Source organism: Phyllobates terribilis, unplaced genomic scaffold (genome assembly GCF_046119375.1).
Source record: "Phyllobates terribilis strain yellow unplaced genomic scaffold, ASM4611937v1 Scaffold_5__5_contigs__length_657084704, whole genome shotgun sequence".
Taxonomy (NCBI): Eukaryota; Metazoa; Chordata; class Amphibia; order Anura; family Dendrobatidae; genus Phyllobates; species Phyllobates terribilis.
In genome coordinates, this window is record NW_027362765.1 from 240579330 (window position 1) to 241156045 (window position 576716).

Here is a 576716-nt window from a genome sequence, read left to right on the forward strand (position 1 = left end):
ATCAGATATGGGGAAGGAGGGAATCACCCGAACTCGTAAACCCCTGGGGATCAACTGTTTAAGAAGGTAATTGTCAAGAAATGCTTTGTTCCACCATATTTTGGTCCTTTTAAATAATAAATCCTTTATTTTACTTGAAAACATGTCCATTTGACCATCGTTAAAACCTGACTCCACAGAGCCACCACTACCAAAAACTTGATTGATCTGATTAAGCCAGGACTGTTCCCTGGCCCTATAGTCCATGTCCTTTGCGATATGGATGCCTGTGCAGAACACAGTTAAAGAACAATTAGAGAATTGCAATGGAAAAACAGATGATATATACTTATATTTCTGTAGGACATTAACCTTGAATATCCACATTATACAGACTATATCACCGTGGACTAAAATATTAGACCATCGGATAAACCTACGAGAGAAACCTATAAGAATTGTCCGACAAACCGGTCATATTAAAAATAAACCTTTATTGAAACACAGTATGTGGTGGCACAAAAGAAAAGAGCATCCACTACACAGCACAGGTAGACCAAAAAATATATATATATAGAAATCTATAAGTAGTCAAAGCGATTAACACAAGCCAGATCAAGCACTAGCACATCAATGTATATATACATATATGTATAGAGGTGTCAGAAAAAATCAAACTGACACTAGATCAGACTGTCTAAATGATTACATCCATTAAGTGAAATAATATGCATAAATGTATAGAGTAGAACAATATCAATGTGGGGTTGGATGTGTCAAAAGACGGCTAATGAAACAGTATATAGTATGAAGATACAATTACCTCGCACAACTATAAAGGGTTGAGTCGCTGGCCCAGCTATTTTACCTAAATCTAAAAAATTTCCACCTCTTTCCTCCTGTCCTAATGTGGACCTCTTTGTTAAATTGGTCAGCAAAGATCTAGATCAAGTACCTCAGTGCCCCAGAACTCATAACTTGGATAGGGATGAGAAATTGGCGATTAAAACGCTTCAGGCCCGAAATGACGTAGTCTATAAACCCGCCGATAAAGGCGGGAATATAGTGATATGGCCAAAACACATGTATGAGGCGGAGGCCCTGAGACAACTACGTGATGTCAACTGCTACAAAAAAATGACATTTAATCCTTTGTCCAAATTTAATCTGGAATTGCATAAACTCTTGGGTATGGCTAGAGAGGATGGGACTATTTCTAAAGACCTGGCCGAGGCACTTATTGTTAAGGAACCCACGGTTCCTACGCTATATTTATTGCCTAAAATCCATAAAAACGCCAATATGCCCCCAGGTCGGCCCATTATATCAGGGAAAGGGAACTACCTGGAGAATGTTAATAAATACATTGATGCCTTGTTACAACCGATGGTGGAGACGCTACCATCCCATACCAAGGATACAGTTGAATTTCTTAGAAAGATCGACGGTCTACATGTGGAAAAGAATACATTTCTAACCACCTGTGACGTTGAATCACTCTATACAAATATTAAACATGTGGATGGACTAAGGGCCGTAAAGTTTTTTCTGGGCTCTTCTGATACATCACCAAATATGATCAATTTCATTCTGCGACTTTTGGAATTCACTTTATCTCATAACTTCTTTACTTTTAAGGGGTCCTTCTTCCTGCAGCTCCAGGGGACAGCCATGGGGGCGGCTTTTGCACCCTCCTATGCTAATCTGTTCCTGGGGCTGTGGGAGAGGGACCTCTTCCTGTCTGACAGGTACGTGTCAATGGACCGCGTTCCCTTTTGGACACGGTACATAGACGACGTATTTTTTGTCTGGCAGGGTTCAGAATTTCAACTAAATCAATTTATGATTGAATTGAATCATAATGAATATAATATTCATCTTACCTATCGCTGTGACACCAATGTGATTGACTTTCTTGATGTTAAGGTATACAGGGACAATCAGAATTGTTTGCAGACTGATTTGTTCATAAACCCACATCTGTAAATAATTTCCTTCATGCATCATCGTCCCACCCCGCCAAATTGATTCAATCTATCCCTATTGGTCAGTTTTTACGCCTAAAGCGGATTTGTTCTAATATAGATGATTTTGAAAAACAATCTATGGACCTTAAAGAAAGATTTCTCAACAGAGGATACAGCAAAAGATCTGTTAAAAAGGCCTACAATCGGGCCAAGTACAGTCCCAGACATAAACTACTTTACTCAAACACTGACAGAAATAAGGTCAAAAAGAATGAGGTGAGACTTATAACTCAATACCACGCTAATTCTGATGTCACACGTAAGTTAATTGAGAAATCTTGGCCAATACTTTTGGCCGATACAATTTTGGCACAATATCTTGGTCCTAAACCGAGTATTACCTTTAGACGGGCTAACAATTTACGCGATGCACTTGTGAAAAGCCACTATGTGAACGATAGGCTGACATTTTTGAATAATACAAGACCCCCTTGGGGATGTACACCCTGTGGCAAGTGTGTCGCATGCCCGAATATTGTTCGTACTAATACTTTTCACAATAGCATGAATACTAAAACATTTAAAATAACACACAATATTACATGCACTACTACAGCCGTGATCTATTTTGCAACCTGCCCCTGTAATAAGATTTATGTCGGCTTGACTACCCGCCAATTAAAAGTAAGAGTTAGAGAACACATTAATGGAATTATTGCAGCTAAGGGGGTTGATGATCTCCTCACCTTGAAAACAATTCCAAGGCATTTCAAAATGGTTCACAAATGTGATGCTTCTGGATTCAAGGTGAGAGGGATTGACAGGATTATGTCCAATATACGTGGCGGGAATGTCAGTAATCGTCTGGCCAGATTAGAAACCAAATGGATTTGGGCCTTGGAAACGGTTCATCCCCTGGGTCTCAATGAAAGCCTATGCTTCACTCCATTTTTATGAAGTGGTTCCACCATATTGGTTTTGTATTTTTTGTATTTTTTGTATATTTTTTTGTTTCTTTCTTGTCCAATTGATGCATTTTTCATGTGTTTTTAGATTTTTAATTCTTTGTATTTTATGTTTTTAGTGCTGTCATCTCTTCTTGATGGTTGTGATGAGGTGTTCTATCTTCTATTCTTATTTCAATTGATGTGCAAGGACTGGTGTTGTATGGACGTAGACAACGTGCTCAAATTCTTCAGATGAATTTTTCTTGGATGAATCATATATTTATAGGCTATTATGTACATGTGGAAGTACATTTTGTATTATTTTTTTTTAATATATATTATGAAAACTATTATGATATACACACATACATTATGTATGGGAGTTTATGCATTGTATAATATATATATTGTGTAATATATTTTTCATCACTTAATTCTTATATATTTATACTTGGATATCCACGTATTTTACATATTCACTTCTTATATAAACATTTTTTGCACTTTACAATTTTTTGGCAATTTACACTTTTTACACTTGTTTTGCACTTTAGTACTTCTTTGTTATATATATGCATTTTGCATTCTTATATTTTTATTTATTCACACTCGTCATACATGTCTTCATTCACATGATCTGTGTACTTTTTTATATATATATATATTGTATTGGTGTATATTTAGTTATGCATACACTTCCTATCATGGTATATATTTTGTTTTTCATATATCTGATACTAGTGTTGATACAGCAATCCGATGATTGTATAGTTTTATATTGATGTATTTTGCACTGATATGTATTTTGGATGGATGTATATTTATTTATGTACGTACTGTGACTTTCATATACTGTGCCAACTTTATATGTTCTGATATGATGGTCCTGATTTATATAGTTCTTTAGCACGTTGTCACTTTACATTGATAATCCATTCCTTAGCACGTTGCCACTTTTACACTGGTCTTGTGAGTCTATCTCTCTGACACTGATCAGGCTGTATATTTATATACTTACCCTCTTGCTCTATTTTCATCCCATGCTGATAAGTGGTGACGCGTGACCTCCGTGCACTCTCCTGTGTCTGCCGTGATCGGCGTCTCTATGCAGTGTAGGACCTGCGGTCGCGTCTCCCACGTGACCGCATCTCCTAGGTGACTGGACACGTGACCCCTCACGTGGTCTGGCCTCTTCAGCTGCATGACGCCGGGCTCGGATTGATACGGGTGAGTGGCGCGATAGTAGTGATCACGTGATCTAGCCATCTTATCCCCATTGGTTGTCAGCTTTTATTTAATACACACATAGTCAAAACCTGCCATCACCCCCTGAGGAAGGACGCAAACGAAACGCGCGTCGGGGTGACCTGTCCACATACATAGCAGGAGCACAAGCTGGGCCAGCGACTCAAGCCTTTATAGTTGTGCGAGGTAATTGTATCTTCATACTATATACTGTTTCATTAGCCGTCTTTTGACACATCCAATCCCACATTGATATTGTTCTACTCTATACATTTATGCATATTATTTGACTTAATGGATGTAATCATTTAGACAGTCTGATCTAGTGTCAGTTTGATTTTTTCTGACACCTCTATACATATATGTATATATACATTGATGTGCTAGTGCTTGATCTGGCTTGTGTTAATCGCTTTGACTACTTATAGATTTCTATATATATATATTTTTTGGTCTACCTGTGCTGTGTAGTGGATGCTCTTTTCTTTTGTGCCACCACATACTGTGTTTCAATAAAGGTTTATTTTTAATATGACCGGTTTGTAGGACAATTCTTATAGGTTTCTCTCGTAGGTTTATCCGATGGTCTAATATTTTAGTCCACGGTGATATAGTCTGTATAATGTGGATATTCAAGGTTAATGTCCTACAGAAATATAAGTATATATCATCTGTTTTTCCATTGCAATTCTCTAATTCTCCCTTGGAAGAGTGGTGGAGGTCGCAGTGGAATAAAAAGACAATATCAATGCCCCTTGGAAGAGTGGTGGAGGTCGCAGTGGAATAAAAAGACAATATCAATGCCCCTTGGAAGAGTGGTGGAGGTCGCAGTGGAATAAAAAGACAATATCAATTCCCCTTGGAAGAGTGGTGGAGTTCGCAGTGGAATAAAAAGACAATATCAATGACCCTTGGAAGAGACGTGGAGGTCACAGTAGCTTAACAAGACAATTTTAATGCCCCTTGGAAGAGACGTGGAAGGTCCCAGTGGAATATAAAGACAATATCAATGCCCCTTGGAAGAGTGATGGAGTTCGCAGTGGAATAAAAATACAATATCAATGCCCCTTGGAAGAGTGGTGGAGGTTGCAGTGGAATAAAAAGACAATATCAATGCCCCTTGGAAGAGTGGTGGAGGTCGCAGTGGAATAAAAAGACAATATCAATGCCCCTTGGAAGAGTGGTGGATGTCCCAGTGGAATAAAAAGACAATATCAATGCCCCTTGGAAGAGTGGTGGAGGTCACAGTAGCTGACAATATGATTTTAATCCCTTTAAAGCCCATGACGTACTAATACGCGTCTGTGCCCTGGGCTTTAAGAGCCTGACCCGTATTAGTGATTGTCACAGCTGATACCCGGTGCTATGTGCAGGGAGCGGTCCCGCACCGCTCCCAGCACATTAACCCCCGCAATGCTGCGATTGAAGTCTATCGCAGCATTGCGGAGGCAAGGGGAGGTGATCGGTATACTCACCTCCTCTTCCGGCCTCCAGCGCTGTCTGCCGCGGCTTCCCGGGTGTTTCCATGACGACCCGATGTCGTCATGACAACATTTGGGTCAGCAGACAGCAGTAAGATTGTTTGGACATGCGCAGTCCATCTCCAAACTATCTTTTCCCTGTCCAGCGCTGACTGCCTGCATGGCACAGGGATGGTGATCCATCCCTATGCTGTGGAGGCGATCAGAATAAAAAAAGTGGTACAAAGTAAAAAAGTGTAAAAACTCCCAGAAAGTGAAGAAAAAAAAAAAATTGTAAAAATATTTAAAAAAAAAATAAAAATAATAATCCACTAAAAATAAAAATATAATGTATCCATCAATAAATATTATTATGAAAAAAAAACAAACAAACAATAAAAGTACACATATTTGGTATCACCGCGTCCGTAACGACCTGGCCTATAAAACTCTTCCACTAGTTAACCCCTTCAGTGAACACGGTAAAAAAATAAAATAAAAAACAAAGCAAAAAACAATGCTTTATCATCATGCTACCAAACAAAAAGTGGAATAACACGCGATCAAAAAGACGAATATAAATAAATATCATACCGCTGAAAATGTCATCTCGTCCCGCAAAAAACAAGCCACCATACAGCTCCATGATTCGAAAAATCAAAAAGTTACAGCTCTCAGAATAAAGCGATGCAAAAAAATATTTTTTTCTATAAAATAGCTTTTATTGTGTAAAAGCGCCAAAACATTAAAAACTATATAAATGTGGTACCGCTGTAAACGTACTGATCCGAAGAATAAAGCTACCTTATCAATTTTACCACACCCGGAGCAGAAAAAAAAAAAAAAAACAATTCCTGAATTGTTGGTTTTTGTTTATTCTGCCTCCCAAAAGCTGGAATAGAAAGCGATCAAAATATGTCACATGCCTGAAAATGGCACCAATAAAAACGTCAACTCATCCCGCATAAAACAAGCCATGACATGACTCTTTCGGCCAAAATATGGCGATGCAAGAACTAGATTTTACAAAATATGTGTCTTTTAGTGTGTGACAGCTGTCAATCATAAAAACCCGATATGATTCTGGTATCGCTGTAATCGCACCGACCCGAAGAATAAAGTAATCTCATCACTTATACCGCACGAGGAATGGCGTAAAAAATAAACGCTAGGGCTGGGGTTGGGGTTGTTCTAATGTTAGGGTTGGGGTTGTTTTTTTTTTCAAAAGTAAAAAAAAAAAAAAAAGATGACGATATGGCAACTAGTGTTGAACGCAAGTGCTCGCTACATGAGTTTGCATCGGGTGCTCGGGTATGCATTGAGTATCGCGGGTGCTCGAGTCTCCGCCCCATATGCTTCGCGGCCAAAAAAACCTTGCGGGGATTGCCTGCCATGCACGAGCGATCCCCGCATGTTTTTTTTGGGGAGTCTAATAACTGTGAAACATGCGGGCGGGGACTCGAGCATTTCACTTGAGCACCCGTGATACATGGTGCATACCTGAGTACCCGATGCAAACTCAAGTAGCGAGCACTTGCGCTCTAGAGTAATGACAACTTATTCAATATGATGACCTAAGGTTATCAAATTCTGTGTCGTACCTCTGGGTTCAAAATGTTCACTATACCCCTTAATAAAATCCTTGAGGGGTATAGTTTCCAAAATGGGGTCACTTGTGGGGGAGCTCCACTGTTTAGGCACATCAGGGGCTCTCCAAACGCAACATGGTGTCCGCTAACAAATTGAATGGAAAATCGGCTCAAATTGTTAGCGGACACCATGTTGCGTTTGGAGAGCCCCTGATGTGCCTAAACAGTGGAGCTCCCCCACAAGTGACCCCATTTTGGAAACTAGACCCCCCAAGGCACCTATCTAGATGCATAGTGAGAACTTGGAACCCCTAGGTGCTTCACAAATTGATTTGTAAAAATGAAAAAGTATTTTTTTTCCACTTTTTCATTTTCAGTATGGTTTCTGTTCAAGATTTGGCTCAACGCCTGCAGGGATTGTCTCTCGAGGTGTCCGAGCTCCAGCAACACGTGAGTAGCTGTCCTGGAGCGCATTTTGTGGAACTGAAGGTAGGACTCCCTGATATTTTTGATGGTAAACAACAAGATTTTTTTTCCTTTAAAAATGCTTATTATATTTTCGTTTGAGACCAAAGTCCTCGGGGAATGAATCACAGCGCATTGGGTTTATCATGTCACTTTTGTGCAAGGAACCACAGGGGTGGGATTTTTCTCTCCAACCTAATGATCCGTGTTTTAGGTCAGTAAAGGATTTTTTTTTCTGCTATGGGGCTATTGTATGACGATCCTGATCGAGTCTCATCTGCTGAGACAGAACTGAGACGTTTGAATCAGGGGTCAGGTGATGTTGAAAATTAATGTACACACTTCAGAAGGTGGTCCTCAAAAGTGAAATGGAATGATTTGGCGTTAAAATGTTTTTTTCTTGCTGGTCTAAGTTAAAGGGTTAAGGATCTGCTGATTGCATTTCCTGCACCTGAAACCTTGCAAGAAGTCATGCAATTAGCTATATGTGTGGACAGGAGACTGCGTGCCAGGGTTTATGATGAAAAAGTTCCTGCAATAGCAGCTCCTAGTTCCCAGAGGGTCTGCTCGGACGGTGGAGAACCGATGGAGGTTGGGGTATTGTCACTCCGCTCTCAGGAAAAAGACCACATGTTTTCCAAGGGATTGTGTTTTTATTGTGGTAAATCTGACCATTTGATTAAGAACTGTGAGCTTAGTTTAAGTAAAGAAAAAAAAGGTCAGTTACGCCCGTATTGCTTGTTTGAACTCTAAGGGAGTATTTCTTTCAGGGAGTACCTCATTGCAGGAAGATTTGATTGAATTTTATTTATTTGTGGATTGTGGTTCAACACTTAATATGATTGATAAGGGGTTTTTGGAAAAACTTAAATTGGAATCCAAACCTTTGTCATAACCTATTTCTGTGATTGCAATTGATAACACTCCTTTGAAATGTATTACTCACAAGGTTACTGCATTTCCCCTCACTATCAATGGCATTCACCAAGAAAATTTGGATTTGGTGGTATTAAATAATTTACTCTTTCCAGTGGTTTTAGGTTTGCCTTGGTTAAAACTGCACAATCCTTTACTGGACTGGTCTACTAATGAGATTAAGTCTTGGAGTCCTAAGTGCTATGATAAATGTTGTAATGGTCGCATTGCGGCTTTGGAAAAAGGGGAATTACCTGTACCTATTCAGGATTTTTGGAAGGTTTTTTCAGAGGAGGAGTCGCAAGTTTTACCTCCTCATAGGGACTATGATTGCACCATTGAGTTTGTTCCTGGAGCTACTCTTCCCAAGAGTCGCTTATTTAATCTGACTATCCCTTAAAGAAAGGTCTTGGAGGAAAACATACAGACGAGCTTGGCTGCTGGTCACATTAGACCTTCTAAGTCGCCTGTGGCCGTTGGATTTTTCTTTGTTAAAAAAAAGACGGTGGTTTACGTCCATGTCTGGACTTTTGTGAAATTAATAAGATTACTGTACGCAATTCCTACCCATTGCCGTTAATTCCGGACTTGTTTAACCAGTTAGTGAGGGCCAAGTGGTTCTCTAAAATTGATCTCCGGGGGGCATACAATTTGTTACGAATGAAGGAGGGTGGTGAATGGAAGACTGCTTTTAACACTCCGGTAGGTCATTTTGAAAATCTGGTGATGCCCTTCGGTCTTACTAATGCACCCGCGTTTTTTCAGAACCTTATTAATGACATCCTGAGACCTTTGATTGGCAAGAATGTGGTTGTGTATTTGGATGACATTCTGATTTATTCACCAGATCTGGAGTCCCATTGGCAGAGCGTATGTGAGGTGTTGCAGTTATTGAGTGATAATTCACTTTTTGCTAAGCTGGAAAAATGTGAGTTCGCTGTGCAGAGAATTCGTTTTTTGGGCTACATTATCTCCAGCGAGGGCTTTGAGATGGACCCGGTGAAAGTTCAGGCTATGCAGGAATGGCCTAGGCCTATTGGTTTGAAATCGATACAGAGATTTTTGGGTTTCGCCAATTATTACAGGAAATTCATTAAGAATTTTTCTATAATTGTTAAGCCGCTGACCGATCTCACCAGGAAAGGTGCGAATACGGTCCAGTGGACTACTGAGGCCATTGAAGCTTTTGTGTATCTCAAGGAGAGGTTCAGTTCTGCCCCTATCCTGATACAGCCTGATGAGACCAAGTCTTTTTTGGTCGAGATTGATGCTTGGTGGGGGTCGGTGCAGTTTTGCCTCAGGAGAACAAGGATGGAGTACATCCCTGTGCTTTTTTTTCGAAAAAATTTTCAGAAACCGAACTTAATTACGATTTTGGTAATCGGGAATTGCTGGAAGAGTGGTGGATGTCCCAGTGGAATAAAAAGACAATATTGGAAGAGACGTGGAGTTCAGAGTGGTTTAACAAGACGGTTTTAGTGCCCCTTTGGAAGAGACGTGGAGGTCACAGGAGCTTAACAAGACAGTTTTAATGCCCCTTGGAAGAGACGTGGAGTTCAGAGTGGTTTACCAAGATGGTTTTAATGCCTCTTGGAAGAGATGTGGAGTTCAGAGTTGTTTAACAAGACGGTTTTAATGTCCCTTGGAAGAGAAGTGGAAGTCCCAGTGGAAAAAAAAGACAATATCAATGACCCTTGGAAGAGTGGTGGAGGTCGCAGTGGAATAAAAAGACAATATCAATGCCCCTTGGAAGAGTTGTGGAGGTCGCAGTGGAATTAAAAGACAATATCAATGCCCCTTGGAAGAGACGTGGACGTCACAGTAGCTTAACAAGACGATCTTAATGTCCCTTGGAAGACACGTGGAGTTCAGAGTGGTTTAAGAAGACGGTTTTAATGCCCATTGGAAGAGACGTGGAGGTCACAGTAGCTTAGCAAGACGGTTTTAATGCCCCTTGGAAGAGACGTGGAGGTCCCAGTGGAATAAAAAGACAATATCAATGACCCTTGGAAGAGTGGTGGACGTCACAGTAGCTTAACAAGACGATTTTAATGCCCCTGACTAGAGCCATGCAGTACAGCATATTAAAAACAGTATTCCCGTTATTGGGGAGTGGGTCTCCCATAGAATTTGCCTATGCCTTCCAAGCAAAAGCTGCCAAAAATTAGGACGAAGGAACTTGCAATGACTCTTACAAGAGCCATGCAGTACAGCAAGTTAAAAACATTATTCCCATTATTGTGGAGTGGGTCTCCCATAGTCTTTGCCTATGCCTTCCAAGCAAAAGCTGCCAAAAATTAGGACAGAGGAACTTGCAATGCTGGCAACATGGACCACGGTCACCCTGGTGGTATAGTGGCCGTGGAGGCTGAAAATATGGAGAAGAGCAAAAAACAGCCGAAATGAGGAAGCGTATACCCATGTGTGGGTGTGAACCGGTGTATGGAAATACACATCCCAAAATAATACAGTGGATTTGACTTTATGTTACTCTGCTGTCATTTGGTGGTGATGAGAAGTCTGGCCCAATCCAGCCCTTGTTCATTTTGATAAGGGTCAGCTTGTCAGCATTGTCAGTTGACAGGCGAGTGCGCTTATTAGTTATAATGCCTCCAGCGGCACTAAAAACACGCTCCGATAACATGCTAGCGGCAGGGCAGGCCAGGACCTCCAAGGCGTACAGAGCGAGTTCATTCCAAGTGTCCAGCTTGGATACCCAATAATTAAAAGGCACAGAGGAATCACGGAGGACGCTGATACGGTCGGCAAGGTACTCCCTCACCATCTTTTGACACTTTCCACTCCTTGTGAGAGTACCCCCCGCCTCAGGGCCTGTAAGCTGGACGGGTCTCAGAAAACTGTCCCAGAACGTTCACAGTGTTCCCCTGCCTCTGCTGGATTGGACTTGCGTCTCTCTCGCCTATACGCCTTGGCTGGGCAATGAACTGTGACCTCTGCCGCTAGCGTGTTCAGATAGGAATTTTTTTAACAGTTCTGCAGCAAGGGCCTTCTGGTGCAACATGCACTTATCACAGCCCGTTATTTCTAATTTATATATTTAGATACTCTCAAAAACTTAATGAGAAAATGGATTTATTTATTAAATTCCATAATTTTCTCCCCAGCATGTGGGTGACATTTGGTAAAATCTCATTCACTTTGTTGGTACAGTTACATGGAAAAATAGAAGATGCTCACCTTTTCCGGCCCATGAGAACAGACCTTAATTTTGGACATAAAGTTGGAGCTATCTGTTACTTTGAAACAGAGAGCTGAATAGCAAGTTGGTTACCCATCATTTATCTTTGAGCAAATCAAATGGCTGAGTCTCTACATTTGGATCATTATGGTAGGCAACTGAGTGAAATAAAAGATTGCAATGAAATATAAAATATTTGTGAATCACTTACATACAGTGGATATAAGTCTACATACCCCTAGTAAAATGCAAGGTTTTTGCCATGTGTGAGGCAGTGACCGGGATTGTATACGAGGGACGTTATATATCCCCCAGAATGTGTACAGAGACCTACTAAATCCATTGGAGTGCATTGCAGTCACAAACTCACCTGCGGCTGAAATGCAGGAATGAAGGTGAGCATTGATCTGGTCAGGCTATCTGGCTAAGGCAGAAAAGGCATAGCAGGAAAGCTGGGCTGGACTGTGTATAACTGAACCCATGCCAGGGAAGGCTCTGCACCTGTCAGGCTCTGAGCGGCCCAGGACGGCCGTTGCCCACTGCAATGGTTGTATATGGACTTCTGTTAACCCGGCTGTGTACCGGAGGACTTTCTGTTTCCACCTATAATGTCACCTATAACCTGTAGTGATCCATTGAAAAACAAACTGAAATAATTTTGAGGGGGGAAATAAAATTAAGAAAACTAAAAGTAAATGGTTGCATAAGTGTTAACACCCTCTTATAATTGGGGATGTGGTTGTGTTCAGAATGTGCCAATCATATGAAAAATCATGTTAAATAGTAGTCAGTACACGGCTGCCATCATTTACAGTGATTCTGATTAACCACATATAACAATAAGCTGTTCAATTACAATTTTCATGATGTTTAATTAGTTCCATTTTACAACAAAAGTCATGATCCATAAACAGCTACAACACAGCAAAAGGATCTTATTGTTGAAAGTTATCAGTGAGGAAAAAGGTACAAAAAAATTACAAGGCATTAGATATACCATGAAACACTGTGAAAATGGCCATCAAGCAGTGGCTTAAAGGGAATCTGTCACCACATTTGACCTATCTAAACTATTAAAATGGGCATACAGGTTATAGGCTGCTGAAAAAAGTGATACATGTATGCCTCATATCAGATGCCTTGTTGTTAATAAATCATCTTTTATCACTTTATGAAAATGACCTCTTCCAGGCTCTGGGGAGGACACTGCCTGGAAGATAACTCTGCCTCCAGAGCTTATTTTATATAAAAGGGGGAGTTACCAATGTGAGACAAGAAACTAACGCAGGAAGGAAGAAATGAAATTCGGCTTTTTGCAAACCCAATTTTTGCAGCTCTCTGAGCTCTGCTGTATTGTAACAATATAACAGCCCTATCTATCTGTGAGATGGAAGTTGAGAGGAACCTGCAGATGTGTGAGGTATAATTACACACAGCTCTGCAGTGAAATCAGAAGACCAGAGAGCGGCCATTACACATCACACTGCTAACTCCTCCTTCATGTAAAATAATCTCTGGAGTCAGAGTTATCTTCCAGGCAGCGTCCTCCCCACAGCCTGGAAGAGGTCATTTATATCAAGTGATAAAAGACGATTTCTCAACAAGGCATCTGATATGAGGTATACAAGGATCACTCTCCTCAGCAGTCTATAACCTGTATGCCCATATTAACAGTTTAGATAGGTCAAATGTGATGACAGATTCTCTTTAGGGGGTACCTGTCATGTCAAAAAACACTATTAATCTGCAGATAGGGGGTTAATCTGCAGGTTAATAGTGTTCTGAGTTCGTGCAGCCGCTGCACTGAAAGCCCAGCTGCCAGGAGGAAATGAATTTTATTCCCCTCAGAAGCATCCAGCTTTCAGTCAAAGAGGCGCAGCCGTTACTGCTTCAGTCAACGCTCAGTACATAGTGAGTGGCGGCTGTAAGGACGCCCGGCACTAACTGACAGCCAGTTTAGTGGTGCATCAGTAGAAAGCCAGCTGTCAGTCAGTGCTGGGGCATTATTACAGCCACCGCTCACTATGTACTGAGCGGTGACTGAAGCCGTTCCGGCCACACCTCTGTGGCTGAAAACCAGAGACTGCTGGGAGGAATAAAGTTAATTTTCTGGTAGCCGGAAATCCAGTGTGGCAACCAGATTAACCACATATCTGCAGATTATTAGCATTTCTTTTACATCACAGGTCCCCTTTAAATTTGGTACAACAGTGGCATTACCTAGAACAGGACATACCTGAAAAAATGGTCAAGAAAATTGTTCCAGGAGGTTGCTAAGACGCTTACAGCAACATTAAAGGAGCTGCAGAAATTTCTGGTAATCATTGATTGTGTACTACAAGTGACAACACTTATATTGTTCATATGTCTGGCCTGTGGGGTAGGAAAGCAGAAAAAAACACCAAGCCCAGCTATGTTTTGGCAAAACCTACATCAAGAACGCCAAAAGAATGTGGGAAAATATGTTATGGTCTGATGAGACCAAGGCTTTTTGGCCATAATTCCATAAGGCATGTTTGGTGCAAAGCGTACACTGTGCATCACTAAACGAACACCATAACCACAGTGGTGGAGGCAGCATTATGCTTTGGGGTTGTTTTTCAACAGCTGGAAAAAAAAACACAACATTTTACCTGAGGTAAAGAGACATTTTACATCCCCTGTACTTGCAAATCAACAAAAGAATGGTTTCACCAGGAGAAAGTTAAAGCTTTGGAATAGCCCAGCCAGAGCCCAGACCTGATTAAAACTAAAAATCTGTGAATGACCTGAAGAGGGCGCTGTACAATGTGTGCACAATTATTAGGCAAATTAGTATTTTAACCCTATCATCATTTTTATGCAGATTTTCCAATTCCAAACCGTATAAACTTGTATGCTTACTGAATGAATCAGATCAGGTGATGTGTTTTTGTGTAATGGAGGATGTTACCCAAGGATACAACACCCTTTATCACAGTGTGCAGAATTATTAGGCAGCTTGTTGTCCTCAGCAAAATGGGCCAAAAATTAGATTTAACTGATCCTAAAAAGTCAAAACTTGTTACAAGTCTTACAAAGGGATGCAGAACTCGTGAAATTGCTAAAATATTGGGGTGTAAACACAGAACCATCAAAAGTTTAGTTGCAAATAATCAACAGGGTCACAAAAATGTGTTGAAAAATAAAGACGCACATTTACTGCCAAATATTTGAGAAGAATGAATCATGAAGCGACCAGGGACCCATTATTCTCCATTATTATACACTATTCTTACATATTCGGGTTTCAGGGTTATTAAACTTTTGGATTGACAGACAGCAATGTAATACCGTATTTTTCAGACTATAAGACGCACCGGACCATAAGACGCACCCCAAATTTTGGGGTGGAAAATAGAAAAATATTTTTTAGAAGATGGGGGTCCATCTTATAGTCTGAAAAGGTACGGTATCTTACCTGGGGGGCAGTGGAGCGAGGTTCACAGGAGGCAGGGTCCCTCAGGAAGTCGGCAGCTGCAGCAGAAGAGGTCAGATGCTGTGGAGCCTTTGCCGGGGCCTGTGCCTGGCTGAGGCCCCTAGCCTGGCCGGTTCCTGTGCGGGGGCCTCTGGCTGGGGCCGAGGCTGAGACCGGGGCCTCTGGCGGGGGCTGGTTCCGGGGCTTCTGGCTGGGGCTGGGGCCGAGGCCTCTGGCTGGGGGTGGGGACGAGGCCTCTGCCTGGGGCTGAGGCCTCTGGCTGGGGCTGAGGCCGGGGCCTCTGGCTGTGGCTGGTACTGGGGCTTCTGGCTGGGGCTGGTGCCAGGGCTTCTGACTGGGGCTGGGGCCGAGGCTTCTGGCTGGGACCGAGTCTTCTGGCTGAGGCTGGGGCCGGGGCCTCTGGCTTGGGTTGAGACCGGGGACTCTTGCTGGGGCTGGTGCTGGGGATTCTGACTGGGGCTGAGGCCTCTGGCTGGGGCTGGGGCCTCTGGCTGGGGTTGAAGCCGGGGACTCTGGCTGGGGCTGGTGCCGGGGCTGAGGCTGGGGTCTAGGGCTGGGGCCTCTGACTGAGGTCTGTACCGGGCTACGGTCGGTGCCGGGCTGTGAGCGGCGAAGCAGTGCGGCCTGCGCAGGTTTCCGGTGTGCGCGGCCTTCTTCCTAAAGCTGTGAGCTACAGGAAAATGGCCGCTGGAGCTACTGGTCCGCGCATGCGCCGTATCGGGAAACAATTTTCCTGTAGTTCACAGCTCTAGGAAGATGACCGCACACACCGGAAACCTGCACAGGCCGCACGCCGCTCACAGCCCGACACCGGCCCCAGCCCCAGTACAGGCCAGGCACAGGTGCCGACCCCAGCCGCACACCTCTGCTGACACCGCCGCTACCCCCACCGCGTTCCTGGAGGACTTCACTGCAGGTAACGTTTGGACTATAAGACGCACCCCCCATTTTCTTCCCAAATATTGGGGAAAAAAAGTGCATCTTATGGTCCGAAAAACACGGTAATAATAAAATTAATCATCAAAAATACAAATTGTTAATAATTGTGCTGACATATTCCAGAGCTACAATCTTCCTGGAGGCCCAGAAATACAAGGTGTTCAATGCTCAGAGACATGGCCAAGGTAAGGAAGGATGAAACCCGAATACCACTGAACAAGACACAGAAGTACAAGATGTTCAGTGCTCAGAGACATGGCTGAGGTAAGGAAGGCTGGAACCTGACCACCACTAAAGAAAACAGAGAAGTTGAAATGTCAAGACTGGGCCAAGAATTATCTGAAGACAGAGAAAGGTTTATGGACTGATGAGATGAGAGTGACTCTTAACAAACCAGATTGATGGGCCCATGGCTGGATCAGTGTTGGGCACAGACCTCGACTTTCACTCAGATGCCAGAAAGGGGGTAGGGTACTGCTATGGGCTGCTAATATTAAAGATGAGCTAGTTGGACTTTTTTGGGTTCAAGATGGACTCAAAATCAACTCCCAAACCTCCCAGTACCTGCCTGCCTGCCTGTCTGTATACCAGCCATGCCTGCCAGTACTCGCCTGCCTATCTGTATTCCTGTTGGACCTACCGCACCTGCCGGTGCTTATATACACACCAGCCAAAGCTGCCCGTTTCTACATACCCCGGTGTGGGTCAATATCTGTGTGACCGAGGTCTGCCCTGGAGTAGCACCTGGACCACCTCCCTAGTCCATCCTCGGACCGCGGAGTCGATTAAGCCACCGTGCGTCCGGAGTCGGATCTGGCAAGGCCCCTAGTCACACCCCTCCAGGCACTCCTCGGTTTGTGGCCCAGTGGGACCACAAACCACGTTCATGCCAGAAGATCCAGGTGACTATGTTGGCAACTGATATATATTTTTTTGAAATGTCAGAAATGTGTTTTTGTACATTTTAAGTAGTTTGGTTATTATTCTCACATTAACAGATGAAAATAAACAATTAAAATTGGAAATTTTAAGTTTTTCATTTATTTGCATAATAACTCTGCTCTAATTGTTGTCCAATACACATAGATCTTCTAAGAACTTTTGGACTGATAGACAGCAATGTAATAATTAAAAAATGAATCATCCAAACTACAAATTGCATAATAATTGTGCAGACAGTGTATATCTCTCCCTATCTCTCTCAGGGTGCCTAGGAGTCCCATTTTCCTCTTCCCCTTTCCCGACACCTCTGTTTTCCTTTCAGAACGTCATTTCACATTTTCCACATATACAAAGATACCTGCCCCGTGTAACTGCTTATGACGCGCCCCTGGGCCTGTGTCGCGCTGCGTTGCGCACGCGGGAGCCTACCCGGAGCCGGATCAGTGGAGGGTCGTAGTCTCGTGGCGGTGACCCGGTCCGTGCCCAGGGAGTCAAACTAGACGGCAGTCTATTAGTAGTAAATAGTTGATGACTACGCCACCCGTTGAGTGCAGCCAGGAAGCTGCTGCTGCAGGGCAGACCGCTGAGGCCGGTGGTAGGATTGTGCAGCGTGATAGTATAACCCCCAACGGGAGGGGTATGGCCTCAGGGCAGCCGACGTGGATGATGGGGGTAGCAGGAACCACTCAGAGACGGTACGGTGTAGTTCAGGGTCTTTACTGGTAACAACGACAGACCCTCCCGGAGTACTTGCTAGCAAACGGGGCCTGGTCAGTCTTTGAGCAGATGGGATCTCCCCTGGCCAGGCGTAGTTGTAGGCCTCCCAAACTGACTGTACTCTTCTGGCTACCTTGCTAGAAGCTGATGTAAGTAGCCCACGTCCCTGAGTGTACCGTGTGGTGCTCACCCGTATGGCCGGTGACTCGGGGCCTTCTAATGGCTTCCGCTCCACGATGGCAGTGCTGGTCCCACGCGTGTGACCGTGCCTTCGGGCTTCTGGGCCAGAGGACCTGAAATCCCCTGCCTGACGGATTCTGCTGCTGGGTAGGAGTTAGTCCCCACAGCCTCGGACTCCGGGTCCGGTAAAGAATCTTCTTAGTCAGGGCGAGCGCTGCAGCTGCCAGCCCCTGACTCCTTGGAACTCTCCTGTTTCCTATGCTGCTTCTTGTCTCCACTCTCCTTGTCTGACTCTCCCTGCCTCAGCCCCGGGTTTTTACAGGGGAAGCTCTTCCCCTCCCAAGACTGGGCAGGAGGTGTGGCATGCACAGGATCCCTGACCAAAGGACCTCCCACCTGCTCTCAGACATAACATTACATTACTGTGGAAAACCAGACCCCTGGGGTGCCACACTTACACTCAGGCAGCTTTAGTTCAGGGTCCTATATGGAGGCACGCAGCCGCTGCTTTTCCTTCCTGCTGCTGCTGACAATGTGATAGTGTGCAATAAGCTCACTGATTGGTGGAGCAGTCCTGCTTGCTGACTGTTGCTCTGCCTATCAGCACCGTGCACACTTACCCGAGATTAGGAAGGGGATGAGGAGCCCACTAACTGCTGTTACTGTTTGGTCCCCCCTTTTTACCTATCCTATAAAGCCTGAGTTGGACAGAAAGTTGAGGAGGGTGTTTAACATAAAAATATGTTATTTCTATTAGCTGTGACTGCCGCCGTCCTGCCACCTGCCGCCCTGGGCACTGGACCTTCAGTGCCTTGTAGCAAATACAACCCTACACCAGAATGGTGTTGAAAAGAAATGCAATGTGTCCTGCATACATCAAAGCCTCATACAGCTATGCCACTTAAAAAATAATAAACATATGGCTGCTAAAAAGCAGAAAGGGAAAAACATGGCCAGTAATTAAAGCCCTTCCAGCAGGGTTGTAACTATAGTTGATGGAAGAGTCACAGTCACATCTGGGCTCTTGAGCCTAAAGGGGCCCAAAAGATACCTTTGTCCCACATGAAAAGATCAATACTATTAATGAGCTGTGATAGATGGGGTCTTTGTTGGAGATTTTAGACACACAAGCCTTCAGCTACGCCCCAGCCTTCCAGGTCTGGTCATTAAGTGGTTAATAGTTGTGAGCAAACCTTTGAAAGTAACATTTTCCCTCTAAATAAACTAAGTCTAGTGATCAATAATGTGAGAGTTTTACTTTACAAAGGAAAATGTGGAGCAAATTGTATCAAACGTATCACTGCATAAAATATTGTCCACGCCATCTGATACCGATTTAGGGGGTGTTCACCATATCTGATGCATTTATTTAGAGTTGTCATTTACAGTATGTCACTTCAAAACTTTTCATAAACCCGTTTCTCCTGTCTTTTCTACAGCACACATTTCTAGAACATTATTACTCCACTTTCCTGGCACTTTTTGTTGATAAAAGTCCCCAATGTATTTCTTAATTATCGGAATTAAAAATAAAATTCATTATAATATTTCTTAAAGAAAAGATTATAATACATATAAGATTATGCCATATATATGGATAGCACATAAGGCTGAGCTCTATTGGTCAGTTAGTGATCACATGACCAGTGCTGCCCGTGCGGCCAGGAAGTTCTATGTGAGCGACAGTTGGCAGTTGGTCAGAGACTGGAGATGGTGGAGAACTCTGCTAGCCCCAAACAAAGCGCTATAATGGATTGTGAGGATGAAGAGGAGATTGTAGTGAAGAGGAGAAGAGGACAGAAAAGATGTCTAATTTCTGACTCATCGGCTGATGAGCAGAATATGCTGGAGGAAGAAGAAGAAAGAATTGTGAGGAGGAGAAGAAGGAAGGAGCTAAGACCAATTTCTGACTCATCGGCTGATGAGCAGAATATGATGGAGGATGAAGAAGAAGTTGAGAGGAGGACAAGAGGGAAGAAGCTAAGATCAATTTCTGACTCATCGGCTGATGAGCAGAATATTATGGAGGATGAAGAAGAAATAATTGTGAGGAGGAGAAGAGGGAAGGAGCTAAGACCAATTTCTGACTCATCGGCTGATGAGCAGAATATGATGGAGTACAAAGATGAAGTTGTGAGGAGGAGAAGAGGGAAGAAGGTAAGACCAATTTCTGACTCATCGGCTGATGAGCAGAATGTGATAGAGGAAAAAGAGGTCACCTTAAAGAGGAAAGGACCAAAGAGACGACGTGCCATCCACACCTCATCTGATGAAGAAAAGATGCCAAAGAACAAGAGCAAGAAGATAACATCCAGCTACTCTACGAAGATGTCTTCCAACCAAAACATCATTCAAGCAGATGAAGATGTGCCAATGGTGAAAAAATGTGCCAAGAAGAGAAAACTCATCCTGGTCGCTTCAAAAGATGCAAAGAAGCCGCTGATCAAGAAAGAAGATGACATCCAGACGCAAGAAGACCGTCTGGATGTCCCAAAAGACTCAGGTAGATATATAAATACACACACTAACATAGGAGTCATAGTCACATCCCCTACACAAGCATTTTATATGAAGTCTCTTCTATTGTACTGAGGTATGGGACAAACACAAGTGACATTATTACAAATATGCTGAGTTCCCTGTTGGTGGTCACAAGCTCTATAGCGACAGTTAGTTAGTTGTTAGTGAATGTAATCTATGCTATCTAAGCTACTGTAATGCCCTTCACATAGGGAAAGTGACATAGCTAATCAGAAGAACTATACTACATTTCCAATTGTTAATATCATTATTGCAAAAAAAAGAACCACTCACCGGTCCTATTAAAATCCAACGTTTTTATTCAAGACATCATATAAAAATTGGCTGCAGGAGAGAGTGAAGCACATGGGATGGACGACGGCCACTTCCAGAACTCGTTGAAGCGCAGAAAGGCGCGAAATGGCTGTTGTCCATCCCATGTGCTTCACTCTCCCCTGCAGCCCGTTTTATGTATTGAATAAAAACGTTGGATTTTAATAGGACTGGAGAGTGCCACTATGTTTTTCTTTTTTTGAAATGTTCATGGACTTTATCAGGTGTGCACCCGGTATCTCTAGGCGTGATTGCTCTGTCTAAATACAATTGTATAAGGAAACACACAGGTTTTGGTGCTGGCTTTAACTTTCTTTGTTTACAAGACGAGTTACAGCTTTGAATTGCGCCTTTACATTAACCATATAATGTGCTGCAAACAGGAAAAACAACCACTGTTGTTGCTGAGGTTTTGCTTTTACAGTGCAATGAGCTGGTGACTTAATTCTACGGGTCACTACAATTACACTGATACCAAACTTATATGGACTTTTTTTATTTTCGTGTCACCTGTTTGCTGATATGCTTTGCACTTGGTACTTCAATGCAATGTACCGTTTATTTTCGGATCGATTTGAATTTAATTTTATACCCATTACGTTGAGCTTCACATTTTCACATTACACTCAATTGTTCTTTACACACAATATGGCACACAAACTGATATTTTTTAATGGATTGAAATATGATATTATTCATATTGTCTATTACGTCCCATACTTATTTAGTATACCACACTTTTTTTTTTTTTACACCATTCACCCCACTTCATTTATGTCTACATTATTTCACACCATTCATCACACAACATCCATTTGATATTTTGTCAATAACGGTTCTTGGGCATTTTTCAATCCCAAAGTACATTACCTTATGCTCACGATATTTCATGAATTATTACCCTATTCACAATGTTTCACATGTAATATTTTGTGCACACAATTTTGCGTTGTCACATTCACATGTATTAGCATATCAAGTTGGATTTATTTACCTTATCATCCGTTGTCTGCTATATACTTTATTTCATATTTTCATGCAATTTTCTAGTGTATATATATGAACTGGCATATCAGGTTGAATTTTTGCATTATAATATCGATTATTATTTATTTACTTATTTATATTTTCCTGTATTTTAATGCAACTTTCTAGTATATAACATTTTTAATATGATATGCAATTTACATGTGTAGTTGGGAATTCATATTTGACAACTCATTACATTTGAAGTGCCCTTTATATGCAGCATAACATACACTTCTTTTGCCAACATGCCAGTCAAACTTTTTCATCCATTGTCCGCTGGTCAGGCGAGTGCGCTCGTGTATGATTGATGAACTTCCAAGTTCTTCCTTACGTGGACATGGTGACCACTGGCGCTTATGTTGCCAAGCAACTCAGCCCTTGCGTGTCACGGACCATGAACGGAAGTCCTCCTTCACAGAAAGTCATCATCGGACACGTGTGCCATGTACCATCTGACTTCCGGTTGGCGGCCACGGAACGCACAGCTGTATACACTTTTTCCATGATTACCATCCCTATACATTCCTCACATTATACACCACACACTGCGCTCCCTGAAGAAGGTAGACGAAACGCTCGTCGGAGCGGAGGGTCGTCCTGCACATTCATTTTTCATCTCACCAGGTAATGAACATTATGGTTCAATACGCTCAACATACAGTTTTGATTTACTCCATTTCTTAAGTGTAGTTTACAGATACCAATTCTGCTACATAGGATTGCTTCACAACTATTAAACTTTGAGTTTGGTATATTGTAGCCATTTTGGATGTATATCTTTGCACATCACAACACTGTAGTTAATGCCTGGTGATTCATATTCATGGAAATATATCATTGAATGTTATTTGGTGACGATACCAACTTTATGAAGTTTACTGGTGTATTCTTTTAGCCACACTTTTTTAGTGAACTTTATTCAATAAAAGTTAAATTTTATGATCTTATACACAATGTCTCTTGTTCTTTGGACTAGTATCCAATATACAAGTCGTTGTCATACTTTTTTTATTTTATTGCTTTTAAAGTGAACCTCTCACATCCCAAAATGCTATTAACCGGCTGATATGGGGTTAATCTGCGGGTTAATAACTTTCTAAAGCCATGCGACCGCCGTACTGAGAGCCTCGGCTACCAGAAGGAAGGGAAGATTATTCCTCTCGGCAGCCTCCGGTTTTCAGTCACAGAGGCGGCCGATGTGGCTTTAGTTACTGCTTAGTACACAATGAGTGACGGCTGCAACCACTCCTCGGTACTGACTGACAGCCAGCTCTGTACTGATGCACTGCTGAGCCGGCTGTCAGTCAGTGCTGTGGCGTGGTTACTGACGCAGGTCACTATGTACTGCGTGGTAATGTCACATTTGAAGGATCTGACTTTTACAGGCTCAACAGTCATGTGACATACATGTGAGTAAGGGGTTAAAGGGTTTTCTAGGTTCTGAACTTTAAAGGGGTTCTCCAGGCTTGGGGCTAAAGTCTGCAGTCACTGTATATGATTGCGGCCTTGTGAATCCTCACAGTGCGCACAGTAGCACTATCAGATTTCTCCTGTGCCGGCGCCAGGAGTGGGCGCAAGTATGTGATTTGCATACTCCCGGCCACATTCCGTCTAGACATGATCAGCTTTTGTCTATTCACTTGTATTGAGCGAGGCCGCGGCCCTCTAGTCGTCACGTGACCGCATGTATACAAATTACACACTTGCAGTCACGTTTCTGAACACTTCTGGCGCCAGTGAATGCTGACAGCGTGCACAATGAACCCTAAGCCCGGACAACCCCTTTAAACAGAACTTGTCAGTCATGTGCAAAAATGCTATTTGTCAGCAGATACGGAGTTTATATGCAGGTAAGCAGCATTATAATCCTGGCCAGCTGCCTAAATGACAGCACGGCTACCAGGAGGAGATGACTTTACATTCTCCCAGGAGCGACTCGTCTCAGTCCCTGGGGCGTGCACGGAGCGGTCATCACTGACTATACTGTGGGCGGGGGCTGTAATCACTGCTCTGCATTTTGATTGACAGCTCTCTCTGCAGCGTGTATGTGGCGCGTGTATGTGCAGAGAAAGCTGCCAATCAGTCTGCCGGGGAGTGATTACTGCTGCTGCTTACCATACACTGTGTGCAGAATTATTAGGCAAATTGTGTTTTAGAGGATTATTGTTATTATTGATCAACAACTATGTTCTCAATCAATCCAAAAGAGTCATAAATATCCAAGCTTAATATTTTTGGAAGTTGGAGTGTTTTTCTTTTAGATTTGGCTATCTTAGGAGGATATCTGTTTGTGCAAGTAACTATTACTGTGCAGAATTATTAGGCAGCTTAATATAAACCAAATATAATCCCATGTCACTTGTTTATTTTCACCAGGTAAACCAATATGAGAGCACAAAATTTAGAAATAAACATTTCTGACATGCAAAAACAAAAAAACAAAAAATTAATGATCAATATAGCCACCTTTCTTTATGATGACACTCAACAGCCTTCCATCCATAGATTCTATCAGTTACTTGATCTGTTTTCGATCAACATTGCGTGCAGCAGCCACCACAGCCTCCCAGACACTGTTCCGAGAGGTGTACTGTTTTCCCTTCCTGTAGATCTCACATTTTATGATGGACCACAGCTTCTCTATGGGGTTCAGATCAGGTGAACAAGGGGGCCATGTCATTATTTTTTCTTCTTTTAGACCTTTACTGGCCAGCCACGCTGTGGAGTAGTTGGATGCATGTGATGGAGCATTGTCCTGCATGAAAATCATGTTTTTCTTGAACGATACCGACTTCTTCCTGTACCACTGCTTGAAGAGATTGTCTTCCAGAAACTGACAGTAGGTCTGGGAGTTAAGCTTCACTCCATCCTCAACCCGAAAAGGTCCCACAAGTTCATCTTTGATGATACCAGCCCATACCAGTACCCCACCTCCACCTTGCTGGCGTCTGAGCCGGAGTGGAGCTCTCTGCCCTTTACTGATCCAGCCTTTGGTCCATCCATCTGGCCCATCAAGAGTCACTCTCATTTCATCAGTCCATAAAACCTTTGAAAAATCAGTCTTAAGATATTTCTTGGCCCATTCTTGACGTTTTATCTTATGTTTCCTGTTCAAAGGTGGTTGTTTTTCAGCCTTCCTTACCTTGGCAATGTCCCTGAGTATCGCACACCTTGTGCTTTTTGATACTCCAGTAACGTAGCAGCTCTGAAATATGGCACAACTGGTGACTAATGGCATCTTGGCAGCTTCAAGCTTGATTTTCCTCAATTCATGAGCATTTATTTTGCGCCTTTTTTGGCCAACATGCTTCTTCCGACCTGTTGGCTATTTGCCATGAAATGCTTGATTGTTCGGTGATCACGCTTCAAAAGTTTTGAAATTTCAAGACTGCTGCATCCCTCTGAAAGACATCTCACAATTTTGAAATTTTCAGAGCCCGTCAAATCTCTCTTCTGACCCATTTTGCCAAAGGAAAGGAAGTTGCCTAATAATTAAGCACAACTTATAGAGGGTGTTGATGTCATTAGTCAACACCCCTCCTCATTACAGAGATGCACGTCACCAGATTTACTTAATTGGTAGTTGACTCTCAAGCCTATGCAGCTTGGAGTAGGCCAACATGTATAAAAAGTATCATGTGATCAAAATCCCATTTGCCTAATAATTCTGCACACAGTGTATAGTGACTGGTGATTGTAACCGCTCCATATGGAGTGGCTGCAGGTGGTAGGGTGAACACTTTGGTATGTTCATTAGTTGCCTGCTACTGGCCTAATGAATATGATCAAGTGCATGCAAGAAAGAATAACATCAGACACACCTAGTCGGATGTAAGCTCTCCTTGATGAGATATGACACAGCTCCAAGTGTCTTTATTCAACCCGAGCATAGACTTATATAAACTGTACATAGGGGCTCGGTTAGTCCTAGAATGTGAGTAACCAGATGTATTCATTGGTTAGTCCATGGGCAGATACATGAAGTCATCAGGGTGGGTATGGTCTATGAGGTCATCAGGGGGCGTGATCAATGAGGTCTTCAGGGGGCGTGGTTCATGAGGTCATCAGGGTGGGTTGGCCCATAAGGTCATCAGGGGGCGTGATCCATGAGGTCATCAGGGGGCGTGATCCATGAGGTCATCAGGGTGGGTTTCTCCAAGCAATGTGTCGCTCTGTGGTTGGTTAGTCCTTCTATAGAATGCAGCTTCCTCCCAGAACAGAGCATGGTGTGATGAAACAGGAAATGGCAGCCATCTTTTGATCTAAACAAGCTTATGTAAGGTGAAATAATACACTTTGTGGGTCTTTTCTCTCAATCTCCTATGTCTTGAGGTTAATTAAGTATTTGATCCTATGGCTCTCCTCAACACAGGGAGGATAGAAGCTAATTTCTATTACTGATAGAAGCAAATTTCATCAGTAATGTGGCCAGACAGCATTTTAACGCGTTTTACCTGCAGATTAACCTTATATCAGCTGGTAAATAGTGGTTCTGCACATGACAGGTTCCATTTAAGGTGCTTATCCTTACTTGATAACAAGAGACATTAAAAGGGATATTTCCAACCAACTCCCAGTAACACCTGAATGACTTTTTTAAGGGGTCTCAGAACTTAGTAAGTGATGCAGCCTCTTCTGCCCCGCTTACCTGCACGCTGGCTACATACTACAGCATCTGATGGATTTTGCAACATTGTTCCATTGAAATGAATGGGACACTGAAATAGCAAACACAGTCGCTACTATCTGGTCAGAGGAAACCAGCAAAAGAGCTGATGGTGGAGGTGATAAGAGTCGGACCTCCCAAGATCTGTTATTGATGGCCTATTCTAAGGATAGGACATTCATATTGTAATCCTAGGAATCCACTTTCTGAAAATACTTTGAACACTTAGTGAAATGTAAAAGGGATTTTCCCATTCCCAGAATAAGCCATAACTACCGTCTCTTGCCTGAGGCTCCCAAAAGTCAACTCCTGACATTCTCCATACACTTCAATCGTGAGGAGGCCGCGTGTGCATGTGGCCCTCTTCATTAATGTCCATCAGGGTTATAGAAAGAGCCAAATAAATGCAAATGTCAAAAATGCCTAAGATGGGAACATTCTTGTAAATGTCTCCTGTTCTGTAATTCTTCACCCTAGTAGAGGACAGCGATGTTCAGACGACCTGCTCTAGTAGCACAATCTCAGATAACATCAGGCAGAGATTAATATTCCATCATGTGCTCGGGCAGGGGAGTTATGGGAAGGTTGTCCTGGCGGAGGATGCTTCTAACCATCAGAAGTATGCTGTGAAGATCATCAGCAAGAGATCCCTGCTCTCTACTGGCGCTGAGGCGGATGTGATGGTGGAGCACCGAGTGTTACAGCTGGCATCTGGGAGCCCCTTCCTCGTCCACGCAGACTTTGCATTCCAGACCAAGGTATAATACTGACTACAACTTTATTACTATCCCCATAGGTAATCAGCAGATCAGGAGGGCAGCAGCGCTTACTTGGATACTCTGACCGATTCACTGCACTACCTGACATTGCCACGGCCATGTGCGAGCAAATTGTCTGGTAGTGAGAATAGGAATGCCCTGCAGTACCGGACACAGGGTCATGGATTCTAGACATATTCTACTTACTATATCAATTCATCGCCGTCTCTAAGATCTCTGCTTTCAGTCAGTTAGTAAGCTCCATTGTTTGCCTCCAATGTATGAAAACCCTTTCCTGATCATGTGATGGACGCTCAGGCGCACGGCTCATTGCAGGACAGTTGCTGGATCTGTTTCTTGTAAAGTGACCTGTGTGTCCAATACATGATCAGGAGAGGGTTTGTAGTCACTGGAGGTGAACAATGTAGGTTCCTACACAGTGACTGAAAGCAGAGATCTTAGAAAGTTTGAGGAATGGATATAAAAAGCAAAGTGGAAAATTTTATAACTAATCATTAATGGGTTTATCCATGACTAATTAATTTTTTTGGCTATGAGCCTAAGAGCTGATAGGCAGGTGATTGTTAATTACCTGCCTGTTGTGCCTGGCGCTGATCTCTGCCGGCTTAGAGCAGTCACAGACCGCTGCTGCCAGTGATTCTGCGGCCTCCACTGACATCAGATCAACAGAGCAGCCGCTTCTCTTCTACTTTGCTCTGTTGATGGGGGTGTGACTGCTGATGTCATGCTGATTGACAGCCGGCTCCTCACTGCGTAACTGCAGGAAACTGACTGTCAATCAGCATGAAGCCAGCAGTCATGCCTGGTCGACAGAGTAGACGCCGGGTAGAAAAGCTAGGTAGTTAGCAACTACCTGACTGTTAGTTCTTAGACCCATAGTAAAAAAATAGTACTGGAAAACCTCTTTAAGGAAAACCTGACAGGTCCCAATGCCCTCCAAACCACCATGCATTTATTATTTTGTTAATACTAAAGGTAAGCGAATAAATTAAAATTTTAATACAATTTTTCAAAAATCCAAATTTGCCAAAATGCTGATTTTTTGTAATTCACTTCTGCTTGGATTCAACAAAATGCCACATTTTTTTAATCATTCAAAGGTTAAAAAAATAAAACAAATCCTCATCTTACCGCTCACATCTCAGGCCTCTCTACTACCCACTGCCACCTGTCCCAGGATTTTGTCTGATTTGCTTTTCTGTAGTTATACCACTTTATAACAAGACCTTTGTATATTTGATTGGACGACTAGTCTGGTGAAGCCAACACCGTGTTGACTAATCTCATGCAAATTTTCATATTGCAAATGAAATTTATAAAATAATTTTTTGTCATTCACTACAATCAAATATACAGTACAAAGGGCTTGTTAGGAAGGGTATTATCATAAGAATAAATACATGGTGGTGGTTTGGGGGACAAGGAGGAGCTGTCAGATTCTCTTTAAAAAAATAATATTTTTTTCTTGCTAAAGCTGGAATATCCCTTCAAGCATTAGAGAAGCCGCTAATGTATTCTGTATAGTAAATGTGTAGATGTTAGGATGATTCAGTAATCATATATTCTCTTTGCCGTGTTTCTTCCATGACACAGATGTTTGTGCTACTTGGTCTGGAATACATGAGCTGCGGGGACTTCCACCACTTCCTACAGATGAAGGGGCGGCTTAACATCCCCAGTGCAAGGTAATAAGATATAACATTCACCTGTCAGTCTATAGATTAGTGTGGATTTCCAAGGGTCTCCTCACATTACATCTTTCCATTTTCTTTTGTGCCAGATTCTATGCCGCGGAGCTCGTGTGTGGCATCCAGTATCTCCATTCTAAGGGCATCGTCCACAGAGACCTCAAGCCCGAGAACATCCTGGTGGCTGAGTCGGGCCATGTTAAGATCACAGATTTCGGTCTCGCACTTGAGAACATGCTTGGAGACCGCACAGCCACCGAATATGCTGGGACCAAGGAATTTGTGGCTCCTGAGGTGAGAAGAAGAGAATTTTCCTCTTTTGACTGATGCAATGATAGTAATAATTTTACATCACAGACAATGGAGAGGTGGAGAGATTAGGAACATGGACAATACAAGACCAGGGAAAGTGTTACCCCATCTCTTACATAGGGGTGAATGTCCCCTCTAAATAGTAGCGTCCGGTCATCAAGTCTGGTCAGTCCACAATGTTGGCTCCTTAGTATTTTCTGTGCAGTAACTGTTCTCTCCTCTTTGGCAGATGCTGGCTGAGGAGGAGTATGGCGCTGGAGTGGACTGGTATTCATTTGGCATCATCTTAAATAAAATGATTACCAGTAAGTGCAATTACCATCCTGCACTATTTAATCAATTATCCTCCAGCGCTGAAGACCTCATCAAAAAGGTGAGTATGGCACTGTAATAAGACACCACTGTATTTTATACCATATTACATGAAAACCTCGGACAGAAAGACACCCCCCCACTACACCCCAGACTGCGCCATTATAAGGGAAATCAAGGACATAGTGTAAACAAAAAACGTAGCTAAGGACTAACAGGCAGGGAGTTGCTACCTATCTGCCTGTTGTGCTTGACACCATTCATTGCCGGCACAGATTGCTCCTGCCGGTGATTCAGTTGTCTCTGCTGTTGTCATGTTGACAGAGTAACGGCTTCTTTTCCGCCATGCTCTATTGACGGAACGTAACTTCTGCCGTCATTCTGATTCATAGTCGGCTCCTCCAGTTAGGCAGCGGGAATACGGCAGTCAATCAGAATGACGTCAGAAGTCATGCTCTGTCAACAGAGCAGGGTGGAAAAGAAGCCATCTCTCTGTCAACGTGACGTCAGCAGAGGCAGCTGAATCGCCTGTAATGGGAAAGAGCATTGCCGGCCACCTGCCTGCCTTTGTTTTTCAGAATATCCCGGATATCCCCTTTAAGGGACAAAATTTTACTGACCTAATGAATAATAAGGGTGAGAGTTTGCCTTTACAGTATCAGTCTGGTAGCAGATCTACGGAAGACATCTTTTCTCCCCTAGAAGCCTCCATGTGCAATCTTCTTGCTTAGGTCTTTGCTAAATGATGTTTCTAATGATGTTTGTCTATTTCAGCTCCTCCAGAGAGATCCTGTCAAGCGCTTAGGAGTCCACGGAAACATCAGAGGTCATCACTTGTTCCAGCATATTGACTGGGTCTCTGTGGAAGCCCTTCGGATGCCCCCACCACACATCCCTATAGTAAGTATATACACAAACATTCTACATTCTGGACACATTTTATAGACAATATATGCTACCTAATGTTAGGAGGTAGATGAAGAGGGATGTGCCCAGGGTCTGCAGAGGAAGGTGTGGATGCCATTCAGCAGTAGTGTGGACATATAGCCTGTGCAGCCAGAGTAGTTACACACAAGCATAGTGAGGAGGGGGCCCTTCACCAACTCTGAAGGTTTGACCATAAAAGATGCAAGTGTTAATGATCGGGGAGGACTTTTTCTTCTGTTTGGTTTGATCTTGTTGGAGGTCAGTGCTGGATGTGGAAAGTATTTATACCAATGTGATTGGCATGATTTATTGATGTGTGTATAAACTGTGTATTTGTGTTTGTCTGATGTACGTGTCAAGTGCATGTCTTGTGCTTGTGTAATATGTGGACTGTGCATGTGTGTGCTGTGCTTTTGTGATGTGTGCACTGTGCTGTGTAAGTTGTGCGCTGTGCTTGTGTGATGTGTTTTTATCATGTTTTTGTTCTATAATGTTTTGTTGTACTTATAGGGGTCATCCACTACTTAGACAAACCTTTCTTAATCCCTATGTTTCCCCCCAGTAAAATAATAACACTTATACTCCCCTCTGTTGCCGGTGCCATTCCAACAGTGTCAGCACTGGCTCTCCTGCGGCTCGTGAGGCATTGTTATGTCATGCAATCCCTGCAGCCAATCAGCGCTGGCTTCACTCCCCTCTCCTATGGACATAATTGACTTTCGGAGGAAGTGAGTGCAGCCGCTGCTAGTAGTGACTATACTGTGTTATTTTACTGAGGGGACTCTTAGGGACTGAAAAGGTATTGTCCGAGCAGTGGATAACCCTTTAAGTGAGGGGGTCAATATAGAATTCTCGGACAAGGGCCTTTAATTCTCAGTGTTCGCATCTGCAGTAGTGATAGGGCATGGTATCCCTATGATTCAGTCACTTCATTCTAAATCCAAATATGCTTGTGAGCCTTCAGAGATTTGTGTGCATGATGGGGAGAGAAAAGCCCAAAATATATACTATCATGTAAGTTACATGCTAGGATGCCATTAGGACGTATCGTCTGATCATCAGAACATCATAATCTATTTTTATTTCTCTCTTACAGCCACCTATACCTCAACGCCGTGCCAGAAAATTCAACCTGAACAACATGGAGAGAGCAGAGGCCGAGAAGGGACCTTTACCAGATAACTCTACGGCCATGTTCAGAGGTTTATCGTTTGTCACCTGGTGAATCCTCTAGACACCAGCTCTAATGTCACCAGAGCGAGTTGTCCTCCTGAGCTCCTGGAAGAAGATCTACTGACGTGTAGAAGAGTGGACCCAGGCATCGAAGAACTGGAATGTCTAATAACACCTACAACTGGCACAGGACCGAAGCACATCATCTACCCAAGAATTCATCAGAGATGAGGACAAGACTGAAAGTGAAGACACCTGTCAGTGGAGATGTCGAGGGACCCGACAAGAAGACAGCAGAAGACCAGCACAGCCGATGGTTGTAAGTGGTGGCGCCAGAACATCTGCGCTCCTTTCCACTCATAGGCATGTGAAAAACACTTCAAAATGTATCTACCGGTAACTGGATTTCCTCATATTCATGATAGCACCACCATGTTGTGCTGTCTTGGGTTGGAAGAAACCAAGTGGTGAGTGTTGGCCGGCTATTTAGGGGTGGAGGAGGCCGGATTTTTTTTTTTTTTTTTTAAGTAACATCTCCCACATGCCTATGACACTTAAAAGTGTTACTATATACAGATGTATCCACTGTGTATAGTAATTTTTAAAACTGACCGGTAATAGGATTTCCTCTCATTCATGACAGAGCTGTCATAGGTGAGGGGAAAAAGGTGAGTGATGGCCGGCTATTTAGGGGTGGAGGAGGCCGGATTTTTTTTTTTTTTTTTTTTTTTTTTTAATCGATGGAGGATTCTGAGCGATAGGGCTCCTGTACACCAAAAGATCAGCTCAGACAATGGTGGTAAGTAGGAGCCAGAACATCTGTGCGCACACATAGGCATGTATCATACACTCCAGAATATACAGGCCGGTAACTGGATTTCCTCACATTCATAATAGCACCACCATGTTGTGCTGTCTTGGGTTGAACAAAACCAAAAGGTGCTTGATGGCCGGCTATTAATCCATTTCCAACATGTGCCGTACATGTACGGCACATGTCGGGTCTCTCCCTTTGGTGCAGGCTCTGGCGATGAGACTGCACCTTTCCGGGGACATGACAGCTAATTTGATCAGCTGTCATGTGCCTTTAACAGCCGCAGGTGAAACTGCGATCCACCTGCGGCTGTTAACATGTTAAATGCCGCTGTCAATCTCTGACAGCGGCATTTAACATGGCCTCAGTGGAAGGACGTCATAAGTCCCTCCCATCGGCGCCCCTGTCACATGACTGTGGGTCGCCGATGGGTTGGCATGACAACACAGGGTCTGCAGGAGACCCCTGCGTTTGTCATTGCTCATAGCCAGTGAGCATTTCTGCTACACACAGGCGATCTGATGGTCGCAGTTTCTAGTCTCCCATGGAGACTATTGAAGCAAGTGAAAAGTAAAAAAAAATATTTTTAAAAATATTAAAAAAAATGTAAAAATATAAAAATCACCCCCCTTTCGTCCCATTCAAAATAAAACAATAAAAAAATCAAATATACACATATTTGGTATCGCCACATTCAGAATCACCCGATCAATATATAAAAAGGATTAGTTCGATTGGTAAACGGTGGAACAAGAAAAAAAATGAAACCGCCAGAATTTCGTTTTTTTTGGTCACCGCAACATTGCAATAAAATGCATTAACGGGCGATCAAAAATCATATCTACCCTAAAATGATATCAATAAAAACATCAGCTTGGCGTGCAAAAAATAAGCCCTACCCGGGTCTCAGAAAATGGCGACATTTTTTTTTACAAAATTTGGATTTTTTTTTTCACCGCTTAAATAAAAATGAACCTATACATGCTTGGTATCTGTGAACTTGTAATGACCCGGAGAATCATTATGGCAGGTCAGTTTTAACATTTAGTGAACATGGTAAAAAAAACAAAAAACACTGTGGAACTGCACTTTTTTTGCAATTTCATCGCACTTGGAATTTTTTTCCCATTTTCCAGTACACGATATGGTAAAACCAATGGAGTCACTCAAAAGTACAACTTATCCCACAAAAAATAAGAGCCCACACAGCCAAATTGATAGGAAAAAAAAGTTATGGTTCCGGGAAGAAGGGGAGCAAAAAAGTAAAGCGCAAAACAGAAAATGGCCTGGGGGTGAAGGGGTTAAGGAGGCATGTTTTTTTTTGTTTTGTTTTTAGTAACATCTAGCACATGCCTATGACACATATTTATTACTATATACAGATGTATCCACTGTGTATAGTAAATTCTAAAACTGACCGGTAATAGGATTTCCTCTTATCCATGATAGAGCTGTAGGTGAGGGGTAAAGGTACGTGATGGCCGGCTAATAACACTATAATTTGCCCTTTACATAATTGACCAAAGGATTTAACTAAATGACTCTTATAAAAAGTAGATTTAGTTAGCGAAATGTTTAGTAATGTGTTAGGAAGCTTTTATGTTAAGGCATTGACCACTTTCTGATTATTGTTAAATAATGTGTTTGTGAGATGATTAAAAGGCACTTAGAAATATAGGCTATTCTGCACTATTTCCCATAATCCATATTTGGTGACAAAATTCAAGAAAGGCCATATTAGTAAGTGCCTTATCATCATCTCAAACACATGGGTCAACAAAAAACAGAAGATGGCCATTGCTTTTAATCATAGTTTAAAGATCTGGAAAGAATTTACTTTAACGTTTGTCACCCCTTATATCATCAAATAACAAATAAACAGAAAGTGCTTTTCTAATGGACTGACACGTCCAGAAGAGATACCATTTCAGCAGTCACCGCATTATCATAACAAGCAGGATTACAATGAGAGATAACAGAATCCACCATTCACAGTAGGTAGTGTCACAGCTCACCTCTTCCCCCTTCCTGCACACTGACATCTTTATGTCACTAAACATGAGAACCTCTATATAAAACTCTCCCAAGGAACAAAATGAAGTCCCCTATATTGTCTTGTGAGATAGATAGATAGATAGATAGATAGATAGATAGATAGATAGATAGATAATGCCCAATCTCCAAACAGGCAAGAGAGCAGCTTCCATAAATGTACAAAAAAACAGTAATCTGCAATCAGAAATACAGGTTATAAAAAAAATTATCACAATCTGGTTTCAAATAGTTAAAAAAAAAATATTTGACACATTCACTTAAAGAAAAATAAATAAAAAATATACATAACAAGAGTATTAGATATTATAAGAAATGTTTAATAGGTTAGAGTAGAGTAGGGCCCTGCCGAAAGAGTCTACCTTGTCGTGGTGGCAGGCTTAAAAAATCTTTTGGTCAAAACAAATCCTGGCTATGTATGTGATCTGGTGTTCAATGGAAACTATTAATGTGTGATTGGTGAGGACGTGGTGCAGAAGTGGAGCTTATCCAAAGTGGGCAGTGGGACTGTGGAAGGTTTGAGGGTTGGAGGCGGAGCTAGGGTGGAGGTGGAGCTGGGGTGGAGGCGCATCTGGGGTGGAGGCGGAGCTAGGGTGGAGGGGGAGCTGGAGTGGAGGCGGAGCTAGGGTGGAGGGGGAGCTGGAGTGGAGGTGGAGCTGGGGTGGAGGCGGAGCTGGGGTGGAGCCTGGGTGGAGTCTCAAGGGGGCCTGAACATTTTGCCTGTATGTGGCCCTGAAATTCCTGGTGGCAGCCCTGACGACTCCTATAGCATGTGATAGAATATTTTTTTCAGCTTTACTGAGAATCAAGAGGAAAGGGCTGACATTTCCTCCCAATTACATTATTTACACTCCAGCACTTCATTTTCACAAAGGCTGCTAGTAGATAAAATAAATGGTCATTTTAAAGGGATTGTGCCACCATTAAAGGGGTTTTCCCACGAACAAAAGTTGATTTTAACCAATAGATCTTGGAATAATAATAACTTTCACAATTGAATGTGTTTAAATAAAATGTCCCTGTGCTGAGATAATCTTATAAATGTTCCCCTGCTGTGTACTGTGTAATGGCTGTGTCTGACCGTACAGAACATGGTCTGATCATACCACAGCTCCTGGGCAGGGGAGGAAGCAAATGAGTTTACAGACATTACAGCAGGGGATCACAGCTGATTCTTTGAAATAAAACATTGTTTAAATACAGGCAGAGAAATGTTTTACCTCACAAAAAGTATAAGCTGTGATCTCGTGCTGTAATGTCTGTATACTCTTTTCCGTTCTCCCCCGCCCAGGAGATGTGATATGATCAGACCATGTTCCTGTACGGTCAGACACAGCCATTACACAGTACACAGCAGGGGAACATTTATAAGATTATCTCTGCACAGGAACATTTGTTTTAAACACATCCAATTGTGGAAATTATTATTCTTCCAAGATCTGTTGTTTAAAATGATTTTGTGTTCGTGGGAAAAACCCCTTTAAATATCATTCATTGTATACAGTGCTTGCAATTTACGTGTTGGAAAAAAAAAACAGTGAAGCCTTATAACATTTACTTCTGGCACCACCTTCTGTTGTAGCATGTCCACCTTCTGAGCTGATGCTGGTGGTCACACATCCGTCGTCCCTTCCTCTGCAGACAGTTCTAGACATAGTGATCCCCTGTTTACTGCAAATAGAAATGACTTTTTACAAGGTATATTGTAGTGTAGCTGATAAGATTCCTTCTGCTGGAGACATAGGTGCTATATTGTTAGCTGCCAGAAGGTGAAGGAGACCAATTCTGCTGATCACCCACCCCTTGCAGTACTCATGGGAAGCAAACCATTGTGGGTACTTTTTATACTATAAGCACTGCAAATTACCTTAACACACTGATCCCCTGTCAGGAATTTTAGTGTAAAAATTATTCCTGGGATAGCCCCTTTAGCCACAAATCCGAAAAGTGCAAAACTATTGTCTTCAGAAAATTATATAACAAGGAATAATACATGTAATTCATCTGTCTGGAGAAAAAAAGTCTGAATATTTCCTTTTAGAACCAGGCCTACTTATTGCTACTTTGAGTTTCAGAATATTAATATTGCTATTGTTTCTATTCGTATAGTGGAATATTTTTAGCAGACCTGATCTTTGTGCCAACGTTTCACAAGGTTCTTATTCTAACACACAGAAGAAAAGTCTATTAAAAACCAGATATTGTATTAACTAGTGGAAAGGTTTAGTGTCACACATTAAGGCAGAGGGGAGAGCGGGATTACGGGGCAGTGCGGATCCATCTTGTCCTGTTTCTCTTTCTGTCTGTGTTCATCCAGAATGACATGACTGGTTTCTTTTGCAGTTTTTTTCACCATTGCCTTTATACCTAAATGGTCAATATTAAGTGCAGTCACCCCGACACTGACAGCAGAATTTACTGCATCATCAGTGGCATGACCAGCATCTTTTCCATAGCTACAAAAAAAGAAAAAGTCAACTAGGTTATTTCTCAACTAGATGGTGGGCCGATTCTAACGCATCGGGTATTCTAGAATATGTATGCGGCCGACCGGGCGCAATCAGCAGAACGTTGTTTAAATTTGGCGCCAAAATCGCTGATTGCCGCTGATCTTCCGACGTTAGCCGCATGGAGGTCAGTGGCGCCGGTCGGGGTAGTTGTGCTGCTAGCGCCGCTCATCTCCCCGCTGCATCGCCGCTGACCTCCGTCCGCCAGATGAGCCGCTAACAGTCGCCATATTTTTTCAGAAATCCCGCAGTGCTGATTGGCCGCTGCCGGACCAATGAGCAACGCGGGATTTCCAGGACAGACAGACAGAAAGACAGACAGACAGAAAGACAGACAGACAGACAGATAGACAGACAGACAGACAGACAGACAGACGGGATAAGACAATTATATAGTAGATGAGACTGTTAAAGATGAAATTGGTAGAATTTGTACATCTGTGTAATTAATGTGCCAGGACGAGTTCTCCAGCTGGTATACATAACCCATGTGCTACAGACTCAGGCAATACGGGTGCTAAAATGTCACCATATTATGGAGCGATCACTCTACTTTTTACTTGATATTTGGGAAAAGGCCTAATCTGAGAGTGATCAGCTAAAGGAAAAAGGCGGCAGGATTTTTTTGCTCCAGGTACTGCGCTTCCTGGCAAAAAAATTGCATATTTGTGAAAAGATATAATACAATTTTGCATCCTGTAAATGTTCAATTAAAAGTTCTATTAAGAATGTACTTGCTGTCAAAAATTATGTGGAATTAACAGAATATAAAAAGGTTGTTCCCAAGACAGCAAGTTATCACCTATCCGAGGGATGATGGATAATCTAATGATCGCTAGGGGACAGAGCACAGGAACACCCAGTAATCATGAGACTGGGACCTTAGACTACGAGAATTGGACTCTGCAGATAGGAGACTGCCAGAGAAAGCGGAGTACAGATCTCCTCTATTTCCGGCAGTGCCACAGACAATAAATGGAGCAGAGATCGAGCACATACACCCCCATTGTATGCAGGAATTGGATCTGCAGGGTCTGGTCCTCGCCGATTCCAGAGAGCCAATCTCACGATCACTTGGGGTTCCAGTGCTGTGACCCCCAGCCACGAGCGGGTGAAAGATATTGAGAACTTTCCGTCTTGGCAATAACCTAATGTAATGATGTAGTTTTTGATTAATTTAAAAAAAAACATTAAAAACCATCACCCCCTGCACAAGACACTGAATACATACAGATCTCTGTCTGCAGTTATAAGTATTGGTCTATAGGGGTTTGTAGATTAAGAGTAGCAAGGGCCCCGGGCAGTTTAGAAGGTGGGGGTCCCCACACACACCTGATGTATCATGTGACATGTCACATGATCCCCTGTGATAGATCATGTGATAGTTCACGTGAAATTAATTTGGCACAATTTTAATATATTAATTATATTTTTTTTACATTAATTTTATGACTTAATATTGAGCACAATTAAGTATACTGACATCCCCTATGTACAGTAAGAGACCCTACACACAATTTGAGCTGCCATATTCCTCCTATACACAGCAGGAGGCCGCACATAGCCATCTATACACAGCGGGAGGCCACACATAGCCATCTATACACAGCAGGAGGACGCACATAGCCATCTATACACAGCGGGCGGCCGCATGTAGCCATCAAAACACAGCAGGAGGTCGCACGGTGCCATCTGTACACAGCAGGAGGCCGCAATGAGCCATCTATACACGGCAAGGGGGGCGCACGTAGCCATCTATACACAGCGGCAAGCCGCACGTAGCCATCTATACACAGTGGGATGCCGCACGTTGCCATCTATACACAGCAGGAGGCCGCACAAAGCCATCTATACACAGCGGGAGGTCGCACGGTGCCATCTATACACAGCGGGGGGCCGCACATAGCCATCTATACACAGCGGGAGGCCTAACGGTGCCATCTAAACACAGCAGGGGGGCGCACGTAGCCATCTATACGCAGCGGGAGGCCACACGTAGCCATCTATACACAGCGGGAGGCCGCACAAAGCCATCTATACACAGTGGGAGGCGGCACGGTGTCATCTATACACAGTGGGAGGCCGCACATAGTAATCTCTACACACCAGGAGGCCGCATGTAGCCATCTATACACAGCAGGAGGCCGCACATAGCCATCTATACACAGCAGGAGGCCGCATATAGCCATCTATACATAGCAGGAGGCCGCACATAGCCATCTATACATAGCAGGAGGCCGAACGTAGCCATCTATACACAGCGGGAGGCCGCACGTAGCCAACTATACACAGCGGGAGGCAGCCCGTAGCCATCTATACATAGCAGGAGGCCGCACTTAGCCATCTATACACAGCATGAGGCCGCACGTAGCCATCTATACACAGCGGGAGGCTGCAGGTAGCCATCTATAAACAGCAGGAGGCAGCACTGCACCATCTATACACAGCAGGAGGCTGCACATTGCCATTTATAAACAGCAGGAGGCCGCACGTGGCCATCTAAGCACAGCAGGAGGCCACATATAGCCATCTATACACAGCAGGAGGCCGCACGTAGCCATCTATACACAGCGGGAGGCAGCACGTTGCCATTGATACACAGCAGAAGGCCGCACGTAGCCATCTATACAGAGCAGGAGGCCGCAAAAAGCCATCTATACACAGCAGGAGGCTGCATATAGCCATCTATACACTGCGGGAAGCCGCACGTAGCCATCTATACACAGCGGGATGCCGCACAGTGCCATCTATACACAACAGGAGGCCGCACAAAACCATCCATACACAGCGGGAGGACGCATGGCGCCATCTATACATGGCTGGGGGCCGCATATAGCCATCTATACACAGCGGGAGGCCTAATGGTGCCATCTATACACAGCGGGAGGCCGCAAGTAGCCATCTATACACAGCAGGAGGCCGCACAAAGTCATCTATACACAGCGGGAGGCAGCACGGTGTCATCTAAACACAGCGGGAGGCTGCAACTAGTAATCTCTACACACCAGGAGGCCGCACGTAGCCATCTATACACAGCAGGAGGCCGCACATTGCCATCTATGCGCAGCAGGAGGCCGCATATAGCCATTTATACATAGCAGGAGGCCGCATATAGCCATCTATACACAGCAGAAGACTGCATATAGCCATCTATACACAGCGGGAAGCCGAACGTAGCCATCTATACACAGCGGGATGCCGCACGGTGCCATCTATACACAGCAGGAGGCCGCACAAAGCCATCTATACACAGCGGGAGGCCGCATGGCGCCATCTATTCATGGCGGGGGGCCGAACATAGCCATCTATACACAGCGGGAGGCCTAACGGTGCCATCTAGACACAGCGGGAGGCCGCACGTAGCCATCTATACACAGCAGGAGGCCGCACGGTGTCATCTATACACTGCGGGAGGCCGCACGTAGTAATCTCTACACACCAGGAGGCCACACGTAGCCATCTATACACAGCAGGAGGCCGCACATAGCCATCTATACACAGTAGGAGGCCGCATATAGCCATCTATTCATAGCAGGAGGCCGCACATAGCCATCTATACATAGCAGGAGGCCGAACGTAGCCATCTATACACAGCGGGAGATCGCACGTAGCCATCTACACACAGCGGGAGCCAGCCCGCAGCCATCTAAACACAGCAGGAGGCCGCACGTGGCCATCTATACACAGCAGGAGGCCGCACGTAGCCATCTATACACAGCAGAGGGCCACACGTAGCCATCTATACATAGCGGGAGGCTGCATGTAGCCATCTATAAAAAGCAGGAGGAAGCACTGCACCATCTATACACAGCAGGAGGCCACAAGTTGCCATTTATACACAGCAGGAGGCCGCACGTAGCCATCTATACACAGCAGGAGGCCGCATATAGCCATCTATACACAGAAGGAGGCCACAGGTAGCCATTTATACATAGCAGGAGGCCACAAGTAGCCATCTATACACAGCGGGAGGCAGCACGTAGCTATCTATACACAGCAGGAGGCCACATGTAGCAATCTATACAAAGCAGGAGGCCGCACGTAGCCATCTATACACAGCAGGGGGCTGCACATAGCCATGTATACGCAGCGGGAGGCCACATGTAGCCATCTATAAACAGCAGGAGGCAACACGGTGTCATTATCACACAGAGTAGGCCACACGGTGGCATCTATACACAGCAAGAGGCCGCACGTAGCCATCTATGCACAGTGGGAGGCCGCACGTATCTATCTATACACAGTGGGAGGCAGTACGTAGCCATCTAAACATAGCGGGAGGCCGCACGGCACCCCCCAGATACAGCGGGAGGCCGCATGTAGACATCTATAGACAGCGGGAGGCCGAACGTAGCAATCTATACACAGTAGGAGGCCGCACGTAGCCATCCATACACAGCAGGAGACCGCAAGTACCAATCTATATACAGCGGGATGCTGCACATAGCCATCTATACACAGCAGGAGGCCGCATGTAGCCATCTATACACAGCAGGAAGCCGCACGTAGCCATCTACACTGTGTGCAGAGTTATTAGGCAAATGAGTATTTTGCTCACATGATACTTTTTATACATGTTGTCTTACTCCAAGCTGCATAGGCTTGAGAGCCAACTACCAATTAAATAAATCTGGTGATGTGCATCTCTGTAATGAGGAGGGGTGTTGACTAATGACATCAACACCCTATATAAGGTGTGTCTAATTATTAGGCAACTTCCTTTCCTTTGGCAAAATGGGTCAGAAGAGAGATTTGACAGCCTCTGAAAAGTCCAAAATTGTGAGATGTCTTGCAGAGGGATGCAGCAGTCTTGAAATTTCAAAACTTTTGAAGCGTGATCACCGAACAATCAAGCGTTTCATGGCAAATAGCCAACAGGGTCACAAGAATCGTGTTGGCCAAAAAAGACGCAAAATAACTGCCCATGAATTGAGGAAAATCAAGCATGAAGCTGCCAAGATGCCATTCGCCACCAGTTTTGCCATATTTCAGAGCTGGAACGTTACTGGAGTATCAAAAAGCACAAGGTGTGCGATACTCAGGGACATGGCCAAGGTAAGGAAGGCTGAAAAACGACCACCTTTGAACAAGAAACATAAGATAAAACATCAAGAATGGGCCAAGAAATGTCTTAAGACTGATTATTCAAAGGTTTTATGGACTGATGAAATGAGAGTGACTCTTGATGGGCCAGATGGATGGGCCAGAGGCTGGACCAATAAAGGGCAGAGAGCTCCACTCCGACTCAGACGCCAGCAAGGTGGAGGTGAGGTACTGGTATGGGCTGGTATCATCAAAGATGAACTTGTGGGACCTTTTTGGGGATGGAGTGAAGCTCAACTCCCAGACCTACTGCCAGTTTCTGGAAGACAACTTCTTCAAGCAGTGGTACAGGAAGAAGTCGGTATCGTTCAAGAAAAACATGATTTTCATGCAGGACAATGCTCCATCACATGCATCCAACTACTCCACAGCGTGGCTGGCCAGTAAAGGTCTAAAAGAAGAAAAAATAATGACATGGTCCCCTTGTTCACCTGTTCTGAACCCCATAGAGAATCTGTGGTCCATCATAAAATGTGAGATCTACAGGGAGGGAAAACAGTACACCTCTCGAACAGTGTCTGGGATGCTGTGGTGGCTGCTTCACGCAATGTTGATCGAAAACAGATCAAGCAACTGACAGAATCTATGAATGGAAGGCTGTTGAGTGTCATCATAAAGAAAGGTGGCTATATTGATCACTATTTTCTTGTTTTTGTTTTTGCATGTCAGAAATGTTTATTTCTAAATTTTGTGCATTGATATTGGTTTACCTGGTGAAAATAAACAAGTGAGGTGGGATTATATTTAGTTTTTATTAAGTTGCCTAATAATTCTGCACAGTAATAGTTACCTGCACAAACAGATATCCTCCTAAGATAGCCAAATCTAAAAAAAACCCACTCCAACTTCCTAAAATATTAAGCTTGGATATTTATGAGTCTTTTGGGTTGATTGAGAACATAGTTGTTGATCAATAATAAAAATAATCCTCTAAAATACAACTTGCCTAATAATTCTGCACACAGTGTATACACAGCAGGGGGCTGCACGTAGCCATCTATGCACAGCAGGGGGCCGCATAAAGCCATCTATACACAGCAGGAGGCCGCATGTAGCCACCTGTACACAGCAGGAGGCCGCATGTAGCCATCTATAAACAGCAGGAGGTAGCACAGCGCACTGTATACAAAGCGAGAGGCCGCACGTAGCCATCTATAAACAGCAGTAGGCAGCTCGGCACCATCTATACACAGCAGGAGACTGCATGTGGCCGTCTATAAACAGCAGGAGGCAGCATGGCGCCATCTATATACAGTGGGAGGCTGCACGCAGCCATGTATAAACAGCAGGAGGCCGCATGTAGCCATCTATACACAGCAGGAGGCCGCAAGTAGCAATCTATACACAGCAGGAGGCCGCACGTAGCCATCTATACAGAGCAGGAGGCCGCACGTAGCCATCTATACACAGCAGAAGGCGGCACATAGCCATCTATACACAGCAGGAGGATGCAAGTAGTCGTCTATTCACAGCGGGAGGCCGCACGTAGCCATCTATAAACAGCAGGAGGCCGCACGTAGCCGTCAATACACAGTAGGAGGCCGCATAAAGCCATCTGTAAACAGCAGGAGTCTGCACGGTGCCTTCCATACACATCAGGAGGCCGCACATAGCTATCTATACACAGTGGGAGGCGGCACGTAGCCATCTATACTCAGCGGAAGCCCGCACGTAGCCATCTATACACAGCAGGAATCCATACGTAGCCATCTAGACACAGCGGAAGGCCACAAGTAGTCATCTATACACAGCAGGAGGCAGCACAGCACCATTTATACACAGCGGGACGCCACACGGTGCCATCTATACACAGCAGGAGGCCTCACGTAGCCATCTGTACACAGCGGGAGGCCACACGGTGCAATCTATACAAAGCGGGAGGCCGAACGTAGCCATATATACACGGCAGGAGGCCGCACGTAGCCATCTATTCGCAGCAGGAGGCCGCACGTAGCCATCTATACACAGCGGGAGGCCGCACCTTGTCATCTATACACAGTGGGAGGCCGCACATAGCGATCTCTACACAGCAGGAGGCCGCACGTAGCCATCTATACACAGCGGGAGGCCGCACGTAGCTATCTATACACAGCAGGAGGCCGCACGTAGCCATCTATTCGCAGCAGGAGGCCGCACGTAGCCATCTATACACAGCGGGAGGCCGCACATAGACATCTATGCACAGCAGGAGGCCACACGTAGCCATCTATTCACAGCAGGAGGCCGAATATAGCCATCTATACACAGCAGAGGGCCGCACGTACCCATCTATACACAGCAGGAGGCCGCATGTAGTCATCTATAAACAGCAGGAGGCAGCACGGCTCCATCTATACACAGCGGGAGGCTGCAAATAGCCATCTATAAACAGCAGGAGGCAGCACAGCACCATGTTTACACAGCGGGAGGCCACACGGCGCCATCTATACACAGCAGGAGGCGGCAAATAGCCATCTATACACAGTGGGAGGCCGCACATAGCGATCTCTACACAGCAGGAGGCCGCACGTAGCCATCTATACACAGCGGGAGGCCGCACGTAGCTATCTATACACAGCAGGAGGCCGCACGTAGCCATCTATTCGCAGCAGGAGGCCGCACGTAGCCATCTATACACAGCGGGAGGCCGCACATAGACATCTATGCACAGCAGGAGGCCGCACGTAGCCATCTATTCACAGCAGGAGGCCGAATATAGCCATCTATACACAGCAGAGGGCCGCACGTACCCATCTATACACAGCGGGAGGCCGCATGTAGTCATCTATAAACAGCAGGAGGCAGCACGGCTCCATCTATACACAGCGGGAGGCTGCAAATAGCCATCTATAAACAGCAGGAGGCAGCACAGCACCATGTTTACACAGCGGGAGGCCACACGGCGCCATCTATACACAGCAGGAGGCGGCAAATAGCCATCTATACACAGTGGGAGGCCGCACATAGCCATTTATACATAGCGGGAGGCCGCACATAGACATTTATACATAGTGCGAGGCTGCACTGCGCCCCCAAGATACAGTGGGAGACCACACGTAGACATCTATACACAGCGGGAAGCTGCACGTAGCCATCTATACACAGCAGGAGGCCGCAAGTAGCCATTTATACAGAGCAGGAGGCCCCAAGTAGCCATGTATACACTGCAAGAGGCCGCAAATAGCCATTTATACAGAGCAGGAGGCCCCACGTAGCCATGTATACACTGCAAGAGGCCGCAAATAGCCATTTATACAGAGCAGGAGGCCCCACGTAGCCATGTATACACTGCAAGAGGCCGCAAGTAGCCATTTATACATGGTAGGGTGCCGCACGTAGCCATCAATACATAGCAGGAGGCCGAACGTAGCCATCAGTATACAGCAGGAGACCGCACAAAGCCATCTATACACAGCAGGGAGCCGCACATAGCCATCTATACATAGCAGGGGGCCGCATGCAGCCGTTTATACACAGCAGGAGGCTGCACGTAGGCATCAGTACACAGCGAGAGACCGCATGTAGCCATCTATAAACAGCAGAAGGCAGCACGGCGCCATTCTATACACAGCGAGAGGCCGCACATAGCCATTAATAAACAGCAGGAGGCAGCACCGCGCCATATATACACAGCGGAAGACCACATGTAGCCATCTATAAACAGCAGGAGGCAGCACGGCACCATTTATACACAGCGGGAAGCCGCATGTAGCCATCTATAAACAGCAGGTGGCAGCACAGCACCGTCTATACACAGTGCGAGGCCGCATGGCACCATTGATACACAGCAGGGGGCCGCACGTAGCCATCTATACACAGTGGGAGGCCGTACGTAGCAATCTATACAAGAGCAGGAGGCCGCAAATAGCCATCTATACACAGCAGTAGACCGCACAAAACCATCTATACACAGTAGGAGGCTGCATATAGCCATCTAAACTTAGCAGAAGGCCGCACGCAGCCATCTATACACAGCAGGAGGCTGCACGTAGCCATCTACACACAGCAAAAGGCCACAAGTAGCCATTTATACACAGCGGGAGGCTGCACGTAGCCATCTATACACAGCAGGTGGCAGCACAGCACCGTCTATGCACAGTGCGAGGCCGCAAGGCGCCATCGATACACAGCAGGGGGCCGCACGTAGCCATCTATACACAGTGAGAGGCCGTACGTAGCCATCTATACACAGCAGAAGGAAGCAAATAGCCATCTATACACAGCAGGAGACCGCATAAAACCATCTATACACAGTAGGAGGCCGCACGTAGCCATCTATACACAGCAGAAGGCCGCACGCAGCCATCTATACACAGCAGGAGGCTGCACGTAGCCATCTACACACAGCAAAAGGCCGCAAGTAGCCATTTATACACAGCGGGAGGCCGCACGTAGCCAACAATAAACAGCAGAAGGCAGCACCGCGCCATATATACACAGCGGAAGACCACATGTAGCCATCTATAAACAGCAGGAGGCAGCACTGCACCATCTATACACAGCGGGAAGCCGCACGTAGCCATCTATAAACAGCATTTGGCAGCACAGCGCCGTCTATACACAGTGCGAGGCCGCACGGCACCATTGTTACACAGCAGGGGGCCGCAAGTAGCCATCTATACACAATGGGAGGCCGTATGTAGCCATCTATACAGGAGCAGGAGGCCGCAAATAGCCATCTATACACAGCAGTAGACCGCACAAAGCCATCTATACACAGTAGGAGGCCGCATATAGCCATCTATACTCAGCAGAAGGCCGCACGCAGCCATCTATACACAGCAGGAGGCTGCACGTAGCCATCTATACACAGCAAAAGGCCGCAAGTAGCCATTTATACACAGCGGGATGCCGCACGTAGCCATCTATACACAGCAGGAGGACGCACATAGAAAACCATACACAGCAGGAGGCCGCACAAAGCCATCTATGCATAGGAGGAGGCCACACAAAGCCATCTATACACAGTAGGAGGCCGGACGTAGCCATCTAACACAGCGGGAGGCCGCACGTAACCATCTATGCACAGCAGCAGACCGCACGTAGCCATCTATACACAGCAGGGGGCCGCACGCAGCCATCTATACACAGCGGGAGTGCGCACGTAGCCATCTATAAACAGCAGGAGACAGCACGGCACCATCTATACACAGCGGATGGTCTCACGGCGCCATCTAAACACAGCAGGATGCCGCACGTAGCCAATTATACACAGTGGGAGGCCGCACCTAGCGATCTATACACAGTGGGAGGCAGCACGTATCCATCTATACATAGCAAGAGGCCGCATGGCGCCCCCCCATCTACAGAGGGAGGCCGCACGTAGACATCTATACACAGCGGGAGGCCGCACGTACCCATTCATACACAGCAGGAGGCCACATGTAGCCATCTATACACAGCAGGAGGCCGCACGTGGCCAGCTATACAAAGCAGGATGCCGCACGTAGCCATCTATACACAGCAGGAGGCCACACGTAGCCATCTATACACAGCAGGAGGCCGCAAGTAGCCATCTATACACAGCGGGAGGCTGCACGTAGCCATCTATACACAGCAGAAGCCCGCACGTAGCCATCTATACACAGCAGGAGGCCGCACGCAGCCATCTATACACAGCAGGCGGCCGTACATAGCCATCTATACACAGCAGGAGGCAGCACATAGCCATCTATACACAACAGGAGGCCACACGTAGCCACCTCTACACAGCGGGAGGCTGCACATAGCCATTTATACACAGCAGGAGGTCGCACGTAGCCATCTATAAACAGCAGAAGTCCGCACGGCACCATCTATACTCAGCAGGAGGCCGAAAGTAGTCATCTACACACAGTGGGAGGCCGCACGTAGCCATCGATACACAGCAGGAGGCCGCAAATAGCCATCTATACACAGCAGGAGACCGCACAAAACCATCTATACACAGTAGGAGGCCGCATGTAGCCATCTATACAGAGCAGGAGGCCGCACGTAGCCATCTGTGCACAGCAGAAGGCCGCACGTAGCCATCTATAGACACAGCAGGAGGCTGCACGTAGCCATCTACACACAGCAAAAGGCCGCAAGTAGCCATTTATACACAGCGGGAGGCCGCACGTAGCCATCTATACACAGCAGGAGGACGCACATAGAAATCTATACACAGCAGGAGGCCGCACATAGCCATCTATACATAGCAGGAGGCCACACAAAGCCATCTATACACAGTATGAGGTCGGATGTAGCCATCTATACACAGCGGGAGGCCGCACGTAGCCATCTATACACAGCAGGGGGCCGCATGTAGCCATCTATACACAGCGGGAGGGCGCATTTAGCCATCTATAAACAGCAGGAGACAGCACGGCACCATCTATGCACAGCGGAAGGTCTCACGGCGCCATCTAAGCACAGCAGGAGGCCGCATGTAGCCAATTATACACAGTGGGAGGCCGCACCTAGCCATCTATACACAGTGGGAGGCAGCACGTAGCCATCCATACACAGCAGGAGGCCGCCTGTAGCCATCTATACACAGCAGAAGGCCACACATAGCCATCTATACACAGCAGGAGGCAGCACATAGCCATCTATACACAGCAGGAGGCCACACGTAGCCACCTATACACAGCGGGAGGCTGCATATAGCCATTTATACACAGCAGGAGGCCGCACGTAGCCATCTATACACAGCAGGAGGCCGCATGTAGCCGTCTACAAACAGCAGAAGTCCGCACGGCGCCATCTATGCACAGCAGGAGGTCGAACGTAGCCATCTATACACAGTGGGAGGCCGCACATAGCCTTCTATACACAGCAGGAGAACGCACGAAGCCATCTATACACAGCGGGAGGCCACACGTTGCCATCTATACAAAGCGCAAGGCCGCACGTAGCCAGCCATACACAGCAGTAGGCTGCATGTAGCCATCTATAAACAGCAGGAGGCAGCAGAGCGCGCTCTATGCAAAGCAGGAGGCCGCACGTAGCCATCTATAAACAGCACGAGGCAGCACGGCGCCATCTATACACAGCGGTAGACCGCATGTATCCATGTATACACAGCAGAGGGCCGCACGTACCCATCTATACACAGCGGGAGGACACATGTAGTCATCTATAAACAGCAGGAGGCAGCACGGCACCATCTATACACAGCTGGAGGCTGCAAATGGCCATCTATAAACAGCAGGAGGCAGCACGGTGCCATTTTTACACAGCGGGAGGCCGCACAGCGCCATCTATACACAGCAGGAGGCGGCACGTAGCCTTCTATACACAGTGGGAGGCCTCACATTGCCATTTATACATAGCGGGAGGCTGCACATCGCTATTTATGCATAGCGCGAGGCCGCACTGCGCCCCCAAGATACAGTGGGAGACCACACGTAGACATCTATACACAGCGGGAGGCCGCACGTAGCCATATATACACAGCAGGAGACCACACGTAGCCATTTATACAGAGCAGGAGGCCGCACGTAGCCATGTATACACAGCTAGACGCCGCAAGTAGCCATTTATACACAGCAGGGGGCCACACGTAGCCATCAATACACAGCAGGAGGCCGCACGTAGCCATCAGTACACAGCAGGAGGCCGCACATAGCCATCAATACACAGCAGGAGGCCTCACATAGCCATCTATACACAGCAGGAGGCCGGACGTAGCCATCCATACACAGCGGGAGGCTGCACTTAGCCATCTATACACAGCAGCAGGCCGCACGCAGCCATCTATACACAGCAGGGGGCCGCACGTAGCCATCTATACACAGCGGGAGGGCGCATGTAGCCATGTATAAACAGCAGGAGACAGCACGGCACCATCTATACACAGCGGGAGGCTGCACATGGCCATCTATAAACAGCAGGAGGCAGCATGGCGCCATTCTTACACAGCGGATGGACGCACGGCGCCATTTAAACATAGCAGGAGCACGCACGTAGCCAATTATACACAGTGGGAGGCCGCATCTAGCCATCTATACACAGTGGGAGGAAGCACGTAGCCATCTATAAATAGTGGGAGGCTGCACGGCGCCCCCCATATACAGAGGGAGGCCACACGTAAACATCTATACACAGCGGCAGGCCACACGTAGCCATTTATACACAGCAGGAGGCCGAATGTAGCCATCTATACACAGCAGGAGGACGCACATAGAAAACCATACACAGCAGGAGGCCGCACATAGCCATCTATGCATAGGAGGAGGCCATACAAAGCCATCTATACACAGTAGGAGGCCGGACGTAGCCATCTAACACAGCGGGAGGCCGCATGTAACCATCTATACACAGCAGCAGATCGCACGTAGCCATCTATACACAGCAGGGGGCCGCACGCAGCCATCTATACACAGCGGGAGTGCGCACGTAGCCATCTATAAATAGCAGGAGACAGCACGGCACCATCTATACACAGCGGATGGTCTCACGGCGCCATCTAAACACAGCAGGATGCCGCACGTAGCCAATTATACACAGTGGGAGTCCGCACCTAGCCATCTATACACAGTGGGAGGCAGCACGTAGCCATCTATACATAGCGGGAGGCCGCATGGCGCCCCCCCATCTACAGAGGGAGGCCGCACGTAGACATCTATACACAGCGGGAGGTCGCACGTACCCATTCATACACAGCAGGAGGCCACATGTAGCCATCTATACACAGCAGGAGGCCGCACGTGGCCAGCTATACAAAGCAGGATGCCGCACGTAGCCATCTATACACAGCAGGAGGCTGCGGGCGCTTATATCGGAGGAGAAGTATGACATCATAGGTATAACAGAGACTTGGCTAGACGATAGCTACGACTCGGCGGTAAATTTATTAGATTATAGTTTATTTAGAAGGGACCGGAAACAGGGGAAAGGCGGAGGAGTCTGCTTATATGTAAAGTCATGTCTAAAACCCAGACTAAGGGAAGATATAGGAGAGGGAGAAGAGGGGGTCGAGTCCATGTGGGTAGAGATAGAGGGAACTAAAAATAATAATAAAATATTACTGGGGGTCTGCTATAAGCCACCCAATATAACAGAGGAGAATGAGAATCTGCTATTAGGACAAATAGGCAAAGTAGCAAAACATAATGAAGTGATTGTAATGGGGGATTTCAACTACCCGGATATTGACTGGGAAACAGAAACCTGTAGATCTCAGAAAGGAAAAAGGTTCTTGACAAATATTAAGGATAATTATCTCTCCCAACTAGTGCAGGAACCAACGAGAGGGAAGGCCGTGTTGGACTTAATATTGACTAATAGGCCTGATAGAATAACTGAGGTACAGATAGGGGGGCACCTAGGTAATAGCGACCATAATATTATCGACTTCAAAATGCCCTTCAGTAGGGTTATCAATAAGGGAACAACAAAAACATTAAACTTTAGGAGGGCGAAGTTTGATCAGCTGAAAGAAAGCCTTCAACTTATTGACTGGGACAAAGTTCTTAATCAAAGGAATACGAATAGTAAATGGGAAACCTTCAAAAGAATTCTGAATACTCAGTGCGAGAGGTATATACCGTATGGGAATAAAAGGGCCAGAAATAAGAGGAAACCAATATGGTTGAACAAGAACGTAAAAGGGGCGTTAAATAGCAAAAAAGAGGCATTCAAGAGATTAAAACAGGAAAACAGTAAGGAGGCACTAATGTGTTACAAGGAAAAAACGAGAACCTGTAAAAAAACAAATAAAAATAGCGAAGGAGGAAACAGAGAGACGTATTGCTAGGGAAAGTAGATCAAATCCCAAACTGTTCTTTACGTATATAAATAGTAAAAGGATTAAATCGGATAATATTGGACCGATAAAAAGTGAGGAAGGCAAAATCATAGAGAAAGATGAGGATAAAGCTAATCTATTAAATAATTTTTTTTTCGACAACTTTCACAAAGGAAATCAAACTAACAGGAGAAATGAGAAGTGACAAGCTTAATCCTCCACTAAGTATGACAAATCTAACCCAAGCTGGGGTACAGAAACGCCTCAGTAACAATAAAATAAACAAATCACCAGGACCTGATGGCATACACCCACGGGTACTAAGGGAACTAAGTAATGTGATAGACAGACCGTTATATCTTATATTTAAGGACTCTGTTGAGACTGGGTCTGTGCCACTTGATTGGCGACAGGCGAATGTAGTGCCAATATTCAAAAAGGGAGCGAAAAGTGACGCCGGAAACTATCGGCCGGTGAGTCTGACGTCCGTTGTGGGCAAAATTTTTGAAAGCTTCATTAAAGAGGCAATTACAGAGCATCTTGATGCTAATAATCTTTTAATCCCGAACCAACATGGATTCATGAGGAATCGCTCCTGCCAAACAAACCTGATTGACTTCTTCGAGGAGGTTAGCTCTCGAGTAGATCAGGGGGAACCAGTGGATGTCGTGTATCTCGACTTCTCAAAAGCGTTCGATAGCGTGCCACATAATAGGTTAGTATACAAAATGAGAATGATGGGGCTGGGGGAAAATGTCTGCAAGTGGGTAGCTAACTGGCTAAAGGATAGAAGGCAGAGGGTGGTTATAAATGGAATATACTCAGATTGGGTAAGCGTCACTAGTGGGGTACCACAGGGGTCTGTACTAGGCCCAATGTTATTTAATATCTTTATTAACGACATAGTCAACAGGATAAATAGTAAAATATCAATATTTGCAGATGACACAAAGTTATGTAAAACAATTAATACAAAAGAGGACAGTGCAGACCTACAGAGGGATTTGGATAAGCTGGGTAGGTGGAGCATTAAATGGCAAATGAGGTTTAACGAGGAGAAATATAAGGTCATACATATGGGAAGGAAAAATGGAAGTCACCAGTACTCACTGAATGTGAAATCATTGGGGAATTCAGAGATGGAGAAGGACTTGGGCATCTTGATTGATAGCAAACTAAATTGGAGTGCCCAAAGTCAGGCCGCTGCTGTAAGGGCAAACAGGGTAATGGGATGTATCAGAAGAGGTATAGCTGCAAAGGATGAGAACATTGTTCTTCCACTGTACAAAGCACTGGTCAGACCACACTTGGAATACTGTGCTCAGTTATGGGCCCCAATATATAGAAAGGATATAAATGAGCTTGAAAAGGTACAAAGGAGGGCAACAAAATTAATAAAGGGAATGGAGGGACTGCAATACCCAGAGAGGTTGGCAAAACTAGGACTATTCAGCCTGGAAAAGAGAAGGTTGAGGGGGGACATAATAAATGTGTACAAATATGTTAGGGGACAGTATAGAGACCTTGCCAGGGATTTGTTCAAAAGGAGGAATATTACGGCAACAAGAGGGCATTCACTAAGACTGGAAGAGAAAAGGTTTCAGCACCAGCATAGGAAGGGGTTCTTTACGGTAAGAGCAGTGAGAATATGGAATTCACTGAGTGAGGAGACGGTAATGTCGAATTCACTACACAAGTTCAAGCGGGGACTGGATGCATTTCTAGATACCAGGCAGATTTCAGCGTATACTTAAAAATAAAATAAAATAGTAGGTTGGTACAGGGATTTATTCTGACTGCTGGTTTCAGAGTTGGGAGGGAATTTTTCCTCAGGTGAAGACTGGCCAAATCATTTGGGGTTTTTGCCCTCCTCTGGATCAACTTTAGCAATTATAGAACTAACAGGTCGAACTTGATGGACGCAAGTCTTTATTCGGCTTTACAAACTATGTTACTATGTTACTATGTTACATAGCCATCTATACACAGCAGGAGGCCGCAAGTAGCCATCTATACACAGCGTGAGGCTGCACGTAGCCATCTATACACAGCAGGAGCCCGCACGTAGCCATCTATACACAGCAGGAGGCCGCACGTAGCCATCTATACACAGCAGGCGGCCGTACATAGCCATCTATACACAGCAGGAGACAGCATATAGCCATCTATACACAACAGGAGGCCACACGTAGCCACCTCTACACAGCGGGAGGCTGCACATAACCATTTATTCACAGCAGGAGGTCGCACGTAGCCATCTATAAACAGCAAAAGTCCTCACGGCACCATCTATACTCAGCAGGAGGCCGAAAGTAGCCATCTACACACAGTGGGAGGCCGCACGTAGCCATTGATACACAGCAGGCGGCCGTACATAGCCATCTATACACAGCAGGAGACAGCATATAGCCATCTATACACAACAGGAGGCCACACGTAGCCACCTCTACACAGCGGGAGGCTGCACATAACCATTTATTCACAGCAGGAGGTCGCACGTAGCCATCTATAAACAGCAAAAGTCCTCACGGCACCATCTATACTCAGCAGGAGGCCGCAAATAGCCATCTATACACAGCAGGAGACCGCACAAAACCATCTATACACAGTAGGAGGCCGCATGTAGCCATCTATACACAGCAGGAGGCTGCACGTAGCCATCTATGCACAGCAGAAGGCCGCACGTAGCCATCTATAGACACAGCAGGAGGCTGCACGTAGCCATCTACACACAGCAAAAGGCCACAAGTAGCCATTTATACACAGCGGGAGGCCGCACGTAGCCATCTATACACAACAGGAGGACGCACATAGAAATCTATACACAGCAGGAGGCCGCACATAGCCATCTATACATAGCAGGAGGCCACACAAAGCCATCTATACACAGTATGAGGCCGGATGTAGCCATCTATACACAGCGGGAGGCCGCACGTAGCCATCTATACACAGCAGGGGGCCGCACGTAGCCATCTATACACAGCTGGAGGGCGCATTTAGCCATCTATAAACAGCAGGAGACAGCACGGCACCATCTATGCACAGCGGAAGATCTCACGGCGCCATCTAAACACAGCAGGAGGCCGCACATAGCCAATTATACACAGTGGGAGGCCGCACCTAGCCATCTATACACAGTGGGAGGCAGCATGTAGCCATCCATACACAGCAGGAGGCCGCCTGTAGCCATCTATGCACAGCAGAAGGCCGCACATAGCCATCTATACACAGCAGGAGGCAGCACATAGCCATCTATACACAGCAGGCAGCCACACGTAGCCACCTATACACAGCGGGAGGCTGCATATAGCCATTTATACACAGCAGGAGGCCGCACGTAGCCATCTATACACAGCAGGAGGACGCATGTAGCCGTCTATAAACAGCAGAAGTCTGCACGGCGCCATCTATGCACAGCAGGAGGTCGAACGTAGCCATCTATACACAGTGGGAGGCCGCACATAGCCTTCTATACACAGCAGGAGAACGCACGTAGCCATCTATACACAGCGGGAGGCCACACGTTGCCATCTATACAAAGCGCAAGGCCGCACGTAGCCAGCCATACACAGCAGTAGGCTGCATGTAGCCATCTATAAAAAGCAGGAGGCAGCAGAGCGCGCTCTATGCAAAGCAGGAGGCCGCACGTAGCCATCTATAAACAGCACGAGGCAGCACGGCGCCATCTATACACAGCGGTAGACCGCATGTATCCATGTATACACAGCAGAGGGCCGCACGTACCCATCTATACACAGCGGGAGGACACATGTAGTCATCTATAAACAGCAGGAGGCAGCACGGCACCATCTATACACAGCTGGAGGCTGCAAATGGCCATCTATAAACAGCAGGAGGCAGCACGGTGCCATTTTTACACAGCGGGAGGCCACACAGCGCCATCTATACACAGCAGGAGGCGTCACGTAGCCTTCATAGAATCATAGAATCATAGAATGGTAGAGTTGGAAGGGACCTCCTGGGTCATCTGGTCCAAGCCCCTGCTCAAAGCAGGATTCACTAGATCATCTCAGACAGATGTCTGTCCAGCCTCTGTTTGAAGACGTCCATTGAAGGGGAACTCACCACCTCTCGTGGCAGCCTGTTCCACTCATTAATCACCCTAACTGTCAAAAAGTTTTTTCTAATATCTAATCTGTGTCTCCTCCCATTTAGTTTCATCCCATTGCTTCTAGTCTTTCCTTGTGCAAATGAGAATAAAGATGATCCTTCTACAATGTGACAGCCCTTGACATATTTGTAGACAGCTATTAAGTCTCCTCTCAGTCTTTTTTTTTGCAAGCTAAACATTCCCAAATCCTGCAACCGTTCCTTATAGGACATGGTTTGCAGACCAGTCACCATTCTGGTCGCTCTTCTCTGAACTTGCTCCAGTTTGTCTATGTCTTTTTTAAAATGTGGTGCCCAAAACTGTACACAGTATTCCAGATGAGGTCTGACCAAAGAGGAGTAAAGACCGATAATGACTTCACGTGATCTAGACTGTATGCTTCTGTTAATACATCCCAGAATTGTATTTGCCTTTTTTGCTGCTGCATCACACTGTTGACTCATGTTCAGTCTATGATCTATTAGTATACCTAAGTCTTTTTCACATGTACTGTTGCTTAGCTCTATTCCTCCCATTCTGTATATGCTTTTTTCATTTTTATTGCCCAGATGTAGTATTTTGTATTTTTCCCTGTTAAAAACCATTCTGTTGGTTGCTGCCCACTGCTCCAGTTTATTTAGGTCTTTTGGAATCCTCTCTCTCTCTTCTCTAGTATTAGCTATCCCTCCTAGCTTTGTGTCATCAGCAAATTTAATCAGTTTACCCTCAATTCCTTCATCTAAATCATTGATAAAGATGTTGAACAATACAGGTCCCAGGACGGAGCCCTGTGGTACCCCACTTGAGACATTCATCCAGCTGGATGTGAAGCCATTTACAACCACCCTTTGAGTCCGATCACTAAGCCAGTTATGAATCCACCTAACAGTTGCCTGGTCCTTTGCATACTTGGTCATTTTTTCAATAAGGATGGTGTGAGATACTTTGTCAAATGCTTTGCTGAAGTCAAGATATACTATATCTACAGCATTTCCCTGATCCACCCAGTCAGTGATTCTGTCATAGAAGGAAATTAAGTTAGTCTGACATGACTTGTTAGTTACAAACAGATGCTGACTCTGGTTAATCACTTCATTCTTATCCATGTACTTACATACATGTTGTTTAATAATTTGTTCAAAGATCTTTCCTGGTATAGAAGTCAGACTCACCGGCCTATAGTTCCCTGGGTCCACCTTCTTCCCCTTTTTGAAGATAAGAACAACATTTGCTCTTCTCCAGTCTTCTGGGACTTCTCCTGTTCTCCAAGAATTTTCAAAGATTATGGAGAGTGGTTCTAAAATTTCTTCTACGATCTCCTTCAGTACTCTGGGGTGTAATTCATCTGGACCTGGAGACTTGAACTCATTTATGTTAGCTAAATATTCCCTCACAATCTTTCTGTTTACAGATAACTTGGATTCCTCTATTCCTTTAAAAGGACAGTGAAGATCAGTTGATGTTACATTTTCTTTCTGAGAGAAAACAGATGCAAAATAGGAATTAAAAAGTTCGGCCTTCTCAACATCCTCTCTTACCATTTCTCCATTTTCATCCTGTAAAAATCCTATAGCATCTTTGACTTTTCTTTTACTTTTGACATACCCCCAAAATCCTTTTTTATTGCTTTTGACATCTCTTGCAAGCCTTAATTCATTGTCAGCTTTAGCTAACCTGATACGTGCCCTGCAGGATCTGCAGACTGCATTATAATCTTCTTTAGATATGCCTCCCTCTTTCCATTTAATAAACATTTCTTTCTTTCTTTTTAGCATGTGTTTAAGTTCTGTGTTCATCCATCCTGGTTTCCTTAAATGCTTCCCATTCTTCCTACTTTTCGGGATTGTTAACGATTGTGCTTTGAGAATCTCATTTTTAAAAATTTCCCATCCTTCCTGGACATTTTTGTCCTTAAGGACATCCAGCCATTGGATCCCTCCTATTCTCTTTCTGAGTCTCTTAAAATCTGCCTTTCTAAAATCTAACCTTGAAGTTTGAGTCTTCACATGTCTTCCTCCTCTAGTTATCCAAAATTCTATAATAGCATGATCGCTGCCTCCTAGGGTCCCAGCCACCTTTACCTCCTCAACCATTTCCTCCCTGTTTATAAGGATTAGATCCAAAGTAGCAGATCCCCTTGTTTTCTCCCCTACCTTTTGGAAGATAAAGTTGTCAGCAAGAGAGGATAAGAATTTGCTTGGCCTGTTAGTTTTACTTGAGAGAGATTCCCAACAAATGTCTGGATAGTTGAAATCTCCCATGACCACTACGTCATATTTTTTGGAGAACTTGGTCATTTGATACATAAAGAGTTCATCCATATCTTCAGCTTGCCCAGGTGGCCTGTAGTAAATGCCTACAATGGTGTCCTTTCCGTTATTCTCTCCTTGTATTCTTACCCAAACAGTTTCCACAGAACTCCCAGTCTCTGAAGCTTCAATCTCTGTGCAGATATACGCTTTTCTAACATACAATGCAACACCTCCTCCTCATTTATCAAGTCTGTTTCTTGCAAATAAGTTGTATCCTTTTAGCCTTTTATTCCAATCATGTGTATCGTCCCACCAAGTTTCAGTGATTCCAATGACATCATATTCCTTTTCCTGCATTAGTAGTTCCAATTCTCCTTGTTTGTTGCCCATGCTTTGTGCATTTGTATAAAAACATTTTAGTTTGTGATTGGTTTCTCTTCCTCCCATATTTTTATTATTTAAATTGTTTTGTCTTTGTTCTTCTTTTCCACTTCCAGTAGCAGAGATCTCAATAGTATTTGTCAGCTGTATGGCTTTTTCTGGCCTTTTGCTTCCCTTCCCACATTGTTCTAGTTTAAAGCTCTTCTGATGAGTGTAGCAAGGCGACTTCCAAATACATGTTTTCCAGTCTTCGTAAGGTGCACCCCATCTCTAGCAAGTAGTCCATCGTATAGGTAATTCATTCCGTGATCCATAAATCCAAATCCTTGTTGACGGCACCATCGACGTAGCCAGTTGTTCACCTGTAGAATCTTATTCCACCTCATTGTTCCATGGCCATCCACTGGGAGGATGGATGAGAAGACCACCTGCGCTCCCAATTCTTTCACTTTCTTGCCTAAGTCTTCAAAGTCACTGCAGATGGTTTCCAGGTCCTTTCTTGCGGTGTCATTTGTCCCCACATGTATTAGTAGGAATGGGTAGTGATCTGTAGGTCTGAAGAGTCTTGATATCCTGTCAGACACATCTTTAATTTTTGCTCCTGGAAGACAGCACATTTCTCTTGAGGTTATGTCTGGTCTGCAGATAGCGGCCTCTGTTCCTCTTAACAGGGAATCCCCCATGACCACCACTCTCCGTTTTTTCTTCACAACATTCTTCTTTCTCCATCCAGGAGGATTCTGAGGGCTTACAAGGTTATTCATTGCTGGCAAAGTCTTATTTTGCTGTATTTCTTCATGGTTCTCCTGCGTGAGAGCCTGGTACTGGTTCCTGAGCAGTATGGGTGCTGACTGCCTCTCGATCCTCCTGCTTCTGTGGGTCACATGCTTCCATTCCTCTGTTTCGTCAGGTGCAGTTCGAATTTCTTCTCTTTCTGAATCATGAAGAGATAATTCTGCTCGGTCTAAGAACTCTTCACCTTCCTTAATGATTTTCAAGGTAGTTAACCTCTCTTCTAGATTTCGCAACTTTTCCTCCAACAGAGACACAAGCTTGCATTTCTGGCATGTGAAGTTTGGCTTTTCCACTGGCAATTCTGTGAACATGTAGCAGGATATGCAGCTCACCAAATGGCTCCTGGACTCTTCCATGTTCTTATTGTTAATGTTCTGAAAACAGTGAAAAAAGCTTAAAAAAAAAGCTTCAAAATGCGCGCGCCAGTAGGCGCACGGTTTACCGATGTCCTCTTTTCAGCTCCAACAGCCAAAATCCAGTGTTCTTTGAGCTCGCGGAGACTCTTCACTTACCCCAAAATGCAGTGGGAATATGCAAATTATCTCCTCAGGACTCCTCCCTTCTATACACAGTGGGAGGCCTCACATTGCCATTTATACATAGCGGGAGACTGCACATCGTTATTTATGCATAGCGCGAGGCCGCACTGCGCCTCCAAGATACAGTGGGAGACCACACGTAGACATCTATACACAGCGGGAGGCCGCACGTAGCCATATATACACAGCAGGAGACCACACGTAGCCATTTATACAGAGCAGGAGGCCGCACGTAACCATGTATACACAGCTAGACGCCACAAGTAGCCATTTATACACAGCAGGGGGCCACACGTAGCCATCAATACACAGCAGGAGGCCGCACGTAGCCATCAGTACACAGCAGGAGGCCTCACATAGCCATCTATACACAGCAGGAGGCCGGACGTAGCCATCCATACACAGCGGGAGGCTGCACTTAGCCATCTATACACAGCAGCAGGCCGCACGCAGCCATCTATACACAGCAGGGGCCGCACGTAGCCATCTATACACAGCGGGAGGGCGCATGTAGCCATGTATAAACAGCAGGAGACAGCACGGCACCATCTATACACAGCGGGAGGCTGCACATGGCCATCTATAAACAGCAGGAGGCAGCATGGCGCCATTCTTACACAGCGGATGGCCACACGGTGCCATTTAACCATAGCAGGAGCACGCACGTAGCCAATTATACACAGTGGGAGGCCGCATCTAGCCATCTATACACAGTGGGAGGAAGCACGTAGCCATCTATAAATAGCGGGAGGCTGCATGGCGCCCCCCATATACAGAGGGAGGCCGCACGTAGCCATTTATACACAGCAGGAGGCCGAATGTAGCCATCTATACACAGCAGGAGGACGCACATAGAAAACCATACACAGCAGGAGGCCGGACATAGCCATCTATGCATAGGAGGAGGCCACACAAAGCCATCTATACACAGTAGGAGGCCGGACGTAGCCATCTAACACAGCGGGAGGCCGCATGTAACCATCTACACACAGCAGCAGACCACACGTAGCCATCTATACACAGCAGGGGGCCGCACGCAGCCATCTATACACAGCGGGAGTGCGCACGTAGCCATCTATAAACAGCAGGAGACAGCACGGCACCATCTATACATAGCGGATGGTCTCACGGCACCATCTAAACACAGCAGGATGCCGCACGTAGCCAATTATACACAGTGGGAGGCCGCACCTAGCCATCTATACACAGTGGGAGGCAGCACGTAGCCATCTATACATAGCGGGAGGCCGCATGGCACCCCCCCATCTACAGAGGGAGGCCGCACGTAGACATCTATACACAGCGGGAGGCCGCACGTACCCATTCATACACAGCAGGAGGCCACATGTAGCCATCTATACACAGCAGGAGGCCGCACGTGGCCAGCTATACACAGTGGGAGGCAGCACGTAGCCATCCATACACAGCAGGAGGCCGCCTGTAGCCATCTATGCACAGAAGAAGGCCGCACATAGCCATCTATACACAGCAGGAGGCAGCACATAGCCATCTATACACAGCAGGAGGCCACACGTAGCCACCTATACACAGCGGGAGGCTGCATATAGCCATTTATACACAGCAGGAGGCCGCACGTAGCCATCTATACACAGCAGGAGGCCGCATGTAGCCGTCTATAAACAGCAGAAGTCCGCACGGCGCCATCTATGCACAGCAGGAGGTCGAACGTAGCCATCTATACACAGTGGGAGGCCGCACATAGCCTTCTATACACAGCAGGAGAACGCACGTAGCCATCTATACACAGTGGGAGGCCACACGTTGCCATCTATACAAAGCGCAAGGCCGCACGTAGCCAGCCATACACAGCAGTAGGCTGCATGTAGCCATCTATAAACAGCAGGAGGCAGCAGAGCGCGCTCTATGCAAAGCAGGAGGCCGCACGTAGCCATCTATAAACAGCACGAGGCAGCACGGCGCCATCTATACTCAGCGGTAGACCGCATGTATCCATGTATACACAGCAGAGGGCCGCACGTACCCATCTATACACAGCGGGAGGACACATGTAGTCATCTATAAACAGCAGGAGGCAGCACGGCACCATCTATATACAGCTGGAGGCTGCAAATGGCCATCTATAAACAGCAGGAGGCAGCACGGTGCCATTTTTACACAGCGGGAGGCCGCACAGCGCCATCTATACACAGCAGGAGGCGGCACGTAACCTTCTATACACAGTGGGAGGCCTCACATTGCCATTTATGCATAGCGGGAGACTGCACATCGCTATTTATGCATAGCGCGAGGCCGCACTGCGCCCCCAAGATACAGTGGGAGACCACACGTAGACATCTATACACAGCGGGAGGCCGCACGTAGCCATATATACACAGCAGGAGACCACACGTAGCCATTTATACAGAGCAGGAGGCCGCACGTAGCCATGTATACACAGCTAGATGCCGCAAGTAGCCATTTATACACAGCAGGGGGCCACACGTAGCCATCAATACACAGCAGGAGGCCGCACGTAGCCATCAGTACACAGCAGGAGGCCGCACATAGCCATCAATACACAGCAGGAGGCCTCACATAGCCATCTATACACAGCAGGAGGCCGGACATAGCCATCCATACACAGCGGGAGGCTGCACTTAGCCATCTATACACAGCAGCAGGCCGCACGCAGCCATCTATACATAGCAGGGGGCCGCACGTAGCCATCTATACACAGCGGGAGGGCGCATGTAGCCATGTATAAACAGCAGGAGACAGCACGGCACCATCTATACACAGCGGGAGGCTGCACATGGCCATCTATAAACAGCAGGAGGCAGCATGGCGCCATTCTTACACAGCGGATGGCAGCACGGCGCCATTTAAACATAGCAGGGGCACGCACGTAGCCAATTATACACAGTGGGAGGCCGCATCTAGCCATCTATACACAGTGGGAGGAAGCACGTAGCCATCTATAAATAGCGGGAGGCTGCACGGCGCCCCCCATATACAGAGGGAGGCCACACGTAGACATCTATACACAGCGGGAGGCCGCACGTAGCCATTTATACACAGCAGGAGGCCGAATGTAGCCATTTATACACAGCAGGAGGCCGCACGTGGCCATCTATGCAAAGCAGGAGGCCACACGTAGCCATCTATACACAGCAGGAGGCCGCATGTAGCCATCTATACACAGCAGGAGGCCGCACGTAGCCATCTATACACAGCAAGTGGCCACACATAGCCATCTATACAAAGCAGGAGGCAGCACATAGCCATCTATACACAGCAGGAGGCCGCATGTAGCCACCTATAAACAGCAGGAATCCGCACGTAGTCATCTATACACAGCAGGGGCCCACAAGTAGCCATCTATATACAGCAGGGGGCCGCACGTAGCAATATGTACACAGCAGGAGTCCGCACGTAGCCATCTTTACACAGCGCGAGGCCGCAAGTATCCATTTATAAACAGCAGGAGGCAGCACGGCGCGCTCTATACAAAGCAGTAGGCCGCAGGTAGCAATCTATAAACAGCAGGAGGCAGCATAGCGCCATCTATACACAGCGGTAGAACACATGCAGCCATCTATAAACAGCAGGAGGCAGCACGGCGCCATCTATATACAGTGGGAGGCCACATGTAGCCATCTATAAACAGCAGGAGGCAGCACAGCGCCATCTATGCACAGCGGGAGGCCGCACATAGCCATCTATACACAGCAGGAGGCCGCACATAGCCATCTATACACAGCGGGAGGCCGCCCGACACCAACAATACACAGCAGGAGGCCGCACGTGGCCATCTATACACAGCAGGAGGCCGCACGTAGTCATCTATACACAGCAGGAGGCTTCACGCAGCTATCTCTACACAGCAGGAGGCTGCACGTAGCCATCTGTGCACAGCAGGAGGTCGCACGTAGCCATCTATACACAGCGGGAGGCCGCATGTAGCCAACTATACACAGCAGGAGGCCGAACGTAGCCATCTATACACAGTGGGAGGCCGCACGTAGCCTTCTATGCACAGCAGGAGGTCGCACGTAGCCATCTATACACAGCGGGAGGCCGCACGTAGCCATCTATACAAAGCGTAAGGCTACACGTAGCCATCTATACACAGCAGTAGTCTGCACGTAGCCATCTACACACAGCAGGAGGCAGCACGGCGCCATTTATACACAGCGGGAGGCCGCACGTAGCCATCTATACACAGTGGGAGACCGCACGTAGCCATCTATTCACAGTGGTAGGCCGCAGGTAGCCATCTATACATAGCGGTAGGCCACACGGCGCCCCCCAGATACAGCGGGAGCCCGCACGTAGCCATCTATACACCGTGTGAGGCAGCATGTAGCCATCTGTACAAAGCGGGAGGCAGCACGGTGCCTCCCACATGCAGCAGGAGGCCGCACGTAGACATCTACACACAGCAGGAGGCCGCACGTAGCCATCTAAACACATCAGGAGGCCGCATGTAGCCATCTATACATGGCAGAAAGCCACACGAAGCCATATATACACAGCAGGAGGCCACAAGTAGCAATCTATACACAGCGGGAGGCTGCACGTAGCCATCTATACACAGCAGGAGCCCGTACGTAGCCATCTATACACAGCAAGAGGCCTCACATAGCCATCTATATATAGCAGGAGTCCGCATAGAGCCATCTATACACAGCAGGAGGCCGTACATAGCCATCTATACACAGAAGGAGGCTGCACATAGCCATCTATAAACAGCAGGAGGCCGCATGTAGCCATCTATACAAAGGGGAAGGCCGCAAATAGCCATCTATACACTGCAGAAATCTGCACGTAGAAATCTATACACAGCAGGGGGCCGCAAGTAGCCATCTATACACAGCATGGGGTCGCCTGTAGCCATCTATACACAGCAGGAGTCCGAATGTAGCCATCTTTACACAACAGGAGGCCGCATGTAGCCATCTATAAACAGCAGGAGGCAGCACAGTGCGCTCTATACTAAGCGGGAGGCCGCACGTAGCCATCTATAAACAGCAGGGGGAAGCACGGCGCCATCTATACACAGCGGTAGACCGCATGTAGCAATGTATACATAGCAGAGGGCCGCACGTACCCAACTATACACAGCGGGAGGCTACAAATAGCCATCTACAAACAGCAGGAAGCAGCACGGTGCCATTTTTACACAGCGGGAGGCCTCATGGCGCCATCTATACACAGCAGGAGGTGGCACATAGCCATCTATACATAGTGGGAGGCCTGACATAGACGTTTATACATAGCGCGAGGCCGCACTGCGCCCTCAAGATACAGTGGGAGACCGCACGTAGACATCTATACACAGCGGAAGGCTGTACGTAGCCATCTGTACACAGCAGGAGGCCGAACATAGCCATGTATACACAGCTAGAGGCCGCAAGTAGCCATTTATACACAGCAGGGGGCCGCATGTAGCCATCAATACACAGCAGTAGGCCGCACGTAGCAATCAACAGCCTTATCAACTCTATGCAAAGGAGATTTGACCACTATTTGCATCACGCAGTTCAACACACCAGATACTGATTGGTTTTCTGACCCCTGCAATACTGTAAAACTGCACATTTTAGAGTGGCCTTTTATTGTGGGCAGCCTAAGGCACACCTGTGCAATAGTCATGTGTCTTAGATTTTTGGTCACTAGAGGTCACTATAGTGGGTGCAGGGGTTGCAGTTGCATCTTTTTCCAGGAGCCTAGGGAAGACAGGGGACCAAATGGTTTGTTTAGCCCTTCTGAAAAATCAATTCTAATATAGAGATTCTCTGAGAATGTGATAAAAATGTCCCCCAACACATATTTCCAGCTACAATCTGTTCTAGTCATATCAGGATGGGCTACATCCTAAACAAACACCATCTGAGACGTGTCAACTGTCAGAAAAGTAACACTGTAAGCAAACACATCTGATCTTCCCACTCAAATTTGATCTACCCCCTGTCAGTCTGACAGCTTTACAGCAGGGCACAGAGACTGACTGAGCACACAGTCAGACTGAAAGTGGACAAAAAAAACAACCATTGTACTGTTAGCTGAGGGGGAAGTTTTTTTGTTTTTTTTCGTTCGTCTTACAGCCCTGCTCTGTGGCCTAGTGAGCAGATGAAGTATGTTTGTTCACGATGCTGCATCTCTGACACTTGGGACATGTCTCGAGCAGTATTTATTCACCGTGAAAGCCGTCCTGACAAGTAACTAGGAAGGGTTGCAGCTTGATACAGTGAAGGAAATAAGCATTTGATCCCTTGCTGTTTTCGTAAGTTTGCCCCCTGACAAAGACATGAACAGTCTATAATTTTAAGGGTAGGTTAATTTTAACATTGAGAGATAGAATATCCCCCAAAAAATCAAGAAAATCACATTGTATAAATTAGATAAATTATTTTGCATTTTGTAGTGAGAAATAAGTATTTGATCCTCTACAAACCATTATGAGTTCTGGCTCCTACAGACCAGTTATATGCTCCTAATCAACTCATTACCTGCATTAAAGACAGCTGTCTTACATAGTCACCTGTATAAAAGACTCCTGTCCACAGACTCAATTAATCAGTCAGACTGTAACCTCTACAACATGGGCAAGACCAAAGAACTCTCTAAGGATGTCACGGACAAAATCATAGACCCGCACAAACTTGGAATGGGCTACAAAACCATAAGTAAGATGCTGGGTGAGAACGAGACAACTGTTGTTGCAATAGTAAGAAATAAAAATCGATCATCGATCTTGGGCACCATGCAAAATCTCACCTCCTGGGGTATCCTTGATCATGAGGAAGGTGAGAGATCAGCCTAAAACTACACGGGGGGAGCTTGTTAATGATCTCAAGGCATTTGGGACCACAGACACTAAGAAAACCATTGGTAACACATTACATCTTAAAGGTTTAAAACCCTGCAGTGCCCGCAAGGTACCCCTGCTCAAGAAGACACATGTGCAGGCCCGTCTGAAGTTTTTCATTGAACACCTGATGATTCTGTGAGTTACTGTGAGAAGGTGCTGTGGTCAGATGAGACAAAAATTGAGCTCTTTGGCATTAACTGAACTCACCATGTTTGGAGGAAGAGAAATGCTGCATATGACCCAAACAACACCGTCCCCACTGTCAAGCATGGAGGTGGAAACATTATGTTTTGAGGGTGTTTCTCTGCTAAGGGCACAGGACTAGTTCACCGCATCAATGGCATAATGGATGGAGCCATGTACCATAAAATCCTGAGTGACAACCTCCTTCACTCTACCAGGACATTAAAAATGAGTCGTCGCTGGGCCTTCCAGCAAGACAATGACCCAAAACATACAGCCAAGGCAACAAAGTGGCTCAAAAAGAAGCACATTAAGGTCATGGAGTGGCCTAGCCAGTCTCCAGACCTTAATCCCATAGAAAGCTTATGGAGGAAGTTGAAGCTCCGAGTTGCCAAGCGACAGCCTCAAAATCTTAATGATTTAGTGATGATCTGCAAAGAGGAGTGGACCAAAATTCCTCCTGAGTCCTGACATGTGCGCAAACCTCATCATCAACTACAAAAAACGTCTGACTGCTGTGCTTGCCAACAAGGGTTTTGCCACCAAGTATTAAGTGTTGTGTAACATGCCTGGCGGTGTGCTTGCATAGTGCACCACCTCCCACCATGCAAGACCGCAATCTTACCCGTCAGTTCAGCCTACAAACCTTGCTCCAGTTCATGCTGTGTGCATGTCTCCTGTCTGATTGCTTAGGGCGGCGGCCCGATTACTTCCTGATTCTTATAGCTGCTGTAGGTGCACTCCTAATGCGTCCCCAGCCTAATGCTGTGAGTCTCTGGAAATTTAAACCTCCTCCACCCAGAAGGAGGTGCCTGAGCAACACTAACTATCAGTGTGCTCCTTGCCTCTGAACTTGCCAGGTCTTGTCCTCTATCTTGTCTCTTTCTGCCACCCTGGGGGCTGCATGCCCAGGCCTGTTATCTCTGACTTCCAGTCTGTTTCCGCCACCCTGGGGGCTGTATACCCAGAACTGTTACCTGTGACTTCTAGTCTGTTTCTGCCACTCTGGGGGCTGTATACCCAGGCTCATTCCTGTATCTCGTTGGAGTGTCAGTTCCTGTCTCAACTGTCTCCTAGCCTGTTACCTGTTTGTCTCTATGTCCGTACCCTCCCTTTTCCTTCAGTGTCTGAACCTGCACCTAACTCCAACTCATTGTCTCTGTACTTCTGTTTGTGAATTTTGTGTCCACTCACTACCTTCTGTGTATCTAGTTCTGCTTGTCCATTTTCCCTTCCTCCTTATCTATCTCCTGTGTTCTAGCCATCTTCCTGTATTTTCCTATTTGTTCCATGTGAACAGAGCCCTGTCCTCTCTGCCTGCTCCATCAGCCTGTTCTGCTCTGCTTGCTCACCGATCCGGCTGTTTCGCTCTGCTCTGCCTTGCCCACCACTCCGGCGGTTCCTCTCTGCTCTGCCTTGTCCACCGCACTTGCGGTTTCGCTCTGCTCTGCCTTGCCCACTGCTCTGGCGATTCCTCTCTGCTCTGCCTTGCCCACCACTCCGGCGGTTCCTCTCTGCTCTGCCTTGCCCACCGCTCCGGCGGTTCCTCTCTGCTCTGCTTTGTCGACCGCATCTGCGGTTCCTCTCTGCTCTGCCTTGCCCACCGCTCCAGCAGTTCCTCTCTGCTCTGCCTTGCCCACCACTTTGGCGGTTCCTCTCTGCTCTGTCTTGTCCACCGCACCTGCGGTTTCGCTCTGCTCTGCTTGCTCACCGCTCCGGTGGTTTCGCTCTGCTCTGCCTTGTCCACCGCACCTCTGGTTCCGCTCTGCTTAGCCTTGTCCTCCGCTCCGGTGGTTTCACTCTACTCTGCTTGTCTACCGCATCTGCGGCTCTGTTCCTGTCTCCCAGTCTGTACTGGACCCTATCCAGCCTGCACTCCAACCTGCTAGTACCTACCTGTCTGCACTCCAGCCGTGCTTGCCATTATCTCCCTGTCTGCACTCCAGCCGTGCTTGCCAGTACCCACCTGTCCGCATACCAGCCGTGCTTGCCAGTACCCACCTGTCTGCATAGCTTTTTGATAAAATTCATATAATGGGCAATATGTATATGTTGTAAATAATTGAGGGGGCGTTTCCCGGCCGCCAATGGCCAACCATTAACACAAGGAATTTTCCCCTTTAGCAAATGTGAAATGGGTTTTTGTGGTAGAGATGACCACAGTTCGTAGGGGTCTGTAAAATCCGGAGAGAAGAGGTAGGGAATAAGTCCTATTGGAATTTTGTCTATAAAATTACAAGTTGGAGCTTGGATTGGAATCAGTGTACGTCTGATTTGTAGAGTGGCTAGGAGAGTATCCCCCAATCCCTCTCTTGGAAGGGGGCAATCTGTCCATAAATATTTCGATGCATGTTTTCCCAAGATTTGTATTTCAATGTGCAAATCATGACCCTTCTCCGCCCATCTTATTAATTTTAGCCAATTTGCTAGGAGGATGGCTTGATGATAGAAGGCTAGTTTAGGTAAACCCGCCCCTCCCCCGCATTTAGAGCGTATTAAGAGTTTCAAAGGTAGTCTGGCTTTTTTGTATTTCCAAACTAATTTGGCTATTAATTGGTTGAGAGAGCGTATGAAGGAAACGGGGAGTTGGATTGGGATCATGCTCATCACATAGAAAATCTTGGGGAAAACATAGGACTTAAACACATTAACCCTACCGAGCCAGGACAGAAGAGGGGTATCATAGGAGCGTAGGACAGTTTCCATTTGTCCTATCAATGGGGAGAAATTGTGTTGAAAAAGTGTGCTAGCATCATCCGTTATATATATCCCCAAATATTTAAGTTTGTGTTGTTGCCATTTAAAGCGGGCAAGGCTTTTCAGGATTTGTACGTCCTCTCTGGGTACCGAAATATTCAGAGCCTCCGATTTATCCAGATTAATCTTAAAGTTGGAGAGTTCTCCAAATAAGGAGAAGAGTTCCAAAATCTTGGGGACTGCCATTTTAGGGTTGGATAGTAGAAGTAAGAGGTCATCCGCAAAGGTAGCCGCCTTTAACTCCAAATGGTTGATCTTCAACCCTTCAATCTCAGGCTACTGTCTGATTGCTTGGATAAATGATTCCATCACAAGGACGAATAAAGAAGGGGAGAGAGGGCAACCCTGCCTAGTGCCATTAGTGATATTAAAGGGAGCTGACAGAGTCCCATTCACCCTGACCCGGGCTGTAGGAAAGGTATACAGTGACATGATTGCGTCTATGAAAGGAGGGGGAAAGACGAATCTATGCAAAACACACGTCATATAGCGCCAACTGATGCGATCGAATGCCTTTTCAGCATCCGTGGAGAGTAATATAAGTGGCAGACGATTGTGCCTAGCATAAGAAATCGCCTGTAAGACTTTAGTAGTATTATCCTTTCCCTCTCTTCCACGAACGAAACCAGCCTGATCAGGGCGGACCAGGTCAGCCAAAACTAAGAGTATTCTATTGGCTAAAATTTTGGCCCAAAGTTTGAGATCCGTATTCAGCAGGGAAATAGGGCGATAATTGCTGCACAGGGTGCCGTCTCTCCCCTCCTTAGGAAGCACAGTGATGTGTGCCTCTAAAGCCTGTGGTGGAGGAACCGAACCCGAGAGGAAAAGGTTAAACAATTCAACCAAATGAGGAACAAATACCTCCGCAAACGTCTTGTAATATATGATGGGGAAGCCGTCCGGACCCGGGGTCTTCCCACCAGGAATAGAGGCAAGTGCTTCCTTTACCTCTCGAGAGGAAATTTGGGCAAGTAAAATAGAATGTCCTGAAGCGGAGATCTCCGGGAGCGCAAGAGTAGAGAGAAAGTCATGAATTCGGTGAAGTGCTGTAGGAGGGTCGGAAGTGGAATCATGGGGGTTTAGATTGTATAGGGAGTGATAATATGTGCAGAAGGCCTCTGCTACCCCCTCTGACTCCGAGACTACCTTTCCCCCCTCTGCTCGAATTTGCCTAATGAAGCATTTGTCCCTCTGCGCCTTTAGCATTCTGGAAGTAAGTTTGCTGCCTCTGTTGCCATGTACATATATTTTCTGCTTGCAACGTGCATAAATTTTGGCTGAACGTATATTAAGTAAGTCCTTTAGTTTCTCTCTCATATCCCTCAACTCCGATCGGATTCTGTCCGTTTTCTTTTGTTTATGCAAACGTTCCATGACATTAATTTGATGCAAAAGAGAGTAAATTTCTTTATCTCTTTTCTTTTTAATATGGGAACCCAGTGAAATCAGTTCCCCCCTTAGGACAGCTTTATGGGCTTCCCATATCATGGGGGTCAGTTTCCCGTCGACCTTATTCTCCCCAAAAAACCTTTGAAATGAGAAGGTAATCTGGGAAACATTGTCAGCGCTACTCAAGAGTGTTTCGTTCAAATGCCACGAGGATGGGAGCCGCGATAGGGAGTCTATTTTAACCGACAGAAAAATCGGAGCATGATCCGATAATGTCATGGATCCTATCGAGGTGGAAATGATTAGTTTAATGGCTGAGGATTGGACTAGTAAGTAATCGATTCTGTGATACATACCATGAGGAGAAGAGTAAAGCGTATAATCCTTTTCATTGAGGTGGGCTAATCTCCAGGGGTCTATTAAGTGAAAGGTTTGTAATTTATTAATCAGCTTTCTCCGGTCTTTGTGAGAAATTGTAGATTTCCCTGAGGAAGAGTCCAGGTCCGGTTGTAACGTCAAATTAAGGTTCCCTCCCAAAATTAATAGTCCTTCCATGAACAATGAGAGCGCGTCCAAAGCTTCCGACAACCACTCAACCTGTCCCTGGTTTGGTGCATAGACGTTTGCGAATGTAATTGGGGTGTTGAATAGTAAACCCTTCACAAAAACGTATCTGCCCTCTGAGTCCAAGATGCTCTCTTTTAGGGTAAATGGATGTCCCCTCTTAAAAGCTATACTGATCCCCTTGGAAGCCGACCCCGGACAGCTATGAAACCAAATTGGGTACTTAGAATAGGACATATTAGGGGATCTGCCCTTCTTGAAATGAGTTTCCTGAAAAAAAATTACCTGAGAGTAAGCCTTATCCAAGAGAGATAAGATCTGGCTACGTTTGACGGGGCTATTCAGTCCCTTTGTGTTGAGAGACGCCACAGTGAGCAAACCTTCCCCAGCGCTACTAGCCATATTCAGACGAGTCATTGGTAACCTCTTCCTGCACAATAAACCTGTATTGGGAATTAAACAAATTTAAAACAAAACTATGTATAAAAACAAAGATAATCTCATCTTCCGCAGGGGGGGATTGTAGGGACCCAATTGTTGAAGATGAGTTCCATAGCAACCAAGTGGAGTTCAAATATAATTCAAATAGTTATTAACATGTGACAAGAAAGAAACAAGTACACTTCAAACAGTAAGCTATAAGCCAAAAAAGAATTGTATGTGACTAGCGCGACCTTGCGCTTTCCTGATCTGTATCAGTAATTTGAGGAGACCCATGTCCGAGAACTCCCAGGCGTTCTGATAAACAAGGTCAGGGGAGAGGGTGGGAGGAAGAAAAATGGAATATCAGCTAGATAAGGAAAGGTGGGGAAAAGGGGGGTAGACAGGAGAATCGGGTTAAAGGAGTAAAGAGGGAGAAAAAAGGAAGGTTAGATTATAGATAAAAGTGTAAGGAGCCCCCATCGTCGCTTGCAAGTCCCCAAGGAGGAGAAGGACAGCATAGGCAATCGGTATTGGTATCCACAGGACCGATAAGTGAACAAGTATTGGATGTAAAATTCCTTGAGATTAACAGTCTCTATCTACATCCATTACATAAACCCATCTCGTCAGACAGAGTCCCCTTTAAAGAAAGGTGATAGTCACATTCATGTGTGTTGCTGTCTGTTTGCTTGCTTTTTGGCCTTTGGTGATGTCGACTTTTTTTTAATCGACCAATCGTCGGGCTTATCAAGCCGCGGGATGAGCAAACCGATGTCGAGTGGCATTCACGAGGGAATGGATATGGGATCCATTTGTAAAGGTTCCCAGGCAGCTTCCAGGTCTTCTGGGGTGCGGATGGTGATCTGACGATCATCCTTAGTAATAGCCACCCCAAAGGGGTATAACCACCTGAATCGCAAGCCTTGGCCTAGTATTGCGTCAGTCAATGGTTTGAGAATTTTTCTCTTGGCCAGCGGTAGTTGGGGAGATATCCTGGAAAATTTGGTAACTGACGTCTCCATACGTCAGTGGTGATTTTTCCCTTGCTCCAGACAAAATAGCAGCCGTGTCGACATAACTGAGGAGGCCACAAATTATATCCAGTGGGCGTTCATTAGGTTTAGGCTTTGGTCTAAGAGCCCTATGATCTCTCTCGATGATAACCGCGTCGGCCCTTTCAGTGCCTAGTATAGCCGTGAATATCTCTTTAGAGACCTAATTGAGGGATTCTGGAGTGAACGACTCGGGAATGCCGCGAAAACGCACATTTTTTCTCCGGCTCCTGTTCTTCTGGTCCTCCAAAGCCAGATATACGAAATTGAAGTGTTGCTGATGGACAAGAATATGGTCGCCAAGGGTATTAGAGGCGTTTATTAAGTCCGCCTGTGTGGTCTCAAGTGTTTCAACCCTATGCCCTACATGTCTTACGTCAGATCTGAGTTCAGCCAATTCCTTGACCAAGGGTTGTACAGTAGATTTCAGTAAGGATTTCATGTAAGACCTGGAGAGGAGAGCCGAGTCATCCGAAGTGGATCCGCAATCCGAGTCACCCGGACCGTCGTCAGAGTGATCATTAACCATAGGAGTCGCTTCACCACGGACCTTTTGTTTGTCTGGAGACTGTGACATTCCCAATTTTTTATTTAGGAATTTTTCCAAATCTCCCTTAGAAGTAGTAGACTGAGTTATAGAGGTTTGCCGTTGGAGGCTTTTTGCCCTTATTTTATGATCTGTGCGAACCATCATGAGGTGGCTGATTATGGGCGCTTGTAAACACCACTTGGTTACATCAGTAAAGTCATTTTATCTGCATATTTATGCGGCTTTGGACATAGTTGTAGAGTTTATATATCCAATAGTGTAGAAATGTAGTAACCCAATTCTTCCAGCAGGTGGAGCTCACACTCCACAAATTGATGGGTACTAGTACTCAGACAAAGATGATGTGTATAAAAGAAACTGAAATGGTGTTGAATGTCTGTATATGGACAGGACTCAATAAAAGTCACATCTCTTCCCCTCTAGCAGCTTGTAACCACCATGAGGATATATTTGTGTCCTATAAATATTGCAGACACCGAGGACTATTTCTCCACCTGGCAGCTAGGGGTTAATGAGAGTACAGTTCAGCTGCCAGCAACTTCCCTCCAGGCGCTTGGGTAGCAGGAGCAGTGGCAACAGTGCAGTGGTGCCTTTCCCGCTTCCGAGGCTTCGTGGGAGGAGCTATACAGGGAAAGATGGCGCCAGCTTGATTTTTTTTTTTTTTGCCTTTTTGCAGAGGCACTCACCACAAGATCCCTCCCAGCGCTCTCCAACCATCCAATGCGGGCACGAAGACTCCGATGCCCGCCGATGGTTCCAGCACCGCTTCTGAGGACAAAGCTGAGGTAAGCGTCACGGGCCCCTTAACCCTCGCTCACCCGGTGGATCGGGCCCTGCAGCCTTCCTCCATGCTCTCTGTCTTCAAACTGCCGACAGAGCGGCCGAATCCGACACCCTGGGTCTCCAGGGGTTGCACAGCTCACCTCTGTGTCCGCGGTCTGTCTGGTGAGGTGCAGGCGATGCAGATCAGGCGGAAAGCTTCATCACAGCTCCAGTCACACCGCTCCGGGGTCTCCTCCGCGTTTTCCTCAATCCTCCTGGTCGTCACCAGGGTAAGAGTGACCTATTGTCCCCGCACGGTGGTAGAGAGGGGACACTGAAGGTTTCATATGCTGAAGTGTCAGAAAATCAGTTTTTTTTTACACTTTTTGTGGCCTGGGAGCAGGAGCAAAGATCATGCACGACCAGCCATGCCAGAGCCCAGGCCACGCCCCCCATCTAGAATAATATTTTTAAAGAGAGTTGTTTCTTAAAGCAAAACAGTATTCAAAATAATTATGAGAAGACATTTTTTCTATAATATCTGAAATAGTAGGAACGTCAATAGACTTCCATTTAGATGCAATAAGTACTTTCGTTATAGCAAATATGTGAACTGAAATATATTTTATCTTCTGGGGGAGCAAGTTTGAATTGAGAGAAAGAAGAAATAGTTGAGGAGGGATTTTACCTGTAGTTATTGATTTTATTTAGTAATTTAGAGATTTCTTTCCATATTGATATAATTTTAGGACATATCCAGTAGATATGTAGAAGATTTGCTTTATGTTCCATGAAAGCTTTAAGTGATACTGATGTGGAAAACCAGCTCGATAGTATTTTAAAGTAATATTCATGGAGATTAGGATTGACATTGGATTTTTATGTTACGTCAATCGCTTCCCTCCACATTTCAGGAGAGAAATTAAGGTTTAAGTCGTTTTCTCATTTTATCATGGGTTTTGATTTTTCAAAAACGGTATCAGAATTGAAAAAAGCATATATATACAGTACAGACCAAAAGTTTGGACACACCTTCTCATTTACTGAAGGCATCAAAACTATGAATTAACACATGTGGAATTATATACTTAACAAAAAAGTGTGAAACAACTGAAAATATGTCTTATATTCTAGGTTCTTCAAAGTAGCCACCTTTTGCTTTGATGACTGCTTTGCACACTCTTGGCATTCTCTTGATGAGCTTCAAGAGGTAGTCACCGGAAATGGCTTTCACTTCACAGGTGTGCCCTGTTAGGTTTAATAAGTGGGATTTCTTGCCTTATAAATGGGGTTGGGACCATCAGTTGTGTTGTGCAGAAGTATGGCGGATACACAGCTGATAGTCCTACTGAATAGACTGTTAGAATTTGTATTATGGCAAGAAAAAAGCAGCTAAGTAAAAAAAAACGAGTGGCCATCATTACTTTAAGAAATGAAGGTCAGTCAGTCCGAAAAATTGGGAAAACTTTGAAAGTGTCCCCAAGTGCAATTGCAAAAACCATCAAGCGCTACAAAGAAACTGGCTCACATGAGGACAGCTCCAGGAAAGGAAGACCAAGTGTCACCTCTGCTTCTGAGGATAAGTTTATCCGAGTCACCAGCCTCAGAAATCGCAGGTTAACAGCAGCTCAGATTAGAGACCAGGTCAATGCCACACAGAGTTCTAGCAGCAGACCCATCTCTTCAATAACTGTTAAGAGGAGACTTTGTGCAGCAGGCCTTCATGGTAAAATAGCTGCTAGGAAACAACTGCTAAGTACAGGCAACAAGCAGAAGAGACTTGTTTGGGCTAAAGAACACAAGGAATGGACATTAGACCAGTGGAAATCTGTGCTTTGGTCTGATGAGTCCAAATTTGAGATCTTTGGTTCCAACCACCGTGTCTTTGTGTGACGCCGAAAAGGTGAACGGATGGACTCTACATGCCTGGTTTCCACCGTGAAGCATGGAGGAGGAGGTGTGATGGTGTGGGGGTGCTTTTCTGGTGACACTGTTGGGGATTTATTCAAAATTGAAGGCATACTGAACCAGCATGGCTACCACAGCATCTTGCAGCGGCATGCTATTCCATCCAGTTTGCGTTTAGTTGGACCATCATTTATTTTTCAACAGGACAATGACCCCAAACACACCTCCAGGCTGTGTAAGGGCTATTTGACCAAGATGGAGAGTGATGGGGTGCTACGCCAGATGACCTGGCCTCCACAGTCACCAGACCTGAACCCTATCGAGATGATTTGGGGTGAGCTGGACCGCAGAGTGAAGGCAAAAGGGCCAACAAGTGCTAAGTATCTCTGGGAACTCCTTCAAGATTGTTGGAAGACCATTTCCGGTGACTACCTCTTGAAGCTCATCAAGAGAATGCCAAGAGTGTGCAATGCAGTCATGAAAGCAAAAGGTGGCTACTTTGAAGAACCTAGAATATAAGACATATTTTCAGTTGTTTCACACTTTTTTGTTAAGTATATAGTTCCACATGTGTTAATTCATAGTTGTGATGCCTTCAGTGTGAATGTACAATTTTCATAGTCAAGAAAATACAGAAAAACCTTTAAATGAGAAGGTGTGTCCAAACTTTTGGTCTGTACTGTATATTTCTTGTATTCCAAATATTAGCGTTTGTAAAGTTTTTAAAAAGGGAAATAATAACTCTAGGAAGAAGTATAGGGAGATTACATTTTTTTCTAATATATTTCCTAAGCTCTAGAAAATTTAAAAATTTCCTCCTCTGAAAGATTGTATAGAATTTTTAGGGCTTGAAAGTTAATGATTGCATCTTTTTTAAGACCTGTAATTAAAGCAGAGCAATTTACAATTCAACATTTTTCCCATTTATCAATCATAAAATTAGGAAAGGCAGTGTGGAAAAAAGATATAGGAAGTTTCTGTAATGGGTAGTTATGTTGGTTATTTTTTGTGATCTTAAATAATTTCCTCCATAATGTAATAGGGCATTTTATTAGTGTATGTTAGGGTAATAGAAGAGTTTGGCCTAATAAATGCGAAATAGTGAGTGCTAACAAAGAAAAATTTCCATTGTACAGCTTTTCCATTGCTGTCCAATTATTTTTCCCTTCATCTAGAAACCAGTGTCTGCTTTGGAGAATGATGTTGGTTTCAGAATAGGCCTGAATATTTGGTAGGTCCATGCCACCTTTTCTTTTATTTTTGAATAATAATAATTTTGCGATTCTTGGGTTTTTTGTTTGCCATATGTAGTTAGAAAGCTGTTTATGAAGTTTTTCAGTCCATAGATGTGGTATTTGAATTGGGATTGATCTGAAAGTATACTGCTATTTAGGCAAGATAAACATTTTGATAAAATAAACAATTCTGCCTAACCATGAAGTGTTGATTTTATCCAAATTGTTCATACTAGTTTGAATATGTTTTTATAAGCAATTTAAGTTTTCATTCACGATTTTGTTTAAGGGGTTCATAATTTTAATTCCTAAGTAAGGAATTTGGGATGTTTCCCAGGTGTAGGGAAATTCCCTTTCCATTGCTTTTTTTAATTGAGAGTCTAAAAAAACTTTTTTTTGAGTTTTTTAGATTAATTTTGTAATAGGATACTGACGAGAGCTCCCTAATTATTAAAGAAACAGCTCTTAAAGAGTTAATAGGGTCCATAATAGAAATTAAACAAATAGTCCAATTTTATATTGTCTATATTGTATATGGTGTGACGCCTCTACTCGGAAAAAGCCCGTGTTTTACCCTGGGTGTTGGGGGACTCGGCGTCGGGCCCTGTGATGGAGAGATAGGATGCAGCCGTGGCCCGGGCCCGACCCGTGCTCAGGGCCGTCACATTAGAAAGAGATGGTGTGGGCTAGTCCGGTTGGAGTGGCTGATTTTTACGACTACGCCACCTGTGGTGTCTGGTGAAGGGCCACCAGCGCCGCTAGCAGTCCGTTGAGGCCCGGTGTCATGGCGGCTAAAGTTTTTACTGCTCCCCACAGGCGAAGCAAGGCCTCAGGGCAGGCAAACAGGATGAAAGGGGGTATCAGTAGCGCGGGGAGTACGGGCACCGCGTCGCATGGTATGGCGCGTAATGAACAGTCCGGAGGCCAAAGGGGTGAACTTCCAAGGCTTTACTCACTCAGAGATGTTAGCGGGAAGGCGACTCCCTGCTCCTCGCGGAGTCCTGCGGCCACTAGGGACGGGGGTCCGACTACCTCCGAGGAAGTCCAGTGTTTGGTAGCGACCCTACACCAGAGTGTTCCTGCACTACAGACTTCACCCTTTCCATCTGTGCGTGTGTAGATAGGCCGGGTCTCCCTCTGAGATCCTCTCAGGTGTAGGGCTCGGGTGGCAATTCCTCTCCATCCGACGCCCGGTGGGATCCTCAGGGCCTAACCGGGCTTTCCCGTCCTGGATGTAGAGTACAAGGTCGGGTGTCGGGGGCCGGTACCCCTCTTGCAGCTGGAATCCCTCTGAATAGATCAGGTAGGCGAGGATAGGTGGCGTGCTCCGCTCCGTCTGCATCCTCCCCGGGACCCATTTGCTAGGAAGCCACACTCTAAAGTTCCCGGGCCTTCTTGATCCTGGTCCTCGGCCGGGTTGAGACATTCCTTGTCTGCAACCTACCTCTCCTCCCAAGATCAGGGTACGAGGGCTGTGTCCCTTACCGGTGCAGGCCCACACAGGATCTGCGCTCCCGGAGGCAAGTCACATTAACACACAGTAGTTTGACAGCACAGTACGACCACTAGAACCACCAGAAGAACCACGATCAAAGATGGCATTCTATTAAATATGAAATTTGAAGTGTAACTAACTAGTTGTTCCTCCACCCACACCCACTAACTGTTTCCTACCACTTTGTGTTCCCCAGTCTCCCTGTAACCAGGGGAGCAGCACCTAGTGCATACTAGCTCCCTCTGGTGGAGAAATGTGGTGTTGGATGCAAAAGGCTAGGTCACAACCATCACACTGGCCTTACCTCAGAGGAGGAGCACCACACTCCATTGAAGAAGTGCAGCATTCCTGTGGCGGTTGAACCCTCAGGGGCGCCACATATGGTCTATATTGTGATTGAATGGAATGCCCTTTATGAGATTGCTGGTTCTGATGGTTTCCATTATAAGATCAAAAAGAAGCTGGGATAATGGGCAACCTTAGCGTGTGCCGTTTGAGATAAAAAAGGAATTAGAAAGTAGATTATTGACTTGGACCCTTGCTGAAAGGCAAGAATATAGTGAAAAGATGGCCTTAAGAATTTGTCCCTGAAAACCAAATTTATTTAAAATGACGCACATAAAATCCCAATTGATCCTATCAAACGCCTTTTCTGCATCTAGAGAAATCAGAATGAAGGGGATTTTCCCCTTTTCCACATATGTAAGTAATTTCAAAATTCTCCTGCTTCCATTTGAAGCCTGTCTCCCCTTAAAAAACCCTACTTGATCAGACTGAACTAATAAGGGTAAGATTTTCAGAAATTAGTTTAGCAAAAATTTTTATGTTTGTTTTTAAGAGGGATATGGGTCTATCATTCGAAATCGCCTCAAGAGCACTGTTTGGTTTGGTATAGCAACGATAGTCACTTCTAACGATTCTTTTGGAAGAAGGCCTTCGTTATTAGCTTGATTAAACATGGAGGTCAAGGGTCTGGATACTTTATGCTTAAATAATTTGTAATATTCATTGGGGAATCCATCAGGTCCAAGAGATTTATTTTCTTGTAGTTTTTTAATGGCAATTTCTGTTTTGTCTATGGAGAAAGGGGAATTTAGCGAGTTAATTTGTTCAGAATTTAGTTGCCGTAGGTTGACTTTAGAAAGGAATTGATTTATTTCTTTGATGTTTGGTTGGGTGGTATTCACATCCTTTTTCAGGTTATATAAAGTGGAATAGAATGCTGCAAGCTGCTCAGCTATGTTTTGCGGATGGACATAAAAGGCTCCAATTTTTTAATAGAAATTGCCCTTGATCTTATACGTGGTTTTCTAACTTTATTAGCCATAAGTTTGGTCATTTTGTTAATAGGAGAAATAATAATTAAGTTTGATAGAGTTCATTAATTTATCGTAATTATTCCATAAGAATGAATTTAAGTTCTGCTCTAAGACTGAGTGGGTTTTATCTGTTGGGTTTTGTTGTTGTTTTCCCTCCTCATTAATCTTTTGAATTATATTTTTGATACTTTCTCTAGTTTTTCTTTTATGTTGTGAGTTTAATTGTTTGACAACTCCTCTAAGTACTGCCTTATGGGCGTTCCATGTAGTAGCGGGGGAAATGTCTTGTGAGATAATTTCTTGGAAGTATAATTTAATTATTATCAGTTTTTGTTTTATACATTGGAAAATGTAGTAGAAAAGAATTGCATTTCCACATTTTAGAGTAATTATTTGATTGTGTGGATTTCAAAGACAATTTGATACGAGCATGGTCTGAACAAGTGATGGTACCTATTTGAATATCCTTACATTTTTGTAGGGTATGTAAATTAGTCAGAACCATGTCTATTCTCGAAAAGGTTTTATGTTTAGCAAAATAATAGATGTATTCCCTTGATGTAAATTTTACATTTCTGAATACATCAAATAACTGTTCCTTTATTAACCAATTTTTTAAAGTAAACATTTTACAACTCGGAGAAGCCGAAGTATCCAAATTTTGCTTGGGGATAATATTAAAATCACCAAAAATAAATACATTTCTTTTTTGGTGTCTATACCTTTTTCATTAATTTTTTGAGGAAGGAAATTTGGCCCTGTTAGGGTCATACACATTTACCAAAGTGTACATTATTGTATCAATAATGCAGACAAGAATATGGTAGAATATGGTAGCGACCATTGTTATCTATAATCTCTTCTAATAGTTGAAAGGACACGGTGTTTCTTATGGCTGTAATCACACCGTTCTTTTTTTCCTCCAGAGAGGATCTAAAAATATGGGGGAAATCTTTATGAGAAAATTCTGGTGGGTTAATTTGAGAGAATTTAGTTTCTTGGAATGCCACTATATCAGTATTAGAGCTCTTGGCTTCCCTGCAGGCGGAATACCTCTTAAACCGACTATTTAGTCCTTTGACATTCAGTGATAGAATTTTTAGCACCATTAGGATTTAAACAAGAAAAATATGTATAATAGCCAGAAAAAAACATATGTAGTGCTTTGTACAATATTTAAATGCATATACCTATGGTGAAGGTGGTAAAATGAAATGCAATTCTGTAGAAAACCAATCATAAAACAAAACAAAAAACAAAAGAAAGCCAGATTCTGATACTCCTTACATGATCTGGGGAAAAAGGTTGAGAACAAAAATATACCAGTTCTCGAGCACCTCATGCTATATCTGGGAAAAGAAAGTTCGGCGAACTCTGCGTGCGAGTCCTGGAGTTAAAGCAATTTTAAGTAGAAAAAGAGAACGCAAATCAGAAGATTGCTTATAATCAGCTGTAAAATAAAATAGAACATCAACAAGGAAACTGTATAGCAAGTTTTACTTTAAAACCTTCAACTACCATTACTCCGCAGTGTCTTCTTTTCCTTCATGGTCGCAGTTGTATCTATTTCCGGGTATTTCGCATTGTTTTAAACAGTTCCATCTTGTCTCTGGATCCTGTAATGTGTTTGTCCTTTCATTAAAAAATACTGTGAGTTTAGTGGGGAAACCCCACTTAAAGGAAATGTGACGCCCAGCTGCGCTTGGTATCACAGATCCTAGAAGAGTGCATTGATGGATTCCTCCACAAGAGGCCCCCATAACCATTCACACATCTTCACCTTCCACCTCAGACCAGCAGAGGGAGCCCATTAGGGAGATAAATAGGGAAGGTGGAGCCAGGCAGCAGTTAGTCTAGACTGGAGTCGACAGAGAGCCAAACCTGTTGAGAGAGTTCCTGCAGAAAAGAAGCCTGAGAGAGGTCAGTCTGCAGTGGAGCACATTCTAGACTCAGTTGTAGCTCAGAGTAGTGAGCTTTAGGTGTGACGGCGTTATAAGATCGGTGAAGTGCGGCAAGCTGCCGTTAGTGTGAGTAGCCTAGTGAGGGCCCGAGTACGCTGAAGGCGAGTGGAGAGTTAGTACATAGGGGGCAGAGGAGCTTAACTAGCTCACCCCGAAGAATTTACCGGACACCGGGTCCGAAGCTTACCGGGATCTCTATGACCCAGTAAGGTATAACAGGAATCCCTGGAGAACTACAAGTCCCAGGATCGCTAAAGTGCTGATACGTAACAGAGTCGGGAGACACATAGGCCCTGCAAGCTGAGGAGCGTGTACTCCAAGAAAAGACCCTACCACAAGGTCAGCCAGCGCAGGACAGAGACAAAGTTAGGCCTAGCTCCAGGCAGGCCAGAAACTTACTACGCAGAGGCAAGTAACAGGAGGCCCTACACCCGCTCATTGGGGAGGATCCTGACATGCACCCTTCACCCTACAGTGCTCCGGGACGTGCCTGAATTTCCATCAGTAAAAGGTACTGAAGTGTCCCTGTTCTTGCTCTGCCCCGGCTGGGTCTCGCCTGTCCTGCATCCCCCTTCATATGCTGCCCTGAGGCCTAGCTCCACCTGTGGGGAGCTATTCCATCAAGCTGCCTTATCATCGGCCGCAGTGGACTGCGCAGCGCTGGTGATTCTCACCAGAAGCCACAAACCTATTATCCCAGTATAATATCCACGCTTTTGAAAGAGAGATCCCAGGGTGCAGGCCCGGGAGCCGACCACCGCGACATCCCCAAAGGCCAGGCAAAGGCCCGGGTACCGAGTCTTCCCCATCCCCCTAGGCTTCTCAGAAATGTTGTTTGATCTTAAAATGGAAGTAATACCTGCAAAAGATTTTCTGGTGTCTAAAGTTTCTTTCAAGAAATCAAGAAAAACTTTAATCGACTCATAGGGGGAAGGTGGGTTTTTGCGTTTTCTTAGATAGTCTCTTAAATTGATCTTTTGTAATCACTTCTCTTGGTGTTTCTTTTGGAAGAAAGCTAGGTTTTTGTAACCTATTTGCTCTGTCGATTTTAAATCTGCAGTAGGAAAGGAAGGCAAGGATTTGTGCAATATATATTTAATATATGGAACAAGATCTGCTGGTGGTGCATTTTCCGGGAAACCGATACAGTTACACGTTGGGCCAGAGCAGGGAGACTCGATGTCCCTGCACCACCAGGTGGCCACTATCGGGCCCATGAGCAGGAGGGGGGGCCCCCAGTGCCAGCATCGGGCCCCCCGCCAGTCACCCCAAGACAGTTCAATGATGAGAGCGGAAACGTGACGCTCCCTCTCCCATTAGGCCCCTCTGCGCCTGACGCCGCTGAACGAGCGTGATGACGTAACACTTGGCGTCCGCTGTTCTGTAGATCTACGGGCACTCGGAACAGTTGGGGGAATGAGGAGGAAAGGTGAGTATTGTATTTATTTATTTTTATGGGGGTGCATTACTATATAAATTGCCTCTAAGGCTGCATTATACTATATACTCTGCCTATGGGGGTGCATTATACTATATAGAAGCCTATGGGGGTGCATAATACTATATAGACTGCCTATACGGGTGCATTATACTATATAGACTGCCTATGGAGAGTGCATTATACTTTATAGAGGCCTATGGGGTGCATAATACTATATAGACTGCCTATAGGGGTGTATTATACTATATAAACAGCCTATGGAGATGTATTATACTATATACTCTGCCTATGGGGGTGCATTATACTATATACTCTGCCTATAGGGCTGCATTATACTATAGACTCTGCATATGGGTGTGCATTATACTATATACTCGGCCTATGGGGGTACATTATACTATATACTCTGCCTATGGGGGTGGATTATACTATATAAACGCTGCCTATGGGAGTGCATAATAGTATAGACTCTGCATATGGGGTGCATTATACTATATACTCTGCCTATAGGGGTGAATCATACTATAAAGACTGCCTATGGGGTTGCATTATACTATATACTCTTTCTATGGGGATGCATTATACTATACACTCTGCATATGGGGGTGTATTATACTATATACTATGCCTATGGTAAGTGTATTATACTATAGACTCTGCCTATGGGGGTGCATTATACTATGTGGAGGCCTATGGGGGTGCAGTATAATATAGAGGCCTATGGCGTGCATTTTACTATATAGAGTCTGCCTATGGGGAGTGTATTACACTATAGAGGCCTATGGGGAGCGCATTATACTATATTGGGGACTATCTGGTGTGGTGCATTATACTTTATGTAGGCTACAGTGGGTACGGAAAGTATTCAGACCCCTTTAAATTTTTACTCTTTGTTTCATTGCAGCCATTTGGTAAATCTAGGTGTTAAGTTGAGTTCTGTTGATAAGGAATTGAATAGCCTTATCAATTTGAATTCCCAGATTCCAGGCCCAGGCCTATCCGGAAACCTCTTGTGGAAAGCTTTAACAAGCCTAGGAGCAGAGACATCATCCGTCTTTACCCAGGAGTTGTCTTTGGGACCGAAACTCTTCCAGGAGACAAGATACTGTAGTCTACCTCTACGCCATCTAGAGTTCAAGATACGAGAAATTTCATATTCGCCGTGTTCCACCACAGGAGGAACTGAGAGAGTGGCATCCCTATCTGCTACATCAGCCTTTTTCAACAAGGAAACATGAAACATAGGATTAATCTTCCAGGAAGTAGGGACATCCAACCTAACAGCAGATGGGTTAACAACCTGAAGCACTTTAAATGGACCCACAAACTTAGGACCCAGTTTTTTAGAGGGAATCCTCAACCGCACATTCTTTGAGGACAACCAAACCATGTCACCCACAGTAAACAAAACCTCCTTACGTTTCCTGTCAAAATACTTCTTGGACTTTTTGTTAGCCTCTTGAAGGTTGCAACGTACATTAGTCTAAACTCTCTCCAAATCACTGGAAAAATTCTCCTCCGTCACCGCCGACCCCAATTTGGAGAACGAACCAAAAGACAGATGTCTCCCAGTACAACAAAAAAAAGGAGAACACCCAGCAGAGGAGGATGTATGATTGTTAAGAGCAAATTCTGCGAGAGGCAGAAACTCAGACCACACCTTTTGACTGTCTGCCACAAAACAACGCAAAAACTGTTCAACATCCTGGTTCACTCTTTCAGTCCATTAGACTCAGGATGATACCCAGACGAAAATGACAAATTGGCTCCCAACCTGTCACAAAAAGCACTCCAAAAGCGAGCCACAAACTGAGGTCCTCTATCAGAAACAATATCCGTGGGAACGCCATGGAGCTTGACAATCTCCTTAACAAACGCCTTAGCGAGTGTCTTGGCACAGGGCAACTTAATGAATGGAACCAAATGACATATCTTACTAAAACGGTCCACGACCACCCGGACGACAGTAAAACCCTCGGACACAGGAAGATCCGTAATAAAATCCATTATGAGATGCGTCTGAGGCGCACTAGGAACCTCCAGAGGGCAAAGCAACCCCGCAACAGAAGTATGTGAATCCTTTAACCTAGTGTGATGCCTGGCCCTGAGCGGCGGGGTTACTCAGAGCCGGGTCAGTGTAGGTGTTGCGGGGGATGTAGTCGTGGCCTGGACCTGTTCCATGCCCAGGGCTGTCGCATAAAAATTTAATGAATGATGGATGAATGGGCTTATTGGATGAGTGGTTGTTCGACTACGCCACCTGTGGCTTCTCGTGAAGGATACCAGCGCTGCAACAGTCCACTGAGGCTGGTGTTAGGGGCAGCTAGGATGGGATGGCTCCCCACAGGTGAAGCAGGCCTCAGGGCAGTGTGCGAAGGGATGGTGGGTGCAGTGCCGTGCAGGAATAAACAAGCGGAGGCGGTGAATGAAGTCATCCGGGTCTTTACTCACTTTAGATGAACTTTCAGCCGCAAAGCTTCTCTCTGCTACACACGGCGTACTGTGGCCACCGGGAAGGGAGTTCAGCACTTCCCAGGTAGATCAGGAGCACCTATCAAGACCCCTCTGGTGTGTGTCCCTCTCCTTGGTAAGTTCTCCCTCTGAGTCTTCTCCTGACTGTGTGTGGTATGAACGTGGTGTAAGGCCGGGTCCCACTGGATAAACACAGTGTGAGAGATAGAGGCGGCGACTCCGCTCGCCGTATCCCCCTGGGATCCACTAAGCCTCCGGGCTTTTCTGACTGAGACGTGAAGTAACAAAGTCCACCATCCAGGCCACCAAAAGCTGCGACTGATAAGTCTCTTAGTCTCTGAAATTCCTGGATGACCTGCCAACCGAGACTCATGACACTCCACAAACAAATCTCTCCTAAAGGCTCTAGGCATGAACAATCTCCCATGGGGAGTGTTAGATGGAGCATCATCTTGAGCTTTCAGAATCCCATTCTCCAAAACGAAGTCCAATGCCGCCACTACAACTCCTTTCTGTAAAATGCTCTCCTCCTCCTCGGCACTGACCGTAGGAGAGAAGCTGCGAGATAAAGCATCGGCTTTAACATTCTTAGTACCAGGGATATAGGTAACAGAAAAATGAAACCGAAAAAAAAAAAGTGCCCACCTAACTTGACGGGCATTCAAGTGCTTGGCAGCATCCAAATAGATCAAATTCTTATGATCTGTGAAAACCTGAATAGGAAATCTAGCGCCTTCCAAAAAATGATGCCAATGTTAAAACGCAAGTTTAATAGCCAGCAACTCCCGATTTCCAACTTCATAATTCCGTTCGGTTTCCGAATTTTTTTTCGAAAAGAAGGCACAAGGATGTACTCCATCCTTGTTCTCCTGAGACAAAACTGCTCCCCATGAAGCATCGACCTCGACCAAAAAAGGCTTGGTCTCATCAGGCTGCATAAGGATAGGTGCAGAACTGAACTTCTCTTCGAGATACTCAAACGCTTCAATGGCCTCAGTAGTCCACTGGACCGTATTCGCACCTTTCCTGGTGAGATCAGTCAGAGGCTTAACAATTGCAGAAAAATTCTTAAGGAATTTCCTGTAATAATTGGCAAAACCCAAAATCTCTGTATAGATTTCAAACCAATAGGCGTAGGCCATTCCTGCACAGCCTGAACCTTCACTGGGTCCATCTCAAAGCCCTCGCTGGAGATAATGTAGCCCAAAAAACAAATTTTCTGCACAGCGAACTCACATTTCTCCAGCTTAGCAAAGAGTGAATTATCACTCAATAAGTGCAAAACTTCACGTATACTCTGCCAATGGGACTCTAGATCTGGTGAATAAATCAAAATATCATCCAAATACACAACCACATTCTTACCAATCAAAGGTCTCAGAATGTCATTAATAAGGTTCTGAAAAAATGCAGGTGCATTGGTAAGACCAAAAGGCATCACCAGATTCTCAAAATGACCTACCGGAGTGTTAGAAGCAGTTTTCCATTCATCACCCTCCTTCACTCGTAACAAATTGTATGCCCCCCGGAGATCAGTTTTAGAGAACCACTTGGCCCTCACCAACTGGTTAAACAAGTCAGGAATTAACGGCAATGGGTAGTAATTGCGTACGGTAATCTTATTAATTTCACGAAAATCCTGACATGGATTTAAACCCCACGTCCTTTTTTTTAACAAAGAAAAATCCATCTGCCACAGGCGACTTAGAAAGTCTAATGTGACCAGCAGCCAGGATAGTCTGTATGTACTCCTCCAAGGCCTTTCTTTCAGGGATAGTCAGATTAAACAAGCGACTCTTGGGAAGAGTAGCTCCAGGAACAAACTCAATGGCGCAATCAATATCCCTATGAGCAGGTAAAACTTGCGACTCCTCCTATGAAAAAACCCTCCAAAAATCTTGAATAGGTAGAGGTAATTCCCCTTTTTCCACAGCCGCAATGCGACCATTGCAAAATTTATCATAGCAATTCGGACTCCAAGACTTAATCACATTAGTAGACCAGTCCAGCAAAGGATTGTGCAGTTTTAACCAAGGCAATCCTAGAACAACCGGAGAGGGTAAATTATCTAATACAACCAAGTCCAAAATTTCTTGGTGAACTCCATTGATAGTGAGGGGAAATGCAGCAACCTTGTGAGTAATACATTTCAAGGGAGTGTTATCAATTGCAGTCACAGAAATAGGTGATGACAAAGGTTTGGATTTCAATTTAAGGTTTTCCAAAAACCCTTTATCAATCACATTAAGTGTTGAACCACAATCCAAAAATACAAGAAATTCAATCAAATTTTCCTGCAAAGTAGTACTCCCAGAAAGAAATACTCCTTCAGAGTGTAAACAAGCTATACGGGCGAAACTGACCTTTTTTTTTTCTTTACTTAAACGAAGCTCACAATACTTAATCAAATAGTCAGCTTTACCACAATAAAGACACAATCCCTCGGTGAACCTCCGGTCTGTTTCCTGAGAGGGGAGCGACTTCGCCCCAACCTCCATCGGTTCACCGCCGTCAGAGCAGATTTTCTGGGGACTAGGACCTGGCATTACAGAAGTCTTTACCTCATTCTGTCTAAATGTCAGTGTCCTATTCACACTTACAGCTAATTGCATCCTGCAGAGTCTCAGGTGCGGGGAATGCAATTAGCAAATATTTAATCCTTTCACTCAGACCAGCAAGAAATAGACATTTCAGAGCTGGATCATTCCATTTAACTTCTGAGGCCCATCTTCTGAAGTGTGTGCAATAATTTTCAACATCACCTCACCCCTGATTTAAACGCCTGAGTTCTGCCTCAGCAGATGAGATTCGATCAGGATCGTCATATAATAGCCCCATAGCAGAAAAAATTCTTCTACAGACCTTAAACATGGATCATTAGGTTGGAGAGAAAAGGCCCACCCCTGTGGTTCTTTGCGCAAAAGTGATATTATAAAACCAATGCGCTGTGATTTATTCCCAGAGGACCTTGGTCTCAAACGAAAATATAACAAACAAGCATTTTTAAAGGAAAAAAAATCTTGCTGTTTACCATAAAAAACATCAGGCAGTCCTACCTTGGGTTCCACAAAATGCGCTTCAGAACAGCTACTCACGTGTTGCTGGAGTTCGGCCACCTCCAGAGACCATCCCTGCAGGCGTTGAGCCAAATCCTGAGCAGAAACCATACTGATCCCCGAATTTCTTTCCTTTTAGTTTTTTTTTTGGGCTGGACTTAATGTTATGATCTGCAACATGTACTAAGGAAAGATAAGGAAAAACTGTCCCTACAGTAAAACTAAGCTGAATCCCTACGATGTAGCGGGCTGCCTGTTCCTAGCGAACAGACCCGCCTTAGTCCTCGGCTAGTCTGAACAAAGACCTATAGCATAAGGGGAGGGTTCCCTAAAAGAATTAAGGACTGGGACAAAAACGGCACACCTCCTAAACAGAGAAGTTGTTGCAGAACACAAAAAGACAGACAAAAAAAGTACTAGAGGTCCCAGAAGGACCAAATGAACTGACAGAGAAAGGCACAGAAGCACCTACCTAGAAAAACAGTCAAACACTGAAGTCCAGCACAGCCAAAAGGGCGGAGCTGGAAGATAAAGGCAGATGGTCACTTGACCGCAAAACACAAGATGGAAAAAACAAACAGGAGGGTTCAAACAGTCGTGACTCTGGGCAGCTTGGCACACATTAGCGAAGACATGCTGCGGTGCCTGCGCAATCATTGCCGCGTTGCCTTGATTGGTACCAGTGCAGATTACTGGGTGGCCACCCTGCTGGATCCTCTCTATAAGAATAAAGTACCATCCTTACTTCCAGCAGTGTTGCGTGATCGGAAAATGCTGGAACACAAGCGCACAAGGCTAGACGCACTACTAAGGGTGTTGCCACCTGACAGTGGGGGCTCAGTGCAAGCTCAAGGCCAAGGAGGAGGAGTAAGTCGCCAACACAGCTGGGGCACTCACTGGCACCACCTTGAAAAGGAGGGTTAGCCTGCCTCAGACTGAGGGAGTGTCATGACTAGGTCACAGCAGGCCACCCAAGCATTAAGTCGACTTGTTACCTGTTGAGCACAAAGTATTGGTGGCAGTCCTTGGGTAAGGATATTGAAGCTTGCACACGAGATCTGTGCCAAGAACAAAGTGCCTCACATCGCCCCGGCAGATAAACTTCTCCCCTTGCCTATTCCTGTATGTCCCTGGTCCCACATATCCATGGACTTCATTACATATCTCCCTGACTCCAAGGGTATGCTTATAGTGTGGGTCATTGTGGAACAATTTTCTAAACAATGGCATTTGGTTCCTTTGGCTCAGTCCAGTGCGCAGGACTTGGTAGATTAGTTCCTTGTTCAGGTGATAAGATTACATGGGGTTCCTATGAATATTGTCTCCAATCGTTGGTCCCAGTTTGTCTCCAGATTCTGGAGGGTTTTCTGTAAACGCCTCTGGTCGGAATTCTCGTTTTCATCTGCATATCATCCTCAAACTAATGGGCAAACGGAGCGAACCAACCAGTGTCTTGAGTCCTATCTAAGTTGTTTTTGCTCCCATATTCAGCATGATTGGGGATCATAATTAGCCTTGGCAGAGTTTGCCCTAAACAATAGACAGCACAAGGGCTTGGGAATGTCTCCCTTCTTCTGTAATCTAGGATTCCATCCTCGGTCTCCTTGTTTTGATGGAGGAGACAATGTACTTCCAGTGGTCTCTGCTACTATCCACCGCCTCCGGAAGGTATGGGGGGAAGCCCGTATCTATCTGAAGAAAACAGGGGAGAGCATGAAGAAGCAGGCCAATAAGCGTCGTCAACAAGGTTGCAAACTCAGAGTGGGGGACAGAGTTTGGGTGTCTTTTAAGAATCTGAAGATTAAGGTATCATCTCCTAAGCTCGCATCCGGGTTTATAGGTCCATTTCACATTATCGAAGTTGTCAATAAGGTGGCTTTTCGGGTAGATCTGCATTCCTCTATGTGGGTTCCCAATATTTTTCACAAGATGTTAATAAAGAAGGTGGTTACCCTGCTTTTGACACAGGATCCTCCTCCTCTTATTATGGTAGATAATACTGAGGAATTTGAGATAGAAAGTATTGTGGACTCTCGAAGAGTTAAAAACTCCATTCAGTATTTGATTCATTGGAAGGGGTACAGTCCTGAGGAGAGGTCCTGGGTCTCGAGAGATAATATACATGCCAATCGTCTCATTGCTGAGTTCAATAAGAGGTTTCCAGACAAGGTGGGTGGTGAGAGCCCAGCGGTCTCTCCTAGGGAGGTGGATACTGTTAGGAATCGTGATTCTGTGCTAACACCAGGGAATGGAGCAGGTCTGGTGCTACGCTACTCCAGTCGCAGGCGCCGCCATTTCCCTGATTCTGCAGGCGGAGCTACTACGCATGCATAGAGACTGCCCCAATCTTATGGAGTATCACGTTCTGGTGTTGTAGGATGTGTGAGGACATGGGTCGCCGTGTCTCTCGCGTATTTCCCAGGTTGCTAGGCTATGCAGGACGCTGCTTTGTCTGACACTAAGCAGTGGTGTAATTATGTTCATTCTGCTGTGCAAGAAAGCAGGGAGTGGCTGTCTGGGGAGGATTGAGAGGTATTCAACACCTGAACATTAGGCAGGCTATTTAATCATGCTCCCTGCTCAGCGCTTTGTTCTTCATTGCAGTTCCTATGTGCAGTGGTGGTGAGTGGTGCTAGTACTAGTGTTGTTAACTTTTCAGAGGTTTTCTCATTTTCTCTTCTGGCTTCACTTCCTGGGGTTCTTGCAGAGGTACTCACCTGGTTCTTGACAATGTACCAGCCACGTCACCAGACGCCAGCTCTCCGGCGACAGTGAACCTGGGAAGGGCTCTGCCAAAGTTCCCCTTCCATTTACTGGAAGCTGAGTGAAGAGTATTCCCAGCCTTCAGGGGGTTGCCTAGCTTGGCAGCTTGTGCCAAGTGCGTCTGTTGCTGTGCCTTTGCTGGTTTGGTGCCATCTTTGTTGGATCTCTCTGCAAAGCGCATAACAGAAACAAAGCTCTGGAGAGTTCTGAAGTGGCCAGCAATGAGTTAGGATTAGTGTTGATCGAGTACTAAAGTGCTCAGGTGCTCGAAGCTCGGGCCAAGATCACCGTGATACTCGGGTGCTCGACCCGAGCACTGAGCCCAATGTTACTCTATGGGAGACCCGAGCATTTTTGCGGCGTCTGTAGAAAGCCTAAAAAGTGCCCAAAATGATAGTGACAGTGCTCAAATGACATGGGGAGAGCATGGGGATCGCCCCAGGAATCATTTCTGACCCTCAGGTCACTGCTGTCAACAACGTGGGCAGAGGTATTAAGGCACTTTTACGGGCTCACAATAAAACGTTAAAAAACGAAACTGAAATTGTTTTCCTGTGAAATATGTTAAGGAACATCGTTTCCAGGGTAAAGACTTGTGTATAAGGTAAAATAAATAACCAAAATCAAAAATACTCCTCCACACTTTGGGCTATGCTCACAAGTAGCATTTTTTATGTGTTTTTGCACTTTTGTATTGCTTTCAACCGAGACAAATGCATTCACCGGGAAATGTCATTTTAACATTTTACAACCTTATCTGGCCATGTGCTGTGTGACACACGCATACAGTGCTGAAAAGACATGGTAACAGCATGGGGAAGACCCCTGGAAGCATCTCTGACACCCAGGTCACTGCCTAAAAGTGTGCCCATCATCAGAAGTGATCCTTGCCGCATCAGAAGATGCAGACTTGCAACTATCCCCGTGCAAGTCCTTGTCCCAGGGCAGTGTTCAATTGTACCTCCCCCATTCCTTGCAATGCAAGCGCAAGTATGCAGCCTGCCACCCACCCACCCACCCCCAGGCTGCAATACCATACTGCTTGCTTGCACTTGAAATTGGGCCTTTTAGGCATGTGGAGGCGGAATCTTGCCACCACGTCATGGCTGCGTCGGGGGCCTGGTATCCATACTCAGTCCCCAGCAGCCCGGCGGTCGGGTGTCCACGCTTAGTCCCCAGCTGCCTGGGGGTGGCCAGGTGTTCATAAACGGTCCACAGCCACCCCTATTTGTCCCAGTGCGCCTTATACACAAGCGCGCATACCAAAACATTACCTGTGCCCTCCCCAGTGCATTTAGTGGGAAGCAAAGCCTAACCACAAATATGTGGACAAGTGAATGTGGACAGGGATGGTCCATCTCACTGATGCCTTCACACTGGGTTAATATTGTGGAAGCCAGGACACAATTGGACACTGGGATGCATCACGCCCTCCAGACATAGAGGATTGCGGGTCCTGGGTCAATCAAGCTTCAACACAAAGTTCAGAAGGTAGACAGCAGCAGTGGTCGGCCTCCTACACAACGAGTAAATTATTCATGGTCATGAGGACATCCATCTCCTTCGCTTTCTGTTCCTTGGAATGCAAGCGCATGTATGTAGTAGCGGCTAGGCCTGAGGTAGTCAGAGTTTTGGCGCATATCCTACCTCCTCCGAGTATTGCTGGATGTTTTCCTGCTACTATCCCAGTTCTATGACTCCTGTTAAAACAATGCTTCAGGTGGTGAATGATGGATGAGGGGGTGGCAAAGGAGAAAGAGCAGGAGGAACAGGGACCATTCACATCAATATCAGGCTAGTCAACCACACATGTCTTGTAGGATATGTTTCTGTACCAAAAGGAGCTGATCGGCTACACAGTTATAGGACATACAGTGAGTGCAATGCCTACCAAAAATTTCGAGGCACTCCAATGCCCCTTGGAAGAGACATAGAGGTCAGAGGGCCTTAACTAAACCGTTTTTTACATTTATAGCAACTGGGTCTCCTGTACACTGTTGGCCTAAGCAGTGAATGGAAGGCTTTCCAAAAATTATGAGGAACTGCAATGCCCTTTGAAAAAGACGTGGATTACAGCGTACTAAAAACCTTCTACCCATCATTGGGGAGTGGGTCTCCCTTAGTGTTCGCATATGCATTGAAAAACAAAAACTGATTAAAATTAGGAGGAAGAGTTGGAAGACTCGTGGAGGTTAGAGGTAATTAAAAACAACATTTCAATGCCCCTTGGAAGAGCTGTGGAGTTCAGAGTGGTTTAGCAAGACGGTTTTAATGCCCCTTGGAAGAGACGTGGAGGTCAGAGTAACTTAACTAGACGGTTTTAATGCCCTTGGAAGAGACGTGGAGGTCCCAGTGGAATAAAAAGACAATATCAATGCCCCTTGGAAGAGTGGTGGAGGTCGCAGTGGAATAAAAATACAATATCAATGCCCCTTGGAAAAGTGGTGGAGGTCGCAGTGGAATAAAAAGACAATATCAATGCCCCTTGAAAGAGTGGCAGAGGTCGCAGTGGAATAAAAAGACAATATCAATTCCCCTTGGAATAGTGGTGGAGGTCGCAGTGAAATAAAAAGACAATATCATTGACCCTTGGAAGAGACGTGGAGGCCACAGTAGCTTAACAAGACGATTTTAATGCCCCTTGGAAGAGACATGGAGGTCCCAGTGGAATAAAATGACAATATCAATGCCCCTTGGAAGAGTGGTGGAGGTCGCAGTGTAATAAAAATACAATATCTATGCCCCTTGGAAGAGTGGTGGAGGTTGCAGTGGAATAAACAGACAATGTCAATGCCCCTTGGAAGAGTGGTGGAGGTTAAAGCGGATTAAAAAGACAGTAATAATGTCCCTTGGAAGAGACGTGGAGGTCACAGTAGCTTAACAAGATGATTTTAATGCGCCTTGGAAGAGACGTGGAGTTCAGAGTGGTTTAACAAGACGGTTTTTATGCCCTTTGGAAGAGACGTGAAAATCACAGTATCTTAACAAAACGGTTTTAATGCCCCTTGGAAGAGACGTGGAATTCAAAGTTGTTTAACAAGACGGTTTTAATGCCTCTTGAAAGGGACGTGGAGGTCCCAGTGGAATAAAAAGACAATATCAGTGCCCCTTGGAAGAGTGGTGGAGGTGGCAGAGGAATAAAAATACAACATCAATGCTCCTTGGAAGAGTGGTGGAGGTCGCAGAGGAATAAAAAGACAATATCAATACCCCTTGGAAGAGTGGTGGTCACAGTGGAATAAAAAGACAATATCAATGCCCCTTGGAAGAGTGGTTGAGGTCGCAGTGGAATAAAAAGACAATATCAATGCCCCTTGGAAGAGTGGTGGAGGTCACAGTGGAATAAAAAGACAATATCAATGCCCCTTGGAAGAGACGTGGAGGTCACAGTAGCTTAACAAGATGGTTTTAATGCCCCTTGAAAGAGATGTGGAGGTCACAGTAGCTTTACAAGACGGTTCTAATGCCCCTTGGAAGAGATGTGGAGTTCAGAGTGGTTTAGCAAGACGATTTTAATGCCCTTGGAAGAGACGTGGAGGTCCAAGTGGAAGAAAAAGACAATATCAATGCCCCTTGGAAGAGTGGTGGAGGTCGCAGTGGAATAAAAATACAATATCACTGCCCCTTGGAAGAGTGGTGGTGGTTGCAGTGGAATAAAAAGACAATATCAGTGTCCTTGGAAAAGTGGTGGAGGTCGCAGTGGAATAAAAAGACAATATCAATGCCCCCTGGAATAATGGTGGAGGTCCCAGTGCAATAAAAAGACAATATCGATGACCCTTGGAAGAAACATGGAGGTAACAGTAGCTTAACAAGACGATTTTAATGCCCCTTGGAAGAGACATTGAGGTCCCAGTGGAATAAAAAGACAATATCAATGCCCCTTGGAAGAGTGGTGGAGGTCGCAGTGGAATAAACAGACAATGTCAATACCCTTTGCAAGAGTGCTGGTGGTTAAAGTGTAATAAAAAGACAATATCAATGCCCCTTGGAAGAGACGTGGAGGTCACAGTAGCTTAACAAGACGGTTTTAATGCCCCTTGGAGGAGACGTGGAGTTCAGAGTGGTTTAACAAGACGGTTTTAATGCCCCTTGGAAGAGACGGGGAGGTCTCAGTGGAATAAAAAGACAATATCAATGCCCCTTGGAAGATTGGTGGAGGTCGTAGTGGAATAAAAATACAATATCAATGCCTCTTGGAAGAGTGGTGGAGGTCGCAGTGGAATAAAAAGATAATATCAATGCCCCTTGGAAGAGGGGTGGAGGTCACAGTAGCTTAACAAGACGATTTTAAAGCCCCTTGGAAGAGATATGAAGTTCAGAGTGGTTAAACAAGACGGTTTTAAAGCCCCTTGGAAGACACGTGGAGGTCACAGTAGCTTATCAAGACGGATTTAATGCCTCTTGGAAGAGACTTGGAGGTCCCAGTGGAATAAAAAGACAATATCAATGCCCCGTGGAAGAGTGGTGGAGGTCCCATTGTTATAAAAAAACAATATCAATGCCCCTTGGAAGAGTGGTGGAGGTTACAGTGGAATAAAAATACAATATCAATGCACCTTGAAAGAGTGGTGGAGGTCGCAGTGGAATAAAAAGACAATATCAATGCCCCTTGGAAGAGTGGTGGAGGTCACAGTAGCTTAACAAGATGATTTTAATGCCCCTTGGAAGAGATATGGAGTTCAGAGTGGTTTAACTAGACGGTTTTAATGCCCCTTGGAAGAGACGTGGAAGTCACAGTAGCTTAACAGGGCGGATTTAATGCCCCTTGGAAGAGACGTGGAGTTCACAGTCGTTTAACAAGACGGTTTTAATGCCCCTTGGAAGAGACGTGGAGGTCCCAGTGGAATAAAAAGATAATATCAATGCCCCTTGGAAGAGTGGTGGAGGTAACAGTGGAATTAAAAGACAATACCAATGACCCTTGGAAGAGACGTGGAGGTCACAGTAGCTTTACAAGACGGTTTTAATGCCCCTTGGAAGAGACGTGGAGTTCAGAGTGGTTTAACAAACGGTTTTAATGCCCTTTGGAAGAGACGTGGAGGTCCCAGTGGAATAAAAAGATAATATCAATGTCCCTTGGAAGAGTGGTGGAGGTCGCAGTGGAATAAAAATACAATATCAATGCCAGTTGGAAGAGTGGTGGAGGTCACAGTGAAATAAAAAGACAATATCAATGACCCTCTGAAGAGACGTGGAGGTCGCAGTAGCTTAACAAGACAATTCTAATGCCCCTTGGAAGAGATATGGAGTTCAGAGTGGTTTAACAAGATGGTTTTAATGCCCCTTGGAAAAAACGTGGATTTCAGAGTTGTTTAACAAGACTGTTTTAATGCCCCCTGGAAGAGACGTGGAGGTCCCAGTGGAATAAAAAGACAATATCAATGCGCCTTTTAAGAGTGGTGGAGGTCGCAGTGCAATTAAAAGACAATATCAATGCCCCTTGGAAGAGTGGTGGAGGTCGCAGTGGAATAAAAAGACAATATCAATGACCCTTGGAAGAGACGTGGAGGTCCCATTGGAATAAAAAGACAATATCAATGCCCCTTGGAAGAGTGGTGGAGGTCGCAGTGAAATAAAAATACAATATCAAAGCCCCTTGGAAGAGTGGTGGAGGTCGCAGTGAAATAAAAAGACAGTATCAATGCCCCTTGGAAGAGTGGTGGAGGTCACAGTAGCTTAACAAGATGATTTTAATGCCCCTTGGAAGAGATATGGAGTTCAGAGTGGATTAACAAGACGGTTTTAATGCCCTTGGAAGAGACGTGGAGGTCACAGTAGCTTAACAAGACTGTTTTAATGCTCCTTGGAAGAGAGGTGGAGTTCAGAGTTGTTTAACAAGACGTTTTAATGCCCCTTGGAAGAGACGTGGAGGCCCCAGTGGAGTAAAAAGACAATATCAATGCCCCTTGGAAGAGTGGTGGAGGTCGCAGTGGAATAAAAATTCAATATCAATGCCCCTTGGAAGAGTGGTGGAGGTTACAGTGGAATTAAAAGACAATATCAATGCCCTCTGGAAGAGACATGGAGGTCACAGTAGGTTAAAAAGACGGTTTTAATGCCCCTTGGAAGAGATGTGGAGGTCACAGTAGCTTTACAAGATGGATTTAATGTCCCTTGGAAGAGACGTGGAGTTCAGAGGGGTTGAACAAGACGGATTTAATGCCCCTTGGTAGAGACGTGGAGGTCCCAGTGAAATAAAAAGGCAATATCAATGCCCCTCGGAAGAGTGGTGGAGGTCGCAGTGGAATAAAAAGACAATATCAATGCCCCTTGGAATAGTGGTGGAGGTCCCAGTGGAATAAAAAGACAATATCAATGACCCTTGGAAGAGTGGTGAAGGTCGCAGTGGAATAGAAATACAATATCAATGCGCCTTGTAAGAGTGGTGGAGGTCCCAGTGGAATAAAAAGACAATATCAATGCCCCATGGAAGAGTGGAGGAGGTCGCACTGGAACAAAAAGACAATATTAATGCCCCTTGGAAGAGTGGTGGAGGTCCCAGTGGAATAAAAAGACAATATCAATGACCCTTGGAAGAGTCGTGGAGGTCACAGTAGCTTAAAAAGACGATTTTAATGCCCCTTGGAATAGACGTGGAGTTCAGAGTTTTTTAACAAGACGGTTTTAATGCCCCTTGGAAGAGACGTGGAGGTCACAGTAGCTTAACAAGACAGTTTTAATGCCCCTTGGAAGAGACGTGGAGTTCATAGTGGTTTAACAAGATGGTTTTAATGCCCATTGGCAGAGACTTGGAGGTCCCAGTGGAATAAAAATACAATATAAATGCCCCTTTTAAGAGTGGTGGAGTTCGCAGTGGAATAAAAAGACAATATCTATGCCCCTTGGAAGAGTGGTGGAGTTCGCAGTGGAATAAAAAGACAATATCAGTGCCCCTTGGAAGAGACGTGGAGGTCCCAGTGGAATAAAAAGACAATATTAATGCCCCTTGGAAGAGTGGTGGAGGTCGCAGTGGAATAAAAATACAATATCAATGCCCTTGGAAGAGTGGTGGAGGTCGCAGTGGAATAAAAAGACAATATCAATGCCCCTTGGAAGAGTGGTGGAGGTCACAGTGGGATAAAAAGACAAAATCAATGCCCCTTGAAAGAGTTGTGGAGGTCCCAGTGGAATAAAAAGATAATATCAATGCCCCTTGGAAGAGTGGTGGAGTTCACAGTAGCTTAACAAGACGATTTTCATGCCCCTTGGAAGAGACGTGGAGTACAGAGTGGTTGAACCAGACGGTTTTAATGAACCTTGCAAGAGACGTGGAGGTCCCAGTGGAATAAAAAGACAATACCAATGCTTCTTGGAAGAGTGGTGGAGGTCGCAGTGGAATAAAAATACAATATCAATGCCCTTTGGAAGAGTGTTGGAGGTCGCAGTGGAATAAAAAGACAATATCAATGCTCCTTGGAAGAGACGTGGAGGTCACAGTAGCTTAACAAGACGATTTTAATGCCCCTTGGAAGAGACATGGAGGTCCCAGTGGAATAAAAAGACAATATCAATGCCCCTTGGAAGAGTGGTGGAGGTCGCAGTGGAATAAAAAGACAATATCAATGCCCCTTGGAAGAGTGGTGGAGGTCGCAGTGGAATAAAAAGACAATATCAATGCCCCTTGGAAGAGTGGTGGAGGTCGCAGTGGAATAAAAATGCAATATCAATGCCCCTTGGAAGAGTGGTGGAGGTCGCAGTGGAATAAAAAGACAATATCAATGCCCCTTGGGAGAGTGGTGAAGGTCGCAGTGGAATAAAAAGACAATATCAATGCCCCTTGGAACAGCGGTGGAGGTCACAGTAGCTTAACAAGACGGTCTTAATGCCCATTTGAAGAGATGTGGAGGTCCCAGTGGAATAAAAAAACAAGATCAATGCCCCTTGGAAAAGTGGTGGAGGTCGTAGTGGAATAAAAATACAATATCAATGCCTCTTGGAAGAGTGGGGGAGGTCGCAGTGGAATAAAAAGATAATATAAATGCCCCCTGGAAGAGGGGTGGAGGTCACAGTAGCTTAACAAGACGATTTTAAAGCCCCTTGGAAGAGATATGAAGTTCAGAGTGGTTTAACAAGACGTTTTTAATGCCCCTTGGAAGAGACGTGGAGGTCACAGTAGCTTATCAAGACCGATTTAATGCCCTTTGGAAGAGACGTGCAGTTCAGAGTTGTTTAACAAGACGTTTTTATTGCCCCTTGGAAGAGACTTGGAGGTCCCAGTGGAATAAGAAGACAATATCAATGCCCCTTGGACGAGTGGTGGAGGTTACAGTGGAATAAAAATACTATATCAATGCCTCTTGAAAGAGTGGTGGAGGTCGCAGTGGAATAAAAAGACAATATCAATGCCCCTTGGAAGAGTGGTGGAGGTCACAGTAGCTTAACAAGATGATTTTAATGCCCCTTGGAAGAGATATGGAGTTCATAGTGGTTTAACTAGACGGTTTTAATGCCCCTTGGAAGAGACCTGGAGGACACAGTAGTTTAACAGGACGGTTTTAATACCCCTTGGAAGAGACTTGGAGGACCCAGTGGAATAAAAAGATAATATCAATGCCCCTTGGAAGAGTGGTGGAGGTCGCAGTGGAATAAAAATACAATATCAATGCCACTTGGAAGAGTGGTGGAGGTCACAGTGAAATAAAAAGACAATATCAATACCCCTTGGAAGAGTGGTGGAGTTCCCAGTGGAATAAAAAGACAATATCAATGACCCTCTGAAGAGAAGTGGAGGTCGCAGAAGCTTAACAAGATGATTCTAATGCCCCTTGGAAGAGATATGGAGTTCAGAGTGGTTTACCAAGACGGTATTAATGCCCCTTGGAAGAAACGTGGAGGTCACAGTAGCTTAACAAGACGATTCTAATGCCCCTTGGAAGAGATATGGAGTTCAGAGTTGTTTAACAAGACGATTTTAATGCCCCTTGGAAGAGACGTGGAGGTCCCAGTGGAATAAAAAGACAATATCAATGCCCCTTGGAAGAGTGGTGGAGGTCGCAGTGGAATAAAAATTCAATATCAATGCCCCTTGGATGAGTGGTGGAGGTTACAGTGCAATTTAAAGACAATATCAATGACCCTTGGAAGATACGTGGAGGTCACAGTAGCTTAACAAGATGGTTTTAATGCCCCTTGGAAGAGATGTGGAGGTCACAGTAGCTTTAAGATGGTTTTAATGCCCCTTGGAAGAGGCGTGGAGTTCAGAGGGGTTGAACAAGATGGTTTTAATGCCACTTTGTAGAGACGTGGAGGTCCCAGTAAAATAAAAAGATAATATCAATGCCCCTTGGAAGAGTGGTGGAGGTCGCAGTGAAATAAAAATTCAATATCAATGCCCCTTGGAAGAGTGGTGGAGGTTACAGTGCAATTAAAAGACAATATCAATGACCCTTGGAAGATACGTGGAGATCACAGTAGCTTAACAAGACGGTTTTAATGCCCCTTGGAAGAGATGTGGAGGTCACAGTAGCTTTAAGATGGTTTTAATGCCCCTTGGAAGAGACGTGGAGTGCAGAGGGGTTGAACAAGACGGTTTTAATGCCCCTTGGAAGAGACGTGGAGGTCCCAGTGGAATAAAAAGACAATATCAATGCCCCTTGGAAGAGTGGTGGAGGCTACAGTGGAATAAAAAGACAATATCAATGCCCCTTGAAAGAGTGGTGGAGGTCGCAGTGGAATAAAAAGACAATATCAATGCCCCTTGGAAGATTGGTGGAGGTCACAGTAGCTTTAACAAGATGATTTTAATGCCCCTTGGAAGAGATATGGAGTTTAGAGTGGTTTAGCTAGACGGTTTTAATGCCCCTTGGAAGAGACGTGGAGGTCACAGTAGCTTAACAGGACGGTTTTAATGCCCCTTGGAAGAGACTTGGAGGTCCCAGTGGAATAAAAAGATAATATCAATGCACCTTGGAAGAGTGGTGGAGGTCGCAGTGGAATAAAAATACAATATCAATGCCACTTGGAAGAGTGGTGGAAGTCACAGTGAAATAAAAAGACAATATCAATACCCCTTGGAAGAGTGGTGGAGGTCCCAGTGAAATAAAAAGACAATATCAATGACCCTCTGAAGAGACATGGATGTCGCCGTAGCTTAACAAGACGATTCTAATGCCCCTTGGAAGAGATATGGAGTTCAGAGTGGTTTAACAAGATGGTTTTAATGCCCTTTGGAAGAAACGTGGAGGTCACAGTAGCTTAACAAGACAGTTTTAGTGCCCCTTGTAAGAGACGTGGAGTTCAGAGTTGTTTAACAAGACGGTTTTAATGCCCCTTGGAAGAGACATGGAGGTCCCAGTGGAGTAAAAAGACAATATCAATGCCCCTTGGAAGAGTGGTGGAGGTCGCAGTGGAATAAAAATTCAATATCAATGCCCCTTGGAAGAGTGGTGGAGGTTACAGTGGAATTAAAAGACAATATCAATGACCCTTGGAAGGGACGTGGAGGTCACAGTAGCTTAACAAGACGGTTTTAATGCCCCTTGGAAGAGATGTGGAGGTCACAGTAGCTTTACAAGATGGTTTTAATGCCCCTTGGAAGAGACGTGGAGTTCAGAGGGGTTGAACAAGACGGTTTTAATGGCCCTTGGTAGAGACGTGGAGGTCCAGTGAAATAAAAAGATAATATCAATGCCCCGTGGAAGAGTGGTGGAGTTCGCAGTGAAATAAAAAGGCAATATCAATGCCCCTTGGAAGAGTGGTGGAGGTCGCAGTGGAATAAAAAGACAATATCAATTCCCCTTGGAATAGTGGTGGAGGTCCTAGTGGAATAAAAAAACAATATCAATGCCCCTTGGAAAAGTGGTGAAGATCGCAGTGAAATTGAAATACAATATCAATGCCCCTTGGAAGAGTGGTGGAGGTCGCAGTGGAATAAAAAGACAATATCAATGCCCCTTGGAAGAGAGGTGGAGGTCCCAGTGGAGTAAAAAGACAATATCAATGCCCCTTGGAAGAGTGGTGGAGGTCCCAGTGGAATAAAAATTCAATATCAATGCCCCTTGGAAGAGTGGTGGAGGTTACAGTGCAATTAAAAGACAATATCAATGACCCTTGGAAGAGACGTGGAGGTCACAGTAGCTTAACAAGACGGTTTTAATGCCCCTTGGAAGAGATGTGGAGGTCACAGTAGCTTTACAAGATGGTTTTAATGCCCTAGGAAGAGACGTGGAGTTCAGAGGGGTTGAACAAGACGGTTTTAATGCCCCTTGGTAGAGACGTTGAGGTCCCAGTGAAATAAACAGATAATATCAATGCCCCTTGGTAGAGTGGTGGAGTTCGCAGTGAAATAAAAAGGCAATATCAATGCCCCTTGGAAGAGTGGTGGAGGTCGCAGTGGAATAAAAAGACAATATCAATTCCCCTTGGAATAGTGGTGGAGGTCCCAGTGGAATAAAAAGACAATATCAATGACCCTTGAAAGAGTCGTGGAGGTCACAGTAGCTTAAAAAGACGATTTGAATGCCCCTTGGAATAGACGTGGAGTTCAGAGTTTTTTAACAAGACGGTTTTAATGCCCCTTGGAAGAGACGTGGAGGTCACAGTAGCTTAACAAGACGGTTTTAATGCCCCTTGGAAGAGACGTGGAGTTCAGAGTGGTTTAACAAGATGGTTTTAATGCCCCTTGGAAGAGACGTGGAGGTCCCAGTGGAATAAAAATACAATATCAATGCCCCTTTTAAGAGTGGTGGAGGTCGCAATGGAATAAAAAGACAATATCTATGCCCCTTGGAAGAGTGGTGGAGGTCGCAGTGGAATAAAAAGACAAAATCAATGCCCTTTGGAAGAGACGTGGAGGTCCCAGTGGAATAAAAAGACAATATTAATGCCCCTTGGAAGTGGTGGAGATCGCAGTGGAATAAAAATACAATATCAATGCTCCTTGGAAGAGTGGTGGAGGTCGCAGTGGAATAAAAAGACAATATCAATGCCCCTTGGAAGAGTGGTGGAGGTCGCAGTGGGATAAAAAGACAAAATCAATGCCCTTGAAAGAGTGGTGGAGGTCCCAGTGGAATAAAAAGATAATATCAATGCCCCTTGGAAGAGTGGTGGAGGTCACAGTAGCTTAACAAGACGATTTTAATGCCCCTTGGAAGAGATATGGAGGTCACAGTAGCTTAACAAGACGGTTTTAATGCCCATTGGAAGAAACGTGGAGTTCAGAGTTGTTTAAGAAGACGGTTTTAATGCACCTTGGAAGAGATGTGGAGACCCAGTGGAATAAAAAGACAATACCATTGCACCTTGGAAGAGACATGGAGGTCCCAGTGGAATAAAAAGACAATATCAAAGTCCCTTGGAAGAGTGGTGGAGGTCGCAGTGGAATAAAAAGACAAAATCAATGCCCTTTGGAAGAGACGTGGAGGTCCCAGTGGAATAAAAAGACAATATTAATGCCCCTTGGAAGTGGTGGAGATCGCAGTGGAATAAAATTACAATATCAATGCTCCTTGGAAGAGTGGTGGAGGTCGCAGTGGAATAAAAAGACAATATCAATGCCCCTTGGAAGAGTGGTGGAGGTCGCAGTGGGATAAAAAGACAAAATCAATGCCCTTGAAAGAGTGGTGGAGGTCCCAGTGGAATAAAAAGATAATATCAATGCCCCTTGGAAGAGTGGTGGAGGTCACAGTAGCTTAACAAGACAATTTTAATACCCCTTGGAAGAGATATGGAGGTCACAGTAGCTTAACAAGACGGTTTTAATGCCCCTTGGAAGAAACGTGGAGTTCAGAGTTGTTTAAGAAGACGGTTTTAATGCACCTTGGAAGAGATGTGGAGACCCAGTGGAATAAAAAGACAATACCATTGCACCTTGGAAGAGACATGGAGGTCCCAGTGGAATAAAAAGACAATATCAAAGTCCCTTGGAAGAGTGGTGGAGGTCGCAGTGGAATAAAAAGACAAAATCAATGCCCTTTGGAAGAGACGTGGAGGTCCCAGTGGAATAAAAAGACAATATTAATGCCCCTTGGAAGTGGTGGAGATCGCAGTGGAATAAAATTACAATATCAATGCTCCTTGGAAGAGTGGTGGAGGTCGCAGTGGAATAAAAAGACAATATCAATGCCCCTTGGAAGAGTGGTGGAGGTCGCAGTGGGATAAAAAGACAAAATCAATGCCCTTGAAAGAGTGGTGGAGGTCCCAGTGGAATAAAAAGATAATATCAATGCCCCTTGGAAGAGTGGTGGAGGTCACAGTAGCTTAACAAGACAATTTTAATACCCCTTGGAAGAGATATGGAGGTCACAGTAGCTTAACAAGACGGTTTTAATGCCCCTTGGAAGAAACGTGGAGTTCAGAGTTGTTTAAGAAGACGGTTTTAATGCACCTTGGAAGAGACGTGGAGACCCAGTGGAATAAAAAGACAATACCAATGCACCTTGGAAGAGACGTGGAGGTCCCAGTGGAATAAAAAGACAATATCAAAGTCCCTTGGAAGAGTGGTGGAGGTCACAGTAGCTTAACAAGACGATTTTCATGCCCCTTGGAAGAGATGTGGAGGTAACAGTAGCTTTACAAGATGGTTTTAATGCCCCTTGGAAGAGACGTGGAGGTCCCAGTGAAATAAAAAGATAATATCAATGCCCCTTGGAGGAGTGGTGGAGGACACAGTGAAATAAAAAGGCAATATCAATGCCCCTTGGAAGAGTGGTGGAGGTCGCAGTGTAATAAAAAGACAATATCAATTCCCCTTGGAATAGTGGTGGAGGTCCCAGTGGAATAAAAAAACAATATCAATGCCCCTTGGAAAAGTGGTGAAGATCGCAGTGGAATAGAAATACAATATCAATACGCCTTGTAAGAGTGGTGGAGGTACCAGTGGAATAAAAAGACAATATGAATGCCCCATGGAAGAGTGGAGGAGGTCACACTGGAATAAAAAGACAATATTAATGCCCCTTGGAAGAGTGGTGGAGGTCCCAGTAGAATAAAAAGACAATATCAATGACCCTTGGAAGAGTCGTGGACGTCACAGTAGCTTAAAAAGACGATTTTAATACCCCTTGGAATAGACGTGGAGTTCAGAGTTTTTTAACAAGACGGTTTTAATGCCCCTTGGAAGAGACGTGGAGGTCACAATAGCTTAACAAGACTGTTTTAATGCCCCTTGGAAGAGACGTGGAGTTCAGAGTGGTTTAACAAGATGGTTTTAATGCCCCTTGGAAGAGACGTGGAGGTCCCAGTGGAATAAAAATACAATATCAATGCCCCTTTTAAGAGTGGTGGAGGTCGCAGTGGAATAAAAAGACAATATCTATGCCCCTTGGAAGAGTGGTGGAGGTCGCAGTGGAATAAAAAGACAATATCAATGCCCATTGGAAGAGACGTGGAGGTCCCAGTGGAATAAAAAGACAATATTAACGCCCCTTGGAAGAGTGGTGGAGATCGCAGTGGAATAAAAATACAATATCAATGCTCCTTGGAAGAGTGGTGGAGGTCGCAGTGGTATAAAAAGACAATATCAATGCCCCTTGGAAGAGTGGTGGAGGTCGCAGTGGGATAAAAAGAGAAAATCAATGCCCCTTGAAAGAGTGGTGGAGGTTCCAGTGGAATAAAAAGATAATATCAATGCCCCTTGGAAGAGTGGTGGAGGTCACAGTAGCTTAGCAAGACGATTTTAATGCCCCTTGGAAGAGATATGGAGGTCACAGTAGCTTAACAAGACGGTTTTAATGCCCCTTGGAAGAAACGTGGAGTTCAGAGTTGTTTAACAAGACGGTTTTAATGCCCCTTGGAAAAGACGTGGAGGTCCCAGTGGAATAAAAAGACAATATCAATGCCCCTTGGAAGAGTGGTGGAGGTCACAGTAGCTTAACAAGACGATTTTCATGCCCCTTGGAAGAGACGTGGAGTATAGAGTGGTTTAACCAGACGATTTTAGTGAACCTTGGAAGAGACGTGGAGGTCCCAGTGGAATAAAAAGACAATACCAATGCCCCTTGGAAGAGTGGTGGAGGTCGCAGTGGAATAAAAATACAATATCAATGCCCCTTGGAAGAGTGTTGGATGTCGCAGTGGAATAAAAAGACAATATCAATGCCCCTTGGAAGAGTGTTGGACGTCGCAGTGGAATAAAAATACAATATCAATGCCCGATGGAAGAGTGGTGGAGGTCGCAGTGGAATAAAAGGAAAATATCAATGCCCCTTGGAAGAGGGGTGGAGGTCACAGTAGCTTAACAAGATGATTTTAATGCCCTTGGAAGAGATAAGAAGTTCAGAGTGGTTTAACAAGACAGTTTTAATGCCCCTTGGAAGAGACGTGGAGGTCACAGTAGCTTATCAAGACCGATTTAATGCCCCTTGGAAGAGACGTGGAGGTCCCAGTGAATAAAAAGACAATATCAATGCCCCTTGGAAGAGTGGTGGAGGTACCAGTGGAATAAAAAGACAATATCAATGCCCCTTGGAAGAGTGGTGGAGGTTACAGTGGAATAAAAATACAATATCAATGCCCCTTGAAAGAGTGGTGGAGGTCGCAGTGGAATAAAAAGACAATATCAATGCCCCTTGGAAGAATGGTGGAGGTCACAGTAGCTTAACAAGATGATTTTAATGCCCATTGGAATAGTTATGGAGTTCAGAGTGGTTTAACTAGACGGTTTTAATGCCCATTGGAAGAGACATGGAGGTCACAGTAGCTTAACAGCACGGTTTTAATGCCCCTTGGAAGAGACGTGGAGTTTAGAGTGGTTTAACAAAACTGTTTTAATGCCTCTTGTAAGAGACGTGGAGGTCCTAGTGCAATAAAAAGATAATATCAATGCCCCTTGGAAGAGTGGTGAAGGTCGCAGTGGAATAAAAATACAATATCAATGCCACTTGGAAGAGTGGTGGAGGTCACAGTGAAATAAAAAGACAATATCAATGCCCCTTGCAAGAGTGGTGTAGGTCGCAGTGGAATAAAAATACAATATCAATGCCCCATGAAATAATGGTGGAGGTCCCAGTTCAATTAAAAAGACAATATCAATGACCCTTGGAAGAGACGTGGAGGTCACAGTAGCTTAACAAGACGATTTTAATGCCCCTTGGAAGAGACATGGAGGTCCCAGTGGAATAAAAAGACAATATCAATGCCCCTTGGAAGAGTGTTGGAGGTCGCAGTGGAATAAGAAGACAATATCAATGCCCCTTGGAAGAGTGGTGGAGGTCGCAGTGGAACAAAAATACAATATCAATGCCTCTTGGAAGAGTGGTGGAGGTCGCAGTGGAATAAAAAGACAATATCAATGCCCCTTGGAAGAGTGGTGAAGGTTGCAGTGGAATAAAAAGACAATATCAATGCCCCTTGGAACAGTGGTGGAGGTCACAGTAGCTTAATAAGATGATTTTAATGCCCCTTGGAAGAGACGTGGAGTACAGAGTGGTTTAACAAGACTGTTTTAATGCCCCTTGGAAGAGACGTGGAGGTCAAAGTTGCTTAAGAAGACGGTTTTAATACCCCTTGGAGGAGACGTGGAGTTCAGAGTGGTTTAACAAGACGGTTTTAATGCCCATTGGAAGAGACCTGAGGTCCCAGTGGAATAAAAAGACAATATCAATGCCCCTTGGAAGAGTGGTGGAGGTTGTAGTGGAATGAAAATACGATATCAATGACCCTTGGAAGAGTGGTGGAGGTCGAAGTGGAATAAAAAGATAATATCAATGCCCCTTGGAAGAGGGGTGGAGGTCACAGTAGCTTAACAAGATGATTTTAATGCCCATTGGAATAGCTATGGAGTTCAGAGTGGTTTAACTAGACGGTTTTAATGCCCCTTGGAAGAGACGTGGAGGTCACAGTAGCTTAACAGCACGGTTTTAATGCCCCTTGGAAGAGACGTGGAGTTCAGAGTGGTTTAACAAAACTGTTTTAATGCCACTTGTAAGAGACGTGGAGGTCCTAGTGCAATAAAAAGATAATATCAATGCCCCTTGGAAGAGTGGTGAAGGTCGCAGTGGAATAAAAATACAATATCAATGCCACTTGGAAGAGTGGTGGAGGTCACAGTGAAATAAAAAGACAATATCAATGCCCCTTGCAAGAGTGGTGTAGGTCGCAGTGGAATAAAAATACAATATCAATGCCCCATGAAATAATGGTGGAGGTCCCAGTTCAATTAAAAATACAATATCAATGACCCTTGGAAGAGACGTGGAGGTCACAGTAGCTTAACAAGACGATTTTAATGCCCCTTGGAAGAGACATGGAGGTCGCAGTGGAATAAAAAGACAATATCAATGCCCGTTGGAAGAGTGGTGGAGGTCGCAGTGGAATAAGAAGACAATATCAATGCCCCTTGGAAGAGTGGTGGAGGTCGCAGTGGAACAAAAATACAATATCAATGCCTCTTGGAAGAGTGGTGGAGGTCGCAGTGGAATAAAAAGACAATATCAATGCCCCTTGGAAGAGTGGTGAAGGTCGCAGTGGAATAAAAAGACAATATCAATGCCCCTTTGAACAGTGGTGGAGGTCACAGTAGCTTAATAAGATGATTTTAATGCCCCTTGGAAGAGACGTGGAGTACAGAGTGGTTTAACAAGACTGTTTTAATGCCCCTTGGAAGAGACGTGGAGGTCAAAGTTGCTTAAGAAGACGGTTTTAATACCCCTTGGAGGAGACGTGGAGTTCAGAGTGGTTTAACAAGACGGTTTTAATGCCCATTGGAAGAGACCTGGAGGTCCCAGTGGAATAAAAAGACAATATCAATGCCCCTTGGAAGAGTGGTGGAGGTTGTAGTGGAATGAAAATACAATATCAATGACCCTTGGAAGAGTGGTGGAGGTCGAAGTGGAATAAAAAGATAATATCAATGCCCCTTGGAAGAGGGGTGGAGGTCACAGTAGCTTAACAAGATGATTTTAATGCCCTTTGGAATAGATATGGAGTTCAGAGTGGTTTAACTAGACGTGTTTAATGCCCCTTGGAAGAGACGTGGAGGTCACAGTAGCTTAACAGTACAGTTTTAACGACCCTTGGAAGAGATGTGGAGTTCAGAGTGGTTTAACAAGACTGTTTTAATGCCCCTTGTAAGAGACGTGGAGGTCCCAGTGGAATAAAAAGATAATATCAATGCCCCTTGGAAGAGTGGTGAAGGTCGCAGTGGAATAAAAAGACAATATCAATGCCACTTGGAAGAGTGGTGGAGGTCACAGTGAAATAAAAAGACAATATCAATGCCCCTTGGAAGAGTGGTGGAGGTCGCAGTGGAATAAAAAGACAATATCAATGCCCCTTGGAATAGTGGTGGAAGTCCCAGTAAAATAAAAAGACAATATCAATGACCCTCTGAAGAGACTTGGAGGTCGCAGTAGCTTAACAAGACGATTCTAATGCCCCTTGGAAGAGATATGGAGTTCAGAGTGGTTTAACTAGACGGTTTTAATGCCCCTTGGAAGAGACGTGGAGGTGACAGTAGCTTAACAGGATGGTTAAAAAGACAATATGAATGCCCCTTGGAAGAGTAGTGGAGGTCCCAGTGGAATAAAAAGACAATATCAATGCCCCTTGGAAGAGTGGTGGAGGTTACAGTGGAATTAAAAGACAATATCCATGACCCTTGGAAGAGAAGTGGTGGTCACAGTAGTTTACAAGACGGCTTTAATGCCCCTTGGAAGAGACCTGGAGTTCAGAGTGGTTTAACAAGACGGTTTTAATGCCCCTTGGAAGAGACGTGGAGGTCTCAGTGGAATAAAAAGACAATATCAATGCACCTTGGAAGAGTAGTGGAGGTCGTAGTGGAATAAAAATACAATATCAATGCCTCTTGCAAGAGTGGTGCAGGTCGCAGTGGAATAAAAATATAATATCAATGCCCCTTGGAAGAGGGGTGGAGGTCACAATAGCTTAACAAGATGATTTTAAAGCCCCTTGGAAGAGATATGAAGTTCAGAGTGGTTTAACAAGACGGTTTTAATGCCCCTTGGAAGAGACGTGGAGGTCTCTGTAGCTTATCAAGACCGATTTAATGCCCGTTGGAAGAGACGTGCAGTTCAGAGTTGTTTAACAAGACGGTTTTATTGCCCCTTGAAGGAGACTTGGAGGTCCAAGTGGAATAAAAAGACAATATCAATGCCCCTTGGAAGAGTGGTGGAGGTCCCAGTGGAATAAAAAGACAATATCAATGCCCCTTGTAAGAGTGGTGGAGGTTACAGTGGAATAAAAATACAATATCAATGCACCTTGAAAGAGTGGTGGAGGTCGCAGTGGAATAGAAAGACAATATCAATGCCCCTTGGAAGAGTGGTGGAGGTCACAGTAGCTTAACAAGACGATTCTAATGCCCCTTGGAAGAGATATGGAGTTCATAGTGGTTTAACTAGACGGTTTTAATGCCCCTTGGAAGAGACGTGGAGGACACAGTAGTTTAACAGGACGGTTTTAATACCCCTTGGAAGAGACTTGGAGGACCCAGTAGAATAAAAAGATAATATCAATGCCCCTTGGAAGAGTGGTGGAGGTCGCAGTGGAATAAAAATACAGTATGAATGCCACTTGGAAGAGTGGTGGAGGTCACAGTGAAATAAAAAGACAATATCAATACCCCTTGGAAGAGTGGTGGAGGTCCCAGTGGAATAAAAAGACAATATCAATGACCCTCTGAAGAGAAGTGGAGGTCGCAGAAGCTTAACAAGACGATTCTAATGCCCCTTGGAAGAGATATGGAGTTCAGAGTGGTTTAACAAGACGGTATTAATGCCCCTTGGAAGAAACGTGGAGGTCACAGTAGCTTAACAAGACAGTTTTAATGCCCCTTGTTAGAGACGTGGAGTTCAGAGTTGTTTAACAAGACGATTTTAATGCCCCTTGGAAGAGACGTGGAGGTCCCAGTGGAATAAAAAGACAATATCAATGCCCCTTTTAAGAGTGGTGGAGGTCGCAGTGCAATTAAAAGACAATATCAATGCCCCTTGGAAGAGTGGTGGAGGTCGCTGTGGAATAAAAAGACAATATCAATGCCTCTTGGAAGAGACGTGGAGGTCCCAGTGGAGTAAAAAGACAATATCAATGGCCCTTGGAAGAGTGGTGGAGGTTACAGTGGAATTAAAAGACAATATCAATGACCCTTGGAAGGGACGTGGAGGTCACAGTAGCTTTACAAGATGGTTTTAAGGCCCCTTGGAAGAGACGTGGAGTTCAGAGGGGTTGAACAAGACGGTTTTAATGCCCCTTGGTAGAGACGTGGAGGTCCCAGTGAAATAAAAAGATAATATCATTGCCCCTTGGAAGAGTGGTGGAGTTCGCAGTGAAATAAAAAGGCAATATCAATGCCCCTTGGAAGAGTGGTGGAGGTCGCAGTGGAATAAAAAGACAATATCAATTCCCCTTGGAATAGTGGTGGAGGTCCTAGTGGAATAAAAAAACAATATCAATACCCCTTGGAAAAGTGGTGAAGATCGCAGTGGAATTGAAATACAATATCAATGCCCCTTGGAAGAGTGGTGGAGGTCGCAGTGGAATAAAAAGACAATATCAATGCCCCTTGGAAGAGACGTGGAGGTCCCAGTGGAGTAAAAAGACAATATCAATGCCCCTTGGAAGAGTGGTGGAGGTCCCAGTGGAATAAAAATTCAATATCAATGCCCCTTGGAAGAGTGGTGGAGGTTACAGTGGAATTAAAAGACAATATCAATGACCCTTGGAAGGGACGTGGAGGTCACAGTAGCTTAACAAGACGGTTTTAATGCCCCTTGGAAGAGATGTGGAGGTCACAGTAGCTTTACAAGATGGTTTTAATGCCCCTTGGAAGAGACGTGGAGTTCAGAGAGGTTGAACAAGACGGTTTTAATGCCCCTTGGTAGAGACGTGGAGGTCCCAGTGAAATAAAAAGATAATATCATTGCCCCTTGGAAGAGTGGTGGAGTTCGCAGTGAAATAAAAAGGCAATATCAATGCCCCTTGGAAGAGTGGTGGAGGTCGCAGTGGAATAAAAAGACAATATCATTTCCCCTTGGAATAGTGGTGGAGGTCCCAGTGGAATAAAAAAACAATATCAATGCCCCTTGGAAAAGTGGTGAAGATCGCAGTGGAATTGAAATACAATATCAATGCCCCTTGGAAGAGTGGTGGAGGTCGCAGTGGAATAAAAAGACAATATCAATGCCCCTTGGAAGAGACGTGGAGGTCCCAGTGGAGGAAAAAGACAATATCAATGCCCCTTGGAAGAGTGGTAGAGGTCCCAGTGGAATAAAAATACAATATCAATGCCCCTTGGAAGAGTGGTGGAGGTTACAGTGCAATTAAAAGACAATATCAATGAACCTTGGAAGAGACGTGGAGGTCACAGTAGCTTAACAAGACGGTTTTAATGCCCCTTGGAAGAGATGTGGAGGTCACAGTAGCTTTACAAGATGGTTTTAATGCCCCTTGGAAGAGACGTGGAGTTCAGAGGGGTTGAACAAGACGGTTTTAATGCCCCTTGGTAGAGACGTGGAGGTCCCAGTAAAATAAAAAGATAATATCAATGCCCCTTGGAAGAGTGGTGGAGTTCGCAGTGAAATAAAAAGGCAATATCAATGCCCCTTGGAAGAGTGGTGGAGGTCGCAGTGGAATAAAAAGACAATATCAATTCCCCTTGGAATAGTGGTGGAGGTCCCAGTGGAATAAAAAGACAATAACAATGACCCTTGAAAGAGTCGTGGAGGTCACAGTAGCTTAAAAAGACGATTTGAATGCCCCTTGGAATAGACGTGGAGTTCAGAGTTTTTTAACAAGACGGTTTTAATGCCCATTGGAAGAGACGTGGAGGTCACAGTAGCTTAACAAGACGGTTTTAATGCCCCTTGGAAGAGACGTGGAGGTCCCAGTGGAATAAAAATACAATATCAATGCCCCTTTTACGAGTGGTGGAGGTCGCAATGGAATAAAAAGACAATATCTATGCCCCTTGGAAGAGTGGTGGAGGTCGCAGTGGAATAAAAAGACAAAATCAATGCCCTTTGGAAGAGACGTGGAGGTCCCAGTGGAATAAAAAGACAATATTAATGCCCCTTGGAAGTGGTGGAGATCGCAGTGGAATAAAAATACAATATCAATGCTCCTTGGAAGAGTGGTGGAGGTCGCAGTGGAATAAAAAGACAATATCAATGCCCCTTGGAAGAGTGGTGGAGGTCGCAGTGGGATAAAAACACAAAATCAATGCCCTTGAAAGAGTGGTGGAGGTCCCAGTGGAATAAAAAGATAATATCAATGCCCGTTGGAAGAGTGGTGGAGGTCACAGTAGCTTAACAAGACGATTTTAATGCCCCTTGGAAGAGATATGGAGGTCACAGTAGCTTAACAAGACGGTTTTAATGCCCCTTGGAAGAAACGTGGAGTTCAGAGTTGTTTAAGAAGACGGTTTTAATGCACCTTGGAAGAGACGTGGAGACCCAGTGGAATAAAAAGACAATACCAATGCACCTTGGAAGAGACGTGGAGGTCCCAGTGGAATAAAAAGACAATATCAAAGTCCCTTGGAAGAGTGGTGGAGGTCACAGTAGCTTAACAAGACGATTTTCATGCCCCTTGGAAGAGATGTGGAGGTAACAGTAGCTTTACAAGATGGTTTTAAAGCCCCTTGGAAGAGACGTGGAGGTCCCAGTGAAATAAAAAGATAATATCAATGCCCCTTGGAAGAGTGGTGGAGGACACAGTGAAATAAGAAGGCAATATCAATGCCCCTTGGAAGAGTGGTGGAGGTCGCAGTGTAATAAAAAGACAATATCAATTCCCCTTGGAATAGTGGTGGAGTTCCCAGTGGAATAAAAAAACAATATCAATGCCCCTTGGAAAAGTGGTGAAGATCGCAGTGGAATAGAAATACAATATCAATGCGCCTTGTAAGAGTGGTGGAGGTACCAGTGGAATAAAAAGACAATATCAATGCCCCATGGAAGAGTGGAGGAGGTCACACTGGAATAAAAAGACAATATTAATGCCCCTTGGAAGAGTGGTGGAGGTCCCAGTAGAATAAAAAGACAATATCAATGACCCTTGGAAGAGTCGTGGAGTTCACAGTAGCTTAAAAAGACGATTTTAATGCCCCTTGGAATAGACGTGGAGTTCAGAGTTTTTTAACAAGACGGTTTTAATGCCCCTTGGAAGAGACGTGGAGGTCACAATAGCTTAACAAGACTGTTTTAATGCCCCTTGGAAGAGACGTGGAGTTCAGAGTGGTTTAACAAGATGGTTTTAATGCCCCTTGGAAGAGACGTGGAGGTCCCAGTGGAATAAAAATACAATATCAATGCCCCTTTTAAGAGTGGTGGAGGTCGCAGTGGAATAAAAAGACAATATCTATGCCCCTGGGAAGAGTGGTGGAGGTCGCAGTGGAATAAAAAGACAATATCAATGCCCATTGGAAGAGACGTGGAGGTCCCAGTGGAATAAAAAGACAATATTAATGCCCCTTGGAAGAGTGGTGGAGATCGCAGTGGAAGAAAAATACAATATCAATGCTCCTTGGAAGAGTGGTGGAGGTCGCAGTGGTATAAAAAGACAATATCAATGCCCCTTGGAAGAGTGGTGGAGGTCGCAGTGGGATAAAAAGAGAAAATCAATGCCCCTTGAAATGGTGGTGGAGGTCCCAGTGGAATAAAAAGATAATATCAATGCCCCTTGGAAGAGTGGTGGAGGTCACAGTAGCTTAACAAGACGGTTTTAATGCCCCTTGGAAGAATCGTGGAGTTCAGAGTTGTTTAACAAGACGGTTTTAATGCCCCTTGGAAAAGACGTGGAGGTCCCAGTGGAATAAAAAGACAATATCAATGCCCCTTGGAAGAGTGGTGGAGGTCACAGTAGCTTAACAAGACGATTTTCATGCCCCTTGGAAGAGACATGGAGTACAGAGTGGTTTAACCAGACTATTTTAGTGAACCTTGGAAGAGACGTGGAGGTCCCAGTGGAATAAAAAGACAATACCAATGCCCCTTGGAAGAGTGGTGGAGGTCGCAGTGGAATAAAAATACAATATCAATGCCCCTTGGAAGAGTGTTGGACGTCGCAGTGGAATAAAAAGACAATATCAATGCCCCTTGGAAGAGTGTTGGACGTCGCAGTGGAATAAAAATACAATATCAATGCCCGATGGAAGAGTGGTGGAGGTCGCAGTGGAATAAAAGGAAAATATCAATGCCCCTTGGAAGAGGGGTGGAGGTCACAGTAGCTTAACAAGATGATTTTAATGCCCCTTGGAAGAGATATGAAGTTCAGAGTGGTTTAACAAGACAGTTTTAATGCCCCTTGGAAGAGACGTGGAGGTCACAGTAGCTTATCAAGACCGATTTAATGCCCCTTGGAAGAGACGTGGAGGTCCCAGTGGAATAAAAAGACAATATCAATGCCCCTTGGAAGAGTGGTGGAGGTCCCAGTGGAATTAAAAGACAATATCAATGCCCCTTGGAAGAGTGGTGGAGGTTACAGTGGAATAAAAATACAATATCAATGCCCCTTGAAAGAGTGGTGGAGGTCGCAGTGGAATAAAAAGACAATATCAATGCCCCTTGGAAGAGTGGTGGAGGTCACAGTAGCTTAACAAGATGATTTTAATGCCCCTTGGAATAGTTATGGAGTTCAGAGTGGTTTAACTAGACGGTTTTAATGCCCCTTGGAAGAGACGTGGAGGTCACAGTAGCTTAACAGCACAGTTTTAATGCCCCTTGGAAGAGACGTGGAGTTCAGAGTGGTTTAACAAGACTGTTTTAATGCCTCTTGTAAGAGACGTGGAGGTCCTTGTGCAATAAAAAGACAATATCAATGACCCTTGGAAGAGACGTGGAGGTCACAGTAGCTTAACAAGACGATTTTAATGCCCCTTGGAAGAGACATGGAGGTCCCAGTGGAATAAAAAGACAATATCAATGCCCCTTGGAAGAGTGGTGGAGGTCGCAGTGGAATAAGAAGACAATATCAATGCCCCTTGGAAGAGTGGTGAAGGTCGCAGTGGAACAAAAATACAATATCAATGCCTCTTGGAAGAGTGGTGGAGGTCGCAGTGGAATAAAAAGACAATATCAATGCCCCTTGGAAGAGTGGTGAAGGTCGCAGTGGAATAAAAAGACAATATCAATGCCCCTTGGAACAGTGGTGGAGGTCACAGTAGCTTAATAAGACGATTTTAATGCCCCTTGGAAGAGACGTGGAGTTCAGAGTGGTTTAACAAGACTGTTTTAATGCCCCTTGGAAGAGACGTGGAGGTCAAAGTTGCTTAAGAAGACGGTTTTAATACCCCTTGGAGGAGACGTGGAGTTCAGAGTGGTTTAACAAGACGGTTTTAATGCCCATTGGAAGAGACCTGGAGGTCCCAGTGGAATAAAAAGACAATATCAATGCCCCTTGGAAGAGTGGTGGAGGTTGTAGTTGAATGAAAATACAATATCAATGACCCTTGGAAGAGTGGTGGAGGTCGAAGTGGAATAAAAAGATAATATCAATGCCCCTTGGAAGAGGGGTGGAGGTCACAGTAGCTTAACAAGATGATTTTAATGCCCCTTGGAATAGATATGGAGTTCAGAGTGGTTTAACTAGACGGGTTTAATGCCCCTTGGAAGAGACGTGGAGGTCACAGTAGCTTAACAGTACAGTTTTAACCCCCCTTGGAAGAGACGTGGAGTTCAGAGTGGTTTAACAAGACTGTTTTAATGCCCCTTGTAAGAGACGTGGAGGTCCCAGTGGAATAAAAAGATAATATCAATGCCCCTTGGAAGAGTGGTGAAGGTCGCAGTGGAATAAAAAGACAATATCAATGCCACTTGGAAGAGAGGTGGAGGTCACAGTGAAATAAAAGGACAATATCAATGCCCCTTGGAAGAGTGGTGGAGGTCGCAGTGGAATAAAAAGACAATATCAATGCCCCTTGGAATAGTGGTGGAAGTCCCAGTAAAATAAAAAGACAATATCAATGACCCTCTGAAGAGACTTGGAGGTCGCAGTAGCTTAACAAGACGATTCTAATGCCCCTTGGAAGAGATATGGAGTTCAGAGTGGTTTAACTAGACGGTTTTAATGCCCCTTGGAAGAGACGTGGAGGTGACAGTAGCTTAACAGGATGGTTAAAAAGAAAATATGAATGCCCCTTGGAAGAGTAGTGGAGGTCCCAGTGGAATAAAAAGACAATATCAATGCCCCTTGGAAGAGTGGTGGAGGTTACAGTGGAATTAAAAGACAATATCCATGACCCTTGGAAGAGAAGTTGAGGTCACAGTAGTTTACAAGACGTCTTTAATGCCCCTTGGAAGAGATCTGGAGTTCAGAGTGGTTTAACAAGACGGTTTTAATGCCCCTTGGAAGAGACGTGGAGGTCTCAGTGGAATAAAAAGACAATATCAATGCACCTTGGAAGAGTAGTGGAGGTCGTAGTGGAATAAAAATACAATATCAATGCCTCTTGCAAGAGTGGTGCAGGTCGCAGTGGAATAAAAATATAATATCAATGCCCCTTGGAAGAGGGGTGGAGGTCACAGTAGCTTAACAAGATGATTTTAAAGCCCCTTGGAAGAGATATGAAGTTCAGAGTGGTTTAACAAGACGGTTTTAATGCCCCTTGGAAGAGACGTGGAGGTCACTGTAGCTTATCAAGACCGATTTAATGCCCCTTGGAAGAGACGTGCAGTTCAGAGTTGTTTAACAAGACGTTTTTATTGCCCCTTGGAGGAGACTTGGAGGTCCACGTGGAATAAAAAGACAATATCAATGCCCCTTGGAAGAGTGGTGGAGGTCCCAGTGGACTAAAAAGACAATATCAATGCCCCTTGTAAGAGTGGTGGAGGTCACAGTGGAATAAAAATACAATATCAATGCACCTTGAAAGAGTGGTGGAGGTCGCAGTGGAATAGAAAGACAATATCAATGCCCCTTGGAAGAGTGGTGGAGGTCACAGTAGCTTAACAAGATGATTTTAATGCCCCTTGGAAGAGATATGGAGTTCAGTGTGGTTTAACTGTGCGGTTTTAATGCCCCTTGGAAGAGACGTGGAGCTCACAGTAGCTTAACAGGACGGTTTTAATGCCCCTTGGAAGAGACTTGGAGGTGCCAGTGGAATAAAAAGACAATATCAATGCACCTTGGTAGAGTGGTGGAAGTCCCAGTGGAATAAAAAGACAATATCAATGCCCCTTGGAAGAGTGGTGGAGGTTACAGTGGAATTAAAAGACAATACCAATGACCCTTGGAAGAGACGTGGAAGTCACAGTAGCTTTACAAGACGGTTTTAATGCCCCTTGGAAGAGACGTAGAGTTCAGAGTGGTATAACAAGACGGTTTTAATGCCCCTTGGAAGAGACGTGGAGGTCCCAGTGGAATTAAAAGATAATATCAATGCCCCTTGGAAGAGAGGTGGAGGTCGCAGTGGAATAAAAATACAATATCAATGCCACTTGGAAGAGTGGTGGAGGTCACAGTGAAATAAAAAGACAATATCAATGCCCCTTGGAAGAGTGGTGGAGGTCCCAGTGGAATAAAAAGACAATATCAATGACCCTCTGAAGAGACGTGGAGGTCGCAGTAGCTTAACAAGACGATTCTAATGCCCCATTGAAGAGATATGGAGTTCAGAGTGGTTTAAGAAGACTGTTTTAATGCCCCTTGGAAGAAACGTGGAGGTCACAGTAGCTTAACAAGACGGTTTTAATGCCCCTTGTAAGAGACGTGGTTTTCAGAGTTGTTTAACAAGACGGTTTTAATGCCCCTTGGAAGAGATATGGAGTTCAGAGTGGTTTAACTAGACGGTTTTAATGCCCCTTGGAAGAGACGTGGAGGTCACAGTAGCTTAACAGGATGGTATTAATGCCTTTGGAAGAGACTTGGAGGTCCCAGTGGAATAAAAAGACAATATCAATGCCCCTTGGAAGAGTGGTGGAGGTCCCAGTGGAATAAAAAGACAATATTAATGCCCCTTGGAAGAGTGGTGGAGGTTACAGTGGAATTAAAAGACAATACCAATGACTCTTGGAAGAGACGTGGAGGTCACAGTAGCTTTACAAGACGGTTTTAATGCCCCTTGGAAGAGACGTGGAGTTCAGTGTGGTTTAACAAGACGGTTTTAATGCCCCTTGGAAGAGACGTGGAGGTCCCAGTGGAATAAAAAGATAATATCAATGCCCCTTGGAAGAGTGGTGGAGGTCGCAGTGGAATAAAAATACAATATCAATGACACTTGGAAGAGTGGTGGAGGTCCCAGTGGAATAAAAAGACAATATCAATGACCCTCTGAAGAGACGTGGAGGTCGCAGTAGCTTAACAAGACGATTCTAATGCCCCTTGGAAGAGATATGGAGTTCAGAGTGGTTTAACAAGACGGTTTTAATGCCCCTTGGAAGAAACGTGGAGTTCAGAGTAGCTTAACAAGACTGTTTTAATGCCCATTGTAAGAGACGTGGAGTTCAGAATTTTTTAACAAGACGGTTTTAATGCCCCTTGGAAGAAACGAGGAGGTTACAGTAGCTTAGCAAGACGATTCTAATGCCCCTTGGAAGAGATATGGAGTTCAGAGTGGTTTAACAAGATGGTTTTAATGCCCCTTGGAAGATACGTGGAGGTCCCAGTGGAATAAAAAGACAATATCAATGCCCCTTTTAAGAGTGGTGGAGGTTGCAGTGGAATTAAAAGACAATATCAATGCCCCGTGGAAGAGTGCTGGAGATCGCAGTGGAATAAAAAGACAATATCAATGCCCCTTGGAATAGTGGTGGAGGTCCAAGTGGAATAAAAAGACAATATCAATGATCCTTGGAAGAAACGTGGAGGTCACAGTAGATTAACAAGACGATTTTAATGCCCTTTGGAAGACACGTGGAGGTCCCAGTGGAATAGAAAAACAATATCAATGCCCCTTGGAAAAGTGGTGAAGGTCGCAGTGGAATAAAAATAAAATATCAATACCCCTTGGAAGAGTGGTGGAGGTACCAGTGGAGTAAAAAGACAATATCAATGCCCCTTGGAAGAATGGAGGAGGTCACAGTGGAATAAGAAGACAATATTAATGCCCCTTGGAAGAGTGGTGGGGGTCCCAGTGGAATAAAAAGACAATATCAATGACCCTTGGAAGAGACTTGGAGGTCACAGTAGCTTAAAAAGACAATTTTAATGCCCCTTGGAAGAGACGTGGAGTTCAGAGTGGTTTAACAAGACGGTTTTAATGCCCCTTGGAAGAGACGTGGAGGTCACAGTAGCTTAACAAGATGGTTTTAATTGCCCCTTGGAAGAGACGTGGAGTACAGAGTGGTTTAACAATATGGTTTTAATGCCCCTTGGAAGAGACGTGGAGGTCCCAATGGAATAAAAAGACAATATCAATGCCCCTTGGAAGAGTGGTGGAGGTCGCAGTGGAATAAAAATACAATATCAATGCCACTTGGAAGAGTGGTGGAGGTCACAGTGGAATAAAAAGACAATATCAATGCCCCTTGGAAGAGCGGTGGAGGTCCCAGTGGAATAAAAAGATAATATCAATGACCCTTGTAAGAGATGTGGAGGTCACAATAGCTTAAAAAGACGATTTAATACCCCTTGGTAGAGACGTGGAGTTCAGAGTGGTTTAACAACATTGTCTTAATGCCCCTTGGAAGAGTGGTGGAGGTGACAGTAGCTTAACAAGACGATTTTAATGCCCCTTGGAAGAGATATGGAGGTCACAGTAGCTTAACAAGACGGTTTTAATGCCCCTTGGAAGAAACGTGGAGTTCAGAGTTATTTAACAAGACGGTTTTAATGCCCCTTGGAAGAGACGTGGAGATCCCAGTGGAATAAAAAGACAATACCAATGCCCCCTGGAAGAGTGGTGGAGGTCGCAGTGGAATAAAAAGACAACATCAATGCCCCTGGGAATATTGGTGGAGGTCCCAGTGGAATAAAAAGACAATATCAATGACCCTTGGAAGAAACGTGGAGGTCAAAGTAGATTAACAAAACGATTTTAATGCCCCTTGGAAGAGACGTGGAGGTCCCAGTGGAATAGAAAAACAATATCAATGCTCCTTGGAAAAGTGGTGAAGGTCGCAGTGGAATAAAAATACAATATCAATGCCCGTTTTAAGAGTGGTGGAAGTCGCTGTGAAATAAAGAGACAATATCTATGCCCCTTGGAAGAGTGGTGGAGGTCGCAGTGGAATAAAAAGACAATATCAATGCCCCTTGGAAGAGACGTGGAGGTCCCAGTGGAATAAAAAGACAATATTAATGCCCCTTGGAAGAGTGGTGGAGGTCGCAGTGGAATAAAAATACAATATCAATGCCCCTTGGAAGAGTGGTGGAGGTCGCAGTGGAATAAAAAGACAATATCAATGCCCCTTGGAAGAGTGGTGGAGGTCCCAGTAGAATAAAAAGATAATATCAATGCCCCTTGGAAGAGTTGTGGAGGTCACAGTAGCTTAACAAGATGATTTTAATGCCCCTTGGAAGAGATATGGAGGTCACAGTAGCTTAACAAGACGGTTTTAATGCCCCTTGGAAGAAACGTGGAGTTCAGAGCTGTTTAACAAGACGCTTTTAATGCCCCTTGGAAGAGACGTGGAGGTCCCAGTGGAATAAAAAGACAATACCAATGCCCCTTGGAAGAGACGTGGAGGTCCCAGTGGAATAAAAAGACAATATCAATGCCCCTTGGAAGAGTGGTGGAGGTCACAGTAGCTTAACAAGATGATTTTCATGCCCCTTGGAAGAGACGTGGAGTACAGAGTGGTTTAACCAGACGGTTTTAATGAACCTTGGAAGAGACGTGAAGGTCCCAGTGGAATAAAAAGACAATACCAATGCCCCTTGGAAGAGTGGTGGAGGTCGCAGTGGAATAAAAAGACAATATCAATGCCCCTTGGAAGAGTGGTGTAGGTCGCAGTGGAATAAAAATACAATATCAATGCCCCTTGAAATAATGGTGGAGGTCCCAGTGGAATTAAAAAGACAGTATGAATGACCCTTGGAAGAGACGTGGAGGTCACAGTAGCTTAGGAAGACGATTTTAATTCCCCTTGGAAGAGACATGGAGGTCCCAGTGGAATAAAAATACAATATCAATGCCCCTTGGAAGAGTGGTGGAGGTCGCAGTGGAATAAGAAGACAATATCAATGCCCCTTGGAACGGTTGTGGAGGTCCCAGTAGCTTAACAAGACGATTTTAATGCCCCTTGGAAGAGACGTGGAGTTCGGAGTGGTTCAACAAGACTGTATTAATGCCCATTCGAAGAAACGTGGAGGTCCAAGTGGAATAAAAAGACAATATCAATGCCCCTTGGAAGAGTGGTGGAGGTCGTAGTGAAATAAAAATACAATATCAATGCCCCTTGGAAGAGTGGTGGAGGTCGCAGTGGAATAAAAAGATAACATCAATGCCCCTTGGAAGATGGGTGGAGGTCACAGTAGCTTAAGAAGACGATTTTGATGCCCCTTGGAAGAGATATGAAGTTCAGAGTGGTTTAACAAGACAGTTTTAATGCCCCTTGTAAGAGACGTGGAGGTCACAGTAGCTTATCAAGACCGATTTAATGCCCCTTGGAAGAGACGTGGAGTTCAGAGTTGTTTAACAAGACGTTTTTAATGCCCCTTGGAAGAGACTTGGAGGTCCCAGTGGAATAAACAGACAATATCAATGCCCCTTGGAAGAGTAGTGGAGGTCTCAGTGGAATAAACAGACAATATCAATGCACCTTGAAAGAGTGGTGGAGGTCGCAGTGGAATTTAAAGACAATATCAATGCCCCTTGGAAGAGTGGTGGAGGTCACAGTAGCTTAACAAGATGATTTTAATGCCCCTTGGAAGAGATATGGAGTTCAGAGTGGTTTAACTAGACGGTTTTAATGCCCCTTGGAAGAGACATGTAGGTCACAGTGGATTAACAGGACAGTTTTAATGCCCCTTGGAAGAGACTTGGAGGTCCCAGTGGAATAAAAAGACAATATCAATGCCCCTTGGAAGAGTGGTGGAGGTCCCAGTGGAATAAAAAGACAATATCAATTCCCCTTGGAAGAGTGGTGGAGGTTACAGTGGGATTAAAAGACAATAACGATGACCCTTGGAAGAGACGTGAAGGTCACAGTAGCTTTACAAGACGGTTTTAATGCCCCTTGGAAGAGATGTGGAGGTCACAGTTGGTTAACAGGACTGTTTTAATGCCCCTTGGAAGAGACTTGGAGGTCCCAGTGGAATAAAAAGACAATATCAATGCCCCTTGGAAGAGTGGTGGAGGTCGCAGTGGAATAAAAGTACAATATCAATGCCACTTGGAAGAGTGGTGGAGGTCACAGTGAAATAATAAGACAATATCAATACCCCTTGGAAGAGTGGTGGAGGTCCCAGTGGAATAAAAAGACAATATCAATGACCCTCTGAAGAGACGTGGATGTCGCAGTAGCTTAACAAGACGATTCTAATGCCCCTTGGAAGAGATATGGAGTTCAGAGTGGTTTAACAAGACGGTTTTAATGCCCCTTGGAAGAAACGTGGAGGTTACAGTAGCTTAACAAGACGATTCTAATGCCCCTTGGAAGAGATATGGAGTTCAGAGTGGTTTAACAAGACGGTTTTAATGCCCCTTGGAAGAGACGTGGAGGTTACAGTAGCTTAACAAGACGGTTTTAAAGCTCCTTGGAAGAGACGTGGAGTTCAGAGTTGTTTAACAAGACGGTTTTAATGCCCCTTGGAAGAGACGTGGAGGTCCCAATGGAATAAAAAGACAATATCAATGCCCCTTTTAAGAGTGGTGGAGGTCGCAGTAGAATTAAAAGACATTATCAATGTCCCTTGGAAGAGTGGTGGAGGTCGCAGTGGAATAAAAAGACAATATCAATGCCCCTTGGAATAGTGGTGGAGGTCCCAGTGGAATAAAAAGACAATATCATTGACCCTTGGAAGAAACGTGGAGGTCACAGTAGATTAAGAAGAGAATTTTAATGCCCCTTGGAAGACACGTGGAGGTTCCAGTGGAATAGAAAAACAATATCAATGCCCCTTGGAAAAGTTGTGAAGGTCGCAGTGGAATAAAAATACAATATCAATGCCCCTTGGAAGAGTGGTGGAGGTACCAGTGGAATAAAAAGACAATATCAATGCCCCTTGGAAGAATGGAGGAGGTCACAGTGGAATAAAAAGACAATATTAATGCCCCTTGGAAGAGTTGTGGAGGTCCCAGTGGAATAAAAAAACAATATCAATGACTCTTGGAAGAGACGTGGAGGTCACAGTAGCTTAAAAAGACGATTTTAATGCCCCTTGGAAGAGACGTGGAGTTCAGAGTGGTTTAACAAGACGGTTTTAATGCCCCTTGGAAGAGACGTGGAGGTCACAGTAGCTTAACAAGACGGTTTTAATGCCCCTTGGAAGAGACGTGGAGTTCAGAGTGGTTTAACAAGATTGTTTTAATGCCCCTTGGAAGAGACGTGGAGGTCCCAATGGAATAAAAAGACAATATCAATGCCTCTTGGAAGAGGGGTGGAGGTCGCAGTGGAATAAAAATACAATATCAATGCCCCTTGGAAGAGTGGTGGAGGTCACAGTGGAATAAAAAGACAATATCAATGCCCCTTGGAAGAGTGGTGGAGGTCCCATTGGAATAAAAAGATAATATCAATGACCCTTGGAAGAGATGTGGAGGTCACAATAGCTTAAAAGGACGATTTAATACCCCTTGGTAGAGACGTGGAGTTCAGAGTGGTTTAACAACATGGTCTTAATGCCCCTTGGAAAATACGTGGAGGTCACAGTAGCTTAACAAGAAGGTTTTAATGACCCTTGGAAGAGACGGGGAGTTCAGAGTGGTTTGACAAGATGGTTTTAATGCCCCTTGGAAGAGACGTGGAGGTCCCAGTGGAATAAAAAGACAATATCAATCCCCCTTGGAAGAGTGGTGGAGGTCGCAGTGGAATAAAAATACAATATCAATGCCCCTTGGAAGAGTTGTGGAGGTCGCAGTGAAATAAAAAGACAATATCAATGCACCTTGGAAGAGTGGTGGAGGTGACAGTAGCTTAACAAGACGATTTTAATGCCCCTTGGAAGAGATATGGAGGTCACAGTAGCTTAACAAGACAGTTTTAATGCCCCTTGGAAGAGACGTGGAGTTCAGAGTTGTTTATCAAGACGGTTTTAATGCCCCTTGGAAGAGACGTGGAGGTCCCAGTGGAATAAAAAGACAATACCAATGCCCCTTGGAATAGTGGTGGAGGTCCCAGTGGAATAAAAAGACAATATCAATGACCCTTGGAATAATGGTGGAGGTCCCAGTGGAATAAAAAGACAATATCAATGACCCTTGGCAGAAACGTGAAGGTCAAAGTAGATTAACAAGACGATTTTAATGCCCCTTGGAAGAGACGTGGAGGTCCCAGTGGAATAGAAAAACAATATAAATGCTAATTGGAAAAGTGGTGAATGTCGCAGTGGAATAAAAATACAATATCAATGCCCCTTGGAAGAGTGGTGGAGGTACCAGTGGAATAAAAAGACAATATCAATGCCCCTAGGAAGAGTGGAGGAGGTCGCAGTGGAATAAAAAGACAATATTAATGCCCCTTGGAAGAGTGGTGGAGGTCCGTGTGGAATAAAAAGACAATATCAATGACCCTTGGAAGAGACGTGGAGGCCACAGTTGCTTAAAAAGACGATTTTAATGCCCCTTGGAAGAGACGTGGAGTTCAGAGTGGTTTAACAAGACGGGTTTAATGCCCCTTGGAAGAGACATGGAGTTCACAGTAGGTTAACAAGACGGTTTTAATGCCCTTTTTAAGAGACGTGGAGGTCCCAATGGAATAAAAAAACAATATCAATGTCCCTTGGAAGAGAGGTGGAGGTCACAGTGGAATAAAAATACAATATCAATGCCCCTTGGAAGAGTGGTGGAGGTCAAAGTGGAATAAAAAGACAATATCAATGCCCCTTGGAAGAGTGCTGAAGGTCGCAGTGGATTAAAGAGACAAAATCAATGCCCCTTGAAAGAGTGGTGGAGTTCCCAGTGGAATAAAAAGATAATATCAATGACCCTTGGAAGAGATGTGGTGGTTACAATCGCTTAAAAAGACGACCTTAATACCCCTTGGTAGAGACGTGGAGTTCAGAGTGGTTTAACAACACTGTTTTAATGCCCCTTGGAAGAGACGTGGAGGTCACAGTAGCTTAACAAGACGGTTTTAATGACCCTTGGAAGAGACGTGGAGTTCAGAGTGGTTTGACAAGAAGGTTTCAATGCCCCTTGGAAGAGACGTGGAGGTCCCAGTGGAATAAAAAGACAATATTAATCCCCCTTGGAAGAGTGGTGGAGGTCGCAGTGGAATAAAAATACAATATCAATGCCCCTTGGAAGAGTTGTGGAGGTCGCAGTGAAATAAAAAGACAATATCAATGCCCCTTGGAAGAGTGGTGGAGTTCACAGTAGCTTAACAGGATGATTTTAATGACCCTTGGAAGAGATATGGAGGTCACAGTAGCTTAACAAGACGGTTTTAATGCCCCTTAGAAGAAACGTGGAGTTCAGAGTTGTTTAACAAGACGGTTTTAATGCCCCTTGGAAGAGACGTGGAGGTCCCAGTGGAATAAAAAGACAATACCAATGCCCCTTGGAAGAGTGGTGGAGGTCAGAGTGGAATAAAAATTCTATATCAATGCCCCTTGGAAGAGTGGTGGATGTCGCAGTTGAATAAAAAGACAATATCAATGCCCCTTGGAAGAGTAGTGGAGGTCACAGTAGCTTAACAAGACGATTTTAATGCCCCTTGGAAGAGACGTGGAGTTCAGAGTGGTTTAAGCAGACGGTTTTAATGCCCAATGGAAGAGACGTGGAGGTCCCAGTGGAATAAAAAGACAATACCAATGTCCCTTGCAAGAGTGGTGGCGGTCGCAGTGAAAAAAAAATACAATATCAATGCCCCTTGGGAGAGTGGTGGAGGTCGCAGTGGAATAAAAAGACAATATCAATGCCCCTTGGAAGAGTGGTGGAGGTCGCAGTGGAATAAAAAGACAATATCAATGCCCCTTGGAAGAGGGGTGGAGGTTGCAGTGGAATAAAAAGACAATATCAATGCCCCCTGGAAGAGTGGTGGAGGTCACAGTAGCTTAACAAGACGATTTTCATGCCCCTTGGAAGAGACGTGGAGTACAGAGTGGTTTAACCAGACGGTTTTAATGAAGCTTGGAAGAGACGTGGAGGTCCCAGTGGAATCTAAAGACAATACCAATGCCCCTTGGAAGAGTGGTGGAGGTCACAGTGGAATAAAAATACAATATCAATGCTCCTTGGAAGAGTGGTGTAGGTCGCAGTGGAATTAAAAAGACAATATTAATGACCCTTGGAAGAGACATGGAGGTCACAGTAGCTTAACAAGACGATTTTAATGTCCCTTGGAAGAGACATTGAGGTCCCAGTGGAATAAAAAGACAATATCAATGCCCCTTGGAAGAGTGGTGGAGGTCGCAGTGGAATAAAAAGACAATATCAATGCACCTTGGAAGAGTGGTGGAGTTCGCAGTGGAATAAAAATACAATATCAATGCCCCTTGGAAGAGTGGTGGAGGTCGCAGTGGAATAAAAAGACAATATCAATGCCCCATGGAAGAGTGGTAAAGGTCGCAGTGGAATAAAAAGACAATATCAATGCCCCTTGGAACAGTGGTGGAGGTCCCAATAGCTTAACAAGACGATTTTAATGCCCCTTGGAAGAGACGTGGAGATCAGAGTGGTTGAACAAGACGGTTTTAATTCCCCTTGGAAGAGACGTGGAGGTCAAAGTAGCTTAAGAAGACGGTTTTAATACCCCTTGGAGGAGACGTGGAGTTCAGAGAGGTTTAAGAAGACGGTTTTAATGCCCATTGGAAGAGACGTGGAAGTCCCAGTGGAATAAAAAGACAATATCAATGCCCCTTGGAAGAGTGGTGGAGGTCGCAGTGTAATAAAATGATAATATCAATGCCCCTTGGAAGAGGGGTGGAGGTCACTGTAGCTTAACAAGACGATTTTAATGCCCCTTGGAAGAGATATGAAGTTCAGAGTGGTTTAACAAGACAGTTTTAATGCCCCTTGGAAGAGACGTGGAGGTCACAGTAGCTTATCAAGACCAATTTAATGCCCCTTGGAAGAGACGTGCAGTTCAAAGTTGTTTAACAAGACGGTTTTAATGCCCCTTGGAAGAGTGGTGGAGGTTACAGTGGAATTAAGAGACAATACCAATGACCCTTGGAAGAGACGTGCAGGTCACAGTAGCTTTACAAGACGGTTTTAATGCCCCTTGGAAGAGACGTGGAGTTCAGAGTGGTATAACAAGACGGTTTTAATGCCCCTTGGATGAGACTTGGAGGTCCCAGTGGAATAAAAAGATAATATCAATGCCCCTTGGAAGAGTGGTGGAGGTCGCAGTGGAATAAAAATACAATATCAATGCCACTTGGAAGAGTGGTGGAGGTCACAGTGAAATAAAAAGACAATATCAATGCCCCTTGGAAGAGTGGTGGAGGTCCCAGTGGAATAAAAAGACAATATCAATGACCCTCTGAAGAGACGTGGAGGTCGCAATAGCTTAACAAGACGATTCTAATGCCCCTTGGAAGAGATATGGAGTTCAGAGTGGCTTAACAAGACGGTTTTAATGCCTCTTGGAAGAAACGTGGAGGTCACAGTAGCTTAACAAGACGGTTTTAATGCCCCTTGTAAGAGACGTGGAGTTTAGAGTTTTTTAACAAGACGGTTTTAATGTCCCTTGGAAGAAACGTGGAGGTCACAGTAGCTTAACAAGACGATTCTAATGCCCCTTGGAATAGATATGTTGTTCAGAGTGGTTTAACAAGACGGTTTTAATGCCCCTTGGAAGAGACGTGGAGGTCACAGTAGCTTAACAAGACGGTTTTAATGCTCTTTGGAAGAGACGTGGAGTTCAGAGTTGTTTAACAAGACGGTTTTAATGCCTCTTGGAAGAGACGTGGAGGTACCAGTGGAATAAAAAGACAATATCAATCCCCCTTGGAAGAGTGGTGGAGATCGCAGTGGAATAAAAATACAATATCAATGACCCTTGGAAGAAACGTGGAGGTCACAGTAGATTAACAAGACGATTTTAATGCCCCTTGGAAGAGACGTCGAGGTCCCAATGGAATAAAAAGACAATATCAATGCTACTTGGAAGAGTGGTGGAGGTCGCAGTGGAATAAAAATACAATATCAATGCCCCTTGAAAGAGTGGTGGAGGTCACAGAGGAATAAAAAGACAATATCAATGCCCCTTGGAAGAGTGGTGGAGGTCCCAGTGGAATAAAAAGATAATATCAATGACCCTTGGAAGAGATGTGGAGGTCACAATAGCTTGAAAAGATGATTTAATACCCCTTGGTAGAGACGTGGAGTTCAGAGTGGTTTAACAACATGGTCTTAATGCCCCTTGGAAGAGACGTGGAGGACACAGTAGCTTAACAAGACGGTTTTAATGACCCTTGGAAGAGACGTGGAGTTCAGAGTGGTTTGACAAGATGGTTTTAATGCCCCTTGGAAGAGACGTGGAGGTCCCAGTGGAATAAAAAGACAATATCAATCCCCCTTGGAAGAGTGGTGGAGGTCGCAGTGGAATAAAAGTACAATATCAATGCCCCTTGGCAGAGTTGTGGAGGTCGCAGTGAAATAAAAAGACAATATCAATGTCCCTTGGAAGAGTGGTGGAGGTGACAATAGCTTAACAAGACGATTTTAATGCCCCTTGGAAGAGATATGGAGGTCACAGTAGCTTAGCAAGACGATTTTAATGCCCCTTGGAAGAAACGTGGAGTTCAGAGTTGTTTAACAAGACGGTTTTTATTGCCCCTTGGAAGAGACGTGGAGGTCCCAGTGGAATAAAAAGACAATACCAATGCCCCCTGGAAGAGTGGTGGAGATCGCAGTGGAATAAAAAGACAATATCAATGCCCCTTGGAATAGTGGTGGAGGTCCCAGTGGAATAAAAAGACAACATCAATGACCCTTGGAAGAAACGTGGAGGTCACAGTAGATTAACAAGACGATTTTAATGCCCCTGGGAAGAGACGTGGAGGTCCCAGTGGAATAGAAAAACAATATCAATGCCCCTTGGAAAAGTGGTGAAAGTCGCAGTGGAATAAAAATACAATATCAATGCCCCTTGGAAGAGTGGTAGAGGTACCAGTGGAATAAAAAGGAAAGATCAATGCCCCTAGGAAGAGTGGATGAGGTCGCAGTGGAATAGAAATACTATATTAATGCCCCTTGGAAAAATGATGGAGGTCCCAGTGGAATAAAAGACAATATCAATGACCCTTGGAAGAGACTTAGAGGTCACAGTAGCTTAAAAAGACGATTTTAATGCCCCTTGGAAGAGACGTGGAGTTCAGAGTGGTTTGACAAGATGGTTTTAATGCCCCTTGGAAGAGACGTGGAGGTCTCAGTGGAATAAAAAGACAATATCAATCCCCCTTGGAAGAGTGGTGGAGGTCGCAGTGGAATAAAAATACAATATCAATGCCCCTTGAAAGAGTTGTGGAGGGCGCAGTGATATAAAAAGACTATATCAATGGCCCTTGGAAGAGTGGTGGAGGTCACAGTAGCTCAACAAGATGATTTTAATGACCCTTGGAAGAGATATGGGGGTCACAGTAGCTTAACAAGACGGTTTTAATGCCCTTGGAAGAAACGTGGAGTTCAGAGTTGTTTAACAAGATGGTTTTAATGCCCCTTGGAAGAGACCTGGTGGTCCCAGTGGAATAAAAAGACAATACCAATGCCCCTTGCAAGAGTGGTGGAGGTCGCAGTGGAAAAAAAGTACAATATCAATGACCCTTAGAAGAGTGGTGGAGTTCGCAGTGGAATAAAAAGACAATATCAATGCCCCTTGGAAGAGTGGTTGAGGTCGCAGTGGAATAATAAGAAAATATCAATGCCCCTTGTAATAATGGTGGAGGTCTCAGTGGAATAAAAAGACAATATCAATGACCCTTGGAAGAGACGTGGAGGTCACAGTAGCTTAACAAGAAGATTTTAATGCCAATTGGAAGAGACATGGAAGTCCCAGTGGAATAAAAAGACAATATCAATGCCCCTTGGAAGAGTGGTGGAGGTCGCAGTGGAATAAAAAGACAATATCAATGCCCCTTGGAAGAGTGGTGGAGGTCGCAGTGGAATAAAAAGACAATATCAATGCCCCTTGGAAGAGTGGTGGAGGTCGCAGTGGAATAAAAATACAATATCAATGCCCCTTGGAAGAGTGGTGAACGTCGCAGTGGAATAAAAAGACAATATCAATGCCCCTTGGAACAGTGGTGGAGCTCACAGTAGCTTAACAAGATGATTTTAATGCCCCTTGGAAGAGACGTGGAGTTCAGAGTGGTTTAAAAAGACGGTTTTAATGCCCCTTGGAAGAGACGTGGAGGTCATAGTAGCTTAACAAGACGGTTTTAATGCCCCTAGGAGGAGACGTGGAGTTCAGAGTGGTTTAACAATACAATATCAATGCCCCTTGGAAGAGTGGTGGAGGTCACAGTGGAATAAAAAGACAATATCAATGCCCCTTGGAAGAATGGTGGAGGTCGCAGTGGAATAAAAAGACAAAATCAATGCCCCTTGAAAGAGTGGTGGAGGTCTCAGTGGAAAAAAAAGATAATATCAATGAGCCTTGGAAGAGATGTGGAGGTCACAATAGCTTAAAAACATGATTTTAATACCACTTGGTAGAGACGTGGAGTTCAGTGTGGTTTAACAACACGGTTTTAATGCCCCTTGGAAGAGACGTGGAGGTCACAGTCGCTTAACAAGATGGTTTTAATGACCCTTGGAAGAGACATGGAGTTCAGAGTGGTTTGACAAGATGGTTTTAATGCCCCTTGGAAGAGACGTGGAGGTACCAGTGGAATAAAAAGACAATATCAATCCCCATTGGAAGAGTGGTGGAGGTCGCAGTGGAAAAAAAATACAATATCAATGCCCCTTGGAAGAGTGGTGAAGGTCGCAGTTGAATAAAAAGACAATATCAATGCCCCTTGGAAGAGTGGTGGAGGTCACAGTAGCTTAACAAGACGATTTAATGCCCCTTGGAAGAGACGTGGAGTCCAGAGTGGTTTAACCAGACGGTTTTAATGCCCCATGGAAGAGATGTGGAGGTCCCAGTGGAATAAAAAGACAATACCAATGCCCCTTGCAAGAGTGGTGGTGGTCGCAGTGGAAAAAAAATACAACATCAATGCCCCTTGGAAGAGTGGTGGAGGTCGCAGTGGAATAAAAAGACAATATCAATGCCCCTTGGAAGAGTGGTGGAGGTCGCAGTGGAATTAAAAGACAATATCAATGCCCCTTGGAAGAGTGGTGGAGGTCGCACGTGGAATAAAAATACAATATCAATGCTCCTTGGAAGAGTGGTGGAGGTCGCAGTGGAATAAAAATACAATATCAATGCCCCTTGGATGATTGGTGGAGGTCGCAGTGAAATTTAAAGACAATATCAATGCCCCTTGGAAGAGTGGTGAAGGTCGCAGTGGAATAAAAAGACAATATCAATGCACCTTGGAACAGTGGTGGAGGTCACAGTAGCTTAACAAGATGATTTTAATGCTCCTTGGAAGAGACATGGAGGTCCCAGTGGAATTAAAAGACAATATCAATGCCCCTTGGAAGAGTGGTGGAGGTCGCAGTGGAATAAAAAGACAATATCAATGCCCCTTGTAATAATTGTGGAGGTCCCAGTGGAATAAAAAGACAATATCAATGACCCTTGAAAGAGACGTGGAGGTCACAGTAGCTTAACAAGACGATTTTAATGCCCCTTGGAAGAGACGTGGAGTTCAGAGTGGTTTAACAAGACGGTTTTAATGCCCCTTGGAAGAGACGTGGAGGTCACAGTATCTTAACAAGACGGTTTTAATGTCCCTTGGAGGAGACGTGGAGTTCAGAGTGGTTTAACAATACAATATCAATGTCCCTTGGAAGAGTGGTAGAGGTCCAGGTGGAATAAAAAGACAATATTAATGTCCCTTGGAATAGTGGTGGAGGTCCCAGTGGAATAAAAAGACAATATCAATGACCATTGGAAGAAACGAGGAGGTCACAGTAGATTAACAACACGATTTTAATGCCCCTTGGAAGAAACGTGGAGGTCCCAGTGGAATAGAAAAACAATATCAATACCCCTTGGAAAAGTGATGAAGGTCGCAGTGGAATAAAAATACAATATCAATGCCCCTTGGAAGAGTGGTTGAGGTCGCAGTGGAATAAAAAGACAATATCAATGCCCTTGTAATAATGATGGAGGTCCCAGTGGAATAAAAAGACAATATCAATGACCCTTGGAAGAGACGTGGAGGTCACAGTTAGTGTTGAGCCACCCCCGTAGTGTTCGAGTTCGGTTCGGTTCGTCGAACACCCGTGTGTTCGCCGAACTGTTCGACGAACTGTTCGTCGAACACCTTCGAACACCGTTAAAACCAATGGCAGGCAAACAAAAACACATAGAAACACATAGAAAACACCTTCAAAGGTGTCCAAAAGCTGACAAACTGCTCAGAAGACACAACTAACACATGGAAAAGTGACAAGTACATATAGTCATGCGAAAAGAAAAGAGGTGGAGGAGTAAAAGGAGGGGGAGACACAGATATAGGCATGTCATGCCCTTCTAAAATCCAAAAAGTGAGAAGCCGAGACGGCCAGTCCGCTCCTGCCCGTGCCACCTCCGTGTCGCCGGGTTTGTGCCAGAGCCGCGGTGAACCCTGACGGCCAGCCCCCCTCTCCCAATACTGGTGCCTGTCCGCTGGTGGGTCGAGAGAGCCCCCCTGTGGTGGAGGCAGCTCTAAGCTTTTTAATTTAAATTGTCCCTCTAATTTGAATGAATACACTTTAAATCCATTTACAAGGATCTATTGGAGGGCAAGTCTCATGCCAGCAGCCGCGTAATTCCAGCTCCAGTAGCGTCCACTAAAGCTGCTGCAGTTAAAAAGCTTTTATAAGGATCGAGCTCGGCTGTCCACCGCAAGGCATCCTAGTGCCAGTCCCAGCCCCTATGCCTTGGGGTGCCTCCTGATGCTCTTCACTAAGTATCCCGTGGTCCCGAAGCATTTCCTTTGAAAAAATTAAGTGTCCAAACTACAGGTGGTGTAGCTTGCTTAACAGCCGGGATAATCCGCTGACTAGCAGACACTGCTACTAGGCACAAAGTATTTCCTGGGCTAGATGCAGTTAAAAATTTGTAAGTAGATACTCTCGTTGGATGCTGAGAAAGCATTCCATAGAGTCTCCTGGCACGCCATATATGATTCTCTTAAAAAGCTTGGGGTAGGGGTCTAGGGGACCCTTTTATAGCCAAAATCACGGCCCTGTATCACAATACGTCACCTAGGCTGAAGATAAATGGAACTGTAGCACCGAGGGCTCGGTTGCTACAGACGTATTGCACCTCACCCAGAGGTGTGATATCTCACTCTCAGATAAGGATGGAGTGTGGATCAGGACCCGACACCTGCATGCATTACACCACATTGCCGTGGGGCAGGGCGACCAATATGCCCCTGAGATGGGCACGACAGTCCCTGTCCCTGGCTGGAGTGGGGGGAGGGAACACTGAGGAAGGGGAACCCTGCAGTGCAGGAGCAGGGAGGAAGCAGTTCCTGGGTGCATTGAGAAGGGAGTATAAAAGGTGGGCACCATCTTAGTTCAGTGCAGAGAAGTCTGAGCAGAAGTGGCAGGGAGCAGGGGCTCTGCATGAGCTCTGCTCCGGAGGCGGGCCTAGTAACAGAGGCCCAGGCCTGCAACAGGGAGAAGGAAGGAAGAGGAGCGGAGAAGGCTCCAGGAACGAGGAATGAAGGGATCCCAGGGGTGCGGACGGGCGAGTCGCCACCGCACGCCCGAATCCACCTGCGTGGAGGGGTCAGGCCAAAGGGGGAGACCGGTCCCCGAACTAGTGGAGGCAGGAAACGACCCTCAGCTAGAAACCGGAGGCTCTGACATTTTATGTGGCGCAGCCCCTTGCTCCACCCGCTAGGAAGGCACCACATAGGGTCAGGGAAACTGGCGCCAAGTTTACCAAGAGGAGGCCCGAGGCAGCCGGACAGAAGTGTTGGTAAGAAAGGCCAGACAAAGGACACACAAAGGGGGTCCTGTGAAGCGCTCCAAAGTTATCTGGGAGTTGTCTGAGCCCCTCACCTGGTGAGCACAGTACGACGTGGGCAGCCGTTACCTGCAGACGTGGTCTGGATAATAAGAACTGTGAGTAAAGGCCCTGAACTGCATCACTGACTCCGTGTCGTTACTGCTGCTGCCCTGCACCATCACCCCCATCCTCCGCATACACTGCCCTGAGGCTATACTCCTCCCGTGGGGAGTTATGCTACGCTCTGCTGCACCCACAACACCAGCCTTAGCGGTCTGCCCTGTAGCGGCGGTTCACTCTGACCGCAATCCACGGGTGGCGTAGTCGGACATTTAAACATCAAAACCACATAAATAGTTCCGCCACTGGTTTGACCGCCCTGAGCCACGGAACCGGATCGCCGCCACGAAGACTACAACCACCAGCATCCACCAAAAAGGGTCCGGCTCCGGGTGTCCCAAGGCCCAGGGGGTGCGTCAGAACATTTTCATCACCTTTCACAATCACCAATGGGACAAGGCAGGGATGTCCTCTGTCCCCTCTCTTATACATCCTAGTGACGGAGCACCTGCTCTCATCAATTCGCCATAACCCCAATATTAGGTGGATTGAGGTGGGAGGCACCGAGTACAAGTGCTCTCTATTTGCTGATGATGTCCTAGTATATATCACTCAATCACATATATCCATCCCTGCTGTTATGGCTGAAATAGATCACTTTGTTACATGGTAAAATTTTAAAATCAATGCAGCGAAGTCTGAGGCCCTCGATGTCTCCCTCCCTAAATCCATATAGGATTCCATCCAGTCCAACTTTCCCTTTGCCTGGCCCTCACAGGGTATCAAATACTTAGGAATTCCTATTCATAGAGACCTCTCCCATCTATGTTATCTTAATTTTGGGCCCTTTATTGAACAATTCCATACAGACCACGGTTGGCAAGTTGGAACTGTGAGATTCACTATGTGCACCACTGGTATTTTGTGGAAAAGCACATGTAAGATTCTGCAACAGTCTCTGCTGATACTCCTGCATGCGTGCATCCCTTTCTATGGCAGGAATAATTTCTGCAAATTTACTTTTGTACCGGGGATCTAACAGTGTGGCAACCCAGTAGTCAGGATTATTTCTAATTCTCACAATTCGAGGGTCATGTTGCAGGTAGTGCAGCAAGAAGGCACTCATGTGTGTTGCGCATCCAGGAGCACCAAGTCCCTGTTGTGTTGGTGGCGAGGTAACAATCATGCTTCCTTCCTCTGTCCTCTCCCCCCAACCTCGCACAACAGAAATGTGATCAAGGTCTCCCTCATCTGATGAGTCTTCCATCAGTTCGTCCTCCACTTCTTCCTGGGCTCCTGCACCTTCCTCACTAGTTTGGCTGCTACCATGCGCCCTGGTAAAATCATCTCCCCCACCCTCACATGCCTGCCGCCCTGGTGCTGCCGACCGTCTGGACCTTGCAGATGTTAGCCCTTCCGCATACAACTCCTCCTCCTCTACTTCCTCCACCTCCTCTTGTGCCACCACCTGACTCCGAATTCTGTTTAACATGTGCTCCAGCATGTAAATCACCGGAATAGTCATGCTGATAATGGCATCGTCAGCACTAAACATCTTCGTCGCCATTTCAAAACTGTGCAGAAGGGTGCATAGGTCCCTGATCTGAGACCACTCCTCCAGCGTGATTTGCCCCACCTCTGAATCTCGTTGGCCCAGGCTATACGTCAGAACGTATTGCACCAGGGCTTGTCGGTGCTGCCACAGTCGCTGCAACATGTGCAGAGTTGAATTCCACCGGGTAGGCACATCGCATTTTAGCCGGTGAAGTGGCAGGCCCAACGACTTCTGTAGAGATGTAAGTCGCTGAGCTGCGGGATGCGAACGGCGGAAGTGAGCACACAGCGACCGTGCCCTCTGCAGAAGACAATCTAGTCTGGGATAGTGGGCTAAAAATTGCTGGACAACCAGGTTCAACACGTGAGCCATACAAGGCACGTGTGTGACATTGCCCCGGCGAAGGGCCGCACCCAGGTTTGCAGCATTGTCGCACACGGCCTTCCCTGGTTTCAGGTCCAGTGGAGACAACCATTCATGAAATTGGTTCTCCAGAGCTGACCACAACTCCTCAGCTGTGTGACTCACATTTCCCAGACATTTCAATGTAAAAACCGCCTGATGACGTTGAGCCCTACTGCCAGCATAGTAAGGAGGTGTGCAGGATCCCTTCTGCGCAGTTAGAAAGCTTGTGGCATGACCAGACAGGCTTTGGGTGCAGGTGGAAGACCGAGAGGAGGTTGAGGAGGCAGAAGCAGTGGAGGAAAAATGACATAAAGAGGATTGACGCACAACTCGTGGGGACGGCAAGACTTGGACAGCAGCCCCTTGTCCTGCTGTCACCATAGTTACCCAGTGCCCAGTCAGCGACATGTAACGCCCCTGTCCATGCCTACTCGTCCAAGTGTCTGTGGTGAAATGCACCCTGTCACACACAGAGTTTCTCAAAGAAGCGGTGATGTTGTGTGCGACATGCTGGTGGAGCGCAGGCACACCTTTCTTTGAGAAGTAGTGCCGACTGGGCATCTGGTACTGGGGCACTGCGACGGACATAAGGTCTCGAAAATCCTCTGTGTCCACCAGGCGGAAAGGCAGCATTTCTGTAGCCAAGAGCTTGCAGATGGTGAAATTCAACCTCTTAGCTTTCTCATGGCTAGGAGGAAATGGTCTTTTACTTGTCCACATCTGAGGGACCGAGGGCTGGCTATTGTGCTTAGACGGGGTTGATAAGGGTGTCCCCGGCAAACTGCCGGTCTGTGAGGAAGATGCAGGCGGACATGTTAGGTTGCCTTGATCCAAAGGTGGTGCTATCGATGTCGGACAGCGCTCAAGACCAGCTGGTGTTACCACCTCCAAAGAAAATGATGACCTGCCAATCACGCTGGCTGTTGCGGGTAAAGAGGTGGCAGGTCTGCGCCCCAAAACAGGTGTGACTGCTGTCCCCCCAGTCACAGAGGATGAAGAGGCCGCGGATGCACAAGATATGGCAGACGGTGGTTGGCCCGGCCGGCTAGACCGCATTGTAGCACACTGAGCTTCCCACTGCAACTTATGCTTCATGTCCATGTGCCGGTTCATGCATGAAGTACTCAAACTATGTATTTTTTGGCCTCTACTTAGCTTTTGCTGACAAATGTTACAGATAACACGAGTTGGGTCATCTTTATCGATCTGAAAAAATGCCCAGGCTATGCAAGGCTTAGCACCCATGCGACCTGAAGAGCCACCACGACTTGTGGTGAGAGGCAGAGTTGTGTTTGAGGATGCAGTTGTTGACGTGCTTCCAGTACTACGTCTCTGTCCAGGAAGGCGCAACCTGACCTCGTCGTCACTAGCATTTTCCTCCACCTCCTCTGCTGACCTCATCTCTTGGCTGACTGTGGGTTGACAGTAAGTGGGATCTCCGACCTCATCATCATCACCCTGTGCGTTATCACACCCGTCGTCCTCAGAGCCAACCTGTTCTGCCCTGACAAAAAACTAAAGTCGCTCCAATCAGGTATTTGAGTCTTATCATCGTCTTCCTCATTGTCTCCACCAACAGGAGTTACAGTTTGGGAATGAGGGTCTACATTATGGTCAGAACCTTCTGCGTCTGGTCCTGGATCCGACTCATAAAGATTCTGGGCATCAGTGCAGATCATTTCCTCGTCTGGATTCACAGAAGCGCTGGAGTCGACCTCTGATTCCCAGGCTATAGTATGAGTAAACAGCTCTGCAGACTCAACCATCTGTTCTACCTCATACTCAGACGGGCAGCTGGAGATTTGGGAGCTGTGAGGAAGCAAGTGCGATTTGGGTGACACCTTTGAGGACTGGAGTATTTGTGATGTTGAAGTTGATGTGGAGGAGAGCCCACTTAAAGGAGCACTTGATATCCGTTGAAGCACCTGCTGTTTTTGTGCCTCATCTGGAATTTGTAGCGATTGGCGTGGCCGTAAGAAAGGGATCTTATCACATTGTCCGCTAAAAGAAGTAGACATTTTAGTTTGGCTGGAAGATGGTCTTTCTTCTGCACCTACCCCACGGACACAACCTTTTTTCCCCTTCCCAACACGCCTATTCCCCTTTCCACCAGCAGCAGTCCTTTTTCCACTCATTTTGGTGGTTAACTAATTCACAACTCTGGAGTTGTTTGCACAAAAAAACAATGGATGGTAACCGAGCAGAGCTGAGTGGCCAAACTGTGGTATTAGGCCAAAACTATTGGCTGGGTTAGATGCAGAAAAAAATTATTTTTAATTTGCAACCTGATGGAGGTCAGTATAGATGGACTAATAGACCAAGTCCCACACACCGCTAGAAGCCCAAAAATTTTTTCAGAGCTAGATGCAGAAAATTTTTTTATTCAATTTGCAACCTGATGGAGGTCAGTATAGATGGACTAATAGACCAAGTCCCACACACCGCTAGAAGCCCAAATATTTTTTCAGAGCTAGATGCAGAAAAAAATTATTTTTAATTTGCAACCTGAAGGAGGTCAGTATAGATGGACTAATAGACCAAGTCCCACACACCGCTAGAAGCCCAAATATTTTTTCAGAGCTAGATGCAGAAAAAAATTATTTTTAATTTGCAACCTGATGGAGGTCAGTATAGATGGACTAATAGACCAAGTCCCACACACCGCTAGAAGCCCAAATATTTTTTCAGAGCTAGATGCAGAAAAAAATTATATTCAATTTGCAACCTGCTGGAGGTCAGTATAGAAGGACTAATAGAACAAGTCCCACACACTGCTAGAAGCCCAAATATTTTTTCAGAGCTAAATGAAGAAAAAAATTATTTTTAATTTGCAACCTGATGGAGGTCAGTATAGATGGACTAATAGACCAAGTCCCACACACTGCTAGAAGCCCAAATATTTTTTCAGAGCTAGATGCAGAAAAAAATTATTTTTAATTTGCAACCTGATGGAGGTCAGTATAGATGGACTAATAGACCAAGTCCCACACACTGCTAGAAGCCCAAATATTTTTTCAGAGCTAGATGCAGAAAAAAATTATTTTTAATTTGCAACCTGATGGAGGTCAGTATAGATGGACTAATAGACCAAGTCCCACACGCCGCTAGAAGCCCAAATATTTTTTCAGAGCTAGATGCAGAAAAAAATTATATTCAATTTGCAACCTGCTGGACGTCAGTATAGAAGGACTAATAGAACAAGTCCCACACACTGCTAGAAGCCCAAATATTTTTTCAGAGCTAAATGAAGAAAAAAATTATTTTTAATTTGCAACCTGATGGAGGTCAGTATAGATGGACTAATAGACCAAGTCCCACACACTGCTAGAAGCCCAAATATTTTTTCAGAGCTAGATGCAGAAAATTTTTTTATTCAATTTGCAACCTGATGGAGGTCAGTATAGATGGACTAATAGACCAAGTCCCACACACTGCTAGAAGCCCAAATATTTTTTCAGAGCTAGATGCAGAAAAAAATTATTTTTAATTTGCAACCTGATGGAGGTCAGTATATATGGACTAATAGACCAAGTCCCACACACTGCTAGAAGCCCAAATATTTTTTCAGAGCTAGATGCAGAAAAAAATTATTTTTAATTTGCAACCTGTTGGAGGTCAGTATAGATGGACTAATAGAACAAGTCCCACACGCTGCTAGAAGCCCAAATATTTTTTCAGAGATAAATGAAGAAAAATTTTTTTTTAATTTGCAACCTGATGGAGGTCAGTATAGATGGACTAATAGACCAAGTCCCACACACTGCTAGAAGCCCAAATATTTTTTCAGAGCTAGATGCAGAAAAAAATTATTTTTAATTTGCAACCTGATGGAGGTCAGTATAGATGGACTAATAGACCAAGTCCCACACACCGCTAGAAGCCCAAATATTTTTTCAGAGCTAGATGCAGAAAAAAATTATATTCAATTTGCAACCTGCTGGAGGTCAGTATAGAAGGACTAATAGAACAAGTCCCACACACTGCTAGAAGCCCAAATATTTTTTCAGAGCTAAATGAAGAAAAAAATTATTTTTAATTTGCAACCTGATGGAGGTCAGTATAGATGGACTAATAGACCAAGTCCCACACACTGCTAGAAGCCCAAATACTTTTTCAGAGCTAGATGCAGAAAAAAATTATATTCAGTTTGCAACCTGATGGAGGTCAGTATAGATGGACTAATAGAATGATGCTATGCCCAAAAGATTTTACTTCACTAGGTGCAGTAAAAAAATTGGTATTCTATACACAGGTGGTATATCTTGCAACACAGATAGGCTACTCCACTGACTAACACACTCTGCAATAGGCCAAAAAGGATTAGCTTTGCTAGATTCAGCCAAATGCTGTGAAAAAAACTTGCACAGCACTGGCACAGACCTGCCTGGCAAAAACTGATAGGAACTGATGTAACCTAGTCCTGAAAAGGACTCCAATTACAATTAGTCTTTACTCCCACAATCTATCTATTTAAGAGCACAGACCTGCCTGATAAAAGTCGTAGGAAATGCTGTAACCTAGTCCTTAAAAGGACTGCAATCACAACTATTCCCTACTCCCAAGCTATCTGTATATTTGTGCGAAAATTGGCTTGAAATTAACAAGGTATAGCGCACACAGCAACAGCGGTGCCGTCTAACACGCAGCTGCAGCAGTGAGAAAATGGTGGCGACGGGGAAAATGGCTTGGTCTTATAGGGCAAGGACATGTGACATACACTGCCAATCACACATGCCCTTGCTTGTGTGAAAAAAAGCACTTCGCTCCGTGTGTGCGCTGCTGATAGGCTGACAGATTGCACCTCCCCACTGCAAATGCGGGAAAGAGAAAAAAAAATGGAGATCTTCATTGTTCCTGCAGAGATCCATCCCCTGCCCCTCCCCCCGCCCCGCTGTACACTCAAACTGCGTATTAACATTAATTTTCATCATTACTGAGAAAAAATCCAGTTATGATTTTGGTGCACGAACAGTTATCGAACATAACCTCGAACAGCCGAATTTTTCTCAAATTGTTCGTGTTCGCCGACCGGCTCGAACACCGCCCAAAACAGCTCGAATTTGAGATTGGCGAAGAGTTCGAGTAGAACAACGCTCATCTCTAGTCACAGTAGCTTAACAAGAAGATTTTAATGCCAATTGGAAGAGACATGGAAGTCCCAGTGGAATAAAAAGACAATATCAATGCCCCTTGGAAGAGTGGTGGAGGTCGCAGTGGAATAAAAAGACAATATTAATGCCCATTGGAAGAGTGGTGGAGGTCGCAGTGGAATAAAAAGACAATATCAATGCCCCTTGGAAGAGTGGTGGAGGTCGCAGTGGAATAAAAATACAATATCAATGCCCCTTGGAAGAGTGGTGAACGTCGCAGTGGAATAAAAAGACAATATCAATGCCCCTTAGAACAGTGGTGGAGCTCACAGTAGCTTACCAAGATGAGTTTAATGCCCCTTGGAAGAGACGTGGAGTTCAGAGTGGTTTAAAAAGACGGTTTTAATGCCCCTTGGAAGAGACGTGGAGGTCATAGTAGCTTAACAAGACGGTTTTAATGTCCCTAGGAGGAGATGTGGAGTTCAGAGTGGTTTAACAATACAATATCAATGCCCCTTGGAAGAGTGGTGGAGGTCACAGTGGAATAAAAAGACAATATCAATGCCCCTTGGAAGAATGGTGGAGGTCGCAGTGGAATAAAAAGACAAAATCAATGCCCCTTGAAAGAGTGGTGGAGGTCGCAGTGGAATAAAAATACAATATCAATGCCCCTTGGATGATTGGTGGAGGTCGCAGTGAAATTTAAAGACAATATCAATGCCCCTTGGAAGAGTAGTGAAGGTCGCAGTGGAATAAAAAGACAATACCAATGCCCCTTGGAACAGTAGTGGAGGTCACAGTAGCTTAACAAGACGATTTTAATGCCCCTTGAAAGAGACGTGGAGTTCAGAGTGGTTTAACAAGACGGTTTTAATGCCCCTTGGAAGAGACGTGGAGGTCACAGTAGCTTAACAAGACGGTTTTAATGTCCCTTGGAGGAGACGTGGAGTTCAGAGTGGTTTAACAATACAATATCAATGTCCCTTGGAAGAGTGGTGGAGGTCCAGGTGGAACAAAAAGACAATATCAATGCCCCTTGGAAGAGTGGTGGAGGTTGCAGTGGAATAAAAAGACAATATCAATGCCCATTTTAATAATGGTGGAGGTCCCAGTGGAATAAAAAGACAATATCCATGACACTTGGAAGAGACGTGGAGGTCACAGTAGCTTAACAAGACGATTTTAATGCCCCTTGGAAGAGACGTGGAGGTCCCAGTGGAATAAAAGGACAATATCAATGCCCCTTGGAAGAGTGGTGGAGGTCGCAGTGGATAAAAAGACAATATCAATGCCCCTTGGAAGAGTGGTGGAGGTCGCAGTGGAATAAAAATACAATATCAATGCCCCTTGGATGATTGGTGGAGGTCGCAGTGGAATATAAAGACAATATCAATGCTCCTTGGAAGAGTGGTGGAGGTCGCAGTGGAATAAAAATACAATATCAATGCCCCTTGGATGATTGGTGGAGGTCGCAGTGGAATTTAAAGACAATATCAATGACCCTAGGAAGAGATGTGGAGGTCACAATAGCTTAAAAAGACGATTTTAATACCCCTTGGTAGAGGCGTGGAGTTCAGAGTGGTTTAACAAGACGGTTTTAATGCCCCTTGGAAGAGACGTGGAGGTCACAGTAGCTTAACAAGACGGTTTTAATGACCCTTGGAAGAGACGTGGAGTTCAGAGTGGTTTGACAAGATGGTTTTAATGCCCCTTGTAAGAGACGTGGAGGACCTAGTGGAATAAAAAGACAATATCAATCCCCCTTGGAAGATTGGTGGAGGTCGCAGTGGAATAAAAATACAATATCAATGCCCCTTGGAAGAGTTGTGGAGGTCCCAGTGAAATAAAAAGACAATATAAATGCCCCTTTGAAGAGTGGTGGCGGTCACAGTAGCTTAACAAGATGATTTTAATGCCACTTGGTAGAGATATGGAGGTCACAGTAGCTTAACAAGACGGTTTTAATGCCCCTTGGAAGAAACATGGAGTTCAGAGTTGTTTAACAAGATGGTTTTAATGCCCCTTGGAAGAGACGTGGAGGTCACAGTAGCTTAACAAGACGGTTTTAATGTCCCTTGGAGGAGACGTGGAGTTCAGAGTGGTTTAACAATACAATATCAATGTCCCTTGGAAGAGTGGTGGAGGTCCAGGTGGAATAAAAAGACAATATCAATGCCCCTTGGAAGAGTGGTGGAGGTCGCAGTGGAATAAAAAGACAATATCAATGACCCTTGTAATAATGGTGGAGGTCCCAGTGGAATAAAAAGACAATATCAATGACACTTGGAAGAAACGTGGAGGTCACAGTAGCTTAACAAGACGATTTTAATGCCCCTTGGAAGAGACATGGAGGTCCCAGTGGAATAAAAGGACAATATCAATGCCCCTTGGAAGAGTGGTGGAGGTCGCAGTGGAATAAAAAGACAATATCAATGCCCCTTGTAATAATGGTGGAGGTCCCAGTGGAATAAAAAGACAATATCAATGACACTTGTTAGAGATATGGAGGTCACAGTAGCTTAACAAGATGGTTTTAATGCCCCTTGGAAGAAACATGGAGTTCAGATTTGTTTAACAAGATGGTTTTAATGCCCCTTGTAAGAGACGTGGAGGTCCCAGTGGAATAAATAGACAATACCAATGACCCTTGGAAGAGTGGTGGAGGTCGCAGTGGAATAAAAAGACAATATCAATGCCCCTTGTAATAATGGTGGAGGTCCCATTGGAATAAAAAGACAATATCAATGACACTTGGAAGAGACGTGGCGGTCACAGTAGCTTAACAAGACGATTTTAATGCCCCTTGCAAGAGACATGGAGGTCCCAGTGGAATAAAAGGACAATATCAATGACCCTTGGAAGAGATGTGGAGGTCACAATAGCTTAAAAAGACGATTTTAATACCCCTTGGTAGAGGCGTGGAGTTCAGAGTGGTTTAACAAGACGGTTTTAATGCCCCTTGGAAGAGACGTGGAGGTCCCAGTGGAATAGAAAAACAATATCAATGCCCCTTGGAAAAGTGATGAAGGTCGCAGTGGAATAAAAATACAATATCAATGCCCCTTGGAAGAGTGGTTGAGGTCGCAGTGGAATAAAAAGACAATATCAATGCCCCTTGTAATAATGATGGAGGTCCCAGTGGAATAAAAAGACAATATCAATGACCCTTGGAAGAGACGTGGAGGTCACAGTAGCTTAACAAGAAGATTTTAATGCCAATTGGAAGAGACATGGAAGTCCCAGTGGAATAAAAAGACAATATCAATGCCCCTTGGAAGAGTGGTGGAGGTCGCAGTGGAATTAAAAGACAAAATCAATGCCCCTTGAAAGAGTGGTGGAAGTCGCAGTGGAATAAAAAGACAAAATCAATGCCCCTTGAAAGAGTGGTGGAAGTCCCAGTGGAATAAAAAGATAATATCAATGAGCCTTGGAAGAGATGTGGAGGTCACAATAGCTTAAAAAGATGATTTTAATACCACTTGGTAGAGACGTGGAGTTCAGTGTGGTTTAACAACACGGTTTTAATGCCCCTTGGAAGAGACGTGGAGGTCACAGTCGCTTAACAAGATGGTTTTAATGACCCTTGGAAGAGACGTGGAGTTCAGAGTGGTTTGACAAGATGGTTTTAATGCCCCTTGGAAGAGACGTGGAGGTCCCAGTGGAATAAAAAGACAATATCAATCCCCCTTGAAAGAGTGGGGAGGTCGCAGTGGAATAAAAATACAATATCAATACCAGTGGAATAAAAAGACAACATCAATGACCCTTGGAAGAGACGTGGAGGTCACAGTAGCTTAACAAGAAGATTTTAATGCCAATTGGAAGAGACATGGAAGTCCCAGTGGAATAAAAAGACAATATCAATGCCCCTTGGAAGAGTGGTGGAGGACGCAGTGGAATAAAAAGACAATATCAATGCCCCTTGGAAGAGTGGTGGAGGTCGCAGTGGATTAAAAAGACAATATCAATGCCCCTTGGAAGAGTGGTGGAGGTTGCAGTGGAATAAAAAGACAATATCAATGCTCCTTGGAAGAGTGGTGGAGGTCGCAGTGGAATAAAAATACAATATCAATGCCCCTTGGAACAGTGGTGAACGTCGCAGTGGAATAAAAAGACAATATCAATGCCCCTTGGAACAGTGGTGGAGCTCACAGTAGCTTAACAAGACGGTTTTAATGCCCCTTGGAAAAGATGTGGAGGTCATAGTAGCTTAACAAGACGGTTTTAATGCCCCTAGGAGGAGACATGGAGTTCAGAGTGGTTTAACAATACAATATCAATGCCCCTTGGAAGAGTGGTGGAGGTCACAGTGGAATAAAAAGATAATATCAATGAGCCTTGAAAGAGATGTGGAGGTCACAATAGCTTAAAAAGATGATTTTAATACCACTTGGTAGAGACGTGGAGTTCAGTGTGGTTTAACAACACGGTTTAAATGCCCCTTGGAAGAGACGTGGAGGTCACAGTCGCTTAAGAAGATGATTTTAATGACCCTTGGAAGAGACGTGGAGTTCAGAGTGGTTTGACAAGATGATTTTAGTGCCCCTTGGAAGAGACGTGAAGGTCCCAGTGGAATAAAAAGACAATATCAATCCCCCTTGGAAGAGTGGTGGAGGTCGCAGTGGAATAAAAATACAATATCAATGCCCCTTGGAAGAGTGGCGAAGGTCGCAGTTAAATAAAAAGACAATATCAATGCCCCTTGGAAGAGTGGTGGAGGTCACAGTAGCTTAACAAGACGATTTTAATGCCCCTTGGAAGAGACGTGGAATTCAGAGTGGTTTAACCAGACGGTTTTAATGCCCCTTGGAAGAGACGTGGAGGTCCCAGTGGAATAAAAAGACAATACCAATGCCTCTTGCAAGAGTGGTGGAGGTCGCAGTGGAAAAAAAATACAACATCAATGCCCCTTGGAAGAGTGGTGGAGGTCGCAGTGGAATAAAAAGACAATATCAATGCCCCTTGGAAGAGTGGTGGAGGTCGCAGTGGAATAAAAAGACAATATCAATGCCCATTGTAATAATTGTGGAGGTCCCAGTGGAATAAAAAGACAATATCAATGCCCCTTGTAATAATTGTGGAGGTCCCAGTGGAATAAAAAGACAATATCAATGCCCCTTGGAAGAGTGGTGGAGGTCGCAGTGGAATAAAAATACAATATCAATGCCCCTTGGAACAGTGGTGAACGTCGCAGTGGAATAAAAAGACAATATCAATGCCCCTTGGAACAGTGGTGGAGCTCACAGTAGCTTAACAAGACGGTTTTAAGGCCCCTTGTAAGAGACGTGGAGGTCATAGTAGCTTAACAAGACGGTTTTAATGCCCCTAGGAGGAGACGTGGAGTTCAGAGTGGTTTAACAATACAATATCAATGCCCCTTGGAAGAGTGGTGGAGGTCACAGTGGAATAAAAAGACAATATCAATGCCCCTTGGAAGAATGGTGGAGGTCGCAGTGGAATAAAAAGACAAAATCAATGCCCCTTGAAAGAGTGGTGGAGGTCCCAGTGTAATAAAAAGATAATATCAATGAGCCTTGGAAGAGATGTGGAGGTCACAATAGCTTAAAAAGATGATTTTAATACCACTTGGTAGAGACGTGGAGTTCAGTGTGGTTTAACAACACGGTTTAAATGCCCCTTGGAAGAGACGTGGAGGTCACAGTCGCTTAACAAGATGGTTTTAATGACCCTTGGAAGAGACGTGGAGTTCAGAGTGGTTTGACAAGATGGTTTTAATGCCCCTTGGAAGAGACGTGGAGGTCCCAGTGGAATAAAAAGACAATATCAATCCCCCTTGGAAAAGTGGTGGAGGTCGCAGTGGAATAAAAATACAATATCAATGCCCCTTGGAAAAGTGGCGAAGGTCGCAGTTGAATAAAAAGACAATATCAATGCCCCTTGGAAGAGTGGTGGAGGTCACAGTAGCTTAACAAGACGATTTTAATGCCCCTTGGAAGAGACGTGGAGTTCAGAGTGGTTTAACCAGACGGTTTTAATGCCCCTTGGAAGAGACGTGGAGGTCCCAGTGGAATAAAAAGACAATACCAATGCCCCTTGCAAGAGTGGTGGAGGTCGCAGTGGAAAAAAAATACAACATCAATGCCACTTGGAAGAGTGGTGGAGGTCGCAGTGGAATAAGAAGACAATATCAATGCCCCTTGGAAGAGTGGTGGAGGTCGCAGTGGAATAAAAAGACAATATCAATGCCCCTTGTAATAATTGTGGAGGTCCCAGTGGAATAAAAAGCAATATCAATGACCCTTGAAAGAGACGTGGAGGTCACAGTAGCTTAACAAGATGATTTTAATGCCCCTTGGAAGAGAAGTGGAGGTCCCAGTGGAATACAAAGACAATATCAATGCCCCTTGGAAGAGTGGTGGAGGTCGCAGTGGAATAAAAATACAATATCAATGCCCCTTGGAAGAGTGGTGGAGGTCGCAGTGGAATAAAAAGACAATATCAATGCTCCATGGAAGAGTGGTGGAGGTCGCAGTGGAATAAAAAGACAATATCAATGACCCTTGGAAGAGTGGTGGAGGTCCCAGTGGAATAAAAAGACAATATCAGTGACCCTTGGAAGAGACGTGGAGTCCAGAGTGGTTTAACAAGATGGTTTTAATGCCCCTTGGAAGAGACGTGGAGGTCCCATTGGAATATAAAGACAATATCAATGCCCCTTGGAAGAGTGGTGGAGGTCGCAGTGGAATAAAAATACAATATCAATGCCCCTTGGTAGAGTGGTGGAGTTCGCAGTGGAATAAAAATACAATAGCAATGACCCTTGGAAGAGTGGTGGAGGTCACAGTAGCTTAACAAGACGATTTTAATGCCCCTTGGAAGAGATATGGAGTTCAGAGTGGTTTAGCAACACGGTTTTAATGCCCCTTGGAAGAGACGTGGAGGTCCCATTGAAATGAAAAGACAATATCAATACCCCTTGGAAGAGTGGTGGAGGTCACAGTAGCTTAACAAGACGGTTTTAATGCCCCTTGGAAGAGACGTGGAGGTCACAATAGCTTAACAAGATGGTTTTAATGCCCCTTGGAGGAGACGTGGAGGTCCCAGTGGAAAAAAAAGACAGTATCAATGACCCTTGGAAGAGTGGTGGAGGTCCTAGTGGAATTAAAAGACAATATCAATGCCCCTTGGAAGAATGGGGGTGGTCCCAGTGGAAGAAAAAGACAATATCAATGCCCCTTGGAAGAGTTGTCGAGGTTACAGTGGAATAAAAAGACAATATGAATGACCCTTGCAAGAGATGTGGAGGTCACAGTAGCTTAACAAGACGGCTCTAATGGCCCTTGGAAGAGATGTAGAGGTCACAGTAGCTTTAATAGACGGTTTTAATGACCCTTGGAAGAGGGGTGGAGGTCACAGTAGCTTAACAAGACGATTTTAATGCCCTTTGGAAGAGATATGGAGTTTAGAGTGTTTTAAATAGACGGTTTTAATGCTCATTGGAAGAGACGTGGATGTCACAGTAGCTTAACAAGACGATTTTAACGACCCTTGGAAGAGACGTGGAGTTCCAAGTTATTTAACAAGATGGTTTTAATGCCGCTTGGAAGAGACGTGGAGGTCCCAGTGGAATAAAAAGACAATATCAATGCCCATAAGAAGAGTGGTGGAGGTCGCAGTGGAAAAAAAATTCAATATCAATGCCCCTTGGAAGAGTGGTGGAGGTCGCAGTGGAATAAAAAGATAATATCAATGCCCCTTGGAATAGTGGTGGAGGTCCCAGTGGAATAAAAAGACAATATCAATGACCCTTGGAAGAGATGTGGAGGTCACAGTAGCTTAACAAGACGGTTTTAATGCCCATTGAAAGAGATGTGGAGGTCACAGTGGCTTTACAAGACGGTTTAATTGCCCCTTGGAAGAGACGTGGAGTTCAGAGTGGTTTAACAAGACGGTTTTAATGCCCCTTGGAAGAGACGTGGAGGTCCCAGTGGAATAAAAAGATAATATCAATGCCCCTTGAAAGAGTGGTGGAGGTCGCAGTGGAATGAAAAGACAATATCAATGCGCCTTGAAAGAGTGGTGGAGGTCACAGTGGCTTAACAAGACGATTTTAATGCCCCTTGGAAGAGACATGGATTTCAGTGTGGTTTAACAAGACGGTTTTTATGCCCCTTGGAAGAGACGTGGAGTTCTGAGTTGTTTAACAAGACGGTTTTAATGCCCCTTGGAAGAGACGTGGAGGTCCCAGTGGAATAAATAGACAATATCAATGCCCCTTGGAAGAGTGGTGGAGGCTACAGTGGAATAAAAAGACAATATCAATGACCCTTAGAAGAGATGTGGAGATCACAGTAGCTTAACAAGACGGTTTTAATACCCCTTGGAAGAAATATGGAGTTCAGTGTGGTTTAACAAGACGGTTTTAATGCCCCTTGGAAGAGACGTGGAGTTCAGAGTGGTTTAACAAGATGGTTTTAATGCCCCTTGGAAGAAACGTGGAGGTCCCAGTGGAATAAAAAGATAATATCAATGCCCTTGGAAGAGTGGTGTAGGTCAAGGTGGAATAAAAAGACAATATCAATGCCCCTTGGAAGAGTGGTGGAGGATGCAAAGGAATAAAAATACAATATCAATGCCCCTTGGAAGAGTGGTGGAGGTCACAGTGGATTAAAAAGACAATATCAATGCCCCTTGGAAGAGTGGTGGAGTTTACAGTGGAATAAAAAGACAATATCAATGACCCTTGGAATGGACGTGGAGATCACAGTAGCTTAACAAGACGGTTTTACTGCCCCTTGGAAGAGATGTGGAGGTCACAGTAGCTTTAAAAGAAGGTTTTAATGCCCCTTGGAAGAGACGTGGAGTTCAGAGTGGTTTAAGAAGACGGTTTTAATGCCCCTTGGAAAAGACGTGGAGGTCCCAGTGGAATAAAAAGACAAAATCAATGCCCCTTGGAAAAGTGGTGGAGGTCGCAGTGGAATAAAAATACAATATCAATGTCCCTTGGAAGAGTGGGGGAGGTCGCAGTGGATTAAAAAGACAATGTCAATGCCCCTTGGAAGAGTGGTGGAGGTCGCAGTGAAATAAAAAGACAATATCAATACCCCTTGGAAGAGTGGTGGAGGTCACAGTAGCTTAACAAGATGATTTTAATGCCCCTTGGAAGAGATATGGAGTTCAGAGTGGTTTAACAACACGGTTTTAATGCCCCTTGGAAGAGACGTGGAGGTCCCAGTGGAATAAAAAGACAATATCAATGCCCCTTGGTAGAGTGGTGGAGGTCTCAGTGGAATAAAATTACAATATCAATGCCCCTTGGAAGAGTGGTGGAGGTCACAGTAGCTTAACAAGACGATTTTAATGCCCCTTGGAAGAGCTATGGAGTTAAGAGTGGTTTAACAACACGGTTTTAGTGCCCCTTGGAAGAGACGTGGAGGTCCCAGTGAAATAAAAAGACAATATCAATACCCCTTGGAAGAGTGGTGGAGGTCACAGTAGCTTAAAAGACGGTTTTAATGCCCCTTGGAAGAGACGTGGAGCTCAGAGTTGTTTAACAAGACGGTTTTAATGCCCCTTGGAAGAGCCGTGGAGCACTCAGTGGATTAAAAAGACAATATTAATGCCCATAAGAAGAGTGGTGGAGGTCGCAGTGGAATAAAAATTCAATATCAATGCCCCTTGGAAGAGTGGTGGAGGTCACAGTAGCTTAACAAGACGATTTTAATGCCCCTTGGAAGAGACGTGGAGTTCAGAGTGGTTTAACAAGATGGTTTTAATGCCCCTTGGAAGAGACGTGGAGGTCACAGTAGCTTAACAAGATGGTTTTAATGCCCCTTGGAGAAGACGTGGAGGTCCCAGTGGAAAAAAAAGACAGTATCAATGACCCTTGGAAGAGTGGTGCAGGTCCCAGTGGAATTAAAAGACAATATCAATGCCCCTTGGAAGAATGGGGGAGGTCCCAGTGGAAGAAAAAGACAATATCAATGCCTCTTGGAAGCGTTGTTGAGGTTACAGTGGAGTAAAAAGACAATATGAATGACCCTTGCAAGAGATGTGGAGGTCACAGTAGCTTAACAAGACGGTTTTAATGGCACTTGGAAGAGATGTGGAGGTCACAGTAGCTTTAATAGACGGTTTTAAAGACCATTGGAAGAGTGGTGGAGATCACAGTAGCTTAACAAGACGATTTTAATGCCCTTTGGAAGAGATATGGAGTTCAGAGTTGTTTAACAAGACGGTTTTAATGCCCCTTGGAAGAGACGCGGAGGTCCCAGTGGAATAAAAATACAATATCAAGACCCCTTGGAAGAGTGGTGGAGTTCGCAGTGGAATAAAAAGACAATATCAATGCCCCTTGGAAGAGTGGTGGAGGTTACAGTGGAATAAAAATACAATATCAATGCCCCTTGGAAGAGTGGTGGAGGTCACCGTGGAATAAAAAGAAAATATAAATGCCCCTTGGAAGAGTGGTGGGGGTCACAGTAGCTTAACAAGATGATTTTAATACCCCTTGGAATACATATGGAGTTTAGAGTGGTTTAACTAGATGGTTTTAATGCCCATTGGAAGAGACGTGGAGGTCACAGTAGCTTAACAAGACGATTTTAATGACCCTTGGAAGAGACGTGGAGTTCAAAGTTATTTAACAAGATGGTATTAATGCCCCTTGGAAGAGACGTGGAGGTCCCAGTGGAATAAAAAGACAATATCAATGCCCCTTGGAAGAGTGGTGGAGGTCCCAGTGGAATAAAAAGATAATATCAATGCCCCTTGGAAGAGTGGTGGAGGTCGCAGAAAAATAAAAAGACAATATCAAAGCCCCTTGGAAGAGTGGTGGAGGTCGCAGTGGAATAAAAAGATAATATCAATGCCCCTTGGAATAGTGGTGGAGGTCGCAGTGGAATAAAAATACAATATCAATGACCTTTGGAAGAGATGTGGAGGTCACAGTAGCTTAACAAGACCATTTCAATGCCCCTTGGAAGAGACGTGGAGGTCCCAGTGGAATAGAAAGACAATATCAATGCCCCTTGGAAGAGTGGTGGAGGTCGCAGTGGAATAAAAATACAATATCAATGCACCTTGCAAGAGTAGTGGAGGTCGCAGTGGAATCAAAAGAAAATAATAAATGCCCCTTGGAAGAGTGGGGGAGGACGCAGTGGAATAAAAAGACAATATCAATGACCCTTGGAAGAGTGATGGAGGTCGCAGTGGAATAAAAATACAATATCAATGCCCCTTGGAAGAGTGGTGGAGGTCTCAGTGGAATAAAAAGACAACATCAATGCCCCTTGCAAGAGTGGTGGAGGTCGCAGTGGAATAAAAAGACAATATCAATGCCCCTTGGAAGAGTGGTGGAGGTCCCAGTAGAATAAAAAGACAATTTCAATGACCCTTGGACGAGACGTGGAGTTCAGAGTGGTTTAACAAGATGGTTTTAATGCCCCTTGGAAGAAACGTGGCGGTCCCAGTGGAATAAAAAGACAGTATCAATGACCCTTGGAAGAGTGGTGGAGGTTACCGTGGAATAAATATACAATATCAATGCCTCTTGGAAGATTGGTGGAGGTCGCAGTGGAATAAAAAGACAATGTCAATGTACCTTGGAAGAGTGGTGGAGGATACAAAGGAATAAAAATACAATATCAATGCCTCTTGGAAGAGTGGTGGAGGTCGCAGTGGAATAAAAAGACAATATCAATGCCCCTTGGAAGAGTGGTGGAGGTCACAGTAGCTTAGCAAGACGGTTTTAATGCCCATTGAAAGAGATGTGGAGGTCACAGTGGCTTTACAAGACGGTTTTAATGCCCCTTGGAAGAGATGTGGAGTTCAGAGTGGTTTAACAAGATGGTTTTAATGCCCCTTGGAAGAGTCGTGGAGGTCCCAATGGAATAAAAAGATAATATCAATGCCCCTTGGAAGAGTGGTGGAGGTCGCAGTGGAATAAAAAGACAATATCAATGCCCCTTGGAAGAGTGGTGGAGGTCACAGTAGCTTAACAAGACGATTTTAATGCCCCTTGGAAGAGACATGAAGTTCAGTGTGGTTTAACAAGACGGTTTTTATGCCCCTTGGAAGAGACGTGGAGTTCTGAGTTGTTTAACAAGATGGTTTTCATGCCCCTTGGAAGAGACGTGGAGGTCCCAGTGGAATAAATAGACAATATCAATGACCCTTGGAAGAGTGGTGGAGGTCCCAGTGGAATAAAAAGACAATATCAATGCCCCTTGGAAGAGTGGTGGAGGTTACAGTGGAATAAAAAGACAATATCAATGACCCTTGGAAGAGATGTGGAGATCACAGTAGCTTAATAAGACGGTTTTAATACCCCTTGGAAGAAATATGGAGTTCAATGTGGTTTAACAAGACGGTTTTAATGCCCCTTGGAAGAGACGTGGAGTTCAGAGTGGTTTAACAAGATGGTCTTAATGCCCCTTGGAAGAAACGTGGCGGTCCCAGTGGAATAAAAAGATAATATCAATGCACCTTGGAAGAGTGGTGGAGGTCCAGGTGGAATAAAAAGACAATATCAATGCCCCTTGGAAGAGTGGTGGAGGATACAAAGGAATAAAAATACAATATCAATGCCCCTTGGAAGAGTGATGGAGGTCGCAGTGGAATAAAAAGACAATTTCAATGCCCCTTGGAAGAGTGGTGGAGGTCACAGTGGATTAAAAAGACAATATCAATGCCCCTTGGAAGAGTGGTGGAGTTTACAGTGGAATAAAAAGACAAAATCAATGACCCTTGGAAGAGACGTGGAGATCACAGTAGCTTAACAAGACGGTTTTAATGCCCCTTGGAAGAGATGTGGAGGTCACAGTAGCTTTAAAAGACGGTTTTAATGCCCCTTGGAAGAGATGTGGAGTTCAGAGCGGTTTAAGAAGACGGTTTTAATGCCCCTTGGAAAAGACGTGGAGGTCCCAGTGGAATAAAAAGACAAAATTAATGCCACTTGGAAAAGTGGTGGAGGTCGCAGTGGAATAAAAATACAATATCAATGCCCCTTGGAAGAGTGGTGGAGGTCGCAGTGGATTAAAAAGACAATGTCAATGCCCCTTGTAAGAGTGGTGGAGGTCGCAGTGTAATAAAAAGACAATATCAATGCCCCTTGGAATAGTGGTGGAGGTCCCAGTGGAATAAAAAGACAATATCAATGACCCTTGTAAGAGACGTGGAGGTCACAGTAGCTTTACAAGATGATTTTAATGCCCCATCAAAGAGACGTGGAGGTCCCAGTGGAATAAAAAGACAATATCAATGCCCCTTGGAAGAGTGGTGGAGGTCACAGTGGCATAAAAATACAATATCAATGCCCCTTGGAAGAGTGGTGGAGGATGCAGTGGAATAAAAAGACAATATCAATGCCCCTTGGAAAAGTGGTGGAGGTCGCAGTTGAATAAAAAGACAATATCAATCCCCCTTTGAAGAGTGGTGGAGGATGCAGTGGAATAAAAAGAACATATCAATGACCCTTGGAAGAGACGTGGAGGTCACAGTAGCTTAACAAGACGGTTATAATGCCCCTTGGAAGAGATAAGGAGTTCAGAGTGGTTTAACAAGACGTTATTAATGCCCCTTGGAAGAGACGTGGAGGTAACAGTAGCTAAACAAGACGGTTTTAATGCCCCTTGGAAGAGACTTGGAGTTCAGAGTTGTTTAACAATATTCTTTTAATGCCCCTTGGAAGAGACGTGGAGGTCCCAGTGGAATAAATAGACAATATCAATGCCCCTTGGAAGAATGGTGGAGGTCCCAGTGGAAGAAAAAGACAATATCATTGCCCCTTGGAAGAGTTGTGGAGGTTACATTGGAATAAAAACACAATATCAATGCCCCTTGGAAGAGACGTGGAGGTCACAGTAGCTTAACAAGATGGTTTTAATGCCCATTGGAAGAGATGTAGAGGTCACAGTAGCTTTAATAGACGGCTTTAATGCCCCTTGGAAGAGTGGTCTAGGTCACAGTAGCTTAGCAAGACGGTTTTAATGCCCATTGAAAGAGATGTGGAGGTCACAGTGGCTTTACAAGACGGTTTTAATGCCCCTTGGAAGAGACGTGGAGTTCAGAGTGGTTTAACAAGACGGTTTTAATGCCCCTTGGAAGAGACTTGGACGTCCCAATGGAATAACAAGATAATATCAATGCCCCTTGGAAGAGTGGTGGAGGTCGCAGTGGAATAAAAAGACAATACCAATGCCCCTTGGAAGAGTGGTGGAGGTCACAGTAGCTTAACAAGACGATTTTAATGCCCCTTGGAAGAGACATGGAGTTCAGTGTGGTTTAACAAGACGGTTTTTATGCCCCTTGGAAGAGACGTGGAGTTCTGAGTTGTTTAACAAGATGGTTTTAATGCGCCTTGGAAGAGACGTGGATGTCCCAGTGGAATAAATAGACAATATCAATGACCCTTGGAAGAGTGGTGGAGGTCCCAGTGGAATAAAAAGACAATATCAATGCCCCTTGGAAGAGTGGTGGAGGTTACAGTGGAATTAAAAGACAATATCAATGACCCTTGGAAGAGATGTGGAGATCACAGTAGCTTAACAAGACGGTTTTAATACCCCTTGGAAGAAATATGGAGTTCAATGTGGTTTAACAAGACGGTTTTAATGCCCCTTGGAAGAGACGTGGAGTTCAGAGTGGTTTAACAAGATGGTCTTAATGCCCCTTGGAAGAAACGTGGCGGTCTCAGTGGAATAAAAAGATAATATCAATGCACCTTGGAAGAGTGGTGGAGGTCCAGGTGGAATAAAAAGACAATATCAATGCCCCTTGGAAGAGTGGTGAAGGATACTAAGGAATAAAAATACAATATCAATGCAACTTGGAAGAGTGATGGAGGTCGCAGTGGAATAAAAAGACAATTTCAATGCCCCTTGGAAGAGTGGTGGAGGTCACAGTGGATTAAAAAGACAATATCAATGCCCCTTGGAAGAGTGGTGGAGTTTACTGTGGAATAAAAAGACAAAATCAATGACCCTTGGAAGAGAAGTGGAGATCACAGTAGCTTAACAAGACAGTTTTAATGCCCCTTGGAAGAGATGTGGAGCTCACAGTAGCTTTAAAAGACGGTTTTAATGCCCCTTGGAAGAGACGTGGAGTTCAGAGTGGTTTAAGAATACGGTTTTAATGCCCCTCGGAAAAGACGTGGAGGTCCCAGTGGAATAAAAAGACAAAATTAATGCCCCTTGGAAAAGTGGTGGAGGTCGCAGTGGAATAAAAATACAATATCAATGCCCCTTGGAAGAGTGGTGGAGGTCGCAGTGGATTAAAAAGACAATATCAATGCCCCTTGTAAGAGTGGTGGAGGTTGCAGTGTAATAAAAAGACAATATCAATGCCCCTTGGAACAGTGGTGGAGGTCCCAGTGGAATAAAAAGACAATATCAATGACCCTTGGAAGAGACGTGGAGGTCACAGTAGCTTTACAAGATGATTTTAATGCCCCATGGAAGAGACGTGGAGGTCCCAGTGGAATAAAAAGACAATATCAATGCCGCTTGGAAGAGTGGTGGAGGTCGCAGTGGCATAAAAATACAATATCAATGCCCCTTGGAAGAGTGGTGGTGGATGCAGTGGAATAAAAAGACAATATCAATGCCCTTGGAAAAGTGGTGGAGGTCGCAGTTGAATAAAAAGACAATATCAATCCCCCTTGGAAGAGTGGTGGAGGATGCAGTGGAATAAAAAGAAAATATCAATGACCCTTATAAGAGACGTGGAGGTCACAGTAGCTTTACAAGACGGTTATAATGCCCCTTGGAAGAGATAAGGAGTTCAGAGTGGTTTAACAAGACGGTATTAATGCCCCTTGGAAGAGACGTGGAGGTAACAGTAGCTAAATAAGACGGTTTTAATGCCCCTTGGAAGAGACTTGGAGTTCAGAGTTGTTTAACAATACTCTTTTAATGCCCCTTGGAAGAGACGTGGAGGTCCCAGCGGAATAAATAGACAATATCAATGCCCCTTGGAAGAATGGTGGAGGTCCCAGTGGAAGAAAAAGACAATATCATTGCCCCTTGGAAGAGTTGTGGAGGTTACAGTGGAATAAAAACACAATATCAATGCCCCTCGGAAGAGACGTGGAGGTCACAGTAGCTTAACAAGACGGTTTAATGCCCATTGGAAGAGATGTAGAGGTCACAGTAGCTTTAATAGACTGCTTTAATGCCACTTGGAAGAGTGGTGGAGATCACAGTAGCTTAATAAGACGATTTTAATGCCCCTTGGAAGAGATATGGAGTTCAGAGAGGTTTAAAAAGACGGTTTTAATGCCCCTTGGAAGAGAAGTGGAGGTCACAGTAGCTTAACAAGATGGATTTAATGCCCCTTGGAAGAGACGTGGAGTTCCGAGATGTTTAACAAGACGGTTTTAATACCCCTTGGAAGAGACGTGGAGGTCCCAGTGGAATAAAAAGACCATATCAATGCCCCTTGGAAGAGTGGTGAAGGTCGCAGTGGAATAAAAATACAATATCAATGCCCCTTGGAAGAGTGGTGGAGGTCGCAGTGGAATAAAAAGACAATATCAATGCCCCTTGGAAGAGTGGTGGAGTTCACAGTAGCTTAACAAGACGGTTTTAATGCCCCTTGGAAGAGACATGGAGATCAGTGTGGTTTAACAAGACGGTTTTAATGCCCCTTGGAAGAGACGTGGAGGTCCCAGTGGAATATATAGACAATATCAATGCCCCTTGGAAAAGTGGTGGAGGTCCCAGTGGAATAAAAAGACAATATCAATGCCCCTTGGAAGAGTGGTTGAGGTTACAGTGGAATAAAAAGACAATATCAATGACCTTTGGAAGAAACGTGGAGGTCACAGTAGCTTAACAAGACGGTTTTAATGCCCCTTGGAAGAGACATGGAGTTCAGTGTGGTTTAACAAGACGGTTTTAATGCCCCTTGGAAGAGACATGGAGTTCAGAGTGGTTTAACAAGATGGTTTTAATGCCCCTTGGAAGAGAAGTGGAGGTCCCAGTGAAAAAAAAAGATAATATCAATGACCCTTGGAAGAGTGGTGGAGGTCCAGGTGGAATAAAAAGACAATTTCAATGCCCCTTGGAAGAGTGGTGGAGGATACAAAGGAATAAAAATACAATATCAATGCCCTTGGAAGAGTGTTGGAGGTCGCAGTGGAATTTAAAGACAATATCAATGCCCCTTGGAAGAGTGGTGGAGGTCACAGTAGCTTAACAAGATGGTTTAAATGCCCCTTGAAAGAGACGTGGAGGTCACAGTGGCTTTACAAGATGGTTTTAATGCCCCTTGGAAGAGACGTGGAGTTCAGAGTGGATTAACAAGACGGTTTTAATGCCCCTTGGAAGAGACGTGGAGGTCCCAGTGGAATAAAAAGATAATATCAATGCCCCTTGGAAGAGTGGTGGAGGTCGCAGTTTAATAAAAAGACAATATCAATGCCCCTTGGAAGAGTGGTGGAGGTCACAGTTGCTTAACAAGACGATTTTAATGCCCCTTGGAAGAGACATGGAGTTCAGTGTGGTTTAACAAGACGGTTTTTATGCCCCTTGGAAGAGACGTGGAGTTCAGAGTTGTTTAACAAGACGGTTTTAATGCCCCTTGGAAGAGACGTGGAGGTCTCAGTGGAATAAATAGACAATATCAATGACCCTTGGAAGAGTGGTGGAGGTCCCAGTGGAATAAAAAGACAATATCAATGCCCCTTGGAAGAGTGGTGGAGGTTACAGTGGAATAAAAAGGCAATATCAATTACCCTTGGAAGAGATGTGGAGGTCACAGTATCTTAACAAGACGGTTTTAATACCTCTTGGAAGAGATATGGAGTTCAGTGTGGTTTAACAAGATGGTTTTAATGCCCCTTGGAAGAAACGTGGAGTTCAGAGTGGTTTAACAAGACGGTTTTAATGCCCCTTGGAAGAAACGTGGAGGTCCCAGTGGAATAAAAAGATAATATCAATGCCTCTTGGAAGAGTGGTGGAGGTCCAGGTGGAATAAATAGACAATATCAATGCCCCTTGGAAGAGTGGTGGAGGATACCAAGGAATAAAAATACAATATCAATGCCCCTTGGAAGAGTGTTGGAGGTCGCAGTGGAATAAAAATACAATATCAATGTCCCTTGGAAGAGTGGTGGAGGTCGCAGTGGAATAAAAACACAATATCAATGCCCCTCGGAAGAGACGTGGAGGTCACAGTAGCTTAACAAGACGGTTTAATGCCCATTGGAAGAGATGTAGAGGTCACAGTAGCTTTAATAGACTGCTTTAATGCCACTTGGAAGAGTGGTGGAGATCACAGTAGCTTAATAAGACGATTTTAATGCCCCTTGGAAGAGATATGGAGTTCAGAGAGGTTTAAAAAGACGGTTTTAATGCCCCTTGGAAGAGAAGTGGAGGTCACAGTAGCTTAACAAGATGGATTTAATGCCCCTTGGAAGAGACGTGGAGTTCCGAGATGTTTAACAAGACGGTTTTAATACCCCTTGGAAGAGACGTGGAGGTCCCAGTGGAATAAAAAGACCATATCAATGCCCCTTGGAAGAGTGGTGAAGGTCGCAGTGGAATAAAAATACAATATCAATGCCCCTTGGAAGAGTGGTGGAGGTCGCAGTGGAATAAAAAGACAATATCAATGCCCCTTGGAAGAGTGGTGGAGTTCACAGTAGCTTAACAAGACGGTTTTAATGCCCCTTGGAAGAGACATGGAGATCAGTGTGGTTTAACAAGACGGTTTTAATGCCCCTTGGAAGAGACGTGGAGGTCCCAGTGGAATATATAGACAATATCAATGCCCCTTGGAAAAGTGGTGGAGGTCCCAGTGGAATAAAAAGACAATATCAATGCCCCTTGGAAGAGTGGTTGAGGTTACAGTGGAATAAAAAGACAATATCAATGACCTTTGGAAGAAACGTGGAGGTCACAGTAGCTTAACAAGACGGTTTTAATGCCCCTTGGAAGAGACATGGAGTTCAGTGTGGTTTAACAAGACGGTTTTAATGCCCCTTGGAAGAGACATGGAGTTCAGAGTGGTTTAACAAGATGGTTTTAATGCCCCTTGGAAGAGAAGTGGAGGTCCCAGTGAAAAAAAAAGATAATATCAATGACCCTTGGAAGAGTGGTGGAGGTCCAGGTGGAATAAAAAGACAATTTCAATGCCCCTTGGAAGAGTGGTGGAGGATACAAAGGAATAAAAATACAATATCAATGCCCTTGGAAGAGTGTTGGAGGTCGCAGTGGAATTTAAAGACAATATCAATGCCCCTTGGAAGAGTGGTGGAGGTCACAGTAGCTTAACAAGATGGTTTAAATGCCCCTTGAAAGAGACGTGGAGGTCACAGTGGCTTTACAAGATGGTTTTAATGCCCCTTGGAAGAGACGTGGAGTTCAGAGTGGATTAACAAGACGGTTTTAATGCCCCTTGGAAGAGACGTGGAGGTCCCAGTGGAATAAAAAGATAATATCAATGCCCCTTGGAAGAGTGGTGGAGGTCGCAGTTTAATAAAAAGACAATATCAATGCCCCTTGGAAGAGTGGTGGAGGTCACAGTTGCTTAACAAGACGATTTTAATGCCCCTTGGAAGAGACATGGAGTTCAGTGTGGTTTAACAAGACGGTTTTTATGCCCCTTGGAAGAGACGTGGAGTTCAGAGTTGTTTAACAAGACGGTTTTAATGCCCCTTGGAAGAGACGTGGAGGTCTCAGTGGAATAAATAGACAATATCAATGACCCTTGGAAGAGTGGTGGAGGTCCCAGTGGAATAAAAAGACAATATCAATGCCCCTTGGAAGAGTGGTGGAGGTTACAGTGGAATAAAAAGGCAATATCAATTACCCTTGGAAGAGATGTGGAGGTCACAGTATCTTAACAAGACGGTTTTAATACCTCTTGGAAGAGATATGGAGTTCAGTGTGGTTTAACAAGATGGTTTTAATGCCCCTTGGAAGAAACGTGGAGTTCAGAGTGGTTTAACAAGACGGTTTTAATGCCCCTTGGAAGAAACGTGGAGGTCCCAGTGGAATAAAAAGATAATATCAATGCCTCTTGGAAGAGTGGTGGAGGTCCAGGTGGAATAAATAGACAATATCAATGCCCCTTGGAAGAGTGGTGGAGGATACCAAGGAATAAAAATACAATATCAATGCCCCTTGGAAGAGTGTTGGAGGTCGCAGTGGAATAAAAATACAATATCAATGTCCCTTGGAAGAGTGGTGGAGGTCGCAGTGGAATAAAAATACAATATCAATGCCCCTTGGAAGAGTGCTAGAGGTCACATAGGCATAAAAAGACAATATCAATGCCCCTTGGAAGAGTGATGAAGGTCGCAGTGGAATAAAAAGACAATTTCAATGCCCCTTGGAAGAGTGGTGGAGGTGACAGTAGCTTAACAAGACGATTTTAATGCCCCGTGGAAGAGACATGGAGTTCAGTAAGGTTTAACAAGACGGTTTTAATGCCCCTTGGAAGAGACGTGGAGTTCAGAGTTGTTTAACAAGACGGTTTTAATGCCCCTTGGAAGAGAAGTGGAGGTCCCAGTGGAATAAATAGACAATACCAATGCCCCTTGGAAGAGAGGTGGAGGTCCAGGTGGAATAAAAAGACAATATCAATGCCCCTTGGAAGAGTGATGGAGGATACAAAGTAATAAAAATACTATATCAATGCCCCTTGGAAGAGTGGTGGAGGTCGCAGTGGAGTAAAAAGACAATATCAATGCCCCTTGGAAGAGTGGTGGAGGTCACAGTAGCTTAACAAGACGGTTTTAATGCCACTTGAAAGAGATGTGGAGTTCAGTGTGGTTTAACAAGACGGTTTTAATGCCCATTGGAAGAGACATGGAGCTCAGAGTGGTTTAACAAGACGGTTTTAATGCCCCTTGGAAGAGACGTGGAGGTCCCAGTGGAATAAAAATACAATATCAATGACCCTTGGAAGAGTGGTGGAGGTCGCAGTGAAATAAAAAGACAATATAAATTCCCCTTGTAAGAGTGGTGGAGGTCACAGTAGCTTAACAAGACGGTTTTAATGCCCCTTGGAAGAGACGTGGAGGTCAGAGTTGTTTAACAAGACTGTTTTAATGCCCCTTGGAAGAGCCGTGGAGGTCCCAGTGGAATAAAAAGACAATATCAATGCCCCTTGGAAGAGTGGTGGAGGTCGCAGTGGAATAAAAATTCAATATCAATGCCCCTTGGAAGAGTGGTGGAGGTCGCAGTGGAATAAAAAGACAATATCATTGCCCCTTGGAAAAGTGGTGGAGGTCACAGTAGCTTAATAAGACGATTTTAATGCCCCTTGGAAGAGACGTGGAGTTCAGAGTGGTTTAACAAGACGGTTGTAATGCCCCTTGGAAGAGACGTGGAGGTCACAGTAGCTTAATAAGACAGTTTTAATGCCCCTTGGAGGAGACTTGGAGGCTCAGTGGAAAAAAAAGACAGTATCAATGACCCTTGGAAGAGTGGTGGATTTCGCAGTGGAATAAAAAGACAATATCAATGCCCCTTGGAAGAGTGGTGGAGGTCCCAGTGGAATTAAAAGACAATATCAATGCCCCTTGGAACAATGGGGAGGTCCCAGTGGAAGAAAAAGACAATATTAATGTCCCTTGAAAGAGTGGTGGAGGTCACAGTAGCTTAACAAGACGATTTTAATGCCCCTTGGAAGAGATAAGGAGTTCAGAGTCGTTTAACAAGACTGTTTTAATGCCCCTTGGAAGAGACGTGGAGGTAACAGTAGCTTAACAAGACGACTTTAATGCCCCTTGGAAGAGATAAGGAGTTCAGAGTAGCTTAACAAGACGGTTTTATTGCCCCTTGGAAGAGACATGGAGTTCCGAGTTGTTTAACAATACGCTTTTAATGCCCCTTGGAAGAGTTGTGGAGGTTACAGTGGAATAAAAACACAATATCAATGCCCCTTGGAAGAGACGTGGAGGTCACAGTAGCTTAACAAGACAGTTTTAATGCCCATTGGAAGAGATGTAAAGGTCACAGTAGCTTTTATAGACAGCTTTAATGCCCCTTGGAAGAGAGGTGGAGGTCACAGTAGCTTAGCAAGACGATTTTAATGCCCCTTTGAAGAGATATGTAGTTCAGAGAGGTTTAAAAAGACGGTTTTAATTACCCCTTGGAAGAGACGTGGAGGTCAAAGTAGCTTAACAAGATGGTTTTAATGCCCCTTGGAAGAGACGTAGAGTTCCGATTTGTTTAACAAGACGGTTTTAATACCCCTTGGAAGAGATGTGGAAGTCCCAGTATTATAAAAAGACCATATCAATGCCCCTTGGAAGAGTGACGGAGGTCGCAGTGGAGTAGAACTACAATATCAATGCCCCTTGGAAGAGTGCTGGAGGTCGCAGTGGAATAAAAAGACAATATCAATGCCCCTTGGAAGAGTGGTGGAGATCACACTAGCTTAACAAGACGGTTTTAATGCCCCTTGGAAGAGACATGGATTTCAGTGTGGTTTAACAAGACGGTTTTAATGCCCCTTGGAAGAGACGTGAAGTTCAGAGTTGTTTAACAAGACAGTTTTAATGCCCCTTGGAAGAGACGTGGAGGTCCCAGTGGAATAAATAGACAATATCAATGCCCCTTGGAAGAGTGGTGGAGTTCCCAGTATAATAAATAGACAATATTAATGCCCCTTGGAAGAGTGGTGGAGATTACAGTGGAAAAAAAAGACAATATCAATGACCCTTGGAAGAGACGTCGAGGTCACAGTAGCTTAACAAGACGGTTTTAATGCCCCTTGGAAGAGACATGGAGTTCAGTGTGGTTTAAGAAGACGGTTTTAATGCCCCTTGGAAGAGACGTGGAGTTCAGAGTGGTTCAACAAGATGGTTTTAATGCCCCTTGGAAGAAACGTGAAGGTCCCAGTGGAATAAAAAAATAATATCAATGCCCCTTGGAAGAGTGGTTGAGGTCCAGGTGGAATAAAAAGACAATATCAATGCCCCTTGGAAGAGTAGTAGAGGATGCAAAGGAATAAAAAACAATATCAATGCCCCTTGGAAGAGTGGTGGAGGTCGCAGTGGAATAAAAAGACAATATCAATGCCCCTTGGAAGAGTGGAGGAGGTCACAGTAGCTTAACAAGACGGTTTTAATGCCCCTTGAAAGAGATGTGGAGGTCACAGTGGCTTTAGAAGACGGTTTTAATGCCCCTTGGAAGAGACGTGGAGTTCAGAGTGGTTTAAAAAGACGGTTTTAATGCTCCTTGGAAGAGACTTGGAAGTCCCAGTGGAATAAAAAGATAATACAAATGCCCCTTGGAAGAGTGGTGGAGGACACAGTGGAATAAAAATACAATACCATTGCCCCTTGGAAGAGTGGTGGAGGTCGCAGTGAAATCAAAAGACAATATCAATGCCCCTTGGAAGAGTGGTGGAGGTCGCAGAGGAATAAAAAGACAATATCAATGCCCCTTGGAAGAGTGGTGGAGGTCACAGAAGCTTAATAAGACGATTTTAATGCCCCTTGGAAGAGACATGGAGTTCAGTGTAGTTTAACATGACGGTTTTAATGCCCCTTGGAAGAGACGTGGAATTCAGAGTTGTTTAACAATACGATTTTAATGCCCCGTGGAAGAGACGTGGAGGTCCCAGTGGAATAATTAGACAATATGAATGCCCCTTGGAAGAGTGGTGAAGGTCCCAGTGGAATAGAAAGACAATATCAATGCCCCTTGGAAGAGTGGTGGAGGTTACAGTGGAATAAAAAGACAATATCAATGACCATTGGAACAGACGTGGAGGTCACAATAGCTTAACAAGACGGTTTTAATGCCCCTTGGAAGAGACATGGAGTTCAGTGTGGTTTAACAAGACGGTTTTAATGCCCCTTGGAAGAGACGTGGAGTTCAGAGTGGTTCAACAAGATATTTTTAATGCCCCTTGGAAGAAACGTGGAGGTCCCAGTGGAATAAAAAAATTATATCAATGCCCCTTGGAAGAATGGTTGAGGTCCAGGTGGAATAAAAAGACAATATCAATGCCCCTTGGAAGAGTGGTGGAGGATGCAAAGGAATAAAAATACAATATCAATGCCTCTTGGAAGAGTGGTGGAGGTCGCAGAAGTTTAACAAGACGGTTTTAAGTCCCCTTGGAAGAGACGTGGAGTTCAGAGTGGTTTAACAAGACGGTTTTAATGCCCCTTGGAAAAGATGTGGAGGTACCAGTGGAATAAAAGGATAATATCAATGCCCCTTGGAAGAGTGGTGGAGGTCACAGTGGAATAAAAATACAATATCAATGCCCCTTGGAAGAGTGGTGGAGGTCGCAGTGAAATAAAAAGACAATACCAATGTCACTTGGAAGAGAGGTGGAGGTCGCAGTGGAATTAGAAGACAAAATCAATGCCCCTTGGAATAGTGGTGGAGGTCCCAGTGGAATAGAAAGACAATATCAATCTCCCCTTGGAAGAGTGGTGGAGGTCGCAGTGGAATAAAAATACAATATCAATGCCCCTTGGAAGAGTGGTGGAGGTCGCAGTGGAATAAAAAGACAATATCAATGCTCCATGGAAGAGTGGTGGAGGTCGCAGTGGAATAAAAAGACAATATCAATGACCCTTGGAAGAGTGGTGGAGGTCCCAGTGGAATAAAAAGACAATATTAGTGACCCTTGGAAGAGACGTGGAGTTCAGAGTGGTTTAACAAGATGGTTTTAATGCCCCTTGGAAGAGATGTGGAGGTCCCATTGGAATATAAAGACAATATCAATGCCCCTTGGAAGAGTGGTGGAGGTCGCAGTGGAATAAAAATACAATATCAATGCCCCTGGGAAGAGTGGTGGAGGTCGCAGTAAAATAAAAAGACAATATCAATACCCCTTGGAAGAGTGGTGGAGGTCACAGTAGCTTAACAAGATGACTTTAATGCACCTTGGAAGAGATATGGAGTTCAGAGTGGTTTAACAACACGGTTTTAATGCCCCTTAGAAGAGACGTGGAGGTCCCAGTGGAATAAAAAGACAATATCAATGCCCCTTGGATGAGTGGTGGAGGTCGCAGTGGAATAAAAATACAATATCAATGACCCTTGGAAGAGTGGTGGAGGTCGCAGTGAAATAAAAAGACAATATCAATACCCCTTGGAAGAGTGGTGGAGGTCACAGTAGTTTAACAAGACGGTTTTAATGCCCCTTGGAAGAGACGTTGAGTTCAGAGTTGTTTAACAAGACGGTTTTAATGCCCCTTGGAAGAGCCGTGGAGGTCCCAGTGAAATTAAAAGACAATATCAATGCACATTGGAACAGACGTGGAGGTCACAGTAGCTTAACAAGACGGTTTTAATGCCCCTTGGAAGAGACATGGAGTTCAGTGTGGTTTAACAAGACGGTTTTAATGCCCCTTGGAAGAGACGTGGAGTTCAGAGTGGTTCAACAAGATGGTTTTAATGCCCCTTGGAAGAAACGTGGAGGTCCCAGTGGAATAAAAAAATAATATCAATGCCCCTTGGAAGAGTGGTGGAGGATGCAAAGGAATAAAAATGCAATATCAATGCCCCTTGGAAGAGTGGTGGAGGTCGCAGTGGAATAAAAAGACAATATCAATGCCCCTTGGAAGAGTGGTGGAGGTCGCAGAAGTTTAACAAGACGGTTTTAAAGCCCCTTGAAAGAAAGATGGAGGTCACAGTGCTTTACAAGACGCTTTTAATGCCCCTTGGAAGAGACGTGGATTTCAGAGTGGTTTAACAAGACGGTTTTAATGCCCCTTGGAAAAGACGTGGAGGTACCAGTGTAAAAAAAAGATAATATCAATGCCCCTTGGAAGAGTGGTGGAGGTCGCAGTGGAATAGAAATACAATATCAATGCCCCTTGGAAGAGCGGTGGAGGTCGCAGTAAAATAAAAAGACAATACCAATGCGACTTGGAAGAGTGGTGGAGGTCGCAGTGAAATTAGAAGACAAAATCAATGCCCCTTGGAATAGTGGTGGAGGTCCCAGTGGAATAAAAAGACAATATCAACGACCCTTGGAAGAGACGGGGAGGTCACAGTAGCTTAACAAGACGATTTTAATGCCCCTTGGAAGAGACGTGGAGGTCCCATTGGAATAGAAAAACAATATCAATGCCCCTTGGAAGAGTGGTGGAGGTCGCAGTGGAATAAAAATGCAATATCAATGCCCCTTGGAAGAGTGGTGGAGGTCGCAGTGGAATAAAAAGACAATATCAATGCTCCATGGAAGAGTGGTGGAGGTCGCAGTGGAATAAAAAGACAATATCAATGACCCTTGGAAGAGTGGTGGAGGTCCCAGTGGAATAAAAAGACAATATCAGTGACCCTTGGAAGAGACGTGGAGTTCAGAGTGGTTTAACAAGATGGTTTTAATGCCCCTTGGAAGAGACATGGAGGTCCCATTGGAAAATAAAGACAATATCAATGCCCCTTTGAAGAGTAGTTGAGGTCGCAGTGGAATAAAAATACAATATCAATGCCCCTTGGAAGTGTGGTGGAGGTCGCAGTAAAAGAAAAAGACAATATCAATACCCCTTGGAAGAGTGGTGGAGGTCACAGTAGCTTAACAAGACGACTTTAATGCACCTTGGAAGAGATATGGAGTTCAGAGTGATTTAACAACACGGTTTTAATGCCGCTTGGAAGAGACGTGGAGGTCACAGTTGAATAAAAAGACAATATCAATGCCCCTTGGATGAGTGGTGGAGGTCGCAGTGGAATAAAAATACAATATCAATGACCCTTGGAAGAGTGGTGGAGGTCGCAGTGAAATAAAAAGACAATATCAATACCCCTTGGAAGAGTGGTGGAGGTCACAGTAGCCTAACAAGACGGTTTTAATGCCCCTTGGAAGAGACGTTGAGTTCAGAGTTGATTAACAAGACGGTTTTAATGCCCCTTGGAAGAGCCGTGGAGGTCCCAGTTTAATTAAAAGACAATATCAATGCCCATAAGAAGAGTGGTGGAGGTCGCAGTGGAATAAAAATTCAATATCAATGCCCCTTGGAAGAGTGGTGGAGGTCACCGTATCTTAACAAGACGATTTTAATGCCCCTTGGAAGAGACGTGGAGTTCAGAGTGGTTTAACAAAGACGGTTTTAATGCCCCTTGGAAGAGACGTGGAGGTCACAGTAGCTTAACAAGATGGTTTTAATGCCCCTTGGAGGAGCCGTGGAGGTCCCAGTGGAAAAAAAAGACAGTATCAATGACCCTTGGAAGAGTGGTGGAGGTCCCAGTGGAATTAAAAGACAATATCAATGCCCCTTGGAAGAATGAGGGAGGTCTCAGTGGAAGAAAAAGACAATATCAATGCCCCTTGGAAGAGTTGTCGAGGTTACAGTGGAATAAAAAGACAATATGAATGACCCTTGCAAGAGATGTGGAGGTCACAGTAGCTTAACAAGATCGTTTTAATGGCCCTTGGAAGACATGTGGAGGTTACAGTAGCTTTAATAGACGGTTTTAATGACCCTTGGAAGAGTGGTGGAGGTCACAGTAGCTTAACAAGACGATTTTAATGACCCTTGGAAGAGACGAGGAGTCCAGAGTTATTTAACAAGATGGTTTTAATGCCCATTGGAAGAGACGTGGAGGTCCCAGTGGAATAAAAAGACAATATCAATGCCCCTTGGAAGAGTGGTGGAGGTCCCAGTGGAATAAAAACACAATATCAATGCCCCTTGGAAGAGTGGTGGAGGTCGAAGTGAAATACAAAGACAATATCAAAGCCCCTTGGAAGAGTGGTGGAGGTCGCAGTGGAATAAAAAGATAATATCAATGCCACTTGGAATAGTGGTGGAGGTCCCAGTGGAATAAAAAGACAATATCAATGACCCTTGGAAGAGATGTGGAGGTCACAGTAGCTTAACAAGACGATTTTAATGCCCCTTGGAAGAGACGTGGAGGTCCCAGTGGAATAGAAAGACAATATCAATACCACTTGGAAGAGTGATGGAGGTCGCAGTGGAATAAAAATACAATATCAATGCCCCTTGCAAGAGAGGTGGAGGTCGCAGTGGAATCAAAAGAAAATAACAAATGCCCCTTGGAAGAGTGGTGGAGGTCGCAGTGGAATAAAAGACAATATGAATGCACCTTGGAAGAGTGGTGGAGGTCCCAGTGGAATAAAAAGACAATATCAATGATCCTTGGAAGAGTGATGGAGGTCGCAGTGGAATAAAAATACAATATCAATGCCCCTTGGAAGAGTGGTGGAGGTCGCAGTGGAATAAAAAGACAATATCGATACCCCTTGGAAGAGTGGTGGAGGTCACAGTAGCTTAACAAGACGAGTTTAATGCACCTTGGAAGAGATATGGAGTTCAGAGTGGTTTAACAACACGGTTTTAATGCCCCTTGGAAGAGACGTGGAGGTCCCAGTGGAATAAAAAGACAATATCAATGCCCCTTGGATGAGTGGTGGAGGTCGCAGTGGAATAAAAATACAATATCAATGACCCTTGGAAGAGTGGTGGAGGTCGCAGTGAAATAAAAAGACAATATCACTACCCCTTGGAAGAGTGGTGGAGGTCACAGTAGCCTAACAAGACGGTTTTAATGCCCCTTGGAAGAGACGTTGAGTTCAGAGTTGATTAACAAGACGGTTTTAATGCCCCTTGGAAGAGCCGTGGAGGTCCCAGTTTAATTAAAAGACAATATCAATGCCCATAAGAAGAGTGGTGGAGGTCGCAGTGGAATAAAAATTCAATATCAATGCCCCTTGGAAGAGTGGTGGAGGTCACCGTAGCTTAACAAGACGATTTTAATGCCCCTTGGAAGAGACGTGGAGTTCAGAGTGGTTTAACAAAGACGGTTTTAATGCCCCTTGGAAGAGACGTGGAGGTCACAGTAGCTTAACAAGATGGTTTTAATGCCCCTTGGAGGAGACGTGGAGGTCCCAGTGGAAAAAAAAGACAGTATCAATGACCCTTGGAAGAGTGGTGGAGGTCCCAGTGGAATTAAAAGACAATATCAATGCCCCTTGGAAGAATGGGGAAGGTCCCAGTGGAAGAAAAAGACAATATCAATGCCCCTTGGAAGAGTTGTCGAGGTTACAGTGGAATAAAAAGACAATATGAATGACCCTTGCAAGAGAGGTGGAGGTCACAGTAGCTTAACAAGATGGTTTTAATGGCCCTTGGAAGACATGTGGAGGTCACAGTAGCTTTAATAGACGGTTTTAATGACCCTTGGAAGAGACATGGAGGTCCCAGTGGAATAAAAAGACAATATCGATACCCCTTGGAAGAGTGGTGGAGGTCGAAGTGAAATACAAAGACAATATCAAAGCCCCTTGGAAGAGTGGTGGAGGTCGCAGTGGAATAAAAAGATAATATCAATGCCTCTTGGAATAGTGGTGGAGGTCCCAGTGGAATAAAAAGACAATATCAATGACCCTTGGAAGAGATGTGGAGGTCACAGTAGCTTAACAAAACAATTTTAATGCCCCTTGGAAGAGACGTGGAGGTCCCAGTGGAATAGAAAGACAATATCAATACCCCTTGGAAGAGTGATGGAGGTCGCAGTGGAATAAAAATACAATATCAATGCCCCTTGCAAGAGAGGTGGAGGTCGCAGTGGAATCAAAAGAAAATAACAAATGCCCCTTGGAAGAGTGGTGGAGGTCGCAGTGGAATAAAAAGACAATATGAATGCACCTTGGAAGAGTGGTGGAGGTCCCAGTGGAATAAAAAGACAATATCAATGATCCTTGGAAGAGTGATGGAGGTCGCAGTGGAATAAAAATACAATATCAATGCCCCTTGAAAGAGTGGTGGAGGTCGCAGTGGAATAAAAAGACAATATCAATGCCCCTTGGAAGAGTGGTGCAGGTCGTAGTGGAATAAAAAGACAATATCAATGCCCCTTGGAAGAGTGGTGGAGGTCCCAGTAAAATAAAAAGACAATTTCAATGACCCTTGGAAGAGACGTGAAGTTCAGAGTGGTTTAACAAAATGGGTTTAATGCCCCTTGGAAGAGACGTGGAGGTCCCAGTGGAATAAAAAGACAGTATTAATGACCCTTGGAAGAGTGGTGGAGGTTACGGTGAAATAAATATACAATATCAATGCCTCTTGGAAGAGTGGTGGAGGTCGCAGTGTAATAAAAAGACAATATCAATGCCCCTTGGAAGAGTGGTGTAGGTCACAGTAGCTTAACAAGATGATTTTAATGCCCCTTGGAAGAAATATGGATTTCAGAGTGGTTTAACTAGACGGTTTTATTGCCCCCTGGAAGAGAAGTGGAGGGCACAGTAGCTTAACAAGATGATTTTAATGCCCCTTCGAAGAGAAGTGGAGTTCAGAGATGTTTAGCAAGCCGGTTTTAATGCCTCTTTGAAGAGACGTGGAGGTCCCAGTGGAATAAAAAGACAATATCAATGCCCCTTGGAAGAGTGGTGGAGGTCACAGTGGAATGAAAAGACAATATCAATGCCCCTTGGAAGAGTGGTGGAGGTTACAGTGGAATTAAAAGACAATATCAATGACCCTTGGAAGATACGTGGAGGTCGCAGTATCTTAACAAGATGGTTTTAATGCCCCTTGGAGGAGACGTGGAGGTCCCAGTGAAAAAAAAAGACAGTATCAATGACCCTTGAAAGAGTGTTGGAGGTCCCAGTGGAATTAAAAGACAATATCAATGCCCCTTGGAAGAATGGGGGAGGTCCCAGTGGAAGAAAAAGACAATATCAATGACCCTTGGAAGAGTTGTCGAGGTTACAGTGGAATAAAAAGACAATATGAATGACCCTTGCAAGAGATGTGGAGGTCACAGTAGCTTAACAAGATGGTTTTAATGGCCCTTGGAAGAGATGTGGAGGTCACAGTAGCTTTAAAAGATGGTTTTAATGACCCTTGGAAGAGTGGTGGAGGTCACAGTAGCTTAACAAGACGATTTTAATGCCCTTTGGAAGAGATATGGAGTTCAGAGTTGTTTAACAAGACGGTTTTAATGCCCCTTGGAAGAGACGTGGAGGTCCCAGTGGAATAAAAAGACAATATCAAGGCCCCTTGGAAGAGTGGTGGAGGTCGCAGTGGAATAAAAAGACAATATCAATGCCCCTTGGAAGAGTGGTGGAGGTCACAGTAGCTTAACAAGATGATTTTAATGCCCCTTGGAAGAGATATGGAGTTTAGAGTGGTTTAACTAGCCGGTTTTAATGCAAATTGGAAGAGACATGGAGGTCACAGTAGCTTAACAAGACGATTTTAATGACCCTTGGAAGAGACGTGGAGTTCAGAGTTATTTAACAAGATGGTTTTAATGCCCCTTGGAAGAGACGTGGAGGTCCCAGTGGAATAAAAAGACAATATCAATGCCCCTTGGAAGAGTGGTGGAGGTCGCATTGAAATAAAAATACAATATCAAAGCCCCTTGGAAGAGTGGTGGAGGTCGCAGTGGAATAAAAAGACAATATCAATGCCCCTTGGAAGAGTGGTGGAGGTCGCAGTGGAATAAAAATACAATATCAATGCCCCTTGTAAGAGTGGTGGATGTCGCAGTGGATTAAAAAGACAATATCAATGCCCCTTGGAAAGGTGGTGGAGGTCGCAGTGGAATAAAAAGACAAGGTCACAGTAGCTTAACAAGACGATTTTAATGCCCCTTGGAAGAGACGTGGAGTTCAGAGTGGTTTTACAAGACGGTTTTAATGCCCCTTGGAAGAGACGTGGAGGTCACAGTAACTTAAAAAGACGGTTTTAATGCCCCTTGGAAGAGACGTGGAGGTCCCAGTGGAATAAAAAGACAGTATCAATGACCCTTGGAAGAGTGGTGGAGGTCGCAGTGGAATAAAAAGACAATATCAATGCCCCTTGGAAGAGTGGTGGAGGTCGCAGTGGAATAAAGACAATATCAATGCCCCTTGGAAAGGTGGTGGAGGTCGCAGTGGAATAAAAAGACAATATCAATGCCCCTTGGAAGAGTGGTGGAGGTTACAGTGGAATAAGAAGACAATATCAATAACCCTTGGAAGAGACGTGGTGGTAACAGTAGCTTATCAAGACGGTTTTAAATGCCACTTGGAAGAGACGTGGAGGTCACAGTAGCTTAACAAGACGATTTTTTTGCCCCTTTGAAGAGACGTGAAGGTCCCAGTGGAATAAAAAGACAATATCAATGCCCCTTGGAAGAGTGGTGGAGTTCGAAGTGGAATAAAAAGACAATATCAATGCCCCTTGGAAGAGTGGTGGAGGTCGTAGTGGAATAAAAAGACAATATCAATGTCCCTTGGAAGAGTGGTAGAGGTCCCAGTGGAATAAAAAGACAATATCAATGCCCCTTGGAAGAGTGATGGAGGTCGCAGTGGAATAAAAAGACAATATCAATGCCCCTTGGAAGAGTGGTGGAGGTCACAGTGGATTAAAAAGACAATATCAATGTCCCTTGGAAGAGTGGTGGAGGATACAGTGGAATAAAAATACAATATCAATGACCCTCGGTAGAGACATGGAGGTCACAGTAGCTTTACAAGACGGTTTTAATGCCCCTTGGAAGAGACGTGGAATTCAGAGTCGTTTAACAAGACGGTTTTAATGCCCCTGGGGAGAGACGTGGAGGTCCCAGTGGAATAAAAAGACAATATCAATGCCCCTTGGAAGAGTGGTTGAGGTCGCAGTGGAATAAAAATACAATATCAATGCCCCTTGGAAGAGTGGTGGAGGTTGCAGTGGAATAAAAAACAATATCAATGCCCCTTGGAAGAGTGGTGGAGATCGCAGTGGAATAAAAAGACAATATCAATGCCCCTTGGAATAGTGGTGGAGGTCCCAGTGGAATAAAAAGACAATATCAAGGACCCTTGGAAGAGAAGTTGAGGTCATAGTAGCTTCACAATACGATTTTAATGCCCCTTGGAAGAGACGTGGAGGTCCCAGTGGAATAAAAAGACAATATCAATGCCCCTTGGAAGAATGGTGGAGGTCGCAGTGGAATAAAAATACAATATCAATGCCCCTTGGAAGAGTGGTGGAGGTTGCAATGGAATAAAAAGACAATATCAATGCCCCTTGGAAGAGTGGTGGAGGTCGCAGTGGAATAAAAAGACAATATAAATGCCCCTTGGAAGAGTGGTGGAGGTCCCAGTGGAATAAAAAGACAATATTAATGCCCCTTGGAAGAGTGGTGAAGGTCACAGTGGATTAATAAGACAATATCAATGCCCCTTGGAAGAGTGGTGGAGGTTACAGTGGAATAATAAGACAATATCAATGACCCTTGGAAGAGATGTGGAGGTCACAGTAGCTTTACTAGACGGTTTTATTGCCCCTTGGAAGAGACGTGGAATTCAGAGTCGTTTAACAAGACGGTTTTAATGCCCCTTGGGAGAGACGTGGAGGTCTCAGTGGAATAAAAAGACAATATCAATGCCCCTTGGAAGAGTGGTGGAGGTCGCAGTGGAATAAAAATACAATATCAATGCCCCTTGGAAGAGTGGTGGAGGTTGCAGTGGAATAAAAAACAATATCAATGCCCCTTGGAAGAGTGGTGGAGTTCGCAGTGGAATAAAAAGACAATATCAATGCCCCTTGGAATAGTGGTGGAGGTCCAAGTGGAATAAAAAGACAATATCAATGACCCTTGGAAGAGAAGTTGAGGTCACAGTTGCTTCACAATACGATTTTAATACCCCTTAGAAGAGACGTGGAGGTCCCAGTGGAATAAAAAAGACAATATCAATGACCCTTGGAAGAGTGGTGGAGGTCGCAGTGGAATAAAAATACAATATCAATGCCCCTTGAAAGAGTGGTGGAGGTTGCAGTGGAATAAAAAGACAATATCTATGCCCCTTGGAAGAGTGTGGTGGCACAAAAGAAAAGAGCATCCACTACACAGCACAGGTAGACCAAAAAATATATATATATAGAAATCTATAAGTAGTCAAAGCGATTAACACAAGCCAGATCAAGCACTAGCACATCAATGTATATATACATATATGTATAGAGGTGTCAGAAAAAATCAAACTGACACTAGATCAGACTGTCTAAATGATTACATCCATTAAGTCAAATAATATGCATAAATGTATAGAGTAGAACAATATCAATGTGGGGTTGGATGTGTCAAAAGACGGCTAATGAAACAGTATATAGTATGAAGATACAATTACCTCGCACAACTATAAAGGCTTGAGTCGCTGGCCCAGCTATTTTACCTAAATCTAAAAAATTTCCACCTCTTTCCTCCTGTCCTAATGTGGACCTCTTTGTTAAATTGGTCAGCAAAGATCTAGATCAAGTACCTCAGTGCCCCAGAACTCATAACTTGGATAGGGATGAGAAATTGGCGATTAAAACGCTTCAGGCCCGAAATGACGTAGTCTATAAACCCGCCGATAAAGGCGGGAATATAGTGATATGGCCAAAACACATGTATGAGGCGGAGGCCCTGAGACAACTACGTGATGTCAACTGCTACAAAAAAATGACATTTAATCCTTTGTTCAAATTTAATCTGGAATTGCATAAACTCTTGGGCATGGCTAGAGAGGATGGGACTATTTCTAAAGACCTGGCCGAGGCACTTATTGTTAAGGAACCCACGGTTCCTACGCTATATTTATTGCCTAAAATCCATAAAAACGCCAATATGCCCCCAGGTCGGCCCATTATATCAGGGAAAGGGAACTACCTGGAGAATGTTAATAAATACATTGATGCCTTGTTACAACCGATGGTGGAGACGCTACCATCCCATACCAAGGATACAGTTGAATTTCTTAGAAAGATCGACGGTCTACATGTGGAAAAGAATACATTTCTAACCACCTGTGACGTTGAATCACTCTATACAAATATTAAACATGTGGATGGACTAAGGGCCGTAAAGTTTTTTCTGGGCTCTTCTGATACATCACCAAATATGATCAATTTCATTCTGCGACTTTTGGAATTCACTTTATCTCATAACTTCTTTACTTTTAAGGGGTCCTTCTTCCTGCAGCTCCAGGGGACAGCCATGGGGGCGGCTTTTGCACCCTCCTATGCTAATCTGTTCCTGGGGCTGTGGGAGAGGGACCTCTTCCTGTCTGACAGGTACGTGTCAATGGACCGCGTTCCCTTTTGGACACGGTACATAGACGACGTATTTTTTGTCTGGCAGGGTTCAGAATTTCAACTAAATCAATTTATGATTGAATTGAATCATAATGAATATAATATTCATCTTACCTATCGCTGTGACACCAATGTGATTGACTTTCTTGATGTTAAGGTATACAGGGACAATCAGAATTGTTTGCAGACTGATTTGTTCGTAAACCCACATCTGTAAATAATTTCCTTCATGCATCATCGTCCCACCCCGCCAAATTGATTCAATCTATCCCTATTGGTCAGTTTTTACGCCTAAAGCGGATTTGTTCTAATATAGATGATTTTGAAAAACAATCTATGGACCTTAAAGAAAGATTTCTCAACAGAGGATACAGCAAAAGATCTGTTAAAAAGGCCTACAATCGGGCCAAGTACAGTCCCAGACATAAACTACTTTACTCAAACACTGACAGAAATAAGGTCAAAAAGAATGAGGTGAGACTTATAACTCAATACCACGCTAATTCTGATGTCACACGTAAGTTAATTGAGAAATCTTGGCCAATACTTTTGGCCGATCCAATTTTGGCACAATATCTTGGTCCTAAACCGAGTATTACCTTTAGACGGGCTAACAATTTACGCGATGCACTTGTGAAAAGCCACTATGTGAACGATAGGCTGACATTTTTGAATAATACAAGACCCCCTTGGGGATGTACACCCTGTGGCAAGTGTGTCGCATGCCCGAATATTGTTCGTACTAATACTTTTCACAATAGCATGAATACTAAAACATTTAAAATAACACACAATATTACATGCACTACTACAGCCGTGATCTATTTTGCAACCTGCCCCTGTAATAAGATTTATGTCGGCTTGACTACCCGCCAATTAAAAGTAAGAGTTAGAGAACACATTAATGGAATTATTGCAGCTAAGGGGGTTGATGATCTCCTCACCTTGAAAACAATTCCAAGGCATTTCAAAATGGTTCACAAATGTGATGCTTCTGGATTCAAGGTGAGAGGGATTGACAGGATTATGTCCAATATACGTGGCGGGAATGTCAGTAATCGTCTGGCCAGATTAGAAACCAAATGGATTTGGGCCTTGGAAACGGTTCATCCCCTGGGTCTCAATGAAAGCCTATGCTTCACTCCATTTTTATGAAGTGGTTCCACCATATTGGTTTTGTATTTTTTGTATTTTTTGTATATTTTTTTGTTTCTTTCTTGTCCAATTGATGCATTTTTCATGTGTTTTTAGATTTTTAATTCTTTGTATTTTATGTTTTTAGTGCTGTCATCTCTTCTTGATGGTTGTGATGAGGTGTTCTATCTTCTATTCTTATTTCAATTGATGTGCAAGGACTGGTGTTGTATGGACGTAGACAACGTGCTCAAATTCTTCAGATGAATTTTTCTTGGATGAATCATATATTTATAGGCTATTATGTACATGTGGAAGTACATTTTGTATTATTTTTTTTTAATATATATTATGAAAACTATTATGATATACACGCATACATTATGTATGGGAGTTTATGCATTGTATAATATATATATTGTGTAATATATTTTTCATCACATAATTCTTATATATTTATACTTGGATATGCACGTATTTTACATATTCACTTCTTATATAAACATTTTTTGCACTTTACAATTTTTTGGCAATTTACACTTTTTACACTTGTTTTGCACTTTAGTACTTCTTTGTTATATATATGCATTTTGCATTCTTATATTTTTATTTATTCACACTCGTCATACATGTCTTCATTCACATGATCTGTGTACTTTTTTATATATATATATATATTGTATTGGTGTATATTTAGTTATGCATACACTTCCTATCATGGTATATATTTTGTTTTTCATATATCTGATACTAGTGTTGATACAGCAATCCGATGATTGTATAGTTTTATATTGATGTATTTTGCACTGATATGTATTTTTGGATGGATGTATATTTATTTATGTACGTACTGTGACTTTCATATACTGTGCCAACTTTATATGTTTTGATATGATGGTCCTGATTTATATAGTTCTTTAGCACGTTGTCACTTTACATTGATAATCCATTCCTTAGCACGTCGCCACTTTTACACTGGTCTTGTGAGTCTATCTCTCTGACACTGATCAGGCTGTATATTTATATACTTACCCTCTTGCTCTATTTTCATCCCATGCTGATAAGTGGTGACGCGTGACCTCCGTGCACTCTCCTGTGTCTGCCGTGATCGGCGTCTCTATGCAGTGTAGGACCTGCGGTCGCGTCTCCCACGTGACCGCATCTCCTAAGTGACTGGACACGTGACCCCTCACGTGGTCTGGCCTCTTCAGCTGCATGACGCCGGGCTCGGATTGATACGGGTGAGTGGCGCGATAGTAGTGATCACGTGATCTAGCCATCTTATCCCCATTGGTTGTCAGCTTTTATTTAATACACACATAGTCAAAACCTGCCATCACCCCCTGAGGAAGGACGCAAACGCGTCGGGGTGACCTGTCCACATACATAGCAGGAGCACAAGCTGGGCCAGCGACTCAAGCCTTTATAGTTGTGCGAGGTAATTGTATCTTCATACTATATACTGTTTCATTAGCCGTCTTTTGACACATCCAACCCCACATTGATATTGTTCTACTCTATACATTTATGCATATTATTTGACTTAATGGATGTAATCATTTAGACAGTCTGATCTAGTGTCAGTTTGATTTTTTCTGACACCTCTATACATATATGTATATATACATTGATGTGCTAGTGCTTGATCTGGCTTGTGTTAATCGCTTTGACTACTTATAGATTTCTATATATATATATTTTTTGGTCTACCTGTGCTGTGTAGTGGATGCTCTTTTCTTTTGTGCCACCACATACTGTGTTTCAATAAAGGTTTATTTTTAATATGACCGGTTTGTAGGACAATTCTTATAGGTTTCTCTCGTAGGTTTATCCGATGGTCTAATATTTTAGTCCACGGTGATATAGTCTGTATAATGTGGATATTCAAGGTTAATGTCCTACAGAAATATAAGTATATATCATCTGTTTTTCCATTGCAATTCTCTAATTCTCCCTTGGAAGAGTGGTGGAGGTCGCAGTGGAATAAAAAGACAATATCAATGCCCCTTGGAAGAGTGGTGGAGGTCGCAGTGGAATAAAAAGACAATATCAATTCCCCTTGGAAGAGTGGTGGAGTTCGCAGTGGAATAAAAAGACAATATCAATGACCCTTGGAAGAGACGTGGAGGTCACAGTAGCTTAACAAGACAATTTTAATGCCCCTTGGAAGAGACGTGGAAGGTCCCAGTGGAATATAAAGACAATATCAATGCCCCTTGGAAGAGTGATGGAGTTCGCAGTGGAATAAAATTACAATATCAATGCCCCTTGGAAGAGTGGTGGAGGTTGCAGTGGAATAAAAAGACAATATCAATGCCCCTTGGAAGAGTGGTGGAGGTCGCAGTGGAATAAAAAGACAATATCAATGCCCCTTGGAAGAGACGTGGAGGTCACAGTAGCTTAACAAGACAATTTTAATGCCCCTTGGAAGAGACGTGGAAGGTCCCAGTGGAATATAAAGACAATATCAATGCCCCTTGGAAGAGTGATGGAGTTCGCAGTGGAATAAAAATACAATATCAATGCCCCTTGGAAGAGTGGTGGAGGTTGCAGTGGAATAAAAAGACAATATCAATGCCCCTTGGAAGAGTGGTGGAGGTCGCAGTGGAATAAAAAGACAATATCAATGCCCCTTGGAAGAGTGGTGGAGGTCCCAGTGGAATAAAAAGACAATATCAATGCCCCTTGGAAGAGTGGTGGAGGTCACAGTAGCTGACAAGATGATTTTAATCCCTTTAAAGCCCATGACGTACTAATACGCGTCTGTGCCCTGGGCTTTAAGAGCCTGACCCGTATTAGTGATTGTCACAGCTGATACCCGGTGCTATGTGCAGGGAGCGGTCCCGCACCGCTCCCAGCACATTAACCCCCGCAATGCTGCGATTGAAGTCTATCGCAGCATTGCGGAGGCAAGGGGAGGTGATCGGTATACTCACCTCCTCTTCCGGCCTCCAGCGCTGTCTGCCGCGGCTTCCCGGGTGTTTCCATGACGACCCGATGTCGTCATGACAACATTTGGGTCAGCAGACAGCAGTAAGATTGTTTGGACATGCGCAGTCCATCTCCAAACTATCTTTTCCCTGTCCAGCGCTGACTGCCTGCATGGCACAGGGATGGTGATCCATCCCTATGCTGTGGAGGCGATCAGAATAAAAAAAGTGGTACAAAGTAAAAAAAGTGTAAAAACTCCCAGAAAGTGAAGAAAAAAAAAAAAATTGTAAAAATATTTAAAAAAAAAAAAAAAATAATAATCCACTAAAAATAAAAATATAATGTATCCATCAATAAATATTATTATGAAAAAAAAACAAACAAACAATAAAAGTACACATATTTGGTATCACCGCGTCCGTAACGACCTGGCCTATAAAACTCTTCCACTAGTTAACCCCTTCAGTGAACACGGTAAAAAAATAAAATAAAAAACAAAGCAAAAAACAATGCTTTATCATCATGCTACCAAACAAAAAGTGGAATAACACGCGATCAAAAAGACGAATATAAATAAGTATCGTACCGCTGAAAATGTCATCTCGTCCCGCAAAAAACAAGCCACCATACAGCTCCATGATTCGAAAAATCAAAAAGTTACAGCTCTCAGAATAAAGCGATGCAAAAAAATATTTTTTTCTATAAAATAGCTTTTATTGTGTAAAAGCGCCAAAACATTAAAAACTATATAAATGTGGTACCGCTGTAAACGTACTGATCCGAAGAATAAAGCTACCTTATCAATTTTACCACACCCGGAGCAGAAAAAAAAAAAAAAAACAATTCCTGAATTGTTGGTTTTTGTTTATTCTGCCTCCCAAAAGCTGGAATAGAAAGCGATCAAAATATGTCACATGCCTGAAAATGGCACCAATAAAAACGTCAACTCATCCCGCATAAAACAAGCCATGACATGACTCTTTCGGCCAAAATATGGCGATGCAAGAACTAGATTTTACAAAATATGTGTCTTTTAGTGTGTGACAGCTGTCAATCATAAAAACCCGATATGATTCTGGTATCGCTGTAATCGCACCGACCCGAAGAATAAAGTAATCTCATCACTTATACCGCACGAGGAATGGCGTAAAAAATAAACGCTAGGGCTTTGGTTGGGGTTGTGCTAATGTTAGGGTTGGGGTTGTTTTTTTTTTCAAAAGTAAAAAAAAAAAAAAAAGATGACGATATGGCAACTAGTGTTGAACGCAAGTGCTCGCTACATGAGTTTGCATCGGGTGCTCGGGTATGCATTGAGTATCGCGGGTGCTCGAGTCTCCGCCCCATATGCTTCGCGGCCAAAAAAACCTTGCGGGGATTGCCTGCCATGCACGAGCGATCCCCGCATGTTTTTTTTGGGGAGTCTAATAACTGTGAAACATGCGGGCGGGGACTCGAGCATTTCACTTGAGCACCCGTGATACATGGTGCATACCTGAGTACCCGATGCAAACTCAAGTAGCGAGCACTTGCGCTCTAGAGTAATGACAACTTATTCAATATGATGACCTAAGGTTATCAAATTCTGTGTCGTACCTCTGGGTTCAAAATGTTCACTATACCCCTTAATAAAATCCTTGAGGGTTATAGTTTCCAAAATGGGGTCACTTGTGGGGGAGCTCCACTGTTTAGGCACATCAGGGGCTCTCCAAACACAACATGGTGTCCGCTAACAAATTGAATGGAAAATCGGCTCAAATTGTTAGCGGACACCATGTTGCGTTTGGAGAGCCCCTGATGTGCCTAAACAGTGGAGCTCCCCCACAAGTGACCCCATTTTGGAAACTAGACCCCCCAAGGCACCTATCTAGATGCATAGTGAGAACTTGGAACCCCTAGGTGCTTCACAAATTGATTTGTAAAAATGAAAAAGTATTTTTTTTCCACTTTTTCATTTTCAGTATGGTTTCTGTTCAAGATTTGGCTCAACGCCTGCAGGGATTGTCTCTCGAGGTGTCCGAGCTCCAGCAACACGTGAGTAGCTGTCCTGGAGCGCATTTTGTGGAACTGAAGGTAGGACTCCCTGATATTTTTGATGGTAAACAACAAGATTTTTTTTCCTTTAAAAATGCTTATTATATTTTCGTTTGAGACCAAAGTCCTCGGGGAATGAATCACAGCGCATTGGGTTTATCATGTCACTTTTGCGCAAGGAACCACAGGGGTGGGATTTTTCTCTCCAACCTAATGATCCGTGTTTTAGGTCAGTAGAGGATTTTTTTTTCTCCTATGGGGCTATTGTATGACGATCCTGATCGAGTCTCATCTGCTGAGACAGAACTGAGACGTTTGAATCAGGGGTCAGGTGATGTTAAAAATTAATGTACACACTTCAGAAGGTGGTCCTCAAAAGTGAAATGGAATGATTTGGCGTTAAAATGTTTTTTTCTTGCTGGTCTAAGTTAAAGGGTTAAGGATCTGCTGATTGCATTTCCTGCACCTGAAACCTTGCAAGAAGTCATGCAATTAGCTATATGTGTGGACAGGAGACTGCGTGCCAGGGTTTATGATGAAAAAGTTCCTGCAATAGCAGCTCCTAGTTCCCAGAGGGTCTGCTCGGACGGTGGAGAACCGATGGAGGTTGGGGTATTGTCACTCCGCTCTCAGGAAAAAGACCACATGTTTTCCAAGGGATTGTGTTTTTATTGTGGTAAATCTGACCATTTGATTAAGAACTGTGAGCTTAGTTTAAGTAAAGAAAAAAAAGGTCAGTTACGCCCGTATTGCTTGTTTGAACTCTAAGGGAGTATTTCTTTCAGGGAGTACCTCATTGCAGGAAGATTTGATTGAATTTTATTTATTTGTGGATTGTGGTTCAACACTTAATATGATTGATAAGGGGTTTTTGGAAAAACTTAAATTGGAATCCAAACCTTTGTCATAACCTATTTCTGTGATTGCAATTGATAACACTCCTTTGAAATGTATTACTCACAAGGTTACTGCATTTCCCCTCACTATCAATGGCATTCACCAAGAAAATTTGGATTTGGTGGTATTAAATAATTTACTCTTTCCAGTGGTTTTAGGTTTGCCTTGGTTAAAACTGCACAATCCTTTACTGGACTGGTCTACTAATGAGATTAAGTCTTGGAGTCCTAAGTGCTATGATAAATGTTGTAATGGTCGCATTGCGGCTTTGGAAAAAGGGGAATTACCTGTACCTATTCAGGATTTTTGGAAGGTTTTTTCAGAGGAGGAGTCGCAAGTTTTACCTCCTCATAGGGACTATGATTGCACCATTGAGTTTGTTCCTGGAGCTACTCTTCCCAAGAGTCGCTTATTTAATCTGACTATCCCTTAAAGAAAGGTCTTGGAGGAAAACATACAGACGAGCTTGGCTGCTGGTCACATTAGACCTTCTAAGTCGCCTGTGGCCGTTGGATTTTTCTTTGTTAAAAAAAAAGACGGTGGTTTACGTCCATGTCTGGACTTTTGTGAAATTAATAAGATTACTGTACGCAATTCCTACCCATTGCCGTTAATTCCGGACTTGTTTAACCAGTTAGTGAGGGCCAAGTGGTTCTCTAAAATTGATCTCCGGGGGGCATACAATTTGTTACGAATGAAGGAGGGTGGTGAATGGAAGACTGCTTTTAACACTCCGGTAGGTCATTTTGAAAATCTGGTGATGCCCTTCGGTCTTACTAATGCACCCGTGTTTTTCAGAACCTTATTAATGACATCCTGAGACCTTTGATTGGCAAGAATGTGGTTGTGTATTTGGATGACATTCTGATTTATTCACCAGATCTGGAGTCCCATTGGCAGAGCGTATGTGAGGTGTTGCAGTTATTGAGTGATAATTCACTTTTTGCTAAGCTGGAAAAATGTGAGTTCGCTGTGCAGAGAATTCGTTTTTTGGGCTACATTATCTCCAGCGAGGGCTTTGAGATGGACCCGGTGAAAGTTCAGGCTATGCAGGAATGGCCTAGGCCTATTGGTTTGAAATCGATACAGAGATTTTTGGGTTTCGCCAATTATTACAGGAAATTCATTAAGAATTTTTCTATAATTGTTAAGCCGCTGACCGATCTCACCAGGAAAGGTGCGAATACGGTCCAGTGGACTACTGAGGCCATTGAAGCTTTTGTGTATCTCAAGGAGAGGTTCAGTTCTGCCCCTATCCTGATACAGCCTGATGAGACCAAGCCTTTTTTGGTCGAGATTGATGCTTGGTGGGGGTCGGTGCAGTTTTGCCTCAGGAGAACAAGGATGGAGTACATCCCTGTGCTTTTTTTTCGAAAAAATTTTCAGAAACCGAACTTAATTACGATGTTGGTAATCGGGAATTGCTGGAAGAGTGGTGGATGTCCCAGTGGAATAAAAAGACAATATTGGAAGAGACGTGGAGTTCAGAGTGGTTTAACAAGACGGTTTTAGTGCCCCTTTGGAAGAGACGTGGAGGTCACAGGAGCTTAACAAGACAGTTTTAATGCCCCTTGGAAGAGACGTGGAGTTCAGAGTGGTTTAACAAGATGGTTTTAATGCCTCTTGGAAGAGACGTGGAGTTCAGAGTTGTTTAACAAGACGGTTTTAATGTCCCTTGGAAGTGGAAGTCCCAGTGGAAAAAAAAGACAATATCAATGACCCTTGGAAGAGTGGTGGAGGTCGCAGTGGAATAAAAAGACAATATCAATGCCCCTTGGAAGAGTTGTGGAGGTCGCAGTGGAATTAAAAGACAATATCAATGCCCCTTGGAAGAGACGTGGACGTCACAGTAGCTTAACAAGACGATCTTAATGTCCCTTGGAAGACACGTGGAGTTCAGAGTGGTTTAAGAAGACGGTTTTAATGCCCATTGGAAGAGACGTGGAGGTCACAGTAGCTTAGCAAGACGGTTTTAATGCCCCTTGGAAGAGACGTGGAGGTCCCAGTGGAATAAAAAGACAATATCAATGACCCTTGGAAGAGTGGTGGACGTCACAGTAGCTTAACAAGACGATTTTAATGCCCCTGACTAGAGCCATGCAGTACAGCATATTAAAAACAGTATTCCCGTTATTGGGGAGTGGGTCTCCCATAGAATTTGCCTATGCCTTCCAAGCAAAAGCTGCCAAAAATTAGGACGAAGGAACTTGCAATGACTCTTACAAGAGCCATGCAGTACAGCAAGTTAAAAACATTATTCCCATTATTGTGGAGTGGGTCTCCCATAGTCTTTGCCTATGCCTTCCAACCAAAAATTAGGACAGAGGAACTTGCAATGCTGACAACATGGACCACGGTCACCCTGGTGGTATAGTGGCCGTGGAGGCTGAAAATATGGAGAAGAGCAAAAAACAGCCGAAATGAGGAAGCGTATACCCATGTGTGGGTGTGAACCGGTGTATGGGAATACACATCCCAAAATAATACAGTGGATTTGACTTTATGTTACTCTGCTGTCATTTGGTGGTGATGAGAAGTCTGGCCCAATCCAGCCCTTGTTCATTTTGATAAGGGTCAGCTTGTCAGCATTGTCAGTTGACAGGCGAGTGCGCTTATTAGTTATAATGCCTCCAGCGGCACTAAACACACGCTCCGATAACACGCTAGCGGCAGGGCAGGCCAGGACCTCCAAGGCATACAGAGCGAGTTCATTCCAAGTGTCCAGCTTGGATACCCAATAATTAAAAGGCACAGAGGAATCACGGAGGACGCTGATACGGTCGGCAAGGTACTCCCTCACCATCTTTTGACACTTTCCACTCCTTGTGAGAGTACCCCGCGCCTCAGGGCCTGTAAGCTGGACGGGTCTCAGAAAACTGTCCCAGAACGTTCACAGTGTTCCCCTGCCTCTGCTGGATTGGACTTGCGTCTCTCTCGCCTATACGCCTTGGCTGGGCAATGAACTGTGACCTCTGCCGCTAGCGTGTTCAGATAGGAATTTTTTTAACAGTTCTGCAGCAAGGGCCTTCTGGTGCAACATGCACTTATCACAGCCCGTTATTTCTAATTTATATATTTAGATACTCTCAAAAACTTAATGAGAAAATGGATTTATTTATTAAATTCCATAATTTTCTCCCCAGCATGTGGGTGACATTTGGTAAAATCTCATTCACTTTGTTGGTACAGTTACATGGAAAAATAGAAGATGCTCACCTTTTCCGGCCCATGAGAACAGACCTTAATTTTGGACATAAAGTTGGAGCTATCTGTTACTTTGAAACAGAGAGCTGAATAGCAAGTTGGTTACCCATCATTTACCTTTGAGCAAATCAAATGGCTGAGTCTCTACATTTGGATCATTATGGTAGGCAACTGAGTGAAATAAAAGATTGCAATGAAATATAAAATATTTGTGAATCACTTACATACAGTGGATATAAGTCTACATACCCCTGGTAAAATGCAAGGTTTTTGCCATGTGTGAGGCAGTGACCGGGATTGTATACGAGGGATGTTATATATCCCCCAGAATGTGTACAGAGACCTACTAAATCCATTGGAGTGCATTGCAGTCACAAACTCACCTGCGGCTGAAATGCAGGAATGAAGGTGAGCATTGACCTGGTCAGGCTATCTGGCTAAGGCAGAAAAGGCATAGCAGGAAAGCTGGGCAGGACTGTGTATAACTGAACCCATGCCAGGGAAGGCTCTGCACCCGTCAGGCTCTGAGCGGCCCAGGACGGCCGTTGCCCACTGCAATGGTTGTATATGGACTTCTGTTAACCCGGCTGTGTACCGGAGGACTTTCTGTTTCCACCTATAATGTCACCTATAACCTGTAGTGATCCATTGAAAAACAAACTGAAATAATTTTGAGGGGGGAAATAAAATTAAGAAAACTAAAAGTAAATGGTTGCATAAGTGTTAACACCCTCTTATAATTGGGGATGTGGTTGTGTTCAGAATGTGCCAATCATATGAAAAATCATGTTAAATAGTAGTCAGTACACGGCTGCCATCATTTACAGTGATTCTGATTAACCACATATAACAATAAGCTGTTCAATTACAATTTTCATGATGTTTAATTAGTTCCATTTTACAACAAAAGTCATGATCCATAAACAGCTACAACACAGCAAAAGGATCTTATTGTTGAAAGTTATCAGTGAGGAAAAAGGTACAAAAAAATTACAAGGCATTAGATATACCATGAAACACTGTGAAAATGGCCATCAAGCAGTGGCTTAAAGGGAATCTGTCACCACATTTGACCTATCTAAACTATTAAAATGGGCATACAGGTTATAGGCTGCTGAAAAAAGTGATACATGTATGCCTCATATCAGATGCCTTGTTGTTAATAAATCATCTTTTATCACTTTATGAAAATGACCTCTTCCAGGCTCTGGGGAGGACACTGCCTGGAAGATAACTCTGCCTCCAGAGCTTATTTTATATAAAAGGGGGAGTTACCAATGTGAGACAAGAAACTAACGCAGGAAGGAAGAAATGAAATTTGGCTTTTTGCAAACCCAATTTTTGCAGCTCTCTGAGCTCTGCTGTATTGTAACAATATAACAGCCCTATCTATCTGTGAGATGGAAGTTGAGAGGAACCTGCAGATGTGTGAGGTATAATTACACACAGCTCTGCAGTGAAATCAGAAGAGCAGAGAGAGGCCATTACACATCACACTGCTAACTCCTCCTTCATGTAAAATAATCTCTGGAGTCAGAGTTATCTTCCAGGCAGCGTCCTCCCCACAGCCTGGAAGAGGTCATTTATATCAAGTGATAAAAGACGATTTCTCAACAAGGCATCTGATATGAGGTATATGTAGCACCCTGAGGATTCGGCTGCTACAGGGGTATTGCACCTCAACCCAGAGGTGTGATATTCCACTCCCGGGTAAGGATGGAGTGTGGAACTGAGCTCGGTAGGCTGCATGCACTACACACATCCCATTTCCGAGGAACAGGCCGACGGTACTCCCACTTAGAAATGTGCAGGTACGACCGAGTCTGTTCCTGGCTGTAGTGGGAGGGGGGTGGAACATCCCAAGTAGTGTAGGGGCAGATAGGGGGAGCAGCCTGGGTAAAGATAGGAGCTCATTGGGTGCTGGTCACCTGAGCTCACACATAGAGGGTGTATATAAGGTGGGCACCAACTAAGAACAGGGTCAGTTGCAGAGAACAAGTCAGATGCAGAGAACAAGTCAGTTGCAGAGAGGAAGTCAGAGAGCAGAGGAGAAGAAAGACCCAGAGTGAGAGAGGAGAAGAGAAAGGAGTACCCAGAGGGGAAAACAGAGAGGACCCAAGAACCCAAATTAAAGCACCGGGTGAGGAGTCGGCACAGGGTACCGGATCCCAAGCTGGTGGGGGCAGAAAACACACCCTAGCCAGAGACCGGAGACCGTGGGCAGCGTTTGCCACGGTCACCCATCACATCCACCCCGAAGGCACACCACATGAAGGGTCAGGGAACCCAAGGCCAAGGGTGTCCCAACAGAAGGCCCGAGGGAGCTGGACTTAGGTGGATCACTGGTGGGGACGGCCAGAGAACGGAACAAAAGGAGAGCTCAGGGCCACGCTCCGGACTTGTTTGGGGGTTGGCTGGATCCAGAACCTGGTGGACGCAGCACGGCTCGGGTGGTCACTCGCAGCTGGAGTGACCAGTACAACGTCTGCAGTAAGTAAACACCCTTAACTGCACAACCCGACTCTGTCTTCATTGCCGTTTGCACTGCACCACCACAACCCCCATCCTCTGCACCTGTCCCCCCTGAGGCTATACCCCTCCCGTTGGGGGTTATCCCACCAAGCTGCGCACCCACCATCAGCCTCAGCGGACCCTGCTGCAGCGGCGGCCACAGTGACCGCATCACAACGGGTGGCGTAGTCGACACAAAAGAACTCTTAATAACATCTGTAGGACTGCCACATAACACTGAGTTTGACGCCCTGGGCACGGGCCGGGTCACAGCCGCTCGGAGACTACAACCCCCCCATCTGATCCGGTGCCGGGTATTCCCCTCAAAAAGGAATATGTCCCAGGGGGCGCGTCAACTTTGGCGTAGTCGGCAGGATTACGTGCCCACAACAACCGGGTACTGCGTGCCTGATGAAAAGTGCAAGTTTACCTCAGAAAGAAGTCTCCCGCCGGTTCCGGAGGGTCCACGCCATCGGACCCCATCACAGGTCGTTTCCCGCCGATTGTCCGCCATTTCCAGCTTGTTCCCGCCATCTGCAGAGTTTCCCGCCACTGGGCGACGCTTCCCGCCAAATCCGAAGATTTCCCGCCTTGGAAGAGCAGCGGACGCCATTATGGGCGTGCCAAAGGAGGGCAGGAGGCCGCCTCCCATCGTGGGCCAGGACAGAAAATGGCGCCAAAAGTGGAAACCGCCCCCACCAACAGAGACTGTGATGCTGGAGGTGTCTGTCAGCGTGAAAGAACTACCCCTGGAGCTGACAGTCACCGAGTTGCCCCGGGACCGCCCTCTAAGTGGGAGGAGACGAAAGAAAAGGACGAAGATGGGTGCCGCCTGGAGCAGTCTGGAGCGAGCGCACCCGGAGGCAAGAAGTCTAACAAGGAGTAGCGGAGGAGCTTACCCGGATATGGAGAGAAAGCAGAACAGCACCGGCCCGCTGGCCAGGAGTCTGCTAAAGACCGAGGAAGGAGAGCAGAGCAGCACCGGCCCGCTGGCCAGGAGCCTGCTGGAAGAAGAGCAGAGCAGCACCGACCCGTTGGTCAGGAGCCTGCTAGACACCACGACCCCACTAGGCCTAGTGGAGGTCCTAGCACAGCTCCCCCGAGACCGGGAGTGTGCACAGACTGCCCTGGAGGGCCTCGCACGGAGGATGGCCCGGGTACAGCGCGAGATATTGGCGGAATGGAGCCGGGAGATGGCCCAGCAAGCTGAGACCAGTCAACGGAGCACGCTACCCTGGAAGAGGAAACAGACTGCCTCTGAGGATGGCGCGGGAGGACCAAAGGCCGAAGACGGCGCCGAGAAGGGAGCCGAACGCATGGAGGCAGGTAAAGGGGACGCCTATACCCCAAGCCGGGAAACCGCCCACCTGCCCCAGCTCCCCGTCGCAGAGCCCGAAAGTCCCCCTGCTGTGCCCGAAGCCGCCATGTCACCGCTATGGACTAGGCCCAGACCGGAAGCCGCCGCAGCGACCCCTGTGACGTCACGCGCCTCGACCCGGAGCGTGACAAAGCAGGAAATACCACCAGCCTGGTCGCAAGGCCTAGTACCCCCGGGCGCCGCATCACCAACAGCGCCCCCTACCTCCGCGGAGCCTCCGGCCTGGCCGCAAGGCCAGGTAGCCCAGGGCGCCGCCGTCCTAACGGTGCCCTTCACCTTCCAGGTGCCCCAGGCCTGGCCGCAAGGCCTGGGTAACCCGGGCGCCACCACCACCGCGCCCGCGCCCGTAAAACCAAGGGTGCCACACCTGGGGGAGGACTTGTTCAGCCAGCTCACATGGCCGGACGGGCGGCCCTTCATCTGCCCCGAAGAATACCATGAGCTGGAACGGCAGCAGAGACTAAGACCCCTGGATGAACCCCTGATTCCGGCTCCGAAGCCCGTGGCACGGATCTCGCCCCCGCTAGCGGAAGCACAGTTTGAGTGGGACCCCACCGGAGAAGATCTAATGGGGTTCACTCAGGAAACTAGGGCGGCTGCAGCAGAGCGCGCTGAGTGTTGCCGACAGCAGCTCGAAGAGTTTTCGAGGGAGCGGAGAGAGAGGCGGGTCCGGGAACAACAGGCCCAAATAAGGAGCGCCGAGCAGAAGAGCCGGACCAGGAGGGACCCCCGTGCAGCGCATTGTCCCCGCACCATCGGGACAGTGATCAAGTTCAACCAGCAGCATGGGTGGGGCTTCATTCGAGACAACAACACCCCCGGCGACGTCTTTGTCACGCGCAGAGACGTGGAGTCCCATCTGCCGGAAGGGCACAGAGGTCGTGACCTCTACATCGGAGACGAGTTCACCTTCACCCGGCACAAGTGTGCCAAAGGACCTTACGCCCTCCACGTACACCGCCTGACGGAGGAGGAGTTGCGGTGCGAGGAGGAGGAGCAAGAGGACCCGGACGGGTCTGAAGTTACAACCAGCTATAAGCAAAGAGCAGGAGGAAGACGCCGTTGAGTGCGGCAGAGCAGGAGATGTAAATAGTTACCCGACCGGGTATAAAGTAACTGTTGCTACATATATATAGTCCCCGTTGGGACCAGCATGAGTGAACTGTGTACCCGTTATTCTGTAATCCATACCAGGCTGAGGACTGTGAGCAGCCATTCCCTTCCCTTTACCTGGCCGAGGACTGAGAGCGGCCAACTTTCCCTGTATATAGTTGCGCTTCCTAAAGCGCCCCCTACTGGTTTTATAGGAAAACCAGTTTTCCAGAAAGGAACTGTCGCACTTTGCCCGGTCAACAGTTGCCCAGTGACCGGAGGAGAAACAAGAGACGACGAGAATGTTTTATATATATATAATGTTTTATATGTTTTATATGTTTATGAAAAATTTTGTATGTGATGTGATGTTTATGTCTTACAGCCCGAGGACGTGCTGTGATTTACCAGGGGGGAATGTAGCACCCTGAGGATTCGGCTGCTACAGGGGTATTGCACCTCAACCCAGAGGTGTGATATTCCACTCCCGGGTAAGGATGGAGTGTGGAACTGAGCTCGGTAGGCTGCATGCACTACACACATCCCATTTCCGAGGAACAGGCCGACGGTACTCCCACTTAGAAATGTGCAGGTACGACCGAGTCTGTTCCTGGCTGGAGTGGGAGGGGGGTGGAACATCCCAAGTAGTGTAGGGGCAGATAGGGGGAGCAGCCTGGGTAAAGATAGGAGCTCATTGGGTGCTGGTCACCTGAGCTCACACATAGAGGGTGTATATAAGGTGGGCACCAACTAAGAACAGGGTCAGTTGCAGAGAACAAGTCAGATGCAGAGAACAAGTCAGTTGCAGAGAGGAAGTCAGAGAGCAGAGGAGAAGAAAGACCCAGAGTGAGAGAGGAGAAGAGAAAGGAGTACCCAGAGGGGAAAACAGAGAGGACCCAAGAACCCAAATTAAAGCACCGGGTGAGGAGTCGGCACAGGGTACCGGATCCCAAGCTGGTGGGGGCAGAAAACACACCCTAGCCAGAGACCGGAGACCGTGGGCAGCGTTTGCCACGGTCACCCATCACATCCACCCCGAAGGCACACCACATGAAGGGTCAGGGAACCCAAGGCCAAGGGTGTCCCAACAGAAGGCCCGAGGGAGCTGGACTTAGGTGGATCACTGGTGGGGACGGCCAGAGAACGGAACAGAAGGAGAGCTCAGGGCCACGCTCCGGACTTGTTTGGGGGTTGGCTGGATCCAGAACCTGGTGGACGCAGCACGGCTCGGGTGGTCACTCGCAGCTGGAGTGACCAGTACAACGTCTGCAGTAAGTAAACACCCTTAACTGCACAACCCGACTCTGTCTTCATTGCCGTTTGCACTGCACCACCACAACCCCCATCCTCTGCACCTGTCCCCCCTGAGGCTATACCCCTCCCGTTGGGGGTTATCCCACCAAGCTGCGCACCCACCATCAGCCTCAGCGGACCCTGCTGCAGCGGCGGCCACAGTGACCGCATCACAACGGGTGGCGTAGTCGACACAAAAGAACTCTTAATAACATCTGTAGGACTGCCACATAACACTGAGTTTGACGCCCTGGGCACGGGCCGGGTCACAGCCGCTCGGAGACTACAACCCCCCCATCTGATCCGGTGCCGGGTATTCCCCTCAAAAAGGAATATGTCCCAGGGGGCGCGTCATATACAAGGATCACTCTCCTCAGCAGTCTATAACCTGTATGCCCATATTAACAGTTTAGATAGGTCAAATGTGATGACAGATTCTCTTTAGGGGGTACCTGTCATGTCAAAAAACACTATTAATCTGCAGATAGGGGGTTAATCTGCAGGTTAATAGTGTTCTGAGTTCGTGCAGCCGCTGCACTGAAAGCCCCGCTGCCAGGAGGAAATGAATTTTATTCCCCTCAGAAGCATCCAGCTTTCAGTCAAAGAGGCGCAGCCGTTGCTGCTTCAGTCAACGCTCAGTACATAGTGAGTGGCGGCTGTAAGGACGCCCGGCACTAACTGACAGCCAGTTTAGTGGTGCATCAGTAGAAAGCCAGCTGTCAGTCAGTGCTGGGGCATTATTACAGCCACCGCTCACTATGTACTGAGCGGTGACTGAAGCCGTTCCGGCCACACCTCTGTGGCTGAAAACCAGAGACTGCTGGGAGGAATAAAGTTAATTTTCTGGTAGCCGGAAATCCAGTGTGGCAACCAGATTAACCACATATCTGCAGATTATTAGCATTTCTTTTACATCACAGGTCCCCTTTAAATTTGGTACAACAGTGGCATTACCTAGAACAGGACATACCTGAAAAAATGGTCAAGAAAATTGTTCCAGGAGGTTGCTAAGACGCTTACAGCAACATTAAAGGAGCTGCAGAAATTTCTGGTAATCATTGATTGTGTACTACAAGTGACAACACTTATATTGTTCATATGTCTGGCCTGTGGGGTAGGAAAGCAGAAAAAAACACCAAGCCCAGCTATGTTTTGGCAAAACCTACATCAAGAACGCCAAAAGAATGTGGGAAAATATGTTATGGTCTGATGAGACCAAGGCTTTTTGGCCATAATTCCATAAGGCATGTTTGGTGCAAAGCGTACACTGTGCATCACTAAACGAACACCATAACCACAGTGGTGGAGGCAGCATTATGCTTTGGGGTTGTTTTTCAACAGCTGGAAAAAAAAACACAACATTTTACCTGAGGTAAAGAGACATTTTACATCCCCTGTACTTGCAAATCAACAAAAGAATGGTTTCACCAGGAGAAAGTTAAAGCTTTGGAATAGCCCAGCCAGAGCCCAGACCTGATTAAAACTAAAAATCTGTGAATGACCTGAAGAGGGCGCTGTACAATGTGTGCACAATTATTAGGCAAATTAGTATTTTAACCCTATCATCATTTTTATGCAGATTTTCCAATTCCAAACCGTATAAACTTGTATGCTTACTGAATGAATCAGATCAGGTGATGTGTTTTTGTGTAATGGAGGATGTTACCCAAGGATACAACACCCTTTATCACAGTGTGCAGAATTATTAGGCAGCTTGTTGTCCTCAGCAAAATGGGCCAAAAATTAGATTTAACTGATCCTAAAAAGTCAAAACTTGTTACAAGTCTTACAAAGGGATGCAGAACTCGTGAAATTGCTAAAATATTGGGGTGTAAACACAGAACCATCAAAAGTTTAGTTGCAAATAATCAACAGGGTCACAAAAATGTGTTGAAAAATAAAGACGCACATTTACTGCCAAATATTTGAGAAGAATGAATCATGAAGCGACCAGGGACCCATTATTCTCCATTATTATACACTATTCTTACATATTCGGGTTTCAGGGTTATTAAACTTTTGGATTGACAGACAGCAATGTAATACCGTATTTTTCAGACTATAAGACGCACCGGACCATAAGACGCACCCCAAATTTTGGGGTGGAAAATAGAAAAATATTTTTTAGAAGATGGGGGTCCATCTTATAGTCTGAAAAGGTACGGTATCTTACCTGGGGGGCAGTGGAGCGAGGTTCACAGGAGGCAGGGTCCCTCAGGAAGTCGGCAGCTGCAGCAGAAGAGGTCAGATGCTGTGGAGCCTTTGCCGGGGCCTGTGCCTGGCTGAGGCCCCTAGCCTGGCCGGTTCCTGTGCGGGGGCCTCTGGCTGGGGCCGAGGCTGAGACCGGGGCCTCTGGCGGGGGCTGGTTCCGGGGCTTCTGGCTGGGGCTGGGGCCGAGGCCTCTGGCTGGGGGTGGGGACGAGGCCTCTGCCTGGGGCTGAGGCCTCTGGCTGGGGCTGAGGCCGGGGCCTCTGGCTGTGGCTGGTACTGGGGCTTCTGGCTGGGGCTGGTGCCAGGGCTTCTGACTGGGGCTGGGGCCGAGGCTTCTGGCTGGGACCGAGTCCTCTGGCTGAGGCTGGGGCCGGGGCCTCTGGCTTGGGTTGAGACCGGGGACTCTTGCTGGGGCTGGTGCTGGGGATTCTGACTGGGGCTGAGGCCTCTGGCTGGGGCTGGGGCCTCTGGCTGGGGTTGAAGCCGGGGACTCTGGCTGGGGCTGGTGCCGGGGCTGAGGCTGGGGTCTAGGGCTGGGGCCTCTGACTGAGGTCTGTACCGGGCTACGGTCGGTGCCGGGCTGTGAGCGGCGAAGCAGTGCGGCCTGCGCAGGTTTCCGGTGTGCGCGGCCTTCTTCCTAAAGCTGTGATCTACAGGAAAATGGCCGCTGGAGCTACTGGTCCGCGCATGCGCCGTATCGGGAAACAATTTTCCTGTAGTTCACAGCTCTAGGAAGATGACCGCACACACCGGAAACCTGCACAGGCCGCACGCCGCTCACAGCCCGACACCGGCCCCAGCCCCAGTACAGGCCAGGCACAGGTGCCGACCCCAGCCGCACACCTCTGCTGACACCGCCGCTACCCCCACCGCGTTCCTGGAGGACTTCACTGCAGGTAACGTTTGGACTATAAGACGCACCCCCCATTTTCTTCCCAAATATTGGGGAAAAAAAGTGCATCTTATGGTCCGAAAAACACGGTAATAATAAAATTAATCATCAAAAATACAAATTGTTAATAATTGTGCTGACATATTCCAGAGCTACAATCTTCCTGGAGGCCCAGAAATACAAGGTGTTCAATGCTCAGAGACATGGCCAAGGTAAGGAAGGATGAAACCCGAATACCACTGAACAAGACACAGAAGTACAAGATGTTCAGTGCTCAGAGACATGGCTGAGGTAAGGAAGGCTGGAACCTGACCACCACTAAAGAAAACAGAGAAGTTGAAATGTCAAGACTGGGCCAAGAATTATCTGAAGACAGAGAAAGGTTTATGGACTGATGAGATGAGAGTGACTCTTAACAAACCAGATTGATGGGCCCATGGCTGGATCAGTGTTGGGCACAGACCTCGACTTTCACTCAGATGCCAGAAAGGGGGTAGGGTACTGCTATGGGCTGCTAATATTAAAGATGAGCTAGTTGGACTTTTTTGGGTTCAAGATGGACTCAAAATCAACTCCCAAACCTCCCAGTACCTGCCTGCCTGCCTGTCTGTATACCAGCCATGCCTGCCAGTACTCGCCTGCCTATCTGTATTCCTGTTGGACCTACCGCACCTGCCGGTGCTTATATACACACCAGCCAAAGCTGCCCGTTTCTACATACCCCGGTGTGGGTCAATATCTGTGTGACCGAGGTCTGCCCTGGAGTAGCACCTGGACCACCTCCCTAGTCCATCCTCGGACCGCGGAGTCGATTAAGCCACCGTGCGTCCGGAGTCGGATCTGGCAAGGCCCCTAGTCACACCCCTCCAGGCACTCCTCGGTTTGTGGCCCAGTGGGACCACAAACCACGTTCATGCCAGAAGATCCAGGTGACTATGTTGGCAACTGATATATATTTTTTTGAAATGTCAGAAATGTGTTTTTGTACATTTTAAGTAGTTTGGTTATTATTCTCACATTAACAGATGAAAATAAACAATTAAAATTGGAAATTTTAAGTTTTTCATTTATTTGCATAATAATTCTGCTCTAATTGTTGTCCAATACACATAGATCTTCTAAGAACTTTTGGACTGATAGACAGCAATGTAATAATTAAAAAATGAATCATCCAAACTACAAATTGCATAATAATTGTGCAGACAGTGTATATCTCTCCCTATCTCTCTCAGGGTGCCTAGGAGTCACATTTTCCTCTTCCCCTTTCCCGACACCTCTGATTTCCTTTCAGAACGTCATTTCACATTTTCCACATATACAAAGATACCTGCCCCGTGTAACTGCTTACACTCAGGCAGCTTTAGTTCAGGGTCCTATATGGAGGCACGCAGCCGCTGCTTTTCCTTCCTGCTGCTGCTGACAATGTGATAGTGTGCAATAAGCTCACTGATTGGTGGAGCAGTCCTGCTTGCTGACTGTTGCTCTGCCTATCAGCGCCGTGCACACTTACCCGAGATTAGGAAGGGGATGAGGAGCCCACTAACTGCTGTTACTGTTTGGTCCCCCCTTTTTACCTATCCTATAAAGCCTGAGTTGGACAGAAAGTTGAGGAGGGTGTTTAACATAAAAATATGTTATTTCTATTAGCTGTGACTGCCGCCGTCCTGCCACCTGCCGCCCTGGGCACTGGACCTTCAGTGCCTTGTAGCAAATACAACCCTACACCAGAATGGTGTTGAAAAGAAATGCAATGTGTCCTGCATACATCAAAGCCTCATACAGCTATGCCACTTAAAAAATAATAAACATATGGCTGCTAAAAAGCAGAAAGGGAAAAACATGGCCAGTAATTAAAGCCCTTCCAGCAGGGTTGTAACTATAGTTGATGGAAGAGTCACAGTCACATCTGGGCTCTTGAGCCTAAAGGGGCCCAAAAGATACCTTTGTCCCACATGAAAAGATCAATACTATTAATGAGCTGTGATAGATGGGGTCTTTGTTGGAGATTTTAGACACACAAGCCTTCAGCTACGCCCCAGCCTTCCAGGTCTGGTCATTAAGTGGTTAATAGTTGTGAGCAAACCTTTGAAAGTAACATTTTCCCTCTAAATAAACTAAGTCTAGTGATCAATAATGTGAGAGTTTTACTTTACAAAGGAAAATGTGGAGCAAATTGTATCAAACGTATCACTGCATAAAATATTGTCCACGCCATCTGATACCGATTTAGGGGGTGTTCACCATATCTGATGCATTTATTTAGAGTTGTCATTTACAGTATGTCACTTCAAAACTTTTCATAAACCCGTTTCTCCTGTCTTTTCTACAGCACACATTTCTAGAACATTATTACTCCACTTTCCTGGCACTTTTTGTTGATAAAAGTCCCCAATGTATTTCTTAATTATCGGAATTAAAAATAAAATTCATTATAATATTTCTTAAAGAAAAGATTATAATACATATAAGATTATGCCATATATATGGATAGCACATAAGGCTGAGCTCTATTGGTCAGTTAGTGATCACATGACCAGTGCTGCCCGTGCGGCCAGGAAGTTCTATGTGAGCGACAGTTGGCAGTTGGTCAGAGACTGGAGATGGTGGAGAACTCTGCTAGCCCCAAACAAAGCGCTATAATGGATTGTGAGGATGAAGAGGAGATTGTAGTGAAGAGGAGAAGAGGACAGAAAAGATGTCTAATTTCTGACTCATCGGCTGATGAGCAGAATATGCTGGAGGAAGAAGAAGAAAGAATTGTGAGGAGGAGAAGAAGGAAGGAGCTAAGACCAATTTCTGACTCATCGGCTGATGAGCAGAATATGATGGAGGATGAAGAAGAAGTTGAGAGGAGGACAAGAGGGAAGAAGCTAAGATCAATTTCTGACTCATCGGCTGATGAGCAGAATATTATGGAGGATGAAGAAGAAATAATTGTGAGGAGGAGAAGAGGGAAGGAGCTAAGACCAATTTCTGACTCATCGGCTGATGAGCAGAATATGATGGAGTACAAAGATGAAGTTGTGAGGAGGAGAAGAGGGAAGAAGGTAAGACCAATTTCTGACTCATCGGCTGATGAGCAGAATGTGATAGAGGAAAAAGAGGTCACCTTAAAGAGGAAAGGACCAAAGAGACGACGTGCCATCCACACCTCATCTGATGAAGAAAAGATGCCAAAGAACAAGAGCAAGAAGATAACATCCAGCTACTCTACGAAGATGTCTTCCAACCAAAACATCATTCAAGCAGATGAAGATGTGCCAATGGTGAAAAAATGTGCCAAGAAGAGAAAACTCATCCTGGTCGCTTCAAAAGATGCAAAGAAGCCGCTGATCAAGAAAGAAGATGACATCCAGACGCAAGAAGACCGTCTGGATGTCCCAAAAGACTCAGGTAGATATATAAATACACACACTAACATAGGAGTCATAGTCACATCCCCTACACAAGCATTTTATATGAAGTCTCTTCTATTGTACTGAGGTATGGGACAAACACAAGTGACATTATTACAAATATGCTGAGTTCCCTGTTGGTGGTCACAAGCTCTATAGCGACAGTTAGTTAGTTGTTAGTGAATGTAATCTATGCTATCTAAGCTACTGTAATGCCCTTCACATAGGGAAAGTGACATAGCTAATCAGAAGAACTATACTACATTTCCAATTGTTAATATCATTATTGCAAAAAAAAGAACCACTCACCGGTCCTATTAAAATCCAACGTTTTTATTCAAGACATCATATAAAAATTGTCTGCAGGAGAGAGTGAAGCACATGGGATGGACGACGGCCACTTCCAGAACTCGTTGAAGCGCAGAAAGGCGCGAAATGGCTGTTGTCCATCCCATGTGCTTCACTCTCCCCTGCAGCCCGTTTTATGTATTGAATAAAAACGTTGGATTTTAATAGGACTGGAGAGTGCCACTATGTTTTTCTTTTTTTGAAATGTTCATGGACTTTATCAGGTGTGCACCCGGTATCTCTAGGCGTGATTGCTCTGTCTAAATACAATTGTATAAGGAAACACACAGGTTTTGGTGCTGGCTTTAACTTTCTTTGTTTACAAGACGAGTTACAGCTTTGAATTGCGCCTTTACATTAACCATATAATGTGCTGCAAACAGGAAAAACAACCACTGTTGTTGCTGAGGTTTTGCTTTTACAGTGCAATGAGCTGGTGACTTAATTCTACGGGTCACTACAATTACACTGATACCAAACTTATATGGACTTTTTTTATTTTCGTGTCACCTGTTTGCTGATATGCTTTGCACTTGGTACTTCAATGCAATGTACCGTTTATTTTCGGATCGATTTGAATTTAATTTTATACCCATTACGTTGAGCTTCACATTTTCACATTACACTCAATTGTTCTTTACACACAATATGGCACACAAACTGATATTTTTTAATGGATTGAAATATGATATTATTCATATTGTCTATTACGTCCCATACTTATTTAGTATACCACACTTTTTTTTTTTTTACACCATTCACCCCACTTCATTTATGTCTACATTATTTCACACCATTCATCACACAACATCCATTTGATATTTTGTCAATAACGGTTCTTGGGCATTTTTCAATCCCAAAGTACATTACCTTATGCTCACGATATTTCATGAATTATTACCCTATTCACAATGTTTCACATGTAATATTTTGTGCACACAATTTTGCGTTGTGACATTCACATGTATTAGCATATCAAGTTGGATTTATTTACCTTATCATCCGTTGTCTGCTATATACTTTATTTCATATTTTCATGCAATTTTCTAGTGTATATATATATGAACTGGCATATCAGGTTGAATTTTTGCATTATAATATCGATTATTATTTATTTACTTATTTATATTTTCCTGTATTTTAATGCAACTTTCTAGTATATAACATTTTTAATATGATATGCAATTTACATGTGTAGTTGGGAATTCATATTTGACAACTCATTACATTTGAAGTGCCCTTTATATGCAGCATAACATACACTTCTTTTGCCAACATGCCAGTCAAACTTTTTCATCCATTGTCCGCTGGTCAGACGAGTGCGCTCGTGTATGATTGATGAACTTCCAAGTTCTTCCTTATGTGGACATGGTGACCACTGGCGCTTATGTTGCCAAGCAACTCAGCCCTTGCGTGTCACGGACCATGAACGGAAGTCCTCCTTCACAGAAAGTCATCATCGGACACGTGTGCCATGTACCATCTGACTTCCGGTTGGCGGCCACGGAACGCACAGCTGTATACACTTTTTCCATGATTACCATCCCTATACATTCCTCACATTATACACCACACACTGCGCTCCCTGAAGAAGGTAGACGAAACGCTCGTCGGAGCGGAGGGTCGTCCTGCACATTCATTTTTCATCTCACCAGGTAATGAACATTATGGTTCAATACGCTCAACATACAGTTTTGATTTACTCCATTTCTTAAGTGTAGTTTACAGATACCAATTCTGCTACATAGGATTGCTTCACAACTATTAAACTTTGAGTTTGGTATATTGTAGCCATTTTGGATGTATATCTTTGCACATCACAACACTGTAGTTAATGCCTGGTGATTCATATTCATGGAAATATATCATTGAATGTTATTTGGTGACGATACCAACTTTATGAAGTTTACTGGTGTATTCTTTTAGCCACACTTTTTTAGTGAACTTTATTCAATAAAAGTTAAATTTTATGATCTTATACACAATGTCTCTTGTTCTTTGGACTAGTATCCAATATACAAGTCGTTGTCATACTTTTTTTATTTTATTGCTTTTAAAGTGAACCTCTCACATCCCAAAATGCTATTAACCGGCTGATATGGGGTTAATCTGCGGGTTAATAACTTTCTAAAGCCATGCGACCGCCGTACTGAGAGCCTCAGCTACCAGAAGGAAGGGAAGATTATTCCTCTCGGCAGCCTCCGGTTTTCAGTCACAGAGGCGGCCGATGTGGCTTTAGTTACTGCTTAGTACACAATGAGTGACGGCTGCAACCACTCCTCGGTACTGACTGACAGCCAGCTCTGTACTGATGCACTGCTGAGCCGGCTGTCAGTCAGTGCTGTGGCGTGGTTACTGACGCAGGTCACTATGTACTGCGTGGTAATGTCACATTTGAAGGATCTGACTTTTACAGGCTCAACAGTCATGTGACATACATGTGAGTAAGGGGTTAAAGGGTTTTCTAGGTTCTGAACTTTAAAGGGGTTCTCCAGGCTTGGGGCTAAAGTCTGCAGTCACTGTATATGATTGCGGCCTTGTGAATCCTCACAGTGCGCACAGTAGCACTATCAGATTTCTCCTGTGCCGGCGCCAGGAGTGGGCGCAAGTATGTGATTTGCATACTCCCGGCCACATTCCGTCTAGACATGATCAGCTTTTGTCTATTCACTTGTATTGAGCGAGGCCGCGGCCCTCTAGTCGTCACGTGACCGCATGTATACAAATTACACACTTGCAGTCACGTTTCTGAACACTTCTGGCGCCAGTGAATGCTGACAGCGTGCACAATGAACCCTAAGCCCGGACAACCCCTTTAAACAGAACTTGTCAGTCATGTGCAAAAATGCTATTTGTCAGCAGATACGGAGTTTATATGCAGGTAAGCAGCATTATAATCCTGGCCAGCTGCCTAAATGACAGCACGGCTACCAGGAGGAGATGACTTTACATTCTCCCAGGAGCGACTCGTCTCAGTCCCTGGGGCGTGCACGGAGCGGTCATCATTGACTATACTGTGGGCGGGGGCTGTAATCACTGCTCTGCATTTTGATTGACAGCTCTCTCTGCAGCGTGTATGTGGCGCGTGTATGTGCAGAGAAAGCTGCCAATCAGTCTGCCGGGGAGTGATTACTGCTGCTGCTCACAATACACTGTGTGCAGAATTATTAGGCAAATTGTGTTTTAGAGGATTATTGTTATTATTGATCAACAACTATGTTCTCAATCAACCCAAAAGACTCATAAATATCCAAGCTTAATATTTTTGGAAGTTGGAGTGTTTTTCTTTTAGATTTGGCTATCTTAGGAGGATATCTGTTTGTGCAAGTAACTATTACTGTGCAGAATTATTAGGCAACTTAATATAAACCAAATATAATCCCATGTCACTTGTTTATTTTCACCAGGTAAACCAATATGAGAGCACAAAATTTAGAAATAAACATTTCTGACATGCAAAAACAAAAAAACAAAAAATTAATGATCAATATAGCCACCTTTCTTTATGATGACACTCAATAGCCTTCCATCCATAGATTCTGTCAGTTACTTGATCTGTTTTCGATCAACATTGCGTGCAGCAGCCACCACAGCCTCCCAGACACTGTTCCGAGAGGTGTACTGTTTTCCCTTCCTGTAGATCTCACATTTTATGATGGACCACAGCTTCTCTATGGGGTTCAGATCAGGTGAACAAGGGGGCCATGTCATTATTTTTTCTTCTTTTAGACCTTTACTGGCCAGCCACACTGTGGAGTAGTTGGATGCATGTGATGGAGCATTGTCCTGCATGAAAATCATGTTTTTCTTGAACGATACTGACTTCTTCCTGTACCACTGCTTGAAGAGATTGTCTTCCAGAAACTGACAATAGGTCTGGGAGTTAAGCTTCACTCCATCCTCAACCCGAAAAGGTCCCACAAGTTCATCTTTGATGATACCAGCCCATACCAGTACCCCACCTCCACCTTGCTGGCGTCTGAGCCGGAGTGGAGCTCTCTGCCCTTTACTGATCCAGCCTCTGGTCCATCCATCTGGCCCATCAAGAGTCACTCTCATTTTATCAGTCCATAAAACCTTTGAAAAATCAGTCTTAAGATATTTCTTGGCCCATTCTTGACGTTTTATCTTATGTCTCCTGTTCAAAGGTGGTTGTTTTTCAGCCTTCCTTACCTTGGCAATGTCCCTGAGTATCGCACACCTTGTGCTTTTTGATACTCCAGTAACGTAGCAGCTCTGAAATATGGCAAAACTGGTGGCTAATGGCATCTTGGCAGCTTCAAACTTGATTTTCCTCAATTCATGAGCATTTATTTTGCGCCTTTTTTGGCCAACATGCTTCTTCCGACCTGTTGGCTATTTGCCATGAAATGCTTGATTGTTCGGTGATCACGCTTCAAAAGTTTTGAAATTTCAAGACTGCTGCATCCCTCTGAAAGACATCTCACAATTTTGAAATTTTCAGAGCCCGTCAAATCTCTCTTCTGACCCATTTTGCCAAAGGAAAGGAAGTTGCCTAATAATTAAGCACAACTTATAGAGGGTGTTGATGTCATTAGTCAACACCCCTCCTCATTACAGAGATGCACGTCACCAGATTTACTTAATTGGTAGTTGACTCTCAAGCCTATGCAGCTTGGAGTAGGCCAACATGTATAAAAAGTATCATGTGATCAAAATCCCATTTGCCTAATAATTCTGCATACAGTGTATAGTGACTGGTGATTGTAACCGCTCCATATGGAGTGGCTGCAGGTGTTAGGGTGAACATTTTGGTATGTTCATTAGTTGCCTGCTCCTGGCCTAATGAATATGATCAAGTGCATGCAAGAAAGATTAACATCAGACACACACAGTCGGATGTAAGCTCTCCTTGATGAGATATGACACAGCTCCAAGTGTCTTTATTCAACCTGAGCATAGACTTATATAAACTGTACATAGGGGCTCGGTTAGTCCTAGAATGTGAGTAACCAGATGTACTCATTGGTTAGTCCATGGGCAGATACATGAAGTCATCAGGGTGGGTATGGTCTATGAGGTCATCAGGGGGCGTGATCAATGAGGTCTTCAGGGGGCGTGGTCCATGAGGTCATCAGGGTGGGTTGGCCCATGAGGTCATCAGGGGGCGTGATCCATGAGGTCATCAGGGGGCGTGATCCATGAGGTCATCAGGGTGGGTTTCTCCAAGCAATGTGTCGCTCTGTGGTTGGTTAGTCCTTCTATAGAATGCAGCTTCCTCCCAGAACAGAGCATGGTGTGATGAAACAGGAAATGGCAGCCATCTTTTGATCTAAACAAGCTTATGTAAGGTGAAATAATACACTTTGTGGGTCTTTTCTCTCAATCTCCTATGTCTTGAGGTTAATTAAGTATTTGATCCTATGGCTCTCCTCAACACAGGGAAGATAGAAGCTAATTTCTGTTACTGATAGAAGCTAATTTCATCAGTAATGTGGCCAGACAGCATTTTAACGCGTTTTACCTGCAGATTAACCTTATATCAGCTGGTAAATAGTGGTTCTGCACATGACAGGTTCCATTTAAGGTGCTTATCCTTACTTGATAACAAGAGACATTAAAAGGGATATTTCCAACCAACTCCCAGTAACACCTGAATGACTTTTTTAAGGGGTCTCAGAACTTAGTAAGTGATGCAGCCTCTTCTGCCCCGCTTACCTGCACGCTGGCTACATTCTACAGCATCTGATGGATTTTGCAACATTGTTCCATTGAAATGAATGGGACACTGAAATAGCAAACACAGTCGCTACTATCTGGTCAGAGGAAACCAGCAAAAGAGCTGATGGTGGAGGTGATAAGAGCCGGACCTCCCAAGATCTGTTATTGATGGCCTATTCTAAGGAAAGGACATTCATATTGTAATCCTAGGAATCCACTTTCTGAAAATACTTTGAACACTTAGTGAAATGTAAAAGGGATTTTCCCATTCCCAGAATAAGCCATAACTACCGTCTCTTGCCTGAGGCTCCCAAAAGTCAACACCTGACATTCTCCATACACTTCAATCGTGAGGAGGCCGCGTGTGCATGTGGCCCTCTTCATTAATGTCCATCAGGGTTATAGAAAGAGCCAAATAAATGCAAATGTCAGAAATGCCTAAGATGGGAACATTCTTGTAAATGTCTCCTGTTCTGTAATTCTTCACCCTAGTAGAGGACAGCGGTGTTCGGCCGACCTGCTCTAGTAGCACAATCTCAGATAACATCAGGCAGAGATTAATATTCCATCATGTGCTCGGGCAGGGGAGTTATGGGAAGGTTGTCCTGGCGGAGGATGCTTCTAACCATCAGAAGTATGCTGTGAAGATCATCAGCAAGAGATCCCTGCTCTCTACTGGCGATGAGGCGGATGTGATGGTGGAGCACCGAGTGTTACAGCTGGCATCTGGGAGCCCCTTCCTCGTCCACGCAGACTTTGCATTCCAGACCAAGGTATAATACTGACTACAACTTTATTACTATCCCCATAGGTAATCAGCAGATCAGGAGGGCAGCAGCGCTTACTTGGATACTCTGACCGATTCACTGCCCTACCTGACATTGCCACGGCCATGTGCGAGCAAATTGTCTGGTAGTGAGAATAGGAATGCCCTGCAGTACCGGACACAGGGTCATGGATTCTACACATATTCTACTTTCTATATCAATTCATTGCCGTCTCTAAGATCTCTGCTTTCAGTCAGTTAGTAAGCTCCATTGTTTGCCTCCAATGTATGAAAACCCTTTCCTGATCATGTGATGGACGCTCAGGCGCACGGCTCATTGCAGGACAGTTGCTGGATCTGTTTCTTGTAAAGTGACCTGTGTGTCCAATACATGATCAGGAGAGGGTTTGTAGTCACTGGAGGTGAACAATGTAGGTTCCTACACAGTAACTGAAAGCAGAGATCTTAGAAAGTTTGAGGAATGGATATAAAAAGCAAAGTGGAAAATTTTATAACTAATCATTAATGGGTTTATCCATGACTAATTAATATTTTTGGCTATGGGCCTAAGAGCTGACAGGCAGGTGATTGTTAATTACCTGCCTGTTGTGCCTGGCGCTGATCTCTGCCGGCTTAGAGCAGTCACAGACCGCTGCTGCCAGTGATTCTGCGGCCTCCACTGACATCAGATCAACAGAGCAGCGGCTTCTCTTCTACTTTGCTCTGTTGATGGGGGTGTGACTGCTGATGTCATGCTGATTGACAGCCGGCTCCTCACTGCGTAACTGCAGGAAACTGACTGTCAATCAGCATGAAGCCAGCAGTCATGCCTGGTCGACAGAGTAGACGCCGGGTAGAAAAGCTAGGTAGTTAGCAACTACCTGACTGTTAGTTCTTAGACCCATAGTAAAAAAATAGTACTGGAAAACCTCTTTAAGGAAAACCTGACAGGTCCCCATGCCCTCCAAACTACCATGCATTTATTATTTTGTTAATACTAAAGGTAAGCGAATAAATTAAAATTTTAATACAATTTTTCAAAAATCCAAATTTGCCAAAATGCTGATTTTTTGTAATTCACTTCTGCTTGGATTCAACAAAATGCCACATTTTTTTAATCATTCAAAGGTTAAAAAAATAAAACAAATCCTCATCTTACCGCTCACATCTCAGGCCTCTCTACTACCCACCGCCACCTGTCCCAGGATTTTGTCTGATTTGCTTTTCTGTAGTTATACCACTTTATAACAAGACCTTTGTATATTTGATTGGACGACTAATCTGGTGAAGCCAACACCGTGTTGACTAATCTCATGCAAATTTTCATATTGCAAATGAAATTTATAAAATAATTTTTTGTCATTCACTACAATCAAATATACAGTACAAAGGGCTTGTTAGGAAGGGTATTATCATAAGAATAAATACATGGTGGTGGTTTGGGGGACAAGGAGGAGCTGTCAGATTCTCTTTAAAAAAATAATATTTTTTTCTTGCTAAAGCTGGAATATCCCTTCAAGCATTAGAGAAGCCGCTAATGTATTCTGTATAGTAAATGTGTAGATCTTAGGATGATTCAGTAATCATATATTCTCTTTGCCGTGTTTCTTCCATGACACAGATGTTTGTGCTACTTGGTCTGGAATACATGAGCTGCGGGGACTTCCACCACTTTCTACAGATGAAGGGGCGGCTTAACATCCCCAGTGCAAGGTAATAAGATATAACATTCACCTGTCAGTCTATAGATTAGTGTGGATTTCCAAGGGTCTCCTCACATTACATCTTTCCATTTTCTTTTGTGCCAGATTCTATGCCGCGGAGCTCGTGTGTGGCATCCAGTATCTCCATTCTAAGGGCATCGTCCACAGAGACCTCAAGCCCGAGAACATCCTGGTGGCTGAGTCGGGCCATGTTAAGATCACAGATTTCGGTCTCGCACTTGAGAACATGCTTGGAGACCGCACAGCCACCGAATATGCTGGGACCAAGGAATTTGTGGCTCCTGAGGTGAGAAGAAGTGAATTTTCCTATTTTGACTGATGCAATAATAGTAATAATTTTACATCACAGACAATGGAGAGGTGGAGAGATTAGGAACATGGACAATACAAGACCAGGGAAAGTGTTACCCCATCTCTTACATAGGGGTGAATGTCCCCTCTAAATAGTAGCGTCCGGTCATCAAGTCTGGTCAGTCCACAATGTTGGCTCCTTAGTATTTTCTGTGCAGTAACTGTTCTCTCCTCTTTGGCAGATGCTGGCTGAGGAGGAGTATGGCGCTGGAGTGGACTGGTATTCATTTGGCATCATCTTAAATAAAATGATTACCAGTAAGTGCAATTACCATCCTGCACTATTTAATCAATTATCCTCCAGCGCTGAAGACCTCATCAAAAAGGTGAGTATGGCACTGTAATAAGACACCACTGTATTTTATACCATATTACATGAAAACCTCGGACAGAAAGACACCCCCCCACTACACCCCAGACTGCGCCATTATAAGGGAAATCAAGGACATAGTGTAAACAAAAAACGTAGCTAAGGACTAACAGGCAGGGAGTTGCTACCTATCTGCCTGTTGTGCTTGACACCATTCATTGCCGGCACAGATTGCTCCTGCCGGTGATTCAGTTGTCTCTGCTGTTGTCATGTTGACAGAGTAGCGACTTCTTTTCCGCCATGCTCTATTGACGGAACGTAACTTCTGCCGTCATTCTGATTCATAGTCGGCTCCTCCAGTTAGGCAGCGGGAATACGGCAGTCAATCAGAATGACGTCAGAAGTCATGCTCTGTCAACAGAGCAGGGTGGAAAAGAAGCCATCTCTCTGTCGACGTGACGTCAGCAGAGGCAGCTGAATCGCCTGTACTGGGAAAGAGCATTGCCGGCCACCTGCCTGCCTTTGTTTTTCAGAATATCCCGGATATCCCCTTTAAGGGACAAAATTTTACTGACCTAATGAATAATAAGGGTGAGAGTTTCCCTTTACAGTATCAGTCTGGTAGCAGATCTACGGAAGACATCTTTTCACACCTAGAAGCCTCCATGTGCAATCTTCTTGTTTAGGTCTTTGCTAAATGATGTTTCTAATGATGTTTGTCTATTTCAGCTCCTCCAGAGAGATCCTGTCAAGCGCTTAGGAGTCCACGGAAACATCAGAGGTCATCACTTGTTCCAGCATATTGACTGGGTCTCTGTGGAAGCCCTTCGGATGCCCCCACCACACATCCCTATAGTAAGTATATACACAAACATTCTACATTCTGGACACATTTTATAGACAATATATGCTACCTAATGTTAGGAGGTAGATGAAGAGGGATGTGCCCAGGGTCTGCAGAGGAAGGTGTGGATGCCATTCAGCAGTAGTGTGGACATATAGCCTGTGCAGCCAGAGTAGTTACTCACAAGCATAGTGAGGAGGGGGCCCTTCACCAACTCTGAAGGTTTGACCATAAAAGATCCAAGTGTTAATGATCGGGGAGGACTTTTTCTTCTGTTTGGTTTGATCTTGTTGGAGGTCAGTGCTGGATGTGGAAAGTATTTATACCAATGTGATTGGCATGATTTATTGATGTGTGTATAACCTGTGTATTTGCGTTTGTCTGATGTACGTGTCAAGTGCATGTCTTGTGCTTGTGTAATATGTGGACTGTGCATGTGTGTGCTGTGCTTTTGTGATGTGTGCACTGTGCTGTGTAAGTTGTGCACTGTGCTTGTGTGATGTGTTTTTATCATGTTTTTGTTCTATAATGTTTTGTTGTACTTATAGGTGTCATCCACTACTTAGACAAACCTTTCTTAATCCCTATGTTTCCCCCCAGTAAAATAATAACACTTATACTCCCCTCTGTTGCCGGTGCCATTCCAGCAGTGTCAGCACTGGCTCTCCTGCGACTCGTGAGGCATTGTTATGTCATGCAATCCCTGCAGCCAATCAGCGCTGGCTTCACTCCCCTCTCCTATGGACATAATTGACTTTCGGAGGAAGTGAGTGCAGCCGCTGCTAGTAGTGACTATACTGTAAGTGTTATTTTACTGAGGGGACTCTTAGGGACTGAAAAGGTATTGTCCGAGCAGTGGATAACCCTTTAAGTGAGGGGGTCAATATAGAATTCTCGGACAAGGGCCTTTAATTCTCAGTGTTCGCATCTGCAGTAGTGATAGGGCATGGTATCCCTATGATTCAGTCACTTCATTCTAAATCCAAATATGCTTGTGAGCCTTCAGAGATTTGTGTGCATGATGGGGAGAGAAAAGCCCAAAATATATACTATCATGTAAGTTAGATGCTAGGATGCCATTAGGACGTATCGTCTGATCATCAGAACATCATAATCTATTTTTATTTCTCTCTTACAGCCACCTATACCTCAACGCCGTGCCAGAAAATTCAACCTGAACAACATGGAGAGAGCAGAGGCCGAGAAGGGACCTTTACCAGATAACTCTACGGCCATGTTCAGAGGTTTATCGTTTGTCACCTGGTGAATCCTCTAGACACCAGCTCTAATGTCACCAGAGCGAGTTGTCCTCCTGAGCTCCTGGAAGAAGATCTACTGACGTGTAGAAGAGTGGACCCAGGCATCGAAGAACTGGAATGTCTAATAAAACCTACAACTGGCACAGGACCGAAGCACATCATCTACCCAAGAATTCATCAGAGATGAGGACAAGACTGAAAGTGAAGACACCTGTCAGTGGAGATGTCGAGGGACCCGACAAGAAGACAGCAGAAGACCAGCACAGCCGATGGTTGTAAGTGGTGGCGCCAGAACATCTGCGCTCCTTTCCACTCATAGGCATGTGAAAAACACTTCAAAATGTATCTACCGGTAACTGGATTTCCTCATATTCATGATAGCACCACCATGTTGTGCTGTCTTGGGTTGGAAGAAACCAAGTGGTGAGTGTTGGCCGGCTATTTAGGGGTGGAGGAGGCCGGATTTTTTTTTTTTTTTTAAGTAACATCTCCCACATGCCTATGACACTTAAAAGTGTTACTATATACAGATGTATCCACTGTGTATAGTAATTTTTAAAACTGACCGGTAATAGGATTTCCTCTCATTCATGACAGAGCTGTCATAGGTGAGGGGAAAAAGGTGAGTGATGGCCGGCTATTTAGGGGTGGAGGAGGCCGGATTTTTTTTTTTTTTTTTTTTTTTTTTTTAATCGATGGAGGATTCTGAGCGATAGGGCTCCTGTACACCAAAAGATCAGCTCAGACAATGGTGGTAAGTAGGAGCCAGAACATCTGTGCGCACACATAGGCATGTATCATACACTCCAGAATATACAGGCCGGTAACTGGATTTCCTCACATTCATAATAGCACCACCATGTTGTGCTGTCTTGGGTTGAACAAAACCAAAAGGTGCTTGATGGCCGGCTATTAATCCATTTCCAACATGTGCCGTACATGTACGGCACATGTCGGGTCTCTCCCTTTGGTGCAGGCTCTGGCGATGAGACTGCACCTTTGCGGGGACATGACAGCTAATTTGATCAGCTGTCATGTGCCTTTAACAGCCGCAGGTGAAACTGCGATCCACCTGCGGCTGTTAACATGTTAAATGCCGCTGTCAATCTCTGACAGTGGCATTTAACATGGCCGCAGTGGAAGGACGTCATAAGTCCCTCCCATCGGCGCCCCTGTCACATGACTGTGGGTCGCCGATGGGTTGGCATGACAACACAGGGTCTGCAGGAGACCCCTGCGTTTGTCATTGCTCATAGCCAGTGAGCATTTCTGCTACACACAGGCGATCTGATGGTCGCAGTTTCTAGTCTCCCATGGAGACTATTGAAGCAAGTGAAAAGTAAAAAAAAATATTTTTAAAAATATTAAAAAAAATGTAAAAATATAAAAATCACCCCCCTTTCGTCCCATTCAAAATAAAACAATAAAAAAATCAAATATACACATATTTGGTATCGCCACATTCAGAATCACCCGATCAATATATAAAAAGGATTAGTTCGATTGGTAAACGGTGGAACAAGAAAAAAAATGAAACCGCCAGAATTTCGTTTTTTTTGGTCACCGCAACATTGCAATAAAATGCATTAACGGGCGATCAAAAATCATATCTACCCTAAAATGATATCAATAAAAACATCAGCTTGGCGTACAAAAAATAAGCCCTACCCGGGTCTCAGAAAAGCGCGACATTTTTTTTACAAAATTTGGATTTTTTTTTTCACCGCTTAAATAAAAATGAACCTATACATGCTTGGTATCTGTGAACTTGTAATGACCCGGAGAATCATTATGGCAGGTCAGTTTTAACATTTAGTGAACATGGTAAAAAAAAAAAAAAACACTGTGGAACTGCACTTTTTTTGCAATTTCATCGCACTTGCAATTTTTTTCCCATTTTCCAGTACACGATATGGTAAAACCAATGGAGTCACTCAAAAGTACAACTTATCCCACAAAAAATAAGAGCCCACACAGCCAAATTGATAGGAAAAAAAAGTTATGGTTCCGGGAAGAAGGGGAGCAAAAAAGTAAAGCGCAAACAGAAAATGGCCTGGGGGTGAAGGGGTTAAGGAGGCATGTTTTTTTTTTGTTTTGTTTTTAGTAACATCTAGCACATGCCTATGACACATATTTATTACTATATACAGATGTATCCACTGTGTATAGTAAATTCTAAAACTGACCGGTAATAGGATTTCCTCTTATCCATGATAGAGCTGTAGGTGAGGGGTAAAGGTACGTGATGGCCGGCTAATAACACTATAATTTGCCCTTTACATAATTGACCAAAGGATTTAACTAAATGACTCTTATAAAAAGTAGATTTAGTTAGCGAAATGTTTAGTAATGTGTTAGGAAGCTTTTATGTTAAGGCATTGACCACTTTCTGATTATTGTTAAATAATGTGTTTGTGAGATGATTAAAAGGCACTTAGAAATATAGGCTATTCTGCACTATTTCCCATAATCCATATTTGGTGACAAAATTCAAGAAAGGCCATATTAGTAAGTGCCTTATCATCATCTCAAACACATGGGTCAACAAAAAACAGAAGATGGCCATTGCTTTTAATCATAGTTTAAAGATTTGGAAAGAATTTACTTTAACGTTTGTCACCCCTTATATCATCAAATAACAAATAAACAGAAATTGCTTTTCTAATAGATTGACACATCCAGAAGAGATCCCATTTCAGCAGTCACCGCATTATCATAACAAGCAGGATTACAATGAGAGATAACAGAATCCACCATTCACAGTAGGTAGTGTCACAGCTCACCTCTTCCCCCTTCCTGCACAATGACATCTTTATGTCACTAAACATGAGAACCTCTATATAAAACTCTCCCAAGGAACAAAATGAAGTCCCCTATATTGTCTTGTGAGATAGATAGATAGATAGATAGATAGATAATGCCCAGTCTCCAAACAGGCAAGAGAGCAGCTTCCATAAATGTACAAAAAAACAGTAATCTGCAATCAGAAATACAGGTTATAAAAAAAATTATCACAATCTGGTTTCAAATAGTTAAAAAAAAAATATTTGACACATTCCCTTAAAGAAAAATAAATAAAAAATATACATAACAAGAGTATTAGATATTATAAGAAATGTTTAATAGGTTAGAGTAGAGTAGGGCCCTGCCGAAAGAGTCTACCTTGTCGTGGTGGCAGGCTTAAAAAATCTTTTGGTCAAAAGAAATCCTGATGGCTATGTATGTGATCTGGTGTTCAATGGAAGCTATTAATGTGTGATTGGTGAGGACGTGGTGCAGAAGTGGAGTTTTTCCAAAGTGGGCAGTGGGACTGTGGAAGGTTTGAGGGTTGGAGGCGGAGCTAGGGTGGAGGCGGAGCTGGGGTGGAGGCGCATCTGGGGTGGAGGCGGAGCTAGGGTGGAGGGGGAGCTGGAGTGGAGGCGGAGCTGGGGTGGAGGTGGAGCTGGGGTGGAGCCTGGGTGGAGTCTCAAGGGGGCCTGAACATTTTGCCTGTATGTGGCCCTGAAATTCCTGGTGGCAGCCCTGACGACTCCTATAGCATGTGATAGAGTATTTTTTTCAGTTTTACTGAGAATCAAGAGGAAAGGGCTGACATTTCCTCCCAATTACATTATTTACACTCCAGCACTTCATTTTCACAAAGGCTGCTAGTAGATAAAATAAATGGTCATTTTAAAGGGATTGTGCCACCATTAAAGGGGTTTTCCTACGAACAAAAGTTGATTTTAACCAATAGATCTTGGAATAATAATAACTTTCACAATTGAATGTGTTTAAATAAAATGTTCTTGTGCTGAGATAATCTTATAAATGTGCCCCTGCTGTGTACTGTGTAATGGTTGTGTCTGACTGTGCAGGAACATGGTCTGATCATACCACAGCTCCTGGGCAGGGAAGGAAGCAAATGAGTTTACAGACATTACAGCAGGGGATCACAGCTGATTCTTTGAAATAAAACATTGTTTAAATACAGGCAGAGAAATGTTTTACCTCACAAAAAGTATAAGCTGTGATCTCGTGCTGTAATGTCTGTATACTCTTTTCCGTTCTCCCCCGCCCAGGAGATGTGATATGATCAGACCATGTTCCTGTACGGTCAGACACAGCCATTACACAGTACACAGCAGGGGAACATTTATAAGATTATCTCTGCACAGGAACATTTGTTTTAAACACATCCAATTGTGGAAATTATTATTCTTCCAAGATCTGTTGTTTAAAATGATTTTGTGTCCGTGGGAAAAACCCCTTTAAATATCATTCATTGTATACAGTGCTTGCAATTTACGTGTTGGAAAAAAAAAACAGTGAAGCCTTATAACATTTACTTCTGGCACCACCTTCTGTTGTAGCATGTCCACCTTATGAGCTGAGGCTGGTGGTCACACATGCGCCGTCCCTTCCTCTGCAGACAGTTCTAGACATAGTGATCCCCTGTTTACTGCAAATAGAAATGACTTTTTACAAGGTATATTGTAGTGTAGCTGATAAGATTCCTTCTGCTGGAGACATAGGTGCTATATTGTTAGCTGCCAGAAGGTGAAGGAGACCAATTCTGCTGATCACCCACCCCTTGCAGTACTCATGGGAAGCAAACCATTGTGGGTACTTTTTATACTATAAGCACTGCAAATTACCTTAACACACTGATCCCCTGTCAGGAATTTTAGTGTAAAAATTATTCCTGGGATAGCCCCTTTAGCCACAGATCCGAAAAGTGCAAAACTATTGTCTTCAGAAAATTATATAACAAGGAATAATACATGTAATTCATCTGTCTGGAGAAAAAAAGTCTGAATATTTCCTTTTAGAACCAGGCCTACTTATTACTACTTTGAGTTTCAGAATATTAATATTGCTATTGTTTCTGTTCGTATAGTGGAATATTTTTAGCAGACCTGATCTTTGTGCCAACGTTTCACAAGGTTCTTATGCTAACACACAGAAGAAAAGTCTATTAAAAATCAGATATTGTATTAACTAGTGGAAAGGTTTAGTGTCACACATTAAGGCAGAGGGGAGAGCGTGATTACGGCGTCAATGCGGATCCATCTTGTCCTGTTTCTCTTTCTGTCTGTGTTCATCCAGAATGACATGACTGGTTTCTTTTGCAGTTTTTTTCACCATTGCCTTTATACCTAAATGGTCAATATTAAGTGCAGTCACCCCGACACTGATAGCAGAATTTACTGCATCGTCAGTGGCATGACCAGCATCTTTTCCATAGCTACAAAAAAAGAAAAAGTCAACTAGGTTATTTCTCAACTAGATGGTGGCCCGATTCTAACGCATTGGGTATTCTAGAATATGTATGCGGCCGACCGGGCGCAATCAGCAGAGCGTTGTTTAAATTTGGCGCCAAAATCGCTGATTGCCGCTGATCTTCCGACGTTAGCCGCATGGAGGTCAGTGGCGCCGGTCGGGGTAGTTGTGCTGCTAGCGCCGCTCATCTCCCCGCTGCATCGCCGCTGACCTCCGTCCGCCAGATGAGCCGCTAACAGCCACCATCTTTTTTCAGAAATCCCGCGGCGCTGATTGGCCGCTGCCGGACCAATGAGCAACGCGGGATTTCCCGGACAGACAGACAGAAAGACAGACAGACAGAAAGACAGACAGCCAGACAGATAGACAGACAGACAGACAGACAGACAGACGGGATAAGACAATTATATAGTAGATGAGACTGTTAAAGATGAAATTGGTAGAATTTGTACATCTGTGTAATTAATGGGCCAGGACGAGTTCTCCAGCTGGTATACATAACCCATGTGCTACAGACTCAGGCAATACGGGTGCTAAAATGTCACCATATTATGGAGCGATCACTCTACTTTTTACTTGATATTTGGGAAAAGGCCTAATCTGAGAGTGATCAGCTAAAGGAAAAAGGCGGCAGGATTTTTTTGCTCCAGGTACTGCACTTCCTGGCAAAAAAATTGCATATTTGTGAAAAGATATAATACAATTTTGCATCCTGTAAATGTTCAATTAAAAGTTCTATTAAGAATGTACTTGCTGTCAAAAATTATGTGGAATTAACAGAATATAAAAAGGTTGTTCCCAAGACAGCAAGTTATCACCTATCCGAGGGATGATGGATAATCTAATGATCGCTAGGGGACAGAGCACAGGAACACCCAGTAATCATGAGACTGGGACCTTAGACTACGAGAATTGGACTCTGCAGATAGGAGACTGCCAGAGAAAGCGGAGTACAGATCTCCTCTATTTCCGGCAGTGCCACAGACAATAAATGGAGCAGAGATCGAGCACATACACCCCCATTGTATGCAGGAATTGGATCTGCAGGGTCTGGTCCTCGCCGATTCCAGAGAGCCAATCTCACGATCACTGGGGGTTCCAGTGCTGTGACCCCCAGCCACCAGCGGGTGAAAGATATTGAGAACTTTCCGTCTTGGCAATAACCTAATGTAATGATGTAGTTTATGATTAATTTAAAAAAAAACATTAAAAACCATCACCCCCTGCACAAGACACTGAATACATACAGATCTCTGTCTGCAGTTATAAGTATTGGTCTATAGGGGTTTGTAGATTAAGAGTAGCAAGGGCCCCGGGCAGTTTAGAAGGTGGGGGTCCCCACACACACCTGATGTATCATGTGACATGTCACATGATCCCCTGTGATAGATCATGTGATAGTTCACGTGAAATTAATATGGCACAATTTTAATATATTAATTATATTTTTTTTACATTAATTTTATGACTTAATATTGAGCACAATTAAGTATGCTGACATCCCCTATGTACAGTATGAGACCCTACACACAATATGAGCTGCCATATTCCTCCTATACACAGCAGGAGGCCGCACATAGCCATCTATACACAACGGGAGGCCACACGTAGCCATCTATACACAGCAGGAGGATGCACGTAGCCATTTATACACAGCGGGCGGCCGCACGTAGCCATCAAAACACAGCAGGAGGTTGCACGATGCCATCTGTACACAGCAGGAGGCTGCAATGAGCCATCTATACACGGCGGGGGGGGGCGCACGTAGCCATCTATACACAGCGGCAAGCCGCACTTAGCCATCTATACACAGTGGGATGCCGCACGTTGCCATCTATACACAGAAGGAGGCCGCACAAAGCCATCTATACACAGCAGGAGGTCGCACGGCGCCATCTATACACTGCGGGGGGCCGCACATAGCCATCTATACACAGCGGTAGGCCTAACGGTGCCATCTATACACAGCGGGAGGCAGCACAAAGCCATCTATACACAGTGGGTGGCCGCACGGTGTCATCTATACACAGTGGGAGGCTGCACGTAGTAATCTCTACACACCAGGAGGCCGCACGTAGCCATCTATACACAGCAGGAGGCCGCACATAGCCATCTATACACAGCAGGAGGCCGCAAATAGCCATCTATACATAACAGGAGGCCGCACATAGCCATCTATACATAGCAGGAGGCCGAAAGTAGCAATCTATACACAGCGGGAGGCCGCACGTAGCCAACTATACACAGCGGGAGGCAGCCCGTAGCCATCTATACACAGCAGGAGGCCGCACTTAGCCATCTATACACAGCAGGAGGCCGCACGTAGCCATCTATACACAGCAGAGGGCCGCATGTAGCCGTGTATACACAGCGGGAGGCTGCAGGTAGCCATCTATAAACAGCAGGAGGCAGCACTGCACCATCTATACACAGCAGGAGGCTGCACATTGCCATTTATAATCAGCAGGAGGCCGCTCGTGGCCATCTAAGCACAGCAGGAGGCCACATATAGCCATCTATACACAGCAGGAGGCCGCACGTAGCCATCTATACACAGCGGGAAGCCGCACGTAGCCATCTGTACACAGCGGGAGGCCGCACGTTGCCATTTATACACAGCAGGAGGCCACTTCTAGCCATCTATACACAGCAGGAGGCCGCAAAAAGCCATCTCTACACAGCAGGAGGCCGCATATAGCCATCTATACACAGCGGGAAGCCGCACGTAGCCATCTATACACAGCGGGATGCCGCACAGTGCCATCTATACACAGCAGGAGGCCGCACAAAGCCATCCATACACAGCGGGAGGACGCATGGCGCCATCTATACACGGCAGGGGGCCACATATAGCCATCTATACACAGCGGGAGGCCTAACGGTGCCATCTATACACAGCGGGAGGCCGAACGTAGCCATCTATACAAAGCAGGAGGCCGCACAAAGCCATCTCTGCACAGTGGGAGGCTGCATGGCGCCATCTGATCACGGTGGGGGGCCGAACATAGCCATCTATACACAGCGGGAGGCCTAACGGTGCCATCTAGACACAGCGGGAGGCTGCACATAGCCATCTATACACAGCAGTAGGCCGCACGGTGTCATCTATACACTGCGGGAGGCCGCACGTAGTAATCTCTACATACCAGGAGGCCACACGTAGCCATCTATACACAGCAGGAGGCCGCACTTAGCCATCTATACACAGCAGGAGGCCGCACGTAGCCATCTATACACAGCAGAGGGCTGCATGTAGCCGTCTATACACAGCGGGAGGCTGCAGGTAGCCATCTATAAACAGCAGGAGGCAGCCCTGCACCTTCTATACACAGCAGGAGGCTGCACATTGCCATTTATAATCAGCAGGAGGCCGCACGTGGCCATCTAAGCACAGCAGGAGGCCACATATAGCCATCTATACACAGCAGGAGGCCGCACGTAGCCATCTATACACAGCGGGAAGCCGCACGTAGCCATCTGTACACAGCGGGAGGCCGCACGTTGCCATTTATACACAGCAGGAGGCCGCTTGTAGCCATCTATACACAGCAGGAGGCCGCAAAAGGCCATCTATACACAGCAGGAGGCCGCATATAGCCATCTATACACAGCGGGAAGCCGCACGTAGCCATCTATACACAGCGGGATGCCGCACAGTGCCATCTATACACAGCAGGAGGCCGCACAAAGCCATCCATACACAGCAGGAGGACGCATGGCGCCATCTATACACGGCAGGGGGCCGCATATAGCCATCTATACACAGTGGGAGGCCTAACAGTGCCATCTATACACAGTGGGAGGCCGCACGTAGCCATCTATACACAGCAGGAGGCCGCACAAAGCCATCTATACACAGCGGGAGGCCACACGGTGTCATCTATACACAGCTGGAGGCTGCAACTAGTAATCTCTACACATCAGGAGGCCGCACGTAGCCATCTATACACAGCAGGAGGCCGCACATTGCCATCTATGCACAGCAGGATGCCGCATATAGCCATCTATACATAGCAGGAGGCCGCATATAGCCATCTATACACAGCCGAAGACTGCATATAGCCATCTATACACAGCGGGAAGCCGAACGTAGCCATCTATACACAGCGGGATGCCGCACGGTGCCATCTATACACAGCAGGAGGCCGCACAAAGCCATCTATACACAGCGGGAGGCTGCATGACGCCATTTGTTCACGGTGGGGGGCCGAACATAGCCATCTATGCACAGCGGGAGGCCTAACAGTGCCATCTAGACACAGCGGGAGGCCGCACGTAGCCATCTATACACAGCAGTAGGCTGCACGGTGTCACCTATACACTGCGGGAGGCCGCACGTAGTAATCTCTACATACCAGGAGGCCACACGTAGCCATCTATACACAGCAGGAGGCCGCACTTAGCCATCTATACACAGCAGGAGGCCGCACGTAGCCATCTATACACAGCAGAGGGCTGCATGTAGCCGTCTATACCCAGCGGGAGGCTGCAGGTAGCCATCTATAAACAGCAGGAGGCAGCACTGCACCTTCTATACACAGCAGGAGGCTGCACATTGCCATTTATAATCAGCAGGAGGCCGCACGTGGCCATCTAAGCACAGCAGGAGGCCACATATAGCCATCTATACACAGCAGGAGGCCGCACGTAGCCATCTATACACAGCGGGAAGCCGCACGTAGCCATCTGTACACAGCGGGAGGCCGCACGTTGCCATTTATACACAGCAGGAGGCCGCTTGTAGCCATCTATACACAGCAGGAGGCCGCAAAAGGCCATCTATACACAGCAGGAGGCCGCATATAGCCATCTATACACAGCGGGAAGCCGCACGTAGCCATCTATACACAGCGGGATGCCGCACAGTGCCATCTATACACAGCAGGAGGCCGCACAAAGCCATCCATACACAGCAGGAGGACGCATGGCGCCATCTATACACGGCAGGGGGCCGCATATAGCCATCTATACACAGTGGGAGGCCTAACAGTGCCATCTATACACAGTGGGAGGCCGCACGTAGCCATCTATACACAGCAGGAGGCCGCACAAAGCCATCTATACACAGCGGGAGGCCACACGGTGTCATCTATACACAGCTGGAGGCTGCAACTAGTAATCTCTACACATCAGGAGGCCGCACGTAGCCATCTATACACAGCAGGAGGCCGCACATTGCCATCTATGCACAGCAGGATGCCGCATATAGCCATCTATACATAGCAGGAGGCCGCATATAGCCATCTATACACAGCCGAAGACTGCATATAGCCATCTATACACAGCGGGAAGCCGAACGTAGCCATCTATACACAGCGGGATGCCGCACGGTGCCATCTATACACAGCAGGAGGCCGCACAAAGCCATCTATACACAGCGGGAGGCTGCATGACGCCATTTGTTCACGGTGGGGGGCCGAACATAGCCATCTATGCACAGCGGGAGGCCTAACAGTGCCATCTAGACACAGCGGGAGGCCGCACGTAGCCATCTATACACAGCAGTAGGCTGCACGGTGTCACCTATACACTGCGGGAGGCCGCACGTAGTAATCTCTGCATACCAGGAGGCCACACGTAGCCATCTATACACAGCAGGAGGCCACAAATAGCCATCTATACACAGTAGGAGGCCACATATAGCCATCTATTCATAGCAGGAGGCCGCACATAGAAATCTATACATAGCAGGAGGCCGAACGTAGCCATCTAAACACAGAAGGAGGCCGCACGTAGCCATCTATACACAGCAGGAGGCCACACGTAGCCATCTATACACAGTAGAGGGCCACACGTAGCCATCTATACATAGCGGGAGGCTGCATTTAGCCATCTATAAACAGCAGGAGGAAGCACTGCACCATCTATACACAGCAGGAGGCCGCAAGTTGCCATTTATACACAGCAGGAGGCTGCACGTAGCCATCTATACACAGCAGGAGGCCGCATATAGCCATCTATACATAGAAGGAGGCCACATGTAGCCATTTATACATAGCAGGAGGCCACAAGTAGCCATCTATACACAGCGGGAGGCAGCACGTAGCTATCTATACACAGCAGGAGGCCAAAAGTAGCCATCTATACAAAGCAGGTGGCCGCACGTAGCCATCTATACACAGCAGGGGGCTGCACATAGCCATGTATAAGCAGCGGGAGGCCACATGTAGCCATCTATAAACAGCAGGAGGCATCACGGTGTCATTATCACACAGCGTAGGCCACAAGGTGGCATTTATACACAGCAAGAGGCTGCATGTAGCCATCTATGCACAGTGGGAGGCCGCACGTAGCTATCTATACACAGTGGGAGGCAGCACGTAGCCATCTAAACATAGCGGGAGGCCGCACGGCACCCCCCAGATACAGCGGGAGGCCGCACGTAGACATCTATATACAGCGGGAGGCCGCACGTAGCAATCTATACACAGCAGGAGGCCGCATGTAGTCATCTGTACACAGCAGGAGGCCGCACGTAGCCATCTTATCACTGCAGGAGGCCGCACGTAGCCATCCATACACAGCAGGAGACCGCAAGTACCAATCTATATACAGCGGGATGCTGCACATAGCCATCTATACACAGCAGGAGGCCGCATGTAGCCATCTGTACACAGCAGGAAGCCGCACGTAGCCATCTACACTGTGTGCAGAATTATTAGGCAAATGAGTATTTTGCTCACATGATACTTTTTATACATGTTGTCTTACTCCAAGCTGCATAGGCTTGAGAGCCAACTACCAATTAAATAAATCTGGTGATGTGCATCTCTGTAATGAGGAGGGGTGTTGACTAATGACATCAACACCCTATATAAGGTGTGTTTAATTATTAAGCAACTTCCTTTCCTTTGGCAAAATGGGTCAGAAGAGAGATTTGACAGCCTCTGAAAAGTCCAAAATTGTGAGATGTCTTGCAGAGGAATGCAGCAGTTTTGAAATTTCCAAACTTTTGAAGCGTGATCACCGAACAATCAAGCGTTTCATGGCAAATAGCCAACAAGGTCGCAAGAATCGTGTTGGCCAAAAAAGGCGCAAAATAACTGCCCATGAATTGAGGAAAATCAAGCATGAAGCTGCCAAGATGCCATTCGCCACCAGTTTTGCAATATTTCAGAGCTAGAACGTTACTGGAGTATCAAAAAGCACAAGGTGTGCAATACTCAGGGACATGGCCAAGGTAAGGAAGGCTGAAAAACGACCACCTTTGAACAAGAAACATAAGATAAAACATCAAGAATGGGCTAAGAAATATCTTAAGACTGATTTTTCAAAGGTTTTATGGACTGATGAAATGAGAGTGACTCTTGATGGGCCAGATGGATGGGCCAGAGGCTGGACCAATATAGGGCAGAGAGCTCCACTCCGACTCAGACGCCAGCAAGGTGGAAGTGGGGTACTGGTATGGGCTGGTATCATCAAAGATGAACTTGTGGGACCTTTTCGGGTTGAGGATGGAGTGAAGCTCAACTCCAAGACCTACTGCCAGTTTCTGGAAGACAACTTCTTCAAGCAGTGGTACAGGAAGAAGTTGGTATCGTTCAAGAAAAACATGATTTTCATGCAGGACAATGCTCCATCACATGCATCCAACTACTCCACAGCGTGGCTGGCCAGTAAAGGTCTAAAAGAAGAAAAAATAATGACATGGCCCCCTTGTTCACCTGTTCTGAACCCCATAGAGAATCTGTGGTCCATCATAAAATGTGAAATCTACAGGGAGGGAAAACAGTACACCTCTCGAACAGTGTCTGGGATGCTGTGGTGGCTGCTTCACGCAATGTTGATCAAAAACAGATCAAGCAACTGACAGAATCTATGAATGGAAGGCTGTTGAGTGTCATCATAAAGAAAGGTGGCTATATTGATCACTATTTTTTTGTTTTTGTTTTTGCATGTCAGAAATGTTTATTTCTAAATTTTGTGCACTGATATTGGTTTACCTGGTGAAAATAAACAAGTGAGAAGGGATTATATTTAGTTTTTATTAAGTTGCCTAATAATTCTGCACAGTAATAGTTACCTGCACAAACAGATATCCTCCTAAGACAGCCAAATCTAAAAAAAACCCACTCCAATTTCCAAAAATATTAAGCTTGGATATTTATGAGTCTTTTGGGTTGATTGAGAACATAGTTGTTGATCAATAATAAAAATAATCCTCTAAAATACAACTTGCCTAATAATTCTGCACACAGTGTATACACAGCAGGGGGCCGCACATAGCCATCTATACACAGCAGGGGGCCGCATAAAGCCATCTATACACAGCAGGAGGCCGCACGTAGCCACCTTTACACAGCCGGAGGCCGCATGTAGCCATCTATAAACAGCAGGAGGTAGCATGGCGCGCTGTATACAAAGCGGGAGGCCGCACGTAGCCATCTATAAACAGCAGTAGGCAGCCCGGCGCCATCTATACACAGCGGGAGACTGCATGTGGCCGTCTATAAACAGCAGGAGGCAGCATGGCGCCATCTGTATACAGTGGGAGGCCGCACGCAGCCATTTATAAACAGCAGGAGGCCGCATATAGCCATCTATACACAGCAGGAGGCCGCAAGTAGCAATCTATACACAGCAGGAGGCCGCACGTAGCCATCTATACAGAGCAGGAGGCCGCACGTAGCCATCTATATACAGCAGAAGGCGGCAAATAGCCATCTATACACAGCAGGAGGCTGCAAGTAGTCGTCTATTCACAGCGGGAGGCCGCACGTAGCCATCTATAAACAGCAGGAGGCCGCATGTAGCCGTCAATACACAGTAGGAGGCCGCATAAAGCCACCTATAAACAGCAGGAGCCTCCACGGTGGCGTCCATACACATCAGGAGGCCGCACGTAGCTATCTATACACAGTGGGAGGCGGCACGTAGCCATCTATACACAGCAGGAATCCATACGTAGCCATCTAGACACAGCGGGAGGCTACAAGTAGTCATCTATACACAGCAGGAGGCAGCACGGCGCCATTTATACACAGCGGGACGCCACACGGTGCCATCTATACACAGCAGGAGGCCTCACGTAGCCATCTGTACACAGCAACAGGCCACACGGTGCAATCTATACAAAGCGGGAGGCCGAACGTAGCCATCTAGACACGGCAGGAGGCCGCACGTAGCCATCTATACGCAGCGGGAGGCCGCACCTTGTCATGTATACACAGTGGGAGGCCGCACATAGCCATCTCTACACAGCAGGAGGCCGCACGTAGCCATCTATACACAGCAGGAGGCCGCACGTAGCCATCTATACGCAGCGGGAGGCCGCACCTTGTCATGTATACACAGTGGGAGGCCGCACATAGAAATCTATATATAGCAGGAGGCCGCACATAACCATCTATACATAGCAGGAGGCTGCACGTAGCCATCTATACACAGCGGGAGGCCGCACATAGCCATCTATACACAGCGGGAGGCCGCACGTAGCCATCTATTCGCAGCAGGAGGCCGCACGTAGCCATCTATACACAGCGAGAGGCCGCACATAGCCATCTATACACAGCAGGAGGCCGCACGTAGCCATCTATTCACAGCAGGAGGCCGCACATAGCCATCTATACACAGCAGAGGGCCGCACGTACCCATCTATACACAGCGGGAGGCCGCATGTAGTCATCTATAAACAGCAGGAGGCAGCACGGCTCCATCTATACACAGCGGGAGGCTGCAAATAGCCATCTATAAACAGCAGGAGGCAGCACAGCACCATGTTTACACAGCGGGAGGTCACACGGCGCCATCTATACACAGCAGGAGGCGGCACATAGCCATCTATACACAGTGGGAGGCCGCACATAGCCATTTATACATAGCGGGAGGCCGCACATAGACATTTATACATAGTGCAAGGCTGCACTGCGCCCCCAAGATACAGTGGGAGACCACACGTAGACATCTTTACACAGCGGGAAGCTGCACGTAGCCATCTATACACAGCAGGAGGCCGCAAGTAGCCATTTATACAGAGCAGGAGGCCCAAGTAGCCATGTATACACTGCAAGAGGCCGCAAATAGCCATTTATACAGAGCAGGAGGCCCCACGTAGCCATGTATACACTGCAAGAGGCCGCAAGTAGCCATTTATACACGGTAGGGTGCCGCACGTAGCCATCAATACATAGCAGGAGGCCGAACGTAGCCATCAGTACACAGCAGGAGACCGCACAAAGCCATCTATACACAGCAGGGAGCCGCACATAGCCATCTATATATAGCAGGGGGCCGCATTCAGCCGTTTATACACAGTAGGAGGCCGCATGAAGGCATCATTACACAGCGAGAGACCGCATGTAGCCATCTATAAACAGCAGAAGGCAGCACGGCGCCCTTCTTTACACAGCGAGAGGCCGCACGTAGCCATCAATAAACAGCATGAGGCATTACCGCGCCATATATACACAGCGGAAGACCACATGTAGCCATCTATAAACAGCAGGAGGCAGCACGGCACCATCTATGCACAGCGGGAAGCCGCATGTAGCCATTTATAAACAGCAGGTGGCAGCACAGCACCGTCTATACACAGTGCGAGGCCGCACGGCGCCATTGATACACAGCAGGGGGCCGCACGTAGCCATCTATACATAGTGGGAGGCCATACGTAGCCATCTATACAGGAGCAGGAGGCCGCAAATAGCCATCTATACACAGCAGTAGACCGCACAAAACCATCTATACACAGTAGGAGGCCGCATATAGCCATCTATACTCAGCAGAAGGCCGCACGCAGCCATCTATACGCAGCAGGAGGCTGAACGTAGCCATCTACACACAGCAAAAGGCCACAAGTAGCCATTTATACACAGCGGGAGGCTGCACGTAGCCATCTATACACAGCAGGAGGCAGCACAGCACCGTCTATGCACAGTGCGAGGCCGCACATAGCCATCGATACACAGCAGGGGGCCGCACGTAGCCATCTATACACAGTGGGAGGCCGTACGTAGCCATGTATACGCAGCAGGAGGCCGCAAATAGCCATTTATACACAGCAGGAGGCCGCAAATAGCCATCTATACACAGCAGGAGACCGCACAAAACCATCTATACACAGTAGGAGGCCGCACGTAGCCATCTCTACACAGCAGAAGGCCGCACGCAGCCATCTATACACAGCAGGAGGCTGCACGTAGCCATCTACACACAGCAAAAGGCCGCAAGTAGCCATTTATACACAGTGGGAGGCCGCACGTAGCCATCTATACACAGCAGGAGGCCGGACGTAGCCATCTAACACAGCGGGAGGCCGCACGTAACCATCTATACACAGCAGCAGACCGCACGTAGCCATCTATACACAGCAGGGGGCCGCACACAGCCATCTATACACAGCGGGAGTGCGCACGTAGCCATCTATAAACAGCAGGAGACAGCACGACACCATCTATACACAGCGGATGGTCTCACGGCGCCATCTAAACACAGCAGGACGCCGCACGTAGCCAATTATACACAGTGGGAGGCTGCACCTAGCCATCTATACACAGTGGGAGGCAGCACGTAGCCATCTATACACAGCAGGAGGCCGCACATAGACATCTATGCATAGGAGCAGGCCACACAAAGCCATCTATACACAGTAGGAGGCCGGACGTAGCCATTTAACACAGCGGGAGGCCACACGTAACCATCTATACACAGCAGCAGACCGCACGTAGCCATCTATACACAGCAGGGGCCGCACGCAGCCATCTATACACAGCGGGAGTGCGCACGAAGCCATCTATAAACAGCAGGAGACAGCACGGCACCATCTATACACAGCGGATGGTCTCACGGCGCCATCTAAACACAGCAGGACGCCGCACGTAGCCAATTATACACAGTGGGAGGCCGCACCTAGCCATCTATACACAGTGGGAGGCAGCACGTAGCCACCTATACATAGCGGGAGGCTGCATGGCGCCCCCCCATCTACAGAGGGAGGCCGCACGTAGACATCTATACACAGCGGGAGGCCGCACGTACCCATTCATACACAGCAGGAGGCCACATGTAGCCATCCATACACAGCAGGAGGCCGCACGTGGCCAGCTATACAAAGCAGGATGCCGCACGCAGCCATCTATACACAGCAGGAGGCCACACGTAGCCATCTATACACAGCAGGAGGCCGCAAGTAGCCATCTATACACAGCGGGAGGCTGCACGTAGCCATCTATACACAGCAGGAGCCCGCACGTAGCCATCTATACACAGCAGGAGGCAGCACATAGCCATCTATACACAGCAGGAGGCCACACGTAGCCACCTATCCACAGCGGGAGGCTGCACATAGCCATTTATACACAGCAGGAGGACGCACGTAGCCATCTATAAACAGCAGAAGTCCGCACGGCACCATCTATACTCAGCAGGAGGCCGAAAGTAGCCATCTACACACAGAGGGAGGCCGCACGTAGCCATCTATACACAGCAGGAGGCCGCAAATAGCCATCTATACACAGCAGAAGACCGCACAAAACCATCTATACACAGTCGTACGCCGCATGTAGCCATCTATACACAGCAGGAGGCCACACGTAGCCATCTATGCACAGCAGAAGGCCGCACGTAGCCATCTATAGACACAGCAGGAGGCTTCACGTAGCCATCTACACAGCAAAAGGCCGCAAGTAGCCATTTATACACAGCGGGAGGCCGCACGTAGCCATCTATACACAGCAGGAAGACGAACATAGAAATCTATACACAGCAGGAGGCCGCACATAGCCATCTATACATAGCAGGAGGCCACAAAAAGCCATCTATACACAGTATGAGGCCGGATGTAACCATCTATACACAGCGGGAGGCCGCACGTAGCCATCTATACACAGCAGGGGGCCACACGTAGCCATCTATACACAGCGGGAGGGCGCATTTAGCCATCTATAAACAGCAGGAGACAGCACGGCACCATCTATACACAGTGGAAGGTCTCACGGCGCCATCTAAACACAGCAGGAGGCCGCGCGTAGCCAATTATACACAGTGGGAGGCCGCACCTAGCCATCTATACACAGTGGGAGGCAGCACGTAGCCATCCATACACAGCAGGAGGCCGCCTGTAGCCATCTATACACAGCAGAAGGCCGCACATAGCCATCTATACACAGCAGTAGGAAGCACATAGCCATCTATACACAGCAGGAGGCCGCACGTAGCCATCTATAAACAGCGAGAGGCCGCACATAGCCATCTATACACAGCAGGAGGCCGCACGTAGCCATCTATTCACAGCAGGAGGCCGCACATAGCCATCTATACACAGCAGAGGGCCGCACGTACCCATCTATACACAGCGGGAGGCCGCATGTAGTCATCTATAAACAGCAGGAGGCAGCACGGCTCCATCTATACACAGCGGGAGGCTGCAAATAGCCATCTATAAACAGTAGGAGGCAGCACAGCACCATGTTTACACAGCGGGAGGCCACACGGTGCCATCTATACACAGCAGGAGGCGGCACATAGCCATCTATACACAGTGGGAGGCCGCACATAGCCATTTATACATAGCGGGAGGCCGCACATAGACATTTATACATAGTGCGAGGCTGCACTGCGCCCCCAAGATACAGTGGGAGACCACACGTAGACATCTTTACACAGCGGGAAGCTGCACGTAGCCATCTATACACAGCAGGAGGCCGCAAGTAGCCATTTATACAGAGCAGGAGGCCCCAAGTAGCCATGTATACACTGCAAGAGGCCGCAAATAGCCATTTATACAGAGCAGGAGTCCCCACGTAGCCATGTATACACTGCAAGAGGCCGCAAGTAGCCATTTATGCACGGTAGGGTGCCGCACGTAGCCATCAATACATAGCGAGAGACCGCATGTAGCCATCTATAAACAGCAGAAGGCAGCACGGCGCCCTTCTATACACAGCGAGAGGCCGCACGTAGCCATCAATAAACAGCAGGAGGCATCACCGCGCCATATATACACAGCGGAAGACCACATGTAGCCATCTATAAACAGCAGGAGGCAGCACGGCACCATCTATGCACAGCTGGAAGCCGCATGTAGCCATCTATAAACAGCAGGTGGCAGCACAGCGCCGTCTATACACAGTGCGAGGCCGCACGGCGCCATTGATACACAGTGGGAGGCCGTACATAGCCATCTATACAGGAGCAGGAGGCCGCAAATAGCCATCTATACACAGCAGTAGACCGCACAAAACCATCTATACACAGTAGGAGGCCGCATATAGCCATCTATACTCAGCAGAAGGCCGCACGCAGCCATCTATACACAGCAGGAGGCAGCACAGCACCGTCTATGCACAGTGCGAGGCCGCAAGGTGCCATCGATACACAGCAGGGGGCCGCACGTAGCCATCTATACACAGTGGGAGGCCGTACGTAGCCATCTATACACAGCAGGAGGCCGCAAATAGCCATCTATACACAGCAGGAGACCGCACAAAACCATCTATACACAGTAGGAGGCCGCACGTAGCCATCTCTACACAGCAGAAGGCCGCACGCAGCCACCTATACACAGCAGGAGGCTGCACGTAGCCATCTACACACAGCAAAAGGCCGCAAGTAGCCATTTATACACAGCGGGAGGCCGCACATAGCCATCTATACACAGCAGGAGGCCGGACGCAGCCATCTAACACAGCGGGAGGCCGCACGTAACCATCTATACACAGCAGCAGACCGCACGTAGCCATCTATACACAGCAGGGGGCCGCACCCAGCCATCTATACACAGCGGGAGTGCACACGTAGCCATCTATAAACAGCAGGAGACAGCAGGGCACCATCTATACACAGCGGATGGTCTCACGGCGCCATCTAAACACAGCAGGATGCCGCACGTAGCCAATTATACACAGTGGGAGGCCGCACCTAGCCATCTATACACAGTGGGAGGCAGCACGTAGCCATCTATACACAGCAGGAGACCGCACATAGCCATCTATGCATAGGAGGAGGCCACACAAAGCCATCTATACACAGTAGGAGGCCGGACGTAGCCATCTAACACAGCGGAAGGCCGCACGTAACCATCTATACACAGCAGCAGACCGCACGTAGCCATCTATACACAGCAGTGGGCCGCACGCAGCCATCTATACACAGCAGGAGTGCGCACGTAGCCATCTATAAACAGCAGGAGACAGCACGGCACCATCTATACACAGCGGATGGTCTCACGGCGCCATCTAAACACAGCAGGACGCCGCACGTAGCCAATTATACACAGTGGGAGGCCGCACCTAGTCATCTATACACAGTGGGAGGCAGCACGTAGCCACCTATACATAGCGGGAGGCTGCATGGCGCCCCCCCATCTACAGAGGGAGGCCGCACGTAGACATCTATACACAGCGGGAGGCCGCACGTACCCATTCATACACAGCAGGAGGCCACATGTAGCCATCCATACACAGCAGGAGGCTGCACGTGGCCTGCTATACAAAGCAGGATGCCGCACGTAGCCATCTATACACAGCAGGAGGCCACACGTAGCCATCTATACACAGCAGGAGGCCGCAAGCAGCCATCTATACACAGTGGGAGGCTGCACGTAGCCATCTATACACAGCAGGAGCCCGCACGTAGCCATCTATACACAGCAGGAGGCAGCACATAGCCATCTATACACAGCAGGAGGCCACACATAGCCACCTATCCACAGCGGGAGGCTGCACATAGCCATTTATACACTGCAGGAGGCCGCACGTAGCCATCTATAAACAGCAGAAGTCCGCACGGCACCATCTATCCTCAGCAGGAGGCCGAAAGTAGCCATCTAAACACAGAGGGAGGCCACACATAGCCATCTATACACAGCAGGAGGCCGCAAATAGCCATCTATACACAGCAGGAGACCGCACAAAACCATCTATACACAGTAGTAGGCCGCATGTAGCCATCTATACACAGCAGGAGGCCACACGTAACCATCTATGCACAGCAGAAGGCCGCACGTAGCCATTTATAGACACAGCAGGAGGCTGCACGTAGCCATCTACACACAGCAAAAGGCTGCAAGTAGCCATTTATACACAGCGGGAGGCCGCACGTAGCCATCTAAACACAGCAGAAGGACACACATAGAAATCAATACACAGCAGGAGGCCGCACATAGCCATCTATACATAGCAGGAGGCCACAAAAAGCCATCTATACACAGTATGAGGCCGGATGTAGCCATCTATACACAGCGGGAGGCCGCACGTAGCCATCTATACACAGCAGGGGGCCGCACGTAGCCATCTATACACAGCGGGAGGGCGCATTTAGCCATCTATAAACATCAGGAGACAGCACCGCACCATCTATACACAGCGGAAGGTCCTACGGCGCCATCTAAACACAGCAGGAGGCCGCGCGTAGCCAATTATACACAGTGGGAGGCAGCACCTAGCCATCTATACACAGTGGGAGGCAGCACGTAGCCATCCATACACAGCAGGAGGCCGCCTGTAGCCATCTATACACAGCAGAAGGCCGCACATAGCCATCTATACACAGCAGTAGGAAGCACATAGCCATCTATACACAGCAGGAGGCCACACGTAGCCACCTATACACAGCGGGAGGCTGCACATAGCCATTTATACACAGCAGGAGGCCGCACGTAGCCATCTATACACAGCAGGAGGCCGCATGTAGCCGTCTATAAACAGTAGAAGTACGCACGGCGCCATCTATGCACAGCAGGAGGCCGAACGTAGCCATCTACACACAGTGGGAGGCCGCACATAGCCTTCTATTCACAGCAGGAGGACGCACGTAGCCATCTATGCACAGCTGGAGGCCACACGTTGCCATCTATACAAAACGTAAGGCCGCACGCAGCCAGCCATACACAGCAGTAGGCTACATGTAGCCATCTATAAACAGCAGGAGGCAGCAGAGCGCGCTCTATGCAAATCAGGAGGCCGCACGTAGCCATCTATAAACAGCACGAGGCAGCACGGCGCCATCTATACACAGCGGTAGACCGCATGTATCCATGTATAAACAGCAGAGGGCGCACGTTCCCATCTATACACAGCGGGAGGACACATGTAGTCATCTATAAACAGCAGGAGGCAGCACGGCACCATCTATACACAGCTGGAGGCTGCAAATAGCCATCTATAAACAGTAGGATGCAGCATGGTGCCATTTTTACACAGCGGGAGGCCGCACGGCGCCATCCATACACAGCAGGACGCGGCACATAGCCTTCTATACACAGTGGGAGGCCTCACATTGCCATTTATACATAGCGGGAGGCTGCACATCGCTATTTATGCATAGCGCGAGGCTGCACTGCGCCCCCAAGATACAGTGGGAGACCGCACGTAGACATCTATACACAGCGGGAGGCCGCACGTAGCCATATATACACAGCAGGAGGCTGCACGTAGCCATGTATACACAGCTAGAGGCCGCAAGTAGCCATTTATACACAGCAGGGGGCCACACGTAACCATCAATACACAGCAGGAGGCCGCACGTAGACATCAGTACACAGCAGGAGGCCACACATAGCCATCAATACACAGCAGGAGGCCTCACATAGCCATCTATACACAGCAGGAGGCCGGACGTAGCCATCCATACACAGCGGGAGGCTGCACTTAGCCATCTATACACAGCAGCAGGCCGCACGCAGTCATCTATACACAGCAGGGGGCCGCACGTAGCCATTTATACACAGCGGGAGGGCGCATGTAGCCATGTATAAACAGCAGGAGACAGCACGGCACTATCTATACACAGCGGGAGGCTGCACATGGCCATCTATAAACAGCAGGAGGCAGCATGGCGCCATTCTTACACAGCGGATGGCCGCACGGTGCCATTTAAACATAGTAGGAGCACGCACGTAGCCAATTATACACAGTGGGAGGCCGCATCTAGCCATCTATACACAGTGGGAGGAAGCACGTAGCCATCTATAAATAGCGGGAGGCTGCACGGCGCCCCCCATATACAGAGGGAGGCCACACGTAGACATCTATACACAGCGGGAGGCCACACGTAGCCATTTATACACAGCAGGAAGCCGAATGTAGCCATCTATACACAGCAGGAGGCCGCACGTGGCCATCTATGCAAAGCAGGTGGCCACACGTAGCCATCTATACACAGCAGGAGGTCGCATGTAGCCATCTATACACAGCAGGAGGCCGCACGTAGCCATCTATACACAGCGGGTGGCCAAACATAGCCATCTATACAAAGCAGGAGGCAGCACATAGCCATCTATACACAGCAGGAGGCCGCATGTAGCCACCTATAAACAGCAGGAAACCGCACGTAGTCATCTATACACAGCAGGGGCCCACAAGTAGCCATCTATACACAGCAGGGGGCCGCATGTAGCAATATGTACACAGCAGGAGTCCGCACGTAGCCATCTTTACACAGCGTGAGGCCGCAAATATCCATTTATAAACAGCAGGAGGCAGCACGGCGCGCTCTATATAAAGCAGTAGGCCGCAGGTAGCAATCTATAAACAGCAGGAGGCAGCATGGTGCCATCTAAACACAGCGGTAGACCACATGCAGCCATCTATAAACAGCAGGAGGCAGCACAGCGCCATCTATACACAGTGGGGGCCACATGTAGTCATCTATAAACAGCAGGAGGCAGCACAGCGCCATCTATGCACAGCAGGAGGCCGCACATAGCCATCTATACACAGCAGGAGGCCGCACGTAGCCATCTATACACAGCGGGAGGCCGCCCGACACCATCGATACACAGCAGGAGGCCGCACATAGCCATCTATACACAGCAGGAGGCCGCACGTAGCCATCTATACACAGCAGGAGGCTTCACGCAGCTATCTCTACACAGCAGGAGGCTGCACGTAGCCATCTGTACACAGCAGGAGGCCGCATGTAGCCAACTATACACAGCAGGAGGCCGAACGTAGCCATCTATACACAGTGGGAGGCCGCACGTAGCCTTCTATACACAGCAGTAGGTCGCACGTAGCCATCTACACACAGCAGGAGGCAGCACGGCGCCATTTATACACAGCGGGAGGCCGCACGTAGCCATCTATACACAGTGGGAGGCCACACGTAGGCATCTATTCACAGTGGGTGGCCACATGTAGCCATCTATACATAGCGGTAGGCCACACGGCGCCCCCCATATACAGCGGGAGGCCGCACGTAGCCATCTATACACAGTGTGAGGCAGCATGTAGCCATCTATACAAAGTGGGAGGCAGCACGGTGCCTCCCACATACAGCGGGAGGCCGCACGTAGACATCTATACACAGCAAGATGCCGCACGTGGACATCTACACACAGCAGGAGGCCGCACGTAGCCATCTAAACACAGCAGGAGGCCGCATGTAGCCATCTATACATGGCAGAAAGCCACACAAAGCCATATATACACAGCAGGAGGCCACAAGTAGCAATCTATACACAGCGGGAGGCTGCACGTAGCCATCTATACACAGCAGGAGCCCGTACGTAGCCATCTATACACAGCAAGAGGCCTCACGCAGCCATCTATATATAGCAGGAGTCCGCATAGAGCCATCTGTACACAGCAGGAGGCCGTACATAGCCATCTATACACAGCAGGAGGCTGCACATAGCCATCTATAAACAGCAGGAGGCCGCATGCAGCCATATATACAAAAGGGAAGGCCGCAAATAGCCATCTATACACTGCAGAAATCTGCACGTAGCAATTTATACACAGCAGGGGGCCGCAAGTAGCCATCTATACACAGCATGGGGTGGCCTGTAGCCATCTATACACAGCAGGAGTCCGAATGTAGCCATCTTTACACAACAGGAGGCAGCATGTAGCCATCTATAAACAGCAGGAGGCAGCACAGTGCGCTCTATACTAAGCAGGAGGCCGCACGTAGCCATCTATAAACAGCAGGGGGAAGCACGGCGCCATCTATACACAGCTGTAGATCGCATGTAGCAATGTATACACAGCAGAGGGCCGCACGTACCCAACTATACACAGCGGGAGGCTACAAATAGCCATCTACAAACAGCAGGAGGCAGCACGGTGCCATTTTTACACAACGGGAGGCCTCATGGCGCAATCTATACACAGCAGGAGGCGGCACATAGCCATCTATACATAGTGGGAGGCCTCACATAGACATTTATACATAGCGCGAGGCCGCACTGCGCCCCCAAGATACAGTGGGAGACCGCACGTAGACATCTATACACAGCGGAAGGCTGTACGTAGCCATCTGTACACAGCAGAAGGCCGCACATAGCCATGTATACACAGCTAGAGGCCGCAAGTAGCCATTTATACACAGCAGGGGGCCGCATGTAGCCATCAATACACAGCAGTAGGCCGCACGTAGCAATCAACAGCCTTATCAACACCAGATACTGATTGGTTTTCTGACCCCTGCAATACTGTAAAACTGCACATTTTAGAGTGGCCTTTTATTGTGGGCAGCCTAAGGCACACCTGTGCAATAGTCATGTGTCTTAGATTTTTGGTCACTAGAGGTCACTATAGTGGGTGCAGGGGTTGCAGTTGCATCTTTTTCCAGGAGCCTAGGGAAGGCGGGGGACCAAATGGTTTGTTTAGCCCATCTGAAAAATCAATTCTAATATAGAGATTCTCTGAGAATGTGATAAAATGTCCCCCAACACATATTTCAAGCTACAATCTGTTCTAGTCATATCAGGATGGGCTACATCCTAAACAAACACCATCTGAGACGTGTCAACTGTCAGTGGAGTAACACTGTAAGCAAACACATCTGATCTTCCCACTCAAATTTGATCTACCCCCTGTCAGTCTGACAGCTTTACAGCAGGGCACAGAGACTGACTGAGCACACAGTCAGACTGAAAGTGGACAAAAAAAAACAACCATTGTACTGTTAGCTGAGGGGGAAGTTTTTTTGTTTTTTCCGTTCGTCTTACAGCCCTGCTCTGTGGCTTAGTGAGCAGATGAAGTATGTTTGTTCACGATGCTGCATCTCTGACACTTGGGACATGTCTCGAGCGGCATTTATTCACCGTGAAAGCCGTCCTGACAAGTAACTAGGAAGGGTTGCTGCTTGATACAGTGAAGGAAATAAGTATTTGATCCCTTGCTGTTTTCGTAAGTTTGCCCCCTGACAAAGACATGAACAGTCTATAATTTTAAGGGTAGGTTAATTTTAACATTGAGAGATAGAATATCCCCAAAAAAATCAAGAAAATCACATTGTATAAATTAGATAAATTATTTTGCATTTTGTAGTGAGAAATAAGTATTTGATCCACTACAAACCATTATGAGTTCTGGCTCCTACAGACCAGTTATATGCTCCTAATCAACTCATTACCTGCATTAAAGACAGCTGTCTTACATAGTCACCTGTATAAAAGACTCCTGTCCACAGACTCAATTAATCAGTCAGACTGTAACCTCTACAACATGGTCAAGACCAAAGAACTCTCTAAGGATGTCACGGACAAGATCATAGACCCGCACAAACTTGGAATGGGCTACAAAACCATAAGTAAGATGCTGGGTGAGAATGAGACAACTGTTGTTGCAATAGTAAGAAATAAAAAATGACTGTCAATCGACATCGATCTGGGGCACCATGCAAAATCTCACCTCCTGGGGTATCCTTGATCATGAGGAAGGTGAGAGATCAGCCTAAAACTACACGGGGGGAACTTGTTAATGATCTCAAGGCATTTGGGACCACAGACACTAAGAAAACCATTGGTAACACGTTACATCTTAAAGGTTTAAAACCCTGCAGTGCCCGCAAGGTACCCCTGCTCAAGAAGACACATGTGCAGGCCCATCTGAAGTTTTTCATTGAACACCCGATGATTCTGGGAGTTACTGTGAGAAGGTGCTGTGGTCAGATGAGACAAAAATTGAGCTCTTTGGCATTAACTGAACTCACCATGTTTGGAGGAAGAGAAATGCTGCATATGACCCAAACAACACCGTCCCCACTGTCAAGCATGGAGGTGGAAACATTATGTTTTGAGGGTGTTTCTCTGCTAAGGGCACAGGACTAGTTCACCGCATCAATGGCATAATGGATGGAGCCATGTACCATAAAATCCTGAGTGACAACCTCCTTCATTCTACCAGGAGATTAAAAATGAGTCGTTGCTGGGTCTTCCAGCAAGACAATGACCCAAAACATACAGCCAAGGTAACAAAGTGGCTCAAAAAGAAGCACAATAAGGTCATGGAGTGGCCTAGCCAGTCTCCAGACCTTAATCCCATAGAAAGCTTATGGAGGAAGTTAAAGCTCCGAGTTGCCAAGCGACAGCCTCAAAATCTTAATGATTTATAGATGATCTGCAAAGAGGAGTGGACCAAAATTCCTCCTGAGTCCAGACATGTGCGCAAACCTCATCATCAACTACAAAAAACGTCTGACTGCTGTGCTTGCCAACAAGGGTTTTGCCAAAAAGTATTAAGTGTTGTGTAGCATGCCTGGCGGTGTGCTTGCATAGTGCACCACCTCCCACCATGCAAGACCGCAATCTTACCCGTCAGTTCAGCCTACAAACCTTGCTCCAGTTCATGCTGTGTGCATGTCTCCTGTCTGATTGCTTAGGGCGGCGGCCCGATTACTTCCTGATTCTTATAGCTGCTGTAGGTGCACTCCTAATGCGTCCCCAGCCTAATGCTGTGAGTCTCTGGATATTTAAACCTCCTCCACCCAGAGGAAGGTGCCTGAGCAACACTAACTATCAGTGTGCTCCTTGCCTCTGAACTTGCCAGGTCTTGTCCTCTATCTTGTCTGTTTCTGCCACCCTGGGGGCTGCATGCCCAGGCCTGTTATCTCTGACTTCCAGTCTGTTTCCGCCACCCTGGGGGCTGTATACCCAGGCCTGTTACCTGTGACTTCTAGTCTGTTTCTGCCACTCTGGGGGCAGTATACCCAGGCTCATTCCTGTATCTCGTTGGAGTGTCAGTTCCTGTCTCAACTGTCTCCTAGCCTGTTACCTGTTTGTCTCTATGTCCGTACCCTCCCTTTTCCTTCAGTGTCTGAACCTGCACCTAACTCCAACTCATTGTCTCTGTACTTCTGTTTGTGAATTTTGTGTCCACTCACTACTTCATTGTAAGTACCTTGTGTGTATCTGGTTCTGTTTGTCCATTTTCCCTTCCTCCTTATCTACCGCCTGTGTTCTAGCCATCTTCCTGTATTTTCCTATTTGTTCCATGTGAACAGAGCCCTGTCCTCTCTGCCTGCTCCATCAGCCTGTTCTGCTCTTGTAACGGGTCTGGGAGGTGGAACCTCTGAGCAACTATACAAGGGGGCAGTCCTTGTAAGGAAGCGGGTGGCTCCCAGGGAAGGCGGGCAGGTAGTCACGGCTAGTGACGGGGACAGTCTCTGGGTAGAAGGACAGGAGGTCACGGCAAGTGACGAGGACAGTCTCTTGACAGGTGGGTGGTCACGGCAAGTGACGGCAGAGCCTGCAGGTAGGCTAGCAGGCAGGTAGCAGGTGGACGCTCCCAGGTGAGCGGGCAAGAGTCTCTGGACAGGCAGGTGGTCACAGCACGTGACGGCGGAGCCTCCAGGTAGGCTAGCAGGCAGGTAGCAGGTGAGCGCTCCCAGGTGAGCGGGCAAGAGTCTCTGGACAGGCAGGTGGTCACAGCACGTGACGGCGGAGCCTCCAGGTAGGCTAGCAGGCAGGTAGCAGGTGAGCGCTCCCAGGTGAGAGGGCAAGAGTCTCTGGACAGGCAGGTGGTCACAGCACGTGACGGCGGAGCCTCCAGGTAGGCTAGCAGACAGGTAGTAGGTGAGCGCTCCCAGGTGAGCGGGCAGACTGATCCATAGACAGACTGGCAGGGCTGGTAAGCAGACTGTCGGACCGCAGATAGATAAGTAACAAGCAGGAATCTGGCAGGTGACTGGGAGGTGACTGGCAGGTAACTGGCAGGTAACTGGTAACGGGACCTGTGGGCTGAAGCAGAGTTGAAAGGCTTTGCAACAACATTGCTCGGGCACCTCCATTTTGGAGGAGGTGCCTTATATATGGGAGGTCCTCCGGCAATTGGCCGGGGAGGTGAGAGGGACGGCATCTCTGCCTAGTACGGGGCAGAGATGCCGATGCTACAGTACCCCCCCCCTTTAGGCCCCCTCTTTTTTTGGCCAGAAAGAAATTTTTCAAGGAGAAGCGGGGCGTTGATGTTCTCCCTGGGTTCCCAAGTTCTCTCCTCAGGACCAAACCCCTTCCAATCTACCAGAAAAAAGGTCTTTCCTCTTACCCTCTTGGAGGCCAGAATACTCTCTACCTCAAAGCCGTCATCAGCGGAAAGCGGAGCAGGAGGGGCACCTGGATTATTGGAAAAAGAGTTAAAGACAACGGGTTTGAGGAGAGATACGTGGAAGGAGTTGGGAATCCGTAGGGTGGCCGGGAGTTTTAATTTGTAGGCCACAGGGTTAATTTGCCTGAGGACTTCGAAGGGACCGATGAATCGAGGGCCCAACTTGAAGGAGGGTACTTTGAGCTGCACATGTTTGGACGAGAGCCAAACCTTGTCTCCCGGACGGAATTGAGGCGGATCCAGACGTCTCTTATCAGCATATCTCTTCATCCGCTCAGAGGACAGAAGAAGAGTGGACCTGGTACTCTCCCAAATAGTAGAAAATTCGCTGACAAGAGACTCCGCAGCAGGGTTGTCCACAGACACGGAGACAGGAAGTGGAATCCGGGGATGTTGGCCACCGACTATAAAGAACGGGGATTTGGAAGAGGATTCGCTCTCATGGTTATTGTAAGAGAACTCGGCCCATGGTAGGAGATCCACCCAGTCCGAATGGTGTGCATTAACGAAGTGCCGGAGGAAACTGGTCAGGATCTGATTGATCCGCTCCACTTGACCATTGGACTGTGGGTGGTAAGCGGAGGAGAAGTCCAGGGTGATGTCTAGCAGCTTACATGTGGCTCTCCAGAAGCGTGAGGTGAACTGAACCCCACGATCCGACACGATGTGGAGGGGCAGGCCATGGAGACAGAAGATGTGGCGGATAAAGTCTTTAGCCAGCTCTGGTGCAGATGGGAGACCAGGCAGGGGAATGAAGTGGGCCATCATAGAAAAGCGGTCAGCGACAACCCAAATGACTGTACAACCGGCAGAAATAGGAAGATCGGTGATAAAGTCCATAGCAATGTGCTGCCAAGGAGCAGCAGGTACGGGAAGGGGCAGGAGATGGCCGGCTGGTAGATGTCTGGGAACTTTGTTACAGGCACAGGATGAGCAGGCCGCGACGAAGTCTACCACGTCCTTATGCAGGGTAGGCCACCAGTAATGCCGGGTAATGAGTTGGAAGGTCTTCTTTTGGCCAGCATGGCCAGCTAGTTTAGAAGAATGTCCCCAGCGAAGAACCCTCTCCCGATCTGGTACAGCTACAAACGTCTTACCGGGTGGGAGACGAGTCAGATCCAAGGGGGCCACATTCATCACCTTGGAGGAGTCGATGATGTGCGTAGGCTCCTCCTCTTGATCGGAGGACAGGAAGGACCGGGACAAGGCATCAGCTTTGACGTTCTTGTCCGCCGGACGGAAATGAAGAATGAAGTCGAAGCGGGCAAAAAACAACGACCACCGGGCCTGGCGAGGATTGAGTCTCTGGGCATTTTGGAGATATGCCAGGTTTTTGTGATCCGTGTAGATAATTACCGGGTAGAGAGCCCCTTCAAGCAGATAGCGCCACTCCCCCAGTGCCAATTTGATGGCTAGCAATTCACGGTCTCCTATGGAGTAGTTGCGCTCAGACGAGGAGAAGATTTTGGAGAAGAAGCCGCAGGTTACCATTCTCCCGGTAGAAGATTTTTGGGTGAGTACCGCTCCGGCTCCGGAGGAGGAGGCATCAACCTCCAGGTAGAATTGTTTATTACAGTCCGGACGGTGCAGGACGGGGCAGAGGCGAAGGCTTTCTTTAAGGAAAGGAAGGCCTCCTCGGCTTCAGGCGACCATGTCCTGGGATTTGCCCCCTTACGGGTAAGCGCAGATATGGGAGCAGTCCGAGACGAGAAGTGTGGGATGAAAAGACGATAGTAATTAGCGAAGCCCAGGAATCGCTGTATCGCCTTCAAACCTTCAGGACGAGGCCATTTTAGAACGGAAGAGAGCTTCTCGGGATCCATTTGCAGACCTGTCTGGGAGATGACATAGCCCAAGAACGGTAGGGAGGTCTGGTCGAAGAGGCACTTCTCGTATTTGGCATAGAGGTGGTTCTGCCGAAGCCTAAGCAGGACCTGACGAACATCCCTTCAGTGTGTGGGGAGATCCGGAGAGAAGACCAAGATATCGTCCAGGTATACCACTACGCAGGAGTACAGGAGGTCATGGAAGATGTCGTTGACTAGTTCTTGAAAGACAGCGGGAGCATTACAGAGACCGAAGGGCATCACAAAGTACTTATAGTGCCCGTCCCGGGTATTGAATGCCGTCTTCCACTCGTCTCCTTGACGGACACGGACCAGGTTATATGCTCCTCGTAGATCCAGCTTGGAGAAGATCCTGGCGCCCTTGAGACAGTCAAACAATTCGGAGATGAGCGGCAGGGGGTATTTGTTTTTTACTGTGATGAGATTGAGTCCTCTGTAGTCAATACAGGGACGTAGCGAGCCGTCTTTTTTTTTGACAAAGAAGAATCCGGCTCCAGCCGGGGAGGTAGATTTTCGGATAAATCCCCTAGCCAGATTCTCTTCAATGTACTCAGACATGGCCCGGGTCTCGGCTGCAGACAACGGGTAGATACGCCCACGGGGAGGAGTGGTGCCAGGCACCAGGTCGATCGGGCAGTCATATGGCCTATGGGGTGGCAACGTCTCTGCTTCCTTCTTACCGAAGACATCCGCATAGGGCCAGTAAGGAGCCGGGAGACCTGGTAAATTAGCTGGAGTAGGCGGAGGGCGAGCTGGGCGGACCGGAACCAGGCAGGTCCTATGGCAGTCTGGACCCCATCGGAGTACTTCACCGGATTGCCAGTTCAATACGGGTTCGTGTGTCTGGAGCCAAGGTAGACCTAGCAACAGGGAGTGAGAAAGTCCGGACAGCACATGGAATGAGATTTTCTCAGAGTGCAGCATTCCCACCTGCAGGGTTATGGGTTCAGTGACGAGCAGGATGGTCTCCGAGAGAAGTCTTCTATCCACGAAGGCGACTGACAATGGTTCAGCCAGGGACTTGGTGGGAATACAGTATCTCTCTACCAGAGACTGGGAGATGAGGTTTCCAGCAGCTCCAGAATCCAGGTGGGCGAGTTCAAAGTGATGGTTTTCTCCCCAAGCAATAGAGACCGGTAAAGTCAGAGACGGAGAGGGCTTACTTTTGTCTAGAATGACCTCTCCGAGCGGTCCTAGACACTGGCGTTTCCCGGCTTTTCTGGGCAGGAACGGATGAAGTGCTCCATACTGCCACAATAGAAACAGCTTCCTTCGGCTCGGCGAGATTCTTGGCGAGATCTGACCATCTTCGTCTGGTCGATCTGCATAGGTTCAGGCGAGTGCGCCCGCGGAGTGACTGGTTGAGAGGCAGGTCTCAGGGAAGTAGGAGCAGAGCAAGAAAAGTCTTTCTCCCAGGCAGTCTCTTTGGCACGTTCTTGGAACCGGATGCCAATCCTTGTAGCTAGTGACACCAGGTCATCCAGAGTGGTAGGAATGTCCCGACCAGCTAACTCGTCCTTAATCCGACCGGAAAGACCCTCCCAGAAGACGGACACCAGAGCCTCATTTTCCCAGGCAAGCTCAGAAGTGAGGGTGCGGAACCGTATGGCATATTGGCCCACGGTGAGACTCCCTTGGCGGAGACGTAGCAGAGAGGAGGCAGAAGAGGTTTTCCGTCCAGGTTCATCGAAGACTTTCTGGAAAGCAGCGAGGAAAGACGGCAGGTCGGACACCAGGGGATCCCCTCTCTCCCACAGGGGATTTATCCATGCCAGTGCCTCCCCAGTGAGATGGGACATGATGAAGGCCACCTTGGCCCGGTCGGAGATGAACTGGTATGCCAATAGCTCAAAGTGCAGGGTGCACTGGTTTATGAAACCCCGAGCTAAAGTAGGATCGCCGGCAAGCGTGGAGGTGCCAGAAGCCGAGGTCCATAGTCGGGTACCATGAAGGGACTGCATTGCGGTACCGCAGGAATGGGCACGGCTGGACCAGAGGTAGACAAAGACGAGTCACACAATGCGCCTAGACGAGAGTTAACAGACCGTAGATAGGACAGTACCACCTCCTGCTGAGTTTTCTGACGTAAGACTTCCTGGTGCAGATCGGAGATCTGGGGGCCACCGGGTTCCATGGCCCGAGCAAACTGTAACGGGTCTGGGAGGTGGAACCTCTGAGCAACTATACAAGGGGGCAGTCCTTGTAAGGAAGCGGGTGGCTCCCAGGGAAGGCGGGCAGGTAGTCACGGCTAGTGACGGGGACAGTCTCTGGGTAGAAGGACAGGAGGTCACGGCAAGTGACGGGGACAGTCTCTTGACAGGTGGGTGGTCACGGCAAGTGACGGCAGAGCCTCCAGGTAGGCTAGCAGGCAGGTAGCAGGTGGACGCTCCCAGGTGAGCGGGCAAGAGTCTCTGGACAGGCAGGTGGTCACAGCACGTGACGGCGGAGTCTCCAGGTAGGCTAGCAGGCAGGTAGCAGGTGGACGCTCCCAGGTGAGCGGGCAAGAGTCTCTGGACAGGCAGGTGGTCACAGCACGTGACGGCGGAGCCTCCAGGTAGGCTAGCAGGCAGGTAGCAGGTGGACGCTCCCAGGTGAGCGGGCAAGAGTCTCTGGACAGGCAGGTGGTCACAGCACGTGACGGCGGAGCCTCCAGGTAGGCTAGCAGGCAGGTAGCAGGTGAGCGCTCCCAGGTGAGAGGGCAAGAGTCTCTGGACAGGCAGGTGGTCACAGCACGTGACGGCGGAGCCTCCAGGTAGGCTAGCAGACAGGTAGTAGGTGAGCGCTCCCAGGTGAGCGGGCAGACTGATCCATAGACAGACTGGCAGGGCTGGTAGGCAGACTGTCGGACCGCAGATAGATAAGTAACAAGCAGGAATCTGGCAGGTGACTGGCAGGTGACTGGCAGGTAACTGGCAGGTAACTGGTAACGGGACCTGTGGGCTGAAGCAGAGTTGAAAGGCTTTGCAACAACATTGTTCGGACACATCCATTTTGGAGGAGGTGCCTTATATATTGGAGTTCCTCCGGCAATTGGCCGGGGACTCCTTAGAATGGCGCGCTCGGTCCCTTTAAGAGAGGGGGAGCGCGCGCGCGCCCTACGCACACTGCCGGGGAAGGAGCGCGTGTCGGAAGCAGCAGGGAGAGAAGCGCTGGAGGACGCTGCGCCAGGAGCGGGGAGGTGAGAGGGACGGCGTCTCTGCCTAGTACGGGGCAGAGACGCCGATGCTACAGCTCTGCTTGCTCACCGATCCGGCTGTTTCGCTCTGCTCTGCCTTGCCCACCGCTCCGGCGGTTCCTCTCTGCTCTGCCTTGTCCACCGCACCTGCGGTTTCCCTCTGCTCTGCCTTGTCCACTGCTCCGGCGGTTCCTCTCTGCTCTGCCTTGCCCACTGCTCTGGCGATTCCTCTCTGCTCTGCCTTGCCCACCGCTCCGGCGGTTCCTCTCTGCTCTGCCTTGCCCACCGCTCTGGCGGTTCCTCTCTGCTCTGCTTTGTCGACCGCATCTGCGGTTCCTCTCTGCTCTGCCTTGCCCACCGCTCCAGCGGTTCCTCTCTGCTCTGCCTTGCCCACCACTTTGGCGGTTCCTCTCTGCTCTGCCTTGTCCACCGCACCTGCGGTTTCGCTCTGCTCTGCTTGCTCACCGCTCCGGCGGTTTCGCTCTGCTCTGCCTTGTCCACCGCACCTCTGGTTCCGCTCTGCTTAGCCTTGTCCTCCGCTCCGGTGGTTTCACTTTACTCTGCTTGTCTACCGCATCTGCGGCTCTGTTCCTGTCTCCCAGTCTGTACTGGACCCTATCCAGCCTGCACTCCAACCTGCTAGTACCTACCTGTCTGCACTCCAGCCGTGCTTGCCATTATCTCCCTGTCAGCACTCCAGCCGTGCTTGCCAGTACCCACCTGTCCGCATACCAGCCGTGCTTGCCAGTACCCACCTGTCTGCATAGCTTTTTGATAAAATTCATATAATGGGCAAAATGTATATGTTGTAAATAATTGAGGGGGCGTTTCCCGGCCGCCAATGGCCAACCATTAACACAAGGAATTTTCCCCTGTAGCAAATGTGAAATGGGTTTTTGTGGTAGAGATGACCACAGTTCGTAGTGGTCTGTAAAATCCGGAGAGAAGAGGTAGGGAATAAGTCCTATTGGAATTTTGTCTATAAAATTACAAGTTGGAGCTTGGATTGGAATCAGTGTACGTCTGATTTGTAGAGTGGCTAGGAGAGTATCCCCCAATCCCTCTCTTGGAAGGGGGCAATCTGTCCATAAATATTTCGATGTATGTCTTCCCAAGATTTGTATTTCAATGTGCAAATCATGACCCTTCTCCGCCCATCTTATTAATTTTAGCCAATTTGCTAGGAGGATGGCTTGATGATAGAAGGCTAGGTTAGGTAAAGCCGCCCCTCCCCCGCATTTAGAGCGTATTAAGAGTTTCAAAGGTAGTCTGGCATTTTTGTATTTCCAAACAAATTTGGCTATTAATTGGTTGAGAGAGCGTATGAAGGAAACGGGGAGTTGGATTGGGATCATGCTCATCACATAGAAAATCTTGGGGAAAACATAGGACTTAAACACATTAACCCTATCGAGCCAGGACAGAAGAGGGGTATCATAGGAGCGTAGGACAGTTTCCATTTGTCCTATCAATGGGGAGAAATTGTGTTGAAAAAGTGTGATAGCATCATCCGTTATATATATCCCCAAATATTTAAGTTTGTGTTGTTGCCATTTAAAGGGGGCAAGGCTTTTCAGGATTTGTACGTCCTCTCTGGGTACCGAAATATTCAGAGCCTCCGATTTATCCAGATTAATCTTAAAGTTGGAGAGTTCTCCAAATAAGGAGAAGAGTTAAAAAATGTTGGGGACTGCCATTTTAGGGTTGGATAGTAGAAGTAAGAGGTCATCCGCAAAGGCAGCCGCCTTCAACTCCAAATGGTTGATCTTCAACCCTTCAATCTCAGGCTGCTGCCTGATTGCTTGGATAAATGATTCCATCACAAGGACGAATAAAGAAGGGGAGAGAGTCCCATTCACCCTGACCCGGGCTGTAGGAAAGGTATACAGTGACATGATTGCGTCTATGAAAGGAGGGGGAAAGGCGAATCTATGCAAAACACACGTCATATTGCGCCAACTGATGCGATCGAATGCCTTTTCAGCATCCGTGGAGAGTAACATAAGTGGCAGACGATTGTGCCTAGCATAAGAAATCGCCTGTAAGACTTTAGTAGTATTATCCTTTCCCTCTCTTCCACGAACGAAACCAGCCTGATCAGGGCGGACCAGGTCAGCCAAAACTAAGAGTATTCTATTGGCTAAAATTTTGGCCCAAAGTTTGAGATCCGTATTCAGCAGGGAAATAGGGCGATAATTGCTGCACAGGGTGCCGTCTCTCCCCTCCTTAGGAAGCACAGTGATGTGTGCCTCTAAAGCCTGTGGTGGAGGAACCGAACCCGAGAGGAAAAGGTTAAACAATTCAACCAAATGAGGAACAAATACCTCCGCAAACGTCTTGTAATATATGATGGGGAAGCCGTCCGGACCCGGGGTCTTCCCACCAGGAATAGAGGCAAGTGCTTCCTTTACCTTTCGAGAGGAAATTTGGGCAAGTAAAATAGAATGTCCTGAAGCGGAGATCTCCGGGAGCGCAAGAGTAGAGAGAAAGTCATGAATGCGGTGAAGTGCTGTAGGAGGGTCGGACGTGGAATCATGGGGGCTTACATTGTATAGGGAGTGATAATATGTGCAGAAGGCCTCTGCTACCCCCTCTGACTCCGAGACTACCTTGCCCCCCCTCTGCTCGAATCTACCTAATGAAGCATTTGTCCCTCTGCGCCTTTAGCTTTTGGAAGTAAGTTTGCTGCCTCTGTTGCCATGTACATATATTTTCTGCTTGCAGCGTGCATAAATTTTGGCTGAACGTATATTAAGTAAGTCCTTTAGTTTCTCTCTCATATCCCTCAACTCCGATCGGATTCTGTCCGTTTTCTTTTGTTTATGAAAACGTTCCATGACATTAATTTGATGCAAAAGAGAGTAAATTTCCTTATCTCTTTTCTTTTTTATATGGGAACCCAGTGAAATCAGTTCCCCCCTTAGGACAGCTTTATGGGCTTCCCATATCATGGGGGTGAGTTTCCCGTCGACCTTATTCTCCCCAAAAAACCTTTGAAATGAGAAGGTAATCTGGGAAACATTGTCAGCGCTACTCAAGAGTGTTTCGTTCAAACGCCACGAGGATGGGAGCCGCGATAGGGAGTCTATTTTAACCGACAGAAAAATCGGAGCATGATCCGATAATGTCATGGACCCTATCGAGGTGGAAGTGATTAGTTTAATGGCTGAGGATTGGACTAGTAAGTAATCGATTCTGTGATACGTGCCATGAGGAGAGGAGTAAAGCGTATAATCCTTTTCATTGAGGTGGGCTAATCTCCAGGGGTCAATTAAGTGAAAGGTTTGTAATTTATTAATCAGTTTTCTCCGGTCTTTGTGAGAAATTGTAGATTTCCCTGAGGAAGAGTTCAGGTCCGGTTGTAACGTCAAATTAAGGTCCCCTCCCAAAATTAATAGTCCTTCCATGAACAATGAGAGCGCGTCCAAAGCTTCCGACAACCACTCAACCTGTCCCTGGTTTGGTGCATAGACGTTTGCGAATGTAATTGGGGTGTTGAATAGTAAACCCTTCACAAAAACGTATCTGCCCTCTGAGTCCAAGATGCTCTCTTTTAGGGTAAATGGAAGTCCCCTCTTAAAAGCTATACTGATCCCCTTGGAAGTCGACCCCGGACAGCTATGAAACCAAATTGGGTACTTAGAATAGGACATATTAGGGGATCTGCCCTTCTTGAAATGAGTTTCCTGAAAAAAAATTACCTGAGAGTAAGCCTTATCCAAGAGAGATAAGATCTGGCTACGTTTGACGGGGCTATTCAGTCCCTTTGTGTTGAGAGACGCCACAGTGAGCAAACCTTCCCCAGCGCTACTAGCCATATTCAGACGAGTCATTGGTAACCTCTTCCTGCACAATAAACCTGTATTGGGAATTAAACAAATTTAAAACAAAACTATGTATAAAAACAAAGATAATCTCATCTTCCGCAGGGGGGGATTGTAGGGACCCAATTGTTGAAGATGAGTTCCATAGCAACCAAGTGGAGTTCAAATATAATTCAAATAGTTATTAACATGTGACAAGAAAGAAACAAGTACACTTCAAACAGTCAGCTATAAGCCAAAAAAGAATTGTATGTGACTAGCGCGACCTTGCGCTTTCCTGATCTGTATCAGTAATTTGAGGAGACCCATGTCCGAGAACTCCCAGGCGTTCTGATAAACGAGGTCAGGGGAGAGGGTGGGAGGAAGAAAAATGGAATATCAGCTAGATAAGGAAAGGTGGGGAAAAGGGGGTTGACAGGAGAATCGGGTTAAAGGAGTAAAGAGGGAGAAAAAAGGAAGGTTAGATTATAGATAAAAGTGTAAGGAGCCCCCATCGTCGCTTGCAAGTCCCCAAGGAGGAGAAGCACAGCATAGGCAATCGGTATTGGTATCCACAGGACCGATAAGTGAACAAGTATTGGATGTAAAATTCCTTGAGATTAACAGTCTCTATCTACATCGATTACATAAACCCATCTCGTCAGACAGAGTCCCCTTTAAAGAAAGGTGATAGTCACATTCATGTGTGTTGCTGTCTGTTTGCTTGCTTTTTGGCCTTTGGTGATGTCGACTTTTTTTTAATCGACCAATCGTCGGGCTTATCAAGCCGCGGGATGAGCAAACCGATGTCGAGTGGCATTCACGAGGGAATGGATATGGGATCCATTTGTAAAGGTTCCCAGGCAGCTTCCAGGTCTTCTGGGGTGCGGATGGTGATCTGACGATCATCCTTAGTAATAGCCACCCCAAAGGGGTATAACCACCTGAATCGCAAGCCTTGGCCTAGTATTGCGTCAGTCAATGGTTTGAGAATTTTTCTCTTGGCCAGCGGTAGTTGGGGAGATATCCTGGAAAATTTGGTAACTGACGTCTCCATACGTCAGTGGTGATTTTTCCCTTGCTCCAGACAAAATAGCAGCCGTGTCGACATAACTGAGGAGGCCACAAATTATATCCAGTGGGCGTTCATTAGGTTTAGGCTTTGGTCTAAGAGCCCTATGATCTCTCTCGATGATAACGGCGTCGGCCCTTTCAGTGCCTAGTATAGCCGTGAATATCTCTTTAGAGACCTAATTGAGGGATTCTGGAGTGAACGACTCGGGAATGCTGAGAAAACGCACATTTTTTCTCCGGCTCCTGTTCTTCTGGTCCTCCAAAGCCAGATATACGAAATTGAAGTGTTGCTGATGGACAAGAATATGGTCGCCAAGGGTATTAGAGGCGTTTATTAAGTCCGCCTGTGTGGTCTCAAGTGTTTCAACCCTATGCCCTACATGTCTTACGTCAGATCTGAGTTCAGCCAATTCCTTGACCAAGGGTTGTACAGTAGATTTCAGTAAGGATTTCATGTAAGACCTGGAGAGGAGAGCCGAGTCATCCGAAGTGGATCCGCAATCCGAGTCACCCGGACCGTCGTCAGAGTGATCATTAACCATAGGAGTCGCTTCACCACGGACCTTTTGTTTGTCTGGAGACTGTGACATTCCCAATTTTTTATTTAGGAATTTTTCCAAATCTCCCTTAGAAGTAGTAGACTGAGTTATAGAGGTTTGCCGTTGGAGGCTTTTTGCCCTTATTTTATAATCTGTGCGAACCATCATGAGGTGGCTGATTATGGGCGCTTGTAAACACCACTTGGTTACATCAGTAAAGTCATTTTATCTGCATATTTATGTGGCTTTGGACATTGTTGTAGAGTTTATATATCCAATAGTGTAGAAATGTAATAACCCAATTCTTCCAGCAGGTGGAGCTCACACTCCACAAATTGATGGGTACTAGTACTCAGACAAAGATGATGTGTATAAAAGAAACTGAAATGGTGTTGAATGCCTGTATATGGACAGGACTCAATAAAAGTCACAGCTCTTCCCCTCTAGCAGTTTGTAACCACCATGAGGATATATTTGTGTCCTATAAATATTGCAGACACCAAGGACTATTTCCCCACCTGGCAGCTAGGGGTTAATGAGAGTACAGTTCAGCTGCCAGCAACTTCCCTCCAGGCGCTTGGGTAGCAGGAGCAGTGGCAACAGTGCAGTGGTGCCTTTCCCTCTTCCGAGGCTTCGTGGGAGGAGCTATACAGGGAAAGATGGCGCCAGCTTGATTTTTTTTTTTTTTGCCTTTTTGCAGAGGCACTCACCACCAGATCCCTCCCAGCGCTCTCCAACCATCCAATGCGGGCACGAAGACTCCGAGGCCCGCCGATGGTTCCAGCACCGCTTCTGAGGACAAAGCTGAGGTAAGCGTCACGGGCCCCTAACCCTCGCTCACCCGGTGGATCGGGCCCCTCAGCCTTCCTCTGTGCTCTCTGTCTTCAAACTGCCGACAGAGCGGCCGAATCCCACACCCTGGGTCTCCAGGGGTCGCACAGCTCACCTCTGTGTCCGCGGTCTGTCTGGTGAGGTGCAGGCGATGCAGATCAGGCGGAAAGCTTCATCACAGCTCCAGTCACGCCGCTCCGGGGTCTCCTCCGCGTTTTCCTCGATCCTCCTGGTCGTCACCAGGGTAAGAGTGACCTATTGTCCCCGCACGGTGGTAGAGAGGGGACACTGAAGGTTTCATATGCTGAAGTGTCAGAAAATCAGTTTTTTTTACACTTTTTGTGGCCTGGGAGCAGGAGCAAAGATCATGCACGACCAGCCATGCCAGAGCCCAGGCCACGCCCCCCATCTAGAATAATATTTTTAAGAGAGTTGTTTCTTAAAGCAAAACAGTATTCAAAATAATTATGAGAAGACATTTTTTCTATAATATCTGAAATAGTAGGAACGTCAATAGACTTCCATTTAGATGCAATAAGTACTTTCGTTATAGCAAATATGTGAACTGAAATATATTTTATCTTCTGGGGGAGCAAGTTTGAATTGAGAGAAAGAAGAAATAGTTGAGGAGTGATTTTACCTGTAGTTATTGATTTTATTTAGTAATTTAGAGATTTCTTTCCATATTGATATAATTTTAGGACATATCCAGTAGATATGTAGAAGATTTGCTTTATGTTCCATGAAAGCTTTAAGTGATACTGATGTGGAAAACCAGCTCGATAGTATTTTAAAGTAATATTCATGGAGATTAGGATTGACATTGGATTTTTATGTTACGTCAATCGCTTCCCTCCACATTTCAGGAGAGAAATTAAGGTTTAAGTCGTTTTCCCATTTTATCATGGGTTTTGATTTTTCAAAAACGGTATCAGAATTGAAAAAAGCATATATATACAGTACAGACCACAAGTTTGGACACACCTTCTCATTTACTGAAGGCATCAAAACTATGAATTAACACATGTGGAACTATATACTTAACAAAAAAGTGTGAAACAACTGAAAATATGTCTTATATTCTAGGTTCTTCAAAGTAGCCACCTTTTGCTTTGATGACTGCTTTGCACACTCTTGGCATTCTCTTGATGAGCTTCAAGAGGTAGTCACCGGAAATGGCTTTCACTTCACAGGTGTGCCCTGTTAGGTTTAATAAGTGGAATTTCTTGCCTTATAAATGGGGTTGGGACCATCATTTGTGTTGTGCAGAAGTATGGCGGATACACAGCTGATAGTCCTACTGAATAGACTGTTAGAATTTGTATTATGGCAAGAAAAAAGCAGCTAAGTAAAAAAAAACGGGTGGCCATCATTACTTTAAGAAATGAAGGTCAGTCAGTCCGAAAAATTGGGAAAACTTTGAAAGTGTCCCCAAGTGCAATTGCAAAAACCATCAAGCGCTACAAAGAAACTGGCTCACATGAGGACAGCTCCAGGAAAGGAAGACCAAGAGTCACCTCTGCTTCTGAGGATAAGTTTATCCGAGTCACCAGCCTCAGAAATCGCAGGTTAACAGCAGCTCAGATTAGAGACCAGGTCAATGCCACACAGAGTTCTAGCAGCAGACCCATCTCTTCAATAACTGTTAAGAGGAGACTTTGTGCAGCAGGCCTTCATGGTAAAATAGCTGCTAGCAAACAACTGCTAAGGACAGGCAACAAGCAGAAGAGACTTGTTTGGGCTAAAGAACACAAGGAATGGACATTAGACCAGTGGAAATCTGTGCTTTGGTCTGATGAGTCCAAATTTGAGATCTTTGGTTCCAACCACCGTGTCTTTGTGTGACGCCGAAAAGGTGAACAGATGGATTCTACATGCCTGGTTTCCACCGTGAAGCATGGAGGAGGAGGTGTGATGGTGTGGGGGTGCTTTTCTGGTGACACTGTTGGGGATTTATTCAAAATTGAAGGCATACTGAACCAGCATGGCTACCACAGCATCTTGCAGCGGCATGCTATTCCATCCAGTTTGCGTTTAGTTGGACCATCATTTATTTTTCAACAGGACAATGACCCCAAACACACCTCCAGGCTGTGTAAGGGCTATTTGACCAAGATGGAGAGTGATGGGGTGCTACGCCAGATGACCTGGCCTCCACAGTTACCAGACCTGAACCCAATCGAGATGATTTGGGGTGAGCTGGACTGCAGAGTGAAGGCAAAAGGGCCAACAAGTGCTAAGTATCTCTGGGAACTCCTTCAAGATTGTTGGAAGACCATTTCCGGTGACTACCTCTTGAAGCTCATCAAGAGAATGCCAAGAGTGTGCAATGCAGTCATGAAAGCAAAAGGTGGCTACTTTGAAGAACCTAGAATATAAGACATATTTTCAGTTGTTTCACACTTTTTTGTTAAGTATATAGTTCCACATGTGTTAATTCATAGTTGTGATGCCTTCAGTGTGAATGTACAATTTTCATAGTCAAGAAAATACAGAAAAACCTTTAAATGAGAAGGTGTGTCCAAACTTTTGGTCTGTACTGTATATTTCTTGTATTCCAAATATTAGCATTTGCAAAGTTTTTAAAAAGGGAAATAATAACTCTAGAAAGAAGTATAGGGAGATTACATTTTTTTCTAATATATTTCCTAAGCTCTAGAAAATTAAAAAATTTCCTCCTCTGAAAGATTGTATAGAATTTTTAGGGCTTGAAAGTTAATAATTGCATCTTTTTAAGGCCTATAATTAAAGCAGAGCAATTTACAATTCAACATTTTTCCCATTTATCAATCGTAAAATTAGGAAAGGCAGTGTGGAAAAAAGATATAGGAAGTTTCTCTAATGGGTAGTTATGTTGGTTATTTTTTGTGATCTTAAATAATTTCCTCCGTAATGTAATAGTGCATTTTATTAGTGTATGTTAGGGTAATAGAAGAGTTTGGCCTAATAAATGCGAAATAGTGAGTGCTAACAAAGAAAAATTTACATTGTACAGCTTTTCCATTGCTGTCCAATTATTTTTCCCTTCATCTAGAAACCAGTGTCTGCTTTGGAGAATGATGTTGGTTTCAGAATAGGCCTGAATATTTGGTAGGTCCATGCCACCTTTTCTTTTATTTTTGAATAATAATAATTTTGCGATTCTTGGGTTTTTTGTTTGCCATATGTAGTTAGAAAGCTGTTTATGAAGTTTTTCAGTCCATAGATGTGGTATTTGAATTGGGATTGATCTGAAAATATACTGCTATTTAGGCAAGATAAACATTTTGATAAAAAAACAATTCTGCCTAACCATGAAGTGTTGATTTTATCCAAATTGTTCATACTAGTTTGAATATGTTTTTATAAGCAATTTAAGTTTTCATTCACGATTTTCTTTAAGGGGTTCATAAATTTAATTCCTAAGTAAGGAATTTAGGATGTTTCCCAGGTGTAGGGAAATTCCCTTTCCATTGCTTTTTTTAATTGAGAGTCTAAAAAAACTTAAGATTTTTGAGTTTTTTAGATTAATTTTGTAATAGGATATTGACGAGAGCTCCCTAATTATTAAAGAAACAGCTCTTAAAGAGTTAATAGGGTCCATAATAGAAATTAAAATGACGTCCACAAATAGTCCAATTTTATATTGTCTATATTGTATATGGTGTGACGCCTCTACTCGGAAAAAGCCCGTGTTTTACCCTGGGTGTTGGGGGACTCGGCGTCGGGCCCTGTGATGGAGAGATGGGATGCAGCCGTGGCCCGGGCCCGACCCGTGCTCAGGGCCGTCACATTAGAAAGAGATGGTGTGGGCTAGTCCGGTTGGAGTGGCTGATTTTTACGACTACGCCACCTGTGGTGTCGGTGAAGGGCCACCAGCACCGCTAGCAGTCCGCTGAGGCCCGGTGTCATGGCGGCTAAAGTTCTTACTGCTCCCCACAGGCGGAGCAAGGCCTCAGGGCAGGCAAACAGGATGAAAGGGGGTATCAGTAGCGCGGGGAGTACGGGCACCGCGTCGCGTGGTATGGCACGTAATGAACAGTCCGGAAGCCATAGGGGTGAACTTCCAAGGCTTTATTCACTCAGAGATGTTAGCGGGAAGGCGACTCCCTGCTCCTCGCGGAGTCCTGCGGCCACCAGGGACAGGGGTCTGACTACCTTCGAGGAAGTCCAATGTTCGGTAGCGACCCTACACCAGAGTGTTCCTGCACTACAGACTTCACCCTTTCCCGTCTGTGCGTGTGTAGATAGGACGGGTCTCCCTCTGAGCTCCTCTCAGGTGTAGGGCTCGGGTGGCAATTCCTCTCCATCTGATGCCCGGTGGGATCCTCAGGGCCTAACCGGGCTTTCCCGTCATCGACGTAGAGTACAAGGTCGGGTGTCGGAGGCCGGTACCCCTCTTGCAGCCGGAATCCCTCTGAATAGATCAGGTAGGCGAGGACAGGTGGCGTGCTCCGCTCTGTCTGCATCCTCCCCGGGACCCATTTGCTAGGAAGCCACACTCTAAAGCTCCCGGGCCTTCTTGATCCTGGTCCTCGGCCGGGTTGAGACATTCCTTGTCTGCAACCTACCTCTCCTCCCAAGATCAGTGTACGAGGGCTGTTTCCCTTACCGGTGCAGGCCCACACAGTATCTGCGCTCCCGGAGGGAAGTCACATTAACACACAGTAGTTTGACAGCACAGTACGACCACTAGTACCGCCAGAAGAACCACGATCAAAGATGGCATTCTATTAAATATGAAATTTGAAGTATAACTAACTAGCTGTTCCTCCACCCACACCCACTAACTGGTTCCTACCACTTTGTGTTCCCCAGTCTCCCTGTAACCAGGGGAGCAGCACCTAGTGCATACTAGCTCCCTCTGGTGGAGAAATGTGCTGTTGGATGCAAAAGGCTAGGTCACAAACATCACACTGGCCTTACCTCAGAGGAGGAACACCACACTCCATTGAAGAAGTGCAGCATTCCTGTGGCGGTCGAACCCTCAGGGGTGCCACATTCCCCCCTGGTAAAACACAGCACATCCGCAGGCTGCAAAGGAAGTAACACCCAGGAAATTTTCTTTTTATAATAACAAAACTATCATCCCTTTATGGGAGGCACATTTCTTAAACGTTGCATAACAAGGTTTAAAAGTGTAAAAGTGCAAAAGTACAAAATTATAAAAGTATAAAGCATAAATTAGGACAAGAGACTTTTGACAATGGCAGCAGACTTGTTAAAAGTGGTGACGATCAGTTCAGTAGCAAGAGGGACCTGCCCTAAACCCTCTACGTGGGCCCTGGGGTGGCTGCAGGGCATGAAGATCCGGAGTTGGACCTCCACAAAAGCCACTCCAGACAGGTTTTGCTTCTGAGGTCTGAGGTAGAAGAAGGAGCACGGTTTTGCATAAAACCAATAGGAAGCACCTTAATAGATGCATAACTATATACAAACACAGTCCGCCACCTGCTGTAGTCCTCAGGGACCAAAGTCTCTGTAAACAGGGGGAAAACATAAAATCTCAGCATTCAACTTAAAACTTTAACAACAGCAGCAGCCGGGGGCTGCTTTAGACCTCGGGCTCTCTTCTTGGAAAAGGCTCATTCTTCCCGACAGAGGCTAGCCGGTCACCTGAGGCTGAGGGCGGGGTGGCGTCGCTCCCAGACACTTTGTGGACGTCCAGGGCGTACCACCCATGCTCCCCCTGGTGGCGAGAGAAAGTCACTGTGTCGCCCGGGAGGAGGTTCCGACCGGGGTGTCCCTTCTTGAGTCGCGGCTCAACATCCCGCCGGCTGACGAACACATCGTCCTGGAACTGGGGACACCGGATGGACCCCAACCCCGCCTCATGATGAAAGCGGACGACTTGGCCTTCGTACCGGGGACTGGGATGGGTGGCCTCCTCCTGACGCGCCCGAGTCTTTGCAGCTTTGGTCCTGACCTCGAGGCGCTCGCAGCTCTGCTCCCGCCGACGCTGCTCCCATGCGAGCTGGAAAATCTGGTCGCTGCACCACTGGCTCCTCCTTCGCGCCTCAGACCAGGTCTCCCGAGGGAAGCCCATTAGGTCACCCCCCTGGTTTTCCCAGGTCCACTCCTGAGTCTCGGGCCAGGTTACTGCTGGTGCGGGTAGCGGGGTAATGACGGGTTGCTGCGAGTACTCTGTAGACGCGGACCAGTCCGGGTTGGAGCCGGTAGTTTCCTCCGCAGCTTCAGGCACCTCCGTATCAGGATTTGGGCAGCATTGCAGGTCCCCACCGATGGCTGCCGATTGCAGCTCTGGAGCCAATGCTTGCTCCCAGGTGACCGCGTGGGGAACTAAGTACTCCGACATGAGGTCCAGGATAGTCACGGTAGGCTCTGCAGCCGGGGCAGGGGTTGCACACTCACCCGCCGCGAGGTCACCCTCGACCTCTGTCACCGAGTCGACTTGTCCTGGGACCTCAACTCCTTGGCGGCGGTCTCGGATACGCAGCAGCATCTCCTCCCGCCACGCTGCCGTTGCCGCCTCCTGGGCCTCTCTCTGCCTTCTTAGGAGTTCCGGAGCTACTTGATGGAGAAATGCAATATCTCCCGGGGTCAACACGCTGCCGCCTTGCTCTCTGCCGGGTGAAGGGCCTGAACCGGGTTCAGTAGACACATGGTCTTGTTCCCCAGAGGCATCCATGTCTGCCTCCGTTGACTGCCAAGCTCCGACTGCCATGGCCGCACCTTGTTGCTTTGCTTCTTCCTCCTCTTTCGGGGCGATTCCTGGGCGGAATGCTGACAGGCCCGCCTTCGTTCAGTCCATCCAGTTTGACGGGCATTACCCCGCGGACAGTCTCTGATGGAAAGGGCAGTCCACATTTTTGGTGCAAAGCGGGAGCCCAGCCCACGATGGGAGGCGTTCAAAGACAGTCTTTTCACAGCATTATGGCGCCTGTTCTTCTTGGGCGGGCACCATTTTAAGTGTAAAACAACAGTTCAAGGTGTAAGACACACAGTACCCGATAGCAATGGGCACTCTTCTCCGTTGCTGCGGGCACGATATCCTGCCGACTACGCCATATTGTGACGCCTCTACTCGGAAAAAGCCCGTGTTTTACCCTGGGTGTTGGGGGACTCGGCGTCGGGCCCTGTGATGGAGAGATGGGATGCAGCCATGGCCCGGGCCTGACCCGTGCTCAGGGCCGTCACATTAGAAAGAGATGGTGTGGGCTAGTCCGGTTGGAGTGGCTGATTTTTACGACTACGCCACCTGTGGTGTCTGGTGAAGGGCCACCAGAGCCGCTAGCAGTCCGTTGAGGCCCGGTGTCATGGCGGCTAAAATTCTAACTGCTCCCCACAGGCGGAGCAAGGCCTCAGGGCAGGCAAACAGGATGAAAGGGGGTATCCGTAGTTCGGGGAGTACGGGCACCGCGTCGCATGGTATGGCGCGTAATGAACAGTCCGGAGGCCAAAGGGGTGAACTTCCAAGGCTTTACTCACTCAGAGATGTTAGCGGGAAGGTGACTCCCTGCTCCTCGCGGAGTCCTGCGGCCACTAGGGACGGGGGTCCGACTACCTCCGAGGAAGTCCAGTGTTTGGTAGCGACCCTACACCAGAGTGTTCCTGCACTACAGACTTCACCCTTTCCCGTCTGTGCGTGTGTAGATAGGCCGGGTCTCCCTCTGAGATCCTCTCAGGAGTAGGGCTCGAGTGGCAATTCCTCTCCATCCGACGCCCGGTGGGATCCTCAGGGCCTAACCGGGCTTTCCCGTCCTGGATGTAGAGTACAAGGTCGGGTGTCGGGGGCCGGTACCCCTCTTGCAGCCGGAATCCCTCTGAATAGATCAGGTAGGCGAGGATAGGTGGCGTCCTCCGCTCCGTCTGCATCCTCCCCGGGACCCATTTGCTAGGAAGCCACACTCTAAAGTTCCCGGGTCTTCTTGATCCTGGTCCTCGGCCGGGTTGAGACATTCCTTGTCTGCAACCTACCTCTCCTCCCAAGATCAGGGTACGAGGGCTGTGTCCCTTACCGGTTCAGGCCCACACAGGATCTGCGCTCCCGGAGGCAAGTCACATTAACACACAGTAGTTTGACACCACAGTACGACCACTAGAACCGCCAGAAGAACCACGATCAAAGATGGCATTCTATTAAATATGAAATTTGAAGTGTAACTAACTAGTTGTTCCTCCACCAACACCCACTAACTGTTTCCTACCACTTTGTGTTCCCCAGTCTCCCTGTAACCAGGGGAGCAGCACCTAGTGCATACTAGCTCCCTCTGGTGGAGAAATGTGGTGTTGGATGCAAAAGGCTAGGTCACAACCATCACACTGGCCTTACCTCAGAGGAGGAACACCACACTCCAATGAAGAAGTGCAGGATTCCTGTGGCGGTTGAACCCTCAGGGGCGCCACATATGGTCTATATTGTGATTGAATGGAATGCCCTTTATGAGATTGCTGGTTCTGATGGTTTCCATTATAAGATCAAAAAGAAGCTGGGATAATGGGCAACCTTAGCGTGTGCCGTTTGAGATAAAAAAGGAATTAGAAAGTAGATTATTGACTTGGACCCTTGTTGAAAGGCAAGAATATAGGGAAAAGATGGCCTTAAGAATTTGTCCCTGAAAACCAAATTTATTTAAAATGACGCACATAAAATCCCAATTGATCCTATCAAACGCCTTTTCTGCATCTAGAGAAATCAGAATGAAGGGGATTTTCCCCTTTTCCACATATGTAAGTAATTTCAAAATTCTCCTGCTTCCATTTGAAGCCTGTCTCCCCTTAAAAAACCCTACTTGATCAGACTGAATTAATAAGGGTAAGATTTTCAGAAATTAGTTTAGCAAAAATTTTTATGTTTGTTTTTAAGAGGGATATGGGTCTATCATTCGAAATCGCCTCAAGAGCACTGTTTGGTTTGGTATAGCAACGATAGTCACTTCTAACGATTCTTTTGGAAGAAGGCCTTCGTTATTAGCTTGATTAAACATGGAGGTCAAGGGTCTGGATACTTTATGCTTAAATAATTTGTAATATTCATTGGGGAATCCATCAGGTCCAAGAGATTTATTTTCTTGTAGTTTTTTAATGGCAATTTCTGTTTTGTCTATGGAGAAAGGGGAATTTAGCGAGTTAATTTGTTCAGAATTTAGTTGCCGTAGGTTGACTTTAGAAAGGAATTGATTTATTTCTTTGATGTTTGGTTGGGTGGTATTCACATCCTTTTTCAGGTTATATAAAGTGGAATAGAATTCTGCAAGCTGCTCAGCTATGTTTTGCGGATGGACATAAAAGGCTCCAATTTTTTAATAGAAATTGCCCTTGATCTTATACGTGGTTTTCTAACTTTATTAGCCATAAGTTTGGTCATTTTGTTAATAGGAGAAATAATAATTAAGTTTGATAGAGTTCATTAATTTATCGTAATTATTCCATAAGAATGAATTTAAGTTCTGCTCTAAGACTCAGTATAACTGAGTGGGTTTTATCTGTCGGGTTTTGTTGTTGTTTTTCCTCCTCATTAATCTTTTGAATTATATTTTTGATACTTTCTCTAGTTTTTCTTTTATGTTGTGAGTTTAATTGTTTGACAACTCCTCTAAGTACTGCCTTATGGGCGTTCCATATAGTAGCGGGGGAAATGTCTTGTGAGATAATTTCTTGGAAGTATAATTTAATTATTATCAGTTTTTGTTTTATACATTGGAAAATGTAGTAGAAAAGAATTGCATTTCCACATTTTAGAGTAATTATTTGATTGTGTGGATTTCAAAGACAATTTGATACGAGCATGGTCTGAACAAGTGATGGTACCTATTTGAATATCCTTACATTTTTGTAGGGTATGTAAATTAGTCAGAACCATGTCTATTCTCGAAAAGGTTTTATGTTTAGCAAAATAATAGATGTATTCCCTTGATGTAAATTTTACATTTCTGAATACATCAAATAACTGTTCCTTTATTAACCAATTTTTTAAAGTAAACATTTTACAACTCGGAGAAGCCGAAGTATCCAAATTTTGCTTGGGGATAATTTTAAAATCACCAAAAATAAATACATTTCTTTTTTGGTGTCTATACCTTTTTCATTTATTTTTTGAGGAAGGAAATTTGGCCCTGTTAGGGGCATACACATTTACCAAAGTGTACGTTATTGTATCAATAATGCAGACAAGAATATGGTATCGACCATTGATATCTATAATCTCTTCTAATAGTTGAAAGGACACGGTGTTTCTTATGGTTGTAATCACACCGTTCTTTTTTTCCTCCAAAGAGGATCTAAAAATATGGGGGAAATCTTTATGAGAAAATTCTGGTGGGTTAATTTGAGAGAATTTAGTTTCTTGGAATGCCACTATATCAGTATTAGAGCTCTTGGCTTCCCTGCAGGCGGAATACCTCTTAAACCGACTATTTAGTCCTTTGACATTCAGTGATAGAATTTTTAGCACCATTAGGATTTAAACAAGAAAAATATGTATAATAGCCAGAAAACAACATATGTAGTGCTTTGTACAATATTTAAATGCATATACCTATGGTGAAGGTGGTAAAATGAAATGCAATTCTGTAGAAAACCAATCATAAAACAAAACAAAAAACAAAAGAAAGCCAGATTCTGATACTCCTTAGATGATCCGGGGAAAAAGGTTGAGAACAAAAATATACCAGTTCTCGAGCACCTCATGCTATATCTGGGAAAAGAAAGTTCGGCGAACTCTGCGTGCGAGTCCTGGAGTTAAAGCAATTTTAAGTAGAAAAAGAGAACGCAAATCAGAAGATTGCTTATGATCAGCTGTAAAATAAAATAGAACATGAACAAGGAAACTGTATAGCAAGTTTTACTTTAAAACCTTCAACTACCATTACTCCGCAGTGTCTTCTTTTCCTTCATGGTCGCAGTTGTATCTATTTCCGGGTATTTTGCATTGTTTTAAACAGTTCCATCTCGTCTCTGGATCCTGTAATGTGTTTGTCCTTTCATTAAAAAATACTGTGAGTTTAGTGGGGAAACCCCACTTAAAGGAAATGTGACGCCCAGCTGCGCTTGGTATCACAGATCCTAGAAGAGTGCATTGATGGATTCCTCCACAAGAGGCCCCCATAACCATTCACACATCTTCACCTTCCACCTCAGACCAGCAGAGGGAGCCCATTAGGGAGATAAATAGGGAAGGTGGAGCCAGGCAGCAGTTAGTCTAGACTGGAGTCGACAGAGAGCTAAACCTGTTGAGAGAGTTCCTGCAGAAAAGAAGCCTGAGAGAGGTCAGTCTGCAGTGGAGCACATTCTAGACTCAGTTGTAGCTCAGAGTAGTGAGCTTTAGGTGTGACGGCGTCATAAGATCGGTGAAGCGCGGCAAGCTGCCGTTAGTGTGAGTAGCCTAGTGAGGGCCCGAGTACGCTGAAGGCGAGTGGAGAGTTAGTACATAGGGGGCAGAGGAGCTTAACTAGCTCACCCTGAAGAATTTACCGGACACCGGGTCCGAAGCTTACCGGGATCTCTATGACCCAGTAAGGTATAACCGGAATCCCTGGAGAACTACAAGTCCCAGGATCGCTAAAGTGCTGATACGTAACAGAGCCGGGAGACACATAGGCCCTGCAAGCTGAGGAGCGTGTACTCCAAGAAAAAACCCTACCACAAGGTCAGCCAGCGCAGGACAGAGACAAAGTTAGGCCTAGCTCCAGGCAGGTCGGAAACTTACTACGCAGAGGCAAGTAACAGGAGGCCCTACACCCGCTCATTGGGGAGGATCCTGACATGCACCCTTCACCCTACAGTGCTCCGGGACGTGCCTGAATTTCCATCAGTAAAAGGTACTGAAGTGTCCCTGTTCTTGCTCTGCCCCGGCTGGGTCTCGCCTGTCCTGCATCCCCCTTCATATGCTGCCCGGAGGCCTAGCTCCACCTGTGGGGAGCTATTCCATCAAGCTGCCTTATCATCGGCCGCAGTGGACTGCGCAGCGCTGGTGATTCTCACCAGAAGCCACAGGTGGCGTCATGAACTTTCATAAAAATAACAAACCTATTATCCCAGTATAATATCGACGCTTTTAAAAGAGAGACCCCAGGGTGCAGGCCCGGGAGCCGACCACCGCGACATCCCCAAAGGCCAGGCAAAGGCCCGGGTACCGAGTCTTCCCCATCCCCCTAGGCTTCTCAGAAATGTTGTTTGATCTTAAAATGGAAGTAATACCTGCAAAAGATTTTCTGGTGTCTAAAGTTTCTTTCAAGAAATCAAGAAAAACTTTAATCGACTCATAGGGGGGAGGTGGGTTTTTGCGTTTTCTTAGATAGTCTCTTAAATTGATCTTTTCTAATCACTTCTCTTGGTGTTTCTTTTGGAAGAAAGCTAGGTTTTTGTAACCTATTTGCTCTGTCGATTTTAAATCTGCAGTTGGAAAGGAAGGCAAGGATTTGTGCAATATATATTTAATATATGGAACAAGATGTGCTGGTGGTGCATTTTCCGGGATACCGATACAGTTACACGTTGGGCCAGAGCAGGGAGACTCGATGTCCCTGCACCACCAGGTGGCCACTATCGGGCCAATGAGCAGGAGGGGGGGCCCCCAGTGCCAGCATCGGGCCCCCCGCCAGTCACCCCAAGACAGTTCAATGATGAGAGCGGAAACGTGACGCTCGCTCTCCCATTAGGCCCCTCTGCGCCTGACGCCGCTGAATGAGCATGATGACGTAACACTTGGCGTCCGCTGTTCTGTAGATCTACGGGCACTCAGAACAGTGGGGGAATGAGGAGGAAAGGTGAGTATTGTATTTATTTATTTTTATGGGGGTGCATTACTATATAAATTGCCTCTAAGGCTGCATTATACTATATACTCTGCCTATGGGGGTGCATTATACTATATAGAAGCCTATGGGGGTGCATAATACTATATAGACTGCCTATACGGGTGCATTATACTATATAGACTGCCTATGGAGAGTGCATTATACTTTATAAAGGCCTATGGGGTGCATAATACTATATAAACTGCCTATAGGGGTGTATTATACTATATAGACAGCCTATGGGGATGTAATATACTATATACTCTGCCTATGGGGGTGCATTATACTATATACTCTGCCTATAGGGCTGCATTATACTATAGACTCTGCATATGGGTGTGCATTATACTATATACTCGGCCTATGGGGGTACATTATACTATATACTCTGCCTAGGGGGGTGGATTATACTATATAAACTCTGCCTATGGGAGTGCATAATAGTATAGACTCTGCATATGGGGTGCATTATACTATATACTCTGCCTATAGGGGTGAATCATACTATAAAGACTGCCTATTGGGTTGCATTATACTATATACTCTTTCTATGGGGATGCATTATACTATAGACTCTGCATATGGGGGTGTATTATACTATATACTATGCCTATGGTAAGTGTATTATACTATAGACTCTGCCTATGGGGGTGCATTATACTATGTGGAGGCCTATGGGGGTGCAGTATAATATAGAGGCCTATGGTGTACATTTTACTATATAGAGTCTGCCTATGGGGAGTGTAATACACTATAGAGGCCTATGGGGAGCGCATTATACTATATTGGGGACTATCTGGTGTGGTGCATTATACTTTATGTAGGCTACAGTGGGTACGGAAAGTATTCAGACCCCTTTAAATTTTTACTCTGTGTTTCATTGCAGCCATTTGGTAAATCTAGGTGTTAAGTTGAGTTCTGTTGATAAGGAATTGAATAGCCTTACCAATTTGAATTCCCAGATTTTTCTGGGAATTCAAATTGATAAGGCTATTCAATTCCTTATCAACAGGACTCAACCTAACACCTGGATTTATGACTCACTACATGGACACAATTCACACCTCCAGATAATTAAACATCCCCACAGCATCTCCACTTGCAACAAAAAAAAACTAATTTGATCTCCTTGACTTATCAGTAGGAAGCATCACCCCTTCCACCTCGTGAACAAATGTCATACTGTAACATCTCTTAAATGTTGTGCATTGTGTTTTATGTATTCATTTGTAATAATGCCTGAAGAAGGAGCATCTGTGCTCTGAAAGATTGCATATTCAGTATATTTTTCTGGTTAGCCAATAAAGGAATCACTCCTAGAATACTTTTGTAATTTTTGGACTTAAAAGTATTTACATAGATTGTCAGTTTCAATAATTTTGTGATTTATATCATCCAGTGATGTTTGTAAACTGTTAAACCTTTTGATCATATTGACATTCAATTGCTGTATTGTAGATGTCAGAAGGTGTAGTAAACACTTCTGTGATGCTGAAAGGTTTACAGAGTGTCTAGTTGTTGGGAATGTTTGGAAAATATCACTAGGATTATTTTTAGGTAGGAACAGCCAGTGTGGAAGAGGGACTTGTACATTCCATTTTAGGTCGTTGTTTATAAGGTGTCACTTTTGGTACAAATATTTGGTATTTTTGGTACAAATATCTCAAGGGCTGTCACATTGTAGAAGGATCATCTTTATTCTCATTTGCACAAAGAAAGACTAGAAGCAATGGGATGAAACTGAATGGGAGGAGACACAGATTAGATATTAGAAAAAACTTTTTGATAGTTAGGGTGATCAAAGAGTAGAAAAGGCTGCCACGAGAAGTAGTGAGTTCCCCTTCAATGGACGTCTTCAGAGGCTGGACAGATATCTGTCTGGGATGATTTAGTGAATCCTGCTTTGACCAGGGGTTTGGACCAGATGACCCAGGAGGTCCCCTCCAACTCTACCATTCTATGATTCTATGATTCTAGTCTTCTGAATCCTTATCTGTTTCTACTGAAGGTGATTTCTATTATCATTCTTCCCACTGGCAAGCTCTTTCCTTTTATTTCTTGGCAGTGAAACCCCTGCAAGAAATGTCATGTCCAGATCAACTATTTGGCTATGTGCGCAAGATGCGTATTTGAAGCAGAAATTTTCTGTGCGTTTCTGCTTCTCCTTGGCAGGTAAAATACATGCGATTTTACATGCATTTTTGATGCATTTTTTGAAGCGTTTTTGTACATCAATGAATGATTTTTGGAGCTAAATAAAGTTATTTGGTGGGACATTGCATAAACCTTGGATTACCATCAGAACTGGGGTGAGTATATTGGCAAAGAGGTCTAGCCTGTTTTTGCTCTTACATGAGAGCTTAAGGAAGGTGAGTCACAATGCTCCTTTCTTGTGGTGTTGGTGCAGTGTGTTGGCCATTGTTGCTGTGGTTTTGTGCTTGTGGGGCGGCGCGGCCTGGAGTCATGGGGACTCGGTCTTGCAGCGTGGGTGCTGTGAGGCACCAGGCCGCCCGCCCTGCTGGTGCATTGTCGCTGCGGCGGCAGATGGCGCACGGCTCCGCTCCCGTTCAGGCAGGAAATTTTAGGACCCACTATGAGGTTTGCCGTGATGTGGCAGTAGGCTTCATACAGTCTGATCAGAATGTTAAACTAAGAACCTCATGTTCAGTTATATATATTTTTGCCGAAGAGGCATTAGATCAAATGTGTGATTTTTGGAGGTGCGGTCCATGCTCCCTCTTTTTTGCAAAAGAGCAAGATGTCAGCTAGGCCCATTCACCCAATCTTCATTAGCATTTCTATTCACGGATTGGATGGTGGGCTCCTGTACCAACAGTGGACAGGTACACAACTGTCCAGCCAAGTGACAGTTTTAGAGGATGAGGAGGAACCGTGTTCACAACAGGATGGCACTAAAGGAAGTTTACAGCATCACTGGAGTGTGTCTGGGGGATACAGAGGACACAGACGATACACCTCCCACACAGGCCAGCTTGTGGTTGTTATGATCTGCAACATGTACTAAGGAAAGATAAGGAAAAACTGTCCCTACAGTAAAACTAAGCTGAATCCCTACGATGTAGCGGGCTGCCTGTTCCTAGCGAACAGAACTGTCCTCGGCTAGTCTGAACGAAGACCTATAGCATAAGGGGAGGGGTCCCCAAAAGAACTAAGGACTGGGACAAAAATGGGACACCTCCTAAACAGAGAAGTTGTTGCAGAACACAAAAAAGACAAACAGACAAAAAAAGTACTAGAGGTCCCAGATGGACCAAACGAACTGACAGAGAAAGGCACAGAAGCACCTGGCTAGAGAAACAGTCAAACACTGAAGTCCAGCACAGCCAAAAGGGCGGAGCTGGAATATAAAGGCAGATGGTCACTTGACCGCAAAACACAAGATGGAAAAAACAAACAGGAGGATTCTAATAGTATCCCCTCTTTTATGAGGATCCTACGGATCCTCCAGGCCCAGGCCTATCCGGAAACCTCTTGTGGAAAGCTTTAACAAGCCTAGGAGCAGAGACATCATCCTTCTTTGCCCAGGAGTTGTCTTTGTGACCGAAACCCTTCCAGGAGACAAGATACTGTAGTCTACCTCTACGCCATCTAGAGTTCAAGATACGAGAAATTTCATATTCGCCGTGTTCCACCACAGGAGGAACTGAGAGAGTGGCATCCCTATCTGGTACATTTGCCTTTTTCAACAAGGAAACATGAAACATAGGATTAATCTTTCAGGAAGTAGGGACATCCAACCTAACAGCAGATGGGTTAACAACCTGAAGCACTTTAAATGGACCCACAAACTTAGGACCCAGTTTTTTAGAGGGAATCCTCAACCGCAGGTTCTTTGAGGACAACCAAACCATGTCACCCACAGTAAACAAAACCTCCTTACGTTTCCTGTCAAAATACTTCTTGGACTCTTTGTTAGCCTCTTGAAGGTTGCAACGTACATTAGTCTAAACTCTCTCCAAATCACTGGAAAAATTCTCCTCCGTCACCGCCGACCCCAATTTGGAGAACGAACCAAAAGACAGATGTCTCCCAGTACAACAAAAACAAGGAGAACACCCAGCAGAGGAGGATGTATGATTGTTAAGAGCAAATTCTGCGAGAGGCAGAAACTCAGACCACACCTCTTGACTGTCTGCCACAAAACAACGCAAAAGCTGTTCAACATCCTGGTTCACTCTTTCAGTCTGTCCATTAGACTCAGGATGATACCCAGACGAAAATGACAAATGGACTCTCAACCTGTCACAAAAAGCACTCCAAAAGCGAGCCACAAACTGAGGTCCTCTATCAGAAACAATATCCGTGGGAACGCCATGGAGCTTGACAATCTCCTTAACAAACGCCTTAGCGAGTGTCTTGGCACAGGGCAACTTAATGAATGGAACCAAATGACATATCTTACTAAAACGGTCCACGACCACCCAGACGACAGTAAAACCCTCGGACACAGGAAGATCAGTAATAAAATCCATTATGAGATGCGTCTGAGGCGCACTAGGAACCTTCAGAGCGCAAAGCATCCCCGCAACAGGAGTATGTGAAGCCTTTAACCTAGTGTGATGCCTGGCCCTGAGCGGCGGGGTTACTCAGAGCTGGGTCAGTGTAGGTGTTGCGGGGGATGCAGTCGTGGCGTGGACCTGTTCCGTGCCCAGGGCTGTCACATAAAAATTTAATGAATGATGGATGAATGGGCTTATTGGATGAGTGGTTGTTCGACTACGCCACCTGTGGCTTCTCATGAAGGATACCAGCGCTGCAACAGTCCACTGAGGCTGGTGTTAGGGGCAGCTAGGATGGGATGGCTCCCCACAGGTGAAGCAGGCCTCAGGGCAGTGTGCGAAGGGATGGTGGGTGCAGTGCCGTGCAGGAATAAACAAGCGGAGGCGGTGAATGAAGTCATCCGGGTCTTTACTCACTTTAGATGAACTTTCAGCCGCAAAGCTTCTCTCTGCTACACACGGCGTACTGTGGCTACCGGGAAGGGAGTTCAGCACTTCCCAGGTAGATCAGGAGCACCTGTCGAGACCCCTCTGGTGTGTGTCCCTCTCCTTGGTAAGTTCTCCCTCTGAGTCTTCTCCTGACTGTGTGTGGTATGAACGTGGTGTAAGGCCGGGTCCCACTGGATAAACACAGTGTGAGAGATACAGGTGGAGACTCCGCTCGCCGTATCCCCCTGGGATCCACTAAGCCTCCGGGCTTTTCTAACTGAGACGTGAAGTAACAAAGTCCACCATCCAGGCCACCAAAAGCTGCGACTGATAAGTCTCTTAGTCTCTGAAATTCCTGACATGACCTGCCAACCGAGACTCATGACACTCCACAAACAAATCTCTCCTAAAGGCTCTAGGCATGAACAATCTCCCATGGGGAGTGTTAGATGGAGCATCATCTTGAGCTTTCAGAATCCCATTCTCCAAAATGAAGTCCAATGCCGCCACTACAACTCCTTTCTGTAAAATGCTCTCCTCCTCCTCAGCACCGACCGTAGGAGAGAAGCTGCGAGATAAAGCATCGGCTTTAACATTCTTAGTACCAGGGACATAGGTAACAGAAAAATGAAACCGAAAAAAAAAATGCCCACCTAACTTGACGGGCATTCAAGTGCTTGGCAGCATCCAAATAGATCAAATTCTTATGATCTGTGAAAACCTGAATAGGAAATCTAGCGCCTTCCAAAAAATGATGCCAATGTTAAAATGCAAGTTTAATAGCCAGCAACTCCCGATTTCCAACTTCATAATTCAGTTCGGTTTCTGAATTTTTTTTCGAAAAGAAGGCACAAGGATGTACTCCATCCTTGTTCTCCTGAGACAAAACTGCTCCCCATGAAGCATCGACCTCGACCAAAAAAGGCTTGGTCTCATCAGGCTGCATAAGGATAGGTGCAGAACTGAACTTCTCTTCGAGATACTCAAACGCTTCAATGGCCTCAGTAGTCCACTGGACCGTATTCGCACCTTTCCTGGTGAGATCAGTCAGAGGCTTAACAATTACAGAAAAATTCTTAAGGAATTTCCTGTAATAATTGGCAAAACCCAAAATCTCTGTATAGATTTCAAACCAATAGGCGTAGGCCATTCCTGCACAGCCTGAACCTTCACTGGGTCCATCTCAAAGCCCTCGCTGGAGATAATGTAGCCCAAAAAACTAATTTTCTGCACAGCGAACTCACATTTCTCCAGCTTAGCAAAGAGTGAATTATCACTCAATAAGTGCAAAACTTCACGTATACTCTGCCAATGGGACTCTAGATCTGGTGAATAAATCAAAATATCATCCAAATACACAACCACATTCTTACCAATCAAAGGTCTCAGAATGTCATTAATAAGGTTCTGAAAAAATGCAGGTGCATTGGTAAGACCAAAAGGCATCACCAGATTCTCAAAATGACCTACCGGAGTGTTAGAAGCAGTTTTCCATTCATCACCCTCCTTCACTCCCCCCGGAGATCAATTTTAGAGAACCACTTGGCCCTCACCAACTAGTTAAACAAGTCAGGAATTAACGGCAATGGGTAGGAATTGCGTACGGTAATCTTATTAATTTCACGAAAATCCTGACATGGATTTAAACCCCACGTCCTTTTTTTTAACAAAGAAAAATCCATCTGCCACAGGCGACTTAGAAAGTCTAATGTGACCAGCAGCCAGGATAGTCTGTATGTACTCCTCCAAGGCCTTTCTTTCAGGGATAGTCAGATTAAACAAGCGACTCTTGGGAAGAGTAGCTCCAGGAACAAACTCAATGGCGCAATCAATATCCCTATGAGCAGGTAAAACTTGCGACTCCTCCTATGAAAAAACCCTCCAAAAATCTTGAATAGGTAGAGGTAATTCCCCTTTTTCCACAGCCGCAATGCGACCATTGCAAAATTTATCATAGCAATTCGGACTCCAAGACTTAATCACATTAGTAGACCAGTCCAGCAAAGGATTGTGCAGTTTTAACCAAGGCAATCCTAGAACGACCGGAGAGGGTAAATTATCTAATACAACCAAGTCCAAAATTTCTTGGTGAACTCCATTGATAGTGAGGGGAAATGCAGCAACCTTGTGAGTAATACATTTCAAGGGAGTGTTATCAATTGCAATCACAGAAATAGGTGATGACAAAGGTTTGGATTTCAATTTAAGGTTTTCCAAAAACCCTTTATCAATCACATTAAGTGTTGAACCACAATCCACAAATACAAGAAATTCAATCAAATTTTCCTGCAAAGTAGTACTCCCAGAAAGAAATACTCCTTCAGAGTGTAAACAAGCTATACGGGCGAAACTGACCTTTTTTTTTTCTTTACTTAAACAAAGCTCACAATACTTAATCAAATAGTCAGCTTTACCACAATAAAGACACAATCCCTCGGTGAACCTCCGGTCTGTTTCCTGAGAGGGGTGCGACTTCGCCCCAACCTCCATTGGTTCACCGCCGTCAGAGCAGATTTTCTGGGGACTAGGACCTGGCATTACAGAAGTCTTTACCTCATTCTGTCTAAATGTCAGTCTCCTATTCACACTTACAGCTAATTGCATCCTGCAGAGTCTTAGGTGCGGGGAATGCAATTAGCAAATATTTAACCCTTTCACTCAGACCAGCAAGAAATAGACATTTCAGAGCTGGATCATTCCATTTAACTTCTGAGGCCCATCTTCTGAAGTGTGTGCAATAATTTTCAACATCACCTCACCCCTGATTTAAACGCCTGAGTTCTGCCTCAGCAGATGAGATTCGATCAGGATCGTCATATAAAAGCCCCATAGCAGAAAAAATTCTTCTACAGACCTTAAACATGGATCATTAGGTTGGAGAGAAAAGGCCCACCCCTGTGGTTCTTTGCGCAAAAGTGATATAATAAAACCAATGCGCTGTGATTTATTCCCAGAGGACCTTGGTCTCAAACGAAAATATAGCAAACAAGCATTTTTAAAGGAAAAAAAATCTTGCTGTTTACCATAAAAAAACATCAGGCAGTCCTACCTTGGGTTCCACAAAATGCGCTTCAGAACAGCTACTCACGTGTTGCTGGAGTTCGGCCACCTCCAGAGACCATCCCTGCAGGCGTTGAGCCAAATCCTGAGCAGAAACCATACTGATCCCCGAATTTCTTTCCTTTTAGTTTTTTTTTTGGGCTGGACTTACTGTTATGATCTGCAACATGTACTAAGGAAAGATAAGGAAAAACTGTCCCTACAGTAAAACTAAGCTGAATCCCTACGATGTAGCGGGCTGCCTGTTCCCAGCGAACAGACCCGCCTTAGTCCTCGGCTAGTCTGAACAAAGACCTATAGCATAAGGGGAGGGTTCCCTAAAAGAATTAAGGACTGGGACAAAAACGGCACACCTCCTAAACAGAGAAGTTGTTGCAGAACACAAAAAGACAGACAAAAAAAGTACTAGAGGTCCCAGAAGGACCAAATGATCTGACAGAGAAAGGCACAGAAGCACCTGCCTAGAAAAACAGTCAAACACTGAAGTCCAGCACAGCCAAAAGGGTGGAGCTGGAAGATAAAGGCAGATGGTCACTTGACCGCAAAACACAAGATGGAAAAAACAAACAGGAGGGTTCAAACAGTCGTGACTCTGGGCAGCTTGGCACACATTAGCGAAGACATGCTGTGGTGCCTGCGCAATCATTGCCGCGTTGCCTGGATTGGTACCAGTGCAGATTACTGGGTGGCCACCCTGCTGGATCCTCTCTATAAGAATAAAGTACCATCCTTACTTCCGGCAGTGTTGCGTGATCGGAAAATGCTGGAACACAAGCGCACAAGGCTAGACGCACTACTAAGGGTGTTGCCACCTGACAGTGGGGGCTCAGTGTAAGCTCAAGGCCAAGGAGGAGGAGTAAGTCGCCAACACAGGTGGGGCACTGGCACCACCTTGAAAAGGAGGGTTAGCCTGCCTCAGACTCAGGGAGTGTCATGACTAGGTCACAGCAGGCCACCCAAGCATTAAGTCGACTTGTTACCTGTTGAGCACAAAGTATTGGTGGCAGTCCTTGGGTAAGGATATTGAAGCTTGCACACGAGATCTGTGCCAAGAACAAAGTGCCTCACATCGCCCCGGCAGATAAACTTCTCCCCTTGCCTATTCCTGTATGTCCCTGGTCCCACATATCCATGGACTTCATTACATATCTCCCTGACTCCAAGGGTATGCTTATAGTGTGGGTCATTGTGGAACAATTTTCTAAACAATAGCATTTGGTTCCTTTGGCTCAGTCCAGTGCGCAGGACTTGGTAGATTAGTTCCTTGTTCAGGTGATAAGATTACATGGGGTTACTATGAATATTGTCTCCAATCGTGGGTCCCAGTTTGTCTCCAGATTCTGGAGGGTTTTCTGTAAACGCCTCTGGTCGGAATTCTCGTTTTCATCTGCATATCATCCTCAAACTAATGGGCAAACGGAGCGAACCAACCAGTGTCTTGAGTCCTATCTAAGTTGTTTTTGCTCCCATATTCAGCATGATTGGGGATCATAATTAGCCTTGGCAGAGTTTGCCCTAAACAATAGACAGCACAAGGGCTTGGGAATGTCTCCCTTCTTCGGTAATCTAGGATTCCATCCTCGGTCTCCTTGTTTTGATGGAGGAGACAATGTACTTCCAGTGGTCTCTGCTACTATACACCGCCTCCGGAAGGTATGGGGGGAAGCCCGTATCTATCTGAAGAAAACAGGGGAGAGCATGAAGAAGCAGGCCAATAAGCGTCGTCAACAAGGTTGGAAACTCAGAGTGGGGGACAGAGTTTGGGTGTCTTTTAAGAATCTGAAGATTAAGGTATCATCTCCTAAGCTCGCATCCGGGTTTATAGATCCATTTCACATTATCAAAGTTGTCAATAAGGTGGCTTTTCGGGTAGATCTGCATTCCTCTATGTGGGTTCCCAATATTTTTCACAAGATGTTAATAAAGAAGGTGGTTACCCTGCTTTTGACACAGGATCCTCCTCCTCCTATTATGGTAGATAATACTGAGGAATTTGAGATAGAAAGTATTGTGGACTCTCGAAGAGTTAAAAACTCCATTCAGTATTTGATTCATTGGAAGGGGTACAGTCCTGAGGAGAGGTCCTGGGTCTCGAGAGATAATATACATGCCAATCGTCTCATTGCTGAGTTCAATAAGAGGTTTCCAGACAAGGTGGGTGGTGAGAGCCCAGCGGTCTCTCCTAGGGAGGTAGATACTGTTAGGAATCGTGATTCTGTGCTAACACCAGGGAATGGAGCAGGTCTGGTGCTACGCTACTCTAGTCGCAGGCGCCGCCATTTCCCTGACTCTGCAGGCGGAGCTACTACGCATGCATAGAGACTGCCCCAATCTTATGGAGCATCACGTTCTGGTGATGTAGGATGTGTGAGGACATGGGTCGCCGTGTCTCTCACGTATTTCCCAGGTTGCTAGGCTATGCAGGACGCTGCTTTGTCTGACACTAAGCAGTGGTGTAATTATGTTCATTCTGCTGTGCAAGAAAGCAGGGAGTGGCTGTCTGGGGAGGATTGAGAGGTATTCAACACCTGAACATTAGGCAGGCTATTTAATCATGCACCCTGCTCAGCGCTTTGTTCTTCATTGCAGTTCCTATGTGCAGTGGTGGTGAGTGGTGCTAGTACTAGTGTTGTTAACTTTTCAGGGGTTTTCTCATTTTCTCTTCTGGCTTCACTTCCTGGGGTTCTTGCAGAGGTACTCACCTGGTTCTTGACAATGTACCAGCCACGTCACCAGACGCCAGCTCTCCGGCGACAGTGAACCTGGGAAGGGCTCTGCCAAAGTTCCCCTTCCATTTACTGGAAGCTGAGTGAAGAGTATTCCCAGCCTTCAGGGGGTTGCCTAGCTTGGCAGCTTGTGCCAAGTGCGTCTGTTGCTGTGCCTTTGCTGGTTTGGTGCCATCTTTGTTGGATCTCTCTGCAAAGCGCATAACAGAAACAAAGCTCTGGAGAGTTCTGAAGTGGCCAGCAATGAGTTAGGATTAGTGTTGATCGAGTACTAAAGTGCTCAGGTGCTCGAAGCTCGGGCCGAGCTCACCGTGATACTCGGGTGCTCGACCCGAGCACTGAGCCCAATGTTACTCTATGGGAGACCCGAGCATTTTTGCGGCGTCTGTAGAAAGCCTAAAAAGTGCCCAAAATGATAGTGACAGTGCTCAAATGACATGGGGACAGCATGGGGATCGCCCCAGGAATCATTTCTGACCCTCAGGTCACTGCTGTCAACAACGTGGGCAGAGGTATTAAGGCACTTTTACGGGCTCACAATAAAACGTTCAAAAACGAAACTGAAATTGTTTTCCTGTGAAATATGTTAAGGAACATCCTTTCCAGGGTAAAGACTTGTTTATAAGGTAAAATAAATAACCAAAAACAAAAATACTCCTCCACACTTTGGGCTATGCTCACAAGTAGCATTTTTTATGTGTTTTTGCACTTTTGTATTGCTTTCAACCGAGACAAATGCATTCACCGGGAAATGTCATTTTAACATTTTACAACCTTATCTGGCCATGTGCTGTGTGACACACGCATACAGTGCTGAAAAGACATGGTAACAGCATGGGGAAGACCCCTGGAAGCATCTCTGACACCCAGGTCACTGCCTAAAAGTGTGCCCATCATCAGAAGTGATCCTTGCCGCATCAGAAGATGCAGACTTGCAACTATCCCCGTGCAAGTCCTTGTCCCAGGGCAGTGTTCAATTGTACCTCCCCCATTCCTTGCAATGCAAGCGCAAGTATGCAGCCTGCCACCCACCCACCCCCAGGCTGCAATACCATACTGCTTGCTTGCACTTGAAATTGGGCCTTTTAGGCATGTGGAGGCGGAATCTTGCCACCACGTCATGGCTGCGTCGGGGGCCTGGTATCCATACCCAGTCCCCAGCAGCCCGGCGGCCGGGTGTCCACGCTTAGTCCCCAGCCGCCAGGGGGCAGCCGGGTGCCCACACGCGGTCCCCAGCCGCCTGGGGGCGGCCAGGTGTTCATAAACGGTCCACAGCCACCCCTATTTGTCCCAGTGCGCCATATACACAAGCGCGCATACCAAAACATTACCTGTGCCCTCCCCAGTGCATTTAGTGGGAAGCAAAGCCTAACCACAAACATGTGGACAAGTGAATGTGGACAGGGATGGTCCATCTCACTGATGCCTTCACACTGGGTTAATATTGTGGAAGCCGGGACACAATTGGACACTGGGATGCAACACGCCCTCCAGACATAGAGGATTGCGGGTCCTGGGTCAATCAAGCTTCAACACAAAGTTCAGAAGGTAGACAGCAGCAGTGGTCGGCCTCCTACACAACGAGTAAATTATTCATGGTCATGAGGACATCCATCTCCTTCGCTTTCTGTTCCTTGGAATGCAAGCGCATGTATGTAGTAGCGGCTAGGCCTGAGGTAGTCAGAGTTTTGGCGCATACCCTACCTCCTCCGAGTATTGCTGGATGTTTTCCTGCTACTATCCCAGTTCTATGACTCCCGTTAAAACAATGCTTCGGGTGGTGAATGATGGATGAGGGGGTGGCAAAGGAGAAAGAGCAGGAGGAACAGGGACCATTCACATCAATATCAGTCTAGTCAACCACACATGTCTTGTAGGATATGTTTCTGTACCAAAAGGAGCTGATCGGCTACACAGTTATAGGACATACAGTGAGTGCAATGCCTACCAAAAATTTCGAGGCATTCCAATGCCCCTTGGAAGAGACATAGAGGTCAGATGGCCTTAACTAAACCGTTTTTTACATTTATAGCAACTGGGTCTCCTGTACACTGTTGGCCTAAGCAGTGAATGGAAGGCTTTCCAAAAATTATGAGGAACTGCAATGCCCTTTGAAAAAGACGTGGATTACAGCGTACTAAAAACCTTCTACCCATCATTGGGGAGTGGGTCTCCCTTAGTGTTCGCATATGCATTGAAAAACAAAAACTGATTAAAATTAGGAGGAAGAGTTGGAAGACTCATGGAGGTTAGAGGTAATTAAAAACAACATTTCAATGCCCCTTGGAAGAGCTGTGGAGTTCAGAGTGGTTTAACAAGATGGTTTTAATGCCCCTTGGAAGAGACGTGGAGGTCAGAGTAACTTAACTAGAAGGTTTTAATGTCCTTGAAAGAGACGTGGAGGTCCCAGTGGAATAAAAAGACAATATCAATGCCCCTTGGAAGAGTGGTGGAGGTCGCAGTGGAATAAAAATACAATATCAATGCCCCTTGGAAAAGTGGTGGAGGTCGCAGTGGAATAAAAAGACAATATCAATGCCCCTTGAAAGAGTGGCGGAGGTCGCAGTGGAATAAAAAGACAATATCAATTCCCCTTGGAATAGTGGTGGATGTCCCAGTGAAATAAAAAGACAATATCAATGACCCTTGGAAGAGACGTGGAGGCCACAGTAGCTTAACAAGACGATTTTAATGCCCCTTGGAAGAGACATGGAGGTCCCAGTGGAATAAAATGACAATATCAATGCCCCTTGGAAGAGTGGTGGAGGTCGCAGTGTAATAAAAATACAATATCAATGCCCCTTGGAAGAGTGGAGGAGGTCGCAGTGGAATAAACAGACAATGTCAATGCCCCTTGGAAGAGTGGTGGAGGTTAAAGCGGAATAAAAAGACAGTAATAATGACCCTTGGAAGAGACGTGGAGGTCACAGTAGCTTAACAAGATGATTGTAATGCGCCTTGGAAGAGACGTGGAGTTCAGAGTGGTTTAACAAGACGGTTTTAATGCCCTTTGGAAGAGACGTGGAAATCACAGTATCTTAACAAAACGGTTTTAATGCCCCTTGGAAGAGACGTGGAATTCAAAGTTGTTTAACAAGACGGTTTTAATGCCTCTTGGAAGGGAAGTGGAGGTCCCAGTGGAATAAAAAGACAATATCAGTGCCCCTTGGAAGAGTGGTGGAGGTCGCAGTGGAATAAAAATACAACATCAATGCTCCTTGGAAGAGTGGTGGAGGTCGCAGAGGAATAAAAAGACAATATCAATACCCCTTGGAAGAGTGGTGGAGGTCGCAGTGGAATAAAAAGACAATATCAATGCCCCTTGGAAGAGTGGTGGAGGTCACAGTGGAATAAAAAGACAATATCAATGACTCTTGGAAGAGTGGTGGAGGTTACAGTGGAATAAAAAGACAATATCAATGACCCTTGGAAGAGACGTGGAGGTCATAGTAGCTTAACAAGACAGTTTTAATGCCCCTTGAAGGAGATGTGGAGGTCACAGTAGCTTTACAAGACGGTTTTAATGCCCCTTGGAAGAGATGTGGAGTTCAGAGTGGTTTAGCAAGACGGTTTTAATGCCCCTTGAAAGAGACGTGGAGGTCCAAGTGGAAGAAAAAGACAATATCAATGGCCCTTGGAAGAGTGGTGGAGGTCGCAGTGGAATAAAAATACAATATCAATGCCCCTTGGAAGAGTGGTGGTGGTTGCAGTGGAATAAAAAGACAATATCAATGTCCTTGGAAAAGTGGTGGAGGTCGCAGTGGAATAAAAATACAATATCAATGCCCCTTGGAATAATGGTGGAGGTCTCAGTGCAATAAAAAGACAATATCGATGACCCTTGGAAGAAACATGGAGGTAACAGTAGCTTAACAAGACGATTTTAATGCCCCTTGGAAGAGACATGGAGGTCCCAGTGGAATAAAAAGACAATATCAATGCCCCTTGGAAGAGTGGTGGAGGTCGCAGTGGAATAAACAGACAATGTCAATACCCTTTGGCAGAGTGGTGGCGGTTAAAGTGGAATAAAAAGACAATATCAATGACCCTTGGAAGAGACGTGGAGGTCACAGTAGCTTAACAAGATGATTTTAATGCGCCTTGGAAGAGACGTGGAGTTCTGAGTGGTTTAACAAGACGGTTTTAATGCCCCTTGGAAGAGACGTGGAGGTCACAGTAGCTTAACAAGACGGTTTTAATGCCGATTGGAGGAGACGTGGAGTTCAGAGTGGTTTAACAAGACGGTTTTAATGCCCCTTGGAAGAGATGGGGAGGTCTCAGTGGAATAAAAAGACAATATCAATGCCCCTTGGAAGATTGGTGGAGGTCGTAGTGGAATAAAAACACAATATCAATGCCTCTTGGAAGAGTGGTGGAGGTCGCAGTGGAATAAAAAGATAATATCAATGCCCCTTGGAAGACGGGTGGAGGTCACAGTAGCTTAACAAGACGATTTTAAAGCCCCTTGGAAGAGATATGAAGATCAGAGTGGTTTAACAAGACGGTTTTAAAGCCCCTTGGAAGAGACGTGGAGGTCATAGTAGCTTATCAAGACCGATTTAATGCCCCTTGGAAGAGACTTGGAGGTCCCAATGGAATAAAAAGACAATACCAATGCCCCTTGGAAAAGTGGTGGAGGTCCCATTGGAATAAAAAGACAATATCAATGCCCCTTGGAAGAGTGGTGGAGGTTACAGTGGAATAAAAATACAATATCAATGCCCCTTGAAAGAGTGGTGGAGGTCGTAGTGGAATAAAAAGACAATATCAATACCCCTTGGAAGAGTGGTGGAGGTCACAGTAGCTTAACAAGATGATTTTAATGCCCCTTGGAAGAGATATGGAGTTCAGAGTGGTTTAACTAGACGGTTTTAATGCCCCTTGGAAGAGACGGTGAAGTCACAGTAGCTTATCAGGGCGGTTTTAATGCCCCTTGGAAGAGACGTGGAGTTCAGAGTGGTTTAACAAACGGTTTTAATGCCCCTTGGAAGAGACGTGGAGGTCCCAGTGGAATAAAAAGATAATATCAATGCCCCTTGGAAGAGTGGTGGAGGTTACAGTGGAATTAAAAGACAATACCAATGCCCCTTGGAAGAGACGTGGAGTTCAGAGTGGTTTAACAAACGGTTTTAATGCCCCTTGGAAGAGACGTGGAGATGCCAGTGGAATAAAAAGATAATATCAATGCCCCTTGGAAGAGTGGTGGAGGTCGCAGTGGAATAAAAATACAATAACAATGCCACTTGGAAGAGTGGTGGAGGTCACAGTGAAATAAAAAGACAATATCAATGACCCTCTGAAGAGACGTGGAGGTCGCAGTAGCTTAACAAGACAATTCTAATGCCCCTTGGAAGAGATATGGAGTTCAGAGTGGTTTAACAAGATGGTTTTAATGCCCCTTGGAAAAAACGTGGAGGTCACAGTAGCTTAACAAGACGGTTTTAATGCCCCTTGTAAGAGACGTGGAGTTCAGAGTTGTTTAACAAGACTGTTTTAATGACCCCTGTAAGAGACGTGGAGGTCCCAGTGGAATAAAAAGACAATATCAATGCCCCTTTTAAGAGTGGTGGAGGTCGCAGTGCAATTAAAAGACAATATCAATGCCCCTTGGAAGAGTGGTGAAGGTCGCAGTGGAATAAAAAGACAATATCAATGACCCTTGGAAGAGACGTGGAGGTCCCAGTGGAATAAAAAGACAATATCAATGCCCCTTGGAAGAGTGGTGGAGGTCGCAGTGGAATAAAAATACAATATCAAATCCCCTTGGAAGAGTGGTGGAGGTCGCAGTGAAATAAAAAGACAATATCAATGCCCCTTGGAAGAGTGGTGGAAGTCACAGTAGCTTAACAAGATGATTTTAATGACCCTTGGAAGAGATATGGAGGTCACAGTAGCTTAACAAGACGGTTTTAATGCCCCTTGGAAGAAACGTGGAGTTCAGAGTTGTTTAACAAGACGGTTTTATTGCCCCTTGGAAGAGACGTGGAGGTCCCAGTGGAATAAAAAGACAATACCAATGCCCCTTGGAAGAGTGATGGAGGTCGCAGTGGAATAAAAATTCTATATCAATGACCCTTGGAAGAGTGGTGGATGTCGCAGTTGAATAAAAAGACAATATCAATGCCCCTTGGAAGAGTAGTGGAGGTCACAGTATCTTAACAAGACGATTTTAATGCCCCTTGGAAGAGACGTGGAGTTCAGAGTGGTTTAACCAGACGGTTTTAATGCCCATTGGAAGAGACGTGGAGGTCCCAGTGGAATAAAAAGACAATACAAATGCCCCTTGCAAGAGTGGTGGAGGTCGCAATGGAAAAAAAATACAATATCAATGCCCCTTGGAAGAGTGGTGGAGGTCGCAGTGGAATAAAAAGACAATATCAATGCCCTTGGAAGAGTGGTGGAGGTCGCAGTGGAATAAAAAGACAATATCAATGCCCCTCGTAATAATGGTGAAGGTCCCAGTGGAATAAAAAGACAATATCAATGACCCTTGGAAGAGACGTGGAGGTCACATTAGCTTAACAGGACGATTTTAATGCCCCTTGGAAGAGACATGGAGGTCCCAGTGGAATAAAAAGACAATATCAATGCCCCTTGGAAGAGTGGTGGAGGTTGCAGTGGAATAAAAAGACAATATCAATGCCCCTTGGAAGTGTGGTGGAGGTCACAGTAGCTTAACAAGACGATTTTCATGCCCCTTGGAAGAGAAGTGGAGTACAGAGTGGTTTAACCAGACGGTTTTAATGAACCTTGGAAGAGACGTGGAGGTCCCAGTGGAATCTAAAGACAATACCAATGCCCCTTGGAAGAGTGGTGGAGGTCACAGTGGAATAAAAATACAATATCAATGCCCCTTGGAAGAGTGGTGTAGGTCGCAGTGGAATTAAAAAGACAATATCAATGACCCTTGGAAGAGACGTGGAGGTCACAGTAGCTTAACAAGACGATTTTAATGCCCCTTGGAAGAGACATGGAGGTCCCAGTGGAATAAAAAGACAATATCAATGCCCCTTGGAAGAGTGGTGGAGGTCGCAGTGGAATAAAAAGACAATATCAATGCCCCTTGGAAGAGTTGTGGAGGTCGCAGTGGAATAAAAATGCAATATCAATGCCCCTTGGAAGAGTGGTGGAGGTCGCAGTGGAATAAAAAGACAATATCAATGCCCCATGGAAGAGTGGTGAAGGTCGCAGTGGAAAAAAAAGACAATATCAATGCCCCTTGGAACAGTGGTGGAGGTCCCAATAGCTTAACAAGACGATTTTAATGCCCCTTGGAAGAGACGTGGAGATCAGAGTGGTTTAACAAGACGGTTTTAATTCCCCTTGGAAGAGACATGGAGGTCAAAGTAGCTTAAGAAGACGTTTTTAATACCCCTTGGAGGAGACGTGGAGTTCAGAGAGGTTTAACAAGACGGTTTTAATGCCCATTGGAAGAGACGTGGAGGTCCCAGTGGAATAAAAAGACAATATCAATGCCCCTTGGAAGAGTGGTGGAGGTCGTAGTGGAATAAAAATACAATATCAATGCCCCTTGGAAGAGTGGTGGAGGTCACAGTGGAATAAAATATAATATCAATGCCCCTTGGAAGAGGGGTGGAGGTCACTGTAGCTTAACAAGACGATTTTAATGCCCCCTTGGAAGAAATATGAAGTTCAGAGTGGTTTAACAAGACAGTTTTAATGCCCCTTGGAAGAGACGTGGAGGTCACAGTAGCTTATCAAGACCGATTTAATGCCCCTTGGAAGAGACGTGCAGTTCAGAGTTGTTTAACAAGATGGTTTTAATGCCCCTTGGAAGAGTGGTGGAGGTTACAGTGGAATTAAAAGACAATACCAATGACCCTTTGAAGAGACGTGGAGGTCACAGTAGCTTTACAAGACGGTTTTAATGCCCCTTGGAAGAGACATAGAGTTCAGAGTGGTTTAACAAGACGTTTTTAATGCCCCTTGGAAGAGACGTGGAGGTCCCAGTGGAATAAAAAGATAATATCAATGCCCCTTGGAAGAGTGGTGGAGGTCGCAGTGGAATAAAAATGCAATATCAATGCCACTTGGAAGAGTGGTGGAGGTCACAGTGAAATAAAAAGACAATATCAATGCCCCTTGGAAGAGTGGTGGAGGTCCCAGTGGAATAAAAAGACAATATCAATGACCCTCTGAAGAGACGTGGAGGTCGCAATAGCTTAACAAGATGATTCTAATACCCCTTGGAAGAGATATGGAGTTCAGAGTGGCTTAACAAGACGGTTTTAATGCCCCTTGGAAGAAACGTGGAGGTCACACTAGCTTAACAAGACGGTTTTAATGCCCCTTGTAAGAGACGTGGAGTTCAGAGTTGTTAAACAAGACGGTTTTAATGTCCCTTGGAAGAAACGTGGAGGTCACTGTAGCTTAACAAGACGATTCTAATGCCCCTTGGAAGAGATATGTAGTTCAGAGTGGTTTAACAAGACGGTTTTAATGCCCCTTGGAAGAGACGTGGAGGTCACAGTAGCTTAACAAGACGGTTTTAATGCTCCTTGGAAGAGACGTGGAGTTCAGAGTTGTTTAACAAGACGGTTTTAATGCCTCTTGGAAGAGACGTGGAGGTCCCAGTGGAATAAAAAGACAATATCAATCCCCCTTGGAAGAGTGGTGGAGGTCGCAGTGGAATAAAAATACAATATCAATGACCCTTGGAAGAAACGTGGAGGTCACAGTAGATTAACAAGACGATTTTAATGCCCCTTGGAAGAGACGTGGAGGTCCCAGTGGAATAGAAAAACTATATCAATGCCCCTTGGAAAAGTGGTGAAGGTCGCAGTGGAATAAAAATACAATATCAATGCCCCTTAGAAGAGTGATAGAGGTACGAGTGGAATAAAAAGACAATACCAATGCCCCTTGGAAGAGTGGTGGAGGTCACAGTGGAATATAAAGACAATATAAATGCCCCTTGGAATAGTGGTGGAGGTCCCAGTGGAATAAAAAGACAATATCAATGACCCTTGGAAGAAACATGGAGGTCAAAGTAGATTAACAAGACGATTTTAATGCCCCTTGGAAGACACGTGGAGGTCCCAGTGGAATAAAAAGACAATATCAATGACGCTTGGAAGAGAAGTAGAGGTCACAGTAGCTTAAAAAGACGATTTTAATGTCCCTTGGAAGAGACGTGGAGTTCAGAGTGGGTTAACAAGATGGTTTTAATGCCCCTTGGAAGAGACGTGGAGGTCACAGTAGCTTAACAAGACGGTTTTAATGCCCCTTGGAAGAAACGTGGAGTTCAGAGTTGATTACCAAGACGGTTTTAATGACCCTTGGAAGAGACGTGGAGGTCCCAGTGGAATAAAAAGACAATACCAATGCCCCTTGGAAGAGTGGTGGAGGTCGCAGTGGAATATAAAGACAATATAAATGCCCCTTGGAATAGTGGTGGAGGTCCCAGTGGAATAAAAAGACAATATCAATGACCCTTGGAAGAAACATGGAGGTCAAATTAGATTAACAAGACGATTTTAATGCCCCTTGGAAGACACGTGGAGGTCCCAGTGGAATAAAAAGACAATATCAATGACCCTTTTAAGAGTGGTGGAGGTCGCAGTGGAATTAAAAGACAATATCAATGCCCCTCGGAAGAGTGGTGGAGGTCGCAGTGGAATAAAAAGACCATATCAATGCCCCTTGGAATAGTGGTGGAGGTCCCAGTGGAATAAAAAGACAATATCAATGACCCTTGGAAGAAACGTGGAGGTCACAGTAGATCAACAAGACGATTTTAATGCCACTTGGAAGACATGTGGAGGTCCCAGTGGAATAGAAAAACAATATCAATGCCCCTTGGCAAAGTGGTGAAAGTCGCAGTGAAATAAAAATACAATATCAATGCCCCTTGGAAGAGTGGTGGAGGTACCAGTGGAATAAAAAGACAATATCAATGCCCCTTGGAAGAATGGAGGGGGTCGCTGTGGAATAAAAAGACAATATTAATGCCCCGTGGAAGAGTGGTGGAGGTCCCAGTGGAATAAAAAGACAATATCAATGACCCTTGGAAGAGAAGTGGAGGTCACAGTAGCTTAAAATGACGATTTTAATGCCCCTTGGAAGAGACGTGGAGTTCAGAGTGGTTTAACAAGACGGTTTTAATGCCCCTTGGAAGAGACCTGGAGGTCACAGTAGCTTAACAAGATGGTTTTAATGCCCCTTGGAAGAGACGTGGAGTTCAGAGTGGTTTAACAAGATGGTTTTAATGCCCCTTGGAAGAGACGTGGAGGTCCCAATGGAATAAAAAGACAATATCAATGCCACTTGGAAGAGTGGTGGAGGTCGCAGTGGAATAAAAATACAATATCAATGCCCCTTGGAAGAGTGGTGGAGGTCTCAGAGGAATAAAAAGACAGTATCAATGCCCCTTGGAAGAGTGGTGGAGGTCCCAGTGGAATAAAAAGATAATATCAATGACCCTTGGAAGAGATGTGGAGGTCACAATAGCTTGAAAAGACGATTTAATACCCCTTGGTAGAGACGTGGAGTTCAGAGTGGTTTAACAACATGTTCTTAATGCCCCTTTGAAGAGACGTGGAGGACACAGTAGCTTAACAAGACGGTTTTAATGACCCTTGGAAGAGACGTGGAGTTCAGAGTGGTTTGACAAGATGGTTTTAATGCCCCTTGGAAGAGACATGGAGGTCCCAGTTGAATAAAAAGACAAAATCAATCTCCCTTGGAAGAGTGGTGGAGGTCGCAGTGGATTAAAAGTACAATATCAATGCCCCTTGGCAGAGTTGTGGAGGTCGCAGTGAAATAAAAAGACAATATCAATGCCCCTTGGAAGAGTTATGGAGGTGACAGTAGCTTAACAAGACGATTTTAATGCCCCTTGGAAAAGATATGGAGGTCACAGTAGCTTAGCAAGACGATTTTAATGCCCCTTGGAAGAAACGTGGAGTTCAGAGTTGTTTAACAAGACGGTTTTTATTGCCCCTTGGAAGAGACGTGGAGGTCAGAGTAACTTAACTAGAAGGTTTTAATGTCCTTGAAAGAGACGTGGAGGTCCCAGTGGAATAAAAAGACAATACCAATGCCCCCTGGAAGAGTGGTGGAGATCGCAGTGGAATAAAAAGACAATATCAATGCCCCTTGGAATAGTGGTGGAGGTCCCAGTGGAATAAAAAGACAATATCAATGACCCTTGGAAGAAACGTGGAGGTCACAGTAGATTAACAAGACGATTTTAATGCCCCTGGGAAGAGACGTGGAGGTCCCAGTGGAATAGAAAACAATATCAATGCCCCTTGGAAAAGTTTTGAAGGTCGCAGTGGAATAAAAATACAATATCAATGCCCCTTGGAAGAGTGGTAGAGGTACCAGTGGAATAAAAAGGCAAGATCAATGACCCTAGGAAGAGTGGATGAGGTCGCAATGGAATAAAAATACTATATTAATGCCCCTTGGAAGAATGGTGGAGGTCCCAGTGGAATAAAAAGACAATATCAATGACCCTTGGAAGAGATGTAGAGGTCACAGTAGCTTAAAAAGACGATTTTAATGCCCCTTGGAAGAGACTTGGAGTTCAGAGTGGTTTGACAAGTTGGTTTTAATGCCCCTTGGAAGAGACGTGGAGGTCCCAGTGGAATAAAAAAACAATATCAATCCCCCTTGGAAGAGTGGTGGAGGTCGCAGTGGAATAAAAATACAATATCAATGCCCCTTGGAAGAGTTGTGGAGGTCGCAGTGATATAAAAATACAATATCAATGGCCCTTGGAAGAGTGGTGGAGGTCACAATAGCTCAACAAGATGATTTTAATGACCCTTGGAAGAGATATGGGGGTCACAGTAGCTTAACAAGACGGTTTTAATGCCCCTTGGAAGAAACGTGGAGTTCAGAGTTGTATAACAAGACGGTTTTAATGCCCCTTGGAAGAGACGTGGAGGTCCCAGTGGAATAAAAAGACAATACCAATGCCCCTTGGAAGAGTGGTGGAGGTCGCAATGGAATAAAAATTCTATATCAATGCCCCATGGAAGAGTGGTGGAGGTCGCAGTTTAATAAAAAGACAATATCAATGCCCCTTGGAAAAGTAGTGGAGGTCACAGTAGCCTAACAAGAGGATTTTAATGCCCCTTGGAAGAGACGTGGAGTTCAGAGTGGTTTAACCAGACGGTTTTAATGCCCCTTGGAAAAGACGTGGAGGTCCCAGTGGAATAAAAAGACAATACCAATGCCCCTTGCAAGAGTGGTGGAGGTCGCAGTGGAAAAAAGTACAATATCAATGACCCTTGGAAGAGTGGTGGAGGTCACAGTGGAATAAAAAGACAATATCAATGCCCCTTGGAAGAGTTGTTGAGGTCGCAGTGGAATAAAAAGACAATATCAATGCCCCTTGTAATAATGGTGGAGGTCCCAGTGGAATAAAAAGACAATATCAATGACCCTTGGAAGAGATGTGGAGGTCACAGTAGCTTAGCAAGAAGATTTTAATGCCAATTGGAAGAGACATGGAAGTCCCAGTGGAATAAAAAGACAATATCAATGCCCCTTGGAAGAGTGATGGAGGTCGCAGTGGAATAAAAAGACAATATCAATGCCCCTGGGAAGAGTGGTGGAGGTCGCAGTGGAATAAAAAGACAATATCAATGCCCCTTGGAAGAGTGGTGGAGGTCGCAGTGGAATAAAAATACACTATCAATGCCCCTTGGAAGAGTGGTGAACGTCGCAGTGGAATAAAAAGACAATATCAATGCCCCTTGGAACAGTGGTGGAGCTCACAGTAGCTTAACAAGACGATTTTAATGCCCCTTGGAAGAGACGTAGAGTTCAGAGTGGTTTAAAAATACGGTTTTAATGCCCCTTGGAAGAGACGTGGAGGTCATAGTAGCTTAACAAGACGGTTTTAATGCCCCTAGGAGGAGACGTGGAGTTCAGAGTGGTTTGACAATATGGTTTTAATGCCCCTTGGAAGAGACGTGGAGGTCCCAGTGGAATAAAAAGACAATATCAATCCCACTTGGAAGAGTGGTGGGGGTCGCAGTGGAATAAAAATACAATATCAATGCCCCTTGGAAGAGTGGTGAAGGTCGCAGTTGAATAAAAAGACAATATCAATGCCCCTTGGAAGAGTGGTGGAGGTCACAGTAGCTTAACAAGACGATTTTAATGCCCCTTGGAAGAGACGTGGAGTTCAGAGTGGTTTAACCATACGGTTTTAATGCCCCTTGGAAGAGACGTGGAGGTCCCAGTGGAATAAAAAGACAATACCAATGCCCCTTGCAAGAGTTGTGGAGGTCGCAGTGGAAAAAAAATACAACATCAATGCCCCTTGGAAGAGTGGTGGAGGTCGCAGTGGAATAAAAAGACAATATCAATGCCCCTTGTAATAATGGTGGAGGTCCCAGTGGAATAAAAAGACAATATCAATGACCCTTGAAAGAGACGTGGAGGTCACAGTAGCTTAACAAGTTGATTTTAATGCCCCTTGGAAGAGACATGGAGGTCCCAGTGGAATTAAAAGACAATATCAATGCCCCTTGGAAGAGTGGTGGAGGTCGCAGTGGAATAAAAAGACAATATCAATGCCCCTTGGAAGAGTGGTGGAGGTTGCAGTGTAATAAAAAGACAATATCAATGCTCCTTGGAAGAGTGGTGGAGGTCGCAGTGGAATAAAAATACAATATCAATGCCCCTTGGATAATTGTTGGAGGTCGCAGTGGAATTTAAAGACAATATCAATGCCCCTTGGAAGAGTGGTGAAGGTCGCAGTGGAATAAAAAGACAATATCAATGCCCCGTGGAACAGTGGTGGAGGTCACAGTAGCTTAACAAGACAGTTTTAATGCCCCTTGGAAGAGACGTGGAGTTCAGAGTGGTTTAACAAGACGGTTTTAATGACCCTTGGAAGAGAAGTGGAGTTCACAGTGGTTTGACAAGATGGTTTTAATGCCCCTTGTTAGCGACGTGGAGGTCCTAGTGGAATAAAAAAACAATATCAATCCCCCTTGGAAGATTGGTGGAGGTTGCAGTGGAATAAAAATACAATATCAATGCCCCTTGGAAGAGTTGTGGAGGTCGCAGTGAAATAAAAAGACAATATCAATGCCCCTTGGAAGAGTGGTGGCGGTCACAGTAGCTTAACAAGACGATTTTAATGCCACTTGGTAGAGATATGGAGGTCACAGTAGCTTAACAAGACAGTTTTAATGCCCCTTGGAAGAAACGTGGAGTTCAGAGTTGTTTAACAAGATGGTTTTAATGCCCCTTGTAAGAGACGTGGAGGTCCCAGTGGAATAAAAACACAATATCAATGCCCCTTGGAAGAGTGGAGGAGGTCACAGTGGAATAAAAAGACAATATTAATGCCCCTTGGAAGAGTGGTGGCGGTCACAGTAGCTTAAAAAGACGATTTTAATGCCCCTTGGAAGAGACGTGGAGTTCAGAGTGGTTTAACAAGACGGTTTTTATGCCCCTTGGAAGAGACGTGGAGGTCACAGTAGCTTAACAAGACTGTTTTAATGCCCCTTGGAAGAGACGTGGAGTTCAGAGTGGTTTAACAAGATGGTTTTAATGCCCCTTGAAAGAGACGTGGAGGTCCCAATGGAATAAAAAGACAATATCAATGCCCCTTGGAAGAGTGGTGGAGGTCGCAGTGGAATAAAAATACAATATCAATGCCCCTTGGAAGAGTGGTGGAGGTCACAGTGTAATAAAAAGACGATATCCATGCAGCTTGGAAGAGTAGTGGAGGTCGCAGTGGAAAAAAAAGACAAAATCAATGCCCCTTGAAAGAGTGGTGGAGGTCCCAGTGGAATAAAAGGATAATATCAATGACCCTTGGAAGAGATGTGGAGATCACAACAGCTTAAAAAGACAATTTTAATGCCCCTTGGTAGAGACGTGGAGTTCAGAGTGGTTTAACAAGACGGTTTTAATGCCCCTTGGAAGAGACGTGGAGGTCACAGTAGCTTAACAAGACTGTTTTAATGCCCCTTGGAAGAGACGTGGAGTTCAGAGTGGTGTAACAAGACGGTTTTAATGCCCCTTGGAAGAGACGTGGAGGTCACAGTAGCTTAACAAGATGGTTTTAATGACCCTTGGAAGAGACGTGGAGTTCAGAGTGGTTAGACAAGATTGTTTTAATGCCCCTTGGAAGAGACGTGGAGGTCCCAGTGGAATAAAAAGACAATATCAATCCCCCTTGGAAGAGTGGTGGAGGTCGCAGTGGAATAAAAATACAATATCAATGCACCTTGAAAGAGTGGTGGATGTCGCAGTTGAATAAAAAGACAATATCAATGCACCTTGGAAGAGTGGTGGAGGTCACAGTAGCTTAACAAGTCGATTTTAATGCCCCTTGGAAGAGACGTGTAGTTCAGATTGGTTTATCCAGATGGTTTTTATGCCCCTTGGAAGAAACGTGGAGGTCCCAGTGGAATAAAAAGACAATATCAATCCCCCTTGCAAGAGTGGTGGAGGTTGCAGTAGAAAAAAAATACAATATCAATGCCCCTTGGAAGAGTGGTGGAGGTCGCAGAGGAATAAAAAGACAATATCAATGCCCCTTGGAAGAGTAGTGGAGGTCGCAGTGGAATAAAAAGACAATATCAATGCCCCTTGTGATAATGGTGGAGGTCCCAGTGGAATAAAAAGACAAAATCAATGACCCTTGGAAGAGATGTGGAGGTCACAGTAGCTTAACAAGACGATTTTAATGCCCCTTGGAAGAGACATGGAGGTCCCAGTGGAATAAAAAGACAATATCAAAGCCCCTTGGAAGAGTGGTGGAGGTCGCAGTGGAATAAAAATACAATATCAATGCCCCTTGGAAGAGTGGTGGAGGTCGCAGTGGAATAAAAAGACAATATCAATGCCCCTTGGAAGAGTGGTGGAGGTCGAAGTGGAATAAAGAGACAATATCAATGCCCCTTGGAAGAGTGGTGGAGGTCGCAGTGGAATAAAAATAGAATATCAATGCCCCTTGGAAGAGTGGTGGAGGTCGCAGTGGAATAAAAACACAATATCAATGCCCCTTGGAAGAGTGGTGAAGGTCGCAGTGGAATAAAAAGACAATATCAATGACCTCTTGGAAAAGTGGTGGAGGTCACAGTAGCTGAACAAGACGATTTTAATGCCCCTTGGAAGAGAGGTGGAGTTCAGAGTGGTTTAACAAGACGGTTTTACTGCCCCTTGGAAGAGACGAGGAGGTCACAGTAGCTTAACAAGACGGTTTTAATGCCCCTTGGAGGAAACTTGGAGTTCAGAGTGGTTTCTCAATACAATATCAATACCCCCTGGAAGAGTGGTGGAGGTCACAGTGGAATAAAAAGACAATATCAATGCCCCTTGGAAGAGTGGTGGAGGTCGCAGTGGAATAAAAAGACAAAATCAATGCCCCTTGAAAGAGTGGTGGAGGTCTCAGTGGAATAAAAAGATAATATCAATGACCCTTGGAAGAGATGTGGAGGTCACAATAGCTTAAAAAGACGATTTTAATACCAATTGGTAGAGACGAGGAGTTCAGAGTGGTTTAACAACACGGTTTTAATGCCCCTTGGAAGAGATGTGGAGGTCACAGTAGCTTAACAAGACGGTTTTAATAACCCTTGGAAGAGACGTGGAGTTCAGAGTGGTTTGACAAGATGGTTTTAATGCCCCTTGGTAGAGACATGGAGGTCCCAGTGGAATAAAAAGACAATATCAATCCCCCTTGGAAGAGTTGTGGAGGTTACAGAGGAATAAAAACATAATATCAATGCCCCTTGGAAGAGACGTGGAGGTCACAGTAGCTTAACAAGACGATTTTAATGCCCCTTGGAAGAGATATGGAGTTCAGAGAGGTTTAAAAAGATGGTTTTAATGCCCCTTGGAAGAGACTTGGAGGTCACAGTAGCTTAACAAGATAGTTTTAATGCCCCTTGGAAGAGACGTGGAGTTCCGATTAGTTTAACAAGACGGTTTTAATAAACCTTGGAAGAGACGTGGAGGTTCCATTGGAATAAAAAGACCATATCAATGCCCCTTGGAAGAGTGGTGGAGGTCGCAGTGGAATAAAACTACAATATCAATGCCCCTTGGAAGAGTGGTGGAGGTCGCAGTGAAATAAAAAGACAATATCAATGCCCCTTAGAAGAGTGGTGAAGTTCACAGTAGCTTAACAAGACGGTTTTAATGCCCCTTGGAAGAGACATGGAGTTCAGTGTGGTTTAACAAGACGGTTTTAATGCCCCTTGGAAGAGACGTGGAGTTCAGATTGTTTAACAAGACGGTTTGAATGCCCCTTGGAAGAGACGTGGAGGTCCCAGTGGAATAAATAGCAATATCATTGCCCCTTGGAAAGGTGGTGGAGGTCCCAGTGGAATAAAAAGACAATATCAATGCCCCTTGGAAGAGTGGTGGAGGTTACAGTGGAATAAAAAGACAATATCAATGACCCTTGGAAGAGATGTGGAGGTCACAGTAGCTTAACAAGACGGTTTTAATTCCCCTTGGAAGAGACATGGAGTTCAGTGTGGTTTAATAAGATGGTTTTAATGCCCCTGGGAAGAGACGTGGTGCTCAGAGTCGATTAACAAGACGGTTTTCATGCCCCTTGGAAGAGACGTGGGGTTCAGAGTGGTTTAACAAGACGGTTTTATTGCCCCTTGGAAGTGACGTGGAGGTCACAGTAGTTTAACAAGACGGTTTTAATGCCCTTTGGAAGAGACGTTGAGGTCCCAGTGGAATAAAAAGACAGTATCAAAGACCCTTGGAAGAGTGGTGGATGTCGCAATGAAATAAAAAGGCTATATCAATGACCCTTGGAAGAGTGGTGGAGGTCGCAGTGGAATAAAAAGACAATATCAATGCCCCTTGTAATAGTGGTGGAGGTCCCAGTGGAATAAAAAGACAATATCAATGACCCTTGGAAGAGACGTGGAGGTCACAGTGGAATAAAAAAACCATATCAATGACCCTTGGAAGAGACGTGGAGGTCCCAGTGGAATAGAAAGACAATATCAATGCCCCTTGGAAGAGTGGTGGAGTTCGCAGTGGAATAAAAATACAATATCAATGCCCCTTGGAAGAGTGGTGGAGGTACCAGTGGAATATAAAGACAATATCAATGCCCCTTGGAAGAGTGGTGGAGGTCGCAGTGGAATAAAAAGACAATATCAATGCCCCTTGGAAGAGTGGTGGAGATCCCAGTGGAATAAAAAGACCATATCAATGACCCTTGGAACAGACGTGGAGGTCACAGTAGCTTAAAAAGACGATTTTAATGCCCCTTGGAAGAGACGTGGAGTTCAGAGTGGTTTAACAAGACAGTTTTAATGCCCCTTGGAAGACACGTGGATGTCACAGTAGCTTAACAAGACGGTTTTAATGCCCCTTGGAAGAGACGTGGAGTTCAGAGTGGTTTAACAAATGGTTTTAATGCCCCTTGGAAGAGAAGAGGAGGTCCCAGTGGAATTAAAAGACAATATCAATGACCCTTGGAAGAGTTGTGGAGGTCGTAGTGGAATAAAAAGACAATATCAATGCCCCTTGAAAGAGTGGTGGAGGTCCCAGTGGAATAAAAAGATAATATCAATGACCCTTGGGAGAGACGTGGAGGTCACAATAGCTTAACAAGACGATTTTAATACCCCTTGGAAGAGACGTGGAGTTCAGAGTGGTTTAACAACACGGTTTTAATGCCCATTGGAAGAGACGTGGAAGTCACAGTGGCTTAACACGACGGTTTTAATGCCCCTTGGAAGAGACGTGGAGTTCAGAGTGGTTTGACAAGATGGTTTTAATGCCCCTTGGAAGAGATGTGGAGGTCCCAGTGGTATAAAAAGAAAATATCAATCCCCCTTGGAAGAGTGGTGGAGGTCGCACTGGAATAAAAATACAATATCAATGCCCCTTGAAAGAGTGGTGGAGGTCGCAGTGAAATAAAAAGACAATATCAATGCCCCTTGGAAGAGTGGGGGAGGTCTCAGTAGCTTAACAAGACGATTTTAATGCCCCTTGGAAGAGATATGGAGGTCACAGTAGCTTAACAAGACGGTTTTAATGCCCCTTGGAGGAAACGTGGAGTTCAGAGTTGTTTAACAACACGGTTTTAATTCCCCTTGGAAGAGATACGGAGGTCACAGTAGCTTAACAAGACGGTTTTAATGCCCCTTGGAGGAAACGTGGAGTTCAGAGTTGTTTAACAAGACGGTTTTAATTTCCCTTGGAAGAGACGTGGAGTTCAGAGTGGTTTACCAAGATGGTTTTAATGCCCCTTGGAAGAGAAGTGGAGGTCCCAGTGGAATAAAAAGACATTATCAATGCCCCTTGGAAGAATGTTGGAGGTCGCAGAGGAATAAAAATACAATATCAATGCCCCTTGGAAGAGTGGTGGAGGTCCCAGTGGAATAAAAAGATAATATCAATGACCCTTGGGAGAGACGTGGAGGTCACAATAGCTTAACAAGACAATTTTAATACCCCTTGGTAGAGATACGGAGGTCACAGTAGCTTAACAAGACGGTTTTAATGCCCCTTGGAGGAAACGTGGAATTCAGAGGTGTTTAACAACACGGTTTTAATGCCCCTTGGAAGAGACATGGAAGTCACAGTAGCTTAACAAGACGGTTTTAATGCCGCTTGGAAGAGACGTGGTGTTCAGAGTGGTTTGACAAGATGGATTTAATGACCCTTGGAAGAGACGTGGAGGTCCCAATGGTATAAAAAGACAATATCAATCGCCCTTGGAAGAGTGGTGGAGGTCGCAGTGGAATAAAAATTCATTATCAATGCCCATTGGAAGAGTTGTGCAGGTCACAGTGAATTAAAAAGACAATATCAAAGCCCCTTGGAAGAGTGGTGGGGGTCTCAGTAGCTTAACAAGACGATTTTAATGCCCCTTGAAAGAGATATGGAGGTCACAGTAGCTTAACAAGACGGTTTTAATGCCCCTTGGAAGAAACGTGGAGTTTACAGTTGTTTAACAAGACGGTTTTAATGTCCATTGGAAGAGACGTGGAGGTCCCAGTGGAATAAAAAGACAATATCAATGCCCCTTGAAAGAGTGGTGGAGGTCCCAGTGGAATAAAAAGATAATATCAATGACCCTTTGGAGAGACATGGGGGTCACAATTGCTTAACAAGACGATTTTAATACCCCTTGTTAGAGACGTGGAGTTCAGAGTGGTTTAACAACACGGTTTTAATGCCCCTTGGAAGAGACGTGGAAGTCACAGTAGCTTAACACGACGGTTTTAATGCCCCTTGGAAGAGACGTGGAGTTCAGAGTGGTTTGACAAAATGGTTTTAATGCCCCTTGGAAGAGACGTGGAGTTCAGTGTGGTTTAACAAGACGGTTTAATGCCCCTTGGAAGAGACGTGGAGTTCAGAGTTGTTTAACAAGACGGTTTTAATGAACCTTGGAAGAGACGTGGAGATCCCAGTGAAAAAAATAGACAATATCAATGCCCCTTGGAAGAGTGGTGGAGGTCCCAGTGGAATAAATAGACAATATCAATGCCCCTTGGAAGAGTGGTGGAGATTACAGTGGAATAAAAAGACAATATCAATGACCCTTGGAAGAGACGTGGAGGTCACAGTAGCTTAACAAGACTATTTTAATGCCCCTTGGAAGAGACATGGAGTTCAGTGTGGTTTAACAAGACGGTTTTAATGCCTCTTGGAAGAGACGTGGAGTTCAGAGTGGTTTAACAAGACAGTTTTAATGTCCCTTGGAAGAGACGTGGAGTTCAGTGTGGTTTAACAAGACGGTTTTAATGCACCTTGGAAGAGGCGTGGAGTTCAGAGTTGTTTAACAAGACGGTTTTAATGCCCCTTGGAAGAGACGTGGAGGTCCCAGTGGAATAAATAGACAATATCAATGCCCCTTGGAAGAGTGGTGGAGGTCCCCGTGGAATAAATAGACAATATCAATGCCCCTTGGAAGAGTGGTGGAGATTACAGTGGAATAAAAAGACAATATCAATGACCCTTGGAAGAGACGTGGAGGTCACAGTAGCTTAACAAGACGGTTTTAATGCCCCTTGGAAGAGACATGGAGTTCAGTGTGCTTTAACAAGACGGTTTTAATGCCCCTTGGAAGAGACGTGGAGTTCAAAGTGGTTTACCAAGACGGTTTTAATGTCCCTTGGAAGAGACGTGGAGGTCCCAGTGGAATAAAAATATAATATCAATGACCCTTGGAAGAGTGGTGGAGGTACAGGTGGAATAAAAAGATAATATCAATGCCCCTTGGAAGAGTGGTGGAGGATACAATGGAATAAAAATACAATATCAATGCCCCTTGGAAGAGTGTTGGAGGTCGCAGTGGAATAAAAAGACAATATCAATGCCCCTTGGATGAGTGGAGGAGGTCACAGTAACTTAACAAGACGGTTTTAATGCCCCTTGAAAGACATGTGGAGGTCACAGTGGCTTTAGAAGATGATTTTAATGCCCCTTGGAAGAGACGTGGAGTTCATAGTGGTTTAACAAGACGGTTTTAATGCCCCTTGGAAGAGACGTGGAGGTCCCAGTGGAATAAAAAGATAATACCAATGCCCCTTGGAAGAGTGGTGGAGGTCACAGTGGAATAAAAATACAATACCAATGCCCCTTGAAAGAGTGGTGGAGGTGGCAGTGAATTAAAAAGACAATATCAATGCCCCTTGGAAGAGTGGTGGAGGTACCAGTGGAATAAAAAGACAATATGAATGCCCCTTGGAAGAGTGGTGGAGGTCATAGAAGAATAAAAAGACAATATCAATGACCCTTGGAAGAGACGTGGAGGTCACAGTAGCTGAACAAGACGATTTTAATGCCCCTTGGAAGAGACGTGGAGGTCCAAGTGGAATACAAAGACAATATCAATGCCCCTTGGAAGAGTGGTGGAGGTCGCAGTGGAATAAAAATACAATATCAATGCCCCTTGGAAGAGTGGTGGAGGTCGCAGTGGAATAAAAAGACAATATCAATGCTCCATGGAAGAGTGGAGGAGGTCGCAGTGGAATAAAAAGACAATATCAATGACCCTTGGAAGAGTGGTGGAGGTCCCAGTGGAATAAAAAGACAATATCAGTGACCCTTGGAAGACATGTGGAGTTCAGAGTGGTTTAACAAGATGGTTTTAATGCCCCTTGGAAGAGACGTGGAGTTCCCATTGGAATATAAAGACAATATCAATGCGCCTTGGAAGAGTGGTGGAGGTCGCAGTGGAATAAAAATACAATATCAATGCCCCTTGGAAGAGTGGTGGAGGTCGCAGTGAAATAAAAAGACAATATCAATACCCATTGGAAGAGTGGTGGAGGTCACAGAAGCTTAACAAGACGATTTTAATGCCCCTTAGAAGAGATATGGAGTTCAGAGTGTTTTAACAACACGGATTTAATGCCCCTTGGAAGAGACGTGGAGGTCCCAGTGGAATAAAAAGACAATATCAATGCCCCTTGGTTGAGTGGTGGAGTTCGCAGTTGAATAAAAATACAATACCAATGACCCTTGGAAGAGTGGTGGAGGTCACAGTAGCTTAACAAGACGATTTTAATGCCCCTTGGAAGAGATATGGAGTTCAGAGTGGTTTAGCAACACGGTTTTAATGCCCCTTGGAAGAGACGTGGAGGTCCCATTGAAATGAAAAGACAATATCAATACCCCTTGGAAGAGTGGTGGAGGTCACAGTAGATTAACAAGACGGTTTTAATGCCCCTTGGAAGAGACGTGGAGTTCAGAGTTGTTTAACAAGACGGTTTTAATGCCCCTTGGATGAGCCGTGGAAGTCCCAGTGGAATTAAAAGACAATATCAATGCCCATAAGTAGAGTGGTGGAGGTCGCAGTGGAATAAAAATTCAATATCAATGCCCCTTGGAAGCGTGGTGGAGGTCACAGTAGCTTAACAAGACGATTTTAATGCCCCTCTGAAGAGACGTGGAGTTCAGAGTGGTTTAACAAGACGGTTTTATTGCCCCTTGGAAGAGACATGGAGGTCACAGTAGCTTAACAAGATGGTTTTAATGCCCCTTGGAGGAGACGTGGAGGTCCCAGTGGAAAAAAAAGACAGTATCAATGACCCTTGGAAGAGTGGTGGAGGTCCCAGTGAAATTAAAAGACAATATCAATGCCCCTTGGAAGAGCCGTGGAGGTGCCAGTGGAATTAAAAGACAATATCAATGCCCATAAGAAGAGTGGTGGAGGTCGCAGTGGAATAAAAATTCAATATCAATGCCCCTTGGAAGAGTGGTGGAGGTCACAGTAGCTTAACAAGACGACTTTAATGCCCCTTGGAAGAGACGTGGTGTTCAGAGTGGTTTAACAAGATGGTTTTAATGCCCCTTGGAGGAGACGTGGAGGTCCCAGTGGAAAAAAAAGACAGTATCAATGACCCTTGGAAGAGTGGTGGAGTTCCTAGTGGAATTAAAAGACAATATCAATGCCCCTTGGAAGAATGGGGGAGGTCCCAGTGGAAGAAAAAGACAATATCAATGCCCCTTGCAAGAGTTGTCGAGGTTACAGTGGAATAAAAAGACAATATGAATGACCCCTGCAAGAGATGTGGAGGTCACAGTAGCTTAACAAGACGGTTTTAATGGCCCTTGGAAGAGATGTAGAGGTCACAGTAGCTTTAATAGACGGTTTTAATGACCCTTGGAAGAGTGGTGGAGGTCACAGTAGCTTAACAAGACGATTTTAATGCCCTTTGGAAGAGATATGGAGTTCAGAGTTGTTTAACAAGACGGTTTTAATGCCCCTTGGAAGAGACGTTTTGATCACAGTGGAATAAAAAGACAATATCAAGGCACCTTGGGAGAGTGGTGGAGGTCGCAGTGGAATAAAAAGACAATATCAATGCCCATTGGAAGAGTGGTGGAGGTTACAGTGGAATAAAAATACAATATCAATGCCCCTTGGAAGAGTGGTGGAGGTCACAGTGGAATAAAAAGACAATATCAATGACCCTTGGAAGAGTGGTGGAGGTCACAGTAGCTTAACAAGATGATTTTAATGCCCCTTGGAAGAGATATGGAGTTTAGAGTGGTTTAAATAGACGGTATTAATGCCCATTGAAAGAGACGTGGAGGTCACAGTAGCTTAACAAGACGAGTTTAATGACCCTTGGAAGAGACGTGGAGTTCAAAGTTATTTAACAAGATGGTTTTAATGCCGCTTGGAAGAGACGTGGAGGTCCCAGTGGAATAAAAAGACAATATCAATGCCCCTTGGAAGAGTGGTGGAGGTCCCAGTGGAATAAAAAGACAATATCAATGCCCCTTGGAAGAGTGGTGGAGGTCGCAGTGGAATAAAAAGATAATATCAATGCCCCTTGGAATAGTGGTGGAGGTCCCAGTGGAATAAAAAGACAATATCAATGACCCATGGAAGAGATGTGGAGGTCACAGTAGCTTAACAAGACGATTTTAATGCCCTTTGGAAGAGACGTGGAGGTCCCAGTGGAATAGAAAGACAATATCAATGCCCCTTGGAAGAGTGGTGGAGGTCGCAGTGGAATAAAAATACAATATCAATGCCCCTTGCAAGAGTGGTGGAGGTCGCAGTGGAATCAAAAGAAAATAATAAATGCACCTTGGAAGAGTGGTGGAGGTCGCAGTAGAATAAAAAGATAATATGAATGCACCTTGGAAGAGTGGTGGAGGTCCCAGTGGAATAAAAAGACAATATCAATGACCCTTGGAAGAGTGATGGAGGTCGCAGTGGAATAAAAATACAATAGCAATGCCCCTTGGAAGAGTGGTGCAGGTCGCAGTGGAATAAAAAGACAATATCAATGCCCCTTGAAAGAGTGGTGGAGGTCGCAGTGGAATAAAAAGACAATTTCAATGCCCCTTGGAAGAGTGGTGGAGGTCCCAGTAGAATAAAAAGACAATTTCAATGACCCTTGGTAGAGACGTGGAGTTCAGAGTGGTTTAACAAGATGGTTTTAATGCCCCTTGGAAGAGATGTGGAGATCCCAGTGGAATAAAAAGACAGTATCAATGACCCTTGGAAGAGTGGTGGAGGTTACCGTGGAATAAATATACAATATCAATGCCTCTTGGAAGAGTGGTGGAGGTCGCAGTGGAATAAAAAGACAATTTCAATACCCCTTGGAAGAGTGGTGGAGGATACAAAGTAATAAAAATACAATATCAATGCCCCTTGGAAGAGTGGTGGAGGTCGCAGTGGAATAAAAAGACAATATCAATGCCCCTTGGAAGAGTGGTGGAGGTCACAGTAGCTTAGCAAGACGTTTTTAATGCCCATTGAAAGAGATGTGAAGGTCACAGTGGCTTTACAAGACGGTTTAATTGCCCCTTGGAAGAGACGTGGAGTTCAGAGTGGTTTAACAAGACGGTTTTAATGCCCCTTGGAAGAGACGTGGAGGTCCCAGTGGAATAAAAAAATAATATCAATGCCCCTTGGAAGAGTGGTGGAGGTCGCAGTTGAATAAAAAGACAATATCAATGCGCCTTGGAATAGTGGTGGAGGTCACAGTAGCTTAACAAGACGATTTTAATGCCCCTTGGAAGAGACATGGAGTTCAGTGTGGTTTAACAAGACGGTTTTTATGCCCCTTGGAAGAGACGTGGAGTTCTGAGTTGTTTAACAAGACAGTTTTAATGCCCCTTGGAAGAGACGTGGAGGTCCCAGTGGAATAAATAGACAATATCAATGCCCCTTGGAAGAGTGGTGGAGGCTACAGTGGAATAAAAAGACAATATCAATGAACCTTGGTAGAGATGTGGAGATCACAGTAGCTTAACAAGACGGTTTTAATACCCCTTGGAAGAAATATGGAGTTCAGTGTGGTTTAACAAGACGGTTTTAATGCCCCTTGGAAGAGACGTGGAGTTCATAGTGGTTTAACAAGATGGTTTTAATGCCCCTTGGAAGAAACGTGGAGGTCCCAGTGGAATAAAAAGATAATATCAATGCCCCTTGGAAGAGTGGTGTAGGTCAAGGTGGAATAAAAAGATAATATCAATGCCCGTTGGAAGAGTGGTGGAGGATGCAAAGGAATAAAAATACAATATCAATGCCCCTTGGAAGAGTGATGTAGGTCGCAGTGGAATAAAAAGACAATTTCAATGCCCCTTGGAAGAGTGGTGGAGGTCACAGTGGATTAAAAAGACAATATCAATGCCCCTTGGAAGAGTGGTGGAGTTTACAGTGGAATAAAAAGACAATATCAATGACCCTTGGAAGAGACGTGGAGATCACAGTAGCTTAACAAGACGGTTTTAATGCCCCTTGGAAGAGATGTGTTTTAATTCCCCTTGGAAGAGATGTGGAGGTCACAGTAGCTTTAAAAGAAGGTTTTAATGCCCCTTGTAAGAGACGTGGAGTTCAGAGTGGTTTAAGAAGACGGTTTTAATGCCCCTTGGAAAAGACGTGGAGGTCCCAGTGGAATAAAAAGACAAAATCAATGCCCCTTGAAAAAGTGGTGGAGGTCGCAGTGGAATAAAAATACAATATCAATGCCCCTTGGAAGAGTGGTGGAGGTCGCAGTGGATTAAAAAGACAATGTCAATGCCCCTTGGAAGAGTGGTGGAGGTCGCAGTGAAATAAAAAGACAATATCAATACCCCTTGGAAGAGTGGTGGAGGTCATAGTAGCTTAACAAGACGATTTAATGCCCCTTGGAAGAGATATGGAGTTCAGAGTGGTTTAACAACACGGTTTTAATGCCCCTTGGAAGAGACGTGGAGGTCCCAGTGGAATAAAAAGACAATATCAATGCCCCTTGGTAGAGTGGTGGAGGTCGCAGTTGAATAAAAATACAATATCAATGACCCTTGGAAGAGTGGTGGAGGCCACAGTAGCTTAACAAGATGATTTTAATGCCCCTTGGAAGAGATATGGAGTTAAGAGTGGTTTAACAACACGGTTTTAGTGCCCCTTGGAAGAGACGTGGAGGTCCCAGTGAAATAAAAATACAATATCAATACCCCTTGGAAGAGTGGTGGAGGTCACAGTAGCTTAAAAGACGGTTTTATTGCCCCTTGGAAGAGACGTGGAGTTCAGAGTTGTTTAACAAGACGGTTTTAATGCCCCTTGGAAGAGCCGTGGAGGTCCCAGTGGAATTAAAAGACAATATTAATGCCCATAAGAAGAGTGGTGGACGTCGCAGTGGATTAAAAATTCAATATCAATGCCCCTTGGAAGACTGGTGGAGGTCACAGTAGCTTAACAAGACGATTTTAATGCCCCTTGGAAGAGACATGGAGTTCAGAGTGGTTTAACAAGACGGTTTTAATGCCCCTTGGAAGAGACGTGGAGGTCACAGTAGCTTAACAAGATGGTTTTAATGCCCCTTGGAGGAGACGTGGAGGTCCCAGTGGAAAAAAAAGACAGTATCAATGACCCTTGGAAGAGTGGTGGAGGTCCCAGTGGAATTAAAAGACAATATCAATGCCCCTTGGAAGAATGGGGGAGGTCCCAGTGGAAGAAAAAGACAATATCAATGCCCCTTGGAAGAGTTGTCGAGGTTACAGTGGAATAAAAAGACAATATGAATGACCCTTGCAAGATATGTGGAGGTCACAGTAGCTTAACAAGACGGTTTTAATGGCCCTTGGAAGAGATGTGGAGGTCACAGTAGCTTTAATAGACGGTTTTAATGACCCTTGGAAGAGTGGTGGAGGTCACAGTAGCTTAACAAGACGATTTTAATGCCCTTTGGAAGAGATATGGAGTTCAGAGTTGTTTAACAAGACGGTTTTAATGCCCCTTGGAAGAGACGCGGAGGTCCCAGTGGAATAAAAAGACAATATCAAGGCCCCTTGGAAGAGTGGTGGAGGTCGCAGTGGAATAAAAAAACAATATCAATGCCCCTTGGAAGAGTGGTGGAGGTTACAGTGGAATAAAAATACAATATCAATGCCACTTGGAAGAGTGGTAGAGGTCACCGTGGAATAAAAAGAATATATCAATGCCCCTTGGAAGAGTGGTGGAGGTCACAGTAGCTTAACAAGATGATTTTAATGCCCCTTGGAATAGACATGGAGTTTAGAGTGGTTTAACTAGATGGTTTTAATGCCCATTGGAAGAGGAGTGGAGGTCACAGTAGCTTAACAAGACGATTTTAATGACCCTTGGAAGAGACGTGGAGTTCAAAGTTATTTAACAAGATGGTTTTAATGCCCCTTGGAAGAGACGTGGAGGTCCCAGTGGAATAAAAAGACAATATCAATGCCCCTTGGAAGAGTGGTGGAGGTCCCAGTGGAAAACAAAGGCAATATCAATGCCCCTTGGAAGAGTGGTGGAGGACGCAGTGAAATAAAAAGACAATATCAAAGCCCCTTGGAAGAGTGGTGGAGGTCGCAGTGGAATAAAAAGATAATATCAATGCCCCTTGGAACAGTGGTGGAGGTCCCAGTGGAATAAAAAGACAATATCAATGACCCTTGGAAGAGATGTGGAGGTCACAGTAGCTTAACAAGACGATTTTAATGCACCTTGGAAGAGACGTGGAGGTCCCAGTGGAATAAAAATATAATATCAATGCCCCTTGCAAGAGTGGTGGAGGTCTCAGTGGAATAAAAAGACAACATCAATGCCCCTTGCAAGAGTGGTGGAGGTCGCAGTGGAATAAAAAGACAATATCAATGCCCCTTGGAAGAGTGGTGGAGGTCGCAGTGGAATAAAAAGACAATGTCAATGCCCCTTTGAGGAGTGGTGGAGGATACAAAGGAATAAAAATACAATATTAATGCCTCTTGGAAGAGTGGTGGAGGTCGCAGTGGAATAAAAAGACAATGTCAATGCCCCTTTGAGGAGTGGTGGAGGATACAAAGGAATAAAAATACAATATTAATGCCTCTTGGAAGAGTGGTGGAGGTCGCAGTGGAATAAAAAGACAATATCAATGACCCTTGGAAGAGTGGTGGAGGTCCCAGTGGAATAAAAAGACAATATCAATGCCCCTTGGAAGAGATGTGGAGATCACAGTAGCTTAACAAGACGGTTTTAATACCCCTTGGAAGAAATATGGAGTTCAATGTGGTTTAACAAGATGGTTTTAATGCCCCTTGGAAGAGACGTGGAGGTCCCAGTGGAATAAAAAGACAGTATCAATGACCCTTGGAAGAGTGGTGGAGGTTACCGTGGAATAAATATACAATATCAATGCCTCTTGGAAGATTGGTGGAGGTCGCAGTGGAATAAAAAGACAATGTCAATGCCCCTTTGAGGAGTGGTGGAGGATACAAAGGAATAAAAATACAATATTAATGCCTCTTGGAAGAGTGGTGGAGGTCGCAGTGGAATAAAAAGACAATATCAATGACCCTTGGAAGAGTGGTGGAGGTCCCAGTGGAATAAAAAGACAATATCAATGCCCCTTGGAAGAGATGTGGAGATCACAGTAGCTTAACAAGACGGTTTTAATACCCCTTGGAAGAAATATGGAGTTCAATGTGGTTTAACAAGACGGTTTTAATGCCCCTTGGAAGAGACGTGGAGTTCAGAGTGGTTTAGCAAGATGGTCTTAATGCCCCTTGGAAGAAACGTGGTGGTCCCAGTGGAATAAAAAGATAATATCAATGCCCCTTGGAAGAGTGGTGGAGGTCCAGGTGGAATAAAAAGACAATATCAATGCCCCTTGGAAGAGTGGTGGAGGATACAAAGGAATAAAAATACAATATCAATGCCCCTTGGAAGAGTGATGGAGGTCGCAGTGGAATAAAAAGACAATTTCAATGCCCCTTGGAAGAGTGGTGGAGGTCACAGTGGATTAAAAAGACAATATCAATGCCCCTTGGAAGAGTGGTGGAGTTTACAGTGGAATAAAAAGACAAAATCAATGACCCTTGGAAGAGACGTGGAGATCACAGTAGCTTAACAAGATGGTTTTAATGCCCCTTGGAAGAGATGTGGAGGTCACAGTAGCTTTAAAAGACGGTTTTAATGCCCCTTGGAAGAGACGTGGAGTTCAGAGTGGTTTAAGAAGACGGTTTTAATGCCCCTTGGAAAAGACGTGGAGGTCCCAGTGGAATAAAAAGACAAAATTAATGCCCCTTGGAAAAGTGGTGGAGGTCGCAGTGGAATAAAAATACAATATCAATGCCCCTTGGAAGAGTGGTGGAGGTCGCAGTGGATTAAAAAGACAATGTCAATGCCTCTTGGAATAGTGGTGGAGGTCCCAGTGGAATAAAAAGACAATATCAATGACCCTTGGAAGAGACGTGGAGGTCACAGTAGCTTTACAAGATGATTTTAATGCCCCATGGAAGAGACGTGGAAGTCCCAGTGGAATAAAAAGACAATATCAATGCCCCTTGGAAGAGTGGTGGAGGTCGCAGTGGCATAAAAATACAATATCAATGCCCCTTGGAAGAGTGGTGGGGGATGCAGTGGAATAAAAAGACAATATCAATGCCCCTTGGAAAAGTGGTGGAGGTCGCAGTTGAATAAAAAGACAATATCAATCCCCCTTGGAAGAGTGGTGGAGGATGCAGTGGAATAAAAAGAAAATATCAATGACCCTTGGAAGAGACGTGGAGGTCACAGTAGCTTAACAAGACGGTTATAATGCCCCTTGGAAGAGATAAGGAGTTCAGAGTGATTTAACAAGACGGTATTAATGCCCCTTGGAAGAGACGTGGAGGTAACAGTAGCTTAACAAGACGGTTTTAATTCCCCTTGGAAGAGACTTGGAGTTCAGAGTTGTTTAACAATACTCTTTTAATGCCCCTTGGAAGAGACGTGGAGGTCCCAGTGGAATAAATAGACAATATCAATGCCCCTTGGAAGAATGGTGGAGGTCCCAGTGGAAGAAAAAGACAATATCATTGCCCCTTGGAAGAGTTGTGGAGGTTACAGTGGAATAAAAACACAATATCAATGCCCCTTGGAAGAGTGGTGGAGGTCGCAGTGGAATAAAAAGACAATATCAATGCCCCTTGGAAGAGTGGTGGAGTTCACAGTAGCTTAACAAGACGGTTTTAATGCCCCTTGGAAGAGACATGGAGATCAGTGTGGTTTAACAAGACAGTTTTAATGCCCCTTGGAAGAGACGTGGAGTTCAGAGTTGTTCAACAAGACGGTTTTAATGCCCCTTGAAAGAGACGTGGAGGTCCCAGTGGAATAAATAGACAATATCAATGCCCCTTGGAAAAGTGGTGGAGGTCCCAGTGGAATAAAAAGACAATATCAATGCCCCTTGGAAGAGTGGTTGAGGTTACAGTGGAATAAAAAGACAATATCAATGACCTTTGGAAGAGACGTGGAGGTCACAGTAGCTTAACAAGACGGTTTTAATGCCCCTTGGAAGAGACATGGAGTTCAGTGTGGTTTAACAAGACGGTTTTAATGCCCCTTGGAAGAGACATGGAGTTCAGAGTGGTTTAACAAGATGGTTATAATGCCCCTTGGAAGAGAAGTGGAGGTCCCAGTGAAATAAAAAGATAATATCAATGACCCTTGGAAGAGTGGTGGAGGTCCAGGTGGAATAAAAAGACAATTTCAGTGCCCCTTGGAAGAGTGGTGGAGGATACAAAGGAATAAAAATACAATTTCAATGCCCCTTGGAAGAGTGGTGGAGATCGCAGTGGAATTTAAAGACAATATCAATGCCCATTGGAAGAGTGGTGGAGGTCATTGTAGCTTAACAAGACGGTTTTAATGCCCCTTGAAAGAGACGTGGAGTTCAGAGTGGATTAACAAGACGGTTTTAATGCCCCTTGAAAGAGACCTGGAGGTCACAGTGGCTTTACAAGAGGGTTTTAATGCCCCTTGGAAGAGACGTGGAGTTCAGAGTGGATTAACAAGACGGTTTTTATGCCCCTTGGAAGAGACGTGGAGTTCAGAGTTGTTTAACAAGATGGTTTTAATGCCCCTTGGAAGAGACGTGGAGGTCCCAGTGGAATAAATAGACAATATCAATGACCCTTGGAAGAGTGATGGAGGTCGCAGTGGAATAAAAATACAATATCAATGCCTCTTGGAAGAGTGGTGGAGGTCTCAGTGGAATAAAAAGACAACATCAATGCCCCTTGCAAGAGTGGTGGAGGTCGCAGTGGAATAAAAAGACAATATCAATGCCCCTTGGAAGAGTGGTGGAGGTCCCAGTAGAATAAAAAGACAATTTCAATGACCCTTGGACGAGACGTGGAGTTCAGAGTGGTTTAACAAGATGGTTTTAATGCCCCTTGGAAGAGACGTGGAGGTCCCAGTGGAATAAAAAGACAGTATCAATGACCCTTGGAAGAGTGGTGGAGGTTACCGTGGAATAAATATACAATATCAATGCCTCTTGGAAGATTGGTGGAGGTCGCAGTGGAATAAAAAGACAATGTCAATGCCCCTTTGAGGAGTGGTGGAGGATACAAAGGAATAAAAATACAATATTAATGCCTCTTGGAAGAGTGGTGGAGGTCGCAGTGGAATAAAAAGACAATATCAATGACCCTTGGAAGAGTGGTGGAGGTCCCAGTGGAATAAAAAGACAATATCAATGCCCCTTGGAAGAGATGTGGAGATCACAGTAGCTTAACAAGACAGTTTTAATACCCCTTGGAAGAAATATGGAGTTCAATGTGGTTTAACAAGACGGTTTTAATGCCCCTTGGAAGAGACGTGGAGTTCAGAGTGGTTTAGCAAGATGGTCTTAATGCCCCTTGGAAGAAACGTGGCGGTCCCAGTGGAATAAAAAGATAATATCAATGCCCCTTGGAAGAGTGGTGGAGGTCCAGGTGGAATAAAAAGACAATATCAATGCACCTTGGAAGAGTGGTGGAGGATACAAAGGAATAAAAATACAATATCAATGCCCCTTGGAAGAGTGATGGAGGTCGCAGTGGAATAAAAAGACAATTTCAATGCCCCTTGGAAGAGTGGTGGAGGTCACAGTGGATTAAAAAGACAATATCAATGCCCCTTGGAAGAGTGGTGGAGTTTACAGTGGAATAAAAAGACAAAATCAATGACCCTTGGAAGAGACGTGGAGATCACAGTAGCTTAACAAGATGGTTTTAATGCCCCTTGGAAGAGATGTGGAGGTCACAGTAGCTTTAAAAGACGGTTTTAATGCCCCTTGGAAGAGACGTGGAGTTCAGAGTGGTTTAAGAAGACGGTTTTAATGCCCCTTGGAAAAGACGTGGAGGTCCCAGTGGAAAAAAAAGACAAAATTAATGCCCCTTGGAAAAGTGGTGGAGGTCGCAGTGGAATAAAAATACAATATCAATGCCCCTTGGAAGAGTGGTGGAGGTCGCAGTGGATTAAAAAGACAATGTCAATGCCCCTTGGAATAGTGGTGGAGGTCCCAGTGGAATAAAAAGACAATATCAATGACCCTTGGAAGAGACGTGGAGGTCACAGTAGCTTTACAAGATGATTTTAATGCCCCATGGAAGAGACGTGGAGGTCCCAGTGGAATAAAAAGACAATATCAATCCCCCTTGGAAGAGTGGTGGAGGATGCAGTGGAATAAAAAGAAAATATCAATGACCCTTGGAAGAGACGTGGAGGTCACAGTAGCTTAACAAGACGGTTATAATGCCCCTTGGAAGAGATAAGGAGTTCAGAGTGGTTTAACAAGACGGTATTAATGCCCCTTGGAAGAGACGTGGAGGTAACAGTAGCTTAACAAGACGGTTTTAATTCCCCTTGGAAGAGACTTGGAGTTCAGAGTTGTTTAACAATACTCTTTTAATGCCCCTTGGAAGAGACGTGGAGGTCCCAGTGGAATAAATAGACAATATTAATGCCCCTTGGAAGAATGGTGGAGGTCCCAGTGGAAGAAAAAGACAATATCATTGCCCCTTGGAAGAGTTGTGGAGGTTACAGTGGAATAAAAACACAATATCAATGCCCCTTGGAAGAGACGTGGAGGTCACAGGAGCTTAACAAGACGGTTTTAATGCCCATTGGAAGAGATGTAGAGGTCACAGTAGCTTTAATAGACGGCTTTAATGCGCCTTCGAAGAGTGGTGGAGGCCACAGTAGCTTAACAAGACGATTTTAATGCCACTACGAAGAGATATGGCGTTCAGAGAAGTTTAAAAAGAAGGTTTTAATGCCCCTTGGAAGAGACGTGGAGGTCACAGTAGCTTAACAAGATGGTTTTAATGCCCCTTGGAAGAGACGTGGAGTTCCGAGATGTTTAACAAGACGGTTTTAATACCCCTTGGAAGAGACGTGGAGGTCCCAGTGGAATAAAAAGACAATATCAATGCCCCTTGGAAGAGTGGTGGAGTTCACAGTAGCTTAACAAGACGATTTTAATGCCCCTTGGAAGAGACATGGAGATCAGTGTGTTTTAACAAGATGGTTTTAATGCCCCTTGGAAAAGACGTGGAGTTCAGAGTTGTTCAACAAGACGGTTTTAATGCCCCTTGGAAGAGACGTGGAGGTCCCAGTGGAATAAATAGACAATATCAATGCCCCTTGGAAGAGTGGTGGAGGTCGCAGTGGAATAAAAAGACAATATCAATGCCCCTTGGAAGAGTGGTGGAGTTCACAGTAGCTTAACAAGACGGTTTTAATGCCCCTTGGAAGAGACATGGAGATCAGTGTGGTTTAACAAGACGGTTTTAATGCCCCTTTGAAGAGACGTGGAGTTCAGAGTTGTTCAACAAGACGGTTTTAATGCCCCTTGAAAGAGACGTGGAGGTCCCAGTGGAATAAATAGACAATATCAATGCCCCTTGGAAAAGTGGTGGAGGTCCCAGTGGAATAAAAAGACAATATCAATGCCCCTTGGAAGAGTGGTTGAGGTTACAGTGGAATAAAAAGACAATATCAATGACCTTTGGAAGAGACGTGGAGGTCACAGTAGCTTAACAAGACGGTTTTAATGCCCCTTGGAAGAGACATGGAGTTCAGTGTGGTTTAACAAGACGGTTTTAATGCCCCTTGGAAGAGACATGGAGTTCAGAGTGGTTTAACAAGACGGTTTTAATGCCCCTTGGAAGAGAAGTGGAGGTCCCAGTGAAATAAAAAGATAATATCAATGACCCTTGGAAGAGTGGTGGAGGTCCAGGTGGAATAAAAAGACAATTTCAATGCCCCTTGGAAGAGTGGTGGAGGATACAAAGGAATAAAAATACAATTTCAATGCCCCTTGGAAGAGTGGTGGAGATCGCAGTGGAATTTAAAGACAATATCAATGCCCATTGGAAGAGTGGTGGAGGTCATTGTAGCTTAACAAGACCGTTTTAATGCCCCTTGAAAGAGACGTGGAGTTCAGAGTGGATTAACAAGACGGTTTTTATGCCCCTTGGAAGAGACGTGGAGTTCAGAGTTGTTTAACAAGATGGTTTTAATGCCCCTTGGAAGAGACGTGGAGGTCCCAGTGGAATAAATAGACAATATCAATGACCCTTGGAAGAGTGGTGGAGGTCGCAGTGGAATAAAAAGACAATATCAATGCCCATTGGAAGAGTGGTGGAGGTCACAGTTGCTTAACAATACGATTTTAATGCCCCTTGGAAGAAACATGGAGTTCGGTGTGGTTTAACAAAACGGTTTTTATGCCCCTTGGAAGAGACGTGGAGTTCAGAGTTGTTTAACAAGACGGTTTTAATGCCCCTTGGAAGTGACGTGGAGGTCCCAGTGGAATAAAAAGACAATATCAATGCCCCTTGGAAGAGTGGTGGAGGTCGCAGTGGCATAAAAATACAATATCAATGCCCCTTGGAAGAGTGGTGGGGGATGCAGTGGAATAAAAAGACAATATCAATGCCCCTTGGAAAAGTGGTGGAGGTCGCAGTTGAATAAAAAGACAATATCAATCCCCCTTGGAAGAGTGGTGGAGGATGCAGTGGAATAAAAAGAAAATATCAATGACCCTTGGAAGAGACGTGGAGGTCACAGTCGCTTAAAAAGACGGTTATAATGCCCCTTGGAAGAGATAAGGAGTTCAGAGTGGTTTAACAAGACGGTATTAATGCCCCTTGGAAGAGACGTGGAGGTAACAGTAGCTTAACAAGACGGTTTTAATTCCCCTTGGAAGAGACTTGGAGTTCAGAGTTGTTTAACAATACACTTTTAATGCCCCTTGGAAGAGACGTGGAGGTCCCAGTGGAATAAATAGACAATATCAATGCCCCTTGGAAGAATGGTGGAGGTCCCAGTGGAAGAAAAAGACAATTTCATTGCCCCTTGGAAGAGTTGTGGAGGTTACAGTGGAATAAAAACACAATATCAATGCCCCTTGGAAGAGACGTGGAGGTCACAGTAGCTTAACAAGACGGTTTTAATGCCCATTGGAAGAGATGTAGAGGTCACAGTAGCTTTAATAGACGGCTTTAATGCGCCTTCGAAGAGTGGTGGAGGTCACAGTAGCTTAACAAGACGATTTTAATGCCACTTGGAAGAGATATGGAGTTCAGAGAGGTTTAAAAAGAAGGTTTTAATGCCCCTTGGAAGAGACGTGGAGGTCACAGTAACCTAACAAGATGGTTTTAATGCCCCTTGGAAGAGACGTGGAGATCCGAGATGTTTAACAAGACGGTTTTAATACCCCTTGGAAGAGACGTGGAGGTCCCAGTGGAATAAAAAGACAATATCAATGCCCCTTGGAAGAGTGGTGGAGTTCACAGTAGCTTAACAAGACGATTTTAATGCCCCTTGGAAGAGACATGGAGATCAGTGTGCTTTAACAAGACGGTTTTAATGCCCCTTGGAAGAGACGTGGAGTTCAGAGTTGTTCAACAAGATGGTTTTAATGCCCCTTGGAAGAGACGTGGAGGTCCCAGTGGAGTAAATAGACAATATCAATGCCCCTTGGAAGAGTGGTGGAGGTCGCAGTGGAATAAAAAGACAATATCAATGCCCCTTGGAAGAGTGGTGGAGTTCACAGTAGCTTAACAAGACGGTTTTAATGCCCCTTGGAAGAGACGTGGAGTTCAGAGTTGTTCAACAAGACGGTTTTAATGCCCCTTGAAAGAGACGTGGAGGTCCCAGTGGAATAAATAGACAATATCAATGCCCCTTGGAAAAGTGGTGGAGGTCCCAGTGGAATAAAAAGACAATATCAATGTCCCTTGGAAGAGTGGTTGAGGTTACAGTGGAATAAAAAGACAATATCAATGACCTTTGGAAGAGACGTGGAGGTCACAGTAGCTTAACAAGACGGTTTTAATGCCCCTTGGAAGAGACATGGAGTTCAGTGTGGTTTAACAAGACGGTTTTAATTCCCCTTGGAAGAGACATGGAGTTCAGAGTGGTTTAACAAGATGGTTTTAATGCCCCTTGGAAGAGAAGTGGAGGTCCAAGTGAAATAAAAAGATAATATCAATGACCCTTGGAAGAGTGGTGGAGGTCCAGGTGGAATAAAAAGACAATTTCAATGCCCCTTGGAAGAGTGGTGGAGGATACAAAGGAATAAAAATACAATCTCAATACCCCTTGGAACAGTGGTGGAGATCGCAGTGGAATTTAAAGACAATATCAATGCCCATTGGAAGAGTGGTGGAGGTCACAGTAGCTTAACAAGACGGTTTTAATGCCCCTTGAAAGAGACTTGGAGTTCAGAGTGGATTAACACGACGGTTTTAATGCCCCTTGATAGAGACGTGGAGGTCACAGTGGCTTTACAAGAGGGTTTTAATGCCCCTTGGAAGAGACGTGGAGTTCAGAGTGGATTAACAAGACTATTTTTATGCCCCTTGGAAGAGACATGGAGTTCAGAGTTGTTTAACAAGATGGTTTTAATGCCCCTTGGAAGAGACGTGGAGGTCGCAGTGGAATAAATAGACAATATCAATGCCCCTTGGAAGTGTGGTGGAGGTCGCAGTGGAATAAAAAGACAATATCAATGCCCATTGGAAGAGTGGTGGAGGTCACAGTTGCTTAACAATACGATTTTAATGCCCCTTGGAAGAGACATGGAGTTCAGTGTGGTTTAACAAGACGGTTTTTATGCCCCTTGGAAGAGACGTGGAGTTCAGAGTTGTTTAACAAGACGGTTTTAATGCCCCTTGGAAGTGACGTGGAGGTCCCAGTGGAATAAATAGACAATATCAATGACCCTTGGAAGAGTGGTGGAGGTCCCAGTGGAATAAAAAGACAATATCAATGCCCCTTGGAAAAGTGGTGGAGGTTACAGTGGAATAAAAAGACAATATCAATGACCCTTGGAAGAGATGTGGAGGTCACAGTAGCTTAACAAGACGGTTTTAATACCCCTTGGAAGAGATATGGAGTTCAGTGTGGTGTAGCAAGACGGTTTTAATGCCCCTTGGAAGAAACGTGGAGTTCAGAGTGGTTTAACAAGACCGTTTTAATGCCCCTTGGAAGAAACGTGGAGGTCCCAGTGGAATAAAAAGATATCAATGCCTCTTGGAAGAGTGGTGGAGGTCCAGGTGGAATAAATAGACAATATCAATGCCCCTTGGAAGAGTGGTGGAGGATACCAAGGAATAAAAATACAATATCAATGCCCATTGGAAGAGTGATGGAGGTCGCAGTGGAATAAAAAGACAATTTCAATGCCCGTTGGAAGAGTGGTGGAGGTCACAGTAGCTTAACAAGACGATTTTAATGCCCCTTGGAAGAGACATGGAGTTCAGTGAGGTTTAAGCATACGGTTTTAATGCCCCTTGGAAGAGACGTGGAGTTCAGAGTTGTTAACCAAGACAGTTTTAATGCCCCTTGGAAGAGAAGGGGAGGTCCCAGTGGAATAAATAGACAATATCAATGCCCCTTGGAGTAGTGGTGGAGGTCAAGGTGGAATAAAAAGACAATATGAATGCCCCTTGGAAGAGTGATGGAGGATACAAAGGAATAAAAATGCTATATCAATGCCCCTTGGAAGAGTGGTGGAGGTCGCAGTGGAGTAAAAAGACAATATCAATGCCCCTTGGAAGAGTGGTGGAGGTCACAGTAGCTTAACAAGACGGTTTTAAGGCCACTTAAAAGAGATGTGGAGTTCAGTGTGGTTTAACAAGACGGTTTTAATGCCCATTGGAAGAGACATGGAGCTCAGAGTGGTTTAACAAGACGGTTTTAATGCCCCTTGGAAGAGACGTGGAGGTCCCAGTGGAATAAAAATACAATATCAATGACCCTTGGAAGAGTGGTGGAGGTCGCAGTGAAATAAAAAGATAATATAAATACCCCTTGTAAGAGTGGTGGAGGTCACAGTAGCTTAACAAGACGGTTTTAATGCCCCTTGGAAGAGACGTGGAGGTCACAGTTGTTTAACAAGACTGTTTTAATGCCCCTTGGAAGAGCCATGGAGGTCCCAGTCGAATAAAAAGACAATATCAATGCCCCTTGGAAGAGTGGTGGAGGTCGCAGTGGAAAAAAAATTCAATATCAATGCCCCTTGGAAGAGTGGTGGAGGTCGCAGTGGAATAAAAAGACAATATCATTGCCCCTTGGAAAAGTGGTGGAGGTCACAGTAGCTTAATAAGACGATTTTAATGCCCCTTGGAAGAGACGTGGAGTTCAGAGTGGTTTAACAAGATGGTTTTAATGCCCCTTGGAAGAGACGTGGAGGTCACAGTAGCTTAACAAGACGGTTTTAATGCCCCTTGGAGGAGACGTGAAGGTCCCAGTGGAAAAAAAAGACAGTATCAATGACCCTTGGAAGAGTGGTGGATTTCGCAGTGGAATAAAAAGACAATATCAATGCCCCTTGGAAGAGTGGTGGAGGTCCCAGTGGAATTAAAAGACAATATCAATGCCCCTTGGAAGAATGGGGAGGTCCCAGTGGAAGAAAAAGACAATATCAATGTCCCTTGAAAGAGTGGTGGAGGTCACAGTAGCTTAACAAGACGATTTTAATGCCCCTTGGAAGAGATAAGGAGGTAACAGTAGCTTAACAAAACGACTTTAATGCCCTTTGGAAGAGATAAGGAGTTCAGAGTAGCTTAACAAGACGGTTTTATTGCCCCTTGGAAGAGACATGGAGTTCAGAGTTGTTTAACAATACGCTTTTAATGCCCCTTGGAAGAGTTGTGGAGGTTACAGTGGAATAAAAACACAATATCAATGCCCCTTGGAAGAGACGTGGAGGTCACAGTAGCTTAACAAGACAGTTTTAATGCCCCTTGGAAGAGATGTAGAGGTCACAGTAGCTTTTATAGACAACTTTATTGCCCCTTGGAAGAGAGGTGGAGGTCACAGTAGCTTAACAAGACGATTTTAATGCCCCTTTGAAGAGATATTGAGTTCAGAGAGGTTTAAAAAGACGGTTTTAATGACCCCTTGGAAGAGACGTGGAGGTCACAGTAGCTTAACAAGATGGTTTTAATGCCCCTTGGAAGAGACGTCGAGTTCCGATTTGTTTAACAAGACGGTTTTAATACCCCTTGGAAGAGATGTGGAGGTCCCAGTGGAATAAAAAGACCATATCAATGCCCCTTGGAAGAGTGGCGGAGGTCGCAGTGGAATAGAACTACAAAATCAATGCACATTGGAAGAGTGGTGGAGGTCGCAGTGAAATAAAAAGATAATATAAATACCCCTTGTAAGAGTGGTGGAGGTCACAGTAGCTTAACAAGACGGTTTTAATGCCCCTTGGAAGAGACGTGGAGGTCACAGTTGTTTAACAAGACTGTTTTAATGCCCCTTGGAAGAGCCGTGGAGGTCCCAGTGGAATAAAAAGACAATATCAATGCCCCTTGGAAGAGTGGTGGAGGTCGCAGTGGAAAAAAAATTCAATATCAATGCCCCTTGGAAGAGTGGTGGAGGTCGCAGTGGAATAAAAAGACAATATCATTGCCCCTTGGAAAAGTGGTGGAGGTCACAGTAGCTTAATAAGACAATTTTAATGCCCCTTGGAAGAGACGTGGAGTTCAGAGTGGTTTAACAAGATGGTTTTAATGCCCCTTGGAAGAGACGTGGAGGTCACAGTAGCTTAACAAGACGGTTTTAATGCCCCTTGGAGGAGACGTGGAGGTCCCAGTGGAAAAAAAAGACAGTATCAATGACCCTTGGAAGAGTGGTGGATTTCGCAGTGGAATAAAAAGACAATATCAATGCCCCTTGGAAGAGTGGTGGAGGTCCCAGTGGAATTAAAAGACAATATCAATGCCCCTTGGAAGAATGGGGAGGTCCCAGTGGAAGAAAAAGACAATATCAATGTCCCTTGAAAGAGTGGTGGAGGTCACAGTAGCTTAACAAGACGATTTTAATGCCCCTTGGAAGAGATAAGGAGGTAACAGTAGCTTAACAAAACGACTTTAATGCCCTTTGGAAGAGATAAGGAGTTCAGAGTAGCTTAACAAGACGGTTTTATTGCCCCTTGGAAGAGACATGGAGTTCAGAGTTGTTTAACAATACGCTTTTAATGCCCCTTGGAAGAGTTATGGAGGTTACAGTGGAATAAAAACACAATATCAATGCCCCTTGGAAGAGACGTGGAGGTCACAGTAGCTTAACAAGACAGTTTTAATGCCCCTTGGAAGAGATGTAGAGGTCACAGTAGCTTTTATAGACAACTTTATTGCCCCTTGGAAGAGAGGTGGAGGTCACAGTAGCTTAACAAGACGATTTTAATGCCCCTTTGAAGAGATATTGAGTTCAGAGAGGTTTAAAAAGACGGTTTTAATGACCCCTTGGAAGAGACGTGGAAGTCACAGTAGCTTAACAAGATGGTTTTAATGCCCCTTGGAAGAGACGTCGAGTTCCGATTTGTTTAACAAGACGGTTTTAATACCCCTTGGAAGAGATGTGGAGGTCCCAGTGGAATAAAAAGACCATATCAATGCCCCTTGGAAGAGTGGCGGAGGTCGCAGTGGAATAAATAGACAATATCAATGCCCCTTGGAAGAGTGGTGGAGGATACAAAGGAATAAAAATACAATATCAATGCCCCTTGGAAGAGTGGTGGAGTTCGCAGTGGAATAAAAAGACAATATCAATGCCCCTTGGAAAAGTGGTGGAGGTCACAGTAGCTTAGCAAGACGGTTTTAATGCCCATTGAAAGAGATGTGAAGGTCACAGTGGCTTTACAAGACGTTTTAATTGCCCCTTGGAAGAGACGTGGAGTTCAGAGTGGTTTAACAAGACGGTTTTAATGCCCCTTGGAAGAGACGTGGAGGTCCCAGTTGAATAAAAAGATAATATCAATGCCCCTTGGAAGAGTGGTGGATGTCGCAGTGGGATAAAAAGACAATATCAATGCGCCTTGGAAGAGTGGTGGAGGTCACAGTAGCTTAACAAGACGATTTTAATGCCCCTTGGAAGAGACATGGAGTTCAGTGTGGTTTAACAAGACGGTTTTTATGCCCCTTGGAAGAGACGTGGAGTTCTGAGTTGTTTAACAAGACGGTTTTAATGCCCCTTGGAAGAGACGTGGAGGTCCCAGTGGAATAAATAGACAATATCAATGCCCCTTGGAAGAGTGGTGGAGGCTACAGTGGAATAAAAAGACAATATTAATGACCCTTGGAAGAGATGTGGAGATCACAGTAGCTTAACAAGACGGTTTTAATACCCCTTGGAAGAAATATGGAGTTCACTGTGGTTTAACAAGACGGTTTTAATGCCCCTTGGAAGAGACGTGGAGTTCAGAGTGGTTTAAGAAGACGGTTTTAATGCCCCTTGGAAAAGACGTGGAGGTCCCAGTGGTATAAAAAGACAAAATCAATGCCCCTTGGAAAAGAGGTGGAGGTCGCAGTGGAATAAAAATACAATATCAATGCCCCTTGGAAGAGTGGTGGAGGTCGCAGTGGATTAAAAAGACAATGTCAATGCCCCTTGGAAGAGTGGTGGAGGTCGCAGTGAAATAAAAAGACAATATCAATACCCCTTGGAAGAGTGGTGGAGGTCACAGTAGCTTAACAAGACGATTTAATGCCCCTTGGAAGAGATATGGAGTTCAGAGTGGTTTAACAACACGGTTTTAATGCCCCTTGGAAGAGACGTGGAGGTCCCAGTGGAATAAAAAGACAATATCAATGCCCCTTGGTAGAGCGGTGGAGGTCGCAGTGGAATAAAAATACAATATCAATGACCCTTGGAAGAGTGGTGGAGGTCACAGTAGCTTAACAAGACGATTTTAATGCCCCTTGGAAGAGATATGGAGTTCAGAGTGGTTTAACAACACGGTTTTAGTGCCCCTTGGAAGAGACGTGGAGGTCCCAGTGAAATAAAAGACAATATCAATACCCCTTGGAAGAGTGGTGGAGGTCACAGTAGCTTAAAAGACGGTTTTATTGCCCCTTGGAAGAGACGTGGAGTTCAGAGTTGTTTAACAAGACGGTTTTAATGCCCCTTGGAAGAGCCGTGGAGGTCCCAGTGGAATTAAAAGACAATATTAATGCCCATAAGAAGAGTGGTGGACGTCGCAGTGGATTAAAAATTCAATATCAATGCCCCTTGGAAGAGTGGTGGAGGTCACAGTAGCTTAACAAGACGATTTTAATGCCCCTTGGAAGAGACATGGAGTTCAGAGTGGTTTAACAAGACGGTTTTAATGCCCCTTGGAAGAGACGTGGAGGTCACAGTAGCTTAACAAGATGGTTTTAATGCCCCTTGGAGGAGACGTGGAGGTCCCAGTGGAAAAAAAAGACAGTATCAATGACCCTTGGAAGAGTGGTGGAGGTCCCAGTGGAATTAAAAGACAATATCAATGCCCCTTGGAAGAATGGGGGAGGTCCCAGTGGAAGAAAAAGACAATATCAATGCCCCTTGGAAGAGTTGTCGAGGTTACAGTGGAATAAAAAGACAATATGAATGACCCTTGCAAGAGATGTGGAGGTCACAGTAGCTTAACAAGACGGTTTTAATGGCCCTTTGAAGAGATGTGGAGGTCACAGTAGCTTTAATAGACGGTTTTAATGACCCTTGGAAGAGTGGTGGAGGTCACAGTAGCTTAACAAGACGATTTTAATGCCCTTTGGAAGAGATATGGAGTTCAGAGTTGTTTAACAAGACGGTTTTAATGCCCCTTGGAAGAGACGCGGAGGTCCCAGTGGAATAAAAAGACAATATCAAGGCCCCTTGGAAGAGTGGTGGAGGTCGCAGTGGATTAAAAAGACAATATCAATGCCCCTTGGAAGAGTGGTGGAGGTTACAGTGGAATAAAAATACAATATCAATGCCACTTGGAAGAGTGGTGGAGGTCACCGTGGAATAAAAAGAAAATATCAATGCCCCTTGGAAGAGTGGTGGAGGTCACAGTAGCTTAACAAGATGATTTTAATGCCCCTTGGAATAGACATGGAGTTTAGAGTGGTTTAACTAGATGGTTTTAATGCCCATTGGAAGAGACGTGGAGGTCACAGTAGCTTAACAAGACGATTTTAATGACCCTTGGAAGAGACATGGAGTTCAAAGTTATTTAACAAGATGGTTTTAATGCCCCTTGGAAGAGACGTGGAGGTCCCAGTGGAAAAAAAAGACGATATCAATGCCCCTTGGAAGAGTGGTGGAGGTCCCAGTGGAAAAAAAAGGCAATATCAATGCCCCTTGGAAGAGTGGTGGAGGACGCAGTGAAATAAAAAGACAATATCAAAGCCCCTTGGAAGAGTGGTGGAGGTCGCAGTGGAATAAAAAGATAATATCAATGCCCCTTGGAATAGTGGTGGAGGTCCCAGTGGAATAGAAAGACAATATCAATGCCCCTTGGAAGAGTGGTTGAGGTCGCAGTGGAATAAAAATACAATATCAATGCCCCTTGCAAGAGTGGTGGAGGTCGCAGTGGAATCAAAAGAAAATAATAAATGCCCCTTGGAAGAGTGATGGAGGTTCCAGTGGAATAAAAATACAATATCAATGCCCCTTGGAAGAGTGGTGGAGGTCTCAGTGGAATAAAAAGACAACATCAATGCCCCTTGCACGAGTGGTGGAGGTCGCAGTGGAATAAAAAGACAATATCAATGCCCCTTGGAAGAGTGGTGGAGGTCCCAGTAGAATAAAAAGACAATTTCAATGACCCTTGGATGAGACGTGGAGTTCAGAGTGGTTTAACAAACTGGTTTTACTGCCCCTTGGAAGAGACGTGGAGGTCCCAGTGGAATAAAAAGACAGTATCAATGACCCTTGGAAGAGTGGTGGAGGTTACCGTGGAATAAATATACAATATCAATGCCTCTTGGAAGATTGGTGGAGGTCGCAGTGGAATAAAAAGACAATGTCAATGCCCCGTTGATTAGTGGTGGAGGATACAAAGGAATAAAAATACAATATCTATGCCTCTTGGAAGAGTGGTGGAGGTCGCAGTGGAATAAAAAGACAATATCAATGACCCTTGGAAGAGTGGTGGAGGTCCCAGTGGAATAAAAAGACAATATCAATGCCCCTTGGAAGAGTGGTGGAGGTTACAGTGGAATAAAAAGACAATATCAATGACCCTTGGAAGAGATGTGGAGATCACAGTAGCTTAACAAGACGGTTTTAATACCCCTTGGAAGAAATATGGAGTTCAGTGTGGTTTAACAAGACGGTTTTAATGCCCCTTGGAAGAGACGTGGAGTTCAGAGTGGTTTAGCAAGATGGTCTTAATGCCCCTTGGAAGAAACGTGGCGGTCCCAGTGGAATAAAAAGATAATATCAATGCCCCTTGGAAGAGTGGTGGAGGTCCACGTGGAATAAAAAGACAATATCAATGCCCCTTGGAAGAGTGGTGGAGGATACAAAGGAATAAAAATACAATATCAATGCCCCTTGGAAGAGTGATGGAGGTCGCAGTGGAATAAAAAGACAATTTCAATGCCCCTTGGAAGAGTGGTGGAGGTCACAGTGGATTAAAAAGACAATATCAATGCCCCTTGGAAGAGTGGTGGAGTTTACAGTGGAATAAAAAGACAAAATCAATGACCCTTGGAAGAGACGTGGAGATCACAGTAGCTTAACAAGATGGTTTTAATGCCCCTTGGAAGAGATGTGGAGGTCACAGTAGCTTTAAAAGACGGTTTTAATGCCCCTTGGAAGAGACGTGGAGTTCAGAGTGGTTTAAGAAGACGGTTTTAATGCCCCTTGGAAAAGACGTGGAGGTCCCAGTGGAATAAAAAGACAAAATTAATGCCCCTTTTAAAAGTGGTGGAGGTCGCAGTGGAATAAAAATACAATATCAATGCCCCTTGGAAGAGTGGTGGAGGTCGCAGTGGATTAAAAAGACAATGTCAATGCCCCTTGGAATAGTGGTGGAGGTCCCAGTGAAATAAAAAGACAATATCAATGACCCTTGGAAGAGACGTGGAGGTCACAGTAGCTTTACAAGATGATTTTAATGCCCCATGGAAGAGACGTGGAGGTCCCAGTGGAATAAAAAGACAATATCAATGCCCCTTGGAAAAGTGGTGGAGGTCTCAGTGGCATAAAAATACAATATCAATGCCCCTTGGAAGAGTGGTGGAGGATGCAGTGGAATAAAAAGACAATATCAATGCCCCTTGGAAAAGTGGTGGAGGTCGCAGTTGAATAAAAAGACAATATCAATCCCCCTTGGAAGAGTGGTGGAGGATGCAGTGGAATAAAAAGAAAATATCAATGACCCTTGGAAGAGACGTGGAGGTCACAGTAGCTTAACAAGACGGTTATAATGCCCCTTGGAAGAGATAAGGAGTTCAGAGTGGTTTAGCAAGACGGTATTAATGCCCCTTGGAAGAGACGTGGAGGTAACAGTAGCTTAACAAGACGGTTTTAATTCCCCTTGGAAGAGACTTGGAGTTCAGAGTTGTTTAACAATACTCTTTTAATGCCCCTTGGAAGAGACGTGGAGGTCCCAGTGGAATAAATAGACAATATCAATGCCCCTTGGAAGAATGGTGGAGGTCCCAGTGGAAGAAAAAGACAATATCATTGCCCCTTGGAAGAGTTGTGGAGGTCACAGTAGCTTAACAAGACGGTTTTAATGCCCATTGGAAGAGATGTAGTGGTCACAGTAGCTTTAATAGACCGCTTTAATGCGCCTTCGAAGAGTGGTGGTGGTCACAGTAGCTTAACAAGACGATTTTAATGCCACTTGGAAGAGATATGGAGTTCAGAGAGGTTTAAAAAGAAGGTTTTAATGCCCCTTGGAAGAGAAGTGGAGGTCAGAGTAGCTTAACAAGATGGTTTTAATGCCCCTTGGAAGAGACGTGGAGTTCTGAGATGTTTAACAAGACGGTTTTAATACCCCTTGGAAGAGACGTGGAGGTCGCAGTGGAATAAAAAGACAATATCAATGCCCCTTGGAAGAGTGGTGGAGTTCACAGTAGCTTAACAAGACGGTTTTAATGCCCCTTGGAAGAGACATGGAGATCAGTGTGGTTTAATAAGACGGTTTTAATGCCCTTGGAAGAGACGTGGAGTTCAGAGTTGTTCAACAAGACGGTTTTAATGCCCCTTGGAAGAGACGTGGAGGTCCCAGTGGAATAAATAGACGATATCAATGCCCCTTGGAAAAGTGGTGGAGGTCCCAGTGGAATAAAAAGACAATATCAATGCCCCTTGGAAGAGTGGTTGAGGTTACAGTGGAATAAAAAGACAATATCAATGCCCCTTGGAAGAGTGGTGGAGGTTACAGTGGAATAAAAAGACAATATCAATGACCCTTGGAAGAGATGTGGAGGTCACAGTAGCTTAACAAGACGGTTTTAATGCCCCTTGAAAGAGACGTGGAGGTCACAGTGGCTTTACAAGAGGGTTTTAATGCCCCTTGGAAGAGACGTGGAGTTCAGAGTGGATTAACAAGACGGTTTTAATGCCCCTTGAAAGAGACGTGGAGGTCACAGTGGCTTTACAAGAGGGTTTTAATGCCCCTTGGAAGAGACGTGGAGTTCAGAGTGGATTAACGAGATGGTTTTTATGCCCCTTGGAAGAGACGTGGAGTTCAGAGTTGTTTAACAAGACGGTTTTAATGCCCCCTGGAAGTGACGTGGAGGTCCCAGTGGAATAAATAGACAATATCAATGACCCTTGGAAGAGTGGTGGAGGTCGCAGTGGAATAAAAAGACAATATCAATGCCCCTTGGAAGAGTGGTGGAGGTCACAGTTGCTTAACAATACGATTTTAATGCCCCTTGGAAGAGATATGGAGTTCAGTGAGGTTTAACAAGACGGTTTTTATGCCCCTTGGAAGAGACGTGGAGTTCAGAGTTGTTTAACAAGACGGTTTTAATGCCCCTTGGAAGTGACGTGGAGGTCCCAGTGGAATAAATAGACAATATCAATGACCCTTGGAAGAGTGGTGGAGGTCCCAGTGGAATAAAAAGACAATATCAATGCCCCTTGGAAGAGTGGTGGAGGTTACAGTGGAATAAAAAGACAATATCAATGACCCTTGGAAGAGATGTGGAGGTCACAGTAGCTTAACAAGACGGTTTTAATACCCCTTGGAAGAGATATGGAGTTCAGTGTGGTTTAACAAGACGGTTTTAATGCCCCTTGGAAGAGACGTGGAGTTCAGAGTGGTTCAACAAGATGGTTTTAATGCCCCTTGGAAGAAACGTGGAGGTCCCAGTGGAATAAAAAAATAATATCAATGCCCCTTGGAAGAGTGGTTGAGGTCCAGGTGGAATAAAAAGACAATATCAATGCCCCTTGGAAGAGTGGTGGAGGTCGCAGTGGAATAAAAAGACAATATCAATGCCCCTTGGAAGAGTGGAGGAGGTCACAGTAGCTTAACAAGACGGTTTTAATGCTCCTTGAAAGAGATGTGGAGGTCACAGTGGCTTTAGAAGACGGTTTTAATGCCCCTTGGAAGAGACGTGGAGTTCAGAGTGGTTTAAAAAGACGGTTTTAATGCTCCTTGGAAGAGACGTGGAGGTCCCAGTGGAATAAAAAGATAATACCAATGCCCCTTGGAAGAGTGGTGGAGGTCACAGTGGAATAAAAAAACAATACCATTGCCCCTTGGAAGAGTGGTGGAGGTCGCAGTGAAATAAAAAGACAATATCAATGCCCCTTGGAAGAGTAGTGGAGGTCGCAGTGGAATAAAAAGACAATATCAATGCCCCTTGGAAGAGTGGTGGAGGTCACAGAAGCTTAATAAGACGATTTTAATACCCCTTGGAAGAGACATGGAGTTCAGTGTAGTTTAACAAGACGGTTTTAATGCCCCTTGGAAGAAAGGTGGAGTTCAGAGTGGTTTAACAAGACCGTTTTAATGCCCCTTGGAAGAAACGTGGAGGTCCCAGTGGAATAAAAAGATTATATCAATGCCTCTTGGAAGAGTGGTGGAGGTCCAGGTGGAATAAATAGACAATATCAATGCCCCTTGGAAGAGTGGTTCAGGATACCAAGGAATAAAAATACAATATCAATGCCCCTTGGAAGAGTGATGGAGGTCGCAGTGGAATAAAAAGACAATTTCAATGCCCCTTGGAAGAGTGATGGAGGATACAAAGGAATAAAAATACTATTTCAATGCCGCTTGGAAGAGTGGTGGAGGTCGCAGTGGAGTAAAAAGACAATATCAATGCCCCTTGGAAGATTGGTGGAGGTCACAGTAGCTTAACAAGACGGTTTTAATGCCACTTGAAAGAGATGTGGAGTTCAGTGTGGTTTAACAAGACGGTTTTAATGCCCATTGGAAGAGACATGGAGCCCAGAGTGGTTTAACAAGACGGTTTTAATGCCCCTTGGAAGAGACGTGGAGGTCCCAGTGGAATAAAAATACAATATCAATGACCCTTGGAAGAGTGGTGGAGGTCGCAGTGAAATAAAAAGACAATATAAATACCCCTTGTAAGAGTGGTGGAGGTCACAATAGCTTAACAAGACGGTTTTAATGCCCCTTGGAAGAGACGTGGAGGTCACAGTTGTTTAACAAGACTGTTTTAATGCCCCTTGAAGAGCCGTGGAGGTCCCAGTGGAATAAAAAGACAATATCAATGCCGCTTGGAAGAGTGGTGGAGGTCGCAGTGGAAAAAAAATTCAATATCAATGCCCCTTGGAAGAGTGGTGGAGGTCGCAGTGGAATAAAAAGACTATATCATTGCCCCTTGGAAAAGTGGTGGAGGTCACAGTAGCTTAATAAGACGATTTTAATGCCCCTTGGAAGAGACGTGGAGTTCAGAGTGGTTTAACAAGACGGTTTTAATGCCCCTTGGAAAAGATGTGGAGGTCACAGTAGCTTAACAAGACGGTTTTAATGCCCCTTGGAGGAGACGTGGAGGTCCCAGTGGAAAAAAAAGACAGTATCAATGACCCTTGGAAGAGTGGTGGATTTCGCAGTGGAATAAAAAGACAATATCAATGCCCCTTGGAAGAGTGGTGGAGGTCCCAGTGGAATTAAAAGACAATATCAATGCCCCTTGGAAGAATGGGGAGGTCCCAGTGGAAGAAAAAGACAATATCAATGTCCCTTGAAAGAGTGGTGGAAGTCACAGTAGCTTAACAAGACGATTTTAATGCCCCTTGGAAGAGATAAGGAGGTAACAATAGCTTAACAAGACGACTTTAATGCCCTTTGGAAGAGATAAGGAGTTCAGAGTAGCTTAACAAGACGGTTTTATTGCCCCTTGGAAGAGACATTGAGTTCAGAGTTGTTTAACAATACGCTTTTAATGCCCCTTGGAAGAGTTGTGGAGGTTACAGTGGAATAAAAACACAATATCAATGCCCCTTGGAAGAGACGTGGAGGTCACAGTAGCTTAACAAGACAGTTTTAATGCCCAATGGAAAAGATGTAGAGGTCACAGTAGCTTTTATAGACAACTTTAATGCCCCTTGGAAGAGAGGTGGAGGTCACAGTAGCTTAACAAGACGATTTTAATGCCCCTTTGAAGAGATATGGAGCTCAGAGAGGTTTAAAAGACGGTTTTAATGACCCCTTGGAAGAGACGAGGAGGTCACAGTAGCTTAACAAGATGGTTTTAATGCCCCTTGGAAGAGACGTCGAGTTCCGATTTGTTTAACAAGACGATTTTAATACCCCTTGGAAGAGATGTGGAGGTGCCAGTGGAATAAAAAGACCATATCAATGCCCCTTGGAAGAGTGGCGGAGGTCGCAGTGGAATAGAACTACAATATCAATGCACCTTGGAAGAGTGGTGGAGGTCGCAGTGGAATAAAAAGACAATATCAATGCCCCTTGGAAGAGTGGTGGAGATCACATTAGCTTAACAAGACGGTTTTAATGCCCCTTGGAAGAGACATGGATTTCAGTGTGGTTTAACAAGACGGTTTTAATGCCCCTTGGAAGAGACGTGGAGTTCAGAGTTGTTTAACAAGACGGTTTTAATGCCCCTTGGAAGAGACGTGGAGGTCCCAGTGGAATAAATAGACAATATCAATGCCCCTTGGAAGAGTGGTGGAGCTCCCAGTGGAATAAATAGACAATATCAATGACCCTTGGAAGAGTGGTGGAGATTACAGTGGAAAAAAAAGACAATATCAATGACCCTTGGAAGAGACGTCGAGGTCACAGTAGCTTAACAAGACAGTTTTAAAGCCCCTTGGAAGAGACATGGAGTTCAGTGTGGTTTAACAATACGGTTTTAATGCCCCTTGGAAGAGACGTGGAGTTCAGAGTGGTTCAACAAGATGGTTTTAATGCCCCTTGGAAGAAACGTGGAGGTCCCAGTGGAATAAAAAAATAATATCAATGCCCCTTGGAAGAGTGGTTGAGGTCCAGGTGGAATAAAAAGACAATATCAATGCCCCTTGGAAGAGTGGTGGAGGATGCAAAGGAATAAAAATACAAAATCAATGCCCCTTGGAAGAGTGGTGGAGGTCGCAGTGGAATAAAAAGACAATATCAATGCCCCTTGGAAGAGTGGAGGAGGTCACAGTAGCTTAACAAGACGGTTTTAATGCTCCTTGAAAGAGATGTGGAGGTCACAGTGGCTTTAGAAGATGGATTTAATGCCCCTTGGAAGAGACGTGGAGTTCAGAGTGGTTTAAAAAGACGGTTTTAATGCTCCTTGGAAGAGACCTGGAGGTCCCAGTGGAATAAAAAGATAATACCAATGCCCCTTGGAAGAGTGGTGGAGGTCACAGTGGAATAAAAAAACAATACCATTGCCCCTTGGAAGAGTGGTGGAGGTCGCAGTGAAATAAAAAGACAATATCAATGCCCCTTGGAAGAGTGGTGGAGGTCGCAGTGGAATAAAAAGACAATATCAATGCCCCTTGGAAGAGTGGTGGAGGTCACAGAAGCTTAATAAGACGATTTTAATGCCCCTTGGAAGAGACATGGAGTTCAGTGTAGTTTAACAAGACGGTTTTAATGCCCCTTGGAAGAAACGTGGAGTTCAGAGTGGTTTAACAAGACCGTTTTAATGCCCCTTGGAAGAAACGTGGAGGTCCCAGTGGAATAAAAAGATTATATCAATGCCTCTTGGAAGAGTGGTGGAGGTCCAGGTGGAATAAATAGACAATATCAATGCCCCTTGGAAGAGTGGTGGAGGATACCAAGGAATAAAAATACAATATCAATGCCCCTTGGAAGAGTGATGGAGGTCGCAGTGTAATAAAAAGACAATTTCAATGCCCCTTGGAAGAGTGGTGGAGGTCACAGTAGCTTAACAAGACGATTTTAATGCCCCTTGGAAGAGACATGGAGTTCAGTGATGTTTTAGAAGACGGTTTTAATGCCCCTTGGAAGAGACGTGGAGTTCAGAGTTGTTTAACAAGACAGTTTTAATGCCCCTTGGAAGAGAAGTGGAGGTCCCAGTGGAATAAATAGACAATATCAATGCCCCTTGGAAGAGTGGTGGAGGTCAAGGTGGAATAAAAAGACAATATGAATGCCCCTTGGAAGAGTGATGGAGGATACAAAGGAATAAAAATACTATTTCAATGCCGCTTGGAAGAGTGGTGGAGGTCGCAGTGGAGTAAAAAGACAATATCAATGCCCCTTGGAAGAGTGGTGGAGGTCACAGTAGCTTAACAAGACGGTTTTAATGCCACTTGAAAGAGATGTGGCGTTCAGTGTGGTTTAACAAGACGGTTTTAATGCCCATTGGAAGAGACATGGAGCCCAGAGTGGTTTAACAAGACGGTTTTAATGCCCCTTGGAAGAGACGTGGAGGTCCCAGTGGAATAAAAATACAATATCAATGACCCTTGGAAGAGTGGTGGAGGTCGCAGTGAAATAAAAAGACAATATAAATACCCCTTGTAAGAGTGGTGGAGGTCACAATAGCTTAACAAGACGGTTTTAATGCCCCTTGGAAGAGACGTGGAGGTCACAGTTGTTTAACAAGACTGTTTTAATGCCCCTTGAAGAGCCGTGGAGGTCCCAGTGGAATAAAAAGACAATATCAATGCCGCTTGGAAGAGTGGTGGAGGTCGCAGTGGAAAAAAAATTCAATATCAATGCCCCTTGGAAGAGTGGTGGAGGTCGCAGTGGAATAAAAAGACTGTATCATTGCCCCTTGGAAAAGTGGTGGAGGTCACAGTAGCTTAATAAGACGATTTTAATGCCCCTTGGAAGAGACGTGGAGTTCAGAGTGGTTTAACAAGACGGTTTTAATGCCCCTTGGAAGAGATGTGGAGGTCACAGTAGCTTAACAAGACGGTTTTAATGCCCCTTGGAGGAGACGTGGAGGTCCCAGTGGAAAAAAAAGACAGTATCAATGACCCTTGGAAGAGTGGTGGATTTCGCAGTGGAATAAAAAGACAATATCAATGCCCCTTGGAAGAGTGGTGGAGGTCCCAGTGGAATTAAAAGACAATATCAATGCCCCTTGGAAGAATGGGGAGGTCCCAGTGGAAGAAAAAGACAATATCAATGTCCCTTGAAAGAGTGGTGGAAGTCACAGTAGCTTAACAAGATGATTTTAATGCCCCTTGGAAGAGATAAGGAGGTAACAATAGCTTAACAAGACGACTTTAATGCCCTTTGGAAGAGATAAGGAGTTCAGAGTAGCTTAACAAGACGGTTTTATTGCCCCTTGGAAGAGACATTGAGTTCAGAGTTGTTTAACAATACGCTTTTAATGCCCCTTGGAAGAGTTGTGGAGGTTACAGTGGAATAAAAACACAATATCAATGCCCCTTGGAAGAGACGTGGAGGTCACAGTAGCTTAACAAGACAGTTTTAATGCCCAATGGAAAAGATGTAGAGGTCACAGTAGCTTTTATAGACAACTTTAATGCCCCTTGGAAGAGAGGTGGAGGTCACAGTAGCTTAACAAGACGATTTTAATGCCCCTTTGAAGAGATATGGAGCTCAGAGAGGTTTAAAAGACGGTTTTAATGACCCCTTGGAAGAGACGAGGAGGTCACAGTAGCTTAACAAGATGGTTTTAATGCCCCTTGGAAGAGACGTCGAGTTCCGATTTGTTTAACAAGACGATTTTAATACCCCTTGGAAGAGATGTGGAGGTGCCAGTGGAATAAAAAGACCATATCAATGCCCCTTGGAAGAGTGGCGGAGGTCGCAGTGGAATAGAACTACAATATCAATGCACCTTGGAAGAGTGGTGGAGGTCGCAGTGGAATAAAAAGACAATATCAATGCCCCTTGGAAGAGTGGTGGAGATCACACTAGCTTAACAAGACGGTTTTAATGCCCCTTGGAAGAGACATGGATTTCAGTGTGGTTTAACAAGACGGTTTTAATGCCCCTTGGAAGAGACGTGGAGTTCAGAGTTGTTTAACAAGACGGTTTTAATGCCCCTTGGAAGAGACGTGGAGGTCCCAGTGGAATAAATAGACAATATCAATGCCCCTTGGAAGAGTGGTGGAGCTCCCAGTGGAATAAATAGACAATATCAATGACCCTTGGAAGAGTGGTGGAGATTACAGTGGAAAAAAAAGACAATATCAATGACCCTTGGAAGAGACGTCGAGGTCACAGTAGCTTAACAAGACAGTTTTAAAGCCCCTTGGAAGAGACATGGAGTTCAGTGTGGTTTAACAATACGGTTTTAATGCCCCTTGGAAGAGACGTGGAGTTCAGAGTGGTTCAACAAGATGGTTTTAATGCCCCTTGGAAGAAACGTGGAGGTCCCAGTGGAATAAAAAAATAATATCAATGCCCCTTGGAAGAGTGGTTGAGGTCCAGGTGGAATAAAAAGACAATATCAATGCCCCTTGGAAGAGTGGTGGAGGATGCAAAGGAATAAAAATACAAAATCAATGCCCCTTGGAAGAGTGGTGGAGGTCGCAGTGGAATAAAAAGACAATATCAATGCCCCTTGGAAGAGTGGAGGAGGTCACAGTAGCTTAACAAGACGGTTTTAATGCTCCTTGAAAGAGATGTGGAGGTCACAGTGGCTTTAGAAGATGGATTTAATGCCCCTTGGAAGAGACGTGGAGTTCAGAGTGGTTTAAAAAGACGGTTTTAATGCTCCTTGGAAGAGACCTGGAGGTCCCAGTGGAATAAAAAGATAATACCAATGCCCCTTGGAAGAGTGGTGGAGGTCACAGTGGAATAAAAAAACAATACCATTGCCCCTTGGAAGAGTGGTGGAGGTCGCAGTGAAATAAAAAGACAATATCAATGCCCCTTGGAAGAGTGGTGGAGGTCGCAGTGGAATAAAAAGACAATATCAATGCCCCTTGGAAGAGTGGTGGAGGTCACAGAAGCTTAATAAGACGATTTTAATGCCCCTTGGAAGAGACATGAAGTTCAGTGTAGTTTAACAAGACGGTTTTAATGCCCCTTGGAAGAAACGTGGAGTTCAGAGTGGTTTAACAAGACCGTTTTAATGCCCCTTGGAAGAAACGTGGAGGTCCCAGTGGAATAAAAAGATTATATCAATGCCTCTTGGAAGAGTGGTGGAGGTCCAGGTGGAATAAATAGACAATATCAATGCCCCTTGGAAGAGTGGTGGAGGATACCAAGGAATAAAAATACAATATCAATGCCCCTTGGAAGAGTGATGGAGGTCGCAGTGTAATAAAAAGACAATTTCAATGCCCCTTGGAAGAGTGGTGGAGGTCACAGTAGCTTAACAAGACGATTTTAATGCCCCTTGGAAGAGACATGGAGTTCAGTGATGTTTTAGAAGACGGTTTTAATGCCCCTTGGAAGAGACGTGGAGTTCAGAGTTGTTTAACAAGACAGTTTTAATGCCCCTTGGAAGAGAAGTGGAGGTCCCAGTGGAATAAATAGACAATATCAATGCCCCTTGGAAGAGTGGTGGAGGTCAAGGTGGAATAAAAAGACAATATGAATGCCCCTTGGAAGAGTGATGGAGGATACAAAGGAATAAAAATACTATTTCAATGCCGCTTGGAAGAGTGGTGGAGGTCGCAGTGGAGTAAAAAGACAATATCAATGCCCCTTGGAAGAGTGGTGGAGGTCACAGTAGCTTAACAAGACGGTTTTAATGCCACTTGAAAGAGATGTGGCGTTCAGTGTGGTTTAACAAGACGGTTTTAATGCCCATTGGAAGAGACATGGAGCCCAGAGTGGTTTAACAAGACGGTTTTAATGCCCCTTGGAAGAGACGTGGAGGTCCCAGTGGAATAAAAATACAATATCAATGACCCTTGGAAGAGTGGTGGAGGTCGCAGTGAAATAAAAAGACAATATAAATACCCCTTGTAAGAGTGGTGGAGGTCACAATAGCTTAACAAGACGGTTTTAATGCCCCTTGGAAGAGACGTGGAGGTCACAGTTGTTTAACAAGACTGTTTTAATGCCCCTTGAAGAGCCGTGGAGGTCCCAGTGGAATAAAAAGACAATATCAATGCCGCTTGGAAGAGTGGTGGAGGTCGCAGTGGAAGAAAAAGACAATATCATTGCCCCTTGGAAAAGTGGTGGAGGTCACAGTAGCTTAATAAGACGATTTTAATGCCCCTTGGAAGAGACGTGGAGTTCAGAGTGGTTTAACAAGATGGTTTTAATGCCCCTTGGAAGAGATGTGGAGGTCACAGTAGCTTAACAAGACAGTTTTAATGCCCCTTGGAGGAGACGTGGAGGTCCCAGTGGAAAAAAAAGACAGTATCAATGACCCTTGGAAGAGTGGTGGATTTCGCAGTGGAATAAAAAGACAATATCAATGCCCCTTGGAAGAGTGGTGGAGGTCCCAGTGGAATTAAAAGACAATATCAATGCCCCTTGGAAGAATGGGGAGTTCCCAGTGGAAGAAAAAGACAATATCAATGTCCCTTGAAAGAGTGGTGGAAGTCACAGTAGCTTAACAAGACGATTTTAATGCCCCTTGGAAGAGATAAGGAGGTAACAATAGCTTAACAAGACGACTTTAATGCCCTTTGGAAGAGATAAGGAGTTCAGAGTAGCTTAACAAGACGGTTTTATTGCCCCTTGGAAGAGACATTGAGTTCAGAGTTGTTTAACAATACGCTTTTAATGCCCCTTGGAAGAGTTGTGGAGGTTACAGTGGAATAAAAACACAATATCAATGCCCCTTGGAAGAGACGTGGAGGTCACAGTAGCTTAACAAGACAGTTTTAATGCCCAATGGAAAAGATGTAGAGGTCACAGTAGCTTTTATAGACAACTTTAATGCCCCTTGGAAGAGAGGTCGAGGTCACAGTAGCTTAACAAGACGATTTTAATGCCCCTTTGAAGAGATATGGAGTTCAGAGAGGTTTAAAAGACGGTTTTAATGACCCCTTGGAAGAGACGAGGAGGTCACAGTAGCTTAACAAGATGGTTTTAATGCCCCTTGGAAGAGACGTCGAGTTCCGATTTGTTTAACAAGACGATTTTAATACCCCTTGGAAGAGATGTGGAGGTGCCAGTGGAATAAAAAGACCATATCAATGCCCCTTGGAAGAGTGGCGGAGGTCGCAGTGGAATAGAACTACAATATCAATGCACCTTGGAAGAGTGGTGGAGGTCGCAGTGGAATAAAAAGACATTATCAATGGCCCTTGGAAGAATGGTGGAGATCACACTAGCTTAACAAGACGGTTTTAATGCCCCTTGGAAGAGACATGGATTTCAGTGTGTTTTAACAAGACGGTTTTAATGCCCCTTGGAAGAGACGTGGAGTTCAGAGTTGTTTAACAAGACGGTTTTAATGCCCCTTGGAAGAGACGTGGAGGTCCCAGTGGAATAAATAGACAATATCAATGCCCCTTGGAAGAGTGGTGGAGTTCCCAGTGGAAGAAAAAGACAATATCAATGAACCTTGGAAGAGTGGTGGAGATTACAGTGGAAAAAAAAGACAATATCAATGACCCTTGGAAGAGACGTCGAGGTCACAGTAGCTTAACAAGACGGTTTTAATGCCCCTTGGAAGAGACATGGAGTTCAGTGTGGTTTAACAATACGGTTTTAATGCCCCTTGGAAGAGACGTGGAGTTCAGAGTGGTTCAACAAGATGGTTTTAATGCCCCTTGGAAGAAACGTGGAGGTCCCAGTGGAATAAAAAAATAATATCAATGCCCCTTGGAAGAGTGGTTGAGGTCCAGGTGGAATAAAAAGACAATATCAATGCCCCTTGGAAGAGTGGTGGAGGATGCAAAGGAATAAAAATACAATATCAATGCCCCTTGGAAGAGTGGTGGAGGTCGCAGTGGAATAAAAAGACAATATCAATGCCCCTTGGAAGAGTGGAGGAGGTCACAGTAGCTTAAGAAGACGGTTTTAATGCTTCTTGAAAGAGATGTGGAGGTCACAGTGGCTTTAGAAGACGGTTTTAATGCCCCTTGGAAGAGACGTGGAGTTCAGAGTGGTTTAAAAAGACGGTTTTAATGCCCTTTGGAAGAGACGTGGAGGTCCCAGTGGAATAAAAAGATAATACCAATGCCCCTTGGAAGAGTGGTGGAGGTCACAGTGGAATAAAAATACAATACCATTGCCCCCTGGAAGAGTGGTGGAGGTCGCAGTGAAATAAAAAGACAATATCAATGCCCCTTGGAAGAGTGGTGGAGGTCGCAGTGGAATAAAAAGACAATATCAATGCCCCTTGGAAGAGTGGTGGAGGTCACAGAAGCTTAATAAGATGATTTTAATGCCCCTTGGAAGAGACATGGAGTTCAGTGTAGTTTAACAAGACGGATTTAATGCCCCTTGGAAGAGACGTGGAAGTCAGAGTTGTTTAACAATACGATTTTAATGCCCCGTGGAAGAGATGTGGAGGTCCCAGACGAATAATTAGACAATATCAATGCCCCTTGGAAGAGTGGTGAAGGTCCCAGTGGAATAGAAAGACAATATCAATGCCCCTTGGAAGAGTGGTGGAGGTTACAGTGGAATAAAAAGACAATATCAATGACCATTGGAACAGATGTGGAGGTCACAATAGCTTAACAAGACGGTTTTAATGCCCATTGGAAGAGACATGGAGTTCAGCGTGGATTAACAAGACGGTGTTAATGCCCCTTGGAAGAGACGTGGAGTTCAGAGTGGTTCAACAAGATGTTTTTAATGCCCCTTGGAAGAAACGTGGAGGTCCCAGTGGAATAAAAAAATAATATCAATGCCCCTTGGAAGAGTGGTTGAGGTCCAGGTGGAATAAAAAGACAATATCAATGCCCCTTGGAAGAGTGGTGGAGGGTGCAAAGGAATAAAAATACAATATCAATGCCCCTTGGAAGAGTGGTGGAGGTCACAGTGGAATAAAAAGACAATATCACTGCCCCTTGGAAGAGTGGTGGAGGTCGCAGAAGTTTAACAAGATGGTTTTAAAGTCCCTTGAAAGAAATGTGGAGGACACAGTAGCTTTACAAGACGGTTTTAATGCCCCTTGGAAGAGACGTGGAGTTCAGAGTGGTTTAACAAGACAGTTTTAATGCCCCTTGGAAAAGACGTGGAGGTACCAGTGGAAAAAAAGGATAATATCAATGCCCCTTGGAAGAGTGGTGGAGGTCGCAGTGGAATAAAAATACAATATCAATGCCCCTTGGAAGAGTGGTGGAGGTCGCAGTGAAATAAAAAGACAATACCAATGCCACTTGGAAGAGTGGTGGAGGTCGCAGTGGAATTAGAAGACAAAATCAATGCCCTTTGGAATAGTGGTGGAGGTCCCAGTGGAATAAAAAGACAATATCAATGACTCTTGGAAGAGACGTGGAGGTCACAGTAGCTTAACAAGATGATTTTAATGCCCCTTGGAAGAGACGTGGAGGTCCCAATGCAGTAGAAAGACAATATCAATGTCCCCTTGGAAGAGTGGTGGAGGTCGCAGTGGAATAAAAATACAATATCAATGATCCTTGGAAGAGTGGTGGAGGTCGCAGTGGAATAAAAAGACAATATCAATGCTCCATGGAAGAGTGGTGGAGGTCGCAGTGGAATAAAAAGACAATATCAATGACCCTTGGAATAGTGGTGGAGGTCCCAGTGGAATAAAAAGACAATATCAGTGACCCTTGGAAGAGACGTGGAGTTCAGAGTGGTTTAACAAGATGGTTTTAATGCCCCTTGGAAGAGACGTGGAGGTCCCATTGGAATATAAAGACAATATCAATGCCCCTTGGAAGAGTGGTGGAGGTCACAGTGGAATAAAAATACAATATCAATGCCCCTTGGAAGAGTGGTGGAGGTCGCAGTTAAATAAAAAGACAATATCAATACCCCTTGGAAGAGTGGTGGAGGTCACAGTAGCTTAACAAGACGACTTTAATGCACCTTGGAAGAGATATGGAGTTCAGAGAGGTTTAACAACACGGTTTTAATGAACCTTAGAAGAGACGTGGAGGTCCCAGTGGAATAAAAAGACAATATCAATGCCCCTTGGATGAGTGGTGGAGGTCGCAGTGGAATAAAAATACAATATCAATGACCCTTGGAAGAGTGGTGGAGGTCGCAGTGAAATAAAAAGACAATATCAATACCCCTTGGAAGAGTGGTGGAGGTCACAGTAGCTTAACAAGACGGTTTTAATGCCCCTTGGAAGAGACGTTGAGTTCAGAGTTGTTTAACAAGATGGTTTTAATGCCCCTTGGAAGAGCCGTGGAGGTCCCAGTGGAATTAAAAGACAATATCAATGCCCATTGGAACAGACGTGGAGGTCACAGTAGCTTAACAAGACGGTTTTAATGCCCCTTGGAAGAGACATGGAGTTCAGTGTGGTTTAACAAGACGGTTTTAATGCCCCTTGGAAGAGACGTGGAGTTCAGAGTGGTTCAACAAGATGGTTTTAATGCCCCTTGGAAGAAACGTGGAGGTCCCAGTGGAATAAAAAAATAATATCAATGCCCCTTGGAAGAGTGGTGGAGGATGCGACGGAATAAAAATACAATATCAATGCCCCTTGGAAGAGTGGTGGAGGTCGCAGTGGAATAAAAAGACAACATCAATGCCCCTTGGAAGAGTGGTGGAGGTCGCAGAAGTTTAACAAGACGGTTTTAAAGCCCCTTGAAAGAAAGGTGGAGGTCACAGTAGCTTTACAAGACGGTTTTAATGCCCCTTGGAAGAGACGTGGATTTCAGAGTGGTTTAACAAGTCGGTTTTAATGCCCCTTGGAAAAGACGTAGAGGTACCAGTGGAAAAAAAAGATAATATCAATGCCCCTTGGAAGAGTTGTGGAGGTCACAGTGGAATAAAAATACAAAATCAATGCCCCTTGGCAGAGTGGTGGAGGTCGCAGTGAAATAAAAAGACAATACCAATGCCACTTGGAAGAGTGGTGGAGGTCGCAGTGGAATTAGAAGACAAAATCAATGCCCCTTGGAACAGTGGTGGAGGTCCCAGTGGAATAAAAAGACAATATCAATGACCCTTGGAAGAGACGTGGAGGTCACAGTAGCTTAACAAGACGATTTTAATGCCCCTTGGAAGAGACGTGGAGGTCCCAGTGGAATAGAAAGACAATATCAATGCCCCTTGGAAGAGTGGTGGAGGTCGCAGTGGAATAAAAATACAATATCAATGCCCCTTGGAAGAGTGGTGGAGGTCGTAGTGGAATAAAAAGACAATATCAATGCTCCATGGAAGAGTGGTGGAGGTCGCAGTGGAATAAAAAGACAATATCAATGACACTTGGAAGAGTGGTGGAGGTCCCAGTGGAATAAAAAGACAATATCAGTGACCCTTCAAAGAGACGTGCAGTTCAGAGTGGTTTAACAAGATGGTTTTAATGCCCCTTGGAAGAGACATGGAGGTCCCATTGGAAAATAAAGACAATATCAATTCCCCTTTGAAGAGTGGTTGAGGTCGCAGTGGAATAAAAATACAATATCAATGCCCCTTGGAAGTGTGGTGGAGGTCGCAGTAAAATAAAAAGATAATATCAATACCCATTGGAAGAGTGGTGGAGGTCACAGTAGCTTAACAAGACGACTTTAATGCACCTTGGAAGAGATATGGAGTTCAGAGTGGTTTAACAACACGGTTTTAATGCCCCTTGGAAGAGACGTGGAGGTCCCAGTGGAATAAAAAGACAATATCAATGCCCCTTGGATGAGTGGTGGAGGTCGCAGTGGAATAAAAATACAATATCAATGAACCTTGGAAGAGTGGTGGAGGTCGCAGTGAAATAAAAAGACAATATCAATACCCCTTGGAAGAGTGGTGGAGGTCACAGTAGCTTAACAAGACGGTTTTAATGCACCTTGGAAGAGACGTTGAGTTCAGAGTTGTTTAACAAGACGGTTTTAATGACCCTTGGAAAAGCCGTGGAGGTCCCAGTGGAATTAAAAGACAATATCAATGCCCATTGGAACAGATGTGGAGGTCACAGTAGCTTAACAAGACGGATTTAATGCCCCTTGGAAGAGACATGGAGTTCAGTGTGGTTTAACAAGACGGTTTTAATGCCCCTTGGAAGAGACTTGGAGGTCGCAGTAGCTTAACAAGATGGTTTTAATGAACTTTGGAGGAGACGTGGAGGTCTCAGTGGAAAAAAAAAACAGTATCAATGACCCTTGGAAGAGTGGTGGAGGTCCCAGTGGAATTAAAAGACAATATCAATGCCCCTTGGAAGAGCCGTGGAGGTCCCAGTGAAATTAAAAGACAATATCAATGCCCATAAGAAGAGTGGTGGAGGTCGCAGTGGAATAAAAATTCAATATCAATGCCCCTTGTAAGAGTGGTGGAGGTCACAGAAGCTTAACAAGACGATTTTAACGCCCCTTGGAAGAGACGTGGAGTTCAGAGTGGTTTAACAAGATGGTTTTAATGCCCCTTGGAAGAGACGTGGAGGTCACAGTAGCTTAACAAGATGGTTTTAATGCCCCTTGGAGGAGACGTGGAGATCCCAGGGGAAAAAAAAGACAGTATCAATGACCCTTGGAAGAGTCGTGGAGGTCCCACTGGAATTAAAAGACAATATCAATGTCCCTTGGAAGAATGGGGGAGGTCCCAGTGGAAGAAAAAGACAATATCAATGCCCCTTGGAAGAGTTGTCGAGGTTACAGTGGAATAAAAAGACATTATGAATGACCCTTGCAAGAGATGTGGAGGTCACAGTAGCTTAACAAGATGGTGTTAATGGCCCTTGGAAGACATGTGGAGGTCACAGTAGCTTTAATAAACGGTTTTAATGACCCTTGTAAGAGTGGTGGAGGTCACAGTAGCTTAACAAGACGATTTTAATGCCCTTTGGAAGAGATATGGAGTTCAGAGTTGTTTAACAAGACGGTTTTAATGCCCCTTGGAAGAGTGGTGGAGGTCGCAGTGGAATAAAAAGACAATATCAATGCCCCCTGCAAGAGTGGTGGAGGTCACAGTAGCTTAACAAGATGATTTTAATGCCCCTTGGAAGAGATATGGAGTTTAGAGTGGTTTAACTAACCGGTTTTAATGCCAATTGGAAGAGACGTGGAGGTCACAGTAGCTTAACAAGACGATTTTAATGACCCTTGGAAGAGACGTGGAGTTCAGAGTTATTTAACAAGATGGTTTTAATGCCCCTTGGAAGAGACGTGGAGGTCCCAGTGGAATAAAAAGATAATACCAATGCCCCTTGGAAGAGTGGTGGAGGTCACAGTAGAATAAAAATATAATACCAATGCCCCTTGGAAGAGTGGTGGAGGTCGCAGTGAAATAAAAAGACAATATCAATGCCCCTTGGAAGAGTGGTGGAGGTTACAGTGGAATAAAAAGACAATATCAATGCCCCTTGGAAGAGTGGTGGAGGTCACAGAAGCTTAATAAGACGATTTTAATGCCCCTTGGAATAGACATGGAGTTCAGTGTAGTTTAACAAGACGGTTTTAATGCCCCTTGGAAGAGACATGGAATTCAAAGTTGTTTAACAAGACTGTTTTAATGCCCCGTGGAAGAGACGTGGAGGTCCCAGTGGAATGATTAGACAATATCAATGCACCTTGGAAGAGTGGTGGAGGTCACAGTGGAATAGAAAGACAATATCAATGCCCCTTGGAAGAGTGGTGGAGGTTACAGTGGAAGAAAAAGACAATATCAATGACCATTGAAACAGATGTGGAGGTCACAGTAGCTTAACAAGACGGTTTTAATGCCCCTTGGAAGAGACATGGAGTTCAGTGTGGTTTAGCAAGACGGTTTTAATGCCCCTTGGAAGAGACGTGGAGTTCAGAGTGGTTCAACAAGATGGTTTTAATGCCCCTTGGAAGAAACGGGAGGTCCCAGTGGAATAAAAAGATAATATCAATGCCCCTTGGAAGAGTGGTTGAGGTCCAGGCGGAATAAAAGACAATATCAATGCCCCTTGGAAGAGTGGTGGAGGATGCAAAGGAATAAAAATACAATATCAATGCCCCTTGGAAGAGTGGTGGAGGTCGCAGTGGAATAAAAAGACAATATCAATGCCCCTTGGAAGAGTGGTGGAGGTCCCAGTGGAATAAAAAGACAATATCAATGACCCTTGGAAGAGACGTGGAGTTCAGAGTGGTTTAACAAGATGGTTTTAATGCCCCTTGGAAGAGACGTGGAGGACCCATTGGAATATAAAAGTAATATCAATGCCCCTTGGAAGAGTGGTGGAGGTCGCAGTGGAATAAAAATACAATATCAATGCCCCTTGGAAGAGTGGTGGAGGTCGCAGTAAAATAAAAAGAAAATATCGATACCCCTTGGAAGAGTGGTGGAGGTCACAGTAGCTTAACAAGACGGTTTTAATGCCCCTTGGAAGAGACGTTGAGTTCAGAGTTGTTTAACAAGACGGTTTTAATGACCCTTGGAAAAGCCGTGGAGGTCCCAGTGGAATTAAAAGACAATATCAATGCCCATTGGAACAGATGTGGAGGTCACAGTAGCTTAACAAGACGGTTTTAATGCCCCTTGGAAGAGACATGGAGTTCAGTGTGGTTTAACAAGACGGTTTAAATGCCCCTTGGAAGAGACTTGGAGGTCGCAGTAGCTTAACAAGATGGTTTTAATGAACTTTGGAGGAGATGTGGAGGTCTCAGTGGAAAAAAAAAACAGTATCAATGACCCTTGGAAGAGTGGTGGAGGTCCCAGTGGAATTAAAAGACAATATCAATGCCCCTTGGAAGAGCCGTGGAGGTCCCAGTGGAATTAAAAGACAATATCAATGCCCATAAGAAGAGTGGTGGAGGTCGCAGTGGAATAAAAATTCAATATCAATGCCCCTTGTAAGAGTGGTGGAGGTCACAGAAGCTTAACAAGACGATTTTAACGCCCCTTGGAAGAGACGTGGAGTTCAGAGTGGTTTAACAAGATGGTTTTAATGCCCCTTGGAAGAGACGTGGAGGTCACAGTAGCTTAACAAGATGGTTTTAATGCCCCTTGGAGGAGACGTGGAGATCCCAGGGGAAAAAAAAGACAGTATCAATGACCCTTGGAAGAGTCGTGGAGGTCCCACTGGAATTAAAAGACAATTATCAATGTCCCTTGGAAGAATGGGGGAGGTCCCAGTGTAAGAAAAAGACAATATCAAGACCCCTTGGAAGAGTTGTCGAGGTTACAGTGGAATAAAAAGACATTATGAATGACCCTTGCAAGAGATGTGGAGGTCACAGTAGCTTAACAAGATGGTGTTAATGGCCCTTGGAAGACATGTGGAGGTCACAGTAGCTTTAATAAACGGTTTTAATGACCCTTGGAAGAGTGGTGGAGGTCACAGTAGCTTAACAAGACGATTTTAATGCCCTTTGGAAGAGATATGGAGTTCAGAGTTGTTTAACAAGACGGTTTTAATGCCCCTTGGAAGAGTGGTGGAGGTCGCAGTGGAATAAAAAGACAATATCAATGCCCCCTGGAAGAGTGGTGGAGGTCACAGTAGCTTTACAAGATGATTTTAATGCCCCTTGGAAGAGATATGGAGTTTAGAGTGGTTTAACTAACCGGTTTTAATGCCAATTGGAAGAGACGTGGAGGTCACAGTAGCTTAACAAGACGATTTTAATGACCCTTGGAAGAGACGTGGAGTTCAGAGTTATTTAACAAGATGGTTTTAATGCCCCTTGGAAGAGACGTGGAGGTCCCAGTGGAATAAAAAGATAATACCAATGCCCCTTGGAAGAGTGGTGGAGGTCACAGTAGAATAAAAATACAATACCAATGCCCCTTGGAAGAGTGGTGGAGGTCGCAGTGAAATAAAAAGACAATATCAATGCCCCTTGGAAGAGTGGTGGAGGTTACAGTGGAATAAAAAGACAATATCAATGCCCCTTGGAAGAGTGGTGGAGGTCACAGAAGCTTAATAAGACGATTTTAATGCCCCTTGGAATAGACATGGAGTTCAGTGTAGTTTAACAAGACGGTTTTAATGCCCCTTGGAAGAGACATGGAATTCAAAGTTGTTTAACAAGACTGTTTTAATGTCCCGTGGAAGAGACGTGGAGGTCCCAGTGGAATGATTAGACAATATCAATGCACCTTGGAAGAGTGGTGGAGGTCACAGTGGAATAGAAAGACAATATCAATGCCCCTTGGAAGAGTGGTGGAGGTTACAGTGGAAGAAAAAGACAATATCAATGACCATTGAAACAGATGTGGAGGTCACAGTAGCTTAACAAGACGGTTTTAATGCCCCTTGGAAGAGACATGGAGTTCAGTGTGGTTTAGCAAGACGGTTTTAATGCCCCTTGGAAGAGACGTGGAGTTCAGAGTGGTTCAACAAGATGGTTTTAATGCCCCTTGGAAGAAACGGGAGGTCCCAGTGGAATAAAAAGATAATATCAATGCCCCTTGGAAGAGTGGTTGAGGTCCAGGCGGAATAAAAAGACAATATCAATGCCCCTTGGAAGAGTGGTGGAGGATGCAAAGGAATAAAAATACAATATCAATGCCCCTTGGAAGAGTGGTGGAGGTCGCAGTGGAATAAAAAGACAATATCAATGCCCCTTGAAAGAGTGGTGGAGGTCCCAGTGGAATAAAAAGACAATATCAATGACCCTTGGAAGAGACGTGGAGTTCAGAGTGGTTTAACAAGATGGTTTTAATGCCCCTTGGAAGAGACGTGGAGGTCCCATTGGAATATAAAGGCAATATCAATGCCCCTTGGAAGAGTGGTGGAGGTCGCAGTGGAATAAAAATACAATATCAATGCCCCTTGGAAGAGTGGTGGAGGTCGCAGTAAAATAAAAAGACAATATCGATACCCCTTGGAAGAGTGGTGGAGGTCACAGTAGCTTAACAAGACGACTTTAATGCACCTTGGAAGAGATATGGAGTTCAGAGTGGTTTAACAACACGGTTTTAATGCCCCTTGGAAGAGACGTGGAGGTCCCAGTGGAATAAAAAGACAATATCAATGCCCCTTGGATGAGTGGTGGAGGTCGCAGTGGAATAAAAATACAATATCAATGACCCTTGGAAGAGTGGTGGAGGTCGCAGTGAAATAAAAAGACAATATCAACACCCCTTGGAAGAGTGGTGGAGGTCACAGTAGCTTAACAAGACGGTTTTAATGCCCCTTGGAAGAGACGTTGAGTTCAAAGTTGTTTAACAAGACGGTTTTAATGCCCCTTGGAAGAGCCGTGGAGGTCCCAGTGGAATTAAAAGACAATATCAATGCCCATAAGAAAAGTGGTGGAGGTCGCAGTGGAATAACAATTCAATATCAATTCCCCTTGGAAGAGTGGTGGAGGTCACAGTAGCTTAACAAGACGGTTTTAATGCCCCTTGGAAGAGCCGTGGATTTCCCAGTGGAGTTAAAAGACAATATCAATGCCCATAAGAAAAGTGGTGGAGGTCGCAGTGGAATAACAATTCAATATCAATTCCCCTTGGAAGAGTGGTGGAGGTCACAGTAGCTTATCAACACGATTTTAATGCCCCTTGGAAGAGACGTGGAGTTCAGAGTGGTTTAACAAAGACGGTTTTAATGCCCCTTGGAAGAGACGTGGAGGTCACAGTAGCTTAACAAGATGGTTTTAATGCCCCTTGGAGGAGACGTGGAGGTCCCAGTGGAAAAAAAGACAGTATCAATGACCCTTGGAAGAGTGGTGGAGGTCCCAGTGGAATTAAAAAACAATATCAATGCCCCTTGGAAGAATGGGGGAGGTCCCAGTGGAAGAAAAAGACAATATCAATGCCCCTTGGAAGAATTGTCTAGGTTAAAGTGGAACAAAAAGACAATATGAATGACCCTTGCAAGAGATATGGAGGTCACAGTAGCTTAACAAGATGGTTTTAATGGCCCTTGGAAGACATGTGGAGGTCACAGTAGCTTTAATAGACGGTTTTAATGACCCTTGGAAGAGTGGTGGAGGTCACAGTAGCTTAACAAGACGATTTTAATGACCCTTGGAAGAGACGTGGAGTCCAGAGTTATTTAACAAGATGGTTTTAATGCGCCTTCGAAGAGACGTGGAGGTCCCAGTGGAATAAAAAGACAAAATCAATGCCCCTTGGAAGAATGGTGGAGGTCCCAGTGGAATAAAAAGACAATATCAATGCCACTTGGAAGAGTGGTGGAGGTCGAAGTGAAATACAAAGACAATATCAAAGCCCCTTGGAAGAGTGGTGGAGGTCGCAATGGAATAAAAAGATAATATCAATGCGCGTTGGAATAGTGGTGGAGGTCCCAGTGGAATAAAAAGACAATATCAATGAGCCTTGGAAGAGATGTGGAGGACACAGTAGTTTAACAAGACGATTTTAATGCCCCTTGGAAGAGTCGTGGACGTCCCAGTGGAATAGAAAGACAATATCAATACCCCTTGGAAGAGTGATGGAGGTCGCAGCGGAATAAAAATACAATATCAATGCCCATTGCAAGAGAGGTGGAGGTCGCAGTGGAATTAAAAGAAAATAATAAATGCCCCTTGGAAGAGTGGTGAGGTCGCAGTGGAAAAAAAAGACAATATGAATGCACCTAGGAAGAGTGGTGGAGGTCCCAGTGGAATAAAAAGACAATATCAATGATCCTTGGAAGAGTGATGGAGGTCGCAGTGGAATAAAAATACAATATCAATACCCCTTGGAAGAGTCGTGGAGGTCGCAGTGGAATAAAAAGACAATATCAATGCCCCTTGGAAGAGTGGTGGAGGTCGCAGTGGAATAAAAAGACAATATCAATGCCCCTTGGAAGAGTGGTGGAGGTTCCAGTAGAATAAAAAGACAATTTCAATGACCCTTGGAAGAGACGTGGAGTTCAGAGTGGTTTAACAAGATGGGTTTAATGCCCCATGGAAGAGACGTGGAGGTCCCAGTGGAATAAAAAGACAGTATTAATGACCCTTGGAAGAGTGGTGGAGGTTACCGTGAAATAAATATACAATATCAATGCCTCTTGGAAGAGTGGTTGAGGTCGCAGTGTAATAAAAAGACAATATCAATGCCCCTTGGAAGAGTGGTGGAGGTCACAGTAGCTTAACAAGTTGATTTTAATGCCCCTTCGAAGAGACGTGGAGTTCAGAGATGTTTAGCAAGCCGGTTTTAATGCCTCTTGGAAGAGACGTGGAGGTCCCAGTGGAATAAAAAGACAATATCAATGCCCCTTGGAAGAGTGGTGGAGGTCACAGTGGAATGAAAAGACAATATCAATGCCCCTTGGAAGAGTGGTGGAGGTTACAGTGGAATTAAAAGACAATATCAATGACCCTTGGAAGAGACGTGGAGGTCGCAGTAGCTTAACAAGATGGTTTTAATGCCCCTTGGAGGAGACGTGGAGGTCCCATTGGAAAAAAAAGACAGTATCAATGACCCTTGGAAGAGTGGTGGAGGTCCCAGTGGAATTAAAAGACAATATCAATGCCCCTTGGAAGAGTTGTCGAGGTTACAGTGGAATAAAAAGACAATATGAATGACCATTGCAAGAGATGTGGAGGTCACAGTAGCTTAACAATATGGTTTTAATGGCCCTTGGAAGAGATGTGGAGGTCACAGTAGCTTTAATAGACGGTTTTAATGACCCTTGGAAGAGTGGTGGAGGTCACAGTAGCTTAACAAGACGATTTTAATGCCCTTTGGAAGAGATATGGAGTTCAGAGTTGTTTAACAAGACGGTTTTAATGCCCCTTGGAAGAGACGTGGAGGTTCCAGTGGAATAAAAAGACAATATCAAGGCCCCTTGGAAGAGTGGTGGAGGTCGCAGTGGAATAAAAAGACAATATCAATGCCCCTTGGAAGAGTGGTGGAGGTCACAGTAGCTTAACAAGATGATTTTAATGCCCCTTGGAAGAGATATGGAGTTTAGAGTGGTTTAACTAATCGGTTTTAATGCCCATTGGAAGAGACGTGGAGGTCATAGTAGCTTAACAAGACGATTTCAATGACCCTTGGAAGAGACGTGGAGTTCAGAGTTATTTAACAAGATGGTTTTAATGCCCCTTGGAAGAGACGTGGAGGTCCCAGTCGAATAAAAAGACAATATCAATGCCCCTTGGAAGAGTGGTGGAGGTCCCAGTGGAATAAAAAGACAATATCAATGCCCCATGGAAGAGTGGTGGAGGTCGCATTGAAATAAAAAGACAATATCAAAGCCCCTTGGAAGAGTGGTGGAGGTCACAGTGGAATAAAAAGATAATATCAATGCCCCTTGGAATAGTGGTGGAGGTCCCAGTGGAATAAAAAGACAATATCAATGACCCTTGGAAGAGATGTGGAGGTCACAGTAGCTTAACAAGACGATTTTAATGTCCCTTGGAAGAGACGTGGAGGTCTCAGTGGAATAGAAAGACAATATCAATGCCCCTTGGAAGAGTGGTGGAGGTCGCAGTGGAATAAAAATACAATATCAATGCCCCTTGCAAGAGTGGTTGAGGTCGCAGTGGAATCATAAGAAAATAATAAATGCCCCTTGGTAGAGTGGTGGAGGTCGCAGTGGAATAAAAAGACAATATCAATGCCCATTGGAAGAGTGGTGGAGGTCCCAGTAGAATAAAAAGACAATTTCAATGACCCTTGGAAGAGACGTGGAGTTCAGAGTGGTTTAACAAGATGGTGTTAATACCCCTTGGAAGAGACGTGGAGGTCCCAGTGGAATAAAAGGACAGTATTAATGAACCTTGGAAGAGTGTGGAGGTTACCGTGGAATAAATATACAATATCAATGCCTCTTGGAAGAGTGGTGGAGGTAGCAGTGGAAGAAAAAGACAATATTAAAGCCTCTTGGAAGAGTGGTGGAGGTCACAGTAGCTTAACAAGATGATTTTAATGCCCATTGGAAGAAATATGGATTTCAGAGTGGTTTAACTAGACGGTTTTATTGCCCCCTGGAAGAGAAGTGAAGGTCACAGTAGCTTAACAAGATGATTTTAATTCCCCTTGGAAGAGACGTGGAGTTCAGGGATGTTTAACAAGACGGTTTTAATGCCACTTGGAAGCGACAAGAAGGTCCCAGTGGAATAAAAAGACAATATCAATGCCCCTTGGAAGAGTGGTGGAGGTCACAGTGGAATGAAAAGACAATATCAATGCCCCTTGGAATAGTGGTGGAGGTTACAGTGGAATTAAAAGACAATATCAATGACCCTTGGAAGAGACGTGGAGGTCACAGTAGCTTAAGAAGACGATTTTAATGCCCCTTGGAAGAGATGTGGAGGTCACAGTAGCTTTACAAGACGGTTTTAATGCCCCTTGGAAGAGACGTGGAGGTCCCAGTGGAATAAAAAGATAATATCAATGCCCCTTGGAAGAAATGGTGGAGGTCGCAGTGGAATAAAAATACAATATCAATGCCTCTTGTAAGAGTGGTGGAGGTTACAGTGAAATAAAAAGACAAAATCAATGCCCTTTGGAAGAGTGGTGGAGGTTGCAGTGGAATAAAAAGACAATATCAATGTCCCATGGAATAGTGGTTCAGGTCCCAGTGGAATAAAAAGACAATATCAATGTCCCTTGGAAGAGACGTGGAGATCGCAGTAGCTTAACAAGATGGTTTTAATGCCCCTTGGAGGAGACGTGGAGGTCCCAGTGGAAAAAAAAGACAGTATCAATGACCCTTGGAAGAGTGGTGGAGGTCCCAGTGGAATTAAAAGACAATATCAATGCCCCTTGGAAGAATTGGGGAGGTCCCAGTGGAATAAAAGACAATATGAATGACCCTTGGAAGAGATGTGGAGGTCACAGTAGCTTAACAAGATGGTTTTAATGGCCCTTGGAAGAGATGTGGAGGTCACAGTAGCTTTAATAGACGGTTTTAATGACCCTTGGAAGAGTGGTGGAGGTCACAGTAGCTAAACAAGACGATTTTAATGCTCTTTGAAAGAGATATGGAGTTCAGAGTTGTTTAACAAGACGATTTTAATGCCCCTTGGATGAGATATGGAGTTCAGAGTGGTTTAACAAGATGGTTTTAATGCCCCTTGGAAGAAACGTGGAGTTTAGAGTTGTTTAACAAAACGGTTTTAATGCCCCTTGGAAGAGACGTTGTGTCCCAGTGGAATAAAAAGACAATATCAATGCCCCTTGGAAGAGTGGTGGAGTTCGCAGTGGAATAAAAATTCAATATCAATTCCCCTTGGAAGAATGGTGGGGGTCGCAGTGGAATAAAAAGACAATATCAATGACCCCTTGGAAGAGACGTGGAGGTTACAGTAGCTTAACAAGACGGTTTTAATGCCCCTTGGAGGAGACGTGGAGGTCCCAGTGGAAAAAAAAGACAGTATCAATGACCCTTGGAAGAGTGGTGGAGGTCGCAGTGGAATAAAAAGACAATATTAATGCCCCTTGTAAGAGTGGTGGAGGTCCCAGTGGAATAAAAAGACAACATCAATGCCCCTTGGAAGAATGGTGGAGGTCCCAGTGGAATAAAAAGACAATATCAATGCCACTTGGAAGAGTTGTGGAGGTTACAGTGGATTAAAAAGACTATATGATTGAACCTTGGAAGAGACGTGGACGTCGCAGTAGCTTAAAAAGACGGTTTTAATGCCCCTTAGAAGAGATTAGGAGGTCATATTAGCTTTAATAGACGGTTTTAATGCCCCTTGGAAGAGTGGTGGAGGTCACAGTAGCTTAACAAGATGATTTTAATGCCACTTAGAAGAGAATGGAGCTCAGAGTTGTTTAACAAGACGGTTTTAATGCCCCTTGGAAGAGACGTGGAGGTCACAGTAGCTTAACAAGACGGTTTTAATGCCCCTTGGAGGAGACGTGGAGGTACCAGTGGAAAAAAAAGACAGTATCAATGACCCTTGGAAGAGTGGTGGAGGTCGCAGTGGAATAAAAAGTCAATATCAATGCCCCTTGTAAGAGTAGTGGAGGTCCCAGTGGAATAAAAAGACAATATCAATACCCCTTGGAAGAGAAGTGGAGGTTACAGTAGCTTAACAAGACGATTTTTATGTGCCTTGGAAGAGATGTGGAGGTACCAGTGGAATAGAAAGACAATATCAATGCCCCTTGGAAGAGTGGTGGAGGTCGCAGTGGAATAAAAAGACAATATCAATGGTCCTTGGAAGAGTAGTAGAGGTCGCAGTGGAATAAAAATAAAATATCAATGCCCCTTGGAAGAGTGGTGGAGGTCACAGTAGCTTAACAAGACGGTTTTAATGCCCCTTGGAAGAGACGTGGAGGTCACAGTAGCTTAACAAGACGATTTTAATGCCCCTTGGAAGAGATATGGAGTTCAGAGTGGTTTAACAACACGGTTTTAAAGCCCCTTGGAAGAGACGTGGAGGTCCCAGTGGAGTAAAAAGACAATATCAATGCCCCTTGGAAGAGTGGTGGAGGTCGCAGTGGAATAAAAATAAAATATCAATGCCCCTTGGAAGAGTGGTGAAGGTCGCAGTGAAATAAAAAGACAATATCAATACCCCTTGGAAGAGTGGTGGAGGTCACAGTAGCTTAACAAGACGGTTTTAATGCCCCTTGGAAGAGACGTGGAGGTCACAGTAGCTTAACAAGACGGTTTTAATGCCCCTGGAAGGAGACGTGGAGGTCCCAGTGGAAAAAAAAGACAGTATCAATGACCCTTGGAAGAGTGGAGGAGATCGCAGTGGAATAAAAGGACAATATCAATGCCCCTTGGAAGAGTGGTGGAGGTCCGAGTGGAATTAAAAGACAATATCAATGCCCCTTGGAAGAATGGGGGAGGTCCCAGTGGAAGAAAAAGACAATATCAATGCCCCTTGGAAGAGTTGTCCAGGTTACAGTGGAATAAAAAGACAATATGAATGACCCTTGGAAGAGATTTGGAGGTCACACTAGCTTAACAAGACGGTTTTAATGGCCCTTGGAAGAGATGTGGAGGTCACAGTAGCTTTAATAGACGGTTTTAATGACCCTTGGAAGAGTGGTGGAGGTCACAGTAGCTTAACAAGACGATTTTAATGCCCTTTGGAAGAGATATGGAGTTCAGAGTTGTTTAACAAGACGATTTTAATGCCGCTTGGAAGAGACGCGGAGGTCCCAGTGGAATAAAAAGACAATATCAATGTCCCTTGGAAGATTGGTGGAGGTCGCAGTGGAATAAAAACACACTATCAATGCCCCTTGGAAGAGTGGTGGAGGTTGCAGTGGAATAAAAATACAATATCAATGCCCCTTGGAAGAGTGGTGGAGGTCGCAGTGGAATAAAAAGACAATATCAATGCCCCTTGGAAGAGTGGTGGAGGTCACAGTAGCATAACAAGATGATTTTAATGCACCTTGGAACAGATATGGAGTTTAGAGTGGTTTAACTAGACGGTTTTAATGACCATTGGAAGAGACGTGGAGGTCACAGTAGCTTAACAAGACGATTTTAATGACCTTTGGAAGAGAAGTGGAGGTCCCAGTGGAAAAAAAAGACAGTATCAATGACCCTTGGAAGAGTGGTGGAGGTCGCAGTGGAATAAAAAGACAATATCAATACCCCTTGTAAGAGTGGTGGAGGTCCCAGTGGAATAAAAAGACAACATCAATGCCCCTTGGAAGAAGGGTGGAGGTCCCAGTGGAATAAAAAGACAATATCAATGCCCCTTGGAAGAGTTGTGGAGGATACAGTGGAATAAAAAGACAATATGAATGATCCTTGGAAGAGACGTGGAGGTCACAGTAGCTTAACAAGACGGTTTTAATGCCCCTTGGAAGAGATGAGGAGGTCACAGTAGCTTTAATATACGGTTTTAATGCCCCTTGGAAGAGTGGTGGAGGTCACAGTAGCTTAGCAAGATGATTTTAATGACCCTTGGAAGAGAATGGAGTTCAGAGTTGTTTAACAAGATGGTTTTAATGCCCCTTGGAAGAGATGTGGAGGTCCCAGTGGAATAAAAAGACAATATCAATGCCCCTTGGAATAGTGGTGGAGGTCGCAATGGAATAAAAAGACAATATCAATGCCCCTTGGAAGAGTGGTGGAGGTTACAGTGGAATAAAAATACAATATCAATGCCCCTTGGAAGAGTGGTGGAGGTAGCAGTGGCATAAAAAGACAATATCAATGCCCCTTGGAAGAGTGGTGGAGGTCACAGTAGCTTAACAAGATGATTTTAATGCCCCTTGGAAGAGACATGGAGTTTAGAGTGGTTTAAATAGACGGTTTTAATGCCCCTTGGAAGAGACGTGGAGTTCAGAGTCGTTTAACAAGACGGGTTTAATGCCACTTGGAAGAGACGTGGAGGTCTCAGTGGAATAAAAAGATAATATCAATGCCCCTTGGAAGAGTGGTGGAGGTCGCAGTGGAATAAAAATACAATATCAATGCCACATGGAAGAGTGGTGGAGGTCGCAGTGAAATAAAAAGACAATATCAATGCCCCTTGGAAGAGTGGTGGAGGTCGCAGTGGAATAAAAAGAAAATATCAATGCCCTTTGGGAGAGTGGTGGAGGTCACAGTAGCTTAAAAAGACGATTTTAATGCCCCTTGGAAGAGATATGGAGTTCAGAGTGGTTTAACAAGACTGTTTTAATGCCCATTGGAAGAGACGTGGAGGTCACAGTAGCTTAACAAGACGATTTTAATGCCCCTTGGAAGAGACGTGGAGTTTAGAGTTGTTTAACAAGACGGTTTTAATGCCCCTTGGAAGAGACGTGGAGGTCCCAGTGGAATAAAAAGACAATATCAATGCCCCTTGGAATAGTGGTGGAGGTTACAGTGGAATAAGAAGACAACATCAATGACCCTTGGAAGAGACGTGGTGGTCACAGGAGCTTAACAAGACGGTTTTAATGCCACTTGGAAGAGACGTGGAGGTCACAGTAGCTTAACAAGATGATTTTAATGCCCCTTGGAAGAGACGTGAAGGTCCCCGTGGAATAAAAAGACAATATCAATGCCCATAGGAAGAGTGGTGGAGGTCGCAGTGGAATAAAAAGACAATATCAATGCCCCTTGGAAGAGTGGTGGAGGTCGCAGTGGAATAAAAAGACTATATCAATGCCCCTTGGAAGAGTGGTAGAGGTCACAGAGGAATAAAAAGACAATATCAATGCCCCTTGGAAGAGTGGTGGAGGTCGCAGTGGAATAAAAAGACAATATCAATGCCCATTGGAAGAGTGGTAGAGGTCACAATGGAATAAAAAGACAATATCAATGCCCCTTGGAAGAGTGATGGAGGTCGCAGTGGAATAAAAAGACAATATCAATGCCAATTGGAAGAGTGGTGGAGGTCACAGTGGATTAAAAAGACAATATCAATGCCCCTTGGAAGAGTGGTGGAGGTTACAGTGGAATAAAAAGACAATATAAATGACCCTTGGTAGAGACGTGGAGTTCACAGTAGCTTTACAAGACGGTTTTAATGCCCTTTGGAAGAGAAGTGGAGTTCAGAGTTGTTAAACAAGACGGTTTTAATGCCCCTTGGAAGAGACATGGAGGTCCCAGTGGAATAAAAAGACAGTATCAATGACCCTTGGAAGAGTGGTGGAGGTCGCAGTGGAATAAAAAAACAATATCAATGCCCCTTGGAAGAGTGGTGTAGGTCGCAGTGGAATAAAAACAATATCAATGCCCCTTGGAAGAGTGGTGGAGGTCGCAGTGGAATAAAAAGACAATATCAATTCCCCTTGGAAGAGTGGTGGAGGTTACAGTGGAATAAAAAGACAATATCAATGACCCTAGGAAGAGACGTGGTGGTCACAGTAGCTTAACAAGACGGTTTTAATGCCCCTTGGAAGAGACGTGGAGGTCACAGTAGCTTAACAAGATGATTTTAATGCCCCTTGGAAGAGACGTGAAGGTCCCAGTGGAATAAAAAGACAATATCAATGCCCATTGGAAGAGTGGTGGAGGTCGCAGTTGAATAAAAAGAACATATCAATGCCCCTTGGAAGAGTGGTGGAGATCGCAGTAGAATAAAAGGACCATATGAATGCCCCTTGGAAGAGTGGTAGAGGTCACAGTGGATTCATAAGACAATATCAATGATCCTTGGAAGAGTGATGGAGGTCGCAGTGGAATAAAAATACAATATCAATGCCCCTTGGAAGAGTGGTGGAGGTCGCAGTGGAATAAAAAGACAATATCAATGCCCCTTGGAAGAGTGGTGGAGGTCACAGTGGATTAAAAAGACAATATTAATGACCCTTGGTAGAGACGTGGAGGTCACAGTAACTTTACAAGACGGTTTTAATGCCCCTTGTAAGAGATGTGGCGGTCACAGTAGCTTTACAAGACGGTTTTAATGCCCCTTGGAAGAGACGTGGAATTCAGAGTGTTTTAACAAGACGGTTTTAATGCCTCTTGGAAGAGACGTGAAGGTCACAGTAGTTTAATAAGACGGTTTTAATGCCCCTTGGAAGAGACGTGGAGGTCCCCGTGGAATAAAACGACAATATCAATGCCCCTTGGTAGAGTGGTGGAGGTCGCAGTGGAATAAAAACACAATATCAATGCACCTTGGAATAGTGGTGGAGGTCGCAGTGGAATAAAAAGACAATATCAATGCCCCTTGAAAGAGACGTGGCGGTGACAGTCGCTTAACAAGACAATTTTAATGCCCCTTGGAAGAGACATGGAGTTCAGAATGGTTTAACATGACGGTTTAAATGCCCCTTGGAAGAGACATGGAAGTTCCAGTGGGATAAAAAGACAATATCAATGCCCCTTGGAAGAGTGGTGGAGGTCCCAGTGGAATAAAAAGACAATATCAATGACCCTTGGAAGAGTCGTGGAAGTCACAATAGCTTAACAAGACGGTTTTAATGCCCCTTGGAAGAGACGTGGAGTTCAGAGTTGTTTAAGATGACGGTTTTAATACCCCTTGGAAGAGATGTGGAGGTCCCAGTGGAATAAAAATACAATATCAATGCCCCTTGGAAGAGTGGTGGAGGTCGCAGTGGAATAAAAATACAATATCAATGACCCCTTGGAAGAGTGGTGGAGGTCGCAGTGGAATAAAAAACAATATCAATGCCCCTTGGAAGAGTGTTGGAGTTCGCAATGGATTAAAAAGACAATATCAATGCCCCTTGGAATTGTGGTGGAAGTCCCAGTGGAATAAAAAGACAATATCAATGACCCTTGGAAGAGACGTTGAGGTCACAGCAGCTTCACAATACGATTTCAATGCCCCTTGGAAGAGACGTGGAGGTCTCAGTGGAATAAAAAGACAATATTAATGCCCCTTGGAAGAGTGGTGGAGGTTGCAGTGGAATAAAAAGACAATATCAATTCGCCTTGGAAGAGTGGTGGAGGTGGCAGTGGAATAAAAAGACAGTATCAATGCCCCTTGGAAGAGACGTTGAGGTCACAGTAGCTTAACAAGACGATTTTAATGCCCCTTGGAAGAAATATGGAGTCCAGAGTGGTTTAACAAGACGGTTTTAATGCCCCTTGGAAGAGACGTGGAGGTCACAGTAGTTTAACAAGACGGTTTTAATGCCCCTTGGTAGAGACGTGGAGGTAACAGTAGCTTAACAAGACTATTTTAATGCCCCTTGGAAGAGACGTGGAGTTGACAGTGGTTTAACAAGACGGTTTTAATGCCCCTTGGAAGACAAGTGGAGGTTCTAGTGGAATAAAACGACAATATCAATGCCCTTTGGAAGAGTGGTGGAGGTCGAAGTGGAATAAAAACACAATATCAATGCGCCTTGGAAGAGACGTGTAGGTGACAGTCTCTTAACAAGACAATTTTAATGCCCCTTGGAAGAGATATGGAATTCAGAGTGGTTTAACAAGACGGTTTTAATGCCCCTTGGAAGAGACGTGGAGGTCCCAGTGGAATAAAACGACAATATCAATGCCCCTTGGAAGAGTGGTGGAGGTCGCAGTGGAATAAAAACACAATATCAATGCGACTTGGAATAGTGGTGGAGGTCGCAGTGGAATAAAAAGACAATATCAATGCCCCTTGAAAGAGACGTGGAGGTGACAGTCGCTTAACAAGACAATTTTAATGCCCCTTGGAAGAGATATGGAGTTCAGAATGGTTTAACATGACGGTTTAAATGCCCCTTGGAAGAGACATGGAGGTTCCAGTGGAATAAAAAGACAATATCAATGCCCCTTGGAAGAGTGGTGGAGGTCCCAGTGGATTAAAATGACAATATCAATGCCCCTTGGAAGAGTGGTGGAGGTTACAGTGGAATAAAAAGACAATATCAATGACCCTTGGAAGAGACGTGGAAGTCACAATAGCTTAACAAGACGGTTTTAATGCCCCTTGGAAGAGACGTGGAGTTCAGAGTTGTTTAAGATGACGGTTTTAATACCCCTTGGAAGAGACGTGGAGGTCCCAGTGGAATAAAAAGACAATATCAATGCCCCTTGGAAGAGTGGTGGAGGTCGTAGTGGAATAAAAAGACAATATCAATGCCCCTTGGAAGAGTGGTAGAGGTCCCAGTGGAATAAAAAGACAATATTAATGCCCCTTGGAAGAGTGGTGGAGGTCGTAGTGGAATAAAAAGACAATATCAATGCCCCTTGGAAGAGTGGTAGAGGTCACAGTGGAATAAAAAGACAATATCAATGCCCCTTGGAAGAGTGATGGAGGTCGCAGTGGAATAAAAAGACAATATCAATGCCCCTTGGAAGAGTGGTGGAGGTCACAGTGGATTAAAAAGACAATATCAATGTCCCTTGGAAGAGTGGTGGAGGATACAGTGGAATAAAAATACAATATCAATGACCCTTGGTAGAGACATGGAGGTCACAGTAGCTTTACAAGACGGTTTTAATGCCCCTTGGAAGAGACGTGGAATTCAGAGTCGTTTAACAAGACGGTTTTAATGCCCCTGGGGAGAGACGTGGAGGTCCCAGTGGAATAAAAAGACAATATCAATGCCCCTTGGAAGAGTGGTTGAGGTCGCAGTGGAATAAAAATACAATATCAATGCCCCTTGGAAGAGTGGTGGAGGTTGCAGTGGAATAAAAAACAATATCAATGCCCCTTGGAAGAGTGGTGGAGATCGCAGTGGAATAAAAAGACAATATCAATGCACCTTGGAATAGTGGTGGAGGTCCCAGTGGAATAAAAAGACAATATCAAGGACCCTTGGAAGAGAAGTTGAGGTCACAGTAGCTTAACAAGACGATTTTAATGCCCCTTGGAAGTGACGTGGAGGTCCCAGTGGAATAAAAAGACAATATCAATGCCCCTTGGAAGAGTGGTCGAGGTGGCAGTGGAATAAAAACACAATATCAATGCCCCTTGGAAGAGTGGTGGAGGTCGCAGTGGAATAAAAAGACAATATCAATGCCCCTTGGAAGAGTGGTGGTGGTCCCAGTGGAATAAAAAGACAATATCAATGACCCTTGGAAGAGAAATGGCGGTCACAGTTGTTAGAACCCTCCTGTTTGTTTCTGTTTCTATCTTGTCTTTGGTGGTCACGTGACCATCTTCCTATATATTCCAGCTCCGCGCTTCTGGCCTTGCTGGACTTCAGTGTTGTTTAGGCTGTCTTTCTAGCCAGGTGCTTTTGTGCCTATCTATCTCTAGTTTGCTTGGTCCTTTGGACCTCTAGTTCTTTTGTCAGTTTATCTTTTGCTCTGCAATAACTTCTGGTAGGAGGTGTCCCATTTTTGTCCCAGTCCTTAGTTCTTTTAAGGACCCCTCACTTTTTCTATAGGTCTCTGTTCAAACTAGCCGAGGACGAAGGCGGGTCTGTTCACAAGGAACAGGTCGCCCGCTACAACGTAGGGACTCAGCTTAGTCTTACAGTAGGGACAGCTCTCCCCTTCTTTCCCTAGTTTATGTTGCAGATCATAACAACAGTAGCTTAACAAGATGATTTCAATGCCCCTTGGAAGAGACGTGGAGTTCAGAGTGGTTTAACAAGACGGTTTTAATGCCCTTTGGAAGAGACATGGAGGTCACAGTAGCTTAACAAGATGGTTTTAATGCCCCTTGGAAGAGACGTGGAGTTCACAGTTGTTTAACAAGACGGTTTTAATGCCCCTTGGAAGAGACGTGGAGGTCCCAGTGGAATAAAAAGACAATATCAATGCCCCTTGGAAGAGTGGTGGAGGTCGCAGTGGAATAAAAATACAATATCAATGCCCCTTGTAAGAGTGATGGATGTCGCAGTGGATTAAAAAGACAATATCAATGCCCCTTGGAAGAGTGGTGAAGGTCACAGTAGCTTAACAAGACTATTTTAATGCCAATTGGAAGAGACGTGGAGTTCAGAGTGGTTTTACAAGACGGTTTTAATGCCCCTTGGAAGAGACGTGGAGGTCACAGTAGCTTAAAAAGACGGTTTTAATGCCCCTTGGAAGAGACGTAGAGGTCCCAGTGGAATAAAAAGACAGTATCAATGACACTTGGAAGAGTGGTGGAGGTCGCAGTGGAATAAAAAGACAATATCAATGCCCCTTGGAAGAGTGGTGGAGGTCGCAGTGGAATAAAGACAATATCAATGCCCCTTGGAAAGGTGGTGGAGGTCGTAGTGGAATAAAAAGACAATATCAATTCCCCTTGGAAGAGTGGTGGAGGTTACAGTGGAATAAGAAGACAATATCAATAACCCTTGGAAGAGACGTGGTGGTCACAATAGCTTAACAAGACGGTTTTAAATGTCACTTGGAAGAGATGTGGAGGTCACAGTAGCTTAACAAGACGATTTTATTGCCCCTTTGAAGAGACGTGAAGGTCCCAGTGGAATAAAAAGACAATATCAATGCCCCTTGGAAGAGTGGTGGAGTTCGAAGTGGAATAAAAAGACAATATCAATGCCCCTTGGAAGAGTGGTGGAGGTCGTAGTGGAATAAAAAGACAATATCAATGCCCCTTGGAAGAGTGGTAGAGGTCACAGTGGAATAAAAAGACAATATCAATGCCCCTTGGAAGAGTGATGGAGGTCGCAGTGGAATAAAAAGACAATATCAATGCCCCTTGGAAGAGTGGTGGAGGTCACAGTGGATTAAAAAGACAATATCAATGTCCCTTGGAAGAGTGGTGGAGGATACAGTGGAATAAAAATACAATATTAATGACCCTTGGTAGAGACATGGAGGTCACAGTAGCTTTACAAGACGGTTTTAATGCCCCTTGGAAGAGTTGTGGAATTCAGAGTCGTTTAACAAGACGGTTTTAATGCCCCTGGGGAGAGACGTGGAGGTCCCAGTGGAATAAAAAGACAATATCAATGCCCCTTGGAAGAGTGGTGGAGGTCGCAATGGAATAAAAAGACAATATCAATGCCCCTTGGAAGAGTGGTGGAGGTTGCAGTGGAATAAAAAGACAATATCAATGCCCCTTGGAAGAGTGGTGGAGGTCGCAGTGGAATAAAACGACAATATCAATGCCCCTTGGAAGAGTGGTGGAGGTCCCAGTGGAATAAAAAGACAATATCAATGCCCCTTGGAAGAGTGGTGGAGGTCACAGTAGCTGACAAGATGATTTTAACCCCTTTAAAGCCCATGACGTACTTATACGCGTCTGTGCCCTGGGCTTTAAGAGCCTGACCCGTATTAGTGATTGTCACAGCTGATACCCGGTGCTATGTGCAGGGAGCGGTCCCGCACCGCTCCCAGCACATTAACCCCCGCAATGCTGCGATTGAAGTCTATCGCAGCATTGCGGAGGCAAGGGGAGGTGATCGGTATACACACCTCCTCTTCCGGCCTCCAGCGCTGTCTGCCGCGGCTTTCCGGGTGTTTCCATGACGACCCGATGTCGTCATGACAACATTTGGGTCAGCAGACAGCAGTAAGATTGTTTGGACATGCGCAGTCCATCTCCAAACTATCTTTTCCCTGTCCAGCGCTGACTGCCTGCATGGCACAGGGATGGTGATCCATCCCTATGCTGTGGAGGCGATCAGAATAAAAAAGTGGTACAAAGTAAAAAAGTGTAAAAACTCCCAGAAAGTGAAGAAAAAAAAAATTGTAAAAATATTTAAAAAAAAATAAAAATAATAATCCACTAAAAATAAAAATATAATGTATCCATCAATAAATATTATTATGAAAAAAAAACAAACAAACAATAAAAGTACACATATTTCGTATCACCGCATCCGTAACGACCTGGCCTATAAAACGTTTCCACTAGTTAACCCCTTCAGTGAACACGGTAAAAAAATAAAATAAAAAACAAAGCAAAAAACAATGCTTTATCATCATGCTGCCAAATAAAAAGTGGAATAACACGCGATCAAAAAGACGAATATAAATAAGTATCGTACCGCTGAAAATGTCATCTCGTCCCGCAAAAAACAAGCCGCCATACAGCTCCATGATTCGAAAAATCAAAAAGTTACAGCTCTCAGAATAAAGCGATGCAAAAAAATATTTTTTTCTATAAAATAGCTTTTATTGTGTAAAAGCGCCAAAACATAAAAAACTATATAAATGTGGTACCGCTGTAAACGTACTGATCCGAAGAATAAAGCTACTTTATCAATTTTACCACACCCGGAGCAGAAAAAAAAAAAAAAACAATTCCTGAATTGTTGGTTTTTGTTTATTCTGCCTCCCAAAAGCTGGAATAGAAAGCGATCAAAATATGTCACATGCCTGAAAATGGCACCAATAAAAACGTCAACTCATCCCGCATAAAACAAGCAATGACATGACTCTTTCGGCCAAAATATGGCGATGCAAGAACTAGATTTTACAAAATATGTGTCTTTTAGTGTGTGACAGCTGTCAATCATAAAAACCCGATATGATTCTGGTATCGCTGTAATCGCACCGACCCGAAGAATAAAGTAATCTCATCACTTATACCGCACGAGGAATGGTGTAAAAAATAAACGCTAGGGCTGGGGTTGGGGTTGTGCTAATGTTAGGGTTGGGGTTGTTTTTTTTTTCAAAAGTTAAAAAAAAAAAAACGATGACGATATGGCAACTAGTGTTGAACGCAAGTGCTCGCTACATGAGTTTGCATCGGGTGCTCGGGTATTCATTGAGTATCGCGGGTGCTCGAGTCTCCGCCCATATGCTTCGCGGCCAAAAAAACATTGCGGGGATTGCCTGCCATGCACGAGCGATCCCCGCATGTTTTTTTGGGGTGTCTAATAACCGTGAAACATGCGGGCGGGGACTCGAGCATTTCACTTGAGCACCCGTGATACATGGTGCATACCTGAGTACCAGATGCAAACTCAAGTAGCGAGCACTTGCGCTCTAGAGTAATGACAACTTATTCAATATGATGACCTAAGGTTATCAAATTCTGTGTCGTACCTCTGGGTTCAAAATGTTCACTATACCCCTTAATAAAATCCTTGAGGGGTATAGTTTCCAAAATGGGGTCACTTGTGGGGGAGCTCCACTGTTTAGGCACATCAGGGGCTCTCCAAACGCAACATGGTGTCCGCTAACAAATTGAATGGAAAATCGGCTCAAATTGTTAGCGGACACCATGTTGCGTTTGGAGAGCCCCTGATGTGCCTAAACAGTGGAGCTCCCCCACAAGTGACCCCATTTTGGAAACTAGACCCCCCAAGGCACCTATCTAGATGCATAGTGAGAACTTGGAACCTCTAGGTGTTTCACAAATTGATTTGTAAAAATGAAAAAGTAATTTTTTTCCACTTTTTCATTTTCAGTATGGTTTCTGTTCAAGATTTGGCTCAACGCCTGCAGGGATTGTCTCTCGAGGTGTCCGAGCTCCAGCAACACGTGAGTAGCTGTCCTGGAGCGCATTTTGTGGAACTGAAGGTAGGACTCCCTGATATTTTTGATGGTAAACAACAAGATTTTTTTTCCTTTAAAAATGCTTATTATATTTTCGTTTGAGACCAAAGTCCTCGGGGAATGAATCACAGCGCATTGGGTTTATCATGTCACTTTTGCGCAAGGAACCACAGGGGTGGGATTTTTCTCTCCAACCTAATGATCCGTGTTTTAGGTCAGTAGAGGATTTTTTTTTCTGCTATGGGGCTATTGTATGACGATCCTGATCGAGTCTCATCTGCTGAGACAGAACTGAGACGTTTGAATCAGGGGTCAGGTGATGTTGAAAATTAATGTACACACTTCAGAAGGTGGTCCTCAGAAGTGAAATGGAATGATTCGGTGTTAAAATGTTTTTTTCTTGCTGATCTAAGTGAAAGGGTTAAGGATCTGCTGATTGCATTTCCTGCACCTGAAACCTTGCAAGAAGCCATGCAATTAGCTATACGTGTGGACAGGAGACTGCGTGCCAGGGTTTATGATGAAAAAGTTCCTGCAATAGCAGCTCCTAGTTCCCAGAGGGTCTGCTCGGACGGTGGAGAACCGATGGAGGTTGGGGTGATGTCACTCCACTCTCAGGAAAAAGACCACAGGTTTTCCAAGGGATTGTGTTTTTATTGTGGTAAATCTGACCATTTGATTAAGAACTGTGAGCTTCGTTTAAGTAAAGAAAAAAAAGGTCAGTTACGCCCATATTGCTTGTTTGAACTCTAAGGGAGTATTTCTTTCAGGGAGTACCTCATTGCAGGAAGATTTGATTTAATTTTATTTATTTGTGGATTGTGGTTCAACACTTAATATGATTGATAAGGGGTTTTTGGAAAAACTTAAATTGGAATCCAAACCTTTGTCATAACCTATTTCTGTGATTGCAATTGATAACACTCCTTTGAAATGTATTACTCACAAGGTTGCTGCATTTCCCCTCACTATCAATGGCATTCACCAAGAAAATTTGGATTTGGTGGTATTAAATAATTTACTCTTTCCAGTGGTTTTAGGTTTGCCTTGGTTAAAACTGCACAATCCTTTACTGGACTGGTCTACTAATGAGATTAAGTCTTGGAGTCCTAAATGCTATGATAAATGTTGTAATGGTCGCATTGCGGCTTTGGAAAAAGGGGAATTACCTGTACCTATTCAGGAATTTTGGAAGGTTTTTTCAGAGGAGGAGTCGCAAGTTTTACCTCCTCATAGGGACTAAGATTGCACCATTGAGTTTGTTCCTGGAGCTACTCTTCCCAAGAGTCGCTTATTTAATCTGACTATCCCTTAAAGAAAGGCCTTGGAGGAATACATACAGACGAGCTTGGCTGCTGGTCACATTAGACTTTCTAAGTCGCCTGTGGCCGTTGGATTTTTCTTTGTTAAAAAAAAAGACGGTGGTTTACGTCCATGTCTGGACTTTCGTGAAATTAATAAGATTACTGTACGCAATTCCTACCCATTGCCGTTAATTCCGGACTTGTTTAACCAGTTAGTGAGGCCAAGTGGTTCTCTAAAATTGATCTCCGGGGGGCATACAATTTGTTACGAATGGAGGAGGGTGGTGAATGGAAGACTGCTTTTAACACTCCGGTAGGTCATTTTGAAAATCTGGTGATGCCCTTCGGTCTTACTAATGCACCCGCGTTTTTTCAGAACCTTATTAATGACATCCTGAGACCTTTGATTGGCAAGAATGTGGTTGTGTATTTGGATGACATTCTGATTTATTCACCAGATCTGGAGTCCCATTGGCAGAGCGTATGTGAGGTGTTGCAGTTATTGAGTGATAATTCACTTTTTGCTAAGCTGGAAAAATGTGAGTTCGCTGTGCAGAGAATTCGTTTTTGGGCTACATTATCTCCAGCGAGGGCTTTGAGATGGACCCGGTGAAAGTTCAGGCTATGCAGGAATGGCCTAGGCCTATTGGTTTGAAATCGATACAGAGATTTTTGGGTTTCGCCAATTATTACAGGAAATTCATTAAGAATTTTTCTATAATTGTTAAGCTGCTGACCGATCTCACCAGGAAAGGTGCGAATACGGTCCAGTGGACTACTGAGGCCATTGAAGCTTTTGTGTATCTCAAGGAGAGGTTCAGTTCTGCCCCTATCCTGATACAGCCTGATAAGACCAAGCCTTTTTTGGTCGAGGTTGATGCTTGGTGGGGGTCAATGCAGTTTTGCCTCAGGAGAACAAGGATGGAGTACATCCCTGTGCTTTTTTTTCGAAAAAATTTTCAGAAACCGAACTTAATTACGATGTTGGTAATCGGGAATTGCTGGAAGAGTGGTGGATGTCCCAGTGGAATAAAAAGACAATATTGGAAGAGACGTGGAGTTCAGAGTGGTTTAACAAGACGGTTTTAGTGCCCCTTTGGAAGAAACGTGGAGGTCACAGGAGCTTAACAAGACAGTTTTAATGCCCCTTGGAAGAGACATGGAGTTCAGAGTGGTTTAACAAGATGGTTTTAATGCCCCTTGGAAGAGACGTGGAGTTCAGAGTTGTTTAACAAGACGGTTTTAATGTCCCTTGGAAGAGAAGTGGAAGTCCCAGTGGAAAAAAAAGACAATATCAATGACCCTTGGAAGAGTGGTGGAGGTCGCAGTGGAATAAAAAGACAATATCAATGCCCCTTGGAAGAGTTGTGGAGGTCGCAGTGGAATAAAAAGACAATATCAATGCCCCTTGGAAGAGACGTGGACGTCACAGTAGCTTAACAAGACGATCTTAATGTCCCTTGGAAGACACGTGGAGTTCAGAGTGGTTTAAGAAGACGGTTTTAATGCCCATTGGAAGAGACGTGGAGGTCATAGTAGCTTAGCAAGACGGTTTTAATGCCCCTTGGAAGAGACGTGGAGGTCCCAGTGGAATAAAAAGACAATATCAATGACCCTTGGAAGAGTGGTGGACGTCACAGTAGCTTAACAAGACGATTTTAATGCCCCTGACAAGAGCCATGCAGTACAGCATATTAAAAACAGTATTCCCGTTATTGGGGAGTGGGTCTCCCATAGAATTTGCCTATGCCTTCCAAGCAAAAGCTGCCAAAAATTAGGACGAAGGAACTTGCAATGCCTCTTACAAGAGCCATGCAGTACAGCAAGTTAAAAACATTATTCCCATTATTGTGGAGTGGGTCTCCCATAGTCTTTGCCTATGCCTTCCAAGCAAAAGCTGCCAAAAATTAGGACAGAGGAACTTGCAATGCTGGCAACATGGACCACGGTCACCCTGGTGGTATAGTGGCCGTGGAGGCTGAAAATATGGAGAAGAACAAAAAACAGCCGAAATGAGGAAGCGTATACCCATGTGTGGGTGTGAACCGGTGCATGGGAATACACCTCCCAAAATAATACAGTGGATTTGACTTTATGTTACTCTGCTGTCATTTCGTGGTGATGAGAAGTCTGGCCCAATCCAGCCCTTGTTCATTTTGATAAGGGTCAGCTTGTCAACATTGTCAGTTGACAGGCGAGTGCGCTTATTAGTTATAATGCCTCCAGCGGCACTAAAAACACGCTCCGATAACACGCTAGCGGCAGGGCAGGCCAGGACCTCCAAGGCGTACAGAGCGAGTTCATTCCAAGTGTCCAGCTTGGATATCCAATAATTAAAAGGCACAGAGGAATCACGGAGGACGCTGATATGGTCGGCAAGGTACTCCCTCACCATCTTTTGAAACTTTCCACTCCTTGTGAGAGTACCCCGCGCCTCGGGGCCTGTAAGCTGGGCGGGTCTCAGAAAACTGTCCCAGAACGTTCACAGTGTTCCCCTGCCTCTGCTGGATTGGAGTTGCGTCTCTCTCGCCTATACGCCTTGGTTGGGCAACGAACTGTGACCTCTGCCGCTAGCGTGTTCAGATAGGAATTTTTTTAACAGTTCTGCAGCAAGGGCCTTCTGGTGCAACATGCACTTATCACAGCCCGTTATTTCTAATTTATATATTTAGATACTCTCAAAAACTTAATGAGAAAATGGATTTATTTATTAAATTCCATAATTTTCTCCCCAGCATGTGGGTGACATTTGGTAAAATCTCATTCACTTTGTTGGTACAGTTACATGGAAAAATAGAAGATGCTCACCTTTTCCGGCCCATGAGAACAGACCTTAATTTTGGACATAAAGTTGGAGCTATCTGTTACTTTGAAACAGAGAGCTGAATAGCAAGTTGGTTACCCATCATTTATCTTTGAGCAAATCAAATGGCTGAGTCTCTACATTTGGATCATTATGGTAGGCAACTGAGTGAAATAAAAGATTGCAATGAAATATAAAATATTTGTGAATCACTTACATACAGTGGATATAAGTCTACATACCCCTGGTAAAATGCAAGGTTTTTGCCATGTGTGAGGCAGTGACCGGGATCGTATACGAGGGACGTTATATATCCCCCAGAATGTGTACAGAGACCTACTAAATCCATTGGAGTGCATTGCAGTCACAAACTCACCTGCGGCTGAAATGCAAGAATGAAGGTGAGCATTGACCTGGTCAGGCTATCTGGCTAAGGCAGAAAAGGCATAGCAGGAAAGCTGGGCAGGACTGTGTATAACTGAACCCACGCCAGGGAAGGCTCTGCACCCGTCAGGCTCTGAGCGGCCCAGGACGGCCGTTGCCCACTGCAACGGTTGTATATGGACTTCTGTTAACCCGGCTGTGTACCGGAGGACTTTCTGTTTCCACCTATAATGTCACCTATAACCTGTAGTGATCCATTGAAATACAAACTGAAATCATTTTGAGGGGGGAAATAAAATTAAGAAAACTAAAAGTAAATGGTTGCATAAGTGTTAACACCCTCTTATAATTGGGGATGTGGTTGTGTTCAGAATGTGCCAATTATATGAAAAATCATGTTAAATAGTAGTCAGTACACAGCTGCCATCATTTACAGTGATTTTGATTAACCCCATATAACAATAAGCTGTTCAATTACAATTTTCATGATGTTTAATTAGTTCCATTTTACAACAAAAGTCATGATCCATAAACAGCTACAACACAGCAAAAGGATCTTATTGTTGAAAGTTATCAGTGAGGAAAAAGGTACAAAAAAATTACAAGGCATTAGATATGACACGCCCCCTGGGCCAGTGCTGTAGGGGATACCCGGAGCCGGATCTGGATGGGGGTAGTAGTCCTTGTGGCGGTGACCCGGTCCGTGCCCAGGGTGTCAAACTAAGTGGCAGTCTATGGCAGTAGATGTTACTTTGATTGTCGACTACGCCACCCGTTGAGTGCGGCTTTGAAGCCGCTGCTGCAGAGCAGTCCGCTGAGGCCGGTGGTGTATGTGCAGCAGTGATGATATAACCCCCAACGGGAGGGGTATGGCCTCAGGGCAGCAGGTGTGGATGATGGGGGTTGTTGTGGTGTAGGAAGGAGACTCAGAGTCAGGAGATGCAGTTCAGGGCTTTTACTTACTGGTGTTCTTTTGGTCACTCTGGCCTTGAGTGACCACCCGAGGCGTGCTGCGTCCACCAGGTCCTGGACTCGGCCAACCCCCAAGCAATTCTGGAGCGTGGTCCTGAGCTCCTTTCTGACTTTCCCTTTCTACTGGCCGTTCCCACCAGGGATCCACTTATGTCCGGCTCCCTCGGGTCTCTTGTTGGTTGCACCTCTTCTGGGTTCCCTGACCCTATGCTTGGTGTGCCTTTCTAGTGGATTTGGTGAGGGTCGTGGCAGATCCTGACCACGACCTCCGGTTCCTGGCTAAGGTGTGCTTTGGCCTCTGCCAGCTTGGGTTCCGGTACCCTGGTCCGCCAACCCTTCACCCTTCTGTCTGTATTCTGGGGTCTTGGGGTTCTTTCTTCTTTCCTCTCTGGGTCCTTCTGACTCCTCTCTCTCTCTCTCAGCAGGCCTTGCTCTGGAGCTGGGCCCAGCCGGAGCCACAGCTCCCTGTCAGCCCTTCTGGCTGAGCTTCTCTGCTCTGCTCAGACTCTCTCAAAAGACTCTGTCTCTAGATGGTGCCCACCTTATATACTCCCTCTATGTGTGAGCTCAGGTGACCAGCACCCAATGAGCTCCTAGCCTTACCCAGACTGCTCCCCCTATCTGCCCCTACACTACTGGGATGTTCCACCCCCCTCCCACTCCAGCCAGGGACAGACGCAGTCGTACCTGCACATAAACTGGTGGGAGTACCGTCGTTCTGTGCCCCGGAAATGGGATGTATGTAGTGCATGCAGCTAACTGAGCTCAGTTCCACACTCCATCCTTACCCGGGAGTGGAATACCACACCTCTGGCTTGAGGTGCAATACCCCTGTAGCAGCCGAGTCCTCAGGGTGCTACAGATATACCATGAAACACTGTGAAAATGGCCATCAAGCAGTGGCTTAAAGGGAATCTGTCACCACATTTGACCTATCTAAACTATTAAAATGGGCATACAGGTTATAGGCTGCTGAAAAAAGTGATACATGTATGCCTCATATCAGATGCCTTGTTGTTAATAAATCATCTTTTATCACTTTATGAAAATGACCTCTTCCAGGCTCTGGGGAGGACACTGCCTGGAAGATAACTCTGCCTCCAGAGCTTATTTTATATAAAAGGGGGAGTTACCAATGTGAGACAAGAAACTAACGCAGGAAGGAAGAAATGAAATTCGGCTTTTTGCAAACCCAATTTTTGCAGCTCTCTGAGCTCTGCTGTATTGTAACAATATAACAGCCCTATCTATCTGTGAGATGGAAGTTGAGAGGAACCTGCAGATGTGTGAGGTATAATTACACACAGCTCTGCAGTGAAATCAGAAGAGCAGAGAGCGGCCATTACACATCACACTGCTAACTCCTCCTTCATGTAAAATAATCTCTGGAGTCAGAGTTATCTTCCAGGCAGCGTCCTCCCCACAGCCTGGAAGAGGTCATTTATATCAAGTGATAAAAGATGATTTCTCAACAAGGCATCTGATATGAGGTATACAAGGATCACTCTCCTCAGCAGTCTATAACCTGTATGCCCATATTAATAGTTTAGATAGGTCAAATGTGATGACAGATTCTCTTTAGGGGGTACCTGTCATGTCAAAAAACACTATTAATCTGCAGATAGGGGGTTAATCTGCAGGTTAATAGTGTTCTGAGTTCGTGCAGCTGCTGCACTGAAAGCCCAGCTGCCAGGAGGAAATGAATTTTATTCCCCTCAGAAGCATCCAGCTTTCAGTCAAAGAGGCGCAGCCGTTGCTGCTTCAGTCAACGCTCAGTACATAGTGAGTGGCGGCTGTAAGGACGCCCGGCACTAACTGACAGCCAGTTTAGTGGTGCATCAGTAGAAAGCCAGCTGTCAGTCAGTGCTGGGGCATTATTACAGCCACCGCTCACTATGTACTGAGCGGTGACTGAAGCCGTGCCGGCCACACCTCTGTGGCTGAAAACCAGAGACTGCTGGGAGGAATAAAGTTAATTTTCTGGTAGCCGGAAATCCAGTGTGGCAACCAGATTAACCACATATCTGCAGATTATTAGCATTTCTTTTACATCACAGGTCCCCTTTAAATTTGGTACAACAGTGGCATTACCTAGAACAGGACATACCTGAAAAAATGGTCAAGAAAATTGTTCCAGGAGGCTGCTAAGACGCTTACAGCAACATTAAAGGAGCTGCAGAAATTTCTGGTAATCATTGATTGTGTACTACAAGTGACAACACTTATATTGTTCATATGTCTGGCCTGTGGGGTAGGAAAGCAGAAAAAAACACCAAGCCCAGCTATGTTTTGGCAAAACCTACATCAAGAACGCCAAAAGAATGTGGGAAAATATGTTATGGTCTGATGAGACCAAGGCTTTTTGGCCATAATTCCATAAGGCATGTTTGGTGCAAAGCGTACACTGTGCATCACTAAACGAACACCATAACCACAGTGGTGGAGGCAGCATTATGCTTTGGGGTTGTTTTTCAACAGCTGGAAAAAAAAACGCAAAATTTTACCTGAGGTAAAGAGACATTTTACATCCCCTGTACTTGCAAATCAACAAAAGAATGGTTTCACCAGGAGAAAGTTAAAGCTTTGGAATAGCCCAGCCAGAGCCCAGACCTGATTAAAACTAAAAATCTGTGAATGACCTGAAGAGGGCGCTGTACAATGTGTGCACAATTATTAGGCAAATTAGTATTTTATCTCTATCATCATTTTTATGCAGATTTTCCAATTCCAAACCGTATAAACTTGTATGCTTACTGAATGAATCAGATCAGGTGATGTGTTTTTGTGTAATGGAGGATGTTACCCAAGGATACAACACCCTTTATCACAGTGTGCAGAATTATTAGGCAGCTTGTTGTCCTCAGCAAAATGGGCCAAAAATTAGATTTAACTGATCCTAAAAAGTCAAAACTTGTTACAAGTCTTACAAAGGGATGCAGAACTCGTGAAATTGCTAAAATATTGGGGTGTAAACACAGAACCATCAAAAGTTTAGTTGCAAATAATCAACAGGGTCACAAAAATGTGTTGAAAAATAAAGATGCACATTTACTGCCAAATATTTGAGAAGAATGAATCATGAAGCGACCAGGGACCCATTATTCTCCATTATTATACACTGTTCTTACATATTCGGGTTTCAGGGTTATTAAACTTTTGGATTGACAGACAGCAATGTAATACCGTATTTTTCAGACTATAAGATGCACCGGACCATAAGACGCACCCCAAATTTTGGGGTGGAAAATAGAATAATATTTTTTATAAGATGGGGGTCCATCTTATAGTCTGAAAAGGTACGGTATCTTACCTGGGGGGCAGTGGAGCGAGGTTCACAGGAGGCAGGGTCCCTCAGGAAGTCGGCAGCTGCAGCAGAAGAGGTCAGATGCTGTGGAGCCTTTGCCGGGGCCTGTGCCTGGCTGAGGCCCCTAGCCTGGCCGGTTCCTGTGCGGGGGCCTGTGGCTGGGGCCGAGGCTGAGACCGGGGCCTCTGGCGGGGGCTGGTTCCGGGGCTTCTGGCTGGGGCTGGGGCCGAGCCCTCTGGCTGGGGGTGGGGACGAGGCCTCTGCCTGGGGCTGAGGCCTCTGGCTGGGGCTGAGGCCGGGGCCTCTGGCTGTGGCTGGTGCTGGCGCTTCTGGCTGGGGCTGGTGCTGGGGCTTCTGACTGGGGCTGGGGCCGAGGCTTCTGGCTGGGACCGAGTCCTCTGGCTGAGGCTGGGGCCGGGGCCTCTGGCTTGGGTTGAGACCAGGGACTCTTGCTGGGGCTGGTGCTGGGGATTCTGACTGGGGCTGGGGCCTCTGGCTGGGGCTGGGGCCTCTGGCTGGGGTTGAGGCCGGGGAATCTGGCTGGGGCTGGTGCCGGGGCTGAGGCTGGGGTCTAGGGCTGGGGCTGGGGCCTCTGACTGAGGTCTGTACCGGGCTACGGTCGGTGCCGGGCTGTGAGCGGCGAAGCAGTGCGGCCTGCGCAGGTTTCCGGTGTGCGCGGCCTTCTTCCTAAAGCTGTGATCTACAGGAAAATGGCCGCTGGAGCTACTGGTCCGCGCATGCGCCGTATCGGGAAACAATTTTCCTGTAGTTCACAGCTCTAGGAAGATGACCGCACACACCGGAAACCTGCACAGGCCGCACTCCGCTCACAGCCCGACACCGGCCCCAGCCCCAGTACAGGCCAGGCACAGGTGCCGACCCCAGCCGCACACCTCTGCTGACACCGCCGCTACCCCCACCGCGTTCCTGGAGGACTACACTGCAGGTAACGTTTGGACTATAAGACGCACCCCCCATTTTCTTCCCAAATATTGGGGAAAAAAAGTGCATCTTATGGTCCGAAAAACACGGTAATAATAAAATGAATCATCAAAAATACAAATTGTATAATAATTGTGCTGACATATTCCAGAGCTACAATCTTCCTGGAGGCCCAGAAATACAAGGTGTTCAATGCTCAGAGACATGGCCAAGGTAAGGAAGGATGAAACCCGAATACCACTGAACAAGACACAGAAGTACAAGATGTTCAGTGCTCAGAGACATGGCTGAGGTAAGGAAGGCTGGAACCTGACCACCACTAAAGAAAACAGAGAAGTTGAAATGTCAAGACTGGGCCAAGAATTATCTGAAGTCAGAGAAAGGTTTATGGACTGATGAGATGAGAGTGACTCTTAACAAACCAGATTGATGGGCCCATGGCTGGATCAGTGTTGGGCACAGACCTCGACTTTCACTCAGATGCCAGAAAGGGGGTAGGGTACTGCTATGGGCTGCTAATATTAAAGATGAGCTAGTTGGACTTTTTTGGGTTCAAGATGGACTCAAAATCAACTCCCAAACCTCCCAGTACCTGCCTGCCTGCCTGTCTGTATACCAGCCATGCCTGCCAGTACTCGCCTGCCTATCTGTATTCCTGTTGGACCTACCGCACCTGCCGGTGCTTATATACACACCAGCCAAAGCTGCCCGTTTCTACATACCCCGGTGTGGGTCAATATCTGTGTGACCGATGTCTGCCCTGGAGTAGCACCTGGACCACCTCCCTAGTCCATCCTCGGACCGCGGAGTCGATTAAGCCACCGTGCGTCCGGAGTCGGATCTGGCAAGGCCCCTAGTCACACCCCTCCAGGCACTCCTCGGTTTGTGGCCCAGTGGGACCACAAACCACGCTCATGCCAGAAGATCCAGGTGACTATGTTGGCAACTGATATATTTTTTTTTGAAATGTCAGAAATGTGTTTTTGTACATTTTAAGTAGTTTGGTTATTATTCTCACATTAACAGATGAAAATAAACAATTGAAATTGGAAATTTTAAGTTTTTCATTTATTTGCATAATAATTCTGCTCTAATTGTTGTCCAATACACATAGATCTTCTAAGAGCTTTTGGACTGATAGACAGCAATGTAATAATTAAAAAATGAATCATCCAAACTACAAATTGCATAATAATTGTGCACTCAGTGTATATCTCTCCCTATCTCTCTCAGGGTGCCTAGGAGTCCCATTTTCCTCTTCCCCTTTCCCGACACCTCTGTTTTCCTTTCAGAACGTCATTTCACATTTTCCACATATACAAAGATACCTGCCCCGTGTAACTGCTTACACTCAGGCAGCTTTAGTTCAGGGTCCTATATGGAGGCACGCAGCCGCTGCTTTTCCTTCCTGCTGCTGCTGACAATGTGATAGTGTGCAATAAGCTCACTGATTGGTGGAGCAGTGCTGCTTGCTGACTGTTGCTCTGCCTATCAGCGCCGTGCACACTTACCCGAGATTAGGAAGGGGATGAGGAGCCCACTAACTGCTGTTACTGTTTGGTCCCCCCTTTTTACCTATCCTATAAAGCCTGAGTTGGACAGAAAGTTGAGGAGGGTGTTTAACATAAAAATATGTTATTTCTATTAGCTGTGACTGACGCCGTCCTGCCACCTGCCGCCCTGGGCACTGGACCTTCAGTGCCTTGTAGCAAATACAACCCTACACCAGAATGGTGTTGAAAAGAAATGCAATGTGTCCTGCATACATCAAAGCCTCATACAGCTATGCCACTTAAAAAATAATAAACATATGGCTGCTAAAAAGCAGAAAGGGAAAAACATGGCCAGTAATTAAAGCCCTTCCAGCAGGGTTGTGACTATAGTTGATGGAAGAGTCACAGTCACATCTGGGCTCTTGAGCCTAAAGGGGCCCAAAAGATATCTTTGTCCCACATGAAAAGATCAATACTATTAATGAGCTGTGATAGATGGGGTCTTTGTTGGAGATTTTAGACACACAAGCCTTAAGCTACGCCCCAGCCTTCCAGGTTTGGTCATTAAGTGGTTAACAGTTGTGAGCAAACCTTTGAAAGTAACATTTTCCCTCTAAATAAACTAAGTCTAGTGATCAATAATGTGAGAGTTTTACTTTACAAAGGAAAATGTGGAGCAAATTGTATCAAAAGTATCACTGCATAAAATATTGTCCACACCATCTGATACCGATTTAGGGGGTGTTCACCATATCTGATGCATTTATTTAGAGTTGTCATTTACAGTATGTCACTTCAAAACTTTTCATAAACCCGTTTCTCCTGTCTTTTCTACAGCACACATTTCTAGAACATTATTACTCCACTTTCCTGGCACTTTTTGTTGATAAAAGTCCCCAATGTATTTCTTAATTATCGGAATGAAAAATAATATTCATTATAATATTTGTCAAAGAAAAGATTATAATACATATAAGATTATGCCATATATATGGATGGCACATAAGGCTGAGCTCTATTGGTCAGTTAGTGATCACATGACCAGTGCTGCCTGTGCGGCCAGGGAAGTTCTATGTGAGCGACAGTTGGCAGTTGGTCAGAGACTGGAGATGGTGGAGAACTCTGCTAGCCCCAAACAAAGCGCTATAATGGATTGTGAGGATGAAGAGGAGATTGTAGTGAAGAGGAGAAGAGGACAGAAAAGATGTCTAATTTCTGACTCATCGGCTGATGAGCAGAATATGATGGAGGATGAAGAAGAAGTTGAGAGGAGGACAAGAGGGAAGAAGCTAAGACCAATTTCTGACTCATCGGCTGATGAGCAGAATATGATGGAGTACAAAGATGAAGTTGTGAGGAGGAGAAGAGGGAAGAAGGTAAGACCAATTTCTGACTCATCGGCTGATGAGCAGAATGTGATAGAGGAAAAAGAGGTCACCTTAAAGAGGAAAGGACCAAAGAGACGACGTGCCATCCTCACCTCATCTGATGAAGAAAAGATGCCAAAGAACAAGAGCAAGAAGACAACATCCAGCTACTCTACGAAGATGTCTTCCAACCAAAACATCATTCAAGCAGATGAAGATGTGCCAATGGTGAAAAAATGTGCCAAGAAGAGAAAACTCATCCTGGTCGCTTCAAAAGATGCAAAGAAGCCGCTGATCAAGAAAGAAGATGACATCCAGACGCAAGAAGACCGTCTGGATGTCCCAAAAGACTCAGGTAGATATATAAATACACACACTAACATAGGAGTCATAGTCACATCCCCTACACAAGCATTTTATATGAAGTCTCTTCTATTGTACTGAGATATGGGACAAACACAAGTGACATTATTACAAATATACATTTATTGCATGGCAGGGGAGTTGGTGGCATGGCATGTGCCCTGGGTGCTGAGTTCCCTGTTGGTGGTCAAAAGCTCTATAGTGACAGTTAGTTAGTTGTTAGTGAATGTAATCTATGATATCTAAGCTACTGTAATGCCCTTCACATAGGGAAAGTGACATAGCTAATCAGAAGAACTATACTACATTTCCAATTGCTAATATCATTATTGCAAAAAATGAACCACTCACCGGTCCTATTAAAATTCAACGTTTTTATTCAAGACATCATATAAAAATTGGCTGCAGGAGAGAGTGAAGCACATGGGATGGACGACGGCCACTTCCAGAACTCGTTGAAGCGCAGAAAGGCGCGAAATGGCTGTCGTCCATCCCATGTGCTTCACTCTCCCCTGCAGACAGTTTTATGTATGGAATAAAAACGTTGGATTTTAATAGGACTGGAGAGTGCCACTATGTTTTTCTTTTTTTGAAATGTTCATGGACTTTATCAGGTGTGCACCCGGTATCTCTAGGCGTGATTGCTCTGTCTAAATACAATTGTATAAGGAAACACACAGGTTTTGGTGCTGGCTTTAACTCTCTTTGTTCATGTTAATATTATTATTATTACACCTACTACATATTGGGATAGGATCTTGGAGAAGGGAATACCCCTTTAAGTTATTACTGGATACAAACTGATAATTAACGGTAACCTGGTCAGGTAATTTCACTGTAAAAACAAAGCCTTGGCAACAACAGCAAAATTAAAAAAATTTAACCATTTTATCTTAAATAAAAAAAATGTTCTGCTTTTTAGTCCATTATATGGCAAACTGAACGGTGCAATATAAAGCTATAACTTGTCTCGTAAAAAAACAAGGCCTAATATGGCTGTCAATGAAAAAAGAAAAACATTATGGCTCTTGAACTATGGGGAAACAAACTTGGCCGCAGTGATAAAGTGTCCATCCCGCACTGCTGTCCTCAATGGTGAGAGACCTGTCAATCACCTGGAGTGGTACTGGGAGAAGCCGACTGGGTGGCAGCACCGGACTGGTCACGTCACATCCTATGATCCCAGCAGCGTCTTCAAACTGTATGTTCTCTGAAATACTGGAGCATTTCACAGGAAAATATTCCTGGCTGCAATTGTGCAGCCGGCTCTGATTCACGCTGCCCGCAGTTTGGGCACAATGGATCACATGACACGTTCCCTTTAACACCTTACTGCTGCAGTCAGTGTTTCTTCCCCATAGTTTAAGAGCCATAGCCTTTTAGTTTTTTCATTGCCATAGCCGTATTAGGGCTTGTTTTATTTACAAGACGAGTTATAGCTTTGAATTGCGCCTTTACATTAACCATATAATGTGCTGCAAACAGGAAAAACAACCACTGTTGTTGCTGAGGTTTTGCTTTTACAGTGCAATGAGCTGGTGACTTAATTCTACGGGTCACTACAATTACACTGATACCAAACTTATATGGATTTTTTTTATTTTCGTGTCACCTGTTTGCTGATATGCTTTGCACTTGGTACTTCAATGCAATGTACCATTTATTTTCGGATCGATTTGAATTTAATTTTATACCCATTACGTTGAGCTTCACATTTTCACATTACACTCAATTGTTCTTTACACACAATATGGCACATGAACTGATATTTTTTAATGGATTGAAATATGATATTATTCATATTGTCTATTACGTCCCATACTTATTTAGTATACCACACTTTTTTTTTTTTTTACACCATTCACCCCACTTCATTTATGTCTACATTATTTCACACCATTCATCACACAACATCCATTTGATATTTTGTCAATAACGGTTCTTGGGCATTTTTCAATCCCAAAGTACATTACCTTATGCTCACGATATTTCATGAATTATTACCCTATTCACAATGTTTCACATGTAATATTTTGTGCACACAATTTTGCGTTGTGACATTCACATGTATTAGCATATCAAGTTGGATTTATTTACCTTATCATCCGTTGTCTGCTATATACTTTATTTCATATTTTCATGCAATTTTCTAGTGTATATATATGAACTGGCATATCAGGTTGAATTTTTGCATTATAACATTATTATTTATTTACTTATTTATATTTTCCTGTATTTTAATGCAACTTTCTAGTATATAACATTTTTAATATGATATGCAATTTACATGTGTAGTTGGGAATTCATATTTGACAACTCATTACATTTGAAGTGCCCTTTATATGCAGCATAACATACACTTCTTTTGCCAACATGCCAGTCAAACTTTTTCATCCATTGCCCGCTGGTCAGGCGAGTGCGCTCGTGTATGATTGATGAACTTCCAAGTTCTTCCTTACGTGACATGGTGACCGCTGGCGCTTATGTTGCCAAGCAACTCAGCGCTTGCGTGTCATGGACCATGAACGGAAGTCCTCCTTCACAGGAAGTCATCATCGGACACGTGTGCCATGTACCATCTGACTTCCGGTTGGCGGCCACGGAACGCACAGCTGTATACACTTTTTCCATGATTACCATCCCTATACATTCCTCACATTATACACCACACACTGCGCTCCCTGAAGAAGGTAGACGAAACTCGCGTCGGAGCGAAGGGTCGTCCTGCACATTCATTTTTCATCTCACCAGGTAATGAACATTATGGTTCAATACGCTCAACATACAGTTTTGATTTACTCCATTTCTTAAGTGTAGTTTACAGATACCAATTCTGCTACATAGGATTGCTTCACAACTATTAAACTTTGAGTTTGGTATATTGTAGCCATTTTGGATGTATATCTTTGCACATTACAACACTGTAGTTAATGCCTGGTGATTCATATTCATGGAAATATATCATTGAATGTTATTTGGTGACGATACCAACTTTATGAAGTTTACTGGTGTATTCTTTTAGCCACACTTTTTTAGTGAACTTTATTCAATAAAAGTTAAATTTTATGATCTTATACACAATGTCTCTTGTTCTTTGGACTAGTATCCAATATACAAGTCGTTGTCATACTTTTTTATTTTATTGCTTTTAAAGTGAACCTCTCACATCCCAAAATGCTATTAACCGGCTGATATGGGGTTAATCTGCAGGTTAATAACTTTCTAAAGCCATGCGACCGCCGTACTGAGAGCCTCGGCTACCAGAAGGAAGGGAAGATTATTCCTCTCGGCAGCCTCCGGTTTTCAGTCACAGAGGCGGCCGATGTGGCTTTAGTTACTGCTTAGTACACAATGAGTGACGGCTGCAACCACTCCTCGGTACTGACTGACAGCCAGCTCTGTACTGATGCACTGCTGAGCCGGCTGTCAGTCAGTACTGTGGCGTGGTTACTGACGCAGGTCACTATGTACTGCGTGGTAATGTCACATTTGAAGGATCTGACTTTTACAGGCTCAACAGTCATGTGACATACATGAGTAAGGGGTTAAAGGGTTTTCTAGGTTCTGAACTTTAAAGGGGTTCTCCAGGCTTGAGGCTAAAGTCCGCAGTCACTGTATATGATTGCGGCCTTGTGAATCCTCACAGTGCACAGAGTAGCACTATCAGATTTCTCCTGTGCCGGCGCCAGGAGTGGGCGCAAGTATGTGATTTGCATACTCCCGGCAACATTCCGTCTAGACATGATCGGCTTTTGTCTATTCACTTGTATTGAGTGAGGCCGCGGCCCTCTAGTCGTCACGTGACTGCATGTATACAAATTACACACTTGCAGTCACGTTTCTGAACACTTCTAGCGCCAGTGAATGCTGACAGCGTGCACAATGAACCCTAAGCCCGGACAACCCCTTTAAACAGAACTTGTCAGTCATGTGCAAAAATGCTATTTGTCAGCAGATACGGAGTTTATATGCAGGTAAGCAGCATTATAATCCTGGCCAGCTGCCTAAATGACAGCACGGCTACCAGGAGGAGATGACTTTACATTCTCCCAGGAGCGACTCGTCTCAGTCCCTGGGGCGTGCACGGAGCGGTCATCACTGACTATACTGTGGGCAGGGGCTGTAATCACTGCTCTGCATTTTGATTGACAGCTCTCTCTGCAGCGTGTATGTGGCGCATGTATGTGCAGAGAAAGCTGCCAATCAGTCTGCCGGGGAGTGATTACTGCTGCTGCTTACCATACACTGTGTGCAGAATTATTAGGCAAATTGTGTTTTAGAGGATTATTGTTATTATTGATCAACAACTATGTTCTCAATCAACCCAAAAGACTCATAAATATCCAAGCTTAATATTTTTGGAAGTTGGAGTGTTTTTCTTTTAGATTTGGCTATCTTAGGAGGATATCTGTTTGTGCAAGTAACTATTACTGTGCAGAATTATTAGGCAACTTAATATAAACCAAATATAATCCCATGTCACTTGTTTATTTTCACCAGGTAAACCAATATGAGAGCACAAAATTTAGAAATAAACATTTCTGACATGCAAAAACAAAAAAACAAAAAATTAATGATCAATATAGCCACCTTTCTTTATGATGATACTCAATAGCCTTCCATTCATAGATTCTGTCAGTTACTTGATCTGTTTTCGATCAACATTGCGTGCAGCAGCCACCACAGCCTCCCAGACACTGTTCCGAGAGGTGTACTGTTTTCCCTTCCTGTAGATCTCACATTTTATGATGGACCACAGCTTCTCTATGGGGTTCAGATCAGGTGAACAAGGGGGCCATGTCATTATTTTTTCTTCTTTTAGACCTTTACTGATCCAGCCTCTGGTCCATCCATCTGGCCCATCAAGAGTCACTCTCATTTCATCAGTCCATAAAACCTTTGAAAAATCAGTCTTAAGATATTTCTTGGCCCATTCTTGACATTTTATCTTATGTTTCCTGTTCAAAGGTGGTTGTTTTTCAGCCTTCCTTACCTTGACAATGTCCCTGAGTATCGCACACCTTGTGCTTTTTGATACTCCAGTAACGTAGCAGCTCTGAAATATGGCAAAACTGGTGGCTAATGGCATCTTGGCAGCTTCAAGCTTGATTTTCCTCAATTCATGAGCATTTATTTTGCGCCTTTTTTGGCCAACATGCTTCTTCCGACCTGTTGGCTATTTGCCATGAAATGCTTGATTGTTCGGTGATCACGCTTCAAAAGTTTTGAAATTTCAAGACTGCTGAATCCCTCTGAAAGACATCTCACAATTTTGAAATTTTCAGAGCCCGTCAAATCTCTCTTCTGACCCATTTTGCCAAAGGAAAGGAAGTTGCCTAATAATTAAGCACAACTTATAGAGGGTGTTGATGTCATTAGTCAGCACCCCTCCTCATTACAGAGATGCACGTCACCAGATTTACTTAATTGGTAGTTGACTCTCAAGCCTATGCAGCTTGGAGTAGGCCAACATGTATAAAAAGTATCATGTGATCAAAATCCCATTTGCCTAATAATTCTGCATACAGTGTATAGTGACTGGTGATTGTAACCACTCCATATGGAGTGGCTGCAGGTGTTAGGGTGAACACTTTGGTATGTTCATTAGTTGCCTGCTCCTGGCCTAATGAATATGATCAAGTGCATGCAAGAAAGAATAACATCAGACACACACAGTCAGATGTAAGCTCTCCTTGATGAGATATGACACAGCTCCAAGTGTCTTTATTCAACCCGAGCATAGACTTATATAAACTGTACATAGGGGATCGGTTAGTCCTAGAATGTGAGTAACCAGATGTATTCATTGGTTAGTCCATGGGCAGATACATGAAGTCATCAGGGTGGGTATGGTCTATGAGGTCATCAGGGGGCGTGGTCAATGAGGTCTTCAGGGGGCGTGGTCCATGAGGTCATCAGGGTGGGTTGGCCCATGAGGTCATCAGGGGGCGTGATCCATGAGGTCATCAGGGGGCGTGATCCATGAGGTCATCAGGGTGGGTTTCTCCAAGCAATGTGTCGCTCTGTGGTTGGTTAGTCCTTCTATAGAATGCAGCTTCCTCCCAGAACAGAGCATGGTGTGATGAAACAGGAAATGGCAGCCATTTTTTGATCTAAACAAGCTTATGTAAGGTGAAATAATACACTTTGTGGGTCTTTTCTCTCAATCTCCTATGTCTTGAGGTTAATTAAGTATTTGATCCTATGGCTCTCCTCAACACAGGGAAGATAGAAGCTAATTTCTATTACTGATAGAAGCTAATTTCATCAGTAATGTGGCCAGACAGCATTTTAACGCTTTTTACCTGCAGATTAACCTTATATCAGCTGGTAAATAGTGGTTCTGCACATGACAGGTTCCATTTAAGGTGCTTATCCTTACTTGATAACAAGAGACATTAAAAGGGATATTTCCAACCAACTCCCAGTAACACCTGAATGACTTTTTTAAGGGGTCTCAGAACTTAGTAAGTGATGCAGCCTCTTCTACCCTGCTTACCTGCACGCTGGCTACATACTACAGCATCTGATGGATTTTGCAACATTGTTCCATTGAAATGAATGGGACACTGAAATAGCAAACACAGTCGCTACTATCTGGTCAGAGGAAACCAGCAAAAGAGCTGATGGTGGAGGTGATAAGAGTCGGACCTCCCAAGATCTGTTATTGATGGCCTATTCTAAGGATAGGACATTCATATTGTAATCCTAGGAATCCACTTTCTGAAAATACTTTGAACACTTAGTGAAATGTAAAAGGGATTTTCCCATTCCCAGAATAAGCCATAACTACCGTCTCTTGCCTAAGGCTCCCAAAAGTCAATTCCTGACATTCTCCATACACTTCAATCGTGAGGAGGCCGCATGTGCATGTGGCCCTCTTCATTAATGTCCATGAGGATTATAGAAAGAGCCAAATAAATGCAAATGTCAGAAATGCCTAAGATGGGAACATCCTTGTAAATGTCTCCTGTTCTGTAATTCTTCACCCTAGTAGAGGACAGCGGTGTTCAGACGACCTGCTCTAGTAGCACAATCTCAGATAACATCAGGCAGAGATTAATATTCCATCATGTGCTCGGGCAGGGGAGTTATGGGAAGGTTGTCCTGGCGGAGGATGCTTCTAACCATCAGAAGTATGCTGTGAAGATCATCAGCAAGAGATCCCTGCTCTCTACTGGCGATGAGGCGGATGTGATGGTGGAGCACCGAGTGTTACAGCTGGCTTCTGGGAGCCCCTTCCTCGTCCACGCAGACTTTGCATTCCAGACCAAGGTATAATACTGACTACAACTTTATTACTATCCCCATAGGTAATCAGCAGATCAGGAGGGCAGCAGCGCTTACTTGGATACTCTGACCGATTCACTGCACTACCTGACATTGCCACGGCCATGTGCGAGCAAATTGTCTGGTAGTGAGAATAGGAATGCCCTGCAGTACCGGACACAGGGTCATGGATTCTACACATATTCTACTTTCTATATCAATTCATCGCCGTCTCTAAGATCTCTGCTTTCAGTCAGTTAGTAAGCTCCATTGTTTGCCTCCAATGTATGAAAACCCTTTCCTGATCATGTGATGGACGCTCAGGCGCACGGCTCATTGCAGGACAGTTGCTGGATCTGTTTCTTGTAAAGTGACCTGTGTGTCCAATACATGATCAGGAGAGGGTTTGTAGTCACTGGAGGTGAACAATGTAGGTTCCTACACAGTAACTGAAAGCAGAGATCTTAGAAAGTTTGAGGAATGGATATAAAAAGCAAAGTGGAAAATTTTATAACTAATCATTAATGGGTTTATCCATGACTAATTAATTTTTTTGGCTATGGGCCTAAGAGCTGACAGGCAGGTGATTTGTTGTGCCTGGCAGTGATCTCTGCCGGCTTAGAGCAGTCACAGACCGCTGCTACCAGTGATTCTGCGGCCTCCACTGACATCAGATCAACAGAGCAGCGGCTTCTCTTCTACTTTGCTCTGTTGATGGGGGTGTGACTGCTGATGTCATGCTGATTGACTGCCGGCTCCTCACTGCGTAACTGCAGGAAACTGACTGTCAATCAGCATGAAGCCAGCAGTCATGCCTGGTCGACAGAGTAGACGCCGGGTAGAAAAGCCAGGTAGTTAGCAACTACCTGACTGTTAGTTCTTAGACCCATAGTAAAAAAATAGTACTGGAAAACCTCTTTAAGGAAAACCTGACAGGTCTCCATGCCCTCCAAACCACCATGCATTTATTATTTTGTTAATACTAAAGGTAAGCGAATAAATTAAAATTTTAATACAATTTTTCAAAAATCCAAATTTGCCAAAATGCTGATTTTTTGTAATTCACTTCTGCTTGGATTCAACAAAATGCCACATTTTTTTAATCATTCAAAGGTTAAAAAAATAAAACAAATCCTCATCTTACCGCTCACATCTCAGGCCCCTCTACTACCCACCGCCACCTGTCCCAGGATTTTGTCTGATTTGCTTTTCTGTAGTTATACCACTTTATAACAAGACCTTTGTATATTTGATTCGACGACTAGTCTGGTGAAGCCAACACCATGTTGACTAATCTCATGCAAATTTTCATATTGCAAATGAAATTTATAAAATAATTTTTTGTCATTCACTACAATCAAATATACAGTACAAAGGGCTTGTTAGGAAGGGTATTATCATAAGAATAAATACATGGTGGTGGTTTGGGGGACAAGGAGGAGCTGTCAGATTCTCTTTAAAAAAATAATATTTTTTTCTTGCTAAAGCTGGAATATCCCTTCAAGCATTAGAGAAGCCGCTAATGTATTCTGTATAGTAAATGTGTAGATGTTAGGATGATTCAGTAATCATATATTCTCTTTGCCGTGTTTCTTCCATGACACAGATGTTTGTGCTACTTGGTCTGGAATACATGAGCTGCGGGGACTTCCACCACTTTCTACAGATGAAGGGGCGGCTTAACATCCCCTGTGCAAGGTAATAAGATATAACATTCACCTGTCAGTCTATAGATTAGTGTGGATTTCCAAGGGTCTCCTCACATTACATCTTTCCATTTTCTTTTGTGCCAGATTCTATGCCGCGGAGCTCGTGTGTGGCATCCAGTATCTCCATTCTAAGGGCATCGTCCACAGAGACCTCAAGCCCGAGAACATCCTGGTGGCTGAGTCGGGCCATGTTAAGATCACAGATTTCGGTCTCGCACTTGAGAACATGCTTGGAGACCGCACAGCCACCGAATATGCTGGGACCAAGGAATTTGTGGCTCCTGAGGTGAGAAGAAGAGAATTTTCCTCTTTTGACTGATGCAATGATAGTAAAAATTTTACATCACAGACAATGGAGAGGTGGAGAGATTAGGAACATGGACAATACAAGACCAGGGAAAGTGTTACCCCATCTCTTACATAGGGGTGAATGTCCCCTCTAAATAGTAGCGTCCGGTCATCAAGTCTGGTCAGTCCACAATGTTGGCTCCTTAGTATTTTCTGTGCAGTAACTGTTCTCTCCTCTTTGGCAGATGTTGGCTGAGGAGGAGTATGGCGCTGGAGTGGACTGGTATTCATTTGGCATCATCTTAAATAAAATGATTACCAGTAAGTGCAATTACCATCCTGCACTATTTAATCAATTATCCTCCAGCGCTGAAGACCTCATCAAAAAGGTGAGTATGGCACTGTAATAAGACACCACTGTATTTTATACCATATTACATGAAAACCTCGGACAGAAAGACACCCCCCCCACTACACCCCAGACTGCGCCATTATAAGGGAAATCAAGGACATAGTGTAAACAAAAAACGTAGCTAAGGACTAACAGGCAGGGAGTTGCTACCTATCTGCCTGTTGTGCTTGACACCATTCATTGCTGGCACAGATTGCTCCTGCCGGTGATTCAGTTGTCTCTGCTGTTGTCATGTTGACAGAGTAGCGGCTTCTTTTCCGCCATGCTCTATTGACGGAACATAACTTCTGCCGTCATTCTGATTCATAGTCGGCTCCTCCAGTTAGGCAGCGGGAATACGGCAGTCAATCAGAATGACGTCAGAAGTCATGCTCTGTCAACAGAGCAGGGTGGAAAAGAAGCCATCTCTCTGTCGACGTGACGTCAGAAGAGGCAGCTGAATCGCCTGTACTGGGAAAGAGCATTGCCGGCCACCTGCCTGCCTTTGTTTTTCAGAATATCCCGGATATCCCCTTTAAGGGACAAAATTTTACTGACCTAATGAATAATAAGGGTGAGAGTTTGCCTTTACAGTATCAGTCTGGTAGCAGATCTACGGAAGGCATCTTTTCACACCTAGAAGCCTCCATGTGCAATCTTCTTGTTTAGGTCTTTGCTAAATGATGTTTCTAATGATGTTTGTCTATTTCAGCTCCTCCAGAGAGATCCTGCCAAGCGCTTAGGAGTCCACGGAAACATCAGAGGTCATCACTTGTTCCAGCATATTGACTGGGTCTCTGTGGAAGCCCTTCGGATGCCCCCACCACACATCCCTATAGTAAGTATATGCACAAACATTCTACATTCTGGACACATTTTATAGACAATATATGCTACCTAATGTTAGGAGGTAGATGAAGAGGGATGTGCCCAGGGGCTGCAGAGGAAGGTGTGGATGCCATTCAGCGTAGTGTGGACATATAGCCTGTGCAGCCAGAGTAGTTACACACAAGCATAGTGAGGAGGGGGCCCTTCACAAACTCTGAAGGTTTGACCATAAAAGATGCAAGTGTTAATGATCGGGGAGGACTTTTTCTTCTGTTTGGTTTGATCTTGTTGGAGGTCAGTGCTGGATGTGGAAAGTATTTATACCAATGTGATTGGCATGATTTATTGATGTGTGTATAACCTGTGTATTTGCGTTTGTCTGATGTACGTGTCAAGTGCATGTCTTGTGCTTGTGTAATATGTGGACTGTGCATGTGTGTGCTGTGCTTTTGTGATGTGTGCACTGTGCTGTGTAAGTTGTGCACTGTGCTTGTGTGATGTGTTTTTATCATGTTTTTGTTCTGTAATGTTTTGTTGTACTTATAGGGGTCATCCACTACTTAGACAAACCTTTCTTAATCCCTATGTTTCCCCCCAGTAAAATAATAACACTTATACTCCCCTCTGTTGCCGGTGCCATTCCAGCAGTGTCAGCACTGGCTCTCCTGCGACTCGTGAGGCATTTTTATGTCATGCAATCCCTGCAGCCAATCAGCGCTGGCTTCACTCTCCTCTCCTATGGACATAATTGACTTTCGGAGGAAGTGAGTGCAGCCGCTGCTAGTAGTGACTATACTGTAAGTGTTATTTTACTGAGGGGACTCTTAGGGACTGAAAAGGTATTGTCCGAGCAGTGGATAACCCTTTAAGTGAGGGGGTCAATATAGAATTGACGCGCCCCCTGGGCCATGTTCAGGGGATACCCGGAGCCGGATCTGGATAGGGGTAGTAGTCCTTGTGGCGGTGACCCGGTCCGTGCCCAGGGTGTCAAACTAGGAGGCAGTGTTTGGCAGATAATGCTGTATGGTTCGACTACGCCACCCGTTGAATGCAGCTATGGAGCTGCCGCTGCAGGGCAGACCGCTGAGGCCGGTGGTAGGATGGTGCAGCGTGGATGGTATAACCCCCAACGGGAGGGGTATGGCCTCAGGGCAGCTATTGTGAGTTGGATGAGGGGAGTGATGGTGCGGGTGTCCCAGTACTGAGGGTGCAGGTGATACAACGAAACACGGAGGCTTGAAGTGCAGTTTCAAAGACTTTACTCACTGTTCTTTATCCGGTCGCTTGTGCACAATAAGGACCACCCGAGTCATGCTGCGTTCACCAGGGCAGGGACTCGGCCAGCTCCCAGGTAGTTCCAGAGCGTGGTCCAGAGCTCCCCTCTCTTCCTTCCTACTGGCCGTTCTCACCAGGGACCCACCTATGTCCGGCTCCCACGGGCCTCTTGGTGGTGAAACCTTTCCTGGCTTCCCTGGCCCTACGCGTGGTATGCCTTCCTGGTGGATGTGGTGAGGGTCGTGCCAAAGCTTGACCACGACCTCCGGTTCCTGGCTAAGGATGATTAGCCTCTGCCAGTTTGGGATCCGGTACCCTTCTCTGCCAACCCTTCACCCTCTTCGTTCTCCTGTGGGATCTCAGGGTTCCCTCTCTCCTTGCGTCTCTGGGCCTTTCTGTCTCTTTCTCTCTGCTTCAGGCCTGGCCCTGGAGCTGGGCCCAGCCGGAGCCACAGCTCCCTGTCAGCCCCCTCTGGCTGAACTCCTCTCTGAACAGACCCTGTCTCTAGATGGTGCCCACCTTATATACTCCCTCTATGTGTGAGCCCAGGTGACTAGCACCCAATGGGCTCCTAGCTATACCCAGAGTCCCTCCCCTATCTGCCCCTACACTACAGGGATATTCCTCCCCCCTCCCCACTCCAGCCGCGGACAGACGCTGTCGTACCTGCACATCTACCTAGTGGGAGTACCGTTGTTCTGTCCCCCGGAAATGGGGTGAGTGTAGTGCATGCAGCTATCTGAGCTCTGTCCCACACTCCATCCTTACCCGGGAGTGGAATACCACACCTCTGGGTCGAGGTGCAATACCCCTGTAGCAGCCGAGTCCTCGGGGTGCTACATTCCCCCCTGGTAAACCACAGCACGTCCTCGGGCTGGAAAAGAGTAAAATATATAAAACATACAAAATTTTTAAAGTATATACTAACATATAAAACATTGTAAGAACATTATCAGAAAAATATAATATCATAGGTAACTTTTCATATTACTATCTCAGCAGCATAATCTTTCAATTTAAAACTCTTTCACATTAAACGTTCTTGTTCTTCCGGTCACGGTGCAACTTGTGACCGGGTAAAGTGCAACCGTCACTAATAGAAAAGACAGTTCTTTATAAAACCAGTAGGGGGCGCTTAAGGAAGCGCAACTATTTACAGGGTATGGCCGCTCTCAGTCCTCGGCCAGTGGGGAATAGGAATGGCTGCTCACAGTCCTCAGCCTGTGGGAAATAGGAATGGCTGCTCACAGTCCTCAGCCTGGTCAGGGATAGGGGCACACAGGTAACAGTTCACTAGTCCCAACGGGGACCATACTCTTCATTCACAACAGTTCTTATACCCCGACGGGTAACTTTGTACAGTCCTGTTCACCTCTTATTGGTAACGATGCCCTCCTGCTCCTTCCTGAGGGTAGTCTTCAAACCCGTCCGGGTCCTCTTGATCTCCCTCGTACCGCAGCTCTTCCTCCGTCAACCGGTGCACGTGAAGGGCGTACGGTCCTTTGGCACACTGATGCCGGGTGAAGGTGACCTCATCACCCAGGTAAAGGTCACGTCCGCGGTGTCCCTCCGGCAGATGGCTCTCGACATCCCTGCGGGTGACAAAGACGTCGCCGGGGGTTCTGTGATCCCGGATAAAGCCCCAACCGTGCTCCAGTTGGAACTTTATTACGGTCCCGGTGGCGCGGGGACCGTGGGCCGCACGGGGGTTTCGTCGGGTCCGGCGTTTCTGCTCCGCACTTTGGACCTGCAGCTGCTCCTCGCGGACCCGCCTCTCTCGCCGTTCTCTGTTGAAGACCTCCAGTTGTTGTCGGCAGCACTCCGCACGCTGGGCTGCGGCCGCCCGGGTCTCCTGGGTGAACCCCATGAGGTTTTCACCGGTGGGGTCCCAAGCGAATTGAGCCTCCTCCAACGGGAGCGGAACGATTTTGGCGGGCGCCGGAGCCAGGATCAGGGGCTCACACAAGGGCCGCTCCCTCCGGAGTCGGGGGTTAACGTACTCCGGGGGCCACACAAAGGGCTGCCCATCCGGGCAGGTATGCTGCTCAAACAGATCTTCACCCAGGGGCAGCACTGTGGAAGCCGAGGGCGCGGTGGGGGCATCCGCGCCCGGATTCACCAGGCCGTGCGACCAGGCCGGTGGCACTCTGAAGGTGAAGGGAACTTTAGAGACAGCGGCGCCCGGGGGTACTCGGCCCTGCGACCAGGCCGGTGGTATTTCCTCCTTCGCCGCGCTAAAGATTGGGGCGTGGGGCGTAGCAGGGGGCGTGGCCGCGGCTCCTGCCGTTTGAGGCCTAGTTTGGAGCGGTGGCGGTGCAGCAACGGGCACTATCTGTGGGACTTCGGGCTCTGCGACGGGGAGCTGGGGCAGGCTTACGGCTTCTGGGCTTGGGGTGATGACGTCCCCTTTACCTGCTTCCATCTCTTCAGCTCCCTCCGCGGCGTCGTCTCCGGCCTCCGTCCCTTCTGCATCATCTTCAAGGGCAGGCGTGCTCCTCGTTGCGGGTGGCGTCCTCCGCTGGCGGGTTCCAGCCTGCTGGGCCATCTCCCTGCTCCACTCGGCTAGCGCTTCTCGCTGCACTCGGGCTACCTTCCGAGCCAAGCCCTCCAGCGCGGTCTGTGCATGCTCCCGATCTCTGGGGAGCTGTGCCAGGATCTCCACCAGGCCTTCGGGGGTGGCGGCCTGCAACAGGCGCCTGACCATGGGGTCGGTGCTGCCTGACTCTCCCTCCATCTCCGGGTGTGATCTCTCCAGACTCCTCCAGGCTGCACCCATCCTCTCTCTTCCGTTCTTTATCCGCCCACACTGAGGGTGGTCCCGGGGCAACTTGGTGATTGTCAGTTTCAGGGGCAGCCCCCTCACGCTGATGGACATTTCTATTATTGCAGTCTCTGCTGGTGGGGGCGGTTTCCGCTTTTGGCGCCGTTCTTGGACCTGGCCCACGATGGGAGGTGGCCTCCTGCCACCCTCTGGCACGCCCACAATGGCGTCCGCTCTGCCAGGGTGGGAAATCGTCTCAGATGGCGGGAATTGTCTCTTTATGGCGGGAAACTCCGTGGATGGCAGGAAAAGGCTGCAGATGGCGGGCAAACGGCGGGAAACAATCCGAGATGGCGTCCGCTGGCGGGGACCCTCTGGAATTGGCGGGAGACTCCTTTTTACGGTAAATGTGAACTTTTCTTCAGGCACGCAATACCCGGTGGTGGCGGGCACGTAATCCTGCCGACTACGCCAAAGTTGACGCGCCCCCTGGGCCATGTTCAGGGGATACCCGGAGCCGGATCTGGATAGGGGTAGTAGTCCTTGTGGCGGTGACCCGGTCCGTGCCCAGCGTGTCAAACTAGGAGGCAGTGTTTGGCAGATAATGCTGTATGGTTCGACTACGCCACCCGTTGAATGCAGCTATGGAGCTGCCGCTGCAGGGCAGACCGCTGAGGCTGGTGGTAGGATGGTGCAGCGTGGATGGTATAACCCCCAACGGGAGGGGTATGGCCTCAGGGCAGCTATTGTGAGTTGGATGAGGGGAGTGATGGTGCGGGTGTCCCAGTACTGAGGGTGCAGGTGATACAACGAAACACGGAGGCTTGAAGTGCAGTTTCAAAGACTTTACTCACTGTTCTTTATCCGGTCGCTTGTGCACAATAAGGACCACCCGAGTCATGCTGCGTTCACCAGGGCAGGGACTCGGCCAGCTCCCAGGTAGTTCCAGAGCGTGGTCCAGAGCTCCCCTCTCTTCCTTCCTACTGGCCGTTCTCACAAGGGACCCATCTATGTCCGGCTCCCTCGGGCCTCTTGGTGGTGAAACCTTTCCTGGCTTCCCTGGCCCTACGCGTGGTATGCCTTCCTGGTGGATGTGGTGAGGGTCGTGCCAAAGCTTGACCACGACCTCCGGTTCCTGGCTAAGGATGATTAGCCTCTGCCAGTTTGGGATCCGGTACCCTTCTCTGCCAACCCTTCACCCTCTTCGTTCTCCTGTGGGATCTCAGGGTTCCCTCTCTCCTTGCGTCTCTGGCCTTTCTGTCTCTTTTTCTCTGCTTCAGGCCTGGCCCTGGAGCTGGGCCCAGCCGGAGCCACAGCTCCCTGTCAGCCCCCTCTGGCTGAACTCCTCTCTGAACAGACCCTGTCTCTAGATGGTGCCCACCTTATATACTCCCTCTATGTGTGAGCCCAGGTGACTAGCACCCAATGGGCTCCTAGCTATACCCAGAGTCCCTCCCCTATCTGCCCCTACACTACAGGGATATTCCTCTCCCCTCCCCACTCCAGCCGGGGACAGACGCTGTCGTACCTGCACATCTACCTAGTGGGAGTACCGTTGTTCTGTCCCCCGGAAATGGGGTGAGTGTAGTGCATGCAGCTATCTGAGCTCTGTCCCACACTCCATCCTTACCCGGGAGTGGAATACCACACCTCTGGGTCGAGGTGCAATACCCCTGTAGCAGCCGAGTCCTCGGGGTGCTACAGAATTCTCGGACAAGGGCCTTTAATTCTCAGTGTTTGCATCTGCAGTAGTGATAGGGCATGGTATCCCTATGATTCAGTCACTTCATTCTAAATCCAAATATGCTTGTGAGCCTTCAGAGATTTGTGTGCATGATGGGGAGAGAAAAGCCCAAAATATATACTATCATGTAAGTTACATGCTAGGATGCCATTAGGAAGTATCGTCTGATCATCAGAACATCATAATCTATTTTTATTTCTCTCTTACAGCCACCTATACCTCAACGCCATGCCAGAAAATTCAACCTGAACAACATGGAGAGAGCAGAGGCCGAGAAGGGACCTTTACCAGATAACTCTACGGCCATGTTCAGAGGTTTATCGTTTGTCACCTGGTGAATCCTCTAGACACCAGCTCTAATGTCACCAGAGCGAGTTGTCCTCCTGAGCTCCTGGAAGAAGATCTACTGACGTGTAGAAGAGTGGACCCAGGCATCGAAGAACTGGAATGTCTAATAAAACCTACAACTGGCACAGAACCGAAGCACATCATCTACCCAAGAATTCATCAGAGATGAGGACAAGACTGAAAGTGAAGACACCTGTCAGTGGAGATGTCGAGGGACCCGACAAGAAGACAGCAGAAGACCAGCACAGCCGATGGTTGTAAGTGGTGGTGCCAGAACATCTGCGCTCCTTTCCACTCATAGGCATGTGAAAAACACTTCAAAATGTATCTACCGGTAACTGGATTTCCTCATATTCATGATAGCACCACCATGTTGTGCTGTCTTGGGTTGGAAGAAACCAAGTGGTGAGTGTTGGCCGGCTATTTAGGGGTGGAGGAGGCCGGATTTTTTTTTTTTTTTTAAGTAACATCTCCCACATGCCTATGACACTTAAAAGTGTTACTATATACAGATGTATCCACTGTGTATAGTAATTTTTAAAACTGACCGGTAATAGGATTTCCTCTCATTCATGACAGAGCTGTCATAGGTGAGGGGAAAAAGGTGAGTGATGGCCGGCTATTTAGGGGTGGAGGAGGCCGGATTTTTTTTTTTTTTTTTTTTTTTAATCGATGGAGGATTCTGAGCGATAGGGCTCCTGTACACCAAAAGATCAGCTCAGACAATGGTGGTAAGTAGGAGCCAGAACATCTGTGCGCACACATAGGCAATGTGTCATACACTCCAGAATATACAGGCCGGTAACTGGATATCCTCACATTCATGATAGCACCACCATGTTGTGCTGTCTTGGGTTGAACAAAACCAAAAGGTGCTTGATGGCCGGCTATTAATCCATTTCCAACATGTGCCGTACATGTACGGCACATGTCGGGTCTCTCCCTTTGGTGCAGGCTCTGGCGATGAGACTGCACCTTTCCGGGGACATGACAGCTAATTTGATCAGCTGTCATGTGCCTTTAACAGCCGCAGGTGAAACTGCGATCCACCTGCGGCTGTTAACATGTTAAATGCCGCTGTCAATCTCTGACAGTGGCATGTAACATGGCCGCAGTGGAAGGACGTCATAAGTCCCTCCCATCGGCGCCCCTGTCACATGACTGTGGGTCGCCGATGGGTTGGCATGACAACACAGGGTCTGCAGGAGACCCCTGCGTTTGTCATTGCTCATAGCCAGTGAGCATTTCTGCTACACACAGGCGATCTGATGGTCGCAGTTTCTAGTCTCCCATGGAGACTATTGAAGCAAGTGAAAAGTAAAAAAAAATATTTTTAAAAATATTAAAAAAAATGTAAAAATATAAAAATCACCCCCCTTTTGTCCCATCCAAAATAAAACAATAAAAAAATCAAATATACACATATTTGGTATCGCCACATTCAGAATCACCCGATCAATATATAAAAAGGATTAGTTCGATTGGTAAACGGTGGAACAAGAAAAAAAATGAAACCGCCAGAATTTCGGTTTTTTTGGTCACCGCAACATTGCAATAAAATGCATTAACGGGCGATCAAAAATCATATCTACCCTAAAATGATATCAATAAAAACATCAGCTTGGCGTGCAAAAAATAAGCCCTACCCGGGTCTCAGAAAATGGCGACATTTTTTTTTACAAAATTTGGATTTTTTTTTTCACCGCTTAAATAAAAATGATCCTATACATGCTTGGTATCTGTGAACTTGTAATGACCCGGAGAATCATTATGGCAGGTCAGTTTTAACATTTAGTGAACATGGTAAAAAAAAAAAAAAAACACTGTGGAACTGCACTTTTTTTGCAATTTCATCGCACTTGGAATTTTTTTCCCATTTTCCAGTACACGATATGGTAAAACCAATGGAGTCACTCAAAAGTACAACTTATCCCACAAAAAATAAGAGCCCACACAGCCAAATTGATAGGAAAAAAAGTTATGGTTCCGGGAAGAAGGGGAGCAAAAAAGTAAAGCGCAAAACAGAAAATGGCCTGGGGGTGAAGGGGTTAAGGAGGCATGGTTTTTTTTGTTTTGTTTTTAGTAACATCTAGCACTTGCCTATGACACATATTTATTACTATATACAGATGTATCCACTGTGTATAGTAAATTCTAAAACTGACCGGTAATAGGATTTCCTCTTATCCATGATAGAGCTGTAGGTGAGGGATAAAGGTACGTGATGGCCGGCTAATAACACTATAATTTGCCCTTTACATAATTGACCAAAGGATTTAACTAAATGACTCTTATAAAAAGTAGATTTAGTTAGCGAAATGTTTAGTAATGTGTTAGGAAGCTTTTATGTTAAGGCATTGACCACTTTCTGATTATTGTTAAATAATGTGTTTGTGAGATGATTAAAAGGCACTTAGAAATATAGGCTATTCTGCACTATTTCCCATAATTCATATTTGGTGACAAAATTCAAGAAAGGCCATATTAGTAAGTGCCTTATCATCATCTCAAACACATGGGTCAACAAAAAACAGAAGATGGCCATTGCTTTTAATCATAGTTTAAAGATTTGGAAAGAATTTACTTTAACGTTTGTCACTCCTTATATCATCAAATAACAAATAAACAGAAATGGCTTTTCTAATAGACTGACACGTCCAGAAGAGATCCCATTTCAGCAGTCACCGCATTATCATAACAAGCAGGATTACAATGAGAGATAACAGAATCCACCATTCACAGTAGGCAGTGTCACAGCTCACCTCTTCGCCCTTCCTGCACAATGACATCTTTATGTCACTAAACATGAGAACCTCTATATAAAACTCTCCCAAGGAACAAAATGAAGTCCCCTATATTGTCTTGTGAGATAGATAGATAGATAGATAGATAGATAGATAGATAGATAGATAGATAGATAATGTCCAGTCTCCAAACAGGCAAGAGAGCAGCTTCCATAAATGTACAAAAAAACAGTAATCTGCAATCAGAAATACAGGTTATAAAAAAAAATTATCACAATCTGGTTTCAAATAGTTAAAAAAAAAATATTTGACACATTCCCTTAAAGAAAAATAAATAAAAAATATGCATAACAAGAGTATTAGATGTTATAAGAAATGTTTAATAGGTTAGAGTAGAGTAGGGCCCTGCCGAAAGAGTCTACCTTGTCGTGGTGGCAGGCTTAAAAAATCTTTTGGTCAAAACAAATCCTAATGGCTATGTATGTGATCTGATGTTCAATGGAAACTATTAATGTGTGATTGGTGAGGACGTGGTGCAGAAGTGGAGTTTATCCAAAGTGGGCGGTGGGACTGTGGAAGGTTTGAGGGTTGGAGGCGGAGCTAGGGTGGAGGCGGAGCTGGGGTGGAGGCGCATCTGGGGTGGAGGCGGAGCTAGGGTGGAGGGGGAGCTGGAGTGGAGGCGGAGCTGGGGTGGAGGCGGAGCTGGGGTGGAGCCTGGGTGGAGTCTCAAGGGGGCCTGAACATTTTGCCTGTATGTGGCCCTGAAATTCCTGGTGGCAGCCCTGACGACTCCTATAGCATGTGATAGAATATTTTTTTCAGCTTTACTGAGAATCAAGAGGAAAGGGCTGACATTTCCTCCCAATTACATTATTTACACTCCAGCACTTCATTTTCACAAAGGCTGCTAGTAGATAAAATAAATGGTCATTTTAAAGGGATTGTGCCACCATTAAAGGGGTTTTCCCACGAACAAAAGTTGATTTTAACCAATAGATCTTGGAATAATAATAACTTTCACAATTGAATGTGTTTAAATAAAATGTTCGTGTGCTGAGATAATCTTATAAATGTTCCCCTGCTGTGTTCTGTGTAATGGTTGTGTCTGACTGTGCAGGAACATGGTCTGATCATACCACATCTCCTGGGCAGGGGAGGAAGCAAATGAGTTTACAGACATTACAGCAGGGGATCACAGCTGATTCTTTGAAATAAAACATTGTTTAAATACAGGCAGAGAAATGTTTTACCTCACAAAAAGTATAAGCTGTGATCTCGTGCTGTAATGTCTGTATACTCTTTTCCGTTCTCCCCCGCCCAGGAGATGTGATATGATCAGACCATGTTCCTGTACGGTCAGACACAGCCATTACACAGTACACAGCAGGGGAACATTTATAAGATTATCTCTGCACAGGAACATTTGTTTTAAACACATCCAATTGTGGAAATTATTATTCTTCCAAGATCTGTTGTTTAAAATGATTTTGTGTTCGTGGGAAAAACCCCTTTAAATATCATTCATTGTATACAGTGCTTGCAATTTACGTGTTGGAAAAAAAAACCAGTGAAGCCTTATAACATTTACTTCTGGCACCACCTTCTGTTGTAGCATGTCCACCTTATGAGCTGAGGCTGGTGGTCACACATGCGCCGTCCCTTCCTCTGCAGACAGTTCTAGACATAGTGATCCCCTGTTTACTGCAAATAGAAATGACTTTTTACAAGGTATATTGTAGTGTAGCTGATAAGATTCCTTCTGCTGGAGACATAGGTGCTATATTGTTAGCCGCCAGAAGGTGAAGGAGACCAATTCTGCTGATCACCCACCCCTTGCAGTACTCATGGGAAGCAAACCATTGTGGGTACTTTTTATACTATAAGCACTGAAAATTACCTTAACACACTGATCCCCTGTCAGGAATTTTAGTGTAAAAATTATTCCTGGGATAGCCCCTTTAGCCACAAATCCGAAAAGTGCAAAATTATTGTCTTCAGAAAATTATATGACAAGGAATAATACATGTAATTCATCTGTCTGGAGAAAAAAAGTCTGAATATTTCCTTTTAGAACCAGGCCTACTTATTGCTACTTTGAGTTTCAGAATATTAATATTGCTATTGTTTCTGTTCGTATAGTGGAATATTTTTAGCAGACCTGATCTTTGTGCCAACGTTTCACAAGGTTATTATTCTAACACACAGAAGAAAAGTCTATTAAAAACCAGATATTGTATTAACTAGTGGAAAGGTTTAGTGTCACACATTAAGGCAGAGGGGAGAGCGGGATTACGGCGTCAATGCGGATCCATCTTGTCCTGTTTCTCTTTCTGTCTGTGTTCATCCAGAAAGACATGACTGGTTTCTTTTGCAGTTTTTTTCACCATTGCCTTTATACCTAAATGGTCAATATTAAGTGCAGTCACCCCGACACTGATAGCAGAATTTACTGCATCATCAGTGGCATGACCAGCATCTTTTCCATAGCTACAAAAAAAGAAAAAGTCAACTAGGTTATTTCTCAACTAGATGGTGGCCCGATTCTAACGCATCGGGTATTCTAGAATATGTATGCGGCCGACCGGGCGCAATCAGCAGAACGTTGTTTAAATTTGGCGCCAAAATCGCTGATTGCCGCTGATCTTCTGACGTTAGTCGCATGGAGGTCAGTGGCGCCGGTCGGGGTAGTTGTGCTGCTAGCGCCGCTCATCTCCCCGCTGCATCGCCGCTGACCTCCGTCCGCCAGATGAGCCGCTAACAGTCGCCATATTTTTTCAGAAATCCCGCGGCGCTGATTGGCCGCTGCCGGACCAATGAGCAACGCGGGATTTCCCGGACAGACAGACAGAAAGACAGACAGACAGACAGAAAGACAGACAGCCAGACAGATAGACAGACAGACAGACAGACAGACAGACGGGATAAGACAATTATATAGTAGATGAGACTGTTAAAGATGAAATTGGTAGAATTTGTACATCTGTGTAATTAATGTGCCAGGACGAGTTCTCCAGCTGGTATACATAACCCATGTGCTACAGACTCAGGCAATACGGGTGCTAAAATGTCACCATATTATGGAGCGATCACTCTACTTTTTACTTGATATTTGGGAAAAGGCCTAATCTGAGAGTGATCAGCTAAAGGAAAAAGGCGGCAGGATTTTTTTGCTCCAGGTACTGCGCTTCCTGGCAAAAAAATTGCATATTTGTGAAAAGATATAATACAATTTTGCATCCTGTAAATGTTCAATTAAAAGTTCTATTAAGAATGTACTTGCTGTCAAAAATTATGTGGAATTAACAGAATATAAAAAGGTTGTTCCCAAGACAGCAAGTTATCACCTATCCAAGGGATGATGGATAATCTAATGATCGCTATGGGACAGAGCACAGGAACACCCAGTAATCATGAGACTGGGACCTTAGACTACGAGAATTGGACTCTGCAGATAGGAGACTGCCAGAGAAAGCGGAGTACAGATCTCCTCTATTTCCGGCAGTGCCACAGACAATAAATGGAGCAGAGATCGAGCACATACACCCCCATTGTATGCAGGAATTGGATCTGCAGGGTCTGGTCCTCGCCGATTCCAGAGAGCCAATCTCACGATCACTGGGGGTTCCAGTGCTGTGACCCCCAGCCACGAGCGGGTGAAAGATATTGAGAACTTTCCGTCTTGGCAATAACCTAATGTAATGATGTAGTTTTTGATTAATTTAAAAAAAAACATTAAAAACCATCACCCCCTGCACAAGACACTGAATACATACAGATCTCTGTCTGCAGTTATAAGTATTGGTCTATAGGGGTTTGTAGATTAAGAGTAGCAAGGGCCCCGGGCAGTTTAGAAGGTGGGGGTCCCCACACACACCTGATGTATCACGTGACATGTCACATGATCCCCTGTGATAGATCATGTGATAGTTCACGTGAAATTAATTTGGCACAATTTTAATATATTAATTATATTTTTTTTACATTAATTTTATGACTTAATATTGAGCACAATTAAGTATGCTGACATCCCCTATGTACAGTAAGAGACCCTACACACAATATGAGCTGCCATATTCCTCCTATACACAGCAGGAGGCCGCACATAGCCATCTATACACAGCGGGAGGCCACACGTAGCCATCTATACACAGCAGGAGGACGCACATAGCCTTCTATACACAGCGGGCGGCCGCATGTAGCCATCAAAACACAGCAGGAGGTCGCACGGTGCCATCTGTACACAGCAGGAGGCCGCAATGAGCCATCTATACACGGCGGGGGGGGCGCACGTAGCCATCTATACACAGTGGCAAGCCACACGTAGCCATCTATACACAGTGGGATGCCGCACGTTGCCATCTATACACAGCAGGAGGCCGCACAAAGCCATCTATACACAGCGGGAGGTCGCACGGTGCCATCTATACACAGCGGGGGGCCGCACATAGCCATCTATACACAGCGGGAGGCCTAAAGGTGCCATCTAAACACAGCGGGGGGCCGCACGTAGCCATCTATACGCAGCGGGAGGCCGCACGTAGCCATCTATACACAGCGGGAGGCCGCACAAAGCCATCTATACACAGTGGGAGGCGGCACGGTGTCATCTATACACAGTGGGAGGCCGCACATAGTAATCTCTACACACCAGGAGGCCGCATGTAGCCATCTATACACAGCAGGAGGCCGCACATAGCCATCTATACACAGCAGGAGGCCGTATATAGCCATCTATACATAGCAGGAGGCCGCACATAGCCATCTATACATAGCAGGAGGCCGAACGTAGCCATCAATACACAGCGGGAGGCCGCACGTAGCCAACTATACACAGCGGGAAGCAGCCCGTAGCCATCTATACATAGCAGGAGGCCGCACTTAGCCATCTATACACAGCATGAGGCCGCACGTAGCCATCTATACACAGCGGGAGGCTGCAGGTAGCCATCTTTAAACAGCAGGAGGCAGCACTGCACCATCTATACACAGCAGGAGGCTGCACATTGCCATTTATAAACAGCAGGAGGCCGCACGTGGCCATCTAAGCACAGCAGGAGGCCACATATAGCCATCTATACACAGCAGGAGGCCGCACGTAGCCATCTATACACAGCGGGAAGCCGCACGTAGCCATCTTTACACAGCGGGAGGCAGCACGTTGCCATTGATACACAGCAGAAGGCCGCACGTAGCCATCTATACAGAGCAGGAGGCCGCAAAAAGCCATCTATACACAGCAGGAGGCTGCATATAGCCATCTATACACAGCGGGAAGCCGCACGTAGCCATCTATACACAGCGGGATGCCGCACAGTGCCATCTATACACAACAGAAGGCCGCACAAAGCCATCCATACACAGCGGGAGGACGCATGGCGCCATCTATACACGGCTGGGGGCCGCATATAGCCATCTATACACAGCGGGAGGCCTAACGGTGCCATCTATACACAGCGGGAGGCCGCACGTAGCCATCTAAACACAGCAGGAGGCCGCACAAAGTCATCTATACACAGCGGGAGGCCGCACGGTGTCATCTATACACAGCGGGAGGCTGCAACTAGTAATCTCTACACACCAGGAGGCCGCACTAGCCATCTATACACAGCAGGAGGCCGCACATTGCCATCTATGCACAGCAGGAGGCCGCATATAGCCATCTATACACAGCAGAAGACTGCATATAGCCATCTATACACAGCGGGAAGCCGAACTTAGCCATCTATACACAGCGGGATGCCGCACGGTGCCATCTATACACAGCAGGAGGCCGCACAAAGCCATCTATACACAGCGGGAGGCCGCATGGCGCCATCTATTCATGGCGGGGGGCCGAACATAGCCATCTATACACAGCGGGAGGCCTAACGGTGCCATCTAGACACAGCGGGAGGCCGCACGTAGCCATCTATACACAGCAGGAGGCCGCACGGTGTCATCTATACACTGCGGAAGGCAGCACGTAGTAATCTCTACACACCAGGAGGCTACACGTAGCCATCTATACACAGCAGGAGGCCGAACATAGCCATCTATACACAGCAGGAGGCTGCACATAGCCATCTATACACAGTAGGAGGCCGCATATAGCCATCTATTCATAGCAGGAGGCCGCACATAGCCATCTATACATAGCAGGAGGCCGAACGTAGCCATCTATACACAGCGGGAGACCGCACGTAGCCATCTACACACAGCGGGAGCCAGCCCGCAGCCATCTAAACACAGCAGGAGGCCGCATGTGGCCATCTATACACAGCAGGAGGCCGCACGTAGCCATCTATACACAGCAGACGGCCACACGTAGCCATCTATACATAGCGGGAGGCTGCATGTAGCCATCTATAAACAGCAGGAGGAAGCACTGCACCATCTATACACAGCAGGAGGCCGCAAGTTGCCATTTATACACAGCAGGAGGCCGCACGTAGCCATCTATACACAGCAGGAGGCCGCATATAGCCATCTATACACAGAAGGAGGCCACGGGTAGCCATTTATACATAGCAGGAGGCCACAAGTAGCCATCTATACACAGCGGGAGGCAGCACGTAGCTATCTATACACAGCAGGAGGCCACATGTAGCCATCTATACAAAGCAGGAGGCCGCACGTAGCCATCTATACACAGCAGGGGGCTGCACATAGCCATGTATACGCAGCGGGAGGCCACATGTAGCCATCTATAAACAGCAGGAGACAACACGGTGTCATTATCACACAGAGTAGGCCACACGGTGGCATATATACACAGCAAGAGGCCGCACGTAGCCATCTATGCACAGTGGGAGGCCGCACGTATCTGTCTATACACAGTGGGAGGCAGCACGTAGCCATCTAAACATAGAGGGAGGCCGCACGGCACCCCCCAGATACAGCGGGAGGCCGCATGTAGACATCTATATACAGCGGGAGGCCGCACGTAGCAATCTATACACAGCAGGAGGCCGCACGTAGCCATCCATACACAGCAGGAGACCGCAAGTACCAATCTATATACAGCGGGATGCTGCACATAGCCATTTATACACAGCAGGAGGCCGCATGTAGCCATCTATACACAGCAGGAAGCCGCACGTAGCCATCTACACTGTGTGCAGAGTTATTAGGCAAATGAGTATTTTGCTCACATGATACTTTTTATACATGTTGTCTTACTCCAAGCTGCATAGGCTTGAGAGCCAACTACCAATTAAATAAATCTGGTGATGTGCATCTCTGTAATGAGGAGGGGTGTTGACTAATGACATCAACACCCTATATAAGGTGTGTCTAATTATTAGGCAACTTCCTTTCCTTTGGCAAAATGGGTCAGAAGAGAGATTTGACAGCCTCTGAAAAGTCCAAAATTGTGAGATGTCTTGCAGAGGGATGCAGCAGTCTTGAAATTTCAAAACTTTTGCAGCGTGATCATCGAACAATCAAGCGTTTCATGGCAAATAGCCAACAGGGTCACAAGAATCGTGTTGGCCAAAAAAGACGCAAAATAACTGCCCATGAATTGAGGAAAATCAAGCATGAAGCTGCCAAGATGCCATTCGCCACCAGTTTTGCCATATTTCAGAGCTGGAACGTTACTGGAGTATCAAAAAGCACAAGGTGTGCGATACTCAGGGACATGGCCAAGGTAAGGAAGGCTGAAAAACGACCAGCTTTGAACAAGAAACATAAGATAAAACATCAAGAATGGGCCAAGAAATATCTTAAGACTGATTTTTCAAAGGTTTTATGAACTGATGAAATGAGAGTGACTCTTGATGGGCCATATGGATGGGCCAGAGGCTGGACCAATAAAGGGCAGAGAGCTCCACTCCGACTCAGACGCCAGCAAGGTGGAGGTGAGGTACTGGTATGGGCTGGTATCATCAAAGATGAACTTGTGGGACCTTTTTGGGTTGAGGATGGAGTGAAGCTCAACTCCCAGACCTACTGCCAGTTTCTGGAAGACAACTTCTTCAAGCAGTGGTACAGGAAGAAGTCGGTATCGTTCAAGATAAACATGATTTTCATGCAGGACAATGCTCCATCACATGCATCCAACTACTCCACAGCGTGGCTGGCCAGTAAAGGTCTAAAAGAAGAAAAAATAATGACATGGTCCCCTTGTTCACCTGTTCTGAACCCCATAGAGAATCTGTGGTCCATCATAAAATGTGAGATCTACAGGGAGGGAAAACAGTACACCTCTCGAACAGTGTCTGGGATGCTGTGGTGGCTGCTTCACGCAATGTTGATCGAAAACAGATCAAGCAACTGACAGAATCTATGAATGGAAGGCTGATGAGTGTCATCATAAAGAAAGGTGGCTATATTGATCACTATTTTTTTGTTTTTGTTTTTGCATGTCAGAAATGTTTATTTCTAAATTTTGTGCACTGATATTGGTTTACCTGGTGAAAATAAACAAGTGAGATGGGATTATATTTAGTTTTTATTAAGTTGCCTAATAATTCTGCACAGTAATAGTTACCTGCACAAACAGATATCCTCCTAAGATAGCCAAATCTAAAAAAAACCCACTCCAACTTCCTAAAATATTAAGCTTGGATATTTATGAGTCTTTTGGGTTGATTGAGAACATAGTTGTTGATCAATAATAAAAATAATCCTCTAAAATACAACTTGCCTAATAATTCTGCACACAGTGTATACACAGCAGGGGGCCGCACGTAGCCATATATGCACAGCAGGGGGCCGCATAAAGCCATCTATACACAGCAGGAGGCCGCATGTAGCCACCTTTACACAGCAGGAGGCCGCATGTAGCCATCTATAAACAGCAGGAGGTAGCACAGCGCACTGTATACAAAGCGGGAGGCCGCACGTAGCCATCTATAAACAGCAGTAGGCAGCTCGGCGCCATCTATACACAGCGGGAGACTGCATGTGCCCGTCTATAAACAGCAGGAGGCAGCATGGCGCCATCTATATACAGTGGGAGGCCGAACGCAGCCATGTATAAACAGCAGGAGGCCACATGTAGCCATCTATACACAGCAGGAGGCCGCAAGTAGCAATCTATACACAGCAGGAGGCTGCACGTAGCCATCTATACAGAGCAGGAGGCCGCACGTAGCCATCTATACACAGCAGAAGGCGGCACATAGCCATCTATACACAGCAGGAGGATGCAAGTAGTCGTCTATTCACAGCGGGAGGCCGCACGTAGCCATCTATAAACAGCAGGAGGCCGCACGTAGCCGTCAATACACAGTAGGAGGCCGCATAAAACCATCTATAAACAGCAGGAGGCTGCACGGTGCCGTCCATACACATCAGGAGGCCGCACGTAGCTATCTATACACAGTGGGAGGCGGCACATAGCCATCTATACACAGCGGAAGCCCGCACGTAGCCATCTATAGACAGCAGGAATCCATACGTAGCCATCTAGACACAGCAGAAGGCCACAAGTAGTCATCTATACACAGCAGGAGGCAGCACGGCACCATTTATACACAGCGGGACGCCACACGGTGCCATCTATACACAGCAGGAGGCCTCACGTAGCCATCTGTACACAGCGGGAGGCCACACAGTGCAATCTATACAAAGCGGGAGGCCGAACGTAGCCATCTATACACGGCAGGAGGCCGCACGTAGCCATCTATACACAGAGTGTGGAGGCCGCACCTTGTCATCTATACACAGTGGGAGGCCGCACATAGCCATCTCTACACAGCAGGAGGCCGCACATAGCCATCTATACACAGCAGGAGGCCGCACTCAACCATCTATATACAGCAGGAGGCCGCACATAGAAATCTATACATAGCAGGAGGCCGCACATAGCCATCTATACATAGCAGGAGGCTGCACGTAGCCATCTATACACAGCGGGAGGGCGCACCTAGCCATCTATACACAGCGGGAGGCCGCACGTAGCCATCTATACACAGCAGGAGGCCGCACGTAGCCATCTATTCCCAGCAGGAGGCCGCACGTAGCCATCTATACACAGCGGGAGGCCGCACATAGCCATCTATACACAGCAGGAGGCCGTACGTAGCCATCTATTCACAGCAGGAGGCCGCACATAGCCATCTATACACAGCAGAGGGCCGCACGTACCCATCTATACACAGCGGGAGGCCGCATGTAGTCATCTATAAACAGCAGGAGGCAGCACGGCTCCATCTATACACAGAGGGAGGCTGCAAATAGCCATCTATAAACAGCAGAAAGCAGCACAGCACCATGTTTACACAGCGGGAGGCCACACGGCGCCATCTATACACAGCAGGAGGTGGCAAATAGCCATCTATACACAGTGGGAGGCCGCACATAGCCATTTATACATAGCGGGAGGCCGCACATAGACATTTATACATAGTGCGAGGCTGCACTGCGCCCCCAAGATACAGTGGGAGACCACACGTAGACATCTATACACAGCGGGAAGCTGCACGTAGCCATCTATACACAGCAGGAGGCCGCAAGTAGCCATTTATACAGAGCAGGAGGCCCCAAGTAGCCATGTATACACTGCAAGAGGCCGCAAATAGCCATTTATACAGAGCAGGAGGCCCCACGTAGCCATTTATACACTGCAAGAGGCCGCAAGTAGCCATTTATACATGGTAGGGTGCCGCACGTAGCCATCAATACATAGCAGGAGGCCGAACGTAGCCATCATTATACAGCAGTAGAGCGCACAAAGCCATCAATACACAGCAGGGAGCCGCACATAGCCATCTATACATAGCAGGGGGCCGCATGCAGCCGTTTATACACAGCAGGAGGCTGCACGTAGGCATCATTACACAGCGAGAGACCGCATGTAGCCATCTATAAACAGCAGAAGGCAGCACGGCGCCATTCTATACACAGCGAGAGGCCGCACGTAGCCATTAATAAACAGCAGGAGGCAGCACCGCGCCATATATACACAGCGGAAGACCACATGTAGCCATCTATAAACAGCAGGAGGCATCACGGCACCATTTATACACAGCGGGAAGCCGCATGTAGCCATCTATAAACAGCAGGTGGCAGCACAGCGCCGTCTATACACAGTGCGAGGCCTCTCGGCACCATTGATACACAGCAGGGGGCCGCACGTAGCCATCTATACACAGTGGGAGGCCGTACGTAGCCATCTATACAGGAGCAGGAGGCCGCAAATAGCCATCTATACACAGCAGTAAACCGCACAAAACCATCTATACACAGTAGGAGGCTGCATATAGCCATCTAAACTTAGCAGAAGGCCGCACGCAGCCATCTATACACAGCAGGAGGCTGCACGTAGCCATCTACACACAGCAAAAGGCCACAAGTAGCCATTTATACACAGCGGGAGGCTGCACGTAGCCATCTATACACAGCAGGTGGCAGCACAGCACCGTCTATGCACGGTGCGAGGCTGCAAGGCGCCATCGATACACAGCAGGGGGCTGCACGTAGCCATCTATACACAGTGGGAGGCCGTACGTAGCCATCTATACACAGCAGGAGGAAGCAAATAGCCATCTATACACAGCAGGAGACCGCATAAAACCATCTATACACAGTAGGAGGCCGCACGTAGCCATCTATACACAGCAGAAGGCCGCACGCAGCCATCTATACACAGCAGGAGGCTGCACGTAGCCATCTACACACAGCAAAAGGCCGCAAGTAGCCATTTATACACAGCGGGTCGCCGCACGTAGCCAACAATAAACAGCAGGAGGCTGCACCGCGCCATCTATACACAGCGGAAGACCACATGTAGCCATCTATAAACAGCAGGAGGCAGCACGGCACCATCTATACACAGCGGGAAGCCGCACGTAGCCATCTATAAACAGCAGGTGGCAGCACAGCGCCATCTATACACAGTGCGAGGCCGCACGGCGCCATTGATACACAGCAGGGGGCCGCACGTAGCCATCTATACACAGTGGGAGGCCGTACGTAGCCATCTATACAGGAGCAGGAGGCCGCAAATAGCCATCTATACACAGCAGTAGACCGCACAAAGCCATCTATACACAGTAGGAGGACGCATATAGCCATCTATACTCAGCAGAAGGCCGCACGCAGCCATCTATACACAGCAGGAGGCTGCACATAGCCATCTACACACAGCAAAAGGCCACAAGTAGCCATTTATACACAGCGGGAGGCTGCACGTAGCCATCTATACACAGCAGGTGGCAGCACAGCACCGTCTATGCACAGTGCGAGGCCGCAAGGCGCAATCAATACACAGCAGGGGGCCGCACGTAGCCATCTATACACAGTGGGAGGCCGTACGTAGCCATCTATACACAGCAGGATGCCGCAAATAGCCATCTATACACAGCAGGAGACCGCACAAAACCATCTATACACAGTAGGAGGCCGCACGTAGCCATCTATACACAGCAGAAGGCCGCGCGCAACCATCTATACACAGCAGGAGGCTGCACGTAGCCATCTATACACAGCAAAAGGCCGCAAGTAGCCATTTAAACACAGCGGGATGCCGCACGTAGCCAACTATACACAGCAGGAGGACGCACATAGAAAACCATACACAGCAGGAGGCCGCACATAGCCATCTATGCATAGGAAGAGGCCACACAAAGCCATCTATACACAGTAGGAGGCCGGACGTAGCCATCTAACACAGCGGGAGGCCGCACGTAACCATCTATGCACAGCAGCAGAGCGCACGTAGCCATCTATACACAGCAGGGGGCCGCACGCAGCCATCTATACACAGCGGGAGTGCGCACGTAGCCATCTATAAACAGCAGGAGACAGCACGGCACCATCTATACACAGCGGATGGTCTCATGGCGCCATCTAAACACAGCAGGATGCCGCACGTAGCCAATTATACACAGTGGGAGGCCGCACCTAGCCATCTATACACAGTGGGAGGCAGCACGTAGCCATCTATACATAGCGGGAGGCCGCATGGCGCCCCCCCATCTACAGAGGGAGGCCGCACGTAGACATATATACACAGCGGGAGGCCATACGTACCCATTCATACACAGCAGGAGGCCACATGTAGCCATCTATACACAGCAGGAGGCAGCACAGCACCGTCTATGCACAGTGCAAGGCCGCAAGGAGCCATCAATACACAGCAGGGGGCCGTACGTAGCCATCTATACACAGCAGGAGGCCGCAAATAGCCATCTATACACAGCAGGAGACCGCACAAAACCATCTATACACAGTAGGAGGCCGCATGTAGCCATCTATACACAGCAGAAGGCCGCGCGCAGCCATCTATACACAGCAGGAGGCTGCACGTAGCCATCTATACACAGCAAAAGGCCGCAAGTAGCCATTTATATACAGCGGGATGCCGCACGTAGCCATCTATACACAGCAGGAGGACGCACATAGAAAACCATACACAGCAGGTGGCCGCACATAGCCATCTATGCATAGGAGGAGGCCACACAAAGCCATCTATACACAGTAGGAGGCCGGACATAGCCATCTAACACAGCGGGATGCGCAGGTAACCATCTATGCACAGCAGCAGACCGCACGTAGCCATCTATACACAGCAGGGGGGCGCACGCAGCCATCTATACACAGCGGGAGTGCGCACGTAGCCATCTATAAACAGCAGGAGACAGCACGGCACCATCTATACACAGCGGATGGTCTCACGGCGCCATCTAAAACACAGCAGGATGCCGCACGTAGCCAATTATACACAGTGGGAGGCCGCACCTAGCCATCTATACACAATGGGAGGCAGCACGTAGCCATATATACATAGCGGGAGGCCGCATGGCGCCCCCCCATCTACAGAGGGAGGCCGCACGTAGACATATATACACAGCGGGAGGCCGCACGTACCCATTCATACACAGCAGGAGGCCACATGTAGCCATCTATACACAGCAGGAGGCCGCACGTGGCCAGCTATACAAAGCAGGATGCTGCACGTAGCCATCTATACACAGCAGGAGGCCACACGTAGCCATCTATACACAGCAGGAGGCCGCAAGTAGCCATCTATACACAGCGGGAGGCTTCACGTAGCCATCTATACACAGCAGGAGCCCGCACGTAGCCATCTATACACAGCAGGAGGCCGCACGCAGCCATCTATACACAGCAGGCGGCCGTACATAACCATCTATACACAGCAGGAGGCAGCACATAGCCATCTATACACAACAGGAGGCCACACGTAGCCACCTCTACACAGCGGGAGGCTGCACATAGCCATTTATACACAGCAGGAGGTCGCACGTAGCCATCTATAAACAGCAGAAGTCCGCACGGCACCATCTATACTCAGCAGGAGGCCGAAAGTAGCCATCTACACACAGTGGGAGGCCGCACGTAGCCATCGATACACAGCAGGAGGCCGCAAATAGCCATCTATACACAGCAGGCGGCCGTACATAGCCATCTATACACAGCAGGAGGCAGCACATAGCCATCTATACACAACAGGAGGCCACACGTAGCCACCTCTACACAGCGGGAGGCTGCACATAGCCATTTATACACAGCAGGAGGTCGCACGTAGCCATCTATAAACAGCAGAAGTCCGCACGGCACCATCTATACTCAGCAGGAGGCCGAAAGTAGCCATCTACACACAGTGGGAGGCCGCACGTAGCCATCGATACACAGCAGGAGGCCGCAAATAGCCATCTATACACAGCAGGAGACCGCACAAAACCATCTATACACAGTAGGAGGCCGCATGTAGCCATCTATACACAGCAGGAGGCCGCACGTAGCCATCTGTGCACAGCAGAAGGCCGCACGTAGCCATCTATAGACACAGCAGGAGGCTGCACGTAGCCATCTACACACAGCAAAAGTCCGCAAGTAGCCATTTATACACAGCGGGAGGCCGCACGTAGCCATCTATACACAGCAGGAGGACGCACATAGAAATCTATACACAGCAGGAGGCCGCACATAGCCATCTATACATAGCAGGAGGCCACACAAAGCCATCTATACACAGCAGGGGGCCGCACGTAGCCATCTATACACAGCAGGGGGCCGCATGTAGCCATCTATACACAGCGGGAGGGCGCATTTAGCCATCTATAAACAGCAGGAGACAGCACGGCACCATCTATGCACAGCGGAAGGTCTCACGGCGCCATCTAAACACAGCAGGAGGCCGCACGTAGCCAATTATACACAGTGGGAGGCCGCACCTAGCCATCTATACACAGTGGGAGGCCGCACCTAGCCATCTATACACAGCAGGAGGCAGCACATAGCCATCTATACACAGCAGGAGGCCACACGTAGCCACCTATACACAGCGGGAGGCTGCATATAGCCATTTATACACAGCAGGAGGCCGCACGTAGCCATCTATATACAGCAGGAGGCCGCATGTAGCCGTCTACAAACAGCAGAAGTCCGCACGGCGCCATCTATGCACAGCAGGAGGTCGAACGTAGCCATCTCTACACAGTGGGAGGCCGCACATAGCCTTCTATACACAGCAGGAGAACACACGTAGCCATCTATACACAGCGGGAGGCCACACGTTGCCATCTATACAAAGCGCAAGGCCGCACGTAGCCAGCCATACACAGCAGTAGGCTGCATGTAGCCATCTATAAACAGCAGGAGGCAGCAGAGCGCGCTCTATGCAAAGCAGGAGGCCGCACGTAGCCATCTATAAACAGCATGAGGCAGCACGGCGCCATCTATACACAGCGGTGGACCGCATGTATCCATGTATACACAGCAGAGGGCCGCACGTACCCATCTATACACAGCGGGAGGACACATGTAGTCATCTATAAACAGCAGGAGGCAGCACGGCACCATCTATACACAGCTGGAGGCTGCAAATGGCCATCTATAAACAGCAGGAGGCAGCACGGTGCCATTTTTACACAGCGGGAGGCCGCACAGCGCCATCTATACACAGCAGGAGGCAGCACGTAGCCTTCTATACACAGTGGGAGGCCTCACATTGCCATTTATACATAGCGGGAGGCTGCACATCGCTATTTATGCATAGCTCGAGGTCGCACTGCGCCCCCAAGATACAGTGGGAGACCACACGTAGACCTCTATACACAGCGGGAGGCCGCACGTAGCCATATATACACAGCAGGAGACCACACGTAGCCATTTATACAGAGCAGGAGGCCGCACGTAGCCATGTATACACAGCTAGACGCCGCAAGTAGCCATTTATATACAGCAGGGGGCCACACGTAGCCATCAATACACAGCAGGAGGCCGCACGTAGCCATCAGTACACAGCAGGAGGCCGCACATAGCCATCAATACACAGCAGGAGGCCTCACATAGCCATCTATACACAGCAGGAGGCCGGACGTAGCCATCCATACACAGCGGGAGGCTGCACTTAGCCATCTATACACAGCAGCAGGCCGCACGCAGCCATCTATACACAGCAGGGGGCCGCACGTAGCCATCTATACACAGCGGGAGGGCGCATGTAGCCATGTATAAACAGCAGGAGACAGCACGGCACCATCTATACACAGCGGGAGGCTGCACATGGCCATCTATAAACAGCAGGAGGCAGCATGGCGCCATTCTTACACAGCGGATGGCCGCACGGCGCCATTTAAACATAGCAGGAGCACGCACGTAGCCAATTATACACAGTGGGAGGCCGCATCTAGCCATCTATACACAGTGGGAGGAAGCACGTAGCCATCTATAAATAGCGGGAGGCTGCACGGCGCCCCTCATATACAGAGGGAGGCCACATGTAGACATCTATACACAGCGGGAGGCCGCACGTAGCCATTTATACACAGCAGGAGGCCGAATGTAGCCATCTATACACAGCAGGAGGACGCACATAAAAAACCATGCACAGCAGGAGGCCGCACATAGCCATCTATGCATAGGAGGAGGCCACACAAAGCCATCTATACACAGTAGGAGGCCGGACATAGCCATCTAACACAGCGGGAGGCCGCATGTAACCATCTATACACAGCAGCAGACCGCACGTAGCCATCTATACACAGCAGGGGGCCGCACGCAGCCATCTATACACAGTGGGAGTGCGCACGTAGCCATCTATAAACAGCAGGAGACAGCACGGCACCATCTATACACAGCGGATGGTCTCACGGCGCCATCTAAACACAGCAGGATGCCGCACGTAGCCAATTATACACAGTGGGAGGCCGCACCTAGCCATCTATACACAGTGGGAGGCAGCACGTAGCCATCTATACATAGCGGGAGGCCGCATGGCGCCCCCCCATCTACAGAGGGAGGCCGCACGTAGACATCTATACACAGCGGGAGGTCGCACGTACCCATTCATACAGAGCAGGAGGCCACATGTAGCCATCTATACACAGCAGGAGGCCGCACGTGGCCAGCTATACAAAGCAGGATGCCGCACGTAGCCATCTATACACAGCAGGAGGCTGCGGGCGCTTATATCGGAGGAGAAGTATGACATTGTAGGTATAACAGAGACTTGGCTAGACGATATTTACGACTGGGCGGTAAATTTATTAGATTATAGTTTATTTAGAAGGGACCGGAAACAGGGGAAAGGCGGAGGAGTCTGCTTATATGTAAAGTCATGTCTAAAACCCAGACTAAGGGAAGATATAGGAGAGGGAGAAGAGGGGGTCGAGTCCATGTGGGTAGAGATAGAGGGAACTAATAATAATAATAAAATATTACTGGGGGTCTGGTATAAGCCACCCAATATAACAGAGGAGAATGAGAATCTGCTATTAGGACAAATAGGCAAAGTAGCAAAACATAATGAAGTGATCGTAATGGGGGATTTCAACTACCCGGATATTGACTGGGAAACAGAAACCTGTAGATCTCAGAAAGGAAAAAGGTTCTTGACAAATATTAAGGATAATTATCTCTCCCAACTAGTGCAGGAACCAACGAGAGGGAAGGCCGTGTTGGACTTAATATTGACTAATAGGCCTGATAGAATAACTGAGGTACAGATAGGGGGGCACCTAGGTAATAGCGACCATAATATTATCGACTTCAAAATGCCCTTCAGTAGGGTTATCAATTAGGGAACAACAAAAACATTAAACTTTAGGAGGGCGAAGTTTGATCAGCTGAAAGAAAGCCTTTAACTTATTGACTGGGACAAAGTTCTTAATCAAAGGAATACGAATAGTAAATGGGAAACCTTCAAAAGAATTCTGAATACTCAGTGCGAGAGGTATATACCGTATGGGAATAAAAGGGCCAGAAATAAGAGGAAACCAATATGGTTGAACAAGAACGTAAAAGGGGCGTTAAATAGCAAAAAAGAGGCATTCAAGAGATTAAAACAGGAAAACAGTAAGGAGGCACTAATGTGTTACAAGGAAAAAACGAGAACCTGTAAAAAACAAATAAAAATAGCGAAGGAGGAAACAGAGAGACGTATTGCTAGGGAAAGTAGATCAAATCCCAAACTGTTCTTTACGTATATAAATAGTAAAAGGATTAAATCGGATAATATTGGACCGATAAAAAGTGAGGAAGGCAAAATCATAGAGAAAGATGAGGATAAAGCTAATCTATTAAATAATTTTTTTTCAACAACTTTCACAAAGGAAATTGAACTAACAGGAGAAATGAGAAGTGACAAGCTTAATCCTCCACTAAGTATGACAAATCTAACCCAAGCTGGGGTACAGAAACGCCTCAGTAACATTAAAATAAACATATCACCAGGACCTGATGGCATACACCCACGGGTACTAAGGGAACTAAGTAATGTGATAGACAGACCGTTATATCTTATATTTAAGGACTCTGTTGAGACTGGGTCTGTGCCACTTGATTGGCGACAGGCGAATGTAGTGCCAATATTCAAAAAGGGAGCGAAAAGTGACGCCAGAAACTATCGGCCGGTGAGTCTGACGTCCGTTGTGGGCAAAATTTTTGAAAGCTTCATTAAAGAGGCAATTACGGAGCATCTTGATGCTAATAATCTTTTAATCCCGAACCAACATGGATTCATGAGGAATCGCTCCTGCCAAACAAACCTGATTGACTTCTACGAGGAGGTTAGCTCTCGAGTAGATCAGGGGGAACCAGTGGATGTCGTGTATCTCGACTTCTCAAAAGCGTTCGATAGCGTGCCACATAATAGGTTGGTATACAAAATGAGAATGATGGGGCTGGGGGAAAATGTCTGCAAGTGGGTAGCTAACTGGCTAAAGGATAGAAGGCAGAGGGTGGTTATAAATGGAATATACTCAGATTGGGTAAGCGTCACTAGTGGGGTACCACAGGGGTCTGTACTAGGCCCAATGTTATTTAATATCTTTATTAACGACATAGTCAACGGGATAAATAGTAAAATATCAATATTTGCAGATGACACAAAGTTATGTAAAACAATTAATACAAAAGAGGACAGTGCAGACCTACAGAGGGATTTGGATAAGCTGGGTATGTGGAGCATTAAATGGCAAATGAGGTTTAACGAGGAGAAATGTAAGGTCATACATATGGGAAGGAAAAATGGAAGTCACCAGTACTCACTGAATGGGAAATCATTGGGGAATTCAGAGATGGAGAAGGACTTGGGCATCTTGATTGATAGCAAACTAAATTGGAGTGCCCAAAGTCAGGCCGCTGCTGTAAGGGCAAACAGGGTAATGGGATGTATCAGAAGAGGTATAGCTGCAAAGGATGAGAACATTGTTCTTCCACTGTACAAAGCACTGGTCAGACCACACTTGGAATACTGTGCTCAGTTATGGGCCCCAATATATAGAAAGGATATAAATGAGCTTGAAAAGGTACAAAGGAGGGCATCAAAATTAATAAAGGGAATGGAGGAACTGCAATACCCAGAGAGGTTGGCAAAACTAGGACTATTCAGCCTGGAAAAGAGAAGGTTGAGGGGGGACATAATAAATGTGTACAAATATGTTAGGGGATAGTATAGAGACCTTGCCAGGGATTTGTTCAAAAGGAGGAATATTACGGTAACAAGAGGGCATTCACTAAGACTGGAAGAGAAAAGGTTTCAGCACCAGCATAGGAAGGGGTTCTTTACGGTAAGAGCAGTGAGAATATGGAATTCACTGAGTGAGGAGACGGTAATGTCGGATTCACTACACCAGTTCAAGCGGGGACTGGATGCATTTCTAGATACCAGGCAGATTTCAGCGTATACTTAAAAATAAAATAAAATAGTAGGTTGGTACAGGGATTTATTCTGACTGCTGGTTTCAGAGTCGGGAGAGAATTTTTCCTCAGGTGAAGATTGGCCAAATCATTTGGGGTTTTTGCCCTCCTCTGGATCAACTTTAGCAATTACAGAACTAACAGGTCGAACTTGATGGACGCAAGTCTTTATTCGGCTTTACAAACTATGTTACTATGTTACTATGTTACGTAGCCATCTATACAAAGCAGGAGGCCGCAAGTAGCCATCTATACACAGCGTGAGGCTGCACGTAGCCATCTATACACAGCAGGAGCCCGCACGTAGCCATCTATACACAGCAGGAGGCCGCACGTAGCCATCTATACACAGCAGGCGGCCGTACATAGCCATCTATACACAGCAGGAGGCAGCACATAGCCATCTATACACAACAGGAGGCCACACGTAGCCACCTCTACACAGCGGGAGGCTGCACATAGCCATTTATTCACAGCAGGAGGTCGCACGTAGCCATCTATAAACAGCAAAAGTCCTCACGGCACCATCTATACTCAGCAGGAGGCCGAAAGTAGCCATCTACACACAGTGGGAGGCCGCACGTAGCCATCGATACACAGCAGGAGGCCACAAATAGCCATCTATACACAGCAGGAGACCGCACAAAACCATCTATACACAGTAGGAGGCCGCATGTAGCCATCTATACACAGCAGGAGGCCGCACGTAGCCATCTATGCACAGCAGAAGGCCGCACGTAGCCATCTATAGACACAGCAGGAGGCTGCACATAGCCATCTACACACAGCAAAAGGCCGCAAGTAGCCATTTATACACAGCGGGAGGCCGCACGTAGCCATCTATACACAGCAGGAGGACGCACATAGAAATCTATACACAGCAGGAGGCCGCACATAGCCATCTATACATAGCAGGAGGCCACACAAAGCCATCTATACACAGTATGAGGCCGGATGTAGCCATCTATACACAGCGGGAGGCCGCACGTAGCCATCTATACACAGCAGGGGGCCGCACGTAGCCATCTATACACAGCGGGAGGGCGCATTTAGCCATCTATAAACAGCAGGAGACAGCACGGCACCATCTATGCACAGCGGAAGGTCTCACTGCACCATCTAAACACAGCAGGAGGCCGCACGTAGCCAATTATACACAGTGGGAGGCAACACCTAGCCATCTATACACAGTGGGAGGCAGCACGTAGCCATCCATAGACAGCAGGAGGCCGCCTGTAGCCATCTATACACAGCAGAAGGCCGCACATAGCCATCTATACACAGCAGGAGGCCACACGTAGCCACCTATACACAGCGGGAGGCTGCATATAGCCATTTATACCCAGCAGGAGGCCGCACGTAGCCATCTATACACAGCAGGAGGCCGCATGTAGCCGTCTATAAACAGCAGAAGTCCACACGGCACCATCTATGCACAGCAGGAGGTCGAACGTAGCCATCTATACACAGTGGGAGGCCGCACATAGCCTTCTATACACAGCAGGAGAACGCACGTAGCCATCTATACACAGCGGGAGGCCACATGTTGCCATCTATACAAAGCGTAAGGCCGCACGTAGCCAGCCATACACAGCAGTAGGCTGCATGTAGCCATCTATAAACAGCAGGAGGCAGCAGATCGCGCTCTATGCAAAGCAGGAGGCCGCACGTAGCCATCTATAAACAGCACGAGGCAGCACGGCGCCATCTATACACAGCGGTAGACCGCATGTATCCATGTATACACAGCAGAGGGCCGCACTACCCATCTATACACAGCGGGAGGACACATGTAGTCATCTATAAACAGCAGGAGGCAGCACGGCACCATCTATACACAGCGGGAGGCTACAAATAGCCATCTATAAACAGCAGGAGGCAGCACGGTGCCATTTTTACACAGCGGGAGGCCTCATGGCGCCATCTATACAGAGCAGGAGGCGGCACATAGCCATCTATACATAGTGGGAGGCCTCACATAGACGTTTATACATAGCGCGAGGCCGCACTGCGCCCTCAAGATACAGTGGGAGACCGCACGTAGACATCTATACACAGCGGAAGGCTGTACGTAGCCATCTTTACACAGCAGGAGGCCGCACATAGCCATGTATACACAGCTAGAGGCCGCAAGTAGCCATTTATACACAGCAGGGGGCCGCATGTAGCCATCAATACACAGCAGTAGGCCGCACGTAGCAATCAACAGCCTTATCAACTCTATGCAAAGGAGATTTGACCACTATTTGCATCACGCAGTTCAACACACCAGATACTGATTGGTTTTCTGACCCCTGCAATACTGTAAAACTGCACATTTTAGAGTGGCCTTTTATTGTGGGCAGCCTAAGGCACACCTGTGCAATAGTCATGTGTCTTAGATTTTTGGTCACTAGAGGTCACTATAGTGGGTGCGGGGGTTGCAGTTGCATCTTTTTCCAGGAGCCTAGGGAAGGCGGGGGACCAAATGGTTTGTTTAGCCCATCTGAAAAATCAATTCTAATATAGAGATTCTCTGAGAATGTGATAAAAATGTCCCCCAACACATATTTCCAGCTACAATCTGTTCTAGTCATATCAGGATGGGCTACATCCTAAACAAACACCATCTGAGACGTGTCAACTGTCAGAGGAGTAACACTGTAAGCAAACACATCTGATCTTCCCACTCAAATTTGATCTACCCCCTGTCAGTCTGACAGCTTTACAGCAGGGCACAGAGACTGACTGAGCACACAGTCAGACTGAAAGTGGACAAAAAAAACAACCATTGTACTGTTAGCTGAGGGGGAAGTTTTTTTGTTTTTTTCCGTTCATCTTACAGCCCTGCTCTGTGGCTTAGTGAGCAGATGAAGTATGTTTGTTCACGATGCTGCATCTCTGACACTTGGGACATGTCTCGAGCGGTATTTATTCACCGTGAAAGCCGTCCTGACAAGTAACTAGGAAGGGTTGCAGCTTGATACAGTGAAGGAAATAAGTATTTGATCCCTTGCTGTTTTCGTAAGTTTGCCCCCTGACAAAGACATGAACAGTCTATAATTTTAAGGGTAGGTTAATTTTAACATTGAGAGATAGAATATCCCCCAAACAATCAAGAAAATCACATTGTATAAATTAGATAAATTATTTTGCATTTTGTAGTGAGAAATAAGTATTTGATCCTCTACAAACCATTATGAGTTCTGGCTCCTACAGACCAGTTATATGCTCCTAATCAACTCATTACCTGCATTAAAGACAGCTGTCTTACATAGTCACCTCTATAAAAGACTCCTGTCCACAGACTCAATTAATCAGTCAGACTGTAACCTCTACAACATGGGCAAGACCAAAGAACTCTCTAAGGATGTCACGGACAAGATCATAGACCCGCACAAACTTGGAATGGGCTACAAACCATAAGTAAGATGCTGGGTGAGAATGAGACAACTGTTGTTGCAATAGTAAGAAATAAAAATCGATCATCGATCTTGGGCACCATGCAAAATCTCACCTCCTGGGGTATCCTTGATCATGAGGAAGGTGAGAGATCAGCCTAAAACTACACGGGGGGAACTTGTTAATGATCTCAAGGCATTTGGGACCACAGACACTAAGAAAACCATTGGTAACACATTACATCTTAAAGGTTTAAAACCCTGCAGTGCCCGCAAGGTACTCCTGCTCAAGAAGACACATGTGCAGGCCCGTCTGAAGTTTTTCATTGAACACCTGATGATTCTGTGAGTTACTGTGAGAAGGTGCTGTGGTCAGATGAGACAAAAATTGAGCTCTTTGGCATTAACTGAACTCACCATGTTTGGAGGAAGAGAAATGCTGCATATGACCCAAACAACACCGTCCCCACTGTCAAGCATGGAGGTGGAAGCATTATGTTTTGAGGGTGTTTCTCTGCTAAGGGCACAGGACTAGTTCACCGCATCAATGGCATAATGGATGGAGCCATGTACCATAAAATCCTGAGTGACAACCTCCTTCACTCTACCAGGACATTAAAAATGAGTCGTCGCTGGGCCTTCCAGCAAGACAATGACCCAAAACATACAGCCAAGGCAACAAAGTGGCTCAAAAAGAAGCACATTAAGGTCATGGAGTGGCTTAGCCAGTCTCCAGACCTTAATCCCATAGAAAGCTTATGGAGAAAGTTGAAGCTCCGAGTTGCCAAGCGACAGCCTCAAAATCTTAATGATTTAGTGATAATCTGCAAAGAGGAGTGGACCAAAATTTCTCCTGAGTCCTGACATGTGCGCAAACCTCATCATCAACTACAAAAAACGTCTGACTGCTGTGCTTGCCAACAAGGGTTTTGCCACCAAGTATTAAGTGTTGTGTAACATGCCTGGCGTTGTGCTTGCATAGTGCACCACCTCCCACCATGCAAGACCGCAATCTTACCCGTCAGTTCAGCCTACAAACCTTGCTCCAGTTCATGCTGTGTGCATGTCTCCTGTCTGATTGCTTAGGGCGGCGGCCCGATTACTTCCTGATTCTTATAGCTGCTGTAGGTGCACTCCTAATGCGTCCCCAGCCTAATGCTGTGAGTCTCTGGATATTTAAACCTCCTCCACCCAGAAGGAGGTGCCTGAGCAACACTAACTATCAGTGTGCTCCTTGCCTCTGAACTTGCCAGGTCTTGTCCTCTATCTTGTCTGTTTCTGCCACCCTGGGGGCTGCATGCCCAGGCCTGTTATCTCTGACTTCCAGTCTGTTTCCGCCACCCTGGGGGCTGTATACCCAGACCTGTTACCTGTGACTTCTAGTCTGTTTCTGCCACTCTGGGGGCTGTATACCCAGGCTCATTCCTGTATCTCGTTGGAGTGTCAGTTCTTGTCTCAACTGTCTCCTAGCCTGTTACCTGTTTGTCTCTATGTCCGTACCCTCCCTTTTCCTTCAGTGTCTGAACCTGCACCTAACTCCAACTCATTGTCTCTGTACTTCTGTTTGTGAATTTTGTGTCCACTCACTACTTCATTGTAAGTACCTTGTGTGTATCTAGTTCTGCTTGTCCATTTTCACTTCCTCCTTATCTACCTCCTGTGTTCTAGCCATCTTCCTGTATTTTCCTATTTGTTCCATGTGAACAGAGCCCTGTCCTCTCTGCTTGCTCCATCAGCCTGTTCTGCTCTGCTTGCTCACCAATCCAGCTGTTTCGCTCTGCTCTGCCTTGCCCACCACTCCGGCGGTTCCTCTCTGCTCTGCCTTGTCCACCGCACCTGCGGTTTCGCTCTGCTCTGCCTTGCCCACTGCTCTGGCGATTCCTCTCTGCTCTGCCTTGCCCACCGCTCCGGCGGTTCCTCTCTACTCTGCCTTGCCCACCGCTCCGGCGGTTCCTCTCTGCTCTGCTTTGTCGACCGCATCTGCGGTTCCTCTCTGCTCTGCCTTGCCCACCGCTCCAGCAGTTCCTCTCTGCTCTGCCTTGCCCACCACTTTGGCGGTTCCTCTCTGCTCTGCCTTGTCCACCGCACCTGCGGTTTCGCTCTGCTCTGCTTGCTCACCGCTCCTGTGGTTTCGCTCTGCTCTGCCTTGTCCACCGCACCTCTGGTTCCGCTCTGCTTAGCCTTATCCTCCGCTCCGGTGGTTTCACTTTACTCTGTTGTCTACCGCATCTGCGGCTCTGTTCCTGTCTCCCAGTCTGTACTGGACCCTATCCAGCCTGCACTCCAACCTGCTAGTACCTACCTGTCTGCACTCCAGCCGTGCTTGCCATTATCTCCCTGTCTGCACTCCAGCCGTGCTTGCCAGTACCCACCTGTCCGCATACCAACCGTGCTTGCCAGTACCCACCTGTCTGCACAGCTTTTTGATAAAATTCATATAATGGGCAATATGTATATGTTGTAAATAATTGAGGGGGCGTTTCCCGGCCGCCAATGGCCAACCATTAACACAAGGAATTTTCCCCTGTAGCAAATGTGAAATGGGTTTTTGTGGTAGAGATGACCACAGTTCGTAGGGGTCTGTAAAATCCGGAGAGAAGAGGTAGGGAATAAGTCCTATTGGAATTTTGTCTATAAAATTACAAGTTGGAGCTTGGATTGGAATCAGTATATGTCTGATTTGTAGAGTGGCTAGGAGAGTATCCCCCAATCCCTCTCTTGGTAGGGGGCAATCTGTCCATAAATATTTCGATGTATGTTTTCCCAAGATTTGTATTTCAATGTGCAAATCATGACCCTTCTCCGCCCATCTTATTAATTATAGCCAATTTGCTAGGAGGATGGCTTGATGATAGAAGGCTAGGTTAGGTAAACCCGCCCCTCCCCCGCATTTAGAGCGTATTAAGAGTTTCAAAGGTAGTCTGGCTTTTTTGTATTTCCAAACAAATTTGGCTATTAATTGGTTGAGAGAGCGTATGAAGGAAACGGGGAGTTGGATTGGGATCATGCTCATCACATAGAAAATCTTGGGGAAAACATAGGACTTAAACACATTAACCCTACCGAGCCAGGACAGAAGAGGGGTATCATAGGAGCGTAGGACAGTTTCCATTTGTCCTATCAATGGGGAGAAATTGTGTTGAAAAAGTGTGCTAGCATCATCCGTTATATATATCCCCAAATATTTAAGTTTATGTTGTTGCCATTTAAAGGGGGCAAGGCTTTTCAGGATTTGTACGTCCTCTCTGGGTACCGAAATATTCAGAGCCTCCGATTTATCCAGATTAATCTTAAAGTTGGAGAGTTCTCCAAATAAGGAGAAGAGTTCCAAAATCTTGGGGACTGCCATTTTAGGGTTGGATAGTAGAAGTAAGAGGTCATCCGCAAAGGCAGCCGCCTTCAACTCCAAATGGTTGATCTTCAATCCTTCAATCTCAGGCTACTGCCTGATTGCTTGGATAAATGATTCCATCACAAGGACAAATAAAGGAGGGGAGAGAGGGCAACCCTGCCTAGTGCCATTAGTGATATTAAAGGGCGCTAACAGAGTCCCATTCACCCTGACCCGGGCTGTAGGAAAGGTATACAGTGACATGATTGCGTCTATGAAAGGAGGGGGAAAGACGAATCTATGCAAAACACACGTCATATAGCGCCAACTGATGCCTTTTCAGCGTCCGTGGAGAGTAATATAAGTGGCAGACGATTGTGCCTAGCATAAGAAATCGCCTGTAAGACTTTAGTAGTATTATCCTTTCCCTCTCTTCCACGAACGAAACCAGCCTGATCAGGGCGGACCAGGTCAGCCAAAACTAAGAGTATTCTATTGGCTAAAATTTTGGCCCAAAGTTTGAGATCCGTATTCAGCAGGGAAATAGGGCGATAATTGCTGCACAAGGTGCCGTCTCTCGCCTCCTTAGGAAGCACAGTGATGTGTGCCTCTAAAGCCTGTGGTGGATGAACCGAACCCGAGAGGAAAAGGTTAAACAATTCAACCAAATGAGGAACAAATACCTTCGCAAACGTCTTGTAATATATGATGGGGAAGCCGTCCGGACCCGGGGTCTTCCCACCAGGAATAGAGGCAAGTGCTTCCTTTACCTCTCGAGAGGAAATTTGGGCAAGTAAAATAGAATGTCCTGAAGCGGAGATCTCCGGGAGCGCAAGAGTAGAGAGAAAGTCATGAATGCGGTGAAGTGCTGTAGGAGGGTCGGAAGTGGAATCATGGGGGTTTAGATTGTATAGGGAGTGATAATATGTGCAGAAGGCCTCTGCTACCCCCTCTGACTCCGAGACTACCTTTCCCCCCTCTGCTCGAATCTGCCTAATGAAGCATTTGTCCCTCTGCGCCTTTAGCATTCTGGAAGTAAGTTTGCTGCCTCTGTTGCCATGTACATATATTTTCTGCTTGCAGCGTGCATAAATTTTGGCTGAACGTATATTAAGTAAGTCCTTTAGTTTCTCTCTCATATCCCTCAACTCCGATCGGATTCTGTCCGTTTTCTTTTGTTTATGCAAACGTTCCATGACATTAATTTGATGCAAAAGAGAGTAAATTTCTTTATCTCTTTTCTTTTTTATATGGGAACCCAGTGAAATCAGTTCCCCCCTTAGGACAGCTTTATGGGCTTCCCATATCATGGGGGTGAGTTTCCCGTCGACCTTATTCTCCCCAAAAAACCTTTGAAATGAGAAGGTAATCTGGGAAACATTGTCAGCGCTACTCAAGAGTGTTTCGTTCAAACGCCACGAGGATGGGAGCCGCGATAGGGAGTCTATTTTAACCGACAGAAAAATCGGAGCATGATCCGATAATGTCATGGATCCTATCGAGGTGGAAGTGATTAGTTTAATGGCTGAGGATTGGACTAGTAAGTAATCGATTCTGTGATACATGCCATGAGGAGAAGAGTAAAGTGTATAATCCTTTTCATTGAGGTGGGCTAATCTCCAGGGGTCTATTAAGTGAAAGGTTTGTAATTTATTAATCAGCTTTCTCCGGTCTTTGTGAGAAATTGTAGATTTCCCTGAGGAAGAGTCCAGGTCCGGTTGTAACGTCAAATTAAGGTCCCCTCCCAAAATTAATAGTCCTTCCATGAACAATGAGAGCGCGTCCAAAGCTTCCGACAACCACTCAACCTGTCCCTGATTTGGTGCATAGACGTTTGCGAATGTAATTGGGTTGTTGAATAGTAAACCCTTCACAAAAACGTATCTGCCCTCTGAGTCCAAGATGCTCTCTTTTAGGGTAAATGGAAGTCCCCTCTTAAAAGCTATACTGATCCCCTTGGAAGCCGACCCCGGACAGCTATGAAACCAAATTGGGTACTTAGAATAGGACATATTAGGGGATCTGCCCTTCTTGAAATGAGTTTCCCGAAAAAAAATTACCTGAGAGTAAGCCTTATTCAAGAGAGATAAGATCTGGCTACGTTTGACGGGGCTATTCAGTCCCTTTGTGTTGAGAGACGCCACACTGAGCAAACCTTCCCCAGCGCTACTAGCCATATTCAGACGAGTCATCGGTAATCTCTTCCTGCACAATAAACCTGTATTGGGAATTAAACAAATTTAAAACAAAACTATGTATAAAAACAAAGATAATTGTAGGGACCCAATTGTTGAAGATAAGATCCATAGCAACCAAGTGGAGTTCAAATATAATTCAAATAGTTATTAACATGTGACAAGAAAGAAACAAGTACACTTCAAACAGTCAGCTATAAGCCAAAAAAGAATTGTATGTGACTAGCGCGACCTTGCGCTTTCCTGATCTGTATCAGTAATTTGAGGAGACCCATGTCCGAGAACTCCCAGGCGTTCTGATAAACGAGGTCAGGGGAGAGGGTGGGAGGAAGAAAAATGGAATATCAGCTAGATAAGGAAAGGTGGGGAAAAGGGGGGTAGACAGGAGAATCGGGTTAAAGGAGTAAAGAGGGAGAAAAAAGGAAGGTTAGATTATAGATAAAAGTGTAAGGAGCCCCCATCGTCGCTTGCAAGTCCCCAAGGAGGAGAAGGACAGCATAGGCAATCGGTATTGGTATCCACAGGACCGATAAGTGAACAAGTATTGGATGTAAAATTCCTTGAGATTAACAGTCTCTATCTACATCCATTACATAAACCCATCTCGTCAGACAGAGTCCCCTTTAAAGAAAGGTGATAGTCACATTCATGTGTGTTGCTGTCTGTTTGCTTGCTTTTTGGCCTTTGGTGATGTCGACTTTTTTTTAATCGACCAATCGTCGGGCTTATCAAGCCGTGGGATGAGCAAACCGATGTCGAGTGGCATCCACGAGGGAATGGATATGGGATCCATTTGTAAAGGTTCCCAGGCAGCTTCCAGGTCTTCTGGGATGCGGATGGTGATCTGACGATCATCCTTAGTAATAGCCACCCCAAAGGGGTATAACCACCTGAATCGCAAGACTTGGCCTAGTATTGCGTCAGTCAATGGTTTCAGAATTTTTCTCTTGGCCAGCGGTAGTTGGGGAGATATCCTGGAAAATTTGGTAACTGACATCTCCATACGTCAGTGGTGATTTTTCCCTTGCTCCAGACAAAATAGCAGCCGTGTCGACATAACTGAGGAGGCCACAAATTATATCCAGTGGGCGTTCATTAGGTTTAGGCTTTGGTCTAAGAGCCCTATGATCTCTCTCGATGATAACCGCGTCGGCCCTTTCAGTGCCTAGTATAGCAGTGAATATCTCTTTAGAGACCTAATTGAGGGATTCTGGAGTGAACGACTCGGGAATGCCGCGAAAATGCACATTTTTTCTCCGGCTCCTGTTCTTCTGGTCCTCCAAAGCCAGATATACGAAATTGAAGTGTTGCTGATGGACAAGAATATGGTCGCCATGGGTATTAGAGGCGTTTATTAAGTCCGCCTGTGTGGTCTCAAGTGTTTCAACCCTATGCCCTACATGTCTTACGTCAGATCTGAGTTCAGCCAATTCCTTGACCAAGGGTTGTACAGTAGATTCCAGCAAGAATTTCATGTAGGACCTGGAGAGGGGAGCCGAGTCATCCGAAGTGGATCCGCAATCCGAGTCACCCGGACCGTCGTCAGAGTGATCATTAACCATAGGAGTCGCTTCACCACGGACCTTTTGTTTGTCTGGAGACTGTGACATTCCCAATTTTTTATTTAGGAATTTTTCCAAATCTCCCTTAGAAGTAGTAGACTGAGTTATAGAGGTTTGCCGTTGGAGGCTTTTTGCCCTTATTTTATGATCCGTGCGAACCATCATGAGGCGGCTGATTATGGGCGCTTGTAAACACCACTTGGTTACATCAGTAAAGTAATTTTATCTGCATATTTATGCGGCTTTGGACATAGTTGTAGAGTTTATATATCCAATAGTGTAGAAATGTAATAACCCAATTCTTCCAGCAGGTGGAGCTCACACTCCACAAATTGATGGGTACTAGTACTCAGACAAAGAAGATGTGTATAAAAGAATCTGAAATGGTGTTGAATGCCTGTATATGGACAGGACTCAATAAAAGTCACAGCTCTTCCCCTCTAGCAGTTTGTAACCACCATGAGGATATATTTGTGTCCTATAAATATTGCAGACACCAAGGACTATTTCCCCACCTGGCAGCTAGGGGTTAATGAGAGTACAGTTCAGCTGCCAGCAACTTCCCTCCAGGCGCTTGGGTAGCAGGAGCAGTGGCAACAGTGCAGTGGTGCCTTTCCCGCTTCCGAGGCTTCGTGGGCGGAGCTATACAGGGAAAGATGGCGCCAGCTTGATTTTTTTTTTTTTTGCCTTTTTGCAGAGGCACTCACCACCAGATCCCTCCCAGCGCTCTCCAACCATCCAATGCGGGCACGAAGACTCCGATGCCCGCCGATGGCTCCCGCACCGCTTCTGAGGACAAAGCTGAGGTAAGCGTCACGGGCCCCCTAACCCTCGCTCAGCCGGCGGATCGGGCCCTGCAGCCTTCCTCCGTGCTCTCTGTCTTCAAACTGCCGACAGAGCGGCCGAATCCGACACCCTGGGTCTCCAGGGGTCGCACAGCTCACCTCTGAGTCCGCGGTCTGTCTGGTGAGGTGCAGGCGATGCAGATCAGGAGGAAAGCTTCACCACAGCTCCAGTCACGCCGCTCCGGGGTCTCCTCCGCGTTTTCCTCGATCCTCCTGGTCGTCACCAGGGTAAGAGTGACCTATTGTCCCCGCACGGTGGTAGAGAGGGGACACTGAAGGTTTCATATGCTGAAGTGTCAGAAAATCAGTTTTTTTTACACTTTTTGTGGCCTGGGAGCAGGAGCAAAGATCATGCACGACCAGCCATGCCAGAGCCCAGACCACGCCCCCCATCTAGAATAATATTTTTTAAGAGAGTTGTTTCTTAAAGCAAAACAGTATTCAAAATAATTATGAGAAGACATTTTTTCTATAATATCTGAAATAGTAGGAACGTCAATAGACTTCCATTTAGATGCAATAAGTACTTTCGTTATAGCAAATATGTGAACTGAAATATATTTTATCTTCTGGGGGAGCAAGTTTGAATTGAGAGAAAGAAGAAATAGTTGAGGAGGGATTTTACCTGTAGTTATTGATTTTATTTAGTAATTTAGAGATTTCTTTCCATATTGATATAATTTTAGGACATATCCAGTAGATATGTAGAAGATTTGCTTTATGTTCCATGAAAACTTTAAGTGATACTGATGTGAAAAACCAGCTCGATAGTATTTTAAAGTAATTTTCATGGAGATTAGGATTGACATTGGATTTTTATGTTACGTCAATCGCTTCCCTCCACATTTCAGGAGAGAAATTAAGGTTTAAGTCGTTTTCCCATTTTATCATGGGTTTTGATTTTTCAAAAACGGTATCAGAATTGAAAAAAGCATATATATACAGTACAGACCAAAAGTTTGGACACACCTTCTCATTTACTGAAGGCATCAAAACTATAAATTGACACATGTGGAACTATATACTTAAGAAAAAAGTGTGAAACATCTGAAAATATGTCTTATATTCTAGGTTCTTCAAAGTAGCCACCTTTTGCTTTGATGACTGCTTTGCACACTCTTGGCATTCTCTTGATGAGCTTCAAGAGGTAGTCACCGGAAATGGCTTTCACTTCACAGGTGTGCCCTGTTAGGTTTAATAAGTGGGATTTCTTGCCTTATAAATGGGGTTGGGACCATCAGTTGTGTTGTGCAGAAGTATGGCGGATACACAGCTGATAGTCCTACTGAATAGACTGTTAGAATTTGTATTATGGCAAGAAAAAAGCAGCTAAGTAAAAAAAAACGAGTGGCCATCATTACTTTAAGAAATTAAGGTCAGTCAGTCCGAAAAATTGGGAAAACTTTGAAAGTGTCCCTAAGTGCAATTGCAAAAACCATCAAGCTCTACAAAGAAACTGGCTCACATGAGGACAGCTCCAGGAAAGGAAGACCAAGAGTCACCTCTGCTTCTGAAGATAAGTTTATCCAAGTCACCAGCCTCAGAAATCGCAGGTTAACAGCAGCTCAGATTAGAGACCAGGTCAATGCCACACAGAGTTCTAGCAGCAGACCCATCTCTTCAATAACTGTTAAGAGGAGACTTTGTGCAGCAGGCCTTCATGGTAAAATAGCTGCTAGGAAACAACTGCTAAGGACAGGCAACAAGCAGAAGAGACTTGTTTGGGCTAAAGAACACAAGGAATGGACATTAGACCAGTGGATATCTGTGCTTTGGTCTGATAAGTCCAAATTTGAGATCTTTGGTTCCAACCACCGTGTCTTTGTGTGACGCCGAAAAGGTGAACGGATGGACTCTACATGCCTGGTTTCCACCGTGAAGCATGGAGGAGGAGGTGTGATGGTGTGGGGGTGCTTTTCTGGTGACACTGTTGGGGATTTATTCAAAATTGAAGGCATACTGAACCAGCATGGCTACCACAGCATCTTGCAGCGGCATGCTATTCCATCCAGTTTGCGTTTAGTTGGACCATCATTTATTTTTTAACAGGACAATGACCCCAAACACACCTCCAGGCTGTGTAAGGGCTATTTGACCAAGATGGAGAGTGATGGGGTGCTACGCCAGATGACCTGGCCTCCACAGTCACCAGACCTGAACCCAATCGAGATGATTTGGGGTGAGCTGGACCACAGAGTGAAGGCAAAAGGGCCAACAAGTGCTAAGTATCTCTGGGAACTCCTTCAAGATTGTTGGAAGACCATTTCCGGTGACTACCTCTTGAAGCTCATCAAGAGAATGCCAAGAGTGTGCAATGCAGTCATGAAAGCAAAAGGTGGCTACTTTGAAGAACCTAGAATATAAGACATATTTTCAGTTGTTTCACACTTTTTTGTTAAGTATATAGTTCCACATGTGTTAATTCATAGTTGTGATGCCTTCAGTGTGAATGTACAATTTTCATAGTCAAGAAAATACAGAAAAACCTTTAAATGAGAAGGTGTGTCCAAACTTTTGGTCTGTACTGTATATTTCTTGTATTCCAAATATTAGCGTTTGCAAAGTTTTTAAAAAGGGAAATAATAACTCTAGGAAGAAGTATAGGGAGATTACATTTTTTTCTAATATATTTCCTAAGCTCTAGAAAATTAAAAAATTTCCTCCTCTGAAAGATTGTATAGAATTTTTAGGGCTTGAAAGTTAATAATTGCATCTTTTTTAAGACCTGTAATTAAAGCAGAGCAATTTACAATTCAACATTTTTCCCATTTATCAATCGTAAAATTAAGAAAGGCAGTGTGGAAAAAAGATATAGGAAGTTTCTCTAATGGGTAGTTATGTTGGTTATTTTTTGTGATCTTAAATAATTTCCTCCATAATGTAATAGTGCATTTTATTAGTGTATGTTAGGGTAATAGAAGAGTTTGGCCTAATAAATGCGAAATAGTGAGTGCTAACAAAGAAAAATTTCCATTGTACAGCTTTTCCATTGCTGTCCAATTATTTTTCCCTTCATCTAGAAACCAGTGTCTGCTTTGGAGAATGATGTTGGTTTCAGAATAGGCCTGAATATTTGGTAGGCCCATGCCACCTTTTCTTTTATTTTTGAATAATAATAATTTTGCGATTCTTGGGTTTTTTGTTTGCCATATGTAGTTAGAAAGCTGTTTATGAAGTTTTTCAGTCCATAGATGTGGTATTTGAATTGGGATTGATCTGAAAATATACTGCTATTTAGGCAAGATAAACATTTTGATAAAAAAAACAATTCTGCCTAACCATGAAGTGTTGATTTTATCCAAATTGTTCATACTAGTTTGAATATGTTTTTATAAGCAATTTAAGTTTTCATTCACAATTTTGTTTAAGGGGTTCATAATTTTAATTCCTAAGTAAGGAATTTGGGATGTTTCCCAGGTGTAGGGAAATTCCCTTTCCATTGCTTTTTTAATTGAGAGTCTAAAAAAACTTAAGATTTTTGAGTTTTTTAGATTAATTTTGTAATAGGATACTGACGAGAGCGCCCTAATTATTAAAGAAACAGCTCTTAAAGAGTTAATAGGGTCCATAATAGAAATTAAAATGACGTCCACAAATAGTCCAATTTTATATTGTCTATATTGTATATGGTGTGACGCCTCTGTGGCAACCCAGGGGTCTGGTTTCCACAGTAACAGCAATGTTATGTCTGAGAGCAGGTGGGAGGTCTCTTGGTCAGGAATCCTATGCATGCCACACCTCCTGCCCAGTCCTGGGAGGGGAAGAACTTCCCCTATATAAACCTGGGGCTGAGGCAGGGTTAGTGAGTAGAGAAGAAGTAGAGACAGAGAAAAGAAGCAAATATAGGAACAGAACATCAGGAGCTCTGTGGGAGCAGTGTTACAAGGAGTCAGGGGCTGGCAGCTGCAGAGCTCGCCCTGACTGAGAAGATTTCTTACCGGACCCGGAGTCCGAGGCTGTGGGGACTAACTCCTACCCAGCAGCAGAATCCGTCAGGCAGGGGATTCCAGGTCCTCTGGCCAAGAAACCCGAAGGCACGGTCACACGCATGGGACCAGCACCACCGTCGTGGAGCGGAAGCTACTAGAAGGCCCCGAGTCACCGGCCATACGGGTGAGCACCACACGGTACACTCAGGGACGTGGGCTACTTATACCCGCCTCTAGCAAGGTAGCCAGAAGAGTACAGTCAGTTTGGGAGGCCTACAACTCCGCCTGGCCAGGGGAGATCCCATCTGCTCAAGGACTGACCAGGCCCCGATCGCTAGCCAGTACTCCGGGAGGGTCTATAGTTATCACCAGTAAAGACCCTGAATTACACCGCATCGTCTCTGAGTGATTCCTGCTACCCCCATCATCCACGTCGGCTGCCCTGAGGCCATACCCCTCCCGTTGGGGGTTATACCATCCACGCTGCACCATCCTTCCACCGGCCTCAGCGGTCTGCCCTGCAGCGGCAGCTCCATAGCTGCATTCAACGGGTGGCCTAGTCGTCCAACATCTACCGCTAAAGCATCGCCGCTCAGTTTGACTCCCTGGGCACGGACCGGGTCACCTCCACGAGACTACAACCCTCAACAGATCCGGCTCCGGGTAAGCTCCCGTGCGCGCGATGCCGCGCGACGAAGGCCCAGGGGCGCGTCAACTTTTGGCGTAGTCGGCAGGATCTCGTGCCCGCAACCACCGGGTACTGCGTGCCTGAAAAAGACTGTTCAAACTTACCTGTGGTGAAGATTCCCGCCATCCGGCGCCATCTTCCGCTTCTTTCCCGCCATTGGTGGAGTTTTCCCGCCATCCGGCGCCATCTTCGGCCTTCTTCCCGCCATACGTAGAGTTTTCCCGCCATTGGACGCCATCTTGAGGACGCCGCGCGGGAAGAAGAGGGGCGTGGACTTCGAAAGCGCGCGAGAACTGAAGCCCCGCCTCACGTCCGGACGTTGCGTAAGGTCCTGGAAGGAGCCCAGCAGACGCCGACGTCACAGGAGCGCGACGGAAGGTCCTCAACCCTGACGATCCACTGCGGAGCCGCGGCCTACGGAAGAGGATCATCGCAAGGTAGGCCACGGTCCACTAGGGGGGAGAAGGATGTCGGATACGGAGGAGAGCTTCACCGCTTCAACCCCCGCCAGCGCCACTGCTGTTGCGGTCATGCCTTTCACCATGCCCTATATCCCGGGGGCAGCCTGGCTACCCCAGTACTCAGGGGAGTCACATACCCTGCATGACTTTAGAGAAAAGCTGGATAGCCTCTTCCAGGTGTACCCCCTCACAGAAGAGCAAAAAGTGAGCATCCTGGTGGCCCAATTAACCGGGGCAGCCCAAAGGGAGGTAAAGTCCTGGCCACCTGGGGGGAGGACTGTCACAGGGATACTGGCCCGGCTGAGGAACACCTTTGATACCCGCACCTCAGCCGAGATCAAGCTCAGATTCTACGGGTGCAAACAGCGGGCACATGAGAGTATAAGGGACTATGCATTAAACCTACAAGAAGCCCTGAGAGCCATTAAGCAGACCGACCCTGACGGCGTGGGAGACGAGGACAGGCTGTTGACTGAACAATTTATAGAGGGTTTATATTGCAATGCCCACCGAACCCAGTTGCGGGCAATGGCCTTACAGGACCCTCATCTGGGATTTGCACAGTTCAAGGACAGAGCCATCCGGGTGCTCCGAGAACCGGCACCAGGTGGCGTTGTGACCCACAGACGCCCCACTACCACTTACCACCAGGAGGCGGCGCCCTTGTCGGCAGGGCCTGTGGGAGCTGATGCGCAGGCTTTGAGCAATGACCCGGCTCCAGACCTGCACCATCAGGTCCAAGAGCTAGCTAAAAGCGTTGCTGCGCTAACCCGAACTGTGCAGTCTTTACAGGTTTCTACTCCAGGGAAGATCCAGCTGGCATCCGGACCGGAGGACATCCCGTGGCGTCGACCAAGGAGGACCCCACCGGCCAGAGGAAGACCCAGCGACCGATACAACGAGGACGGACGACCCATCTGCCGCCGCTGTAATCAACCCGGACATATGGCAAGGTACTGTCCTTTAAACTGGCACAACCTAGGGTAGAGGGCCAACCCCTAGGAAAAAGATCATCAGGCCCATCGAACTGGCGCGACAAATATGTGGGAGGACGTCCAGTCTTGCCTGTGGTACTGGATGGCATTCCTATGAGTGCCCTACTGGACGCCGGGTCACAGGTCACCACCATCCCGTACGTGCTCTTCAAGCAGTACTGGAATGACTCGGATATTACCCGCTACCCTGACGACGACTTGAGTATCATCGCCAGCAATGGTCAGCCCGTGCCACAGATCGGATTTAAAGAGGTGACCATTAAAATTGGTAGAGTTGAACTGGCAGCACAGGGACTGATCATTGTAGACATTGACAAACACGAGAGTCACCCAAAGATAACTCTAGGAACTAATGTAATTGAAAATTGTCTTGCAGAGGTGATTTTCCTTTTACAGCAGGTTGCCAAGAACGCCAGCTCCGGCGAGCAGCGAGTGCTCCAAAAAGAGATCCGGGCACTGATGCGACGGCAACAGGTGGAACTCTCCGGCGGTGAGATTGGTAGCGTGAGAATGTGTGACCCTTTCCCTATTGCCATGCCCCCAAAAAGTGAAATGATGATTTGGTGCCGGGCAGCTATTGGTCTGAGAGGTAGAGATTACCAGGCAATGGTAGAACCAGTTTACTCAGACAGTAGGCCCACCATCTTGACAGCACGGGGGGTGGTTAATGTACGCCATGGGAGGGTGCCCGTTCGCATAATCAATATCGGGAAGAGGGAAGTGTACCTGCCCCGGTATGCCACGCTAGCCAAATTATATACCATTAACCAAAATGCTATACAATCTGTGGAACCCTTGCCTCCATCTCACCCGGAGGAAGGTAACGGCTCTAAGAAAACAATGGAGGACTGGTGTCAGCAACTACATTTGGGTACTGACTCCACTCCCTCACACCAGAAACAGGGAGTCTATCGGGTGGTTCAAGAGTACGAGAGAGTGTTTAGTAAACACCCGTTAGACTTCGGGCGAGTCAAGGGGGTAGAACACCACATCCCCACGGGAGACCATCCTCCCATAAAAGAGAGGTATCGACCCGTACCCCCTGCACACTACCAACACGCCAAGGGGATGCTTAGAGACATGAAGGAGGCTGGGGTGATCAGGGATAGCTGTAGCCCCTGGGCAGCTCCACTAGTCTTAGTCAAAAAGAAAGACAACACCATGAGGATGTGTGTAGATTACCGGAAAATCAACCGTATCACACACAAGGATGCGTACCCCTTACCAAGGATAGAGGAGTCTTTGGCTGCTTTAAGATCTGCTAACTTCTTCTCTACCTTGGATCTCACTAGTGGGTACTGGCAGGTTCCTGTAGCAGAGGCGGACCGGGAGAAGACCGCATTCACCACCCCGATGGGACTTAGCGAGTTTACCTGCATGCCGTTCGGACTCTGCAACGCACCAGGAACCTTCCAACGATTAATGGAGTGCTGTCTGGGCCACAGAAACTTCGAGACGGTCCTGTTGTACCTGGACGATGTCATCGTATATTCTAAGACTTATGAGGACCACCTGAAACACCTGGCGGAAGTGTTCGAAGCTCTGGCAAGCTACGGCCTAAAGGTGAAACCCTCCAAGTGTCACCTCCTGAAACCAAAGGTGCAGTACCTGGGACACGTGGTGAGCGCTGGCGGAGTGGCTCCCGACCCTGATAAGATCATCGCAATTAAGGAATGGCCAAGTCCCTCCAATGTAAAGGAAGTGCGGCAGTTCCTCGGGTTGGTAGGCTACTACCGCAGGTTCATCCCCGGTTTCACCAAAAAGGCAGCTCCTATGCAGGACCTCCTGATAGGCCAGTCCCGGAAGGCCAAGAACCAGAAGCCGCCCTTCAGATGGGAGAAGTTGGAAGAAGAGTCCTTCCGCCAGCTGAAGATGGCCCTCACGGGAGATGAAATCCTGGCGTACCCGGATTACAGCCAGCCCTTTATCCTCTACACCGACGCAAGTAACATCGGGCTAGGAGCCGTGCTGTCCCAGATCCAGCAGGGGAAAGAGCGAGTAATCGCTTACGCCAGCCGAAAACTGCGACCCACCGAAAGAAACCCTGAGAATTACAGCTCATTTAAGCTAGAGTTCCTGGCAGTGGTGTGGGCAGTCACCGAACGCTTTAAGCACTACCTCGCTTCTTCCCGGTTCGTCGTGTACACGGATAACAACCCGTTGACACACCTGGACACGGCAAGACTCGGTGCCCTAGAGCAGAGATGGATGGCCCGCCTGTCCAACTACGAGTTCACCATCAAATATCGGGCAGGACGCTCCAATACCAACGCGGACGCCCTGTCCAGGATGCTAAACCTACCGGACGTAGGAGAAGATCCAGAGGGACTGGAAGAAGTCGAACTCCCCGCGTTTCACCGTCATGGGACTATCCAGTATTCCCATCGGGTAAGGAGTAAGCAACGCGCTACGCTTAACCCCTTACCTCACTACAACTGGGCGGAAACGCAAGACAGTGACCCTGCCGTCCGGCTGGTGAAGGAGATGCTGACTCGGCCAGAGGCTCGCCTTGACCCAGACGCTCCGGAGGAAGCCAAGCAACTGTGGGCAGAAAAGAGTAGACTGTTCCTTTACAAGGGGAAGTTGTGCCGCAGGATGGTTAACTCCCGGACGCAAGAACTAATCTGGCAAGTAGTGGTGCCACGACGAGACGCAGCCATGGTGATGGAGGCATACCACGATGGAGCTGGGCATTTCGGATGGAAGAAGCTGGAGTTCCTGCTGCGCGGGCGGTTCCATTGGGTAGGCATGAGGGGAACCATCGAGAGGTGGTGCAGAGACTGTGGCCCGTGCAACCTGAGGAGGAAGGACCGTGCCAGCCAGAAGACTCCCCTGCAGTCCATCGTCACCCGGCAGCCGTTGGAACTGGTAGCCTTGGATCATGTAAAACTGACCCCAAGCAGAAGTGGCTACGTCTACGCGTTAACCATCGTGGATCATTACTCCCGGTTCTTGGTTGTCGTCCCCGTCAAGGACTTAACGGCTCAAACAGCAGCTAGAGCCTTCCAGCAGCACTTCTGCCATCCACACGGGTACCCGGACCAAGTGCTGACGGACCAGGGACCTGCCTTTGAAGCGGAGGTCTTCCAGGAATTCTGCAATCTGTATGGCTGCCGGAAGATAAGGACGACACCCTATCATCCGCAAACTAATGGACTTTGTGAGAAAATGAACCAGGTGGTAATGGATCTTCTGAAAACGTTGCCCCTGGAAGAACGCAGTCTGTGGCCTGAGAAGCTGCCCGATCTGGTGGACCTATACAACCACATCCCGGTAGGTTCCACCAACTGTACCCCGGCTTACCTAATGAGGGCGAGACCTGGTAAGTTACCTGTTGACCTGGAAATGGGAGTCCTGACACCCGAGGACACTTCACCAGAAGCAGACTGGGACACAGAGAGGCAGCAGCAGTACCGGAAAGTACAGGAGAGCGTGGAGCGAAGTCTCTGTCAGGCTAGGGAGAGACAAGAGAAAACTTACAACCAGTATGCTCCCGCTGTTCCCCTGGTGCCCGGAGAGCAGGTCTTGAAGAGGAAAAGACGGCTCCACAAGTTGGACGACCAGTGGGAGAAGGACCCGTACACCGTACTGCCCTCAAGCCACGAGAACCCGAAGGTCTGTACCATCAGTAAAGACGGAGGGGAGACCACAGCCATTGTATCCCGGGATCACCTGAAGAAGTGTCCTGAACAGCTACGGAACCCTGAAGAGGAACAAGAAGACCATCGACCCGTAGAGGAAAGGGAAGATATGGTTAGTACTGTGCTCGGAGACTTCCCTCGGTCTTGGACTCAAGTCAATGGTGCAGTTGTGGTACCCGTACTCACCTTCCTCCAACCAGCATCCCAAGCACCTACGGAGCAACAGGTAGAGCTGGAAGAACAGCCGGTCCAGGAGGCAGAAGACCCCACACCAGCAGACCAGGAGGATCAACCCTCTGCTTGCAGTGAGCCTGCCATATCCCTAGTGAGCCAAAGGGCCTGTAGACCGCTGCCCAGTTTACCCTTAACAGCTCCTACACCCTGTAGTTCAGGGCCAGACAGTCAGCTCCGTAGGTCCACTAGGGCCACTAGAGGCCAGTTACCCGCACGTTGGAGGATTTGAAGTGTATAAATTGTTTTATTTGTGGTTACCTGTTTTTCTTGTTGCTTGTGTATACTTATGTGTTTCTAGTTGTTTATAGGAGTCTTTGGTGGATTTACCGGGGATCCTGTGTACATAGTTGGAGTGTAACCCAGGACGGACTAAAGACTGTTAAGGACTCGGGGCAGGACAGACCCCTACCTGGTTACGTCTCCCTGTTTTGGTGAAATGGACACCTTGCTTTCTTCAAAGACTGCACCTGGTTACGGACATGCCGTGACCACCTTTATGTGTTTCTTTATTGTATTGTTATTGTTATACCTTGTTATGTTTAAAATATGTTTAGTCCCGGAGTACTAAATTTCACTAGGGGGGAATGTGGCACCCCAGGGGTCTGGTTTCCACAGTAACAGCAATGTTATGTCTGAGAGCAGGTGGGAGGTCTCTTGGTCAGGAATCCTATGCATGCCACACCTCCTGCCCAGTCCTGGGAGGGGAAGAACTTCCCCTATATAAACCTGGGGCTGAGGCAGGGTTAGTGAGTAGAGAAGAAGTAGAGACAGAGAAAAGAAGCAAATATAGGAACAGAACATCAGGAGCTCTGTGGGAGCAGTGTTACAAGGAGTCAGGGGCTGGCAGCTGCAGAGCTCGCCCTGACTGAGAAGATTTCTTACCGGACCCGGAGTCCGAGGCTGTGGGGACTAACTCCTACCCAGCAGCAGAATCCGTCAGGCAGGGGATTCCAGGTCCTCTGGCCAAGAAACCCGAAGGCACGGTCACACGCATGGGACCAGCACCGCCGTCGTGGAGCGGAAGCTACTAGAAGGCCCCGAGTCACCGGCCATACGGGTGAGCACCACACGGTACACTCAGGGACGTGGGCTACTTATACCCGCCTCTAGCAAGGTAGCCAGAAGAGTACAGTCAGTTTGGGAGGCCTACAACTCCGCCTGGCCAGGGGAGATCCCATCTGCTCAAGGACTGACCAGGCCCCGATCGCTAGCCAGTACTCCGGGAGGGTCTATAGTTATCACCAGTAAAGACCCTGAATTACACCGCATCATCTCTGAGTGATTCCTGCTACCCCCATCATCCACGTCGGCTGCCCTGAGGCCATACCTCTCCCGTTGGGGGTTATACCATCCACGCTGCACCATCCTTCCACCGGCCTCAGCGGTCTGCCCTGCAGCGGCAGCTCCATAGCTGCATTCAACGGGTGGCGTAGTCGTCCAACATCTACCGCTAAAGCATCGCCGCTCAGTTTGACTCCCTGGGCACGGACCGGGTCACCGCCACGAGACTACAACCCTCAACAGATCCGGCTCCGGGTAAGCTCCCGTGCGAGCGATGCTGCGCGACGAAGGCCCAGGGGCGCGTCACCTCTACTCAGAAAAAGCCCGTGTTTTACCCTGGGTGTTGGGGGACTCGGCGTCGGGCCCTGTGATGGAGAGATGGGATGCAGCCGTGGCCCGGGCCCGACCCGTGCTCAGGGCCGTCACATTAGAAAGAGATGGTGTGGGCTAGTCCGGTTGGAGTGGCTGATTTTTACGACTACGCCACCTGTGGTGTCGGTGAAGGGCCACCAGCGCCGCTAGCAGTCCGCTGAGGCCCGGTGTCATGGCGGCTAAAGTTCTTACTGCTCCCCACAGGCGGAGCAAGGCCTCAGGTCAGGCAAACAGGATGAAAGGGGGTATCAGTAGCGCGGGGAGTACGGGCACCGCGTCGCGTGGTATTGCACGTAATGAACAGTCCGGAAGCCATAGGGGTGAACTTCCAAGGCTTTACTCACTCAGAGATGTTAGCGGGAAGGCGACTCCCTGCTCTTCGCGGAGTCCTGCGGCCACCAGGGACAGGGGTCTGACTACCTTCGAGGAAGTCCAATGTTCGGTAGCGACCCTACACCAGAGTGTTCCTGCACTACAGACTTCACCCTTTCCCGTTTGTGCGTGTGTAGATAGGACGGGTCTCCCTCTGAGCTCCTCTCAGGTGTAGGGCTCGGGTGGCAATTCCTCTCCATCTGATGCCCGGTGGGATCCTCAGGGCCTAACCGGGCTTTCCCGTCATCGACGTAGAGTACCTACTTGATCCTGGTCCTCGGCCGGGTTGAGACATTCCTTGTCTGCAACCTACCTCTCGTCCCAAGATCAGGGTACGAGGGCTGTGTCCCTTACCGGTGCAGGCCCACACAGGATCTGCGCTCCCGGAGGGAAGTCACATTAACATACAGTAGTTTGACAGCACAGTACGACCACTAGTACCGCCAGAAGAACCACGATCAAAGATGGCATTCTATTAAATATGAAATTTGAAGTATAACTAACTAGCTGTTCCTCCACCCACACCCACTAACTGGTTCCTACCACTTTGTGTTCCCCAGTCTCCCTGTAACCAGGGGAGCAGCACCTAGTGCATACTAGCTCCCTCTGGTGGAGAAATGTGGTGTTGGATGCAAAAGGCTAGGTCACAACCATCACACTGGCCTTACCTCAGAGGAGGAACACCACACTCCATTGAAGAAGTGCAGCATTCCTGTGGCGGTCGAACCCTCAGGGGTGCCACATTCCCCCCTGGTAAAACACAGCACATCCGCAGGCTGCAAAGGAAGTAACACCCAGGAAATTTTCTTTTTATAATAACAAAACTATCATCCCTTTATGGGAGGCACATTTCTTAAACGTTGCATAACAAGGTTTAAAAGTGTAAAAGTGCAAAAGTACAAAATTATAAAAGTATAAAGCATAAATTAGGACAAGAGACTTTTGACAATGGCAGCAGACTTGTTAAAAGTGGTGACGATCAGTTCAGTAGCAAGAGGGACCTGCCCTAAACCCTCTACGTGGGCCCTGGGGTGGCTGCAGGGCATGAAGAACCGGAGTTGGACCTCCACAAAAGCCACTCCAGACAGGTTTTGCTTCTGAGGTCTGAGGTAGAAGAAGGAGCACGGTTTTGTATAAAACCAATAGGAAGCACCTTAATAGATGCATAACTATATACAAACACAGTCCGCCGCCTGCTATAGTCCTCAGGGACCAAAGTCTCTGTAAACAGGGGGAAAACATAAAATAGCAGCATTCAACTTAAAACTTTAACAACAGCAGCAGCCGGGGGCTGCTTTAGATCTCGGGCTCTCTTCTTGGAAAAGGCTCATTCTTCCCGACAGAGGCTAGCCGGTCACCTGAGGCTGAGGGCGGGGTGGCGTCGCTCGCAGACACTTTGTGGACGTCCAGGGCGTACCACCCACGCTCCCCCTGGTGGCGAGAGAAAGTCACTGTGTCGCCCGGGAGGAGGTTCCGACCGGGGTGTCCCTTCTTGAGTCGCGGCTCAACATCCCGCCGGCTGACGAACACATCGTCCTGGAACTGGGGACACCGGATGGACCGCAACCCCGCCTCATGATGAAAGCGGACGACTTGGCCTTCGTACCGGGGACTGGGACGGGTGGCCTCCTCCTGACGCGCCCGAGTCTTTGCAGCTTTGGTCCTGACCTCGAGGCGCTCGCAGCGCTGCTCCCGCCGACGCTGCTCCCATGCGAACTGGAAAATCTGGTCGCTGCACCACTGGCTCCTCCTTCGCGCCTCAGACCGGGTCTCCCGAGGGAAGCCCATTAGGTCACCCCCCTGGTTTTCCCAGGTCCACTCCTGAGTCTCGGGCCAGGTTACTGCTGGTGCGGGTAGCGGGGTAATGACGGGTTGCTGCGAGTACTCAGTAGACGCGGACCAGTCCGGATTGGAGCCGGTAGTTTCCTCCGCAGCTTCAGGCACCTCCGTATCAGGATTTGGGCAGCATTGCAGGTCCCCACCGATGGCTGCCGATTGCAGCTCTGGAGCCAATGCTTGCTCCCAGGTGACCGCGTGGGGAACTAAGTACTCCGACATGAGGTCCAGGATAGTCATGGTAGGCTCTGCAGCCAGGGCAGGGGTTGCACACTCACCCGCCGCGAGGTCACCCTCGACCTCTGTCACCGAGTCGACTTGTCCTGGGACCTCAACTCCTTGGCGGCGGTCTCAGATACGCAGCAGCATCTCCTCCCGCCACGCTGCCGTTGCCGCCTCCTGGGCCTCTCTCTGCCTTCTTAGGAGTTCCGGAGCTTCTTGATGGAGAAATTCAATATCTCCCGGGGTCAACACGCTGCCGCCTTGCTCTCTGCCGGGTGAAGGGCCTGAACTGGGTTCAGTAGACACATGGTCTTGTTCCCCAGAGGCATCCATGTCTGCCTCCATTGACTGCCAAGCACCGACTGCCATGGCCGCACCTTGTTGCTTTGCTTCTTCCTCCTCTTTCGGGGCGATTCCTGGGCGGAATGCTGACAGGCCCGCCTTCGTTCAGTCCATCCAGTTTGACGGGCATTACCCCGCGGACAGTCTCTGATGGAAAGGGCAGTCCACATTTTTGGTGCCAAGCAGGAGCCCAGCCCACGATGGGAGGCGTTCAAAGACAGTCTTTTCACAGCATTATGGCGCCTGTTCTTCTTGGGCGGGCACCATTTTAAGTGTAAAACAACAGTTCAAGGTGTAAGGCACACAGTACCCGATAGCAATGGGCACTCTTCTCCGTTGCTGCGGGCACGATATCCTGCCGACTACGCCAGATTGTGACACCTCTACTCGGAAAAAGCCCGTGTTTTACCCTGGGTGTTGGGGGACTCGGCGTCGGGCCCTGTGATGGAGAGATGGGATGCAGCCGTGGCCCGGGCCCGACCCGTGCTCAGGGCCGTCACATTAGAAAGAGATGGTGTGGGCTAGTCCGGTTGGAGTGGCTGATTTTTACGACTACGCCACCTGTGGTGTCTGGTGAAGGGCCACCAGCGCCGCTAGCAGTCCGTTGAGGCCCGGTGTCATGGCGGCTAAAGTTCTTACTGCTCCCCACAGGCGGAGCAAGGCCTTAGGGCAGGCAAACAGGATGAAAGGGGGTATCAGTAGCGCGGGGAGTACGGGCACCGCGTCGCGTGGTATGGCGCATAATGAACAGTCCGGAGGCCAAAGGGGTGAACTTCCAAGGCTTTACTCACTCAGAGATGTTAGCGGGAAGGCGACTCCCTGCCCCTCGCGGAGTCCTGCGGCCACTAGGGACGGGGGTCCGACTACCTCTGAGGAAGTCCAGTGTTTGGTAGCGACCCTACACCAGAGTGTTCCTGCACTACAGACTTCACCCTTTCCCGTCTGTGCGTGTGTAGATAGGCCGGGTCTCCCTCTGAGATCCTCTCAGGTGTAGGGCTCGGGTGGCAATTCCTCTCCATCCGACGTTCGGTGGGTTCCTCAGGGCCTAACCGGGCTTTTCTGTCCTGGATGTAGAGTACAAGGTCGGGTGTCGGGGGCCGGTACCCCTCTTGCAGCCGGAATCCCTCTGAATAGATCAGGTAGGCGAGGATAGGTGGCGTGCTCCGCTCCGTCTGCATCCTCCCCGGGACCCATTTGCTAGGAAGCCACACTCTAAAGTTCCCGGGCCTTCTTGATCCTGGTCCTCGGCCGGGTTGAGACATTCCTTGTCTGCAACCTACCTCTCCTCCCAAGATCAGGGTACGAGGGCTGTGTCCCTTACCGGTGCAGGCCCACACAGGATCTGCGCTCCCGGAGGCAAGTCACATTAACACACAGTAGTTTGACAGCACAGTACGACCACTAGAACCGGCAGAAGAACCACGATCAAAGATGGCATTCTATTAAATATGAAATTTGAAGTGTAACTAACTAGTTGTTCCTCCACCCACACCCACTAACTGTTTCCTACCACTTTGTGTTCCCCAGTCTCCCTGTAACCAGGGGAGCAGCACCTAGTGCATACTAGCTCCCTCTGGTGGAGAAATGTGGTGTTGGATGCAAAAGGCTAGGTCACAACCATCACACTGGCTTTACCTCAGAGGAGGAACACCACACTCCATTGAAGAAGTGCAGCATTCCTGTGGCGGTTGAACCCTCAGGGGCGCCACATATGGTCTATATTGTGATTGAATGGAATGCCCTTTATGAGATTGCTGGTTCTGATGGTTTCCATTATAAGATCAAAAAGAAGCTGGGATAATGGGCAACCTTAGCGTGTGCCGTTTGAGATAAAAAAGGAATTAGAAAGTAGATTATTGACTTGGACCCTTGCTGAAAGGCAAGAATATAGGGAAAAGATGGCCTTAAGAATTTGTCCCTGAAAACCAAATTTATTTAAAATGACGCACATAAAATCCCAATTGATCCTATCAAACGCCTTTTCTGCATCTAGAGAAATCAGAATGAAGGGGATTTTCCCCTTTTCCACATATGTAAGTAATTTCAAAATTCTCCTGCTTCCATTTGAAGCCTGTCTCCCCTTAAAAAACCCTACTTGATCAGACTGAATTAATAAGGGTAAGATTTTCAGAAATTAGTTTAGCAAAAATTTTTATGTTTGTTTTTAAGAGGGATATGGGTCTATCATTCGAAATCGCCTCAAGAGCACTGTTTGGTTTGGTATAGCAACGATAGTCACTTCTAACGATTCTTTTGGAAGAAGGCCTTCGTTATTAGCTTGATTAAACATGGAGGTCAAGGGTCTGGATACTTTATGCTTAAATAATTTGTAATATTCATTGGGGAATCCATCAGGTCCAAGAGATTTATTTTCTTGTAGTTTTTTAATGGCTATTTCTGTTTTGTCTATGGAGAAAGGGGAATTTAGCGAGTTAATTTGTTCAGAATTTAGTTGCCGTAGGTTGACTTTAGAAAGGAATTGATTTATTTCTTTGATGTTTGGTTGGGTGGTATTCACATCCTTTTTCAGGTTATATAAAGTGGAATATAATGCTGCAAGCTGCTCAGCTATGTTTTGCGGATGGACATAAAAGGCTCCAATTTTTTAATAGAAATTGCCCTTGATCTTATACGTGGTTTTCTAACTTTATTAGCCATAAGTTTGGTCATTTTGTTAATAGGAGAAATAATAATTAAGTTTGATAGAGTTCATTAATTTATCGTAATTATTCCATAAGAATGAATTTAAGTTCTGCTCTAAGACTCAGTATAACTGAGTGGGTTTTATCTGTCGAGTTTTGTTGTTGTTTTTCCTCCTCATTAATCTTTTGAATTATATTTTTGATACTTTCTCTAGTTTTTCTTTTATGTTGTGAGTTTAATTGTTTGACAACTCCTCTAAGTACTGCCTTATGGGCGTTCCATATAGTAGCGGGGAAATGTCTTGTGAGATAATTTCTTGGAAGTATAATTTAATTATTATCAGTTTTTGTTTTATACATTGGAAAATGTAGTAGAAAAGAATTGCATTTCCACATTTTAGAGTAATTATTTGATTGCGTGGATTTAAAAGACAATTTGATACGAGCATGGTCTGAACAAGTGATGGTACCTATTTGAATATCCTTACATTTTTGTAGGGTATGTAAATTAGTCAGAACCATGTCTATTCTCGAAAAGGTTTTATGTTTAGCAGAATAATAGATGTATTCCCTTGATGTAAATTTTACATTTCTGAATACATCAAATAACTGTTCCTTTATTAACCAATTTTTTAAAGTAAACATTTTACAACTCGGAGAAGCCGAAGTATCCAAATTTTGCTTGGGGATAATATTAAAATCACCAAAAATAAATACATTTCTTTTTTGGTGTCTATACCTTTTTCATTAATTTTTTGAGGAAGGAAATTTGGCCCTGTTAGGGGCATATGTGGCACCCCAGGGGTCTGGTTTCCACAGTAACAGCAATGTTATGTCTGAGAGCAGGTGGGAGGTCTCTTGGTCAGGAATCCTATGCATGCCACACCTCCTGCCCAGTCCTGGGAGGGGAAGGACTTCCCCTATATAAACCTGGGGCTGAGGCAGGGTTAGTGAGTAGAGAAGAAGTAGAGACAGAGAAAAGAAGCAAATATAGGAACAGAACATCAGGAGCTCTGTGGGAGCAGTGTTACAAGGAGTCAGGGGCTGGCAGCTGCAGAGCTCGCCCTGACTGAGAAGATTTCTTACCGGACCCGGAGTCCGAGGCTGTGGGGACTAACTCCTACCCAGCAGCAGAATCCGTCAGGCAGGGGATTCCAGGTCCTCTGGCCAAGAAACCCGAAGGCACGGTCACACGCATGGGACCAGCACCGCGGTCGTGGAGCGGAAGCTTCTAGAAGGCCCCGAGTCACCGGCCATACGGGTGAGCACCACACGGCACACTCAGGGACGTGGGCTACTTTTACCTGCCTCTAGCAAGGTAGCCAGAAGAGTACAGTTAGTTTGGGAGGCCTACAACTCCGCCTGGCCAGGGGAGATCCCATCTGCTCAAGGACTGACCAGGCCCCAATCGCTAGCCAGTACTCCGGGAGGGTCTATCTTTGTCACCAGTAAAGACCCTGAACTACACCGTATCGTCTCTGAGTGGTTCCTGCTACCCCCATCATCCACGTCGGCTGCCCTGAGGCCATACCCCTCCCGTTGGGGGTTATACCATCCACGCTGCACCATCCTTCCACCGGCCTCAGCGGTCTGCCCTGCAGCGGCAGCTCCATAGCTGCATTCAACGGGTGGCGTAGTCGTCCTACATCTACCGCTAATACAGCGCCATTTAGTCTGGATCACCGCCACGAGACTACAACCCTCAAGAGATCCGGCTCCGGGTAAGCTCCCGCGTGCGCAACGCAGCGCGACACAGGCCCAGGGGCGCGTCAACTTTTGGCGTAGTCAAAAGGATTTCGTGCCCGCAACCACCGGGTACTGCGTGCCTGAAAAAGACTGTTCAAACTTACCTGTGGTGAAGATTCCCGCCATCCAGCGCCATCTTCCACTTCTTCCCGCCATCGGTGGAGTTTTCCCGCCATCCGGCGCCATCTTCAGCCTTCTTCCCGCCATACGTGGAGTTTTCCCGCCATTGGACGCCATCTTGAGGACGCCGCGCGGGAAGAAGAGGGGCGTGGACTCCGAAAGCGCGCGAGAACTGAAGCCCCGCCTCACGTCCGGACGTTGCGTAAGGTCCTGGAAGGAGCCCAGCAGACGCCGACGTCACAGGAGCGCGACGGAAGGTCCTCAACCCTGACGATCCACTGCGGAGCCGCGGCCTACGGAAGAGGATCATCGCAAGGTAGGCCACGGTCCACTAGGGGGGAGAAGGATGTCGGATACGGAGGAGAGCTTCACCGCTTCAACCCCCGCCAGCGCCACCGCTGTTGCGGTCATGCTTTTCACCATGCCCTATATCCCGGGGGCAGCCTGGCTACCCCAGTACTCAGGGGAATCGCATACCCTGCATGACTTTAGAGAAAAGCTGGATAGCCTCTTCCAGGTGTACCCCCTTACAGAAGAGCAAAAAGTGAGCATCCTGGTGGCCCAATTAACCGGGGCAGCCCAAAGGGAGGTAAAGTCCTGGCCACCCTGGGGGGAGGACTGTCGCAGGGATACTGGCCCGGCTGAGGGACACCTTTGATACCCGCACCTCAGCCGAGATCAAGCTCAGATTCTACGGGTGCAAACAGCGGGCACATGAGAGTATAAGGGACTATGCATTAAACCTACAAGAAGCCCTGAGAGCCATTAAGCAGACCGACCCTGACGGCGTGGGAGACGAGGACAGGCTGTTGACTGAACAATTTATAGAGGGTTTATATTGCAATGCCCACCGAACCCAGTTGCGGGCAATGGCCTTACAGGACCCTCATCTGGGATTTGCACAGTTCAAGGACAGAGCCATCCGGGTGCTCCGAGAACCGGCACCAGGTGGCGTTGTGACCCACAGACGCCCCACTACCACTTACCACCAGGAGGCGGCGCCCTTGTCGGCAGGGCCTGTGGGAGCTGATGCGCAGGCTTTGAGCAATGACCCGGCTCCAGACCTGCACCATCAGGTCCAAGAGCTAGCTAAAAGCGTTGCTGCGCTAACCCGAACTGTGCAGTCTTTACAGGTTTCTACTCCAGGGAAGATCCAGCTGGCATCCGGACCGGAGGACATCCCGTGGCGTCGACCAAGGAGGACCCCACCGGCCAGAGGAAGACCCAGCGACCGATACAACGAGGACGGACGACCCATCTGCCGCCGCTGTAATCAACCCGGACATATGGCAAGGTACTGTCCTTTAAACTGGCACAACCTAGGGTAGAGGGCCAACCCCTAGGAAAAAGATCATCAGGCCCATCGAACTGGCGCGACAAATATGTGGGAGGACGTCCAGTCTTGCCTGTGGTACTGGATGGCATTCCTATGAGTGCCCTACTGGACACCGGGTCACAGGTCACCACCATCCCGTACGTGCTCTTCAAGCAGTACTGGAATGACTCGGATATTACCCGCTACCCTGACGACGACTTGAGTATCATCGCCAGCAATGGTCAGCCCATGCCACAGATCGGATTTAAAGAGGTGACCATTAAAATTGGTAGAGTTGAACTGGCAGCACAGGGACTGATCATTGTAGACATTGACAAACACGAGAGTCACCCAAAGATAACTCTAGGAACTAATGTAATTGAAAATTGTCTTGCAGAGGTGATTTTCCTTTTACAGCAGGTTTCCAAGAACGCCAGCTCCGGCGAGCAGCGAGTGCTCCAAAAAGAGATACGGGCACTGATGCGACGGCAACAGGTGGAACTCTCCGGCGGTGAGATTGGTAGCGTGAGAATGTGTGACCCTTTCCCTATTGCCATGCCCCCAAAAAGTGAAATGATGATTTGGTGCCAGCCAGCTATTAGTCTGAGAGGTAGAGATTACCAGGCAATGGTAGAACCAGTTTACTCAGACAGTAGGCCCACCATCTTGACAGCACGGGGGGTGGTTAATGTACGCCATGGGAGGGTGCCCGTTCGCATAATCAATATCGGGAAGAGGGAAGTGTACCTGCCCCGGTATGCCACGCTAGCCAAATTATATACCATTAACCAAAATGCTATACAATCTGTGGAACCCTTGCCTCCATCTCACCCGGAGGAAGGTAACGGCTCTAAGAAAACAATGGAGGACTGGTGTCAGCAACTACATTTGGGTACTGACTCCACTCCCTCACACCAGAAACAGGGAGTCTATCGGGTGGTTCAAGAGTACGAGAGAGTGTTTAGTAAACACCCGTTAGACTTCGGGCGAGTCAAGGGGGTAGAACACCACATCCCCACGGGAGACCATCCTCCCATAAAAGAGAGGTATCGACCCGTACCCCCTGCACACTACCAACACGCCAAGGGGATGCTTAGAGACATGAAGGAGGCTGGGGTGATCAGGGATAGCTGTAGCTCCTGGGCAGCTCCACTAGTCTTAGTCAAAAAGAAAGACAACACCATGAGGATGTGTGTAGATTACCGGAAAATCAACCGTATCACACACAAGGATGCGTACCCCTTACCAAGGATAGAGGAGTCTTTGGCTGCTTTAAGATCTGCTAACTTCTTCTCTACCTTGGATCTCACTAGTGGGTACTGGCAGGTTCCTGTAGCAGAGGCGGACCGGGAGAAGACCGCATTCACCACCCCGATGGGACTTAGCGAGTTTACCTGCATGCCGTTCGGACTCTGCAACGCACCAGGAACCTTCCAACGATTAATGGAGTGCTGTCTGGGCCACAGAAACTTCGAGACGGTCCTGTTGTACCTGGACGATGTCATCGTATATTCTAAGACTTATGAGGACCACCTGAAACACCTGGCGGAAGTGTTCGAAGCTCTGGCAAGCTACGGCCTAAAGGTGAAACCCTCCAAGTGTCACCTCCTGAAACCAAAGGTGCAGTACCTGGGACACGTGGTGAGCGCTGACGGAGTGGCTCCCGACCCTGATAAGATCACCGCAATTAAGGAATGGCCAAGTCCCTCCAGTGTAAAGGAAGTGCGGCAGTTCCTCGGGTTGGTAGGCTACTACCGCAGGTTCATCCCCCGTTTCACCAAAAAGGCAGCTCCTATGCAGGACCTCCTGATAGGCCAGTCCCGGAAGGCCAAGAACCAGAAGCCGCCCTTCAGATGGGAGAAGTTGGAAGAAGAGTCCTTCCGCCAGCTGAAGATGGCCCTCACGGGGGATGAAATCCTGGCGTACCCGGATTACAGCCAGCCCTTTATCCTCTACACCGACGCAAGTAACATCGGGCTAGGAGCCGTGCTGTCCCAGATCCAGCAGGGGAAAGAGCGAGTAATCGCTTACGCCAGCCGAAAACTGCGACCCACCGAAAGAAACCCTGAGAATTACAGCTCATTTAAGCTAGAGTTCCTGGCAGTGGTGTGGGCAGTCACCGAACGCTTTAAGCACTACCTCGCTTCTTCCCGGTTCGTCGTGTACACGGATAACAACCCGTTGACACACCTGGACACGGCAAGACTCGGTGCCCTAGAGCAGAGATGGATGGCCCGCCTGTCCAACTACGAGTTCACCATCAAATACCGGGCAGGACGCTCCAATACCAACGCGGACGCCCTGTCCAGGATGCCAAACCTACCGGACGTAGGAGAAGATCCAGAGGGACTGGAAGAAGTCGAACTCCCCGCGTTTCACCGTCATGGGAATATCCAGTATTCCCATCGGGTAAGGAGTAAGCAAGGCGCTACGCTTAACCCCTTACCTCACTACAACTGGGCGGAAACGCAAGACAGTGACCCTGCCGTCCGGCTGGTGAAGGAGATGCTGACTCGGCCAGAGGCTCGCCTTGACCCAGACGCTCCGGAGGAAGCCAAGCAACTGTGGGCAGAAAAGAGTAGACTGTTCCTTTACAAGGGGAAGTTGTGCCGCAGGATGGTTAACTCCCGGATGCATGAACTAATCTGGCAAGTAGTGGTGCCACGACGAGACGCAGCCATGGTGATGGAGGCATACCACGATGGAGCTGGGCATTTCGGATGGAAGAAGCTGGAGTTCCTGCTGCGCGGGCGGTTCCATTGGGTAGGCATGAGGGGAACCATCGAGAGGTGGTGCAGAGACTGTGGCCCGTGCAACCTGAGGAGGAAGGACCGTGCCAGCCAGAAGACTCCCCTGCAGTCCATCGTTACCCGGCAGCCGTTGGAACTGGTAGCCTTGGATCATGTAAAACTGACCCCAAGCAGAAGTGGCTACGTCTACGCGTTAACCATCGTGGATCAATACTCCCGGTTCTTGGTTGTCGTCCCCGTCAAGGACTTAACGGCTCAAACAGCAGCTAGAGCCTTCCAGCAGCACTTCTGCCGTCCACACGGGTACCCGGACCAAGTGCTGACGGACCAGGGACCTGCCTTTGAAGCGGAGGTCTTCCAGGAATTCTGCAATCTGTATGGCTGCCGGAAGATAAGGACGACACCCTATCATCCGCAAACTAATGGACTTTGTGAGAAAATGAACCAGGTGGTAATGGATCTTCTGAAAACATTGCCCCTGGAAGAACGCAGTCTGTGGCCTGAGAAGCTGCCCGATCTGGTGGACCTATACAACCACATCCCGGTAGGTTCCACCAACTGTACCCCGGCTTACCTAATGAGGGCGAGACCTGGTAAGTTACCTGTTGACCTGGAAATGGGAGTCCTGACACCCGAGGACACTTCACCAGAAGCAGACTGGGACACAGAGAGGCAGCAGCAGTACCGGAAAGTACAGGAGAGCGTGGAGCGAAGTCTCTGTCAGGCTAGGGAGAGACAAGAGAAAACTTACAACCAGTATGCTCCCGCTGTTCCCCTGGTGCCCGGAGAGCAGGTCTTGAAGAGGAAAAGACGGCTCCACAAGTTGGACGACCAGTGGGAGAAGGACCCGTACACCGTACTGCCCTCAAGCCACGAGAACCCGAAGGTCTGTACCATCAGTAAAGACGGAGGGGAGACCACAGCCATTGTATCCCGGGATCACCTGAAGAAGTGTCCTGAACAGCTACGGAACCCTGAAGAGGAACAAGAAGACCATCGACCCGTAGAGGAAAGGGAAGATATGGTTAGTACTGTGCTCGGAGACTTCCCTCGGTCTTGGACTCAAGTCAATGGTGCAGTTGTGGTACCCGTACTCACCTTCCTCCAACCAGCATCCCAAGCACCTACGGAGCAACAGGTAGAGCTGGAAGAACAGCCGGTCCAGGAGGCAGAAGACCCCACACCAGCAGACCAGGAGGATCAACCCTCTGCTTGCAGTGAGCCTGCCATATCCCTAGTGAGCCAAAGGGCCCGTAGACCGCTGCCCAGTTTACCCTTAACAGCTCCTACACCCTGTAGTTCAGGGCCAGACAGTCAGCTCCGTAGGTCCATTAGGGCCACTAGAGGCCAGTTACCCGCACGTTGGAGGATTTGAAGTGTATAAATTGTTTTATTTGTGGTTACCTGTTTTTCTTGTTGCTTGTGTATAATTATGTGTTTCTAGTTGTTTATAGGAGTCTTTGGTGGATTTACCGGGAATCCTGTGTACATAGTTGGAGCGTAACCCAGGACGGACTAAAGACTGTTAAGGACTCGGGGCAGGACAGACCCCTACCTGGTTACGTCTCCCTGTTTTGGTGAAATGGACACCTTGCTTTCTTCAAAGACTGCACCCGGTTACGGACATGCCGTGACCACCTTTATGTGTTTCTTTATTGTATTGTTATTGTTATATCTTGTTATGTTTTTCTAAAATATGTTTAGTCCCGGAGTACTAAATTTCACTAGGGGGGAATGTGGCACCCCAGGGGTCTGGTTTCCACAGTAACAGCAATGTTATGTCTGAGAGCAGGTGGGAGGTCTCTTGGTCAGGAATCCTATGCATGCCACACCTCCTGCCCAGTCCTGGGAGGGGAAGGACTTCCCCTATATAAACCTGGGGCTGAGGCAGGGTTAGTGAGTAGAGAAGAAGTAGAGACAGAGAAAAGAAGCAAATATAGGAACAGAACATCAGGAGCTCTGTGGGAGCAGTGTTACAAGGAGTCAGGGGCTGGCAGCTGCAGAGCTCGCCCTGACTGAGAAGATTTCTTACCGGACCCGGAGTCCGAGGCTGTGGGGACTAACTCCTACCCAGCAGCAGAATCCGTCAGGCAGGTGATTCCAGGTCCTCTGGCCAAGAAACCCGAAGGCACGGTCACACGCATGGGACCAGCACCGCCGTCGTGGAGCGGAAGCTACTAGAAGGCCCCGAGTCACCGGCCATACGGGTGAGCACCACACGGCACACTCAGGGACGTGGGCTACTTTTACCCGCCTCTAGCAAGGTAGCCAGAAGAGTACAGTTAGTTTGGGAGGCCTACAACTCCGCCTGGCCAGGGGAGATCCCATCTGCTCAAGGACTGACCAGGCCCCAATCGCTAGCCAGTACTCCGGGAGGGTCTATCTTTGTCACCAGTAAAGACCCTGAACTACACCGTATCGTCTCTGAGTGGTTCCTGCTACCCCCATCATCCACGTCGGCTGCCCTGAGGCCATACCCCTCCCGTTGGGGGTTATACCATCCACGCTGCACCATCCTTCCACCGGCCTCAGCGGTCTGCCCTGCAGCGGCAGCTCCATAGCTGCATTCAACGGGTGGCGTAGTCGTCCTACATCTACCGCTAATACAGCGCCATTTAGTCTGACTCCCTGGGCACGGACCGGATCACCGCCACGAGACTACAACCCTCAAGAGATCCGGCTCCGGGTAAGCTCCCGCGTGCGCAACGCAGCGCGACACAGGCCCAGGGGCGCGTCACATACACATTTACCAAAGTGTACGTTATTGTATCAATAATGCAGACAAGAATATGGTAGCGACCATTGTTATCTATAATCTCTTCTAATAGTTGAAAGGACACGGTGTTTCTTATGGTTGTAATCACACCGTTCTTTTTTTCCTCCAAAGAGGATCTAAAAATATGGGGGAAATCTTTATGAGAAAATTCTGGTGGGTTAATTTGAGAGAATTTAGTTTCTTGGAATGCCACTATATCAGTATTAGAGCTCTTGGCTTCCCTGCAGGCGGAATACCTCTTAAACCTACTATTTAGTCCTTTGACATTCAGTGATAGAATTTTTAGCACCATTAGGATTTAAACAAGAAAAATATGTATAATAGCCAGAAAAAAACATATGTAGTGCTTTGTACAATATTTAAATGCATATACCTATGGTGAAGGTGGTAAAATGAAATGCAATTCTGTAGAAAACCAATCATAAAACAAAACAAAAAACAAAAGAAAGCCAGATTCTGATACTCCTTAGATGATCTGGGGAAAAAGGTTGAGAACAAAAATATACCAGTTCTCGAGCACCTCATGCTATATCTGGGAAAAGAAAGTTCGGCGAACTCTGCGTGCGAGTCCTGGAGTTAAAGCAATTTTAAGTAGAAAAAGAGAACGCAAATCAGAAGATTGCTTATAATCAGCTGTAAAATAAAATAGAACATGAACAAGCAAACTGTATAGCAAGTTTTACTTTAAAACCTTCAACTACCATTACTCCGCAGTGTCTTCTTTTCCTTCATGGTCGCAGTTGTATCTATTTCCGGGTATTTTGCATTGTTTTAAACAGTTCCATCTCGTCTCTGGATCCTGTAATGTGTTTGTCCTTTCATTAAAAAATACTGTGAGTTTAGTGGGGAAACCCCACTTAAAGGAAATGTGACGCCCAGCTGCGCTTGGTATCACAGATCCTAGAAGAGTGCATTGATGGATTCCTCCACAAGAGGCCCCCATAACCATTCACACATCTTCACCTTCCACCTCAGACCAGCAGAGGGAGCCCATTAGGGAGATAAATAGGGAAGGTGGAGCCAGGCAGCAGTTAGTCTAGACTGGAGTCGACAGAGAGCCAAACCTGTTGAGAGAGTTCCTGCAGAAAAGAAGCCTGAGAGAGGTCAGTCTGCAGTGGATCACATTCTAGACTCAGTTGTAGCTCAGAGTAGTGAGCTTTAGGTGTGACGGTGTCATAAGATCGGTGAAGCGCGGCAAGCTAACGTTAGTGTGAGTAGCCTAGTGAGGGCCCGAGTACGCTGAAGGCGAGTGGAGAGTTAGTACATAGGGGGCAGAGGAGCTTAACTAGCTCACCCCAAAGAATTTACCGGACACCGGGTCCGAAGCTTACCGGGATCTCTATGACCCAGGGTATAACCGGAATCCCTGGAGAACTACAAGTCCCAGGATCGCTAAAGTGCTGATACGTAACAGAGCCGGGAGACACATAGGCCCTGCAAGCTGAAGAGCGTGTACTCCAAGAAAAGACCTTACCACAAGGTCAGCCAGCGCAGGACAGAGACAAAGTTAGGCCTAGCTCCAGGCAGGTCAGAAACTTACTACGCAGAGGCAAGTAACAGGAGGCCCTACACCCGCTCATTGGGGAGGATCCTGACATGCACCTTTCACCCTACAGTGCTCCGGGACGTGCCTGAATTTCCATCAGTAAAAGGTACTGAAGTGTCCCTGTTCTTGCTCTGCCCCGGCTGGGTCTCGCCTGTCCTGCATCCCCCTTCATATGCTGCCCTGAGGCCTAGCTCCACCTGTGGGGAGATATTCTATCAAGCTGCCTTATCATCGGCCGCAGTGGACTGCGCAGCGCTGGTGATTCTCACCAGAAGCCACAAACCTATTATCCCAGTATAATATCCACGCTTTTAAAAGAGAGACCCCAGGGTGCAGGCCCGGGAGCCGACCACCGCGACATCCCCAAAGGCCAGGCAAAGGCCCGGGTACCGAGTCTTCCCCATCCCCCTAGGCTTCTCAGAAATGTTGTTTGATCTTAAAATGGAAGTAATACCTGCAAAAGATTTTCTGGTGTCTAAAGTTTCTTTCAAGAAATCAAGAAAAACTTTAATCGACTCATAGGGGGGAGGTGGGTTTTTGCGTTTTCTTAGATAGTCTCTTAAATTGATCTTTTGTAATCACTTCTCTTTGTGTTTCTTTTGGAAGAAGGCTAGGTTTTTGTAACCTATTTGCTCTGTCGATTTTAAATCTGCAGTAGGAAAGGAAGGCAAGGATTTGTGCAATATATATTTAATATATGGAACAAGATCTGCTGGTGGTGCATTTTCCGGGATACCGATACAGTTACACGTTGGGCCAGAGCAGGGAGACTCGATGTCCCTGCACCACCAGGTGGCCACTATCGGGCCCATGAGCAGGAGGGGGGGCCCCCAGTGCCAGCATCGGGCCCCCCGCCAGTCACCCCAAGACAGTTCAATGATGACAGCGGAAACGTGACGCTCCCTCTCCCATTAGGCCCCCCTGCGCCTGACGCCGCTGAACGAGCGTGATGACGTAACACTTGGCGTCCGCTGTTCTGTAGATCTACGGGCACTCAGAACAGTGGGGGAATGAGGAGGAAAGGTGAGTATTGTATTTATTTATTTTTATGGGGGTGCATTACTATATAAATTGCCTCTAAGGCTGCATTATACTATATACTCTGCCTATGGGGGTGCATTATACTATATAGAAGCCTATGGGGGTGCATAATACTATATAGACTGCCTATACGGGTGCATTATACTATATAGACTGCCTATGGAGAGTGCATTATACTTTATAGAGGCCTATGGGGTGCATAATACTATATAGACTGCCTATAGGGGTGTATTATACTATATAGACAGCCTATGGGGATGTATTATACTATATACTCTGCCTATGGGGGTGCATTATACTATATACTCTGCCTATAGGGCTACATTATACTATAGACTCTGCATATGGGTGTGCATTATACTATATACTCGGCCTATGGGGGTACATTATACTATATACTCTGCCTATGGGGGTGGATTATACTATATAAACGCTGCCTATGGGAGTGCATAATAGTATAGACTCTGCATATGGGGTGCATTATACTTTATACTCTGCCTATAGGGGAGAATCATACTATAAAGACTGCCTATGGGGTTGCATTATACTATATACTCTTTCTATGGGGATGCATTATACTATACACTCTGCATATGGGGGTGTATTATACTATATACTATGCCTATGGTAAGTGTATTATACTATAGACTCTGCCTATGGGGGTGCATTATACTATGTGGAGGCCTATGGGGGTGCAGTATAATATAGAGGCCTATGGCGTGCATTTTACTATATAGAGTCTGCCTATGGGGAGTGTATTACACTATAGAGGCCTATGGGGAGCGCATTATACTATATTGGGGACTATCTGGTGTGGTGCATTATACTTTATGTAGGCTACAGTGGGTACGGAAAGTATTCAGACCCCTTTAAATTTTTACTCTTTGTTTCATTGCAGCCATTTGGTAAATCTAGGTGTTAAGTTGAGTTCTGTTGATAAGGAATTGAATAGCCTTATCAATTTGAATTCCCAGATTTTTCTGGGAATTCAAATTGATAAGGCTATTCAATTCCTTATCAACAGGACTCAACCTAACACCTGGATTTATGACTCACTACATGGACACAATTCACACCTCCAGATAATTAAACATCCCCACAGCATCTCCACTTGCAACAAAAAAAAACTAATTTGTTCTCCTTGACTTATCAGTAGGAAGCATCACCCCTTCCACCTCGTGAACAAATGTCATACTGTAACATCTCTTAAATGTTGTGCATTGTGTTTTATGTATTCATTTGTAATAATGCCTCAAGAAGGAGCCCCTGTGCTCTGAAAGCTTGCATATTCAGTATATTTTTCTGGTTAGCCAATAAAGGAATCACTCCTAGAATACTTTTGTCATTTTTGGACTTAAAAGTATTTACATAGATTGTCAGTTTCAATAATTTTGTGATTTATATCATCCAGTGATGTTTGTAAACTGTTAAACCTTTTGATCATATTGACATTCAATTGCTGTATTGTAGATGTCAGAAGGTCTAGTAAACACTTCTGTGATGCTGAAAGGTTTACAGAGTGTCTAGTTGTTGGGAATGTTTGGAAAATATCACTAGGATTATTTTTAGGTAGGAACAGCAAGTGTGGAAGAGGGACTTGTACATTCCATTTTAGGTCGTTGTTTATAAGGTGTCACTTTTGGTACAAATATTTGGTATTTTTGGTACAAATATCTCAAGGGCTGTGACATTGTAAATGGATCATCTTTATTCTCATTTGCACAAAGAAAGACTAGAAGCAATGGGATGAAACTGAATGGGAGGAGACACAGATTAGATATTAGAAAAAACTTTTTGATAGTTAGGGTGATCAAAGAGTAGAAAAGGCTGCCACGAGAAGTAGTGAGTTCCCCTTCAATGGACGTCTTCAGAGGCTGGACAGATATCTGTCTGGGATGATTTAGTGAATCCTGCTTTGAGCAGGGGGTTGGACCAGATGACCCAGGAGGTCCCCTCCAACTCTACCATTCTATGATTCTATGATTCTAGTCTTCTGAATCCTTATCTGTTTCTACTGAAGGTGATTTCTATTATCATTCTTCCCACTGGCAAGCTCTTTCCTTTTATTTCTTGACAGTGAAACCCCTGCAAGAAATGTCATGTCCAGATCAACTATTTGGCTATGTGCGCAAGATGCGTATTTGAAGCAGAAATTTTCTGTGCGTTTCTGCTTCTCCTTGGCAGGTAAAATACATGCGATTTTACATGCATTTTTGATGCATTTTTTCATGCATTTTTTGAAGCGTTTTTGTACATCAATGAATGATTTTTGGAGCTAAATAAAGTTATTTGGTGGGACATTGCATAAACCTTGGATTACCATCAGAACTGGGGTGAGTATATTGGCAAAGAGGTCTAGCCTGTTTTTGCTCTTACATGAGAGCTTAAGGAAGGTGAGTCACAATGCTCCTTTCTTGTGGTGTTGGTGCAGTGTGTTGGCCATTGTTGCTGTGGTTTTGTGCTTGTGGGGCGGCGCGGCCTGGAGTCATGGGGACTCGGTCTTGCAGCGTGGGTGCTGTGAGGCACCAGGCCGCCCGCCCTGCTGGTGCATTGTCGCTGTGGCGGCAGTTGGCGCACGGCTCCGCTCCCGTTCAGGCAGGAAATGTTAGGACCCACTATGAGGTTTGCCGTAACGTGGCAGTAGGCTTCATACAGTCTGATCAGAATGTTAAACTAAGAACCTCATGTTCAGTTATATATATTTTTGCCGAAGAGGCATTAGATCAAATGTGTGATTTTTGGAGGTGCGGTCCATGCTCCCTCTTTTTTGCAAAAGAGCAAGATGTCAGCTAGGCCCATTCACCCAATCTTCATTAGCATTTCTATTCACGGATTGGATGGTGGGCTCCTGTACCAACAGTGGACAGGTACACAACTGTCCAGCCAAGTGACAGTTTTAGAGGATGAGGAGGAACCATGTTCACAACAGGATGGCACTAAAGGAAGTTTACAGCATAACTGGAGTGTGTCTGGGGGATACAGAGGACACAGACGATACACCTCCCACACAGGCCAGCTTGTGGTTGTTATGATCTGCAACATGTACTAAGGAAAGATAAGGAAAAACTGTCCCTACAGTAAAACTAAGCTGAATCCCTACGATGTAGCGGGCTGCCTGTTCCTAGCGAACAGAACTGTCCTCGGCTAGTCTGAACCAGGGGAGGAGTCCTGAGGAGATAATTTGCATATTCCCACTGCATTTTGGGGTAAGTGAAGAGTCTCCGCGAGCTCAAAGAACACTGGATTTTGGCTGTTGGAGCTGAAAAGAGGACATCGGTAAACCAGGGGAGGAGTCCTGAGGAGATAATTTGCATATTCCCACTGCATTTTGGGGTAAGTGAAGAGTCTCCGCGAGCTCAAAGAACACTGGATTTTGGCTGTTGGAGCTGAAAAGAGGACATCGGTAAACCAGGGGAGGAGTCCTGAGGAGATAATTTGCATATTCCCACTGCATTTTGGGGTAAGTGAAGAGTCTCCGCGAGCTCAAAGAACACTGGATTTTGGCTGTTGGAGCTGAAAAGAGGACATCGGTAAACCAGGGGAGGAGTCCTGAGGAGATAATTTGCATATTCCCACTGCATTTTGGGGTAAGTGAAGAGTCTCCGCGAGCTCAAAGAACACTGGATTTTGGCTGTTGGAGCTGAAAAGAGGACATCGGTAAACCAGGGGAGGAGTCCTGAGGAGATAATTTGCATATTCCCACTGCATTTTGGGGTAAGTGAAGAGTCTCCGCGAGCTCAAAGAACACTGGATTTTGGCTGTTGGAGCTGAAAAGAGGACATCGGTAAACCAGGGGAGGAGTCCTGAGGAGATAATTTGCATATTCCCACTGCATTTTGGGGTAAGTGAAGAGTCTCCGCGAGCTCAAAGAACACTGGATTTTGGCTGTTGGAGCTGAAAAGAGGACATCGGTAAACCAGGGGAGGAGTCCTGAGGAGATAATTTGCATATTCCCACTGCATTTTGGGGTAAGTGAAGAGTCTCCGCGAGCTCAAAGAACACTGGATTTTGGCTGTTGGAGCTGAAAAGAGGACATCGGTAAACCAGGGGAGGAGTCCTGAGGAGATAATTTGCATATTCCCACTGCATTTTGGGGTAAGTGAAGAGTCTCCGCGAGCTCAAAGAACACTGGATTTTGGCTGTTGGAGCTGAAAAGAGGACATCGGTAAACCAGGGGAGGAGTCCTGAGGAGATAATTTGCATATTCCCACTGCATTTTGGGGTAAGTGAAGAGTCTCCGCGAGCTCAAAGAACACTGGATTTTGGCTGTTGGAGCTGAAAAGAGGACATCGGTAAACCAGGGGAGGAGTCCTGAGGAGATAATTTGCATATTCCCACTGCATTTTGGGGTAAGTGAAGAGTCTCCGCGAGCTCAAAGAACACTGGATTTTGGCTGTTGGAGCTGAAAAGAGGACATCGGTAAACCAGGGGAGGAGTCCTGAGGAGATAATTTGCATATTCCCACTGCATTTTGGGGTAAGTGAAGAGTCTCCGCGAGCTCAAAGAACACTGGATTTTGGCTGTTGGAGCTGAAAAGAGGACATCGGTAAACCAGGGGAGGAGTCCTGAGGAGATAATTTGCATATTCCCACTGCATTTTGGGGTAAGTGAAGAGTCTCCGCGAGCTCAAAGAACACTGGATTTTGGCTGTTGGAGCTGAAAAGAGGACATCGGTAAACCAGGGGAGGAGTCCTGAGGAGATAATTTGCATATTCCCACTGCATTTTGGGGTAAGTGAAGAGTCTCCGCGAGCTCAAAGAACACTGGATTTTGGCTGTTGGAGCTGAAAAGAGGACATCGGTAAACCAGGGGAGGAGTCCTGAGGAGATAATTTGCATATTCCCACTGCATTTTGGGGTAAGTGAAGAGTCTCCGCGAGCTCAAAGAACACTGGATTTTGGCTGTTGGAGCTGAAAAGAGGACATCGGTAAACCAGGGGAGGAGTCCTGAGGAGATAATTTGCATATTCCCACTGCATTTTGGGGTAAGTGAAGAGTCTCCGCGAGCTCAAAGAACACTGGATTTTGGCTGTTGGAGCTGAAAAGAGGACATCGGTAAACCAGGGGAGGAGTCCTGAGGAGATAATTTGCATATTCCCACTGCATTTTGGGGTAAGTGAAGAGTCTCCGCGAGCTCAAAGAACACTGGATTTTGGCTGTTGGAGCTGAAAAGAGGACATCGGTAAACCAGGGGAGGAGTCCTGAGGAGATAATTTGCATATTCCCACTGCATTTTGGGGTAAGTGAAGAGTCTCCGCGAGCTCAAAGAACACTGGATTTTGGCTGTTGGAGCTGAAAAGAGGACATCGGTAAACCAGGGGAGGAGTCCTGAGGAGATAATTTGCATATTCCCACTGCATTTTGGGGTAAGTGAAGAGTCTCCGCGAGCTCAAAGAACACTGGATTTTGGCTGTTGGAGCTGAAAAGAGGACATCGGTAAACCAGGGGAGGAGTCCTGAGGAGATAATTTGCATATTCCCACTGCATTTTGGGGTAAGTGAAGAGTCTCCGCGAGCTCAAAGAACACTGGATTTTGGCTGTTGGAGCTGAAAAGAGGACATCGGTAAACCAGGGGAGGAGTCCTGAGGAGATAATTTGCATATTCCCACTGCATTTTGGGGTAAGTGAAGAGTCTCCGCGAGCTCAAAGAACACTGGATTTTGGCTGTTGGAGCTGAAAAGAGGACATCGGTAAACCAGGGGAGGAGTCCTGAGGAGATAATTTGCATATTCCCACTGCATTTTGGGGTAAGTGAAGAGTCTCCGCGAGCTCAAAGAACACTGGATTTTGGCTGTTGGAGCTGAAAAGAGGACATCGGTAAACCGCGCGCCTACCGGCGCGCGCATTTTGAAGCTTTTTTTTTAAGCTTTTTTCACTGTTTTCAGAACATTAACAATAAGAACATGGAAGAGTCCAGGAGCCATTTGGTGAGCTGCATATCCTGCTACATGTTCACAGACTTGCCAGTGGAAAAGCCAAACTTCACATGCCAGAAATGCAAGCTTGTGTCCCTGTTGGAGGAAAAGTTGCGAAATCTAGAAGAGAGGTTAACTACCTTGAAAATCATTAAGGAAGGTGAAGAGTTCTTAGACAGAGCAGAATTATCTCTTCATGATTCAGAAAGAGAAGAAATTCGAACTGCACCTGACGAAACAGAGGAATGGAAGCATGTGACCCACAGAAGCAGGAGGATCGAGAGGCAGTCAGCACCCATACTGCTCAGGAACCAGTACCAGGCTCTCACGCTGGAGAACCATGAAGAAATACAGCAAAATAAGACTTTGCCAGCAATGAATAACCTTGTAAGCCCTCAGAATCCTCCTGGATGGAGAAAGAAGAATGTTGTGAAGAAAAAACGGAGAGTGGTGGTCATGGGGGATTCCCTGTTAAGAGGAACAGAGGCCGCTATCTGCAGACCAGACATAACCTCAAGAGAAATGTGCTGTCTTCCAGGAGCAAAAATTAAAGATGTGTCTGACAGGATATCAAGACTCTTCAGACCTACAGATCACTACCCATTCCTGCTAATACATGTGGGGACAAATGACACCGCAAGAAAGGCCCTGGAAACCATCTGCAGTGACTTTGAAGACTTAGGCAAGAAAGTGAAAGAATTGGCAGCGCAGGTGGTCTTCTCATCCATCCTCCCAGTGGATGGCCATGGAACAATGAGGTGGAATAAGATTCTACAGGTAAACAACTGGCTACGTCGATGGTGCCGTCAACAAGGATTTGGATTTCTGGATCACGGAATGAATTACCTATACGATGGACTACTTGCTAGAGATGGGGTGCACCTTACGAAGACTGGAAAACATGTATTTGGAAGTCGCCTTGCTACACTCATCAGAAGAGCTTTAAACTAGAACAATGTGGGAAGGGAAGCAAAAGGCCAGAAAAAGCCATACAGCTGACAAATACTATTGAGATCTCTGCTACTGGAAGTGGAAAGGAAGAACAAAGACAAAACAATTTAAATAATAAAAATATGGGAGGAAGAGAAACCAATCACAAACTAAAATGTTTTTATACAAATGCACAAAGCATGGGCAACAAACAAGGAGAATTGGAACTACTAATGCAGGAAAAGGAATATGATGTCATTGGAATCACTGAAACTTGGTGGGACGATACACATGATTGGAATAAAAGGCTAAAAGGATACAACTTATTTGCAAGAAACAGACTTGATAAACGAGGAGGAGGTGTTGCATTGTATGTTAGAAAAGCGTATATCTGCACAGAGATTGAAGCTTCAGAGACTGGGAGTTCTGTGGAAACTGTTTGGGTAAGAATACAAGGAGAGAACAACGGAAAGGACACCATTGTAGGCATTTACTACAGGCCACCTGGGCAAGCTGAAGATATGGATGAACTCTTTATGTATCAAATGACCAAGTTCTCCAAAAAATATGACGTAGTGGTCATGGGAGATTTCAACTATCCAGACATTTGTTGGGAATCTCTCTCAAGTAAAACTAACAGGTCAAGCAAATTCTTATCCTCTCTTGCTGACAACTTTATCTTCCAAAAGGTAGGGGAGAAAACAAGGGGATCTGGTACTTTGGATCTAATCCTTATAAACAGGGAGGAAATGGTTGAGGAGGTAAAGGTGGCTGGGACCCTAGGAGGCAGCGATCATGCTATTATAGAATTTTGGATAACTAGAGGAGGAAGACATGTGAAGACTCAGACTTCAAGGTTAGATTTTAGAAAGGCAGATTTTAAGAGACTCAGAAAGAGAATAGGAGGGATCCAATGGCTGGATGTCCTTAAGGACAAAAATGTCCAGGAAGGATGGGAAATTTTTAAAAATGAGATTCTCAAAGCACAATCGTTAACAATCCCGAAAAGTAGGAAGAATGGGAAGCATTTAAGGAAACCAGGATGGATGAACACAGAACTTAAACACATGCTAAAAAGAAAGAAAGAAATGTTTATTAAATGGAAAGAGGGAGGCATATCTAAAGAAGATTATAATGCAGTCTGCAGATCCTGTAGGGCACGTATCAGGTTAGCTAAAGCTGACAATGAATTAAGGCTTGCAAGAGATGTCAAAAGCAATAAAAAAGGATTTTGGGGGTATGTCAAAAGTAAAAGAAAAGTCAAAGATGCTATAGGATTTTTACAGGATGAAAATGGAGAAATGGTAAGAGAGGATGTTGAGAAGGCCGAACTTTTTAATTCCTATTTTGCATCTGTTTTCTCTCAGAAAGAAAATGTAACATCAACTGATCTTCACTGTCCTTTTAAAGGAATAGAGGAATCCAAGTTATCTGTAAACAGAAAGATTGTGAGGGAATATTTAGCTAACATAAATGAGTTCAAGTCTCCAGGTCCAGATGAATTACACCCCAGAGTACTGAAGGAGATCGTAGAAGAAATTTTAGAACCACTCTCCATAATCTTTGAAAATTCTTGGAGAACAGGAGAAGTCCCAGAAGACTGGAGAAGAGCAAATGTTGTTCCTATCTTCAAAAAGGGGAAGAAGGTGGACCCAGGGAACTATAGGCCGGTGAGTCTGACTTCTATACCAGGAAAGATCTTTGAACAAATTATTAAACAACATGTATGTAAGTACATGGATAAGAATGAAGTGATTAACCAGAGTCAGCATGGGTTTGTAACTAACAAGTCATGTCAGACTAACTTAATTTCCTTCTATGACAGAATCACTGACTGGGTGGATCAGGGAAATGCTGTAGATATAGTATATCTTGACTTCAGCAAAGCATTTGACAAAGTATCTCACACCATCCTTATTGAAAAAATGACCAAGTATGCAATGGACCAGTCAACTGTTAGGTGGATTCATAACTGGCTTAGTGATCGGACTCAAAGGGTGGTTGTAAATGGCTTCACATCCAGCTGGATGAATGTCTCAAGTGGGGTACCACAGGGCTCCGTCCTGGGACCTGTATTGTTCAACATCTTTATCAATGATTTAGATGAAGGAATTGAGGGTAAACTGATTAAATTTGCTGATGACACAAAGCTAGGAGGGATAGCTAATACTAGAGAAGAGAGAGAGAGGATTCAAAAAGACCTAAATAAACTGGAGCAGTGGGCAGCAACCAACAGAATGGTTTTTAACAGGGAAAAATGCAAAGTACTACATCTGGGCAATAAAAATGAAAAAAGCATATACAGAATGGGAGGAATAGAGCTAAGCAACAGTACATGTGAAAAAGACTTAGGTATACTAATAGATCATAGACTGAACATGAGTCAACAGTGTGATGCAGCAGCAAAAAAGGCAAATACAATTCTGGGATGTATTAACAGAAGCATACAGTCTAGATCACGTGAAGTCATTATCGGTCTTTACTCCTCTTTGGTCAGACCTCATCTGGAATACTGTGTACAGTTTTGGGCACCACATTTTAAAAAAGACATAGACAAACTGGAGCAAGTTCAGAGAAGAGCGACCAGAATGGTGACTGGTCTGCAAACCATGTCCTATGACGAACGGTTGCAGGATTTGGGAATGTTTAGCTTGCAAAAAAGAAGACTGAGAGGAGACTTAATAGCTGTCTACAAATATGTCAAGGGCTGTCACATTGTAGAAGGATCATCTTTATTCTCATTTGCACAAGGAAAGACTAGAAGCAATGGGATGAAACTAAATGGGAGGAGACACAGATTAGATATTAGAAAAAACTTTTTGACAGTTAGGGTGATTAATGAGTGGAACAGGCTGCCACGAGAGGTGGTGAGTTCCCCTTCAATGGACGTCTTCAAACAGAGGCTGGACAGACATCTGTCTGAGATGATCTAGTGAATCCTGCTTTGAGCAGGGGGTTGGACCAGATGACCCAGGAGGTCCCTTCCAACTCTACCATTCTATGATTCTATGATTCTATGATTCTATGAACGAAGACCTATAGCATAAGGGGAGGGGTCTCCAAACGAACTAAGGACTGGGACAAAAATGGGACACCTCCTAAACAGAGAAGTTGTTGCAGAACACAAAAAAGACAAACAGACAAAAAAAGTACTAGAGGTCCCAGATGGACCAAACCAACCTGCAGAGAAAGGCACAGAAGCACCTGGCTAGAGAAACAGTCAAACACTGAAGTCCAGCACAGCCAAAAGGGCGGAGCTGGAATATAAAGGCAGATGGTCACTTGACCGCAAAACACAAGATGGAAAAAACAAACAGGAGGATTCTAATAGTATCCCCTCTTTTATGAGGATCCTACGGATCCTCCAGGCCCAGGCCTATCCGGAAACCTCTTGTGGAAAGTTTTAACAAGCCTAGGAGCAGAGACATCATCCGTCTTTACCCAGGAGTTGTCTTTGGGACCGAAACCCTTCCAGGAGACAAGATACTGTAGTCTACCTCTACGCCATCTAGAGTTCAAGATACGAGAAATTTCATATTCGCCGTGTTCCACCACAGGAGGAACTGAGAGAGTGGCATCCCTATCTGGTACATCAGCCTTTTTCAACAAGGAAACATGAAACATAGGATTAATCTTCCAGGAAGTAGGGACATCCAACCTAACAGCAGATGCGTTAACAACCTGAAGCACTTTAAATGGACCCACAAACTTAGGACCCAGTTTTTTAGAGGGAATCCTCAACCGCAGGTTCTTTGAGGACAACCAAACCATGTCACCCACAGTAAACAAAACCTCCTTACGTTTCCTGTCAAAATACTTCTTGGACTTTTTGTTAGCCTCTTGAAGGTTGCAACGTACATTAGTCTAAACTCTCTCCAAATCACTGGAAAAATTCTCCTCCGTCACCGCCGACCCCAATTTGGAGAACGAACCAAAAGACAGATGTCTCCCAGTACAGCAAAAAAAAGGAGAACACCCAGCAGAGGAGGATGTATGATTGTTATGAGCAAATTCTGCGAGAGGCAGAAACTCAGACCACACCTCTTGACTGTCTGCCACAAAACAACGCAAAAACTGTTCAACATCCTGGTTCACTCTTTCAGTCTGTCCATTAGACTCAGGATGATACCCAGACGAAAATGACAAATGGACTCCCAACCTGTCACAAACCGCACTCCAAAAGCGAGCCACAAACTGAGGTCCTCTATCAGAAACAATATCCGTGGGAACACCATGGAGCTTGACAATCTCCTTAACAAACGCCTTAGTGAGTGTCTTGGCACAGGGCAACTTAATGAATGGAACCAAATGACATATCTTACTAAAACGGTCCACGACCACCCGGACGACAGTAAAACCCTCGGACACAGGAAGATCAGTAATAAAATCCATTATGAGATGCGTCTGAGGCGCACTAGGAACCTCCAGAGGGCAAAGCAACCCCGCAACAGGAGTATGTGAAGCCTTTAACCTAGTGTGATGCCTGGCCCTGAGCAGCGGGGTTACTCAGAGCCGGGTCAGTGTAGGTGTTGCGGGGGATGCAGTCGTGGCCTGGACCTGTTCCGTGCCCAGGGCTGTCACATAAAAATTTAATGAATGATGGATGAATGGGCTTATTGGATGAGTGGTTGTTCGACTACGCCACCTGTGGCTTCTCGTGAAGGATACCAGCGCTGCAACAGTCCACTGAGGCTGGTGTTAGGGGCAGCTAGGATGGGATGGCTCCCCACAGGTGAAGCAGGCCTCAGGGCAGTGTGCGAAGGGATGGTGGATGCAGTGCCGTGCAGGAATAAACAAGCGGAGGCTGTGAATGAAGTCATCCGGGTCTTTACTCACTTTAGATGAACTTTCAGCCGCAAAGCTTCTCTCTGCTACACACGGCGTAATGTGGCCACCGGGAAGGGTGTTCAGCACTTCCCAGGTAGATCAGGAGCACCTGTCGAGACCCCTCTGGTGTGTGTCCCTCTCCTTGGTAAGTTCTCCCTCTGAGTCTTCTCCTGACTGTGTGTGGTATGAACGTGGTGTAAGGCCGGGTCCCACTGGATAAACACAGTGTGAGAGATACAGGTGGCGACTCCGCTTGCCGTACCCCCCTGGGATCCACTAAGCCTCCGGGCTTTTCTGACTGAGACGTGAAGTAACAAAGTCCACCATCCAGGCCACCAAAAGCTGCGACTGATAAGTCTCTTAGTCTCTGAAATTCCTGGATGACCTGCCAACTGAGACTCATGACACTCCACAAACAAATCTCTCCTAAAGGCTCTAGGCATTAACAATCTCCCATGGGGAATGTTAGATGGAGCATCATCTTGAGCTTTCAGAATCCCATTCTCCAAAATGAAGTCCAATGCCACCACTACAACTCCTTTCTGTAAAATGCTCTCCTCCTCCTCGGCACCGACCGTAGGAGAGAAGCTGCGAGATAAAGCATCGGCTTTAACATTCTTAGTACCAGGGATATAGGTAACAGAAAAATGAAACCGAAAAAAACAAAGTGCCCACCTAACTTGACGGGCATTCAAGTGCTTGGCAGCATCCAAATAGATCAAATTCTTATGATCTGTGAAAACCTGAATAGGAAATCTAGCGCCTTCCAAAAACTGATGCCAATGTTAAAACGCAAGTTTAATAGCCAGCAACTCCCGATTTCCAACTTCATAATTCAGTTCGGTTTCCGAATTTTTTTTCGAAAAGAAGGCACAAGGAAGTACTCCATCCTTGTTCTCCTGAGACAAAACTGCTCCCCATGAAGCATCGACCTCGACCAAAAAAGGCTTGGTCTCATCAGGCTGCATAAGGATAGGTGCAGAACTGAACTTCTCTTCGAGATACTCAAACGCTTCAATGGCCTCAGTAGTCCACTGGACCGTATTCGCACCTTTCCTGGTGAGATCAGTCAGAGGCTTAACAATTACAGAAAAATTCTTAAGGAATTTCCTGTAATAATTGGCAAAACCCAAAATCTCTGTATAGATTTCAAACCAATAGGCGTAGGCCATTCCTGCACAGCCTGAACCTTCAGTGGGTCCATCTCAAAGCCCTCGCTGGAGATAATGTAGCCCAAAAAACTAATTTTCTGCACAGCGAACTCACATTTCTCCAGCTTAGCAAAGAGTGAATTATCACTCAATAAGTGCAAAACTTCACGTATACTCTGCCAATGGGACTCTAGATCTGGTGAATAAATCAAAATATCATCCAAATACACAACCACATTCTTACCAATCAAAGGTCTCAGAATGTCATTAATAAGGTTCTGAAAAAATGCAGGTGCATTGGTAAGACCAAAAGGCATCACCAGATTCTCAAAATGACCTACCGGAGTGTTAGAAGCAGTTTTCCATTCATCACCCTCCTTCACTCCCCCGGAGATCAATTTTAGAGAACCACTTGGCCCTCACCAACTGGTTAAACAAGTCAGGAATTAATGGCAATGGGTAGGAATTGCGTACGGTAATCTTATTAATTTCACGAAAATCCTGACATGGATTTAAACCCCACGTCCTTTTTTTTAACAAAGAAAAATCCATCTGCCACAGGCGACTTAGAAAGTCTAATGTGACCAGCAGCCAGGATAGTCTGTATGTACTCCTCCAAGGCCTTTCTTTCAGGGATAGTCAGATTAAACAAGCGACTCTTGGGAAGAGTAGCTCCAGGAACAAACTCAATGGCGCAATCAATATCCCTATGAGCAGGTAAAACTTGCGACTCCTCCTATGAAAAAACCCTCCAAAAATCTTGAATAGGTAGAGGTAATTCCCCTTTTTCCACAGCCGCAATGCGACCATTGCAAAATTTATCATAGCAATTCGGACTCCAAGACTTAATCACATTAGTAGACCAGTCCAGCAAAGGATTGTGCAGTTTTAACCAAGGCAATCCTAGAACGACCGGAGAGGGTGAATTATCTAATACAACCAAGTCCAAAATTTCTTGGTGAACTCCATTGATAGTGAGGGGAAATGCAGCAACCTTGTGAGTAATACATTTCAAGGGAGTGTTATCAATTGCAATCACAGAAATAGGTGATGACAAAGGTTTGGATTTCAATTTAAGGTTTTCCAAAAACCCTTTATCAATCACATTAAGTGTTGAACCACAATCCACAAATACAAGAAATTCAATCAAATTTTCCTGCAAAGTAGTACTCCCAGAAAGAAATACTCCTTCAGAGTGTAAACAAGCTATACGGGCGAAACTGACCTTTTTTTTTTCTTTACTTAAACGAAGCTCACAATGCTTAATCAAATAGTCAGCTTTACCACAATAAAGACACAATCCCTCGGTGAACCTCCGGTCTGTTTCCTGAGAGGGGAGCGACTTCGCCCCAACCTCCATCGGTTCACCGCCGTCAGAGCAGATTTTCTGGGGACTAGGACCTGGCATTACAGAAGTCTTTACCTCATTCTGTCTAAATGTCAGTCTCCTATTCACACTTACAGCTAATTGCATCCTGCAGAGTCTCAGGTGTGGGGAATGCAATTAGCAAATATTTAACCCTTTCACTCAGACCAGCAAGAAATAGACATTTCAGAGCTGGATCATTCCATTTAACTTCTGAGGCCCATCTTCTGAAGTGTGTGCAATAATTTTCAACATCACCTCACCCCTGATTTAAACGCCTGAGTTCTGCCTCAGCAGATGAGATTCGATCAGGATCGTCATATAATAGCCCCATAGCAGAAAAAATTCTTCTACAGACCTTAAACATGGATCATTAGGTTGGAGAGAAAAGGCCCACCCCTGTGGTTCTTTGCGCAAAAGTGATATAATAAAACCAATGCGCTGTGATTTATTCCCAGAGGACCTTGGTCTCAAACGAAAATATAGCAAACAAGCATTTTTAAAGGAAAAAAAATCTTGCTGTTTACCATAAAAAAACATCAGGCAGTCCTACCTTGGGTTCCACAAAATGCGCTTCAGAACAGCTACTCACGTGTTGCTGGAGTTCGGCCACCTCCAGAGACCATCCCTGCAGGCGTTGAGCCAAATCCTGAGCAGAAACCATACTGATCCCCGAATTTCTTTCCTTTTAGTTTTTTTTTTGGGCTGGACTTACTGTTATGATCTGCAACATGTACTAAGGAAAGATAAGGAAAAACTGTCCCTACAGTAAAACTAAGCTGAATCCCTACGATTTAGAGGGCTGCCTGTTCCTAGCGAACAGACCCGCCTTAGTCCTTGGCTAGTCTGAACAAAGACCTATAGCATAAGGGGAGGGTTCCCTAAAAGAATTAAGGACTGGGACAAAAACGGCACACCTCCTAAACAGAGAAGTTGTTGCAGAACACAAAAAGACAGACATAAAAAGTACTAGAGGTCCCAGAAGGACCAAATGAACTGACAGAGAAAGGCACAGAAGCACCTGCCTAGAAAAACAGTCAAACACTGAAGTCCAGCACAGCCAAAAGGGCGGAGCTGGAAGATAAAGGCAGATGGTCACTTGACCGCAAAACACAAGATGGAAAAAACAAACAGGAGGGTTCAAACAGTCGTGACTCTGGGCAGCTTGGCACACATTAGCGAAGACATGCTGCGGTGCCTGCGCAATCATTGCCGCGTTGCCTGGATTGGTACCAGTGCAGATTACTGGGTGGCCACCCTGCTGGATCCTCTCTATAAGAATAAAGTACCATCCTTACTTCCGGCAGTGTTGCATGATCGGAAAATGCTGGAACACAAGCGCACAAGGCTAGACGCACTACTAAGGGTGTTGCCACCTTACAGTGGGGGCTCAGTGCAAGCTCAAGGCCAAGGAGGAGGAGTAAGTCACCAACACAGCTGGGGCACTGGCACCACCTTGAAAAGGAGGGTTAGCCTGCCTCAGACTCAGGGAGTGTCATGACTAGGTCACAGCAGGCCACCCAAGCATTAAGTCGACTTGTTACCTGTTGAGCACAAAATATTGGTGGCAGTCCTTGGGTAAGGATATTGAAGCTTGCACACGAGATCTGTGCCAAGAACAAAGTGCCTCACATCGCCCCGGCAGATAAACTTCTCCCCTTGCCTAATCCTGTATGTCCCTGGTCCCACATATCCATGGACTTCATTACATATCTCCCTGACTCCAAGGGTATGCTTATAGTGTGGGTCATTGTGGAACAATTTTCTAAACAATGGCATTTGGTTCCTTTGGCTCAGTCCAGTGCGCAGGACTTGGTAGATTAGTTCCTTGTTCAGGTGATAAGATTACATGGGGTTCCTATGAATATTGTCTCCAATCGTGGGTCCCAGTTTGTCTCCAGATTCTGGAGGGTTTTCTGTAAACGCCTCTGGTCGGAATTCTCGTTTTCATCTGCATATCATCCTCAAACTAATGGGCAAACGGAGCGAACCAACCAGTGTCTTGAGTCCTATCTAAGTTGTTTTTGCTCCCATATTCAGCATGATTGGGGATCATAATTAGCCTTGGCAGAGTTTGCCCTAAACAATAGACAGCACAAGGGCTTTGGGAATGTCTCCCTTCTTCTGTAATCTAGGATTCCATCCTCGGTCTCCTTGTTTTGATGGAGGAGACAATGTACTTCCAGTGGTCTCTGCTACTATCCACCGCCTCCGGAAGGTATGGGGGGAAGCCCGTATCAATCTGAAGAAAACAGGGGAGAGCATGAAGAAGCAGGCCAATAAGCGTCGTCAACAAGGTTGCAAACTCAGAGTGGGGGACAGAGTTTGGGTGTCTTTTAAGAATCTGAAGATTAAGGTATCATCTCCTAAACTCGCATCCGGGTTTATAGGTCCATTTCACATTATCGAAGTTGTCAATAAGGTGGCTTTTCGGGTAGATCTGCATTCCTCTATGTGGGTTCCCAATATTTTTCACAAGATGTTAATAAAGAAGGTGGTTACCCTGCTTTTGACACAGGATCCTCCTCCTCCTATTATGGTAGATAATACTGAGGAATTTGAGATAGAAAGTATTGTGGACTCTGGAAGAGTTAAAAACTCCATTCAGTATTTGATTCATTGGAAGGGGTACAGTCCTGAGGAGAGGTCCTGGGTCTCGAGAGATAATATACATGCCAATCGTCTCATTGCTGAGTTCAATAAGAGGTTTCCAGACAAGGTGGGTGGTGAGAGCCCAGCGGTCTCTCCTAGGGAGGTGGATACTGTTAGGAATCGTGATTCTGTGCTAACACCAGGGAATGGAGCAGGTCTGGTGCTACGCTACTCCAGTCGCAGGCGCCGCCATTTCCCTGACTCTGCAGGCGGAGCTACTACGCATGCATAGAGACTGCCCCAATCTTATGGAGCATCACGTTCTGGTGTTGTAGGATGTGTGAGGACATGGGTCGCCGTGTCTCTCACGTATTTCCCAGGTTGCTAGGCTATGCAGGACGCTGCTTTGTCTGACACTAAGCAGTGGTGTAATTATGTTCATTCTGCTGTGCAAGAAAGCAGGGAGTGGCTGTCTGGGGAGGATTGAGAGGTATTCAACACCTGAACATTAGGCAGGCTATTTAATCATGCTCCCTGCTCAGCGCATTGTTCTTCATTGCAGTTCCTATGTGCAGTGGTGGTGAGTGGTGCTAGTACTAGTGTTGTTAACTTTTCAGGGGTTTTCTCATTTTCTCTTCTGGCTTCACTTCCTGGGGTTCTTGCAGAGGTACTCACCTGGTTCTTGACAATGTACCAGCCACGTCACCAGACGCCAGCTCTCCGGCGACAGTGAACCTGGGAAGGACTCTGCCAAAGTTCCCCTTCCATTTACTGGAAGCTGAGTGAAGAGTATTCCCAGCCTTCAGGGGGTTGCCTAGCTTGGCAGCTTGTGCCAAGTGCGTCTGTTGCTGTGCCTTTGCTGGTTTGGTGCCATCTTTGTTGGATCTCTCTGCAAAGCGCATAACAGAAACAAAGCTCTGGAGAGTTCTGAAGTGGCCAGCAATGAGTTAGGATTAGTGTTGATCGAGTACTAAAGCGCTCAGGTGCTCGAAGCTCGGGCCGAGCTCACCGTGATACTCGGGTGCTCGACCCGAGCACTGAGCCCAATGTTACTCTATGGGAGACCCGAGCATTTTTGCGGCGTCTGTAGAAAGCCTAAAAAGTGCCCAAAATGATAGTGACAGTGCTCAAATGACATGGGGACAGCATGGGGATCGCCCCAGGAATCATTTCTGACCCTCAGGTCACTGCTGTCAACAACGTGGGCAGAGGTATTAAGGCACTTTTACGGGCTCACAATAAAATGTTCAAAAACGAAACTGAAATTGTTTTCCTGTGAAATATGTTAAGGAACATCCTTTCCAGAGTAAAGACTTGTGTATAAGGTAAAATAAATAACCAAAAACAAAAATACTCCTCCACACTTTGGGCTATGCTCACAAGTAGCATTTTTTATGTGTTTTTGCACTTTTGTATTGCTTTCAACCGAGACAAATGCATTCACCTTGAAATGTCATTTTAACATTTTACAACCTTATCTGGCCATGTGCTGTGTGACACACGCATACAGTGCTGAAAAGACATGGTAACAGCATGGGGAAGACCCCTGGAAGCGTCTCTGACACGCAGGTCACTGCCTAAAAGTGTGCCCATCATCAGAAGTGATCCTTGCCGCATCAGAAGATGCAGACTTGCAACTATCCCCGTGCAAGTCCTTGTCCCAGGGCAGTGTTCAATTGTACCTCCCCCATTCCTTGCAATGCAAGCGCAAGTATGCAGCCTGCCACCCACCCACCCCCAGGCTGCAATACCATACTGCTTGCTTGCACTTGAAATTGGGCCTTTTAGGCATGTGGAGGCGGAATCTTGCCACCACGTCATGGCTGCGTCGGGGGCCTGGTATCCATACTCAGTCCCCAGCAGCCGGGCGGCCGGGTGTCCACGCTTAGTCCCCAGCCGCCAGGGGGCAGCCGGGTGCCCACACGCAGTCCCCAGCCACCTGGGGGCGGCCAGGTGTTCATAAACAGTCCACAGCCACCCCTATTTGTCCCAGTGCGCCTTATACACAAGCGCGCATACCAAAACATTAACTGTGCCCTCCCCAGTGCATTTAGTGGGAAGCAAAGCCTAACCACAAACATGTGGACAAGTGAATGTGGACAGGGATGGTCCATCTCACTGATGCCTTCACACTAGGTTAATATTGTGGAAGCCGGGACACAATTGGACACTGGGATGCCACACGCCCTCCAGACATAGAGGATTGCGGGTCCTGGGTCAATCAAGCTTCAACACAAAGTTCAGAAGGTAGACAGCAGCAGTGGTCGGCCTCCTACACAACGAGTAAATTATTCATGGTCATGAGGACATCCATCTCCTTCGCTTTCTGTTCCTTGGAATGCAAGCGCATGTATGTAGTAGCGGCTAGGCCTTAGGTAGTCAGAGTTTTGGCGCATATCCTACCTCCTCCGAGTATTGCTGGATGTTTTCCTGCTACTATCCCAGTTCTATGACTCCCGTTAAAACAATGCTTCAGGTGGTGAATCATGGATGAGGGGGTGGCAAAGGAGAAAGAGCAGGAGGAACAGGGACCATTCACATCAATATCAGGCTAGTCAACCACACATGTCTTGTAGGATATGTTTCTGTACCAAAAGGAGCTGATCGGCTACACAGTTATAGGACATACAGTGAGTGCAATGCCTACCAAAAATTTCGAGGCACTCCAATGCCCCTTGGAAGAGACATAGAGGTCAGAGGGCCTTAACTAAACCGTTTTTTACATTTATAGCAACTGGGTCTCCTGTACACTGTTGGCCTAAGCAGTGAATGGAAGGCTTTCCAAAAATTATGAGGAACTGCAATGCCCTTTGAAAAAGACGTGGATTACAGCGTACTAAAAACCTTCTACCCATGATTGGGGAGTGGGTCTCCCTTAGTGTTCGCATACGCATTGAAAAACAAAAACTGATTAAAATTAGGAGGAAGAGTTGGAAGACTCGTGGAGGTTAGAGGTAATTAAAAACAACATTTCAATGCCCCTTGGAAGAGCTGTGGAGTTCAGAGTGGTTTAACAAGACGGTTTTAATGCCCCTTGGAAGAGACGTGGAGGTCAGAGTAACTTAACTAGACGGTTTTAATGCCCTTGGAAGAGACGTGGAGGTCCCAGTGGAATAAAAAGACAATATCAATGCCCCTTGGAAGAGTGGTGGAGGTCGCAGTGGAATAAAAATACAATATCAATGCACCTTGGAAAAGTAGTGGAGGTCGCAGTGGAATAAAAAGACAATATCAATGCCCCTTGAAAGAGTGGCGGAGGTTGCAGTGGAATAAAAAGACAATATCAATTCCCCTTGGAATAGTGGTGGAGGTCCCAGTGAAATAAAAAGACAATATCAATGACCCTTGGAAGAGACGTGGAGGCCACAGTAGCTTAACAAGACGATTTTAATGCCCCTTGGAAGAGACATGGAGGTCCCAGTGGAATAAAATGACAATATCAATGCCCCTTGGAAGAGTGGTGGAGGTCGCAGTGGAATAAACAGACAATGTCAATGCCCCTTGGAACAGTGGTGGAGGTTAAAGCGGAATAAAAAGACAGTAATAATGACCCTTGGAAGAGACGTGGAGGTCACAGTAGCTTAACAAGATGATTTTAATGCGCCTTGGAAGAGACGTGGAGTTCAGAGTGGTTTAACAAGACAGTTTTAATGACCTTTGGTAGAGACGTGGAAATCACAGTATCTTAACAAAGCGGTTTTAATGCCCCTTGGAAGAGACGTGGAATTCAAAGTTGTTTAACAAGACGGTTTTAATGCCTCTTGGAAGGGACGTGGAGGTCCCATTGGAATAAAAAGACAATATCAGTGCCCCTTGGAAGAGTGGTGGAGGTCGCAGTGGAATAAAAATACAGCATCAATGCTCAATGGAAGAGTGGTGGAGGTCGCAGATGAATAAAAAGACAATATCAATACCCCTTGGAAGAGTGGTGATCACAGTGGAATAAAAAGACAGTATCAATGCCCCTTGGAAGAGTGGTGGAGGTCGCAGTGGAATAAAAAGACAATATCAATGCCCCTTGGAAGAGTGGTGGAGGTCACAGTGGAATAAAAAGACAATATCAATTCCTCTTGGAAGAGTGGTGGAGGTTACAGTGGAATAAAAAGACAATATCAATGACCCTTGGAAGAGACGTGGAGGTCATAGTAGCTTAACAAGACAGTTTTAATGCCCCTTGAAAGAGATGTGGAGGTCACAGTAGCTTTACAAGACGGTTTTAATGCCCCTTGGAAGAGATGTGGAGTTCAGAGTGGTTTAGCAAGACGGTTTTAATGCCCCTTGGAAGAGACGTGAAGGTCCAAGTGGAAGAAAAAGACAATATCAATGCCCCTTGGAAGAGTGGTCGAGGTCGCAGTGGAATAAATATACAATATCAATGCCCCTTGGAAGAGTGGTGGTGGTTGCAGTGGAATAAAAAGACAATATCAATGTCCTTGGAAAAGTGGTGGAGGTCGCAGTGGAATAAAAAGACAATTTCAATGCTCCTTGGAATAATGGTGGAGGTCCCAGTGCAATAAAAAGACAATATCGATGACCCTTGGAAGAAACATGGAGGTAACAGTAGCTTAACAAGACGATTTTAATGCCCGTTGGAAGAGACATGGAGGTCCCAGTGCAATAAAAAGACAATATCAATGCCCCTTGGAAGAGACGTGGAGGTCACAGTAGCTTAACAAGATGATTTTAATGCCCCTTGGAAGAGACTTGGAGGTCCCAGTGGAATAAAAATACAATATCAATGCCCCTTTTAAGAGTGGTGGAGGTCGCAGTGGAATAAAAAGACAATATCTATGCCCCTTGGAAGAATGGTTGAGGTCGCAGTGGAATAAAAAGACAATACCAATGCCCCTTGGAAGAGACGTGGAGGTCCCAGTGGAATAAAAAGACAATATCAATGCCCCTTGGAAGAGTGGTGGAGTTCACAGTAGCTTAACAAGACGATTTTCATGCCCCTTGGAAGAGACGTGGAGTACAGAGTGGTTTAACCAGACGGTTTTAATGAACCTTGCAAGAGACGTGGAGGTCCCAGTGGAATAAAAAGACAATACCAATGCTTCTTGGAAGTGTGGTGGAGGTCGCAGTGGAATAAAAAGACTATGTCAATGCCCCTTGGAAGAGTGGTGTAGGTCGCAGGGGAATAAAAATACAATATCAATGCCCCTTGAAATAATGGTGGAGGTCCCAGTGGAATTAAAAAGACAATATCAATGACCCTTGGAAGAGACGTGGAGGTCACAGTAGCTTAACAAGACGATTTTAATGCCCCTTGGAAGAGACATAGCGGTCCCAGTGGAATAAAAAGACAATATCAATGCCCCTTGGAAGAGTGGTGGAGGTCGCAGTGGAATAAAAAGACAATATCAATGCCCCTTGGAAGAGTGGTGGAGGTCGCAGTGGAATAAAAAGACAATATCAATGCCCCTTGGAAGAGTGGTGGAGGTCGCAGTGGAATAAAAATACAATATCAATGCCCCTTGGAAGAGTGGTGGAGGTTGCAGAGGAATAAAAAGACAATATCAATGCCCCATGGGAGAGTGGTGAAGGTCGCAGTGGAATAAAAAGACAATATCAATGCCCCTTGGAACAGTGGTGGAGGTCACAGTAGCTTAACAAGACGGTTTTAATGCCCATTGGAAGAGATGTGGCGGTCCCAGTGGTATAAAAAGACAAGATCAATGCCCCTTGGAAAAGTGGTGGAGATCGTAGTGGAATAAAAATACAATATCAATGCCTCTTGGAAGAGTGGTGGAGGTCGTAGTGGAATAAAAAGATAATATAAATGCCCCTTGGAAGAGGGATGGAGGTCAAAGTAGCTTAACAAGACGATTTTAAAGCCCATTGGAAGAGATATGAAGTTCAGAATGGTTTAACAAGACGGTTTTAATGCCCCTTGGAAGAGACGTGGAGGTCACAGTAGCTTATCAAGACCGATTTAATGCCCCTTGGAAGAGACGTGCAGTTCAGAGTTGTTTAACAAGACGTTTTTATTGCCCCTTGTAAGAGACTTGGAGGTCCCAGTGGAATAAAAAGACAATATCAATGCCCCTTGGAAGAGTGGTGGAGGTTACAGTGGAATAAAAATACTATATCAATGCCTCTTGAAAGAGTGGTGGAGGTTGCAGTGGAATAAAAAGAAAATATCAATGCCCCTTGGAAGAGTGGTGGAGGTCACAGTAGCTTAACAAGATGATTTTAATGCCCCTTGGAAGAGATATGGAGTTCATAGTGGTTTAACTAGACGGTTTTTATGCCCTTTGGAAGAGACGTGGAGGACACAGTAGTTTAACAGGACGGTTTTAATACCCATTGGAAGAGACTTGGAGGACCCAGTGGAATAAAAAGATAATATCAATGCCCCTTCGAAGAGTGGTGGAGGTCGCAGTGGAAAAAAAATACAATATCAATGCCACTTGGAAGAATGGTGGAGGTCACAGTGAAATAAAAAGACAATATCAATACCCCTTGGAAGAGTGGTGGAGGTCCCAGTGGAATAAAAAGACAATATCAATGACCCTCTGAAGAGAAGTGGAGGTCGCAGAAGCTTAACAAGACGATTCTAATGCCCCTTGGAAGAGATATGGAGTTCAGAGTGGTTTAACAAGACGGTATTAATGCCCCTTGGAAGAAACGTGGAGGTCACAGTAGCTTAACAAGACAGTTTTAATGCCCCTTGTAAGAGATGTGGAGTTCAGAGTTGTTTAACAAGACGGTTTTAATGCCCCTTGGAAGAGACGTGGAGGTCCCAGTGGAATAAAAAGACAAAATCAATGACCCCTTTTAAGAGTGGTGGAGGTTGCAGTGCAATTAAAAGACAATATCAATGCCCCTTGGAAGAGTGGTGGAGGTCGCAGTGGAATAAAAAGACAATATCAATGCCCCTTGGAAGAGACGTGGAGGTCCCAGTAGAGTAAAAAGACAATATCAATGCCCCTTGGAAGAGTGGTGGAGGTCGCAGTGGAATAAAAATTCAATATCAATGCCCCTTGGATGAGTGGTGGAGGTTACAGTGCAATTAAAAGACAATATCAATGACCCTTGGAAGATACGTGGAGGTCACAGTAGCTTAACAAGATGGTTTTAATGCCCCTTGGAAGAGATGTGGAGGTCACAGTAGCTTTAAGATGGTTTTAATGCCCCTTGGAAGAGACGTGGAGTTCAGAGGGGTTGAACAAGACGGTTTTAATGCCACTTGGTAGAGACGTGGAGGTCCCAGTGAAATAAAAAGATAATATCAATGCCCCTTGGAAGAGTGGTGGAGGTCGCAGTGAAATAAAAATTCAATATCAATGCCCCTTGGAAGAGTGGTGGAGGTTACAGTGCAATTAAAAGACAATATCAATGACCCTTGGAAGATACGTGGAGGTCACAGTAGCTTAACAAGACGGTTTTAATGCCGCTTGGAAGAGATGTGGAGGTCACAGTAGCTTTAAGATGGTTTTAATGCCCCTTGGAAGAGACGTGGAGTGCAGAGGGGTTGAACAAGACGGTTTTAATGCCCCTTGGAAGAGACGTGGAGTTCCCAGTGGAATAAAAAGATAATATCAATGCCCCTTGGAAGAGTGGTGGAGGTTACAGTGGAATAAAAAGACAATATCAATGCCCCTTGAAAGAGTGGTGGAGGGCGCAGTGGAATAAAAAGACAATATCAATGCACCTTGGAAGAGTGGTGGAGGTCACAGTAGCTTAACAAGATGATTTTAATGCCCCTTGGAAGAGATATGGAGTTTAGAGTGGTTTAGCTAGACGGTTTTAATGCCCCTTGGAAGAGACGTGGAAGTCACAGTAGCTTAACAGGACGGTTTTAATGCCCCTTGGAAGAGACTTGGAGGTCCCAGTGGAATAAAAAGATAATATCAATGCCCCTTGGAAGAGTGGTGGAGGTCGCAGTGGAATAAAAATACAATATCAATGCCACTTGGAAGAGTGGTGGAAGTCACAGTGAAATAAAAAGACAATATCAATACCCCTTGGAAGAGTGGTGGAGGTCCCAGTGGAATAAAAAGACAATATCAATGACCCTCTGAAGAGACATGGATGTCGCAGTAGCTTAACAAGACGATTCTAATGCCCCTTGGAAGAGATATGGAGTTCAGAGTGGTTTAACAAGACGGTTTTAATGCCCCTTGGAAGAAACGTGGAGGTCACAGTAGCTTAACAAGACAGTTTTAATGCGCCTTGTAAGAGAAGTGGAGTTCAGAGTTGTTTAACAAGACGGTTTTAATGCCCCTTGGAAGAGATGTGGAGGTCACAGTAGCTTTACAAGATGGTTTTAATGCCCCTTGGAAGAGACGTGGAGTTCAGAGGGGATAAACAAGATGGTTTTAATGCCCCTTGGTAGAGACGTGGAGGTCCCAGTGAAATAAAAAGATAATATCAATGCCCCTTGGAAGAGTGGTGGAGTTCGCAGTGAAATAAAAAGGCAATATCAATGCCCCTTGGAAGAGTGGTGGAGGTCGCAGTGGAATAAAAAGACAATATCAATTCCCCTTGGAATAGTGGTGGAGGTCCCAGTGGAATAAAAAAACAATATCAATGCCCCTTGGAAAAGTGGTGAAGATCGCAGTGGAATAGAAATACAATATCAATGCCCCTTGGAAGAGTGGTGGAGGTCGCAGTGGAATAAAAAGACAATATCAATGCCCCTTGGAAGAGTGGTGGAGGTACCAGTGGAGTAAAAAGACAATATCAATGCCCCTTGGAAGAGTGGTGGAGGTCACAGTGGAATGAAAATTCAATATCAATGCCCCTTGGAAGAGTGGTGGAGGTTACAGTGCAATTAAAAGACAATATCAATGACCCTTGGAAGAGAAGTGGAGGTCATAGTAGCTTAACAAGACGGTTTTAATTCCCCTTGGAAAAGATGTGGAGGTCATAGTAGCTTTACAAGATGGTTTTAATGCCCCTTGGAAGAGACGTGGAGTTCAGAGGGGTTGACCAAGACGGTTTTAATGCCCCTTGGTAGAGACGTGGAGGTACCAGTGAAATAAAAAGGTAATATCAATGCCCCTTCGAAGAGTGGTGGAGTCCGCAGTGAAATAAAAAGGCAATATCAATGCCCCTTGGAACAGTGGTGGAGGTCGCAGTGGAATAAAAAGACAATATCAATTCCGCTTGGAATAGTGGTGGAGGTCCCAGTGGAATAAAAAAACAATATCAATGCCCCTTGGAAAAGTGGTGAAGATCGCAGTGGAATAGAAAAACAATATCAATGCGCCTTGTAAGAGTGGTGGAGGTACCAGTGGAATAAAAAGACAATATCAATGCCTCATGGAAGAGTGGAGGAGGTCGCACTGGAATAAAAAGACAATATTAATGCCCCTTGGAAGAGTGGTGGAGGTCCCAGTAGAATAAAAAGACAATATCAATGACCCTAGGAAGAGTCGTGGAGGTCACAGTAGCTTAAAAAGACGATTTTAATGCCCCTTGGAATAGACGTGGAGTTCAGAGTTTTTTAACAAGACGGTTTTAATGCCCCTTGGAAGAGACGTGGAGGTCACAGTAGCTTAACAAGACGGTTTTAATGCCCCTTGGAAGAGACGTGGAGTTCAGAGTGGTTTAACAAGTTGGTTTTAATGCCCTTGGAAGAGACGTGGAGGTCCCAGTGGAATAATAATACAATATCAATGCCCCTTTTAAGAGTGGTGGAGGTCGCAGTGGAATAAAAAGACAATATCTATGCCCCTTGGAAGAGTGGTGCAGGTCGCAGTGGAATAAAAAGACAATATCAATGCCCATTGGAAGAGACGTGGAGGTCCCAGTGGAATAAAAATACAATATTAATGCCCCTTGGAAGAGTGGTGTAGATCGCAGTGGAATAAAAATACAATATCAATGCTCCTTGGAAGAGTGGTGGAGGTCCCAGTGGAATAAAAAGTTAATATCAATGCCTCTTGGAATTAGTGGTGGAGGTCACAGTAACTTAATAAGACGATTTTAATGCCCCTTGGAAGAGATATGGAGGTCACAGTAGCTTAACAAGATGGTTTTAATGCCCCTTGGAAGAAACGTGGAGTTCAGAGTTGTTTAAGAAGTCGGTTTTAATGCACCTTGGAAGAGACGTGGAGGTCCCAGTGGAATAAAAAGACAATACCAATGCACCTTGGAAGAGACGTGGAGGTCCCAGTGGAATAAAAAGACAATATCAAAGTCCCTTGGAAGAGTGGTGGAGGTCACAGTAGCTTAACAAGACGATTTTCATGCCCCTTGGAAGAGATGTGGAGGTCACAGTAGCTTTACAAGATGGTTTTAATGCCCCTTGGAAGAGACGTGGAGGTCCCAGTGAAATAAAAAGATAATATCAATGCCCCTTGGAAGAGTGGTGGAGGTCGTAGTGAAATAAAAAGGCAATATCAATGCCCCTTGGAAGAGTGGTGGAGGTCGCAGTATAATAAAAAGACAATATCAGTTCCCCTTGCAATAGTGGTGGAGGTCCCAGTGGAATAAAAAAACAATATCAATGCCCCTTGCAAAAGTGGTGAAGATCGCAGTGGAATAGAAATACAATATCAATACGCCTTGTAAGAGTGGTTGAGGTACCAGTGGAATAAAAAGACAATATCAATGCCCCATGGAAGAGTGGAGGAGGTCACACTGGAATAAAAAGACAATATCAATGACCCTTGGAAGAGTCGTGGAGGTCACAGTAGCTTAAAAAGATGATTTTAATGCCCCTTGGAATAGACATGGAGTTCAGAGTTTTTTAACAAGACGGTTTTAATGCCCCTTGGAAGAGACGTGGAGGTCACAGTAGCTTAACAAGACCGTTTTAATGCCCCTTGGAAGAGACGTGGAGTTCAGAGTGGTTTAACAAGATGGTTTTAATGCCCCTTGGAAGAGACGTGGAGGTCCCAGTGGAATAAAAATACAACATCAATGCCCCTTTTAAGAGTGGTGGAGGTCGCAGTGGAAGAAAAAGACAATATCTATGCCCCTTGGAAGAGTGGTGGAGGTCGCAGTGGAATAAAAAGACAATATCAATGCCCATTGGAAGAGATGTGGATGTCCCAGTGGAATAAAAATACAATATTAATGCCCCTTGGAAGAGTGGTGGAGATCGCAGTGGAATAAAAATAAAATATCAATGCTCCTCGGAAGAGTGGTGGAGGTCGCAGTGGTATAAAAAGACAATATCAATGCCCCTTGGAAGAGTGGTGGAGGTCGCAGTGGGATAAAAAGACAAAATCAATGCCCCTTGAAAGAGTGGTGAAGGTCTCAGTGGAATAAAAAGACAATATCAATGCCCCTTGGAAGAGTGGTGGAGGTCACAATAGCTTAAAAAGACGATTTTAGTGCCCCTTGGAAGAGATATGGAGGTCACAGTAGCTTAACAAGACGGTTTTAATGCCCCTTGGAAGAGTGGTGGAGGTGGCAGTGGAATAAAAAGACAATATCAATGCCCATTGGAAGAGACGTAGAGGTCCCAGTGGAATAAAAATACAATATTAATGCCCCTTGGAAGAGTGGTGGAGGTCGCAGTGGAATAAAAAGACAATATCAATGACCATTGGAAGAGACGTGGAGGTCCCAGTGGAATAAAAATACAATATTAATGCCCCTTGGAAGAGTGGTGGAGGTCGCAGTGGAATAAAAAAACAATATCAATGCCCCTTGGAAGAGACGTGGCGGTCCCAGTGGAGTAAAAAGACAATATCAATGCCCCTTTGAAGAGTGGTGGAGGTCGCAGTGGAATAAAAATTCAATATCAATGCCCCTTGGAAGAGTGTTGGAGGTCCCAGTGGAATAAAAAGACAATATCAATGACCCTTTGAAGAGACATGGATGTCGCAGTAGCTTAACAAGACGATTCTAATGCCCCTTGGAAGAGATATGGATTTCAGAGTGGTTTAACAAGACGGTTTTAATGCCCCTTTGAAGAAACGTGGAGGTCACAGTAGCTAAACAAGACAGTTTTAATGCCCCTTGTAAGAGACGTGGAGTTCAGAGTTGTTTAGCAAGACGGATTTAATGCCCCTTGGAAGAGACATGGAGGTCCCAGTGGAATAAAAAGACAATATCAATGCTCCTTTTAAGAGTGGTGAAGGTCGCAGTGCAATTAAAAGACAATATCAATGCCCCTTGGAAGAGTGGTGGAGGTCGCAGTGGAATAAAAAGACAATATCAATGCCCCTTGGAAGAGACGTGGCGGTCCCAGTAGAGTAAAAAGACAATATCAATGACCCTTGGAAAAGTGGTGAAGATCGCAGTGGAATAGAAATACAATATCAATGCCCCTTGGAAGAGTGGTGGAGGTCGCAGTGGAATAAAAAGACAATATCAATTCCCCTTGGAAGAGTGGTGGAGGTCCCAGTGGAGTAAAAAGACAATATCAATGCCCCTTGGAAGAGTGGTGGAGTTCACAGTGGAATAAAAATTCAATATCAATGCCCCTTGGAAGAGTGGTGGAGGTTACAGTGCAATTAAAAGACAATATCAATGACCCTTGGAAGAGACGTGGAGGTCACAGTAGCTTAACAAGATGGTTTTAATGCCCCTTGGAAAAGATGTGGAGGTCACAGTATCTTTACAAGATGGTTTTAATGCCCCTTGGAAGAGACGTGGAGTTCAGAGGGGTTGACCAAGACGGTTTTAATGCCCCTTGGTAGAGACGTGGAGGTCCCAGTGAAATAAAAAGATAATATCAATGCCCCTTGGAAGAGTGGTGTAATTCGCAGTGAAATAAAAAGGTAATATCAATGCCCCTTGGAAGAGTGGTGGAGGTCGCAGTGGAATAAAAAGACAATATCAATTCACCTTGGAATAGTGGTGGAGGTCCCAGTGGAATAAAAAAACAATATCAATGCCCCTTGGAAAAGTGGTGAAGATCGCAGTGGAATAGAAATACAATATCTATGCCCCTTGGAAGAGTGGTGGAGGTCGCAGTGGAATAAAAAGACAATATCAATGCCCATTGGAAGAGACGTGGAGGTCCCAGTGGAATAAAAATACAATATTAATGCCCCTTGGAAGAGTGTTGGAGATCGCAGTGGAATAAAAATACAATATCAATGCTCCTTGGAAGAGTGGTGGAGGTCGCAGTGGGATAAAAAGACAAAATCAATGCCCCTTGAAAGAGTGGTGGAGGTCCCAGTGGAATAAAAAGTTAATATCAATGCCTCTTGGAAGAGTGGTGGAGGTCACAGTAGCTTAACAAGATGATTTTAATGCCCCTTGGAAGAGATATGGAGGTCACAGTAGCTTAACAAGATGGTTTTAATGCCCCTTGGAAGAAACGTGGAGTTCAGAGTTGTTTAACAAGACGGTTTTAATGCACCTTGGAAGAGACGTGGAGGTCCCATTGGAATAAAAAGACAATACCAATGCACCTTGGAAGAGACGTGGAGGTCCCAGTGGAATAAAAAGACAATATAAAAGTCCCTTGGAAGAGTGGTGGAGGTCACAGTAGCTTAACAACACGATTCTCATGCCCCTTGGAAGAAATGTGGAGGTCACAGTAGCTTTACAAGATGGTTTTAATGCCCCTTGGAAGAGACGTGGAGGTCCCAGTGAAATAAAAAGATAATATCAATGCCCCTTGGAAGAGTGGTGGAGGTCGCAGTGAAATAAAAAGGCAATATCAATGCCCCTTGGAAGAGTGGTGGAGGTCGCAGTGTAATAAAAAGACAATATCAATTCCCCTTGGAATAGTGGTGGAGGTCCCAGTGGAATAAAAAAACAATATCAATGCCCCTTGGAAAAGTGGTGAAGATCGCAGTGGAATAGAAATACAATATCAATGCGCCTTGTAAGAGTGGTGGAGGTACCAGTGGAATAAAAAGACAATATCAATGCCCCATGGAAGAGTGAAGGAGGTCACACTGGAATAAAAAGACAATATTAATGCCCCTTGGAAGAGTGGTGGAGGTCCCAGTAGAATAAAAAGACAATATCAATGACCCTTGGAAGAGTCGTGGAGGTCACAGTAGCTTAAAAAGACGATTTTAATGCCCCTTGGAATAGGTGTGGAGTTCAGAGTTTTTTAACAAGACGGTTTTAATGCCCCTTGGAAGAGACGTGGAGGTCACAGTAGCTTAACAAGACGGTTTTAATGCCCCTTGGAAGAGACGTGGAGTTCAGAGTGGTTTAACAAGATGGTTTTAATGCCCCTTGGAAGAGACGTGGAGGTCCCAGTGGAATAAAAATGCAATATCAATGCCCCTTTTAAGAGTGGTGGAGGTCGCAGTGGAATAAAAGGACAATATCTATGCCCCTTGGAAGAGTGGTGGAGATCGCAGTGGAATAAAAATACAATATCAATGCTCCTTGGAAGAGTGGTGGAGGTCGCAGTTGTATAAAAAGACAATATCAATGCCCCTTGGAAGAGTGGTGGAGGTCGCAGTGGGATAAAAAGACAAAATCAATGCCCCTTGAAAGAGTGGTGGAGGTCCCAGTGGAATAAAAAGACAATATCAATGCCCCTTGGAAGAGTGGTGGAGGTCACAGTAGCTTAACAAGATGATTTTAATGCCCCTTGGAAGAGATATGGAGGTCACAGTAGCTTAACAAGACGGTTTTAACGCCCCTTGGAAGAAACGTGGAGTTCAGAGTTGTTTAACAAGACGGTTTTAATACCCTTTGGAAGAGACGTGGAGGTCCCAGTGGAATAAAAAGACAATACCAATGCACCTTGGAAGAGACGTGGAGGTCCCAGTGGAATAAAAAGACAATATCAATGCCTCTTGGAAGAGTGGTGGAGGTCACAGAAGCTTAACAAGACGATTTTCATGCCCCTTGGAAGAGACGTGGAGTACAGAGTGGTTTAACCAGACGGTTTTAGTGAACCTTGGAAGAGACGTGGAGGTCCCAGTGGAATTAAAAGACAATACCAATGCCCCTTGGAAGAGTGGTGGAGGTCGCAGTGGATTAAAAATACACTATCAATGCCCCTTGGAAGAGTGTTGGACGTCGCAGAGGAATAAAAAGACAATATCAATGCCCCTTGGAAGAGTGTTGGACGTCGCAGTGGAATAAAAATACAATATCAATGCCCGATGGAAGAGTGGTGGAGGTCGCAGTGGAATAAAAGGAAAATATCAATGACCCCTTGGAAGAGGGGTGGAGGTCATCACAGTAGCTTAACAAGACGATTTTAATGCCCCTTGGAAGAGATATGAAGTTCAGAGTGATTTAACAAGACAGTTTTAATGCCCCTTGGAAGAGACGTGGAGGTCACAGTAGCTTATCAAGACCGATTTAATGCCCCTAGGAAGAGACGTGCAGTACAGAGTTGTTTAACAAGACGTTTTTATTGCCCCTTGGAAGAGACTTGGAGGTCCCAGTGGAATAAAAAGACAATATCAATGCCCCTTGGAAGAGTGGTGGAGGTCCCAGTGGAATAAAAAGACAATATCAATGCCCCATGGAAGAGTGGTGGAGGTTACAGTGGAATAAAAATACAATATCAATGCCCCTTGAAAGAGTGGTGGAGGTCGCAGTGGAATAATAAGACAATATCAATGCTCCTTGGAAGAGTGGTGGAGGTCACAGTAGCTTAACAAGATGATTTTAATGCCCCTTGGAATAGTTATGGAGTTCAGAGTGGTTTAACTAGACGGTTTTAATGCCCCTTGGAAGAGACGTGGAGGTCACAGTAGCTTAACAGGACGGTTTTAATGCCCCTTGGAAGAGACGTGGAGTTCAGAGTGGTTTAACAAGACGGTTTTAATGCCCCTTGTAAGAGACATGGAGGTCCCAGTGGAATAAAAAGATAATATCAATGCCCCTTGGAAGAGTGGTGAAGGTTGCAGTGGAATAAAAATACAATATCAATGCCACTTGGAAGAGTGGTGGAGGTCACAGTGAAATAAAAAGACAATATCAATGCTCCTTGGAAGAGTGGTGGAGGTTGCAGTGGAATAAAAAGACAATATCAATGCTCCTTGGAAGAGTGGTGGAGGTCACAGTAGCTTAACAAGATGATTTTAATGCCCCTTGGAATAGTTATGGAGTTCAGAGTGGTTTAACTAGACGGTTTTTATGCCCCTTGGAAGAGACGTGGAGGTCACAGTAGCTTAACAGGACGGTTTTAATGCCCCTTGGAAGAGACGTGGAGTTCAGAGTGGTTTAACAAGACGGTTTTAATGCCCCTTGTAAGAGACATGGAGGTCCCAGTGGAATAAAAAGATAATATGAATGCCCCTTGGAAGAATGGTGTAGGGCGCAGTGGAATAAAAATACAATATCAATGCCCCTTGAAAGAATGGTGGAATTCCCAGAGGAATTAAAAAGACAATATCAATGACCCTTGGAAGAGACGTGGAGGTCACAGTAGCTTAACAAGACGATTTTAATACCCCTTGGAAGAGACATGGAGGTTCCAGTGGAATAAAAAGACAATATCAATGCCCCTTGGAAGAGTAATGGAGGTCGCAGTGGAATAAGAAGACAATATCAATGCCCCTTGGAAGAGTGGTGGAGGTCGCAGTGGAACAAAAATACAATATCAATGCCCCTTGGAAGAGTGGTTGAGGTCGCAGTGGAATAAAAAAACAATATCAATGCCCCTTGGAAGAGTGGTGAAGGTCGCAGTGGAATAAAAAGACAATATCAATGCCCCTTGGAACAGTGGTGGAGGTCACAGTAGCTTAATAAGACGATTTTAATGCCCCTTGGAAGAGACGTGGAGTTCAGAGTGGTTTAACAAGACTGTTTTAATGCCCCTTGGAAGAGACGTGGAGGTCAAAGTTGCATAAGAAGACGGTTTTAATACCCCTTGGAGGAGACGTGGAGTTCAGAGTGGTTTAACAAGACGGTTTTAATGCCCATTGGAAGAGACCTGGAGGTCCCAGTGGAATAAAAAGACAATATCAATGCCCCTTGGAAAAGTGGTGGAGGTCGTAGTGGAATAAAAATACAATATCAATGACCCTTGGAAGAGTGGTGGTGGTCGAAGTGGATTAAAAAGATAATATCAATGCCCCTTGGAAGAGGGATGGAGGTAACAGTAGCTTAAAAAGGCGATTTTAATGCCCCTTGGAAGAGATATGAAGTTCAGAGTGGTTTAACAAGACAGTTTTAATGCCCCTTGGAAGAGACGTGGAGGTCACAGTTGCTTATCAAGACCGATTTAATGCCCCTTGGAAGAGACATGCAGTTCAGAGTTGTTTAACAAGACATTTTTATTGCCCCTTGGAAGAGACTTGTAGGTCCCAGTGGAATAAAAAGCCAATATCAATGCCCCTTGGAAGAGTGGTGGAGGTTACAGTGGAATAAAAATACAATATCAATGCCCCTTGAAAGAGTGGTGGAGGTCGCAGTGGAATAAAAAGTCAATATCAATGCCCCTTGGAAGAGTGGTGGAGGTCACAGTAGCTTAACAAGATGATTTTAATGCCCCTTGGAATAGATATGGAGTTCAGAGTGGTTTAACTAGAGGGGTTTAATGCCCCTTGGAAGAGACGTGGAGGTCACAGTAGCTTAACAGGACGGTTTTAATGCCCCTTGGAAGAGACTTGGAGGTCCCAGTGGATTAAAAAGACAATATTAATGCCCCTTGGTAGAGTGGAGGAAGTCCCAGTGGAATAAAAAGACAATATCAATGCCCCTTGGAAGAGTGGTGGAGGTTACAGTGGAATTAAATGACAATACCAATGACCCTTGGAAGAGACGTGGAAGTCACAGTAGCTTTACAAGACGGTTTTAATGCCCCTTGGAAGAGACGTAGAGTTCAGAGTGGTATAACAAGATGGTTTTAATGCCCCTTGGAAGAGACGTGGAGGTCCCAGTGGAATAAAAAGATAATATCAATGCCCCTTGGAAGAGAGGTGGAGGTCGCAGTGGAATAAAAATACAATATCAATGCCACTTGGAAGAGTGGTGGAGGTCACAGTGAAATAAAAAGACAATATTAATGCCCCTTGGAAGAGTGGTGGAGGTCCCAGTGGAATAAAAAGACAATATCAATGACCCTCTGAAGAGACGTGGAGGTCGCAGTAGCTTAACAAGACGATTCTAATGCCCCATGGAAGAGATATGGAGTTCAGAGTGGTTTAACAAGACTGTTTTAATGCCCCTTGGAAGAAACGTGGAGGTCACAGTAGCTTAACAAGACGGTTTTAATGCCCCTTGTAAGAGACGTGGATTTCAGAGCTGTTTAACAAGACGGTTTTAATGCCCCTTGGAAGAGACGTGGAGGTCCCAGTGGAATAAAAAGACAATATCAATGGCCCTTTTAAGAGTGGTGGAGGTTGCAGTGCAATTATAAGACAATATCAATGCCCCTTGGAAGAGTGGTGGAGGTCGCAGTGGAATAAAAAGACAATATCAATGCCCCTTGGAAGAGACGTGGAGGTCCCAGTGGAATAAAAAGACAATATCAATGCCCCTTGGAAGAGTAGTGGAGGTCGCAGTGGAATAAAAATACAATATCAATGCCCCTTGGAAGAGTGGTGGAGGTCGCAGTGAAATAAAAAGACAATATCAATGCCCCTTGTAAGAGTGGTGGAGGTCCCAGTAGCTTAACAAGATGATTTTAATGCCCCTTGGAAGAGATATGGAGTTCAGAGTGGATTAACAAGATGGTTTTAATGCCCCTTGGAAAAAGATGTGGAGGTCACAGTAGCTTAACAAGACGGTTTTAATGCCCCTTGGAAGAGACGTGGAGGTCCCAGTGGAGTAAAAAGACAATATCAATGCCCCTTGGAAGAGTGGTGGAGGTCGCAGTGGAATAAAAATTCAATATCAATGCCCCTTGGAAGAGTGGTGGAGGATACAGTGGAATTAAAAGACAATATCAATTACCCTTGGAAGAGACGTGGAGGTCACAGTAGCTTAACAAGACGGTTTTAATGCCATTTGGAAGAGATGTGGAGGTCACAGTAGCTTTACAAGGTGGTTTTAATGCCCCCTGGAAGAGACGTGGAGTTCAGAGGGGTTGAACAAGACGGTTTTAATGCCCCTTGGTAGAGACGTGGAGGTCCCAGTGAAATAAAAAGATGATATCAATGCCCCTTGGAAGAGTGTTGGAGGTCGCAGTGAAATAAAAAGGCAACATCAATGCCCCTTGGAAGAGTGTTGGAGGTCCCAGTGGAATAAAAAGGCAATATCTATGCCCCTTGGAAGAGTGGTGGAGGTCCCAGTGGAATAAAAAGACAATATCAATGCCCCTTGGAAGAGTGGTGGAGGTTACAGTGGAATAAAAATACAATATCAATGCACCTTGAAAGAGTGGTGGAGGTCGCAGTGGAATAAAAAGACAATATCAATGCCCCTTGGAAGACTGGTGGAGGTCACAGTAGCTTAACAAGATGATTTTAATGCCCCTTGGAAGAGATATGGAGTTCAGTGTGGTCTAACTATACGGTTTTAATGCCCCTTGGAAGAGACGTGGAGGTCACAGTAGCTTAACAGGATGGTTTTAATGCCCCTTGGAAGAGACTTGGAGGTCCCAGTGGAATAAAATGACAATATCAATGCCCCTTGGAAGAGTGGTGGAAGTCCCAGTGGAAAAAAAGACAATATCAATGCCCCTTGGAAGAGTGGTGGAGGTTACAGTGGAATTAAAAGACAATACCAATGACCCTTGGAAGAGACATGGAGGTCACAGTAGCTTTACAAGACGGTTTTAATGCCCCTTGGAAGAGACGTAGAGTTCAGAGTGGTTTAACAAGACAGTTTTAATGCCCCTTGGAAGAGACATGGAGGTCCCAGTGGAATAAAAAGATAATATCAATGCCCCTTGGAAGAGTGGTGGAGGTCGCAGTGGAATAAAAATATAATATCAATGCCCCTTGGAAGAGTGGTGGAGGTCACAGTAAAATAAAAAGACAATATAAATGCCCCTTGGAAGAGTGGTGGAGGTCCCAGTGGAATAAAAAGACAATATCAATGACTCTCTGAAGAGACGTGGAGGTCGCAGTAGCTTAACAAGACGATTCTAATGCCCCATAGAAGAGATATGGAGTTCAGAGTGGTTTAACAAGACGGTTTTAATGCCCCTTGGAAGAACCGTGGAGGTCACAGTAGATTAACAAGACGGTTTTAATGCCCCTTGTAAGAGACGTGGAGTTCAGAGTCGTTTAACAAGACGGTTTTAATGCCCCTTGGAAGAGACGTGGAGGTCCCAGTGGAATAAAAAGACAATATCAATGCCCCTTTTAAGAGTGGTGGAGGTCGCAGTGCAATTATAAGACAATATAAATGCCCCTTGGAAGAGTGGTGGAGGTCGCAGTGGAATAAAAAGACAATATCAATGCCCCATGGAAGAGACGTGGAGGTCCCAGTGGAATAAAAAGACAATATCAATGCCCCTTGAAAGAGTGGTGGAGGTCGCAGTGGAATAAAAATACAATATCAATGCCCCTTGGAAGAGTGGTGGAGGTCGCAGTGAAATAAAAAGACAATATCAATGCCCCTTGGAAGAGTGGTGGAGGTCCCAGTAGCTTAACAAGATGATTTTAATGCCCCTTGGAAGAGATATGGAGTTCAGAGTGGATTAACAAGACATTTTTAATGCCCCTTGGAAAAGACGTGGAGGTCACATTAGCTTAGCAAGACGGTTTTAATGCCCCTTGGAAGAGATATGGAGTTCAGAGTGGATTAACAAGACATTTTTAATGCCCCTTGGAAAAGACGTGGAGGTCACAGTAGCTTAGCAAGACGGTTTTAATGCCCCTTGGAAGAGAGGTGGAGTTCAGAGTTGTTTAACAAGACGGTTTTAATGCCCCTTGGAAGCGACGTGGAGGTCCCAGTGGAGTAAAAAGACAATATCAATGCCCCTTGGAAGAGTGGTGGAGGTCGCAGTGGAATAAAAATTCAATATCAATGCCCCTTGGAAGAGTGGTGGAGGATACAGTGGAGTTAAAAGACAATACCAATGACCCTTGGAAGAGACGTGGAGGTCACAGTAGCTTAACAAGATGGTTTTAATGCCAATTGGAAGAGATGTGGAGGTCACAGTAGCTTCCCCAGATGGTTTTAATGCCCCTTACAAGAGAAGTGGAGTTCAGAGGGGTTGAACAAGACGGTTTTAATGCCCCTTGGAAGAGTGTTGGAGGTCGCAGTGGAATATAAAGACAATATCAATGCCCCTTGGAATAGTGGTGGAGGTCCCAGTGGAATAAAAAAACAATATCAATGCCCCTTGGAAAAGTGGTGAAGGTCGCAGTGGAATAGACATACAATATCAATGCGCGTTTTAAGAGTGGTGGAGGTACCAGTGGAATAAAAAGACAATATCAATGCCCCATGGAACAGTGGAGGAGGTCGCACTGGAATAAAAAGACAATATTAATGCCCCTTGGAAGAGTGGTGGAGGTCCCAGTGGAATAAAAAGACAATATCAATGACCCTTGGAAGAGTCGTGGAGGTCACAGTAGCTTAAAAAGACGATTTTAATTCCCCTTGGAAGAGACGTGGAGTTAAGAGTAGTTTAACAAGATGGTTTTAATGCCCCTTGGAAGAGACGTGGAGGTCCCAGTGGATTAAAAATACAATATCAATGCCCGTTTTAAGAGTGGTGGAGGTTGCAGTGGAATAAAAAGACAATAACTATGCCCCTTGGAAGAGTGGTGGAGGTCGCAGTGGAATAAATAGACAATATCAATGCCCCTTGGAAGAGACGTGGAGGTCACAGTGGAATAAAAAGACAATATTAATGCCCCTTGGAAGAGTGGTGGAGGTCGCAGTGGAATAAAAATACAATATCAATGCCCCTTGGAAGAGTGGTGGAGGTCGCAGTGGAATAAAAATACAACATCAATGCCCCTTGGAAGAGTGGTGGAGGTCGCAGTGGGATAAAAAGACAAAATCAATGCCCCTTGAAAGAGTGCTGGAGGCCCCAGTGGAATAAAAAGATAACATCAATGCCCCTTGGAAGAGTGGTGGAGGTCACAGTAGCTTAAAAAGATGATTTTAATGCCCCTTGGAAGAGATATGAAGGTCATAGTAGATTAACAAGACGGTTTTAATGCCCCTTGGAAGAAACGTGGAGTTCAGAGTTGTTTAACAAGACGGTTTTAATGCCCCTTGGAAGAGACGTGGAGGTCCCAGTGGAATAAAAAGACAATACCAATGCCGCTTGGAAGAGATGTGGAGGTCCCAGTGGAATAAAAAGACAATATCAATGCCACTTGGAAGAGTGGTGGAGGTCACAGTAGCTTAACAAGACGATTTTCATGCCCCTTGGAAGAGACGTGGAGTACAGAGTGGTTTAACCAGACTGTTTTAATGAACCTTGGAAGAGATTTGGAGGTCCCAGTGGAATAAAAAGACAATACCAATGCCTCTTGGAAGAGTGGTGGAGGTCGCAGTGGAATAAAAATACAATATCAATGCCTCTTGGAAGAGTGTTGGAGGTCGCAGTGGAATAAAAAGACAATATCAATGCCCCTTGTAAGAGTGGTGTAGGTCGCAGTGGAATAAAAATACAATATCAAATGCCCCTTGAAATAATGGTGGAGGTCCCAGTGGAATTAAAAAGACAATATCAATGACCCTTGGAAGAGACGTGGAGGTCACAGTAGCTTAACAAGACGATTTTAATGCCCCTTGGAAGAGACATGGAGGTCCCAGTGGAATAAAAAAACAATATCAATGCCCCTTGGAAGAGTGGAGGAGGTCGCAGTGGAATAAAAGGACAATATCAATGCCCCTTGGAAGAGTGGTGGAGGTCGCAGTGGAATAAAAATATAATATCAATGCCCCTTGGAAGAGTGGTGGAGGTCGCTGTGGAATAAAAAGACAATATCAATGCCCCTTGGAAGAGAGGTGAAGGTCGAGGTGGAATAAAAAGACAATATCAATGCCCCTTGGAACAGTGGTGGAGGTCCCAGTAGCTTAACAAGACGATTTTAATGCCCCTTGAAAGAGACGTGGAGTTCAGAGAGGTTTAACAAGACGGTTTTAATTCCCCTTGGAACAGACGTGGAGGTCAAAGTAGCTTAAGAAGACAGTTTTAACACCCCTTGGAGGAGACGTGGAGTTCAGATTGGTTTAACAAGACTGTTTTAATGCCCATTGGAAGAGACATGGAGGTCCCAGTGGAATAAAAAGACAATATCAATGCCCCTTGGAAGATTGGTGGAGGTCGTAGTGGAATAAAAATACAATATCAATGCCCCTTGGAAGAGTGGTGGAGGTCGCAGTGGAATAAAAAGATAATATCATTGCCCCTTGGAAGAGGGGTGGAGGTCACAGTAGCTTAACAATACGATTTTAATGCCCCTTGGAAGAGATATGAAGTTCAGAGTGGTTTAACAAGACAGTTTTAATGCCCCTTGGAAGTGACGTGGAGGTCACAGTAGCTTATCAAGACCGATTTAATGCCCCTTGGAATAGACGTGCAGTTCAGAGTTGTTTAACAAGACGCTTTTATTGCCCCTAGGAAGAGACGTGGAGGTCCCAGTGGAATAGAAAAACAATATAAATGCTCCTTGAAAAAGTGGTGAAGGTCGCAGTGAAATAAAAATACAATATCAATGCCCCTTGGAAGAGTGGTGGAGGTACCAGTGGAATAAAAAGACATTATCAATGCACCTAGGAAGAGTGGAGGAGGTCGCAGTGGAATAAAAAGACAATATTAATGCCCCTTGGAAGAGTGGTGGAGGTCCCAGTGGAATAAAAAGACAATATCAATGCCCCTTGGAAGAGAGGTGTAGGTCACAGTGGAATAAAAATACAATATCAATGCCCCTTGGAAGAGTGGTGGAGGTCACAGTGGAATAAAAAGACAATATCAATGCCCCTTGGAAGAGTGGTAAAGGTCGCAGTGAATTAAAGAGACAAAATCAATGCCCCTTGAAAGAGTGGTGGAGTTCCCAGTGGAATAAAAAGATAATATCAATGACCCTTGGAAGAGATGTGGTGGTCACAATCGCTTAAAAAGACGATTTTAATACCCCTCGGTAGAGACGTGGAGTTCAGAGTTTTTTAACAACACTGTTTTAATGCCCCTTGGAAGAGACGTGGAGGTCACAGTAGCTTAACAAGAAGGTTTTAATGACCCTTGGAAGAGACGTGAAGTTCAGAGTGGTTTGACAAGATGGTTTTAATGCCCCTTGGAAGAGACGTGGAGGTCCCAGTGGAATAAAAAGACAATATCAATCCCCCTTGGAAGAGTGGTGGAGGTCGCAGTGGAATAAAATTACAATATCAATGCCCCTTGGAAGAGTTGTGGAGGTCGCAGTGAAATAAAAAGTCAATATCAATGCCCCTTGGAAGAGTGGTGGAGGTCACAGTAGCTTAACAAGATGATTTTAATGACCCTTGGAAGCGATATGGAGGTCACAGTAGCTTAACAAGACGGTTTTAATGCACCTTGGAAGAAACGTGGAGTTCAGAGTTGTTTAACAAGACGGTTTTAATGCCCCTTGGAAGAGACGTGGAGGTCCCAGTGGAATAAAAAGACAATACCAATGCCCCTTGGAAGAGTGGTGGAGGTCGCAGTGAAATAAAAATTCTATATCAATGCCCCTTGGAAGAGTGGTGGATGTCGCAGTTGAATAAAAAGACAATATCAATGCCCCTTGGAAGAGTAGTGGAGGTCACAGTAGCTTAACATGACGATTTTAATGCCCCTTGGAAGAGACGTGGAGTTCAGAGTGGTTTAACCAGACGGTTTTAATGCCCATTGGAAGAGACGTGGAGGTCCCAGTGGAATAAAAAGACAATACCAATGCCCCTTGCAAGAGTGGTGGATTTCGCAATGGAAAAAAAAGACAATATCAATGCCCCTTGGAATAGTGGTGGAGGTCGCAGTGGAATAAAAAGACAATATCAATGCCCCTTGTAATAATGGTGAAGGTCCCAGTGGAATAAAAAGACAATATCAATGACCCTTGGAAGAGACGTGGAGGTCACAGTAGCTTAACAAGACGATTTTAATGCCCCTTGGAAGAGACATGGAGGTCCAAGTGGAATAAAAAGACAATATCAATGCCCCTTGGAAGAGTGGTGGAGGTTGCAGTGGAATAAAAAGACAATATCAATGCCCCTTGGAAGAGTGGTGGAGGCAACAGTAGCTTAACAAGACGATTTTCATGTCCCTTGGAAGAAACGTGGAGTACAGAGTGGTTTAACAAGACGGTTTTAATGAACCTTGGAAGAGACGTGGAGGTCCCAGTGGAATCTAAAGACAATACCAATGCCCCTTGGAAGAGTGGTGGAGGTCACAGTGGAATAAAAATACAATATCAATGCCCCTTGGAAGAGTGGTGTAGGTCGCAGTGGAATTAAAAAGACAATATCAATGACCCTTGGAAGAGACGTGGAGTTCACAGTAGCTTAACAAGACGATTTTAATGCCCCTTGGAAGAGACATGGAGTTCCCAGTGGAATAAAAAGACAATATCAATGCCCCTTGGAAGAGTGGTGGAGGTCGCAGTGGAATAAAAAGACAATATCAATGCCCCTTGGAAGAGTGGTGGAGGTCGCAGTGGAATAAAAATACAATATCAATGCCCCTTGGAAGAGTGGTGGAGGTCGCAGTGGAATAAAAAGACAATATCAATGCCCCATGGAAGAGTGGTGAAGGTCGCAGTGGAATAAAAAGACAATATCAATGCCCCTTGGAACAGTGGTGGAGGTCTCAATAGCTTAAAAAGACGATTTTAATGCCCCTTGGAAGAGACGTGGAGATCAGAGTGGTTTAACAAGACGGTTTTAATTCCCCTTGGAAGAGACGTGGAGGTCAAAGTAGCTTAAGAAGACGGTTTTAATACCCCTTGGAGGAGACGTGGAGTTCAGAGAGGTTTAACAAGACGGTTTTAATGCCCCTTGGAAGAGTGGTGGAGGTTACAGTGGAATAAAAAGACAATATCAATGCCCCTTGGAAGAGTGGTGGAGGTCGTAGTGGAATAAAAAGATAATATTAATGCCCCTTGGAAGAGGGGTGGAGGTCACTGTAGCTTAACAAGATGATTTTAATGCCCCTTGGAAGAGATATGAAGTTCAGAGTGGTTTAACAAGACAGTTTTAATGCCCCTTGGAAGAGACGTGGAGGTCACAGTAGCTTATCAAGACCGATTTAATGCCCCTTGGAAGAGACGTGCAGTTCAGAGTTGTTTAACAAGACGGTTTTAATGCCCCTTGGAAGAGTGGTGGAGGTTACAGTGGAATTAAAAAAAATACCAATAACCCTTGGAAGAGACGTGGAGGTCACAGTAGCTTTACAAGACGGTTTTAATGCCCCTTGGAAGAGACGTGGAGTTCAGAGTGGTTTAACAAGACGGTTTTAATGCCCCTTGGAAGAGACGTGGAGGTCCCATTGGAATAAAAAGATAATATCAATGCCCCTTGGAAGAGTGGTGGAGTTCGCAGTGGAATAAAAATACAATATCAATGCCACTTGGAAGAGTCGTGGAGGTCACAGTGAAATAAAAAGACAATATCAATGCCCCTTGGAAGAGTGGTGGAGGTCCCAGTGGAATAAAACGACAATATCAATGACCCTCTGAAGAGACGTGGAGGTCGCAATAGCTTAACAAGACGATTCTAATACCCCTTGGAAGAGATATGGAGTTCAGAGTGGCTTAACAAGACGGTTTTAATGCCCCTTGGAAGAAACGTGGAGGTCACAGTAGCTTAACAAGACGGTTTTAATGCCCCTTGTAAGAGACGTGGAGTTCAGAGTTGTTCAACAAGACGGTTTTAATGCCCCTTGGAAGAAACGTGGAGGTCACAGTAGCTTAACAAGATGATTCTAATGCCCCTTCGAAGAGATATGTAGTTCAGAGTGGTTTAAAAAGACGGTTTTAATGCCCCTTGGAAGAGACGTGGAGGTCACAGTAGCTTAACAAGATGGTTTTAATGCTCCTTGGAAGAGACGTGGCGTTCAGAGTTGTTTAACAAGACGGTTTTAATGCCTCTTGGAAGAGACGTGGAGGTCCCAGTGGAATAAAAAGACAATATTAATCCCCCTTGGAAGAGTGGTAGAGGTCGCAGTGGAATAAAAATACAATATCAATGACCCTTGGAAGAAACGTGGAGGTCACAGTAGATTAACAAGACGATTTTAATGCCCCTTGGAAGAGACGTGGAGGTCCCAGTGGAATAGAAAAACAATATCAATGCCCCTTGGAAAAGTGGTGAAGGTCGCAGTGGAATAAAAATACAATATCAATGCCCCTTAGAAGAGTGGTAGAGGTACCAGTGGAATAAAAAGGCAATATCAATGCCCCTAGGAAGAGTGGATGAGGTTGCAGTGGAATAAAAATACTATATTAATGCCCCTTGGAAGAGTGGTGAAGGTCCCAGTGGAATAAAAAGACAATATCAATGACGCTTGGAAGAGAAGTAGAGGTCACTGTAGCTTAAAAAGACGATTTTAATGCCCCTTGGAAGAGACGTGGAGTTCAGAGTGGGTTAACAAGACGGTTATAATGCCCCTTGGAAGAGACGTGGAGGTCACAGTAGCTTAACAAGACGGTTTTAATGCCCCTTGGAAGAAACGTGGAGTTCAGAGTTGATTAATAAGACGGTTTTAATGACCCTTGGAAGAGACGTGGAGGTCCCAGTGGAATAAAAAGACAATACCAATGCCCCTTGGAAGAGTGGTGGAGGTCGCAGTGGAATATAAAGACAATATAAATGCCCCTTGGAATAGTGGTGGAGGTCCCAGTGGAAAAAAAAGACAATATCAATGACCCTTGGAAGAAACATGGAGGTCAAAGTAGATTAACAAGACGATTTTAATGCCCCTTGGAAGACACGTGGAGGTCCCAGTGGAATAAAAAGACAATATCAATGACCCTTTTAAGAGTGGTGGAGTTCGCAGTGGAATTAAAAGACAATATCAATGCCCCTCGGAAGCGTGGTCGAGGTCGCAGTGGAATAAAAAGACCATATCAATGCCCCTTGGAATAGTGGTGGAGGTCCCAGTGGAATAAAAAGACAATATCAATGACCCTTGGAAGAAACGTGGAGGTCACAGTAGATCAACAAGACGATTTTAATTCCCCTTGGAGGACATGTGGAGGTCCCAGTGGAATATAAAAACAATATCAATGCCCCTTGGAAAAGTGGTGAAAGTCGCAGTGGAATAAAAATACAATATCAATGCCCCTTGGAAGAGTGGTGGAGGTACCAGTGGAATAAAAAGACAATATCAATGCCCCTTGGAAGAATGGAGGAGGTCGCTGTGGAATAAAAAGACAATATTAATGCCCCTTGGAAGAGTGGTGGAGGTCACAGTAGCTTAACAATACGATTTTAATGCCCCTTGGAAGAGATATGAAGTTCAGAGTGGTTTAACAAGACAGTTTTAATGCCCCTTGGAAGTGACGTGGAGGTCACAGTAGCTTATCAAGACCGATTTAATGCCCCTTGGAATAGACGTGCAGTTCAGAGTTGTTTAACAAGACGCTTTTATTGCCCCTAGGAAGAGACGTGGAGGTCCCAGTGGAATAGAAAAACAATATAAATGCTCCTTGAAAAAGTGGAGAAGGTCGCAGTGGAATAAAAATACAATATCAATGCCCCTTGGAAGAGTGGTGGAGGTCCCAGTGGAATAAAAAGACAATATCAATGCCCCTTGGAAGAGAGGTGTAGGTCACAGTGGAATAAAAATACAATATCAATGCCCCTTGGAAGAGTGGTGGAGGTCACAGTGGAATAAAAAGACAATATCAATGCCCCTTGGAAGAGAGGTGTAGGTCACAGTGGAATAAAAATACAATATCAATGCCCCTTGGAAGAGTGGTGGAGGTCACAGTGGAATAAAAAGACCATATCAATGCCCCTTGGAAGAGTGGTGAAGGTCGCAGTGAATTAAAGAGACAAAATCAATGCCCCTTGAAAGAGTGGTGGAGTTCCCAGTGGAATAAAAAGATAATATCAATGACCCTTGGAAGAGATGTGGTGGTCACAATCGCTTAATACCCCTCGGTAGAGACGTGGAGTTCAGAGTTTTTTAACAACACTGTTTTAATGCCCCTTGGAAGAGACGTGTAGGTCACAGTAGCTTAACAAGAAGGTTTTAATGACCCTTGGAAGAGACGTGAAGTTCAGAGTGGTTTGACAAGATGGTTTTAATGCCCCTTGGAAGAGACGTGGAGGTCCCAGTGGAATAAAAAGACAATATCAATCCCCCTTGGAAGAGTGGTGGAGGTCGCAGTGGAATAAAATTACAATATCAATGCCCATTGGAAGAGTTGTGGAGGTCGCAGTGAAATAAAAAGTCAATATCAATGCCCCTTGGAAGAGTGGTGGAGGTCACAGTAGCTTAACAAGATGATTTTAATGACCCTTGGAAGCGATATGGAGGTCACAGTAGCTTAACAAGACGGTTTTAATGCACCTTGGAAGAAACGTGGAGTTCAGAGTTGTTTAACAAGACGGTTTTAATGCCCCTTGGAAGAGACGTGGAGGTCCCATTGGAATAAAAAGACAATACCAATGCCCCTTGGAAGAGTGGTGGAGGTCGCAGTGAAATAAAAATTCTATATCAATGCCCCTTGGAAGAGTGGTGGATGTCGCAGTTGAATAAAAAGACAATATCAATGCCCCTTGGAAGAGTAGTGGAGGTCACAGTAGCTTAACAAGACGATTTTAATGCCCCTTGGAAGAGACGTGGAGTTCAGAGTGGTTTAACCAGACGGTTTTAATGCCCATTGGAAGAGACGTGGAGGTCCCAGTGGAATAAAAAGACAATACCAATGCCCCTTGCAAGAGTGGTGGAGGTCGCAATGGAAAAAAAAGACAATATCAATGCCCCTTGGAATAGTGGTGGAGGTCGCAGTGGAATAAAAAGACAATATCAATGCCCCTTGTAATAATGGTGAAGGTCCCAGTGGAATAAAAAGACAATATCAATGACCCTTGGAAGAGACGTGGAGGTCACAGTAGCTTAACAAGACGATTTTAATGCCCCTTGGAAGAGACATGGAGGTCCAAGTGGAATAAAAAGACAATATCAATGCCCCTTGGAAGAGTGGTGGAGGTTGCAGTGGAATAAAAAGACAATATCAATGCCCCTTGGAAGAGTGGTGGAGGCAACAGTAGCTTAACAAGACGATTTTCATGTCCCTTGGAAGAGACGTGGAGTACAGAGTGGTTTAACAAGACGGTTTTAATGAACCTTGGAAGAGACGTGGAGGTCCCAGTGGAATCTAAAGACAATACCAATGCCCCTTGGAAGAGTGGTGGAGGTCACAGTGGAATAAAAATACAATATCAATGCCCCTTGGAAGAGTGGTGGAGGTCGCAGTGGAATAAAAATTCAATATCAATGCCCCTTGGAAGAGTGGTGGAGGTCGCAGTGGAATAAAAAGACAATATCATTGCCCCTTGGAAAACTGGTGGAGGTCACAGTAGCTTAATAAGACGATTTTAATGCCCCTTGGAAGAGACGTGGAGTTCAGAGTGGTTTAACAAGACGGTTGTAATGAACCTTGGAAGAGACGTGGAGGTCACAGTAGCTTAATAAGACGGTTTTAATGCCCCTTGGAGGAGACGTGGAGGCTCAGTGGAAAAAAAAGACAGTATCAATGACCCTTGGAAGAGTGGTGGATTTCGCAGTGGAATAAAAAGACAATATCAATGCCCCTTGGAAGAGTGGTGGAGGTCCCAGTGGAATTAAAAGACAATATCAATGCCCCTTGGAAGAATGGGGAGGTCCCAGTGGAAGAAAAAGACAATATCAATGTCCCTTGAATGAGTGGTGGAGGTCACAGTAGCTTAACAAGACGATTTTAATGCCCCTTGGAAGAGATAAGGAGTTCTGAGTGGTTTAACAAGACTGTTTTAATGTCCCTTGGAAGAGACGTGGAGGTAACAGTAGCTTAACAAGACGACTTTAATGCCCCTTAGAAGAGATAAGGAGTTCAGAGTAGCTTAACAAGACGGTTTTATTGCCCCTTGGAAGAGACATGGAGTTCAGAGTTGTTTAACAATACGCTTTTAATGCCCATTGGAAGACTTGAGGAGGTTACAGTGGAATAAAAACACAATATCAATGCCCATTGGAAGAGACGTGGAGGTCACAGTAGCTTAACAAGACAGTTTTAATGCCCCTTGGAAGAGATGTAAAGGTCACAGTAGCTTTTATAGACAGCTTTAATGCCCCTTGGAAGAGAGGTGGAGGTCACAGTAGCTTAACAAGACGATTTTAATGCCCCTTTGAAGAGATATGTAGTTCAGAGAGGTTTAAAAAGACGGTTTTAATGACCCCTTGGAAGAGACGTGGAGGTCACAGTAGCTTAACAAGATGGTTTTAATGTCCCTTGGAAGAGACGTAGAGTTACGATTTGTTTAACAAGACGGTTTTAATACCCCTTGGAAGAGATGTGGAGGTCCCAGTGGAATAAAAAGACCATATCAATGCCCCTTGGAAGAGTGGCGGAGGTCGCAGTGGAGTAGAACTACAATATCAATGCCCCTTGGAAGAGTGGTGGAGGTTGCAGTGGAATAAAAAGACAATATCAATGCCCCTTGGAAGAGTGGTGGAGATCACACTAGCTTAACAAGACGGTTTTAATGCCCCTTGGAAGAGACATGGATTTCAGTGTGGTTTAACAAGACGGTTTTAATGCCCCTTGGAAGAGACGTGGAGTTCAGGGTTGTTTAACAAGACGGTTTTAATGCCCCTTGGAAGAGACGTGGAGGTCCCAGTGGAATAAATAGACAATATCAATGCCCCTTGGAAGGGTGGTGGAGTTCCCAGTATAATAAATAGACAATATCAATGCCCCTTGGAAGAGTGGTGGAGATTACAGTGGAAAAAAAAGACAATATCAATGACCCTTGGAAGAGACGTCGAGGTCACAGTAGCTAAACAAGACGGTTTTAATGCCCCTTGGAAGAGACATGGAGTTCAATGTGGTTTAACAAGACAGTTTTAATGCCCCTTGGAAGAGACGTGGACTTCAGAGTGGTTCAACAAGATGGTTATAATGCCCCTTGGAAGAAACGTGGAGGTCCCAGTGGAATAAAAAAATAATATCAATGCCCCTTGGAAGAGTGGTTGAGGTCCAGGTGGAATAAAAAGACAATATCAATGCCCCTTGGAAGAGTGGTGGATTTCGCAGTGGAAGAAAAAGACAATATCAATGCCCCTTGGAAGAGTGGTGGAGGTCCCAGTGGAATTAAAAGACAATATCAATGCCCCTTGGAAGAATGGGGAGGTCCCAGTGGAAGAAAAAGACAATATCAATGTCCCTTGAAAGAGTGGTGGAGGTCACAGTAGCTTAACAAGACGATTTTAATGCCCCTTGGAAGAGATAAGGAGTTCTGAGTGGTTTAACAAGACTGTTTTAATGCCCCTTGGAAGAGACGTGGAGGTAAGAGTAGCTTAACAAGATGACTTTAATGCCCCTTGGAAGAGATAAGGAGTTCAGAGTAGCTTAACAAGACGGTTTTATTGCCCCTTGGAAGAGACATGGAGTTCAGAGTTGTTTAACAATACGCTTTTAATGCCCATTGGAAGAGTTGTGGAGGTTACAGTGGAATAAAAACACAATATCAATGCCCATTGGAAGAGACGTGGAGGTCACAGTAGCTTAACAAGACAGTTTTAATGCCCCTTGGAAGAGATGTAAAGGTCACAGTAGCTTTTATAGACAGCTTTAATGCCCCTTGGAAGAGAGGTGGAGGTCACAGTAGCTTAACAAGACGATTTTAATGCCCCTTTGAAGAGATATGTAGTTCAGAGAGGTTTAAAAAGACGGTTTTAATGACCCCTTGGAAGAGACGTGGAGGTCACAGTAGCTTAACAAGATGGTTTTAATGCCCCTTGGAAGAGACGTAGAGTTACGATTTGTTTAACAAGACGGTTTTAATACCCCTTGGAAGAGATGTGGAGGTCCCAGTGGAATAAAAAGACCATATCAATGCCCCTTGGAAGAGTGGCGGAGGTCGCAGTGGAGTAGAACTACAATATCAATGCCCCTTGGAAGAGTGGTGGAGGTCGCAGTGGAATAAAAAGACAATATCAATGCCCCTTGGAAGAGTGGTGGAGATCACACTAGCTTAACAAGACGGTTTTAATGCCCCTTGGAAGAGACATGGATTTCAGTGTGGTTTAACAAGACGGTTTTAATGCCCCTTGGAAGAGACGTGGAGTTCAGGGTTGTTTAACAAGACGGTTTTAATGCCCCTTGGAAGAGACGTGGAGGTCCCAGTGGAATAAATAGACAATATCAATGCCCCTTGGAAGGGTGGTGGAGTTCCCAGTATAATAAATAGACATTATCAATGCCCCTTGGAAGAGTGGTGGAGATTACAGTGGAAAAAAAAGACAATATCAATGACCCTTGGAAGAGACGTCGAGGTCACAGTAGCTAAACAAGACGGTTTTAATGCCCCTTGGAAGAGACATGGAGTTCAATGTGGTTTAACAAGACAGTTTTAATGCCCCTTGGAAGAGACGTGGACTTCAGAGTGGTTCAACAAGATGGTTTTAATGCCCCTTGGAAGAAACGTGGAGGTCCCAGTGGAATAAAAAAATAATATCAATGCCCCTTGGAAGAGTGGTTGAGGTCCAGGTGGAATAAAAAGACAATATCAATGCCCCTTGGAAGAGTGGTGGATTTCGCAGTGGAATAAAAAGACAATATCAATGCCCCTTGGAAGAGTGGTGGAGGTCCCAGTGGAATTAAAAGACAATATCAATGCCCCTTGGAAGAATGGGGAGGTCCCAGTGGAAGAAAAAGACAATATCAATGTCCCTTGAAAGAGTGGTGGAGGTCACAGTAGCTTAACAAGACGATTTTAATGCCCCTTGGAAGAGATAAGGAGTTCTGAGTGGTTTAGCAAGACTGTTTTAATGCCCCTTGGAAGAGACGTGGAGGTAACAGTAGCTTAACAAGACGACTTTAATGCCCCTTTCGAAGAGATACGGAGTTCAGAGTAGCTTAACAAGACGGTTTTATTGCCCCTTGGAAGAGACATGGAGTTCAGAGTTGTTTAACAATACGCTTTTAATGCCCATTGGAAGAGTTGTGGAGGTTACAGTGGAATAAAAACACAATATCAATGCCCATTGGAAGAGACGTGGAGGTCACAGTAGCTTAACAAGACAGTTTTAATGCCCCTTGGAAGAGATGTAAAGGTCACAGTAGCTTTTATAGACAGCTTTAATGCCCCTTGGAAGAGAGGTGGAGGTCACAGTAGCTTAACAAGACGATTTTAATGCCCCTTTGAAGAGATATGTAGTTCAGAGAGGTTTAAAAAGACGGTTTTAATGACCCCTTGGAAGAGACGTGGAGGTCACAGTAGCTTAACAAGATGGTTTTAATGCCCCTTGGAAGAGACGTAGAGTTACGATTTGTTTAACAAGACGGTTTTAATACCCCTTGGAAGAGATGTGGAGGTCCCAGTGGAATAAAAAGACCATATCAATGCCCCTTGGAAGAGTGGCGGAGGTCGCAGTGGAGTAGAACTACAATATCAATGCCCCTTGGAAGAGTGGTGGAGGTCGCAGTGGAATAAAAAGACAATATCAATGCCCCTTGGAAGAGTGGTGGAGATCACACTAGCTTAACAAGACGGTTTTAATGCCCCTTGGAAGAGACATGGATTTCAGTGTGATTTAACAAGACGATTTTAATGCCCCTTGGAAGAGACGTGGAGTTCAGGGTTGTTTAACAAGACGGTTTTAATGCCCCTTGGAAGAGACGTGGAGGTCCCAGTGGAATAAATAGACAATATCAATGCCCCTTGGAAGAGTGGTGGAGTTCCCAGTATAATAAATAGACAATATCAATGCCCCTTGGAAGAGTGGTGGAGATTACAGTGGAAAAAAAAGACAATATCAATGACCCTTGGAAGAGACGTCGAGGTCACAGTAGCTTAACAAGACGGTTTTAATGCACCTTGGAAGAGACATGGAGTTCAGTGTGGTTTAACAACACGGTTTTAATGCCCCTTGGAAGAGACGTGGAGTTCAGAGTGGTTCAACAAGATGGTTTTAATGCCCCTTGGAAGAAACGTGGAGGTCCCAGTGGAATAAAAAAATAATATCAATGCCCCTTGGAAGAGTGGTTGAGGTCCAGGTGGAATAAAAAGACAATATCAATGCCCCTTGGAAGAGTAGTAGAGGATGCAAAGGAATAAAAATACAATATCAATGCCCCTTGGAAGAGTGGTGGAGGTCGCAGTGGAATAAAAAGACAATATCAATGCCCCTTGAAAGATATGTGGAGGTCACAGTGGCTTTAGAAGACCATTTTAATGCCCCTTGGAAGAGACGTGGAGTTCAGAGTGGTTTAAAAAGACGGTTTTAATGCCCCTTGGAAGAGACGTGGAGGTCACAGTGGAATAAAAATACAATACCATTGCCCCTTGGAAGAGTGGTGGAGGTCGCAGTGAAATCAAAAGACAATATCAATGCCCCTTGGAAGAGTGGTGGAGGTCGCAGTGGAATAAAAAGACAATATCAATGCCCCTTGGAAGAGTGGTGTAGGTCACAGAAGCTTAATAAGACGATTTTAATGCCCCTTGGAAGAGACATGGAGTTCAGTGTAGTTTAACAAGACGGTTTTAATGCCCCTTGGAAGAGACGTGGAATTCAGAGTTGTTTAACAATACGATTTTAATGCCCCGTGGAAGAGACGTGGAGGTCCCAGTGGAATAATTAGACAATATCAATGCCCCTTGGAAGAGTGGTGAAGGTCCCAGTGGAATAGAAAGACAAAATCAATGCCCCTTGGAAGAGTGGTGGAGGTTACAGTGGAATAAAAAGACAATATCAATGACCATTGGAACAGACGTGGAGGTCACAATAGCTTAACAAGACGGTTTTAATTCCCCTTGGAAGAGTCATGGAGTTCAGTTTGGTTTAACAAGACGGTTTTAATGCCCCTTGGAAGAGACGTGGAGTTCAGAGTGGTTCAACAAGATATTTTTAATGCCCCTTGGAAGAAACGTGGAGGTCCCAGTGGAATAAAAAAATAATATCAATGCCCTTTGGAAGAGTGGTTGAGGTCCAGGTGGAATAAAAAGACAATATCAATGCCCCTTGGAAGAGTGGTGGAGGTCGCAGAAGTTTAAGAAGACGGTTTTAAGGCACCTTGGAAGAGACGTGGAGTTCAGAGTGGTTTAACAAGACGGTTTTAATGCCCCTTGGAAAAGACGTGGAGGTACCAGTGGAATAAAAGGATAATATCAATGCCCCTTGGAAGAGTGGTGGAGGTCGCAGTGGAATAAAAAGACAATATCAATGCCCCTTGAAAGAGATGTGGAGGTCACAGTGGCTTTAGAAGACCGTTTTAATGCCCCTTGGAAGAGACGTGGAGTTCAGAGTGGTTTAAAAAGACGGTTTTAATGCCCCTTGGAAGAGACGTGGAGGTCACAGTGGAATAAAAATACAATTCCATTGTCCCTTGGAAGAGTGGTGGAGGTCGCAGTGAAATCAAAAGACAATATCAATGCCCCTTGGAAGAGTGGTGGAGGTCGCAGTGGAATAAAAAGACAATATCAATGCCCCTTGGAAGAGTGGTGCAGGTCACAGAAGCTTAATAAGACGATTTTAATGCCCCTTGGAAGAGACATGGAGTTCAGTGTAGTTTAACAAGACGGTTTTAATGCCCCTTGGAAGAGACGTGGAATTCAGAGTTGTTTAACAATACGATTTTAATGCCCCGTGGAAGAGACGTGGAGGTCCCAGTGGAATAATTAGACAATATCAATGCCCCTTGGAAGAGTGGTGAAGGTCCCAGTGGAATAGAAAGACAAAATCAATGCCCCTTGGAAGAGTGGTGGAGGTTACAGTGGAATAAAAAGACAATATCAATGACCATTGGAACAGACGTGGAGGTCACAATAGCTTAACAAGACGGTTTTAATTCCCCTTGGAAGAGTCATGGAGTTCAGTTTGGTTTAACAAGACGGTTTTAATGCCCCTTGGAAGAGACGTGGAGTTCAGAGTGGTTCAACAAGATATTTTTAATGCCCCTTGGAAGAAACGTGGAGGTCCCAGTGGAATAAAAAAATAATATCAATGCCCTTTGGAAGAGTGGTTGAGGTCCAGGTGGAATAAAAAGACAATATCAATGCCCCTTGGAAGAGTGGTGGAGGTCGCAGAAGTTTAAGAAGACGGTTTTAAGGCACCTTGGAAGAGACGTGGAGTTCAGAGTGGTTTAACAAGACGGTTTTAATGCCCCTTGGAAAAGACGTGGAGGTACCAGTGGAATAATAGGATAGTATCAATGCCCCTTGGAGGAGTGGTGGAGGTCACAGTGGAATAAAAATACAATATCAATGCCCCTTGGAAGAGTGGTGGAGGTCGCAGTGAAATAAAAGACAATACCAATGCCACTTGGAAGAGTGGTGGAGGTCGCAGTGGAATTAGAAGACAAAATCAATGCCCCTTGGAATAGTGGTGGAGGTCCCAGTGGAATAAAAAGACAATATCAATGACCGTTGGAAGAGACGTGGAGGTCACAGTAGCTTAACAAGACGATTTTAATGCCCCTTGGAAGAGACGTGGAGGTCCCAGTGGAATAGAAAGACAATATCAATGTCCCCTTGGAAGAGTGGTGGAGGTCGCAGTGGAATAAAAATACAATATCAATGCCCCTTGGAAGAGTGGTGGAGGTCGCAGTGGAATAAAAAGACAATATCATTGCCCCTTGGAAAAGTGGTGGAGGTCACAGTAGCTTAATAAGACGATTTTAATGCCCCTTGGAAGAGACGTGGAGTTCAGAGTGGTTTAACAAGACGGTTGTAATGCCCCTTAGAAGAGACGTGGAGGTCACAGTAGCTTAATAAGGCGGTTTTAATGCCCCTTGGAGCAGACGTGGAGGCTCAGTGGAAAAAAAAGACAGTATCAATGACCCTTGGAAGAGTGGTGGATTTCGCAGTGGAATAAAAAGACAATAACAATGTCCCTTGAAAGAGTGGTGGAGGTCACAGTAGCTTAACAAGACGATTTTAATGCCCCTCGGAAGAGATAAGGAGTTCAGAGTGGTTTAACAAGTCTGTTTTAATGCCCCTTGGAAGAGACGTGGAGGTAACAGTAGCTTAACAAGACGACTTTAATGCCCCTTGGAAGAGATAAGGAGTTCAGAGTAGCTTAACAAGACGGTTTTATTGCCCCTTGGAAGAGACATAGAGTTCAGAGTTGTTTAACAATACGCTTTTAATGCCCATTGGAAGAGTTGTGGAGGTTACAGTGGAATAAAAACACAATATCAATGCCCATTGGAAGAGACGTGGAGGTCACAGTAGCTTAACAAGACAGTTTTAATGCCCCTTGGAAGAGATGTAAAGGTCACAGTAGCTTTTATAGACAGCTTTAATGCCCCTTGGAAGAGAGGTGGAGGTCACAGTAGCTTAACAAGACGATTTTAATGCCCCTTTGAAGAGATATGTAGTTCAGAGAGGTTTAAAAAGACGGTTTTAATGACCCCTTGGAAAAGACGTGGAGGTCACAGTAGCTTAACAAGATGGTTTTAATGCCCCTTGGAAGAGACGTAGAGTTACGATTTGTTTAACAAGACGGTTTTAATACCCCTTGGAAGAGATGTGGAGGTCCCAGTGGAATAAAAAGACCATATCAATGCCCCTTGGAAGAGTGGCGGAGGTCGCAGTGGAGTAGAACTACAATATCAAAGCCCCTTGGATGAGTGGTGGAGGTCGCAGTGGAATAAAAAGACAATATCAATGCCCCTTGGAAGAGTGGTGGAGATCACACTAGCTTAACAAGACGGTTTTAATGCCCCTTGGAAGAGACATGGTTTTCAGTGTGGTTTAACAAGACGGTTTTAATGCCCCTTGGAAGAGACGTGGAGTTCAGAGTTGTTTAACAAGACGGTTTTAATACCCCTTGGAAGAGACGTGGAGGTCCCAGTGGAATAAATAGACAATATCAATGCCCCTTGGAAGAGTGGTGGAGTTCCCAGTATAATAAATAGACAATATCAATGCCCCTTGGAAGAGTGGTGGAGATTACAGTGGAAAAAAAAGACAATATCAATGACCCTTGGAAGAGACGTCGAGGTCACAGTAGCTTAACAAGACGGTTTTAATGCCCCTTGGAAGAGACATGGAGTTCAGTGTGGTTTAACAAGACGGTTTTAATGCCCCTTGGAAGAGACGTGGAGGTCCCAGTGGAATAAAAAAATAATATCAATGCCCCTTGGAAGAGTGGTTGAGGTCCAGGTGGAATAAAAAGACAATATCAATGCCCCTTGGAAGAGTAGTAGAGGATGCAAAGGAATAAAAATACAATATCAATGCCCCTTGGAAGAGTGGTGGAGGTCGCAGTGGAATAAAAAGACAATATCAATGCCCTTTGGAAGAGTGGAGGAGGTCACAGTAGCTTAACAAGACGGTTTTAATGCCCCTTGAAAGAGATGTAGAGGTCACAGTGGCTTTAGAAGATGGTTTTAATGCCCCTTGGAAGAGACGTGGAGTTCAGAGTGGTTTAAAAAGACGGTTTTAATGCCCCTTGGAAGAGACTTGGAAGTCCCAGTGGAATAAAAAGATAATACAAATGCCCCTTGGAAGAGTGGTGGAGGACACAGTGGAATGAAAATACAATACCATTGCCCCTTGGAAGAGTGGTGGAGGTCGCAGTGAAATCAAAAGACAATATCAATGCCCCTTGGAAGAGTGGTGGAGGTCGCAGTGGAATAAAAAGACAAAATCAATGCCCCTTGGAAGAGTGGTGGAGGTCACAGAAGCTTAATAAGACGATTTTAATGCCCCTTGGAAGAGACATGGAGTTCAGTGTAGTTTAACATGACGGTTTTAATGCCCATTGGAAGAGACGTGGAATTCAGAGTTGTTTAACAATACGATTTTAATGCCCCGTGGAAGAGACGTGGAGGTCCCAGTGGAATAATTAGACAATATGAATGCCCCTTGGAAGAGTGGTGAAGGTCCCAGTGGAATAGAAAGACAATATCAATGCCCCTTGGAAGAGTGGTGGAGGTTACAGTGGAATAAAAAGACAATATCAATGACCATTGGAACAGACGTGGAGGTCACAATAGCTTAACAAGACGGTTTTAATGCCCCTTGGAAGAGACATGGAGTTCAGTGTGGTTTAACAAGACGGTTTTAATGCCCCTTGTAAGAGACGTGGAGTTCAGAGTGGTTCAACAAGATATTTTTAATGCCCCTTGGAAGAAACGTGGAGGTCCCAGTGGAATAAAAAAATAATATCAATGCCCCTTGGAAGAATGGTTGAGGTCCAGGTGGAATAAAAAGACAATATCAATGCCCCTTGGAAGAGTGGTGGAGGATGCAAAGGAATAAAAATACAATATCAAAGCCACTTGGAAGAGTGGTGGAGGTCGCAGTGGAATAAAAAGACAATATCAATGCCCCTTGAAAGAGATGTGGAGGTCACAGTGGCTTTAGAAGACCGTTTTAATGCCCCTTGGAAGAGACGTGGAGTTCAGAGTGGTTTAAAAAGACGGTTTTAATGCCCCTTGGAAGAGACGTGGAGGTCCCAGTGGAATAAAAAGATAATACCAATGCCCCTTGGAAGAGACGTGGAGGTCACAGTGGAATAAAAATACAATACCATTGCCCCTTGGAAGAGTGGTGGAGGTCGCAGTGAAATCAAAAGACAATATCAATGCCCCTTGGAAGAGTGGTGGAGGTCGCAGTGGAATAAAAAGACAATATCAATGCCCCTTGGAAGAGTGGTGGAGGTCACAGAAGCTTAATAAGACGATTTTAATGCCCCTTGGAAGAGACATGGAGTTCAGTGTAGTTTAACAAGACGGTTTTAATGCCCCTTGGAAGAGACGTGGAATTCAGAGTTGTTTAACAATACGATTTTAATGCCCCGTGGAAGAGACGTGGAGGTCCCAGTGGAATAATTAGACAATATCAATGCCCCTTGGAAAAGTGGTGAAGGTCCCAGTGGAATAGAAAGACAATATCAATGCCCCTTGGAAGAGTGGTGGAGGTTACAGTGGAATAAAAAGACAATATCAATGACCATTGGAACAGACGTGGAGGTCACAATAGCTTAACAAGACGGTTTTAATTCCCCTTGGAAGAGTCATGGAGTTCAGTGTGGTTTAACAAGACGGTTTTAATGCCCCTTGGAAGAGACGTGGAGTTCAGAGTGGTTCAACAAGATATTTTTAATGCCCCTTGGAAGAAACGTGGAGGTCCCAGTGGAATTAAAAAATAATATCAATGCCCCTTGGAAGAGTGGTTGAGGTCCAGGTGGAATAAAAAGACAATATCAATGCCCCTTGGAAGAGTGGTGGAGGTCGCAGAAGTTAAAGAAGACGGTTTTAAGGCCCCTTGGAAGAGACGTGGAGTTCAGAGTGGTTTAACAAGACGGTTTTAATGCCCCTTGGAAAAGACGTGGAGGTACCAGTGGAATAAAAGGATAATATCAATGCCCTTTGGAAGAGTGGTGGAGGTCACAGTGGAATAAAAATACAATATCAATGCCCCTTGGAAGAGTGGTGGAGGTCGCAGTGAAATAAAAATACAAAATCAATGCCCCTTGGAATAGTGGTGGAGGTCCCAGTGGAATAAAAAGACAATATCAATGACCGTTGGAAGAGACGTGGAGGTCACAGTAGCTTAACAAGACCATTTTAATGCCCCTTGGAAGAGATGTGGAGGTCCCAGTGGAATAGAAAGACAATATCAATGTCCCCTTGGAAGAGTGGTGGAGGTCGCAGTGGAATAAAAATACAATATCAATGCCCCTTGGAAGAGTGGTGGAGGTCGCAGTGGAATAAAAAGACAATATCAATGCTCCATGGAAGAGTGGTGGAGGTCGCAGTGGAATAAAAAGACAATATCAATGACCCTTGGAAGAGTGGTGGAGGTCCCAGTGGAATAAAAAGACAATATCAGTGACCCTTGGAAGAGACGTGGAGTTCAGAGTGGTTTAACAAGATGGTTTTAATGCCCCTTGGAAGAGACGTGGAGGTCCCATTGGAATATAAAGACAATATCAATGCCCCTTGGAAGAGTGGTGGAGGTCGCAGTGGAATAAAAATACAATATCAATGCCCCTTGGAAGAGTGGTGGAGGTCGCAGTAAAATAAAAAGACAATATCAATACCCCTTGGAAGAGTGGTGGAGGTCACAGTAGCTTAACAAGATGACTTTAATGCACCTTGGAAGAGATATGGAGTTCAGAGTGGTTTAACAACACGGTTTTAATGCCCCTTAGAAGAGACGTGGAGGTCCCAGTGGAATAAAAAGACAATATCAATGCCCCTTGGATGAGTGGTGGAGGTCGCAGTGGAATAAAAATACAATATCAATGACCCTTGGAAGAGTGGTGGAGGTCGCAGTGAAATAAAAAGACAATATCAATACCCCTTGGAAGAGTGGTGGAGGTCACCGTAATTTAACAAGACGGTTTTAATGCCCCTTGGAAGAGACGTTGAGTTCAGAGTTGTTTAACAAGACGGTTTTAATGCCCCTTGGAAGAGCCGTGGAGGTCCCAGTGAAATTAAAAGATGATATCAATGCCCACTGGAACAGACGTGGAGGTCACAGTAGCTTAACAAGACGGTTTTAATGCCCCTTGGAAGAGACATGGAGTTCAGTGTGGTTTAACAAGACGGTTTTAATGCCCCTTGGTAGAGATGTGGAGTTCAGAGTGGTTCAACAAGATGGTTTTAATGCCCCTTGGAAGAAACGTGGAGGTCCCAGTGGAATAAAAAAATAATATCAATGCCCCTTGGAAGAGTGGTGGAGGATGCAAAGGAATAAAAAGACAATATCAATGCCCCTTGGAAGAGTGGTGGAGGTCGCAGTGGAATAAAAAGACAATATCAATGCCCCTTGGAAGAGTGGTGGAGGTCGCAGAAGTTTAACAAGACGGTTTTAAAGCCCCTTGAAAGAAAGGTGGAGGTCACAGTAGCTTTACAAGACGGTTTTAATGCCCCTTGGAAGAGACGTGGATTTCAGAGTGGTTTAACAAGACGGTTTTAATGCCCCTTGGAAGAGACGTGGAGGTACCAGTGTAAAAAAAAGATAATATCAATGCCCCTTGGAAGAGTGGTGGAGGTCGCGGTGGAATAAAAATACAATATCAATGCCCCGTGGAAGAGCGGTGGAGGTTGCAGTGAAATAAAAAGACAATACCAATGCCACTTGGAAGAGTGGTGGAGGTCGCAGTGGAATTAGAAGACAAAATCAATGCCCCTTGGAATAGTGGTGGAGGTCCCAGTGGAATAAAAAGACAATATAAACAACCCTTGGAAGAGACGTGGAGGTCACAGTAGCTTAACAAGACGATTTTAATGCCCCTTGGAAGAGACGTGGAGGTCCCAGTGGAATAGAAAAACAATATCAATGCCCCTTGGAAGAGTGGTGGAGGTCGCAGTGGAATAAAAATGCAATATCAATGCCCCTTGGAAGAGTGGTGGAGGTCGCAGTGGAATAAAAAGACAATATCAATGCTACATGGAAGAGTGGTGGAGGTCGCAGTGGAATAAAAAGACAATATCAATGACCCTTGGAAGAGTGGTGGAGGTCCCAGTGGAATAAAAAGACAATATCAGTGACCCTTGGAAGAGACGTGGAGTTCAGAGTGGTTTAACAATATGGTTTTAATGCCCCTTGGAAGAGACGTGGAGGTCCCATTGGAAAATAAAGACAATATCAATGCCCCTTTGAAGAGTAGTTGAGGTCGCAGTGGAATAAAAATACAATATCAATGCCCCTTGGAAGTGTGGTGGAGGTCGCAGTAAAATAAAAAGACAATATCAATACCCCTTGGAAGAGTGGTGGAGGTCACAGTAGCTTAACAAGACGACTTTAATGCACCTTGGAAGAGATATGGAGTTCAGAGTGGTTTAACAACACGGTTTTAATGCCCCTTGGAAGAGACGTGGAGGTCACAGTGGAATAAAAAGACAATATCAATGCCCTTTGGATGAGTGGTGGAGGTCGCAGTGGAATAAAAATACAATATCAATGACCCTTGGAAGAGTGGTGGAGGTCACAGTGAAATAAAAAGATAATATCAATACCCCTTGGAAGAGTGGTGGAGGTCACAGTAGCCTAACAAGACGGTTTTAATGCCCCTTGGAAGAGACGTTGAGTTCAGAGTTGATTAACAAGACGGTTTTAATGCCCCTTGGAAGAGCCGTGGAGGTCCCAGTTTAATTAAAAGACAATATCAATGCCCATAAGAAGAGTGGTGGAGGTCGCAGTGGAATAAAAATTCAATATCAATGCCCCTTGGAAGAGTGGTGGAGGTCACCGTAGCTTAACAAGACGATTTTAATGCCCCTTGGAAGAGACGTGGAGTTCAGAGTGGTTTAACGAAGACGGTTTTAATGCCCCTTGTAAGAGACGTGGAGGTCACAGTAGCTTAACAAGATGGTTTTAATGCCCCTTGGAGGAGACGTGGAGGTCCCAGTGGAAAAAAAAGACAGTATCAATGACCCTTGGAAGAGTGGTGGAGGTCCCAGTGGAATTAAAAGACAATATCAATGACCCTTGAAAGAATGAGGGAGGTCTCAGTGGAAGAAAAAGACAATATCAATGCCCCTTGGAAGAGTTGTCGAGGTTACAGTGGAATAAAAAGACAATATGAATGACACTTGCAAGAGATGTGGAGGTCACAGTAGCTTAACAAGATGGTTTTAATGGCCCTTGGAAGACATGTGGAGGTCACAGTAGCTTTAATAGACGGTTTTAATGACCCTTGGAAGAGTGGTGGAGGTCACAGTAGCTTAACAAGACGATTTTAATGACCCTTGGAAGAGACGAGGAGTCCAGAGTTATTTAACAAGATGGTTTTAATGCCCCTTGGAAGAGACGTGGAGGTCCCAGTGGAATAAAAAGACAATATCAATGCCCCTTGGAAGAGTGGTGGAGGTCCCAGTGGAATAAAAACACAATATCAATGCCCCTTGGAAGAGTGGTGGAGGTCGAAGTGAAATACAAAGACAATATCAAAGCCCCTTGGAAGAGTGGTGGAGGTCGCAGTGGAATAAAAAGATAATATCAATGCCCCTTGGAATAGTGGTGGAGGTCCCAGTGGAATAAAAAGACAATATCAATGACCCTTGGAAGAGATGTGGAGGTCACAGTAGCTTAACAAGACGATTTTAATGCCCCTTGGAAGAGACGTGGAGGTCCCAGTGGAATAGAAAGACAATATCAATACCCCTTGGAAGAGTGATGGAGGTCGCAGTGGAATAAAAATACAAAATCAATGCCCCTTGCAAGAGAGGTGGAGGTCGCAGTGGAATCAAAAGAAAATAACAAATGCCCCTTGGAAGAGTGGTGGAGGTCGCAGTGGAATAAAAAGACAATATGAATGCACCTTGGAAGAGTGGTGGAGGTCCCAGTGGAATAAAAAGACAATATCAATGATCCTTGGAAGAGTGATGGAGGTCGCAGTGGAATAAAAATACAATATCAATGCCCCTTGAAAGAGTGGTGGAGGTCGCAGTGGAATAAAAAGACAATATCGATACCCCTTGGAAGAGTGGTGGAGGTCACAGTAGCTTAACAAGACGACTTTAATGCACCTTGGAAGAGATATGGAGTTCAGAGTGGTTTAACAACACGGTTTTAATGCCCCTTGGAAGAGACGTGGAGGTCACAGTGGAATAAAAAGACAATATCAATGCCCCTTGGATGAGTGGTGGAGGTCGCAGTGGAATAAAAATACAATATCAATGACACTTGGAGGAGTGGTGGAGGTCGCAGTGAAATAAAAAGACAATATCACTACCCCTTGGAAGAGTGGTGGAGGTCACAGTAGCCTAACAAGACGGTTTTAATGCCCCTTGGAAGAGACGGTGAGTTCAGAGTTGATTAACAAGACGGTTTTAATGCCCCTTGGAAGAGCCGTGGAGGTCCCAGTTTAATTAAATGACAATATCAATGCCCATAAGAAGAGTGGTGGAGGTCGCAGTGGAATAAAAATTCAATATCAATGCCCCTTGGAAGAGTGGTGGAGGTCACCGTAGCTTAACAAGACGATTTTAATGCCCCTTGGAAGAGACGTGGAGTTCAGAGTGGTTTAACAAAGACGGTTTTAATGCCCCTTGGAAGAGACGTGTAGGTCACAGTAGCTTAACAAGATGGTTTTAATGCCCCTTGGAGGAGACGTGGAGGTCCCAGTGGAAAAAAAAGACAGTATCAATGACCCTTGGAAGAGTGGTGGAGGTCCCAGTGGAATTAAAAGACAATATCAATGCCCCTTGGAAGAATGGGGAAGGTCCCAGTGGAAGAAAAAGACAATATCAATGCCCCTTGGAAGAGTTGTCGAGGTTACAGTGGAATAAAAAGACAATATGAATGACCCTTGCAAGAGATGTGGAGGTCACAGTAGCTTAACAAGATGGTTTTAATGGCCCTTGGAAGACATGTGGAGGTCACAGTAGCTTTAAAAGACGGTTTTAATGACCCTTGGAAGAGTGGTGGAGGTCACAGTAGCTTAACAAGACGATTTTAATGACCCTTGGAAGAGACGTGGAGTCCAGAGTTATTTAACAAGATGGTTTCAATGCCCCTTGGAAGAGACGTAGAGGTCCCAGTGGAATAAAAAGACAATATCAATGCCCCTTGGAAGAGTGGTGGAGGTCCCAGTGGAATAAAAACACAATATCAATGCCCCTTGGAAGAGTGGTGGAGGTCGAAGTGAAATACAAAGACAATATCAAAGCCCCTTGGAAGAGTGGTGGAGGTCGCAGTGGAATAAAAAGATAATATCAATGCCTCTTGGAATAGTGGTGGAGGTCCCAGTGGAATAAAAAGACAATATCAATGACCCTTGGAAGAGATGTGGAGGTCACAGTAGCTTAACAAAACGATTTTAATGCCCCTTGGAAGAGACGTGGAGGTCCCAGTGGAATAGAAAGACAATATCAATACCCCTTGGAAGAGTGATGGAGGTCGCAGTGGAATAAAAATACAATATCAATGCCCCTTGCAAGAGAGGTGGAGGTCGCAGTGGAATCAAAAGAAAATAACAAATGCCCCTTGGAAGAGTGGTGGAGGTCGCAGTGGAATAAAAAGACAATATGAATGCACCTTGGAAGAGTGGTGGAGGTCCCAGTGGAATAAAAAGACAATATCAATGATCCTTGGAAGAGTGATGGAGGTCGCAGTGGAATAAAAATACAATATCAATGCCCCTTGAAAGAGTGGTGGAGGTCGCAGTGGAATAAAAAGACAATTTCAATGCCCCTTGGAAGAGTGGTGGAGGTCGCAGTGGAATAAAAAGACAATATCAATGCCCCTTGGAAGAGTGGTGGAGGTCCCATTAAAATAAAAAGACAATTTCAATGACCCTTGGAAGAGACGTGGAGTTCAGAGTGGTTTAACAAGATGGGTTTAATGCCCCTTGGAAGAGACGTGGAGGTCCCAGTGGAATAAAAAGACAGAATTAATGACCCTTGGAAGAGTGGTGGAGGTTACCGTGAAATAAATATACAATATCAATGCCTCTTGGAAGAGTGGTGGAGGTCGCAGTGTAATAAAAAGACAATATCAATGCCCCTTGGAAGAGTGGTGGAGGTCACAGTAGCTTAACAAGATGATTTTAATGCCCCTTGGAAGAAATATGGATTTCAGAGTGGTTTAACTAGATGGTTTTATTGCCCCCTGGAATAGAAGTGGAGGGCACAGTAGCTTAACAAGATGATTTTAATGCCCCTTCAAAGAGAAGTGGAGTTCAGAGATGTTTAGCAAGCCGGTTTTAATGCCTCTTTGAAGAGACGTGGAGGTCCCAGTGGAATAAAAAGACAATATCAATGCCCCTTGGAAGAGTGGTGGAGGTCACAGTGGAATGAAAAGACAATATCAATGCCCCTTGGAAGAGTGGTGGAGGTTACAGTGGAATTAAAAGACAATATCAATGACCCTTGGAAGAGACGTGGAGGTCGCAGTAGCTTAACAAGATGGTTTTAATGCCCCTTGGAGGAGACGTGGAGGTCCCAGTGGAAAAAAAAGACAGTATCAATGACCCTTGAAAGAGTGTTGGAGGTCCCAGTGAAATTAAAAGACAATATCAATGCCCCTTGGAAGAATGGGGGAGGTCCCAGTGGAAGAAAAAGACAATATCAATGACCCTTGGAAGAGTTGTCGAGGTTACAGTGGAATAAAAAGACAATATGAATGACCCTTGCAAGAGATGTGGTGGTCACAGTAGCTTAACAAGATGGTTTTAATGGCACTTGGAAGAGATGTGGAGGTCACAGTAGCTTTAATAGACGGTTTTAATGACCCTTGGAAGAGTGGTGGAGGTCACAGTAGCTAAACAAGACGATTTTAATGCCCTTTGGAAGAGATATGGAGTTCAGAGTTGTTTAACAAGACGGTTTTAATGCCCCTTGGAAGAGACGTGGAGGTCCCAGTGGAATAAAAAGACAATATCAAGGCCCCTTGGAAGAGTGGTGGAGGTCGCAGTGGAATAAAAAGACAATATCAATGCCCCTTGGAAGAGTGGTGGAGGTCACAGTAGCTTAACAAGATGATTTTAATGCCCCTTGGAAGAGATATGGAGTTTAGAGTGGTTTAACTAACCGGTTTTAATGCCCATTGGAAGAGACGTGGAGGTCACAGTAGCTTAACAAGACGATTTTAATGACCCTTGGCAGAGACGTGGAGTTCAGAGTTATTTAACAAGATGGTTTTAATGCCCCTTGGAAGAGACGTGGAGGTCCCAGTGGAATAAAAAGACAATATCAATGCCCCTTGGAAGAGTGGTGGAGGTCCCAGTGGAATAAAAAGACAATATCAATGCCCCTTGGAAGAGTGGTGGAGGTCGCATTGAAATAAAAAGACAATAGCAAAGCCCCTTGGAAGAGTGGTGGAGGTCACAGTGGAATAAAAAGATAATATCAATGCCCCTTGGAAGAGTGGTGGAGGTGGCAGTGGAATAAAAACACAATATCAATGCCCCTTGGAAGAGTGGTGGAGGTCGCAGTGGAATAAAAAGACAATATCAATGCCCCTTGGAAGAGTGGTGGTGGTCCCATTGGAATAAAAAGAAAATATCAATGACCCTTGGAAGAGAAGTGGCGGTCACAGTTGTTAGAACCCTCCTGTTTGTTTCTGTTTCTATCTTGTCTTTGGTGGTCACGTGACCACCTTCCTATATATTCCAGCTCTGCCCTTCTGGCCTTGCTGGACTTCAGTGTTGTTTAGGCTGTCTTTCTAGCCAGTTGCTTTTGTGCCTATCTATCTCTAGTTTGCTTGGTCCTTTGGACCTCTAGTTCTTTTGTCAGTTTATCTTTTGCTCTGTAACAACTTCTGTTAGGAGGTGTCCCATTTTTGTCCCAGTCCTTAGTTCTTTTAGGGACCCCTCCCTTTTTCTATAGGTCTCTGTTCAGACTAGCCGAGGACGAAGGCGGGTCTGTTCACAAGGAACAGGTCGCCCGCTACAACGTAGGGACTCAGCTTAGTCTTACAGTAGGGACAGCTCTCCCCTTCTTTCCCTAGTTTATGTTGTAGATCATAACAACAGTAGCTTAACAAGATGATTTCAATGCCCCTTGGAAGAGACGTGGAGTTCAGAGTGGTTTAACAAGACAGTTTTAATGCCCTTTGGAAAAGACGTGGAGGTCACAGTAGCTTAACAAGATGGTTTTAATGCCCCTTGGAAGAGACGTGGAGTTCACACTTGTTTAACAAGACGGTTTTAATGCCCCTTGGAAGAGACGTGGAGGTCCCAGTGGAATAAAAAGACAATATCAATGCCTCTTGGAAGAGTGGTGGAGGTTGCAGTGGAATAAAAATACAATATCAATACCCCTTGTAAGAGTGGTGGATGTCGCAGTGGATTAAAAAGACAATATCAATGCCCCTTGGAAGAGTGGTGAAGGTCACAGTAGCTTAACAAGACGATTTTAATGCCCCTTGGAAAAGACGTGGAGTTCAGAGTGGTTTTACAAGACGGTTTTAATGCCCCTTGGAAGAGACGTGGAGGTCACAGTAGCTTAAAAAGACGGTTTTAATACCCCTTGGAAGAGACGTGGAGGTCCCAGTGGAATAAAAAGACAGTATCAATGACCCTTGGAAGAGTGGTGGAGGTCGCAGTGGAATAAAAAGACAATATCAATGCCCCTTGGAAGAGTGGTGGAGGTTACAGTGGAATAAGAAGACAATATCAATAACCCTTGGAAGAGACGTGGTGGTAACAGTCGCTTATCAAGACGGTTTTAAATGCCACTTGGAAGAGACGTGGAGGTCACAGTAGCTTAACAAGACGATTTTATTGCCCCTTTGAAGAGACGTGAAGGTCCCAGTGGAATAAAAAGACAATATCAATGCCCCTTGGAAGAGTGGTGGAATTCGAAGTGGAATAAAAAGACAATATCAATGCCCCTTGGAAGAGTGGTGGAGGTCGTAGTGGAATAAAAAGACAATATCAATGCCCCTTGGAAGAGTGGTAGAGGTCACAGTGGAATAAAAAGACAATATTAATGCCCCTTGGAAGAGTGATTGAGGTCGCAGTGGAATAAAAAGACAATATCAATGCCCCTTGGAAGAGTGGTGGAGGGCACAGTGGATTAAAAAGACAATATCAATGTCCCTTGGAAGAGTGGTGGAGGATACAGTGGAATAAAAATACAATATCAATGACCCTTGGTAGAGACATGGAGGTCACAGTAGCTTTACAAGACGGTTTTAATGCCCCTTGGAAGAGACGTGGAATTCAGAGTCGTTTAACAAGACGGTTTTAATGCCCCTGGGGAGAGACGTGGAGGTCCCAGTGGAATAAAAAGACAATATCAATGCCCCTTGGAAGAGTGGTTAAGGTCGCAGTGGAATAAAAATACAATATCAATGCCCCTTGGAAGAGTGGTGGAGGTTGCAGTGGAATAAAAAACAATATCAATGCCCCTTGGAAGATTGGTGGAGATCGCAGTGGAATAAAAAGACAATATCAATGCCCCTTGGAATAGTAGTGGAGGTCCCAGTGGAATAAAAAGACAATATCAAGGACCCTTGGAAGAGAAGTTGAGGTCATAGTAGCTTCACAATACGATTTTAATGCCCCTTGGAAGAGACGTGGAGGTCCCAGTGGAATAAAAAGACAATATCAATGCCCCTTGGAAGAATGGTGGAGGTCGCAGTGGAATAAAAATACAATATCAATGTCCCTTGGAAGAGTGGTGGAGGTTGCAATGGAATAAAAAGACAATATCAATGCCCCTTGGAAGAGTGGTGGAGGTCGCAGTGGAATGAAATGACAATATCAATGCCCCTTGGAAGAGTGGTGGAGGTTGCAGTGGAATAAAATGACAATATCAATGCCCCATGGAAGAGTGGTGGAGGTCGCAGTGGAATAAAAAGACAATATCAATTCCCCTTGGAAGAGTGGTGGAGTTCGAAGTGGAATAAAAAGACAATATCAATGACCCTTGGAAGAGACATGGAGGTCACAGTAGCTTAACAAGACAATTTTAATGCCCCTTGGAAGAGACGTGGAAGGTCCCAGTGGAATAAAAAGACAATATCTATGCCCCTTGGAAGAGTGATGGAGGTCGCAGTGGAATTAAAATACAATATCAATGCCCCTTGGAAGAGTGGTAGAGGTTGCAGTGGAATAAAAAGACAATATCAATGCCCCTTGGAAGAGTGGTGGAGGTCGCAGTGGACTAAAAAGACAATATCAATGCCCCTTGGAAGAGTGGTGGAGGTCCCAGTGGAATAAAAAGACAATATTAATGCCCCTTGGAAGAGTGGTGGAGGTCACAGTGGATTAATAAGACAATATCAATGCCCCTTGGAAGAGTGGTGGAGGTTACAGTGGAATAATAAGACAATATCAATGACCCTTGGAAGAGATGTGGAGGTCACAGTAGCTTTACTAGACGGTTTTATTGCCCCTTGGAAGAGACGTGGAATTCAGAGTCGTTTAACAAGACGGTTTTAATGCCCCTTGGGAGAGACGTGGAGGTCTCAGTGGAATAAAAAGGCAATATCAATGCCCCTTGGAAGAGTGGTGGAGGTCGCAGTGGAATAAAAATACAATATCAATGCCCCTTGGAAGAGTGGTGGAGGTTGCATTGGAATAAAAAACAATATCAATGCCCCTTGGAAGAGTGGTGGAGTTCGCAGTGGAATAAAAAGACAATATCAATGCCCCTTGGAATAGTGGTGGAGGTCCCAGTGGAATAAAAAGACAATATCAATGACCCTTGGAAGAGAAGTTGAGGTCGCAGTTGCTTCACAATACGATTTTAATACCCCTTAGAAGAGACGTGGAGGTCCCAGTGGAATAAAAAAGACAATATCAATGACCCTTGGAAGAGTGGTGGAGGTCGCAGTGGAATAAAAATACAATATCAATGCCCCTTGGAAGAGTGGTGGAGGTTGCAGTGGAATAAAAAGACAATATCTATGCCCCTTGGAAGACTGTGGTGGCACAAAAGAAAAGAGCATCCACTACACAGCACAGGTAGACCAAAAAATATATATATATATAAATCTATAAGTAGTCAAAGCGATTAACACAAGCCAGATCAAGCACTAGCACATCAATGTATATATACATATATGTATAGAGGTGTCAGAAAAATTCAAACTGACACTAGATCAGACTGTCTAAATGATTACATCCATTAAGTCAAATAATATGCATAAATGTATAGAGTAGAACAATATCAATGTGGGGTTGGATGTGTCAAAAGACGGCTAATGAAACAGTATATAGTATGAAGATACAATTACCTCGCACAACTATAAAGGCTTGAGTCGCTGGCCCAGCTTGTGCTCCTGCTATGTATGTGGACAGCTCACGCCGATGCGCGTTTCGTTTGCGTCCTTCCTCAGGGGGTGATGGCAGGTTTTGACTATTTGTGTATTAAATAAAAGCTGTCAACCAATGGGGATGAGATGGCTAGATCACGTGATCACTACTATCGCGCCACTCACCCTTATCAATCCGAGCCCGGCGTCATGCAGCTGAAGAGGCCAGACCACGTGAGGGGTCACGTGTCCAGTCACCTAGGAGATGCGGTCACGTGGGAGACGCAACCGCAGGTCCTACACTGCATAGAGACGCCGATCACGGCAGACACAGGAGAGTGCACGGAGGTCACGCGTCACCACTCATCAGCATGGGATGAAAATAGAGCAAGAGGGTAAGTATATAAATATACAGCCTGATCAGTGTCAGAGAGATAGACTCACAAGACCAGTGTAAAAGTGTCGACGTGCTAAGGAATGGATTATCAATGTAAAGTCACAACGTGCTAAAGAACTATATAAATCAGGACCATCATATCAGAACATATAAAGTTGGCACAGTATATGAAAGTCACAGTACGTACATAAATAAATATACATCCATCCAAAAATACATATCAGTGCAAAATACATCAATATAAAACTATACAATCATCGGATTGCTGTATCAACACTAGTATCAGATATATGAAAAACAAAATATATACCATGATAGGAAGTGTATGCATAACTAAATATACACCAATACAATATATATATATATAAAAAAGTACACAGATCATGTGAATGAAGACATGTATGACGAGTGTGAGTAAATAAAAATATAAGAATGCAAAATGCATATATTTAACAAAGAAGTACTAAAGTGCAAAACAAGTGTAAAAAGTGTAAATTGCCAAAAAATTGTAAAGTGCAAAAAATGTTTCTATAAGAAGTGAATATGTAAAATACGTGCATATCCAAGTATAAATATATAAGAATTAAGTGATGAAAAATATATTACACAATATATATATTATACAATGCATAAACTCCCATACATAATGTATGCGTGTATATCATAATAGTTTTCATAATATATATATAAAAAAAAATAATACAAAATGTACTTCCACATGTACATAATAGCCTATAAATATATGATTCATCCAAGAAAAATTCATCTGAAGAATTTGAGCACGTTGTCTACGTCCATACAACACCAGTCCTTGCACATCAATTGAAATAAGAATAGAAGATAGAACACCTCATCACAACCATCAAGAAGAGATGACAGCACTAGAAACATAAAATACAAAGAATTAAAAATCTAAAAACACATGAAAAATGCATCAATTGGACAAGAAAGAAACAAAAAAATATACAAAAAATACAAAAAATACAAAACCAATATGGTGGAACCACTTCATAAAAATGGAGTGAAGCATAGGCTTTCATTGAGACCCAGGGGATGAACCGTTTCCAAGGCCCAAATCCATTTGGTTTCTAATCTGGCCAGACGATTACTGACATTCCCGCCACGTATATTGGACATAATCCTGTCAATCCCTCTCACCTTGAATCCAGAAGCATCACATTTGTGAACCATTTTGAAATGCCTTGGAATTGTTTTCAAGGTGAGGAGATCATCAACCCCCTTAGCTGCAATAATTCCATTAATGTGTTCTCTAACTCTTACTTTTAATTGGCGGGTAGTCAAGCCGACATAAATCTTATTACAGGGGCAGGTTGCAAAATAGATCACGGCTGTAGTAGTGCATGTAATATTGTGTGTTATTTTAAATGTTTTATTATTCATGCTATTGTGAAAAGTATTAGTACGAACAATATTCGGGCATGCGACACACTTGCCACAGGGTGTACATCACCAAGGGGGTCTTGTATTATTCAAAAATGTCAGCCTATCGTTCACATAGTGGCTTTTCACAAGTGCATCGCGTAAATTGTTAGCCCGTCTAAAGGTAATACTCGGTTTAGGACCAAGATATTGTGCCAAAATTGTATCGGCCAAAAGTATTGGCCAAGATTTCTCAATTAACTTACGTGTGACATCAGAATTAGCGTGGTATTGAGTTATAAGTCTCACCTCATTCTTTTTGACCTTATTTCTGTCAGTGTTTGAGTAAAGTAGTTCATGTCTGGGACTGTACTTGGCCCGATTGTAGGCCTTTTTAACAGATCTTTTACTGTATCCTCTGTTGAGAAATCTTGCTTTAAGGTCCATAGATTGTTTTTCAAAATCATCTATATTAGAACAAATCCGCTTTAGGCGTAAAAACTGACCAATAGGGATAGATTGAATCAATTTGGCGGGGTGGGACGATGATGCATGAAGGAAATTATTTACAGATGTGGGTTTACGAAAAAAATCAGTCTGCAAACAATTCTGATTGTCCCTGTATACCTTAACATCAAGAAAGTCAATCACATTGGTGTCACAGCTATAGGTAAGATGAATATTATATTCATTATGATTCAATTCAATCATAAATTGATTTAGTTGAAATTCTGAACCCTGCCAGACAAAAAATACGTCGTCTATGTACCGCGTCCAAAAGGGAACGCGGTCTATTGACACGTACCTGTCAGACAGGAAGAGGTCCCTCTCCCACAGCCCCAGGAACAGATTAGCATAGGAGGGCGCAAAAGCCGCCCCCATGGCTGTCCCCTGGAGCTGCAGGAAGAAGGACCCCTTAAAAGTAAAGAAGTTATGAGATAAAGTGAATTCCAAAAGTCGCAGAATGAAATTGATCATATTTGGTGATGTATCAGAAGAGCCCAGAAAAAACTTTACGGCCCTTAGTCCATCCACATGTTTAATATTTGTATAGAGGGATTCAACGTCACAGGTGGTTAGAAATGTATTCTTTTCCACATGTAGACCGTCGATCTTTCTAAGAAATTCAACTGTATCCTTGGTATGGGATGGTAGCGTCTCCACCATCGGTTGTAACAAGGCATCAATGTATTTATTAACATTCTCCAGGTAGTTCCCTTTCCCTGATATAATGGGCCGACCTGGGGGCATATTGGCGTTTTTATGGATTTTAGGCAATAAATATAGCGTAGGAACCGTGGGTTCCTTAACAATAAGTGCCTCGGCCAGGTCTTTAGAAATAGTCCCATCCTCTCTAGCCATGCCCAAGAGTTTATGCAATTCCAGATTAAATTTGGACAAAGGATTAAATGTCATTTTTTTGTAGCAGTTGACATCACGTAGTTGTCTCAGGGCCTCCGCCTCATACATGTGTTTTGGCCATATCACTATATTCCCGCCTTTATCGGCGGGTTTATAGACTACGTCATTTCGGGCCTGAAGCGTTTTAATCGCCAATTTCTCATCCCTATCCAAGTTATGAGTTCTGGGGCACTGAGGTACTTGATCTAGATCTTTGCTGACCAATTTAACAAAGAGGTCCACATTAGGACAGGAGGAAAGAGGTGGAAATTTTTTAGATTTAGGTAAAATAGCCAAAGGTATCTTACCTCCCTCTTGCATGGTATGTTCATGAGCGAGTTCCTCCAAAATACCTAGTGCCTCCTGTTCCTTTTCTGTAGGGAACATAGTGTTTAGGTCCTCATTATGAAAAAAACGCTTGAATAATAGCGATCTTGCAAAAAATATGCAGGTCCTTCACCAAAGTGAACTTATCAAAGGAAAAAAGTGAGACCCCGCTGTAAAACACTCAATTCAGTCGCTGATAATATATGTTTACTTAAATTAATTACCTTAGACTGGGATTTTTTAAGATCCGGAGATTGTCCATAGTAACGTTTATTTGGCAAATATCTCAAATTGTGTTTACGTTTTGGAGTCCCAATGGTTGGTAACGACGTAGAGGCAGAGGTCTCAGATGCACCACTGACTGAGAGACTAGAAGAGAACGATTGAGTGCGATCTCTATTCAACATTTGATTTGTAGGTTTTCTCCAATTATATACTCGATTCATAGCCACATCTCTTTGGTCCCGTATTAATTTGTTTGCCTGGTTCTCCTGAATCTTTTTCACCCAAGTGTCCATGGCTTGTTCCACAGATATATTGATGGATTCAAGTTGTTCCTTGGGCAATTTAGTTTTTGCCATCTCATATGTTTCATCAATTATTTTGTCTATATCCTCCAGATTTTTAGTATTAAATTGTATCAACAACTCCATAAATTTGTTAGAAGCTTCATTACAAATGCCTTCCCACCCCTTAATGAACACATCATCAGATATGGGGAAGGAGGGAATCACCCGAACTCGTAAACCACTGGGGATCAACTGTTTAAGAAGGTAATTGTCAAGAAATGCTTTGTTCCACCATATTTTGGTCCTTTTAAATAATAAATCCTTTATTTTACTTGAAAACATGTCCATTTGACCATCGTTAAAACCTGACTCCACAGAGCCACCACTACCAAAAACTTGATTGATCTGATTAAGCCAGGACTGTTCCCTGGCCCTATAGTCCATGTCCTTTGCGATATGGATGCCTGTGCAGAACACAGTTAAAGAACAATTAGAGAATTGCAATGGAAAAACAGATGATATATACTTATATTTCTGTAGGACATTAACCTTGAATATCCACATTATACAGACTATATCACCGTGGACTAAAATATTAGACCATCGGATAAACCTACGAGAGAAACCTATAAGAATTGTCCGACAAACCAGTCATATTAAAAATAAACCTTTATTGAAACACAGTATGTGGTGGCACAAAAGAAAAGAGCATCCACTACACAGCACAGGTAGACCAAAAAATATATATATATAGAAATCTATAAGTAGTCAAAGCGATTAACACAAGCCAGATCAAGCACTAGCACATCAATGTATATATACATATATGTATAGAGGTGTCAGAAAAAATCAAACTGACACTAGATCAGACAGTCTAAATGATTACATCCATTAAGTCAAATAATATGCATAAATGTATAGAGTAGAACAATATCAATGTGGGGTTGGATGTGTCAAAAGACGGCTAATGAAACAGTATATAGTATGAAGATACAATTACCTCGCACAACTATAAAGGCTTGAGTCGCTGGCCCAGCTATTTTACCTAAATCTAAAAAATTTCCACCTCTTTCCTCCTGTCCTAATGTGGACCTCTTTGTTAAATTGGTCAGCAAAGATCTAGATCAAGTACCTCAGTGCCCCAGAACTCATAACTTGGATAGGGATGAGAAATTGGCGATTAAAACGCTTCAGGCCCGAAATGACGTAGTCTATAAACCCGCCGATAAAGGCGGGAATATAGTGATATGGCCAAAACACATGTATGAGGCGGAGGCCCTGAGACAACTACGTGATGTCAACTGCTACAAAAAAATGACATTTAATCCTTTGTCCAAATTTAATCTGGAATTGCATAAACTCTTGGGCATGGCTAGAGAGGATGGGACTATTTCTAAAGACCTGGCCGAGGCACTTATTGTTAAGGAACCCACGGTTCCTACGCTATATTTATTGCCTAAAATCCATAAAAACGCCAATATGCCCCCAGGTCGGCCCATTATATCAGGGAAAGGGAACTACCTGGAGAATGTTAATAAATACATTGATGCCTTGTTACAACCGATGGTGGAGACGCTACCATCCCATACCAAGGATACAGTTGAATTTCTTAGAAAGATCGACGGTCTACATGTGGAAAAGAATACATTTCTAACCACCTGTGACGTTGAATCCCTCTATACAAATATTAAACATGTGGATGGACTAAGGGCCGTAAAGTTTTTTCTGGGCTCTTCTGATACATCACCAAATATGATCAATTTCATTCTGCGACTTTTGGAATTCACTTTATCTCATAACTTCTTTACTTTTAAGGGGTCCTTCTTCCTGCAGCTCCAGGGGACAGCCATGGGGGCGGCTTTTGCACCCTCCTATGCTAATCTGTTCCTGGGGCTGTGGGAGAGGGACCTCTTCCTGTCTGACAGGTACGTGTCAATGGACCGCGTTCCCTTTTGGACGCGGTACATAGACGACGTATTTTTTGTCTGGCAGGGTTCAGAATTTCAACTAAATCAATTTATGATTGAATTGAATCATAATGAATATAATATTCATCTTACCTATCGCTGTGACACCAATGTGATTGACTTTCTTGATGTTAAGGTATACAGGGACAATCAGAATTGTTTGCAGACTGATTTGTTCGTAAACCCACATCTGTAAATAATTTCCTTCATGCATCATCGTCCCACCCCGCCAAATTGATTCAATCTATCCCTATTGGTCAGTTTTTACGCCTAAAGCGGATTTGTTCTAATATAGATGATTTTGAAAAACAATCTATGGAACATAAAGAAAGATTTCTCAACAGAGGATACAGCAAAAGATCTGTTAAAAAGGCCTACAATCGGGCCAAGTACAGTCCCAGACATGAACTACTTTACTCAAACACTGACAGAAATAAGGTCAAAAAGAATGAGGTGAGACTTATAACTCAATACCACGCTAATTCTGATGTCACACGTAAGTTAATTGAGAAATCTTGGCCAATACTTTTGGCCGATCCAATTTTGGCACAATATCTTGGTCCTAAACCGAGTATTACCTTTAGACGGGCTAACAATTTACGCGATGCACTTGTGAAAAGCCACTATGTGAACGATAGGCTGACATTTTTGAATAATACAAGACCCCCTTGGGGATGTACACCCTGTTGCAAGTGTGTCGCATGCCCGAATATTGTTCGTACTAATACTTTTCACAATAGCATGAATACTAAAACATTTAAAATAACACACAATATTACATGCACTACTACAGCAGTGATCTATTTTGCAACCTGCCCCTGTAATAAGATTTATGTCGGCTTGACTACCCGCCAATTAAAAGTAAGAGTTAGAGAACACATTAATGGAATTATTGCAGCTAAGGGGGTTGATGATCTCCTCACCTTGAAAACAATTCCAAGGCATTTCAAAATGGTTCACAAATGTGATGCTTCTGGATTCAAGGTGAGAGGGATTGACAGGATTATGTCCAATATACGTGGCGGGAATGTCAGTAATCGTCTGGCCAGATTAGAAACCAAATGGATTTGGGCCTTGGAAACGGTTCATCCCCTGGGTCTCAATGAAAGCCTATGCTTCACTCCATTTTTATGAAGTGGTTCCACCATATTGGTTTTGTATTTTTTGTATTTTTTGTATATTTTTTTGTTTCTTTCTTGTCCAATTGATGCATTTTTCATGTGTTTTTAGATTTTTAATTCTTTGTATTTTATGTTTTTAGTGCTGTCATCTCTTCTTGATGGTTGTGATGAGGTGTTCTATCTTCTATTCTTATTTCAATTGATGTGCAAGGACTGGTGTTGTATGGACGTAGACAACGTGCTCAAATTCTTCAGATGAATTTTTCTTGGATGAATCATATATTTATAGGCTATTATGTACATGTGGAAGTACATTTTGTATTATTTTTTTTTAATATATATTATGAAAACTATTATGATATACACGCATACATTATGTATGGGAGTTTATGCATTGTATAATATATATATTGTGTAATATATTTTTCATCACTTAATTCTTATATATTTATACTTGGATATGCACGTATTTTACATATTCACTTCTTATATAAACATTTTTTGCACTTTACAATTTTTTGGCAATTTACACTTTTTACACTTGTTTTGCACTTTAGTACTTCTTTGTTATATATATGCATTTTGCATTCTTATATTTTTATTTATTCACACTCGTCATACATGTCTTCATTCACATGATCTGTGTACTTTTTATATATATATATATATATTGTATTGGTGTATATTTAGTTATGCATACACTTCCTATCATGGTATATATTTTGTTTTTCATATATCTGATACTAGTGTTGATACAGCAATCCGATGATTGTATAGTTTTATATTGATGTATTTTGCACTGATATGTATTTTTGGATGGATGTATATTTATTTATGTACGTACTGTGACTTTCATATACTGTGCCAACTTTATATGTTCTGATATGATGGTCCTGATTTATATAGTTCTTTAGCACGTTGTCACTTTACATTGATAATCCATTCCTTAGCACGTCGCCACTTTTACACTGGTCTTGTGAGTCTATCTCTCTGACACTGATCAGGCTGTATATTTATATACTTACCCTCTTGCTCTATTTTCATCCCATGCTGATGAGTGGTGACGCGTGACCTCCGTGCACTCTCCTGTGTCTGCCGTGATCGGCGTCTCTATGCAGTGTAGGACCTGCGGTCGCGTCTCCCACGTGACCGCATCTCCTAGGTGACTGGACACGTGACCCCTCACGTGGTCTGGCCTCTTCAGCTGCATGACGCCGGGCTCGGATTGATACGGGTGAGTGGCGCGATAGTAGTGATCACGTGATCTAGCCATCTCATCCCCATTGGTTGTCAGCTTTTATTTAATACACACATAGTCAAAACCTGCCATCACCCCCTGAGGAAGGACGCAAACGAAACGCGCGTCGGGGTGACCTGTCCACATACATAGCAGGAGCACAAGCTGGGCCAGCGACTCAAGCCTTTATAGTTGTGCGAGGTAATTGTATCTTCATACTATATACTGTTTCATTAGCCGTCTTTTGACACATCCAACCCCACATTGATATTGTTCTACTCTATACATTTATGCATATTATTTGACTTAATGGATGTAATCATTTAGACAGTCTGATCTAGTGTCAGTTTGATTTTTTCTGACACCTCTATACATATATGTATATATACATTGATGTGCTAGTGCTTGATCTGGCTTGTGTTAATCGCTTTGACTACTTATAGATTTCTATATATATATATTTTTTGGTCTACCTGTGCTGTGTAGTGGATGCTCTTTTCTTTTGTGCCACCACATACTGTGTTTCAATAAAGGTTTATTTTTAATATGACCGGTTTGTAGGACAATTCTTATAGGTTTCTCTCGTAGGTTTATCCGATGGTCTAATATTTTAGTCCACGGTGATATAGTCTGTATAATGTGGATATTCAAGGTTAATGTCCTACAGAAATATAAGTATATATCATCTGTTTTTCCATTGCAATTCTCTAATTCTCCCTTGGAAGAGTGGTGGAGGTCGCAGTGGAATAAAAAGACAATATCAATGCCCCTTGGAAGAGTGGTGGAGGTCGCAGTGGAATAAAAAGACAATATCAATGCCCCTTGGAAGAGTGGTGGAGGTCGCAGTGGAATAAAAAGACAATATCAATTCCCCTTGGAAGAGTGGTGGAGTTCGCAGTGGAATAAAAAGACAATATCAATCACCCTTGGAAGAGACGTGGAGGTCACAGTAGCTTAACAAAACAATTTTAATGCCCCTTGGAAGAGACGTGGAAGGTCCCAGTGGAATATAAAGACAATATCAATGCCCCTTGGAAGAGTGATGGAGTTCGCAGTGGAATAAAAATACAATATCAATGCCCCTTGGAAGAGTGGTGGAGGTTGCAGTGGAATAAAAAGACAATATCAATGCCCCTTGGAAGAGTGGTGGAGGTCGCAGTGGAATAAAAAGACAATATCAATGCCCCTTGGAAGAGACGTGGAGGTCACAGTAGCTTAACAAGACAATTTTAATGCCCCTTGGAAGAGACGTGGAAGGTCCCAGTGGAATATAAAGACAATATCAATGCCCCTTGGAAGAGTGATGGAGTTCGCAGTGGAATAAAAATACAATATCAATGCCCCTTGGAAGAGTGGTGGAGGTTGCAGTGGAATAAAAAGACAATATCAATGCCCCTTGGAAGAGTGGTGGAGGTCGCAGTGGAATAAAAAGACAATATCAATGCCCCTTGGAAGAGTGGTGGAGGTCCCAGTGGAATAAAAAGACAATATCAATGCCCCTTGGAAGAGTGGTGGAGGTCACAGTAGCTGACAAGATGATTTTAATCCCTTTAAAGCCCATGACGTACTAATACGCGTCTGTGCCCTGGGCTTTAAGAGCCTGACCCGTATTAGTGATTGTCACAGCTGATACCCGGTGCTATGTGCAGGGAGCGGTCCCGCACCGCTCCCAGCACATTAACCCCCGCAATGCTGCGATTGAAGTCTATCGCAGCATTGCGGAGGCAAGGGGAGGTGATCGGTATACTCACCTCCTCTTCCGGCCTCCAGCGCTGTCTGCCGCGGCTTCCCGGGTGTTTCCATGACGACCCGATGTCGTCATGACAACATTTGGGTCAGCAGACAGTAAGATTGTTTGGACATGCGCAGTCCATCTCCAAACTATCTTTTCCCTGTCCAGCGCTGACTGCCTGCATGGCACAGGGATGGTGATCCATCCCTATGCTGTGGAGGCGATCAGAATAAAAAAAGTGGTACAAAGTAAAAAAGTGTAAAAACTCCCAGAAAGTGAAGGAAAAAAAAAAATTGTAAAAATATTTAAAAAAAAAATAAAAATAATAATCCACTAAAAATAAAAATATAATGTATCCATCAATAAATATTATTATGAAAAAAAACCAAACAAACAATAAAAGTACACATATTTGGTATCACCGCGTCCGTAACGACTTGGCCTATAAAACTCTTCCACTAGTTAACCCCTTCAGTGAACACGGTAAAAAAATAAAATAAAAAACAAAGCAAAAAACAATGCTTTATCATCATGCTACCAAACAAAAAGTGGAATAACACGCGATCAAAAAGACGAATATAAATAAATATCGTACTGCTGAAAATGTCATCTCGTCCCGCAAAAAACAAGCCACCATACAGCTCCATGATTCGAAAAATCAAAAAGTTACAGCTCTCAGAATAAAGCGATGCAAAAAAATATCTTTTTCTATAAAATAGCTTTTATTGTGTAAAAGCGCCAAAACATAAAAAACTATATAAATGTGGTACCGCTGTAAACGTACTGATCCGAAGAATAAAGCTACCTTATCAATTTTACCACACCCGGAGCAGAAAAAAAAAAAAAACAATTCCTGAATTGTTGGTTTTTGTTTATTCTGCCTCCCAAAAGCTGGAATAGAAAGTGATCAAAATATGTCACATGCCTGAAAATGGCACCAATAAAAACGTCAACTCATCCCGCATAAAACAAGCCATGACATGACACTTTCGGCCAAAATATGGCGATGCAAGAACTAGATTTTACAAAATATGTGTCTTTTAGTGTGTGACAGCTGTCAATCATAAAAACCCGATATGATTCTGGTATCGCTGTAATCGCACCGACCCGAAGAATAAAGTAATCTCATCACTTATACCGCACGAGGAATGGCGTAAAAAGTAAACGCTAGGGCTGGGGTTGGGGTTGTGCTAATGTTAGGGTTGGGGTTGTTTTTTTTTCAAAAGTAAAAAAAAAAAAAAAAAAGATGACGATATGGCAACTAGTGTTGAACGCAAGTGCTCGCTACATGAGTTTGCATCGGGTGCTTGGGTATGCATTGAGTATCGCGGGTGCTCGAGTCTCCGCCCCATATGCTTCGCGGCCAAAAAAACCTTGCGGGGATTGCCTGCCATGCACGAGCGATCCCCGCATGTTTTTTTTGGGGAGTCTAATAACTGTGAAACATGCGGGCGGGGACTCGAGCATTTCACTTGAGCACCCGTGATACATGGTGCATACCTGAGTACCCGATGCAAACTCAAGTAGCGAGCACTTGCGCTCTAGAGTAATGACAACTTATTCAATATGATGACCTAAGGTTATCAAATTCTGTGCCGTACCTCTGGGTTCAAAATGTTCACTATACCCCTTAATAAAATCCTTGAGGGGTATAGTTTCCAAAATGGGTCACTTGTGGGGGAGCTCCACTGTTTAGGCACATCAGGGGCTCTCCAAACGCAACATGGTGTCCGCTAACAAATTGAATGGAAAATCGGCTCAAATTGTTAGCGGACACCATGTTGCGTTTGGAGAGCCCCTGATGTGCCTAAACAGTGGAGCTCCCCCACAAGTGACCCCATTTTGGAAACTAGACCCCCCAAGGCACCTATCTAGATGCATAGTGAGAACTTGGAACCCCTAGGTGCTTCACAAATTGATTTGTAAAAATGAAAAAGTATTTTTTTTCCACTTTTTCATTTTCAGTATGGTTTCTGTTCAAGATTTGGCTCAACGCCTGCAGGGATTGTCTCTCGAGGTGTCCGAGCTCCAGCAACACGTGAGTAGCTGTCCTGGAGCGCATTTTGTGGAACTGAAGGTAGGACTCCCTGATATTTTTGGTGGTAAACAACAAGATTTTTTTTCCTTTAAAAATGCTTATTATATTTTCGTTTGAGACCAAAGTCCTCGGGGAATGAATCACAGCGCATTGGGTTTATCATGTCACTTTTGCGCAAGGAACCACAGGGGTGGGATTTTTCTCTCCAACCTAATGATCCGTGTTTTAGGTCAGTTTAGGATTTTTTTTTCTGCTATGGGGCTATTGTATGACGATCCTGATCGAGTCTCATCTGCTGAGACAGAACTGAGACGTTTGAATCAGGGGTCAGGTGATGTTGAAAATTAATGTACACACTTCAGAAGGTGGTCCTCAAAAGTGAAATGGAATGATTCGGCGTTAAAATGTTTTTTTCTTGCTGGTCTAAGTTAAAGGGTTAAGGATCTGCTGATTGCATTTCCTGCACCTGAAACCTTGCAAGAAGTCATGCAATTAGCTATACGTGTGGACAGGAGACTGCGTGCCAGGGTTTATGATGAAAAAGTTCCTGCAATAGAAGCTCCTAGTTCCCAGAGGGTCTGCTCGGACGGTGGAGAACCGATGGAGGTTGGGGTAATGTGACTCCGCTCTCAGGAAAAAGACCACAGGTTTTCCAAGGGATTGTGTTTTTATTGTGGTAAATCTGACCATTTGATTAAGAACTGTGAGCTTCGTTTAAGTAAAGAAAAAAAAGGTCAGTTACGCCCGTATTGCTTGTTTGAACTCTAAGGGAGTATTTCTTTCAGGGAGTACCTCATTGCAGGAAGATTTGATTGAATTTTATTTATTTGTGGATTGTGGTTCAACACTTAATATGATTGATAAGGGGGTTTTGGAAAAACTTAAATTGGAATCCAAACCTTTGTCATAACCTATTTCTGTGATTGCAATTGATAACACTCCTTTGAAATGTATTACTCACAAGGTTGCTGCATTTCCCCTCACTATCAATGGCATTCACCAAGAAAATTTGGATTTGGTGGTATTAAATAATTTACTCTTTCCAGTGGTTTTAGGTTTGCCTTGGTTAAAACTGCACAATCCTTTACTGGACTGGTCTACTAATGAGATTAAGTCTTGGAGTCCTAAGTGCTATGATAAATGTTGTAATGGTCGCATTGTGGCTTTGGAAAAAGGGGAATTACCTGTACCTATTCAGGATTTTTGGAAGGTTTTTTCAGAGGAGGAGTCGCAAGTTTTACCTCCTCATAGGGACTATGATTGCACCATTGAGTTTGTTCCTGGAGCTACTCTTCCCAAGAGTCGCTTATTTAATCTGACTATCCCTTAAAGAAAGGTCTTGGAGAAAAACATACAGACGAGATTGGCTGCTGGTCACATTAGACCTTCTAAGTCGCCTGTGGCCGTTGGATTTTTCTTTGTTAAAAAAAAAGACGGTGGTTTACGTCCATGTCTGGACTTTTGTGAAATTAATAAGATTACTGTACGCAATTCCTACCCATTGCCGTTAATTCCGGACTTGTTTAACCAGTTAGTGAGGGCCAAGTGGTTCTCTAAAATTGATCTCCGGGGGGCATACAATTTGTTACGAATGAAGGAGGGTGGTGAATGGAAGACTGCTTTTAACACTCCGGTAGGTCATTTTGAAAATCTGGTGATGCCCTTCGGTCTTACTAATGCACCCGCGTTTTTTCAGAACCTTATTAATGACATCCTGAGACCTTTGATTGGCAAGAATGTGGTTGTGTATTTGGATGACATTCTGATTTATTCACCAGATCTGGAGTCCCATTGGCAGAGCGTATGTGAGGTGTTGCAGTTATTGAGTGATAATTCACTTTTTGCTAAGCTGGAAAAATGTGAGTTCGCTGTGCAGAGTATTCGTTTTTTGGGCTACATTATCTCCAGCGAGGGCTTTGAGATGGACCCGGTGAAAGTTCAGGCTATGCAGGAATGGCCTAGGCCTATTGGTTTGAAATCGATACAGAGATTTTTGGGTTTCGCCAATTATTACAGGAAATTCATTAAGAATTTTTCTATAATTGTTAATCCGCTGACCGATCTCACCAGGAAAGGTGCGAATACGGTCCAGTGGACTACTGAGGCCATTGAAGCTTTTGTGTATCTCAAGGAGAGGTTCAGTTCTGCCCCTATCCTGATACAGCCTGATGAGACCAAGCCTTTTTTGGTCGAGGTTGATGCTTGGTGGGGGTCGGTGCAGTTTTGCCTCAGGAGAACAAGGATGGAGTACATCCCTGTGCTTTTTTTTCGAAAAAATTTTCAGAAACCGAACTTAATTACGATGTTGGTAATCGGGAATTGCTGGAAGAGTGGTGGATGTCCCAGTGGAATAAAAAGACAATATTGGAAGAGACGTGGAGTTCAGAGTGGTTTAACAAGACGGTTTTAGTGCCCCTTTGGAAGAGACGTGGAGGTCACAGGAGCTTAACAAGACAGTTTTAATGCCCCTTGGAAGAGACGTGGAGTTCAGAGTGGTTTAACAAGATGGTTTTAATGCCTCTTGGAAGAGACGTGGAGTTCAGAGTTGTTTAACAAGACGGTTTTAATGTCCCTTGGAAGAGAAGTGGAAGTCCCAGTGGAAATAAAAGACAATATCAATGACCCTTGGAAGAGTGGTGGAGGTCGCAGTGGAATAAAAAGACAATATCAATGCCCCTTGGAAGAGTTGTGGAGGTCGCAGTGGAATAAAAAGACAATATCAATGACCCTTGGAAGAGACATGGACGTCACAGTAGCTTAACAAGACGATCTTAATGTCCCTTGGAAGACACGTGGAGTTCAGAGTGGTTTAAGAAGACGGTTTTAATGCCCATTGGAAGAGACGTGGAGGTCACAGTAGCTTAGCAAGACGGTTTTAATGCCCCTTGGAAGAGACGTGGAGGTCCCAGTGGAATAAAAAGACAATATCAATGACCCTTGGAAGAGTGGTGGACGTCACAGTAGCTTAACAAGACGATTTTAATGCCCCTGACTAGAGCCACGCAGTACAGCATATTAAAAACAGTATTCCCGTTATTGGGGAGTGGGTCTCCCATAGAATTTGCCTATGCCTTCCAAGCAAAAGCTGCCAAAAATTAGGACGAAGGAACTTGCAATGCCTCTTACAAGAGCCATGCAGTACAGCAAGTTAAAAACATTATTCCCATTATTGTGGAGTGGGTCTCCCATAGTCTTTGCCTATGCCTTCCAAGCAAAAGCTGCCAAAAATTAGGACAGAGGAACTTGCAATGCTGGCAACATGGACCACGGTCACCCTGGTGGTATAGTGGCCGTGGAGGCTGAAAATATGGAGAAGAGCAAAAAACAGCCGAAATGAGGAAGCGTATACCCATGTGTGGGTGTGAACCGGTGTATGGGAATACACCTCCCAAAATAATACAGTGGATTTGACTTTATGTTACTCTGCTGTCATTTGGTGGTGATGAGAAGTCTGGCCCAATCCAGCCCTTGTTCATTTTGATAAGGGTCAGCTTGTCAGCATTGTCAGTTGACAGGCGAGTGCGCTTATTAGTTAAAATGCCTCCAGCGGCACTAAAAACACGCTCCGATAACACGCTAGCGGCAGGGCAGGCCAGGACCTCCAAGGCGTACAGAGCGAGTTCATTCCAAGTGTCCAGCTTGGATACCCAATAATTAAAAGGCACAGAGGAATCACGGAGGACGCTGATACGGTCGGCAAGGTACTCCCTCACCATCTTTTGACACTTTCCACTCCTTGTGAGAGTACCCCGCGCCTCAGGGCCTGTAAGCTGGACGGGTCTCAGAAAACTGTCCCAGAACGTTCACAGTGTTCCCCTGCCTCTGCTGGATTGGAGTTGCGTCTCTCTCGCCTATACGCCTTGGCTGGGCAACGAACTGTGACCTCTGCCGCTAGCGTGTTCAGATAGGAATTTTTTTAACAGTTCTGCAGCAAGGGCCTTCTGGTGCAACATGCACTTATCACAGCCCGTTATTTCTAATTTATATATTTAGATACTCTCAAAAACTTAATGAGAAAATGGATTTATTTATTAAATTCCATAATTTTCTCCCCAGCATGTGGGTGACATTTGGTAAAATCTCATTCACTTTGTTGGTACAGTTACATGGAAAAATAGAAGATGCTCACCTTTTCCGGCCCATGAGAACAGACCTTAATTTTGGACATAAAGTTGGAGCTATCTGTTACTTTGAAACAGAGAGCTGAATAGCAAGTTGGTTACCCATCATTTATCTTTGAGCAAATCAAATGGCTGAGTCTCTACATTTGGATCATTATGGTAGGCAACTGAGTGAAATAAAAGATTGCAATGAAATATAAAATATTTGTGAATCACTTACATACAGTGGATATAAGTCTACATACCCCTGGTAAAATGCAAGGTTTTTGCCATGTGTGAGGCAGTGACCGGGATCGTATACGAGGGACGTTATATATCCCCCAGAATGTGTACAGAGACCTACTAAATCCATTGGAGTGCATTGCAGTCACAAACTCACCTGCGGCTGAAATGCAGGAATGAAGGTGAGCATTGACCTGGTCAGGCTATCTGGCTAAGGCAGAAAAGGCATAGCAGGAAAGCTGGGCAGGACTGTGTATAACTGAACCCATGCCAGGGAAGGCTCTGCACCCGTCAGGCTCTGAGCGGCCCAGGACGGCCGTTGCCCACTGCAATGGTTGTATATGGACTTCTGTTAACCCGGCTGTGTACCGGAGGACTTTCTGTTTCCACCTATAATGTCACCTATAACCTGTAGTGATCCATTGAAAAACAAACTGAAATAATTTTGAGGGGGGAAATAAAATTAAGAAAACTAAAAGTAAATGGTTGCATAAGTGTTAACACCCTCTTATAATTGGGGATGTGGTTGTGTTCAGAATGTGCCAATCATATGAAAAATCATGTTAAATAGTAGTCAGTACACGGCTGCCATCATTTACAGTGATTCTGATTAACCACATATAACAATAAGCTGTTCAATTACAATTTTCATGATGTTTAATTAGTTCCATTTTACAACAAAAGTCATGATCCATAAACAGCTACAACACAGCAAAAGGATCTTATTGTTGAAAGTTATCAGTGAGGAAAAAGGTACAAAAAAATTACAAGGCATTAGATATACTATGAAACACTGTGAAAATGGCCATCAAGAAGTGGCTTAAAGGGAATCTGTCCCCACATTTGACCTATCTAAACTATTAAAATGGGCATACAGGTTATAGGCTGCTGAAAAAAGTGATACATGTATGCCTCATATCAGATGCCTTGTTGTTAATAAATCATCTTTTATCACTTTATGAAAATGACCTCTTCCAGGCTCTGGGGAGGACACTGCCTGGAAGATAACTCTGCCTCCAGAGCTTATTTTATATAAAAGGGGGAGTTACCAATGTGAGACAAGAAACTAACGCAGGAAGGAAGAAGTGAAATTCGGCTTTTTGCAAACCCAATTTTTGCAGCTCTCTGAGCTCTGCTGTATTGTAACAATATAACAGCCCTATCTATCTGTGAGATGGAAGTTGAGAGGAACCTGCAGATGTGTGAGGTATAATTACACACAGCTCTGCAGTGAAATCAGAAGAGCAGAGAGCGGCCATTACACATCACACTGCTAACTCCTCCTTCATGTAAAATAATCTCTGGAGTCAGAGTTATCTTCCAGGCAGCGTCCTCCCCACAGCCTGGAAGAGGTCATTTATATCAAGTGATAAAAGACGATTTCTCAACAAGGCATCTGATATGAGGTATACAAGGATCACTCTCCTCAGCAGTCTATAACCTGTATGCCCATATTAATCGTTTAGATAGGTCAAATGTGATGACAGATTCTCTTTAGGGGGTACCTGTCATGTCAAAAAACACTATTAATCTGCAGATAGGGGGTTAATCTGCAGGTTAATAGTGTTCTGAGTTCGTGCAGCCGCTGCACTGAAAGCCCAGCTGCCAGGAGGAAATGAATTTTATTCCCCTCAGAAGCATCCAGCTTTCAGTCAAAGAGGCGCAGCTGTTGCTGCTTCAGTCAACGCTCAGTACATAGTGAGTGGCGGCTGTAAGGACGCCCGGCACTAACTGACAGCCAGTTTAGTGGTGCATCAGTAGAAAGCCAGCTGTCAGTCAGTGCTGGGGCATTATTACAGCCACCGCTCACTATGTACTGAGCGGTGACTGAAGCCGTTCCGGCCACACCTCTGTGGCTGAAAGCCAGAGACTGCTGGGAGGAATAAAGTTAATTTTCTGGTAGCCGGAAATCCAGTGTGGCAACCAGATTAACCACATATCTGCAGATTATTAGCATTTCTTTTACATCACAGGTCCCCTTTAAATTTGGTACAACAGTGGCATTACCTAGAACAGGACATACCTGAAAAAATGGTCAAGAAAATTGTTCCAGGAGGTTGCTAAGACGCTTACAGCAACATTAAAGGAGCTGCAGAAATTTCTGGTAATCATTGATTGTGTACTACAAGTGACAACACTTATATTGTTCATATGTCTGGCCTGTGGGGTAGGAAAGCAGAAAAAAACACCAAGCCCAGCTATGTTTTGGCAAAACCTACATCAAGAACGCCAAAAGAATGTGGGAAAATATGTTATGGTCTGATGAGACCAAGGCTTTTTGGCCATAATTCCATAAGGCATGTTTGGTGCAAAGCGTACACTGTGCATCACTAAACGAACACCATAACCACAGTGGTGGAGGCAGCATTATGCTTTGGGGTTGTTTTTCAACAGCTGGAAAAAAAAACACAACATTTTACCTGAGGTAAAGAGACATTTTACATCCCCTGTACTTGCAAATCAACAAAAGAATGGTTTCACCAGGAGAAAGTTAAAGCGTTGGAACAGCCCAGCCAGAGCCCAGACCTGATTAAAACTAAAAATCTGTGAATGACCTGAAGAGGGCGCTGTACAATGTGTGCACAATTATTAGGCAAATTAGTATTTTAACCCTATCATCATTTTTATGCAGATTTTCCAATTCCAAACCGTATAAACTTGTATGCTTACTGAATGAATCAGATCAGGTGATGTGTTTTTGTGTAATGGAGGATGTTACCCAAGGATACAACACCCTTTATCACAGTGTGCAGAATTATTAGGCAGCTTGTTGTCCTCAGCAAAATGGGCCAAAAATTAGATTTAACTGATCCTAAAAAGTCAAAACTTGTTACAAGTCTTACAAAGGGATGCAGAACTCGTGAAATTGCTAAAATATTGGGGTGTAAACACAGAACCATCAAAAGTTTAGTTGCAAATAATCAACAGGGTCACAAAAATGTGTTGAAAAATAAAGACGCACATTTACTGCCAAATATTTGAGAAGAATGAATCATGAAGCGACCAGGGACCCATTATTCTCCATTATTATACACTATTCTTATATATTCGGGTTTCAGGGTTATTAAACTTTTGGATTGACAGACAGCAATGTAATACCGTATTTTTCAGACTATAAGACGCACCGGACCATAAGACGCACCCCAAATTTTGGGGTGGAAAATAGAAAAATATTTTTTAGAAGATGGGGGTCCATCTTATAGTCTGAAAAGGTACGGTATCTTACATGGGGGGCAGTGGAGCGAGGTTCACAGGAGGCAGGGTCCCTCAGGAAGTCGGCAGCTGCAGCAGAAGAGGTCAGATGCTGTGGAGCCTTTGCCGGGGCCTGTGCCTGGCTGAGGCCCCTAGCCTGGCCGGTTCCTGTGCGGGGGCCTCTGGCTGGGGCCGAGGCTGAGACCGGGGCCTCTGGCGGGGGCTGGTTCCGGGGCTTCTGGCTGGGGCTGGGGCCGAGGCCTCTGGCTGGGGGTGGGGACGAGGCCTCTGCCTGGGGCTGAGGCCTCTGGCTGGGGCTGAGGCCGGGGCCTCTGGCTGTGGCTGGTACTGGGGCTTCTGGCTGGGGCTGGTGCCAGGGCTTCTGACTGGGGCTGGGGCCGAGGCTTTTGGCTGGGACCGAGTCCTCTGGCTGAGGCTGGGGCCGGGGCCTCTGGCTTGGGTTGAGACCGGGGACTCTTGCTGGGGTTGGTGCTGGGGATTCTGACTGGGGCTGGGGCCTCTGGCTGGGGCTGGGGCCTCTGGCTGGGGTTGAGGCCGGGGACTCTGGCTGGGGCTGGTGCCGGGGCTGAGGCTGGGGTCTAGGGCTGGGGCCTCTGACTGAGGTCTGTACCGGGCTACGGTCGGTGCCGGGCTGTGAGCGGCGAAGCAGTGCGGCCTGCGCAGGTTTCCGGTGTGCGCGGCCTTCTTCCTAAAGCTGTGATCTACAGGAAAATGGCTGCTGGAGCTACTGGTCCGCGCATGCGCCGTATCGGGAAACAATTTTCCTGTAGTTCACAGCTCTAGGAAGATGACCGCACACACCGGAAACCTGCACAGGCCGCACGCCGCTTACAGCCCGACACCGGCCCCAGCCCCAGTACAGGCCAGGCACAGGTGCCGACCCCAGCCGCACACCTCTGCTGACACCGCCGCTACCCCCACCGTGTTCCTGGAGGACTTCACTGCAGGTAACGTTTGGACTATAAGACGCACCCCCCATTTTCTTCCCAAATATTGGGGAAAAAAAGTGCATCTTATGGTCCGAAAAACACGGTAATAATAAAATTAATCATCAAAAATACAAATTGTTAATAATTGTGCTGACATATTCCAGAGCTACAATCTTCCTGGAGGCCCAGAAATACAAGGTGTTCAATGCTCAGAGACATGGCCAAGGTAAGGAAGGATGAAACCCGAATACCACTGAACAAGACACAGAAGTACAAGATGTTCAGTGCTCAGAGACATGGCTGAGGTAAGGAAGGCTGGAACCTGACCACCACTAAAGAAAACAGAGAAGTTGAAATGTCAAGACTGGGCCAAGAATTATCTGAAGACAGAGAAAGGTTTATGGACTGATGAGATGAGAGTGACTCTTAACAAACCAGATTGATGGGCCCATGGCTGGATCAGTGTTGGGCACAGACCTCGACTTTCACTCAGATGCCAGAAAGGGGGTAGGGTACTGCTATGGGCTGCTAATATTAAAGATGAGCTAGTTGGACTTTTTTAGGTTCAAGATGGACTCAAAATCAACTCCCAAACCTCCCAGTACCTGCCTGCCTGCCTGTCTGTATACCAGCCATGCCTGCCAGTACTCGCCTGCCTATCTGTATTCCTGTTGGACCTACCGCACCTGCCGGTGCTTATATACACACCAGCCAAAGCTGCCCGTTTCTACATACCCCGGTGTGGGTCAATATCTGTGTGACCGAGTTCTGCCCTGGAGTAGCACCTGGACCACCTCCCTAGTCCATCCTCGGACCGTGGAGTCGATTAAGCCACCGTGCGTCCGGAGTCGGATCTGGCAAGGCCCCTAGTCCCCCTGGGACCACAAACCACGTTCATGCCAGAAGATCCAGGTGACTATGTTGGCAACTGATATATATTTTTTTGAAATGTCAGAAATGTGTTTTTGTACATTTTAAGTAGTTTGGTTATTATTCTCACATTAACAGATGAAAATAAACAATTAAAATTGGAAATTTTAAGTTTTTCATTTATTTGCATAATAATTCTGCTCTAATTGTTGTCCAATACACATAGATCTTCTAAGAGCTTTTGGACTGATAGACAGCAATGTAATAATTAAAAAATGAATCATCCAAACTACAAATTGCATAATAATTGTGCAGACATTGTATATCTCTCCCTATCTCTCTCAGGGTGCCTAGGAGTCCCATTTTCCTCTTCCCCTTTCCCGACACCTCTGTTTTCCTTTCAGAACGTCATTTCACATTTTCCACATATACAAAGATACCTGCCCCGTGTAACTGCTTACACTCAGGCAGCTTTAGTTCAGGGTCCTATATGGAGGCACGCAGCCGCTGCTTTTCCTTCCTGCTGCTGCTGACAATGTGATAGTGTGCAATAAGCTCACTGATTGGTGGAGCAGTCCTGCTTGCTGACTGTTGCTCTGCCTATCAGCGCCGTGCACACTTACCCGAGATTAGGAAGGGGATGAGGAGCCCACTAACTGCTGTTACTGTTTGGTCCCCCCTTTTTACCTATCCTATAAAGCCTGAGTTGGACAGAAAGTTGAGGAGGGTGTTTAACATAAAAATATGTTATTTCTATTAGCTCATACAGCTATGCCACTTAAAAAATAATAAACATATGGCTGCTAAAAAGCAGAAAGGGAAAAACATGGCCAGTAATTAAAGCCCATCCAGCAGGGTTGTGACTATAGTTGATGGAAGAGTCACAGTCACATCTGGGCTCTTGAGCCTAAAGGGGCCCAAAAGATACCTTTGTCCCACATGAAAAGATCAATACTATTAATGAGCTGTGATAGATGGGGTCTTTTTTGGAGATTTTAGACACACAAGCCTTAAGCTACGCCCCAGCATTCCAGGTCTGGTCATTAAGTGGTTTATAGTTGTGAGCAAACCTTTGAAAGTAACATTTTCCCTCTAAATAAACTAAGTCTAGTGATCAATAATGTGAGAGTTTTACTTTACAAAGGAAAATGTGGAGCAAATTGTATCAAAAGTATCACTGCATAAAATATTGTCCACACCATCTGATACCGATTTAGGGGGTGTTCACCATATCTGATGCATTTATTTAGAGTTGTCATTTACAGTATGTCACTTCAAAACTTTTCATAAACCCGTTTCTCCTGTCTTTTCTACAGCACACATTTCTAGAACATTATTACTCCACTTTCCTGGCACTTTTTGTTGATAAAAGTCCCCAATGTATTTCTTAATTATCGGAATTAAAAATAAAATTCATTATAATATTTCTTAAAGAAAAGATTATAATACATATAAGATTATGCCATATATATGGATAGCACATAAGGCTGAGCTCTATTGATCAGTTAGTGATCACATGACCAGTGCTGCCCGTGCGGCCAGGAAGTTCTATGTGAGTGACAGTTGGCAGTTGGTCAGAGACTGGAGATGGTGGAGAACTCTGCTAGCCCCAAACAAAGCGCTATAATGGATTGTGAGGATGAAGAGGAGATTGTAGTGAAGAGGAGAAGAGGACAGAAAAGATGTCTAATTTCTGACTCATCGGCTGATGAGCAGAATATGATGGAGGAAGAAGAAGAAAGAATTGTGAGGAGGAGAAGAAGGAATGAGCTAAGACCAATTTCTGACTCATCGGCTGATGAGCAGAATATGATGGAGGATGAAGAAGAAGTTGAGAGGAGGACAAGAGGGAAGAAGCTAAGATCAATTTCTGACTCATCGGCTGATGAGCAGAATATTATGGAGGATGAAGAAGAAATAATTGTGAGGAGGAGAAGAGGGAAGGAGCTAAGACCAATTTCTGACTCATCGGCTGATGAGCAGAATATGATGGAGTACAAAGATGAAGTTGTGAGGAGGAGAAGAGGGAAGAAGGTAAGACCAATTTCTGACTCATCGGCTGATGAGCAGAATGTGATAGAGGAAAAAGAGGTCACCTTAAAGAGGAAAGGACCAAAGAGACGACGTGCCATCCACACCTCATCTGATGAAGAAAAGATGCCAAAGAACAAGAGCAAGAAGATAACATCCAGCTACTCTACGAAGATGTCTTCCAACCAAAACATCATTCAAGCAGATGAAGATGTGCCAATGGTGAAAAAATGTGCCAAGAAGAGAAAACTCATCCTGGTCGCTTCAAAAGATGCAAAGAAGCCGCTGATCAAGAAAGAAGATGACATCCAGACGCAAGAAGACCGTCTGGATGTCCCAAAAGACTCAGGTAGATATATAAATACACACACTAACATAGCAGTCATAGTCACATCCCCTACACAAGCATTTTGTATGAAGTCTCTTCTATTGTACTGAGGTATGGGACAAACACAAGTGACATTATTACAAATATGCTGAGTTCTCTGTTGGTGGTCACAAGCTCTATAGCGACAGTTAGTTAGTTGTTATTGAATGTAATCTATGCTATCTAAGCTACTGTAATGCCCTTCACATAGGGAAAGTGACATAGCTAATCAGAAGAACTATACTACATTTCCAATTGTTAATATCATTATTGCAAAAAAAAGAACCACTCACCGGTCTTATTAAAATCCAACGTTTTTATTCAAGACATCATATAAAAATTGGCTGCAGGAGAGAGTGAAGCACATGGGATGGACGACGGCCACTTCCAGAACTCGTTGAATCGCAGAAAGGCGCGAAATGGCTGTCGTCCATCCCATGTGCTTCACTCTCCCCTGCAGCCCGTTTTATGTATTGAATAAAAACGTTGGATTTTAATAGGACTGGAGAGTGCCACTATGTTTTTCTTTTTTTGAAATGTTCATGGACTTTATCAGGTGTGCACCCGGTATCTCTAGGCGTGATTGCTCTGTCTAAATACAATTGTATAAGGAAACACACAGGTTTTGGTGCTGGCTTTAACTTTCTTTGTTTACAAGACGAGTTATAGCTTTGAATTGCGCCTTTACATTAACCATATAATGTGCTGCAAACAGGAAAAACAACCACTGTTGTTGCTGAGGTTTTGCTTTTACAGTGCAATGAGCTGGTGACTTAATTCTACGGGTCACTACAATTACACTGATACCAAACTTATATGGACTTTTTTTATTTTCGTGTCACCTGTTTGCTGATATGCTTTGCACTTGGTACTTCAATGCAACGTACCGTTTATTTTCGGATCGATTTGAATTTAATTTTATACCCATTACGTTGAGCTTCACATTTTCACATTACACTCAATTGTTCTTTACACACAATATGGCACATGAACTGATATTTTTTAATGGATTGAAATATGATATTATTCATATTGTCTATTACGTCCCATACTTATTTAGCATACCACACTTTTTTTTTTTTTACACCATTCACCCCACTTCATTTATGTCTACATTGTTTCACACCATTCATCACACAACATCCATTTGATATTTTGTCAATAACGGTTCTTGGGCATTTTTCAATCCCAAAGTACATTACCTTATGCTCACGATATTTCATGAATTATTACCCTATTCACAATGTTTCACATGTAATATTTTGTGCACACAATTTTGCGTTGTCACATTCACATGTATTAGCATATCAAGTTGGATTTATTTACCTTATCATCCGTTGTCTGCTATATACTTTATTTCATATTTTCATGCAATTTTCTAGTGTATATATATGAACTGGCATATCAGGTTGAATTTTTGCATTATAATATCGATTATTATTTATTTACTTATTTATATTTTCCTGTATTTTAATGCAACTTTCTAGTATATAACATTTTTAATATGATATGCAATTTACATGTGTAGTTGGGAATTCATATTTGACAACTCATTACATTTGAAGTGCCCTTTATATGCAGCATAACATACACTTCTTTTGCCAACATGCCAGTCAAACTTTTTCATCCATTGCCCGCTGGTCAGGCGAGTGCGTTCGTGTATGATTGATGAACTTCCAAGTTCTTCCTTACGTGGACATGGTGACCGCTGGCGCTTATGTTGCCAAGCAACTCAGCCCTTGCGTGTCACGGACCATGAACGGAAGTCCTCCTTCACAGAAAGTCATCATCGGACACGTGTGCCATGTACCATCTGACTTCCGGTTGGCGGCCACGGAACGCACAGCTGTATACTCTTTTTCCATGATTACCATCCCTATACATTCCTCACATTATACACCACACACTGCGCTCCCTGAAGAAGGTAGACGAAACGCTCGTCGGAGCGGAGGGTCGTCCTGCACATTCATTTTTCATCTCACCAGGTAATGAACATTATGGTTCAATACGCTCAACATACAGTTTTGATTTACTCCATTTCTTAAGTGTAGTTTACAGATACTAATTCTGCTACATAGGATTGCTTCACAACTATTAAACTTTGAGTTTGGTATATTGTAGCCATTTTGGATGTATATCTTTGCACATCACAACACTGCTGTTAATGCCTGGTGATTCATATTCATGGAAATATATCACTGAATGTTATTTGGTGACGATACCAACTTTATGAAGTTTACTGGTGTATTCTTTTAGCCACACTCTTTTAGTGAACTTTATTCAATAAAAGTTAAATTTTATGATCTTATACACAATGTCTCTTGTTCTTTGGACTAGTATCCAATATACAAGTCGTTGTCATACTTTTTTTATTTTATTGCTTTTAAAGTGAACCTCTCACATCCCAAAATGCTATTAACCGGCTGATATGGGGTTAATCTGCGGGTTAATAACTTTCTAAAGCCATGCGACCGCCGTACTGAGAGCCTCAGCTACCAGAAGGAAGGGAAGATTATTCCTCTCGGCAGCCTCCGGTTTTCAGTCACAAAGGCGGCCGATGTGGCTTTAGTTACTGCTTAGTACACAATGAGTGACGGCTGCAACCACTCCTCGGTACTGACTGACAGCCAGCTCTGTACTGATGCACTGCTGAGCCGGCAGTCAGTCAGTGCTGTGGCGTGGTTACTGACGCAGGTCACTATGTACTGCGTGGTAATGTCACATTTGAAGGATCTGACTTTTACAGGCTCAACAGTCATGTGACATACATGTGAGTAAGGGGTTAAAGGGTTTTCTAGGTTCTGAACTTTAAAGGGGTTCTCCAGGCTTGGGGCTAAAGTCTGCAGTCACTGTATATGATTGCGGCCTTGTGAATCCTCACAGTGCGCACAGTAGCACTATCAGATTTCTCCTGTGCCGGCGCCAGGAGTGGGCGCAAGTATGTGATTTGCATACTCCCGGCCACATTCCGTCTAGACATGATCAGCTTTTGTCTATTCACTTGTATTGAGCGAGGCCGCGGCCCTCTAGTCGTCACGTGACCGCATGTATACAAATTACACACTTGCAGTCACGTTTCTGAACACTTCTGGCGCCAGTGAATGCTGACAGCGTGCACAATGAACCCTAAGCCCGGACAACCCCTTTAAACAGAACTTGTCAGTCATGTGCAAAAATGCTATTTGTCAGCAGATACGGAGTTTATATGCAGGTAAGCAGCATTATAATCCTGGCCAGCTGCCTAAATGACAGCACGGCTACCAGGAGGAGATGACTTTACATTCTCCCAGGAGCGACTCGTCTCAGTCCCTGGGGCGTGCACGGAGCGGTCATCATTGACTATACTGTGGGCGGGGGCTGTAATCACTGCTCTGCATTTTGATTGACAGCTCTCTCTGCAGCGTGTATGTGGCGCGTGTATGTGCAGAGAAAGCTGCCAATCAGTCTGCCGGGGAGTGATTACTGCTGCTGCTCACAATACACTGTGTGCAGAATTATTAGGCAAATTGTGTTTTAGAGGATTATTGTTATTATTGATCAACAACTATGTTCTCAATCAACCCAAAAGACTCATAAATATCCAAGCTTAATATTTTTGGAAGTTGGAGTGTTTTTCTTTTAGATTTGGCTATCTTAGGAGGATATCTGTTTGTGCAAGTAACTATTACTGTGCAGAATTATTAGGCAACTTAATATAAACCAAATATAATCCCATGTCACTTGTTTATTTTCACCAGGTAAACCAATATGAGAGCACAAAATTTAGAAATAAACATTTCTGACATGCAAAAACAAAAAAACAAAAAATTAATGATCAATATAGCCACCTTTCTTTATGATGACACTCAATAGCCTTCCATCCATAGATTCTGTCAGTTACTTGATCTGTTTTCGATCAACATTGCGTGCAGCAGCCACCACAGCCTCCCAGACACTGTTCCGAGAGGTGTACTGTTTTCCCTTCCTGTAGATCTCACATTTTATGATGGACCACAGCTTCTCTATGGGGTTCAGATCAGGTGAACAAGGGGGCCATGTCATTATTTTTTCTTCTTTTAGACCTTTACTGGCCAGCCACGCTGTGGAGTAGTTGGATGCATGTGATGGAGCATTGTCCTGCATGAAAATCATGTTTTTCTTGAACGATACTGACTTCTTCCTGTACCACTGCTTGAAGAGATTGTCTTCCAGAAACTGACAGTAGGTCTGGGAGTTAAGCTTCACTCCATCCTCAACCCGAAAAGGTCCCACAAGTTCATCTTTGATGATACCAGCCCATACCAGTACCCCACCTCCACCTTGCTGGCGTCTGAGCCGGAGTGGAGCTCTCTGCCCTTTACTGATCCAGCCTCTGGTCCATCCATCTGGCCCATCAAGAGTCACTCTCATTTCATCAGTCCATAAAACCTTTGAAAAATCAGTCTTAAGATATTTCTTGGCCCATTCTTGACGTTTTATCTTATGTTTCCTGTTCAAAGGTGGTTGTTTTTCAGCCTTCCTTACCTTGGCAATGTCCCTGAGTATCGCACACCTTGTGCTTTTTGATACTCCAGTAATGTAGCAGCTCTGAAATATGGCAAAACTGGTGGCTAATGGCATCTTGGCAGCTTCAAACTTGATTTTCCTCAATTCATGAGCATTTATTTTGCGCCTTTTTTGGCCAACATGCTTCTTCCGACCTGTTGGCTATTTGCCATGAAATGCTTGATTGTTCGGTGATCACGCTTCAAAAGTTTTGAAATTTCAAGACTGCTGCATCCCTCTGAAAGACATCTCACAATTTTGAAATTTTCAGAGCCCGTCAAATGTCTCTTCTGACCCATTTTGCCAAAGGAAAGGAAGTTGCCTAATAATTAAGCACAACTTATAGAGGGTGTTCATGTCATTAGTCAACACCCCTCCTCATTACAGAGATGCACGTCACCAGATTTACTTAATTGGTAGTTGACTCTCAAGCCTATGCAGCTTGGAGTAGGCCAACATGTATAAAAAGTATCATGTGATCAAAATCCCATTTGCCTAATAATTCTGCATACAGTGTATAGTGACTGGTGATTGTAACCGCTCCATATGGAGTGGCTGCAGGTGTTAGGGTGAACACTTTGGTATGTTCATTAGTTGCCTGCTCCTGGCCTAATGAATATGATCAAGTGCATGCAAGAAAGAATAACATCAGACACACACAGTCGGATGTAAGCTCTCCTTGATGAGATATGACACAGCTCCAAGTGTCTTTATTCAACCTGAGCATAGACTTATATAAACTGTACATAGGGGCTCGGTTAGTCCTAGAATGTGAGTAACCAGATGTACTCATTGGTTAGTCCATGGGCAGATACATGAAGTCATCAGGGTGGGTATGGTCTATGAGGTCATCAGGGGGCGTGATCAATGAGGTCTTCAGGGGGCGTGGTCCATGAGGTCATCAGGGTGGGTTGGCCCATGAGGTCATCAGGGGGCGTGATCCATGAGGTCATCAGGGGGCGTGATCCATGAGGTCATCAGGGTGGGTTTCTCCAAGCAATGTGTCGCTCTGTGGTTGGTTAGTCCTTCTATAGAATGCAGCTTCCTCCCAGAACAGAGCATGGTGTGATGAAACAGGAAATGGCAGCCATCTTTTGATCTAAACAAGCTTATGTAAGGTGAAATAATACACTTTGTGGGTCTTTTCTCTCAATCTCCTATGTCTTGAGGTTAATTAAGTATTTGATCCTATGGCTCTCCTCAACACAGGGAAGATAGAAGCTAATTTCTGTTACTGATAGAAGCTAATTTCATCAGTAATGTGGCCAGACAGCATTTTAACGCGTTTTACCTGCAGATTAACCTTATATCAGCTGGTAAATAGTGGTTCTGCACATGACAGGTTCCATTTAAGGTGCTTATCCTTACTTGATAACAAGAGACATTAAAAGGGATATTTCCAACCAACTCCCAGTAACACCTGAATGACTTTTTTAAGGGGTCTCAGAACTTAGTAAGTGATGCAGCCTCTTCTGCCCCGCTTACCTGCACGCTGGCTACATTCTACAGCATCTGATGGATTTTGCAACATTGTTCCATTGAAATGAATGGGACACTGAAATAGCAAACACAGTCGCTACTATTTGGTCAGAGGAAACCAGCAAAAGAGCTGATGGTGGAGGTGATAAGAGTCGGACCTCCCAAGATCTGTTATTGATGGCCTATTCTAAGGAAAGGACATTTATATTGTAATCCTAGGAATCCACTTTCTGAAAATACTTTGAACACTTAGTGAAATGTAAAAGGGATTTTCCCATTCCCAGAATAAGCCATAACTACCGTCTCTTGCCTGAGGCTCCCAAAAGTCAACACCTGACATTCTCCATACACTTCAATCATGAGGAGGCCGCGTGTGCATGTGGCCCTCTTCATTAATGTCCATCAGGGTTATAGAAAGAGCCAAATAAATGCAAATGTCAGAAATGCCTAAGATGGGAACATTCTTGTAAATGTCTCCTGTTCTGTAATTCTTCACCCTAGTAGAGGACAGCGGTGTTCGGCCGACCTGCTCTAGTAGCACAATCTCAGATAACATCAGGCAGAGATTAATATTCCATCATGTGCTCGGGCAGGGGAGTTATGGGAAGGTTGTCCTGGCGGAGGATGCTTCTAACCATCAGAAGTATGCTGTGAAGATCATCAGCAAGAGATCCCTGCTCTCTACTGGCGATGAGGCGGATGTGATGGTGGAGCACCGAGTGTTACAGCTGGCATCTGGGAGCCCCTTCCTCGTCCACGCAGACTTTGCATTCCAGACCAAGGTATAATACTGACTACAACTTTATTACTATCCCCATAGGTAATCAGCAGATCAGGAGGGCAGCAGCGCTTACTTGGATACTCTGACCGATTCACTGCCCTACCTAACATTGCCACGGCCATGTGCGAGCAAATTGTCTGGTAGTGAGAATAGGAATGCCCTGCAGTACCGGACACAGGGTCATGGATTCTACACATATTCTACTTTCTATATCAATTCATCGCCGTCTCTAAGATCTCTGCTTTCAGTCAGTTAGTAAGCTCCATTGTTTGCCTCCAATGTATGAAAACCCTTTCCTGATCATGTGATGGACGCTCAGGCGCACGGCTCATTGCAGGACAGTTGCTGGATCTGTTTCTTGTAAAGTGACCTGTGTGTCCAATACATGATCAGGAGAGGGTTTGTAGTCACTGGAGGTGAACAATGTAGGTTCCTACACAGTAACTGAAAGCAGAGATCTTAGAAAGTTTGAGGAATGGATATAAAAAGCAAAGTGGAAAATTTTATAACTAATCATTAATGGGTTTATCCATGACTAATTAATATTTTTGGCTATGGGCCTAAGAGCTGACAGGCAGGTGATTGTTAATTACCTGCCTGTTGTGCCTGGCGCTGATCTCTGCCGGCTTAGAGCAGTCACAGACCGCTGCTGCCAGTGATTCTGCGGCCTCCACTGACATCAGATCAACAGAGCAGCGGCTTCTCTTCTACTTTGCTCTGTTGATGGGGGTGTGACTGCTGATGTCATGCTGATTGACAGCCGGCTCCTCACTGTGTAACTGCAGGAAACTGACTGTCAATCAGCATGAAGCCAGCAGTAATGCCTGGTCGACAGAGTAGACGCCGGGTAGAAAAGCTAGGTAGTTAGCAACTACCTGACTGTTAGTTCTTAGACCCATAGTAAAAAAATAGTACTGGAAAACCTCTTTAAGGAAAACCTGACAGGTCCCCATGCCCTCCAAACTACCATGCATTTATTATTTTGTTAATACTAAAGGTAAGCGAATAAATTAAAATTTTAATACAATTTTTCAAAAATCCAAATTTGCCAAAATGCTGATTTTTTGTAATTCACTTCTGCTTGGATTCAACAAAATGCCACATTTTTTTAATCATTCAAAGGTTAAAAAAATAAAACAAATCCTCATCTTACCGCTCACATCTCAGGCCTCTCTACTACCCACTGCCACCTGTCCCAGGATTTTGTCTGATTTGCTTTTCTGTAGTTATACCACTTTATAACAAGACCTTTGTATATTTGATTGGACGACTAATCTGGTGAAGCGAACACCGTGTTGACTAATCTCATGCAAATTTTCATATTGCAAATGAAATTTATAAAATAATTTTTTGTCATTCACTACAATCAAATATACAGTACAAAGGGCTTGTTAGGAAGGGTATTATCATAAGAATAAATACATGGTGGTGGTTTGGGGGACAAGGAGGAGCTGTCAGATTCTCTTTAAAAAAAATAATATTTTTTTCTTGCTAAAGCTGGAATATCCCTTCAAGCATTAGAGAAGCCGCTAATGTATTCTGTATAGTAAATGTGTAGATCTTAGGATGATTCAGTAATCATATATTCTCTTTGCCGTGTTTCTTCCATGACACAGATGTTTGTGCTACTTGGTCTGGAATACATTAGCTGCGGGGACTTCCACCACTTCCTACAGATGAAGGGGCGGCTTAACATCCCCAGTGCAAGGTAATAAGATATAACATTCACCTGTCAGTCTATAGATTAGTGTGGATTTCCAAGGGTCTCCTCACATTACATCTTTCCATTTTCTTTTGTGCCAGATTCTATGCCGCGGAGCTCGTGTGTGGCATCCAGTATCTCCATTCTAAGGGCATCGTCCACAGAGACCTCAAGCCCGAGAACATCCTGGTGGCTGAGTCGGGCCATGTTAAGATCACAGATTTCGGTCTCGCACTTGAGAACATGCTTGGAGACCGCACAGCCACCGAATATGCTGGGACCAAGGAATTTGTGGCTCCTGAGGTGAGAAGAAGAGAATTTTCCTCTTTTGACTGATGCAATGATAGTAATAATTTTACATCACAGACAATGGAGAGGTGGAGAGATTAGGAACATGGACAATACAAGACCAGGGAAAGTGTTACCCCATCTCTTACATAGGGGTGAATGTCCCCTCTAAATAGTAGCGTCCGGTCATCAAGTCTGGTCAGTCCACAATGTTGGCTCCTTAGTATTTTCTGTGCAGTAACTGTTCTCTCCTCTTTGGCAGATGCTGGCTGAGGAGGAGTATGGCGCTGGAGTGGACTGGTATTCATTTGGCATCATCTTAAATAAAATGATTACCAGTAAGTGCAATTACCATCCTGCACTATTTAATCAATTATCCTCCAGCGCTGAAGACCTCATCAAAAAGGTGAGTATGGCACTGTAATAAGACACCACTGTATTTTATACCATATTACATGAAAACCTCGGACAGAAAGACACCCCCCCCACTACACCCCAGACTGCGCCATTATAAGGGAAATCAAGGACATAGTGTAAACAAAAAACGTAGCTAAGGACTAACAGGCAGGGAGTTGCTACCTATCTGCCTGTTGTGCTTGACACCATTCATTGCCGGCACAGATTGCTCCTGCCGGTGATTCAGTTGTCTCTGCTGTTGTCATGTTGACGGAGTAGCGACTTCTTTTCCGCCATGCTCTATTGACGGAACGTAACTTCTGCCGTCATTCTGATTCATAGTCGGCTCCTCCAGTTAGGCAGCGGGAATACGGCAGTCAATCAGAATGACGTCAGAAGTCATGCTCTGTCAACAGAGCAGGGTGGAAAAGAAGCCATCTCTCTGTCGACGTGACGTCAGCAGAGGCAGCTGAATCGCCTGTACTGGGAAAGAGCATTGCCGGCCACCTGCCTGCCTTTGTTTTTCAGAATATCCCGGATATCCCCTTTAAGGGACAAAATTTTACTGACCTAATGAATAATAAGGGTGAGAGTTTCCCTTTACAGTATCAGTCTGGTAGCAGATCTACGGAAGACATCTTTTCACACCTAGAAGCCTCCATGTGCAATCTTCTTGTTTAGGTCTTTGCTAAATGATGTTTCTAATGATGTTTGTCTATTTCAGCTCCTCCAGAGAGATCCTGTCAAGCGCTTAGGAGTCCACGGAAACATCAGAGGTCATCACTTGTTCCAGCATATTGACTGGGTCTCTGTGGAAGCCCTTCGGATGCCCCCACCACACATCCCTATAGTAAGTATATACACAAACATTCTACATTCTGGACACATTTTATAGACAATATATGCTACCTAATGTTAGGAGGTAGATGAAGAGGGATGTGCCCAGGGTCTGCAGAGGAAGGTGTGGATGCCATTCAGCAGTAGTGTGGACATATAGCCTGTGCAGCCAGAGTAGTTACACACAAGCATAGTGAGGAGGGGGCCCTTCACCAACTCTGAAGGTTTGACCATAAAAGATCCAAGTGTTAATGATCGGGGAGGACTTTTTCTTCTGTTTGGTTTGATCTTGTTGGAGGTCAGTGCTGGATGTGGAAAGTATTTATACCAATGTGATTGGCATGATTTATTGATGTGTGTATAACCTGTGTATTTGCGTTTGTCTGATGTACGTGTCAAGTGCATGTCTTGTGCTTGTGTAATATGTGGACTGTGCATGTGTGTGCTGTGCTTTTGTGATGTGTGCACTGTGCTGTGTAAGTTATGCACTGTGCTTGTGACGCGCCCCCTGGGCCATATTCTTTAGGGGGAATATCCGGAGCCAGATCAGATGGGAGTTGTAGTCTTCCGAGTGGCTGTGACCCGGTCCGTGCCCAGGGTGTCAAACTCAGTTGTATGTGGCAGTCCTACAGATGTTAATAAGTTCTTAATGTCGACTACGCCACCCGTTGTATTGCGGTCACTATGGCCGCCGCTGCAGCAGGGTCCGCTGAGGCTGATGGTGTAGGTGCAGCTTTGGTGATATAACCCCCAACGGGTGGGGTATAGCCTCAGGGGGATCAGGTGCAGAGGATGGGGGTTGTGGTGATGCAGTGTAGACGGCAATCAGAGACAGAGTCGGGTTATGCCGTTTAGGATGTTTACTCACTGCTGATGTTCCGGTCACTCCAGCTTCGAGTGACCTCCCGAGCCGTGCTGCGTCCACCAGGTTCTGGATCCAGCCAACCCCCAAATAAGTCCGGAGCGTGACCCTGAGCTCTCCTTCTGTCCTTTCTCTGGCCGTCCCCACTATTGATCCACCCAGGTCCAGCTCCCTCGGGCCTTCTGTTGGGAGACCCTTGGCCTTGGGTTCCCTGACCCTCCACGTGGTATGCCTTCGTGGTGGATGTGGTGGGTGGCCGTGGCAGACGCTGCCCACGGCCTCCGGTCTCTGGCTGGGGTGTGTTTTTGCCCCCACCAGCTTGGGTTCCGGTACCCTGATGCCGACTCTTCACCCGGGGATTTAATTTGGGTTCTTAGAGTCCTCTCTTCTGTTTCCCCCTCTGGGTCTCTCTTTCTCCTCTCTCACTCTGGGTCTCTCTTCTCCTCTGCTCGCTGACTTTCTCTCTGCAACTGACTTGTTCTCTGCATCTGACCCTGTTCTTAGTTGGTGCCCACCTTATATACACCCTCTATGTGTGAGCTCAGGTGACCAGCACCCAATGAGCTCCTATCTTTACCCAGGCTGCTCCCCCTATCTGCCCCTACACTACTTGGGATGTACCACCCCCCTCCCACTCCAGCCAGGAACAGACTCGGTCGTACCTGCACATTTCTAAGTGGGAGTACCGTCGGTCTGCTCCTCGGAAATGGGATGTGTGTAGTGCATGCAGCCTACCGAGCTCAGTTCCACACTCCATCCTTACCCGGGAGTAGAATATCACACCTCTGGGTTGAGGTGCAATACCCCTGTAGCAGCCGAATCCTCAGGGTGCTACACTTGTCTGATGTGTTTTTATCATGTTTTTGTTCTATAATGTTTTGTTGTACTTATAGGGGTCATCCACTACTTAGACAAACCTTTCTTAATCCCTATGTTTCCCCCCAGTAAAATAATAACACTTATACTCCCCTCTGTTGCCGGTGCCATTCCAGCAGTGTCAGCACTGGCTCTCCTGCGACTCGTGAGACATTGTTATGTCATGCAATCCCTGCAGCCAATCAGCGCTGGCTTCACTCCCCTCTCCTATGGACATAATTGACTTTCGGAGGAAGTGAGTGCAGCCGCTGCTAGTAGTGACTATACTGTAAGTGTTATTTTACTGAGGGGACTCTTAGGGACTGAAAAGGTATTGTCCGAGCAGTGGATAACCCTTTAAGTGAGGGGGTCAATATAGAATTCTCGGACAAGGGCCTTTAATTCTCAGTGTTCGCATCTGCAGTAGTGATAGGGCATGGTATCCCTATGATTCAGTCACTTCATTCTAAATCCAAATATGCTTGTGAGCCTTCAGAGATTTGTGTGCATGATGGGGAGAGAAAAGCCCAAAATATATACTATCATGTAAGTTACATGCTAGGATGCCATTAGGACGTATCGTCTGATCATCAGAACATCATAATCTATTTTTATTTCTCTCTTACAGCCACCTATACCTCAACGCCGTGCCAGAAAATTCAACCTGAACAACATGGAGAGAGCAGAGGCCGAGAAGGGACCTTTACCAGATAACTCTACGGCCATGTTCAGAGGTTTATCGTTTGTCACCTGGTGAATCCTCTAGACACCAGCTCTAATGTCACCAGAGCGAGTTGTCCTCCTGAGCTCCTGGAAGAAGATCTACTGACGTGTAGAAGAGTGGACCCAGGCATCGAAGAACTGGAATGTCTAATAAAACCTACAACTGGCACAGGACCGAAGCACATCATCTACCCAAGAATTCATCAGAGATGAGGACAAGACTGAAAGTGAAGACACCTGTCAGTGGAGATGTCGAGGGACCCGACAAGAAGACAGCAGAAGACCAGCACAGCCGATGGTTGTAAGTGGTGGCGCCAGAACATCTGCGCTCCTTTCCACTCATAGGCATGTGAAAAACACTTCAAAATGTATCTACCGGTAACTGGATTTCCTCATATTCATGATAGCACCACCATGTTGTGCTGTCTTGGGTTGGAAGAAACCAAGTGGTGAGTGTTGGCCGGCTATTTAGGGGTGGAGGAGGCCGGATTTTTTTTTTTTTTTTAAGTAACATCTCCCACATGCCTATGACACTTAAAAGTGTTACTATATACAGATGTATCCACTGTGTATAGTAATTTTTAAAACTGACCGGTAATAGGATTTCCTCTCATTCATGACAGAGCTGTCATAGGTGAGGGGAAAAAGGTGAGTGATGGCCGGCTATTTAGGGGTGGAGGAGGCCGGATTTTTTTTTTTTTTTTTAATCGATGGAGGATTCTGAGCGATAGGGCTCCTGTACACCAAAAGATCAGCTCAGACAATGGTAGTAAGTAGGAGCCAGAACATCTGTGCGCACACATAGGCATGTATCATACACTCCAGAATATACAGGCCGGTAACTGGATTTCCTCACATTCATGATAGCACCACCATGTTGTGCTGTCTTGGGTTGAACAAAACCAAAAGGTGCTTGATGGCCGGCTATTAATCCATTTCCAACATGTGCCGTACATGTACGGCACATGTCGGGTCTCTCCCTTTGGTGCAGGCTCTGGCGATGAGACTGCACCTTTCCGGGGACATGACAGCTAATTTGATCAGCTGTCATGTGCCTTTAACAGCCGCAGGTGAAACTGCGATCCACCTGCGGCTGTTAACATGTTAAATGCCGCTGTCAATCTCTGACAGTGGCATTTAACATGGTCGCAGTGGAAGGACGTCATAAGTCCCTCCCATCGGCGCCCCTGTCACATGACTGTGGGTCGCCGATGGGTTGGCATGACAACACAGGGTCTGCAGGAGACCCCTGCGTTTGTCATTGCTCATAGCCAGTGAGCATTTCTGCTACACACAGGCGATCTGATGGTCGCAGTTTCTAGTCTCCTATGGAGACTATTGAAGCAAGTGAAAAGTAAAAAAAATTATTTTTAAAAATATTAAAAAAAATGTAAAAATATAAAAATCACCCCCCTTTTGTCCCATTCAAAATAAAACAATAAAAAAATCAAATATACACATATTTGGTATCGCCACATTCAGAATCACCCGATCAATATATAAAAAGGATTAGTTCGATTGGTAAACGGTGGAACAAGAAAAAAAATGAAACCGCCAGAATTTCATTTTTTTTGGTCACCGCAACATTGCAATAAAATGCATTAACGGGCGATCAAAAATCATATCTACCCTAAAATGATATCAATAAAAACATCAGCTTGGCGTGCAAAAAATAAGCCCTACCCAGGTCTCAGAAAATGGCGACATTTTTTTTACAAAATTTGGATTTTTTTTTTCACCGCTTAAATAAAAATGAACCTATACATGCTTGGTATCTGTGAACTTGTAATGACCCGGAGAATCATTATGGCAGGTCAGTTTTAACATTTAGTGAACATGGTAAAAAAAAAAAAAAAACACTGTGGAACTGCACTTTTTTTGCAATTTCATCGCACTTGGAATTTTTTTCCCATTTTCCAGTACACGATATGGTAAAACCAATGGAGTCACTCAAAAGTACAACTTATCCCACAAAAAATAAGAGCCCACACAGCCAAATTGATAGGAAAAAAAAGTTATGGTTCCGGGAAGAAGGGGAGCAAAAAAGTAAAGCGCAAAACAGAAAATGGCCTGGGGGTGAAGGGGTTAAGGAGGCATGTTTTTTTTTTGTTTTGTTTTTAGTAACATCTAGCACATGCCTATGACACATATTTATTACTATATACAGATGTATCCACTGTGTATAGTAAATTCTAAAACTGACCGGTAATAGGATTTCCTCTTATCCATGATAGAGCTGTAGGTGAGGGGTAAAGGTACGTGATGGCCGGCTAATAACACTATAATTTGCCCTTTACATAATTGACCAAAGGATTTAACTAAATGACTCTTATAAAAAGTAGATTTAGTTAGCGAAATGTTTAGTAATGTGTTAGGAAGCTTTTATGTTAAGGCATTGACCACTTTCTGATTATTGTTAAATAATGTGTTTGTGAGATGATTAAAAGGCACTTAGAAATATAGCCTATTCTGCACTATTTCCCATAATCCATATTTGGTGACAAAATTCAAGAAAGGCCATATTAGTAAGTGCCTTATCATCATCTCAAACACATGGGTCAACAAAAAACAGAAGATGGCCATTGCTTTTAATCATAGTTTAAAGATTTGGAAAGAATTTACTTTAACGTTTGTCACCCCTTATATCATCAAATAACAAATAAACAGAAATGGCTTTTCTAATAGAGTGACACGTCCAGAAGAGATCCCATTTCAGCAGTCACCACATTATCATAACAAGCAGGATTACAATGAGAGATAACAGAATCCACCATTCACAGTAGGTAGTGTCACAGCTCACCTCTTCCCCCTTCCTGCACAATGACATCTTTATGTCACTAAACATGAGAACCTCTATATAAAACTCTCCCAAGGAACAAAATGAAGTCCCCTATATTGTCTTGTGAGATAGATAGATAGATAGATAGATAGATAGATAGATAGATAGAGAGATAGATAATGCCCAGTCTCCAAACAGGCAAGAGAGCAGCTTCCATAAATGTACAAAAAAACAGTAATCTGCAATCAGAAATACAGGTTATAAAAAAAATTATCACAATCTGGTTTCAAATAGTTAAAAAAAAAATATTTGACACATTCCCTTAAAGAAAAATAAATAAAAAATATACATAACAAGAGTATTAGATATTATAAGAAATGTTTAATAGGTTAGAGTAGAGTAGGGCCCTGCCGAAAGAGTCTACCTTGTCGTGGTGGCAGGCTTAAAAAATCTTTTGGTCAAAAGAAATCCTGATGGCTATGTATGTGATCTGGTGTTCAATGGAAACTATTAATGTGTGATTGGTGAGGACGTGGTGCAGAAGTGGAGTTTTTCCAAAGTGGGCAGTGGGACTGTGGAAGGTTTGAGGGTTGGAGGCGGAGCTAGGGTGGAGGCGGAGCTGGGGTGGAGGCGCATCTGGGGTGGAGGCGGAGCTAGGGTGGAGGGGGAGCTGGAGTGGAGGCGGAGCTGGGGTGGAGGCGGAGCTGGGGTGGAGCCTGGGTGGAGTCTCAAGGGGGCCTGAACATTTTGCCTGTATGTGGCCCTGAAATTCCTGGTGGCAGCCCTGACGACTCCTATAGCATGTGATAGAGTATTTTTTTCAGCTTTACTGAGAATCAAGAGGAAAGGGCTGACATTTCCTCCCAATTACATTATTTACACTCCAGCACTTCATTTTCACAAAGGCTGCTAGTAGATAAAATAAATGGTCATTTTAAAGGGATTGTGCCACCATTAACCCCTTAATAACATCTGACGTACTAATACGCGTCTGTGCCCTGGGACTTAAGAGCCAGACCCGTATTAGTACGTCATGGCGATCGCGCGCGCACACAGGCTGTGCGGGCGCGATCGCCGCCGGGTGTCAGCTGATTGTCACAGCTGACACCCGGTACTATGTGCAGGGAGCGGTCACGCACCGCTCCCAGCACATTAACCCCCGCGATGCTGCGATCGAAGTCGATCGAAGTCGATCGCGGCATTGCGGGGGCAAGGGGAGGTGATCGCCGATACTCACCTCCTCTTCCGGCTTCCAGCGCAGTCTGCAAAGGCTTCCCGGGTGTTGCCATGACGACCCGATGTCGTCATGACAACATCCGGGTCACCAGAGAGCAGGAAGATTGCTTGGACATGCGCAGTGCATCTCCAAGCAATCTTCACACTGTGCACTTCTGACAGCCTTCATGGCATAGGGATGGTGCTCCATTCCTGTGCCATGCAGGCGATCAGAAAAAAAAAAGTGAAAGTCCCAGAGTGGGACAAAGTAATAAAGTGTATAAACTGTGTGAAAGTGGAAAAAAAAAAAAAAAAAAAATGTGCAAAAATATTATAAAAAAATAAAAAAAATAATACACCAAAAATAAAAATATAATGTACCCATCAATAAATATTATTATAAAAAAAATAAAAAAAAAACAATAAAAGTACACATATTTGGTATCGCCGCGTCCGGAACAACCTGACCTATAAAACTGTCCCACTAGTTAACCCCTTCAGTGAACACGGTAAAAAAAAAAAAAAAAAAAACAAGCAAAAAACAATGCTTTATCACCATACCGCCAAACAAAAAGTGGAATAACACGCGATCAAAAAGACGCATATAAATAAAAATGATACAGCTGAAAACGTCATCTCGTCCCGCAAAAAACAAGCCGCCATATAGCTCCATCAGCCGAAAAATAAAAAAGTTATAGCTCTCAGAATAAAGCGATACTAAAAAATATTTTTTTCTATAAAATAGCTTTTATTGTGTATAAGCGCCAAAACATAGAAAAATTATACAAATGTGGTACCGCTGTAAACGTACTGACCCGAAGAGTAAAGCTGCCTCATCAATTTTACCACACGCGGAACAGAATAAAAAAAAAAAAAAAAAAACAATTCCTGAATTGTTGGTTTTTGTTTATTCTGCCTCCCAAAAATCGGAATAGAAAGCGATCAAAAAATGTCACGTGCCTGAAAATGGCACCAATAACAACGTCAAGTCATCCCGCAAAAAACGAGCCGTCACATGACTGTCTGCCAAAATTTGGAAAAATTATAGCTCTCAAAATATGGCGATGCAAAAACTAGATTTTACAAAAAATGCGTCTTTTAGTGTGTGACAGCTGTCAGTCATAAAAACCCCATATGATTCTGGCATTGCTGTAATCACACCGACCCGAAGAATAAAGTCGTCTAATCACTTATACCGCACAAGGAACGGCGTCAAAAATAAACTCTTGAGTTAGGATTGGGCTAGGGTTAGGGCTGGGTTTGGGGCTAGGGTTGTGCTGGGGCTAGGGTTGTGCTGGGGCTAGGGTTGTGCTGGGGCTAGGGTTGTGCTGGGGCTAGGGTTGTGCTAGGGTTAGGGCTGGGGTTGGGATTTTTTTCAAAAGTAAGAAAAAAAGATGACGATATGGCGACTAGTGTTGAGAGCAAGTGCTCGCTACTTGAGTTTGCATCGGGTGCTCTGGTATGCATTTAGTATCGTGGGTATTTGAGTGACATGCTCGAGTCTCTGCCCCATATGCTTCGCGGCCAAAAAACTTTACGGGGATTGCCTGCCATGCACGAGCGATCCCCGCATGTTTTTTTTTGGGTGTCTAATAACCGTGAAACATGCGGAGCAGGGACTCGAGCATGTCACTCGAGCACACGCTGTACATGGTGCATACCTGAGTACCCGATGCAAACTCAAGTAGCGAGCACTTGCGCTCAAGAATAATGAAAACTTATTCAATATGATGACCTAATGTAAACAAATAATGTGCCGTACCTCTGGGTTCAAAATGTTCACTATACACCTTAATAAAATCTTTGAGGGGTATAGTTTCCAAAATGGGGACACTTGTGGGGGAGCTCCACTGTTTAGGCACATCACGGGCTCTCCAAACGCGACATGGTGTCCGCTAACAAATTGAATGGAAAATCGGCTCAAATTGTTAGCGGACGCCATGTTGCGTTTGGAGAGCCCCTGTGTGTCCAAACATTGGAGCTCCCCCACAAGTGACCCCATTTTGGAAACTAGACCCCCCAAGGCACCTATCTAGATGCATAGTGAGCACTTAGAACCCCCAGGTGCTTCACAAATTGATTCGTAAAAATGAAAAAGTGAAAATAAAACACTTTTTCATTTTTATGAATCAATTTGTGAAGCACCTGGGGTTCCAAGTGCTCACTATGAATCTAGATAGGTGCCTTGGGGGGTCTAGTTTCCAAAATGGGGTCACTTGTGGGGGAGCTCCAATGTTTGGGCACACAGGGACTCTCTAAATGCAACATGGTATCCGCTAACAAATTGAATGGAAAATCGGCTCAAATTGTTAGCGGACACCACATTGCGTTTGGAGAGCCCCTCTGTGCCCAAACTTTGGAGCTCCCCCACAAGTGACCCCATTTTGGAAACTAGACCCCCCAAGGCACCTTTCTAGATGCATAGTGAGCACTTGGAACCCCCAGGTGCTTCACAAATTGATTCGTAAAAATGAAAAAGTGAAAAAAAAAACACTTTTTCATTTTTATGAATCAATTTGTGAAGCACCTGGGGTTCCAAGTGCTCACTATGAATCTAGATAGGTGCCTTGGGGGGTCTAGTTTCCAAAATGGGGTCACTTGTGGGGGAGCTCCAATGTTTGAGCACACAGGGACTCTCCAAATGCAACATGATATCCGCTAACAAATTGTCGGCTCAAATTGTTAGCGGATATCATGTTGCATTTGGAGAGTCCCTGTGTGCCCAAACATTGGAGCTCCTCCACAAGTGACCCCATTTTGGAAACTAGACCCCCCAAGGCACCTATCTAGATGAAGAGTGAGCACTTGGAACCCCTAGGTGCTTCACAAATTAATTCGTAAAAATGAAAAAGTGTTTTTTTTTTCACTTTTTCATTATTACGAATCAATTTGTGAAGCACCTGGGGGTTCCAAGTGCTCACTATGCATCTAGAAAGGTGCCTTGGGGGGTCTAGTTTCCAAAATGGGGTCACTTGTGGGGGAGCTCCAAAGTTTGGGCACAGAGGGGCTCTCCAAACGCAATGTGGCGTCCGCTAACAATTTGAGCCGATTTTCCATTCAATTTGTTAGCGGATACCATGTTGCATTTAGAGAGTCCCTGTGTGCCCAAACATTGGAGCTCCCCCACAAGTGACCCCATTTTGGAAACTAGACCCCCCAAGGCACCTATCTAGATGCATAGTGAGCACTTGGAACCCCTAGGTGCTTCACAAATTGATTCGTAAAAATGAAAAAGTGTTTTTTTTTTCACTTTTTCATTATTACGAATCAATTTGTGAAGCACCTGGGGGTTCCAAGTGCTCACTATGCATCTAGAAAGGTGCCTTGGGGGGTCTAGTTTCCAAAATGGGGTCACTTGTGGGGGAGCTCCAAAGTTTGGGCACAGAGAAGCTCTCCAAACGCAATGTGGTGTCCGCTAACAATTTGAGCCGATTTTCCATTCAATTTGTTAGCGGATACCATGTTGCATTTAGAGAGTCCCTGTGTGCCCAAACATTGGAGCTCTCCCACAAGTGACCCCATTTTGGAAACTAGACCCCCCAAGGCACCTATCTAGATGCATAGTGAGCAGTTGGAACCCCCAGGTGCTTCACAAATTGATTCATAAAAATGAAAAAGTGTTTTTTTTTTCACTTTTTCATTGTTACGAATCAATTTGTGAAGCACCTGGGGGTTCCAAGTGCTCACTATGCATCTAGATAGGTGCCTTGGGGGGTCTAGTTTCCAAAATGGGGTCACTTGTGGGGGAGCTCCAATGTTTGGGCACACAGCAGCTCTCCAAACGCAACATGGTGTCGCTAACAATTTGAGCCAATTTTGCGTTAAATTTGTTAGCGGACACCATGTTGCATTTAGAGAGCCGCTGTGTGCCCAAATATTGGAGCTCCCCCAAAAAGTGACCCCATTTTGGAAACTAGACCACCCAAGGCACCTATCTAGATGCATACTGAGCACTTGGAACCCTCAGGTGCTTCACAAATTGATTCATACAAATGAAAAAGTGTTTTTTTTTTCACTTTTTCATTGTTACGAATCAATTTGTGAAGCACCTGGGGGTTCCAAGTGCTCACTATGCATCTAGATAGGTGCCTTGGGGGGTCTAGTTTCCAAAATGGGGTCACTTGTGGGGGAGCTCCAATGTTTGGGCACACAGGGACTCTCTAAATGCAACATGGTGTCCTCTAACAAATTTAACGGAAAATCGGCTCAAATTGTTAGCGACACCATGTTGCGTTTGGAGAGCCGCTGTGTGCCCAAACATTGGAGCTCCCCCACAAGTTACCCCATTTTGGAAACTAGACCCCCCAAGGCACCTATCTAGATGCATTGTGAGCACTTGGAACACTCAGGTGCTTCACAAATTGATTCATAAAAATGAAAAAGTGTTTTTTTTTTTCACTTTTTCATTGTTACGAATCAATTTGTGAAGCACCTGGGGGTTCCAAGTGCTCACTATGCATCTAGAAAGGTGCCTTGGGGGGTCTAGTTTCCAAAATGGGGTCACTTGTGGGGGAGCTCCAAAGTTTGGGCACACATGGGCTCTCCAAACACAACATGGCGTCCGCTAATTATTCAAGCAAATTTTACAATCAAAAAGTCAAATAGCGCTCCTTCCCTTCCGAGCCCTGCCGTGCGCCCAAACAGTATTTTTTCCCCAAATATTGGGTATCTGCGTGCCCAGGGGAAATTGCACAACAAATTTTGGGGTCCATTTTTTCTTGTTACCCCTGTGAAAATAAAAAAAATTGGGTCTAAATTAACATTTTTGTGAAAAAAGTTAAATGTTCATTTTTTTCTTCCACATTCAAAAAATTCCTGTGAAGCACCTGAAGGGTTAATAAAGTTCTTGAATGTGGTTTTGAGCACCTTGAGGGGTGCAGTTTTTAGAATGGTGTCACTTTTGGGTATTTTCTGTCATAAAGACCTCTCAAAGTGACTTCAAATGTGATGTGGTCCCTAAAAAAATGGTTTTGTAAATTTTGTTGGAAAAATGAGAAATCGCTGGTCAACTTTTAACCCTTATAGCTCCCTAACAAAAAAAAATTTTGGTTCCAAAATTGTGCTGATGTAAAGTAGACATGTGGGAAATGTTATTTATTAACTCTTTTGTGTGACATATCGCTCTGATTTCAGGGCTTAAAAATTCAAATTTTGAAAATTGCAAAATTTTCAAAATTTTCGCCAAATTTCCGTTTTTTTCACAAATAAACGCAAGTGATATCGAAGAAATTTTTCCACAATCATGAAGTACAATATGTCACGAAAAAACAATCTCAGAATCAGGGGGATCCGTTGAAGCGTTCGAGAGTAATTACCTCATAAAGTGACAGTGGTCAGAATTGTAAAAATTGGCCCGGTCATTAACGTGCAAACCACCCGCGGGGCTTAAGGGGTTAAAGGGGTTTTCCTACGAACAAAAGTTGATTTTAACCAATAGATCTTGGAATAATAATAACTTTCACAATTGAATGTGTTTAAATAAAATGTTCTTGTGCTGAGATAATCTTATAAATGTGCCCCTGCTGTGTACTGTGTAATGGTTGTGTCTGACTGTGCAGGAACATGGTCTGATCATATCACATCTCCTGGGCAGGGGAGGAAGCAAATGAGTTTACAGACATTACAGCAGGGGATCACAGCTGATTCTTTGAAATAAAACATTGTTTAAATACAGGCAGAGAAATGTTTTACCTCACAAAAAGTATAAGCTGTGATCCCCTGCTGTAATGTCTGTATACTCTTTTCCGTTCTCCCCCGCCCAGGAGATGTGATATGATCAGACCATGTTCCTGCACGGTCAGACACAGCCATTACACAGTACACAGCAGGGGAACATTTATAAGATTATCTCTGCACAGGAACATTTGTTTTAAACACATCCAATTGTGGAAATTATTATTCTTCCAAGATCTGTTGTTTAAAATGATTTTGTGTTCGTGGGAAAAACCCCTTTAAATATCATTCATTGTATACAGTGCTTGCAATTTACGTGTTGGAAAAAAAAAAACAGTGAAGCCTTATAACATTTACTTCTGGCACCACCTTCTGTTGTAGCATGTCCACCTTATGAGCTGAGGCTGGTGGTCACACATGCGCCGTCCCTTCCTCTGCAGACAGTTCTAGACATAGTGATCCCCTGTTTACTGCAAATAGAAATGACTTTTTACAAGGTATATTGTAGTGTAGCTGATAAGATTCCTTCTGCTGGAGACATAGGTGCTATATTGTTAGCTGCCAGAAGGTGAAGGAGACCAATTCTGCTGATCACCCACCCCTTGCAGTACTCATGGGAAGCAAACCATTGTGGGTACTTTTTATACTATAAGCACTGCAAATTACCTTAACACACTGATCCCCTGTCAGGAATTTTAGTGTAAAAATTATTCCTGGGATAGCCCCTTTAGCCACAGATCCGAAAAGTGCAAAACTATTGTCTTCAGAAAATTATATAACAAGGAATAATACATGTAATTCATCTGTCTGGAGAAAAAAAGTCTGAATATTTCCTTTTAGAACCAGGCCTACTTATTACTACTTTGAGTTTCAGAATATTAATATTGCTATTGTTTCTGTTCGTATAGTGGAATATTTTTAGCAGACCTGATCTTTGTGCCAACGTTTCACAAGGTTCTTATTCTAACACACAGAAGAAAAGTCTATTAAAAATCAGATATTGTATTAACTAGTGGAAAGGTTTAGTGTCACACATTAAGGCAGAGGGGAGAGCGGGATTACGGCGTCAGTGCGGATCCATCTTGTCCTGTTTCTCTTTCTGTCTGTGTTCATCCAGAATGACATGACTGGTTTCTTTTGCAGTTTTTTTCACCATTGCCTTTATACCTAAATGGTCAATATTAAGTGCAGTCACCCCGACACTGATAGCAGAATTTACTGCATCGTCAGTGGCATGACCAGCATCTTTTCCATAGCTACAAAAAAAGAAAAAGTCAACTAGGTTATTTCTCAACTAGATGGTAGCCAGATTCTAACGCATCGGGTATTCTAGAATATGTATGCGGCCGACCGGGCGCAATCAGCAGAGCGTTGTTTAAATTTGGCGCCAAAATCGCTGATTGCCGCTGATCTTCCGACGTTAGCCGCATGGAGGTCAGTGGCGCCGGTCGGGGTAGTTGTGCTGCTAGCGCCGCTCATCTCCCCGCTGCATCGCCGCTGACCTCCGTCCGCCAGATGAGCCGCTAACAGCCACCATCTTTTTTCAGAAATCCCGCGGCGCTGATTGGCCGCTGCCGGACCAATGAGCAACGCGGGATTTCCAGGACAGACAGACAGAAAGACAGACAGACAGACAGAAAGACAGACAGCCAGACAGATAGACAGACAGACAGACAGACAGACAGACGGGATAAGACAATTATATAGTAGATGAGACTGTTAAAGATGAAATTGGTAGAATTTGTACATCTGTGTAATTAATGTGCCAGGACGAGTTCTCCAGCTGGTATACATAACCCATGTGCTACAGACTCAGGCAATACGGGTGCTAAAATGTCACCATATTATGGAGGGATCACTCTACTTTTTACTTGATATTTGGGAAAAGGCCTAATCTGAGAGTGATCAGCTAAAGGAAAAAGGCGGCAGGATTTTTTTGCTCCAGGTACTGCGCTTCCTGGCAAAAAAATTGCATATTTGTGAAAAGATATAATACAATTTTTCATCCTGTAAATGTTCAATTAAAAGTTCTATTAAGAATGTACTTGCTGTCAAAAATTATGTGGAATTAACAGAATATAAAAAGGTTGTTCCCAAGACAGCAAGTTATCACCTATCCGAGGGATGATGGATAATCTAATGATCGCTAGGGGACAGAGCACAGGAACACCCAGTAATCATGAGACTGGGACCTTAGACTACGAGAATTGGACTCTGCAGATAGGAGACTGCCAGAGAAAGCGGAGTACAGATCTCCTCTATTTCTGGCAGTGCCACAGACAATAAATGGAGCAGAGATCAAGCACATACACCCCCATTGTATGCAGGAATTGGATCTGCAGGGTCTGGTCCTCGCCGATTCCAGAGAGCCAATCTCACGATCACTGGGGGTTCCAGTGCTGTGACCCCCAGACACGAGCGGGTGAAAGATATTGAGAACTTTCCGTCTTGGCAATAACCTAATGTAATGATGTAGTTTATGATTAATTAAAAAAAAAACATTAAAAACCATCACCCCCTGCACAAGACACTGAATACATACAGATCTCTGTCTGCAGTTATAAGTATTGGTCTATAGGGGTTTGTAGATTAAGAGTAGCAAGGGCCCCGGGCAGTTTAGAAGGTGGGGTTCCCCACACACACCTGATGTATCATGTGACATGTCACATGATCCCCTGTGATAGATCATGTGATAGTTCACGTGAAATTAATATGGCACAATTTTAATATATTAATTATATTTTTTTTACATTAATTTTATGACTTAATATTGAGCACAATTAAGTATGCTGACATCCCCTATGTACAGTATGAGACCCTACACACAATATGAGCTGCCATATTCCTCCTATACACAGCAGGAGGCCGCACATAGCCATCTATACACAACGGGAGGCCACACGTAGCCATCTATACACAGCAGGAGGATGCACGTAGCCATTTATACACAGCGGGCGGCCGCACGTAGCCATCAAAACACAGCAGGAGGTCGCACGATGCCATCTGTACACAGCAGGAGGCTGCAATGAGCCATCTATACACGGCGGGGGGGGGCGCACGTAGCCATCTATACACAGCGGCAAGCCGCACTTAGCCATCTATACACAGTGGGATGCCGCACGTTGCCATCTATACACAGAAGGAGGCCGCACAAAGCCATCTATACACAGCAGGAGGTCGCACGGCGCCATCTATACACTGCGGGGGGCCGCACATAGCCATCTATACACAGCGGTAGGCCTAACGGTGCCATCTATACACAGCGGGAGGCAGCACAAAGCCATCTATACACAGTGGGTGGCCGCACGGTGTCATCTATACACAGTGGGAGGCCGCACGTAGTAATCTCTACACACCAGGAGGCCGCACGTAGCCATCTATACACAGCAGGAGGCCGCACATAGCCATCTATACACAGCAGGAGGCCGCAAATAGCCATCTATACATAACAGGAGGCCGCACATAGCCATCTATACATAGCAGGAGGCCGAAAGTAGCAATCTATACACAGCGGGAAGCCGCACATAGCCATCTGTACACAGCGGGAGGCCGCACGTTGCCATTTATACACAGCAGGAGGCCACTTCTAGCCATCTATACACAGCAGGAGGCCGCAAAAAGCCATCTCTACACAGCAGGAGGCCGCATATAGCCATCTATACACAGCGGGAAGCCGCACGTAGCCATCTATACACAGCGGGATGCCGCACAGTGCTATCTATACACAGCAGGAGGCCGCACAAAGCCATCCATACACAGCGGGAGGACGCATGGCGCCATCTATACACGGCAGGGGGCCGCATATAGCCATCTATACACAGCGGGAGGCCTAACGGTGCCATCTATACACAGCGGGAGGCCGCACGTAGCCATCTATACAAAGCAGGAGGCCGCACAAAGCCATCTATGCACAGCGGGAGGCTGCATGGCGCCATCTGATCACGGTGGAGGGCCGAACATAGCCATCTATACACAGCGGGAGGCCTAACGGTGCCATCTAGACACAGCGGGAGGCTGCACGTAGCCATCTATACACAGCAGTAGGCCGCACGGTGTCATCTATACACTGCGGGAGGCCGCACGTAGTAATCTCTACATACCAGGAGGCCACACGTAGCCATCTATACACAGCAGGAGGCCGCACTTAGCCATCCATACACAGCAGGAGGCCGCACGTAGCCATCTATACACAGCAGAGGGCTGCATGTAGCCGTCTATACACAGCGGGAGGCTGCAGGTAGCCATCTATAAACAGCAGGAGGCAGCACTGCACCATCTATACACAGCAGGAGGCTGCACATTGCCATTTATAATCAGCAGGAGGCCGCACGTGGCCATCTAAGCACAGCAGGAGGCCACATATAGCCATCTATACACAGCAGGAGGCCGCACGTAGCCATCTATACACAGCGGGAAGCCGCACGTAGCCATCTGTACACAGCGGGAGGCCGCACGTTGCCATTTATACACAGCAGGAGGCCGCTTGTAGCCATCTATACACAGCAGGAGGCCGCAAAAGGCCATCTATACACAGCAGGAGGCCGCATATAGCCATCTATACACAGCGGGAAACCGCACGTAGCCATCTATACACAGCGGGATGCCGCACAGTGCCATCTATACACAGCAGGAGGCCGCACAAAGCCATCCATACACAGCAGGAGGACGCATGGCGCCATCTATACACGGCAGGGGGCCGCATATAGCCATCTATACACAGTGGGAGGCCTAACAGTGCCATCTATACACAGCGGGAGGCCGCACGTAGCCATCTATACACAGCAGGAGGCCACACAAAGTCATCTATACACAGCGGGAGGCCACACGGTGTCATCTATACACAGCTGGAGGCTGCAACTAGTAATCTCTACACATCAGGAGGCCGCACGTAGCCATCTATACACAGCAGGAGGCCGCACATTGCCATCTATGCACAGCAGGATGCCGCATATAGCCAGCTATACATAGCAGGAGGCCGCATATAGCCATCTATACACAGCCGAAGACTGCATATAGCCATCTATACACAGCGGGAAGCCGAACGTAGCCATCTATACACAGCGGGATGCCGCACGGTGCCATCTATACACAGCAGGAGGCCGCACAAAGCCATCTATACACAGCGGGAGGCTGCGTGGCGCCATTTGTTCACGGTGGGGGGCCGAACATAGCCATCTATGCACAGCGGGAGGCCTAACAGTGCCATCTAGACACAGCGGGAGGCCGCACGTAGCCATCTATACACAGCAGTAGGCCGCACGGTGTCACCTATACACTGCGGGAGGCCGCACGTAGTAATCTCTGCATACCAGGAGGCCACACGTAGCCATCTATACACAGCAGGAGGCCACAAATAGCCATCTATACAAAGTAGGAGGCCACATATAGCCATCTATTCATAGCAGGAGGCCGCACATAGCCATCTATACATAGCAGGAGGCCGAACGTAGCCATCTAAACACAGAAGGAGGCCACACGTAGCCATCTATACACAGCAGGAGGCCACACGTAGCCATCTATACACAGTAGAGGGCCACACGTAGCCATCTATACATAGCGGGAGGCTGCATTTAGCCATCTATAAACAGCAGGAGGAAGCACTGCACCATCTATACACAGCAGGAGGCCGCAAGTTGCCATTTATACACAGCAGGAGGCCGCACGTAGCCATCTATACACAGCAGGAGGCCGCATATAGCCATCTATACATAGAAGGAGGCCACATGTAGCCATTTATACATAGCAGGAGGCCACAAGTAGCCATCTATACACAGCGGGAGGCAGCACGTAGCTATCTATACACAGCAGGAGGCCAAAAGTAGCCATCTATACAAAGCAGGTGGCCGCACGTAGCCATCTATACACAGCAGGGGGCTGCACATAGCCATGTATAAGCAGCGGGAGGCCACACGTAGCCATCTATAAACAGCAGGAGGCATCACGGTGTCATTATCACACAGCGTAGGCCACACGGTGGCATTTATACACAGCAAGAGGCTGCACGTAGCCATCTATGCACAGTGGGAGGCCGCACATAGCTATCTATACACAGTGGGAGGCAGCACGTTGCCATCTAAACATAGCGCTAGGCCGCACGGCACCCCCCAGATACAGCGGGAGGCCGCACGTAGACATCTATATACAGCGGGAGGCCGCACGTAGCAATCTATACACAGCAGGAGGCCGCATGTAGTCATCTGTACACAGCAGGAGGCCGCACGTAGCCATCTTATCACTGCAGGAGGCCGCACGTAGCCATCCATACACAGCAGGAGACCGCAAGTACCAATCTATATACAGCGGGATGCTGCACATAGCCATCTATACACAGCAGGAGGCCGCATGTAGCCATCTGTACACAGCAGGAAGCCGCACGTAGCCATCTACACTGTGTGCAGAATTATTAGGCAAATGAGTATTTTGCTCACATGATACTTTTTATACATGTTGTCTTACTCCAAGCTGCATAGGCTTGAGAGCCAACTACCAATTAAATAAATCTGGTGATGTGCATCTCTGTAATGAGGAGGGGTGTTGACTAATGACATCAACACCCTATATAAGGTGTGTTTAATTATTAGGCAACTTCCTTTCCTTTGGCAAAATGAGTCAGAAGAGAGATTTGACAGCCTCTGAAAAGTCCAAAATTGTGAGATGTCTTGCAGAGGGATGCAGCAGTTTTGAAATTTCCAAACTTTTGAAGCGTGATCACCGAACAATCAAGCGTTTCATGGCAAATAGCCAACAAGGTCGCAAGAATCGTGTTGGCCAAAAAAGGCGCAAAATAACTGCCCATGAATTGAGGAAAATCAAGCATGAAGCTGCCAAGATGCCATTCGCCACCAGTTTTGCAATATTTCAGAGCTAGAACGTTACTGGAGTATCAAAAAGCACAAGGTGTGCAATACTCAGGATCATGGCCAAGGTAAGGAAGGCTGAAAAACGACCACCTTTGAACAAGAAACATAAGATAAAACATCAAGAATGGGCTAAGAAATATCTTAAGACTGATTTTTCAAAGGTTTTATGGACTGATGAAATGAGAGTGACTCTTGATGGGCCAGATGGATGGGCCAGAGGCTGGACCAATAAAGGGCAGAGAGCTCCACTCCGACTCAGACGCCAGCAAGGTGGAAGTGGGGTACTGGTATGGGCTGGTATCATCAAAGATGAACTTGTGGGACCTTTTCGGGTTGAGGATGGAGTGAAGCTCAACTCCAAGACCTACTGCCAGTTTCTGGAAGACAACTTCTTCAAGCAGTGGTACAGGAAGAAGTCGGTATCGTTCAAGAAAAACATGATTTTCATGCAGGACAATGCTCCATCACATGCATCCAACTACTCCACAGCATGGCTGGCCAGTAAAGGTCTAAAAGAAGAAAAAATAATGACATGGCCCCCTTGTTCACCTGTTCTGAACCCCATAGAGAATCTGTGGTCCATCATAAAATGTGAAATCTACAGGGAGGGAAAACAGTACACCTCTCGAACAGTGTCTGGGATGCTGTGGTGGCTGCTTCACGCAATGTTGATCAAAAACAGATCAAGCAACTGACAGAATCTATGAATGGAAGGCTGTTGAGTGTCATCATAAAGAAAGGTGGCTATATTGATCACTATTTTTTTGTTTTTGTTTTTGCATGTCAGAAATGTTTATTTCTAAATTTTGTGCACTGATATTGGTTTACCTGGTGAAAATAAACAAGTGAGAAGGGATTATATTTAGTTTTTATTAAGTTGCCTAATAATTCTGCACAGTAATAGTTACCTGCAC